Below are 475,265 nucleotides of genomic sequence, written 5' to 3' on the forward strand. Positions count from 1 at the left end.
TCCGTAATAACAGACTCTAAACTCTTACCAACGATCGAAGTCAGGCTATCCGGCCTTTAATTTCCCATCTTCTGCCTCTCTCCCTTCTTAAAAAAGCGGTGTTACATTAGCCACCTTCCAGTCCTCTGGGACCCTTCCTGCCTCCAGTGATTCCTGAAAGATCATCACTAATGCCTCCACAATTTCCTCAGCTATCTCTTTTAGGACCCTGGGGTGTAGTCCATCTGGTCCAGGTGACTTATCCACCTTCAGACCTTTCAGTTTCCCCAGAACCTTCTCCTTAGTAATGGTCTCTACACTCACCTCTGCCCCCTGGTTCTCCTGGACCTCTGACATCCCACTGGTGTCTTCAACCGTGAAGACTGTTGCAACGTACCTTATTCAGTTCGTCTGCCATTTCTTTTTTTCCTATTATTACTTCTCCAGCCACATTTTTTGTTGGTCCAATGTCTATTTTTTGTCTCTCTCTTACCTTTTATATATTGAAAAATCTCTTCCTATCTTCCATTATAGTACTAGCTACTTGCACTCATACTTCATCTTCTCCCCCCTTTTTGCTTTTTTAATTGTCCTCTGCTCGCTTATAAAGGCTTCCCAATCCTCTGGTTTCCAACTAATCCTCGCTACTTTGTACGCTTTTTCCTTAGCCTTTATGCTGTCCTTGACATCCCGCGTCAGTCATGGATGCCTTGTCCTCCCCTTAACATGTTTCCTCCTCCTTGGGATGAATTTCTGTTGTGCCTCCCTAATAACCCCCAAAACTCCTATTATTGATGTTCCACTGTCTTCCCTGCTAGGCTCCTTCTCCAATCAACTCTGGCCAGCTCCTCCCTCATGTCTTTGTAGTTACCCTTATTTAATTGTAATACTGTTACATCTGATTGCAGCTTCTGCCTCTCCAACGGCAGGGTAAATGCTATCATTTTGTATTCACGGCTACCTAAGGGTTCCTTCACCTTAAGTTCCCTAATCAAATCTACCTCATTACACATCACCAAATACAGAATTGCCTGTTGCCTAGTAGGCTCTGTCACAAGCTGCTCCAAAAAATGTATCTCTTAGACATTCCACAAATTCCATTTCTTGGGATCCACGACCAACCTGGTTTTCCCAGTCCACCTGCATATCCCATGATTATTGTAATATTGTCTTTTTTACCTGCCTTTTCTATCTCCTGATGTATTTTCTACCCCACAGCCCCACTACTGCTAGGGGGCCTGTACATAACTCCCATCAGGGTCTTTTTACCTTTGCAATTGCTCAGCTCTACCCACAGAGATTATGTGCCTTCTGATCCTGTATCGCTCCTTGCTATTGATTTAACTTCATTCCTTACTAACAATGCAACCCCGCCCCCTTTGCCCATCTGCCTGTCCTTTCGATAGGACATATATCTGTGGATATTTACATCCAGGCCGTGATCACCTTGCAGCCATGTCTCTGTGATGCCCACAACATCGTACCGGCCAATTTCAATGCGCGCAACAAGCTGATTTACTTTGTTCCGTATACTGCGCGCATTTCGATACAAAACCCTCAATCCTGCATTGACCACCTCCCTTTTCACACTCTCCTCAGTCACTGTACCCTGTACTGTGGCCCTTTTTGATCTTTGACTCTGGCTTCTCTGCCTTCCACTTTCCCCCTTGCTGCTTTTTGTTTCTGGCCCCGTTTTACTTCCCTCTGACTTCCTACATTGGATCCCACTCCCCCTGCCACATTAGTTTAAACCCTCCCCAACTGCTCGAACAAACCCCCCCCCTTCCCCCCCCCCTCCACCCCCCCCCCCCCCCCCCACCGCCGCCAGGACATTGGTTCCAGTCATGTTACTGTGAAATATATAATATCCGGTTCCTTGGCAAGGGGCATGAGTTAGTGTGGAATCCCGATATCCTTTTCCTTAGCGAAGGACACAAGTTAGTATGAAAACCATAATATCCTGTTTCTCAGTGAAAGACGTAAGTCCGTAGAGACAGGACGATGGAGACAGGCAGAGGGATCTGTGTGTACTGGTTCGCAGGTCACTAAACGTGGCAACGCAGGTGGGGATGGTAGTCAAGAAGGCATACGGCATGCTTGCCATCATCGGCCACGGCATTGTGTATAAAAATTGGCAAGTCATGCTGCAGCTGTTTAGAACCGTAGTTACAGAACAGGTTTACCAGTGTTGCTCTCTTTGGTTGTTTCTAAATATGGCGGTCAATATGGTCGCCTTCCTTAATTCTCATTATGTTTGCTTTAGAGTTGGCAGGTATCTTTCGATACCGCCACAAGGTTCAAACCCGAATACTGATCAAAGAGCCAGTACACCAGTTAGTTAGTTCAAAGTCAATACAATTTATTTACATACACAGCAATCTCTACTCATGCACGAAATACTACAGACTAAGCTATCACTACTGCTAAAGCCTATACTTAGCTTCGGGCACCCACTCAGTCAGAGGAACAATGGCCGTTGTTCGGTTCTGAGGCTGCTGGGGTGAAAGTGGTAGAGGGGAACAGCTAAGGTCGTCCGTCTGGTAGCGAGTGTTGACCTTGGACTTACTTGCTTCTGGTGTAGCTGGTGGAAGGGTCTATCTGCTGTGTGAGCCGATTCCAAGAGAGCGATTCTCTCTTGGAGCCTTCTTCTTATACCCAAAGTGGTTTCGCGCACATTTGGGCGGGCCTTGAACTTGGCCCCAATCAATTGGGCCATTTCTTGATCATTCGCATTGATCCAGACCAATAAAGGGGTGGGTGCTCTGATTGCTGCGCGTGTCCTAGGTAGCCGTTGGCCTGCTTTGTTTTCTGCTTTCGGTTTGGGGAACTGCGCCGCGAGATCTGGGGCCAGATCGGTTACTTAAGTATCTTCCTTTGTTCCCGGGGATGGGCTAATAGACCTACAGTTTCAGTCTCGTCTGGGAGCTGTTTCTGCAATATGCAGACAGGATCTGTGCCTGTTGCTTTCGTAACATTTTCAATTTTTCCCTGCAATCTTTGCAAATGTCCCTTTTGTATTCTGGAAGTGGCCACCCCAGTTGGTTACACCAGGATGTTGCCTGGTCTGGAGGGCAATAGCTATGAGGAAAGGTTGGACAAACTCGGATTGTTTTCACTGGAACGACGGAGGTTGAGGGGCGACCTGATAAAAGTCTACAAATTTATGAGGGGTATGGACAGAGTGGATAGTTATAAACTTTTTCCCAGGGTGGAAGAGTCAATTACTAGGGGACATAGATTGAACGTGCGAGGGGGTAGGTTGAGAGGAAATGTGCATGGGAATTTGTTTACACAGAGGGTAATGCGTGTCTGGAACTCACTGCCAGAGGAGGTGATGGAAGCAGGTACGATAGAGACGGTTAAGGGGCGTCGTGACAAATATATGAATAGGATGGGAATAGAAGATATGAACCCCGGACGTACAGTCGGTTTTAGGTTAGACGGGCATCATGAACGGGGCAGGATTGGAGGGCCGAAGGGCCTGTTCCTCTGCTGTACTGTTCTTTCTCCTTTCTATAAAATTATTGTTGTGTTAATAGATATATATGTGTTAACTACAGTCCTAGAATAAATCTTTTTTTGATTAAATTGTCTTGGAAGTCTGAAGAATCACACCTGCAGTGAAGGCTTTTGTGCTCATCCTAGCCAAATTCAACATAAAGGTTATAAGTCGGGTGAACTCCATAATACACTTTGGAATTTATAGGCCCTGGCCCAAATCAAAATATTTAGGGTTAAGCTACCGTGCAAGAGGGTTTGCACGGCTCCCAACTCCTCAGTGTCATTGGCTGTCACAATGGCCTTTCCCATAGTACCTTGGCGGTGTCTGCCACAGGTTTTGGTGTGTCCCTCAGCACACAGTCCTGGACCTTGGCATGTGCAAGTCTGAAATACCCGGTCGAGGACAATTGCTTGCACTGGAAAACCAATAAGCTTCAGGCGAATCAAAGCGTGTCTTTCACCGAGTTGATGATTCCTCAGCAACGGTTGATGTGTGTCTCGGTGTGCGTCCCGAGACATTGAACTTAGGAAACTGGCCATAAAAAGTGAATGTCAGACAAAATTGTCGGAGGTAAAGAGAAAAGTGCAGTGCAGTCTGAGGATAGTGATGAGGATAGTGAGAAAGGGCAAGAGCTTAGTAATCGAAGGCATGGTGCGGATCTATTTAAATATATCCACACAATGCCAACTGAAATGGCCACAGGACATGTCGGTATTACCAATTCATACAAAGTTGGTAGGTAGAGCTAGTGAAGTGTTTGCAGCACTATCAGAGGAGGTATCTGGGATGTATGAGGAGGTGAAAAAAATCCATCTTAGGTGTATATGATCTAGTGCCTGAAGCTACAGACAAAGGTTTAGAAATTAAGGAAAGAACCTGGGCAAACATACATAGAGTTGAAAGGATCAAACAGAGTAAGTTTGATAGGTGGATAAGGGCTTTGAAAATAGACCAAACATATGTAGCGCTGACAGAAATGATCAGTTTGGAGGGGTTTAAAAATTCAATTCCCGATGTAGTGAGAACTCATGTGGAAGAACAGAGGGTTAAAACTGCGAGATTAGCAGCAGAAATGGCTGATGATTATGAATTAGTTCATAAATCAAAGTTTAGTTTCCGATATCAGCTTCAGCCTGTGAGGAATAGAAACTTTGGAAAAGAGAAATACTCAGGTGGTAAAGGTAAAGGAGATCTAATGGGAGATAATAAGGATAGTGTACCTCAGATTAAAAAAGAAATCCAGGAGGGTGGAAGAGAAATGTAAAGTTTCGGATGCTTTCACTGTATTAAACTAGGCCATGTAAAGTCACAGTAATGGTGGTTTTAGAAAAGCCCTGGGAAGGTCGATGTGGTAAAACAGGATAAACCAGTGGGGTTTGTTAAAGTGGTAAAGGAAAGCCCAAATGAAGCAAAGGAGGTGCTAAAGAATATAAGCTTGATCAAGAGGCGATTGATAAGAAGGTGCCAGATCTCTTTAAAGAATTTGCTTGTGTGGGTAAACGTTACTCATGTGTACCAGGAGGAGTAGGTAAACAAGTCCAAATTTTAACAGATACGGAAGCTAGTCAATCTTTGATGGCAAGAGATGAGGAGTTATGTCGTTTTGGAGGAATATTGCCAGAGAAGGTAATATGTGAAATTCAGAGTGAGAAGAGTAGTGTCCCGTTGTATAAGGTGAGGTTGGAGAATCCAGTGAAGAGTGGTGAAGTGATAATAGGAGTAATAGAGGAACTCTCTTGTCCAGGAATACAGTTTATCTTGGGTAATGATACAGCTGGATTGCAGGTGGGAGTGATGCCTACTGTGGTTGATAAGGCAGTGCAAAATCAAACAACTGAATTGTTGAAAGACGAATATCCTGGGATTGTTCCTATTTGTTTAGTAACAAGGTCGCAAAGTCACAGGTAAAGACAAGAGGAGAAATCAAAGAATGAAGATAAAGTTAAAGTTCAATGATCAGAAACGATTTTGATCAGATGATTTGAAAAGAACAAGAACAGATGGAGTATGAGGTGGATATTCTGAGTTCAGGAAAGTTGGCAGAGATACAACAGAAAGATGTAGAAATAAAATCGATGTATCAGAAAGCATACACTCAAGTGGAATCTGAGTGTATACCAGAATGTTATTACCTTAAAAATGACGTCGTAATGAGAAAATGCAGGCGGATGGAAAGTGGACAGAAGTTCATCAAGTGATATTGCCGGTAGGTTATTGACAGGAGATGTTGTGAGTAGCACATGAGGTACCAGTGGGAGGTCATTTGGGAGTAAGGAAAACTCAAACTAAAATACAGAAACATTTTTATTGGCTTGGACTACATATAGGTACATTTTGTCGATCATGTCACACAAATCAAGTGATAGGGAAACGTCAAGCACCCTTCATACCCATTCCAGAATTTGAGGAAACTTTTACAAGGGTCTTAATTGATTGCGTAGGACCGCTTCCTAAACTAAAAGTGGGAATCAATATCTTTTGACTACAATGGATGTGTCTACTAGGTTTCCAGAGGCCATTCCATGACGCAATATTACAGCTAAAAGGATTGTGGAGGAGTTACTTAAATCTTTTTCTAGATATGGACTACCCACAGAAATACAATCGGATAAAGGATCAAATGTTACCTTGAAGTTATTCAAGGAGGTTATGTAGGAATAAAACAATTTAAATCAACCACATACAAAATGATCAGGGGGTTGGATAGGGTGGAGAGTGAGAGCCTTCTCCCGCGGATGAATATGGCTGGCACGAGGGGACATAACTTTAAACTGAGGGGTAATAGATATAGGACAGAGGTCAGAGGTAGGTTCTTTACGCAAAGAGTAGTGAGGCCGTGGAATGCCCTACCTGCTACAGTAGTGAACTCGCCAACATTGAGGGCATTTAAAAGTTTATTGGATAAACATATGGATGATAATGGCATAGTGTAGGTTAGATGGCTTTTGTTTCGGTGCAACATCGTGGGCCGAAGGGCCTGTACTGCGCTGTATTGTTCTATGTTCTATGTTCTATAACCGCGTACCATCCAGAATTGCAGGGAGCATTAGAACGGTGGCGTCAGATGTTAAAGAGAATGTTGATGGCTTATTGTCAAGATTATCCAGAGGATTGGGATAAAAGAATTCCATTCGTACTGTTTGCAATTAGGGATGCACTTAATGAGTCATCCAAATTCAGTCCTTTTGAACTAATTTTTCGTCATGAGGTAAGTGGACCACTTAAATTGATTAAGGAGTAATTGGTGAGTTAGCAGTCTGAAACTACACTATTCGTTTACATGACAAATTTTTGGGAACGGTTAAATAGTACAAGTAAATTGGCTGGACAACATTTAAAAGTTGCACAGCATGTGATGAAACAGGAAGCGGATAAGAAAGCCAAAGTTTGTAGTTTTGCTCATGGATATAAAGATTTAGTGTTGTTAGCAGTGATAGGTGAACCTTTAAAAGCAAGTTTTTGTGGACTTCGTCAGATTCAAAGGAAATTGAGTGAGGTGAATTGTTTGGTAAGAACGCCAGATAGAAGGAAAACTCGCCGAGTGTGTCATGTGACTATGCTTAAAAGGTATTTTGAAAGGGGAGGAGAGCAAAAGGAGGAGGTTTTAGAGATTGTAACTCAAAGTGAAGAACCAAATCCAGATGACTCTGAATTTAACATACCACAAATTAAATTGGATAACGAGGATGGTCTTAAAAAATGGGATAAATTATTGAGCTTCCTGCCAGATTAAAAACGAACTGACCTGAAAGAGTTATTAATATCACATGGGCAAGTTTGTGGAAATAAATTGGGAAGTACTAAAATGTCTATGCATGATGTAGATTGGGGGTGGGGGGTGGGGATGCTGTTCCAATCAAACAACATCCATATGGACTTAACCCTTTAAAACTGACAGGTTAAAAAATAAATTAAAAGTAGGCTTGAAAATGGCATAATTGAAGTGGGTTGCAGCGAGTGGCGCTGACCCATAGTGATGGTTCTGAAACCGGATGGTACCCAACGATTGTGTGTGGACTATAGAAAGGTGAATGCAGTTACAAAAACAGGTACACAAAGCAGGAATTTAGAACGTCCAAATTACCTAATAGCACGTCTTTTTGGGACTTGTGGGAAGAAACTGGAGCATCCAGAGGAAAGCCATGCAGACACAAGGAGAATGTGCAGACCCCGCCCAAACAGCGACCCAAGGTGGGAATCGAGCCTGGGATCCTGGCGCTGTGAAGTCATAGTGCTAACCAGTATGCTACCGTGCTGCCCATATAATTATGTGTGTTTAATTGAAAACGTATACATGTGGCAGGATGCAAAAACGTGATAGCCGATGCTTTTTCATAAATATTATGAAGAGAAGCAGGTTCGACGGTGGAAGACAAAGAATTAAAATGGACTGTATTATTGTAAATGCTTGCCTGTTTTGATATTTTAAAATGTATGTATGTATATTGTTAGGTGTTAGGAATGGGCAAGTGAAAAGGTGAGAAATGAAGCCACCGTTGAAGGGCAGCACGGTAGCACTGTGGTTAGCACAGTTGCATCACAGCTCCAGGGTCCCGGGTTCGATTCCGGGCTTGGGTCACTGTCTGTGCGGATTCTGCACGTTCTCTAGTGTCTGCGTGGGTTCCCTCTGGGTGCTCTGGTTTCCTCCTACAGTCCAAAGATGTGAGGTTAAGTGGATTGGCCATGCTAAATTGCCCTTAGTGTCCAAAACGATTAGGTTACGGGGTTAGGGTGGAGGTGTGGGTTTAGGTACGGTGCTCTTTCAAGGGCTGGTGCAGACTCTATGGACCGAATGACCTCCTTCTGCGCTGTAAATTCTTTGAAGCTGATGGTTTATTTGTTTGGGGCGGGTGAGGGGTGGGAGGAGAGAGATGTCATGTGAGTGTCCCTTTAAGAAAGGATTTTGTCTTATCACATGGCTTCAGTGATGTCATTTTGTGGGTGGAGCTGGGCTTTGGATGTGAGGTGTTTGAGTATCAATTTCAGTTGGACTGTTTTCGACAACAGAAGGAGGAAGAAGTGTTTTTCCCCCAAATTTCAATGTTTTCATTTTAAAAGCTCTTCCAGTTCGGGCAGTTTGGGGAACTCGGTAGTGCAAGTGGTTAGCACTGTGGCTTCACAGCGCCAGGGTCCCATGTTCGATCCCCTGCTGGGTCACTGTCCATGCGGAGTCTGCACGTTCTCCCCGTGTCTGCGTGGGTTTTCTCTGGGTGCACTGGTTTCCTCCCACAGTCCAAAGACGTGCAGGTTAGGTGGATTGGCCATGATAAATTTCCCTTCGTGCCAAAAAGGTTAGCGGGGATTATTGGCTTATGGGGATAGGGTGGAAGTGAGGGCTTAAAGTGGGTCAGTGCAGACTCTTTTTAAAAATATATATATTTTATTGAAATTTTTTTCCCAAACAACAATTTTTCCCCTCTTACAAAACAAACGTAACAATACAGAAATGTTTAACAATACACAAATAACAAAACCCCATTATCTTTTGACCTTAACTAAACTAAACCCCCCCCTCCCCCCTCCCTCCCCCTCCCCCCTGGGTTGCTGCTGCTGGTCATCTGTCTTCCCTCCCACGTTCCCCTAGGTAGTCGAGAAATGGCCACCACCGCTTGGTGAACCCTGGAGCCGATCCTCTCAGGGCAAACTTTATCTGCTCCAGTTTAATGAACCCCGCCATATCATTTACCCAGGCCTCCAGTCCGGGGTTTTTTGCCTCCTTCCGCATGAGTAGGATCCTGCGCCGGACTACTAGGGACGCAAAGGCAACAACGTCGGCCTCTTTCGCCTCCTGCACTCCGGCTCATCCTCAACTCCAAATAGAGCTAATCCCCAGCCTGGTTTGACCCGGGCCTTCACCACCTTCGAAATCACTCCCGTCACTCCCTTCCAATATCCTTCCAGTGCCGGGCACGCCCAAAACATTGTGCGTGGTTTGCTGGGCTCCCGCCACACCTCCCACATTTGTCCTCCACTCCAAAGAACCTGCTCAATCTTGCTCTATGTAGCACCTTAAATTGAACCAGGCTAAGCCTGGCGCATGAGGAAGAGGAATTTACCCTGCTTAGGGCATCAGCCCACATACCCTCCTCTATCTCCTCCCCTAGTTCTTCTTCCCACTTTCCTTTTAGTTCGCCCACCGACTCCTCCCCCTCTTCCCTCATCTCTCGGTAAATCTCTGACACCTTGCCCTCTCCGACCCACACCCCTGAAAGCACTCTGTCCTGTATCCCCTGTGTCGGGAGCAACGGAAATTCCCTCACCTGTTGTCTAGTAAACGCCCTCACCTGCATATATCTCAAAAATTTCCCCAGGGCAACTTATACTTTTCCTCCAATGCTCCCAAGCTCGCATAAGTCCCATCTATAAATAAGTCTCCCACCCTCCTAATGCCCAACTGGTACCAGCTCTGAAATCCTCCTGCCATTCTTCCTGGGGCGAACCTATGGTTGTTCCTGATTGGGGACCCCACCAGGGCTCCCCGCACCCCTCTCTGTCGCCTCCACTGTCCCCAGATATTCAATGTTCCCGCCACCACCGGGTTCGTGGTAAACGTTTTAGGTGAGAACGGTAGCGGCGCCGTCACCAGCGCCTCTAAACTCGTCCCTTTACAGGACTTTCTCTCCAGTCTTTTCCACGCCGCTCCCTCACCCTCCATCATCCATTTACGTATCATTGCCACATTGGCGGCCCAATAGTAATCGCCCAAGTTCGGTAGTGCCAATCCTCCTCTGTCCCTACTACGCTGAAGGAACCCCCTCCTTACTCTCGGAACTTTCCCTGCCCACACGAAGCTCGTGATGCTCCTGTCTATTTTATTAAAAAAGGTCTTGGTGATTAGTATAGGGAGACATTGAAATACAAATAAGAACCTCGGGAGGACCATCATCTTAATTGCTTGCACCCTGCCCGCCAACGACAGAGGCTGCATGTCCCACCTCTTGAAGTCCTCCTCCATTTGTTCTACCAGCCGTATCAGATTAAGTCTGTGCAAGGTTCCCCAGCTCCTAGTGATCTGAATTCCCAGGTATCGGAAGTTTCTTTCCACTTTCCTGAGAGGCAAGCCTTCTATCTCTCTACTCTGGTCCCCTGGATGTATCACAAATAATTCACTCTTCCCCATATTTACCCTATACCCCGAGAAATCCCCGAACCCCCTCAAAATTCGCATAACCGCTATCAACCCCCCCCCCCCCCCCCCCCCCCCCCCCCCCCCCCGCTGGGTCCGACACGTATAACAATAGGTCATCTGCGTATAACGAGACTTGGTGTTCTTCTCCCCCTCTAATCACCCCTCTCCATTTCCTGGAGTCTCTCAACGCCATGGCCAGAGGTTCAATTGCCAACGCGAACAACAATGGAGACAGCGGGCATCTCTGTCATGTTCCCCTATATAGTCGGAAATACTCCGATCTATGTCGACCTGTAACTACACTTGCCGTTGGAGCCCCATAAAGAAGTCTAACCCAGCTAATAAACCTGTTCCCGAACCCAAACCTCCTTAACACTTCCCATAAATACTCCCACTCCACCCTATCAAATGCCTTCTCTGCATCCATTGCCGCCACTATCTCTGCCTCCCCCTCCACTGGGGGCATCATTATCACCCCTAGTAGTCGTCGCACGTTAACATTCAGTTGTCTCCCTTTTACGAACCCTGTCTGGTCTTCGTGCACTACCCCCGGGACACAGTCCTCTATCCTCGATGCCAGTACCTTTGCCAACAATTTGGCGTCCACGTTCAATAATGAAATGGGTCTATAGGACCCGCACTGCAACGGATCTTTATCCCTCTTCAAAATTAACGATATCGTCGCCTCCGACATCGTCGGGGGTAGAGTCCCCCCTTCCCTGGCCTCATTGAACGTCCTCACCATCAACGGGGCCAACAAGTCCACATAATTTCTGTAATATTCCACCGGGAACCCGTCTGGTCCCGGGGCCTTCCCTGCTTGCATGCTTCCCAGTCCCTTAATAACCTCGTCCACCCCAATCGGTGCCCCCAGGCCTACCACATCCTGCTCCTCCACTTTCGGGAACCTCAATTGGTCCAGGAACTGCCGCATCCCCTCCTCTCCCTCTGGGGGTTGAGACGTATACAGTTCCTCATAGATGGTCTTGAACACCTCATTTATCTTTCCTGCCCTTCGTACTGTGTCTCCTCTTTCGTCTCTAATTCCTCCTATCTCCCTCGCTGCTGCCCTCTTTCGCAATTGATGAGCCAACAGGCGACTAGCGTTTTCCCCATATTCATACCTCCTCCCCTGTGCCTTCCTCCACAGTACCTCTGCCTTTCTGGTGGTCAGAAGGTCACACTCCGTCTGGAGTCGTCTCCTCTCCCTGTACAATTCCTCCTCCGGGGTCTCTGCAAATTCCCTATCCACCCTTAAAATCTCCCCCAGTAATATTTCCCTTTCCTTGGCCTCTGTTTTCCTTTTGTGGGCCCCAATGGAGATCAGCTCTCCTCTGACCACCGCTTTTAGTGCTTCCCATACCACTCCCACAGGGACCTCGCCGTCGTGATTGACCTCCAGGTACCTCTCAATACACCCCCGCACTCTTGCACACACTCCCTCATCCGCCATCAGTCCCACATCTAATCGCCAGAGTGTTCTCTGCTCCCTTTGCTCTCCTAATTCCAGGTCCACCCAATGTGGGGCATGATCCGAAACTGCTATGGCTGAGTACTCAGCTTCTTCCACCCAAGAGATCAACGACCTTCCTAAAACAAAAAAATCTATCCGGGAGTACACTTTATGGGCATGGGAGAAGAAGGAGAACTCCCTAGCCCTCGGTCTAAGAAATCGCCATGGATCCACTCCCCCCATCTGGTCCATAAACCCCTTAAGTACCTTGGCCGCTGCCGGCCTTCTTCCGGTCCTTGAGCTGGATCTATCTAGCCCCGGGTCCAGCACCGTATTAAAGTCCCCTCCTAAAATCAAGTTTCCTACCTCCAGGTCCGGTATACACCCCAGCATCCGTCTCATAAATCCTGCATCGTCCCAGTTTGGGGCATACACATTAACCGACACGACCTCCATTCCCTCCAGCCTGCCACTCACCATTACATATCTACCTCCGCTATCTGCTACGATGTTCTTTGCTTCAAATGCTACCCGTTTCCCCACCAAAATGGCCACCCCTCTATTCTTTGCGTCCAGTCCTGAGTGGAACACCTGTCCCACCCAGCCTTTCCTTAACCTAACTTGGTCCGCCACCTTTAGGTGCATCTCTTGGAGCATAACCACGTCTGCCCATAGTCCTTTCAAATGCGCGAGCACTCGGGCCCTTTTTATCGGTCCGTTCAGGCCTCTCACGTTCCACGTGATCAGCCTCACTAGGGGGCCACCTGCCCCCCTCCCGTGTCGACTAGCCATTACCTTCTCTAGGCCAGTCCCATATCCCGCCTCCGCGCTCCCGCTCGCTCCCCCAGCGTCGCACACCATCCCCGCCCACCCACTCTTTAGCCATTTCCTTTTGGATTTCCGCAGCAGCAACCCAGCTGTTCCCCCCCCCCCCCCCCCGCTAGATCCCTATCTAGCATGATTGCTCCCCCCAAATTACTTCCGTAAGTCAGCTGACTTCAACTGACCCCGGCTACTCCTGCTCACTCCTCGACCCCCCCCCCCCCCCGTGTGATGAACTCCCATCCGCCTTGTGACTGTCTTCCCGCCTTATTCTTTCTGGCGCGGGAACATCCCTTTACCTGACCCGCCTCTTATGGCGCAGCTCCCTTTCCCCTCCCCCTCCCCTTCCCCATTCTCCAACTATGTCCCGTCTTCCCACCCCCCCCCCCTCCCCCACACACCGGCGCCCATATTTCCCCAATGTCTCCCCCCTTCCCAATTTACTTCTCAATTAACTTCAACCATAACATTAACAATAACATTTCGTGCAGCATCAGTCCCTCAGTTCCGATCCAATTTCTCCTCTTTGATAAAGGTCCATGCTTCCTCAGCCGTCTCGAAATAATGGTGTCTCTCCTGATACATGACCCATAGTCTTGCCGGCTGCAGCATCCCGAACTTCACCTTCCTTTTATGCAACACCTCTTTTGCTCGGGTAAAGCTCGCCCTCCTTCTCGCCACCTCCGCACTCCAATCCTGGTACACCCGTACCACTGCATTCTCCCACCTGCTACTCCGCACCTTTTTAGCCCATCTCAGGACCTCTTCTCTATCCTTCAGGCGGTAAAATCGCACGATTATCGCCCTGGGTGGTTCTCCTGCTTTTGGTCTTCTCGCCGGAATCAGATTTGCCCACTACACCTCCAAGGGGCCCTTAGGGGCCTCAGCACCCATCAGTGAGCTCAGCATCGTACTTGCATACGCTCCACAGTCCACTCCTTCCACACCCTCAGGGAGACCCAGTATCCGAAGGTTCTTCCTTCGTGCTCCGTTTTCTAGGGCCTCGATCCTTTCAGTACACTTTTTATGAAGTGCCACGTGCGTCTGTGTCTTAACCGCCAGGCCCAGGATCTCATCCTCAATATCTGTCACCTTCTGCTCCACCACGCGGAGCTCTGTCTCCTGGGTCTTTAGTGTCTCCTTGAGCCCCTCAATTGCCTGTAGCATCGGGGTCAGCACCTCCCTCTTCAGCAGCTCCACGCACCGTCTCACAATTTCATCCTGCTCAGGCCCCCATGTCGCCTGCGCTTTCTCCGCCGCCATCTTGTACTTCTCTCTCTCTGACTCTTTGGTCGACGATTCCTCGCGTTGCAGCCGCCGCCGGTTTTTTCCTCCTTTGTTGGGGGGGGGGGGGGGGGGGGGGGGGGGGGGGAAGCGGGGGGACGGACACTCCCTTCTCACACACCCCACACCGGGTTGCGTTGTCAAAAAATTCCCCGTTGGGGCTCTTAAAAGGGCCCAATGGTCCGTCGGAGCTGGAGCCGCCGAAATGTGCGGCTAGCATCACCGCAACCAGAAGCCGGGTCAGTGCAGACTCAATGTGCTGAATGGCCTCCTTCTGCACTGTATGTTCGATGTTCTATATTCAGTAAAACACATTGGCTGTGGCTAACTGCCTTGATAACTTGAAAGATATAGTTTGCTTTCCGGAAGGAGTTTGAATCTGCTAGTTGAGACTGGATCAGAATCTCAGGGAAAGGACAAGTCCCATTCAAGAAAGAATGCAGTGTGCTGGTCCACATCCTTGAAAAGGGGTTGGTTTCTTGGATTTTGTTATTGAATTGGAACAGTTAAGGGGGAATTCATTAAGTGTTACGTACATAGATTACTGTAGCTGTGTGGTGTCTTTATGTTTGTAATTGTTTAAAATTCTTTCTGTGTTTATAGATATATATGTGTTAACTACAGTCCTAGAAAAAACCTTGTTTTGATTCAATTGTCTTGGAAGTCTGAAGAATCACACCTGCAGTGAAAGCGTTTGTGCTCATCCTAGCCAAATTCAACATAAAGATTATAGGTCAGGTGAACTCCATAATACACTTTGGAATTTCTCGGCCCTGGCCCAAATCAAGATATTTAGGGTTAAGCTACCGTGCAAGAGGGTTTGCACGGCTCCCAACTCCTCAGTGTCATTGGCTGTCACAGTGGCCTTTCCCATAGTACCTTGGCGGTGTCTGCCACAGGTTTCCGTGTGTCCCTCAGCACGTAGTCCTGGACCTTGCCATGTGCACGTCTGAAATATCCGGTCGAGGACAATTCCTTGCACTGGGAAACCAATAAGCTTCAGGCGAACCAAAACGTGTCTTTCACCGAGTTGATGATTCCCCAGCAACAGTTGATGTGTGTCTCGGTGTGCGTCCCTGGGAACATCTTCTGAAGCATAATAATAATAATCGGGTCCTGCATCGACAGGCTGTTCGGGTAGAACCTCGACAAATACCAACACATCCCTCTCCAGACCTTCCTTCCAACGACATATTCCACATGGTGTTGTGCAACCATCTCCCACCGCCCTGCAGCTCCTTCGGGGGAAGTGTGCGGTGACACTGAGACTTCATGCATGCGTGAAGGATCAGATGGGGAGTGTCCATCTTACCACCAGCGAACCTCGCTCTTTCATCCCAGAGATGCTGCAGAATCTGATCAGTGGTTCTCCCACTTTCTTTATAATTTCAGATTTCCAACCTTTGCAGCAGTTAGGATGGCTCACTACACGAGACTTTGGGCTACTTCCCTTCCCTCATTTTTCGTGGGAGCTTGTATTAAAATCATTTGGAAAATACAAATAGTTAGAGAGACGCAATGATCAATGATAACCTCCTGAGCAGCAGAGTGCCCAGAAGTCCGCAGCTCTCCTTCCCCGGAAGTGGTCCAATAGGCCCCGCCGACTCGTCTACATAATTGGAATTCTCTGCAAGCGGATACAAGAGTTATTCCTCTTTCTGTGAACATTAACGGTTTGTAGTTAATTCCTAAAATGTATATCAATTACATTGTTCACTCTCCGATACTGGCGTTGATTGTCCGTGTGTAAAGTCAGTGTGATGTTAAAGAGCTCCGTGCAAGGTGGGTAGAGAGTAAGGTTGGTACAAATATTACTACACTTTGGTTTCTTTTCAGATCGCTGAATGGTGATGGTGACCGAGAGTTGGGAAACCGAAATGCGGGGGCAGCACAACCAGGTGACTGCGAAGTTCAATTTGGAAGCGGAATTGATTCTAACAGTTTCAGGTCCAGACAGAAACATGGAGTGGCGTCGATGAAAGTTATAGAGGGGGCCAGAGAAGGACTGGAACAAGGAATGTTCCACAAACCTCATAAAGAGACAGGATTCAAAGCTATAAATTCTGTTTCACATTTGAAAGCAATCCCCGCCAAAGGCAGGGTGTCAAATATTGATTAGAACTCCAAGTGATCGGACTTCCAGTGGCGACCATGGTGTGAGTGGTCGCACATCGGGCTGCTCCTGCTTGAAGGTGTAGAAACGAGCTCGATGTACCTGAAATTGGGTGCACCTTCGACAGAAAAGTGTTACTGAAGGTGAGAGACCCCCCCCCCCCCCCCCCCGGGAGTGGTATGTCTGCTGGTTACCACACCCGGCAGAAGAAGCTTCAAGGGGTTGGAAAAGACCTGTGGTGCAGCAGCCAGTGGAAGATTGGCGGAAGGGAAAGGACTAGTGCAAGTGGCAAATCCATAGATGGAATTGTTGATGGCTTTCATCAAGCAAGAGTTCTGCCAGCAGAGGAAGGAGATGCAGGAGGGTCGCTCGACATCATAGAACGTACAGTGATGAAGGAGGCCATTTGGTCCATGGACCCAAGCCGGGAATCGAACCTGGCTAACCACTGTGCTACCGTGCCAACATCGAAGCAGCTGTGGCACCCCTGAAGGGCGTGATGGAGACGGTGGAGAAATATTTGGAGGTGCAGGGGTTGCACATCCGAGAGATTGAGAGGGTGATGTCAGATCACAGCGATCGAATACTGGCATTGGAGGCAGAGGTGGTGCTCTAAGGAGACCGTTGCAAGATGTTGAGAACAGAGGCCAGGGAGAAGTGCAACTGTGAATGGGAGGAGAACAAGGTCCGAATTTACCAGGACATTGGAGCTGAGCTGGCAAAACGGCGTGCAGGGTTCAACAGAGCCAAGGTAGTGCTGTATTGATGGTGGATCCGGTTTGGGGTGGACTACCCGGCGAAGCTTTGGATGACGTACGAAGACCGGAAATACTATTTTGTCCCAGAGGCAGCCAATGACTTTATCAGGGAGCCTAAACTAGGGGAGAACTGAACTGAATAATTCTGAGAGACTGCGTTTCTGGCACGTTGAAGCAATTGGGAATAGGGGTAGAGTTGGAAGGAGGGGGGAATTCTTTTCCTCCAATGTGGAGGGGTTGGGTTGACAAAGGGTAGCAGGGGTGAAAACTTTGTCATAGGATAGCTATCCCCATCTCCCCTCCTGCGGCATGGAGATGTGTTTTTCTTTTGGTTTGTTCTTGGGGAAGGTGACCTGTGGTTGAAGATGAGTCTTTGTTCAGATGGGGGGGGGGAGGGGGTGGCGGCGGTCAGCAGGGAGCCTTCTTCAAAGAACAGAGAGGTGAGGGCAGGGGGTCTGTAAGAGCAGCATTCGAGCAGGAGTTCGTACGCTGGCGAGTAATGCTGGTGAACGGAAGTGAGGTGGGGGAGAAGGACGACAGAGGTGGCCGCAAGGGGGGAGGGGAGAAGTGAGGGTGATGTGGCAAGGCAAGGATGGAGAAGAATCATGGCAAGGGGCCAGCTTGGATGGGCCAGATACAGGGTGAAATTAACGGGGATCAAGCTGAAAAGTGAGGATGGCGGACGGTAGAGAGGAATGGAGCCATAAGCGTCCGGTAAGGCTGTTAACATGGAACGTGCGAGGCCTCAATGGACCGGTCAAAAGATCTTGGGTCTTTACGCATCTTAGGAGCTTAAAAGTGTCTTTCTGCAGGAGATGCATCTCCGCATGAAGGACCAGGTTAGGCTAAGCAAGGGGTGGGTTGGTCAGGTTTTCCACTTGGCGTTTGATTCAAAGTCGCGGGGACTGGCAATTTTGATGAGTAAGAATTTGGGCGTTGTGAGCACGAAGGAAGTGAGGGACCCAGGTTGGAGATATTTGATTGTGCGACGGGTATTAAGAGGGACGCTGGTGCTGTTGATAAATGTGTATGTACCGAATTGGGATGATGTAGGTTTTATGAGGGGGTGGCTGGTAGCAATCCAGGACTTGGCCACGCAACAGCTGATTATGGGAGGAGATTTTAATTGTGTCCTCGAGCCGACGGTGGATAGATCGAGCCCCAGGTCAATGCATAGGATACCTATAGCAAAGAAGCTGAGTAGATTTATGGAAACGATGGGTATGGCGGACTCGTGGTGCACCAAGAACCACGGGGGAGGGGAGTATGCCTTTTTATCGCATGTGTACAGGGTGTATTCAAGAATCGACATTTTAATAAATAAATTTAGAGTGCCCAATTTTTTTTTCCCAATTAAGGGACAATTTAGCGTGATGAAAGCTAACATTGCATTTACCTTCTTAACTGTCGACTGAACCTGCACATTAACCTGAAGAGAATCGCGAACATGGTCTCCCAAGTCTCTTTGTGCTTCTGCTTTCCGAAGCATTTTCCCAGTTCGAAAATGGTATGTGCCTAGATTCCTCCTTCCAAAGTGCATAACCTCACACTTTTCCGCATTGTATTTCATTTGGCACTTCATTGTCCACTCTCCTAGCTTGTCTAAGTCCTCCTGCAGCCCCCTTGCTTCCTCAATACTACCTGTCCCTCTACAGATCTTGAGATCATCTGCAAACTTAGCAACAGTACCTTCTTCCAGATGATTAATGTATATTGTAAAAAGTTGTGGTCCCAGCACAGACCCCTGAGGCACAGCACTAGTCCCGGCTGCCACCCTGAAAAAGACCCCTTTATCCCCACCCGTTGCCTTCTGTCAGTCAGCCAATCTTCTATCCATGTCAGGATCTTATCCTTAACACCATGGGCATTTAACCTATTTTACAGTCTCCTATGCGGCACCTTGTCAAAGACCTTCTGGAAATCTAAATAAATGACGTCCACTGGTTCTGCTTTGTCTAACTTCCTTGTTACCTCCTCAAAAACTCTAATAGATACGTCAGACACGACCTCCCTTTGACAAAGACGTGCTGACTCCATCCTATTTTACCATGCACTTCCAAGTGCTTCGCGACCTCATCCGTAATAACAGACTCTAAACTCTTACCAACGATCGAAGTCAGGCTATCCGGCCTTTAATTTCCCATCTTCTGCCTCTCTCCCTTCTTAAAAAAGTGGTGTTACATTAGCCACCTTCCAGTCCTCTGGGACCCTTCCTGCCTCCAGTGATTCCTGAAAGATCATCACTAATGCCTCCACAATTTCCTCAGCTATCTCTTTTAGGACCCTGGGGTGTAGTCCATCTGGTCCAGGTGACTTATCCACCTTCAGACCTTTCAGTTTCCCCAGAACCTTCTCCTTAGTAATGGTCTCTACACTCACCTCTGCCCCCTGGTTCTCCTGGACCTCTGGCATCCCACTGGTGTCTTCCACCGTGAAGACTGTTGCAACGTACCTTATTCAGTTCGTCTGCCATTTCTTTGTTTCCTATTATTACTTCTCCAGCCACATTTTTTGTTGGTCCAATGTCTATTTTTTGTCTCTCTCTTACCTTTTATATATTGAAAAATCTCTTCCTATCTTCCATTATAGTACTAGCTAGCTTGCGCTCATACTTCATCTTCTCCCCCCTTTTTGCTTTTTTAATTGTCCTCTGCTCGCTTGTAAAGGCTTCCCAATCCTCTGGTTTCCAACTAATCCTCGCTACTTTGTACGCTTTTCCTTAGCCTTTATGCTGTCCTTGACATCCCGCGTCAGTCATGGATGCCTTGTCCTCCCCTTAACATGTTTCCTCCTCCTTGGGATGAATTTCTGTTGTGCGTCCCTAATAACCCCCAAATCTCCTATCATTGATGTTCCACTGTCTTCCCTGCTAGGCTCCTTCTCCAATCAACTCTGGCCAGCTCCTCCCTCATGTCTTTGTAGTTACCCTTATTTAATTGTAATACTGTTACATCTGATTGCAGCTTCTGCCTCTCCAACGGCAGGGCAAATGCTATCATTTTGTATTCACGGCTCCCTTAGGGTTCCTTCACCTTAAGTTCCCTAATCAAATCTACCTCATTACACATCACCAAATACAGAATTGCCTGTTGCCTAGTAGGCTCTGTCACAAGCTGCTCCAAAAAATCCATCTCTTAGACATTCCACAAATTCCATTTCTTGGGATCCACGACCAACCTGGTTTTCCCAGTCCACCTGCATATCCCATGATTATTGTAATATTGCCTTTTTTACCTGCCTTTTCTATCTCCTGATGTATTTTCTGCCCCACAGCCCCACTACTGCTAGGGGGCCTGTACATAACTCCCATCAGGGTCTTTTTACCTTTGCAATTGCTCAGCTCTACCCACAGAGATTATGTGCCTTCTGATCCTGTATCGCTCCTTGCTATTGATTTAACTTCATTCCTTACTAACAATGCAACCCGCCCCCTTTGCCCATCTGCCTGTCCTTTCGATAGGACATATATCCGTGGATATTTACATCCAGGCCGTGATCACCTTGCAGCCATGTCTCTGTGATGCCCACAACATCGTACCGGCCAATTTCAATGCGCGCAACAAGCTCATTTACTTTGTTCCGTATACTGCGCGCATTTCGATACAACACCCTCAATCCTGCATTGACCACCTCCCTTTTCACACTCTCCTCAGTCACTGTACCCTGTACTGTGGCCCTTTTTGATCTTTGACTCTGGCTTCTCTGCCTTACACTTTCCCCCTTGCTGCTTTTTGTTTCTGGCCCCGTTTTACTTCCCTCTGACTTCCTACATTGGATCCCACTCCCCCTGCCACATTAGTTTAAACCCTCCCCAACTGCTCGAACAAACCCCCCCTTCCCCCCCCCCCCCCCACCCCCCCCCCCCCACCCCCACCGCCACCAGGACATTGGTTCCAGTCATGTTACTGTGAAATATATAATATCCGGTTCCTTGGCAAGGGACATGAGTTAGTGTGGAATCCCGATATCCTGTTCCTTAGCGAAGGACACAAGTTAGTATGAAAACCATAATATCCTGTTTCTCAGTGAAAGACGTAAGTCCGTAGAGACAGGACGATGGAGACAGGCAGAGGGATCTGTGTGTACTGGTTCGCAGGTCACTAAACGTGGCAACGCAGGTGGGGATGGTAGTCAAGAAGGCAAACGGCATGCTTGCCATCATCGGCCACGGCATTGAGTATAAAAATTGGCAAGTCATGCTGCAGCTGTTTAGAACCGTAGTTACAGAACAGGTTTACCAGTGTTGCTCTCTTTGGTTGTTTCTAAATATGGCGGTCAATATGGTCCCCTTCCTTTATTCTCATTATGTTTGCTTTCGAGTTGGCAGGTATCTTTCGATACCGCCACAAGGTTCAAACCCGAATACTGATCAAAGAGCCAGTACACCAGTTAGTTAGTTCAAAGTCAATACAATTTATTTACATACACAGCAATCTCTACTCATGCACGAAATACTACAGACTAAGCTATCACTACTGCTAAAGCCTATACTTAGCTTCGGGCACCCACTCAGTCAGAGGAACAATGGCTGTTGTTCGGTTCTGAGGCTGCTGGGGTGAAAGTGGTAGAGGGGAACAGCTAAGGTCGTCCGTCTGGTAGCGAGCGTTGACCTTGGACTTACTTGCTTCTGGTGTAGCTGGTGGAAGGGTCTATCTGCTGTGTGAGCCGATTCCAAGAGAGCGATTCTCTCTTGGAGCCTTCTTCTTATACCCAAAGTGGTTTCGCGCACATTTGGGCGGGCCTTGAACTTGGCCCCAATCAATTGGGCAATTTCTTGATTCTTCACATTGATCCTGACCAATAAATGGGTGGGTGCCCTGATGGCTGCGCGAGTCCTAGGTGTCCGTTGGCCTGCTTTGTTTTCTGCTTTCGTTTTGGGGAACTGGCGCTGCAAGGTCTGGGGCCAGATCGGTTACTTAAGTATCTTCTTTTGTTCCCGGAGATGGGCCATCAATATGCTGATGCACCTACAGTTTCAGTCTCGTCTGGGAGCTGTTTCTCCTATATGCAGACAGGCTCTGTCCCTGCTTGCTTTCTTAACAGTGTCCATTTTCCCCTGCAATCTTTGCAAATGTCCATTTTGTATTCTGGAAGTGGCCATCCGAGATGGCCACACACCCTCCTTGTGATCCTCAATGCGAAGCGTGAAGGATCAAATTGCCGCGTCGTCTTCGTTCTCCTCCTAAGTCAGGTACCCATAAGCCAATGACAGGCTCTACAATGCTCTGTCCTATGAATTGCAACTTTTACCTAAATTATTTTATGTCCGTACATCATTATAAAATTCTACGGGGCGCGATGACATTCAAGCATGCATTACAAAATGAAAAAAACTGGAACCTCTAACTGTCCTTAACTAAACTAACCTCAATCAATCAAAATAATTTACAACATTTTAAACTGTACAATGGCAGCAACACAGGCAGTCAAGCACAGAATTTTACATTTCTTTCTTCAAACGAAACGAACACACACAAAGAAACGGATGTACTTTAATTCACTTCAAGGGGTTGGGGGCTTTGTTGAAGTCCGAAAATAGGGGATCTGATGGTGTATACCGGGGTGCGGGAGGCTTTCCTCCGCCATTTCCTAAGTCTAAGGATCTGAACGACACTGCGGAGTATCACCAGTACTAACAGTGCTTCCACAACGTAGGACAGGGCATACCAGGTGATGAACTTGTCACACCAGGTTGGTGTATCGGTAACTATCTCGGGGTTTAGTGTATGTCAGGGGTGGGAAACATTCACGGCCTATGTGGTAGGGGGGTCAGGGTGGTAGCGTCCGCACACAACTGGAGGGATCCCGCTAAGATCTGACTGTAGAGCATGATGGTTGTCTTCACCTTTCCTTCTTTCTTTCTTCTTCTTTTCGTCTTCTGAAGTTCCTGAGGTTCCCGATTCTATGGACACACACATAATTTCTGTTATTATCTTGTTTAAGATCTCGTCTGTCTGTCTGTCTGTCCTTTATTGCCAATCACCCATTATATTTGGTCACCATCTGTGACTCTCTCATTTAAAAATAATACCAAATATTTGGGTCAAGACATCCGAGAAAAATGCTGACACAGTGCGAGCCGTCTCGCAGCCTGTGTGATCTACCAGCCTAGTGTTTGAGGATGTAAATAGCACCTGGAAGCAACCTAAGGGTTGCCGTAAAGAAACAAAAGAGTTTTGAACTTAAAGAGCCACAATTGGGTGCGTATGGGCCGCGGCAGGTAAGAATGTGTGGAATCCCCGGGTAGGACGGTGATCAGTGCTGTATGTGCTCTACCCGAGCGTAGCTGACCAGAGGGGGGTCCTCAGGCAGGGCCGGGACCAGTGCCGTTTCTCCACTCCCTGAATATGTGGTCGTCGTGGGAGCTGCCTCTGGTGATTATCTTCAAATCAGGAGAGTAGCTATGATTGGTTGTCTGCCGACAAACTAGTTCCTCTCACAACCATTGGGGCTCAGAAGGGTAGTTCTGCATGCATCAAGATGTGGTGTCGGGCCATGAAAACCTTTAATTAACAAACAACATTTAACATTCACAATAACGAACAAACATACATTACAAACATGACGCAGGTTCCATCAGAAAGGACACCGTAAATCTCCATTGGTTCCTTTTTACCATCATCTGGACACCTCTTTGCTCTAAAGCAAATAGAGTCGCAAAGGCATTTGTTTGGTGGGAGTCAGACTCTATGTCATCACCTTCGCTCTACTCTTAACTGGAGTACATAGAACATAGAACATAGAACAATACAGCGCAGTACAGGCCCTTCGGCCCACGATGTTGCACCGAAACAAAAGCCATCTAACCTACACTATACCATTATCATCCATATGTTTATCCAATAAACTTTTAAATGCCCTCAATGTTGGCGAGTTCACTACTGTAGCAGGTAGGGCATTCCACGGCCTCACTACTCTTTGCGTAAAGAACCTACCCCTGATCTCTGTCCTATATCTATTACCCCTCAGTTTAAGGCTATGTCCCCTCGTGCTAGCCATTTCGAACCGCGGGAGAAGGCTCTCACTGTCCACCCTATCTAACCCTCTGATCATTTTGTATGCCTCTATTAAGTCTCCTCTTAACCTTCTTCTCTCTAACGAAAACAACCTCAAGTCCATCAGCCTTTCCTCATAAGATTTTCCCTCCATACCAGGCAACATCCTGGTAAATCTCCTCTGCACCCGTTCCAAAGCCTCCACGTCCTTCCTATAATGCGGTGACCAGAACTGTACGCAATACTCCAAATGCGGCCGTACCAGAGTTCTGTACAGCTGCAACATGACCTCCTGACTCCGGAACTCAATCCCTCTACCAATAAAGGCTAACACTCCATAGGCCTTCTTCACCCCCCTATCAACCTGGGTGGCAACTTTCAGGGATCTATGTACATGGACACCTAGATCCCTCTGCTCATCCACACTTACAAGAACTTTTCCATTAGCCAAATATTCAACATTCCTGTTTTTCCTTCCAAAGTGAATCACCTCACACTTCTCTACATTAAACTCCATTTGCCACCTCTCAGCCCAGCACTGCAGCTTATCTATATCCCTCTGCAACCTGCTACTTCCTTCCACACTATCGACAACACCACCGACTTTAGTATCGTCTGCAAATTTACTCACCCACCCTTCTGCGCCTTCCTCTAGGTCATTGATAAAAATGACAAACAGCAACGGCCCCAGAACAGATCCTTGTGGTACTCCACTTGTGACAGAACTCCATTCTGAACATTTCCCATCAACCACCACCCTCTGTCTTCTTTCAGCTAGCCAATTTCTGATCCACATCTCTAAATCACCCTCAATCCCCAGCCTCCGTATTTTCTGCAATAGCCTACCGTAGGGAACCTTATCAAACGCTTTGCTGAAATCCACATACACCACATCAACTGCTCTACCCTCGTCTACTTGTTCAGTCACCTTCTCAAAGAACTCGATAAGGTTTGTGAGGCATGACCTACCCTTCACAAAGCCATGCTGACTATCCCTGATCATATTATTCCTATCTAGATGATTATAAATCTTGTCTCTTATAATCCCCTCCAAGACTTTACCCACTACAGGCGTGAGGCTCACCGGTCTGTAGTTGCCGGGGTTGTCTCTGCTCCCCTTTTTGAACAAAGGGACCACATTTGCTATCCTCCAGTCCTCTGGCACTATTCCTGTATCCAATGATGACATAAAAATCAAAGCCAATGGTCCAGCAATCTCTTCCCTGGCCTCCCAGAGAATCCTAGGATAAATCCCATCAGGTCCCGGGGACTTATCTATTTTCAGCCTGTCCAGAATTGCCAACACCTCTTCCCTACGTACCTCAATGCCATCTAATCTATTTACCTGGAGCTCAGCATTCTCCTCCACAACATTGTCTTTTTCCTGAGTGAATACTGACGAAAAATATTCATTTAGTATCTCGCCTATCTCTTCAGACTCTACACACAACTTCCCATCCCTGTCCTTGACTGGTCCTACTCTATCCCTAGTCATTCGCTTATTCCTGACATACCTATAGAAAGCTTTTGGGTTTTCCTTGATCCTTCCTGCCAAATACTTCTCATGTCCCCTCCTTGCTCGTCTTAGCTCTCTCTTCAGATCCTTCCTCGCTACCTTGTAACTATCCATCGCCCCAACTGAAACTTCACACCTCATCTTCACATAGGCCTCCTTCTTCCTCTTAACAAGAGATTCCACTTCTTTGGTAAACCACGGTTCCCTCGCTTGGCCCCTTCCTCCCTGCCTGACCGGTACATACTTATCAAGAACACGCAGTAGCTGATCCTTGAACAAGCTCCACTTATCCACTGTGTCCAACACTTGCAGCCTACTTCTCCACCTTATCCCCCCCAAGTCACGTCTAATGGCATCATAATTTCCCTTCCCCCAGCTATAACTCTTGCCCTGCGGTGTATACTTATCCCTTTCCATCCTTAACGTAAACGTCACCGAATTGTGGTCACTGTCCCCAAAGTGCTCACCTACCTCCAAATCCAACACCTGGCCTGGTTCATTACCCAAAACCAAATCCAATGTGGCCTCGCCTCTTGTTGGCCTGTCAACAAACTGTCAGGAAACCCTCCTGCACACACTGTACAAAAAACGACCCATCTAATGTACTCGAACTATATCTTTTCCAGTCAATATTTGGAAAGTTAAAGTCTCCCATAATAACTACCCTGTTATTTTCGCTCTTATCCAGGATCATCCTCGCCATCCTTTCCTCTACATCCCTAGAACTATTAGGAGGCCTATAGAAGACTCCCAACAGTGTGACCTCTCCTTTCATGTTTCTAACCTCAGCCCATACTACCTCGGAAGATGAGTCCCCATCTAGCATCCTCTCCGCCACCGTAATACTGCTCTTGACTAGCAGCGCCACACCTCCCCCTCTTTTGCCTCCTTCTCTGAGCTTACTAAAACACCTAAACCCCGGAACCTGCAACATCCATTCCTGTCCCTGCTCTATCCATGTCTCCGAAATGGCCACAACATCGAAGTCCCAGGTACCAACCCATGCTGCCAGTTCCCCTACATTATTTCGTATACTCCTGGCATTGAGGTAGACACACTTCAAACCACCTACCTGAACACTGGCCCCCTCCTGCGATGACAAATCTGAGCTCCTGACCTCTGTACTCTCATTCTCCCTTACCATAAAACTACAATCCAGGTTCCCATGCCCCTGCTGCATTAGTTTAAACCCCCCCCCCCCCAAAGAGCACTAACAAATCTCCCCCCCCCCCCCCCAGGACATTTGTGCCCCGCAGGTTCAGATGTAGACCATCCTGTCTGTAGAGGTCCCACCTTCCCCAGAAAGAGCCCCAGTTATCCAGAAATGTGAATCCCTCCCGCCTGCACCATCCCTGTAGCCACGTGTTTAATTGCTCTCTCTCCCTATTCCTCATCTCACTATCACGTGGCACGGGCAACAACCCAGAGATAACAACTCTGTTTGTTCTAGTTCTGAGCTTCCATCCTAGCTCCCTGAAAGCCTGCCTGACATCCTTGTCCCCTTTCCTACCTATGTCGTTAGTGCCAATGTGGACCACGACTTGGGGCTGCTCCCCCTCCCCCTTAAGGACCCGGAAAACACGATCCGAGACATCACGTACCCTTGCACCTGGGAGGCAACATACCAAACGTGAGTCTCTCACGCTCCCACAAAATCTCCCATCTGTGCCCCTGACTATAGAGTCCCCAATTACTAATGCTCTGCTCCTCTCCCCCTTCCCTTCTGAGCAACAGGGACAGACTCTGTGCCAGAGGCCCGTACCCCATGGCTTACCCCTGGTAAGTCGTCCCCCCCACAAGTATCCAAAGCGGTGTACTTGTTTCTCAGGGGAACGACCGCAGGGGATCCCTGCACTGACTGTTGTTTTCCCAGTCCCTCTTACAGTTACCCATCTATCTCCAATCTTTGGTGTAACTAATTCCCTGAAGCTGCTATCTATGACCCCCTCTGCCTCCCGAATGATCCGAAGTTCTTCCAACTCCAGCTCCAGTTCCCTAACTCGGTCTTGGAGGAGCTGGAGATGGCAGCACTTCCTGCAGGCAAAATCAGCAGGGACACTAACGGCATCCCTCACCTCAAACATCCTGCAGGAGGAACATTGCACTCCCTTCCCTGCCATTCCTCTAACTTTCTACCAAGATCTGGCTAACAACTAAATTAAATTTTTTATATAAAAAAAACAAAAAAAATTATTAATAACAATAATAAAATATGGTACTTACCTCACACCAAAGGGTTTTATTATTAGGTTAGAGGAGTAGGTTTGCTAAAGCTGCTTGGGGCGAATTGGGGTCCATCTCATCATTCCGGATGAGCCTGAACGAATTGTTTCTGTGCCAGAATCTTGTGTCGAGGTTGGAGCTGCAAGGGTTTAATCCATAACCGTCGGGCGGTGGGTCTGGGTCAGGAGCTTTAATGTATGTTATCTCGGAGGGGTCGCTTGAATCATGTTCGGATCCGCTGGGAGTGGGGCCTGGTGCAGGGGTGTAATCGTAGAGTGGTGTGCTGGGGCTGTCGCTATCGCTGTCGCTGCTGTTTGAAGGAATGGAGAGTCGTGGCTCTGGGGGTGGAGTCAAAGTCGTGTCAGAAGATGGGCTGGACTGGTTAGGGGAGGGTAGGAATACGTCGTTCGTGGGCGGGGCGTGCTCATCTGCTGCTGCAAGCGAGATGTGGTGTGCATGGTTGTCCTGCGAGCCATAAGCCTTAAGCTGGTTTATGTGAAACCACGCAGGCTTGCCATTCGGATCGGTGATCTTATACACAGAGGGGCTGACTTCATCTCAGATGGAGTACGGTACGGAAAATTTGGCGGAAAGGAATGAACTGGTGTTGTATAGGTGTAGCATCACTTGCTGCCCTACTGAAAACTCGGTGACGTGTACCGTTTTGTCAAAGCAAGCCTTGCTTTGCTTCTTGCGGGTTCCAAGCCCGATGGCTGCTGCAAGCCGGGCGGCCTTCACATTCTCTATAACTTGTTCAGCTGCGTTCTCATGCGTGAGGGCGGTGACTGTGGGGCTGGCCAAATCCAACCTAATAAATATTCTGCACCTTTCATGGGGCGTCCGGTCACGAGGGTGTGGGGGGTACATCCTGTGGACGTGGATACTGTGTTACGAATGAACATTAATGCAAATGGGAGAACTGTGTCCCAGGTGGTGTTGTGCAGTTGTACCATTTTCTGAGGGTGGCTTTTAGAGTTCTGTTCATCCTTTCTACAATGCTGCTTGATCGGGGGTGGTATGCTATATGAAACCTTTGCTTTATTCCGAAAATTGTGAGGTCGTTTTTCATCACTCGTCCCGTAAAATGGGAGCCTTGATCGGACTCTATGCTGCGTGGGAGGCCCCATCTTATAAAGATGTGCTGGGTTAGGATTTTAGCTGTCGTTTTGGCAGTGTTTGTTCTGGATGGAAAAGCTTCCACCCATTTTGTGAAGATCTCAATGACCACCAACACAGACTGAAAACAATTTCTGCAGGGGGGGAGGGGGGGGCGGTTAGGTAGGGGTCCCATATAATCTATTTGCAAATTCGTCCCTGTGCCATAAACGGGGCGTGTGTGACTTAGCTGAGCCTTTCTTGCATATCTGTCCGGATTGTTCTGGGTACCGATTAAGCAATTCTCAATGTAATGGGTAACATTGGCTTTTAAATCAGGCCACCAGCAGAGAGGTCCGAGGTGGGCTAGGGTGGGTTCAATGCCCTGGTGTCCATGATTGTCATGGAACTGGCAAATCATTTGTTTCCTGTCCTGGCTGGAGACTACATAAATGCCGTCTTTTAGAATCACACCGTCATGTGTGGTTATTGCGTTTTTAAACTTATCATAAGGGCCTTTTAAAACTTCACTGAACTTCTCATCTTCCTTTTGAGCCTTTCTCAAATCTAGATAGTTGGCCTGTGAGACCTGAACCACGTGTACTGGGGCGCTTTTCGCGCGGTGTTGGGGGGGGGGGGGAGAACGATGATGACTTCGAACTTTGATGATTCCGTATTTACGGTTTTTGGCCGTTTTCAGAAAATGTTGCAGTAATGGGGCTGAGGGTAGGGGCTTTCCGTCTGCGGAAACAAATCCCCTAGTTTCCCACAGGGGTAGGAATTCTGTTAAACTGTTGCAGACATATAAACTGTCCGAATATATGTCGGCTGGGGTCGGAAACGAGTCGGGGTGACCTACAATACACGCTATGGCTGCCAGTGCTGCTGCCTGCGAGCCTAAATGTCCTGGCAATTTCAATGAAATCTCTTCTAGGGCGCATCCCTGCGCGTCCTCTACATAAATGCCCCAACCGGTGATTCTTTTCCCATTTAAAACTGCGGAGGAGCCGTCCACATAGATTCTCAGGGGTGCGCATGTGTCTGTGGGCTGGGGTCTCTGGAGTGAAGTACCTGCTTTCGGGGGAGCTGACTTTGTTGTAAAGTGTCCTGTATTATGTTTTGTCGTGATGATCTCACACTCATGTGCGGTACCTGCGTATTGTAAATTATCGGATAGGAAAGTGTGGATCTTCTTTCTCTTAACCGTTATGTCCCATCCCTGTAAAAGAAGGGTCCAATGGACTGCGCAGAGCTGGCTGACTGTGCCATCCTTAGGTCGACCATTTAGTAGTAGCTGTGTTGGGATGTGTTCAGTGAGAATGGTGATGGGGTTGAGTCCTGTAATGTAGGCAAAGTATTGTACTGCCCATAAAACTGCAAGCAGGTGCCTTTCGCAGGCAGAAAATCAATGCTCGACTGGATCTAATACGTGTGAGGCGTATGCCACGGGGCCTAATCGATCATGTCGTTCTTGGGGGAGCACTGCCGAAAAGATTCGGTCGGTAGTTGCAACTTCAATTGCATACGGGGAAAGTGGATCTGGGACATGTAATGCGGGGGCTGTGCTGAGGGCTCTTTTTAAAGCATCCACGGCATCCGTGTGCTGTGGAAGCCATTCCCAAGGTGCTTGTTTCCAGAGAAGTTCGGATAGGGGATCTGCTTTTCTGGCGTAACCTTGTGGAAGGCACGTCCACGTCTCCTGCTGTCCCTGGAATGTAAATGTGAATTTATATTGCCATGCTTTATCCAATGGAATGGACAAAAAGCCATTGCGAATGTCCAAAACCGAAATTTGTTTTGACTGTAGTCCCTGTTTGAGCATGGTCTCGGGACCCGTGGCTATGGTGGGGGCTGCTAATGGGGTTAGTTTGTTCAGTTCCCGGTAATCAATGGTCAGTCGCCATGATCCATCGGGTTTCCTGACGGGCCAAATTGGTGCGTTATTCGTGGAGGCTATTGATCGGAGTACGCTTTGATCAAGCAGACTCTGTATTACTTTTCAGATCTCTCCCTCAGCTTCTTGCGGAAAACCGTACTGCTTTTCGGGTCTGGGGTCGGGACTTGTAATATTCACTAAGCCAGCGATCTTGCCACGGTCATGCTTGTGCTGTGCAAATGCTGTTTTGTGTTGCTGCAGGACTTCCCTAACTTGTTTGTCCTGACTAATGGCTCGAGAGTCGAACCAGACGTCTCCTACTGCGCTGATCCAATTTTCATACTCTCCAACTGTGAGCGTGGTGGGGGTTCGTGCTGCCTTTGCCATTCTCCATACACATTTATTTACCCGATCAAATGAGAGGCTGTGGGAGCTCATGAAGTCAATTCCTAAGATGTGTTTGGCTGTCTGGGGTAGATCGACCAGAACTACGGGGTGTTTTGTTTTAATGTTCCCTATTTGGATTGCTACAGGAGCTGTGACGTTTCCTTGCTGTAAATGCCCTGTAAAACCGCTGGGTGTAATGGTGTCGGTGCTGGGCCAGGTGTCTCGCTGAAACATCGTGGAGGAATTGAACGTGGTACGGGACCCCCCCCCCCCCCCCCCCCCGCCGTGTCCCAGAGAAATTCTACTGGGTGTCCCCGGACTGAGCCTGCCACTACAGGTCGACAGGACATGTCCCAAAGGGTGTCGCAGACGCATGTTCTGGAGCCCGAACATCGTCAGTCAGTGCCGTTCATATCTATGTTCTCAGAATGGGCGCGAACACTGTGAATTGGCTTTGCTGTATTCCTATTTACGGTGCCTGTCTGTTGGTTTCTCTGCTGTTTCTGGGGCGCATTGCACTCTCGTGCATACTGTCCTAATTGTCCACAATTGTAACACTCCTGGGATTTGGGTTGCTATGTGCTGTTCCTGCACTCATTTACCCATGCGGGGTTCTGGTACGTCCAACCTGGATGCATGTCTGCCTGTTTTTCCTCAGTTTTAACAAATGCGGTTTTGCCTTCGATGGACTGTTCCCAAGCACGGGACAATCTTTGCAAAACCTATTTCTCATTGTGGGTCTCGTCTGAGGGGTCGTAATTTGCACGAGCTCTCTGTCCTGCCTCTGTCGCATGAGAGGCTAGGATGCGAGTCCATTTGGCCATATTATCTGGGGACAAATGGGAGCTAGCTAATTCTCCGAACACTGCAGTAAAATGTATCCACAAGCCTCCGGCAAACGCTGTGAGGTGCTCTGAATTATTTTGCCTAAACTTGTTTGGCCTTCTTTGATCGCATCAAGGATTGCTGTATGCATTTCTTGGAGTGTACCTCCTCCTACATTCTGTGGGTCGGGAAGGGCTGCCACGACTGAAGGGTCGAGGCTTAAAACTGTGAGCTTCACTTGATCCTCTTCATCCAGGGCGTACATGGCAGCCTGCTGTTTTACTCTTGCAAAGAACAGGTGGGGGTCCGATGTGGGCAGGAACAGTGTAATTTTATCACACGCATCCCGTAATTGGGTTACAGTTAATGGGGTAATATTTAGGAAATCTGAGTCTCCTTCTGCTGCGGCTCTGCGATGTGTGGTGACAGGATTCATAGGGGTGTGTTCTGCTTGTGCAATCGGGGGTTGGTGTGCTTTTCTGGGCTTTTTCCTGTGTATATGACCTCTGTACATAGCTGTGGGCAGTCTCATTTAACTCCTGCCAATCGGAGCCGTTTTCCTGGTCTAACTGGGGTCCAAACGCACTCTGAAACCCATTCTGAACAGAAAGCAGAGATTGCAATTCTGCAATTTGCTTCCGGCACTTTGCGTGATCTACCGAGTTCTGCCTTTGTTCTGTCGTGGAAGTGTGGAGTGCTCGTAGGGCTGCTTTTAAGTCATTGCACTGTTTCTGCAACTGCTCGACCTGTTGTTCAATTTCCTGTTGTACCAACACCATGCGTTGTGTGTCCTGGTAGGATTTGTCATATTCGGACCGAAAGCTGCTCAAATGGGCGAGACAAGACTGGTGTGCCCGCTTGGCATCAGCCATCTCCTTGTCCCTCGCCACTAACTGCTCTCTCACTTCCTTGTTCTCTCTCTCATATCCGTTCACATCTCCTCAACTACTCTTGTCTCTCTCCTCAATCTCTTTACGGAGCGTCCTCACGACCTCCTCTGTGCCTCGCAATTGTGCCAAGCAGGACATGATTGCCATCGGCTTGTGAGCTTTCCCTAAGGTCTTCTTATGGATATCAGTCAGGCTTTCCCACCAAGTATACTCTATACTCCCGGGACCTGTCTCATCATTGGCGCAGAATGCATTCCAAAGGGGCCACTTTTTCCTTTGAGATATTTTCTGATCTCTTCTTCCCATACAGGACACTGCCCTACTCTACTGGTCGCTGCGACGTCGAATACGTGGGGGTTCATAAGGCATTCCATTGCCTTCATTGCCATTTTCCTACAAAACTCCCGACAGTTTTACCAACAAACTCTCTCAGGTTTACCTTATATCCCTGTTAGTACGCATGCATTAACACACTTCCGAATCTTGGAGGTTCGCTCAATATCGTTCTTACACTTGTGGCTTTTCTGTTTCAAATTGGATTCCAATTCAAAGTTGGGTTCTCTCGGAGTGACTCTGCCACTTCTAGATCGAGTCCCACCAGAGTCGCCAGTAAATGTTGCTCTCTTTGGTTGTTTCTAATTATGGCGGTCAATATGGTCGCCATCCTTAATTCTAATTACGTTTGCTTTAGAGTCGCCAAGTATCTTTCGATACCGCCACAAGGTTCAAATCCGAATACTGATCATAGAGCCGGTACAGCAGTTATTTGAAGTTCAGAATATACTGGGTCATGTATACTGGGTCTAAGTCAATACTATTTATTTACACATACAGCAATCTCTACTCATGCATGAAACACTGCAGCTAAACTATCACTACTGCTAAAGCCTATACTTAGCTTTGGGCGCCGACTCAGTCAGAGGAACAATGGCCGTTGTTCGGTTCTGAGGCGGCTGGAGTCGAAGTGGTAGAGGGGAACAGCCAAGATCGCCCATCTGGTAGCGAGCGTTGACCTTGGACTTACTTGCTTCTGGTTTAGCTGGTGGAAGGGTCTCTCTGCTGTCAGAACCGATTCCAAGAGTGTGATTCTCTCTTGGGGCCTTCTTCTTATACCCCAAGCGGTTTCACGTGCTTTTGGGCGGGCCTTGAACTTGGCCCCAATCAATTGGGCCATTTCTTGATCATTCGCATTGATCCAGACCAATAAAGGGGTGGGTGCTCTGATTGCTGCGCGTGTCCTAGGTAGCCGTTGGCCTGCTTTGTTTTCTGCTTTCGGTTTGGGGAACTGCGCCGCGAGATCTGGGGCCAGATCGGTTACTTAAGTATCTTCCTTTGTTCCCGGGGATGGGCTAATAGACCTACAGTTTCAGTCTCGTCTGGGAGCTGTTTCTGCAATATGCAGACAGGATCTGTGCCTGTTGCTTTCGTAACATTTTCAATTTTTCCCTGCAATCTTTGCAAATGTCCCTTTTGTATTCTGGAAGTGGCCACCCCAGTTGGTTACACCAGGATGTTGCCTGGTCTGGAGGGCAATAGCTATGAGGAAAGGTTGGACAAACTCGGATTGTTTTCACTGGAACGACGGAGGTTGAGGGGCGACCTGATAAAAGTCTACAAATTTATGAGGGGTATGGACAGAGTGGATAGTTATAAACTTTTTCCCAGGGTGGAAGAGTCAATTACTAGGGGACATAGATTGAACGTGCGAGGGGGTAGGTTGAGAGGAAATGTGCATGGGAATTTGTTTACACAGTGGGTAATGCGTGTCTGGAACTCACTGCCAGAGGAGGTGATGGAAGCAGGTACGATAGAGACGGTTAAGGGGCGTCGTGACAAATATATGAATAGGATGGGAATAGAAGATATGAACCCCGGACGTACAGTCGGTTTTAGGTTAGACGGGCATCATGAACGGGGCAGGATTGGAGGGCCGAAGGGCCTGTTCCTCTGCTGTACTGTTCTTTCTGCTTTCTATAAATATTGTGAAAATATGAATACAAATTCCTGAGAAACATCTTGTCAAGGCATTTTCTCTTTTGGTTTCAGACTCCGCAGTAATTTGCTTTTATATTGCCAAGACATTTTGAGTGCATTTAGAAGTGATTTATTTTGGAAAGAAGAATGAGGAGGGCCAATATAAATTAATCGGTTGTGTATTGTGATGAATAATGTTAACTCTGGATGTTGCTGTGGCTCACTACATGAGAATTTCGGCTTCCTTTGCCCCCTTGTCATTGGAACAGGAGGAGGCCATTCAGCCCGTTGGACCTGTCCTATCATTTAACGAGATCATCGCTGATATGTGGCCGAACTCCATATACTTGCCTTGGGCCCATATCCCTTGAAACCTGTATTCAGCAAAAGTTTATGTACCTCAGGTTTAAAATGAACAACTGTTCTAGATTTGACCGCTGTTTGTGGGGGAGAGTTCCAAATCTCTAATGATAACTTTCTGAGCCATGATGTGGAGATGCCGGCGTTGGACTGGGTGAGCACAGTAAGAAGTCTTACAACATCAGGTGAAAGTCCAACAGGTTTGTTTCAAACTTCCTGAGCAGCAGAGTGCCCACAATCTGCAGCTCTCCTTTTCCGGGCAGTGGTCAGATAGGCCCCGCCCACTCATCTACATAAGTAGAGTTCTGTGCGAAAGCTCAACAGTTATTTCGCGTTCTGTAAACATTAACGGGTTGTAGTTAATTATTACACTCCATATCAAAAACATAGTTCAGTCGGATGCGGACGTTGAGTGGCAGTGTGTGAAGTCAGTGTGATGTTAAAGAGCGCCGTACGAGGTGGGTCGAGAGTGAGGTTGGTATTAACGACAATACACTCTGGTTATTTTCAGATCGTATAAATATCTGGGCTTTTTTGCCAACATTCTGTGTAATGTAGATTGAGCTTTTGGTTCAGATCTGGTATATTTATGTTGTGGGGACCATGAATTGGATTCAATTTGAATTAGTTTTTTGGAGCTGGATTGGTGGTTCGCCCCTGGTCCACACTCTGAGCCCTGGCTTTGTAACTCAGGTTCACCTGAGGAAGGAGCAGCGCTCAGAAAACTAGTGACATCGAAACAAACCTGTTGGACTTTAACCTGGTGTTGGAAGACTTCGTACTTTGTAACTCAGAAAATGTAATGAAATAAAAAAAAACTCTCGCCTTTTACTCCGGATTTCCGTGGAGAGGACCACTCAAAGTTTTAATTAATTTCTTGTGCTCCTGCTTCTGTGGGGCTGTCTTGTAGTCATAAAGCAGACTGATCTTGCTCTCTTTGACACGTTTATGCTCTCTTTGACACGTTTAAGCTAGTTTGTGAATGTGGTGAAGCATATGAAGTGATGCTGTTCTTTTAGTCTTCTTCCAGAGGTGTAACTCTCTCCAAATATTTTCTGAAAGAGCATCTGATTCCTTTTTTCTCAATTATGGGGCCATTTAGCGTGGCCAATTCACCACCCTGCACATCTTTAGATGTGCACGCAAACACGGGGAGAAGCTGACCCCAAATTTCACGTCATCATAGATTCCGGCGAGAAGTTGACCCAAAATTTCACATCATCATCGCATATTGCAGAAGGAGTCCCAACCAATCCTTCAAAAGACTACCCCACCTCGGCCCTGTCCTATTCTTCCAACACCATCCTAAGACATATAATATGTTCTAATTATATAGTAATCATTTGGATTGAATGGAACTTAATGTAGTATTTGCGGATGATGCAAAGTGAGTTGGAGGATGAGCTGTGAGGACGCTGCACAGATTCTTCAGTGGCATTTGGACAGGCTGAGTGAGTGGGCATATGCAAGGCAGATGCAGTTAAATGAGAGGTTATCCACTTTGGTAGCAAATATAAGAAGGCAGATTATTATTTGAATAAGTCTATTTTGAGAGAGGTTGAAATTCAGTGAGATCTTGGTGTTCTGGGGCATCGGTTGCTGAAATTAAGTGAATAGGTACAGCAGGCGGTAATGAAGACAAATGGCATGTTGGCCTTCGTAACGAGAGGGGTTGAGCATAAGAATAGGGTGTTGTACTACAATTGTATTGGGCATTGGTGAAGCCACAACTGAAGTATTGTGTGCAATTTGGTGTCCTTATCTCAGGAAGGATGCTCTTGCTGTGGAGGGAGCGTACCGAATGTTTACCAGGGTGATTCCTGGGATGGCGGGACAGTCATATGAAGAGAGGCTAAATCGATTAGGATCATATTCACTGGAGTTTGGAAGAGTGAGAGGAGATCTCATAGAAACTTATAAAATTCAAACAGGATTAGACACGGTAGATTCAGAAAGAATGTTCCTGAGGATGGGACAGTCAGAACTAGGGGTCACAGTTTGTGGATAAGGGGTAAACGTCTTAGGACGAAAGCGAGGAGAAATTCCTTCACCCAGGGAGTGGTGAATCTGTGAAATCACCACCACAAAAGATAGTTGAGGTGAAAACATTGTGTAATTTCAAGAAGGCATTAAATATAGTTCTTGGGTGTCACAGTTGTTAGCACTGCTGCATTATGGGTGCTGAGGACGTACGTTCGATCCAAGACCCGGGTAACTGTCAATGTGGAGTTTCGCATTCTCTCCATGTTTGCATGAGTCTCACCCCCACAACCCAAAATTACGTGAATTGTCCCTTAATTGTAAAAAGATAATTGGGTACTCTAAATAAAAAGATATGACTCTTGGAGCTAAAGGGGTCCATGGATATGCGGAGAAGGCGGGATCAGAGTATTGAACCTGATGATCAGCCACAACCATCATGAATGGCGGGGCAGGCTCAAAGGGCCGAATGCCCTCCTTCTGCTTCTATTTTCTATGTAAAAAAGGCAAATGGACAATCTCAGCAGGTCTGGCAGCATCTGTGGAGAGGGGAGGGAGGTAACGTTTTGAGTCTGGATGACTATTTGTTGAAGCAGAAGAGTAAACATGTTCTGGACAATTCTGTCCACTGGGAACCATGCAAATCGTAGTTTAAATTGCAATTTAGGATTGTTCCAACAGGATTAGCAGGAAAAAGTTAGGATTAAAACGTCTTCCAACTTCTGGGTAACTGCTGTATAGTCCTAGACAAAACCCCATGGACTCGCCCCCGCACCATCCCCTCCCCAGCCACTCTCTTCCCGCACCACCACCCATCCCATCACCCATCCCGCCTCCAAATCCTATCCAATTAACCTGGTCATTTAGCTTCTCACTGTCCTGACGAGAACCTTTAAATTTCAATGGGAATTGGATTGTGGCAGCTAGTGCCGCAAAAGAGGGGAGGTTTCCTCCTTCACTCATCGGATCTGAATTTCAATGCTAGACCTTAAGGATGCGTTGCACTGCCTGGACGTCATTCAGCTTGAATGTTTGAGATACATTAATAAAAAAACTGACATAAGTGATTCATTTGGTAAATTGTAAATCGTGGAAATATTGCAGGGCCACTATGTCTCAGGTGTAACGTGTGGGCTCGGACTCATCCGAGCTGCTTTACACCCCCATTGCACTTCCGCAAGTCAGCTGACTCCTGCTGACCCCGGCCACTCCCGCCTCTCCTTCGACTCCTCCCATTGTGTGACACACCCTCCTCTTCCATTCCCCATCCGCAGGCTCTTCACCTCCCCCTTCCATCCCAAGCGCGGGAAACAACCATCGCTTACCCGCCCCGGCCCCGCCCCCTCCAGTCTTCAGCGCAGAAAAAGCCCGCGCTTTCCACCTACATGGACCTGCCACCTCTGACGCAGCTCCTTTTACAGGCCCAGTGCCCTCACCCCGACTCGGGCCTCCCTATCCCCAGCGGGGCCCCATCTCACTGCCGGCCATCCACCCCTGTTCCATTTGCTTACCCCCCTCCAAGAGCCCCCCCCCTTCCCCCCCCCCCCCCCACCAACCCAACCAAAACTGTGCCCAACCCGCCCTAACCACCCTGACCGAACTAGAAAGAAAAACCAAGAGCAAAGGACCCCTCCTCAAAAAGTAACATATCAACCGCAGTCCCCAATCTCCCATCCCGACCCTCAATCTGTGTCCAACCTCTCGGCCTGAACAAAGGCCCACGCCTCATCCAGAGACTCAAAATAATGGTGCCGATTCTTGTAGGTGACCCACAGCCGCGCCGGCTGCAACATGCCAAACTTCACCCCTTCCTGTGCAGCACCGCCTTCGCTCGATTGTACCCGGCCCTCCTCTTCGCTACCTCCGCACTCCAGTCCTGGTATATTCGAACCTCCGCATTCTCCCACCTGCTGCTCCTCTCCTTCTTGGCCTACCTGAGCACACACTCCCGATCAGCGAACCAATGAAACCGCACCAGCACCGCCCGCGGAGACTCGTTAGCCTTGGGCCTCCTCACCAGCACTCTATGGGCCCCTTCCAGCCCCAGGGACCCCTGGAAGAATCCCGCTCCCATCAGCGAGTTCAACATGGTGACCACATAGGCCCCCACGTCCGGCCCCTCCAACCGCTCCGGGAGGCCCAGAATCCGCAAATTCTTCAGCCTCGACCGATTCTCCATCTCCTCGAACCTCTCCTGCCATTTCTTGTGGAGCGCCTCATGCGCCTCCACCTTTACCGCCAGGCCTAAGATCTCTTCCTCGTTGTCGGAGACCTTTTGTCGGGCCTCACGGATCGCCACCCCCTGGGCGGTCTGTGTCTCCAGCAGCTTATCGATAGAAGCCTTCATCGGCTCAAGCAGAACGACTTTAATCTCTCTGAAGCAGCGCTGGACAACCTCCTGTTGCTCCTGCGCCCACTACATCCACGCTGCCTGGTCCCCGCCCGCCGCCATTTTCTTCTTCTTCCCTTGCACGTTCTTCGGATCCACCACCACTTCTTTAGTCGCCCCGCTCTTGGTAAAAGCCATATACTGTCGGGGAACTATTGTACTCTCCTTCCCACATCGGGAAACGTCGAAAAAATGCCTTTGGGGGCCCTGAAATGAGCCCAAAAGTCCGTTTTATGCGGGAGCTGCTGAATGTGCGACTTAGCTCCGCATAGCCGCAACCGGACGTCTATGTCTGCCAATTTTAACTGAATGTTATGTTTCATAGCCATTATCCGAAGTTCAAACTCTCTCTTTTTCCATTTCCTCTCAATCTTTTTCTTTTTGTTCTGCTCGGGCTATTCTTTCTTTGTTTCTTTCTTCTCCCTCCTTTTCTTTTTCCCCGATCTGTATGACCCTCTCTCTTTCTTTTTCTCTCATTGCATATTCAAGCTGCTTTAATTCTTTTCCATGTTCAAGTTGCTTAATCTGCAACTGGATATTTGCCATTTCTAATGAGTCAGACTTTATCTCAGTCAACTTTAAATGCTTAGCCACCGCCATAATTACCTAATCTTTTCGCATTTTGTCAGGTAATGTTAACTGCAATGTTTATACCAAATCTAATAGTCTGCTTTTAGTCTCTGTCCGTAAGGTACAGTGTATGACTGTCTCCACCCTCAAAAACTTCAGAGCCTCTGAAAGAGCCATTCACCCGATTTAAACTAAAATACCACACCTGAAAAGCAACCAGAATATGCTCACCCCTCACTGTCTTTAAGTTCACTAAGCCAATCCAATAGAGAGACTTTTATCCCGGATGAGCCCCCAATTTGTTATGGGCCAGGGTTTAGAGAACCCCAAAGTGTATCATGGAGTTCACCTGACCCATAACTTTTAAAAGATTGTGGTATGGGGAGCACATGGCCCACTCTACAGGTGTGGTACAGCAGAAATGGAAATGTATTTTTAAAGCAAAACAATGTTTATTCTATGCACTCAAGTTAATCTCTTTAAAACATACAGTGAACATTTTAGCAACCATGAATTCAAATACAACCCCTAAAAAATTCAACACTAAGTAATCTGTATGCTATCCTTTTAACACCCAGATGACTTAACAAACCTTTAAACAGAAGAACTTGCTCATTCTCGCTGTCGTCATGTGTGCCCGATGTACCACATTAAACTGAATTAAGCTGAGCCTGGCATATGATGATGAGGAATTCACCCTGCCTAGGGCATCAGCCACAGGCCCTCATCCAGCTCCTCGCCCAGCTCCTCCTCCCACTTGCCCTTCAGTTCGTCCACTGGGGCTTCCTCCGCCTCCTGTTCTTGGTAGATGTCCGACACCTTCCCCTCCCCTACCCAGATGCCAGAGACCACCCTGTCCTGTATCCTGCCAGGGGGTATCAACGGAAATGCCACCACCTGTTTTTTGAGAAAGGCGTGGTCTTGGAGGTATCTGAAGGCGTTAGCAGGGGGCAGACTGAATTTCTCCTCCAGCGCCTTCAAGCTAGGGAAAGTTCCATCTATGAACAGGTCCCCCATCCTTTTAATGCATGCCCTCTGCCAACTTTGAAACCCTCCGTCTATCTTGCCTGGGACAAATCTATGGTTATTCTGTATCGGGGTCCAAACTGAGGCCCGTTCCTCCTTCCTGTGCCTTCTCCACTGACCCCAGATCCTCAGTGCCGCTGTCACCACCGGGCTTGTGGTGTATCGTGCCAGCGAGAACGGCAGCGGTGCCGTTACCAGTGCTCCTAGGCTGGTGCCTTTGCATGACGCCGCCTCTAGCCGCTCCCACGCCGACCCCTCCTCCATTACCCATTTCCTAATCATGGCTACATTAGCCGCCCAGTAGTAGCGACAGACCCCCCCACCGCCCCCGCCCCCACCCCCACCCCCAGACTGTGCTCTAAAAACAGCCTTTTAACTCGCGGGGCCTTGTGTTTACCCACACAAATCCCGTGATAATCCTGTTCACTCGCTTCAAGAAGGATTTTGGGATGACGATGGGAAGGCACTGGAAAACGAACAGGAATCTGGGGAGGACCGTCATTTTCACAGTCTGCACCCTTCCCACCAGGGAAAGCAGGAGCATGTCCCAGCTTTTAAAGTCTCCCTCCATCTGCTCTACAAGCCGAGGTAGATTGAGCCTGTGTAGGGCAAAAACAAACAGGATAACAAAGAGAGAAATAAGGAAAGAGAGGATCAAATGTGAAGGTAGGCTAGCCAGTAACATTAGGAATGATAGTAAAGGTTTCTTTAAATACATTAAAAACAAACGGGAGGCAAAAGTAGACATTGGACCGCTCCAAAATGACACTGGTAATTTAGTGATGGGAGACAAGGAAATAGCTGAGGAACTAAATAAGTACTTTGCGTCAGTCTTCACAGTCGAAGACATAAGTAATATCCCAACAATTCAGGAGAGTCAGGGGGCAGAGTTGAATATGGTAGCCATCACAAAGGAGAAAGTGCTAGAGAGGTCTAACAATTGATAAATCTCCGGGCCCAGATGGGCTACATCCTAGAGTTCTAAAGGAGATAGCTGAAGAAATAGTGGAGGCGTTAGTTATGATCTTTCAAAAGTCACTGGAGTCAGGGAAAGTCACAAAGGATTGGAAAATCGCTGTTGTAACCCCCCTGTTCAAGAAGGGAACAAGGAAAAAGATGAAAAATTATAGCCCAATTAGCCTAACCTCGGTTGTTGGCAAGAATCTAGAATCCATTGTTAAGGATGAGATTTCTAAATTCTTGGAAGTGCAGGGTCGGATTAGGACAAATCTGCATGGATTTAGTAAGGGGAGGTCGTGCCTGACAAACCTGTTCGAGTTCTTTGAAGAGATAACAAATAGGTTAGACCAAGGAAGGCCAATGGATGTTATCTATCTTGACTTCCAAAAGGCCTTTGATAAGGTGCCTCACGGGAGACTGCTGAGTAAAATAAGGGCCCATGGTATTCGAGGCAAGGTACTAACATGGATTGACGATTGGCTGTCAGGCAGAAGGCAGAGAGTTGGAATAAAAGGTTCTTTTTCGGAATGGCAACCGGTGACGAGTGGTGTCCCGCAGGGTTCAGTGTTGGGGCCACAGCAGAAATGGAAATGTATTTTTAAAGCAAAACAATGTTTATTCTATGCACTCAAGTTAACCTCTTTAAAACATACAGTGAACATCTTAGCAACCATGAATTCAAATACAACCCCTAAAGAATTCAACACTAATTAATCTGTATGCTGTCCTTTTAACACCCAGATGACTTAACAAACTTTTAAACAGAAGAACTTGCTCATTCTCGCTATCGTCATGTGTGCCCGATGTACCACATTAAACTGAATTAAGCTGAGCCTGGCATATGATGATGAGGAATTCAGCCTGCCTAGGGCATCAGCCACAGGCCCTCAGCCAGCTCCTCGCCCAGCTCCTCCTCCCACTTGCCCTTCAGTTCCTCCACTGGGGCTTCCTCCGCCTCCTGTTCTTGGTAGATGTCCGGCACCTTCCCCTGCCCTACCCAGATGCCAGAGACCACCCTTTCCAGTATCCTGCCAGGGGGTAGCAACGGAAATGCCACCACCTGTTTTTTGAGAAAGGCATGGTCTTGGAGGTATCTGAAGGCGTTAACAGGGGGCAGACTGAATTTCTCCTCCAGCGCCTTCAAGCTAGGGAAAGTTCCATCTATGAACAGGTCCCCCCATCATTTTAATGCCTGCCCTGTGCCAACTTTGAAACCCTCCGTGTATCTTGCCTGGGACAAATCTATGGTTATTCTGTATCGGGGTCCAAACTGAGGCCCGTTCCTCCTTCCTGTGCCTTCTCCACTGACCCCAGATCCTCAGTGCCGCTGTCACCACCGGGCTTGTCGTGTATCGTGCCAGCGAGAACGGCAGCGGTGCCGTTACCAGTGCTCCGAGGCTGGTGCCTTTGCATGACGCCGCCTCTAGCCACTCCCACGCCGACCCCTCCTCCATTACCCATTTCCTAATCATGGCTACATTAGCCGCCCAGTAGTAGCGACAGAACCCCCCCCCCCCCCCACCCCACACACAGCCCCAGACTGCGCTCTAAAAACAGTCTTTTAACTTATACATTAAGATGACGGGAGTGGGGGCATTCTGGTCAAGTTTGCCGATGATACAAAGATAGGTGGAGGGGCAGGTTGTATTGAGGAGGTGGGGAGGCTGCAGAAAGATTTAGACAGTTTAGGAGAGTGGTCCAAGAGATGGCTGATGAAATTCAACGTGGGCAAGTGTGAGGTCTTGCACTTTGGAAAAAAGAATAGAGGCATGGACTATTTTCTAAACGGTGACAAAATTCATAATGCTGAAGTGCAAAGGGACTTGGGAGTCCTAGTCCAGGATTCTCTGAAGGTAAACTTGCAGGTTGAGTCCGTAATTAAGAAAGCAAATGCAGTGTTGTCATTCATCTCAAGAGGCTTGGAATATAAAAGCAGGGATGCACTTCCGAAGCTTTATAAAGCATTAGTTAGGCCCCATTTAGAATACTGTGAGCAATTTTGGGCCCCACGCCTCAGGAAGGACATACTGGCACTGGTGCGGGTCCAGCGGAGATTCACACGGATGATCCCGGGAATGGTAGGCCTAACATACGATGAACGTCTGAGGATCCTGGGATTATATTCATTGGAGTTTAGGAGGTTGAGGGGAGATCTAATAGAAACTTACAAGATAATGAATGGCTTAGATAGGGTGGACGTAGGGAAGTTGTTACCATTAGCAGAGGAGACTAGGACCCGGGGGCACAGCCTTAGAATAAAAGGAAGTCACTTTAGAACAGAGATGAGGAGAAATGTCTCCAGCCAGAGGTTGGTGGGTCTGTGGAATTCATTGCCACAGAAGGCGGTGGAGGCCGGGACGTTAAGTGTCTTTAAGACAGAAGTTGATAAATTCTTGATTTCTCGAGGAATTAAGGGCTATGGAGAGAGAGCGGGTAAATGGATTTGAAATCAGCCATGATTGAATGGTGGAGTGGACTCGATGGGCCGAATGGCTTTACTTCCGCTCCTATGTCTTATGGTCTTATGGTCTTGGATTCGGCTCTCAAGTGGCGAGACCCTTCCACCAGCATCACCAGAAGCAAGTAAGTTCAAGGTCAACGCTCGCTACCAGACGGACGAACTTAGCTGTACTCCTGTTACGTCTTCGAACCCAACAGCCTCAGATCCGAACAACGGCCATTGTTCCTCTGAACTAAGGCTAATTATAACAATGTTAGGCGGGAACTGAAGATCCTAGATTGGGGGCGGCTGTTTGTGGGCACATCAACATCTGACATGTGGGAGGCTTTCAAATGTCAGTTGAAAGGAATTCAGGACCGGCATGTTCCTGCACGGAAGAAGGATAAATACGGCCAATTTCGGGAACCTTGGATAACGAGAGATATATTAGGTCTCATCAAAAAGAAAAAGGAGGCATTTATCAGGGCTAGAAGGCTGGGAACAGACGAAGCCTGTGTGGAATTTAGGTTAAGTAGGAAGGAACTTAAGCAAGGTGTCAGGAGGGCTAAAAGGGGTCACGAAAAGTCATTGGCAAATAGGGTTAAGAAGGGTAGCAAGGATAATCCATGGAACTACAGGCCGGTGAGCCTTGCATCAGTGGTAGGGAAATTACTGGAGAGATTTCTTCGAGACAGGATCTACTCCCATTTGGAAGCAAATGGACGTCTTAGCGAGAGGCAGCACGGTTTTATGAAGGGGAGGTCGTGTCTCACTAACTTGATAGAGTTTTTCGAAGAGGTCACAAAGGTGATTGATGCAGGTAGGCAGTGGATGTTGTCTATATGGACTTCCGTAAGGCCTTTGACAAGGTCCCTCATGGCAGACTGGTACAAAAGGTGAAGTCACACGGGATCAGGGGTGAGCTGGCAAGATGGATACAGAACTGGCTAGATGATAGAAGTCAGAGAGTAGCAATGGAAGGATGCTTTTCTGACTAGAGGGCTATGACTAGTGGTGTTCCGCAGGGGTCAGTGCTGGGACCCTTGCTGTTCGTTGTATATATAAATGATTTGGAGGAAAATGTAACTGGTCTAATTCGTAAGTTTGCAGACGACACAAAGGTTGGTGGAATTGCGGATAGCGATGGACTGTCAGAGGATACAGCAGGATTTAGATCATTTGGAGACTTGGGCGGAGGGATGACAGATGGAGTTTAATCCGGACAAATGTACGGTAATGCATTTTGGAAGGTCTAATGCAGAGAGGGAATAAACAGTGAATGATAGAACCCTCAAGAGAATTGACAGTCAGACAGATCTAGGTGTCCACAGGTCACTGAAAGGGGCAGCACAGGTGGAGAAGGTAGTCAAGAAGGCATACGGCATGCTTGCCTTCATTGGCCGGGGAATTGAGCATAAGAATTGGCAAGTCATGTTGCAGCTGTATAGAACCTTAGTTAGGCCACATTTGGAGTAAAGTGTTCAATTCTGGTCCCCACACTACCAGAAGGATGTGGAGGCTTTAGAGAGGCTTTAGAGTGGGTGCAGAAGAGATTTACCAGGATGTTGCCTGGTATGGAGGGCATTAGCTATGAGGAGCGGTTGAATAAACTCGGTTTGTTCTCACTGGGACGACTGGGGTTGAGGGGCGACCTGATAGAGGTCTTCAAAGTTATGAGGGGCATAGACAGAGTGGATAGTCAGAGGCCTTTTCCCAGGGTAGAGGGTCGAAGGCCTTCTCCTCATCCATAGCCGCCACTATCTCTGCTTCCCCCTCCACTGCAGGCATCATGATTACATTTAGGAGCCTCCGCACATTGGTGTTTAGCTGCCTTCCCTTCACAAAACGCGTCTGGTACTCGTGGATCACCGCCGGGACACAGTCCTCAATTCTGGTAGCCAACACCTTCGCTCACAGCTTCGCATCCACGTTGAGGAGCGAGATTGGCCTATACGACCCACACTGTAAAGGGTCCTTGTGCGGCTTCAGGATCAGCGAGATCCGCGCCCTGGACATCGTCGGGTGTAGGACCCCCCCCCCCCCCTCCCTCGCCTCATTGATAGTCCTCAGTAGTAGTGGGCCCAGCAGGTCCATATACTTCCTCTAAAATTCCACCGGGAACCCATCTGGCCCCGGTGCCTTCCCCACCTGCATACTCCCCAGCCCCTTAGTCAGCTCCTCCAGCCCTACCGGTGCCCCAAGCCCCGCCACCTGCCCATCCTCTAGCCTCGGGAACCTCAGCCGGTCCAGAAAACGATGCATTCCCTCCTCCTCCGTCGGGGGCTCAGACCTATACAGCCCCTTATAGAAGTCTTTAAATACCCCATTTATTGCCACCGCACTCCGCACCGTGTTCCCCCCTTTATCCCTAACTCCCCCAATCTCCCGCGCTGCATCCCGCTTCCAAAGCTGGTGTGTCAGCATCCGACTAGCCTTCTCCCCGTATTCATACTCCGCCCCTTGCGCGTTCCCCCACTGCACCTCTGCCTTCTTGGTAGTCAACAGGTCGAACTCGGCCTAGAGGCTTCGTCGCTCCGTGAGTAGTCCCTCCTCGGGGACCTCTGCATACCTCCTATCTACCCTTTAGATCTCCCCCACCAACCTCTCCCTCTCTCTCCTGTCCTTCCCCTCCTTGTGGGCCCTAGTGGAGAATACCTCTCCCCTAATCACCGCTTTCAGCGCCTCCCAGACCACCCCTACCCGCACCTCCCCATTATCGTTCACCTCTAGGTATCTTTCAATGCACCCCCAGATCTGCCCGCTCACCTCCTCATCCGCCAGCAAACCTCCAGGCGCCACAGCGCGTGCTGGTCCCTCTCTTCCCCTATCTAGAGCTCCACCCACTGCGGGGCATGGTCTGAGATGGCTATGGCCGAATACTCCATGTCCTCCACCCTTGGGATCAGCGCCCTGCTCAAAACGAAGAAGTCAATCCGGGAGTAGGCTTTTGGACGTGGGAAAAGAAAGAGAATTCCCTGGCCCCCGGCCTAACAAACCTCCATGGGTCCACTCCTCCCATCTGGTCCATAAACCCCCTCAACACCTTGGCCGTCCTGGACCTAGAGCGGTCCACTGCTGGATCCAATACCGTATTACAGCTGTCCCAATTCGGGGCATACACATTCACCAAGACCACCCGCACCTCCTGCAGCTTACAACTCATCATCACGTACCTACCTCCATTGTCTGCCACGATGCTCAACGCCTCAAACGACACCCGCTTCCCCACCAAAATCGCCACCCCTCGATTCTTTGCATCTAACCCCGAATGGAAAACCTGCCCTACCCACCCCTTTCTCAGCCTAACCTGGTCTTCCACCCTCATATGCATCTCCTGGAGCATGACCACATCTGCCTTCAGTCCCTTCAGGTGCGTGAACACACGGGCCCTCTTGACCGGCCCGTTCAGGCCTCTCACATTCCAAGTTATCAGCCGGATCTGTGGGCTGTCCGCACCCCCCCCCCCAACCCCCCTGCCGATTAGCCATCTCCCTTTCTAGGCCAGCAACGTGCCCGCGCCTCCCGCACTCTCCGTTCCCCCCAGCGGCAGATCCCCGTCCCGACTCTCTTAAGGCTCCAGCTCCCGTTTGGCCAATGGAGCAGCAACCCAGTTCCCCGCCACCCCCCCCCCCCCCCCCCCCCCGCGCCCCCAGCTAGGTCTTCCCCCTAGCTGCGTCCATCCTTTCCCTTTCATATATTTTCGAATTTCCTCTTCCCATATGGGACACTGCCATGCTCTACTGGTCGCTGCGACCTCGAATTCCTTGGGGTTCATAAGGCGTTCCATTACCTTCATTCTCTGGGTTCTATCTCTGGGTTTCTACTGAATTTGGAACAGGGGGGAATAATGTGGTAATGTAAACACGGGTACGGCTTAAGCTATTTTCCGATCTACAAAATTCCCGACAGTTTTACGCAACAAAATCTATCACGTTTACCTTATATCCCTTGTTAGTACGCATGCAAATAACACACTTCCGAATCTTGGAGGTTTGATCGATATTGGTCTTATGCGTGTGGTTTTTCTTTTTCCAATTGGATTCCTGATTCAAATTTGGGTTCTCTCGGAGTGACAAAGCCACTGCTAGGTCGAGTCCCGTCAGATGTCGCCAGTAATGTTGCTATGTTTATTTGGTTATAAATATGGCGGTCAATGTGGTCGCCTTTCTTAATCCTAATTATGAGTATACTTTCAGAGTCGCCAGGTATCTCTCGATACCGCCACAAGGTTTAACCCGAATACCGATCAAAGAGCCAATACACCAGTTATTACTTCAACGTCAATGCTATTTATTTACACAGAGTATGATTTACTCATGCACAATAATACTACAAGCTAAACTATCTCTATCGCTAACACGTATACTTAACTTCGGGTGCCCACTTCAAAGAACAAAGAAAAGTACAGCACAGGAACAGGCCCTTCGGCCCTCCAAACCTGTGCCGACCATGCTGCCTGCCTAAACTAAAATCTTCTACACTTCCTGTGTCCGTATCCCTCTTCCCATTCTATTCATGTATTTGTCCAGATGCCCCTTAAATGTCATTATCGTCCCTGTTTCCACCACCTCCTCTGGCAGCGAGTTCCAGGCACCCACTACCTGTGTAAAAAAACTTGCCTCGTACATCTCCTCTAAACCTTGCCCCTCGCACCTTAAACCTATGCCCCCTAGTCAGCCCTTCCGTATATCATATCACCTATCCCAATGGCAAGTCTGGATTGTTTCACATAAACCAGCTTAAGGCTTATGGCACACAGAACAACCACTCACACCACATCTCACTTGTAGCAGCAGATGACCACGCCCCGCCCACGGAGGACCTTTTCCTACCCATCCCCAACCAGTCCAGCACCATCGTCAGACACTACTGCGACTCCACCCCCGGAGGCATGACTCCGCCTCTCCCTTCATTCATCCGGCAGCGACAGCGATAGCGACAGTCCCAAGGCACCATGACACGATTACACTCCTGCACCAGGCCCCACTCCCAGCGACTCCAAACAGGATTTGTTTGACCCCTTTGAGACCACATATATAAAAGCCCCAGATCCGGACCCACTGCCCGACGACTATGGATTGCACCCTACCACCTCCAGCCTCGACACAAAACATTGGCACCGTGACAATTCTTACAGACTCATCCGGAACGGTGCGATGGACCCCACTTCGCCCCAAGCAGCTTTGGCACAGCTACTCCAGTGACGAGTATGGCAACTGGGAGAAGATGATAAACCAGAGTCTGACTCCTCCCAGACGAGCCCATTTGCGACTCTGTTCGCTATCGAGCAATGAGATTGTAAAAAGGAACCGATGGAGATTTATGGTGTCCTTCTGATGGAGCCTGCCCGATTTTGTTATGTTAGTTTGTTACTTTAAATGTTGAATTTTGTTTGTGCACTTAAAGTTTATTCATGGCACCACGCCACCACTCTTTTAACGTCCACTGGCAGTTGAAGGAACATGTTTGTCGGCAGGCACCCAATCATAACTACTCTTCTGATTCGAAGGTAATCATAAGAGGCAGTATCCACGATGAACACAAATTATTTCGGCTCTTCTCCGGTCGCTCAGGCAGTGGAGTAATGATACCGGTCCCCGCCCTGCCTGAGGACCCCATCTGGTCAGCTACGCTCGGGTAGTGCACTTTCGGCACTGATCACTGTCCTACCGGGGACTCCATTCTTGCCCCGCCGCGGCCCATACGCACCCCATTCGGAACTTTTGGTTCAAAAGAAGTTTTGTATGTTTTCCGGCGACCCTTAGGGTGCTCTCCCATATGCTATTTACATCCTCAAACACTTGGATGGTACACTCACCGCATCGATCACACAGGGTGCGAGACTGCTCGTGCTGTGACAGTATTTTCCTCTCGGATGTCTTGTCCCAAAATATTTTTTTTTTTTTTTTTTTAATTTTAATGAGTGAATCACATATGGTGACAATTCTAATGGGCAATTTGTAATAAAAGGACAGACATACGAGATCTTAAACAAGATAATAACAGATATTATGCTTGTGTCCACAGGAAATTCAGAACAGAAGGCACAGGAAGACCAAGAAGGAAAAGAGAACATGAAGACAGACATCATGGTCTACATTTGGATCTTCGCGGGATCCCTCCAGTTGCGGGCGGACGCGACCCCCCTGACCCCTACCCCACAGGCTGTGAGTGTTTCCCATCCCTGCCATACCCCACACCCAGAGACAGCCACTGATACACCAACCTGGTGTGACAAATTTATCACATGGTATTCCCTGTCCTACACTGTGGAAGCACTGTTATTCATATCGATACTCTACAGTATCATCCAGACACTGAGACTTAGGAAATGGCGAAGCAAAGCCTCCTGCACTCCGGTATATACCCTCAGGCCCCCTATTTTCGGACTTCAGCAAACCGCCCCCCCACCCTCGCTTTAAGTGAATGAAGTGCATCGACTAATTTTTTTGTTTGTTCTAATAAAGATGTGAAATCCTGTACTTGACCACCAAGATACAGAGACATGTAATGCTGCTGTTGTATAGTTTATACTGTTGTAAATTATTTTAATTGACTAAGGATGGTTTAGAGAAGAATAGTTAGAGGTTCCAGTGTTTTAATTGTAATGCATGCCTGAATGTCATAGTGCCCCTTAGAATTTTATAATAATGGACTTCCAGGTGCGGCGATGACCAGCTGAGTCGCACGTTTCGGCAGCTCCCGGTGAAACGGACTTTTGGGCTCTTGATAGGAGCCCCAACGGCAATTTTGACGGCTAAAAACACTGTGTGGTAAACCAGAAGGGAATCCCCCCTGGATACGGATGGAAAAAGGAGGAGAAAGTGGCCGGATTGCAGTGGATCCTTTAGAACAGCAGCAAGGAAGGCAAGCAAAAACCAAGATGGCGTCGGAAGGTGGCAGTTTAACATGGGGCCCTGAACAACAAGAGTTCTTGAAATGCTGTGTGGAAGAGATCAAAAAGGAAATGAAGAAAGAGCTGTTGGCCCCGATACTACAGGCGATCGAAGGGCTAAAGGAGGAACAAAAGACCCAGGAGCGGGAGCTTCGGGTCGTGAAGGCAAAGGCAGCCGAGAATGAGGACGACATACAGGGCCTGGTGGTGAAGACGGAGACGCAGGAGGCACATCAGAAACGATGTGTGGAAAGGTTGGAGGCACTGGAAAACAACGCAAGGAGGAACAACCTGAGGATTCTTGGTCTTCCTGAAGGTGTGGAGGGAGCGGACGTCGGGGCATATGTGAGCACGATGCTGCACTCGTTAATGGGAGCGGAGGCCCCGGCGGGTCCGTTAGAGGTGGAGGGAGCATACCGAGTGATGGCGCGAGAACCGAGAGCAGGAGAAATTCCCAGAGCCATAGTGGTGAGATTCCTCCGTTTTAAGGATAGAGAAATGGTCCTTAGATGGGAGAAGAAAACTCGGAGCAGTAAATGGGAGAACGCGGTGATCCGCGTTTATCAAGACTGGAGTGCGGAGGTGGCGAGAAGGAGGGCGAGCTTTAATCGGGCCAAGGCGGTGCTTCATAAAAAGAAGATAAAATTTGGAATGCTGCAACCGGCAAGACTGTGGGTCACATATCGAGGGAGGCACCACTACTTTGAGACGGCGGATGAAGCGTGGACTTTTATTGTGGAAGAAAAACTGGAATGAGTGGGTTATTAAAAAGAACGTTTGAACAAAGTGGTGGGGCGAATGTGGGGGGCAAAGAGGGGGGTTAAAAAGGGGGGAAAGAGGAGTTTTATGTACTAATCCTGCGATGTGGTAACTTTTCTCTCTCCCACAGGTGGTGATGGGGGGAGGAGGGGAGGTGGAGGAGATGGGGCGTTGGCCATTGGGGGCGGGGCCCAGGGAGAAGCGCGGGCTTGGTTCCCGCGCTATGATAATCATGGCGGGAATAGAGAAGCAGGAAGGAGGGGGCGTCGCACGGTGCGAGCCGAGGTCACTGGGGGAAGCCGAGGTCAGCCAGAGTTTGCTGACTTCTGGGAGCAACATAGGGGGAGTAATTACGCTAGCGGGGGATCTAGCGGGGGGGGGGGGAGGGGGGAATTACTGGGTTGCTGCTGCTGGGGAGAGGGGGGAGCTGGTATGGGGGAGGATGGGCGGGGGGGGGGGGGGCACCGCCTGGGGGAGATACAGCTGCGTGGGAACTGGGTGAGGAGCTGGAAAAAGGTGATGGCTAATCGACAAGGAAGCCCCCCAACTCGGCTGATCACGTGGAACGTGAGAGGGCTGAACGGGCCGATAAAGAGGGCACGGGTACTCGCACACCTTAAGAAACTTAAGGCAGATGTGGTTATGTTACAGGAAACGCACCTGAAACTGATAGACCAGGTTAGGCTACGCAAAGGATGGGTGGGGCAGGTGTTCCATTCGGGGCTAGATGCGAAAAACAGGGGGGTGGCTATATTAGTGGGGAAGCGGGTAATGTTCGAGGCAAAGACTATAGTGGCGGATAACGGCGGCAGATACGTGATGGTGAGTGGCAAACTACAGGGGGAGACGGTGGTTTTGGTAAACGTATATGCCCCGAACTGGGATGATGCCAATTTTATGAGGCGGATGCTAGGACGCATTCCGGACCTAGAGATGGGAAAGCTGATAATGGGGGGAGATTTTAATACGGTGTTGAAACCAGGGCTGGATAGGTCGAAGTCCAGGACTGGAAGGAGGCCGGCAGCAGCCAAGGTACTTAAAGATTTTATGGAGCAGATGGGAGGTGTAGACCCGTGGAGATTTAGCAGACCTAGGAGTAAGGAGTTCTCGTTTTTCTCCTATGTCCATAAAGTCTACTCGCGAATAGACTTTTTTGTGCTGGGTAGGGCATTGATCCCGAAGGTGAGGGGAACGGAGTATACGGCTATAGCCATTTCGGATCACGCTCCACACTGGGTGGACTTGGAGATAGGGGAGGAAACAGGAGGGCGCCCACCCTGGAGAATGGACATGGGACTAATGGCAGATGAGGGGGTGTGTCTAAGGGTGAGGGGGTGCATTGAAAAGTACTTGGAACTCAATGATAATGGGGCGGTCCAGGTGGGAGTGGTCTGGGAGGCGTTGAAGGCGGTGGTTAGAGGGGAGCTGCTATCAATAAGGGCACATAAAGGGAAGCAGGAGAGTAAGGAACGGGAGCGGTTGCTGCAAGAACTTTTGAGGGTGGACAGACAATATGCGGAAGCACCGGAGGAGGGACTGTACAGGGAAAGGCAAAGGCTACATGTAGAATTTGACTTGCCTACTACGGGCACTGCAGAGGCACAATGGAGGAAGGCACAGGGTGTACAGTACGAATATGGGGAGAAGGCGAGCAGGTTGCTGGCACACCAATTGAGGAAAAGGGGAGCAGCGAGGGAAATAGGGGGAGTGAGGGATGAGGAAGGAGAGATGGAGCGGGGAGCGGAGAGAGTGAATGGAGTGTTCAAGACATTTTATAAAAAATTATATGAAGCTCAACCCCCGGATGGGAGGGAGAGAATGATGGGCTTCTTGGATCAGCTGGAATTTCCCAAGGTGGAAGAGCAGGAAAGGGTGGGACTGGGAGCACAGATCGAGGTAGAAGAAGTGGTGAAAGGAATTAGGAGCATGCAGGCGGGAAAGACCCCGGGACCGGATGGATTCCCAGTCGAATTCTATAGAAAATATGTGGACTTGCTCGCCCCGGTACTGACGAGGACCTTTAATGAGGCAAAGGAAAGGGGACAACTGCCCCCGCCTATGTCTGAAGCAACGATATCGCTTCTCTTAAAGAAGGAAAAGGACCCGCTACAATGCGGGTCCTATAGACCTATTTCCCTCCTAAATGTAGATGCCAAGATCCTGGCCAAGGTAATGGCAATGAGAACAGAGGAATGTGTCCCGGGGGTGGTCCACGAGGACCAAACTGGGTTTGTGAAGGGGAGACAGCTGAACACGAATATACGGAGGTTGTTAGGGGTAATGATGATGGCCCCACCAGAGGGAGAAACGGAGATAGTAGTGGCGATGGATGCCGAGAAAGCATTTGATAGAGTGGAGTGGGATTATTTGTGGTAGGTGTTGAGGAGATTTGGTTTTGGAGAGGGGTATGTTAGATGGGTGCAGCTGTTGTATAGGGCCCCAGTGGCGAGCGTGGTCACGAATGGACGGGGATCTGCATATTTTCGGCTCCATAGAGGGACAAGGCAGGGATGCCCTCTGTCCCCATTATTGTTTGCACTGGCGATTGAGCCCCTGGCGATAGCGTTGAGGAGTTCCAAGAAGTGGAGGGGAGTACTTAGGGGAGGAGAAGAACACCGGGTATCTTTGTATGCGGACGATTTGCTACTATACGTGGCAGACCCGGCGGAGGGGATGCCAGAAATAATGCGGATACTTGGGGAGTTTGGGGATTTTTCAGGGTATAAATTGAACATGGGTAAAAGTGAGTTGTTTGTGGTGCATCCAGGGGAGCAGAGTAGAGAAATAGAGGACCTACCGTTGAGGAAGGTAACAAGGGACTTTCGTTACCTGGGGATCCAGATAGCTAGGAATTGGGGCACATTGCATAGGTTAAATTTAACGTGGTTGGTGGAACAGATGGAGGAGGATTTCAAGAGATGGGATATGGTATCCCTGTCAATGGCAGGGAGGGTGCAGGCGGTTAAGATGGTGGTCCTCCCGAGATTCCTCTTTGTGTTTCAGTGCCTCCCGGTGGTGATCACGAAGGCTTTTTTTAAAAGGATTGAAAAGAGCATCATGGGTTTTGTGTGGGCCGGGAAGACCCCGAGAGTGCGGAAGGGATTCTTACAGCGTAGCAAGGATAGGGGGGGGGCTGGCACTACCGAGCCTAAGTGAGTATTATTGGGCCGCTAATATTTCAATGGTGAGTAAGTGGATGGGAGAGGAGGAGGGAGCGGCGTGGAAGAGATTAGAGAGGGCGTCCTGTAGGGGGACTAGCCTACAGGCTATGGTGACAGCCCCATTGCCGTTCTCACCGAGGAACTACACCACAAGCCCGGTGGTGGTGGCTACACTGAAGTTTTGGGGACAGTGGAGACGGCATAGGGGAAAGACTGGAGCCTTAGGGGGGGGGGGGGTCCCCGATAAGAAACAATCATAGGTTTGCCCCGGGGGGAATGGATGGGGGATATGGAATGTGGCAAAGAGCAGGAATAACGCAACTGAAAGATCTGTTTGTGGATGGGAAGTTCGCGAGTCTGGGAGCTCTGACCGAGAAATATGGGTTGCCCCAAGGGAATGCATTGAGGTATATGCAACTGAGGGCTTTTGCGAGGCAACAGGTGAGGGAATTCCCGCAGCTCCCGACACAAGAGGTGCAGGACAGAGTGATCTCAAAGACATGGGTGGGGGGTGGTAAGGTGTCAGATATATATAGGGAAATGAGGGACGAAGGGGAGACTATGGTAGATGAACTAAAAGGGAAGTGGGAAGAAGAGCTGGGGGAGGAGATCGAGGAGGGGCTGTGGGCAGATGCCCTAAGCAGGGTAAACTCGTCGTCCTCGTGGGCCAGGCTAAGCCTGATTCAGTTTCAGGTATTACACAGGGCGCATATGACTGGAGCACGGCTCAGTAAATTTTTTGGGGTGGAGGATAGGTGTGCGAGGTGCTCGAGAAGCCCAGCGAATCATACCCATATGTTTTGGTCATGCCCGGCACTACAGGTGTTTTGGATGGGGGTGACAAAGGTGCTTTCAAAAGTAGTAGGAGTCCGGGTCGAACCAAGCTGGGGGTTGGCTATATTTGGGGTTGCACAAGAGCCGGGAGTACAGGAGGCGAGAGAGGCCGATGTTTTGGCCTTTGCGTCCCTAGTAGCCCGGCGCAGGATATTGCTAATGTGGAAAGAAGCCAAGCCCCCGGGGGTGGAGACCTGGATAAATGACATGGCGGGGTTTATAAAGCTAGAGCGGATTAAGTTCATCCTAATGGGGTCGGCTCAAGGGTTCACCAGGCGGTGGCAACCGTTCGTCGAATACCTCGCAGAAAGATAGACGGAATGGAAAAAAGAAGGCAGCAGCAGCAGCCCAGGATCGGGGGGGGGGGGAGGGGGGGAAGGAGGGACCAGAAGGACTCTCAGGGTTGTTAATATATACTGTATAGTATGTATAGATCGTTGCTACAGATAATTATATATTGGACTGTTAAATTATATTTTTGGAGAGTGTTACTTGCGACAAGGCAGTTGCCAATTAGGGCTAGTTTTCATTTTTGTTATTTATTATTTATTCATTTTTTGTTTATAAAATAGGTCATTGTTATTTGTGTTGTTATAATATTGTGTAAAGGATGCACAATGTACTGTGTTGGTTGACCAAAAATTTTCAATGAAATATTTAATAAAAAAAAAAAAGAATTTTATAATAATGTGATGTATATAAAGCAATTTAGGTAAAAGTTCCAATCCATAGGACAGAGTAGAGTAGAGCCTGTCCTTGATCGCGGGTGCTCGGCTTAGGCAGAGAACAAAGAAGATTCAGTAATATGATCCTTCACGCTTCGCATTGAGGATCACAAGGAGAGTGTGTAGCCATCTACTATGGCCACTTTCGGTATACAAAATGGACGCTCACAGAGACTCTAGGGAAATATGGACAATACTAAGCAACAAACAGGCGCAGAGCCTGAATGTATATTTGGGAAGCAGTCAGCAGACGGAATCGAAACTCTAGGGTCGATTAACATATTGATGACCCATCTCCGAGGAACAAAGGACTAATACTCAGGTAGCCGATACTGTTGCAGACATCCCGGCACCAGTACCCCAACCGAAAGACACAAACAAAACAAGGCCAATGGCCACCTAGGACACACCCAGCCATCAGGTCACCCACCCCTTTATTGGTTCAGATCGATGACAATGATCAAGAACCTGTCCAATTAATTGGGACTAAGTTTAAGGCCCACCTAAAAGCGCGCAAAGCCCCTCCATGTATAAGACGGAACCCCCACCAGAGATTCAGTCTCTTGGATTCGGCTCTCAAGCGGAGAGACCCTTCCACCAGCATCACTAGAAGCAAGTAAGTTCAAGGTCAACGCTCGCTACCAGATGGACGACCTTAGCTGTACTCCTGTTACCTCTTCGAACCCAATAGCCTCAGATCTGAACAACGGCCATTGTTCCTCTGACCTAAGTGGGCACCCGAAGTTAAGTACGGGTGCTAGCGATAGAGATAGTTTAGCTTGTCGTATTATTGTGCATGAGTAAATCATACTCTGTGCAAATAAAAAGTATTGACTTTGAAGTAATAACTGGTGTATTGGCTCTTTGATCGGTATTCGGGTTGAACCTTGCGCCGGTATCGAGAGATACCTGGCGAATCTGAAAGTATACTCATAACTAGGATTAAGAAAGGCGACCATATTGACCGCCATATTTACAACCAAATAAATATAGCAACAACCCGTATTACGATTTCTCTGATTTCTCAGGGCATACATTACTATGGGTAAGGCATCTGGCCATAGCAGCCCATTTTGTTGACACGCTTTTGGAACTGCAGTGTTAATTATTTCATCCGCCCTTTCCACCATTCCTGAGGATTGTGGCTGAGATGGTATATGCAATTTCCAATCAAATCTCATGGCTTCTGTTAGGGCTTTGGTCAATTTGCTAGTGAAATGAATTCCCCTGTTACTGTTAATACTCATTGGTATTCCAAACATAGGTATTATTTCCTGAAACAGAATATTTATCCCTGTTCTTGCATCATCTATTTTGGTTGGAACAGTTTCTACCCCCCCCCCCCCCCCCCCCACGTGAAAACATGTCCACTATCACCGATTATTCCTTTGACAAATCATACATGTGTGGGCTACTTTTTCAATTGTTACCGTAATACCTCGAGCATACCACTGTTGACATATGGCATGTGTCATTCTGCCTTTGCCCACATGAGCCTGCCATGGGCAAGGTGACATAGTGGCAAAAACAGACTTCTGGGGCATACTGCGCAGGTATCTGGGTGGGTCCAGATTTGGTGATTGTCTTGATCGCAACCTGCTTTTAGCCAAGAGCGGTGCTCCTGTAGGGAAGCTTGCTCCTGTGCCTGTTTTAGATTTGGTTGCGTTATGGTGGATGGAAGTTCAACTGCAGCAGCTTGCAGTTGTGGCTGCTGTTTGAGAACAAATTCCTTTGCTATTTTATCAGCAAATCTATTGCCGCATGAGACTTCATCGTCTGCGGTAGTATGCACTTCACACTTTAAAGCGGCTATCTTGCTGGGCAGCTGAACAGCATCTTGTAAATTAAAAACCAATTTCGCATTTTAATAGGTTGGCCGGAGGAAATTATGTGATGTGTTGGGTGCTCTGGATCCGTGGAACACATACAGGCCACCAACACTTAAAATAGTGCAACACTATTTTATTAAGTCAGAAATTGTTGAACATACTTTCACTGTGGGTTAACACGATATTAGATTGAACTAAAGACCTATGCCTTGTCCTAACCAGTCTATGCACTCAGCACATGGTGAAGATCTGTGCTGCAGGCTGTGAGCTCTGTCCTACTAGGAGGCTGCAGCTCAAATGAGCGGGAACTCTGATGCCCCCTGTCTTTATAGTGCGTGTGCTCTAACTGGTAATTGGCTGCGGCGTTGTGTGTGTTGATTGGTCCCGCTGTGTGTCCATCAGTGTCTGTATCTGCACCATGATATACTGGTGTATATTATGACATTATGAATCCCCTGTTTTTCCATAATTGGCCAAAATCATGTACTACCCTAAAAGCGAATCGGGAATCATATAAATATTAACTGTTTCATTTTTAACTAGAATACATGCTTTAGTAAGGGCAAACTATTTGGCCGCTTGAGCAGACGTTCCCGAAGGCAGAGCAAAAGCTTCCACTACCTTGAATGGAGGTACTATTGCATAGCCGGCCAGGAGCATCATATCATTTGGTCGGTTTGCTGACCCATCGGTGAAAAAGATTATGTCTGGATTTTCTAGTGGGTGACTCAATAAATTAGGTTGAGGGGTTGTGGTGGCTTCAACCAATTGTAAACAGTCATGATTATACATATGTTCTGCTTCCAAGGAAGTGGGCAAGAGTTTAGCAGTTTTGACAGCTGGCGCTCACTTGTAGGTCAAGTTGGTTTTGGAGAGGATTAATTTGTACCCAGTGTGTCGAGCCACATAAAATGTTGCGTTGCGGATGAATTAAGCAGCAGCAAAACTGATTTTTCTACTATGGCCGCCATGACTGCTACTGCTCTTAAGCAACTTGGCATACCCTTTGCCACAGCACCAAGTAATAGGCAAGAGATATTTTCCCTCCTCCATGCTCTTGCACCAGGACCCCTGTTGCAAATCCCCCTGCTTCCTGCTTCATTCACATAAAGAGTAAAGGGCTTGCTGAAATTAGGAAGTCCCAAGGCAGGGGCGCTAATCATGGCTTGTTTCAAGTTAAGAAATGCTTTCTCCCTCTCTGGGATCCAGGTAACAACTGAAGGGGCACCTTGTAGGGTAGCCTTGCGAAGTTCTGCGTCCATCTCTCTATAGTCCGGTATCCACTGCCTGCAATAGCCCAACTTGCCGAGGAAGGTAAGGGTCTCCTTTTCCGTGTGTGGAGTTGGAGCCCTTGTTACAGCCTGTACGCTTTCAGACCCAAGTCTCCACTGTCCTTGCTGCAGCTGAAATCCCAAATACTGGGCTGTCTCCTGACAGAATTGCAGTTTGTCCATTGAGACCCTAAGCCCTCTTTCTGCCAGATGTGATAATAACAAAAGGGTATTCTGTTGACAAACTAGCTCTCCCTCTGAGGCTATCAATAAATCATTCATGATATTGAGGGAATGTTCAGCCTGCAGACAACTGGCACTCGTCCAAGTCTCTTTTAACACTGTTGATTCCGAAATGTAAAGCAAATAGATATTTACTTTCCGGGTGCAATGGTATGGAGAAAAAGGCTGAGAAAGTATCCGTTGTTGGTGGTATAGAAGACAAAATTACATTTGCATCCAGCACCAATGGAGCAATAGTGATAACAATTTTATTGATGGCTCTGAGATCTTGCACAAACCACCACCTCGTTGGGTCTTCCTACCTTTGGAATGGGGAGTATATGGGTGTTACAGGGGCTTTGTGTTCTCTTCAGCACCCCTTGCTGTAATAGTGCATTGATCACTCCCTCTATCCCTTTGTCTGCTTCCGGTGCCAACCAGTATAGTTTTAAGCTGGGCAGGCCAACTGCACCCTATGCACTGGGGTAGAATGTACTTTTCCAACATGATTTTTATGTTGGGCCCATAGATGTGCCAGTACCTCGGTTGAAGGGAGTAAATGATGGCTCTCTCAGGGAGGTTACTGTCTTTCAAATATAACGGGCCATTGCTCCTCTTTCCAGGTCACTCTGTCCTCTTGTTTGCCATAAAGGTCTATCACGCAATTACGTCCGTCCATTTCAATATAAATCCCATGTATTACCTTTTTCCTTTGGCCTCTTTGATCACTTCTCCCATTTGCTTTGCCTTAGGGGATGTCTTACGGCCAATGTTAAATGTGGTTCTGAAGTTAAACACATCCTAAAAAGGTCCCTCTGACAATGGGTCAACTGTACTAACATTCCTTATCCCACAACACCGAAAAATAAAAAGGAGTGATATGCAATGAGGTCTGCTTTCCTAAGTTTCCTAAGCTTCTTCCCTACTGTCACCAGCCTCCTAAATGACCCTCTTATGGACTGACCTCATTAACACTACACCCTGTATGCTTCATCCGATGCCAGTGCTTATGTAGTTACATTGTATATGTTGTGTTGCCCTATTGTGTCTTTTCTTTTATTCCCTTTTCTTCCCATGTACTTAATGATCTGTTGAGCTGCTCGCAGAAAAATACTTTTCACTGTATCTCGGTACATGTGACAATAAACAAATCCAATCCAATCCAAGTGACTTTGTGTTTTTAAATTGTATGCGTGCTCATCCTCACAGCATACCAAGCCAAGCAATCGGTCACTATATTCTCTCGTCTGGACTCTATCAGGTGTTTTAATAGCTGTGCCCAAGGGTCATTAACCTTTTGTAAGACTTCCTGCAGTTTTTTTAAAACATTTTTTTTTGACAGTGGTACTGTAAGGCTACCAGCATAAAACACAGACACAAAGCGATCGGACGCAAGCTCAGAAGTTATTAAATTTTGCAGCTGGTGAGCTCGTAATTGAAACAGTTCGATAAACATTCCATTATCAATGCAATGTATTACCGCTCCTAATTTGCAGAGTGTCTGTCTGCCTAATAGTGTCAGGTGTCGCTTGGTGGGGTACATCCTTCATGGGGGTTAAATGCTTCTTGGTCCCTTGCATGATAGCCTCTTTCCCACTATTTGCTAACCAGTGTTCAAGGGACTCAATTCCTTCATTCAAATGATTATCATTATTGGGAATCCGGCCCCCACTTATGCCGGGTGGGATTGCAATCCCATCCTTCAAAGCTGGCCAAGATGCACCATAAGAGTATTTTAGAAGCCACAAAACATCCCCTGGGAGGGGGCTATAAATACCACACTTAAAGTTAATTTCTAATGATTGATTTTCTAGGCATTAGCTATTCTTAGAGACGTATATTTTTCTTTGTCAATTCAGAAAAGGTCAACTGTCTGCTGAAATGGTTAATGTTTCCTGCAGAACCTAAGGGGGCGGAGAACTTGGAATGATGCCTTTTTCGTCTTTTCACGTAATCTAAAAACTTATACATATTCAATTACTTTTATTCATAAAGGCATTTTCTTTCTTTTAAGCTGATTTTAATTTCCAATGTTTCAGTGCATTAGAGAAATCTCAACACGAATCACTTAAGTTATAACTTCGGATTCACAATGACAGACGATAAAAAATACTACCCACTTAGCTCTTCTTTGACTAAAATTAATTGATTAAACAAAACACACAGATTCTCACTGCTCACAAATATCACAGTTAACCATTAGCCTTATCACACAGCGACCGACAAATCTGAATTTCCTTTTTCTACAGGACCCCATCTGTTACGCTTTTACCTTAATCTTCTATTTACTTTCACTCCCCTGTTTTTTTTTTCTGAGAGGGGGTCAGCTTCATTAGATTCCTATGGGGGATATATAGGTTTTCCTACCTAATTCCGTTGCTTTACGATTGATTCTTTTCATTTTCTTACTCATTTTGACTCCCTTATCTGTCTTCTTCAAGGAGTTCACCTTCTTCCTCGCTCCGTATGTCTTTACCGAGGCTTCGGGACGACCTATGAAAGGGCATCGAGTTTATTGCTCATTGTTCCTTCTGCAAAATACTTTAGAAAATATATATAACAATAACAACGGCCGCGGAAATCATTTACAAATACTACAGAGAGCGCACACCGGTGTTTATCCTTTCATGAACCTCAAAGTCTTTTAAAAAATATATAGTCTGTAAGGCACCTTTTTTCTTCCCGTGCAGCTATTGTTAACTTATTAATTAAGATAACTCACCCTAGCATGAGTAACAAGCCAGTAATTAAGGCTGCCGAGCACCGCCCCCCCCCCCCCGCCCCTTTCAGCTGGGGTCGCGCTATGGCACTCTCCCTTCCAGCTGAGAGAGTCCAATTTATAAAGTCCTTTCGGAGTTCACGTCCCGTTAAATTAGGGAAACTGCAACCACTACGCCAATTTGTCGTGGAAATTATAATAAAGACAAATTCCTCGAGGTTTGATTTAAGGAAATTTATTTACACAAATATATTTGCAGGGAGAGAGTGTTCCAATTGCAAAGCCAGAGCACTGCACTCTGAGATTCGATTGAAGGAAGCATATTTTTAAAGTCTGAAATAACAGCTTGAAGTAAATAGCCATGTTTATATTAAATAGACCTTCGAAAGTACGTAAGCTGAAATACATAGTATGTTCTTGCCCTTGGCTAAAATCAACTCGAGTACACATTTTGTTATCTTTCGGAGGACAATGTGTTATCATAATAAGGCCGAGACCAAAATATTAAGCAGTAGTTTGTTTATGTTACCTGACCTACTTATTTTCGTTCAAAAACAGTGTTGAACTATAGTCAAGCATTTCCCAGCATGCTTCCAAGTTGGCAACTCATTAATTTCCCTTCCACAATGGGAACACCAATACCCGAGAGATCCAGCGCCACCTTACACCCTTCACGGGAGAGAGATAGAGGGATATGTTAAAACTGTGGGCAGTCAGGACACTTCGCCCGAGATTGCAGGAGACCCCCACCACCATATACACGTCCCCCGAGACAACCAGGGCCATCGGCCCCACCACCTAGACCAGCCTCCAGATATGTAAGAGAACACCACCCACAGCAGCTAGAAGGTCCCAGCCGCCCCATGGGAGCACTTACCCGGCACTCCTCATGGCATTGACATCTCAGCAATGCCACTTCATTTTTTTTCTCTCTTTCTTCCTGTCTTCTTCGGTCGTACTACACTGACTCCATATGGTGTTTACACCCCAGGCCAAATGTGATTGCTGTAAAAATAAAACACGCTACCCTGATTTTGCAGGCCAGTTTAAATAAGGTTGCTTTCCAACCACTCCAAGCCTTGAAATTTATTTTCAAAGAAGGGGGTCACATAGTTTAAAGACAGTCAACCCCAATAAAAGTATAACATTTGGGTACAATAGTCAGAGGCTTATTTACAAAAAGCAAAATGGTAGCTCAGCTGAATGCTATCTGAGTGCCAGCATAGCAGCGATTGGCAGGGATTTTCAAACAATGTGTGTTCCAAAATTGGATGTCTCACTAACAGCCCTGAAAAAGGATTGGAACTTGGGCAAAGGTGCCCCGGGACACTCACAGAAGGGAATTTTGCCCAATATGAGTTCAGGACAGGGCCAAAACCAACCCCAAAATCACCCCATTTTGTCCTGAAACCAGCCCCGGACCACTAAACAGGTTAGTACTAAAACAGACTGGGAAAATCCTGTATGACAACATTCACCACAAATTGGTACCTCTGGTGGTGGATATAGCAGGGACCCAACTGCCAGAGTAGTGCTCTCCCCAACTCAAGAGACTGTACCTCCATTTGACCCCCAGGCTGTTGGGATGAAAGGTAGGAATGGACGAGAGGCAGGAAAGAGTGAAGAGAGGATTAATAAATGACGCAGCCACAGCATATGGGGCAGGAATATCCACTATCAACTCCCTTGATTTGGCCAAGCTGGACAATAAACTTAGACTCCTGACCCGACAGGTTACACAGGCACTAAATTCCATTAATGAGTACAATCAGCAAGATGCTGAAGGGGAACTGACTGAGAATGCAGCCAGCAACCACACGATTGCTTTATTAGAGGGACATGCTGGGACCATAAATCAAATTATCTGGGAAAAATTGGAAGACAATGACCAGCAACAGAACCGGACTCTCTGTAGTGCATATGGACAGTGGATGATAGAGCAGCTAAGGGAAAAGCTAGCGCAGATACACAGGAGACAGTTTCCGTCTTAGATTCGTGACGAGCAGATGGAACATTTATTCACGGGTAACAAGCATCCAAAATGATCTTCTTGCTAGATGTGGCAGTTGACCAAAGTGAGGTTCAATGACGACTGTAGAGGGACACCAGGGAAAGCTCTGGGGATGATATTAGGGCTCCCCATAATCACTGACGACCAGGTTTCACTGAGGGCTTTTGAAGTAGACAATATTGGGACCATTCAGGAAGACATTTAGATAGGGCACGGTAGCACCCTTCTGCAGGCAGTGGAGAAGGAAGGGAGGCTCATAGACACTACTCTGGACAGATGTCAGCAAACTGACAAATTAATCACATGCCCGTACCCAGTTTACTTGAATGAGCATGCACTATGTGGCTTCAGAACTAACACTCGTTTAAATTTCACTGTAGAAGCTCGCAGCCTGGACACAGACATCACAGGGGAGAAGGGAAATACTTCCTGACCACTTTCCTGAAACAGTATCAGTATGGCACAACACATTGCAACATTACAAACAACACATTCTTCATCAAACTTTTTTTTTTGAATGTTTTTATTTAAAACAGATTTGTAACATTTACAGAGAGACAAAAGGCCCTATGCAAAGAGCCTTAACATAGTGAAAATGAACAATGGGAAAGATTAAACAACTTAATAAGGCACTTCCCCTGTCAACTCTGTTTGCCCATGCCACACGTGTTCAACTAAACTAACGTGGCTCTAACACCCCCCCCCCCCACACACCCACCCCGCCCTCGGGTGCTGCTGCTGTCGGTTTCCTGCACTGTTCCCTGAGAGTCTGCAAGTGACTTTCTCCCCCGGGGGATCCCTGGTCACCCCCCCCCCCTTGCCCACTTAAGTCTCCTCTGCTCTACTTCTCAGCTCCCCCCACCCGACCTCCCCTGCCCCCCGAGGCCTGACCTGCCTGGCCCTAGCCCGCCACTCCTCCTACTCTCCCTGGTGCCCCCTGACCTACGCTAGCTACGCTGACCACTGCCTTTGGCGCCTGTCTGTCTCCCGCCCAAGCACTCGGGCCCTCCCCCCAAACACCAAGGACCCATTAACCTGATTGTAACTCATCGTGCCCTTTCAAGTCCCTTAACCATCCCATTGCCCATCCCCCTATCAGAGGCCTCTTCCCCATCGTCTCCTCCATTGATTCAGGTCGGCAGGTCCCGAAAAAGTCCGTTGAAAAAGGTCAGTTTGCCCATCGCGGGCGGGAGCGATCCGACCTGCCATTCTGCATCAAACCTGACATACCACCCAAGGTCAGCCTCATCCAGCTGATAGACATTCATTTTTTTTGTAAAATATTTTTATTCTCCATTTTCATATTTTCTTCAGAATTTACACCCCACCAAACGGTAACAAATACAAAGTCAATTCCCTTATCACCAACAACGATCCCATCCTCTCACCACCCCAAACAACGACCCACCTGACAATATAAGCATCAAATAAAATAAACCCTCCCACGGTGGGACAAACAAAGGAGAAAAAAAGAAAAAGGAATCAGGAATCGCCTATGGTCACCGTTGACCTATAGAGTTGTCCCTCTCCCCCGAACATTCAATGCCATCCAATCCCCAAAAGAGTACCGTAAATGACACCCATGCATTACAAGCCCCCTCCCCCCCCCCGACTCCTCCCCTCCACTTCCTCTTACAAAACTCCTCCCCCCCAACCTCTGTTCCTTCCCCCCCAACTTTAGACCCCGGCAAAGCTCATCGGAACCTCATCGGGGTTCCGATGGCCGCAGCCTCTCCCCCACCTCACTCCCGTTCACTGGCCGGCTTAAACCGGCCAATGTGGAAACCCCGCCCGGGTCTCTTTCCCCCCTTGACCGGTCCCAGGAAAAACAAGAAATCCCCAATAGCACACAAATCCCGCATACACACGCAAGCCCCAAAGAACCGTAATTGCAAGTGAAAGTCCCATCTCTTCGCTTGTCCAACTATATACAACGTTGGCTCATTTAGCACATACTCCAGCCGCAGTGAAGAAATACAGTTCCATGAGGCTACATCGATACATGACCACTTCCCAATTCAGCCACAGTCCTTCTGCCTTCGCAAACTCCTCCGCTGCTTCCGCCGTCCTGAAATAAAAGTCCTTGGATTTGTAGGTCACCCTCAATTTAGCTGGGTATACTATGCCGCACTGCACGTTACTGATGTACAGTGCCTTCTCCACCCAGCTGAAGGCAGCCCTGCTCCTCGCCAGCTCCACCGTATAGACCTGATATGCGCGTACACCAGCTCCAGCCAACTGCACCGCCCGCCTCTACTTTGCTCAGCACAGGACCTTCTCCTTCACACTGTACCTATGAAAACACAAAGTTACTACTCTTGGCGGCTCACTCTCCTTTGGTACAGGCCTCCATGATTGATGAGCCCGATCCAGCTCCTATCGGGAGGGATCATCCCCCTCCCCCAATAGCTTCGCCAACATCATGGCAAAATACTCAGTCGGCCTCGGGCCTTCCACTCCTTCGGGCAGACCCACAATCCTCAGATTCTGTCGCCTGGATCTGTTTTCCATGTCGTCCATTTTGGCTCGCAAATCCTTGTTGATCTCTATCACTTTCCGTATCTCCTTCCCCATCGAGGTAAGTTGATCACTGGGCTGCGATAATGTCTCTTCCACTTCCTTCAGCGCCTCACCTTGCTCCCGCACCTCTGCCACTGCGCTCAATAGCGCCGCCCTCACTGGGGCAATCGCCTCCTCCACCAGCACTTTCAATACCACCCCCATCTCCTTCCACATCGCCCCCATGTGTTTTGTGAACTGCCTTTCGAGTTCCACGGCCATCACCTTAGTAATTTATCCAGCCGTGGGCAATGCGGCCTCCCCTGGTGCCCCAGACTCTACTTTCCTTGCCGTCCCCGCGGTGACTTTTCCACTCCCCGACGGACTTTCAGCTGCTTTTTTCACGGCCGTTTTTTAACTTATTTTCGACATTTCCCTTCACTGTGCCTTTTCCCTGCTTTTGCCGCCTCTGTTGCCCATAGGACCGGGCGATGAACCCCGAAAATGCCGTTCCCGGACGGGAGCCCTCCAATGGTCGACTTGGAAAACAGATCCAGGCTGCATCCCGCCCGCCATCACCCGCTGATAGACATTCATAAGAGGGAAAGGGTGGATGTAAATGCCACCGATGAGCTCCGGCAGAATCTGGGGGAGTACTATGAGGACTATGACACAAACCTAAAATCCCTACTGGAGGAATAACACCAGATTCAGATAAAATTGCCGACCGCCCACAGAACTTTCACTAAAATAACACAACCGACTCAAGAAGTCAAAAGACAAATTAGAGAAATTAAGGCCACCACCTGGAGGGATGATTTTTGGAACTGGGGCTCAAACATACAAATACACCCATTCATTCGCCTGATATCACACCTGGCTGTACTCCTGATTCTGTTCACCTTAATATAGCTCATCATCCTCACAGTCCAATTCTGCCAACGGAAAGCGAAGATCACGCAGCAACAAAATATGGGACCCATTCTCGAAGCACCGTCTGATTATGTGAAACCAAGGAACCCATCAGGGCTTCTATTTGGAAGGCATACCTGCCCCCAACATTTGCAGGCATGGCCACTGAGTGCCCATCCGGAAATAGATGTGGCAGCCCCTGATTGGACTTGGTCAATCAGGATGATCGAGCCCTGATCAATTGATTGACAATGACCCGGAGACCACCCCAAAAGGGTACAGAATCCAAGCTGGTTAAAAAGGTGCTGCACCATTTTAGAATCTCTCTCTGCAGCAGCAACGGAACAACAGTGATCTTCACCGGCCAACACGAGGAACACCACCACCCGACAAACAGAAGGAACACCAGAGCCAGGAACAAGGACCAAGGACCGGACACTGAGGACCGGATTCAGCACACAGATAAATGCCAATATCTATCTGATCCTTGCTAGTCACTCTGAAGTCAAGTCAAGGTCTTGTATGAACTTGTGTAACTTATGTTGATGGTGTGATTGTTTAACCGTAACATTGTATGAATGCAAATAAATACTGATTGATTTAAACAAGTAGATTTGCAGTCATTTGTCCACCGTATACGGGTTAAGACACACTGTGGTAGCAACTAAGCTAAAACCCTCCCTCCTGCACAAACTCTTCAGCCTTTTTATACCTATGTCTTTGGCACCTACACAGACCACGACTGGGATCCTACCCCTCCCATAGCAAGTTCCTCTCCAACTGAAGTAATGTCCCAAACCATGGCACCAGGTAGACAACACAGCCATCTGGACTCTCACTCTTTGCGCAGAGAACAGTGTCAATCCCCCTCACTATACTGTCCTCTACTATCACTATATTATTTTTTAATAAATATTTTTATTCTCCTCCTTTTTCACATTTTCATCCAAATTTAAACCCACCAACAACCAATCAATGGTAACAAGTACAATGTCAAACCCTGGTCAACAATCCGTCCCTCCCACCAAGTACAATGTCAATCCCCTGGCCAACAATCCGTCCCTCCCACCAACCCCCAAACAACCCTCAGCATTTTAAATACAAACATCAAATAAAAGGATTCAGGAATCCACCATCCACCCATACATAGTCATCAACAACATACACAGACCAACAACCCCCCCCCCCCCCACCTCAACACACCCACCACCCCAACACCCCCCTCAATGTTCGATGCCATCCAATTCTTGAAAGTGCATAATTCTTGAATGCCACAGACCCACCACTCTCTGGCTAAAGAAATTTCTCCTCATCTCTGTTCTAAAGTGACTCCCTTTTATTCTAAGGCTGTGTCCCCCGGGTCCTAGTCTCCCTGATAATGGAAACAACTTCCCTACGTTCACCCTATCTATGCCATTCATTATCTTGTACGTTTCTATTAAATCTCCCCTCAACCTCCTAAACTCGAATGAATATAATCCCAGGATCCTCAGACATTCATCGTATGTTAGGCCTACCATTCCTGGGATCATCCGTGTGAATCTCTGCTGGACCCGCTCCAGTGCCAGTATGTCCTTCCTGAGGTGTGGGCCCAAAATTGCTCACATTATTCTAACTGGGGCCTAACTAATGCTTTATAAAGCTTCAGAAGTACATCCCTGCTTTTATATTCCAAGCCTCTTGAGATAAATGACAACATTGCATTTGCTTTCTTAATTACGGACTCAACCTGTAAGTTTACCTTTAGAGAATTCTGGACTAGGACTCCCAAGTCCCTTTGCATTTCAGCATTATGAATTTTGTCACCGTTTAGAAAATAGTCCATGCCTCTATTCTTTTTTCCAAAGTGCAAGACCTCTCACTTGCCCACGTTGAATTTCATCAGCCATTTCTTGGACCACTCTCCTAAACTATCTAAATCTTTCTGCAGCCTCCCCACCTCATCCATACCACCTGCCCCTCCCCTTATCTTTGTATCATCGGCAAATTTAGCCAGAATGCCCCCAGTCCCGTCATCTAGATCGTTAATATATAAAGAGAACAGCTGTGGCCCCAACACTGAACCTTGCGGGACACCACTCATCACCGTTTGCCATTCCGAAAAAGAACCTTTTATCCCAACTCTCTGCCTTCTGCCTGACAGCCACTCGTCAATCCATGTTAGTACCTTGCCTCGAATACCAAGGGCCCTTATTTTACTCAGCAGTCTCCCGTGAGGCACCTTATCAAAGGCCTTTTGTAAGTCAAGATAGATAACATCCATTGGCTCTCCTTGGTCTAACCTGTTTGTTATCTCTTCAAAGAACTCGAACAGGTTTGTCAGGCACGACCTCCCCTTACTAAATCCATGCTCACTTGTCCTAATCCGACCCTGCATTTCCAAGAATTTAGAAATCTCATCCTTAACAATGGATTCTAGAATCTTGCCAACAACCGAGGTTAGGCTAATTGGCCTATAATTTTTCATCTATTTCCTTGTTCCCTTCTTGAACAGGGGGATAACAACAGCGAATTTCCAATCCTCTCGGACGTTCCCTGACTCCAGTGACTTTTGAAAGATCATAACTAACGCCTCCGCTATTTCGTCAGCTATCTCCTTTAGAACTCTAGGATGTAGCCCACCTGGGCCCGGAGATTTATCAATTTTTAGACCTCTTAGTTTCTCTAGCACTTTCTCCTTTGTGATGGCTACCATATTCAACTCTGACCCCTGACTCTCCCGAATGGATGGGATATTACTCATGTCTTCTACTGTGAAGACTGACGCAAAGTACTTATTTAGTTCCTCAGCTATTTCTTTGTCTCCCATCACGAGATTACCAGCGTCATTTTGAGCGGCCCAATGTCTACTTTTGCCTCCCGTTTGTTTTTAATGCATTTAAAGAAACTTTTACTATCATTCCTAATGTTACCGGCTAGCCTACCTTCATAATTGATCCCCTCTTTCCTGATTTCTCTCTTTGTTATCCTCTGTTAGTTTTTGTAGCCTTCCCAATCTTCTGACTTCCCACTACTCTTTGCCACATTATAGGCTTTCTCTTTTGCTTTGATGCATTCCCTAACTTCCTTTGTCAGCCATGTCTGCGTAATCGCCCCCCCCCCCCCCCTCTGATAACCTTTCTTTTCTTTGGGATGAACCTCTGTACGGTGTCCTCAATTACTCCCAGAAACTCCTGCCATTGCTGTTCTACTGTCTTTCCCACTATGATCTGCTCCCAGTTCCTCCCTCATGCCCCTGTAGTTACCTTTCTTTAACTGTAACACCTTTACAGCTGATTCTACCTTCTTTCATTCAAATTGGAGATTCAATTCTACCATATTATGATCACTGCCTCCTAAGTGTTCCCTTCCTTTAAGATCTTCAATCAAGTTTGGCTCATTACATAACACTAAGTCCAGAATGGCCTGTTCCCTCGTGGGCTCCATCACAAGCTGTACCAAAAAGCCCTCCTGTAAACATTCAATTAATTCCCTTTCCATGGGTCCAGCATTATTTACCCAGTCCACCTGCATATTGAAATCCCCCATGATCACTGTGACCTTACCTTTCTGACATGCACTTTCTATTTCGTGGTGCATTTTGTGCCCCTGGTCCTGACCACTGTTAGGAGGCATGTACATAACTCCCATTATATATTTTTTGCCTTTGTGGTTTCTCAACTCTACCCACACAGACTCCACATCATCTGACGCTATGTCGTTTAGTGCTATTGATTTAATTTCATTCCTTTTTTAAAAAATATATTTTATTCAAAATTTTTGGCCAACCATAACAGTACATTGTGTATCTTTTACACAGTAATATAACAATATAAATAACAATGGCCAGTTTTTTAAACAAGAAATAAATAATATATAAACAACATCAAAATTAAAAACAAAACTAAATGGCAACTGCCTTGTCCCAAATAAATACTCTCCAAAAATACAATTCAGCAGTCCAGTGTACAATTACCTATAACAACAACCTATACATATTATACTTATACACTAACATCCCTGAGAGTCCTTCTGGTTCCTCCCCCCCCCCCCCCCCCCAATCACCCCCCCCCCCCTGGGTTGCTGCTGCTATCTTCTTCTTTTCCATTCCCTCTATCTTTCTGTGAGGTAATCGACGAACGGTTGCCACCGCCTGGTGAACCCTTGAGCCGATCACCTTAGGACGAACTTAATCCGTTCCAGCTTTATAAACCCTGCCATGTCATTTATCCACGTCTCCACACCCAGGGGCTTGGCTTCCTTCCACATCAACAGTATCCTGCGCCGGGCTACTAGGGACGCAAAGGCCAAAACATCAGCCTCTTTCACCTCCTGCACTCCCGGCTCTTCTGCAACCCCGAATATAGCCAACCCCCAGCTTGATTCGACCTGGACCCCCACCACCTCCGAAAGCACCTTTGTCACCCCCACCCAAAACCCCTGTAGTGCCGGACATGACCAGAACATGTGGGTGTGATTCGCTGGGCTTCTCGAGCATCTCGCACACCTATCCTATACACCAAAAAATTTACTGAGCCGTGCTCCAGTCATATGCGCCCTGTGTAACACCTTAAATTGTATCAGGCTTAGCCTGGCACACGTGGACGATGAGTTTACCCTACTTAGGGCTTCAGCCCACAGCCCCTCCTCAATCTCCTCCCCCCAGCTCTTCTTCCCATTTCCCTTTCAGCTAATCTACCATAATCTCCCCCTCGTCCCTCATTTCCCTATATATGTCTGATACCTTACCGTCCCCCACCCATGTCTTTGAGAGCACTCTGTCCTGCACCTCCTGCGTCGGGAGCTGCGGGAATTCCCTCACCTGTTGCCTCGCAAAAGCCCTCAGTTGCATATACCGGAATGCATTCCCTTGGGGCAACCCATATTTTTTGGTCAGCGCTCCCAGACTTGCAAACGTCCCATCTACAAACAGATCTCTCAATTGTGTTACTCCTGCGCTTTGCCATGTTCCAAATCCCCCATCCATTCTCCCCGGAGCAAACCTATGGTTATTTCTTATCGGGGACCACACCGAGGCTCCCGTCTTTCCCCTATGCCGTCTCCACTGCCCCCAAATTTTCAGAGTAGCCACCACCACCTGGCTGGTGGTGTATTTCTTCGGTGAGAACGGCAACGGCACCGTCACCATAGCTTGTGGGCTAGTCCCCCTGCAGGACGCCCTCTCCAATCTCTTCCACGCCGCTCCCTCCTCTTCTCCCATCCACTTACATACCATTGAGTTATTGGCGGCCCAGAAGTACTCACTTAGGCTCGGTAGTGCCAGCCACCCCCCCCCCCCCCTATCCCTACTACGCAGCAAAAATCCCTTCCTCACTCTCGGGGTCTTCCCGGCCCACACAAAACTCATGATACTCTTCTCAAACCTTTTGAAAAAAACCTTCGTGATCACCACCGGGAGGCACTGAAACGCAAAGAGGAATCTCGGGAGGACCACCATTTTAACTGCCTGCACCCTCCCTGCCAGTGACAGGGATACCATGTCCCATCTCTTGAAGTCCTCCTCCATCTGTTCCACCAACCGCGTTAAATTTAACCTATACAATGTACCCCAATTCTTGGCTATCTGGATCCCCAAGTAGCGAAAGTCCCTTGTTACCTTCCTCAGCGGTATGTCCTCTATTTCTCTGCTCTGCTCCCCCGAATGCACCACAAACAACTCACTTTTCCCCATGTTCAGTTTATATCCTGAAAATTCTCCAAACTCCCCAAGAATCCGCATTATCTCTGGCATCCCCTCCGCCGGGTCCGCCACATACAACAACAAATCGTCCGCATACAGAGATACCCGGTGTTCTTCTCCTCCCCTGAGTACTCCCCTCCACTTCCTGGAACCCCTCAATGCTATTGCCAGGGGCTCAATCGCCAGTGCAAACAATAATGGGGACAGAGGACATCCCTGCCTCGTCCCTCTATGGAGCCGAAAATACGCAGACCCCCGTCCATTCGTGACCACGCTCGCCATCGGGGCCCTATACAGCAGCTGTACCCATCTAATATACTCATCTCCAACGCCAAATCTCCTCAACACCTCCCACAAATAATCCCACTCCACTCTATCAAATGCTTTCTCGGCATCCATCGCCACCACTATCTCCGCTTCCCCCTCTGGTGGGGGCATCATCATTACCCCTAGCAGCCCCCGTATATTCGTAGTCAGCTGTCTCCCCTTCACAAACCCAGTTTGGTCCTCATGGACCACCCCCGGGACACAATCCTCTATCCTCATTGCCATTACCTTGGCCAGAATCTTAGCGTCTATGTTCAGGAGGGAAATAGGCCTATAGGACCCGCATTGCAGCGGGCCTTTTTCCTTCTTTAGGAGAAGCGATATCGTTGCCTCTGACATAGTCGGGGGCAGCTGTCCCCTTTCCCTCGCCTCATTAAAGGTTCTCATCAGTAGCGGGGCGAGCAAGTCCACATATTTCCTGTAAAATTCAACTGGGAATCCATCCGGTCCCGGGGCCTTCCCCGCCTGCATGCTCCTAATTCCTTTCACTACTTCCTCCATTTCGATCTGTGCTCCCAGTCCCACCCTCTCCTGCTCCCCCACCTTAGGAAATTCCAGCTGGTCCAGAAAACACATCATTCGCTCCTTCCCATCCGGGGGCTGAGCTTCATGTAATCTTTCATAGAATGCCTTGAACACTCCATTCACTCTCTCCGCTCCCCGCTCCACCCCTCCCTCCTCATCCCTCACTCCCCCTATTTCCCTCGCTGCTCCCCTTTTCCTCAATTGGTGGGCCAGCAACCTGCTCGCCTTCTACCCATATTCGTACTGTACACCCTGTGCCTTCCTCCACTGTGCCTCTGCAGTACCCGTTGTCAGCAAATCAAATTCTACGTGTAGCCTTTGCCTTTCCCTGTACAGTCCCTCCTCCGGTGCCTCCGCATATTGCCTGTCCACCCTCAGAAGTTCTTGCAGCAACCGCTCCCGTTCCCTACTCTCCTGCTTTCCTTTATGTGCCCTGCTTGATATCAGCTCCCCTCTAACCACTGCCTTCAGCGCCTCCCAGACCACTCCCACCTGGACCTCACCATTATCATTGAGTTCCAAGTACTTTTCAATACACCCCCTCACCCTTAGACACACCCCCTCATCCGCCATTAGTCCCATGTCCATTCTCCAGGGTGGACGCCCTTCTGTTTCCTCCCCTACCTCCAAGTCCACCCAGTGTGGAGCGTGATCCGAAATAGCTACAGCCGTATACTCCATCCCCCTCACCTTCGGGATCAACACCCTTCCCAAAACAAAAAAGTCTATTCGCGAATAAACTTTGTGGACATAGGAGAAAAACGAAAACTCCTTACTCCTAGGTCTGCTAAATCTCCATGGGTCTACTCCTCCCATCTGCTCCATAAAGTCTTTAAGCACATTGGCTGCTGCCAGCCTCCTTCCAGTCCTGGACCTCGATCTGTCCAGCCCTGGTTCCAGCACCGTGTTAAAATCTCCACCCATGCCAGGCTTAGCCTGATTCAATTTAAGGTGCTACATAGAGCACACATAACGAGAGCAAGATTGAGCAGGTTCTTCGGAGTGGAGGACAAATGTGGGAGGTGTGGCGGGAGCCCGGCAAACCACGCACATATGTTTTGGGCGTGCCCGGCACTGGAAGGGTATTGGAAGGGAGTGACGGGAGTGATTTCGCGGGTGGTGAAGGCCCGGGTCAAACCAGGCTGGGGGTTAGCTCTATTTGGAGTTGCGGAAGAGCCGGGAGTGCAGGAGGCGAAAGAGGCCGACGTTGTGGCCTTTGCGTCCCTAGTAGCCCGGCGCAGGATCCTACTCATGTGGAAGGAGGCGAAACCCCCCGGACTGGAGGCCTGGGTAAATGATATGGCGGGGTTCATTAAACTGGAGCAGATAAAGTTTGCCCTGAGAGGATCAGCTCAAGGGTTCACCAGGCGGTGGCAGCCATTTCTCGACTACCTAGGGGAACGTTAGACGGAAGACAGATGACCAGCAGCAGCAACCCAGGGGGAAGGGGGGGAGGGGGAGGGGGGGGGGGGTTTAGTTTAGTTTAGGTCAAAGATAAAGGGGTTTTGTTACTTGTGTATTGTTAAAAATGTATGTATTGTTATTGTTGCGTTTGCTTTGTAAGAGGGGAAAAATTGTTGTTTGGGAAAAAAATTTCAATAAAACATATTTTAAAAAAAAAAATCTCCACCCATTACCAACTTCCCCACCTCTAGGTCCGGGATACGTCCTAACATGCGCCTCATAAAGTTGGCATCATCCCAGTTCGGGGCATATACGTTCACTAAGACCACCGCCTCCCCCTGTAATTTGCCACTCACCATCACGTATCTGCCCCCACTATCCGCCACTATGGTCTTTGCCTCAAACATTACCCGCTTCCCCACTAGTATAGCCCCCCCCCCCCCCCCCTGTTTTTCGCATCTAGCCCCGAATGAAACACCTGCCCCACCCATCCTTTGCGTAGTCTAACCTGGTCTATCAGTTTCAAATGCGTCTCCTGTAACATAACCACATCTGCCTTAAGTTTCTTAAGGTGTGCGAGTACCCATGCCCTCTTTATCGGCCCGTTCATCCCTCTCACATTCCACGTGATCAGCCGGGTTGGGGGGCTCTTTACGCCCCCCCCCCCTTGTCGATTAGCTATCCCCTTTTATCCAGCTCCTCACCCGGTTCCCACGCAGTTGTGTCCCCCCCCCCCCCCCCCCCCCCCCCCCCACAGGCGGTGCCCTCCCGCCCCGCCCACCCCACCCCATACCAGCTTCTCCTTCTCCCCAGCAGCAGCAACCCAGTAAATACCCCCTCCCACCCCCCCCCCCGCTAGATCCCCCACTAGCGTAGTTACACCCCCCATGTTGCTCCCAGAAGTCAGCAAACTCTGGCCGACCTCGGCTTCCCCCCGTGACCTCGGCTCGCACCGTGCGACGCCCCCTCCTTCCTACTTCCCTATTCCCGCCATAATTATCATAGCGCGGGAACAAAGCCCGCACTTCCCTTTTGGCCCCGCCCCCAATGGCCAACGCCCCCAGCTCCTCCACCTCCCTTCCTCCCTCCCCCACAACCTGTGGAAGAGAGAAAAGTTACCGGGTCGCAGGATTAACAACATAAAAATCATCTCTCCCCCGTTTTTCCCCCCTCTTCGCCCCCCATATTCGCCCCACCATTTTGTCTCAAACGTTCTTTTTTAATAACCCGCTTATTCCAATTTCTCTTCAACAATAAATGTCCACGCCTCATCCGCCGTTTCAAAGTAGTGGTGCTTCCCTTGATATGTGACCCACAGTCTTGCCGGCTGCAGCATTCCAAATTTAATCTTCTTTTTATGAAGCACCACCTTGGCCCGATTAAAACTCGCCCTCCTTCTCGCCACCTCCGCACTCCAGTCTTGATATACGCGGATCACCGCGTTCTCCCACCTACAGCTCCGAGTTTTCTTTGCCCATCTGAGGACCATCTCTCTGTCCTTAAAACGGAGGAATCTCACCACTATGGCTCTGGGAATTTCCTCGCGCCATCACTCGGTATGCTCCCTCCACCTCCAACGGACCCGTCGGGGCCTCCGCTCCCATTAACGAGTGCAGCATCGTGCTCACATATGCCCTAACGTCCGCCCCTCTGCACCTTCAGGAAGACCAAGAATCCTTAAATTCTTCCTCCTCGCATTATTCTCCAGCACCTCCAGCCTTTCCACACATCGTTTATGGTGTGCCTCGTGCATCTCCGTCTTCACCACCAGGCCCTGTATATCGTCCTCGTTTTCGGCAGCCTTTGCCTTCACGACCCGAAGCTCCCGCTCCTAGGTCTTTTGCTCATCTTTTAGCCCTTCAATCGCCTGTAATATCGGGGCCAACAGCTCCTTCTTCATCTCCTTTTTAAGCTCTTCCACGCAGCGTTTCAAAAACTCGTGTTGTTCAGGGCCCCATATTAAACTGCCATCTTCCGACGCCATCTTGGTTTTTGCTTGCCTTCCTTGCCGCTGCTCTAAAGGATCCACCGCAATCCGGCCACTTTCCTCTCCTTTTTCCATCCGTATCCAGGGGGGATTCCCTTCTGTTTACCGCACAGTGCTTTTAGCCGTTAAAATTGCCGTTGGGGCTTCTATTAAGAGCCCAAAAGTCCGTTCCACCGGGAGCTGCCGAAACGTGCGACCTAGCTGGTCATCGCCGCACCCGGAAGTCATTTAATTTCATTCCTAATTAACAAGGCAACCCCGCCCCCTCTGCCCACCTCTCTGTCTTTTCGATAGGTTGTGAATCCCTGGATGTTTAAATGCTAGTCCTAATCCCCCTGAAACCACGTCTCTGTGATGCCTACCACATCATACCTGCCAGTCACAACCTGGGCCACAAGCTCATCTACCTTGTTCCGTAACTACATTCAATACCCTCCTAATATTCGAAAAGAACTGTCTCCCCTTCACAAATCCCGTCTGATCTTCCCCTATCACCTTTGGGAGGCACTCCTCTAATCTACCCGCCAATACCTTCGGCAACACCTTTGCGTCCACATTCAAAAGTGATATGGGCCTTTACGACTCACATTCTGCTGGATCCTTATCCTTCTTGAGCAACAGGGAGATTGATGCCTGTCCCAAAGTCTGTAGCAATACCCCCTTTCCTATCGCCTCTTCAAACATCCCCACCACCAGAGGCGCCAACTTATCTTTAAATTTCTTGTAATTCTCCACTGGAAATCCATCCAGCACTACTACCTTCCCCGACTGAATTCTCCTAATCGCATCTTTTATCTCCTGCTCTGCAATCACCCCCTCCGACATGGCCCTGCCACCCTCCCCTCTCCTGATCCTGCCCAGGTGGCTCCGACCTATACAATCTCTCGTAAAACTCCTCAAAGGTCCTATTAATCTGATCTGAATCCACCACCAACTTCCTTGTCCTATCCTGCACCTAATCAATTTCCCTCGCCACCACCTCCCTCCGAACTTGACCTGTCAGCATGCGTCCCGCCTTCTCTTCATACTCGTGGACCGGCCCCCTCACCCGCCTCAATTGGCGCACCGCCTTCCTTGTAGACTGCCAGTCAAAACACACCTGCAACTACTTCCTCTTTTCCAACAGTGTTGGAGTCACATCCTCTGCATTCCTCCTATCCACTTCCAATATCTCATCTATTAACCTTTGTTGTTCCACTCTCTCCTCCTTATCCATCTTTGCTTTAAACAATATCACCTCCCCCCTCACCACTGCCTTCAAAGATTCCCAGACCACCGGCTGCGAGAACTCACCCGCACAATTAAACCGCACATATTCCTCAATCACTTTTTCAATCTTATCACAAAACCCTCGGTCCCGCAACAGCCCCAAATCCAATCGTCACCCCCGCCTCTGCACTATTCCCTTCTCCAACACCATATCAACACAGTGTGGTGCAGGGTCCGATATCACAATTGCCGAATATTCCAACCCCTTGACCGTGTCCAATACCGACTTACCCGCCACAAAAAATCTATCTGCGAATAGGCCTTATAACCTGTAGAGAAGAAAGAATACTTCCGCTCCCACTGGTGCAAGAACCTCCAAGAATCCACTCTTCCCATTTCCACCATTAGCCCAGACAATGCCTTCACTCCCCCTGACTGAGTAAGCAATCGCAGTCATGACCTATCCAATTTTGGCTCCTGCACCATATTCCAGTCTCCACCCACTATCAATTCATGTGAATCTAAGTCAGGGATGGCCCCACATACCTTCTTTACAAACGCTGCATCATCCTGGTTGGGACTACACACGCTTACCAATGCCACCAACCTCCCTTCCAATGCCCCTGTCACTATTATGTATCTACCTCCCTGATCTGCCACAGCGTTCTCCAGTTGGAACTTCACTCTTTTATTCACCAGAACCACAACTCCGCACGCCCTACTATCGAAGCCTGAGTGAAACAACTGGCTAACTCAGCCCTATCTAAGCATCCCCTGTTCCTTCATCCTCAAATGAGTCTCCTGCAACATTGCCACATTTGCTTTCAAACTTTTCAAATGTGCAAGCACCCTCGACCTCTTCACTGGGCCTGCCAACTCCTTCACGTTCCACGTAACTATCCTAACAGAGGGTCTCTCCCCACCCCCTCCTGCTTATCCACCATCATCATAATTTCAGGCCCTACCCACTGAGCCTGAACCGTCCAAATCCATTGTTCTACCACTATATTCTTTTATGCTCCTCCAACTTGAATGGACTCCTGTAGCACAATGCCATGGCCAATCAGCTCATCCATCCCTGCAGCCCACACTCCCATTCAAAGAAGCTCAGAGAACTTCATACCTGTAGGACAATTGCAGGGGGTACTGCCCTCTGCGTCCCCCCTCGATGCCTGTATTACAAATTCAGTACCATGACGTCACCATCTCCCATGAAAGACACTTTCAAGTGTCTCCTCCGTCACACCCAGATAGTTTCTTTGATAGCCTCTCTACAACAACAGCGATTAGTATAGCGCATATTTAACATAGTTAACCAATGAGCATTTTAAAACAAAATGTGGCACTAAACCACCGGAGATGTTTGTCTCTCTGTATGCGACTTAAGACAGGGATTCCTGCCGTTTCTCCGACCAAAGCGCGAGGCACAATCCAGAATTTTCGTTGCAACACCACAGGTCAACACAGAGTGACACTTGCTGTTAGCATTAAAGACTTTGTGTAACGCAAGAGAGCCCATTAAAATCTGTGAAAGATTTGACATGCAAAGTTCATCTGGCAATTTAAAAAAACATTTTTTTTAGTGTACCCAATTCATTTTTCCAATTGAGGGGCAATTTAGCGTAGCCAATCCACCTGCCCTGGCCCTCTTTGGGTTGTGGGGGCGAAATCCACACAAACACAGAGAGAATGTGCAAACTCCATGCGGACAGTGACTCAGAGGCGGGATCAAACCTGGAACCTTGGTGCCGTGAATCTGCAGTGCTAGCCACTGTGCTTATGTCAATTTAAATAATTGGTGTAAGTATTAGAATGAAGAATATTTAGAGCAGAAATGCCAGCAGAATTGTATTACTTCTGCGACATCAAAGGAAAGATTTCCAAAACTACACACCACTCACCGAGTCTGATAAAAATTCTGTTTTTAGAGTTATAACAAGCCCCACCAGAGGTAGGGCATCAAAAAATTAATTAAAACTCTGAGTGTCCTTCTCCACGGAAATCTTTAATAAAAGGCGAAAGATTTATTTATTTATTTTTAAAAATATATACTTCATTCATAAAATCTATCATAAAAATTACAGAACATTTCGAATTGCCTTGACTGTACATTTCCATCAGAGTTACACTTTCCCTTGCTTTCTTCCTGTCAATTTTGATAACATTACACACATATCGCTCTTTATGTTACAATTCCTTCTTAAATATTTACATTGTCATGTTTCTTTTATACATTGGAGTGTTAATGACCCAGACCGAGGGGGGGGGGGGGGGTTTACACTGTTACCCGCCCCTCGGTGTACATTTGCTGGTAAGACCTTACACAGTGGTCTTTCCCCATGGCGCCTTGGCGGCAGCTGCCCCAAGCTTGAGTGCGTCCCTCAGCACCTTGGAATGTAGTCCTGGACCTTGGAATGTGCCAGTCTGTAACACTCGATCGAGTGCAGCTCTTTGCACTGGAAGATCAACAAATTTCGGGCAGAGCAAAGAGCGTCTTTCACCGAGTTGATTACCTTCCAGCAGCAGTTGATGTTTGTCTCGGTGTGTGTCCCTGGAGCACAGAGTCATGTGTCACAGAGCTGCTTGGGATGAACCTTGACAAATACCACTGCATTTCTCTCCAGACCTTCTTTGCAAAGGCACATTCCACAAGGAGGTGGGTGATCATCTCATTTCCACCACAGCCACTCCGAGGGCAACGTGCAACAGCGCAGAGCCTTCGGCTGTACATTAAGAATGTGACGGGGAGGGCCCTTCTCACCACCAGCCAAGCTAGGTCTTGGTGCTTGTTTGTAAGTTCCAAGGTGTCGCTGAGCTTCCAATTCTCTCAATTTACACCCATTCAAATAATAATCTGCCTTCTTTTTTTTCCGACCAAAGCGGATTACTTCCCATTTAACTGCATCTGCCAAGCGAACGCCCACTCACCCAGCCCGTCGAAATCCCACTGAAAATCTCTGCATCGTCCTCACAGTTCACCCTCCCACCTGCTTTTTAACATCTGCAAATTTGGAAATACTACATTTAGCCCAAATGATTAGCGTATAATTATAATGTATTGTATATCTTAGGGTCAGTCTTTTGAAGGGTCGGTGGGGACTGAGATGGGCCAAATAGCCTCCTTCAGCACTGTCGGGAGTCTATGATGATGATGTGAAAGTTTGGGTCAGTTTCTCCTGGTGTTTGACCCCCAGAACACAAAGATGTGCAGGGTGGTGAATTTGCCACGCTAAATTGCCCCTTAATTGGGGAAAAAAGGAATCAGACACTTTTAAAAACAATATTTGTAAACCGGCATTACACCTCTGGTTGAAGACTCAAAGAGCAACCTCTAACGCACATGGTCCAGTATAATCACAAAGTAATGTAAACCGGGCCAACGAAAACAAGGTCAATCTGTTTTTTAACTATAAATCAGCCACACAGAAGTAGGACCATAAAAAAATTAATTGAAACTCTGAGTGTTCCTCGCCACGGAAAGCTTTAGTAAAAGGCGAAAAATTTATACGATCTGAAGAAAAACTAGAATACTGACGTTCACATCAAACGTACTCACTACCCACCTCGTATGGAGCTCTTTAACATCACACTGACTTCACACACTGCCACTCAACATCCGCACCGTAGAATGAACCAGTTAATTGATATAGATTTTCATATTTAACTACAACCCGTTAATGTTTACAGAAAGAGGAATAAGTCTTGAGCTTTCGTACAGAATTCAAGTTATGGAGATGACTGGGCGGGGCCTATCTGGCACTTGCTGGAGAAGAGGAGCTGCAGAGTTTGGGCGCTCTGCTGCTCAGGAGGTTTTCATTGCTTTTCTCAATCTCTTCGTACTTCCCAAATGGTTCTGTAATTCAATCTCCCAAGACAAGTCGAAAAATTAGGACTAAACCATTCAGGAGAGACTCTATGAAGCACTAGTTTACACAAAAGGTGGTCGAGGCTTAGACCTCTCCCCCACAAACAGCGGTCGAATCTAGAAAAGTTGATGATTTTAAATCTGAGGTAGATAGACATGTGCTGAGCAAAGATATTAAGGGATATGGACCAAAGGCAGGTATATGGGCAGGGATTCGCTGAACCTCCGCTCCGAAATCGCGTTCGGCGCACGGGTGGAGAATGAGCCGTCAGACCCGCGATCGGGTCCGACGCTGGGACGTGAACCTCCGGCAATTGGACAATTGGCGCCAGTCGCGAGCGCGCAGTCGATGCGGCGCCAGTCGGAGCATTGAAATAGGCCACTGCCCTATTCTCCGCGGTCAACCAGCCGAGTTCCCGCCGGCATTCTTCTCCGGGGAGGGGGGGGGGCCTTCACGACAGCCAGACCCGCGATCAGGGGTCATGGCCCATCTGGTGGTGGCCTACCTTCTTCCACGCCAGCCCACTGTGTGTGTCCACCATGTCGCGCGGGGCCGGCATGGAATCGGCCACCGCGTGCATGCGCGGACCCACGGCCAGAAATGCAGGGCAGCATCTCAGCAGCCGGAGGTGCGTGGAACACTCCGGCGCCGTGCTGGCCCCATGTGGGCCATGGAATTGCTGGGCCAAGAGGCGCGATGGCTCTGGCGTGAAACAGTCCAGTGTGTACGCTGGCGTCAAAACTTAGCCGCCGCTTTGAAGAATCCCGGTCATTGAGTTTGGCCACAGATCATCGATGATCTCATTAAATGGTGGGACAGGCCCAAAGGACTGAATGGCCTCCTCCTGTTCCTATGTTCCTATGACAAGATAGGCAATGGAAGCCCAAAGTCTCATATAGTGAACAACCTCAACCTTGAGAGGGATAGTAAAGCAAGGTTAGAAATCTTGTTGCTAACTTTGGTTGGCTCTTAATTCGTTGCTCGTTGTGTCTTTACTTAATTTGCTCTGTTTCTATAACCTTTGCTCGACAGTCGCCAGGTATCTTTATGATACCGCCACGAGGTGTCTTTACTTAATTTGCTGTTTCTATAACCTTTGCTCGAGAGTCGCCAGGTATCTTTGTGATACCGCCACGAGGTTCAGGTTCAAGTGCTGATCAATAACTCAATACACTACTCAGTAAGTTTCAAATCAAAACACATTTATAACACACAGTAAATCACTACTCATGCATAAAACTCTACTTACTAGACTATCTCTATCACTAAAAGGCCTACACTTAGCTTGGAACTGGCCTGCCAGGTCAGGGGAACAAATGGCCTTTTGTTCGATTCTGAGTCTGCAGGATTCAAAAGCTGGCATAGACTGGTAGCTAGGAGCGCCTATCGCGTAACGTGCGTTGACTGGAGACTTACTTGGAAGATGCAGCAGCTAGCAGGTCACTGTCAAGAGTTGTTTCGAGCTGCTGAGTGGCCCTGCCAAGAAGGACGAATTGAACTTGGGGACTCTACTTTATAGTCCTCAGGCGCCGTTCGGGGTGAACCCCATATCTGGTTCCAAGTGATTGGACTCGGTTCCGATCACTTGGATCGATTTCTCCAATACTGGAGCTGTTCCCTGATCGCTGGGCGATCCCTAAGTGTCCTAACCTCTGTGACCTTCCTTTGTGTTGGCTCCCGCTGGCGCCGAGGAGTCTGGCTTGCCCTTATTCACCTTACATGTTTCAATTGTTCCCGGGGATCGCTCATTAGTATGCAGATGGCTGTGAGTTTCAGTGCTGTCTGAGTTTCTGCAAGTTCTAATACACAGGAAACTTTGCACCTGCTAGTTTTTCCTGGCTTGGCTGAATTTCCCTGCATTCTTTGCGGACCTCCATTTTAAGTCGGGAAGTGGCCAATGCAGGGGGTTACACACCCTCTTTGTGATCCGTCACACGCAGCGTGAAGGATCACATAACTGTGTCGTCTTCACTTCCTGACCCAGCGAGCACTCTTCCATGGCCTCCACGCTGACCCTAACTATGTATGAAAATTTTCAACTAACAATTCTAAGTGTTGATATGTCACAACAGGGACATGCATTGCAACATTAAAAAAACGGTACCTCTAACTATCCTCAATAAACCATCCTCACTCAAACAATCAAAAGTAATCTACAACACTTTAAATATACAATTAGCAGCAACACACGTTCCTCTGGCTTGGCAGTCAAGCACAGAGGTTTACATTCTCTCAGTTGCCTTTATTCACAAAATGACACAAACGAATGTCCTTTATTGTAGATCATAGGGTTCGGGGGCCTGGTGAAAGCCGAAAATAGGGGATCTCATCCTGTATACCGGGGTGGAGAGCGGTGGGCTCTCCTTCACCATTTTCTCATGCGGAAAGTCTACACGATGCTGCAGAATATCACCAATACTAAAAGGGATTCAATTACGTATGAAAGGTCGTACCATGTTATAAACGTATCACACCATGATGGTGTGTTGTTCCTTGTCACTGGGCTCTGGGTGCCTTGGGGGGGGGGGGGCGGTGTTGGGGCCAGAGGGTTCGCATTCGCGTGGAACCGGATACAAATTACAATAACGACGAAAAACATGTAGAACGTCTACATTGTTCTCTTCTTTATTCTCTTCTCTTACTTTTCGTCTCTTCTTTCTTCCTGGACCTTCAGGAATCAAGCATAGTTTATGTTACTAACTTGTTTAATAGCTTTGTACGTTAGCATGTCTGTCTTTTAGGGCCAATTTCCCTTTATAATTGGTCACCATGTGTGACTCCTTCATTTTTTTAACGAATATTCGGACAAAACATCTAAGAAACTACGGCCGTGCTGCGGGCCGTCTCGCAGCCTGTGTGATTTACCATCCTAGTGTTTGAGGATGTAAATAGAATAGGGAAGCAATCCTAACGGTTGCTAAAACCGAACAAAAGAATTTTGAACGTAATCGAGCCAAAATGGGCCGCGGCGGGCAAGATTTGGATGGATACCCGGGTAGGACGTGAGCGTAGCTGACCAGAGGGGGTCCTAAGGCAGGGCGAGGACCAGTGTCGTTTCTCCACTGCCTGAGCAACCGGCAAAAATGTGTAACAATGTGGTCGTCGTGGGGGGCTGCCTCTCGAATTAGGAGAGCAACTATGAGTCGGGTTCTGTCGACAGACTAGTTCCTCTGAACTATTGTCTGGGAGAAACTTGTTCCATTAACAGCTATTGGGCGTCAAAAGAGGTGGTGACGTGGGGCCGTGAAAAACTTTCAGAGTTTACACACAGCACTGAACGATAACACTAACTAACAAACATTCAATAAACATGGTGCAGGTTCCATCAGAAAGGACATCGTAAATCACATTTCTTATCTTGCACCTAATCAATTTCTCTCGCCACCACCTCCCTCCAAAGTTGACCTGTCAGCATGCGTCCTGCCTCCTCTCCATACTCCTGGACTGTCCCCCTCGCCTGCCTCAAATGGTGCATCGTCTTCCTTGTAGACTGCCAGTCAAAACTCGCCTGCAACTCCTTCCTCTTTTCCAACAGTGTTGGAGCCACATCCTCTGCCTACCTCTTATCCACTTCCAATATCTCATCTATTAACCTTTGTTGTTCCACTCTCTCCTCCTTATCCATCTTTGCCTTAAACAATATCACCTCCCCGCTCACCACTGCCTTCAAAGCTTCCCATACCACTGGCTGCGAGACCTCACCCGTACATTTAAAGCGCACATATTCCTCAATCACTTTTTCAATCTCATCACAAAACCCTCGGTCCCCCAACAGCCCCACATCCAATCTTCACCCCCGCCTCTGCACTATTCCCTTCTCCAGCACCATACCAACACAGTGTGGTGCATGGTCCAATATCACAATTGCCGAATATTCCAGCCCCTTGACCGTGTCCAATACCGACTTACCCGCCACAAAAAATCTATCTGCGAATAGGCGTTATGAACTGAAGAGAAGAAAGAATACTTCCGATCCCACTGGTGCAAGAACCTCCAAGGATCCACTCTTCCCATTTCCACCATTAGCCCAGCCAACGCCTTCACACCCCCTAACTGAGTAAGCAATCGCAGTCAAGACCTATTAAAGTTTGGCTCCTGCACCATATTCCAGTCTCCACCCACTATCAATTCATGTGAATCCAAGTCAGGGATGGCCCTACATACCTTCTTTACAAATGCTGCATCATCCTGGTTGGGACCATACACGCTTACCAATGCCACCAACCTCCCTTCCAATGCCCCTTTCACTATCATGTATCTACATTCCTGATCTGCCACAGCGTTCTCCAGTTGGAACCTCACTCTTTTATTCACCAGAAGCAGCACGCCCTACTATCGAAGCCTGACTGGAACAACTGGCTAACTCAGCCCTATCTAAGCCTCCCCTGTTCCTTCATCCTCAAGTGAGTCTCCTGCAACATTGCCACATTTGCTTTCAAACTATTCAAACGCGCAAGCACCCTCGACCTCTTCACTGGGCCTGCCAACCCCCTCACGTTCCATGTAACTATCCTAACAGAGGGTCTCTCCCCACCCCCTCCTGCTTATCCACCATCATCATAATTTCAGGTCCTACCCACTGAGCCTGACCCGTCCAAATCCATTCTTCTACCACTATATTCTTTTATGCTCCTTCAACTTGAATGGCTTCCTGTATCACAATGCCATGGCCAGTCAGCTCATCCACCCTGCAGCCCACACTCCCATTCAAAGAAGCTGAGAGAACTTCATACCTGTAGGACAATTGCATGGGGCTGCTGCCCTCTGCGTCCCCCCTAGGTGCCTGTATTACAAATTCAGGACCAGGACGTCACCATCTCCCATGAAAGACACTTTAAAGTGTCTCCTCCGTCTCGCCCAGATAGAGAGTTCCTTTGATAGCATCTCTGCAACAACAGCGATTAGTATATCGCATATTCAACATAGAAACCAAGGAGCATTTTAAAACAAAATGTGGCAACAAACCACCGGAGATGTTTGTCTCTCTGTATTCGACTTAAGACGGGGATTCCTGCCGTTTCTCCGACCAAAACGCAAGGCACAATCCAGAATTTTCGTTGCAACACCACAGATCAACATAGCGTGACACTTGATGTTAGCATTAAAGACTTTGTGTAACGCAAGAGAGCCCATTAAAATCTGTGAAAGATTTGACATGCAAAGTTCATCTGTCAATTTTTTTAAAAAAAATTTAGAGTACCCAATTCATTTTTCCAATTAAGGGGCAATTTAGCGTAGCCAATCCACAGACCCTGCACATCTTTGGGTTGTGGGGGCGAAATCCAGACAAACACAGAGAGAATGTGCAAACTCCACGCGGACAGTGACCCAGAGGCAGGATCAAACCTGGGACCTTGGTGCCGTGAATCTGCAGTGCTAGCCACTGTGCTTATGTCAATTTAAATAATTGGCGGAAGTATTAGAATGAAGAATATGTACAGCAGAAATGCCACCAGAATTGTATTACTTCTGCCACATCAAACTAAAGATTTCCAAAACTACACACCACTCACCGAGTCTGACAACATTTCTGTTTTTAGAGTTAAAACAGGCCCCACCAGAAGTAGGGCATCAAAAAATTAATTAAAACTCTGAGTGTTCCTCTCCACGGAAATCTTTAGTAAAAGGCGAAAGATTTGTTTTTCAGATAATATACTTTATTCATAAAATCTATCATAAACATTACAGAGCATTTCGAATTGTCTTGACTGTACATTTCCATCAGAGTTACACAATCCCTTGATTCTTCCATTCAATTTTGATAACATTACACAGATATCACTCTTTACGTTACAATTCCTTCTTAAATATTTACATTGTCATGTTTCTTTTATACATTGGAGTGTTAATGACCCAGATCGAGGGGGGTTTACACTGTTACCCGCCCCTCGGTGTACATTTGCTGGTAAGACCTTACACAGTGGTCTTTCCCCATTGCGCCTTGGCGGCAGCTGCCCCAAGCGTGAATGCGTCCCTCAGCACGTAGTCCTGGACCTTGGAATGTGCCAGTCTGCAGCACTTGGTCGAAAACAGCTCTTTGCACTGGAAGATCAGCTAGTTTCGGGCAGGCCAAAGAGCGTCTTTCGCCGAGTTGATGACCTTCCAGCAGCAGTTGATGTTTGTCTCGGTGTCCCCCCCTGGAAACAGTCCGTAGTGCACTGAGTCCTGTGTCACAGAGCTGCTCGGGGTGAACCTTGACAAATACCACTGCATCTCTCTCCACACCTTATTTGCAAAGGCACATTCCAGAAGGAGGTAGGTGACCATCTCATTTCCCCCACAGCCACTCCGAGGGCAGCAGGCAACGGCGCAGAGCCTTCAAGTGTACATTAAGAATGTGAGGGGGATGTCATTTGAGGCCAAGACTATTGTAGCGGACAATGGAGGGCGATATTTAATGGTGAGCTGTAGGCTGCAAGGGACGTGGGTGGTGTTGGTAAACGAATACGCCCCGAAGTGGGATGATGCAGGATTCATGAAGCGCATGTTGGGGTGCATTCCGGACCTGGAGATAGGAGGCCTGATAATGGGAGGGGACTTCAATACAGGGTTGGATCCAGCACTGGACCACGCCAAATCAAGGACTGGAAAGAGGCCGGCGGCGGCCAAGGTACTTAGGAGGTTTATGGATCAGATGGGGGGAGTGGACCCATGGCGGTTTGCAAGGCCGCAGGCCAGGGAATTTTCTTTCTTCTCCCATGTACACAAAGCCTCCTCCCGGATAGATTTCTTTGTTCTGGGTAGGGCGCTCATCCCGAGGGTGGAGGGGACGGAGTATTCGGCTATCGCCGTTTCGGACCATGCCCCGCACTGGGTGGAACTGGAGCTGGGAGAGGAGAGGGACCAACGCCCGTTGTGGCGGCTGGATGTGGGACTGCTGGCGGACGAGGTGGTGTGTGGGAAGGTGAGGGTGTGTATCGAAAGGTACTTGGAGGACAACGACAATGGGGAGGTGCGGGTGGGGGTGGTATGGGAGGCGTTGAAGGCGGTGATCAGGGGAGAGCTAATTTCCATGAGGGCTCATAGGGAGAAGACAGAGGGTATGGAAAAGGAGAGGTTAGTGGGGGAGATTTTGAGAGTGGACAGGAGATGCGCAGAGGCCCCAGAGGAAAGATTACTTGGGGAAAGACGACGGCTCCAGACGGAGTTTGACCTGTTGACCACAGGGAAGGCGGAGGCACAGTGGAGGAAAGCGCAGGGGGCGACCTACGAGTGTTGGGAAAAGGCTAGTCGGATGCTGGCACACCAGAGGATGGCAGCGAGGGAAATAGGGGGAGTCAAAGATGGAAGGGGAGCCACGGTTCGGAGTGCGACGAAAGCAAACGAGGTATTCAAGGCCTTTTATGAAGAGCTGTACAGATCCCAGCCCCCGGCGGGGGAAGAGGGGATGAGACGATTCCTAGATCAGCTGAGATTCCCGAGGGTGGAGGAGCAAGAGGTGGCTGGTTTGGGGGCACCAATTGGGTTGGAGGAGCTGAGCAAGGGTTTGGGGAGCATGCAGGCGGGGAAGGCCCCGGGACCGGACGGATTCCCGGTGGAGTTCTACAGGAAGTACGCAGACCTGTTGGCCCCGCTACTGGTGAGGACCTTTAATGAGGCAAGAGAGGAGGGGACCCTGCCCCCGACAATGTCGGAAGCGACAATTTCTTTGATCCTAAAGCGGGACAAGGACCCACTGCAATGTGGATCGTACAGGCCGAACTCGCTCCTCAATGTGGATGCAAAGTTGCTGGCAAAAGTGCTGGCCACGAGGATCGAGGACTGTGTCCCGGGGGTAATCCACGAGGAGGACCAGATGGGATTTGTAAAGGGCAGGCAACTAAACACCAATGTGCGGCGGCTCTTAGACGTGATAATGATTCCATCGGAGGAGGGAGAGGCGGAGATAGTGGCAGCTATGGACGCGGAGAAGGCCTTTGACCGAGTAGAGTGGGAGTACCTCTGGGAGGTGCTGCGTAGGTTTGGGTTCGGGGTAGGGTTTATCAATTGGGTTAAGCTCCTTTACAGAGCCCCGATGGCGAGTGTAGTGACGAACCGGCGGAGGTCGGAGTACTTTCGACTGTACCGAGGGACGAGGCAGGGGTGCCCCCTGTCCCCCCTGTTGTTCGCATTGGCGATCGAACCATTGGCCATGTCATTGAGGGAGTCTAATAAATGGAGGGGGGTGGTCCGAGGGGGAGAAGAGCATCGGGTGTCGCTATATGCGGATGACCTGTTGCTGTACGTGGCGGATCCAATGGAGGGGATGGTGGAGGTCATGCAGACTCTAAGGGGGTTTGGGGAGTTTTCGGGATATAAGCTCAATGTAGGGAAGAGTGAGCTCTTTGCATTACAGGCGGGGGACCAAGAAAGAGGGATAGGGGACCTACCGCTGAGGAGGGCAGAGGGGAGCTTTCGGTATCTGGGGACCCAGATAGCCAGGAGTTGGGGGACCCTACATAAACTGAATCTGACGAGGTTGGTGGAGCAGATGGAGGAGGATTTCAAAAGATGGGACATGTTAGCGCTCTCGCTGGCGGGTAGAGTGCAGTCGGTCAAAATGGTGGTCCTTCCGAGGTTTCTGTTTGTGTTTCAGTGCCTTCCCATCGTGATCACCAAGGCCTTTTTTAAGAGAGTAGGCAGGAGTATTATGGGGTTTGTGTGGGCGAATAAGACCCCGAGAGTAAGGAGAGGGTTCCTGGAACGCAGTAGGGACCGAGGAGGGTTGGTGCTGCCAAACCTGGGGAGCTACTACTGGGCAGCAAATGTGGTGATGATCCGCAAGTGGGTTATGGAGGGAGAGGGGGCGGCATGGAAGAGGATGGAGATGGCGTCCTGTAAAGGAACGAGCCTGAGGGCATTGGTGATGGCACCGCTGCCGCTCTCGCCGACAAAGTATACCACGAGCCCGGTGGTGGCAGCAACGCTAAAGATCTGGGACCAGTGGAGACGGCACCGGGGTGCAATGGGAGCCTCGGTTTGGTCCCCGATTAGGGGTAACCACCGGTTTGTCCCAGGGAAGATGGACGGGGGGTTCCAGAGCTGGCATCGGGCTGGGATTGGAAGAATGGGGGACCTGTTCATCGACGGGACGTTTGCGAGACTAGGGGCACTGGAGGAGAAGTTCGAGTTACCCCCGGGAAATGCCTTTAGATATCTGCAGGTGAGGGCTTTTGTGAGGCGACAGGTGAGGGAATTCCCGTTGCTCCCGGCACAAGAAGTTCAAGATAGGATGATCTCGGGTGTATGGGTCGGGGAGGGCAAGGTGTCGGAAATACACCAGGAGTTGAAAGAAGAGGGGGAAGCACTGGTAGAAGAGTTGAAGGGTAAATGGGAGGAGGAGCTAGGGGAGGAGATCGAGGAAGGTCTGTGGGCTGATGCCCTTGGTAGGGTTAATTCCTCCTCCTCATGTGCCAGGCTCAGCCTGATACAATTTCAGGTGGTCCACAGAGCGCACTTGACGGTGGCGAGGTTCAGTAGGTTCTTTGGAGTAGAGGACAGATGTGGAAGGTGCTCAGGGAGCCCGGCGAACCATGTCCATATGTTTTGGTCATGCCCGGCACTGGAGGGGTTCTGGAGAAGAGTGGCAGGATCAATATCTCAGGTGGTGAAAGTCCGGGTCAAGCCAAGCTGGGGGCTAGCAATATTTGGAGTAGTGGACGAACCGGGAGTGCAGGAGGCGAAAGAGGCCGGCATTCTGGCCTTTGTGTCCCTAGTAGCCCGGCGAAGGATCTTGCTAATGTGGAAGGAGGCGAAGCCCCCCCCCCCCCCCCCCAAGTCTGGAGGCCTGGATAAACGATATGGATGGGTTCATAAAGTTGGAGAGGATTAAGTTTGACTTGAGAGGGTCTGCGCAGGGGTTCTACAGGCGTTGGCAACCGTTCCTAGACTATCTCGTGGAACATTAGAGGAAGGTCGGTCAGCAGCAGCAGCAACCTTGGGGGGGGGGGCGGTGGAGGGGACGTCCTGGGAGGGGAGGGGGGAAGGGGGGACTGCCTGGGAGGGTGGATGAGCAAGAGATAACATGAAGGATTGGGGAAACTGGCACGTACGGGTGAGGGCCAGTGTACAAAGCTGTGTAAATATATCATTTTGCCATGTATATATCTTGCTCTGCGCGATTGTTCGTGTTTGTTTTGTTACGAGGGTGAGAGGGGGGGTCCGTGTTTGCAAGGGAGAAAAATTGTGTTAAAAAACTTTAATAAATATATATTTTTTTAAAAGAACGTGAGGGGGAAGAGTCCTTGTCACCACCAGCCAAGCTAGGTCTTGGTGCTTGTTTGTAGTTTCCACGGTGTCGCTGAGCTTCTAATTCTCTCAATTTACACCCATTCAAATAACAATCTGTCTTTTATTTTTCCGACCAAAGCGGATTACCTCACATTTAACTGCATCTGCCAAACAAATGCCCACTCACCCAGACCATCCACATCCCACTGAAATTTTCTGCATCGTCCTCACATTTCACCCTCCCACCCACTTTTTAACATCTGCAAATTTGGAAATACTACATTTAGGCCAAATGATTAGCATATAATTATAATATATTGTATATCTTAGGGTCAGTCTTTTGAAGGGTAGGTGGGGACTGAGATGGGCCAAATAGCCTCCTTCAGCACTGTCGGGAGTCTATGATGATGATGTGACATTTTGGGTCAGTTTCTCCTGGTGTTTGACCCCCACAAGCCAAAGATGTGCAGGGTGGTGGATTGGCCACGCCGAATTGCCCCTTAATTGGGGAAAAAGGGAATCAGACATTTTTAAAACAAATATTTGTAAACAGACATTACACCTCTGGTAGAAGACTGAAAGAGCAGCCTCGAACGCACATATTCCAGTATAATCACAAAGTGATGTAAACGGGGCCAACAACAACAAGGTCAATCTGTTTTTTAACTTTCAATCAGCCGCACAGAAGGCGGGCCACAAAAAATTAATTAAAATCCTAAGTGTTCCTCTCCACGGAAACCATTAGTAAAAGGCGAAAGCTTTATACCATCTGAAGAAAAACTAGAGTACTGACATTCAGATCAACCTTACTCACGACCCACCCCGTATGGAGCTCTTTAACATCTCACTGACTTCATACACTGCCACTCAACATCCGCACCGTAGAATGAACCATTTAATTGATATAGATTTTTGATATTTAACTACAACCCGTTAATGTTTACAGAAAGAGGAATAAGTCTTGAGCTTTCGTACAGAATTCACGTTATGTAGATGAGTGGGCGGGGCCTATCTGGCACTTCCCGGAGAAGAGGAGCTGCAAGATTGTGGGCACTCTGCTGCTCAGGAGGTTTTCATTGCTTTTCTCAAACTCTTTGTACTTCCCAAATGATTTTGCAATTCAATCTCCCAAGACAAGTCGAAAAGTTAGGACTAAACCATTCAGGAGAGACTCTATGAAGCACTTCTTTACACAAAAGGTGATAGAGGTTTAGCCCTCTCCCCCACAAACAGCGGTCGAATCTAGAAAAGTTGTTGATTTTAAATCTGAGGTAGATAGACTTGTGCTGAGCAAAGATATAAAGGGATATGGACGCAAGGCAGGTATATGGGCCGGGATTCTCTGAACCTCCGCTCCGAAATCGCGTTCGGCGCGCGGGCGGAGAATGGGGCGTCAGACCCGCGATTGGGTCCGACGCCGGGATGTGAACGTCCGGCAATTGGAGAATTGACGCCAGTCGCGAGCGCGCAGTCAATGCGGCGCCAGTCGGGGGCATTGAAAGAGGCCCCTGCGGCGATTCTCCGCGGTCGACCAGCCGAGTTCCCGCAGGCATGCTTCTCCAGGGGGGGGGGCCTTCACGATTGCCAGACATGCGATCAGAGGTCAAGACCCATCTGGTGGTGGCCTACCGTCTTCCACGCCAGCCCACTGTGTGGGTCCACCATGTCGCGTGGGGCAGGCGCAGCAGCGGCCGCCGCGAGCATGCGTGGACCCACGGCCAGAAATGCAGGGCTGCATATCAGAAGCCGGAGCTGCGTGGAACACTCTGACGCCGTGTTGGCCCCATGTGGGCATTGGAATCACTGGAGCACGAGTCGCCATGGCACCAGCGTGAAACACTCCAGTACGCCGGCGTCAACACTTCGCCGCCGTTTTGAAAAATCCCGGCCATGGAGTTTTGCCACAGATCAGTGATGATCCCATTAAATGGTGGGACAGGCCCAAGGGACTGAATGGCGCCTCCTGTTCGTATGTTCCTATAACAAGATAGGCAATGGAAGCCCAAAGTCTCATATAGTGAACAACCTCAACCTTGAGAGGGATAGTAAAGCAAGGTTGGAAATCTTGTTGCTAACTTTGGTTCGCTCTTAATTCGTTGCTCGATGTGTCTTTACTTAATTTGCTCTGTTTCTATAACCTTTGCTCTAGAGTCGCCAGGTATCTTTATGATACCGCCATGAGGTTCAAGTTCAAGTGCTGATCAATAACTCAATACACCAGTTAGTAAGTTTCAAATCAAAACACATTTATTACACACAGTCAATCACTACTCATGCATAAAATTCTACTTACTAGACGATCTCCAACACTAAAAGGCCTACACTTAGCTTGGAACTGGCCCACCAGGTCGGGGGAACAAATAGCCTTTCGTTCGATTCTCAGCCTGCAGGATTCAAAAGCTGGCATAGACTGGTAGCGAGGAGCACCTATCTCGCAGCGTGCATTGACTGGAGACTTACTTGGTTGATGCGGCAGCTAGGCAGGTCACTGTCAAGAGTTGTTTCGAGCTGCTGAGTGACCCTGCCAAGAAGGACGAATTGAACTTGGGGACTCTACTTTATAGTCCTCAGAAGCTTCGCGCCGTTTGGGGTGGACCCCGTATCTGGCTCCAAGTGATTGGACTAGGTTCCGATCACTTGGATCGATTTCTCCAATACTGGAGCTGTTCCCTGATCGGTCCCTAAGTGTCCTAACCTCTGTGGCCTTTGTCTTGACCCCTCCTGGTGCCGAGGAGTCTGACTTGGCCTTATTCACCTTACATGCTCCAATTGTTCCCGGGGATCGCTCATTAGTCTGCAGATGGCTGTGAGTTTCAGTGCTGTCTGGGTTTCTGCAAGTTCTAATACACAGGAAACTTTGCACCTGCTAGTTTTTCCTGGCTTGGCTGAATTTCCCTGCATTCTTTGCGGACCTCCATTTTAAGTCGGGAAGTGGCCAATCCAGGTGGCTATACACCCACCTTGTGATCCCTAACGCGAAGTGTGAAAGATCACGTAACTGTGTCGTCTTCACTTCCTGACCCAGCGAGCACTCTTCCATGGCCTCTACACTGACCCTAACTATGTATGAAAATGTTTAACTAACAATTCTAAGTGACGCTATGTCACAACAGGGACTTGCATTACAACATTTAAAAAATGGTACCTCTAACTATCCTCAATAAACTATCCTCACTCAAACAATCAAAAGTAATCTACAACACTTTAAATATACAAACAGCAGCAACACAAGTTTCTCTGGCTTTGCAGTCAAGCACAGAGGTTTACATTCTCTCAGTTGTCTTTATTCACAAAATGACGCAAACGAATGTCCTTTATTGTAGATCAAGAGGTTCGGGGGCCTGGTGAAAACCGAAAATAGGGGATCTCATCCTGTATACCGGGGTGCGAGAGCAGTGGGCTCTCCTTCGCCATTTTCTCATGCGGATAGTCTGCACGATGCTGCAGCATATCGCCAATACTAAAAGGGATTCAATTATGTATGAAAGGGAGTACCATGTTATAAACGTATCACACCATGATGGTGTGTTGTTACTTGTCACTGGGCTCTGGGTGCCTTGGGGAAGTGAATCATTGACGGCCGGGGGCCGGGGGGGGGGGGGTTGGGGTCAGGGGGTTCGCATTCGCGCGGAACTGGATACAAATTACAATAACGACAAAAAACACGTATGACGACTTCATGTTCTATTCTTTCTTCTCTTCTCTTCCTTTTCGTCTCATCTTTCTTCCTGGTCCTTCAGGAATTCTGTGAATCAAGCATAGTTTCTGTTACTAACTTGTTTAATATCTTTGTATGTTAGCATGTCTGTCTTTTACTGCCAATTTCCCTTTATAGTTGGTCACCGTTAGTGACTCCCTCATTTTTTTTTTTTACCGAATATTCGGACAAGACATCTAAGAGAATACTGCCATGCTGCGAGCCGTCTCGCAGCCTGTGTCATTTACCATCCTAGTGTTTGAGGATGTAAATAGCATAGGGAAGCAATCCTAAGGGTTGCTGAAACCAAACAAAAGAATTTTGAATGTAATCGAGCCAAAATGGGGTGCGTGTGGGCGGGTAAGATTTGGATGGAATCCCTGGGTAGGACGGTGATCAATGCCATATGTGCTCTACCCGAGCGTAGCTGACCAGAAGAGGGTCCTCAGGCAGGGCGAGGACCAATGCCGTGGTAAGTCGTGTTTCTGTTTTTCTGTTTCTTTTCATTGGTATATTTCTTTATTTTGTTCTTCGTTGTTTATTTATTGATTTAATTTTGGGGGGGGGGGGTAAATTGTAATTGTTGAAGTTAACCGAAGGTTTAAGACATGGCAGGAGATCTCAGACCCGTGTCATGCTCCCTGTGTGCGATGTGGGAGTTCAGTGACACGTCCACTGTCCCTGGCTCCTTCACGTGCAAGAAGTGTGTCCAGTTGCAGCTCCTGTTAGACCGCTTGATGGCTCTGGAGCTGCGGATGGACTCACTTTGGAGCATCCGCGATGCTGAGGACGTCGTGGATAGCACATTTAGCGAGTTGGTCACACCGCAGGTGAAAGGTACTGAGGGAGATAGAAAATGGGTGACCAAAAGACAGAGCAAGAGTAGGAAGGCAGTGCAGGTGTCCTCTGCGGTCATCTCCCTGCAAAACAGATATACCACTTTGGATACTGTTGAGGGAGATGGCTCACCAGGGGAAGGCAGCAGCAGCCAGGTTCATGGCACCGTAGCTGGCTCTGCTGCGCAGCTGGGCAGGAAGAAGAATGGCAGGGCTCTAGTGATAGGGAACTCAATTGTAAGGAGAATAGACAGGCGGTTCTGCGGATGCAATTGAGACTCCAGGATGGTATGTTGCCTCCCTGGTGCAAGGGTCAAGGATGTCTCGGAGCGGCTGCAGGACATTCTGGGGGGAGGGTGAACAGCCAGCTGTCGTGGTGCACATAGGCACCAACGATATAGGTAAAAAACGGGACGAGGTCCTACAAGCTGAATTTGGGGAGCTAGGCGTTAAACTAAAAAGTAGGACCTCAAAGGTAGTAATCTCAGGATTGCTACCAGTGCCACGAGCAAGTCAGAGTAGGAATGTCAGGATAGAGAGGATGAATACGTGGCTCGAGAGATGGTGCAAGAGGGAGGGATTCAAATTCCAGGAATACTAAAAGAAATAAAACAGGAAGTGAAAACATTAATGGTAAGCGACGCGGCAGGTTGTTACATGAAGATATGGGTTCGATGACAAGGAAAATTAGGAGAAAGGTTAAGAGGAAATATAACTTAGGAGAGGTTACTGATCGAGGTGTTAAGATTCAGAACAGAGGTTAAAAAAGCCAACATAAGTGTACTTTCATAGAATTTACAGTGCAGAAGGAGGCCATTCGGCCCATCGAGTCTGCACCGGCTCTTGGAAAGAGCACCCTACCCAAGGTCAACACCTCCGCCCTATCCCCATAGCCCAGTAACCCCACCCAACACTAAGGGCAATCTTGGACACTAAGGGCAATTTATCATGGCCAATCCACCTAACCCGCACATCTTTGGACTGTGGGAGGAAACCGGAGCACCCGGAAGAAACCCACGCACACACGGGGAGGATGTGCAGACTCCGCACAGACAGTGACCCAAGCCGGAATCGAACCTGAGACCCTGGAGCTGTGAAGCAATTGTGCTATCCATAAGGCTACCGTGCTGCCCAATCTTTACCTGAATGCTCGTAGTATTCGGAATAAGGTAAATGAGTTGATGGCGCAAATCATCGTGAATGACTATGATTTAGTGGCCATTACTGAAACATGGTTAAAAGATGGTCACGACTGGGAGTTAAATATCCGAGGGTATCAAACTTTTCGGAAGGACAGAGTGGATGGTAAGGGAGGTGGTGTAGCTCTGTTAGTTAAGGATGACATCCGGGCAACAGGAAGGGATGACATCGGTGCTATGGAGGATAAGGTTGAATCCATATGGGTGGAAATCAGGAATAGTAAGGCGAAAAAGTCACTGATAGGAGTAATCTATAGGCCACCAAATAGTAACATTATGGTGGGGTAGGCAATAAACAAAGAAATAACAGATGCATGTAGAAATGGTACAGCAGTTATCATGGGGGATTTTAATCTACATATTGATTGGTTTAACCAGGTCGGTCAAGGCAGCCTCTCGGAAGGAGCGATCACAATATGGTGGAATTTAAAATACAGATGGAGGGTGAGAAGGTAAAATCAAGAACTAGTGTTTTGTGCTTAAACAAAGGAGATTACAATGGGCTGTGAGAAGAACTAGCTAAGGTAGACTGGGAGCAAAGACTTTATAGTGAAACAGTTGAGGAACAGTGGAGAACCTTCCAAGTGATTTTTCACAATGCTCAGCAAAGGTTTATACCAACAAAAAGGAAGGACGGTAAAAAGAGGGAAAATCGACCGTGGATATCTAAGGAAATAAGGGAGAGTATCAAATTGAAGGAAAAAACATAAAAATTAGCAAAGATCAGTGGGAGACTAGAGGACTGGGAAATCTTTAGGGGGCAACAGAAAGCTACTAAAAAAGCTATAAAGAAGAGTATGATAGATTATGAGAGTAAACTTGCTCGGAATATAAAAACAGATAGTAAAAGTTTCTACAAATACATAAAACAAAAAAGAGCGGCTAAGGTAAATATCGGTCCTTTAGAGGATGAGAAGGGAGCTTTAATAATGGGAGATGAGGAAATGGCTGAGGAACTGAACAGGTTTTTTGGGTCGGTCTTCACAGTGGAAGACACAAATAACATGCCAGTGACTGATGGAAATGAGGCTATGACAGGTGAGGACCTTGAGAGGATTGTTATCACCAAGGAGGTAGTGATGGGCAAGTGGAATTTTTTGAGGACATTAACAGTGCGGTAGATGATGACTTCCGGGTGCGGCGATGACCAGCTAAATTGCACGTTTCGGCAGCTCCCGGTGGAACGGACTTTTGGGCTCTTAATAAGAGCCCCAACGGCAATTTTAACGGCTAGAAGCACTGTGCGGTAAACCAGAAGGGAATTCCCCCTGGAAACGGATGGAAAAAGGAGAGGGAAGTGGCCAGATTGCAGTGGATCCTTTGGAGCAGCGGCAAGGAAGGCAAGCAAGAACCAAGATGGCGTCGGAAGGTGGCAGTTTAACATGGGGCCCTGAACAACAAGAGTTTTTGAAATGTTGCGTGGAAGAACTTAAAAAGGAAATGAAGAAGGAGCTGTTGGCCCCGATATTACAGGCGATCGAAGGGCGAAAGGATGAGCAAAAGACCCAGGAGCGGGAGCTTCGGGTCGTGAAGGCAAAGGCTACCGAGAACGAGGATGATATACAGGGCCTGGTGGTGAAGACGGAAATGCATGAGGCACACCATAAACGATGTGTGGAAAGTCTGGAGGTGCTGGAGAATAACGCGAGGAGGAATAATTTAAGGATTCTTGGTCTTCCTGAAGGTGCAGAAGGAGCGGATGTCGGGGCATATGTGAGCACGATGCTGCACTCGTTAATGGGAGCGGAGGCCCCGGCGGGTCCGCTGGAGGTGGAGGGAGCATACCGAGTGATGGCGCGAGGACCGAGAGCAGAAGAAATTCCTCGAGCCATAGTGGTGAGATTCCTCCATTTTAAGGACAGAGAGATGGTCCTTAGATGGGCAAAGAAAACTCGGAGCAGTAGGTGGGAGAACGCGGTGATCCGCGTATATCAAGACTGGAGTGCGGAGGTGGCGAGAAGGAGGGCGAGCTTTAATCGGGCCAAGGCGGTGCTTCACAAAAAGAAGATAAAATTTGGAATGCTGCAACCGGCAAGACTGTGGGTCACATATCAAGGGAGGCACCACTACTTTGAGACGGCGGATGAGGCGTGGACTTTTATTGTGGAAGAAAAACTGGAATAAGCGGGTTAATTTTAAAAAAAACGTTTGAAACAAAGTGGTGGGGCGAGTATGGGGGGGAGAAGAAGGGGGAAAAAGGGGGGGAAAGATGAGTTTTATGTTATTAATCCTGCGATGCGGTAACTTTTCTCTCTTCCACAGGTGGTGGTGGAGGGAGGAAGGGAGGTGGAGGAGATGGGGCGTTGGCCATGGCGGGCGGGGCCAAAAGGGAAGCGCGGGCTTTGTTCCCGTGCTATGATAATCATGGCGGGAATAGGGAAGCAGGAAGGAGGGGGTGTCGCGCGGTGCGAGCCGAGGTCACGGGGGGAAGCCGAGGTCGGCCAGAGTTTGCTGACTTCAGGGGGCAACATGGGGGGGGTGTAACTACGCTAGTGGGGGTCTAGCGGGGGTGGGGGGGTGGGAGGGGGGAGTTACTGGGTTGCTGCTGCTGGGGAGAGGGGGGAGCCGGAATGGGGTGGGGTGGGCGGGGGGGGGGGGGCACCGCCTGGGGGGGGGGGGGGGGGGGGACACAGCTGCGTGGGAACCGGGTGAGGAGCTGGAAAAAGGGGATGGCTAATCGACAAGGCGGGGGGGGGGGGGGGGGGGGGCCAACCCGGTTGATCACGTGGAATGTGAGAGGGCTGAACGGGCCGATGAAGAGGGCACGAGTACTCGCACACGTTAAGAAACTTAAGGCAGACGTGGTTATGTTACAGGAAACGCACTTGAAACTCATAGACCAGGTTAGACTACGCAGAGGATGGGTGGGGCAGGTGTTTCATTCGGGGCTAGATGCGAAAAACAGGGGGGTGGCTATACTAGTGGGGAAGCGGGTTATGTTTGTGGCAAAGACCATAGTGGCGGATAGCGGGGGCAGATACGTGATGGTGAGTGGCAAATTACAGGGGGAGGCGGTGGTTTTGGTAAACGTATATGCCCCGAACTGGGATGATGCCAATTTTATGAGGCACATGCTAGGACGCATCCCGGACCTAGAGGTGGGAAAGTTGGTAATGGGGGAGATTTTAATACGGTGCTGGAACCAGGGCTGGACAGGTCGAGGTCCAGGACTGGAAGGAGGCCGGCTGCAGCCAAGGTGCTTAAAGATTTTATGGAGCAGATAGGAGGAGTAGACCCGTGGAGATTTAGCAGACCTAGGAGTAAGGAGTTTTCGTTTTTCTCCTGTGTCCACAAAGTTTATTCGCGAATAGACTTTTTTGTTTTGGGAAGGGCGTTGATCCCGAAGGTGAAGGGGACGGAGTATACGGCTATAGTCATTTCGGATCACGCTCCACATTGGGTAGACTTGGAGATAGGGGAGGAAACAGAAGGGCGTCCACCCTGGAGAATGGACATGGGACTAATGGCAGACGAGGGGGTATGTCTAAGGGTGAGGGGGTGCATTGATAAATACTTGGAACTCAATGATAACGGGGAGGTCCAGGTGGGAGTGGTCTGGGAGGCGCTGAAGGCAGTGGTTAGAGGGGAGCTGATATCAATAAGGGCACATAAAGGAAAGCAGGAGAGTAGGGAACGGGAGCAGTTGCTGCAAGAACGTTTGAGGGTGGACAGGCAATATGAGGAGGCACCGGAGGAGGGACTGTACAGGGAAAGGCAAAGGTTACACGTAGAATTTGATTTGCTGACAACGGGTCCTGCAGAGGCACAGTGGAGGAAGACACAGGGTGTACCGTATGAGTATGGGGAGAAGGCGAGCAGGTTGCTGGCCCATCAATTGAGGAAAAGGGGAGCAGCGAGGGAAATAGGGGGAGTGAGGGATGAGGAAGGAGAGATAGAGTGGGGAGCGGAGAGAGTGAATGGATGTTCAAGGCATTCTATAAAAGATTATACGAAGCTCAGGCCCCCGGATGGGAAGGAGAGAATGATGTGCTTCCTGGACCGGCTGGAATGTCCTAAAGTGGAGGAGCAGGAGAGGGTGGGACTGGGAGCACAGATCGAGATAGAGGAAGTAGTGAAAGGAATTAGGAGTATGCAGGCGGGGAAGGCTCCGGGACCGGATGGATTTCCAGTCGAATTTTATAGGAAATATGTGGACTTGCTTGCCCCGCTACTGATGAGAACCTTTAATGAGGCGAAGGAAAGGGAACAGCTGCCCCCGACTATGTCAGAGGCATCGATATCGCTTCTCCTAAAGAAGGAAAAAGACCCGTTGCAATGCGGGTCCTATAGACCTATTTCCCTCCTAAATGTAGACGCTAAGATTCTGGCCAAGGTAATGGCAATGAGGATAGAGGATTGTGTCCCGGGGGTAGTCCATGAGGACCAAACTGGGTTTGTGAAGGGGAGACAGCTGAATACGAATATACGGAGGCTGCTAGGAGTAATGATGATGCCCCCACCAGAGGGGGAAGCGGAGATAGTGGTGGCGATGGATGCCGAGAAAGCATTTGATAGAGTGGAGTGGGATTATTTGTGGGAGGTGTTGAGGAGATTTGGCTTTGGAGATGAGTATATTAGATGGGTACAGCTGCTGTATAGGGCCCGATGGCGAGCGTGGTCACGAATGGACGGGGGTCTGCGTATTTTCGGCTCCATAGAGGGACGAGGCAGGGATGTCCTCTGTCCCCATTATTGTTTGCACTGGCGATTGAGCCCCTGGCAATAGCATTGAGGGGTTCCAGGAAGTGGAGGGGAGTACTCAGGGGAGGAGAGGAATACCGGGTATCTCTTTACGTGGACGATTTATTGGTGTATGTGGCGGACCCGGCGGAGGGGATGCCAGAGATAATGCGGATACTTGGGGAGTTTGTGGAATTTTCAGGATATAAGCTGAACATGGGGAAAAGTGAGCTGTTTGTGGTGCATCCAGGGGAGCAGAGCAGAGAAATAGAGGACTTACCGCTGAGGAAGGTAACAAGGGACTTTCGCTACTTGGGGATCCAGATAGCCAAGAATTGGGGTACATTGCATAGGTTAAACTTAACGCGGTTGGTGGAACAGATGGAGGAGGACTTTAAGAGATGGGACATGGTATCCCTGTCACTGGCAGGGAGGGTACAAGCGGTTAAAACGGTGGTCCTCCCGAGATTCCTCTTTGTGTTTCAGTGCCTCCCGGTGGTGATCACGAAGGCTTTTTTCAAATGGATTGAGAAGAGTATCATGAGTTTTGTGTGGGCCGGGAAGACCCCGAGAGTGAGGAAGGGATTTTTGCAGCATTGTAGGGATAAGGGGGGGTTGGCGCTACCGAGCCTGAGTGAGTACTACTGGGCCGCCAACATCTCAATGGTATGTAAGTGGATGGGAGAAGAGGAGGGAGCGGCGTGGAAGAGATTGGAGAAGGCGTCCTGTAGGGGGACTTGCCTACAAGCCATGGTGACGGCGCCGTTGCCGTTCTCACCGAAGAAATACACCACAAGCCCGGTGGTGGTGGCTACTCTGAAAATTTGGGGGCAATGGAGACGGCATAGGGGAAAGACGGGAGCCTCGGTGTGGTCCCCGATAAGAAATAACCATAGGTTTGCTCCGGGGAGAATGGATGGGGGATTTGGAACATGGCAAAGAGCAGGAGTAACACAATTGAGAGACCTGTTTGTAGATGGGACGTTTGCAAGTCTGGGAGCGCTGACCGAAAAATATGGGTTGCCCCAAGGGAATGCATTCAGGTATATGCAACTGAGGGCTTTTACGAGGCAACAGGTGAGGGAATTCCCGCAGCTCCCGACGCAGGAGGTGCAGGACAGAGTGATCTCAAAGACATGGGTGGGGGACGGTAGGGTGTCAGACATATATAGGGAGATGAGAGACGAGGGGGAGATTATGGTAGATGAGCTGAAAGGGAAATGGGAAGAAGAGCTGGGGGAGGAGATTGAGGAGGGGCTGTGGGCTGATGCCCTAAGTAGGGTAAACTCATCGTCCTCGTGTGCCAGGCTAAGCCTGATACAATTTAAGGTGTTACACAGGGCGCATATGACTGGAACACGGCTTAGCAATTTATTTGGAGTAGAGGATAGGTGTGCGAGTTGCTCGAAAAGCCCAGCGAATCACACCCACATGTTCTGGTCATGTCCGGCACTACAGGGGTTTTGGGCGGGGGTGACAAAGGTGCTTTCGAAGGTAGTGGGGGTCCAGGTCGAACCAAGCTGGGGGTTGGCTATATTTTGGGTTGCAGAAGAGCCGGTAGTGCAGGAGGCGAGAGAGGCTGATGTTTTGGCCTTGGCCTTGGCCACGTGCAAATTGGCATAGGGAGGCAAGAATAAGGGAAGTTAACACGTGGCTGAAAGAGTGGTGTGGGAAAGAGGGGTTCCTTTTCATGGGACACTGGCACCAGTTTTGGGACAGGGGGGACCTATACTGTTCGGATGGTCTCCACCTGAACTGAGCTGGGACCAGTGTTCTGGCGAAAAGAGTAAATAAGGTGGTCAATAGGACTTTAAACTAGAGATTGGGGGGGGTGGGGGGGGTGGGGGGGGGGAGGGAAAGTCAGGGAACCAAGAGGTGAAGTATTCAGTGGGAAGCATAGCTGCTTAGGAATACAAAAAAGCACGAAAAGACAGAACTCAGGAGAGGTTACGATAGTCCCCATCCCACAAAATATGACACAGTGTATGGAAAGGCTCAGTAAACCAAGGTCCATCACACTAAGAAAACAAAAAGGGACGGTCAATAGAGAATTAAAGGTGCTATATTTAAATGCGCGCTGTGTACGGAACAAGATAGATGAGCTTGTGGCCCAGATTGTGACTGGCAGGTATGCTGTGGTAGGCATCACAGAGACGTGGTTGCAGGGGGTTCAGGACTGGCATTTAAACATCCAGGGATTCACAACCTATCGAAAAGACAGAGAGGTGGGCAGAGGGGCGGGTTGCCTTGTTAATTAGGAATTAAATTAAATCAATAGCACTAAACGACATAGGGTGAGATGATGTGGAGACTGTGTGGATAGAGTTGAGGAACCACAAACGCAAAAAAAAACCATAATGGGAGTTATGTACAGGCCTCCTAACTGGTCAGGATCAGGGGCACAAAATGCACCACGAAATAGAAAGTGCATGTCAGAAAGGCAAGGTCACAGTGATCATGGGGGACATCAATATGCAGGTGGAATGGATAAATAATGCTGCCAGTGGACCCAAGAAAAAATAATTCATTGAATGTTTACAGGAGGGCTTTTTCGAACAGCTTGTGATGGAGCCCACGAGGGGACAGGCCATTCTGGACTTAGTGTTATGTAATGAGCCAGACTTGATGAAAGATCTTAAAGTAAGGGAACACTTTGGAGGCAGTGATCATAATATGGTAGAATTCAATCTCCAATTTGAAAGAAAGAAGGTAGAATCAGATGTAAAGGTGTTACAGTTAAATAAAGGTAACGACAGGGGCATGAGGGAGGAACTGACGAAAATCGACTGGGAATGAAATGACAAAATGAAAATCGCTTATTCTCACAAGTAGGCTTCAAATGAAGTTACTGTGAAAAGCCCCTCGTCGCCACATTCCGGCGCCTGTTCGGGGAGGCTGTTACGGGAGCAGAGCCTAGTGGGAAAGACGATAGAACAGCAATGGCAGGAGTTTCTGGGAGTAATTGAGGACACAGTACAGAGGTTCATCCCAAAGAAAACTAAGGTTATCAGAGGGGGGATTAGGCAGCTATGGCTGACAAAGGAAGTTAGGGAATGCATCAATGCAAAAGAGAAAGCCTATAATGTGGCAAACAGTAGTGGGATGTCAGAAGATTGGGAAGATTACAAAAACAAACAGAGGATAACAAAGAGAGAAATAAGGAAAGAGAGGATCAATTATGAAGGTAGGCTAGCCAGTAACATTAGGAATGATGGTAAAAGTTTCTTTAAATACATTAAAAACAAACGGGAGGCAAAAGTAGACATTGGGCCGCTCCAAAATTACGCTGGTAATCTAGTGATGGGAGACAAGGAAATAGCTGAGGAACTAAATAAGTGCTTTGCGTCAGTCTTCACAGTAGAAGACATGAGTAATATCCCAACAATTCAGGACGGTCAGGGGGCAGAGTTGAATATGGTAGCCATCACAAAGGAGAAAGTGCTAGAGAAACTAAGAGGTCTAAAAATTGATAAATCTCCGGGCCCAGATGGGCTACATCCTAGAGTTCTAAAGGGGATAGCTGAAGAAATAGTGGAGGCGTTAGTTGTGATCTTTCAAAAGTCACTGGAGTCAGGGAAAGTCCCAGAGGATTGGAAAATAGCTGTTGTAAGCCCCTGTTCAAGAAGGGAACAAGGAAAAAGGTGGAAAATTATAGGCCAATTAGCCTAACCTCGGTTGTTGGCAAGATTCTAGAATCCATTGTTAAGGATGAGATTTCTAAATTCTTGGAAGTGCAGGGTCGGATTAGGACAAGTCAGCATGGATTTAGTAAGGGGAGATCGTGCCTGACAACCCTGTTAGAGTTCTTTGAAGAGATAACAAATAGGTTAGACCAAGGAGAGCCAATGGATGTTATCTATCGTGACTTCCAAAAAGCCTTTGATAAGGTGCCTCACGGGAGACTGCTGGGTAAAATAAGGGTCCATGGTATTTGAGGCAAGGTGCTAACATGGAATCACGATTGGCTGTCAGGCAGAAGGCAGAGAGTTGGGATAAAAGATTCTCTTTCGGAATGGCAACCGGTGATGAGTGGTGTCCCGCAGGGTGCAGTATTGGGGCCACAGCTGTTCTCTTTATATATTAACGATCTAGATGACGGGACTTGGGGCATTCTGGCTAAGTTTGCCGATGATACAAAGATAGGTGGAGGGGCAGGTAGTATGGAGGAGGTGGGGACGCTGCAGAAAGATTTAGACAGCTTAGGAGAGTGGTCCAAGAAATGGCTGATGAAATTCAACGTGGGCAAGTGCGAGGTCTTGCACTTTGGAAAAAAGAATAGAGGCATGGACTATTTTCTAAACGGTGACAAAATTCATAATGCTGAAGTGCAAACGGACTTGGGAGTCCTAGTCCAGGATTCACTAAAGGTAAACTTGCAGGTTGAGTCCGTAATTAAGAAAGCAAATGCAATGTTGTCATTTATCTCAAGAGGCTTGGAAAATAAAAGCAGGGATGTACTTCTGAAGCTTTATAAAGCATTAGTTAGGCCCCATTTAGAATACTGTGAGCAATTTTGGGCCCCACACCTCAGGAAGGACATACTGGCACTGGAGCGGGTCCAGCGGAGATTCACACGGATGATCCCAGGAACGGTAGGCCTAACATACGATGAACGTCTGAGGATCCTGGGATTATATTCATTGGAGTTTAGGAGGTTGAGGGGAGATCTAATAGAGACTTACAAGATAATGAATGGCTTAGATAGGGTGGACGTAGGGAAGTTGTTTCCATTAGCAGGGGAGACTGGAACCCGGGGGCACAGCCTTAAAATAGAAGGGAGTCACTTTAGAACAGAGATGCGGATAAATTTCTTCAGCCAGAGAGTGGTGGGTCTGTGGAATTAATTACCACAGAGGGCGGTGGAGGCAGTGACATTGAGTGTCTTCAAGACAGAAGTTCATAAATTCTTGATTTCTCGAAGAATTAAGGACTATGGAGAAAGAGCAAATAAATGGAGTTGAAAGCAGCCATTGTAAACGGTGCCAACGAAAAAAGGGTCAATTTGTCTTTTAACTTCAAATCAGCCCCACAGAAGCAGAGCCACAAAAAATTAATTAAAACTCTGAGTGTTCCTCTCCACGGAAATCTTTAGTAAAAGGCGAAAGATTTATACGATCTGAAGAGAAACCAGAATACTAACATTCACATCAAACTTACTCACTACCCACCTCGTATGGAGCTCTTTAACATCACACTGACTTCACACACTGCCACTCAACATCCGCACCGTAGAATGAACCAGTTAATTGATACAGATTTTCATATTTAACTACAACCCGTTAATGTTTACAGAAAGAGGAATAAGTCTTGAGCTTTCGTACAGAATTTAAGTTATGTAGATGAGTGGGCGGGGCCTATCTGGCACTTCCCGGAGAAGGGGAGCTGCAGATTGTGGGCACTCAGCTGCTCAGGAGGTTTTCATTGCTTTTCTCAAACTCTTTGTACTTCCCAAATGATTTTGCAATTCAATCTCCGAAGACAAGTCGAAAAATTAGGACTAAACCATTCAGGAGAGACACTATGAAGCACTTCTTTACACAAAAGGTGATAGAGGTTTAGCCCTCTCCCCCACAAACAGCGGTCGAATCTAGAAAAGTTGTTGATTTTAAATCTGAGGTAGATAGACTTGTGCTGAGCAAAGATATAAAGGGATATGGACGCAAGGCAGGTATATGGGCCGGGATTCTCTGAACCTCCGCTCCGAAATCGCGTTCGGCGCGCGGGCGGAGAATGGGGCGTCAGACCCGCGATTGGGTCCGACGCCGGGACGTCAACGTCCGGCAATTGGAGAATTGACGCGAGTCGCGAGCGCGCAGTCGATGCGGCGCCAGTCGGGGGCATTGAAAGAGGCCCCTGCGGCGATTCTCCACGGTCGACCAGCCGAGTTCCCGCAGGCATGCTTCTCCGGGGGGGGGGGGGGGGGGGCGCTTCACGATGGCCAGACATGCGATCAGGGGTCATGACCCATCTGGTGGTGGCCTACCGTCTTCCACGCCAGCCCACTGTGTGGGTCCACCATGTCGCGTGGGGCAGGCGCAGAAGCGGCCACCGCGAGCATGCGCGGACCCACGGCCAGAAATGCAGGGCTGCATATCAGCAGCCGGAGCTGCGTGGAACACTCTGACGCCGTGTTGGCCCCATGTGGGCATTGGAATCACTGGAGCACGAGTCGCCATGGCACCAGCGTGAAACACTCCAGTACGCCGGCGTCAACACTTCGCCGCCGTTTTGGAAAATCCCGGCCATGGAGTTTTGCCACAGATCAGTGATGATCCCATTAAATGGTGGGACAGGCCCAAGGGACTGAATGGCGCCTCCTGTTCGTATGTTCCTATGACAAGATAGACAGTGGAAGCCCAAATTCTCATATAGTGAACAACCTCAACCTTGAGAGGGATAGTAAAGCAAGGTTGGAAATCTTGTTGCTAACTTTGGTTCGCTCTTAATTCGTTGCTCGATGTGTCTTTACTTAATTTACTCTGTTTCTATAACCTTTGCTCTAGAGTCGCCAGGTATCTTTATGATACCGCCACGAGGTTCAAGTTCAATTGCTGATCAATAACTCAATACACCAGTTAGTAAGTTTCAAATCAAAACACATTTATTACACACAGTCAATCACTACTCATGCATAAAACTCTACTTACCAGACTATCTCTAACACGAAAAGACCTATACTTAGCTTGGAACTGGCCCACCACCAGGTCAGGGGAACAAATGGCCTTTCGTTCGATTCTGAGCCTGCAGGATTCAAAAGCTGGCATAGACTGGTAGCGAGGAGCACCTATCTCGCAGCGTGCATTGGCTGGAGACTTACTTGGTTGATGCGGCAGCTAGGCAGGTCACTGTCAAGAGTTGTTTCGAGCTGCTGAGTGACCCTGCCAAGAAGGACCAATTGAACTTGGGGACTCTACTTTATAGCCCTCAGAGGCTTCGCGCCATTCAGATGGACCCCGTATCTGGTTCAAAGTGTTTGGACTAGGTTCCGATCACTTGGATCGATTTCTCCAATACTGGAGCTGTTCCCTGATCGGTCCCTAAGTGTCCTGACCGCTGTGGCCTTCCTTTGTCTTGACTCCTGCTGGTGCCGAGGAGTCTGGCTTGGCCTTATTCACCTTACATGTTTCAATTGATCCCGGGGATCGCTCATTAGTATGCAGATGGCTGTGAGTTTCAGTGCTGTCTGGGTTTCTGCAAGTTCTAATACACAGGAAACTTTGCAGGACCAGACATCCAAAGAAATACTGCCATGCTGCGGGCCGTCTTGCAGCCTGTGTCATTTACCATCCTAGTGTTTGAGGATGTAAATAGCATAGGGAAGCAATTCTAAGGGGTGCTAAAACCAAACAAAAGATTTTTGAACGTAATCGAGCCAAAATGGGGTGCGTATGGGCTGCGGCGGGTAAGATTTGGATGGAATCCCCGGGTAGGACGGTGATCAATGCCGTATGTGCTCTACCCGAGCGTAGCTGACCAGAGGGGGGTTGTAGTAGGGACTTTAGTTGGCGGATTTGTTGCCTTGATACCCTGTATTCATTCTTAACTGGCTGCTTGACTATATTTCATGGCAATAGACACTTGGCAAAGCATGATGTATATATTAGTTTTATTTCAGTCAAGAAGTTCTGCATGTAATAGGCAGAAGGTCAGACTATGTAAACAAGTGCACAGCTGCACATTTTGCTGAGAGTAGACAATTACTATTGTTCTTAGGCTGGGAATTCAAGGCCTGTTGTTTAACACTTCTCGCTTTTCTGTCTCTGGGCTTATCAAAGGAATGCCTCGTTTTTCTAAATATTGCTTATTGAACCATATAAAGTACTGCTATGCTCTTGTAAGGTGCGGACAATTAGAAGGACTGCATGGCCACTCTAACTCCGTCCACGAACTTCGTGTTGAATAAAAGACCTTTGCGAAATCTCGAAGTGCTGGCTATGTTTTTCCACAACAGGGGTCCTCAGGCAGGGCGACGACCAATGCCGTTTCTCCATTGCCTGAGCAACCGGCAAGAACGGGTAAGAATGTGGTCGTCGTGGGAGCTGCCTCTCGAATTAGGAGAGCAACTATGAGTCTGGTTCTGTCGACAGACTAGTTCCTCTGAACTATTGTCTGGGACAAACTTGTTCCATTAACAGCTATTGGGCGTCAAAGGGGGAGGTGATGTGGGGCCGTGAAAAACTTTCCGAGTTTACACACAACACTTAACGATAACATTAACGAACATACATTCAACAAACATGGTGGAGGTTCCATCAGAAAGGACATCGTAAATCACATTTCTTATCCTGCACCTAATCAATTTCCCTCGCCACCACCTCCCTCCGAAGTTGACCTGTCAGCATCCGTCCTGCCTTCTCTCCATACTCGTGGACCATCCCCCTCGCCCGCCTCAATTGGCGCATCGTCTTCCTTGTAGACTGCCAGTCAAAACTCGCCTGCAACTCCTTCCTCTTTTCCAACAGTGTTGGAGCCACATCCTCTGCATACCTCCTATCCACTTCCAATATCTCATCTATTAACCTTTGTTGTTCCACTCTCTCCTCCTTATCCATCTTTGCCTTAAACAATATCACCTCCCGCCTCACCACTGCCTTCAAAGCTTCCCATACCACCGGCTGCGAGACCTCACTCGTACAATTAAACCTCACATATTCCACAATCACTTTTTCAATCTTATCACAAAACGCTCGGTCCCCCAACAGCCCCACATCCAATCTTCACCCCCGCCTCTGCACTATTCCCTTCTCCAACACCATATCAACACAGTGTGGTGCATGGTCCGATATCACAATTGCCGAATATTCCAACCTCTTGACCGTGTCCAATACCGACTTACCCGCCACAAAAAATCTATCTGCGAATAGGCCTTATAAACTGAAGAGAAGAAAGAATACTTCCGCTCCCACTGCTGCAAGAACCTCCAAGGATCCACGCTTCCCATTTCCACCATTAGCCCAGCCAATGCCTTCACTCCCCCTGACTGAGTAAGCAATCGCAGTCATGACCTATCCAATTTTGGCTCCTGCACCATATTCCAGACTGCACCCACTATCAATTCATGTGAATCCAAGTCAGGGATGGCCCTACATACCTTCTTGACAAACGCTGCTCATTCCTGGTTGGGACCGTACACGCTTACCAATGCCACCAACCTCCCTTCCAATGCCCCTTTCACTATCATGTATCTACCTCCCTGATCTGCCACAGCGTTCTCCAGTTGGATCCTCACTCTTGTATTCACCAGAACCAGCACGCCCTACTTTCGAAGCCTGACTGGTACATCTGGCTAACTCAGCCCTATCTAAGCCTCCCCTGTTCCTTCATCCTCAAGTGAGTCTCCTGCAACATTGCCACATTTGCTTTCAAACTTTTCAAATGCGCAAGCACCCTCGACCTCTTCACTGGGCCTGCCAACCCCCTCACGTTCCACGTAACTATCCTAACAGAGGGTCTCTCCCCACCCCCCTCCTGCTTATCCACCATCATCATAATTTCAGGCCCTACCCACTGAGCCTGACCCGTCCAAATCCATTCTTCTACCACTATATTTGTTTATGCTCCTTCAACTTGAATAGCTTCCTGTATCACAATGCCATGGCCAGTCAGCTCATCCACCCTGCAGCCCACACTCCCATTCAAAGAAGCTGAGAGAACTTCATACCTGTAGGACAAATGCATGGGGCTGCTGCCCTCTGCGTCCCCCCTAGGTGCCTGTATGACAAATTAAGGACCAGGACGTCACCATCTCCCATGAAAGACACTTTAAGGTGTCTCCTCCGTCTCGCCCAGATAGAGAGTTTCTTTGATAGCATCTCTACAACAACAGCGATTAGTATATCGCATATTTAACATAGAAACCAAGGAGCATTTTAAAACAAAATGTGGCACCAAACCACCCGAGATGTTTGTCTGTCTGTATGCGACTTAAGACGGGGATTCATGCCGTTTCTCCGACCCAAGCGCGAGGCACAATCCAGAATTTTCGTTGCAACACCACAGATCAACATAGAGTGACACTTGGTGTTAGCATTAAAGACTTTGTGTAACGCAAGAGAGCCCATTAAAATATGTGAAAGATTTGACATGCAAAGTTCATCTGTCAATTTTTTTTTTTTAATTTAGAGTACCCAATTCATTTTTCCAATTAAGGGGCAATTTAGCGTAGCCAATCCACAGACCCTGCACAGCTTTGGGTTGTGGGGGCGAAATCCACACAAACACAGAGAGAATGTGCAAACTCCACGCGGACAATGACCCAGAGGCAGGATCAAACCTGGGACCTTGGTGCCGTGAATCTGCAGTGCTAGCCACTGTGCTTATGTCAATTCAAATAATTGGCGGAAGTATTAGAATGAAGAATATGTACAGCAGAAATGCCACCAGAATTGTATTACTTCTGCCACATCAAACTAAAGATTTCCAAAACTACACACCACTCACCGAGTCGGACAACATTTCTGTTTTTAGAGTTAAAACAAGCCCCACCAGAAGTAGGGCATCAAAAAATTAATTAAAACTCTGAGTGTTCCTCTCCACGGAAATCTTTAGTAAAAGGCAAAAGATTTTTTTTTCAAAAAATATACTTTCTTCATAAAATCTATCATAAACATTACAGAGCATTTTGAATTGTCTTGACTGTACATTTCCATCAGAGTTACACATTCCCTTGCTTTCTTCCATTCAATTTTGATAACATTACACAGATATCGCTCTTTACGTTACAATTCCTTCTTAAATATTTGCATTGTCATGTTTCTTTTAAACATTGGAGTGTTAATGACCCAGATCGGGGGGGGGGGTTTACACTGTTACTCGCCCCTCGGTGTACATTTGCTGGTAAGATCTTACACAGTGGCCTTTCCCCATTGCGCCTTGGCGGCAGCTGCCCCAAGCGTGAGCGCGCCCCTCAGCACGTAGTCCTGGACCTTGGAATGTGCCAGCCTGCAGCACTTGGTCGAAAACAGCTCTTTGTCCTGGAAGATCAGCAAGTTTTGGGCAGACCAAAGAGCGTCTTTCACCGAGTTGATGACCTTCCAGCAGCAGTTGATGTTTGTCTCGGTGTGTGTCCCTGGAAACAGTCCGTAGTGCATTGAGTCCTGTGTTACAGAGCTGCTCGGGCTGAACCTTGACAAATACCACTGCATCGCTCTCCAGACCTTATTTGCAAAGGCACATTCCAGAAGGAGGTAGGTGACCGTCTCATTTCCCCCACAGCCACTCCGAGGGCAGCATGCAACAGCGCAGAGCCTTCGAGTGTACATTAAGAATGTGAGGGGGGAAGAGTCCTTGTCACCACCAGCCAAGCTAGGTCTTGGTGCTTGTTTGCAGTTTCCAAGGTATCGCTGAGCTTCTAATTTTCTCAATTTACACCCATTCAAATAATAATCGGCCTTTTATTTTTCCGACCAAAGCGGATCACGTCACATTTAACTGCATCTACCAAACAAATGCCCACTCACCCAGCCCGTCCAAATCCCACTGAAATGTTCTGCATCGTCCTCACAGTTCACTCTCCCACCCACTTTTTAACATCTGCAAATTTGGAAATACATTTAGGCCAAATGATTAGCATCTAATTATAGTATATTGTATACCTTAGGGTCAGTCTTTTGAAGGGTAGGTGGGGACTGAGATGGGCCAAGTAGCCTCCTTCAGCACTGTCGGGAGTCTATGACGATGATGTGACATTTTGGGTCAGTTTCTCCTGGTGTTTGACCCCACAACCCAAAGATGTGCAGGGTGGTGAATTGGCCACGCTGAATTGCCCCTTAATTGGGGAAAAAAGGAATCAAATATTTTTTAAAAAAATATTTGTAAAGAGGCATTACACCTCTGGTAGGAGATTTAAAGTGCAGCCTCTAATGCACATGTTCCAGTATAATCACAAAGTAATGTAAACGGGGCCAACGAAAACAAGGTTAATCTGTTTTTTAACTTTAAATCAACCCCACAAAAAATTAATTAAAACCCTGAGTGCTCCTCTCCACGGAAATCTTTAGTAAAAGGCGAAAGATTTATACGATTTGATAAGAAACCAGAGTACTGACATTGACATCTAACTTACTCATTACCCACCTCGTATGGAGCTCTTTAACATCACACTGACCTCACACACTGCCACTCAACATCCGCACCGTAGAATGAACCATTGAATTGATATAGATTTTCATATTTAACTACAACCCGTTAATGTTTACAGAAAGAGGAATAAGTCTTGAGCTTTCGTACAGAATTTAAGTTATGTAGATGAGTGGGCGGGGCCTATCTGGCACTTCCCGGAGAAGAGGAGCTGCAAGATTGTGGGCACTCTGCTTCGCAGGAGGTTTTCATTGCTTTTCTCAAACTCTTTGTACTTCCCAAATGATTTTGCAATTCAATCTCCCAAGACAAGTCGAAAAGTTAGGACTAAACCATTCAGGAGAGACTCTATGAAGCACTTCTTTACACAAAAGGTGGTCGAGGTTTAGACCTCTCCCCCACAAACAGCGGTCGAATCTAGAAAAGTTGTTGATTTTAAATCTGAGGTAGATAGACTTGTGCTGAGCAAAGATATTAAGGGATATGGACCCAAGGCAGGTATATGGGCCGGGATTTTCTGAACCTCCGCTCCAAAATCGCGTTCAGCGCACGGGCGTTTAATGGGGCGTCAGACCCGCGATCGGGTCCGACGCCGGGATGTGAACCTCCGGTGATTGGAGAATTGACGCTAGTCGCGAGCGCATAGTCGATGCGGCGCCAGTCGGGGGCGTTGAAAGAGGCCCCTGCGGCGATTCTCCGCGGTCGACCAGCCGACTTCCCACCGGCATGCTTCTCCGGGGGGCCTCCACGACGGCCAGACCCGCGATCAGGGGTCATGACCCATCTGGTGGTGGCCTACCTTCTTCCACGCCAGCCCGCTGTGTGGGCCCACCATGTGGATATGATATGCAGGGCAGCATATCAGCAGCCGGAGCTGCGTGGAATACTCCGGCGCCGTGCTGGCCCCATGTGGGCCATGGAGTCGCTGGGCCAAGAGGCGCGATGGCACCGGCGTGAAACACATCAGCGGGTACACCGCCGTCAACACTTAGCTGCCCTTTTAACAATCCCGGCCATGGAGTTTGGCCACAGATCAGCGATGATCTCATTAAATGGTGGGACAGGCCCAAGGGACTGAATGGCCTCCTCCTGTTCCTATGTTCCTATGACAAGATAGGCAATGGAAGCCCAAAGTCTCATATAGTGAACAACCTCAACCTTGAGAGGGATAGTAAAGCAAGGTTGGAAATCTTGTTTCTAACTTTGGTTGGCTCTTAATTCGTTGCTCGTTGTGTCTTTACTTAATTTGCTCTGTTTCTATAACCTTTGCTCTAGAATCGCCAGGTATCTTTATGATACCGCCACGAGGTTCAAGTTCAAGTGCTGATCAATAACTCAATACACCAGTTAGTAAGTTTCAAATCAAAACACATTTATTACACACAGTCAATCACTACTCATGCATAAAACTCTACTTACTAGACGATCTCTAACACTAAAAGGCCTACACTTAGCTTAGAACTGGCCCACCAGGTCGGGGGAACAAATGGCCTTTCGTTCGATTTTGAGTCTGCAGGATTCAAAAGCTGGCATAGACTGGTAGCTAGTAGCACCTGTCTCATAGCGTGCATTGACTGGAGACTTACTTGGTTGATGCGGCTTCTAGGCAGGTCACTGTCAAGAGTTGTTTCGAGCTGTTGAGTGACCCTGCCAAGAAGGACGAATTGAACTGGGGGGCTCTACTTTATAGTCCTCAGGGGCTTCGCGCCGTTTGGGGTGGACCCCGTATCTGGCTCCAAGTGATTGGACTCGGTTCCGATCACTTGGATCGATTTCTCCAATACTGGAGCTGTTCCCTGATCTCTGGGCGGTCCCTAAGTGTCCTAACCTCTGTGGCCTTCCTTTGTCTTGACTCCTCCTGGTGCCGAGGAGTCTGACTTGGCCTTATTCACCTTACATGCTTCAATTGTTCCCGGGGATCGCTCATTAGTATGCAGATGGCTGTGAGTTTCAGTGCTGTCTGGGTTTCTGCAAGTTCTAATACACAGGAAACTTTGCACCTGCTAGTATTTCCTGGCTTGGCTGAATTTCCCTGCATTCTTTGCGGACCTCCATTTTAAGTCGGGAAGTGGCCAATCCAGGTGGCTATACACCCACCTTGTGATCCCTAACGCGAAGTGTGAAAGATCACATAACTGTGTCGTCTTCACTTCCTGACCCAGCGAACACTCTTCCATGGCCTCTACACTGACCCTAACTATGTATGAAAATGTTTAACTAACAATTCTAAGTGACGCTATGTCACAACAGGGACTTGCATTACAACATTTAAAAAATGGTACCTCTAACTATCCTCAGTAAACTATCCTCACTCAAACAATCAAAAGTAATCTACAACACTTTAAATATACAAACAGCAGCAACACAAGTTTCTCTGGCTTGGCAGTCAAGCACAGAGGTTTACATTCTCTCAGTTGTCTTTATTCACAAAATGACGCAAACGAATATCCTTTATTGTAGATCAAGGGGTTCGGGGGCCTGGTGAAAACCGAAAATAGGGGATCTCATCCTGTATACCGGGGTGCGAGAGCGGTGGGCTCTCCTTCGCCATTTTCTCATGCGGATAGTCTGCACGATGCTGCAGCATATCGCCAATACTAAAAGGGATTCAATTACGTATGAAAGGGAGTACCATGTTATAAACGTATCACACCATGATGGTGGGTTGTTACTTGTCACTGGGCTCTGGGTGCCTTGGGGAAGTGAATCATTGACGGCCGGGGGGGGGGGGGGGGGGGGGGGGGGGGGGGGGGGGGGGGGGGGGGGGGTTGGGTTCAGGGGGTTCGCATTCGCGCAGAACTGGATACAAATTACAATAACGACAAAAAACACGTATGACGACTTAATTGTTCTATTCTTTCTTCTCTTCTCTTCCTTTTCGTCTCATCTTTCTTCCTGGTCCTTCAGGAATTCTGTGAATCAAGCATAGTTTCTGTTACTAACTTGTTTAACATCTTTGTATGTTAGCATATCAGTCTTTTAGTGCCAATTTCCCTTTATAGTTGGTCACCAGTGTACCTCCCTCATTTTTTTTTTTACCGAATATTCGGACAAGACATCTCAGAAAATACTGCCATGCTGCGAGCCGTCTCGCAGCTTGTGTCATTTACCATCCTAGTGTTTGAGGATGTAAATAGCATAGGGAAGCAATCCTAAGGGTTGCTGAAACCAAACAAAAGAATTTTGAATGTAATCGAGCCAAAATGGGGTGCGTATGGGCCGCAGCGGGTAAGATTTGGATGGAATCCCCGGGTAGAACGGTGATCAATGCCGTATGTGCTCTACCCGAGCGTAGCTGACCAGAGGAGGGTCCTCAGGCAGGGCAAGGACCAATGCCGTTTCTCCACTGCCTGAGCAACCTGCAAGAATGGGTAAGAATGTGGTCGTCGTGGGGGGCTGCCTCTCGAATTAGGAGAGCAACTATGAGTCGGGTTCTGTCGACAGACTAGTTCCTCTGAACTATTGTCTGGGACAAACTTGTTCCATTAACAGCTATTGGGCGTCAAAAGGGGTGGTGACGTGGGGCCGTGAAAAACTTTCCGAGTTTACACACAGCACTGAACGATAGCACTAACGAACAAGCATTCAACAAACATGGTGCAGGTTCCATCAGAAAGGACATCGTAAATCACATTTCTTATCCTGCACCTAATCAATTTCCCTCGCCACCACCTCCCTCCGAAGTTGACCTGTCAGCATGCGTCCTGCCTTCTCTCCATACTCGTGGACCGTCCCCCTCGCCCACCTCAATTGGCGCATCGTCTTCCTCGTAGACTGCCAGTCAAAACTCGCCTGCAACTCCTTCCTCTTTTCCAACAGTGTTGGAGCCACATCCTCTGCATACCTCCTATCCACTTCCAATATCTCAACTAGTAACCTTTGTTGTTCCACTCTCTCCTCCTTATCCATCTTTGCCTTAAACAATATCACCTCCCCCCTCACCACTGCCTTCAAAGCTTCCCATACCACCGGCTGCGAGAACTCACTCGTACAATTAAACCTCACATATTCCACAATCACTTTTTCAATCTTATCACGAAACCCTCGGTCCCCCAACAGCCCCACATCCAATCTTCACCCCCGCCTCTGCACTATTCCCTTCTCCAACACCATATCAACACAGTGTGATGCATGGTCCGATATCACAATTGCCGAATATTCCAACCTCTTGACCGTGTCCAATACCGACTTACACGCCACAAACAAACTATCTGCGAATAGGCCTTATGAACTGAAGAGAAGAAAGAATACTTCCGCTCCCACTGGTGGAAGAACCTCCAAGGATCCACTCTTCCCATTTCCACCATTAGCCCAGCCAATGCCTTCACCCCACCCGACTGAGTAAGCAATCGCAGTCATGACCTATCCAATTTTGGCTCCTGCACCATATTCCAGGCTCCACCCACTATCAATTCATGTAAATCCAAGTCAGGGATGGCCCCACATACCTTCTTTACACACGCTGCATCATCCTGGTTGGGACCATACACGCTTACCAATGCCACCAACCTCCCTTCCAATGCCCCTTTCACTATCATGTATCTACCTCCCTGATCTGCCACAGCGTTCTCCAGTTGGCACCTCACTCTTTTATTCACCAGAACCAGCACGCCCGACTATCGAAGCCTGACTGGAACAACTGGCTATCTCAGCCCTATCTAAGCCTCCCCTGTTCCTTCATCCTCAAGTGAGTCTCCTGCAACATTGCCACATTTGCTTTCAAACTTTTCAAATGTGCAAGCACCCTCGACCTCTACACTGGGCCTGCCAACCCCCTCACGTTCCATGTAACTATCCTAACAGAGGGTCTCTCCCCACCCCCTCCCGCTTATCCACCATCATCATAATTTCAGGCCCTACCCACTGAGCCTGACCCGTCCAAATCCATTCTTCTACCACTATATTCTTTTATGCTCCTTCAACTTGAATGGCTTCCTGTATCACAATGCCATGGCCAGTCAGCTCATCCACCATGCAGCCCACAATCCCATTCAAAGAAGCTGAGAGAACTTCATACCTGTAGGACAATTGCATGGGGCTGCTGCCCTCTGCGTCCCCCCTAGGTGCCTGTATGACAAATTCAGGACCAGGAGGTCACCATCTCCCATGAAAGACACTTTAAAGTGTCTCCTCCGTCTCGCCCAGATAGAGAGTTTCTTTGATAGCATCTCTACAACAACAGCGATTAGTATATCGCATATTTAACATAGAAACCAAGGAGCATTTTAAAACAAAATGTGGCACCAAACCACCGGAGATGTTTGTCTCTCTGTATGCGACTTAAGACGGGGATTCCTGCCGTTTCTCCGACCAAAGCGCGAGGCACAATCCAGAATTTTCGTTGCAACACCACAGATCAACATAGAGTGACACTTGGTGTTAGCATTAAAGACTTTGTGTAACGCAAGAGAGCCCATTAAAATCTGTGAAAGATTTGACATGCAAAGTTCATCTGTCAATTTTTTTAAAAAAAATTTAGAGTACCCAATTCATTTTTCCAATTCAGGGGCAATTTAGCGTAGCCAATCCACAGACCCTGCACATCTTTGGGTTGTGGGGGCGAAATCCACACAAACACAGAGAGAATGTGCAAACTCCACGCGGACAGTGACCCAGAGGCAGGATCAAACCTGGGACCTTGGTGCCGTGAATCTGCAGTGCTAGCCACTGTGCTTATGTCAATTCAAATAATTGGCGGAAGTATTAGAATGAAGAATAAGTACAGCAGAAATGCCACCAGAATTGTATTACTTCTGCCACATCAAACTAAAGATTTCCAAAACTACACACCACTCACCGAGTCTGACAACATTTCTGTTTTTAGAGTTAAAACAGGCCCCACCAGAAGTAGGGCATCAAAAAATTAATTAAAACTCTGAGTGTTCCTCTCCACGGAAATCTTTAGTAAAAGGCAAAAGATTTTTTTTTCAAAAAATATACTTTCTTCATAAAATCTATCATAAACATTACAGAGCATTTTGAATTGTCTTGACTGTACATTTCCATCAGAGTTACACATTCCCTTGCTTTCTTCCATTCAATTTTGATAACATTACACAGATATCGCTCTTTACGTTACAATTCCTTCTTAAATATTTGCATTGTCATGTTTCTTTTATACATTGGAGTGTTAATGACCCAGATCGAGGGGGGTTTACACTGTTACCCGCCCCTCGGTGTACATTTGCTGGTAAGACCTTACACAGTGGTCTTTCCCCATTGCGCCTTTGGCGGCAGCTGCCCCAAGCGTGAGCGCGTCCCTCAGCACGTAGCCCTGGACCTTGGAATGTGCCAGTCTGCAGCACTTGGTCGAAAACAGCTCTTTGTACTGGAAGTTCAGCAAGTTTTGGGCAGACCAAAGAGCGTCTTTCACCGAGTTGATGACCTTCCAGCAGCAGTTGATGTTTGTCTCGGTGTGTGTCCCTGGAAACAGTCCGTAGTGCACTGAGTCCTGTGTCACAGAGCTGCTCGGGCTGAACCTTGACAAATACCACTGCATCTCTCTCCAGACCTTATTTGCAAAGGCACATTCCAGAAGGATGTAGATGACCGTCTCATTTCCCCCACAGCCACTCCGAGGGCAGCACGCAACAGCACAGAGCCTTCGAGTGCACATTAAGAATGTGAGGGGGGAAGAGTTCTTGTCACCACCAGCCAAGCTAGGTCTTGGTGCTTGTTTGTAGTGTCCAAGGTATCGCTGAGCTTCTTCTTCTCTCAATTTACACCCATTCAAATAATAATCTGCCTTTTATTTTTCCGACCAAAGCGGATCACCTCACATTTAACTGCATCTACCAAACAAATGCCCACACACCCAGGCCGTCCAAATCCCACTGAAATGTTCTGCATCGTCCTCACAGTTCACCCTCCCACCCACTTTTTAACATCTGCAAATTTGGAAATACATTTAGGCCAAATGATTAGCATATAATTATAATATATGGTATATCTTAGGGTCAGTCTTTTGAAGGGTAGGTGGGGACTGAGATGGGCCAAATAGCCTCCTTCAGCACTGTCGGGAGTCTATGATGATGATGTGACATTTTGGGTCAGTTTCTCCTGGTGTTTGACCCCCACAACCCAAAGATGTGCAGGGTGGTGAATTGGCCACGCTGAATTGCCCCTTCATTGGGGAAAAAAGGAATCAGACATTTTTTAAAAAAATATTTGTAAAGAGGCATTACACCTCTAGTAGGAGAGTTAAAGTGCAGCCTCTAATGCACATGTTCCAGTATAATCACAAAGTAATGTAAACGGGGCCAACGAAAACAAGGGCAATCTGTTTTTTAACTTTAAATCAGCCCCACAGAAGCAGGGCCACAAAAAAATAATTAAAACCCTGAGTGCTCCTTTCCACGGAAATCTTTAGTAAAAGGCGAAAGATTGATACGATTTGAAGAGAAACCAGAGCACTAACATATATATCAAACTTACTCATTACCCACCTCGTATGGAGCTCTTTAACATCACACTGACTTCACACACTGCCACTCAACATCCGCACCGTAGTATGAACCATTGAATTGATATAGATTTTCATATTTAACTGCAACCCGTTAATGTTTACAGAAAGAGGAATAAGTCTTGAGCTTTCGTACAGAATTTAAGTTATGTAGATGAGTGGGCGGGGCCTATCTGGCACTTCCCGGAGAAGAGGAGCTGCAAGATTGTGGGCACTCTGCTGCTCAGGCGGTTTTCATTGCTTTTCTCAAACTCTTTGTACTTCCCAAATGATTTTGCAATTCAATCTCCCAAGACAAGTCGAAAAGTTAGGACTAAACCATTCAGGAGAGACACTATGAAGCACTTCTTTACACAAAAGGTGGTCGAGGTTTAGACCTCTCCCCCACAAACAGCGGTCGAATCTAGAAAAGTTGTTGATTTTAAATCTGAGGTAGATAGACTTGTGCTGAGCAAAGATTTTAAGGGATATGGACCCAAGGCAGGTATATGGGCCGGGATTCTCTGAACCTCCGCTCCGAAATCGCGTTCGGCGCACGGGCGTTTAATGGAGTGTCGGACCCGCGATCGGGTCCGACGCCGGGACGTGAACCTCCAGTGATTGGAGAATTGACGCTAGTCGCGAGCGCACAGTCGATGCGGCGCCAGTCGGGGGCGTTGAAAGAGGCCCCTGCGGCGATTCTCTGCGGTCGACCAGCCGACTTCCCGCCAGCATGCTTCTCCGGGGGGCCTTCACGACGGCCAGACCCGCGATCAGGGGTCATGACCCATCTGGTGGTGGCCTACCTTCTTCCACGCCAGCCCGCTGTGTGGGCCCACCATGTGGATATGATATGCAGGGCAGCATATCAGCAGCCAGAGCTGCGTGGAATACTCCGGCGCCGTGCTGGCCCCATGTGGGCCATGGAGTCGCTGGGCCAAGAGGCGCGATGGCACCTGCGTGAAACACATCAGCGGGTACACCACCGTCAACACTTAGCCGCCCTTTTAACAATCCCGGCCATGGAGTTTGGCCACAGATCAGCGATGATCTCATTAAATGGTGGGACAGGCCCAAGGGACTGAATGGCCTCCTCCTGTTCCTATGTTCCTATGACAAGATAGGCAATGGAAGCCCAAAGTCTCATATAGTGAACAACCTCAACCTTGAGAGGGATAGTAAAGCAAGGTTGGAAATCTTGTTTCTAACTTTGGTTGGCTCTAAATTCGTTGCTCGTTCTGTCTTTACTTAATTTGCTCTGTTTCTATAACCTTTGCTCTAGAGTCGCCAGGTATCTTTATGATACCGCCACGAGGTTCAAGTTCAAGCGCTGATCAATAACTCAATACACCAGTTAGTAAGTTTCAAATCAAAACACATTTATTACACACAGTCAATCACTACTCATGCATAAAACTCTACTTACTAGACGATCTCTAACACTATAAGACCTACACTTAGCTTGGAACTGGCCCACCAGGTCGGTGGAACAAATGGCCTTTCATTCGATTCTGAGTCTGCAGGATTCAAAAGCTGGCATAGACTGGTAGCTAGTAGCACCTATCTCATAGCGTGCGTTGACTGGAGACTTACTTGGTTGATGCGGCTTCTAGGCAGGTCACTGTCAAGAGTTGTTTCGAGCTGTTGAGTGACCCTGCCAAGAAGGACAAATTGAACTTGGGGGCTCTACTTTATAGTCCTCAGGGGCTTCGCGCCGTTTGGGGTGGACCCCGTATCTGGCTCCAAGTGATTGGACTAGGTTCCGATCACTTGGATCGATTTCTCCAATACTGGAGCTGTTCCCTGATCGCTGGGCGGTCCCTAAGTGTCCTAACCTCTGTGGCCTTCCTTTGTCTTGGCTCCTCCTGGTGCCGAGGAGTCTGACTTGGCCTTATTCACCTTACATGCTTCAATTGTTCCCGGGGATCGCTCATTAGTATGCAGATGGCTGTGAGTTTCAGTGCTGTCTGGGTTTCTGCAAGTTCTAATACACAGGAAACTTTGCACCTGCTAGTGTTTCCTGGCTTGGCTGAATTTCCCTGCATTCTTTGCGGACCTTCATTTTAAGTCGGGAAGTGGCCAATCCAGGTGGCTATACACCCACCTTGTGATCCCTAACGCGAAGTGTGAAGGATCACATAACTGTGTCGTCTTCACTTCCTGACCCAGCGAGCACTCTTCCATGGCCTCTACACTGACCCTAACTATGTATGAAAATGTTTAACTAACAATTCTAAGTGACGCTATGTCACAACAGGCACTTGCATTACAACATTTAAAAAATGGTACCTCTAACTATCCTCAATAAACTATCCTCACTCAGACAATCAAAAGTAATCTACAACACTTTAAATATACAAACAGCAGCAACACAAGTTTCTCCGGCTTGGCAGTCAAGCACAGAGGTTTACATTCTCTCAGTTGTCTTTATTCACAAAATGACGCAAACAAATGTCCTTTATTGTAGATCAAGGGGTTCGGGGGCCTGGTGAAAACCGAAAATAGGGGATCTCATCCTGTATACCGGGGTGCGAGAGCGGTGGGCTCTCCTTCGCCATTTTCTCATGTGGATAGTCTGCACGATGCTGCAGCATATCGCCAATACTAAAAGGGATTCAATTACGTATGAAAGGGAGTACCATGTTATAAACGTATCACACCATGATGGTGTGTTGTTACTTGTCACTGGGCTCTGGGTGCCTTGGGGAAGTGAATCATTGACGGCCGGGGGGGGGGGGGGGGGGGTTGGGGTCAGGGGGTTCGCATTCGCGCAGAACTGGATACAAATTACAATAACGACAAAAAACACGTATGACGACTTCATTGTTCTATTCTTTCTTCTCTTCTCTTCCTTTTCGTCTCATCTTTCTTCCTGGTCCTTCAGGAATTATGTGAATCAAGCATAGTTTCTGTTACTAACTTGTTTAACATCTTTGTATGTTAGCATATCTGTCTTTTAGTGCCAATTTCCCTTTTTGTTGGTCACCGTGTTTGACTCCCTCATTTTTTTTTTTACCGAATATTCGGACAAGACATCTAAGAAAATACTGCCATGCTGCGAGCCGTCTCGCAGCCTGTGTCATTTACCATCCTAGTGTTTGAGGATGTAAATAGCATAGGGAAGCAATCCTAAGGGTTGCTGAAACCAAACAAAAGAATTTTGAATGTAATCGAGCCAAAATGGGGTGCATATGGGCCGCAGCGGGTAAGATTTGGATGGAATCCCCGGGTAGAACGGTGATCAATGCCGTATGTGCTCTACCCGAGCGTAGCTGACCAGAGGAGGGTCCTCAGGCAGGGCAAGGACCAATGCCGTTTCTCCACTGCCTGTGCAACCTGCAAGAATGGGTAAGAATGTGGTCGTCGTGGGGGGCTGCCTCTCGAATTAGGAGAGCAACTATGAGTCGGGTTCTGTCGACAGACTAGTTCCTCTGAACTATTGTCTGGGACAAACTTGTTCCATTAACAGCTATTGGGCGTCAAAAGGGGTGGTGACGTGGGGCCGTGAAAAACTTTCCGTGTTTACACACAGCACTGAACGATAGCACTAACGAACAAGCATTCAACAAACATGGTGCAGACTTCCGGGTGCGGCGATGACCAGCTGAGTCGCACGTTTCGGCAGCTCCCTGTGAAACGGACTTTTGGGCTCTTGATAGGAGCCCCAACGGCAATTTTAACGGCTAAAAACACCGTGCGGTAAACCAGAAGGGTGTTCCCCCTGGACACGGATGGAAAAAGGAGAGGAAAGTGGCCGGATTGCAGCGGATCCTTTGGAGCAGCGGCAAGGAAGGCAAGCAGAAACCAAGATGGCGTCGGAAGGTGGCAGTTTCATATGGGGCCCTGAACAACAAGAGTTTTTGAAACGCTGCGTGGAGGAGATAAAAAAGGAAATGAAGAAAGAGTTGTTGGCCCCGATACTACAGGCGATCGAAGGGCTAAAGGAGGAACAAAAGACCCAGGAGCAGGAGCTTCGGGTCGTGAAGGCGAAAGCAGCAGAGAATGAAAACGATATACAGGGCCTGGTGGTGAAGTCGGAGATACAGGAGGCACACCAGAAACGATCTGTGGAGAGGTTGGAGGCACTGGAAAATAACGCAAGGAGGAACAACTTGAGGATTCTTGGCCTTCCTGAAGGTGTGGAGGGGGCGGACGTCGGGGCATATGTGAGCACGATGCTGCACTCGTTAATGGGAGTGGAGGCCCCGACGGGTCCGTTGGAGGTGGAGGGAGCATAGCGAGTTATGGTGCGAGGATCGAGAGCAGGAGAAGCTCCCAGAGCCATAGTGGTGAGATTCCTCCGTTTTAAGGATAGAGAAATGGTCCTTAGATGGGCGAAGAAAACTCGGTGTAGTAAATGGGAGAACGCGGTGATCCGCGTCTATCAAGATTGGAGTGCGGAGGTGGCGAGAAGGAGGGCGAGCTTTAATCGGGCCAAAGCGGTACTTCACAAAAAAAAGATAAAGTTTGGAATGCTGCAACCGGCAAGACTGTGGGTCACATATCAAGGGAGGCACCACTACTTTGAGACGGCGGATGAAGCGTGGACTTTTATTGTAGAAGAAAAATTGGAATGATTGGACTACGAAAATGAACGTTTGGACAAAGTGGTGGGACGAGTGGGGGGGGGGGGGGCGGGCGAAGAGGGATTGTATGATTAATCCTGCGGTATGGTAACTTTTCTTTCTCCCACAGGTGGTGATGGGGGGAGGTGGGGAGGGAGAGGAGATGGGGCGTTGGCCATGGGAGGCGGGGCCGAGGGAGAGGCGCGGGCTTGGTTCCCGCGCTATGATAATTATGGCGGGAATAGAGAAGCAGGAAGGAGGGGGCGCCGCACGGTGCGAGCCGTGATCACAGGGGGAAGCCGAGGTCAGCCAGAGTTTGCTGACTTCTGGGAGCAACATGGGGGGAGTAATTACGCTAGCGGGGGGTCTAGCGGGGGGGGGGGTGGGGGGGGGGGGGGGGAAGGGGGCAATTACTGGGTTGCTGCTGCTGGGGAAAGGGGGAGTGGGTACGGGAAAGGATGGGCGGGGGGGGGGGGGGGGCACCGTCTGGGAGAAATACAGCTGCGTGGGAACTGGGCGAGAAGCTGGAAAAAGATGATGGCTAACCGGCAAGGGGAGTGGGAAGCCCCCCAACTCGGCTGATCACGTGGAACGTGAGGGGGCTTAACGGGCCGATAAAGAGGGCACGAGTACTCGCACACCTTAAGAAACTTAAAGCAGATGTGGTCATGTTACAGGAAACGCACCTGAAACTGATAGATCAGGTTAGGTTGCGCAAAGGATGGGTAGGGCAGGTGTTCCATTCGGGGCTGGATGCGAAAAACAGGGGGGTGGCTATATTAGTGGGGAAGCGGGTAATGTTCGAGGCAAAGACTATAGTGGCGGATAACGGGGGCAGATACGTGATGGTGAGTGGCAAATTACAGGGAGAGATGGTGGTGTTGGTAAACGTGTATGCCCCGAATTGGGACGATGCCAATTTTATGAGGAGAATGCTAGGACGCATCCCAGACCTAGAGACCGGAAAGCTGATAATGGGGGGAGACTTTAACACGGTGTTGGAACCAAGGCTGGATAGGTCGAAGTCCAGGACTGGTAGGAGGCCGGCAGCAGCCAAGGTGCTTAAGGATTTTATGGTGCAGATGGGAGGGGTGGACCCGTGGAGATTCAGTAGACCTAGGAATAAGGAGTTCTCGTTTTTCTCCTATGTCCATAAAGTCTATTCACGCATAGACTTTTTTGTGTTGGGTAGGGCATTGATCCCGAGGGTGAGGGGAACGGAATGTACGGCTATAGCCATTTCGGATCATGCCCCACACTGGGTAGACTTGGATATAGGGGAGGAAACAAGAGGGCGTCCACCCTGGAGAATGGACATGGGACTAATGGCGGGTGAGGGGGTGTGCTTAAGGGTGAGGGGATGCATTGAAAAGTACTTGGAACTCAATGACAATGGGGAGGTTCAGGTGGGAGTGGTCTGGGAGGCGTTGAAGGTGGTGGTTAGGGGGGAGCTGATATCAATAAGGACACATAAAGGGAAGCAGGAGAGTAAGGAACGGGAGCGGTTGTTGCAAGAACTTTTGAGGGTGGACAGACAGTATGCGGAAGCACCGGAGGAGGGACTGTATAGGGAAAGGCAAAGGCTGCATGTGGAATTTGACTTGCTGACCACAGGCACTGCAGAGGCACAATGGAGGAAGGCGCAGGGTGTACAGTATGAATATGGAGAGAAGGCGAGCAGATTGCTGGCACACCAATTGAGGAAAAGGGGAGCAGCGAGGGAAATAGGGGGGGTGAGAGACGAAGATGGAGAGACGGAGCGGGGAGCGGAGACAGTGAATGAAGTGTTTAAGACATTTTATAAAAAATTGTATGAAGCTCAATCCCCGGATGGGAGGGAGAGAATGATGGAGTTTTTGGATCGGCTGGAAATTCCCAAGGTGGAAGAGCAGGAAAGGATGGGATTGGGAGCACAGATCACGGTAGAAGAAGTGGTGAAAGGAATTAGGAACATGCAGACGGGAAAGGCCCCGGGACCGGACGGATTCCCAGTTGAATTTTACAGAAAATATTTGGACTTGCTCGCCCCGCTACTGACGAGGACCTTTAACGAGGCAAAGGAAAGGGGACAACTGCCCCCGACTATGTCAGAAGCAACGATATCGCTTCTTTTAAAGAAGGAAAAGGATCCGCTACTATGCGGGTCCTACAGACCAATCTCCCTCCTCAATGTAGATGCCAAGGTCTTGGCCAAGGTAATGGCAATGAGAATAGAGGAATGTGTCCCGGGGGTGGTTCATGAGGACCAAACTGGGTTTGTGAAGGGGAGACAGCTGAACACGAACATACGGAGGTTGTTAGGGGTAATGATGATGGCCCCACCAGAGGGTGAAACGGAGATAGTAGTGGCGATGGATGCCGAGAAAGCATTTGATAGAGTGGAGTGGGATTATCTGTGGGAGGTGTTGAGGAGATTTGGGTTCGGAGAGGGGTATGTTAGATGGGTGCAGCTGTTGTATAGGGCCCCAGTGGCGAGTGTGGTCACGAATGGACGGGGATCGGCATATTTTCGGCTCCATAGAGGGACAAGGCAGGGATGTCCTCTGTCCCCATTACTGTTTGCACTGGCGATTGAGCCCCTGGCGATAGCGCTGAGAGGTTCCAAGGGATGGAGGGGAATACTTAGGGGAGGAGAAGAACACCGGGTATCTTTATATGCGGATGATCTGCTACTATATGTGGCGGATCCAGCGGAGGGGATGCCAGAAATAATGCGGATACTTGGGGAGTTTGGGGATTTTTCAGGGTATAAATTGAACATGGGGAAGAGTGAGCTGTTTGTGGTGCATCCAGGGGAGCAGAGTAGAGAAATAGAAGACCTACCGTTGAGGAAGGTAACAAGAGACTTTCGTTACCTGGGGATCCAGATAGCTAAGAATTGGGGCACATTGCACAGGCTAAATTTGACGCGGTTGGTGGAACAGATGGAGGAAGATTTCAAGAGATGGGATATGGTAGCATTGTCAATGGCAGGGAGGGTGCAGGCGGTTAAGATGGTGGTCCTCCCGAGATTCCTCTTTGTGTTTCAGTGTCTCCCGGTGGTGATCACGAAGGCTTTTTTCAAAAGGATAGAAAAGAGTATCATGGGTTTTGTTTGGGCCGGGAAGACTCCGAGAGTGAGGAAGGGATTCTTACAGCGTAGTCGGGATAGGGGGGGGCTGGTACTACCGAGCCTAAGTGAGTATTATTGGGCCGCTAATATTTCAATGGTGAGTAAGTGGATGGGAGAGGAGGAAGGAGCGGCGTGGAAGAGATTAGAGAGGGCGTCCTGTAGGGGGACCAGCCTGCAGGCTATGGTGACAGCCCCATTGCCGTTCTCACCAAGGAACTATACCACGAGTCCGGTGGTGGTAGCTACACTGAAGATTTGGGGACAGTGGAGACGACATAGGGGAAAGACCGGAGCACTGGGGGGGTCCCCGATAAGAAACAACCATAGGTTTGCCCCGGGGGGAATGGATGGGGGATATGGAATGTGGCAAAGAGCAGGTATAACGCAATTGAAAGATCTATTTGTGGATGGGAAGTTTGCGAGTCTGGGAGCGCTGACCGAGAAATATGGGTTGCCCCAAGGGAATGCATTCAGGTACATGCAATTGAGGGCTTTTGCGAGGCAACAGGTGAGGGAATTCCCGCAGCTCCCGACACAAGAGGTGCAGGACAGAGTCATCTCAAAGAAATGGGTGGGGGACGGTAAGGTGTCGGATATATCTAGGGAAATGAGAGACGAAGGGGAGACTATGATGGACGAACTAAAAGGGAAATGGGAAGAAGAGCTAGGGGAGGAGATTGAGGAGGGGATGTGGGCAGATGCCCTAAACAGGGTAAACTCGTCGTCCTCGTGCGCCAGGCTAAGCCTGATTCAGTTTAAGGTATTACACAGGGCACATATGACTGGAACACGGCTCAGTAAATTTTTTGGGGTGGAGGATAGGTGTGCGAGGTGCTCGAGAAGCCCAGCGAATCATACCCATATGTTTTGGTCATGCCCGGGACTACAGGGGTTTTGGATGGGGGTGACAAAGGTGCTTTCGAAAGTAGTAGGAGTCCGGGTCGAACCAAGCTGGGGGTTGGCTATATTTGGGGTTGCACAAGAGCCGGGAGTGCAGGAGGCGAAAGAGGCCGATGTTTTGGCCTTTGCGTCCCTAGTAGCCCGGCGCAGAATATTGCTAATGTGGAAAGAAGCCAAGCCCCCGGGGGTGGAGACCTGGATAAATGATATGGCGGGGTTCATAAAGTTAGAGCGGATTAAGTTCGTCCTAAGGGGGTCGGCTCAAGGGTTTACTAGGCGGTGGCAACCGTTCGTCGAATATCTTGCGGAAAGATAGATAGGGGAGAACAAAGAAGGCAGCAGCAGCGGCCCAGGACTTGGTGGGGGGGAGGGATGGGGGGGGATGGGGGGGTGTGGCCTGAGACAAGTCAGTTGCCAATTAGGGCTAGTTTTTATTTTTTTGTTATTTAATATTTATTTATTTGTTGTTGTTTTTGTTTAAACTTAAAAAGGTCATTATTATCTGTATTGTTACAATGTTGTGTAAAGGATGCACAATGTACTGTGTTGGTTGACCAAAAATTTTCAATAAAATATTATTTTTTTTAAAAAAAAACATGGTGCAGGTTCCATCAGAAAGGACATCGTAAATCACATTTCTTATCCTGCACCTAATCAATTTCCCTCGCCTCCACCTCCCTCCGAAGTTGACCTGTCAGCATGCGTCCTGCCTTCTCTCCATACTCGTGGACCGTCCCCCTCGCCCACCTCAATTGACGCATCGTCTTCCTCGTAGACTGCCAGTCAAAACTCGCCTGCAACTCCTTCCTCTTTTCCAACAGTGTTGGAGCCACATCCTCTGCATACCTCCTATCCACTTCCAATATCTCATCTATTAACCTTTGTTGTTCCACTCTCTCCTCCTTATCCATCTTTGCCTTAAACAATATCACCTCCCCCCCTCACCACTGCCTTCAAAGCTTCCCATACCACCGGCTGCGAGACCTCACTCGTACAATTAAACCTCACATATTCCACAATCACTTTTTCAATCTTATCACGAAACCCTCGGTCCCGCAACAGCCCCACATCCAATCTTCACCCCCGCCTCTGCACTATTCCCTTCTCCAACACCATATCAACACAGTGTGATGCATGGTCCGATATCACAATTGCCGAATATTCCAACCTCTTGACCGTGTCCAATACCGACTTACACGCCACAAACAAACTATCTGCGAATAGGCCTTATGAACTGAAGAGAAGAAAGAATACTTCCACTCCCACTGGTGGAAGAACCTCCAAGGATCCACTCTTCCCATTTCCACCATTAGCCCAGCCAATTCCTTCACCCCACCCGACTGAGTAAGCAATCGCAGTCATGACCTATCCAATTTTGGCTCCTGCACCATATTCCAGGCTCCACCCACTATCAATTCATGTAAATCCAAGTCAGGGATGGCCCCACATACCTTCTTTACAAACGCTGCATCATCCTGGTTGGGACCATACACGCTTACCAATGCCACCAACCTCCCTTCCAATGCCCCTTTCACTATCATGTATCTACCTCCCTGATCTGCCACAGCGTTCTCCAGTTGGCACCTCACTCTTTTATTCACCAGAACCAGCACGCCCTACTATCGAAGCCTGACTGGAACAACTGGCTCACTCAGCCCTATCTAAGCCTCCCCTGTTCCTTCATCCTCAAGTGAGTCTCCTGCAACATTGCCACATTTGCTTTCAAACTTTTCAAATGTGCAAGCACCCTCGACCTCGACACTGGGCCTGCCAACCCCCTCACGTTCCATGTAACTATCCTAACAGAGGGTCTCTCCCCACCCCCTCCCGCTTATCCACCATCATCATAATTTCAGGCCCTACCCACTGAGCCTGACCCGTCCAAATCCATTCTTCTACCACTATATTCTTTTATGCTCCTTCAACTTGAATGGCTTCCTGTATCACAATGCCATGGCCAGTCAGCTCATCCACCATGCAGCCCACACTCCCATTCAAAGAAGCTGAGAGAACTTCATACCTGTAGGACAATTGCATGGGGCTGCTGCCCTCTGCGTCCCCCCTAGGTGCCTGTATGACAAATTCAGGACCAGGAGGTCACCATCTCCCATGAAAGACACTTTAAAGTGTCTCCTCCGTCTCGCCCAGATAGAGAGTTTCTTTGATAGCATCTCTACAACAACAGCGATTAGTATATCGCATATTTAACATAGAAACCAAGGAGCATTTTAAAACAAAATGTGGCACCAAACCACCGGAGATGTTTGTCTCTCTGTATGCGACTTAAGACGGGGATTCCTGCCGTTTCTCCGACCAAAGCGCGAGGCACAATCCAGAATTTTCGTTGCAACACCACAGATCAACATAGAGTGACACTTGGTGTTAGCATTAAAGACTTTGTGTAACGCAAGAGAGCCCATTAAAATCTGTGAAAGATTTGACATGCAAAGTTCATCTGTCAATTTTTTTAAAAAACATTTAGAGTACCCAATTCATTTTTCCAATTAAGGGGCAATTTAGCGTAGCCAATCCACAGACCCTGCACATCTTTGGGTTGTGGGGGCGAAATCCACACAAACACAGAGAGAATGTGCAAACTCCACGCGGACAGTGACCCAGAGGCAGGATCAAACCTGGGACCTTGGTGCCGTGAATCTGCAGTGCTAGCCACTGTGCTTATGTCAATTCAAATAATTGGCGGAAGTATTAGAATGAAAAATATGTACAGCAGAAATGCCACCAGAATTGTATTACTTCTGCCACATCAAACTAAAGATTTCCAAAACTACACACCACTCACCGAGTCTGACAACATTTCTGTTTTTAGAGTTAAAACAGGCCCCACCAGAAGTAGGGCAGCAAAAAATTAATTAAAACTCTGAGTGTTCCTCTCCACGGAAATCTTTAGTAAAAGGCAAAAGATTTTTTTTTCAAAAAATATACTTTCTTCATAAAATCTATCATAAACATTACAGAGCATTTTGAATTGTCTTGACTGTACATTTCCATCAGAGTTACACATTCCCTTGCTTTCTTCCATTCAATTTTGATAACAATACACAGATATCGCTCTTTACGTTACAATTCCTTCTTAAATATTTGCATTGTCATGTTTCTTTTATACATTGGAGTGTTAATGACCCAGATCGAGGGGGGTTTACACTGTTACCCGCCCCTCGGTGTACATTTGCTGGTAAGACCTTACACAGTGGTCTTTCCCCATTGCGCCTTAGGCGGCAGCTGCCCAAAGCGTGAGCGCGTCCCTCAGCACGTAGTCCTGGACCTTGGAATGTGCCAGTCTGCAGCACTTGGTCGAAAACAGCTCTTTGTACTGGAAGTTCAGCAAGTTTTGGGCAGACCAAAGAGCGTCTTTCACCGAGTTGATGACCTTCCAGCAGCAGTTGATGTTTGTCTCGGTGTGTGTCCCTGGAAACAGTCCGTAGTGCACTGAGTCCTGTGTCACAGAGCGGCTCGGGCTGAACCGTGACAAATACCACTGCATCTCTCTCCAGACCTTATTTGCAAAGGCACATTCCAGAAGGAGGTAGGTGACCGTCTCATTTCCCCCACAGCCACTCCGAGGGCAGCACGCAACAGCGCAGAGCCTTCTAGTGCACATTAAGAATGTGAGGGGGGAAGAGTTCTTGTCACCACCCGCCAAGCTAGGTCTTGGTGCTTGTTTGTAGTTTCCAAGGTATCGCTGAGCTTCTTATTCTCTCAATTTACACCCATTCAAATAATAATTTGCCTTTTATTTTTCAGACCAAAGCGGATCACCTCACATTTAACTGCATCTACCAAACAAATGCCCACACACCCAGCCCGTCCAAATCCCACTGAAATGTTCTGCATCGTCCTCACAGTTCACCCTCCCACCCACTTTTTAACATCTGCAAATTTGGAAATACATTTAGGCCAAATGATTAGCATATAATTATAATATATTGTATATCTTAGGGTCAGTCTTTTGAAGGGTAGGTGGGGACTGAGATGGGCCAAATAGCCTCCTTCAGCACTGTCGGGAGTCTATGATGATGATGTGACATTTTGGGTCAGTATCTCCTGGTGTTTGACCCCCACAACCCAAATATGTGCAGGGTGGTGAATTGGCCACGCTGAATTGCCCCTTCATTGGGGAAAAAAGGAATCAGACATTTTTTTTAAAAATATTTGTGAAGAGGCATTACACCTCTAGTAGGAGACTTAAAGTGCAGCCTCTAATGCACATGTTCCAGTATAATCACAAAGTAATGCAAACGGGGCCAACGAAAACAAGGTCAATCTGTTTTTTAAACTTTAAATCAGCCCCACAGAAGCAGGGCCACAAAAAATTAATTAAAACCCTGAGTGCTCCTCGCCACGGAAATCTTTAGTAAAAGGCGAAAGATTTATACGATTTGAAGAGAAACCAGAGTACTGACATTCATATCAAACTTACTCACAACCCACCTCGTATGGAGCTCTTTAACATCACACTGACTTCACACACTGCCACTCAACATCCGCACCGTAGAATGAACCATTGAATTGATATAGATTTTCATATTTAACTACAACCCGTTAATGTTTACAGAAAGAGGAATAAGTCTTGAGCTTTCGTACAGAATTTAAGTTATGTAGATGAGTGGGCGGGGCCTATCTGGCACTTCCCGGAGAAGAGGAGCTGCAAGATTGTGGGCACTCTGCTGCTCAGGAGGTTTTCATTGCTTTTCTCAAACTCTTTGTACTTCCCAAATGATTTTGCAATTCAATCTCCCAAGACAAGTCGAAAAGTTAGGACTAAACCATTCAGGAGAGACTCTATGAAGCACTTCTTTACACAAAAGGTGGTCGAGGTTTAGACCTCTCCCCCACAAACAGCGGTCGAATCTAGAAAAGTTGTTGATTTTAAATCTGAGGTAGTTAGACTTGTGCTGAGCAAATATATTAAGGGATATGGACCCAAGGCAGGTATATGGGCCGGGATTCTCTGAACCTCCGCTCCGAAATCGCGTTCGGCGCACGGGCGTTTAATGGGGCGTCAGACCCGCGATCGGGTCCGACGCCGGGACGTGAACCTCCGGTGATTGGAGAATTGACGCTAGTCGCGAGCGCACAGTCGATGCGGCGCCAGTCGGGGGCGTTGAAAGAGGCCCCTGCGGCGATTCTCCGCGGTCGACCAGCCGACTTCCCGCCGGCATGCTTCTCCGGGGGGCCTTCACGACAGCCAGACCCGCGATCAGGGGTCATGACCCATCTGGTGGTGGCCTACCTTCTTCCACGCCAGCCCGCTGTGTGGGCCCACCATGTGGATATGATATGCAGGGCAGCATATCAGCAGCCGGAGCTGCGTGGACTACTCCGGCGCCGTGCTGGCCCCATGTGGGCCATGGAGTCGCTGGGCCAAGAGGCGCGATGGCACCGGCGTGAAACACATCAGCGGGTACACCGCCGTCAACACTTAGCCGCCCTTTTAACAATCCCGGCCATGGAGTTTGGCCACAGATCAGCGATGATCTCATTAAATGGTGGGACAGGCCCAAGGGACTGAATGGCCTCCTCCTGTTCCTCCTGACCTACACTTAGCTTGGAACTGGCCCACCAGGTCGGGGGAACAAATGGCCTTTCGTTCGATTCTGAGTCTGCAGGATTCAAAAGCTGGCATAGACTGGTAGCTAGTAGCACCTGTCTCATAGCGTGCGTTGACTGGAGACTTACTTGGTTGATGCGGCTTCTAGGCAGGTCACTGTCAAGAGTTGTTTCGAGCTGTTGAGTGACCCTGCCAAGAAGGACAAATTGAACTTGGGGGCTCTACTTTATAGTCCTCAGGGGCTTCGCGCCGTTTGGGGTGGACCTTGTATCTGGCTCCAAGTGATTGGACTAGGTTCCGATCACTTGGATCGATTTCTCCAATACTGGAGCTGTTCCCTGATCGCTGGGCGGTCCCTAAGTGTCCTAACCTCTGTGGCCTTCCTTTGTCTTGGCTCCTCCTGGTGCCGAGGAGTCTGACTTGGCCTTATTCACCTTACATGCTTCAATTGTTCCCGGGGATCGCTCATTAGTATGCAGATGGCTGTGCGTTTCAGTGCTGTCTGGGTTTCTGCAAGTTCTAATACACAGGAAACTTTGCACCTGCTAGTGTTTCCCGGCTTGGCTGAATTTCCCTGCATTCTTTGCGGACCTCCATTTTAAGTCGGGAAGTGGCCAATCCAGGTGGCTATACACCCACCTTGTGATCCCTAACGCGAAGTGTGAAGGATCACATAACTGTGTCGTCTTCACTTCCTGACCCAGCAAGCACTCTTCCATGGCCTCTACACTGACCCTAACTATGTATGAAAATGTTTAACTAACAATTCTAAGTGACGCTATGTCACAACAGGGACTTGCATTACAACATTTAAAAAATGGTACCTCTAACTATCCTCAATAAACTATCCTCACTCAAACAATCAAAAGTAATCTACAACACTTTAAATATACAAACAGCAGCAACACAAGTTTCTCTGGCTTGGCAGTCAAGCACAGAGGTTTACATTCTCTCAGTTGTCTTTATTCACAAAATGACGCAAACGAATGTCCTTTATTGTAGATCAAGGGGTTCGGGGGCCTGGTGAAAACCGAAAATAGGGGATCTCATCCTGTATACCGGGGTGCGAGAGCGGTGGGCTCTCCTTCGCCATTTTCTCATGCAGATAGTCTGCACGATGCTGCAGCATATCGCCAATACTAAAAGGGATTCAATTACGTATGAAAGGGAGTACCATGTTATAAACGTATCACACCATGATGGTGTGTTGTTACTTGTCACTGGGCTCTGGGTGCCTTGGGGAAGTGAATCATTGACGGCCGGGGGGTGTTGGGGTCAGGGGGTTCGTATTCACGCAGAACTGGATACAAATTACAATCACGACAAAAAACACATATGACGACTTCATTGTTCTATTCTTTCTTCTCTTCTCTTCTCTTCCTTTTCGTCTCATCTTTCTTCCTGGTCCTTCAGGAATTCTGTGAATCAAGCATAGTTTCTGTTACTAACTTGTTTAATATCTTTGTATGTCAGCATATCTGTCTTTTAGTGCCAATTTCCCTTTATAGTTGGTCACCGTGTGTGACTCCCTCATTTTTTTTTTTACCGAATATTCGGACAAGACATCTAAGAAAATACTGCCATGCTGCGAGCCGTCTCGCAGCCTGTGTCATTTACCATCCTAGTGTTTGAGGATGTAAATAGCATAGGGAAGCAATCCTAAGGGTTGCTGAAGCCAAACAAAAGAATTTTGAATGTAATCGAGCCAAAATGGGGTGCGAATGGGCCGCAGCGGGTAAGATTTGGATGGAATCCCCGGGTAGAACAGTGATCAATGCCGTATGTGCTCTACCCGAGCGTAGCTGACCAGAGGAGGGTCCGCAGGCAGGGCAAGGACCAATGCCGTTTCTCCACTGCCTGAGCAACCTGCAAGAATGGGTAAGAATGTGGTCATCGTGGGGGGCTGCCTCTCGAATTAGGAGAGCAACTATGAGTCGGGTTCTGTCGACAGACTAGTTCCTCTGAACTATTGTCTGGGACAAACTTGTTCCATTAACAGCTATTGGGCGTCAAAAGGGGTGGTGACGTGGGGCCGTGAAAAACTTTCCGAGTTTACACACAGCACTGAACGATAGCACTAACGAACAAGCATTCAACAAACATGGTGCAGGTTCCATCAGAAAGGACATCGTAAATCACATTTCTTATCCTGCACCTAATCAATTTCCCTCGCCACCACCTCCCTCCGAAGTTGACCTGTCAGCATGCGTCCTGCCTTCTCTCCATACTCGTGGACCGTCCCCCTCGCCCACCTCAATTGGCGCATCGTCTTCCTCGTAGACTGCCAGTCAAAACTCGCCTGCAACTCCTTCCTCTTTTCCAACAGTATTGGAGCCACATCCTCTGCATACCTCCTATCCACTTCCAATATCTCATCTATTAACCTTTGTTGTTCCACTCTCTCCTCCTTATCCATCTTTGCCTTAAACAATATCACCTCCCCCCTCACCACTGCCTTCAAAGCTTCCCATACCACCGGCTGCGAGACCTCACTCGTACAATTAAACCTCACATATTCCACAATCACTTTTTCAATCTTATCACGAAACCCTCGGTCCCCCAACAGCCCCACATCCAATCTTCACCCCCGCCTCTGCACTATTCCCTTCTCCAACACCATATCAACACAGTGTGATGCATGGTCCGATATCACAATTGCCGAATATTCCAACCTCTTGACCGTGTCCAATACCGACTTACACGCCACAAACAAACTATCTGCGAATAGGCCTTATGAACTGAAGAGAAGAAAGAATACTTCCGCTCCCACTGGTGGAAGAACCTCCAAGGATCCACTCTTCCCATTTCCACCATTAGCCCAGCCAATGCCTTCACCCCACCCGACTGAGTAAGCAATCGCAGTCATGACCTATCCAATTTTGGCTCCTGCACCATATTCCAGGCTCCACCCACTATCAATTCATGTAAATCCAAGTCAGGGATGGCCCCACATACCTTCTTTACAAACGCTGCATCATCCTGGTTGGGACCATACACGCTTACCAATGCCACCAACCTCCCTTCCAATGCCCCTTTCACTATCATGTATCTACCTCCCTGATCTGCCACAGCATTCTCCAGTTGGCACCTCACTCTTTCATTCACCAGAACCAGCACGCCCTACTATCGAAGCCTGACTGGAACAACTGGCTAACTCAGCCCTATCTAAGCCTCCCCTGTTCCTTCATCCTCAAGTGAGTCTCCTGCAACATTGCCACATTTGCTTTCAAACTTTTCAAATGTGCAAGCACCCTCGACCTCTACACTGGGCCTGCCAACCCCCTCACGTTCCATGTAACTATCCTAACAGAGGGTCTCTCCCCACCCCCTCCCGCTTATCCACCATCATCATAATTTCAGGCCCTACCCACTGAGCCTGACCCGTCCAAATCCATTCTTCTACCACTATATTCTTTTATGCTCCTTCAACTTGAATGGCTTCCTGTATCACAATGCCATGGCCAGTCAGCTCATCCACCATGCAGCCCACACTCCCATTCAAAGAAGCTGAGAGAACTTCATACCTGTAGGACAATTGCATGGGGCTGCTGCCCTCTGCGTCCCCCCTAGGTGCCTGTATGACAAATTCAGGACCAGGAGGTCACCATCTCCCATGAAAGACACTTTAAAGTGTCTCCTCCGTCTCGCCCAGATAGAGAGTTTCTTTGATAGCATCTCTACAACAACAGCGATTAGTATATCGCATATTTAACATAGAAACCAAGGAGCATTTTAAAACAAAATGTGGCACCAAACCACCGGAGATGTTTGTCTCTCTGTATGCGACTTAAGACGGGGATTCCTGCCGTTTCTCCGACCAAAGCGCGAGGCACAATCCAGAATTTTCGTTGCAACACCACAGATCAACATAGAGTGACACTTGGTGTTAGCATTAAAGACTTTGTGTAACGCAAGAGAGCCCATTAAAATCTGTGAAAGATTTGACATGCAAAGTTCATCTGTCAATTTTTTTAAAAAAAATTTAGAGTACCCAATTCATTTTTCCAATTAAGGGGCAATTTAGCGTAGCCAATCCACAGACCCTGCACATCTTTGGGTTGTGGGGGCGAAATCCACACAAACACAGAGAGAATGTGCAAACTCCACGCGGACAGTGACCCAGAGGCAGGATCAAACCTGGGACCTTGGTGCCGTGAATCTGCAGTGCTAGCCACTGTGCTTATGTCAATTCAAATAATTGGCGGAAGTATTAGAATGAAAAATATGTACAGCAGAAATGCCACCAGAATTGTATTACTTCTGCCACATCAAACTAAAGATTTCCAAAACTACACACCACTCACCGAGTCTGACAACATTTCTGTTTTTAGAGTTAAAACAGGCCCCACCAGAAGTAGGGCATCAAAAAATTAATTAAAACTCTGAGTGTTCCTCTCCACGGAAATCTTTAGTAAAAGGCAAAAGATTTTTTTTTCAAAAAATATACTTTCTTCATAAAATCTATCATAAACATTACAGAGCATTTTGAATTGTCTTGACTGTACATTTCCATCAGAGTTACACATTCCCTTGCTTTCTTCCATTCAATTTTGATAACATTACACAGATATCGCTCTTTACGTTACAATTCCTTCTTAATTATTTGCATTGTCATGTTTCTTTTATACATTGGAGTGTTAATGACCCAGATCGAGGGGGGTTTACACTGTTACCCGCCCCTCGGTGTACATTTGCTGGTAAGACCTTACACAGTGGTCTTTCCCCATTGCGCCTTTGGCGGCAGCTGCCCAAAGCGTGAGCGCGTCCCTCAGCACGTAGTCCTGGACCTTGGAATGTGCCAGTCTGCAGCACTTGGTCGAAAACAGCTCTTTGTACTGGAAGTTCAGCAAGTTTTGGGCAGACCAAAGAGCGTCTTTCACCGAGTTGATGACCTTCCAGCAGCAGTTGATGTTTGTCTCGGTGTGTGTCCCTGGAAACAGTCCGTAGTGCACTGAGTCCTGTGTCACAGAGCTGCTCGGGCTGAACCTTGACAAATACCACTGCATCTCTCTCCAGACCTTATTTGCAAAGGCACATTCCAGAAGGAGGTAGGTGACCGTCTCATTTCCCCCACAGCCACTCCGAGGGCAGCACGCAACAGCGCAGAGCCTTCGAGTGCACATTAAGAATGTGAGGGGGGAAGAGTTCTTGTCACCACCCGCCAAGCTAGGTCTTGGTGCTTGTTTGTAGTTTCCAAGGTATCGCTGAGCTTGTTATTCTCTCAATTTACACCCATTCAAATAATAATTTGCCTTTTATTTTTCAGACCAAAGCGGATCACCTCACATTTAACTGCATCTACCAAACAAATGCCCACACACCCAGCCCGTCCAAATCCCACTGAAATGTTCTGCATCGTCCTCACAGTTCACCCTCCCACCCACTTTTTAACATCTGCAAATTTGGAAATACATTTAGGCCAAATGATTAGCATATAATTATAATATATTGTATATCTTAGGGTCAGTCTTTTGAAGGGTAGGTGGGGACTGAGATGGGCCAAATAGCCTCCTTCAGCACTGTCGGGAGTCTATGATGATGATGTGACATTTTGGGTCAGTTTCTCCTGGTGTTTGACCCCCACAACCCAAAGATGTGCAGGGTGGTGAATTGGCCACGCTGAATTGCCCCTTCATTGGGGAAGAAAGGAATCAGACATTTTTTAAAAAAATATTTGTGAAGAGGCATTACACCTCTAGTAGGAGACTTAAAGTGCAGCCTCTAATGCACATGTTCCAGTATAATCACAAAGTAATGCAAACGGGGCCAACGAAAACAAGGTCAATCTGTTTTTTAACTTTAAATCAGCCCCACAGAAGCAGGGCCACAAAAAATTAATGAAAACCCTGAGCGCTCCTCTCCACGGAAATCTTTAGTAAAAGGCGAAAGATTTATACGATTTGAAGAGAAACCAGAGTACTGGCATTCATACCAACCTTACTCACTACCCACCTCGTATGGAGCTCTTTAACATCACACTGGCTTCACACACTGCCACTCAACATCCGCACCGTAGAATGAACCATTGAATTGATATAGATTTTCATATTTAACTACAACCCGTTAATGTTTACAGAAAGAGGAATAAGTCTTGAGCTTTCGTACAGAATTTAAGTTATGTAGATGAGTGGGCGGGGCCTATCTGGCACTTCCCGGAGAAGAGGAGCTGCAAGATTGTGGGCACTCTGCTGCTCAGGAGGTTTTCATTGCTTTCCTCAAACTCTTTGTACTTCCCAAATGATTTTGCAATTCAATCTCCCAAGACAAGTCGAAAAGTTAGGACTAAACCATTCAGGAGAGACTCTATGAAGCACTTCTTTACACAAAAGGTGGTCGAGGTTTAGACCTCTCCCCCACAAACAGCGGTCGAATCTAGAAAAGTTGTTGATTTTAAATCTGAGGTAGATAGACTTGTGCTGAGCAAATATATTAAGGGATATGGACCCAAGGCAGGTATATGGGCCGGGATTCTCTGAACCTCCGCTCCGAAATCGCGTTCGGCGCACGGGCGATTAATGGTCCGACGCCGGGACGTGAACCTCCGGTGATTGGAGAATTGACGCTAGTCGCGAGCGCACAGTCGATGCGGCGCCAGTCGGGGGCGTTGAAAGAGGCCCCTGCGGCGATTCTCCGCGGTCGACCAGCCGACTTCCCGCCGGCATGCTTCTCCGGGGGGCCTTCACGACGGCCAGACCCGCGATCAGGGGTCATGACCCATCTGGTGGTGGCCTACCTTCTTCCACGCCAGCCCGCTGTGTGGGCCCACCATGTGGATATGATATGCAGGGCAGCATATCAGCAGCCGGAGCTGCGTGGACTACTCCGGCGCCGTGCTGGCCCCATGTGGGCCATGGAGTCGCTGGGCCAAGAGGCGCGATGGCACCGGCGTGAAACACATCAGCAGGTACACCGCCGTCAACACTTAGCCGCCCTTTTAACAATCCCGGCCATGGAGTTTGGCCACAGATCAGCGATGATCTCATTAAATGGTGGGACAGGCCCAAGGGACTGAATGGCCTCCTCCTGTTCCTATGTTCCTATGACAAGATAGGCAATGGAAGCCCAAAGTCTCATATAGTGAACAACCTCAACCTTGAGAGGGATAGTAAAGCAAGGTTGGAAATCTTGTTTCTAACTTTGGTTGGCTCTTAATTCGTTGCTCGTTGTGTCTTTACTTAATTTGCTCTGTTTCTATAACCTTTGCTCTAGAGTCGCCAGGTATCTTTATGATACCGCCACGAGGTTCAAGTTCAAGCGCTGATCAATAACTCAATACACCAGTTAGTAAGTTTCAAATCAAAACACATTTATTACACACAGTCAATCACTACTCATGCATACAACTCTACTTACTAGACGATCTCTAACACTAAAAGGCCTACACTTAGCTTGGAACTGGCCCACCAGGTCGGGGGAACAAATGGCCTTTCGTTCAATTCTGAGTCTGCAGGATTCAAAAGCTGGCATAGACTGGTAGCTAGTAGCACCTATCTCATAGCGTGCGTTGACTGGAGACTTACTTGGTTGATGCGGCTTCTAGGCAGGTCACTGTCAAGAGTTGTTTCGAGCTGTTGAGTGACCCTGCCAAGAAGGACAAATTGAACTTGGGGGCTCTACTTTATAGTCCTCAGGGGCTTCGCGCCGTTTGGGGTGGACCCCGTATCTGGCTCCAAGTGATTGGACTAGGTTCCGATCACTTGGATCGATTTCTCCAATACTGGAGCTGTTCCCTGATCGCTGGGCGGTCCGTAAGTGTCCTAACCTCTGTGGCCTTCCTTTGTCTTGGCTCCTCCTGGTGCCGAAGGGTCTGACTTGGCCTTATTCACCTTACATGCTTCAATTGTTCCCGGGGATCGCTCATTAGTATGCAGATGGCTGTGAGTTTCAGTGCTGTCTGGGTTTCTGCAAGTTCTAATACACAGGAAACTTTGCACCTGCTAGTTTTTACTGGCTTGGCTGAATTTCCCTGCATTCTTTGCGGACCTCCATTTTAAGTCGGGAAGTGGCCAATCCAGGTGGCTATACACCCACCTTGTGATCCCTAACGCGAAGTGTGAAGGATCACATAACTGTGTCGTCTTCACTTCCTGACCCAGCGAGCACTCTTCCATGGCCTCTACACTGACCCTAACTATGTATGAAAATGTTTAACTAACAATTCTAAGTGACGCTATGTCACAACAGGGACTTGCATTACAACATTTAAAAAATGGTACCTCTAACTATCCTCAATAAACTATCCTCACTCAAACAATCAAAAGTAATCTACAACACTTTAAATATACAAACAGCAGCAACACAAGTTTCTCTGGCTTGGCAGTCAAGCACAGAGGTTTACATTCTCTCAGTTGTCTTTATTCACAAAATGACGCAAACGAATGTCCTTTATTGTAGATCAAGGGGTTCGGGGGCCTGGTGAAAACCGAAAATAGGGGATCTCATCCTGTATACCGGGGTGCGAGAGCGGTGGGCTCTCCTTCGCCATTTTCTCATGCGGATAGTCTGCACGATGCTGCAGCATATCGCCAATACTAAAAGGGATTCAATTACGTATGAAAGGGAGTACCATGTTATAAACGTATCACACCATGATGGTGTGTTGTTACTTGTCACTGGGCTCTGGGTGCCTTGGGGAAGTGAATCATTGACGGCCGGGGGGGGTTGGGGTCAGGGGGTTCGCATTCGCGCAGAACTGGATACAAATTACAATAACGACAAAAAACACGTATGACGACTTCATTGTTCTATTCTTTCTTCTCTTCTCTTCCTTTTTGTCTCATCTTTCTTCCTGGTCCTTCAGGAATTCTGTGAATCAAGCATAGTTTCTGTTACTAACTTGTTTAATATCTTTGTATGTCAGCATATCTGTCTTTTAGTGCCAATTTCCCTTTATAGTTGGTCACCGTGTGTGACTCCCTCATTTTTTTTTTTCCGAATATTCGGACAAGACATGTGAGAAAATACTGCCATGCTGCGAGCCGTCTCGCAGCCTGTGTCATTTACCATCCTAGTGTTTGAGGATGTAAATAGCATAGGGAAGCAATCCTAAGGGTTGCTGAAACCAAACAAAAGAATTTTGAATGTAATCGAGCCAAAATGGGGTGCGTATGGGCCGCAGCGGGTAAGATTTGGATGGAATCCCCGGGTAGAACGGTGATCAATGCCGTATGTGCTCTACCCGAGCGTAGCTGACCAGAGGAGGGCCCTCAGGCAGGGCAAGGACCAATGCCGTTTCTCCACTGCCTGAGCAACCTGCAAGAATGGGTAAGAATGTGGTCGTCGTGGGGGGCTGCCTCTCGAATTAGGAGAGCAACTATGAGTCGGGTTCTGTCGACAGACTAGTTCCTCGGAACTATTGTCTGGGACAAACTTGTTCCATTAACAGCTATTGGGCGTCAAAAGGGGTGGTGACGTGGGGCCGTGAAAAACTTTCCGAGTTTACACACAGCACTGAACGATAACACTAACGAACAAGCATTCAACAAACATGGTGCAGGTTCCATCAGAAAGGACATCGTAAATCACATTTCTTATCCTGCACCTAATAAATTTCCCTCGCCACCACCTCCCTCCGAAGTTGACCTGTCAGCATGCGTCCTGCCTTCTCTCCATACTCGTGGACCGTCCCCCTCGCCCACCTCAATTGGCGCATTGTCTTCCTCGTAGACTGCCAGTCAAAACTCGCCTGCAACTCCTTCCTCTTTTCCAACAGTGTTGGAGCCACATCCTCTGCATACGTCCTATCCACTTCCAATATCTCATCTATTAACCTTTGTTGTTCCACTCTCTCCTCCTTATCCATCTTTGCCTTAAACAATATCACCTCCCCCCTCACCACTGCCTTCAAAGCTTCCCATACCACCGGCTGCGAGACCTCACTCGTACAATTAAACCTCACATATTCCACAATCACTTTTTCAATCTTATCACGAAACCCTCGGTCCCCCAACAGCCCCACATCCAATCTTCACCCCCGCCTCTGCACTATTCCCTTCTCCAACACCATATCAACACAGTGTGATGCATGGTCCGATATCACAATTGCCGAATATTCCAACCTCTTGACCGTGTCCAATACCGACTTACACGCCACAAACAAACTATCTGCGAATAGGCCTTATGAACTGAAGAGAAGAAAGAATACTTCCGCTCCCACTGGTGGAAGAACCTCCAAGGATCCACTCTTCCCATTTCCACCATTAGCCCAGCCAATGCCTTCACCCCCCCCCCCCGACTGAGTAAGCAATCGCAGTCATGACCTATCCAATTTTGGCTCCTGCACCATATTCCAGGCTCCACCCACTAACAATTCATGTAAATCCAAGTCAGAGATGGCCCCACATATCTTCTTTACAAACGCTGCATCATCCTGGTTGGGACCATACACGCTTACCAATGCCACCAACCTCCCTTCCAATGCCCCTTTCACTATCATGTATCTACCTCCCTGATCTGCCACAGCGTTCTCCAGTTGGAACCTCACTCTTTTATTCACCAGAACCAGCACGCCCTACTATCGAAGCCTGACTGGAACAACTGGCTAACTCAGCCCTATCTAAGCCTCCCCTGTTCCTTCATCCTCAAGTGAGTCTCCTGCAACATTGCCACATTTGCTTTCAAACTTTTCAAATGTGCAAGCACCCTCGACCTCTACACTGGGCCTGCCAACCCCTCACTATCCATGTAACTATCCTAACAGAGGGTCTCTCCCCACCCCCTCCCGCTTATCCACCATCATCATAATTTCAGGCCCTACCCACTGAGCCTGACCCGTCCAAATCCATTCTTCTACCATTGTATTCTTTTATGCTCCTTCAACTTGAATGGCTTCCTGTATCACAATGCCATGGCCAGTCAGCTCATCCACCATGCAGCCCACACTCCCATTCAAAGAAGCTGAGAGAACTTCATACCTGTAGGACAATTGCATGGGGCTGCTGCCCTCTGCGTCCCCCCTAGGTGCCTGTATGACAAATTCAGGACCAGGAGGTCACCATCTCCCATGAAAGACACTTTAAAGTGTCTCCTCCGTCTCGCCCAGATAGAGAGTTTCTTTGATAGCATCTCTACAACAACAGCGATTAGTATATTGCATATTTAACATAGAAACCAAGGAGCATTTTAAAACAAAATGTGGCACCAAACCACCGGAGATGTTTGTCTCTCTGTATGCGACTTAAGACGGGGATTCCTGCCGTTTCTCCGACCAAAGCGCGAGGCACAATCCAGAATTTTCGTTGCAACACCACAGATCAACATAGAGTGACACTTGGTGTTAGCATTAAAGACTTTGTGTAACGCAAGAGAGCCCATTAAAATCTGTGAAAGATTTGACATGCAAAGTTCATCTGTCAATTTTTTTAAAAAAAATTTAGAGTACCCAATTCATTTTTCCAATTAAGGGGCAATTTAGCGTAGCCAATCCACAGACCATGCACATCTTTGGGTTGTGGGGGCGAAATCCACACAAACACAGAGAGAATGTGCAAACTCCACGCGGACAGTGACCCAGAGGCAGGATCAAACCTGGGACCTTGGTGCCGTGAATCTGCAGTGCTAGCCACTGTGCTTATGTCAATTCAAATAATTGGCGGAAGTATTAGAATGAAGAATATGTACAGCAGAAATGCCACCAGAATTGTATTACTTCTGCCACATCAAACTAAAGATTTCCAAAACTACACACCACTCACCGAGTCTGAGAACATTTCTGTTTTTAGAGTTAAAACAGGCCCCACCAGAAGTAGGGCATCAAAAAATTAATTAAAACTCTGAGTGTTCCTCTCCACGGAAATCTTTAGTAAAAGGCAAAAGATTTTTTTTTCAAAAAATATACTTTCTTCATAAAATCTATCATAAACATTACAGAGCATTTTGAATTGTCTTGACTGTACATTTCCATCAGAGTTACACATTCCCTTGCTTTCTTCCATTCAATTTTGATAACATTACACAGATATCGCTCTTTACGTTACAATTCCTTCTTAAATATTTGCATTGTCATGTTTCTTTTATACATTGGAGTGTTAATGACCCAGATCGAGGGGGGTTTACACTGTTACCCGCCCCTCGGTGTACATTTGCTGGTAAGACCTTACACAGTGGTCTTTCCCCATTGCGCCTTTGGCGGCAGCTGCCCCAAGCGTGAGCGCGTCCCTCAGCACGTAGTCCTGGACCTTGGAATGTGCCAGTCTGCAGCACTTGGTCGAAAACAGCTCTTTGTACTGGAAGTTCAGCAAGTTTTGGGCAGACCAAAGAGCGTCTTTCACCGAGTTGATGACCTTCCAGCAGCAGTTGATGTTTGTCTCGGTGTGTGTCGCTGGAAACAGTCCGTAGTGCACTGAGTCCTGTGTCACAGAGCTGCTCGGGCTGAACCTTGACAAATACCACTGCATCTCTCTCCAGACCTTATTTGCAAAGGCACATTCCAGAAGGAGGTAGATGACCGTCTCATTTCCCGCACAGCCACTCCGAGGGCAGCACGCAACAGCGCAGAGCCTTCGAGTGCACATTAAGAATGTGAGGGGGGAAGAGTTCTTGTCACCACCAGCCAAGCTAGATCTTGGTGCTTGTTTGTAGTTTCCAAGGTATCATTGAGCTTCTTATTCTCTCAATTTACACCCATTCAAATAATAATTTGCCTTTTATTTTTCAGACCAAAGCGGATCACCTCACATTTAACTGCATCTACCAAACAAATGCCCACACACCCAGCCCGTCCAAATCCCACTGAAATGTTCTGCATCGTCCTCACAGTTCACCCTCCCACCCACTTTTTAACATCTGCAAATTTGGAAATACATTTAGGCCAAATGATTAGCATATAATTATAATATATTGTATATCTTAGGGTCAGTCTTTTGAAGGGTCGGTGGGGGCTGAGATGGGCCAAATAGCCTCCTTCAGCACTGTCGGGAGTCTATGATGATGATGTGACATTTTGGGTCAGTTTCTCCTGGTGTTTGACCCCCACAACCCAAAGATGTGCAGGGTGGTGAATTGGCCACGCTGAATTGCCCCTTCATTGGGGAAAAAAAGGAATCAGACATTTTTTTAAAAAATATTTGTGAAGAAGCATTCCACTTCTAGTAGGAGACTTAAAGTGCAGCCTCTAATGCACATGTTCCAGTATAATCACAAAGTAATGTAAACGGGGCCAACGAAAACAAGGTCAATCTGTTTTTTAACTTTAAATCAGCCCCACAGAAGCAGGGCCACAAAAAATTAATTAAAACCCTGAGTGTTCTTCTCCACGGAAATCTTTAGTAAAAGGCGAAAGATTTATACGATTTGAAGAGAAACCAGAGTACTGACATTTACATCAAACTTACTCACTACCCACCTCGTATGGAGCTCTTTAACATCACACTGACTTCACACACTGCCACTCAACATCCGCACCGTAGAATGAACCATCGAACTGATATAGATTTTCATATTTAACTACAACCCGTTAATGTTTACAGAAAGAGGAATAAGTCTTGAGCTTTCGTACAGAATTTAAGTTATGTAAATGAGTGGGCGGGGCCTATCTGGCACTTCCCGGAGAAGAGGAGCTGCAAGATTGTGGGCACTCTGCTGCTCAGGAGGTTTTCATTGCTTTTCTCAAACTCTTTGTACTTCCCAAATGATTTTGCAATTCAATCTCCCAAGACAAGTCGAAAAGTTAGGACTAAACCATTCAGGAGAGACTCTATGAAGCACTTCTTTACACAAAAGGTGGTCGAGGTTTAGACCTCTCCCCCACAAACAGCGGTCGAATCTAGAAAAGTTGTTGATTTTAAATCTGAGGTAGATAGACTTGTGCTGAGCAAAGATATTAAGGGATGTGGACCCAAGGCAGGTATATGGGCCGGGATTCTCTGAACCTCCGCTCCGAAATCGCGTTCGGCGCACGGGCGTTTAATGGGGCGTCAGACCCGCGATCAGGTCCGACGCCGGGACGTGAACCTCCGGTGATTGGAGAATTGACGCTAGTCGCGAGCGCACAGCCGATGCGGCGCCAGTCGGGGGCGTTGAAAGAGGCCCCTGCGGCGATTCTCCGCGGTCGACCAGCCGACTTCCCGCCGGCATGCTTCTCCGGGGGGCCTTCACGACAGCCAGACCCGCGATCAGGGGTCATGACCCATCTGGTGGTGGCCTACCTTCTTCCACGCCAGCCCGCTGTGTGGGCCCACCATGTGGATATGATATGCAGGGCAGCATATCAGCAGCCGGAGCTGCGTGGACTACTCCGGCGCCGTGCTGGCCCCATGTGGGCCATGGAGTCGCTGGGCCAAGAGGCGCGATGGCACCGGCGTGAAACACATCAGCAGGTACACCGCCGTCAACACTTAGCCGCCCTTTTAACAATCCCGGCCATGGAGTTTGGCCACAGATCAGCAATGATCTCATTAAATGGTGGGACAGGCCCAAGGGACTGAATGGCCTCCTCCTGTTCCTATGATCCTATGACAAGATAGGCAATGGCAGCCCAAAGTCTCATATAGTGAACAACCTCAACCTTGAGAGGGATAGTAAAGCAAGGTTGGAAATCTTGTTTCTAACTTTGGTTGGCTCTTAATTCGTTGCTCGTTGTGTCTTTACTTAATTTGCTCTGTTTCTATAACCTTTGCTCTAGAGTCGCCAGGTATCTTTATGATACCGCCACGAGGTTCAAGTTCAAGCGCTGATCAATAACTCAATACACCAGTTAGTAAGTTTCAAATCAAAACACATTTATTACACACAGTCAATCACTACTCATGCATACAACTCTACTTACTAGACGATCTCTAACACTAAAAGGCCTACACTTAGCTTGGAACTGGCCCACCAGGTCGGGGGAACAAATGGCCTTTCATTCAATTCTGAGTCTGCAGGATTCAAAAGCTGGCATAGACTGGTAGCTAGTAGCACCTATCTCATAGCGTGCGTTGACTGGAGACTTACTTGGTTGATGCGGCTTCTAGGCAGGTCACTGTCAAGAGTTGTTTCGAGCTGTTGAGTGACCCTGCCAAGAAGGACAAATTGAACTTGGGGGCTCTACTTTATAGTCCTCAGGGGCTTCGCGCCGTTTGGGGTGGACCCCGTATCTGGCTCCAAGTGATTGGACTAGGTTCCGATCACTTGGATCGATTTCTCCAATACTGGAGCTGTTCCCTGATCCCTGGGCGGTCCCTAAGTGTCCTAACATCTGTGGCCTTCCTTTGTCTTGGCTCCTCCTGGTGCCGAGGAGTCTGACCTGGCCTTATTCACCTTACATGCTTCAATTGTTCCCGGGGATCGCTCATTAGTATGCAGATGGCTGTGAGTTTCAGTGCTGTCTGGGTTTCTGCAAGTTCTAATACACAGGAAACTTTGCACCTGCTAGTTTTTACTGGCTTGGCTGAATTTCCCTGCATTCTTTGCGGACCTCCATTTTAAGTCGGGAAGTGGCCAATCCAGGTGGCTATACACCCACCTTGTGATCCCTAACGCGAAGTGTGAAGGATCACATAACTGTGTCGTCTTCACTTCCTGACCCAGCGAGCATTCTTCCATGGCCTCTACACTGACCCTAACTATGTATGAAAATGTTTAACTAACAATTCTAAGTGACGCTATGTCACAACAGGGACTTGCATTACAACATTTAAAAAATGGTACCTCTAACTATCCTCAATAAACTATCCTCACTCAAACAATCAAAAGTAATCTACAACACTTTAAATATACAAACAGCAGCAACACAAGTTTCTCTGGCTTGGCAGTCAAGCACAGAGGTTTACATTCTCTCAGTTGTCTTTATTCACAAAATGACGCAAACGAATGTCCTTTATTGTAGATCAAGGGGTTCGGGGGCCTGGTGAAAACCGAAAATAGGGGATCTCATCCTGTATACCGGGGTGCGCGAGCGGTGGGCTCTCCTTCGCCATTTTCTCATGCGGATAGTCTGCACGATGCTGCAGCATATCGCCAATACTAAAAGGGATTCAATTACGTATGAAAGGGAGTACCATGTTATAAACGTATCACACCATGATGGTGTGTTGTTACTTGTCACTGGGCTCTGGGTGCCTTGGGGAAGTGAATTATTGACGGCCGGGGGGTGTTGGGGTCAGGGGGTTCGTATTCGCGCAGAACTGGATACAAATTACAATAACGACAAAAAACACGTATGACGACTTCATTGTTCTATTCTTTCTTCTCTTCTCTTCCTTTTCGTCTCATCTTTCTTCCTGGTCCTTCAGGAATTCTGTGAATCAAGCATAGTTTCTGTTACTAACTTGTTTAATATCTTTGTATGTCAGCATATCTGTCTTTTAGTGCCAATTTCCCTTTATAGTTGGTCACCGTGTGTGACTCCCTCATTTTTTTTTTACCGAATATTCGGACAAGACATCTGAGAAAATACTGCCATGCTGCGAGCCGTCTCGCAGCCTGTGTCATTTACCATCCTAGTGTTTGAGGATGTAAATAGCATAGGGAAGCAATCCTAAGGGTTGCTGAAACCAAACAAAAGAATTTTGAATGTAATCGAACCAAAATGGGGTGCGTATGGCCTGCAGCGGGTAAGATTTGGATGGAATCCCCGGGTAGAACGGTGATCAATGCCGTATGTGCTCTACCCGAGCGTAGCTGACCAGAGGAGGGTCCTCAGGCAGGGCAAGGACCAATGCCGTTTCTCCACTGCCTGAGCAACCTGCAAGAATGGGTAAGAATGTGGTCGTCGTGGGGGGCTGCCTCTCGAATTAGGAGAGCAACTATGAGTCGGGTTCTGTCGACAGACTAGTTCCTCTGAACTATTGTCTGGGACAAACTTGTTCCATTAACAGCTATTGGGCGTCAAAAGGGGTGGTGACGTGGGGCCGTGAAAAACTTTCCGAGTTTACACACAGCACTGAACGATAGCACTAACGAACAAGCATTCAACAAACATGGTGCAGGTTCCATCAGAAAGGACATCGTAAATCACATTTCTTATCCTGCACCTAATCAATTTCCCTCGCCACCACCTCCCTCCGAAGTTGACCTGTCAGCATGCGTCCTGCCTTCTCTCCATACTCGTGGACCGTCCCCCTCGCCCACCTCAATTGGCGCATCGTCTTCCTCGTAGACTGCCAGTCAAAACTCGCCTGCAACTCCTTCCTCTTTTCCAACAGTGTTGGAGCCACATCCTCTGCATACCTCCTATCCACTTCCAATATCTCAACTATTAACCTTTGTTGTTCCACTCTCTCCTCCTTATCCATCTTTGCCTTAAACAATATCACCTCCCCCCTCACCACTGCCTTCAAAGCTTCCCATACCACCGGCTGCGAGACCTCACTCGTACAATTAAACCTCACATATTCCACAATCACTTTTTCAATCTTATCACGAAACCCTTGGTCCCCCAACAGCCCCACATCCAATCTTCACCCCCGCCTCTGCACTATTCCCTTCTCCAACACCATATCAACACAGTGTGATGCATGGTCCGATATCACAATTGCCGAATATTCCAACCTCTTGACCGTGTCCAATACCGACTTACACACCACAAACAAACTATCTGCGAATAGGCCTTATGAACTGAAGAGAAGAAAGAATACTTCCGCTCCCACTGGTGGAAGAACCTCCAAGGATCCACTCTTCCCATTTCCACCATTAGCCCAGCCAATGCCTTCACCCCACCCGACTGAGTAAGCAATCGCAGTCATGACCTATCCAATTTTGGCTCCTGCACCATATTCCAGGCTCCACCCACTATCAATTCATGTAAATCCAAGTCAGGGATGGCCCCACATACCTTCTTTACAAACGCTGCATCATCCTGGTTGGGACCATACACGCTTACCAATGCCACCAACCTCCCTTCCAATGCCCCTTTCACTATCATGTATCTACCTCCCTGATCTGCCACAGCGTTCTCCAGTTGGAACCTCACTCTTTTATTCACCAGAACCAGCACGCCCTACTATCGAAGCCTGACTGGAACAACTGGCTAACTCAGCCCTATCTAAGCCTCCCCTGTTCCTTCATCCTCAAGTGAGTCTCCTGCAACATTGCCACATTTGCTTTCAAACTTTTCAAATGTGCAAGCACCCTCGACCTCTACACTGGGCCTGCCAACCCCCTCACGTTCCATGTAACTATCCTAACAGAGGGTCTCTCCTCACCCCCTCCCGCTTATCCACCATCATCATAATTTCAGGCCCTACCCACTGAGCCTGACCCGTCCAAATCCATCCTTCTACCACTATATTCTTTTATGCTCCTTCAACTTGAATGGCTTCCTGTATCACAATGCCATGGCCTGTCAGCTCATCCACCATGCAGCCCACACTCCCATTCAAAGAAGCTGAGAGAACTTCATACCTGTAGGACAATTGCATGGGGCTGCTGCCCTCTGCGTCCCCCCTAGGTGCCTGTATGACAAATTCAGGACCAGGAGGTCACCATCTCCCATGAAAGACACTTTAAAGTGTCTCCTCCGTCTCGCCCAGATAAAGAGTTTCTTTGATAGCATCTCTACAACAACAGCGATTAGTATATCGCATATTTAACATAGAAACCAAGGAGCATTTTAAAACAAAATGTGGCACCAAACCACCGGAGATGTTTGTCTCTCTGTATGCGACTTAAGACGGGGATTCCTGCCGTTTCTCCGACCAAAGCGCGAGGCACAATCCAGAATTTTCGTTGCAACACCACAGATCAACATAGAGTGACACTTGGTGTTAGCATTAAAGACTTTGTGTAACGCAAGAGAGCCCATTAAAATCTGTGAAAGATTTGACATGCAAAGTTCATCTGTCAATTTTTTTTTTTTTAATTTAGAGTACCCAATTCATTTTTCCAATTAAGGGGCAATTTAGCGTAGCCAATCCACAGACCCTGCACATCTTTGGGTTGTGGGGGCGAAATCCACACAAACACAGAGAGAATGTGCAAACTCCACGCGGACAGTGACCCAGAGGCAGGATCAAACCTGGGACCTTGGTGCCGTGAATCTGCAGTGCTAGCCACTGTGCTTATGTCAATTCAAATAATTGGCGGAAGTATTAGAATGAAGAATATGTACAGCAGAAATGCCACCAGAATTGTATTACTTCTGCCACATCAAACTAAAGATTTCCAAAACTACACACCACTCACCGAGTCTGACAACATTTCTGTTTTTAGAGTTAAAACAGGCCCCACCAGAAGTAGGGCATCAAAAAATTAATTAAAACTCTGAGTGTTCCTCTCCACGGAAATCTTTAGTAAAAGGCAAAAGATTTTTTTTTCAAAAAATATACTTTCTTCATAAAATCTATCATAAACATTACAGAGCATTTTGAATTGTCTTGACTGTACATTTCCATCAGAGTTACACATTCCCTTGCTTTCTTCCATTCAATTTTGATAACATTACACAGATATCGCTCTTTACGTTACAATTCCTTCTTAAATATTTGCATTGTCATGTTTCTTTTATACATTGGAGTGTTAATGACCCAGATCGAGGGGGGTTTACACTGTTACCCGCCCCTCGGTGTACATTTGCTGGTAAGACCTTACACAGTGGTCTTTCCCCATTGCGCCTTTGGCGGCAGCTGCCCCAAGCGTGAGCGCGTCCCTCAGCACGTAGTCCTGGACCTTGGAATGTGCCAGTCTGCAGCACTTGGTCGAAAACAGCTCTTTGTACTGGAAGTTCAGCAAGTTTTGGGCAGACCAAAGAGCGTCTTTCACCGAGTTGATGACCTTCCAGCAGCAGTTGATGTTTGTCTCGGTGTGTGTCCCTGGAAACAGTCCGTAGTGCACTGAGTCCTGTGTCACAGAGCTGCTCGGGCTGAACCTTGACAAATACCACTGCATCTCTCTCCAGACCTTATTTGCAAAGGCACATTCCAGAAGGATGTAGATGACCGTCTCATTTCCCCCACAGCCACTCCGAGGGCAGCACGCAACAGCGCAGAGCCTTCGAGTGCACGTTAAGAATGTGAGGGGGGAAGAGTTCTTGTCACCACCAGCCAAGCTAGGTCTTGGTGCTTGTTTGTAGTTTCCAAGGTATCGCTGAGCTTCTTATTCTCTCAATTTACACCCATTCAAATAATAATCTGCCTTTTATTTTTCCGACCAAAGCGGATCACCTCACATTTAACTGCATCTACCAAACAAATGCCCACACACCCAGCCCGTCCAAATCCCACTGAAATGTTCTGCATCGTCCTCACAGTTCACCCTCCCACCCACTTTTTAACATCTGCAAATTTGGAAATACATTTAGGCCAAATGATTAGCATATAATTATAATATATTGTATATCTTAGGGTCAGTCTTTTGAAGGGTAGGTGGGGACTGAGATGGGCCAAATAGCCTCCTTCAGCACTGTCGGGAGTCTATGATGATGATGTGACATTTTGGGTCAGTTTCTCCTGGTGTTTGACCCCCACAACCCAAAGATGTGCAGGGTGGTGAATTGGCCACGCTGAATTGCCCCTTCATTGGGGAAAAAAGGAATCAGACATTTTAAAAAAAAATATTTGTGAAGAGGCATTACACCTCTAGTAGGAGACTTAAAGTGCAGCCTCTAATGCACATGTTCCAGTATAATCACAAAGTAATGTAAACGGGGCCAACGAAAACAAGGGCAATCTGTTTTTTAACTTTAAATCAGCCCCACAGAAGCAGGGCCACAAAAAATTAATTAAAACCCTGAGTGCTGCTCTCCACGGAAATCTTTAGTAAAAGGCGAAAGATTTATACGATTTGAAGAGAAACCAGAGTACTGACATTCATATCAAACTTACTCACTACCCACCTCGTATGGAGCTCTTTAACATCACACTGACTTCACACACTGCCACTCAACATCCGCACCGTAGAATGAACCATTGAATTGATATAGATTTTCATATTTAACTACAACCCGTTAATGTTTACAGAAAGAGGAATAAGTCTTGAGCTTTCGTACAGAATTTAAGTTATGTAGATGAGTGGGCGGGGCCTATCTGGCACTTCCCGGAGAAGAGGAGCTGCAAGATTGTGGGCACTCTGCTGCTCAGGAGGTTTTCATTGCTTTTCTCAAACTCTTTGTACTTCCCAAATGATTTTGCAATTCAATCTCCCAGGACAAGTCGAAAAGCTAGGACTAAACCATTCAGGAGAGACTCTATGAAGCACTTCTTTACACAAAAGGTGGTCGAGGTTTAGACCTCTCCCCCACAAACAGCGGTCGAATCTAGAAAAGTTGTTGATTTTAAATCTGAGGTAGATAGACTTGTGCTGAGCAAAGATATTAAGGGATATGGACCCAAGGCAGGTATATGGGCCGGGATTCTCTGAACCGCCGCTCCGAAACCGCGTTCGGCGCACGGGCGTTTAATGGGGCGTCAGACCCGCGATCGGGTCCGACGCCGGGACGTGAACCTCCGGTGATTGGAGAATTGACGCTAGTCGCGAGCGCACAGTCGATGCGGCGCCAGTCGGGGGCGTTGAAAGAGGCCCCTGCGGCGATTCTCCGCGGTCGACCAGCCGACTTCCCGCCGGCATGCTTCTCCGGGGGGCCTTCACGACGGCCAGACCCGCGATCAGGGGTCATGACCCATCTGGTGGTGGCCTACCTTCTTCCACGCCAGCCCGCTGTGTGGGCCCACCATGTGGATATGATATGCAGGGCAGCATATCAGCAGCCGGAGCTGCGTGGACTACTCCGGCGCCGTGCTGGCCCCATGTGGGCCATGGAGTCGCTGGGCCAAGAGGCGCGATGGCACCGGCGTGAAACACATCAGCAGGTACACCGCCGTCAACACTTAGCCGCCCTTTTAACAATCCCGGCCATGGAGTTGGCCACAGATCAGCGATGATCTCATTAAATGGTGGGACAGGCCCAAGGGACTGAATGGCCTCCTCCTGTTCCTATGTTCCTATGACAAGATAGGCAATGGAAGCCCAAAGTCTCATATAGTGAACAACCTCAACCTTGAGCGGGATAGTAAAGCAAGGTTGGAAATCTTGTTTCTAACTTTGGTTGGCTCTTAATTCGTTGCTCGTTGTGTCTTTACTTAATTTGCTCTGTTTCTATAACCTTTGCTCTAGAGTCGCCAGGTATCTTTATGATACCGCCACGAGGTTCAAGTTCAAGCGCTGATCAATAACTCAATACACCAGTTAGTAAGTTTCAAATCAAAACACATTTATTACACACAGTCAATCACTACTCATGCATAAAACTCTACTTACTAGACGATCTCTAACACTAAAAGGCCTACACTTAGCTTGGAACTGGCCCACCAGGTGGGGGGAACAAATGGCCTTCCGTTCGATTCTGAGTCTGCAGGATTCAAAAGCTGGCATAGACTGGTAGCTAGTAGCACCTATCTCATAGCGTGCGTTGACTGGAGACTTACTTGGTTGATGCGGCTTCTAGGCAGGTCACTGTCAAGAGTTGTTTCGAGCTTTTGAGTGACCCTGCCAAGAAGGACAAATTGAACTTGGGGGCTCTACTTTATAGTCCTCAGGGGCTTCGCGCCGTTTGGGGTGGACCCCGTATCTGGCTCCAAGTGATTGGACTAGGTTCCGATCACTTGGATAGATTTCTCCAATACTGGAGCTGTTTCCTGATCGCTGGGCGGTCCCTAAGTGTCCTAACCTCTGTGGCCTTCCTTTGTCTTGGCTCCTCCTGGTGCCGAGGAGTCTGACTTGGCCTTATTCACCTTCATGCTTCAATTGTTCCCGGGGATCGCTCATTAGTATGCAGATGGCTGTGAGTTTCAGTGCTGTCTGGGTTTCTGCAAGTTCTAATACACAGGAAACTTTGCACCTGCTAGTTTTTCCTGGCTTGGCTGAATTTCCCTGCATTCTTTGCGGACCTCCATTTTAAGTCGGGAAGTGGCCAATCCAGGTGGCTATACACCCACCTTGTGATCCCTAACGCGAAGTGTGAAGGATCACATAACTGTGTCGTCTTCACTTCCTGACCCAGCGAGCACTCTTCCATGGCCTCTACACTGACCCTAACTATGTATGAAAATGTTTAACTAACAATTCTAAGTGACGCTATGTCACAACAGGGACTTGCATTACAACATTTAAAAAATGGTACCTCTAACTATCCTCAATAAACTATCCTCACTCAAACAATCAAAAGTAATCTACAACACTTTAAATATACAAACAGCAGCAACACAAGTTTCTCTGGCTTGGCAGTCAAGCACAGAGGTTTACATTCTCTCAGTTGTCTTTATTCACAAAATGACGCAAACGAATGTCCTTTATTGTAGATCAAGGGGTTCGGGGGCCTGGTGAAAACCGAAAATAGGGGATCTCATCCTGTATACCGGGGTGCGAGAGCGGTGGGCTCTCCTTCGCCATTTTCTCATGCGGATAGTCTGCACGATGCTGCAGCATATCGCCAATACTAAAAGGGATTCAATTACGTATGAAAGGGAGAACCATGTTATAAACGTATCACACCATGATGGTGTGTTGTTACTTGTCACTGGGCTCTGGGTGCCTTGGGGAAGTGAATCATTGACGGCCGGGGGGGGGGGGGGGGGGGGGGGGCGGGTTGGGGTCAGGGGGTTCGCATTCGCGCAGAACTGGATACAAATTACAATAACGACAAAAAACACGTATGACGACTTCATTGTTCTATTCTTTCTTCTCTTCTCTTCCTTTTCGTCTCATCTTTCTTCCTGGTCCTTCAGGAATTCTGTGAATCAAGCATAGTTTCTGTTACTAACTTGTTTAACATCTTTGTATGTTAGCATATCTGTCTTTTAGTGCCAATTTCCCTTTATAGTTGGTCACCGTGTGTGACTCCCTCATTTTTTTTTTTACCGAATATTCGGACAAGACATCTAAGAAAATACTGCCATGCTGCGAGCCGTCTCGCAGCCTGTGTCATTTACCATCCTAGTGTTTGAGGATGTAAATAGCATAGGGAAGCAATCCTAAGGGTTGCTGAAACCAAACAAAAGAATTTTGAATGTAATCGAGCCAAAATGGGGTGCGTATGGGCCGCAGCGGGTAAGATTTGGATGGAATCCCCGGGTAGAACGGTGATCAATGCCGTATGTGCTCTACCCGAGCGTAGCTGACCAGAGGAGGGTCCTCAGGCAGGGCAAGGACCAATGCCGTTTCTCCACTGCCTGAGCAACCTGCAAGAATGGGTAAGAATGTGGTCGTCGTGGGGGGCTGCCTCTCGAATTAGGAGAGCAACTATGAGTCGGGTTCTGTCGACAGACTAGTTTTTTACATAGATTACATAGATTACATAGAACATACAGTGCAGAAGGAGGCCATTCGGCCCATCGAGTCTGCACCGACCCACATAAGCCCTCACTTCCACCCCATCCCCGTATAACCCAATAACCCCTCCTAACCTTTTTTTGGTCACTAAGGGCAATTTATCATGGCCAATCCACCTTACCTGCACGTCTTTGGACTGTGGGAGGAAACCGGAGCACCCGGAGGAAACCCACGCAGACATGGGGAGAACGTGCAGACTCCTCACAGACAGTGACCCAAGCCGGGAATCGAACCTGGGACCCTGGCGCTGTGAAGCCACAGTGCTTATCACTTGTGCTACCGTGCTGCCCTTGACAATAGTTCCTCTGAACTATTGTCTGGGACAAACTTGTTCCATTAACAGCTATTGGGCGTCAAAAGGGGTGGTGACGTGGGGCCGTGAAAAACTTTCCGAGTTTACACACAGCACTGAACGATAGCACTAACGAACAAGCATTCAACAAACATGGTGCAGGTTCCATCAGAAAGGACATCGTAAATCACATTTCTTATCCTGCACCTAATCAATTTCCCTCGCCACCACCTCCCTCCGAAGTTGACCTGTCAGCATGCGTCCTGCCTTCTCTCCATACTCGTGGACCGTCCCCCTCGCCCACCTCAATTGGCGCATCGTCTTCCTCGTAGACTGCCAGTCAAAACTCGCCTGCAACTCCTTCCTCTTTTCCAACAGTGTTGGAGCCACATCCTCTGCATACCTCCTATCCACTTCCAATATCTCAACTATTAACCTTTGTTGTTCCACTCTCTCCTCCTTATCCATCTTTGCCTTAAACAATATCACCTCCCCCCTCACCACTGCCTTCAAAGCTTCCCATACCACCGGCTGCGAGACCTCACTCGTACAATTAAACCTCACATATTCCACAATCACTTTTTCAATCTTATCACGAAACCCTCGGTCCCCCAACAGCCCCACATCCAATCTTCACCCCCGCCTCTGCACTATTCCCTTCTCCAACACCATATCAACACAGTGTGATGCATGGTCCGATATCACAATTGCCGAATATTCCAACCTCTTGACCGTGTCCAATACCGACTTACACACCACAAACAAACTATCTGCGAATAGGCCTTATGAACTGAAGAGAAGAAAGAATACTTCCGCTCCCACTGGTGGAAGAACCTCCAAGGATCCACTCTTCCCATTTCCACCATTAGCCCAGCCAATGCCTTCACCCCACCCGACTGAGTAAGCAATCGCAGTCATGACCTATCCAATTTTGGCTCCTGCACCATATTCCAGGCTCCACCCACTATCAATTCATGTAAATCCAAGTCAGGGATGGCCCCACATACCTTCTTTACAAACGCTGCATCATCCTGGTTGGGACCATACACGCTTACCAATGCCACCAACCTCCCTTCCAATGCCCCTTTCACTATCATGTATCTACCTCCCTGATCTGCCACAGCATTCTCCAGTTGGCACCTCACTCTTTTATTCACCAGAACCAGCACGCCCTAGTATCGAAGCCTGACTGGAACAACTGGCTAACTCAGCCCTATCTAAGCCTCCCCTGTTCCTTCATCCTCAAGTGAGTCTCCTGCAACATTGCCACATTTGCTTTCAAACTTTTCAAATGTGCAAGCACCCTCGACCTCTACACTGGGCCTGCCAACCCCCTCACGTTCCATGTAACTATCCTAACAGAGGGTCTCTCCCCACCCCCTCCCGCTTATCCACCATCATCATAATTTCAGGCCCTACCCACTGAGCCTGACCCGTCCAAATCCATTCTTCTACCACTATATTCTTTTATGCTCCTTCAACTTGAATGGCTTCCTGTATCACAATGCCATGGCCAGTCAGCTCATCCACCATGCAGCCCACACTCCCATTCAAAGAAGCTGAGAGAACTTCATACCTGTAGGACAATTGCATGGGGCTGCTGCCCTCTGCGTCCCCCCTAGGTGCCTGTATGACAAATTCAGGACCAGGAGGTCACCATCTCCCATGAAAGACACTTTAAAGTGTCTCCTCCGTCTCGCCCAGATAGAGAGTTTCTTTGATAGCATCTCTACAACAACAGCGATTAGTATATCGCATATTTAACATAGAAACCAAGGAGCATTTTAAAACAAAATGTGGCACCAAACCACCGGAGATGTTTGTCTCTCTGTATGCGACTTAAGACGGGGATTCCTGCCGTTTCTCCGACCAAAGCACGAGGCACAATCCAGAATTTTCGTTGCAACACCACAGATCAACATAGAGTGACACTTGGTGTTAGCATTAAAGACTTTGTGTAACGCAAGAGAGCCCATTAAAATCTGTGAAAGATTTGACATGCAAAGTTCATCTGTCAATTTTTTAAAAAAAAATTTAGAGTACCCAATTCATTTTTCCAATTAAGGGGCAATTTAGCGTAGCCAATCCACAGACCCTGCACATCTTTGGGTTGTGGGGGCGAAATCCACACAAACACAGAGAGAATGTGCAAACTCCACGCGGACAGTGACCCAGAGGCAGGATCAAACCTGGGACCTTGGTGCCGTGAATCTGCAGTGCTAGCCACTGTGCTTATGTCAATTCAAATAATTGGCGGAAGTAGTAGAATGAAGAATAAGTACAGCAGAAATGCCACCAGAATTGTATTACTTCTGCCACATCAAACTAAAGATTTCCAAAACTACACACCACTCACCGAGTCTGACAACATTTCTGTTTTTAGAGTTAAAACAGGCCCCACCAGAAGTAGGGCATCAAAAAATTAATTAAAACTCTGAGTGTTCCTCTCCACGGAAATCTTTAGTAAAAGGCAAAAGATTTTTTTTTCAAAAAATATACTTTCTTCATAAAATCTATCATAAACATTACAGAGCATTTTGAATTGTCTTGACTGTACATTTCCATCAGAGTTACACATTCCCTTGCTTTCTTCCATTCAATTTTGATAACATTACACAGATATCGCTCTTTACGTTACAATTCCTTCTTAAATATTTGCATTGTCATGTTTCTTTTATACATTGGAGTGTTAATGACCCAGATCGAGGGGGGTTTACACTGTTACCCGCCCCTCGGTGTACATTTGCTGGTAAGACCTTACACAGTGGTCTTTCCCCATTGCGCCTTTGGCGGCAGCTGCCCCAAGCGTGAGCGCGTCCCTCAGCACGTAGTCCTGGACCTTGGAATGTGCCAGTCTGCAGCACTTGGTCGAAAACAGCTCTTTGTACTGGAAGTTCAGCAAGTTTTGGGCAGACCAAAGAGCGTCTTTCACCGAGTTGATGACCTTCCAGCAGCAGTTGATGTTTGTCTCGGTGTGTGTCCCTGGAAACAGTCCGTAGTGCACTGAGTCCTGTGTAACAGAGCTGCTCGGGCTGAACCTTGACAAATACCACTGCATCTCTCTCCAGACCTTATTTGCAAAGGCACATTCCAGAAGGATGTAGATGACCGTCTCATTTCCCCCACAGCCACTCCGAGGGCAGCACGCAACAGCGCAGAGCCTTCGAGTGCACATTAAGAATGTGAGGGGGGGAAGAGTTCTTGTCACCACCAGCCAAGCTAGGTCTTGGTGCTTGTTTGTAGTTTCCAAGGTATCGCTGAGCCTCTTATTCTCTCAATTTACACCCATTCAAATAATAATCTGCCTTTTATTTTTCCGACCAAAGCGGATCACCTCACATTTAACTGCATCTACCAAACAAATGCCCACACACCCAGCCCGTCCAAATCCCACTGAAATGTTCTGCATCGTCCTCACAGTTCACCCTCCCACCCACTTTTTAACATCTGCAAATTTGGAAATACATTTAGGCCAAATGATTAGCATATAATTATAATATATTGTATATCTTAGGGTCAGTCTTTTGAAGGGTAGGTGGGGACTGAGATGGGCCAAATAGCCTCCTTCAGCACTGTCGGGAGTCTATGATGATGATGTGACATTTTGGGTCAGTTTCTCCTGGTGTTTGACCCCCACAACCCAAAGATGTGCAGGGTGGTGAATTGGCCACGCTGAATTGCCCCTTCATTGGGGAAAAAAGGAATCAGACATTTTTTAAAAAAATATTTGTAAAGAGGCATTACACCTCAAGTAGGAGAGTTAAAGTGCAGCCTCTAATGCACATGTTCCAGTATAATCACAAAGTAATGTAAACGGGGCCAACGAAAACAAGGGCAATCTGTTTTTTAACTTTAAATCAGCCCCACAAAAGCAGGGCCACAAAAAATTAATTAAAACCCTGAGTGCTCCTTTCCACGGAAATCTTTAGTAAAAGGCGAAAGATTTATACGATTTGAAGAGAAACCAGAGCTCTAACATATACATCAAACTTACTCATTACCCACCTCGTATGGAGCTCTTTAACATCACACTGACTTCACACACTGCCACTCAACATCCGCACCGTAGTATGAACCATTGAATTGATATAGATTTTCATATTTAACTGCAACCCGTTAATGTTTACAGAAAGAGGAATAAGTCTTGAGCTTTCGTACAGAATTTAAGTTATGTAGATGAGTGGGCGGGGCCTATCTGGCACTTCCCGGAGAAGAGGAGCTGCAAGATTGTGGGCACTCTGCTGCTCAGGCGGTTTTCATTGCTTTTCTCAAACTCTTTGTACTTCCCAAATGATTTTGCAATTCAATCTCCCAAGACAAGTCGAAAAGTTAGGACTAAACCATTCAGGAGAGACACTATGAAGCACTTCTTTACACAAAAGGTGGTCGAGGTTTAGACCTCTCCCCCACAAACAGCGGTCGAATCTAGAAAAGTTGTTGATTTTAAATCTGAGGTAGATAGACTTGTGCTGAGCAAAGATTTTAAGGGATATGGACCCAAGGCAGGTATATGGGCCGGGATTCTCTGAACCTCCGCTCCGAAATCGCGTTCGGCGCACGGGCGTTTAATGGAGTGTCGGACCCGCGATCGGGTCCGACGCCGGGACGTGAACCTCCGGTGATTGGAGAATTGACGCTAGTCGCGAGCGCACAGTCGATGCGGCGCCAGTCGGGGGCGTTGAAAGAGGCCCCTGCGGCGATTCTCTGCGGTCGACCAGCCGACTTCCCGCCGGCATGCTTCTCCGGGGGGCCTTCACGACGGCCAGACCCGCGATCAGGGGTCATGACCCATCTGGTGGTGGCCTACCTTCTTCCACGCCAGTCCGCTGTGTGGGCCCACCATGTGGATATGATATGCAGGGCAGCATATCAGCAGCCAGAGCTGCGTGGAATACTCCGGCGCCGTGCTGGCCCCATGTGGGCCATGGAGTCGCTGGGCCAAGAGGCGCGATGGCACCTGCGTGAAACACATCAGCGGGTACACCACCGTCAACACTTAGCCGCCCTTTTAACAATCCCGGCCATGGAGTTTGGCCACAGATCAGCGATGATCTCATTAAATGGTGGGACAGGCCCAAGGGACTGAATGGCCTCCTCCTGTTCCTATGTTCCTATGACAAGATAGGCAATGGAAGCCCAAAGTCTCATATAGTGAACAACCTCAACCTTGAGAGGGATAGTAAAGCAAGGTTGGAAATCTTGTTTCTAACTTTGGTTGGCTCTTAATTCGTTGCTCGTTCTGTCTTTACTTAATTTGCTCTGTTTCTATAACCTTTGCTCTAGAGTCGCCAGGTATCTTTATGATACCACCACGAGGTTCAAGTTCAAGCGCTGATCAATAACTCAATACACCAGTTAGTAAGTTTCAAATCAAAACACATTTATTACACACAGTCAATCACTACTCATGCATAAAACTCTACTTACTAGACGATCTCTAACACTAAAAGACCTACACTTAGCTTGGAACTGGCCCACCAGGTCGGGGGAACAAATGGCCTTTCGTTCGATTCTGAGTCTGCAGGATTCAAAAGCTGGCATAGACTGGTAGCTAGTAGCACCTATCTCATAGCGTGCGTTGACTGGAGACTTACTTGGTTGATGCGGCTTCTAGGCAGGTCACTGTCAAGAGTTGTTTCGAGCTGTTGAGTGACCCTGCCAAGAAGGACAAATTGAACTTGGGGGCTCTACTTTATAGTCCTCAGGGGCTTCGCGCCGTTTGGGGTGGACCCCGTATCTGGCTCCAAGTGATTGGACTAGGTTCCGATCACTTGGATCGATTTCTCCAATACTGGAGCTGTTCCCTGATCGCTGGGCGGTCCCTAAGTGTCCTAACCTCTGTGGCCTTCCTTTGTCTTGGCTCCTCCTGGTGCCGAGGAGTCTGACTTGGCCTTATTCACCTTACATGCTTCAATTGTTCCCGGGGATCGCTCATTAGTATGCAGCTGGCTGTGCGTTTCAGTGCTGTCTGGGTTTCTGCAAGTTCTAATACACAGGAAACTTTGCACCTGCTAGTGTTTCCTGGCTTGGCTGAATTTCCCTGCATTCTTTGCGGACCTTCATTTTAAGTCGGGAAGTGGCCAATCCAGGTGGCTATACACCCACCTTGTGATCCCTAACGCGAAGTGTGAAGGATCACATAACTGTGTCGTCTTCACTTCCTGACCCAGCGAGCACTCTTCCATGGCCTCTACACTGACCCTAACTATGTATGAAAATGTTTAACTAACAATTCTAAGTGACGCTATGTCACAACAGGGACTTGCATTACAACATTTAAAAAATGGTACCTCTAACTATCCTCAATAAACTATCCTCACTCAAACAATCAAAAGTAATCTACAACACTTTAAATATACAAACAGCAGCAACACAAGTTTCTCTGGCTTGGCAGTCAAGCACAGAGGTTTACATTCTCTCAGTTGTCTTTATTCACAAAATGACGCAAACGAATGTCCTTTATTGTAGATCAAGGGGTTCGGGGGCCTGGTGAAAACCGAAAATAGGGGATCTCATCCTGTATACCGGGGTGCGAGAGCGGTGGGCTCTCCTTCGCCATTTTCTCATGTGGATAGTCTGGACGATGCTGCAGCATATCGCCAATACTAAAAGGGATTCAATTACGTATGAAAGGGAGTACCATGTTATAAACGTATCACACCATGATGGTGTGTTGTTACTTGTCACTGGGCTCTGGGTGCCTTGGTGACAACGTGAATCATTGACGGCCGGGGGGTGTTGGGGTCAGGGTGTTCGTATTCACGCAGAACTGGATACAAATTACAATCACGACAAAAAACACATATGACGACTTCATTGTTCTATTCTTTCTTCTCTTCTCTTCCTTTTCGTCTCATCTTTCTTCCTGGTCCTTCAGGAATTCTGTGAATCAAGCATAGTTTCTGTTACTAACTTGTTTAATATCTTTGTATGTCAGCATATCTGTCTTTTAGTGCCAATTTCCCTTTATAGTTGGTCACCGTGTGTGATTCCCTCATTTTTTTTTTACCGAATATTCGGACAAGACATCTGAGAAAATACTGCCATGCTGCGAGCCGTCTCGCAGCCTGTGTCATTTACCATCCTAGTGTTTGAGGATGTAAATAGCATAGGGAAGCAATCCTAAGGGTTGCTGAAACCAAACAAAAGAATTTTGAATGTAATCGAACCAAAATGGGGTGCGTATGGCCTGCAGCGGGTAAGATTTGGATGGAATCCCCGGGTAGAACGGTGATCAATGCCGTATGTGCTCTACCCGAGCGTAGCTGACCAGAGGAGGGTCCTCAGGCAGGGCAAGGACCAATGCCGTTTCTCCACTGCCTGAGCAACCTGCAAGAATGGGTAAGAATGTGGTCGTCGTGGGGGGCTGCCTCTCGAATTAGGAGAGCAACTATGAGTCGGGTTCTGTCGACAGACTAGTTCCTCTGAACTATTGTCTGGGACAAACTTGTTCCATTAACAGCTATTGGGCGTCAAAAGGGGTGGTGACGTGGGGCCGTGAAAAACTTTCCGAGTTTACACACAGCACTGAACGATAGCACTAACGAACAAGCATTCAACAAACATGGTGCAGGTTCCATCAGAAAGGACATCGTAAATCACATTTCTTATCCTGCACCTAATCAATTTCCCTCGCCACCACCTCCCTCCGAAGTTGACCTGTCAGCATGCGTCCTGCCTTCTCTCCATACTCGTGGACCGTCCCCCTCGCCCACCTCAATTGGCGCATCGTCTTCCTCGTAGACTGCCAGTCAAAACTCGCCTGCAACTCCTTCCTCTTTTCCAACAGTGTTGGAGCCACATCCTCTGCATACCTCCTATCCACTTCCAATATCTCATCTATTAACCTTTGTTGTTCCACTCTCTCCTCCTTATCCATCTTTGCCTTAAACAATATCACCTCCCCCCTCACCACTGCCTTCAAAGCTTCCCATACCACTGGCTGCGAGACCTCACTCGTACAATTAAACCTCACATATTCCACAATCACTTTTTCAATCTTATCACGAAACCCTCGGTCCCCCAACAGCCCCACATCCAATCTTCACCCCCGCCTCTGCACTATTCCCTTCTCCAACACCATATCAACACAGTGTGATGCATGGTCCGATATCACAATTGCCGAATATTCCAACCTCTTGACCGTGTCCAATACCGACTTACACGCCACAAACAAACTATCTGCGAATAGGCCTTATGAACTGAAGAGAAGAAAGAATACTTCCGCTCCCACTGGTGGAAGAACCTCCAAGGATCCACTCTTCCCATTTCCACCATTAGCCCAGCCAATGCCTTCACCCCACCCGACTGAGTAAGCAATCGCAGTCATGACCTATCCAATTTTGGCTCCTGCACCATATTCCAGGCTCCACCCACTATCAATTCATGTAAATCCAAGTCAGGGATGGCCCCACATACCTTCTTTACAAACGCTGCATCATCCTGGTTGGGACCATACACGCTTACCAATGCCACCAACCTCCCTTCCAATGCCCCTTTCACTATCGTGTATCTACCTCCCTGATCTGCCACAGCGTTCTCCAGTTGGCACCTCACTATTTTATTCACCAGAACCAGCACGCCCTACTATCGAAGCCTGACTGGAACAACTGGCTAACTCAGCCCTATCTAAGCCTCCCCTGTTCCTTCATCCTCAAGTGAGTCTCCTGCAACATTGCCACATTTGCTTTCAAACTTTTCAAATGTGCAAGCACCCTCGACCTCTACACTGGGCCTGCCAACCCCCTCACGTTCCATGTAACTATCCTAACAGAGGGTCTCTCCCCACCCCCTCCCGCTTATCCACCATCATCATAATTTCAGGCCCTACCCACTGAGCCTGACCCGTCCAAATCCATTCTTCTACCACTATATTCTTTTATGCTCCTTCAACTTGAATGGCTTCCTGTATCACAATGCCATGGCCAGTCAGCTCATCCACCATGCAGCCCACACTCCCATTCAAAGAAGCTGAGAGAACTTCATACCTGTAGGACAATTGCATGGGGCTGCTGCCCTCTGCGTCCCCCCTAGGTGCCTGTATGACAAATTCAGGACCAGGAGATCACCATCTCCCATGAAAGACACTTTAAAGTGTCTCCTCCGTCTCGCCCAGATAGAGAGTTTCTTTGATAGCATCTCTACAACAACAGCGATTAGTATATCGCATATTTAACATAGAAACCAAGGAGCATTTTAAAACAAAATGTGGCACCAAACCACCGGAGATGTTTGTCTCTCTGTATGCGACTTAAGACGGGGATTCCTGCCGTTTCTCCGACCAAAGCGCGAGGCACAATCCAGAATTTTCGTTGCAACACCACAGAGCAACATAGAGTGACACTTGGTGTTAGCATTAAAGACTTTGTGTAACGCAAGAGAGCCCATTAAAATCTGTGAAAGATTTGACATGCAAAGTTCATCTGTCAATTTTTTAAAAAAAAATTTAGAGTACCCAATTCATTTTTCCAATTAAGGGGCAATTTAGCGTAGCCAATCCACAGACCCTGTACATCTTTGGGTTGTGGGGGCGAAATCCACACAAACACAGAGAGAATGTGCAAACTCCACGCGGACAGTGACCCAGAGGCAGGATCAAACCTGGGACCTTGGTGCCGTGAATCTGCAGTGCTAGCCACTGTGCTTATGTCAATTCAAATAATTGGCGGAAGTATTAGAATGAAGAATATGTACAGCAGAAATGCCACCAGAATTGTATTACTTCTGCCACATCAAACTAAAGATTTCCAAAACTACACACCACTCACCGAGTCTGACAACATTTCTGTTTTTAGAGTTAAAACAGGCCCCACCAGAAGTAGGGCATCAAAAAATTAATTAAAACTCTGAGTGTTCCTCTCCACGGGAATCTTTAGTAAAAGGCAAAAGATTTTTTTTTCAAAAAATATACTTTCTTCATAAAATCTATCATAAACATTACAGAGCATTTTGAATTGTCTTGACTGTACATTTCCATCAGAGTTACACATTCCCTTGCTTTCTTCCATTCAATTTTGATAACATTACACAGATATCGCTCTTTACGTTACAATTCCTTCTTAAATATTTGCATTGTCATGTTTCTTTTATACATTGGAGTGTTAATGACCCAGATCGAGGGGGGTTTACACTGTTACCCGCCCCTCGGTGTACATTTGCTGGTAAGACCTTACACAGTGGTCTTTCCCCATTGCGCCTTTGGCGGCAGCTGCCCCAAGCGTGAGCGCGTCCCTCAGCACGTAGTCCTGGACCTTGGAATGTGCCAGTCTGCAGCACTTGGTCGAAAACAGCTCTTTGTACTGGAAGTTCAGCAAGTTTTGGGCAGACCAAAGAGCGTCTTTCACCGAGTTGATGACCTTCCAGCAGCAGTTGATGTTTGTCTCGGTGTGTGTCCCTGGAAACAGTCCGTAGTGCACTGGGTCCTGTGTCACAGAGCTGCTCGGGCTGAACCTTGACAAATACCACTGCATCTCTCTCCAGACCTTATTTGCAAAGGCACATTCCAGAAGGAGGTAGGTGACCGTCTCATTTCCCCCACAGCCACTCCGAGGGCAGCACGCAACAGCGCAGAGCCTTCGAGTGCACATTAAGAATGTGAGGGGGGAAGAGTTCTTGTCACCACCAGCCAAGCTAGGTCTTGGTTTGTTTGTAGTTTCTAAGGTATCGCTGAGCTTCTTATTCTCTCAATTTACACCCATTCAAATAATAATCTGCATTTTATTTTTCCGACCAAAGCGGATCACCTCACATTTAACTGCATCTACCAAACAAATGCCCACACACCCAGCCCGTCCAAATCCCACTGAAATGTTCTGCATCGTCCTCACAGTTCACCCTCCCACCCACTTTTTAACATCTGCAAATTTGGAAATACATTTAGGCCAAATGATTAGGATATAATTATAATATATTGTATATCTTAGGGTCAGTCTTTTGAAGGGTAGGTGGGGACTGAGGAATGTGTCCCGGGGGTGGTTCGTGAGGACCAAACTGGGTTTGTGAAGGGGAGACAGCTGAACACGAACATACGGAGGTTGTTAGGGGTAATGATGATGGCCCCACCAGAGGGTGAAACGGAGATAGTAGTGGCGATGGATGCCGAGAAAGCATTTGATAGAGTGGAGTGGGATTATCTGTGGGAGGTGTTGAGGAGATTTGGGTTCGGAGAGGGGTATGTTAGATGGGTGCAGCTGTTGTATAGGGCCCCAGTGGCGAGTGTGGTCACGAATGGACGGGGATCGGCATATTTTCGGCTCCATAGAGGGACAAGGCAGGGATGCCCTCTGTCCCCATTACTGTTTGCACTGGCGATTGAGCCCCTGGCGATAGCGCTGAGAGGTTCCAAGGGATGGAGGGGAATACTTAGGGGAGGAGAAGAACACCGGGTATCTTTATATGCGGATGATCTGCTACGATATGTGGCGGATCCAGCGGAGGGGATGCCAGAAATAATGCGGATACTTGGGGAGTTTGGGGATTTTTCAGGGTATAAATTGAACATGGGGAAGAGTGAGCTGTTTGTGGTGCATCCAGGGGAGCAGAGTAGAGAAATAGAAGACCTACCGTTGAGGAAGGTAACAAGAGACTTTCGTTACCTGGGGATCCAGATAGCTAAGAATTGGGGCACATTGCACAGGCTAAATTTGACGCGGTTGGTGGAACAGATGGAGGAAGATTTCAAGAGATGGGATATGGTAGCATTGTCAATGGCAGGGAGGGTGCAGGCGGTTAAGATGGTGGTCCTCCCGAGATTCCTCTTTGTGTTTCAGTGTCTCCCGGTGGTGATCACGAAGGCTTTTTTCAAAAGGATAGAAAAGAGTATCATGGGTTTTGTTTGGGCCGGGAAGACTCCGAGAGTGAGGAAGGGATTCTTACAGCGTAGTAGGGATAGGGGGGGGCTGGCACTACCGAGCCTAAGTGAGTATTATTGGGCCGCTAATATTTCAATGGTGAGTAAGTGGATGGGAGAGGAGGAAGGAGCGGCGTGGAAGAGATTAGAGAGGGCGTCCTGTAGGGGGACCAGCCTGCAGGCTATGATGACAGCCCCATTGCCGTTCTCACCAAGGAACTATACCACGAGTCCGGTGGTGGTAGCTACACTGAAGATTTGGGGACAGTGGAGACGACATAGGGGAAAGACCGGAGCACTGGGGGGGTCCCCGATAAGAAACAACCATAGGTTTGCCCCGGGGGGAATGGATGGGGGATATGGAATGTGGCAAAGAGCAGGTATAACGCAATTGAAAGATCTATTTGTGGATGGGAAGTTTGCGAGTCTGGGAGCGCTGACCGAGAAATATGGGTTGCCCCAAGGGAATGCATTCAGGTACATGCAATTGAGGGATTTTGCGAGGCAACAGGTGAGGGAATTCCCGCAGCTCCCGACACAAGAGGTGCAGGACAGAGTCATCTCAAAGAAATGGGTGGGGGACGGTAAGGTGTCGGATATATCTAGGGAAATGAGAGACGAAGGGGAGACTATGATGGACGAACTAAAAGGGAAATGGGAAGAAGAGCTAGGGGAGGAGATTGAGGAGGGGATGTGGCCAGATGCCCTAAACAGGGTAAACTCGTCGTCCTCGTGCGCCAGGCTAAGCCTGATTCAGTTTAAGGTATTACACAGGGCACATATGACTGGAACACGGCTCAGTAAATGTTTTGGGGTGGAGGATAGGTGTGCGAGGTGCTCGAGAAGCCCAGCGAATCATACCCATATGTTTTGGTCATGCCCGGCACTCCAGGGGTTTTGGATGGGGGTGACAAAGGTGCTTTCGAAAGTAGTAGGAGTCCGGGTCGAACAAAGCTGGGGGTTGGCTATATTTGGGGTTGCACAAGAGCCGGGAGTGCAGGAGGCGAAAGAGGCCGATGTTTTGGCCTTTGCGTCCCTAGTAGCCCGGCGCAGAATATTGCTAATGTGGAAAGAAGCCAAGCCCCCGGGGGTGGAGACCTGGATAAATGATATGGCGGGGTTCATAAAGTTAGAGCGGATTAAGTTCGTCCTAAGGGGGTCGGCTCAAGGGTTTACTAGGCGGTGGCAACCGTTCGTCGAATATCTTGCGGAAAGATAGATAGGGGAGAACAAAGAAGGCAGCAGCAGCGGCCCAGGACTTGGGGGGGGGGGAGGGATGGGGGGGGATGGGGGGGGGTGGCCTGAGACAAGGCAGTTGCCAATTAGGGCTAGTTTTTATTTTTTTGTTATTTAATATTTATTTATTTGTTGTTGTTTTTGTTTAAACTTAAAAAGGGCATTATTATCTGTATTGTTACAATGTTGTGTAAAGGATGCACAATGTACTGTGTTGGTTGACCAAAAACTTTCAATAAAATATTATTTAAAAAAAAAACATGGTGCAGGTTCCATCAGAAAGGACATCGTAAATCACATTTCTTATCCTGCACCTAATCAATTTCCCTCGCTACCACCTCCCTCCGAAGTTGACCTGTCAGCATGCGTCCTGCCTTCTCTCCATACTCGTGGACCGTCCCCCTCGCCCACCTCAATTGGCGCATCGTCTTCCTCGTAGACTGCCAGTCAAAACTCGCCTGCAACTCCTTCCTCTTTTCCAACAGTGTTGGAGCCACATCCTCTGCATACCTCCTATCCACTTCCAATATCTCAACTATTAACCTTTGTTGTTCCACTCTCTCCTCCTTATCCATCTTTGCCTTAAACAATATCACCTCCCCCCTCACCACTGCCTTCAAAGCTTCCCATACCACCGGCTGCGAGACCTCACTCGTACAATTAAACCTCACATATTCCACAATCACTTTTTCAATCTTATCACGAAACCCTCGGTCCCCCAACAACCCCACATCCAATCTTCACCCCCGCCTCTGCACTATTCCCTTCTCCAACACCATATCAACACAGTGTGATGCATGGTCCGATATCACAATTGCCGAATATTCCAACCTCTTGACCGTGTCCAATACCGACTTACACGCCACAAACAAACTATCTGCGAATAGGCCTTATGAACTGAAGAGAAGAAAGAATACTTCCGCTCCCACTGGTGGAAGAACCTCCAAGGATCCACTCTTCCCATTTCCACCATTAGCCCAGCCAATGCCTTCACCCCACCCGACTGAGTAAGCAATCGCAGTCATGACCTATCCAATTTTGGCTCCTGCACCATATTCCAGGCTCCACCCACTATCAATTCATTTAAATCCAAGTCAGGGATGGCCCCACATACCTTCTTTACAAACGCTGCATCATCCTGGTTGGGACCATACACGCTTACCAATGCCACCAACCTCCCTTCCAATGCCCCTTTCACTATCATGTATCTACCTCCCTGATCTGCCACAGCATTCTCCAGTTGGCACCTCACTCTTTTATTCACCAGAACCAGCACGCCCTACTATCGAAGCCTGACTGGAACAACTGGCTAACTCAGCCCTATCTAAGCCTCCCCTGTTCCTTCATCCTCAAGTGAGTCTCCTGCAACATTGCCACATTTGCTTTCAAACTTTTCAAATGTGCAAGCACCCTCGACCTCTACACTGGGCCTGCCAACCCCCTCACGTTCCATGTAACTATCCTAACAGAGGGTCTCTCCCCACCCCCTCCCGCTTATCCACCTTCATCACAATTTCAGGCCCTACCCACTGAGCCTGACCCGTCCAAATCCATTCTTCTACCACTATATTCTTTTATGCTCCTTCAACTTGAATGGCTTCCTGTATCACAATGCCATGGCCAGTCAGCTCATCCACCATGCAGCCCACACTCCCATTCAAAGAAGCTGAGAGAACTTCATACCTGTAGGACAATTGCATGGGGCTGCTGCCCTCTGCGTCCCCCCTAGGTGCCTGTATGACAAATTCAGGACCAGGAGGTCACCATCTCCCATGAAAGACACTTTAAAGTGTCTCCTCCGTCTCGCCCAGATAGAGAGTTTCTTTGATAGCATCTCTACAACAACAGCGATTAGTATATCGCATATTTAACATAGAAACCAAGGAGCATTTTAAAACAAAATGTGGCACCAAACTACCGGAGATGTTTGTCTCTCTGTATGCGACTTAAGACGGGGATTCCTGCCGTTTCTCCGACCAAAGCGCGAGGCACAATCCAGAATTTTCGTTGCAACACCACAGATCAACATAGAGTGACACTTGGTGTTAGCATTAAAGACTTTGTGTAACGCAAGAGAGCCCATTAAAATCTGTGAAAGATTTGACATGCAAAGTTCATCTGTCAATTTTTTTTTTAAAAATTTAGAGTACCCAATTCATTTTTCCAATTAAGGGGCAATTTAGCGTAGCCAATCCACAGACCCTGCACATCTTTGGGTTGTGGGGGCGAAATCCACACAAACACAGAGAGAATGTGCAAACTCCACGCGGACAGTGACCCAGAGGCAGGATCAAACCTGGGACCTTGGTGCCGTGAATCTGCAGTGCTAGCCACTGTGCTTATGTCAATTCAAATAATTGGCGGAAGTATTAGAATGAAGAATATGTACAGCAGAAATGCCACCAGAATTGTATTACTTCTGCCACATCAAACTAAAGATTTCCAAAACTACACACCACTCACCGAGTCTGACAACATTTCTGTTTTTAGAGTTAAAACAGGCCCCACCAGAAGTAGGGCATCAAAAAATTAATTAAAACTCTGAGTGTTCCTCTCCACGGAAATCTTTAGTAAAAGGCAAAAGATTTTTTTTTCAAAAAATATACTTTCTTCATAAAATCTATCATAAACATTACAGAGCATTTTGAATTGTCTTGACTGTACATTTCCATCAGAGTTACACATTCCCTTGCTTTCTTCCATTCAATTTTGATAACATTACACAGATATCGCTCTTTACGTTACAATTCCTTCTTAAATATTTGCATTGTCATGTTTCTTTTATACATTGGAGTGTTAATGACCCAGATCGAGGGGGGTTTACACTGTTACCCGCCCCTCGGTGTACATTTGCTGGTAAGACCTTACACAGTGGTCTTTCCCCATTGCGCCTTTGGCGGCAGCTGCCCCAAGCGTGAGCGCGTCCCTCAGCACGTAGTCCTGGACCTTGGAATGTGCCAGTCTGCAGCACTTGGTCGAAAACAGCTCTTTGTACTGGAAGTTCAGCAAGTTTTGGGCAGACCAAAGAGCGTCTTTCACCGAGTTGATGACCTTCCAGCAGCAGTTGATGTTTGTCTCGGTGTGTGTCGCTGGAAACAGTCCGTAGTGCACTGAGTCCTGTGTCACAGAGCTGCTCGGGCTGAACCTTGACAAATACCACTGCATCTCTCTCCAGACCTTATTTGCAAAGGCACATTCCAGAAGGAGGTAGATGACCGTCTCATTTCCCCCACAGCCACTCCGAGGGCAGCACGCAACAGCGCAGAGCCTTCGAGTGCACATTAAGAATGTGAGGGGGGAAGAGTTCTTGTCACCACCAGCCAAGCTAGATCTTGGTGCTTGTTTGTAGTTTCCAAGGTATCGCTGAGCTTCTTATTCTCTCAATTTACACCCATTCAAATAATAATTTGCCTTTTATTTTTCAGACCAAAGCGGATCACCTCACATTTAACTGCATCTACCAAACAAATGCCCACACACCCAGCCCGTCCAAATCCCACTGAAATGTTCTGCATCGTCCTCACAGTTCACCCTCCCACCCACTTTTTAACATCTGCAAATTTGGAAATACATTTAGGCCAAATGATTAGCATATAATTATAATATATTGTATATCTTAGGGTCAGTCTTTTGAAGGGTAGGTGGGGACTGAGATGGGCCAAATAGCCTCCTTCAGCACTGTCGGGAGTCTATGATGATGATGTGACATTTTGGGTCAGTTTCTCCTGGTGTTTGACCCCCACAACCCAAAGATGTGCAGGGTGGTGAATTGGCCACGCTGAATTGCCCCTTCATTGGGGAAAAAAAGGAATCAGACATTTTTTTTAAAAATATTTGTGAAGAGGCATTACACCTCTAGTAGGAGACTTAAAGTGCAGCCTCTAATGCACATGTTCCAGTATAATCACAAAGTAATGTAAACGGGGCCAACGAAAACAAGGTCAATCTGTTTTTTAACTTTAAATCAGCCCCACAGAAGCAGGGCCACAAAAAATTAATTAAAACCCTGAGTGTTCCTCTCCACGGAAATCTTTAGTAAAAGGCGAAAGATTTATACGATTTGAAGAGAAACCAGAGTACTGACATTTACATCAAACTTACTCACTACCCACCTCGTATGGAGCTCTTTAACATCACACTGACTTCACACACTGCCACTCAACATCCGCACCGTAGAATGAACCATTGAATTGATATAGATTTTCATATTTAACTACAACCCGTTAATGTTTACAGAAAGAGGAATAAGTCTTGAGCTTTCGTACAGAATTTAAGTTATGTAAATGAGTGGGCGGGGCCTATCTGGCACTTCCCGGAGAAGAGGAGCTGCAAGATTGTGGGCACTCTGCTGCTCAGGAGGTTTTCATTGCTTTTCTCAAACTCTTTGTACTTCCCAAATGATTTTGCAATTCAATCTCCCAAGACAAGTCGAAAAGTTAGGACTAAACCATTCAGGAGAGACTCTATGAAGCACTTCTTTACACAAAAGGTGGTCGAGGTTTAGACCTCTCCCCCACAAACAGCGGTCGAATCTAGAAAAGTTGTTGATTTTAAATCTGAGGTAGATAGACTTGTGCTGAGCAAAGATATTAAGGGATATGGACCCAAGGCAGGTATATGGGCCGGGATTCTCTGAACCTCCGCTCCGAAATCGCGTTCGGCGCACGGGCGTTTAATGGGGCGTCAGACCCGCGATCAGGTCCGACGCCAGGGCGTGAACCTCCGGTGATTGGAGAATTGACGCTAGTCGCGAGCGCACAGTCGATGCGGCGCCAGTCGGGGGCGTTGAAAGAGGCCCCTGCGGCGATTCTCCGCGGTCGACCAGCCGACTTCCCGCCGGCATGCTTCTCCGGGGGGCCTTCACGACGGCCAGACCCGCGATCAGGGGTCATGACCCATCTGGTGGTGGCCTACCTTCTTCCACGCCAGCCCGCTGTGTGGGCCCACCATGTGGATATGATATGCAGGGCAGCATATCAGCAGCCGGAGCTGCGTGGACTACTCCGGCGCCGTGCTGGCCCCATGTGGGCCATGGAGTCGCTGGGCCAAGAGGCGCGATGGCACCGGCGTGAAACACATCAGCAGGTACACCGCCGTCAACACTTAGCCGCCCTTTTAACAATCCCGGCCATGGAGTTTGGCCACAGATCAGCGATGATCTCATTAAATGGTGGGACAGGCCCAAGGGACTGAATGGCCTCCTCCTGTTCCTATGTTCCTATGACAAGATAGGCAATGGAAGCCCAAAGTCTCATATAGTGAACAACCTCAACCTTGAGAGGGATAGTAAAGCAAGGTTGGAAATCTTGTTTCTAACTTTGGTTGGCTCTTAATTCGTTGCTCGTTGTGTCTTTACTTAATTTGCTCTGTTTCTATAACCTTTGCTCTAGAGTCGCCAGGTATCTTTATGATACCGCCACGAGGTTCAAGTTCAAGCGCTGATCAATAACTCAATACACCAGTTAGTAAGTTTCAAATCAAAACACATTTATTACACACAGTCAATCACTACTCATGCATACAACTCTACTTACTAGACGATCTCTAACACTAAAAGGCCTACACTTAGCTTGGAACTGGCCCACCAGGTCGGGGGAACAAATGGCCTTTCGTTCAATTCTGAGTCTGCAGGATTCAAAAGCTGGCATAGACTGGTAGCTAGTAGCACCTATCTCATAGCGTGCGTTGACTGGAGACTTACTTGGTTGATGCGGCTTCTAGGCAGGTCACTGTCAAGAGTTGTTTCGAGCTGTTGAGTGACCCTGCCAAGAAGGACAAATTGAACTTGGGGGCTCTACTTTATAGTCCTCAGGGGCTTCGCGCCGTTTGGGGTGGACCCCGTATCTGGCTCCAAGTGATTGGACAAGGTTCCGATCACTTGGATAGATTTCTCCAATACTGGAGCTGTTCCCTGATCGCTGGGCGGTCCCTAAGTGTCCTAACCTCTGTGGCCTTCCTTTGTCTTGGCTCCTCCTGGTGCCGAGGAGTCTGACCTGGCCTTATTCACCTTACATGCTTCAATTGTTCCCGGGGATCGCTCATTAGTATGCAGATGGCTGTGAGTTTCAGTGCTGTCTGGGTTTCTGCAAGTTCTAATACACAGGAAACTTTGCACCTGCTAGTTTTTCCTGGCTTGGCTGAATTTCCCTGCATTCTTTGCGGACCTCCATTTTAAGTCGGGAAGTGGCCAATCCAGGTGGCTATACACCCACCTTGTGATCCCTAACGCGAAGTGTGAAGGATCACATAACTGTGTCGTCTTCACTTCCTGACCCAGCGAGCATTCTTCCATGGCCTCTACACTGACCCTAACTATGTATGAAAATGTTTAACTAACAATTCTAAGTGACGCTATGTCACAACAGGGACTTGCATTACAACATTTAAAAAATGGTACCTCTAACTATCCTCAATAAACTATCCTCACTCAAACAATCAAAAGTAATCTACAACACTTTAAATATACAAACAGCAGCAACACAAGTTTCTCTGGCTTGGCAGTCAAGCACAGAGGTTTACATTCTCTCAGTTGTCTTTATTCACAAAATGACGCAAACGAATGTCCTTTATTGTAGATCAAGGGGTTCGGGGGCCTGGTGAAAACCGAAAATAGGGGATCTCATCCTGTATACCGGGGTGCGAGAGCGGTGGGCTCTCCTTCGCCATTTTCTCATGCGGATAGTCTGCACGATGCTGCAGCATATCGCCAATACTAAAAGGGATTCAATTACGTATGAAAGGGAGTACCATGTTATAAACGTATCACACCATGATGGTGTGTTGTTACTTGTCACTGGGCTCTGGGTGCCTTGGGGAAGTGAATCATTGACGGCCGGGGGGTGTTGGGGTCAGGGGGTTCGTATTCGCGCAGAACTGGATACAAATTACAATAACGACAAAAAACACGTATGACGACTTCATTGTTCTATTCTTTCTTCTCTTCTCTTCCTTTTCGTCTCATCTTTCTTCCTGGTCCTTCAGGAATTCTGTGAATCAAGCATAGTTTCTGTTACTAACTTGTTTAACATCTTTGTATGTTAGCATATCTGTCTTTTAGTGCCAATTTCCCTTTATAGTTGGTCACCGTGTGTGACTCCCTCATTTTTTTTTTTACCGAATATTCGGACAAGACATCTGAGAAAATACTGCCATGCTGCTAGCCGTCTCGCAGCCTGTGTCATTTACCATCCTAGTGTTTGAGGATGTAAATAGCATAGGGAAGCAATCCTAAGGGTTGCTGAAACCAAACAAAAGAATTTTGAATGTAATCGAGCCAAAATGGGGTGCGTATGGGCCGCAGCGGGTAAGATTTGGATGGAATCCCCGGGTAGAACGGTGATCAATGCCGTATGTGCTCTACCCGAGCGTAGCTGACCAGAGGAGGGTCCTCAGGCAGGGCAAGGACCAATGCCGTTTCTCCACTGCCTGAGCAACCTGCAAGAATGGGTAAGAATGTGGTCGTCGTGGGGGGCTGCCTCTCGAATTAGGAGAGCAACTATGAGTCGGGTTCTGTCGACAGACTAGTTCCTCTGAACTATTGTCTGGGACAAACTTGTTCCATTAACAGCTATTGGGCGTCAAAAGGGGTGGTGACGTGGGGCCGTGAAAAACTTTCCGAGTTTACACACAGCACTGAACGATAGCACTAACGAACAAGCATTCAACAAACATGGTGCAGGTTCCATCAGAAAGGACATCGTAAATCACATTTCTTATCCTGCACCTAATCAATTTCCCTCGCCACCACCTCCCTCCGAAGTTGACCTGTCAGCATGCGTCCTGCCTTCTCTCCATACTCGTGGACCGTCCCCCTCGCCCACCTCAATTGGCGCATCGTCTTCCTCGTAGACTGCCAGTCAAAACTCGCCTGCAACTCCTTCCTCTTTTCCAACAGTGTTGGAGCCACATCCTCTGCATACCTCCTATCCACTTCCAATATCTCAACTATTAACCTTTGTTGTTCCACTCTCTCCTCCTTATCCATCTTTGCCTTAAACAATATCACCTCCCCCCTCACCACTGCCTTCAAAGCTTCCCATACCACCGGCTGCGAGACCTCACTCGTACAATTAAACCTCACATATTCCACAATCACTTTTTCAATCTTATCACGAAACCCTCGGTCCCCCAACAGCCCCACATCCAATCTTCACCCCCGCCTCTGCACTATTCCCTTCTCCAACACCATATCAACACAGTGTGATGCATGGTCCGATATCACAATTGCCGAATATTCCAACCTCTTGACCGTGTCCAATACCGACTTACACACCACAAACAAACTATCTGCGAATAGGCCTTATGAACTGAAGAGAAGAAAGAATACTTCCGCTCCCACTGGTGGAAGAACCTCCAAGGATCCACTCTTCCCATTTCCACCATTAGCCCAGCCAATGCCTTCACCCCACCCGACTGAGTAAGCAATCGCAGTCATGACCTATCCAATTTTGGCTCCTGCACCATATTCCAGGCTCCACCCACTATCAATTCATGTAAATCCAAGTCAGGGATGGCCCCACATACCTTCTTTACAAACGCTGCATCACCCTGGTTGGGACCATACACGCTTACCAATGCCACCAACCTCCCTTCCAATGCCCCTTTCACTATCATGTATCTACCTCCCTGATCTGCCACAGCGTTCTCCAGTTGGAACCTCACTCTTTTATTCACCAGAACCAGCACGCCCTACTATCGAAGCCTGACTGGAACAACTGGCTAACTCAGCCCTATCTAAGCCTCCCCTGTTCCTTCATCCTCAAGTGAGTCTCCTGCAACATTGCCACATTTGCTTTCAAACTTTTCAAATGTGCAAGCACCCTCGACCTCTACACTGGGCCTGCCAACCCCCTCACGTTCCATGTAACTATCCTAACAGAGGGTCTCTCCCCACCACCTCCCGCTTATCCACCATCATCATAATTTCAGGCTCTACCCACTGAGCCTGACCCGTCCAAATCCATTCTTCTACCACTATATTCTTTTATGCTCCTTCAACTTGAATGGCTTCCTGTATCACAATGCCATGGCCAGTCAGCTCATCCACCATGCAGCCCACACTCCCATTCAAAGAAGCTGAGAGAACATCATACCTGTAGGACAATTGCATGGGGCTGCTGCCCTCTGCGTCCCCCCTAGGTGCCTGTATGACAAATTCAGGACCAGGAGGTCACCATCTCCCATGAAAGACACTTTAAAGTGTCTCCTCCGTCTCGCCCAGATAGAGAGTTTCTTTGATAGCATCTCTACAACAACAGCGATTAGTATATCGCATATTTAACATAGAAACCAAGGAGCATTTTGAAACAAAATGTGGCACCAAACCACCGGAGATGTTTGTCTCTCTGTATGCGACTTAAGACGGGGATTCCTGCCGTTTCTCCGACCAAAGCGCGAGGCACAATCCAGAATTTTCGTTGCAACACCACAGATCAACATAGAGTGACACTTGGTGTTAGCATTAAAGACTTTGTGTAACGCAAGAGAGCCCATTAAAATCTGTGAAAGATTTGACATGCAAAGTTCATCTGTCAATTTTAAAAAAAAAAATTTAGAGTACCCAATTTATTTTTCCAATTAAGGGGCAATTTAGCGTAGCCAATCCACAGACCATGCACATCTTTGGGTTGTGGGGGCGAAATCCACACAAACACAGAGAGAATGTGCAAACTCCACGCGGACAGTGACCCAGAGGCAGGATCAAACCTGGGACCTTGGTGCCGTGAATCTGCAGTGCTAGCCACTGTGCTTATGTCAATTCAAATAATTGGCGGAAGTATTAGAATGAAGAATATGTACAGCAGAAATGCCACCAGAATTGTATTACTTCTGCCACATCAAACTAAAGATTTCCAAAACTACACACCACTCACCGAGTCTGAGAACATTTCTGTTTTTAGAGTTAAAACAGGCCCCACCAGAAGTAGGGCATCAAAAAATTAATTAAAACTCTGAGTGTTCCTCTCCACGGAAATCTTTAGTAAAAGGCAAAAGATTTTTTTTTCAAAAAATATACTTTCTTCATAAAATCTATCATAAACATTACAGAGCATTTTGAATTGTCTTGACTGTACATTTCCATCAGAGTTACACATTCCCTTGCTTTCTTCCATTCAATTTTGATAACATTACACAGATATCGCTCTTTACGTTACAATTCCTTCTTAAATATTTGCATTGTCATGTTTCTTTTATACATTGGAGTGTTAATGACCCAGATCGAGGGGGGTTTACACTGTTACCCGCCCCTCGGTGTACATTTGCTGGTAAGACCTTACACAGTGGTCTTTCCCCATTGCGCCTTTGGCGGCAGCTGCCCAAAGCGTGAGAGCGTCCCTCAGCACGTAGTCCTGGACCTTGGAATGTGCCAGTCTGCAGCACTTGGTCGCAAACAGCTCTTTGTACTGGAAGTTCAGCAAGTTTTGGGCAGACCAAAGAGCGTCTTTCACCGAGTTGATGACCTTCCAGCAGCAGTTGATGTTTGTCTCGGTGTGTGTCGCTGGAAACAGTCCGTAGTGCACTGAGTCCTGTGTCACAGAGCTGCTCGGGCTGAACCTTGACAAATACCACTGCATCTCTCTCCAGACCTTATTTGCAAAGGCACATTCCAGAAGGAGGTAGGTGACCGTCTCATTTCCCCCACAGCCACTCCGAGGGCAGCACGCAACAGCGCAGAGCCTTCGAGTGCACATTAAGAATGTGAGGGGGGAAGAGTTCTTGTCACCACCCGCCAAGCTAGGTCTTGGTGCTTGTTTGTAGTTTCCAAGGTATCGCTGAGCTTCTTATTCTCTCAATTTACACCCATTCAAATAATAATTTGCCTTTTATTTTTCAGACCAAAGCGGATCACCTCACATTTAACTGCATCTACCAAACAAATGCCCACACACCCAGCCCGTCCAAATCCCACTGAAATGTTCTGCATCGTCCTCACAGTTCACCCTCCCACCCACTTTTTAACATCTGCAAATTTGGAAATACATTTAGGCCAAATGATTAGCATATAATTATAATATATTGTATATCTTAGGGTCAGTCTTTTGAAGGGTAGGTGGGGACTGAGATGGGCCAAATAGCCTCCTTCAGCACTGTCGGGAGTCTATGATGATGATGTGACATTTTGGGTCAGTTTCTCCTGGTGTTTGACCCCCACAACCCAAAGATGTGCAGGGTGGTGAATTGGCCACGCTGAATTGCCCCTTCATTGGGGAAGAAAGGAATCAGACATTTTTTTAAAAAATATTTGTGAAGAGGCATTACACCTCTAGTAGGAGACTTAAAGTGCAGCCTCTAATGCACATGTTCCAGTATAATCACAAAATAATGCAAACGGGGCCAACGAAAACAAGGTCAACCTGTTTTTTAACTTTAAATCAGCCCCACAGAAGCAGGGCCACAAAAAATTAATTAAAACCCTGAGTGTTCCTCTCCACGGAAATCTTTAGTAAAAGGCGAAAGATTTATACGATTTGAAGAGAAACCAGAGTACTGACATTCATATCAAACTTACTCACTACCCACCTCGTATGGAGCTCTTTAACATCACACTGACTTCACACACTGCCACTCAACATCCGCACCGTAGAATGAACCATTGAATTGATATAGATTTTCATATTTAACTACAACCCGTTAATGTTTACAGAAAGAGGAATAAGTCTTGAGCTTTCGTACAGAATTTAAGTTATGTAGATGAGTGGGCGGGGCCTATCTGGCACTTCCCGGAGAAGAGGAGCTGCAAGATTGTGGGCACTCTGCTGCTCAGGAGGTTTTCATTGCTTTCCTCAAACTCTTTGTACTTCCCAAATGATTTTGCAATTCAATCTCCCAAGACAAGTCGAAAAGTTAGGACTAAACCATTCAGGAGAGACTCTATGAAGCACTTCTTTACACAAAAGGTGGTCGAGGTTTAGACCTCTCCCCCACAAACAGCGGTCGAATCTAGAAAAGTTGTTGATTTTAAATCTGAGGTAGATAGACTTGTGCTGAGCAAAGATATTAAGGGATATGGACCCAAGGCAGGTATATGGGCCGGGATTCTCTGAACCTCCGCTCCGAAATCGCGTTCGACGCACGGGCGTTTAATGGGGCGTCAGACCCGCGATCGGGTCCGACGCCGGGACGTGAACCTCCGGTGATTGGAGAATTGACGCTAGTCGCGAGCGCACAGTCGATGCGGCGCCAGTCGGGGGCGTTGAAAGAGGCCCCTGCGGCGATTCTCCGCGGTCGACCAGCAGACTTCCCGCCGGCATGCTTCTCCGGGGGGCCTTCACGATGGCCAGACCCGCGATCAGGGGTCATGACCCATCTGGTGGTGGCCTACCTTCTTCCACGCCAGCCCGCTGTGTGGGCCCACCATGTGGATATGATATGCAGGGCAGCATATCAGCAGCCGGAGCTGCGTGGACTACTCCGGCGCCGTGCTGTCCCCATGTGGGCCATGGAGTCGCAGGGCCAAGAGGCGCGATGGCACCGGCGTGAAACACATCAGCAGGTACACCGCCGTCAACACTTAGCCGCCCTTTTAACAATCCCGGCCATGGAGTTTGGCCACAGATCAGCGATGATCTCATTAAATGGTGGGACAGGCCCAAGGTACTGAATGGCCTCCTCCTGTTCCTATGTTCCTGTGACAAGATAGGCAATGGCAGCCCAAAGTCTCATATAGTGAACAACCTCAACCTTGAGAGGGATAGTAAAGCAAGGTTGGAAATCTTGTTTCTAACTTTGGTTGGCTCTTAATTCGTTGCTCATTGTGTCTTTACTTAATTTGCTCTGTTTCTATAACCTTTGCTCTAGAGTCGCCAGGTATCTTTATGATACCGCCACGAGGTTCAAGTTCAAGCGCTGATCAATAACTCAATACACCAGTTAGTAAGTTTCAAATCAAAACACATTTATTACACACAGTCAATCACTACTCATGCATACAACTCTACTTACTAGACGATCTCTAACACTAAAAGGCCTACACTTAGCTTGGAACTGGCCCACCAGGTCGGGGGAACAAATGGCCTTTCGTTCGATTCTGAGTCTGCAGGATTCAAAAGCTGGCATAGACTGGTAGCTAGTAGCACCTATCTCATAGCGTGCGTTGACTGGAGACTTACTTGGTTGATGCGGCTTCTAGGCAGGTCACTGTCAAGAGTTGTTTCGAGCTGTTGAGTGACCCTGCCAAGAAGGACAAATTGAACTTGGGGGCTCTACTTTATAGTCCTCAGGGGCTTCGCGCCGTTTGGGGTGGACCCCGTATCTGGCTCCAAGTGATTGGACTAGGTTCCGATCACTTGGATCGATTTCTCCAATACTGGAGCTGTTCCCTGATCGCTGGGCGGTCCCTAAGTGTCCTAACCTCTGTGGCCTTCCTTTGTCTTGGCTCCTCCTGGTGCCGAGGAGTCTGACTTGGCCTTATTCACCTTACATGCTTCAATTGTTCCCGGGGATCGCTCATTAGTATGCAGATGGCTGTGAGTTTCAGTGCTGTCTGGGTTTCTGCAAGTTCTAATACACAGGAAACTTTGCACCTGCTAGTTTTTCCTGGCTTGGCTGAATTTCCCTGCATTCTTTGCAGACCTCCATTTTAAGTCGGGAAGTGGCCAATCCAGGTGGCTATACACCCACCTTGTGATCCCTAACGCGAAGTGTGAAGGATCACATAACTGTGTCGTCTTCACTTCCTGACCCAGCGAGCACTCTTCCATGGCCTCTACACTGACCCTAACTATGTATGAAAATGTTTAACTAACAATTCTAAGTGACGCTATGTCACAACAGGGACTTGCATTACAACATTTAAAAAATGGTACCTCTAACTATCCTCAATAAACTATCCTCACTCAAACAATCAAAAGTAATCTACAACACTTTAAATATACAAACAGCAGCAACACAAGTTTCTCTGGCTTGGCAGTCAAGCACAGAGGTTTACATTCTCTCAGTTGTCTTTATTCACAAAATGACGCAAACGAATGTCCTTTATTGTAGATCAAGGGGTTCGGGGGCCTGGTGAAAACCGAAAATAGGGGATCTCATCCTGTATACCGGGGTGCGAGAGCGGTGGGCTCTCCTTCGCCATTTTCTCATGCGGATAGTCTGCACGATGCTGCAGCATATCGCCAATACTAAAAGGGATTCAATTACGTATGAAAGGGAGTACCATGTTATAAACGTATCACACCATGATGGTGTGTTGTTACTTGTCACTGGGCTCTGGGTGCCTTGGGGAAGTGAATCATTGACGGCCGGGGGGTGTTGGGGTCAGGGGGTTCGTATTCGCGCAGAACTGGATACAAATTACAATAACGACAAAAAACACGTATGACGACTTCATTGTTCTATTCTTTCTTCTCTTCTCTTCCTTTTCGTCTCATCTTTCTTCCTGGTCCTTCAGGAATTCTGTGAATCAAGCATAGTTTCTGTTACTAACTTGTTTAACATCTTTGTATGTTAGCATATCTGTCTTTTAGTGCCAATTTCCCTTTATAGTTGGTCACCGTGTGTGACTCCCTCATTTTTTTTTTTACCGAATATTCGGACAAGACATCTGAGAAAATACTGCCATGCTGCTAGCCGTCTCGCAGCCTGTGTCATTTACCATCCTAGTGTTTGAGGATGTAAATAGCATAGGGAAGCAATCCTAAGGGTTGCTGAAACCAAACAAAAGAATTTTGAATGTAATCGAGCCAAAATGGGGTGCGTATGGGCCGCAGCGGGTAAGATTTGGATGGAATCCCCGGGTAGAACGGTGATCAATGCCGTATGTGCTCTACCCGAGCGTAGCTGACCAGAGGAGGGTCCTCAGGCAGGGCAAGGACCAATGCCGTTTCTCCACTGCCTGAGCAACCTGCAAGAATGGGTAAGAATGTGGTCGTCGTGGGGGGCTGCCTCTCGAATTAGGAGAGCAACTATGAGTCGGGTTCTGTCGACAGACTAGTTCCTCTGAACTATTGTCTGGGACAAACTTGTTCCATTAACAGCTATTGGGCGTCAAAAGGGGTGGTGACGTGGGGCCGTGAAAAACTTTCCGAGTTTACACACAGCACTGAACGATAGCACTAACGAACAAGCATTCAACAAACATGGTGCAGGTTCCATCAGAAAGGACATCGTAAATCACATTTCTTATCCTGCACCTAATCAATTTCCCTCGCCACCACCTCCCTCCGAAGTTGACCTGTCAGCATGCGTCCTGCCTTCTCTCCATACTCGTGGACCGTCCCCCTCGCCCACCTCAATTGGCGCATCGTCTTCCTCGTAGACTGCCAGTCAAAACTCGCCTGCAACTCCTTCCTCTTTTCCAACAGTGTTGGAGCCACATCCTCTGCATACCTCCTATCCACTTCCAATATCTCAACTATTAACCTTTGTTGTTCCACTCTCTCCTCCTTATCCATCTTTGCCTTAAACAATATCACCTCCCCCCTCACCACTGCCTTCAAAGCTTCCCATACCACCGGCTGCGAGACCTCACTCGTACAATTAAACCTCACATATTCCACAATCACTTTTTCAATCTTATCACGAAACCCTCGGTCCCCCAACAGCCCCACATCCAATCTTCACCCCCGCCTCTGCACTATTCCCTTCTCCAACACCATATCAACACAGTGTGATGCATGGTCCGATATCACAATTGCCGAATATTCCAACCTCTTGACCGTGTCCAATACCGACTTACACACCACAAACAAACTATCTGCGAATAGGCCTTTTGAAATGAAGAGAAGAAAGAATACTTCCGCTCCCACTGGTGGAAGAACCTCCAAGGATCCACTCTTCCCATTTCCACCATTAGCCCAGCCAATGCCTTCACCCCACCCGACTGAGTAAGCAATCGCAGTCATGACCTATCCAATTTTGGCTCCTGCACCATATTCCAGGCTCCACCCACTATCAATTCATGTAAATCCAAGTCAGGGATGGCCCCACATACCTTCTTTACAAACGCTGCATCATCCTGGTTGGGACCATACACGCTTACCAATGCCACCAACCTCCCTTCCAATGCCCCTTTCACTATCATGTATCTACCTCCCTGATCTGCCACAGCGTTCTCCAGTTGGAACCTCACTCTTTTATTCACCAGAACCAGCACGCCCTACTATCGAAGCCTGACTGGAACAACTGGCTAACTCAGCCCTATCTAAGCCTCCCCTGTTCCTTCATCCTCAAGTGAGTCTCCTGCAACATTGCCACATTTGCTTTCAAACTTTTCAAATGTGCAAGCACCCTCGACCTCTACACTGGGCCTGCCAACCCCCTCACGTTCCATGTAACTATCCTAACAGAGGGTCTCTCCCCACCACCTCCCGCTTATCCACCATCATCATAATTTCAGGCTCTACCCACTGAGCCTGACCCGTCCAAATCCATTCTTCTACCACTATATTCTTTAATGCTCCTTCAACTTGAATGGCTTCCTGTATCACAATGCCATGGCCAGTCAGCTCATCCACCATGCAGCCCACACTCCCATTCAAAGAAGCTGAGAGAACTTCATACCTGTAGGACAATTGCATGGGGCTGCTGACCTCTGCGTCCTCCCTAGGTGCCTGTATGACAAATTCAGGACCAGGAGGTCACCATCTCCCATGAAAGACACTTTAAAGTGTCTCCTCCGTCTCGCCCAGATAGAGAGTTTCTTTGATAGCATCTCTACAACAACAGCGATTAGTATATCGCATATTTAACATAGAAACCAAGGAGCATTTTAAAACAAAATGTGGCACCAAACCACCGGAGATGTTTGTCTCTCTGTATGCGACTTAAGACGGGGATTCCTGCCGTTTCTCCGACCAAAGCGCGAGGCACAATCCAGAATTTTCGTTGCAACACCACAGATCAACATAGAGTGACACTTGGTGTTAGCATTAAAGACTTTGTGTAACGCAAGAGAGCCCATTAAAATCTGTGAAAGATTTGACATGCAAAGTTCATCTGTCAATTTTTTTTTTTTAAATTTAGAGTACCCAATTCATTTTTCCAATTAAGGGGCAATTTAGCATAGCCAATCCACAGACCCTGCATATCTTTGGGTTGTGGGGGCGAAATCCACACAAACACAGAGAGAATGTGCAAACTCCACGTGGACAGTGACCCAGAGGCAGGATCAAACCGGGGACCTTGGTGCCGTGAATCTGCAGTGCTAGCCACTGTGCTTATGTCAATTCAAATAATTGGCGGAAGTATTAGAATGAAGAATATGTACAGCAGAAATGCCACCAGAATTGTATTACTTCTGCCACATCAAACTAAAGATTTCCAAAACTACACACCACTCACCGAGTCTGACAACATTTCTGTTTTTAGAGTTAAAACAGGCCCCACCAGAAGTAGGGCATCAAAAAATTAATTAAAACTCTGAGTGTTCCTCTCCACGGAAATCTTTAGTAAAAGGCAAAAGATTTTTTTTTCAAAAAATATACTTTCTTCATAAAATCTATCATAAACATTACAGAGCATTTTGAATTGTCTTGACTGTACATTTCCATCAGAGTTACACATTCCCTTGCTTTCTTCCATTCAATTTTGATAACATTACACAGAAATCGCTCTTTACGTTACAATTCCTTCTTAAATATTTGCATTGTCATGTTTCTTTTATACATTGGAGTGTTAATGACCCCGATCGAGGGGGGTTTACACTGTTACCCGCCCCTCGGTGTACATTTGCTGGTAAGACCTTACACAGTGGTCTTTCCCCATTGTGCCTTTGCGGCCGCTGCCCCAAGCGTGAGCGCGTCCCTCAGCACGTAGTCCTGGACTTTGGAATGTGCCAGTCTGCAGCACTTGGTCGAAAACAGCTCTTTGTACTGGAAGATCAGCAAGTTTTGGGCAGACCAAAGAGCGTCTTTCACCGAGTTGATGACCTTCCAGCAGCAGTTGATGTTTGTTTCGGTGTGTGTCCCTGGAAACAGTCCGTAGTGCACTGAGTCCTGTGTCACAGAGCTGCTCGGGCTGAACCTTGACAAATACCACTGCATCTCTCTCCAGACCTTATTTGCAATGGCACATTCCAGAAGGAGGTAGGTGACCGTCTCATTTCCCCCACAGCCACTCCGAGGGCAGCATGCAACGGAGCAAAGCCTTCGAGTGTACATTAAGAATGTGAGGGGGAGAGTCCTTGTCACCACCACCCAAGCTAGGTCTTGGTGCTTGTTTGCAGTTTCCAAGGCATCTTTTTTTTTTTTTTTTTTTCAAAAAAATATACTTTATTCATAAAAATTTATCATGAGCATTACAGAAACATTTCAAATTGTCTTGACAGTACATTTCCGGCAGGGTTACATGTTGCCTTGACTTTCTTTCATTCAATTTTGATATTGTCATACACATATCACTCTTTACATTACAATTCCTTCTTAAATATTTACATTGTCATGTTTGTTTTATACATTGGAGTGTTGGTTGCCCAGACCGAGGGGCTTTACACTGTTACGCGCCCCTCGGTGTACATTTGCTGGAAAGACTTTACACAGTGGTCTTTCCCCATTGCGCCTTGGCGGCAGCTGCCCCAAGCTTGAGTGCGTCCCTCAGCACGTAGTCCTGGACCTTGGAATGTGCTAGTCTGCAACACTCGGTCGAGGACAATTCTTTGCACTGGAAGATCAGCAAGTTTCGGGCAGACCAAAGAGCGTCTTTTACCGAGTTGATGACCTTCCAGCAGCAGTTGATATTTGTCTCGGTGTGTGTCCCTGGAAACAGTCCGTAGAGCACAGAGTCCTGTGTCACAGATCTGTTTGGGATAAACCTTGACAAATACCACTGCATCTCTCTCCAGACCTTCTTTGCAAAGGCACATTCCACAAGGAGGTGTGTGACCGTCTCATTTCCCCCACAGCCACTCCGAGGGCAGCGTGCATTGGTGCAGAGCCTTCGGGTGTGCATGAAGAATCTGACAGGGAGGGCCCTTCTCACCACCAGCCAAGCTAGGTCTTGGTGCTTGTTTGAAAGTTCTGGTGATGAGGCGTTCTGCCAGATGACTCTGGCAGTCTGCTCAGGGAACCATCCAACGTCCTCCACGGTCTCCTTTTCCCTGAGGGCCTCGAGGACATTACGTGCTGACCACTGCTTCATTGCCTTGTGGTCAAAGGTGTTTTCCTTCAAAAACTTTTCCACAAAGGACAGGTGGTACGGTACGGTCCAACTACTTGGAGCGTTCCGCGGCAATGAGGCCAGGCCCATCCTTCGCAACACCGGGGACAGGTAGAACCTCAGTATGTAGTGACACTTGGTGTTTGCATACTGGGGGTCCACGCACAGCTTGATGCAGCTGGACACAAAGGTGGCCAGCAGGATGAGGGAGGCGTTGGGTACGTTCCGCCCTCCCTTCTCCAGAGGTTTGTACATGGTGTCCCTTCGGACACGGTCCATCTTGGATCGCCAGATAAATTTGAAGATGGCCCGGGTGACTGCTGTGGCGTAGGGTCGGGTTATGGGCCAGACCTGCGCCACGTACAGTAGCACCGAGAGTACCTCACACCTGATGACCAGGGTTTTGCCCGCAATGGAGAGGGAGCGTTGCTCCCACCAGCCCAGTTTCTGTCTTACCTTTCCTATGCGCTCCTCCCAGTTTTTGGTGCACGCCCCAGCAGCTCCGAACCATATCCCCAGCACCTTCAGGTAATCTGACCTGACAGTGAAGGGGACAAAGGACCGGTCGGCCCAGTTCCCAAAGAACATGGCCTCGCTCTTGCCACGGTTTACCTTGGCTCCCGAGGCCAGTTCAAACTGGTCGCAGGTGGTCAAGAGCCTGCGCACAGACGCAGGATCCGAGCAGAAGACGGCAACGTCGTCCATGTACAGGGAGGCCTTGACTTGCATGCCTCCACTGCCTGGGATCGTCACTCCTCTTATGCCCGGATCCCTCCTGATGGACTCGGCAAAAGGTTCTATGCAGCACACAAAAAGGGCAGAGGAGAGAGGGCAGCCCTGCCTGACTCCAGATTTGATCTGGAACTTTTCTGATTCCCACCCATTGATTGAGACTGCGCTATAGATGTTTGTGTAGAGCAGTTTGATCCAATTGCGAATTCCCTCCCCAAACCCCATTTTGGAGAGCACATCCATCATGTAGGTGTGTGATATTCTGTCAAAAGCCTTTTCCTGGTCAAGGCTGATGAGGCAAGTGTCCACCCCCCTGTCCTGCACGTAGGCGATCGTATCCCGGAGTAGCGCGAGGCTATCAGAGATCTTTCTGCCGGGTACAGCACAGGTCTGGTCAGGGTGGATCACCGACTCCAGAGCAGACCTGACCCGATTGGCGATGACCTTTGCTAGAATTTTGTAGTCCACATTCAACAGTGAAATGGGTCGCCAATTTCGAATTTCTTCCCTTTCCCCCTTCTGCTTGTAGATGAGGGTGATGATGCCTTTCCTCATGGACTCTGACATGCTGCCTTCCAGAAGCATACTCTCGTACACTTCCAGCAGGTCTGGGCCCATCCAGTCCCACAGAGCCGAATACAACTCAACCGGTAAGCCGTCGCTTCCGGGAGTTTTACTCGTCTCGAAGGACTTGGCGGCCTTTGTCAGCTCGTCCAGAGTTAGTGGTTTGTCCAGGTTTTCCAGCTCGCTGTCGCCTATGACCTCCGTGATAGTCGACAGGAATGTCTGGGAAACAGTGCTATCTGTTGGCTTCAGGTCATACAGTCCGGCATAAAAGGATTGGCTGATCCTCAGGATGTCAGACTGCGATGACTTTTCAGAGCCATCTTCTTCCTTCAGGCTGCTGATCACAGAGGTCTCTCTGTGCACCTTTTGGAAGAAGAAGCGTGAGCACTTTTCGTCCTGCTCCACGGAGCGGACTCTGGAACGGAAGATAACCTTGGAGGCCTCCGAGGTGTAGAGCGAGGCTTGCTGGCTCTTCACCTCTTGGAGATCCTCCTTGACATCCACCCCCATCGACTGCAGCTGGAGCAAATTTTGCATACTTTTCTGGAGCCTGGACATGACCCCTCGTCTCTCTCTCACCTTTTGAACGCCCTTGAGGATGAAAAACCTCTTGATATTCCCCTTGATTGCTTCCCACCAGAGATGTGGGGCCTCAAAGAGGGGTTTCACGGTTCTCCAACCTTTGTAATCCCTCCTGAGTTCCTCGATGTTCTCAGGGGTCAGCAGTTTTACATTTAGCTTCCACGTCCCCCTGCCTACCCCCTGGTCTTCCTGCAGGTGGCAGTCGGCCAGTAGGAGGCAGTGGTCAGAGAAGAACACCGGCGTTACGTCGGTGGACCTGACCGTGAAAGCTCGGGACACAAAAAAGAAGTCTATCCTGGAGCGGACGGACCCGTCTGGCCGTGACCATGTGTATCTACGCTGTGCGCCGTCTGCAGGGTTGCTGCAGACGTCGAGCAGCTTGGCGTCTTTTACCGTTTCCATCAGGAGTCTGGACGTAGCGTCTAGTTTGCTGTCGGCTTTGCTGGATCGTCCAGCCGCATCGATGATGCAGTTGAAGTCACCACCCAGGATGACCGGCTTGGAGGTGGCCAACAGCAGTGGGAGTTGCTGAAGAACTGCCAGCCGCTCACTTTTTACGGCCGGGGCGTACACATTAATAAGTCTGAGAGGGGTGTTTTTGTATTTCACGTCTGCTACGAGGAGGCGCCCGCCCACCACCTCCTTAACGTCGGAGATGGTGAAGTTGCCTCCCCGCAGCAGAATACCCAGGCCGGAGGAGCGGCAGTCGTTTCCTCCTGACCAGATGGATGGCCCGTGGGACCACCAGCTCGACCAGCGCCTGTAGTTGCTGAGGTGCGGAATTCCGCACTCCTGCAGGAACAGTAGGTCAGCTTTTACATTTGCCAAATAGTTGAGTGTGGCTCCACACCGCGAAGTATCTTTGATGCTTCGCACATTTATGGATGCAATTTTTAAACCCATTATAAAAAGGTAGATTTACCAGTCTCAAGAGTCCAGAGTCTATACAGTTGGCTGTTCCAGCTGTTGCATGTTCCCCAGCATGCCGGTGGTGCTCGCAAACTTTAGCACAGTTGCAGGGCTGAGAAAACTGTTCTGGTCCGTACTGGCCCCGTGATTTTGATGCAGATGCATTGGGGGGGTGGTGTAGCCCTGGGGTTCGTCGTGGCAGTCAGTAGGTGTTGGGGTTGCAGGCCGGTCTTCACCTGGGTTGTTGCTGCTCGTTGCTATCGGGGGTTGGTCTGTGACCTTGTTTTCTTCCCGGTCGGTGGTCTGGGGGGTCTGTGCCTTCCGTTCCACGTTGGTGCTTTGCCTCTTTATCTGAGGCCGATTCTTGTCCTGTTTTCCCTCATCGGATGAGGTGTCGGCACTAAGTGCGCCGGCTGAGAGGTGTCGCTTTTTGCCACTACCCCTCAGGGGGTTCTTCAGTTTGCTTTTTTGTTTTCTCTTTCGTTTGTCCCTGTTCACGGTTTCCCAGGGCTCTTTATTCTTTGTCCCATCCTCTTCCTCTTCCATTGAGTGTTCCTCATCAGATGGGGCTGGGGTTGGGTTGTCAGGAGGTGCTGGGGCCTCCTCTTTTTGTTGGGGGCCCTTCTGTTGCTTTTCCTCATTCTGAACCGTGGTGTCTTTTTCGGTGGAGGGTGTGTGCACCTCCTCTCTGGTCGCCTTTTTAACTCCGCTGCTGATGATTTGAGCGTATGTCGCCCCACGTTTCGGGCAGGCCCTGTAAAGATGGCCGGCCTCCCCACACAGGTTGCAGCACTTGTCTTCCTTGCAGTCCTTAGTCATGTGTCCCTCCTGCCTGCAGTTTTTGCAGAAGGTCACACTGCAGTTTGCGGCAACATGCCCCGTTTTGCCACAGGTGTGGCATACTCGTGGCTGTCCCACGTAGTAGAGGTAGCCACGATTTACTCCAATAGCGAAATTGGAGGGGGGATGCAGGATGGCTCCGTTGCTGTCCGTTCTTAGGGTCACCTTGACCTGGTGCTCACTTGTCCAGATGCCGAAGGTGTCTTTCACTTGCACGCTGTCACTTTTCAGCTCAGCGTACCTGGCGAGGAACGTGAGCACATCAGACACAGGGACGTGGGGGTTGTACGTGTGCAGTGTAACAACCCGATTTCGCTGTGCCGGTAGCGTAAACAGAGGCTCCGCAGTCAGGATCGACAGGGGACTCTGGTTACCTTTTTCCTTGAAGACGTTCAAGAATTTGATGCACGCTGCGACGCTCTTGAAGGTGACATCAAAGAAACCATTCTTGGGGAAGTTTTGCAAGCAGAAGATCTCTGTTGCTTTAAACCCACAACACTCGAGCAGCACCCTCTTCACGAAGTGTTTCCGGTCCAAAGGTGACTCTCCCTCCGTTTTCTTCACTGTGACTCGGACAGTGTTTCGCACTCCCCAGCCTGGTGGTCGGGATGCAGCTGCATCCATAGCTCGTACGTTGGGTGTGAAACTGTATCGGCGTTAGGCCTAAACCCGAGGTTTAGGCCAGCATGTAGATCCACCAATAGCAGCCAAGCTCCAAACGTTTCCTCTTTGCCGACTTCAATCCCTCCAAGTTGTCCAATCCACGATCGACATGGAAATCCTCAGCTTCTCTCGATCAAATGAGACTACACTTGATCTGAGCCAAAAGGCCGAGAAGCAGTTTCCAAGGTATCGTTGAGCTTCCAATTCTCTCAATTTACACCCATTCAAATAATAATCTGCCTTTTATTTTTCCGACCAAAGCGGATTACCTCACATTTAACTGCATCTACCAAACAAATGCCCACTCACCCAGCCCGTCCAAATCCCACTGAAATGTTCTGCATCGTCCTCACAGTTCACCCTCCCACCCACTTTTTAACATCTGCAAATTTGGAAATACATTTAGGCCAAATGATTAGCATATAATTATAATATATTGTATATCTTAGGGTCAGTCTTTTGAAGGGTAGGTGGGGACTGAGATGGGCCAAATAGCCTCCTTCAGCACTGTCGGGAGTCTATGATGATGATGTGATATTTTGGGTCAGTTTCTCCTGGTGTTTGACCCCCACAACCCAAAGATGTGCAGGGTGGTGAATTGGCCACGCTGAATTGCCCCTTCATTGGGGAAAAAAGGAATCAGACATCTTTAAAAAAAATATTTGTAAAAAGGCATTACACCTCTGGTAGAAGACTTGAAGGGCAGCCTCGAATGCACATGTTCCAGTATAATCACAAAGTAACGTAAACGGGGCCAACGAAAACAAGGTCAATCTGTTTTTTAACTTTAAATCAGCCCCACAGAAGCAGGGCCACAAAAAATTAATTAAAACTCTGAGTGTTCCTCTCCACGGAAATCTTTAGTAAAAGGCGAAAGATTTATACGATCTGAAGAGAAACCAGAGTACTGACACTCACAGCAAACTTACTCACTACCCACCTCGTATGGAGCTCTTTAACATCACACTGACTTCACACACTGCCACTCAACATCCGCACCGTAGAATGAACCATTGAATTGATATAGATTTTCATATTTAACTACAACCCGTTAATGTTTACAGAAAGAGGAATAAGTCTTTAGCTTTCGTACAGAATTTAAGTTATGTAGATGAGTGGGCGGGGCCTATCTGGCACTTCCCGGAGAAGAGGAGCTGCAGATTGTGGGCACTCTGCTGCTCAGGAGGTTTTCATTGCTTTTCTCAAACTCTTTGTACTTCCCAAATGATTTTGCAATTCAATCTCCCAAGACAAGTCGAAAAGTTAGGACTAAACCATTCAGGAGAGACTCTATGAAGCACTTCTTTACACAAAAGGTGGTCGAGGTTTATACCTCTCCCCCACAAACAGCGGTCGAATCTAGAAAAGTTGTTGATTTTAAATCTGAGGTAGATAGACTTGTGCTGAGCAAATATATTAAGGGATATGGACCCAAGGCAGGTATATGGGCCGGGATTCTCTGAACCTCCGCTCCGAAATCGCGTTCGGCGCACGGACGTTTAATGGGGCGTCAGACCCGCGATCGGGTCCGACGCCGGGACGTGAACCTCCGGTGATTGGAGAATTGACGCCAGTCGCGAGCACACAGTCGATGCGGCGCCAGTCGGGGGCGTTGAAAGAGGCCCCTGCGGCGATTCTCCGCGGTCGACCAGCCGACTTCCCACCGGCATGCTTCTCCGGGGGGGCTTCACGACGGCCAGACCCGCGATCAGGGGTCATGACCCATCTGGTGGTGGCCTACCTTCTTCCACGCCAGCCCGCTGTGTGGGCCCACCATGTGGATATGATATGCAGGGCAGCATATCAGCAGCCAGAGCTGCGTGGAATACTCCGGCGCCGTGCTGGCCCCATGTGGGCCATGGAGTCGCTGGGCCAAGAGGCGCGATGGCACCGGCGTGAAACACATCAGCAGGTACACCGCCGTCAACACTTAGCCGCCCTTTTAACAATCCCGGCCATGGAGTTTGGCCACAGATCAGCGATGATCTCATTAAATGGTGGGACAGGCCCAAGGGACTGAATGGCCTCCTCCTGTTCCTATGTTCCTATGACAAGATAGGCAATGGAAGCCCAAAGTCTCATATAGTGAACAACCTCAACCTTGAGAGGGATAGTAAAGCAAGGTTGGAAATCTTGTTTCTAACTTTGGTTGGCTCTTAATTCGTTGCTCGTTGTGTCTTCACTTAATTTGCTCTGTTTCTATAACCTTTGCTCTAGAGTCACCAGGTATCTTTATGATACCGCCACGAGGTTCAAGTTCAAGTGCTGATCAATAACTCAATACACCAGTGAGTAAGTTTCAAATCAAAACACATTTATTACACACAGTCAATCACTACTCATGCATAAAACTCTACTTACTAGACGATCTCTAACACTAAAAGGCCTACACTTAGCTTGGAACTGGCCCACCAGGTCGGGGGAACAAATGGCCTTTCGTTCGATTCTGAGTCTGCAGGATTCAAAAGCTGGCATAGACTGGTAGCTAGTAGCACCTATCTCATAGCGTGCGTTGACTGGAGACTTACTTGGTTGATGCGGCTTCTAGGCAGGTCACTGTCAAGAGTTGTTTCGAGCTGTTGAGTGACCCTGCCAAGAAGGACGAATTGAACTTGGGGACTAGGTTCCGATCACTTGGATCGATTTCTCCACTACTGGAGCTGTTCCCTGATCGCTGGGCGGTCCCTAAGTGTCCTAACCTCTGTGGCCTTCCTTTGTCTTGACTCCTCCTGGTGCTGAGGAGTCTGACTTGGCCTTATTCACCTTACATGCTTCAATTGTTCCCGGGGATCGCTCATTAGTATGCAGATGGCTGTGAGTTTCAGTGCTGTCTGGGTTTCTGCAAGTTCTAATACACAGGAAACTTTGCACCTGCTAGTTTTTCCTGGCTTGGCTGAATTTCCCTGCATTCTTTGCGGACCTCCATTTTAAGTCGGGAAGTGGCCAATCCAGGTGGCTATACACCCACCTTGTGATCCCTAACGCGAAGTGTGAAGGATCACATAACTGTGTCATCTTCACTTCCTGACCCAGCGAGCACTCTTCCATGGCCTCTACACTGACCCTAACTATGTATGAAAATGTTTAACTAACAATTCTAAGTGACGCTATGTCACAACAGGGACTTGCATTACAACATTTAAAAAATGGTACCTCTAACTATCCTCAATAAACTATCCTCACTCAAACAATCAAAAGTAATCTACAACACTTTAAATATACAAACAGCAGCAACACAAGTTTCTCTGGCTTGGCAGTCAAGCACAGAGGTTTACATTCTCTCAGTTGTCTTTATTCACAAAATGACGCAAACGAATGTCCTTTATTGTAGATCAAGGGGTTCGGGGGCCTGGTGAAAACCGAAAATAGGGGATCTCATCCTGTATACCGGGGTGCGAGAGCGGTGGGCTCTCCTTCGCCATTTTCTCATGCGGATAGTCTGCACGATGCTGCAGCATATCGCCAATACTAAAAGGGATTCAATTACGTATGAAAGGGAGTACCATGTTATAAACGTATCACACCATGATGGTGTGTTGTTACTTGTCACTGGGCTCTGGGTGCCTTGGGGAAGTGAATCATTGACGGCCGGGGGGGGTTGGGGTCAGGGGGTTCGCATTTGCGCGGAACTGGATACAAATTACAATAACGACAAAAAACACGTATGACGACTTCATTGTTCTATTCTTTCTTCTCTTCTCTTCCTTTTCGTCTCATCTTTCTTCCTGGTCCTTCAGGAATTCTGTGAATCAAGCATAGTTTCTGTTACTAACTTGTTTAATATCTTTGTATGTCAGCATATCTGTCTTTTAGTGCCAATTTCCCTTTATAGTTGGTCACTGTTTGTGACTCACTCATTTTTTTTTTTACCGAATATTCGGACAAGACATCTAAGAAATACTGCCATGCTGCGAGCCGTCTCGCAGCCTGTGTCATTTACCATCCTAGTGTTTGAGGATGTAAATAGCATAGGGAAGCAATCCTAAGGGTTGCTGAAACCAAACAAAAGAATTTTGAATGTAATCGAGCCAAAATGGTGTGCGTATGGGCCGCGGCGGGTAAGATTTGGATGGAATCCCCGGGTAGGACGGTGATCAATGCTGTATGTGCTCTACCCGAGCGTAGCTGACCAGAGGAAGGTCCTCAGGCAGGGCGAGGACCAATGCCGTTTCTCCACTGCCTGAGCAACCCGCAAGAATGTGTAAGAATGTGATCGTCGTGGGGGGCTGCCTCTCGAATTAGGAGAGCAACTATGAGTCGGGTTCTGTCGACAGCCTAGTTCCTCTGAACTATTGTCTGGGACAAACTTGTTCCATTAACAGCTATTGGGCGTCAAAAGGGGTGGTGACGAGGGGCCGTGAAAAACTTTCCGAGTTTACACACAGCACTGAACGATAACACTAACGAACAAACATTCAACAAACATGGTGCAGGTTCCATCAGAAAGGACATCGTAAATCACATTTCTTATCCTGCACCTAATCAATTTCCCTCGCCACCACCTCCGTCCGAAGTTGACCTGTCAGCATGCGTCCTGCCTTCTCTCCATACTCGTGGACCGTCCCCCTCGCCCGCCTCAATTGGCGCATCGTCTTCCTTACAATTAAACCTCACAGATTCCACAATCACTTTTTCAATCTTATCACAAAATCCTCGGTCCCCCAACAGCCCCACATCCAATCTTCACCCCCGCCTCTGCACTATTCCCTTCTCCAACACCATAGAAACACAATATGGTGCATGGTCCGATATCACAATTGCCGAATATTCCAACCTCTTGACCGTGTCCAATACCGACTTACACGCCGCAAACAAACTATCTGCGAATAGGCCTTATGAACTGAAGAGAAGAAAGAATACTTCTGCTCCCACTGGTGCAAGAACTTCCAAGGATCCACTCTTCCCATTTCCACCATTAGCCCAGCCAATGCCTTCACTCCCCCTGACTGAGTAAGCAATCGCATTCATGACCTATCCAATTTTGGCTCCTGCACCATATTCCAGTCTCCACCCACTATCAATTCATGTGAATCCAAGTCAGGGATGGCCCCACATGTCTTCTTTACAAACGCTGCATCATCCTGGTTGGGACCATACACGGTTACCAATGCCACCAACCTCCCTTCCAATGCCCCTGTCACTATTATGTATCTACCTCCCTGATCTGCCACAGCGTTCTCCAGTTGGAACTTCACTCTTTTCTTCACCAGAACCACAACACCACACGCCCTACTATCGAAGCCTGAGGAAACAACTGGCTAACTGAGCCCTATCTTAGCCTCCCCTGTTCCTTCATCCTCAAGTGAGTCACCTGCAACATTGCCACATTTGCTTTCAAACTTTTCAAATGCGCAAGCACCCTCGACCTCTTCACTGGGCCTGCCAACCCCCTCACGTTCCACGTAACTATCCTAACAGAGGGTCTCTCCCCACCCCCGCTTGCTTATCCACCATCATAATTTCATGCCCTACCCACTGAGCCTGACCCATCCAAATCCATTGTTCTACCACTGTATTCTTTTATTCTCCTCCAACTTGATTGGCTTCCTGTATCACAATGCCATGGTCAGTCAGCTCATCCACCCTGCAGCCCACACTCCCATTCAAAGAAGCTGAGAGAACTTCATACCTGTAGGACAATTGCAGGGGCTGCTGTCCTCTGCGTTCCCCCTAGATGCCTGTATTACAAATTCAGTACCAGGACGTCACCATCTCCCATGAAAGACACTTTAAAGTGTCTCCTCCGTCTCGCCAGATAGAGAGTTTCTTTGATAGCCTCTCTACAACAACAGCGATTAGTATATCGCATATTTAACATAGTTAACCAAGGAGCATTTAAAACAAAATGTGGCACGAAACCACCTGAGATGTTTGTCTCTCTGTCTGCGACTTAAGACGGGGATTCCTGCTGTTTCTCCGACCAAAGCGCGAGGCACAATCCAGAATTTTCGTTGCAACACCACAGATCAACATAGACTGACACTTGGTGTTAGCATTAAAGACTTTGTGTAATGCAAGAGAGCTCACTAAAATCTGTGAAAGATTTGACAGGCAAAGTTCATCTCTCAACTTAAAAAAAAAATTTAGCGTACCCAATTCATTTTTCCAATTAAGGGGCAATTTAGCATAGCCAATCCACCTACCCTGCACATATTTGGGTTGTGGGGGCGAAATCCACACAAACACAGAGAGAATGTGCAAACTCCACGTGCACAGTGACCCAGAGGCGGGATCAAACCTGGAATCTTGGTGTAGTGAATCTGCAGTGCTAGCCACTGTGCTTATGTCAATTTAAATGATTGAAGGAAGTATTAGAATGAAGAATATGTACAGCAGAAATGCCACCAGAATTGTATTACTCCTGCCACATCAAACTAAAGATTTCCAAAACTACACACCACTCACCGAGTCTGACAACATTTCTGTTTTTAGAGTTAAAACAAGCCCCACCAGAAGTAGGGCATCGAAAAATTAATTAAAACTCTGAGTGTTCCTCTCCACGGAAATCTTTAGTAAAAGGCGAAAGATTTTTTTTTTCAAAAAATATACTTTCTTCATGAAATCTATCATAAACATTGCAGAGCATTTTGAATTGTCTTGACTGTACATTTCCATCAGAGTTACACATTCCGTTGATTCTTCCATTCAATTTTGATAACATTACACAGATATCGCTCTTTACGTTACAATTCCTTCTTAAATATTTGCATTGTCATGTTTCTTTTATACATTGGAGTGTTAATGACCCAGACCGGGCGGGTTTACACTGTTACCCGCCCCTCGGTGTACATTTGCTGATAAGACCTTACACAGTAGTCTTTCCCCATTGCGCCTTGGCGGCAGCTGCCCCAAGCGTGAGTGCGTCCCTCAGCACGTAGTCCTGGACCTTGGAATGTGCCAGTCTGCAACCCTCGGTCGAGGACAATTCTTTGCACTGGAAGATCAGCAAGTTTTGGGCAGACCAAAGAGCGTCTTTCACCGAGTTGATGACCTTCCAGCAGCAGTTAATATTCGTCTCGGTGTGTGTCCCTGGAAACAGTCCGTAGAGCACAGAGTCCTGTGTCACAGAGCTGTTCGGGATGAACCTTGACAAATACCACTGCAGCTCGCTCCAGACCTTCTTTGCAAAGGCACATTCCACAAGGAGGTGTGTGACCACAGCCACTCCGAGGGCAGTGTGCATTGGCGCAGAGCCTTTGGGTGTGCATGAAGAATCTGACAGGGAGGGCCCTTCTCACCACCAGCCAAGCTAGGTCTTGGTGCTTGTTTGAAAGTTCTGGTGATGAGGCGTTCTGCCAGATGACACTGGCAGTCTGCTCAGGGAACCAGCCAACGTCCTCCACGGTCTCCTTTTCCCTGAGGGCCTCGAGGACATTATGTGCTGACCAGTGCTTCATTGCCTTGTGGTCAAAGGTGTTTTCCTTCAAAAACTTTTCCACGAAGGACAGGTGGTACGGCACGGTCCAACTACTTGGAGCGTTCCGCGGCAATGAGGCCAGGCCCACCCTTCGTAACACCGGGGACAGGTAGAACCTCAGTATGTAGTGACACTTGGTGTTTGCATACTGGGGGTACACGCACAGCTTGATGCAGCTGGACACAAAGGTGGCCAACAGGATGAGGGAGGAGTTGGGTACGTTACGCCCTCCCTTCTCCAGAGGTTTGTACATGGTGTCCCTTCGGACACGGTCCATCTCGGATCTCCAGATGAATTTGAAGATGGCCCGGGTGACTGCTGTGGCGTAGGGTCGGGTTATGGGCCAGACCTGTGCCACGTACAGTAGCACCGAGAGTACCTCACACCTAATGACCAGGGTTTTGCCCGCAATGGAGAGGGAGCGTTGCTCCCACCAGCCCAGTTTCTGCCTTACCTTTGCTATGCGCTCCTCACAGTTTTTGGTGCACGCCCCAGCAGCTCCGAACCATATCCCCGGCACCTTCCGGTACCCTGACCTGACAGTGAAGGGGACAAAGGACCGGTCGGCCCAGTTCCCAAAGAACATGGCCTCGCTCTTGCCACGGTTTACCTTGGCTCCCGAGGCCAGTTCAAACTGGTCACAGGCGTTCAAGAGCCTGCGTACAGACGCAGGATCCGAGCAGAAGACGGCAACATCGTCCATGTACAGGGAGGCCTTGACTTGCGTGCCTCCACTGCCTGGGATTGTCACTCCTCTTGTACCCGGATCCCTCCTGATGGACTCGGCAAAAGGTTCTATGCAGCACACAAAAAGGGCAGAGGAGAGAGGGCAGCCCTGCCTGACTCCGGATTTGATCTGGAACTTTTCTGATTCCCACCCATTGATTGAGACTGCGCTATAGATGTTGGTGTAGAGCAGTTTGATCCAATTGCGAATTCCCTCCCCAAACCCCATTTTGGAGAGCACATCCATCATGTAGGTGTGCAATATTCTGTCAAAAGCCTTCTCCTGGTCAAGGCTGATGAGGCAGGTGTCCACCCCCTTGTCCTGCACGTAGGCAATTGTGTCCCTGAGTAGCGTGAGGCTATCAGAGATCTTCCTGCCGGTTACAGCACAGGTCTGGTCAGGGTGGATCACCAACTCCAGAGCAGACCTGACCCGATTGGCGATGACATTGGCTAGAATTTTGTAATCCGCATTCAACAGTGAAATGGGTCGCCAATTTCGAATTTCCTCCCTTTCCCCCTTCTGCTTGTAGATGAGGGTGATGATGCCTTTCCTCATGGACTCTGACATGCTGCCTTCCAGAAGCATACTCTTGTACACTTCCAGCAGGTCTGGGCCCATCCAGTCCCACAGAGCCGAATACAACTCACCGGTAAGCCATCGCTTCCGGGAGTTTTACTCATCTCGAAGGACTTGACGGCCTTTGTCAGCTCATCCAGAGTTAGTGGTTTGTCCAGGTTTTCCAGCTCGCTGTCGCCTATGACCTCCGTGATAGTCAACAGGAAGGTCTGGGAAGCAGTGCTATCTGTTGGCTTCAGGTCATACAGTCCGGCATAAAAGGATTGGCTGATCCTCAGGATGTCAGACTGCGATGACTTTACAGAGCCATCTTCTTCCTTCAGGCTGCTGATCACAGAGGTCTCTCTATGCACCTTTTGGAAGAAGAAGCGTGAGCACGTTTCACCCTGCTCCACGGAGCGGACTCTGGAACGGAAGATAACCTTGGAGGCCTTGGTGCTTGTTTGTAAGTTCTGGTGATGAGACGTTCTGCCAGATGACTCTGGCAGTCTGCTCAGTCTGATCAAAGACTCGAGACACCAGTTAGTAAGTTCTAAAGCAATGCTCATTTATTTACACACAGTCAAATCTACTCATGCATAAACTATAAAAACTAAACTATCGCTATTACTGAAGCCTATATTTAGCTTCGGGTGCCCACTCAGTCAGAGGAACAATGGCCGTTGCTCAGATCTGAGGCTGCTGGGTTGAGCTGTTTACAGGATAGCATCTAGGAGCATCTATCTCGTAGCGTGAGTTGACTTGGAACTTACTTGGTCTTATGCAGCAACTCGGCTGGTCTCTCTTCCCTGAGAGCCAAGGCCAAAGAAGAAAGATTCTCTCTTTGGTGAGTACTTACGTACTCAAAAGGGCTTCGCGCTTTTCGGCGGGCCTTGAACTTGGCCTCTATTAATTGGGCCTTTCCCAATCATTCGTATCGATGTTCCTCCAATAGAGGGGTGGTTCCCTGATCGCTGGGCATGTCCTAGGTGACCGTTGGTCTGCTTTGTTTGAGTCTCTTCTGGTGCCGGGGTGTCTGCCTTAACATTGTGCATCTAAATGTTTCCCTTTTGTCCCCGGAGATGGCTCATTAGTATGTAGATGTCTTAGTAGTTTCTGTCCTGTGTGAGAGATAAGGTTCTAATCAACAGACAGACCTTGCACCTGCTTGTTTCTCAGTATTGTCCAATTTTCCCTGCATTCTTTGCAAGTGTCCATTTTGTAATCGGGACGTGGCCATCCCAGATGACTACAATGGCCAGCCAGTTCATCCACCTGCAGCCCACACTCTTATCCAAAGAAGCTGAGAGAACTTAAAACCTGTTGGACAATTGCAGGGGCTGACACTGCTGTCCTCTGGGTCCCCCACTGGCATGGTAGCACAGTGGTTAGCACTGTCACTTCACAGCTCCAGGGTCACAGGTTCAATTCCTGGCTTGGATCACTGTCTGTGTGGAGTCTGCACATTCTCCTCGTGTCTGCATGGGTTTCTTCCGGGTGCTCCGCTTTTCTCCCACGTTCCAAAGATCTACAGGTTAGGTGGATTGGCCATGCTAAATTGCCCTTCGTGTCCACAAAAAGAAGTGTATGTGGGGATACTGGGTTAAGGGGATGGAGTGGAGGTGTGGGCTTAAGTGGGGTACTCTTTACAAGGGCCTGTGCAGACTCGATGGGCTGAATGGCCTCCTTCTGCACTGTAAATTCTGTGATTCAGTACCACAATGTCACCATCTTCCCCTATCTCCCATGATGTGGAAATGCCGGCGTTGGACTGGGGTGAGTACAGTAAGAAGTCTTACAACACCAGGTTAAAGTCCAACAGGTTTGTTTCAAACACTAGCTTTCGGAGCACTGTTCCTTCCTGCGCAGTGCTCCGAAAGCTAGTGTTTGAAACAAACCTGTTGGACTTTTATCTATCTCCCATGAAAGACACTTTAAAGTGTCTCCTCCATCTCCCCTGAGGAGTATATTAGTCTTTAACATTCAGTGGTAGAGGGGGGAAAGTTTTGAGAGGAGCAAAGGGTGTATTTGATAGCCTCTCTACAACAACAGCGAATATTATATCGCACCTTTAACATAGTTAACCGAAGGGCATTTTAAAACAAAATATGACACCAAACCACAGGAGATTATTTTTGTCTCTGTATGCAACTTAATAAGAATTCTTACACCACCTTTTACAGATGCAACACAGAAAGCATCCTATCTGGCTGCATCACAGCCTGGTGTGGCAACTGCTCGGCCCAGGACCGCAAGAAACTTCAGAGAGTCGTGAACACCACCCAGTCCATCACACAAACCTGTCTCCCATCCATTGACTCCATCTACACCTCCCACTGCCTGGGGAAAGTGGGCAACATAATCAAAGACCCGTCCCACCCAGCTTACTCACTCTTCCAACTTCTTCCATCGGGCAGGAGATACAGAAGTCTGAGAACACGCACGAACAGCTTCTTCTCTGCTGTTACCAGACTCATAAATGACCCTCTTATGGACTGACCTCATTAACACTACACCCCTGTAAGCTTCATCCGATGCCGGGCTTATGTAGTTACATTGTGTACCTTGTGTTTCCCTATTGTGTATTTTCTTTTATTCCCTTTTCTGCCCATGTACTTAATGATCTGTTGAACTGCTCGCAGAAAATTACTTTTCACTGTACCTTGGTACACGTGACAATAAACAAATCCAGGTTAAAATCCAACAGGTTTGTTTGGAATCACGAGCTGTGTCCACCCCGATCCAAAGCCGGCATCTCCACATCATATGCGACTTCAGATGGGGATACCGGCAGTTTCTCTGACCAAAGGACGAGACACAATCTAGACTTTTTGGTGCAACACCAATCAACATAGAGTGACACTTTACAGAAATTTACAGCAGAGAAACCATCACACCAGCAGAAAACGAGCTAAAGTTGTTGGGCTCACTGGACATTAACACGAAAACCTCCAAAACTGCACAACACTCACCAAGCCAAACAAAAATTCTGCTTTTGAAATTAAAACAAGCCCCACCAGAAGTAGGGCATCAAAAAATTAACTAAAACTCCGGGTGTTCCTCTCCACGGAAATCTTTAGTAAAAGGCGAAAGATTTATACGATCTGAAGAGAAACCAGAGTACTGACATTCACATCAAACTTACTCACTACCCACCGCGCACGGAGCTCTTTAACATCACACTGACTTCACACATGGGCAATCAAGGCTAGTATCGCAGAGTGAATAATTTAATTGGTGTGAATTTTAATAATTAACTACAAACCGTTAATGTTTACTGAAAGAGGAATAACTCTTGTAGCATCGCAAAGAATTCAAGTTATGTAGATCAGTGGGCGGGGCCTAGCTGACCACTTCCCGGAGAAGGAGGGCTGCAGATTGTGGGCACTCTGCCGCTCAGGAGATTATTATTGCTTGTCCTAAGTGATATTTAAATCTAAGTTCCCGTGAGGGAAAGGAAGCCCAAAGTCTCGTGTAGTAAGCAACAGCAACTTCTGGAAGAAGAGAGCAAGGTACTTGCAGAGGTTGGAAATCTAAAATAAAAAAGAAAGTGGGAGAAATACTGATCAGGTCTGGATGCATCTGTGGGATGAAAGCCGTAGCTTTGCTGGTGGTGAGAAGGGCACTTCCCGTTTGATCGTTCACGCACGCCTGAAGTCTCAGTACTTTCTCACGATGCCCTGGAAGCATATGCAGGGGCCTGAGAGTGTTGCACGTCTCCTTTGGGAAAGTCTGGAGAGAGATGAGGTCATATTTGTCAAGGTTCTACCCGAGAAACTCTGTGGATTCTGTGCTATACGAGCTATTCCCAGGGATGCACACGAGATACACATCAACTGCTGCAGGAGGATCATCAACTCGGTGAAAGACACTCTTTGGTCTCCTAAAGCTTGTTGTTTTTCCAGTCCAAAGCATTGTCCTCGACCGAATGTTGCAGACTGACACATTCCAAGGTCCAGGGCTACGTGCAGAGAGACACATTCAAACCTGGGGCAGATGCCACCAAGACGCAATGGGGAAAGGCCACGGCCAATGTACACCAGAAGCTGCAAACCATGTAAAACCCCACGGACTGTGTGCGTAACCCTAACTGTATGTAACTGTATTGCAGAACCACAGAGTGCAACATGACTGATGTATAGTTTGAACAGAATTGCACTCTCTGTAACTAAAGTATTGAAAAGTTTGTAATGTCCCCATTTCTGAATTGAAGCACCCAGAGCGCATCTTGATCTTTGTAAAATCCCTATAGTGCAAAAGGAGGCCATTCAGCTCACATAGTCTGCACCGACCCTTCAAATGACCACTCTGCCCGTTTACAAGTATCCACCCCTACCTATCCCCGTAATCCCATAACCTAACCTGCACATCCCTGGACACTATGGGCATGGCCAATCCACCTATCCCACACATCTTTGAATTGTGGGAGGAAACCAGAGCACCCGGAGGAAACCCACGCAGACACGGGGAGAACATACAAACAGACAGTCACCGGAGACCAGAATTGAACCTTGGTCCTTGGCACTGTGAGGCACTGTGTGCCACTGAAGCAAATGTGAATGTCGTTGCATTTCCCTGCTATTTTTAAAATAAATTTAGAGTACCCAATTCATTCTTCCAATTAAGGGGCAATTTGGCGTGGCCAATCCACCGACCCTGCACATCTTTGGATTGTGGGGGCGAAATCCACGCAAACACGGGGAGAATGTGCAAACTCCACACGGCCAGTGACCCAGAGCCAGGATTCGAACCTGTGACCTCAGTGCCGTGTGGCAACAGTGCTAACCCACCACATTTACCTATTATGACAATTTGAAATGTTTTTGTCATGTTTCTTTCCCTCACCCTCCATCATCCATTTACGTACCATTGCCACATTGGCGGCCCAATAGTAATCGCCCAAGTTCGGTAGTGCCAATCCTCCTCTGTCCCTGCTACGCTGAAGGAACCCCCTCCTTACTCTCGGAACTTTCCCTGCCCACACGAAGCTCGTGATGCTCCTGTCTATTTTATTGAAAAAGGTCTTCGTGATTAGTATAGGGAGACATTGAAATACAAATAAGAACCACGGGAGGACCATCATCTTAATTGCCTGCACCCTGCCCACCAGCGACAGAGGCTGCATGTCCCACCTCTTGAAGTCCTCCTCCATTTGTTCTACCACCCGTGTCAGATTAAGTCTGTGCAAGGTTCCCCAGCTCCTAGCGATCTGAATCCCCAGGTATCGGAAGTTTCTTTCCACTTTCCTTAGAGGCAGGCCTTCTATCTCTCTACTATGGTCCCCTGGATGTATCACAAATAATTCACTCTTCCCCATGTTTAGCCTATACCCCAAGAAATCCCCGAACTCCCTCAACATTCGCATAACCTCTATCATCCCCCCCGCTGGGTCCGACACGTATAACAATAGGTCATCTGCGTATAGCGAGACTCGGTGTTCTTCTCCCCCTCTAATCACCCCTCTCCATTTCCTGGAGTCTCTCAACGCCATGGCCAGAGGTTCAATTGCCAACGCGAACAACAATGGAGACAGCGGGCATCCCTGTCTTGTTCCCCTATATAGTCGGAAATACTCCGATCTTTGTCGACCCGTAACTACACTTGCCGTTGGGGCCCCATAAAGAAGTTTGACCCAGCTAATAAACCCGTTCCCGAACCCAAACCTCCTTAGCACTTCCCATAAATACTCCCACTCCACCCTATCAAATGCCTTCTCTGCATCCATTGCCGCCACTATCTCTGCCTCCCCCTCCACTGGGGGCATCATTATCACCCCTAATAGTCGTCGCACGTTAACATTCAGTTGTCTCCCTTTTACGAACCCTGTCTGGTCTTCGTGCACCACCCCCGGGACACAGTCCTCTATCCTCGATGCCAGTACCTTTGCCAGCAATTTGGCTTCCACGTTCAATAATGAAATAGGTCTATAGGTCCCGCACTGCAACGGATCTTTATCCCTCTTCAAAATTAGCGATATCGTCGCCTCCGACATTGTCGGGGGTAAAGTCCCTCCTTTCCTGGCCTCATTGAACGTCCTCACCATCAACGGGGCCAACAAGTCCACATATTTTCTGTAAAATCCCACCGGGAACCCGTCTGGTCCCGGAGCCTTCCCTGCTTGCATGCTCCCCAGTCCCTTAATAACCTCGTCCACCCCAATCGGTGCCCCCAGGCCTACCACCTCCTGCTCCTCCACCCTCGGGAACCTCAATTGACCCAGGAACTGCCGCATCCCCTCCTCTCCCTCTGGGGGTTGAGACCTATACAGTCCCTCATAAAAGGTCTTGAACACCTCATTTATCTTTCCTGCTCTTCGCACCATGTCTCCCTTTTCGTCTCTAATTCCTCCTATCTCCCTCGCTGCTGTCCTCTTTCGCAATTGATGAGCCAACAGGCGACTAGCCTTTTCCCTATATTCATACCTCCTCCCCTGTGCCTTCCTCCACAGCACCTCCGCCTTTCTGGTGGTCAGGAGGTCAAACTCTGTCTGGAGTCGTCTCCTCTCCCTGTACAGTCCCTCCTCCGGGGTCTCTGCAAATTCCCTATCCACCCTTAAAATCTCCCCCAGTAATCTTTCCCTTTCCTTGGCCTCTGTTTTCCCTTTGTGGGCCCCAATGGAGATCAGCTCTCCTCTGACCACCGGTTTTAGTGCTTCCCATACCACTCCCACAGGGACCTCGCCGTCGTCATTGACCTCCAGGTATCTCTCGATACACCCCCGCACTCTTGCACACACTCCCTCATCCACCATCAATCCCACATCTAATCGCCAGAGTGCTCTCTGCTCCCTTTCCTCTCCTAATTCCAGGTCCACCCAATGTGGGGCATGGTCCGAAACCGCTATGGCTGAATACTCAGCTTCTTCCACCCTAGAGATCAACGACCTTCCCAAAACAAAAAAATCTATCTGGGAGTACACTTTATGGACATGGGAGAAGAAGGAGAACTCCCTAGCCCTAGGTCTAAGAAATCGCCATGGATCCACTCCCCCCATTTGGTCCATAAACCCCTTAAGCACCTTGGCCGCTGCCGGCCTTCTTCCGGTCTTTGAGCTGGATCTATCTAGCCCTGGGTCCAGCACAGTATTAAAGTCCCCTCCTAAAATCAAGTTTCCTACCTCCAGGTCCGGTATACACCCCAGCATCCGTCTTATAAATCCCGCATCGTCCCAGTTCGGGGCATATACATTAACCAACACGACCTCCATTCCCTCCAGCCTGCCACTCACCATTACATATCTACCTCCGCTATCTGCTACGATGTTCTTTGCTTCAAATGCTACCCGCTTCCCCACCAATATGGCCACCCCTCTGTTCTTTGCGTCTAGTCCTGAGTGGAACACCTGTCCCACCCATCCTTTCCTTAACCTAACTTGGTCCGCCACCTTCAGGTGCGTCTCTTGGAGCATAACCATGTCTGCCCTTAGTCCTTTCAAATGCGCGAGCACTCGGGCCCTTTTAATCGGTCCGTTCAGGCCTCTCACGTTCCACGTGATCAGCCTCACTAGGGGGCTACCTGCCCCCCTCCCGTGTCGACTAGCCATTACCTTCTCTAGGCCAGTCCCATATCCCGCCTCCGCGCTCCCACTCGCACCCCCAGCGTCGCATACCATCCCCGTCCACCCACTCTTTAGCCATTTCCTTTTGGATTTCCGCAGCAGCAACCCAGTTGTCCCCCCCCCCCCCCCCCCGCGCTAGATCTCTTTCTAGCGTGATTGCTCCCCCCATATTACTTCCGTAAGTCAGCTGACTTCAACTGACCCCGGCTACTCCTGCTCACTCCTCGACCCCCCCGTGTGGGGAACTCCCATCCGGCTTGCGCCTGTCTTCCCGCCATATTCTTTCTGGCGCGGGAACATCCCTTTACCTGACCCGCCTCTTGTGGCGCAGCTCCCTTTCCCCTCCCCCTCCCCTTCCTCATTCTCCATCTATGTCCCGTCTTTCCCCCCTCACCGGCGCCCACATTTCCCAATGTCTCCCCCCTTCCCAATTTACTTCTCTATTAACATCAACCATAACATTAACAATAACATTTCCTGCAGTATCAGTCCCTCAGTTCCGATCCAATTTCTCCTCTTTAATAAAGGTCCATGCTTCCTCCGCCATCTCGAAATAATGGTGTCTCTCCTGATACGTGACCCATAGTCTTGCCGGCTGCAACATCCCGAACTTCACCTTCTTTTTATGCAACACCTCCTTGGCTCGGTTAAAACTCGCCCTCCTTCTCGCCACCTCCGCACTCCAATCCTGGTACACCCGTAGCACTGCATTCTCCCATCTGCTACTCCGCACCTTTTTAGCCCATCTCAGGACCTCTTCTCTATCCTTAAGACGGTGAAATCGCACGATTATCGCCCTGGGTGGTTGTCCCGCTTTTGGTCTTCTCGTCGGGATCCGATGTGCCCACTCCACCTTCAAGGGGCCCGTAGGGGCCTCAGCACCCATCAGTGAGCTCAGCATCGTACTTGCATAAGCTCCACAGTCCACTCCTTCCACACCCTCAGGGAGACCCAGTATCCGAAGGTTCTTCCTTCGCGCTCCGTTTTCTAGGGCCTCGATCCTTTCAGTCCACTTTTTATGAAGTGCCTCGTGCGTCTGTGTTTTGACCGCCAGGCCCAGGATCTCGTCCTCATTATCCGTCACCTTCTGCTCCACCACGCGGAGCTCTGTCTCCTGGGTCTTTTGTGTCTCCTTGAGCCCCTCAATTGCCTGTAGCATTGGGGTCAGCACCTCCCTCTTCAGTAGCTCCACACACCGTCTCAAAAATTTGTCCTGCTCGGGCCCCCATGTCGCCTGAGCTTTCTCAGCCGCCATCTTGTGCTTCTCCCTTTCTGTCTCTTTGGTCGACGATTCCTCGCGCTGCAGCCGCCGCCGCCGGTATTTTCCTCCTTCGTTGGGGGGGGGACTCCCTTCTCACTCACCCCACACCGGGTTGCGTCGCCTAAAAATTTCCCGTTGGGGCTCTTAAAAGAGCCCAAAGGTCCGTCGGAGCTGGAGCCGCCAAAACGTGCGGCTAGCAAGGCATCACCGCAACCGGAAGTCATGACATGCATTTAAGTACAGAGCCATTGATTTTGCTTTTCTAAATCATTTTTTCCCAATTTGACCCTATTTGTTGCTTTTCTGATGTTTGTCCACTGTGTCTTCCTGTCATGCTCTGGGTATAATTACCAAAATAGCTGCTTTGCAATGCTGCTGCATCCTTTGGCTTTGTAAGCCTATGTATTTCCTGTCCAAAACCAACTCCCTCTCCCTACTTATGCGGTATGCAAGAACACTGGTCCCAGTATGGTTCAGATGTAGACCATCCCAATGGTCAGCATGGTAGCATAGTGGTTAGAACAATTGCTTCACAGATCCAGGGTCCCAGGTTTGATTCCCGGCTTGGGTCACTGCCTGTGCGGAGTCTGCACGTTCTCCCCGTGTGTGCGTGGGTTTCCTCCGGGTGCTCCGGTTTCCTCCCACAGTCCAAAGATGTGCAGGTTAGGTAGATTGGCCATGCTAAATTGCCCTTAGTGTCCAAAATTGCCCTTAGTGTTGGGTGGGGTTACTGGGTTATGGGGAAAGGGTGGAGGTGTGGGCTTGTGTAGGGTGATCTTTCCAAGAGCCAGTGCAGATTCGATGGACCGAATGGCCTCCTTCTGCACTGTAAATAAATTCTAAATTCTATGGTACAGCCCTCATTTCCCCAATACCAATACCAGTGCTCCACGGACCAAAACCCACGTCTCCTAAGCCAGTCTGTGGGCCATGTATTCATTTCTCTAATTTTATGCATCTTATGCCAATTGCATGCGGCTCAAGTAGTAATCCAGAGATTATAACCCTGGGGGTTCTGTTTAATTTAGTGCATGGCTCCTCAAACTCTCTATTCAGAATCTTTCCTCTTTCTGCCTATGTCATTGATACTTACACAGACCACAAGAAGGGGATCCTCCCCCTTCCACTCCAAGTTCCTCTCCAGTCTGGAGCAGATGTCCCGACCCTGGCACAAGGCAGACAATGCAGCCACCTGGACACTCATTCTTTGCAGCAGATCCCCCTCTCTGTACTGTCCCCTACTGTCAATACATTCATATTTTTTTTTTAGAAAATATTTTATCGAGGCATTTATAATTTTAACATTTTAAATAACAGAGAAATCCAACACAAGCAAAAACCCCACAACAACATACCCAACTCCCCCCAGCCCTAAACCCTAACTAGCCATACATTAGATTCTCTGCTGTTATTCATCACTTCCATGCCTCCCCCTCCCCCTTCCCCCCATCTCCCCCCACCCCTGCTGAGGATCAATTCTCCTTGAAGAAGTCGATGAACGGCTGCCACCTCCGGGCGAACCCCTGTAATGAACACCTTAAGGCAAACTTAATTTTCTCTAGTCTAAGAAACCCTGCCATGTCACTGACCTAAACCCCCGACTTTGGAGGCTCCAAGTCCCTCCATTCCAGCCAAATCCATTTCCGGGCCACCAGGGAGGCAAAGGCCGAAATGGCGGCTACGTTTGTCAACTGCCTCGGACACACCCATACCTAGCGTCACAACCTCAGAAGTTAGATTGGCCTTCTTCAGAGTGAACCCATGGAAAGCAACGGGCCTCGACGGAGGTCCCGGGCGTGCACTCTGATCCTGCGCAGACCAACTGGCGGGTGTGTTCGCAAACATCTTCATCTTCTCCCTACTCCGTTCCGAGTTCCCACCTGCTTCAAGAAGACTACTATCATACTGGTGCTAAAGAAGAACCAGGCAATGTGCCTCAACAATTGCCAACTGGTGGCCTGACATCTAGCATTATGAAGTGCTTCGAGAGGTTAGTCATGAGACACATCAGCTCCAAACTTTCAGATTACCTTGATCCACTACAATTCACATACCGCCACAACTGGTCCACAGCAGACGCGATCTCCCTGGACCTACACTCATCCCTGGAGCATCTCGACAACAAAGACTCCTATGCATTAACTACAGCTCCGTCTTCAACACCATAATCCCTTCCAAGCTCATATCCAAACTCCAAAACCTAGGACTTAGTCCTCCCTCTACAACTGCAATCTCGACTCCCTGACCCACAGACCACAATCAGTAAGGATAAACAATGACACCTCCTCCACGATAGTCCTCAATACTGGGGTCCCGCAAGGCTGCGTGCTTAGCCCCCTACTGTACTCCTTATACACATATGATTGGCAAAATTTGGCTCCAACTCCATCTACAGGTTTGCTGATGCCATCACTGTAGTGGGTCGGATCTCAAACAATGATGAGTCAGAGTACAGGAGGGAGTTAGAGAACCTAGTGACGTGGTGTAACGACAACAATCTCTCCCTCAATGAAGCTGGTCATCGGCTTCAGGCAGCGAAGTGTTGTACATGCCCCTGTCTGCATCAATGGTGCCCTGGTGGAGATGGTTGACAGCTTCAAATTCCTAGTTACCCGAGGAGCATTTAAAAAATAATTGATTCAGATTATTTATTTGTTTTAATTGTTTTCCAATTAAGGGACAATTTAGGACTTCCGGTTGCGGCTGAGCTAAGTCGCACGTTCGGCAGCTCCCGCCAGAAGTGGACTTTTGGGCTCTTTTGACGGGCCCCAGCGGCATTTGTTCGACGGTTCCCAGTGTGGGAAGGGGACAGTACGATTTCCCCGGCACTGTATGGATTGGACCAGGAGTGGAGCGGTGAAAAAAGTAATTCTGGTGCAGCGAAAAGTGCGAGGGAGGAAAGCCAAGATGGCGGCGGGTGGAGACCAGGCAGTGTGGGCGCAGTGGGCGCAAGAGCAGCAGGAGTTTCTCAAGCGCTGCTTCACGGAATTGAAAGCAAAGCTGCTGGAGCCGATGAAGGCTTCAATCGACAAGCTGGTCGAGACCCAGAAGGCCCAAGGGGCGGCGATCCGGGAGGTGTGGCAGAAGGCCTCGGAGAATGAGGACGAGATATTGGGCTTGGCGGTGAAGGTGGAGGCGCATGAGGCGCTGCATAAGATATGGCAGGAGAAGTTCGAGGACATGGAGAATCGGTCGAGGAGGAAGAATCTGCGGATTCTGGGTCACCCGGAGGGAGTGGAGGGGTCGGATGCTGAAGCATATGTGGTCACAATGCTGAACTCGTTGATGGGCGCGGGTGCCTTCCCAAGGCCCCTGGAGCTGGATGGGGCCCACCGAGTCCTGGCGAGGAGGCCCAAGTCTAACGAGCCGCCACAGGCGGTATTGGTGCGGTTCCACCGCTTGGTGGACAGGGAGTGTGTCCTAAGATGGGCAAAAAAGGAGCGGAGCAGCAGGTGGGAGAATGCAGAGGTCCGTATATACCAGGACTAGAGCGCGGAGGTGGCCAAGAAGAGGGCCGGGTACAATCAGGCTAAGGTGGTTCTGCATCGGAAGGGGGTGATATTTGGGATGCTGCAGCCGGCGCGACTGTGGGTCACGTTTAAGGACCGGCACCAATACTTTGAGATGACGGAGGAGAGGACGAAGGCGTGGACCTTTATTCAGGCCGAAAAGTTGGACATGGACTGAGGGTCGGTTGTGAGGGGAGGTCGCGGGGGGCTACTGTGGTTACTGTGCTTTGGGAGATGTTGGGGGATGTTCTATTCTGTTCTGTATTGTTTCCTTGGGTGCTGGGTGGGGTAGGGTGAAATGGTTCGAAGTGGGGGTTTTGTGAGAGTGTGGGCGTCGGTGGTTGGAAGGATGGGGTCCAGTTGGGGGGAGGGGAGATGGGAGGCCCGAGCTTGGGGAGCTGGGATTAGGCCGCAAAAGAGAGATGCGCCAGAGAGGGCGGGGCCGGTTTGATGGAAAGCGCGGGCTTTTTCCCACGCTAGGGAAGGAAGGGGGCAGGGCCGGGGGGGGGAAGGGCGGTGTTGGAGAGGAGCGCCCACTAATGGACAGGAGGGGGGGGCTACCACACTGGGGGGTCGATGGAGTGGCCGGAGTTAGCAGGAGTCAGCTGACTTACGGGAGTGCTATGGGGGGAGCACGCAGCTAGGGGGGGACCAAGCTGGGGTGGGGGGGGGGGGGGGAACTGTGTTGCTGCTGCATTGGCCAAAGGTGAGCTGGAGCTTGGAGAGAGAGTCGGGGCGGGGGTCTGCCGCTGGGGGAATGGAGAGTGCGGGAGGCACGGGCACGTGGCTGGCCTAGAAAAGGGGATGGCTAATCGGCAGAGGGTGGGGGGGGCGGGGGGGGGGCGAGAAGCCCCCTGATCCGGCTGATAACTTGGAATGTGAGAGGCCTGAACAGGCCGGTCAAGAGGGCCCGTGTGTTCGCGTACCTGAAGGGACTGAAGGCAGATGTGGTTATGCTCCAGGAGACGCATTTGAGGGTGGCAGATCAGGTTAGGCTGAGAAAGGGGTGGTTTTCCACTCGGGTTTGGATGCAAATAATCGAGGGGTGGCGATTTTGGTGGGGAAGCGGGTGTCGTTTGAGACGCTGAACATCGTGGCAGACAATGGAGGTAGGTATGTGATGGTGAGCGGTAAGCTGCAGGGGGTGCGGGTGGTATTAGTAAATGTATATGCCCCAAATTGGGACGATGCCGGATTTATGCGGCGCATGTAGGGCCGGATTCCGGACCTGGAGGCAGGGAGCTTGATAACGGGGGGGACCTCTACACGGAACTGGATCCAGCATTGGACCGCTCCAGGTCCAGGACGGGTAAGAGGCCGGCAGCGGCCAAGGTGCTGAGGGGGTTTATGGACCAGATGGGAGGCGTGGACCCATGGAGGTTTGTCAGGCCGGCGGCCAGGGAATTTTATTTTTTTCCCACGTCCATAAATTCTACTCCCGGATAGACTTCTTTGTTATGAGCAGGGCACTAATTCCGAGGGTGGAGGGCACGGAGTATTCGGCCATAGCCACCTTAGACCATGCCCCGCATTGGGTGGAGCTGGAGCTAGGGGAGGAGAGAGACCAGCGCCCGCTGTGGCGCCTGGATGTGGGCTTTCTGGCGGATGAGGAGGTGAGCGGGCGGATCCGGGGGTGAATTGAAAGCTATCTAGAGGCTAATGATAATGGGGAGGTGCAGGTGGGGGTGGTCTGGGAGGCACTGAAGGCGGTGATTAGGGGAGAGCTAATCTCCACTAGGGCCCACAAAGAGGAGAGAGAGGGAGAGATTTTAAGGGTGGATAGGAGGTATGCAGAGGTCCCCGAGGAGGGACTACTCAAGGAGCTACGAAGCCTCCAGGCCGAGTTTGACCTGTTGACCACCAAGAAGGCAGAGGTGCAGTGGAGGAAAGCGCAAGGGGCGGTGTATGAGTACGGGGAGAAAGCTAGCCAGATGTTGGCACACCAGCTTCGGAAGTGGGAGGCAGCGAGGGAGATTGGGGGAGTTAGGGATAAAGGGGGGAACACGGTGCGGAGTGCGGTGGGAATAAATGGGGTATTTAGAGACTTTTATGAGCGGCTGTATAGGTCTGAGCCCCCGATGGAGGAGGGTGGATGCGTCGATTTTTGGATCGACTGAGGTTCCCGAGGGTGGAGGAGGAGCAGGTGGCTGGGCTTGGGGCTGGAGGAGCTGACTAAGAGGCTGGGGAGTATGCAGGCGGGGAAGGCACCGGGGCCAGATGGGTTCCCGGTGGAATTTTACCGGAAGTACATGGACCTGCTCGGCCCTCTATTAGTGAGGACTTACAATGAGGCGAGGAAGGGGGGTTCCTACCCCCGACGATGTCCAGGGCGCTGATCTCGCTGATCTTGAAGCGGGACAAGGACCCATTACAGTGTGGGTCGTATAGGCCAATCTCTCTCCTCAACGTGGACGCGAAGCTGTTAGCGAAGGTGTTGGCTACCAGAATTGAGGACTGTGTCCCGGGGGTGATTCACGAGGACCAGGCGGGTTTTGTTAAGGGAAGGCAGCTGAATACCAATGGGCGGAGACTCCTTAACGTAATCATGATGCCTACAGTGGAGTGGGGGGTGGAGATAGTGGCGGCGATGGACGTGGAGAAGGCCTTCGATAGGGTGGAGTGGGGGTAACTCTGGGAAGTGTTGAGGAGGTTTGGGTTTCGGGGAGGGGTTCATTAGTTGGGTTAGGCGACTTTACGAAGCCCCGGTGGCGAGTGTGGCCACGATTCGGAGGAGGTCTGAATACCTTTGGTTGTACCGGGGGACGAGGCAGGGGTGCCCCCTATCCCCCTTGCTATTTGCATTGGCAATTGAGCCTTTGGCTATGGCTCTAAGGGAGTCCAGGAACTGGAGGGGGCTGGTCCGGGGGGGAGGGGGAACACCGGGTATCGCTGTATGCAGACGACCTGTTACTGTATGTGGTGGACCCGGTGGGGGGGATGCCAGAGGTGATGCGGATCCTCAGGTGGAGACTTTTCCAGGTATAAGCTCAATGTGGGGAGGAGTGAGCTCTTTGTGGTACACCCAGGGGACCAGGGAAGGGGGATAGACGAGCTTCCACTGAAGAGGGTGGAAAGGAGTTTTTGGTACCTGGGGATCCAGGTGGCCAGGAGCTGGGGGGCCCTACACAAATTCAACTTGATGAGGCTGGTGGCGCAGATGGAGGAGGAGTCTAAAAGGTGGGATATGCTGCCACTCTCCTTGGCGGGTAGGGTACAGTCGGTGAAGATGACGGTGCTCCCGAGGTTCCTTTTTATATTCCAGTGCCTCCCCATCCTGATCCCTAAGGCCTTTTTGAAGCGGGTCAATCGGAGCATCATGGGATTCGTGTGGGCGAAAAAGACCCCGAGGGTGAGAAGGGTGTTTCTGGAGCGGAGTAGGGACAGAGGAGGGTTAGCGCTACCTAATCTGTGTGGGTATTACTGGGCTGCCAATGTGACGATGATACGCAAGTGGGTAATGGAGGGGGAGGGGGCGGTGTGGAAGAGGCTGGAGATGGCATCCTGTGTGGGCACGAGTCTGGGAGCGCTGGTGACAGCACCGCTGCCGCTCCCGCCGACAAGGTACACCACAAGTCTGGTGGTGGCGGGGACTTTGAAATTTGGGGGCAGTGGAGGCGCCACAGGGATGAGGTAGAGGCTTCGGTTTGGTCCCCGATCCGGGAGAACCATCGGTTCGTCCCGGGGAGAATGGATGGAGGGTTCCTGAGCTGGCACAGGGCAGGAATTAGAAGGATGGGGGACCTGTTTTTAGATGGGACGTTTGCGAGCCTTGGGGCGCTGGAGGAAAAATTTGGGCTTCCCGCCGGAAATGCCTTCAGGTACATGCAGGTAAGGGCGTTTGTAAGACGGCAGGTGAGGGAGTTCCCGCTGCTTCCAGCACTCAGGATCCAGGATAGGGTGCTCTCGGGGGTGTGGGTTGGAGAGGGCAGGGTCTCGGCGATCTACCAGGTGATGCAGGGGGAGGAGGAGACCTCGATGGAGGAGCTAAAGAGTAAATGGGAGGAGGAGCTTGGGGAGGAGATAGACGAGGGTATGTGGGCGGACGCCCTAGGTAGGGTTAATTCTTCCTCCTCTTGCGCCAGGCTTAACCTGATACAATTTAAGGTTCTTTACAGAGCGCATATGACAGGGGCGAGGCTGAGCAGGTTCTTTGGGGTGGAAGACAGGTGTGGGAGGTGCTCAGGGAACCCAGCAAATCATACCCATATGTTCTGGGCGTGCCTGGCGCTGGATGGGTTCTGGAGGGGTGTTGCGAGGACGGTGTCTAAGGTGGTGAACACCCGGGTTAAGCCGAGCTGGGGGTTAGCACTATTTGGGGTATCGGACGAGCCGGGAGTGCAGGAGGCGAAAGAGGCCGGTATTCTGGCCTTTGCCAGAATAGCCCGGCGGAGTGTTCTGCTACAGTGGAAGGATGCGAGGCCCCCGAGCGTGGAAACCTGGATCAGCAACATGGCAGGGTTCATTAAATTGGAGAGGGTAATATTTGCCTTGAGAGGGTCTGTGCAAGGGTTCTTCAGGCGGTGGCAACCGTTCCTAGACTTTCTAGCGGGGCGTTAGGAGGTGGTCAGCAGCAGCAGCAACCCAGAGGTGGGGGGGGAGGGGGGGTGTACTTTGTGTTTTCTACTGTGTTTATTATTGCTTAATGGGGGGTTTGTATCTTGGGGGAATTTGTGATGTAGTTGTAAGATGTTTATTTATGTGTTCTTTGTTTTTCTTTTTTCTGTAAGGGGGGAGTTTGTTGAAAATATGTAAAAATTTTAATAAAAATATTTCTAAAAAAAAAAGGGACAATTTAGCGTGGCCAATCCACCTAACCTGCACATCTTTGGGTTGTGGGGGTGAAACCCACTCAGACACGGGCTGAATGTGCAAACTCCACACGGACAGTGACCCAAGGCCGGGATTTGAACCCGGGTCCTCTGCGCTGCAGTCCCAGTGCTAACCACTGTGTCACATGCCTCCCCGTGGACGAGGATAAGAGTGGTCCTAGAGTGAATGTGCTAAATTGGGGGAAGGCCAATATTAACAATAATAACAATATTAGGTGGGAACTGAAGAACCTAGATTGGGGGCGATGTTTGAGGGTAAATCAACATCTGACATGTGGGAGGCTTTCAAATGCCAGTTGAAAGGAATTCAGTACCGGCATGTTCCTGTGAGGAAGTAGGATAAATACGGCAAATTTCGGGAACCTTGGATACCGAGAGACATTGTAAGCCTCGTCAAAAAGAAAAAGGAGGCATTTGTCAGGGCTGGAAGGCTGGGAACAGACAAAGTCTGTGTGGAATATAAGGAAAGTAGGAAGGAACTTAAGCAAGGAGTCAGGAGGGCTAAAAGGGGTCGCAAAAAGTCATTGGCAAATAGGGTTAAGGAAAATCCCAAGGCTTTTTACACGTAAATAAAAAGCAAGAGGGTAGCCAGGGAAAGAGTTGGCCCACTGAAGGACAGGGGAGGGAATCTACGTGTGGAGCCAGAGGAAATGGGTGAGGTACTAAATGAGTACTTTGCATCAGTATTCACCAAAGAGAAGGAATTGGTGGATGTTGAGTCTGGAGAAGTGTGTGTAGGTAGCCTGGGTCACATTGAGATCCAAAAAGACGAGGTGTTGGGTGTCTTGAAAAATATTAAGGTAGATAAATCCCCAGGGCCTGATGGGATCTACCCCAGAATACTGAAGTAGGCAAGAGAGGACATTGCTGAGGCCTTGACAGAAATCTTTGGATACTCACAGTATTCAGGTGATGTCCCGGAGGACTGGAGAATAGCCAATGTTGTTCCTTTGTTTAAGAAAGGTAGCAAGGATAATCCAGGGAACTACAGGCCGGTGAGCCTCACATCAGTGGTAGGGAAATTACTGGAGAGAATTCTTCGAGACAGGATCTACTCCCACTTGGAAGCAAGTGGACGTATTAGCAAGAGGCAGCACGATTTTGTGAAGGGGAGGTCGGGTCTCACGATGGAGTTTTTCGAGGAGGTCGCAAAAATGATTGATGCAGGTAGGGCAGTGGATGTTGTCTATATGGACTTCAGTAAGGCCTTTGACAAGGTCCCCCATGGCAGACTGGTACAAAAGGTGAAGTCACACAGGACCAGCGGTGAGCTGGCAAGATGGATACAGAATTGGCTAGGTCATAGAAGGCAGAGAGTAGCAATGGAAGGATGCTTTTATGATTGGAGGGCTGTGACTAGTGGTGTTCCGCAGGGAGCAATGCTGGGACCTTTGCTGTTCGTAGTATATATAAATGATTTGGAGGGAAATGTAACTGGTCTGATTAGTAAGTTTGCGGATGACACAAAGGTTGGTGGAATTGCGGATAGCGATGAGGACTGTCTAAGGATACAGCAGGATTTAGATTGTTTGGAGACTTGGGCGGAGAGATGGCAGATGGAGTTTAATCCGGACAAATGTGAGGTAATGCACTTTGGAAGGTCTAATACAGGTAAGGAATATACAGTGAATGGTAGAACCCTCAAGAGCATTGACAGTCAGAGAGATCTAGGTGTACAGGCCCACAGGTCACTGAAAGGGGCAACACAGGATTTCCAGTGGCGGCCAAGACCTGCTAGGTCACGCGTTCACGGCAGCTCCCGCCGAGGTCAGTATTTCGGGCCGCTGAATGGGACGGCAGCGGCATCTGGAGGCTGAGACCGGTGTGGGAACGGGTGCGGGAGAGGTTCCCCCCGGTGCTGCATGGAGAGAACGAGGAGTGGGACCGGCAGATGCGCAAACGCGGGGAAGAAGGTTGAGAAGTTCCGGGAAGACAAAATGGCAGCCGGAGAAGATCAGGAGGTGTGGGCCCAGTGGGCCAAAGGACAACAAGAATTCTTAAAAAGCTGCTTTATGGAGCTTAAAACAGAGATGTTGGCCTCCATGGAGAAGATTGTGGTGGCCCAGAAGGCGCAGGAGAAGGAGATCAAGGAGGTAAGGAGGAAGGTGGCGGAGAATGAGGACGAGATCCTGGGCCTGGCGGTGAAGGTGGAGGCGCACGAGGCGCTACATAAAAGATGGCCAGAGAGGCTAGATGACCTTGAGTACAGGTCTCGGAGCCATAATCTGCGGATCCTGGGCCTTCCCGAAGGAGGGATGGGGGCGGACGCGAACACGTACGTGACCACGATGTTAGGGACGCTGATGGGCGCGGGGTCCTTCCCGCAGCCCTTGGAGATGGATGGGGCGCACAGGGTCCTCGCCAGAAAGCCGAGGGTGAACGAGCCACAAAGGGCGATGGTGATACGGTTTCATCGTTTGACAGACCGGGAGCGAGTCCTGCGGTGGGCGAAGAAAGAGCAGAGCAGTAAGTGGGAGAACGGCGAGATCCGCATCGACCAGGACTTGGGAGCTGAGTTGGCGAGGAGGCGTGTGGGGTTCAACCGGGCTAAGGCGGTCCTCCACAGCAAAGGGGTGAAGTTTGGGCTCCTTCATCCGGCGAGACTCTGGGTAACATACCAGGACAGGCACCATTACTTTGATACACCGGATGAGGCGTGGTCGTTCATCAGGCACGAGAAGCTGGACCTGAACTAAGGGACAGTTGTATGGGGTTGAAATGTGCGGGATGGGGTGGACCGGGGGTAAGATGTCGGGTAAAGCATAAGATTATTTGCTTGTCTGCTCCAGTTTGGTTGGTGGTTTTGTTGTTTGTTTTGTTTTTCAGGGGTTTGGTTTTAGGGGGCGGGAAACGCCCGGGATGGGTTGTCCGGCTCACGGGAAGGTCCCAGTTGGCGCTTGCCCCTCTACCCTGTGGGGGAGCGGGGGGGTTGGGTGGCCCGAAGGAGGCAACATGTTGGGTAGGCATATAGGGGCGGGAGCGGCTGGGGTCAGCATGGGTGAGCTGACTCATGGAAGTATAGTGGGGGGGAAATCAGAGCTAAGCGGATGCTTGGCAGGGGTGCGGGGGGTTGCGGGGGGAAGGGGTGCTGCTGTGCTGACTGAAGGGGAGCCAGGTGAGGGGAATGGATGGAGAGTCGGGCTGGGGGGAGGGCTGGAATCGGGAGGCGGGGGCACGTGGCTGGCCAAAAAAGGGAGATGGTTAGTCGGCAGGATGGGGGGGTGGCCAACCCCCCGACCAGGCTGATCACGTGGAACGTGAGGGGCCTGAATGGGCCGGTCAAGAGGTCCCACATGTTCTCGCATTTAAAGGGGTTGAAGGCGGACGTGGCCATTTTGCAAGAGACGCACTTAAAGCTTGCGGACCAGACGAGGCTAAGAAAAGGATGGGTGGGACAGATGTTTCACTCGGGGTTAGACTCAAAGACCAAAGGGATGGCAATTTTGGTTAGTAAATGAGTGGCATTTGAGACGGGGAGTATCGTGGCGGACAAGGGGGGCAGGTACATAATGGTGAGTGGCAAGCTGCAGGGGACCCGGGTGGTGCTAGTGAATGTGTATGCCCCAAACTGGGACGATGCGGACTTCATCAGGCGCATGTTGGGTAGGATCCCGGACTTGTCGTAACCAGATTATGGGAGGGGACTTTGATACGGTCTTGGACCCGATTTTGGACCGTTCCAAGTCCAGGTCGGGAAAGAGGCCGGCGGCGGCCAGGGCCCTGTGGGAGTTCATGGGCCAAATGGGGGGATGTGGACCCGTGGAGGTTTGCGCGGCCAAGGGCGAACGAGTTCTCCTTTTTCTCCCACGTCCATAAAGTCTATTCGCGGATAGACTTCTTTGTGTTGAGTAGGGCACCGATCCCGAGGGTGAATGGGGTTGAATACTCGGCCATTGCGGTCTTGGACCATGCCCCGCACTGGGTGGACCTGTGGCTGGGGGCGGAGTGGGGTCAGCGCCCTCTCTGGAGACTGGATGTGGGGCTGCTGGCAGATGAGGAGGTGTGTGGGCGGATAGGGAGGAGCATTGAGAACTATGTGGGAGCGAATGACACAGGAGAGATAACAGTGGCCGTGGTGTGGGAGGCTTTGAAGGCGGTCGTTAGGGGAGATTTAATCTCCATCAGGTTCCACAGAGAGAAGAAGGAGAGGGCGGTGAGGGAGAAGCTGGTGGGAGAGATACTCTGGGTAGACAGGAGATACGCGGAGGCCCCAGAGGGGGGGCTGTTGAATGAATGCCGGAAACTTCAGGCGGAATTCGACTTGCTGACCACGGGGAAGGCGGAGGCGCAGTTAAGGAAAGTGAAAGGGGCAGTCTATGAGTATGGGGAGAAAATGTGTAGGATGCCGGGCAAGAGGGAGGTGGCTAGAGAGATTGGGGGAGTGCGAGATAAGGAGGGCAACATGCGCTGAGCCCAGAGAGGGTCAATTAAGTCTTCAGGGAGTTCTATGTGAAGTTATACGAGTCGGAACCCCCTGGGGAGGGGGAAGGGATGAGGCAGTTTAGGACTGGTTGAGGGTCCCGAGGGTGGAAGTGGAGCAGGTAGAGGGATTGGGGGCCCCAATTGAGTTGGAGGAGGTAGTCAGGGGGATGGCAAGCATGCAGTCGGGCAAGGCCCCAGGTCCGGACGGCGTCCCTGTAGAATCTTATAAGAAGTTCTCGGAGCTACTGAGCCCGCTCCTGCTAAGAACCTTCAATGAGGCAAAGGAGAGAGGGACCCTCCCTCCGACGATGTCGCAGGCATTGGTTTCGCTTATCTTGAAGAAAGAGAGGGATCCGCTTCAGTGTGGGTCCTACAGGCCGATATCGCTCCTGAATGTAGACGCCAAACTGTTGGCAAATATTCTGGCCACCAGAATAGAGGACTGTGTCCCGAGAGTGATTGGCGAGGACCAGACAGGTTTCGTTAAGGGCAGGCAGCTGAACACGAATGTGAGGAGGCTCCTGAATATTATCATGATGCCCTCGGAGGGGCAGATGCGGAAGTGGTGGCTGCAATGGACGCGGAGAAGGCCTTTGACAGGGTGGAGGGGGAGTATCTGTGGGAGGCGTTAGGCAGGTTTGGATTCGGTGTGGGATTCATAGGGTGGGTCAAGCTGCTGTATCAGGCCCCTGTAGCGAGTGTGTCCATGAACCGGCTAAGGTCGGAGTATTTCAGGCTGCACCGGGGGACGAGACAGGGGTGTCCCCTGTCCCCGTTGCTGTTTGCCCTGGCAACTGAGCCGTTGGCCATTGCACTCAGGACTTCAAGGGATTGGAGGGGCTGGTGCATGGCGGGGAGGAGCACCGGGTCTCCCTCGACGCGGATGACCTGTTGTTGCACATTTCGGACCCACTAGAGGGGATGGGGGTGGTCATGCAGATCCTAAGGGACTTTGGGAGCTTCTCGGGGTATAAATGGAATGTGGGGAAGAGTGAGCTGTTCGTGGTCCACGGTAGGGGCCAGGAGGAGAGACTGAGGGAGCTCCCGCTCAAGATAGTGGAAAGGAGCTTTCGCTACTTGGGGATACAAGTGGCCAGGAACTGGGATGCCCTGCACAGGCTCAACTTAACCCGGCTCGTGGAGCAGATGGAGGGAGAGTTTAAAAGGTGGGATATGCTCCCGCTTTCCCTGACGGGACGGGTGCAGACTGTGAAGATGACGGTTCTCCCCAGGTTCCTCTTCGTCTTTCAGTGCCTCCCCATTTTCATCCCCAAGTCCTTTTTTAAGCGGGTGAATCGGATTGTTACGGGATATGTGTGGACGAATAAAACCCGCGAGTTAAAAGGGAGCATTCTTGGAGCGTAGCCGGGGGCGGGGCAGGGGTGGGAGGACTGGCTCTGCCGAACTTCTGCAGCTATTATTGGGCAGCCAATGTGGCCATGATTAGGAAGTGGATGATGGAGGAGGGGGCGGCATGGGGGCGGCTGGAAGCGGCGTCATGCAAAGGCACCAGCCTAGGGGCACTAGTCACGGCTCCGCTGCCGTTCTCACCGGCGCGATACACCACAAGTCCGGTGGTGGCAGCGGCACTGAGGATTTGAGGGCAGTGGAGGAGACACAGGCAGGAGGAGGGGGCCTCGGTGTGGACCCTGACACTGAATAACCATAGATTTGTTCCAGGTAGGATGGATGGTGGGTTCCAAGGCTGGTATAGGGCAGGTATTAGGAGGATGGGGGACCTGTTTATAGACGGGACTTTCCCTAGCATGCAGGCGCTGGAGGTGAGGTTCGGCCTGCCCCTGGGGAATGCGTTCAGGTACCTCCAGGTTCGTACTTTCTTAGAAAACAGGTGGGGTCATTTCCGCTGCTGCCCCCGCGTAGGATCCAGGACAGGGTGGTGTCTGGCATCTGGGAAGGGGAGGGGAAGGTGTCGGACATATATCAGGAGCTGCAGGAGGTGGAGGAAGCCTCAGTGGAGGAGTTGAAGGGCAAGTGGGAGGAGGAGCTGGGTGAGGAGCTGGATGAGGGCCTGTGGGCCGATGCCCTGGGCAGGGTGAACTCCTCATCATCATGTGCCAGGCTCAGCTTAATTCAGTTTAAGGTGATGCATCGGACGCATATAACGGCAGCAAGAATGAGTACGGTTTTTGGGGTGGAGGACAGGTGCCCGAGGTGTGCGGGTAGTCCGGCGAACCATGCCCGTATGTTTTGGGCATGCCCAGCGCTTAAAGGATTCTGGCAGGGGTTTGTGAGGGTGATGTCTAGGATTTTGGACATTCAGGTGAAGGCGAGCCCAACATATTTGGGGTGGCGGAGGATCCGGGAGTGCAGGAAGCGAAAGAGGCCGAGGTACTGGCCTTTGCCTCCCTGGTAGCCCGGAGACGGATCTTGTTAATGTGGAGGGACTCGAAACCCCCGAGTGTGGAGACCTGGGTTAGCGATATGGCGGGGTTCCTCAGCCTGGAGCGAATAAAGTTCACCTTGAGAGGGTCCTTGATGGGGTTCTCCCGGCGGTGGCAACCTTTCCGTGGCTTTCTAGGGGAGCAGTAATTGTCAGCAGCAGCAGGGAAAGGTTGAGAGGAGATGTTTGACGCAAGTTTTTACACAGAGGGTAGTTGGTGCCTGGAACTCGCTGCCGGAGGAGATGGTGGAAGCAGGGATGACAGTGACGTTTAAGAGGCATCTTGACAAATACATGAGTAGGATGGAAATAGAGGGATACGGACCCCGGAAGTGTAGAAGATTTTAGTTTAGATGGGCAGCATGGTCGGTGCAGGCTTGGAGGGCCTCAGGGCCTGTTCCTGTGCTGTACTTTTCTTTGTTCTTTTGTACCCTGCACCTCTTTGGGTTGTGGGGGTTAGACCCACGCAGACATGGGGAGAATGTGCAAACTCCACAAGGACAGTGACCCGGGGCCATGATCAAACCCGGGTCCTCAGCGCTCTGAGGCAGCAGTGAACGGAGGAGCATTTTCAATCAAAATGTGACACCAAACCACCAGAGATGGTGTTTGTCTCTGTACGTGACTTAAAACAGGGATTTCTGCCGTTTCTCCAACCAAAAGACGCAACACAATCCAGACTTTTCGTTGCAACATCATAGACAGATCAACATAGAGTGACACTTGGTGTTCATATTTGAGACTTTGTGTAACATAAGAGAGCCCATTAAAATTTTTGGAAAATTTGATTTGGAAAGCCGGAGTTGGACTGGGGTGGGCACAGTAAGAAGTCTTACAACACCAGGTTAACGTCCAACAGGTTTGTTTGTAATCACTAGCTTTCGGTGCGCACCTCCTTCATCATAGAACATAACAGCGCAGTACAGGCCCTTCGGCCCTCGATGTTGTGGCGACCTGTGAAACTATTCTAAAGCCCATCTACACTATTCCCTTATCGTCCATATGTCTATCCAATGACCATTTGAATGCCCTTAGTGTTGTCGAGTCCACTACTGTTGCAGGCAGGGCATTCCAGGCCCTTACTACTCTTCCACAAACACATATATAGACAAAGTCAATGATGCAAGATACTTTGAATGCGAGTCTTTGCAGGTAATTAAATCTTTACAGGTCCAGATGGTGCGACTGGAGAGAGGGATAATCACAGGTTAAAGAGGTGCGAATTGTTTCAACCCAAGACAGTTGGTAGGATTTTGTAAGCCCAGGCCAGATGGTGGGGGTGGAATGCAGTGCGACATGAATCCAAGTTCCCAGCTGAGGCCGTGCTCATGCATGCGGAACTTGGTTATCAGTTTCTGCTCAGTGATTCTGCGTTGTTGTGCGTCCTGAAGGCAGCCTTGGAGAACGCTTAGCCGAAGATCAGAGGCTGAACGCCCTTGACTGCTGAAGTGTTCCCCGACTGGAAGGGAACATTCCTGCCTGGTGATTGTCGAGCGATGTCCGTTCATCCGTTGTCACAGCGTCTGCATGGTCTTGCCAATGTACCAGGCCTCAGGACATCCTTTCCTGCAGCCTATGAGGTAGACAACGTTGGCCGAGTCCATAAGACAGAGGAGCAGAATTAGGCCACTTGGCACAGCGAGTCTGTACCGCCATTCAATCATGGCTGATATTTTTCTCATCCAAATTCTCCTGCCTTCTCCCAATAACCCCTGATCCCCTTATTAATCAAGAACCTATCGATTTCTGCCTTAAAGACACTCAGTGAATGGCCTCCACAGCCTTCTGCGGCAAAGAGTTCCACAGATTCACCACCCTCTGGCTGAAAAAATTCCTCCTTATCTCTGTTTTAAAGGATCGTCCCTTTAATCTGAGATGGTGTCCTCTGGTTCTAGTTTCTCCTACAAGTGGAAACATCCTCTCCACGTCCACTCTATCCAGGCCTCACAGTATCTCGTATGTTTCAATAAGATCTCCTCTTATCCTTCTAAACTCCAACGAGTACAGACCCAGAGTCCTCAACCGTTCCTCATAAGACAAGTTCTTCATTCCAGGGATCATTCATGTGAACCTCCTCTGGACCCTTTCCAAGGCCAGCACATCCTTCCTTAGATATGGGGCCCAAAAGTGCTCACAATACTCCAAATGGGGTCTGACCAGAGCCTTATACAGCCTCAGAAGTATATCCCTGGTATTGTATTCTGGCCCTCTTGACATGAATGCTAACATTGCATTTGCCTTCTTAACTGCCGACTGAACATGCACATTAACCTTAAGAGAATCGTGAACAAGGACTCCCAATTCCCTTTGTGCTTCTGCTTTCCGAAGCATTTCCCCATTTAGAAAATAGTCTATGCCTACATTCCTCCTTCCAAAGTGCATAACCTCATGCTTTTCCACATTGTATTTCATTTGCCACTTCATTGCCCACTCTCCTTGCTTGTCCAAGCCTTCTGCAGCCCCCTTGCTTCCTCAATACTACCTGTCCCTCTACAGATCTTTGGATCATCTGCAAATTTAGCAACAGTGCCTTCATCCAGATCATTAATGTATATTGTAAAAAGTTGTAATCCCAGCACAGACCCCGAGGCACAGCACTAGTCACCAGCTGCCATCCTGAAAAAGACCCCTTTATCCCCACTCTTTGCCTTCTGCCAGTCAGCAAATCCTCTCTCCATGCCAGGATCTTACCCTTAACACCTTTTGCGCGAGTATGCACCGCATACCTGGTGGGTGATGCCCTCACGTGTAATCGTGGTATCCATGTCGATGATCTGGCTCAACTTGCCATGGCAGGGTTGTGTGGTGTTGTGGCTGGTGTTCTCCTGAAGGCTGGATAATCTGCTGTAAACTATGGTCTGTTTGAGGTTGCATGGTTGTTTGAAGGCACGTGATGGGGATGGTCTTGGCAAGATGTTTGTCTTCATCGATGATGTGCTGAAAGCTGCGAAGAAGATGTCATAGTTTCGCCAATCTGGGGAAGTACTAGATGACAAAGGATGAAAGATTTGACATGCAGAGTTCATATGCCAATTTAATAATTAGCGTAAGCATTAGAATGCAGAATATTTACAGCACAGAGAAGCCATCACAGTGGCAAAAATGTCACCGGAATTGTTTTACTCCCTTCACATTAAAATGAAAGTTTCCAGAAATGCACAGTGAGAATTGAACTGAAAAATCTGCTTTTAGTTACAACAAGCCCCACCAGAGGCAGGGCATCAAAAAATTAATTAAAACCCTGAGTGTTCCTCTCCACGGAAATCTTTAGTAAAAGGCGAAAGATTTATACGATCTGAAGAGAAACCAGAGTACTAACATTCACAGCAAATTACTCGCTACCCACCGCGCACGGAGCTCTTTAACATCACACTGACTTAATACACTGCCACTCAACGTCAGCACCAAAGAATAAACTATTTAATTGGTATAGATTTTAATATTTAACTACAACCCGTTAATGTTTACAGAAAGAGGAATATCTCTTAAGCTTTCATACAGAATTTAAGTTATGTAGATTAGTGGGCGGGGCCTATCTGACCACTTCCCGGAGAAGGGGAGCTGCAGATTGTGGGCGCTCTGCTGCTCACGAGGTTATCATTGCTTCTCTCAAACTTTTTATACTTCCCACGTGATTTTAATGCAAGCTCCCATGGTAAGTGAGAGAAAGGAAGTCCAAAGTCTTGTGTAGTGATCGACAGCAATTTCTCGAGGAAGAGGAGAGCAAGGTACTGCACAGGTTGAAATCTGGAATAAGGAAGAAAGTGGGAGAAATATATATTTTTTAAATTTAGAGTACCAAATTCATTTTTTCCAATTAAGGGGCAATTTAGCGTGGACAATCCACCTACCCTGCACATCTTTGTGTTCTGGGGGCGAAACCCACACAAACACGGAGAAAATGCGCTAACTCCACACAGTCAGTGACCCAGAGCCAGGATCGAGCCTGCGACCTCGGCGCCGTGAGGCAGTAGTGCTAACCACTGTGCCACCGTGCTGCCCGTGAAAAACAGAGTTAACAGGCTAGAATTTCACTGAATCGAGATGACTCTTTAAAAATGGCAGGCAGGTCATGATTCTGGGATTTTTTTTTAAATTAGAGACTACCCAATTAATTTTTTCTAATTAAGGGGCAATTTAGTGTGGCCAAACCACCTAACCTGCACATCTTTGGGTTGTGGGGGTGAAACCCACGCAGACAAAGGGAAAATGTGCAAACTCCACACAGACAGTGACTTGGGGCCGAGATCAAACCTGGGTCCTCAGCGCCGTAGGCAGCCACCGTGCTGCCCAAGTCTGCCATCTGTAAGAAGGGGTGAAGTTCAGGGTGCTGTACCTGGCCCGCCTCTGAGTGACCCACAATGGTCGTGAATATTATTTTGGGACACCGGAGGAAGCGATGGAGTTGCTAGAGACAATGGACTGGCAGCAGAAGTAGGATATTGAACTTTGGAGGAGGTGTTTGAGGAGGTTAGTTCTCCCTGTCCCCCTTGCAAGCGAGTTTAGGGTTTGGGGTTTTTTCCTTGGGTGATTGTTTTTTCTTATTTGGCAGTTATTGTTGTAACTTGTTTGTCTCTTTGGCGGGGGGGGGGGCTTTTGGGGAGAACCTTCTTTGTTTTTTTTAATTGCTTCACAAAGGGCTATTTGATGGAATGGTGGAGGGTCGTGTTTGGTGAGTGCATTGGGTTTTGTTTATTTCTGGGTGATATTTCCCTTTTTTTGCCTTTTTTTCTTTCTTCGTTAGTTGTTATTGCCATTTCCACCTAGGGAGTGTGTGAACAGGGTGGGGGGGGAGGGGAATCAGTGTGGGGGGGGGGGTAGGATGTTAGGTGCCATGGGCGGGGGCTGCCAGGCTAGCTGGGCGGGCTAGTTCACAGGAGCACAGTGGGGGGTGAGCAGGCGATCAGTGTGTTAATGGGAGTTGGGGTTGTTGTTTGGTTTGGGGGGAACACTGCTGACAGGGAGGGCGCTTTTGATGGAGGAGGGTTGATGACAATGGACATCCGAGGGCGTGCCTGTAGGGTTGCGTGATGCGGCCTGGAGGCTGGCCCAAAAGGGGATATGGTTGATCGGCCGGGGTGGGTGGTGTGGCGGCGGGGGGGGGGGGGTGGGTGACCAGGCTATTCATATGGAATGCGAGAGGGCTGAATGGGCCGGTCAAGAGGTCCCGCGTGTTTGCACATTTGAGGAGCTTAAAGGCAGATGTGGCATTCTTGCAGGAAACACACCTGAAGATTGGGGATCAGACCAGGCTTAGGAAAGGGTGGGTAGGTCAGGTCTTTCGCTCATGATTAGATTTGAAGACGCAAAGTGTGGCGGTCCTGATAAATAAGCAGGCAGAGTTTGAGGTGGGGAACATAGTAGCAGACTCGGGGGAGGTTCGTTCTGATGAATGGGAAATTGGAGGGAATGCCGGTGGTTTTGATGAATGTTTACGCCCCAAATTAGGACGATGTTGAATTTATGAGGCGCGTGCTGGGGAAGATCCCGGACCTGGACTTGCACTAGCTCATAATGTGGGGGGGGGGGGGGGTTTAACACGATTATGGAACTAAAATTGGATCAGTCGAGTCCAAGGTCGGTATGGGTATCAGCAGTGGCGAAGGAATTTGAGTTTATGAAGCGCATGTGAGAAGTGGACCCATGGAGATTTGGTAGGCCGGGGGCGAAGGAATTTTTGTTCTTCTTCCATGTACAAAGGGTGTACTCCCGGATCGACTATTTTGTGATGGACAGGATGTTGTTGATGGGGGTGGTCGGTTCGGAGTACTTGGCGATTGTGGGGCGAAATTCTCCGGAAACAGCGCGATGTCCGCCGACTGGTGCCCAAAACGGCGCAAATGAGTCGGGCATCGCGCCGCCCCAAATGTGCGTAATGCTCCGCATCTTTGGGGGCCGAGCCCCAACCTTAAGGGGCTAGGCCGGCGCCGGACGAATTTCCACCCCGCCAGCTGGCGGAAAAGGCCTTTGGTGCCCCGCCAGCTGGCGCGGAAATGACATCTCCGGGCGGCGCATGCGCGGGAGCGTCAGCGGCCGCTGACGGTATTCCCGCGCATGCGCAGTGGAGAGAGTCTCTTCCGCCTCCGCCATGGTGGAGACCGTGGCGAAGGCGGAAGGGAAAGAGTGCCCCCACAGCACAGGCCCGCCCGCGGATCGGTGGGCTCCGATCGCGGGCCAGGCCACCGTAGGGGCACCCCCCGGGGCCAGATCGCCCCGCGCCGCCACCAGGACCCCGGAGCCCGCCCGCGCCGCCTTGTCCCGCCGGGAAGGTAGGTGGTTTAATCTACGCCGGCAGGACAGACATTTTAGCGGTGGGACTTCGGCCCATCCGGGCCGGAGAATTGCGGGGGGGTGGCCCGCCAACCGGCGCGCCGCGATTCCCGCCCCCGCCGAATATCCGGTGGCGGAGAATTCGGCAACCGGGCGGGGGCGGGATTCACGCCAGCCCCCGGCGATTCTCCGACCCGGCGGGTGGTCGGAGAATCTTGCCCGTGGTCTCAGACCACGTGCCGCATTGGTGGACTTGCAGGTGGATCACGGAGGGGGTGGGGGGGGGGGGGGGGGGCTGCGCCCACAGTGGAGGTTGGATGTGGGGCTATTAGCAGGTGAACAATGATAATAATAATCACTTACTGTCACAAGCAGGCTTCAATGAAGTTACTGTGAAAAGCCACTAGTAGCCACATTCCGGCGCCTGTTCGGGGAGGCCGGTACGGAAATTGAACCCACGCTGCTGGCATTGTTCTGCATTACAAGCCAGCTGTTTAGCCCACTGTGCTAAACCAGCCCCAGATGAGGAGGTTTGTGAGCGGGTGAGGGCTACTATTCAGGGGTATGTGGAGCTGAATGACACGGGTGAGGTTTCAGCCGCCACGCTATGGGAAGCATTGAAAACAGTGGCATGGGGGGAGTTTATTTCAATACGGGCACATAGAGACAAGACGGAGAGGCGGAGAAGGCGAGGTTAGTGTATGAGATCCTGCAGGTGGATAGGATGTATTCGGAGATCCCGGAGGCTGGGTTGTTGAGGGAGCGGCAGAAGTTCCAGATGGAGTTTGGATTGATATCTACAGGTAAGGTGGTAGGGCAGTGGAGAACGGCCAGAGGGGCGGTCTATGAATATGGGGAAAAGGCGAGTAGGATGTTGGCACATCAGTTGAGGACGCAGGAGGCGGTGAGGGAGATCGGAAAGGTGAAGGACAGGAGGGGTGAATGGGGTGTTTGAGAACTTTTATAAGACGCTGTATGATTCGGAACCTCCATCCAGGGTGGAGGGAATGAGGCGTTTTGTAGATGGGCCTGGGAGTTCCCCAAGGGTGAGGAGGTCCTGGTGGAGGCCAGGACCTGGGAGCCCCCATTGGATTGGTGGGGATGCTGGGGGGGGTATGGGGGTGATGCAGGCCGGGAAGGTCTCAGGCCCATATGGGTTCCTGGTTGGAATTTTATAAAACGTTTTTGGGGACCTGGGGCCTCTGCTGGTAAGGGTATTGAATGAGGCAAAGGAGAAGGAGGAAGTGCTCCCACCCACATCGTCGCAGGCCTCGATTTTCTTAATTTTAAAGAAGGATAAGGACCCGGAGCACTGTGTGTCCTACCGGAAAATTTCATGGGCTAAAATGTGGACGCTAAGTTGCTGGTTAACATCTTGGCCTCACAGACTGTGTGCTGGGGGTGATAGGGGAGACAGATGGGGTTTGTCAAGGGAGGCATTTTCAGCCAAATATTAGGCGTTGTTAAATGTTATAATGATGCTCCCAGAGGGACGAAATGTGGAGTGGCGGTCGCTATAGACACAGAGAAGGTCTTTGACTGGGTCGGGAGTGGGACTATTTGTAGGAGGTGTTGGGGCGGTTTGGGTTTGGGCAGGTTTGGCCGGTTCTCAGGGTACAAATTGAATATGGGGAAGAGCGAGGTATTCCCAATCAAGCGAGATGTCAGGAGAGGAGGTTGGGGGAGTTGCCGTTTAAAGTAGTGGGGGCAAACTTCAGGTGTTTGGGCATTCAGGTGGTGCTGGGGGAGGGGAGCAGCTACACAAGCTGAATTTGGCTTGACTGGTGGATCAAATGAAGGGGGATTTTAGGAAATAGGATGTGCCTCCACTGTTGTTGGCAGGACGGCTCTTCCAAACTTGAATTATTATTGGTCGGCGAATATAGCCATGGTTAGGAAGTCGGTATGGGAGTGGATGGAGGGCAGTCTCTTGTAAGGGACTCAAGCTTGGGGGCACTATTGACGGTGCCTCTGCCATTCTCGCTGGCCAGGTACTCCACAAGCCCAGTAGTGGTGGCGGCCCCGAGGGTGTGGGGACAGTGGGTGGCAGCACCTGTGCTGGAGGGGGCTTCGGTTTGGGACCGATCTGCGGGAATCATGTTTGCTCCGGGGGGGGGGGGGGGGGGGGGGGGGGTTGGGGGGGCTGAACACGGGGTTTCGGGGTTGGCGACGGGTGGGGATTGAGTGGTGTGGGGACCAATTCATTGGAGGCAGCTTCACAAGCTTCGAGGGGTTGGTGGAAGAATTTGAGCTGCCCAGCGGGAATGGGTTTCAGTATAAACAGGTGAGGGATTTTGTTCCGAAGCAGGTGCCGACCTTTCCGACCTGCTGTCTCCGGGGCTGCAGGACAAGGTGATGTCAAAAACAGGAGTGGGTGAAGGCGGGAGTGTCGGAAATCTATAAAGAGCTAATGGATTGTGAGGGAGCCTCGATAGGGGTAGTGAAGCGTAAGTGGGAGGAAGAGCTGGGAAGGGAGTTCGAGGCTGGGTTGTGGGAGGAAGCTCTGAGGAGGGTGAACGCGTCCTCTTCATGTGCCTTATTCAGTTCAAGGTGGTCCACAGGACATATGACCGGGACCCTGGGCTGCTGAAACCCGGGGGGGGGGTGGGGGGGTTGGGTGAGCGACCTCACAGAATTGCTTAGGCTGGAAAAGATAAAGTTCACCTCGAGAGGGTCTGTAGCGGGGTTTGCCCGGAGATGGCAGCCGTTCATCGGCTACTTTGAAAACAGTTAAGATGTCAGCCGGGGGCAGGGGGGGGGGGGGGGTTAAAAAAGGGGGCGGGGAAGTGGGAGAGCCGGAGGTGGGATGGTGCAGTGTTAGATATTTATTTTCTTTGGTTACTTGTATTCCTGTTTTGCTTGCTTTTTGTTCTGGTTGTGTTTGAATGTATATATATAAATGCCTCAATAAAAATATATATTTTTTAAAAGACATGGGTAGTGGGGGAGGGGTCGGAATTGGGGCAGATGGAGGCGTTGTATGTCATATGAGGAACGGTTGAGGACTCTGGGGGCGGGATTCTCCCAAAGGGAGTCTAAGTGCCGACGCCGGAGTAAAAAACCGGAGTGTTTTTCCTCCGGCGTCGGTGCCAGTTCCCAGACCCCTATTCTCCGCCCTCCATGGGGCTAGCAGGGGCGTCGCATGATTTACAGGGGCGGGGCCTCGGTGCGGCATGAGAGACCCGGCGCTGCGTAAAAGACACGGCGTCTTGGGTCCTGCGCATGCGCAGTTGGGCCAGCGGCAAGTAGCGCATGCGCGGGTGGCCGTCCTCCCCCAGGCCGCACCGCACAAAAAACGGCGCATGGATCCAGAGTTGCCGGCGGAAAGAAAGGAGGCCCGTCGACAGAGAGGCCAGTCCGCGGAGGGCCTCCCTGGGGTTGGACACCACCCCAACCCCCCCGGCCGCTCCCGGCCCTCGAAGCCCAGGTCCCGCCGGCCCGAGAGCAGGTTAGAACAGCGCCGGCAGGACTGTCCATTTTTTTCGCCAGCCGCTCGGCCCATCCGGCCGGAGAATCGCCGCTCGCCGTTTGCGGCGATTCTCCGAGTGGCCCAGTGCGATTCGCACAGCGTTGGTTTCGGAGGGGTGGGGAGAATCATGTGCGGGGGTCGGGGTGGCGTGGCGCGATTCGCACGGCGCCCCGGCGATTCTCCCACCCGGCCGGGGGGGGGGGGGGGGGGTGGGGGGGATGAATTCCGCCCCGGGTCTCTACTCTTTGGAGTTTAGAAGGATGAGGTGGGATCTTATTGAAACTTACAAGATACTGCGAGGCCTGCATAGAGTGGACGTGGAGAGGATGTTTCCACTTGTAGGAAAAACTAGAACCAGAGGACACAATCTCAGTCGAAAGGGATGATCCTTTAAAACAGAGATGAGGAGGAATTTCTTCAGCCAGAGGCTGGTGAATCTGTGGAACTCTTTCCCGCAGAAGGCTGTGGACACCAAATCACTGAGTGGCTTTAAGACAAAGATAGATAGGTTCTTGATTAATAAAGGGATCAGGCGTTATGGGGAGAAGACAGGAGAAATGGGGATGTGAAAAATATCACCCATGATTGAATGGCGAAGCAGACTCGATGGGCCGAGAGGTCTAATTCTGCTTCTATGCCTTTATGGTCTTTTCGCATCTTTTAGGGGAATGAGCTTGAGGGCATTGCTAACGTTCTCACCAGCCAGGTACTCCTTGAGCCCAGTGGTGGTGTCAGCCATGAGGGTAAGGGGGCAGTGGAGGCAGCATTTGAGACTGGAGGGTGCCTCGCAGTGGGCACCGATCTGTAATAATCATAGGCTTGCACCGGGTGTGCTGGATGCGAGATTTCGGGATTGGCGGCAGGCAGGGATTGCGTGATTCAGTGACCTGCTCGTAGGGAGCAGCTTTGTGAAATTGGATGATCTGAGAGAAAGAATGAGCTGCCGGGAGAACGATTTCAGGCACTTGCAGGTCCGGGATTTCATAAGGAGAGAGGTGCCGTCCTTTCTCGGGTTGCCGCCCTTGGGGCTGCAAGATAAGGTGTTGTCGAGGGAGGGGATTGGCGGGGGGGGCGGGGGGGGGGGAGTCCGAGATCTGCAAGGAGCTGATGGATTTGGAGGGGTCTCCAGTGGGGACATTAAGCGGAAGTGAGAGGAGGAGCTGGGGGGAGGGGGGGGGTCGGGGAGTGAGTGGAGACCAGGAAGTGGGAGGACGCTCTGCAGAGGGTGAATGTGTCCTTGTCGTGTGCGAGGATCAGTCTTATTCAGTTTAAAGGAGTTCACAGGGCGCATATGACGGTGGTGAGGATGAGTTGATTCTTTGAGGGTGTAGAGAATAGGTGTGGGTGGTGCGTGGAGAGGCCCACAAAACATGTTCACATGTTTTGGGCATGTCCGAAGCTGAAGGGGTTCTGGCAGGGGTTTGTGGACATAATGTCCAGGGTCTTGGGGGTTAAAGTGGCCTCAGGTCCAGAGGTAGAAATATTTGGGGTGTCGGAAGACCCGGGAGTCCAGGGGTCAAGATAGGCAGTTGTTTTGGCTTTTGTCTCCCTGACAGCCCGGAGATGGATTTTGCTAGGACGGAGGGACTGGGAGCCACAGAAAGCAGGGGTGTGGGTGAGTGGCCTGGTGGAATTTCTGAGGTTGGAGCCGGTCAAGTTCGTCCTGAGGGGGGTTGGTTGATGGGTTCGCTCGGACGTGGAAACCGTTCATTGACTTCTTTAAGGGAGTTTTGAGGGGTCAGCAGAGGGGGAGGGGTGGTTAAGAGGGTTAAAAGGGGGAAGGCAGGGGTGGGAGGAGCGGTATGGTGGGGGGGGGGGGGAGTGGGTGTTGGTTATTTATTACGTTGTATAATTTCACTTCTGCTTTCATTTGTTTTGTTTGTTGTTTGTTTATGCAAATTCCTGAATAAAATATTTTTTTTAAAAAACAAACATTTCAAGGTGGCCATCACACAAAGTGCAATAATATCCAAGTTTTCCACATAAATGTATTTATTATTTTTGTTTTTTTAATAAGTTTAGAGTACCCAATTAATTTTTTTCCAATTAAAGGGCAATTTAGTGTGGCCAATCCACCTACCCTGCACATCTTTGGTTTGTGGGGGGTGAAACCCATGCAGACACGGGGGAGAATGTGCAAACTCCACACGGACAGTGACCCAGAGCCGGTATGGAACCTGGGATCTCGGTGCCGTGAGGCAGCAGTGCCTAACCACTGTGCCACCGTGCTGCCTGTTTTCCACATAAATCATGTTGTGCCCTGAGGTGCTTCAACACAGTCAAAGAAACATTACAGACATTTCAAAATGGTCATTACAAAGGGTTCAAAAATATTTAAGTTGTTTACATTGATCAAGTTGCATTCTGAAGTGCTCCATTACAACTGTGATACATGTAATAATATACCACATGATAGTTCAAGCAAGAGGCTGCAGAGATGTCTACACCACAAATGCCGTGGCAGATTCTGACAACTGGTAGACTGATCACCACCTTATTTGACCCATCCATCTCCATCAGCCTGGCCCCCCAACAACGAAGGCGACAGACACAATGCAGCAAGAACATTCATATCAGTGGCTCAAGGAAATCTCCAAGGCCGCCCTTCTCAGTCGGCATCTCACTGCTCACCACTCAACCTCCAACCACCAGGAGTTGATTTTTCCACAGATCCTCGGTGCCGTGAGGCAGCAGTGCTAACCACTGCACCACTGTGCTGCCATATACAGCCTCTGTTAAGAAGATTTATGGCATCAGCATTCAAGGGCCCAGCTCCAAGCATGGAGGGGAGATGATCAAACTCAGGGAGGCAGACAGAGCTGACTGGACAGAACATTTTGAAGAACTCCTCAAAAAAGACTGTGCCTTCGACATGAACATCCATAGCTCCATTCCTCATGTCCCATCTGCACCACCCTCATCCAAACCAAAAGTAAAAAAGCCATTCAACACTTGAAAAAATAACAAACGTCTCTGGAGCCGATGGAATCCCTGCCACAATTCTGAAACAGAGGTAGACTCCTGGGACAGCTGCACAACCTCATATCCCCTCATTTGGAAAGAGCAGTGCATGGTGGAGTATTTAAAGTATGCTGTGGACGTGACTATGTTCAAGAAGAGAGAGAAGTTGGATTGTGGGAATGACAGAATAGTCTCCCGGTCGTCTGCCACAGTGAAGATCATTGCAAGGATCCTCCTGCTAAATTCTTTTCTTATGAGATTTTGTGCTTGCGTCACAGTTCACGCGAACGACGGACACGGGCACACAATTGTCCCCTACACCTCCTGATCCAAGATCATTTCTTGCCATCGTACCTACTCCATCTCGTACGAACAAAGCTAGCCCACCACCCTTTCCTTCCTGCCTGTCTTTATGAAAAGTTGGCTATAAGTTCATACCCATTAACCTCAATCTTTGCCATTAATTCATTTATTTTCACGGCATTAATTTTGCTCTTTTATCATTTTCCCCCAATTTGACCGTATTTACTGCTTTTTTAATGTTTGTACACTTTGTGCCTTCCTGTCACACTCTGGGTATATTTACTGTAAGCCTATGTATTTACTCTCCAGAATCATCTCCCCTTCTGTATAGTTTAAATCCCTGTCTACTTCCCTAGTGATGTGGTATGCAAGAACACTCGCAGCACAGTTCAGATATAGACCATCCCAATGGTACAGCCCTTACTTTCCCCAAAACGATGCCAGTGCTCCACGGACCATAACCCACTTCTCTGACCTATCTTTGAGCCACGTATTCATCTCTCTAATTTTATGTACTTTATGCCAATTTGCACGCTGCTCAGGTAATAATCCAGCGATTATACCCTGAGGTTCTGTTGTTTAGTTTAATATAATAATTGCTTATTGTCACAAGTAGGCTACAATGAAGTTACTGTGAAAAGCCCCTAGTTGCCACATTCCGGCACCTGTTCGGGGAGGCCGGTACGGGAATTGAACCCATGCATTACAAGCCAGCTGTTTAGCCCTCTGTGCTAAACCAACCCCTAGTTTAGTGCATAGCTCCTCAAACTCTGTATTCAGAACCTCTTTCTACCCACGTCTTTGGTACTTGCACAGACCATGACAAGGGGATCTTCCCCCTCCCACTGCAGGTTCCTCTCCAGCCTGGAGCAATGTCCCAAACGCTGGCACCAGGCAAACAGCACAGCCATCTGGACTCTCACACTTTGCGCAGAGAACAGTGCCAATCCCCCTCACTGTACTGTTCCCCACTATCACTACATTCTTATGTGCTCCTCCATCTTGAATGGCTTCCTGTACTATGGTGTTGCTAATTTGTGTGTCTCTTAATTTGGCTCTGTTTAATTACGTTTGCTCAAGAGTCGCCAGGTATCTTTCACACCGCCACAAGGTTCAGAACCGAATACTGATCAAAGACTCGATACACCAGTTAGTAAGTTCAAAAGCAATGTTCATTTATTTACACACAGTCAAATCTACTCATGCATAAACTCTACAAACTAAACTATCACTATTATAAAGCCTATACTTAGCTTCGGGTGCCCACTCAGTCAGAAGAACAATGGCCGTTGCTCAGTTCTGAGGCTGCTGGGTTGAGCTGTTTACAGGATAGCAGCTAGGAGCGTCATGCGTTGACTTGGGACTTACTTGGTCTGATGCAGCAACTCGGCTGGTCTCTCTTCCCTGAGAGCCAAGGCCAAAGAAGAAAGATTCTCTCTTTGGTGAGTACTTATGTACTCAAAAGGGCTTCGCGCGCTTTTGGGCGGGTCTTGAACTTGGCCTCAATTAATTGGTGCTTTCCCAATCATTCGTATCGATCTTCCTCCAATAGAGGGGTGGTTCCCTGATCACTGGGCGTGTCCTCGGTGACCGTTGGTCTGCTTTGTTTGAGTCTCTTCTGGCGCCAGCGTGTCTGCCTTAACATTGTGCATCTAAATGTTTCCCTTTTGTCCCCGGAGATGGCTCATTAGTATGTAGATGGCTTAGTAGTTTCTGTCCTGTCTGAGAGCTAAGGCTCTAATCAACAGACAGACCTTGCACCTGCTTGTTTCTCAGTATTGTCCAATTTTCTCTGCATTCTTTGCAAGTGTCCATTTTGTAATCGGGACGTGGCCATCCCAGATGGCTACAATGGCCAGCCAGTTCATCCACCTGCAGCCCACACTCTTATCCAAAGAAGCTGAGAGAACTTCATACCAGTTGGACAATTGCAGGGGCTGACACTGCTGTCCTCTGGGTCCCCCACTGGCGGCATGGTAGCACAGTGGTTAGCACTGTCACTTCACAGCTCCAGGGTCACAGGTTCAATTCCTGGCTTGGATCACTGTCTGTGTGGAGTCTGCACATTCTCCTCGTGTCTGCGTGGGTTTCTTCCGGGTGCTCCGGTTTTTTCCCACGGTCCAAAGATCTGCAGGTTAGGTGGATTGGCCATGCTAAATTGCCCTTCGTGTCCACAAAAAGAAGTGTATGTGGGGATACTGGGTTAAGGGGATGGAGTGGAGGTGTGGGCTTAAGTGGGGTGCTCTTTACAAGGGCCTGTGCAGACTCGATGGGCTGAATGGCCTCCTTCTGCACTGTAAATTCTATGATTCAGTACCACAATGTCACCATCTTCCCCTATCTCCCATGATGTGGAAATGCCGGCGTTGGACTGGGGTGAGCACAGTAAGAAGTCTTACAACACCAGGTTAAAGTCCAACAGGTTTGTTTCAAACACTAGCTTTCGGAGCACTGCTCCTTCCTGAGCAGTGCTCCGAAAGTTAGTGTTTGAAACAAACCTGTTGGACTTTTACCTATCTCCCGTGAAAGACACTTTAAAGTGTCTCCTCCATCTCCCCTGAGGAGTATATTAGTCTTTAACATTCAGTGGTAGAGGGGAGAAAGTTTTGAGAAGAGCAAAGGGTGTATTTGATAGCCTCTCTACAACAACAGCGAATATTATATCGCACCTTTAACATAGTTAACCGAAGGGCATTTTAAAACAAAATGTGACACCAAACCACAGGAGATTATTTTTGTCTCTGTATGCAACTTAATAAGAATTCTTACACCAACTTTTACAGATGCAACATAGAAAGCATCCTATCTGGCTGCATCACAGCCTGGTGTGGCAACTGCTCGGCCCAGGACCGCAAGAAACTTCAGAGAGTCGTGAACACCGCCCAGTCCATCACACAAACCTGTCTCCCATCATTGACTCCATCTACACCTCCCGTTGCCTGGGGAAAGTGGGCAGCATAATCAAAGACCCGTCCCACCCAGCTTACTCACTCTTCCAACTTCTTCCATCGGGCAGGCGATACAGAAGTCTGAGAACACGCACGAACAGACTCAATAACAGCTTCTTCTCCGCTGTTACCAGACTCCTAAATGACCCTCTTATGGACTGACCTCATTAACACTACACCCCTGTAAGCTTCATCCGATGCCGGGCTTATGTAGTTACATTGTGTACCTTGTGTTGCCCTATTGTGTATTTTCTTTTCTTCCCTTTTCTTCCCATGTACTTAATGATCTGTTGAGCTGCTCGGTACACGTGACAATAAACAAATCCAGGTTAAAATCCAACAGGTTTGAATTTAAATAATTAACAGCAATATTGGAATACAAACATTTACAGCAGAGAAGCCATCACACCAGCAGAAAAGGAGCTACAATTGTTGGACTCACTGGACATTAACACAGAAACCTCCAAAACTGCACAACGCTCACCAAGCCAAACAAAAATTCTGTTTTTGAAATTAAAACAAACCCCACCAGAAGTAGGGCATCAAAAAATTAACTAAAACTCCGGGTGTTCCTCTCCACGGAAATCTTTAGTAAAAGGCGAAAGATTTATACGATCTGAAGAGAAACCAGAGTACTGACATTCACATCAACCTTACTCTCTACCCACCGCGCACTTAGCTCCTTAACATCACACTGAGCAAATATACTAACAATCACCATCAACACTGGGAATAAGCACGTTTATTCCGATTATAATGGAAGCAATTAACTAAAAACACTTTAATATTCCACAGGAACATGGATAATTATTAGTCCTTCTGATAAAGCTCTAGATATGTAAATTGGCAGGCGGAGCCAATCCTGCCACAGCCGCCGCGGGCAGGAAGGATGTGGCACTCTGGCCTGTGGCATAGTGACTGAGCAGGGAGATGAACATTGCTTCCCTTTCTGTCAGAAGACGTGACGCAAAGGAAGCACGGCCTTTGCAGCTGTCTATCTTGCATTCTGGTATTTGCAGTTTAACCCCAACGTTTTAAGAATCTGATTTCAAGGAGATCCGATTTTAAAGCTTCCAGTGGTGTCGTGTTGGGTGTTCCGATACACAAACGAACCAACACGGTTGTACATGGTACAACTCTGTTTTATTATTCTGTACAATAATATTCGTACTTCACCAGCTAACCTGTGGACCCAGCCCTAACACTATCTTAGTGAGGCACTCAGCACATGGTGTATGTCTGAGTGGCACGCTGTGAGCTCTGAGCTATCTCCTGGTGGAATCCGTGGGAACTGTGGTGTTCCCTGTTTTATAGTGCGTGTGCTCTAACTGGTGATTGGCTGTGATGTTGTGTGTGTGTTGGTTGGTCCATCTACCTGTCCATCAGTGTGTGTGTGTGATTGCACCATGATATGTTAATGTGGATATCATGACAAGTGGGGTGACGATAAAGCTGTCAGTGCTCGCTGTCATCACTAACTCCTCTGAAGTGCGGGATGGTCATGGAAAACAGCTGTTGTGCTGTCGCTTCGGGCTCCAGCGCAGCCTCCACTGAGCTGAAATTCATTGAAATCACACGAATTTCAAGGCCTTTCAGCCATAATACACGGCTGGAACCTGCAAAAAGCCCCACAGGCTGTATGTTTGACATGTAACGAACCTTGTAAACAAGCATTAGGAGTAGGAACAGGGCATCTGGCCCCCTCGAGCCTGCTCCACTATTAGACCAGAGCCAATGTGATCTTACTCCAAAGGTGACAGAGGAATGTTGTGCAGATGTTAAAGAATTGCAGCTATGAGGAAATATTTGATAGGCTGGCATTGATTTATCTGGGACAGAGGGGGCTGAGAGATAATTTAATTGAGATGTGCCAAAATTATGAGCGGTCAGTTAGGAAGGTCTTTTTAAAAATATAAATTGAGAGTATCCAGTTCATTTTTTTAATAATTAAGGGGCAATTTAGCATGGCCAAACTACCTATGCTGCACATCTGAGAGACTCACACAGAGAATGTGCAAACGCCACACGGACAGTGACCCAGAGCCGGGATTGAACCCAGGTCCTCGTCGCCGTGAGGCAGCAGTGCTAATCACTGTGCCACCCCTTGGAAGAACCTATTTCTCTTAGCAGAGAGGTCATTAACCAATTCATAAATTTCATTTAATTTCATTTTGCCCCCAAAATATACTTTATTCATAAAATTTGGAAACATATATTCCACAATATAGTTAAATTGGACATTAGACTACAGCTCCACCTTTAACACCATTATCCCAAAAAGATTAAGAACCAAACTCTGCAACCTTGGACTTGACCTCTCCCTGTGCAGCTGGATCCTTGACTTCTTTACCAATAGACCGCATTCTGTCAGGCTAGGTAACAACACCTCCTCCACAATAGTCCTCAACACCGGGGCCCCGCAAGGATGTGTGCTCATTCTTCTACTGTACTCCCTATACACAAATGACTGTGTGGCAAGATTCAACTCCAATCAATCTATAAGTTATGGCTGGTGGGTCATATCTCAAACAACGACGAATCAGACGACAGAAGGGAGATGGATGTACCGAAAACAATCTCTCTCTAAATGCTGGAAAGACCAAGGAACTGATCATCAACTTCAGGAAGCGTAGCACAACCAACCCCCCCCCCCCCCCCCCCCCCACACACACACACCCTGTCTACATCAATGGCAATGGCTCCAAAGTAAAGATGGTCAATAGCTTTACGTTCCTGGGGGTCACCATCACCAACAGTCTGTCCTGGGCCACTCACGTTGATGCAACAATCTACTTCCTACGGAAGCTAAAGAAATTCGGCATGTCTGCATCGACTCTCACAAACATCTACTGATGTGCGAAAGAGAGCATCCTATCTGGCTGCATTACAGCTTGGTATGGCAACTGCTCAGCCCAAGATCGCAAGAAACTGCAGAGTGGGGTGAACTCAGCCCAACGCATCACACAAGCTTGCCATCCTCCCATAGATTCTGTAGACATCTTCTGCCTCAGAAAGGCAGACAGCATTGTCAGAGACCCCCCACACCCAGGCATTGCCCTCTTCCAGACCCTTCCATCAGGCAGAAGATACAGAAGTCTGAAGACCCGTGCATCCAGACATAGGAACAACTTCTTCCCCACAGCTACTAGACTCCTCAATGACTTTCCCTTGGACTGATTTGTTCGCTGTAAGAACACTATTCACAACACCCTCTTGTTTGGCCTTGTTCCCCACTGTAACCAATCACTATTTGATTTTTTTGTTTTTAAAAATGTTTTTATTCAGATTTTTACATATTTTCAACCAAAAATACGGAAAAATCAAAGAACACATAAATAAACATCTTATAGCTATGTCACGTATTCCCCCAATATACAAGCCCCCATTACACGCTAATAAACACAGTAGTAAACACAAAGTACCCCCCCCCCCCCACCCCCCGGGTTGCGGCTGCTGCTGTCCACCTCCTAACGCTCCGCTAGAAAGTCTAGGAACGGTTGCCACCGCCTGAAGAACCCTTGCACAGATCCTCTTAAGGCAAATTTTACCCTCTCGAGTTTAATGAACCCTGCCATGTTGCTAATCCAGGCTTCCACGCTTGGGGGCCTCGCCTCCTTCCACTGTAGCAGAATCCTCCGCCGGGCTACCAGGGACACAAAGGCCAGAATACCGGCCTCTTTCGCCTCCTGCACTCTCGGCTCGTCCGATACCCCAAATAGTGCGAGTCCCCAACTCGGCTTAAGCCGGGTGTTTACCACCTTAGACACCGTCCTCGCAACACCCCTCCAGAACCCATCCAGCGCTGGGCATGCCCACAACATTTGGGCATGATTTGCTGGGCTCCCCGAACACCTCACACCCCTGTCCTCTCCTCCAAAAAACCGACTCAGCCTCCCCCCAGTCATGTGCGCCCTGTGCAGAGCCTTAAATTTATCAGGCTAAGCCTGGCACAAGAGGAGGAAGAATTTATCCTACCCAGGGCATCCGCCCACATACCCTCGTCTATCTCCTCCCCTAGCTCCTCCTCCCATTTACCTTTCACCTCCTCCAGCGAGGCCTCTTCTTCCTCCTGTATCTCCTGGTAGATCGCCGAGACCTTGCCTTCTCCAAACCACACCCCCGAGAGCACCCTATCCTGGATCCTACGTGCTGGCAGCAGCGGAAATTCCCTCACCTGCCGTCTTACAAACGCCTTTACCTGCATGTACCTGAAGGCATTTCCAGGGGGGAGCCCAAATTTTTCCTCCAACGCCCCAAGGCTCGCAAACGTCCCATCTATAAACAGGTCCCCCATCCTTCTAATACCTGCCCTGTGCCAGCTCAGGAACCCCCCATCCATTCTCCCCGGGACAAACCGATGGTTCTCTCGGATCAGGGACCACACCAAAGCCTCTGCCTCCCCCCTGTGGCATCTCCACAGCCCCCAAAGTTTGAGGGTCGCCACCACCACTGGACTTGTGGTGTACCTTGTCGGTGGGAGCGGCAGCGGTGCTGTCACCAGCGCTCTCAGGCTCGTGCCCACACAGGACGCCATCTCCAGCCTCTTCCACGCCACCCCCTCCCCCTCCACTACCCACTTGTGTATCATCGCCACATTGGCAGCCCAGTAGTACCCACACAGATTAGTCAACGCTAGCCCACCTCTGTCCCTGCTCCGTTCCAGAAACACCCTTCTCACCCTGGGGGTCTTTTTCGACCATACAAACCCCATGATGCTCCTGCTGACCCACTTAAAAATGGCCTTAGGGATCAGGATGGGGAGGCATTAGAATATAAAAAGGAACCTCGGGAGCACCGTCATCTTCACCGACTGTACCCTACCCGCCAGGTAGAGTGGCAGCATATCCCAGTTTTTAAACTCCTCCTCCATCTGCTCCACCAGCCTCGTCAAGTTGAGCTTGTGTAGGGCCCCCCAGCTGCTGGCCACCTGGATCCCTAGGTACCAAAAACTCCTTTCCGCCCTCTTCAGTGGAAGCTCGTCTATCCCCCTTCCCTGGTCCCCTGGGTGTATCACGAATAGCTCACTCTTCCCCATGTTGAGCTTATACCCGGAAAAGTCTCTAAACTCCCTGAGGATCCGCATCACCTCTGGCAGCCCCCTCACTGGGTCCTCCACAAACAGTAAAAGGCCCTCGACATACAGCGATACCCGGTGTCCCCCCCCCCCCCCCCCCCCCCACCCCACGCACCAGCCCCCTCCAGTTCCTGGACTCCCTCAGAGCCATCGCCTAAGGCTCAATTGCCAACACAAATAGTAGGGGGGATAGGGGGCACCCCTGCCTCGTCCCCCGGTACAGCCAAAAGTATTCCGACCTCCTCCGCTTTGTGGCCACAGTTGCCACCGGGGCTTCGTACAGTAACCTAACCCAACTAACGAACCGCTCCCCGAACCCAAACCTTCGACTCCACCCTATCGAAGGCCTTCTCCGCATCCATAGCCGCTACTATCTCCGCTTCCCCCTAAACTGCAGGCATCATGATTACATTTAGGAGCCTCCGCACATTGGTGTTTAGCTGCCTTCCCTTCACGAAACCCGTCTGGTCCTCGTGGATCACCCCCGGGACATAGTCCCCAATTCTGGTAGCCAACACCTTCGCTAACAGCTTCGCATCCAAGTTGAGGAGCGAGATTGGCCTATACGACCCACACTGCAAACGGTCCTTGTCCCGCTTCAAGATCAGCGAGATCAGCGCCCTGGACATTGTCGGGGGTAGGACACCCCCCCCCCCCACCCTCGCCTCATTGAAAGTCCTCACTAGTAGTGGGCCCATCAGGTCCAAATACTTCCTGTAAAATTCCAACGGGAACCCATCTGGCCCCGGTGCCTTCCCCGCCTGCATACTCCCCAGCTCCTCCAGCCTTACCGGTGCCCCCCAAGCCCCGCCACCTACCCCTCCTCTACCCTCGGGAACCTCAGCCGGTCCAGAAACCAACGCATTCCCCCTCCACCGTCGGGGGCTCAGACCTATACAGCCCCTCATAGAAGTCTCTAAATACCCCATTGATTCCCACCGCACTTCGCACCATGTTCCCCCATTTATCCCTAATTCCCCCAATCTCCCTCGCTGCCTCCTGCTTCCGAACCTGGTGTGCCAGCATCCAGCTAGCCTTCTCCCCATATTCATACACCGCCCCTTGCGCCTTCCTCCACTGCACCTCCGCCTTCTTGGTAGTCAACAGGTCGAACTCGGCCTGGAGGCTTCGTTGCTCCTTGAGTAGTCCCTCCTCGGGGACCTCTGCCTACCTCCTATCTACCCTTAAAATCTCCCCCACCAACCTCTCCCTCTCTCTCTCCTTCCCCTCCTTATGGGCCCTAGTGGAGATTAGCTCTCCCTTAATCACCGCCTTCAGCGCCCTCCAGACCACCATTACCTGCACCTCCCAATTATCGTTAACCTCTAGGTATCTTTCAATGCACCCCCCGGATCTGCCCGCTCACCTCCTCATCTGCCAGCAAAACCACCTCCAGGCGCCACAGTGGGCGCTGGTCCCTTTCCTCCCCTAGCTCGAGCTCCACCCAGTGCGGGGCATGGTCTGAGATGGCTATGGCCGAATACTCCATGTCCTCCACCCTCGGGATCAGCGCCCTGCTCAAAACAAAGAAGTTAATCCGGGAGTAGGCTTTATGGACGTGGAAAAAGAAAGAGAATTCCCTGGCCCCCGGCCTAACAAACCTCCATGGATCCACTCCTCCCATCTCGTCCATAAACCCCCTCAACACCTTGGCCGCCGCCGGCCTCTTACCCGTCCTGGACCTAGAGCGGTCCACTGCTGGATCAAATACCGTATTAAAGCCTCCCCCCCATTATCAAGCTCCCTGCCTCCAGGTCCGGAATCCGGCCCAATATGCGCCGCATAAATCCGGCATCGTCCCAATTCGGGGCATATACATTCACTAATACCACCCGCACCCCTGCAGCTTACCACTCACCATCATGTACCCACCTCCATTGTCTGCCACGATGCTCAGCGCCTCAAACGACACCCGCTTCCCCACCAAAATCGCCACCCCTCGATTCTTTGCGTCCAACCCCGAATGGAAAACCTGCCCACCCCACCCCTTTCTCAGCCTAACCTGGTCTGCCACTCTCAAATGTGTCTCCTGGAGCATGACCACATCTGCCTTCAGTCCCTTCAGGTGCACAAACACACGGGCCCTCTTGACGGGGCCGTTCATGCCTCTCACATTCCAAGTTATCAGCCGGATCTGTGGGCTGCCCCCCCCCCCCGCCCCCCCCCCGCCGATTAGCCATCTCCCTTTCTAGGCTAGCCACGTGCCCACGCCTCCCGCACTCTATGTTCCCCCCAGCGGCAGACCCCCGCCCCGACTCTCTCTTCAGGCTCCAGCTCCCCTTTGGCCAATGCAGCAGCAACCCAGTTTCCACCCCACCCCCCCCCGTAATGTTCACAAACATCCTCGAAGAGTCAGCTCATCCTCGCCTTTGTGAGGTGCGCCCTATACACCACCTTCAGCTGTATTAGCCCCAACCTCGAGCACAAAGTTGAGGCATTCACCCTCCGGCGCACCTCACACCACAACCCCTCCTCCATGCCCTCTCCCAACTCTTCCCCCACCTTGTCTTAATCCCCTCCAGCAGTGATGCTAGGTTTTATTGGTCAGAATATTGAATACAGGAGTTGGGTCGCCTTGTTGAAGTTGTACAAGACATTGGTAAGACCACACATGGAATACTGTGTTCAGTTCTGGTCACCCTATTATAGGAAGGATATTGTTAAACTAGAAAGAGTGCAGAAGAGATTTACGAGGATGTTACCAGGACTTGATGGTCTGAGTTATAAAGAGAGACTGGATAGGCTGGGACTTTTTTCCCTGGAGCGTAGGAGGCTTAGGGGTGATCTTATAGACGTCTATAAAATAATGAGGAGCATAGATAAGGTAGATAGTCAACATCTTTTCCCAAAGGTAAGGAGTCTAGAACTATAGGGTATAGGTTTATGGTGAGAGGAGAGAGTTTCTAAAGAGACCAGAGGGGAAATTTCTTCACACAGGTGGTAAGCATCTGGAACAACCTGCTTGAGGCAGGGTAGAGGCGGGTACAATTTTTTCCTTTAACAAAGACAGTTAGATGGGCAGGGTGGGTATAGAGGGATATAGGCCAAATGCGGGCAAGTGGGACTATCTAAGTGATAGAAACTGGGCAGGATGGACAGGTTGAGCTGAAGGGCCTGTTTCCATGCTGTAAACATCTATGACTATCAGTGATGATTGAATGGTGCAGCAGATTCAATGGGCAAATGGCCTAATTCTGCTCCTATACCTTATGAACTATTGCACTTTGTGTGATGGCCATTTTGAAATATTTGGAATGTTCTTTTACAAATAAAGTATATTCTTGCAAAACAAAAGACCAGAGAAACTGGGATTGTTCACCTTTGTAGCCATCTGGGATGGCCACGTCCCGATTACAAAATGGACACCCGCAAAGAATGCAGGGAAAATTGGACAATGCTAAGAAACAAGCAGGTGCAAGCACTGTCTGTTGATTAGAACCTTAAACGCTCAGACAGGACAGAAACTACCAAATGATCTACATATTAATGAGCCATCTCCGGGGACAAAAGGGAAACATTTAAATACACAATGTTAGGACAGACTCCCCGGCGCCAGAAGAAGCTAAGACAAAGCTGACTGACAGTCACCAGGACACGCCCAGCGATCAGGGAACCACCCCTCTCTTGGAGGAAAATCGATACAACTGATTGAGAAAGACCCAATTAGTTGAGGCCAAGTTCAAGGCCCGCTCAAAAGAGCGCAAAGCCCTTCTCAGTATAAGAGATATAACCCAAGGGAAAATCTTCCTCCTTTGGCTTTGGCTCTCTCCGAAGAGAGAGACCTGCCTAGCAGCTGCATCAGACCAAGTAAGTCCCAAGTCAATGCACACTACGAGATAGATGCTCCTAGTTGCTACCCTGTAAACAGCTCAACCCAGCAGCCTCAGAACCGAGCAACGGCCATTGTTCCTCTAACTGAGTGGGTGCCCGAAGCTAAGTATAGGCTTTAGTAATAGTGGTAGTTTAGTTTGTAGAGTTTATGCATGAGTAGATTTGACCGTGCGTAAATAAATGAGCATTGCTTTTGAACTTACTAACCGGTGTATCGAGTCATTTATCAATATTTGGTTCTGAACCTTGTGGCGGTGTTGAAAGATACCTGGCGACTCTTGAGCAAACGTGATTAAATAGAGCCAAATTAAGAACCAACCAAAAGTTAGCAACACCTTAGGTCAGAGAAGGGTAAGAGGAGATTTGATAGAGGTGTCTCTGAAATGTAAAGAGTTTCAGTTGAATAAAGAAAAACTGTGTCCAATGGCTAAAGGATGGACCAGAGGACACACATTTAATGTGACTGGCAGAAGAACCAGAAGTGACAGCAGCTATTTCTAAATTGCACAGGTGCATGACCACGGAATATATTGGGCAGTGTAATAAACAGGCTATAGTACATTACCAACATTCTTCTAAGATGTGTTTGTGCGTTGGCTTTGGTAAATGAACACGCCTTTGCAAAGCAGGTCCAGATACAGATTCAGTGATTTTTGTTGAGTTTCATCCTGAGCAGCTCCTTAATACAGGTCTCTTGGAGCTCTATGCAATGTTCTCAGGGGTGCAGGCAAAGAGGACCATTAACTCAATGAGGGATGCTCTTTGGTTGGTGTGAAACATTAAAAAAAAATTCTCGAGTCCCCAATTCTTTTTTCCCAAGCTGTAATTTAGCGTGGCCAATTTAGCGTTAACATCATTTTGGGTTATGGAGGTGAGACGCACAGACACGAGGAGAATATGTAAACTCCACACGGACACTGACCCATGGTCAGGATCGAGGTTGGTATTAAACTTGTCGGTCTTCTAGTACAAAGAGCTGTTGAAGATCTCGTGTTGCAGACTTGCAGATTCCAAGGTCCAGGACCACGTGCTGAGGGGCACACTAGAGCCTGGGCAGTTGCCACAAAGGCTCAAATGGGAAAGGCCACGGCCTAAAGGTCTTCCTGCCATAGTACACAGAAATTGGAAACCGTGTAAAATCCTTTGAGCTTTGCATTTGATATGAATATTGTAACTGTAAGGTGTAATTATAACAGTATCGGATATAAATTGGCCTGACTGATGTGTCACCTTACAATTTACTAATTCTAAACAGCTTTAAATCTTTCCTTTCGAATATGAGATTCAGCACAATTTAACAGACTGTCAGTTCAACAACTGCAGAGTGCAAACTCTCTCCTCCGCCTTTACCCCATTTGTATTTCTATCAATTTATTTTAATTTCTTCCATCGATCTGTTTTTCCCTCACATTGTGTCCCCTCCCAACTTGGGCCATTTGTTCCCTGTTCCTAGCTGCCCTTTGAGACTCTGCTCACCTTTGTTCTGACATTCACATTCTAATCTCTTTATGTGCCGCTATCAGCACCCTTTTTAACCTTAATCAGCTCTATTTGCATTCCCTTTAGCTTTCTGTTCATGACATCTTTGCCAATCCCCACCTATCGTTGGCCCACTGCACCCCCCATAATAGTATACATCTGATCTTATTTTCAGTTATCTCCTGCTTTGACAGTCATCCAGACTTGAAATGTTAGCTCAGTTCTCTCTCCACAGATGTCAGACCTGCCGAGATTGTCCAGTATTTTCAGTTTTTGTTTCAGATTCCAGCATTCGCAGGAATTTGCTTTTATTTTAACATTTATCATGACCTCACTCAATGTATGCAATCTTGCTCCATCTGTTGGAGAGAATTATAACTGCAGACCAAAGCCGACCAAGCATTCAAATAATCATCCTATAGATGGCAGCCAAAAAACATTAATAACTCTGAATGTTAAATTATTTTCCGTAGGCTTGTAGCATTGTTAAACTGAGTCATTATGCTTGATTTTCTGCTCCTCTTCCAGCAATCCTTGCTGGAAAGCATGCATGTATCAAAATGGGTACATACACAATGCAACAGCAAATCACCACCCGAATTTACACAAAGAATGGCCACTTGTCTGGGAGTTCAAAAGGATCACACAAGAATTAGGATCATCCGAAGAATGGAGAAGGGGACTTCATCTTTGCAGCCCTCTTTTTATTGCAAAAAGACCTTTTCGTCATAATATATCTGAAAGAACATTACAAAACGGCCATCTTTTCCACACAGGTCCTATTGCACTCTGAGGTGCTTCGATACAATCAAGGGAGCATCACATAAGTATCAGAATAGTCATTACAGAAGTGCAAAGATATTCAAATTGTCTACATAGATTCTGTTGCAATCCGAACGCTTCAATACAATTGTGATAGATGTATATTCAATTTGAGTCATACAGCCCAAGGGGGTTCTACACAATTCCCAGCCCCTCAGTTCACTATGGCTCTAAGGCCTGAGACAGCGACCTTTCCCCAATACGCTTCTGCAGCGGCTGCCCAAAGCTTTTGTGCACCCCTCAGCATGTAGTCCATGTGCCAGTCTGCAAAACGCCGTTGGAACAATTTTTTCCACTGGAAAAAGTTTCAGGCAGACCAAACACTGTCTTTCTCCAAGGTGATAATCCTCCAGCTGCAGTTGATGTTTGTCACAGTGTGCATCCCTAGAGCAGTGTCCTGTGTAACGGAGGATGAACCTCGACAAAAGCACCTCACCTCACTCCAAACCTTCTTTGCACATTCCAGAAGGAAGTGGACAATGGTCTCTTCCCCACCCTATCTGCACATTGAGGACAACGTGCAGATGGGGTGAGACTGAGCATGCAGTAAGGATCTGACAGGGAGGGCCTCCAGGACATGATGGACAGACCGCTGCCTGACAGACCTGTTGTCAAAGGTGTTTCTCTGCATGTCTTTTCATGGGCAACAGGTGGTATGGCACGATCCAACGACTTGGAGTGTTCCACAGCAGCATGGCCCGACCCATCCTTTGCAACACTGGGGACAGGTAGAATCTCAGCACATTGTGGCACTTGGTGTTTGCATACCAAGGGTCTAAGCACAGTTTGATGCAGCCACATACAAAGGTGGGCAACATTGGGCACATTTTTCCCTCCCTTTATCTAGAGGTTTATACATTGAATACCTGCAAACACAGTCCATTTTTTACCTCCAGATAAAGCTGAATATGGTTCGGATGATCACTACAGCACAGGGGCGGCAAATGGGCCAGACCTGTGCCTGGTGTTGGAAACAAGCACAGTTATCGAGAGTATCAATGGTCAGACCAATACAATACAGATCAAAAGAGGAACCAAGCAGGGTTATCCGCTCTCCCTAATTCCATTGAATATCGCATTGGACCCATTGATCTGCTCCTTACAAGAGGCAAACCTGGGTTTATAACTACTCCTTTATGGAAGGACGGTCAATTGCTCGCCCTTGGCTTTCACAGATGACATCACATTCCTCAGCAACTTCTACACAGGCATGACTAAGAGTCTGTCCATCGTCTAGGCTTTCTGGAAATATACAGGTTTGAAAAGGAACATTGGGAAGACCGGGCTTCCACTTCATAAATAAAGCCAAAACTTACCTGTACAACTTCCTGGAAAACTGGCAACTGTGAGGGGCCCCATTTCATACACGCCACCTGGCGAACTGAGAAATATTTGGAGATGAGAATCGACCCCCTGGGAGAAGGAACCTGAGGAGAAGTGGGGGCCCAAATTGGAAATCTGGATAGTCAGTCTGAAGACAACTGCACTATGTCCTATCCAAAAGATAGAAATCCAAAAGACCTAAATGGTACCGAGAACACACTTTCACTTGACACTTATGCCGATTTAAGCTTGACCACATTATCAAGGAGGCAGTTAAAGAAATCCTCCACTTTCTGTAACACATTACAGATGGAATCCTGTACAGCTGTAACAGGAACTTGGGCTTGCCGAAACTAGAAATCCAAATTCCAGCAGCTAACATCCATAAATTGGAATCTGCAAGTACTCAGTGAAATAGAGGACGTCCTAAGAGAGCGAGAGACCCAAGATAAGGAGGATACCAGTAATTTCATAGGTATGAATTGTGTGAACATTATCTCAATAGCAAAACCCAAACTGATCAATAGCTATGTAACTTGGAGGGAGGTGAAATATCTAAAGTGGGCTGACCTTCAAAGCCAGGGAACTGCGATCAAATATTATGGCAACAACTATACTTCAAACACTTGGTTCAAAACATGCCCATCCCTAATTGCTCTTGAACGGAGTGACGTGCTCAACGATTTTGGAGGGCAGCCAAAAGTCAACCACATTACTGTAGATTTGGAGTCGTGGTCAGACCAAGAAAGACAATAGTAATTTCCTTCCCTGGAGGACATTAGTGAATCAGATGGGCTGTTTCCTTCTCACCTGGACTGAGACTAGCCTTTATTAATTTAATTTTAAATTCCACCAGATGCCATGGTGGAATTTGAACCCATGAGCATTAGCTAGCGCAGCAATATAACCACTGCACCACCATCTCCTCAAATTTTAACTTCTATGTAATATCCCATCACAAATTCTATGAACAAATAAGTTTTTGAAAAAAATTGTGGTATTACAGTCAGCATGATGCCAGAAATAGTCAACATTTCAGACTGGTCATATTTGATTCATCAACCAACAGCAAAATGCACCTGCCGTTAACACAACTGTGGCAACACAAATTCAGTGAGACATCTGTTGGTAAAACAAGTAACTACAACAGCTCTCCAATGAAAATAACAGCAGCTCACATCAACCGTGAACATTAATAATAATCTGATAATAATCTTTATTGTCACAAGTAGGCTTACATTAACTCTGCAATGAAGTTACTGTGAAAAGCCCTAGTCGTCACATTCTGGCGCCTGTTCGGGATTACACAGAGGGAGAATTCAGAACGTTCAAATTACCGAACAGCACGTCTTTCGGGACTTGTGGGAGGAAACCGGAGCACCCGGAGGAAACCCATGCAGACATGGGGAGAAACGGCAGATTATACACTTCCACTTGGAAAAAGGATCTCCACGTTTTCCCATACTTTTGATTTGCAGATTCTTGCTCATCAATCTGCTTTCAATATTTTACTAAATGTTACCCAGCAATAACCAGGAATGACTTATCCTTTAATGACTCCCTCTATAAGCAGGCAAACAGCACTGGAGTTGCTGCCTCACCAACTATGTTGCAGGATCAATTCAAATCTTAGGAAACCTGCGATGCAAATCTGCATTCTACCTCAGTGTTGCTATAAAAGGAAATTGTATAATTTTTAATGTGCTAAATAGTATAATATAGTCAATGCACAGATTGGTAGAGTAAGGAGACAAGGCAATCACATGTAGTATCACAAATACTTAAGGCAATGAAAAGCAATAATGTAATAATTCAAAATATACCAGAGAGTGATTTACAGGAAGTAAATGTTACTTTTTGAAGCAGGATTAAACACTCAACATTTTCCTTGGTGCTGTTACTAATGGTGTTAGGAGACTGCACTGACATTGTCCATATTAACAGTGAAAGTACTTTGGAGTTGTGGATCAGAATTGTCACTCTTCAATCCCACTAATTTGGCACTTATTTCCCACAGGCGCCTGGCTGTCTCATCATCCAGGGCCTGTGGGGCAGGATCTTTTTGCTTATTAACATCAAAGTATTTTCCAGATATTCCTTCCAGCTCTTCTGCTACAGCCAGATAGATGGAGGGTTGTGCTCCTAAATGTGGTGATTTTACTAAAAACAAAAAAAAGGGCCCTGAAAGAGAACAAATAAAATTTAAGAAGAACAAATGACACACTGCATTTCAGATAACAATACTGAATGACACTCCAAATTTCCCCATGTGAGGTATTACAAAACAAAGTATTAAACATTTAAGACCAGAACAAAGTAGAGAGAAAAACAGATTTTAAATGGAAAATTACAGGTGGCCTCCTTTTCTTCACTGAGGATAGTTGTACAAATTGGACAATTTTACAGGGGAAGCAGGGACAGAGACTTGGGGGTGTATGTACATTGCTGATTTTTTGAAGGTGGCAGGATAACTTGAGAAGGTAATTAAAAAACATTAGGGATCCTTGGCTTTTGAACTTTATGCCTCTATTAAAGCCATGAAGTTACACTTTTTCTTTATAAAACATTGGTTAGGTTCCAGCTGGAGTAGTATGTCCAATTTGGGGCACCACGCTTCAGAAAGGATACTGAGGCCTTAAGTGAGGGTTTTTCAAAGTGAGGGTCGTGACCCATGGGTGGGTCGATTGCGGCGTTCCCGATCGTGGGTGAAGCGTCCAATGGCCGCCTCCAGCTTTAAAATGAGAACAAAATCAGGCTGTGTGCAGTTCTCCAATCAGAAGAGGCAGCAATGAGCATGTGGTGTGCCCTGCATATACACTTAAACATTTTTTTTAGAGTACCCAATTCATTTCTTTTCCAATTAAGGGGCAATTTAGCGTGGCCAATCCACCTAGCCTGCACATCTTTGGGTTGTGGGGGCGAAACCCACGCAAACACGGGGAGAATGTGTAATCTCCACATGGACAGTGACCCAGAGCAGGAATCGAACCTGGGACCTTGGCGCCGTGAGGCAGCAGGGCTAATCCACTGCACCACCGCGTTGCCCTCCCTGCTGATACACTTGACGTCAAGCGCTCTGTACCTATGAGGTTTTGGCACAAAATCACAACGGCGAGCTTCTTCCATTTTCTAGCTGCTAACAAGAAAGACAAGAGAACTATGAAGATGGATCATTTTGTAACAAGGATGATCAGAGACACAAATAGGCAGTGTACCTACTGCCCAGTATCTCACATTTGAATCTGCTTGAGTAAGCTGTTCAGGAGAGTCCCTGGCAGGGCAGTGCAAATGTTAGCGCTGTACAGAGCTCCAGGGCCTCTGGTTAACAGTCTACAAAGAAAAAATTTAATTCAGGAACAAAGCAGGATAAAAATGATTTCTTGATTTTTTTTTTTGGGTGGTTTTGTCAATTGTGCCGTTGCTAAGCATGTGTTATATGCAGGAAAGTACTGACAAATGAGAGTTTAGAACCCTCAAAACATCAAAGGCATTTGAAGTCTAAACATGGTGAATTTGAGGACAAATCTCTTGACTTTTTTCAAATGATGCTGCAAGAACTCAAATCATCAGCTTAAGTCCTGAGCAGAAATGTAACACAGAACATACAGTGCAGAAGGAGGCCATTCGGCCCATCGAGTCTGCACCGACCCACTTAAGTCCTCACTTCCACCCTATCCCCATAACCCAATAAACATTTTTTGGTCACTAAGGGCAATTTATCAGGGCCAATCCACCTAACCTGCACGTCTTTGGACTGTGGGAGGAAACCGGAGCACCCGGAGGAAACCCACGCAAGCACGGGGAGAACGTGCAGACTCCACACAGACAGTGACCCAGCGGGGAATCGAACCTGGAATCCTGGCGCTGTGAAGCCACAGTGCTATCCACTTGTGCTACCGTGCTGCCCACGGTAACATTGAATGACAAATCACAATTACATGTAGATTACCATGTAACTAAAGAGAAAATGCCCCATACTATAGCAGAAAGATTAATTCTCCCTGCAGCATTAGACATAGCTTATATGGTACTAGATAAGTCAGCCAAAAATCTGAAATACATCCAACTTAGTGATAACACAGTGGCTCGCCGAATTTGTGATATTGTGGAAAATTTAGATGTCCAGCTTATTTCTCACTTAAAGTCAGCACAGGAGTTCTCAATATAACTGGGTTAAAGTACAGATGTTTCAGATTGTGCAACCGTGCTAGTTTACATTAGGTATGTTTGTCACAATGAGTTTGTTGAGGATTTACTGTGCTGCCTGACATTACCAACCAGCATAACTGGTGCAGAGATTTTTGAAGTGTTGAATAGTTGTATGGTTGGAAAGTGCGGGCTTGACTGGGTTCATTCCAGAGGAAGCACACGCGATGGGGCAGCCAAAATGACTGGGAAAAACAGTGGAGTTATAATAAGGACTAAGGAGGCAGTCAGTCAGGATATTGTTTGGAAACATTGCTTTATTCATTGTGAGGCACTGGCATTGAAAGGAATTCCGTCTGATCCGTCTGTTGTTGAAAGGAATTGTGAATTTCATTAATCACACTGCACTCATACCAGACTTTTCGAGGCTCTGTGTTCAGATATGGGGGCCGAGCGCACACATGTATTGTTCCACACAGAGGTATGTTAGCTGTCAAGAGGTTGGGTGCTTGGCAGAGTTTATGAACTGGGTTATGAAATCAGCACTTTTCTCCTAGAGAAATCATCCCCTCTGGCTGATTAGTTTGGTGATGAAAATTGGATGCTAACTATGTCTTAACTTGCAGACATCTTTTCAATTCTAAACAAACTGAACCTCAAATTGAATGGAAGGATGATGATTGCTTTCGGCACTATAAAGAAATAGATGCTTTCCAAAAGTCATTGAAAGTTTGGCAAGTCGGAGTACAAAACCAAAACTATTACATGCTAATAGCATGTTATTATTTATTAAGAGGGAAATTGAATACAAAAGTAGAGAGTTATACAGGGCATTGGTGACATCTGGAGTACTGTGTACAGGAATGGTCTCCCGATTTAAGAAAGGATATAAATGCATTGGCAGCAGTTCAGAGAAGGTTTACTCGACTAATGCCTGGATTAGAGGGGCTGTCTTAGGAGGACAGGCTAGGCTTCTATCAACTGAAGTTTAGAAGACTAAGAGAGGGGGGTGCTTGATAGGGTGGTGTTTCCTCTTGTGAGAGAATTGAGAACTAGGGGTAGCTCAGAGATAAAGGAGAAACTGTTTCCCCCTTAGAGGGGCAGGTGTCTTTGGAACAGACTTCCTCAAAAAATGGTGGAAGCAGAGTTTTTGAATATTTTAAAGGCAGATGTAGATTCCTGATAAGCAAAGGGGATTGGGGTTGTCAGGAATGTGGAGATTGCACTCAGATCAGCGTGTATCTTATTGAATAGCATCGCAGGCTTGAGGGGCCTACGCCTGCTCTCAATTCATATGTTCATATATTCGCTTGGTTTTGTATTCAGGCACAAAACTATGACCCTAACGCTGATTGATTCATATCCGATTTGGGCCCCAACCAAAAGCATGTGTATCTGTAGTGCTATTCCATACAGGCTTCATGCATCTCTTCTGGAGTAAACTATGGTGTGTCCATCCAGTATTATGAAGTGACCGTGACCGTCTCCTTTAAAAAGATTTTTTTAGAGTACCCATTTTGTTTTCCCAATTAAGGGGCAATTTAACGTGGCCAATTCACCAAACCTGCACATCCTTGGGTTGTGGGGGTGAAAGACTGTGACCTTCTCAACACACCTCTGTCAGCCCACACACATCTGCACTAATTCTCGCCAATTCCCTTGTAAGCAATTGTACAAGCCAAGCTGAAACATGCAACACACATTCATGTTCCAACTCTGAACTGCAGCTCATCACTTTCTGGTCTTCGATACTGACAATAATGTTCCCTATCCTTTTCTCAAGTAGCACATTTTCCGACTCTGTCCCGGTTACTCAAAACTGATTTGGACCTTGGCTCGCTGGGCAACATCTGAGCCATGATGAGATCTGCTTTGCATCCTTTGCCCACAGTGCTGTTTGGGTAAATAAGATGGTCGAGCTCCAAGTCTTTCCATCTTGCAGTGAGAAAGTCATTCTCCAGTTGCATAGAATATTTGCCTTCCTGTTGTCACAGGTTGGCCGTTGACACTTTAACTGTGGTCGTCCACTCAGTCAGTGGCCAGAAGAACCCACTGCTGCCGAAGTCTTCACTTTCCACATTAGCCAGATATTTTTGAGAGTTCCTGTTGAACCTGTCCAACTTGCGTAATGCCCTCGGTCAAGACTTGCACCACTGATTGATAGCCTCAATAAGCAATCCCCTAGTTGTTCACCCCATCAGTACACTGAAGTGTGGGTTAGATTTCGAAGAAGCTGACATATTGAGGATAAGCAAACGCATTTATGCAGAATTGTACAATGTGAATCCCGCAGACAGCATTGCCTCCTAGCCCTTCCTATCCTCCATCACGAAGGTCTCCCTGAACAGGAAGGGTCTGAACAAACTCTTAACCGTATGAGCTTGTCCATGTGAAGTTTGCACATTCTCACCGTGTCTGTGTGGGTTTCACCCCTACAACCCAAAGACGTGTAGGTTAGGTGGATTGGCCACACTAAGTTGTCCCTTAATTGGAAAAAAAAATAATTGGGTACTCTAAATTTATTTTTAAAAAAGTTATTTGGGACAAGTAAAACTCCCGGAAGTAACAGTTTACTGGCCAAAGTTGTATTCGGCTCGATGGAACCAGATAGGTCCGGACATGCTGTCTGAGAATATGCTTTTGCTCTGCAGCATTTCACACTCCACGTGGAAGAACATTGGCACTCTCAAGTACAAGCATAAGGTGGAAAGGTAGGAAATTAGAAATTGTCAGAGTCTTCTGCTCAGGTGCCTGTCAGATGTTCATGTTCTTTGGCAACTGAGATGACCCATCCTTTGTCCTATTCACCATGAGGTCAGACAACTTGAAGGTGCTGGGGATGTGCACAGGAAGTGGAAAACATACTTAAGCCACCCTCATCCTGACAGCCACCTCTATGTGTAGCTGTTTCAAGTACAGGCCCTCAATACGCAAACACCAATTGCTGAGGTTCCCCCTTTTTCTAGTGTTGCAAAGGATGGGTCTGGCCACCTAACAGCTATGGAACATTCCAGTCAGTGCACTGTGCCATTCCATCTGTTCCTCATGGAGACGTTTATGCAGAAAAACACCTTTGACCGCAAGTCTATCAGGCAGTGGCCTGCACATATTGTCCTCAATACTCTGTGGGAAAAGGAGATGGTGGATCCTCTTTGATGATTCCCTGAGCAGATTTTCAAAGTCATTTGGTAGAATGCATCATCCCAAAGGGGAGCATGGTGGTTAGCCTCACGGCACCGAGGACCCGGGTTTAATCCCCACTGTACCTGTTGAGTTTGCATTCTCCCCATGTCTGCATGGATCTCACCCCCATAACCCAAAAAGATGTGCAGGGTAGGTGGATTGGCCACGCTAAATTACCCCTTAATTGGAAACATTTATTTTTTAAAAAAACACATGCCCATAACTTCAAACAGGCATAAAGTTGTGGCTTGGCTGGTGTGGAGAAAAAGATCTACTAGGGAGGGACTTTCTGCAAGTCCAGACTATTATGGTTCCGGACCAAACCCCAAAGGTTGCTCAGATACCTGACAGAAACCGCAATATTAAAACATTTTTTTTTTTAAGAGTACCCAATTCTTTCTTTGTCCAATTAAGGGGCAACTTAGCATGGCAGTTCACCTACTCTGCACATCTTTGGGTAGTGGGGGTGAGACCCACGCAGACACGGGGAGAATGCGCAAACTCCATACGGACAGCGACCCGGGGCCATGACTGAACCCGGGTCCTTGGTACCGTGAATATTAAGAGGTTCTTATAAAGTTCTTAAAGAGACCGAGCATAGAGAAAACAAATCTGGCCTTGCACACTGTGGTGATATGTCTGTGAATAAGATTGTATGCAGATAGCAATGAGACCTCCAATCAGCTATCCAAGGCGTCAGACCTTGGTTACGTTATGTTGCAGACTCAACAGTTGGTAGTAAGACATACACAAGGACAGCCACACATCGGGTAGTTCCAGAGCAACCTAGTCTGTATAGCATTCTGCATTTTATCCTTCCACGTGTTAAATAATAAATCATCATTCTCAGTAATTCATTAACAGTTCTGTGAATATCATTGCTGAGAGTGTTGGCACAGCGCCGCTCCTATGGCCCCTGATAAATAATCAGGGAGTCCGGTAGTAGTGGCGACGTTGAAAATCTGGAGGCAGGACAGGATTTGGCGCAGTGGTTAGCACTGGGACTGCGGTGCTGAGGACCCGGGTTCGAATCCTGGCCCTGGGTCACTGTCCGTGTGGAGTTTGCACATTCTCCCCATGTCTGCATGGGTTTCACCCCCACAACCCAAAGATGTGCAGATTAGGTGGATTGGCCATGCGAAATTGCCCCTTAATTGGAACAAAAAACTAATTGGGTACTCTAAATTAAAAAAAAAAAAAATCTGGAGGCAGTTGCGCCAGCACTTTAGGCTGGGGTCCAGGGAAATGTCGATTAGGGGGAAATCACAGATTTGAGCCAGGGAAGTGGGATGGGAGTTTTCGGAGATGGGAAGAGAAGGGAGTTAGGGCAATAAAAGATTTGTTTCTGGGGGGCCAGTTTGCAGGACTGAAGGGGCTGGAGGCGAAATATAGGTTGGGGCAGGGGGAAATGTTCAGGTATATGCAGGTCTGGGATTTTGCTAAGAAGGAGATACAGAGCTTTCCGGCTCCGCTGGAGGGGATTAAGACAAAGTGGGAGGAGGAATTGGGAGAGGGTATGGAGGAGGGGTTGTGGTGTGAGGTCCTCTGGAGTGTGAATGCCTCAACTTAATGACATTGGGGCTGATACAACTGAAGGTGGTGTAGAGGGCGCACCTCACAAAGGTGAGGATGAGCTGACTCTTTGAGGGGGAGGATGTTTGTGAGTGGTACCCGGCCGGCCGGCGGGCGGGCGGGCGGCGGGGGGGGGGGGGGGGGGGGGGGGGAGGAGAGAGAGAGAGAGAGAGAGAGAGCAAACCATGTTCATACGTTTTGGTCCTGTCCAAAGCTGAAGTAATTTCGAAGGTGGGATATGTGAGACTTTAGCCGGGTCCTGTGGAGGCCATATTCGGGGTATCAGAACGGCCAGGGTTGGAAGCCGGTGGGGAGGCAGATATTTCAGCCTCGCTGATCGCCCGAAGGTGGATCCTGTTGGGGTCCTGTGACCACAATATAATAGAATTTACCCTGCAGTTTGAGAGGGAGAAGCTGCAATCAGATGTAATGGTATTACAACTAAATAAGGGTAACTACGAAGACATGAGGGCCAGAGTTGATTCGAAAAGGAGCCTAGCAGGGAAGACAGTGGAACAGCAATGGCAGGGGTTTTGGGGGGTTATTAGGGAGGCACAACAGAAATTCATCCCAAGGAGGAAACATACTACAGGCTAAGGGGAGGACAAGGCATCCATGGCTGACGAGGGATGTCAAGGACAGCATAAAAGCTAAAGAAAAAGCATACAAAGTGTCAAGGATTAGTGGGAAACCAGAGGATTGGGAAGCCTTTAAAAGCTAGTAGAGGACAACTAAAAAAGCAATAAGGGGGGAGAAGATGAAGTACGAGTGCAAGCTAGCTAGTAATATAAAGACAGATAGGAAGAGTTTTTTCAATATATAAAAGATAAGAGAGAGGCAAAAATAGACATTGGATCACTGGAAAATGTGGCTGGAGAAGTAATAATAGGAAACAAAGAAATGGCAAACGAACTGAATAGTTACTTTGCATCAGTCTTCATGGTGGAAGACACCTGTGGGATGCCAGAGCTCCAAGAGAACCAGGGGGCAAAGGTGAGTGCAGTGACCATTACTAAGGTGAAGGTTCTCGGGAAACTGAAAGGTCTGAAGGTGGATAAGTCACCTGGACCAGATGGACTACACCCCAGGGTCCTAAAAGTGATAGCTGAGGAAATTGTGGAGGCATTGGTGATGATCTTTCAAGAATCACTGGAGGCAGGAAGGGTCCCAGAGGACTGGAAAGTGGCTAATGTAACACCACTGTTTAAGAAGGGAGGGAGGCAGAAGACGGAAAATTATAGGTCGGTTAGCCTGACTTCAGTCACTGGTAAGATTTTAGAGTTTGTTATTAAAGATGAGATCTCAAAGTACTTGGAAGTGCATGGTAAAATAGGACTGAGTCAGCATGGCTTAGTCAAAGGGAGGCCATGTCTGACAAGTCTGTTAGAGTTCTTTGAGGAGGTAACAAGGAAGTTAGACAAAGGAGAACCAGTGGATGTGATTTATTTAGATTTCCAGAAGGCCTTTGACATAGGAGACTGTTAAATAAGTTAAAAGCCCATGCTGTTAAGGGCAAAATCCTGGCATGGGTAGATGATTGGCTGACTGGCAGAAGACAGAGAGTGGGGATAAAGGGGTCTTTTTCAGGATGGCAGCTGGTGACTAGTGATGTGCCTCAGGGGTCTGTGCTGGGACCACAACTTTTCACAATATACATTCATGATCTGGAAGAAGGAACTGAAGGCACTGTTGCTAAGTTTGCAGATGATACAAAGATCTGTAGAGGGACAGGTAGTATTGAGGAAGCAAGGGGACTGCAGAAGGATTTGGACAAGCTAGGAGGGTGGGGAATGAAGTGGCAAATGAAATACAATGTGGAAAAGTGTAAGGTTATGTACTTTGGAAGGAGGAATTTAGGCATAGAGTATTTTCTAAATGGGGAAATGCTTAGGAAATCAGAAGCACAAAAGGAATTGGGAGTCCTTGTTCACGATTCTCTTAAGGTTAATGTGCTGGTTCAGTCAGCAGTTCAGAAGGCAAATGCAATGTTAGCATTCATGTCAAGAGGGCTAGATTACAAGGCCAGTGATGTAATTCTGAGGCTGTATAAGGCTCTGGTCAGACCCCATTTGAGTATTGTGAGCAGTTTTGGGCCCTGTATCTAAGGAAGGGTGTGCTGGCCTTGGAAAGGGTCCAAAGGAGGTTCACAAGAATGATCCCTGGAATGAAGAACTTGTCGTATGAGGAACGTTTGAGGACTCTGGGTGTGTACTCGTTGGAGTTTAGAAGGATGAGGGGGGGGATCTTATTGAAACTTACAGGATACTGCGAGGCTTGGATAGAGTGGACGTGGAGAGAATGTTTACACTTGTAGGAAAAACTAGAACCAGAGGACACCATCTCAGACTAAAAGGACGATCCTTTAAAACAAAGATGAGGAGGAATTTCTTCAGCCAGAGGATGGTGAATCTGTGGAACTCTTTGCCGCAGAAGGCTGAGGAGGCCAAATCACTGAGTGTCTTTAAGACAGAGATGGATAGGTTCTTCATTAATAAGGGGATCAGGGGTTATGGGGAGAAGGCAGGAGAATGGGGATGAGAAAATATCAGCCATGATTGAATGGCGGAGCAGACTCGATGGGCCGAGTGGCCTAATTCTGCTCCTATGTCTTATGGTCTTATAAGCTTTTAAAAAAAAATTTAGAGCACCCAATTCATTTTATCCAATTAAGGGGCAATTTAGCATGTTCAATCCACCTACCCTGCACATCTTTGGGTTGTGGAGGGCAGAACGGTGGCGCAGTGATTAGCATAGGGCCTGCGGCAACCCGGGTTCAAATCCCGACCCTGGGTCACTGTCCGTGTGGAGTTTGCACATTCTTCCCGTGTCTGCGTGGGTTTCACCCTCACAACCCAAAGATGTGCAGGCTAGGTGGATTGGCAACGCTAAATTGCCCCTTAATTGTAAAAAAAACAATTGGGTACTCTAAATTTAAAAAAAAATCAAAAAATCTTTGGGTTGTGGGGGCGAAACCCACGCAAACACGGGGAGAATGTGGAAACTCCACATGGACAGTGACCCAGAGCCGGGATCGAACCTGGGACCTCGGCGCCGTGAGACTGCAGTGCTACCACTGCACCACCATGCTGCCCTCTGGTCTTATAAGCTTAGCTGTAGTAAAGAAAGTATAAGAGGAGTGTGGCCATCTAAAATGGCTGCCCGTTAAGGATAATAGGAATTCTGGTCAGGTTGGGACACAGACGATACACAGCCCCTGTGTATTGTGCAGAGGAAACCAGACCTACACAGATACTTGCACCTGCTAAAGGTCAATCACCGATCTCCCAGGACAATGGGACTCAGATTGAAACATAGCAGTAGTAACAGACCCGCGGGCACCTATTCACCTTATTTGGGAGTGCATACGTGCCTTGGACAATAACAACTAGGACCCGTCCAGCTAACCCGCCCCTAATTAGCCAGAATCGATTAGGGTAATCAAAATCCTATCGATCCATTGGATCCTGTGTTGGGACCGCCCAAAAGAGCGCGAAAGATCGGAGGATAAGAGGAACTGCGCGACCAACATTCTGTCCCTTTTGGGACCGGCCTCTGCCCCACCAACTACAGCACATCGACCAGCCAAGTTCAAGGACCTGCGATCGCTACCTGAAGGACAAGCCGCAGCCGAGACGTATCTGACAACTTCCAGCCACCACGCATGGGGTTCAGATAAAGGCCTTATCCAACCTGCACAGAGCCGGTCACTTGAAAGTTAAATAAAGGTCATTTAAGCTGTTAGGTATAGTTTAATGTATAGCCGTGTGTAGATTATTATGCATTGAACCAAACCTATGTTTAATAATAAACAATAATTGAACTAATAAACTGGTTGTGTGGTCATTTGTCCAATACATGGAACGTACTCACGTCTTGTGGTTATTATTAATAAAGATAAAAGAGCAACAGGAGACTCCCTGAGCATATAAATTGTAGAGGGATCATGGGTCACATTGGCTGATGCAACAGTGGCTGAGGTATGACAGAGAGGTAGTTATGTGGGGACAATGCTTCCATCCAGGGGCTGATGATAATATTATTATGCTTTGACAATACAGCTCAGACATTAGCATGTGTGTAGTCGTACTTATACTGAAAATATAAATCGGCACTAATAAGGGTTATTACTCCAATAACTTCAGAACCTGGGAATAATTGGATCGGATTGGATTTTATTGTCACGTGTACCGAGGTACAGTGAAAAGTATTTTTCTGTGAACAGCTCAACAGGTCATTAAGTACATGAGAAGAAAAGGGAATAAAAGAAAATACATAATAGGGCAACACAACATATACAATGTAACTACATAAGCACAGGCATCGGGTGAAGCATACAGGGGTGTAGTGTTAATGAGGTCAGTCCAAAGAGGGTCGTTTAGGAGTCTGGTAACAGCGGGGATGAAGCTGTTTTTGAGTCAGTTCATGCATGTTCTCAGACTTCTGTATCTCTTGCCCGATGGAAGAAGTTGGAAGAGTGAGTAAGCTGGGTGGGAGGGGCCTTTGATTATGCTGCCCGCTTTCCCCAGGCAGCGGGAGGTGTAGATGGAGTCAATGGATGGGAGGCAGATTCATGTGATGGACTGAGCTGTATTCATGATTCTCTGAAGTTTCTTGCGGTCCTGGGCCAAGCAGTTGCCATACCAGGCTGCGATGCAGCCAGATAGGATGCTTTCTATGGTACATCTGTAAAAGTTGGCAAGAGTTAAGGTGGACAAGGCGAATTGCCTTAGTTTCCTGAGGAAGTATAGGCGCTGTGTGCTTTCTTGGTGGTAGCTTCAACGTGGGTGGACCAGGACAGATTTTTGGTGGTGTGTACCCTAGGAATTTGAAACTGCTAACCATCTCCACATCAGCCCCATTGATGCTGACAGGGGTGTGTACAGTACTTTGCTTCCTGAAGTCAATGACCAGCTCTTTAGTTTTGATGGCATTGAGGGAGAGATTGTTGTCGCTGCACCATTCCACTAGGTTCTCTATCTCCCTCCTGTATTCTGACTCGTCGTTATTCGAGATACGGCCCACTATGGTCGTATCGTCAGCAAACTTGTAGATGGAGTTGGAACCAAATTTTGCCACACAGTCGTGTGTGTACAGGGAGTAGAGTAGGGGGCTAAGTACGCAGCCTTGCGGGGCCCCAGTATGGAGGACTATTGTGGAGGAGGTGTTGTTGTTTATTCTTACTAATTGTGGTCTGTGGATCAGAAAGTCGAGGATCCAGTTGCAGAGTGAGGAGCCAAGTCCGAGGTTCTGAAGCTTTGATATGAGTTTGGCTGGGATTATGGTGTTGAAGGCGGAGCTGTAGTCAATAAATAGGAGTCTGATGTAGGAGTCCTTGTTATCGAGATGCTCTAGGGATCAGTGTAGGACCAGGGAAATGGCGGCTGCTGTGGACAGGTTGCAGCGGTATGCGAATTGTAGTGGATCAAGGTGTTCTGGGAGTATAGAGGTGATGCGCTTCATGACCAACCTCTTGAAGCACTTCATTGCAACCAAAGTCAGGGCCACCGGACGGTAGTCATTGAGGCACGTTGCTTGGTTCTTCTTTGGCACTGGTATGATGGTGGTCTTCTTGAAGCAGGTGGGGACCTCGGAGTGGAATAGGGACAGGTTAAAGATGTCCGCGAACACACCTGCCAGCTGGTCTGCGCAGGCTCTGAGTGGATGACCAGGGATCCCGTCTGGGCCCGTCGCCTTCCGAGGGTTCACTTTCAGGAAGGCCGATCTGACCCGGAAGCTGTGATGGTGGGTATGGGCTACTGGGGCACTCGACAGCGGATTGTTAGTTTCCTGCTTGAACCGAGCGTAGGATGCATTGAGTCCATCGGGGAAGGGTGCGCTGCTGCCGGAGATACTGCTCGGCTTCGCTTTGTAGCCCGTTATGTTGTTTAGGTCTTGCCATAACTGCCGAGAGTCTGTCTGTGATGCTAGCTTGGTTTGATATTCTCTCTTGGCATCTCGGATGGCTTTGCGGAGGTCGTACCTGGATTTCTTGTATAGGTCAGGGTCGTCTGACTTGAACGCCTCAGACCTGTCCTTCAGTAGGGAGTCAATCTCGTGATTGAGCCATGGTTTCCGGTTGGAGAACGTACGTACTGCTTTCTTTGGCACGCAGTCATCCACACATTTGCTGATGAAGTCTGTGACGGTGGTGGTATACTTATTTAAGTTGGTCGCTGAGTTCTTAAATATGGACCAGTCCACTGTCTCTAAGCAGTCACGTGGGAGCTCTTCTGTTTCCTCGGACCAGCACTGCATGACCTTAGCTGGATTCTTCTGCTTGAGTTTCTGCTTGTATGCCGGGACAAGGAGCACAGGCTTATGGTCTGATTTCCCAAAGTGTGGTCGGGGGATGGAACAGTAGGCGCCCTTGATTCTTGATTTTTGAGTAGCAGTGTGTGGTAGTCTGTGTTAGGAGGATTATGGTACCTAGTAATGCCGGAATACCATTGGTGGAGAATGTACTTGTTCCATTGGATAAGCTTGCATGTTAGCTCCGCCTTGCAAGGCGGGGTATAAGAGCCCGTGCTGCCCCAGCAGCTTCCTTCTGTACCTGCTGGGGGAAACATCTAGCGTATTAAAGCCTTCAATTGTCTCCAATCTCGTTTCTGAGGTTATTGATTGTGCATCAATTTAATACGCTAGATTTAAAAGAATGGAGCTCCGAATCAAGACGGAGTGTCTGCAACTCAGCCCCCACGCGGCAAACACAGCGGCAACCTTCAAGCACTGGCTGGCGTGTTTTAACGGATATCTCGGAACGGCCGAAAACACACCCACGGGAGAACAGAAACTGCAAGTCCTGCACTCGAGGGTGAGCCCAGAAATTTACACCCTCATAGAGGACGCGGACGACTTCGATGCAGCAATGGAGCTGCTGAAAGGACATTATATTTGCCCAGTAAACTAGGTCTACGCTCGACATCTGCGAGCGACGAGGTGACAAATCCCTGGGGAATCGCTGGAAGATTTCTACCGTGCGCTCCTGGTGTTGGGTAGAAACTGCAGCTGCCTGCAAGTTCGGCGAGCGACCACACAGAACTTTTGATCCGGGATGCTTTCGTTGCAGGTATGCTGTCTTCTCAAATCCGCCAGCGATTGCTGGAGAAAGACACCCTGGGCCTTAAGGAGGCACGGGACCTTGCCGGCTCCCTGGATGTGGCCTCCCGAAACGCCCGCGCTTACGTACCCGACCGCGCGGCAGCCCCCTGGGCAGCGTGGAACCCCCCCGCGGCCGACCCCGAGACATCTCCCATCCCCCCACAAGCTTGTGCTGCAAGATGGCATGGCAACCCCGGGGGGCCCCGCTGCTATTTTTGCGGGCAGGCCAAGCACCCCCGACAGCGCTGTCTGGCCCGCCTGACGGTGACCCTGGACCAGTCTCGGCCCCGAACACTATCGACTGCTACGACGATGGTGCTAATCAACGGGCATGAAACTTCCTGCCTAATCGACTATGGGAGCACGGAGAGCTTCATACACCCCAACACGGTAAGACGCTGTTCTCTCCCCATCCACCCCGTTAATCAAAAAATCTCCCTGGCCTCCGGATCTCACTCAGTAGAGATCAAGGGGTTTTGTAAAGCTAACCTCACAGTCCAAGGAAGCGAGTTCAAAAACTACCGACTCTACGTCCTTCCCCACCTCTGCACGGCCACACTCCTCGGATTGGATTTTCAGTGTAACCTCCAAAGTCAAACTTTCAAATTCGGCGGCCCTATACCCCCTCACTGTCTGCAGCCTCGCGACTTCAAGGTCGATCCGCTCTCCCGGTTTGCGAACCTCACCCTGGATTGCAAACCCATCGCCACCAGGAGCAGACGGTAGAGTGCCCAGGCCCGGATTTATATTAGGTCAGAGGTCCAACGGTTACTGAAGGAAGGTGTCATTGAGGCTAGCAACAGCCCCTGGAGACCTCAAGTAGTGGTGGTAAAGACCGAGGAGAAGCATAGGATGGTCATCGACTACAGTCAGACCATCAACAGGTTTACGCAGCTCGACGAGTACCCTCTCCCCCGCATATCCGACCTGGTCAACAGGATCGCGCATTACAAGGTCTTCTCCACGGTGGATCTTAAATCCGCCTACCACCAGCGCCCCATCCGCACTAGCGACTTCAAATACACTGCCTTCGAAGCAGATGGGTGGCTCTACCACTTCTTAAGGGTTCCCTTCGGTGTCACTAACGGGGTCTCGGTCTTCCAGCGAGAGATGGACCGAATGGTTGACCGGTACGGTTTGCGGGCCACATTCCTGTACCTCGATAACGTCACCATCTGCGGCCACGACCAGCAGGACCATGACACCAACCTCCGAAAATTCCTCCAAACCGCAACAATCCTTAACCTAACATATAACAAGGATAAATGCGTGTTTAGCACCGATCGCCGAGCCATCCTCGGGCTACGTAGTGCGTAATGGAGTGATAGGCCCCTACCCTGAACGCATGCGCCCCCTTATGGAGTTCCCCCTCCCGCACTGCTCCAAGGCCCTGAAGCGCTGCTTAGGGTTTTTTCGTACTATGCCCAGTGGATCCCCAACTATGCGGACAAGGCCCGTCCACTGATCCAATCCCCAGTTTTTCCCCTGTTGATAGAGGCCCGCCAGGCCTTCAGCTGCATCAAAGCAGACATTGCAAAGGCCACGATGCACGCCATCGACGAGTCCCTCCCCTTCCAGGTCGAGATCGATGCATCCGACGTAGCTCTGGCGGCCACCCTCAACTAAGGGGGCAGACCCGTGGCCTTCTTCACCGAAACCACGCCTCCGAAATCCACCAGTCGAAAAGGAGGCCCTTGCCACAATAGAAGCTGTGCGACATTGGAGGCATTACCTGGCCGGCAGGAGATTCCCTCTCCTCACTGACCAACGGTCGGTTGCTTTCATGTTCGATAATGCACAACGGGGCAAGATAAAAAACGACAAGATCTTACGGTGGAGAATCGAACTCTCCACCTACAACTATGAGATCTTGTATCGTCCCAGGAAGCTAAACGAGCCTCCTGATGCCCTATCCCGCGGCACATGTGCCAACGCACAAGTGTACCACCTCAGAGCCCTCCACGAGGACCTCTGCCACCCGGGGGTCACTCGATTTTTCCACTTCATCAAGACCCGCAACCTGTCCTACTCCATCGTGGAGGTCAGGACAGTCACCAGGAATTGCCAAATCTGCGCGGAGTGCAAGCCGCACTTCTACATGCCAGAGAAAGCGCACCTGATAAAGGCTTCCCGTCCCTTTGAACGCCTCAGTATGGATTTCGAAGGCCCCTCCCCTCCACCAACCGCAACACGTACTCCTGAACGTGATTGACGAATACTCCCGGTTCCCTTTCGCCATCCCCTGCCCCGACATGACCGCAACCACCATCATAAAAGCCCTCCATGGTATCTTTACGCTGTTCGGTTTCCCCGCCTACATACACAGTGATAGGGGTCCTCCTTTCTGAGCGACGAACTGCGTCAATTCCTGCTCAGCAAGGGCATTGCCTCGAGCAGGACGACCAGTTACAACCCCCGGGGAAATGGACAGGTAGAGAGGGAGAACGGAACGGTCTGGAAGAACGTCCTACTGGTCCAGGAATCTCCCAGTCTCCCGCTGGCAGGAAGTCCTCCCGGATGCCCTCCACTCCATCCGGTCACTGCTGTGTACCACGACCAACCAAACACCTCACGAACGTCTCCTTGTCTTCCCCAGGAAGTCCTCCTCTGGGACCTCGCTCCCAACCTGTCTGGCAGCTCCCGGACCCGTCCTGCTTCGAAAACACGTACGGGCACACAAATCGGACCCATTGGTCGAGAGGGTCCATCACCTCCACGCTAACCCTCAGTACGCCCACGTGGCGTACCCCGACGGCTGACAGGATACGATCTCCCTGATACAGTCTCCCTACGGGACCTAGCGCCCGCTGGATCTCCCTTCCCCCCCCCCCCCCCCCCCCCCCCCCCGCCACCAGCCCCACCCTCCCTCCCACCGGCGCACCCCACAGCTGCCCCCTTCCCAGGTGGATCGGTTCTTCCACCAGCCCCGTCTAGGCCCTGCCCACCGGCGCACCCCACAGCTGCCCCCTTCCCAGGCCAGTCGGCCATTCCACCAGCCACGTCTAGGGGTGATGAAACCGCCGCAGAAGCCAAAACCACTCTTCCGGAGTCACAGACGCCCGAACCTCCACCGACATCACCACCAAAGCTACGACGATCGCAGAGGACGACCAGGGCCCCCGATCGACTAATTGCTTCCTCTTGAAATGTACATTACTGTTGTAAATAGTTAAAAGTTGTAATGAGGCAAAACGCGGTACGGAGGCATTACGGTACCTTCATAACTATAAACTTCTACCACGTTGTAATACGAAGCCACCAGCCCCACCGGACTCTTTTTTAACAGGGGGTGAATGTGGTAGTCTGTGTTAGGAGAATTATGGTACATAGTAATGCCGGAATACCATTGGTGGAGAATGTACTTGTTCCATTGGATAAGCTTGCATGTTAGCTCCGCCTTGCAAGGCGGGGTATAAGAGCCCGTGCTGCTCCAGCCGCTTCCTTCTGTACCTGCGCTGCTGGGGGAAACATCTAGCGTATTAAAGCCTTCAATTGTCTCCAATCTTGTTTCTGAGGTTATTGATTGTGCATCACAGTGGTCAAGAGTGTTGTCGCCCCTGGTGGGACAGGACATGTGCTGATGGAATTTTAGAGGTACACTCTTGAGGTTGGTCTTGTTGAAGTCCCCGGCCACGATGAACAAGGCCTCCGGGTGTTCTGTTTCGTAGTTGTTTATAACTGTTTAAGGAGCTAAAGGGTTAATTTACTCTGATACCTTCAAGTTTCCAATACTACTATTTTTTTATTTTACTTTTTTTTCCCAATTAAGGGGCAATTTATCATGGCCAATCCACCTACCCTGCACATCTTTGGGTTGTGTGAGGTGAGATCCACAGACACAGGGAGAATGTGCAAACTCCGCATGGGCAGTGACCCGGGGCTGGTACTGAACTCAGGTCTTCAGTGTCGTGAGGCAGCAGTGCTAACCACTGCACCATCCCTCCAACACTACTATTTTTAACTTAGGGCAGGGGCTCTAAAGGTGCAACAGGGATTGGCCTGTCTAAGGCCTTTCAGTCTTGTAGACCAGGGCTAGAATTTGGATAGACCCCTCTGACTTTGTTTGACCTGGAATTAATCTTGCAAATATTAACTGTAATTATAAATGCAATGAGTAACATACTCATACACTGGAAGAAACTGATTTGGTTTGCACTTTATGTAATATCAACTTTGAGCAGTTATCCAATATACTTTTGCGTTGCTGGGATAAAAGACTTCTTGTCAAAGCTTTTCATCTTGCATTCATCAGGACAATCACAAGAATAGCAATTCAGGGGAAACAACAAGTTTATACTGTATGAGAAGAGGGAGTGCTGATTTGTTGGCAAGTAGACTCTGATTAGTAGAGGTGTTGCCATGGAGAATGTGACTGACATGCCAAGCACGGTTTGAAAATTTAAACCAGGCTACTTGACTCTGATTAAGCATTTCCCTGAGGAATGAACCAGCCAATGACGATCATTTGTTTAGTTTAGCTGAAAGAGGTGCATGTTCTTTCTGTCTGAAAAGAACAGGGCACTGTATATTAATAGATGTAGTTTCCAGTACATGCAAATGCACCACACTGCAAGCCCAAATTAATCTTATAATTGGTTATCAGAGTATTATTTTAAGCACAGAGGATTATTGAGCAAATGTTGTCCAAACATTGAATCACATCTCATGTTGAAAACCGTGTTTTGAATTTTGCAAGCAGGGGTTGGTTGGGTGTGGTCTGTCCCTTGCCCGTTGCAAACAGTGCAAGAGACAAGTTGTTTGCTATAATCCACCAGTCTTTGAGACATGCAGCCTACATTCCTAGCATCACACTGGCACCGAAATCCATATAACACTGGTGTATGATAGGCAGAACATCTTTTTGGCTTGATGGCAATATCATGTACATGGCGAATATCACTCGACTGCATAGTAGCAGGGTGAAATAGATAGCTTTACCTGTTGCTCAGATTTTTGAGATAGCTTGCTCTTCCGGGGTAATCGGAGGTAGACTGGGCACCTTTCAAGGCTGCAAGTCCGTTCATGAGTTTGCATAATATACAGTGCGAAATGATCCTGTGGGATGTCTTTGTTGACTCAGTTTCAGCATCAAGCCTGCATGGTGAGAAAATAGCTTGGGCCCTACTTACAAGGTTGGCAATAAGACCAATCTCATAGTGTGTGTACTGACCAGTGAAGGTAGGTTTGCAGTAGACAGTGGCACAGAATTCCCTGGCAGAGTTTTCAAATAGTGAATCAAGGAAAGAGAGTTAATTTGGCTGCTCTATTTCAAAGGTGAATTAGAGCACAGGATGGAGCCTATTAAGACATGCAAGGAAATTGTTACATGCTGCTATGGATCAAATTAATCATCAACATATAAGAAATATGCAAAGAATAAGAGTTTAGGTGTCATTCCATCACACATTTCTCATGGAACCAATAAGGATGTTGGCAAGAGCTGGGCCTAGTGGAGATCCCATGGCAACACCATCTATTTGGGAGGAGACTCAGTATGGTTCAGTTCCCGCTGCATTTGGACATGGACTGCTTCAGTAAATGAGTTGCGAATGGTGCTGAACATAGTGCACTCATCAGTAAACATTCCACTTCTGACCCAATGAATGTCACTGGTGAAGTAGTTGAAGATAGTTGAGCCTGGGACACCACCGAGGAACTCCTGCAGTGATGTACTGGAATGGAGATGACTGACGTCCAACAATCACCTTCCTTCATGCTGGGCATGAGTCGAACTAGTGCAGTGTTTCCCTGATTCCCATTGTTTCCAGTTTTTCCAGGGTACCTTGATGCCATACTTGGTCAAATGCTGCCACAATGTCAAGGGTAGTCATGCTCACCTCATAACCGGAGTTCAGCTCTTTTGTCCATGTTTGAACCAAGGCTTGTAATAAGGTCAGGAGCTGAGTGACCTTGGCAGAACCCAAACTGAGGCATCAGTAAGCACATTATCGCTAAGTATGCCACTTGATATCATTGGCAATGACTCCTTCCATCACTTTACTGATGATTGGGAGTAGACTGATGAGGTGGCAATTGGTCAGGTGGTAATTGGCCAGGTTGGATTTGTCCTGCTTTGTGTACAGGACATGGCTGGGCAATTTTCCACATTGCCAAATGGATGTCAGTGAATGAATGGCTAGGTGTGCAGCAAGTTTTGGAGCTCAATTCTTCAGTACTATTGCTGAAATGTTGTCAAGGCCTACAGCCTTTGCAGTATCCAATGCATTCATCACTTCCTTGATATCAGATTGGAGAGAATCAAATTGATTGAAGACTGGCACCTGTGGTGCTGAGGACCTCCGGAGGAGGCCAAGATGGATCATCCACTTGACACTTCTGGCTGAAGATTGTTACAAATGTTTCAGCCGGCAACACGGTGACACAGTGGGTTAGCCCTGCTGCTTCACGGCACCAAGGTCCCAGGTTCAATGCCAGCTCTGGGTCATGTTCGTGTGGAGTTTGCACTTTCTCCCCGTGTTTGCGTGGGTTTCGCCCCCACAACCCAAAGATGTGCAGGCTAGGTAGATTGGCCACGTTAAATTGCCCCTTAATTGGAAAAAATGAATTGGGTACTCCAAATTTTTTTAAAAATAAAATGTTTCAGCCTCATCTTTTGCACTAATGTGCTGGGCTCCCATCATTGAGGATAGGGATATTTGTGGAGCTAGATTTTGTCCATTAAACTTTTTGGGGTTTGTAGTTGATGTTGAAGACTCCCAGGACTGTATATGACTGTGCCACCACTTCTGCTGCACCTATACTGGTGAGACAGGACATACCCAAGGATGGTGATGGTAGTATTTTGGACAGGATCCGTCAAGTAGGATTCTGTGAGGATGGCAGATTTCCTTCCCTGAAGGACATTAGATGGCTTTTTACGACAATCAACAGTGGTTTCATGGTAAGCATTCGGCTTTAATTACAGATTTTTATCAATTCAAATTCCATCATCTGCCATGGTGGGATTTGAACCCAGGGCATTACACTAGGGCTCTGGATTACTCATCCAATGAGATACCGCTACACCACTGCCTCCCCCCAATTCATCTGCCAGGACTTGCTTTGTTTAATTCCCTGCCAAGCACATTAACAAAAAAGCCCTTTATGTAGGGAAATGTTAAAGCTGTTGTTGGAATATTATGCACTGTTGCCAGTGGTGCTCAAAATCAGGCCATGTAATGTAAATGGGCAACGTTCAAAGCACCAGCAGACAAAACACAACAAATGCTACTGCTGGAAGCCAACTTGTACAGCATTCCACTTGTATCTGGCAAATATAACAGTTAAAAAGCATTTCCAAACGGTTCTGAAAATTGCGGTTGTGCACTTATTTAGATGATGCTGGGGCTGTGCTATCCAATTTGGTGCTTCAAGCTCACAACAGACTTCAAACCATTTACCAGAAAGACGTTTGCTCTTGAGATGGTGAAATAAAATTAGTCTGCATCACTTACCTAATATTGTACTAGAAAAATTTGATTTATGCATTCCTGTGTGTCTGCCAAGTTCTGTGTTCACTACCCCTGGGTGCACAGCATTGACTGTAACCCCACTTCCTTTATTGAAAAACAAAACAAAGAAAGGTTTGTTATTTTAAAATCAGTGAAATTAAATTTAAAACATCAAAAACAAAAACAAGTGTGTTCTTGCCGATGCCTCAAAAAATTCATATATAGTGTTAGCTGAGGCATTCAATCTGGGTGATGCAGTCATTTAATTCAATGGCTCTCATGGTCACGGTTCACATATGAATAATACTCACTATTTGCCCTGTGAACAGCCAGGTAAATTATAGTGCCTCTGTTGCAACAGGCTCGCAAAATACAGTCTCGGGATTAAATTTGGGGTCTTTCCGGTTTATACAGTTTATAGACATCCCACTTACTTGGGATATTATGGGAATACACAAAGCATGTTTGTGCAGTTTAATTTTTCAAAAGTACCATAAGGAAGACTCTAAGGGCTGGATTCTCCGATTCTGGGGCTATGTCCCCACACCGGCATGGGAATGGTGGCGTTTTACGCCAGATAAAAAGGCGTAAACGGCCGATTCCCCGTTTTGCTGGCGGCTAGCATGCCGGCAACGTGGAGCACCCAGCTCCAGCCGCCGATACGGCCCAGAGAATTGCCGGGTCCGTGGCCACGCAAGCGCACGGCGGCGGCCTGCAGCGGCCGCGCAACATGGCGGTGGCAACCCGCGGATCCGGGTCACAAAATAGTGCCCGTTTTGGCCAGTTCGTGTGCCCCAGACCACCCCCTACAGTGCCCCCAGCCCCGAATAAAGTCCCCCCCCGCCCGCCGATCGGCCCTCCCCCGACTGTGGCGCTGGACTGAGTCTGCAGCCGCCACGTCGAGTTCCCGACGGATGAGACCATACATGACCGACGTCGTCGGGAACTTGGCCGGTCGGGGATGGGGCATCGGGGGCGGGCCTCAGGCATTGTCCTGAGGCTGTCGATACATGGCGCGGCGTACTCAAGAGAGTATGCCGCTTTGAAGGGGGCGGTGCATCGCAAAAGCGCCGCCACCCCCAATTTGGTCGGGAATTTGTATCTCCGGCTGATCACCGAATGCGATTTCGGCGTCAGCAACCGGAAAATCCAGCCCTAGGTCTTTGATTAGCATTGATTTTGAATGGTGTAATGAAATCTCTCCTTCCTGCTTCTATAATTTCCAATCTCTACTTTCTTTCCCTTCCTCCTCCACATGCCTTCCTGCTTCTATAATTTCCTATCCCTATTTTCTTTTCCTTCCTCCTCCACTCTTTCCCCCCGTCCATTTCTGGTTCCCTCTTTAATCTTCCTTTTTCTCATTCTATTTGTTATTGCTTTCCCATTTGTCTTTGCAAATTTGTGCTGATAAGCATCACCATCAGAACTTGGGTGAGCTCAAGGCAACAATACTGGGGAAGTGAGATTGTGCACATGTGGGGATAGAATGGCCAATCTGTTACTGTATGCTAAGAATTGCCTTCAAGCCTATCAAATACTCTGTTGAGTGTACAAATTTGGACTTGCTCAAAATCTGTATTCCTGTGTGACCCTATTTAAGGGCGAATTTAAATGACAGCCTTCCAGGTACAAAAATACCCGCTAACCATTACTTTTTGGTTCCTGCCACTGAGCCAATCTTGGATCTAACTTTCCACTTTGCCTTGGATACCACTGGCTCTTGCTTTGCTGCCCAACTTGCCCTGCGGACCTTGTTATACGCCTTGTTAAAATCTACGCAGCGTTCATCGAATGCACTATATTTATCCTGGTTACCGCCTCCAAAAATTCAATCAAATTATTAGGAACTTCCCTCAACAAACATTATGAAGTGCTTCAAGTGGTTGGTCATGAGACACATCAACTCCATACTTCCAGAATGACTTGATCCACTGCAATTTGCATATCGCCACAACTGGTCCACTGCAGACACCAGCTCCCTGGCCCTATAATTATCCTTGGAACATCTCGACAACAAGGACTCCTACCTCAGACTCCTATTCATTGATACAGCTCTGCCTTCAACACCATAATTCCAGCCAAGCTCATATCCAAACCCCAAAACCTAGGACTTGGCTCCTCCCTCTATAACTGGATCATCTACTTCCTGACCCATAGACCACAATCAGTAAACAACTGCACCTCCTCCATGATAATCCTCAATACCGGCACCCCGCAAGGCTGTGTACTTAGTCCCCTACTACACTCCTGTACACACACGACTGTGTAGCAAAATTCAGCTCCAACTTCATCCACAATTTTGCTGATGACACGACCGTGGTGGATCGGATCTCAAACAATGATGAGTCAGAGTACAGGAGGGAGATAGAGAACCTAGTGGGTGGAGCAACGACAACAATCTCTCCCTCAACATCAGCAAAACTAAGGAGCTGGTCATCGACTTCAGGAAGCGAAGTGTCGTACACAACCCTATCTGCATCAATGGTGCCAAGGTGGGGATGGTTGATAGCTTCAAATTCCTAGGTGTGCACATCACCAACAATCTGTCCTGGTCCACCCACGTTGACGCTACAACCAAGAAAGCACAACAGGGCCTAGACTTCCTCAGGAAACTAAGGAAATTCAGCATGACCACATCAATTTTTACAGGTGCACCATAGAAAGCATCCCATTTGGCTGAATCAGGGCTTGGTATGGCAGCTGCTCGGCCCATGACCGTAAGAAACTACAGAGTCTTGAACACATCCAGTCCATCACACAAATGCACCTCCCATTCATTGACTCTGTCTATACTTCCCACTTGGGGAAGTGGGCACCCTGGTTATTCTCTCTTCCAATCTCTTCCATCGGGCAGAAGATACAAAAGTCTGAGAACACGCACTAACAGATTCAAAAACGGTTTCTTCCCCGCTGTTATCAGACCCCTGAATGACTCTCTTATGGACTGACTCTACGTATCTTCTCTACTGTTGCACTGTTGTAGCACTATACTCCGTATGCTTCACCCACTGTGTGCTTCACCCAATGTCATTTACATTGTGTATTTATCGTATGTCATATGCTTGTCTCATGCATGGAATGATATGCCTGGACTGTACGCAGAACAATACTTTTCACTGTAGCTCTGTAAACGTGACAATGAATCTAAATCCATGCTATCTTTAATTAATCGGTACCTTTCCAAATGAAAATTTATCCTGCCCCTCAGAATTTATTCCAATAATTTGCCCACTAGCAAGGTTCGGCTGACTGGCCTGTAATTACTTGACCTATTATACCCTTTTTTTAAAGCAACGGTACCACGCTAGCAATCCACCAGCCCTTGGCATCAATCGTGTAGCCAGAGAGGATCTGAAAATGATGGTCAGAGCCTCCGTTATTTCTTCCCTTACTTCTATTTGGAGCTTGGACTGAATTTCATTCCGTTTATCCACCTTCAAAGATATTGAACACTGCAATATTTCCTCTCTCTCTTTACCGTTCAATGTTTCACACACCTCAACTATAATACGTACATCTTGATTGAACTTCATTTGTGATATAGGCACAAAAGATTCACGAAGAACCATGCCCACATCTTCCACCTCCATATACAGGTAACCAATTTGGTCTTTAATCTTTTCCTACTCTTTAATTGTTTGTTTTCTCCATGTAGTTGCAAAACAACTTTGGGTCTTTCTTGATTTTACTCACCAATATTCTTAAAATGCTCTCTGACTGTTCATCCTTCTCACCTCAGAATGTTTTTTAGCCTCTCAACCCCAGCACCAGGGAGGCAATATACCATCCTGGAGTTACATCCGCAAAAAAGCCAGTCTTTCCATGAACTATCAAATCCCCTACCATTATTGCTTTTTTTGACCCCCCCCCCCAAACCCCCTCCCCTTCCCCTCTCCTTTCTGTACAGCTGAACCACCAATGGCACTGTGGACTTGGCTCTGGTTGTACTCCCCAGAGGAATCATTTCCATTCTCAGTTTCCAAAACTGAACAATGGTTAGGGAGCAAGATGCTCTTGGGGAATCCTTCCACTCTGCCTGGGCCTCTTTATCTACCTGACGGTTGCCCATTCTATCTCTGGCTGCACGTTATGAAGCTGCATGGTGACACCTACAGAAACATGCTAACTAAGTAGCTTATAGCCTAGCAGAAGCACTGCAGTAATATCAGCTGCTGCTCAAGCTCCTCCAGCTGACCACACTTCCTGCACATGGTGTCCAAGACTTGTGATGCATATAATAATAATAATCGCTTATTGTCACAAGTAGGCTTCAATGAAGTTACTGTGAAAAGCCCCCAGTCGCCACATTCCGGCGCCTGTTCGGGGAGGCTGGAATGGGAATTGAACCCGCGCTGCTGGCCTTGTTCTGCATTACAAGCCAGCTAAACCAGCCCCAACAGGTATATAACAGGTTATCCAGACTAATAATTTTGACTCTTTCTCTCTAAAAACCACACTTCCTAGTCTCACTACTGTTGTGTTTGTCTCCTTGCTCTCAAGTGAGCAATGTGCTGGCTCAGAGGTGAAAATCAGTGACAGATCATATTGCGCAATTAAAATGTCAGAATTGGCTTCCCAATCGCTTAAAATATATCACCATGCTTAAACAAAAATGTATTGGCCCAGACTTTCCTTCCACAAAAGTGGTGATTACCGAGATGTTTGCCACTATTGAGAGACTAAATAGCACCGCAGCCTCTCGCAAGCTCACTTAGGCTAAAATCTGGAAGTTGTGGTCCCCCTGAAAGGGCTTCAGAGAAACTCAGGCTGATGGTCCTGCTCTTCCTGTTCTTATAGCAGCAGGGACCATTTGTTTGAAATCTTTGTCTGTTTGCCCTCAACTTGTACAGATTCTTCCATGCAAAAAGTTAAAGTTGATAATCACAAGCGTACGTCAAGAAATCAGCCCTACAAATGCTAATAAACCCACAAAACAAACAGATGGCTGATCAAAATGATTCTCATGATTCCCCTGACACCCCATCATATCCCACCACACCACTGGCTCCTCTTTCCCGCAGCTCCCTGCCACACACTGGTTTTCCTCAAACTCTGCTCAGGATTCTTCCCCATCCTGTCCCACTTGACATCGATGCCGGAAACAACTTGAGAGGGGGGGGAAAATAAATGCAATTGTTAAGTATGAGCACAATAGCAGTTCATGGTGTTGTGTTAAGCACACTGAGATAACACGGGCTGCAACTGGATGCAGCTATAACTGAAAGATACTCCAGACCTTGAAGTTAGTTCAATTTGATTTATTGAACCTGTCACACAGTTAGCTCAGTTCTCTGTGAGTTCGACTCTCTGTTAACCCAAGTGTGATTACTCCGTCTGGCTGAACCAGACTAGCTCTTAGCCACGTGCTGTAGGTGTTAAGTGATATATACACCTGACTCACTCTGTAGATGTCCCCAGTGGAAAGAGGAGGAGTGAGAGTGCATTGTGCCTTTTATAGTGGGAGATCACCCCCAAGTGTTCTGCCTGCTGATTGGTTATGTCCTGTTCGCTGTGTTCATTAGCTGCCTGTCTGTATCTCATTATGTGCATGTCTGCATATCATGACATCTCCCCTTTTGAAATATTTTTCTGTAGCATATGTGAAAGTATTTACACATGTAGGCCGAAAAACTAACTTATTTACATACAATGGCAGATGGGAACATATGTACATGTGAAAACAGCTGTCTAATGTGCGAAAACAGAACATAGCAAACAAAACAATTGTTCACAAGTCCAGTCTCTGAGGCTTTCCTCTGATCCTGGTCGACCGCTGGAGAGGTGGTGGTGGGGACGACGGCGCCTTGATGGGCGGGATTGAAGCCCGACTGGTGGCCTCGTGGTTCGAGGCATCAGGAGGTGGCACAATAACAGATGGAAACAACGAAGAATGTGGTTGCGAGCGGGCAACTGTGCACAGTGCCCGTCTGTTTCACCGCACAACAGAGCCATCAGCCATACGCACAACATACGATCGAGAAGCAGCCTGTCGAACAACAATAGCTGGAGCTGACCAGCCTCCATCAGGTAGCTTGATCCGAACAGCATCTGTCGGGGATAGCACAGGCAAATCGGTGGCATGAGCATCATAGCCCTGCTTTTGCCGGTCCCTGAGTTTCCGCACCTTCTGCAGCATTGGGAGGTGATCCAGGTCAGGCAAGTGAATGGCTGGAAGAGTCGTCCGCAGGTCCCTGTTCATCAGGAGTTGAGCCGGTGACATGCCGGTAGACAGAGGGGTTGCCCTGTACGCAAGCAGCGCAAGGTTGACGTCAGAAGCAGAATCCGCGGCCTTGCAAATGAGCTGCTTCACTATGTGCACCCCTTTCTCAACCTTCCCGTTGGACTGCGGGTAATGTGGGCTGGAAGTGACGTGATGAAACTGATATACTGGGCAAATCTTGACCAAATTGCCCTTAGTGTTGGGTGGGGTTACTGGGTTGTGGGGATAGGGTGGAGGGGTTGACCTTGGGTAGGGTGCTCTTTCCAAGAGCCGGTGCAGACTCGATGGACCGAATGGCCTCCTTCTGCCCTGTACATTCTATGATTCTATGACCGTTGTCACTCATGACAGTGAGGGGAATACCATGCCTGGAGAACGTCTCCTTACAGGCCTTGATGACAGTCTTGGATGTGAGGTCCAAGAGCTTCACGACTTCTGAGCAGTTGGAAAAATATTCAATGATCAACACATAATCACGACCATTGGCGTGAAAGAGGTCGACGCCCACCTTGGACCACGGGGAGGTCACGATTTTGTGCTGCTGAAGTGTCTCCTTGCTCTGTGCTGGCTGGAAGCGTTGACAGGTCGGACAGTTGAGGACCATATTTGAGATGTCCTGACTGATCCCAGGCCAGTAGACAGCTTGCTGGCTCTGCGCTTCCACTTCTCGACACCCAGATGCCCCTCGTGGATTTGCCGGAGCACCAAGGTCTGGTGACTGAGTGGAATGACAATGCGGACCAGCTTGAGGAGTACACCATCAACCACTGTCAGGTCGTCCTTCACATTGAAGAATTGAGGGCACTGCCCTTTTTGCCAGCCATTGGCGAGGTGGCGCATGACACGCTGCAGAAGAGGGTCTTTGGCTGTCTCGTCGCGAATGCAGATCACCTTTTCATCCGTCGCCGGGAGGTTGCTGGCCCACAGCTGCACCTGTGATTCAACCTGTTGGATGAATGCCGGTGGGTCAGCAGGCAAGGTTATGGAGCGGGACAAGGCATCCGCAATAATGAGCTCCTTGCCAGGCGTGTACACGAGTTCAAAGACGTACCTTCTGAGTCTGAGGAGGATGCGCTGCAACCGAGGCGTCATGTCGTTCAGGTCCTTGTGGATAATGTGGACCAGAGGCCTGTGGTCTGTCTCGATGGTGAACGTCGGCAGGCCGTAGACATAGTCGTGAAACTTGAGAATGCCAGTGAGAAGACCCAGGCATTCCTTCTCTATTTGGGCGTACCGCTGCTCGGTGGGTGTCATCGCCCACGATGTGTAGGCAACCGGTGCCCAGGATGAGGTGTCATCGCGCTGGAGCAGCACCGCGCCGATGCCGTCCTGGCTTGCATCTGTTGAGATTTTTGTTTCCCTGTCAGGGTCAAAAATGCCAACACAGGTGCAGTGGTGAGCTTGGCTTTCAGCTCCACCACTCTGCTTGATGAGCTGCCTGCCACTCAAAGGCAGTAGACTTTTTCACCAGGTGTCTGAGGGCCGTGGTGTGTGAGGCCAGGTTTGGGATAAACTTGCCCAAAAAGTTTACCATGCCTAGGAAGCACAGCACCGCCTTCTTGTCTTCAGGGGTCTTCATGGCTTCGATGGCCTTGACCTTGTCTGTGTCCGGGCGCACACCCTGCTGAGATATCTGGTCACCTAAGAACTTAACTGTCGACATGCCAAAGCAACACTTGGCCCTGTTCAGCTTGATGCCATTGGCATGCACACAGCGGAATACCTGCTGGAGACGAGAGATGTGCTCTTCGGGGGTTGTGGACCACATGATAACGTCGTCCACATACACACGAACCCCTTCAATGCCATCCATCATCTCTCCATGATTCTATGAAAGATCTCCGAGGCCGAGACAATGCCGAACGGCACATGATTCTAGCAGTACCTGCCAAACGGTGTGTTGAAGGTGCAGAGCCTTCTGCTGGACTCATCCAGCTGGATTTGCCAAAATCCATGTGACGCATCTAACTTTGTGAAAAACAGGGCGTGTGCCATCTCACTTGTGAGTTCCTCCCGCTTCGGGATGGGGTAGTGTTCATGCATTATATTCTGGTTGAGATCCTTGGGATCAATGCAGATGCGCAGCTCCCCCGAAGGCTTTTTTACATATACCATCGAGCTGACCCAGTCAGTTGGTTCTGTAACTTTGGAGATAATGCCCTGGTCCTGAAGATCCTTTAGCTGCGCCTTCAGGCGCTCCTTCAGTGAAGCCGGGACCTGGCGTGGTGTGTGGACCACAGGCGTGGCATCAGACCACAGCAGGATCTTGTACCGATATGGCAGAGTGCCCATCCCGTCAAACACATCCGGATACTGAGCGAGGATGTCGACAATACCGGCTTGAAGATCCACGTTGGGGGAGGTCATTGTGTAGACCCGCTGCACAAGGTTTAGCTGCTTGCATGCATGTGCGCCGAGCAGGGAGACCTTGTCTGGCTTGACGATTTCAAACCTTAGCCTTGCGTGAATGCTCCTGTTGGAAACAAGCAGATGGCAGGATCCCAGTGCTGTGTTGGCATTGCCGTTATAGTCCAGGAGCTGACAGGCTGCTGGAAGGAGCTTGGGTGGCTTCTTGATGCGGTTGAAATCTGCCTGTGAAAGGAGATTGGTAGAAGCACCTGTGTCCAGCTTGAACTGGATAGAGCATTGATTTACTTGCATCATCGCACGCCATTCGTCCGCAGAATCCACAGTGAGGATGGGCAGGCTCTGTGATGATGTCGGTGAGACATATTCACGTGTGATGATGATGCCCACATGGTAGGGGGACTCCAGGCAATCATCCTCTGGATCCGTTGTACTGCCAGGATCAGAATCCTGTAAACCTTGCTGGACACTCCGAACGCGCCAGTGTTGGAGTTGGGAACGCTGGCCCTTGACTGGTGGTGCAGACCTGCACAAGGCTGCATAGTGTCCAGGCTTCCCGCAATTTAAACATCGCCTGCCTCTTGCAGGGCAGTGTTTCTTTAAGTTGGTGGTGCCGCAGTTCAGGCACGTCATGACATCGTTACTCTCCGTGCGTCGTCGCACATGCGCAGTGCGGTCGCAGACTTTCGCACCTGCGCAGTGTGGTGATTGGCCGCTTTGTTATCCCATTCGCATCGCGCATGCGTGGGGCTCCGGGAAGAGCGTGCAAAATGGCCGCTTTCATCAATGCTGAGGCGCTGCATCCGGGCGATGGCCTGCACACTCTCTGCCACGTGGGAGTCAAGTTTCTCATTTTCAGCCGATTTGTATTGGGAATACCGATTTTTGGAGTGCTCATGCACTGTACATGTTTCAATCGCGACTGGCAGGGTCATATGCTTGATTTTCAGTAGCTGCTCTCTCAGAGGATCTGAGTGCACTCCAAAAACGATTTGGTCTCTGATCATGGAGTCAGCAATATCACCAAAGTTGCAGGACAGTGCTAGCAGGTGGAGGTTAGTTAAGAAGGAGTTGAAAGATTCATCTTTACCTTGTCGGCGTTGTTTGAATATATAGCGCTCGAAGATTTCATTGGTGTCCACTTCACAATGACTATCAAACTTGTCCAGGATGGTCTGAAACTTTGTCTTGTCCTGGCCTTTGGTGAAGTTAAACTAGTAGAAGAGTTGGATGGCTTGATCCCCTGCAGTTGAGAGGAGAAGCGCGAACTTTCTTGTATCAGACGCACCCTCGCGGTCTGAGGCTTAGATGTACAGCAGAAAGCTTTGCTTGAAGGTCCGCCAGTTGGCACTGAGATTGCCTGAGGTCCGCAGCTGTTGAGGAGCCTGGATCTTCTCCATGGTGCCAGGATACATTTGCTGGTCGTCACGGAACAGATTGCGGTAAACCACCTAGGGATAGCAGACTTCTGGTACCATGTCGTGTTAAGCACACTGAGATAACATGGACTGCAACTGGATGATGCTATAACTGAAAGATACTCCAGACCTTGAAGTTAGTTCAATTTGATTTGTTGAACCTGTCACACAGTTAGCTCAGTTCTCTGTGAGTTCGACTCTGCTAACCTAAGTGTGATTACTCGGTCTGACTGAACCAGATAGCTCTTAGCCACGTCCTGTCGGTGTTATGTGACACATACACCTGACTCACTCTGTAGATGTCCCCAGTGGAAAGAGGTACAGTGTGAGTGCCTCATGCCTCCTACAGTAGGAAACCACCCCCAAGTGTTCTGCCTGCTGATTGATTATGTCCTGTTCTCTGTGTTCATTAGCTGCCTGTCTGTATCTCATTATGTGCATGTCTGCATATCATGACACATGGTACCAATTGAAAGTTACTAACAAGAGACATAGCTGTCTGTTGCCTTTGTGGTAGGATATCTGCAGCTGTGTTCACAAGCCACCTAGTCACAGATGAAAGGTTAGGTACCAGTGCAGGCTGTGACTTATCTGTTTGGAAACTTTTGAGAAAAGGATACAGCCATTGATTGGCTGAAGCCTATGAAGGGCGGTGTGTTGGTCAGAGGCTGCATCTTACAGATAAATACTGGCAGGGTTCCAGTTAGTTTGTGTCTCACAGCTACGAGTTACAAGGACGAGTTACTGTGCCAGCCTAGCTTTCCAGTTAAACAATGTTTCAATGCATCCTCGTTTACAAATCTCACCATTACCTTATTAGAACATAGAACATAGAACGATACAGCGCAGTACAGGCCCTTCGGCCCACGATGTTGCACCGAAACAAAAGCCATCTAACCTACACTATGCCATTATCATCCATATGTTTATCCAATAAACTTTTAAATGCCCTCAATGTTGGCGAGTTCACTACTGTTGCAGGTAGGGCATTCCACGGCCTCACTACTCTTTGCGTAAAGAACCTACCTCTGACCTCTGTCCTATATCTATTACCCCTCAGTTTACAGCTATGTCCCCTCGTGCCAGCCATTTCCATCCGCGGGAGAAGGCTCTCACTGTCCACCTTATCTAACCCCCTGATCATTTTGTATGCCTCTATTAAGTCTCCTCTTAACCTTCTTCTCCATCAGCCTTTCCTCATAAGATTTTCCCTCCATACCAGGCAACATCCTGGTAAATCTCCTCTGCACCCGCTCCAAAGCCTCCACGTCCTTCCTATAATGCGGTGACCAGAACTGTACGCAATACTCCAAATGCGGCCGCACCAGAGTTTTGTACAGCTGCAACATGATCTCCTGACTCCGGAACTCAATCCCTCTACCAATAAAGGCCAACACTCCATAGGCCTTCTTCACAACCCTATCGACCTGGGTGGCAACTTTCAGGGATCTATGTACATGGACACCTAGATCCCTCTGCTCATCCACACTTCCAAGAACTTTACCATTAGCCAAATATTCCGCATTCCTGTTATTCCTTCCAAAGTGAATCACCTCACACTTCTCTACATTAAACTCCATTTGCCACCTCTCAGCCCAGCTCTGCAGCTTATCTATATCCCTCTGTAACCTGCTACATCCTTCCACACTGTCGACAACACCACCGACTTTAGTATCGTCTGCAAATTTACTCACCCACCCTTCTGCGCCCTCCTCTAGGTCATTGATAAAAATGACAAACAGCAACGGCCCCAGAACAGATCCTTGTGGTACGCCACTTGTAACTGAACTCCATTCTGAACATTTCCCATCAACCACCACCCTCTGTCTCCAACCCCACACTGAAGATACTGCACACCTCCAGTTTGGACCTCCTCAGCATCTGTGATTTTAATTACCCACTATTGGTGGCTGTCTTCAGCTGCCTAGGCCTAAACCTTGGAATTCCCTCCATAAACCTCTCCTGAGCTGTGCCTCTCTTTTCTGCTTTAAGGCATTCCTTAAAACTTAACTCATTTGCCCAAATATCTCTTTGTGGCTCAGTGTCACATTTTGTTTTATAATGCTTCTGTGAAGTGACTTGGGACATTTTGCATTAAAGATGCTATATAGAGGACTTCCGCTGGCGGCCATGGTGTGGGTGGTCGCACATTTGGTGGCTCCCGTTGTGGTGGACCTTATCTCCGGCTAACGGCTGGGCTGTGAGATTGTAAAAGCTGCAGGAGGGGTGGCAGGAGAGAGTGTCCCACCGGTGTATGGATTTGTGGACCAGATGTGGTCGAAAAAGGAGGGAAGACTTCCGGTGGCGGCTATGAGGGAGTAAGTCGCGCATTTGGTGGCTCCCGCTCTGGCCGGGCTTTTGGAACTTTCCCCCCGACCTTTTTGTGTTTTTGAGCGCTGGCTTTGAAGGCAAAGTGAATCTGGCACTGGTTCCACACATTGGTGTGTGGAACGAAGAACCCCAAGGGCTCGAAAAGGGAGAAGCTGATGAGGGAGGGACTTAGGTTTCGGGACAGAGAGGAGGTCGGGGGTGGGGGCTGCCAGGATGGGCTGGTGGCGGGCCCGGGAAAAAGGATGGCTGATCGGCGGGGGGGGGGGGGGGGGGGGGGGCACGGTGCCCCCAACTAGGCTGATCACCTGGAATGCTAAAGGGTTGAACGGGCCGGTCAAGAGGGTACGCATCTGAGGGCTCTGAAAGCGGACGTGGTAATGTTGCAGGAGACACACCTGAAAGTGGCGGATCAAGTCAGGCTAAGGAAGGGTTGGGTCAGTCAGGTCTTTCATTCGGGGCTGGACACCAAGACCAGAGGGGTTGCAATTTTGATCAACAGGCGGGTGCAATTTCAGGTGGGCAGTACAGTCTCGGCCGGGGGTCCGTTATGTCATGGTTAGCGGTAAGCTGGAGGGGAGGAAGGTAGTCTTGGTTAATGTGTACGCGCCAAATTGGGATGACGTGGAATTTATACAGAGGTTGCTGGGGAAGATACCTGACCTGGACTCGCACAAGTTGGTTATGGGAGGGGATTTTAATACAGTCATCGAACCCGGCCTGAACCGGTCGTGTTCAAAAACAGGTAGGGTGCCAGCAATGGCAAAGGAACTGATAGTGTTCATGGAGCAGATGGGGCCGGGGGGGGGGGGGGGGGGGGAGTTGACCCTTGGAGGTTTAGGCAGCCGATGGGGAAGGAGTTTTCTTTTTATTCGCAGGGTTTATTCCCGGATAGACTTTTTCATTTTGAGCAGGGATTTACTGGCGGGGGTGGTGGAAACGGGGTATTCGGCCATCACTATTCCGGATTATGCCCCACACTGGGTGGAACTGCAGGTTGGCGAGGAGAGCTTCCAGCACCCGCAATGGAGGTTAGAGGTGGGATTGTTGGTGGACGAGGCGGTGTGCAAGAGGTTGAGGAAGTCAATGCAGAATTACCTGCAGGTTAATGACACGGGGGAAGTCTCAGCAGCAGTGGTCTGGGAGGCGCTGAAGGCAGTGGAGAGAGGGGAGCTGATTTTGATCCGGGTTCATAGGGACAGGACGGATAGGGCAGAAACGGACCGACTGGTAAAGGAGATCTTGCAGATAGACAGGAGGTATGCGGTGACCCCAGGGGTGGAGCTCTTAAGGGAACGTCGGAGGCTGCAGTCGGAGTTCGGGGTGTTGTCCATCGGTAAGGCAGTGGAGCAGCTTAGAAAGGCGAGGGGTGCGTTTTACGAACATGGGGAGAAGGCCAGCAGAATGCTTGCTCAGCAGCTTAGAAAGAGGGAGGCGGCCAGGGAAATAGAGAGGGTGGTTGATGGGGATGGGAACTTGGTAGGAGAATCGGCAGGGCTAAACAGGGCATTCAGGGACATTTACAGCAGGCTCTATTGTTCGGAACCCCCCAAGGGGCTGGAGGGGATGAGACGCTTTTTGGACAGACTGACCTTCCCAAGAGTGGGTAGGGAGCTGGTAGATGGGCTGGGGCCCCCGATTAGGGCCGAATAAATAATTGAGGGCTTGAAGGCAATGCAGTCGAAAAAGCCCCGGGGCCGGATGGGTACCCGGTGGAGTTCTATAAAAAGTTCTCGGGGATTTTAGGGTCGGTGCTGGTCAAGGTTTTCAATGAGGCAAGGGACATTGGGGTGCTGCCCCTGACGCTGTCACAGGCCACTATTTCGTTGATATTGAAGCGGGACAAGAACCCGGAGCTATGCGGGTCATATAGGCCGATCTTTCTGCTTAATGTGGATGCCAAGTTACTGGCCAAAGTTTTGGCCTCCAGGATTGCAGATTGTGTGCCGGATGTGATTATGGAGGATCAAACGGGGTTTGTCAAGGGCAGGCAGTTGGTGGCCAATATAAGAAGGCTGCTCAACGTGATTATGATGCCCCCGGAGAGTAGGGAGGTGGAGGTAGTTGTGGCAATGGATGCGGAAAAGGCATCCATTCGACCGGGTGGAGTGGGGCTATTTATGGGAGGTGCTGGGGCGATTTGGGTTTGGAAAGGGCTTTATCGACTGGGTCAGGCTGTTGTACCAGGCCCCGGATGCGAGTGTAAGGACGAATAGGATGACCTCAGACTATTTTAGACTGTACTGGGGCACAAGACAGGGGTGCCCCCTCTCCCCACTGTTGTTCGCGTTAGCTATAGAGCCGCTGGCAATTCCTCTGAGAGCTTCAAGGGGCTGGTTCGGTGTGTGTGTGTGTGTGGGGGGGGGCGGTGGAACATAGATTCTCGCTGTACGCGGACGACCTGCTCTTATACGAATCGGATCCAGGGGAATTTGGCCGGTTTTCGGGGTGTAAACTGAATATGCCAAAGAGATGTTTGTAGTTCAGGCGAGGGGCCAGGAGGGTTGGCTGAGGGAGCCGCCGTTTAGGTTGGTAGGGGACAGTTTCAGGTACTTGGGGATACAAGTGGCGCGCGACTGGGGCCGGAGACACAAGTTGAACTTGTCCCGGTTCGTTGAACAGATGAAGGGCGAGTTTCGGAGATGGGATGCGCTCCCGCTGTCGTTAGCTGGGAGAGTGTAGGCGGTCAAAATGACGGTCCTACCGAGATTTCTGTTCGTACTTCAGTGTCTCCCAATTTTCATTCCGTGGTCCTTTTTTAAGAGGGTCAATAAAATCATCCTGGGCTTTGTGTGGGTGGGTAAGTCCCCACGAGTGAAGAAGATGATGCTTGAGCAGAACCGGGGGGGAGGGGGGCTTGCGCTGCCGAATTTTAGTAATTATTACTGGGCAGCCAACATAGCCATAAGGAAGTGGGTGGTGGGGGCAGGATCGGTTTGGGAGCGGATGGAGGCAGCTTCGTATAGGGGCACCAGTCTGGGGGCTTTGGTAACGGCACCTCTGCCATTCCCGCCGGCGCGGTACTCCACCAGCCCCGTAGTGGTGGCAGCCCTGAGAATCTGGAATCATTAGAGGAGGTACGTTGGATAAGTGGGAGCATCGGTCTGGTCCCCAATATGTGACAATCACCGGTTTGCCCCGGGGAGCTTGGATGGGGGAGTTTCGAGTATGGCGAAGGGTGGGAATTGAGAAGATGGGGGACTTGTTTTTAGAGGGGAGTTTCCCGAGCTTGAGGGCACTGGAGGAAAAGTTTGGGTTGGCAAGGGGGAACGAATTTAGATATTTACAGGTGCGGGACTTTCTGCGTAGGCAGGTATCATCCTTTCCACTCCTGCCACTAAGGGAGATCCAGGATAGGGTAGTGTCTAGAGGATCGGCGGGAGAGGTGAGCGTCTCGGACATCTACAAAGAACTCATGGGGACGGAGGAGAAGCAGACCGAGGAGCTGAAGCGTAAGTGGGAGGAGGAGCTTGGTGGTGAGATGGAGAATGGCCTATGGTCGGACACGTTGAGCAGAGTCAACGCGACCGCAACATGCGCCAGGCTCAGCTTGATCCAATTCAAGGTGGTTCACCGGGCCCACATGACAGTGGCCCGGATGAGTAGATTCTTTGGGGTAGAGGACAGGTGTGCAAAATGCGCGGGAGGACCAGCGAACCATGATCACATGTTCTAATCGTGTCCAAAACTTAGGGGATATTGGCAGGGGTTTGCAGACGTCATGTCCAGAGTATTGAAAACAAGGGTGGCAATGAGTCCAGAGGTGGCGATTTTTGGGGTTTCGAAGGACCCGGGAGTCCAGGAGGAGAAGGAGGCTGACGTTTTGGCCTTTGCTTCCCTGGTAGCCCGGAGACGGATACTGTTAGCTTGGAGGGACTCAAAGCCCCCGAAGTCGGAGACCTGGCTAACTGACACGGCGAGCTTTCTCGGCCTAGAGAAGATCAAGTTCGCCTTGAGAGCGTCACTGTTAGGGTTCGCCCGGAGGTGGTAACCATTCATCGACTTCTTCGCGGAAAATTAATCGTCAGCAGTGGGGGGTGGGTTAGGGTAGTGTAGAATAGGGGGTCAATTAGGCGGGTCTTGGCGGGATGGCAGTCGGTGATTGCACTATGTTTATTGTTCTTTGTACATTGTTTTATACTGTTGTTGTTTGTAATGCCAAAAATACCTCATTAAAATTGTTTATTAAAAAAAAAGACAAAGGAGGGAACAATCGGCGAAAGCTAGTGTGGTGCCTGCGACACAGGGGAAGATGGCGGAGGGTCAGGGACCGATCCTGCCTGCTCAGTGGTCGACGGAGCAGCTAGTGGGCTTCCTCCATGAAGAATTTGCCCAGCAGAGGAAGGAGAACTTGGAGGACCTGGCCAGGGTAGTGGACCCGATAAAGGCGGGGATCGACCGCATGGAGGCAGGGTTGAAGGCCCAGGGCCAGGCGATCCAGAAGGTGGAGGAGGCGGTGAGGGAACAGGAGGAGCAGCTTGCCTCAATGGCAGTGGAGATGGGATTGATGCGGGATTAACAAAGTCAGTTGCAGGAGACAGTGGAGGATCATTGCACTGTGTTTGGGGCCATTGTTTTGTTTTGGGTTTATTTTTTCTTGATGGGCATGGTGGGTTGCTCCTTTCTGGGTTTTTGGTGGGGGTTGTTAAGTTTGCACTGAGAGGATGGCTGAGTGGGGCGGGGAGGGGAATCAGTGGGGGGTAGGATGCTAGGCGCCATGGGAGGGGGATACTAGGCTAGCTGGGCGGGCTAGTTGACGGAAGCGCAATGGGGGGGTTGAGAAGGTGTCTCCCAGCAGGAGTTTCTCAGGCGCTGCGTGGAGGAGCTTAAGAAAGAGGTGCTGGCGCCACTGCTGACGGCGATCGAGGGGCTGAAGGAGACCCAGAAGGCCCAAGGGGTAGAGATCCGAGAGGTGCGGGAAAAAGCCACCGAGAACGAGGACGAGATCTTGGGCCTGGCGGTGAAGATGGAGGCGCACGAGACGCTGCACAAGAGGTGGGCCGAAAGATTCGAGGACCTGGAGAACAGGTCAAGGAGGAAGAATCTTCGGATTCTGGGTCTCCCTGAAGGGGTGGAGGGGGCCGATGCCGGGGCGTATGTGAGCACGATGCTCCATTCGCTGATGGGTGCGGAGGCCTCTCCGAGTCCCCTGGAGCTAGATGGGGCTCATCGGGTCCTGGCCAGGAGACCCAAGGCCAACGAGCCGCCAAGGGCGGTAGTGGTGAGGTTTCATCGTTTCGTGGACAGAGAGTGTGTCCTGAGATGGGCCAAGAAGGAGCGGAGCAGTAGATGGGAGAATGCGGTGATCCTAATCTACCAGGACTGGAGCGCGGAGGTGGCAAAGAAGTGAGCTGGTTTTAATCGGGCCAAGGCGGTGCTGCATAGGAAGGGGGTGAGATTCGGAATGCTGCAGCCAGCGTGACTGTGGGTCACATTTCAGGATCGACACCACTACTTTGAAACGCCTGAAGAGGCTTGGACCTTTATCCAAACTGAAAAATTGGACTCAAACTGAGGGTCTGTGGTTGTGGGGGGGATGTCGGTTGTATACAGGGTTTTAACTATGCGTAAGGAATGTTCCACGGGTGGGGCGATGGATGGGGATGGGGGAAGAGATTTGATGGGGAGACTGTGGGGAATGTGGGCGCTGGTGCTGGAGGGAGGGGAGGCACGGGGATGGGGGAATTGGGATAGGAGCTGCGCCACAGGGGGCGGGGCTGGCTCAGGAAAGCGCGGGCTTTTTCCCGTGTTAGGGAAGGGCGGAGGGGGGGGATGGAGGAGCGCACACCGATGGCTGGGGAGGAGGAGGAGGGGGGATTTCCACACCGGGGGGGGGGGGCGGGTCAACGGGAAGGGGGGGGGAAGCCGGGGTCAACAGGAGTCAGCTGACTTACGGGAGTGTTATGGGGGGGAGCAAAAGAGCTAGATATGGATCTAGCGGGGGGAGGGGGAAGGGGGGAGGAAGGGGGGGAGAGGGGGGAAAATAGGGTTGCTGCTGCATTGGCCGAGTGGGAACTGAAAACAGAAGAGGTGGTCGGGGCGGGGGTTCCCCGTCTGAGGGACTGGAGGGTGATAACGTGAAATGTGAGGGGCCTGAATGGGCCGGTTGAGAGGGCCCGAGTGTTCGCGCACTTAAAGGGACTGAAGGCAGACGTGGTCATGCTTCAGGAGACACATTTGAAGGAGGCAGACCAGGTCAGGTTAAGAAAGGGATGGGTAGGACAGGTATTCCATTCGGGGCTGGATGCGAAGAATAGAGGGGTGGCAATACTGGTGGGGAAGCGGGTGTCGTTTGAGGCCAAGAACATAGTAGTGGACAATGGAGGTCGATACGTGATGGTGAGCGGTAGGCTGCAGGGGGCGTGGGTGGTATTGGTAAATGTATACGCCCCGAACTGGGACGATGCTGGATTTATGAAGCGTATGTTGGGGCGCATTCCGGACCTGGAGGTAGGAAGCTTGATAATGGGGGGGGATTTTAACACGGTGTTGGACCCAGCATTAGATCGTTCCAGATCTAGGACCGGGAAGAGGCCAGCTGCGGCCAAGGTGCTTAGGGGGTTTATGGACCAGATGGGGGGAGTAGATCCGTGGAGATTTGCCAGGCCCCTGGCCAGGGAATTTTCTTTTTTCTCCCAAGTACACAAAGCCTACTCCCGGATAGATTTTTTTTGTTCTGGGCAGGGCGCTGATCCCGAAAGTGGAGGGAACGGAGTATTCGGCCATAGCCATCTCAGACCACGCCCCGCACTGGGTGGAACTGGAGTTGGGAGAGGAGAGGGACCAACGCCCACTGTGGCGTTTGGATGTGGGATTACTGGCAGATGAGGAGGTGTGCGGGAGGGTACGGGGGTGCATTGAAAGGTATTTGGAGGCCAACGACAACGGGGAGGTGCAGGTGGGGGTAGTATGGGAGGCGCTGAAGGCGGTGGTTAGGGGAGAGTTAATCTCCATCAGGGCTCATAGGGAGAAGAGAGAGGGCAGGGAAAGGGAGAGGTTAGTGCGGGAGATTTTAAGGGTGGACAGGAGATATGCAGAGACACCTGAAGAGGGACTACTTAGGGAGAGGCGAAGTCTCCAGACGGAATTCGACCTGTTGACCACAGGGAAGGCAGAGGCACAGTGGAGGAAAACACAGGGGAGCGACGTATGAGTATGGGGAGAAGGCGAGCCAGATGCTGGCACATCAGCTCCGTAAGAGGATGGCAGCGAGGGAGATAGGTGGAGTCAAGGATGGAAGAGGAACTTACGGTGCGGAGTGGAGTGAAAGTAAATGAGGCATTTAAGGCCTTCTATGAGGAGCTGTACAGACCCCAACCCCCAGCGGGGGAAGAGGGGATGCGACGATTTTTGGACTAACTGAGGTTCCCGAGGGTGGAGTAGCAGGAGGTGGCTGGCTTGGGGGCGCAATTGGGGTTGGAGGAGCTGATTAAAGGACTGGGAGCATGCAGGCGGGGAAGGCCCCGGGTCCAGATGGGTTCCCGGTTGAGTTCTACAGGAAGTACATAGATCTGTTAGCCCCGTTGCTGGTGAGGACTTTCAATGAGGCAAGGGAGGGGGGGATCCTGCCCCCGACAATGTCTGAGGCGATGATCTCTTTGATCCTGAAGCGGGATAAGGACCCACTGCAATGTGGGTCGTATAGGCCGATTTCGCTCCTTAACGTGGATGCTAAGTTGCTGGCAAAAGTGCTGGCTACGAGGATTGAGGACTGTGTCCCGGGGGTGATTCACGAGGACCAGATGGGATTTGTAAAGGGCAGGCAGCTAGGAGGCTCCTAAACGTGATAATGATGCCATCGGTCGAGGGAGAGGCAGAGATAGTGGCAGCTATGGACGCGGAGAAGGCCTTTGACCGAGTAGAGTGGGAGTATCTCTGGGAAGTGTTGCGGAGGTTTGGGTTTGGGGAGGGGTTTATCAGTTGGGTTAAGCTCCTATATAGAGCCCCGGTGGCGAGTGTGGTTACGAATCGGTGGAGGTTGGAGTATTTTCGGCTATATCGAGGGACGAGGCAGGGGCCCTGTCCCCCCTGTTGTTTGCTTTAGCAATTGAATCTTTGGCCATGGCATTAAGGGAGTCCAGGAAATGGAGGGGGGTGGTTTCGAGGGGGAGAGGAGCATCGAGTGTCGCTGTATGCAGACGACCTGTTGCTGTATGTGGCGGATCCAGTGGAGGGGATGGTGGAGGTCATGAGATCCTAAGGGAGTTTGGGGACTTCTCGGGCTATAAGCTCAATGTAGGGAAAAGTGAGCTCTTGGTGGTGCATCCAGGGGACCAGGGAAGAGGGATAGACGACCTACCGTTGAGGAGGGCGGAAAGGAGCTTTCGGTACTTGGGGATCCAAATAGCTAGGAGTTGGGGGCCCTGCATAAACTTAATTTGACGCAGCTGGTGGAGCAGATGGAGGAGGACTTCAAACGATGGGACATGTTGCCACTCTCGCTAGCGGGCAGAGTACAGTTGATTAAAATGATGGTCCTCCCGAGGTTTCTTTTTGTGTTCCAGTGCCTTCCAATTATGATCACCAAGGCCTTTTTTAAGAGGGTATGCAGGAGCATTATGGGTTTTGTGTGGGCAAACAAGACCCCGAGGGTAAGGAGGGGGTTTCTGGAGCGTAGTAGAGATAGGGGAGGGCTGGCGTTGCCGAATCTGGGTGGCTACTATTGGGCAGCCAACGTGGCGATGATCCGTAAGTGGGTGATGGAGGGAGAGGGAGCGGCATGGAAGAGGTTGGAGATGGCGTCCTGCAAAGGAACGAGCCTGGGGGCGCTGGTGACGGCACCGCTGCCGCTCTCGCCGACAAGGTATACCACGAGTCCGGTGGTGGCAGCAACGCTAAAGATCTGGGGGCAGTGGAGGCGACACAAGAGTGCGATGGGAGCCTGGGTGTGGTCTCCGATCAGAGATAACCATCGGTTTGTCCCAGGAAGGATGGACGGGGGGTTTCAGAGCTGGCATCGGGCAGGGATTAGAAGAATGGGGGACCTGTTCATCGATGGGACGTTTGCGAGCTTGGGGGATAAAGTTTGCCTTGAGAGGGTCTGCGCAGGAGTTCTTCAGGCGGTGGCAACCGTTCCTAGACTATCTCGCGGAGCGTTAGACGGAGGTCGGTCAGCAGCAGCAGCAACCCAGGGAGGGGGGGGGGGGGAGTCTCTTTCGGGGGGGGGGATAGAAGGGTGGGCGGGGAAAGGGGTTTTTCCAAGGGGCACTTGAGAAAGGAAAAACATAAACATATGGGAAAGTCGATATGTGCGGGAGGAACCCATTGTACAAAGTTCTGTATTATGTTGGATTGCTATGTTTATGTCTTGCTCTGTGACATTTCTTTTCTTTTTTGTTACGGCGGGGGGGGGGGGGGGGGAGTTTGAATGGTTGAAAATTATTGTTGAAAAATTCTGAATAAACATATTTTTTTAAAAAAGAGGTGTCCCCCGACCAGGCTGATCACATGGGAGGTTGATGGGCCAGTCAAGAGAGCCCATGTGTTCGCGCATTTGAAACGTTTGAAGGTGTACGTGGCGATGATGATGCAGGAGACACACCCAAGAGTGGCAGATCAAATTAGGCTGAGGAAAGGGTGGGTAGGGCAGGTATCCCATTCGGGGCTAGATTCCAAAACAAGGTGGGTGCCAATTTTGATTAACAAGCGGGTGACGACCTCCGGTGGCGGCCATGGAGTGACTGGTTGCACATTTAGTGGCTCCCGCTTGTGGTGGTTTTTTCAGACCTTTTCCCCGGTGATCAGGTGGATGTGAGGTGGAAAAAAGGTGCAGGAGAGTGAGTGGAAGAGATTGACCCTCTGGAGTATGGAGCGGAGGGCCAGAAGCGATCAAAAAAGAGGGAATCAGTTGGTTGGAGTTGGTGCGGTACCTGCAACACATGTGGAGATGGTGGAGGGGCAGGGAGCAGCCCTGCCGGCTCAGTGGTCGATGGACCATCTGGTGAGCTTCTTGAACAAGAAGTTTATCCAGCAACGGAAGGAGGATTTGGAGGACCAGGCCTGGCCGGTGGATTCGATTCGGGCAGTGGTCGACCGCGTGGAAACAAAGCTGACGGTCCAGGGTCAGGCAATCCAGTAGATGGAGGAGGTGGCGGGGGAGCACAAGGAGCAATTTGACTCGATGGCAGCTGAGATGGGGCTGATACGCGATCAGCAGAGGCGGCTCCAGAAGAAGGTTGAAGACCTGGAGAACCGGTCACACAGGCAGAACATAAGGATCGCGGGCCTGCCGGAGGGGTGTGAAGGAGCCGATGCTGGCGGGTATGTGAGAAGGATGCTGGAGAAGCTGCTCTTACCGAATGCGTTTCCATGGCCTTTGGAGGCGGATCGAGCGGACAGGGCACTAATGAGGAAGCCCCAGGGGAACAAGCCACCGAGGGTGATGGTGGTGTAGCTGCACCGGTTCCTGGACAAGGAGCAAATTATGAGGTGGGCCAGGCAGACGAGGCGCTGCACCTGGGAAGGCAGTGAAATCCGAATGTACCAGGACCTGGGTGCAGAGCTGGCCAAGAGGAGAGCGAGCTTTAACAAGGTCAAGGCAGCCCTCTACAAGATGGAGGTGAAGTTTGGGCTACTGTACCCGGCACGTAAGTAGGTGACCTACAAAGGCTGGGAATTGTACTTTGGTTCGGAAGAGGAGGCAGTAGAATTTGTTCAAGACAATGGACTGGCAGGAGAACATACAGTGCAGAAGGAGGCCATTTGGTCCATCGAGTCTGCACCGACCCATTTAAGCCCTCACTGCCACCCTATCCCCGTAACCCAATAACCCCTCCTCACCTTTTTGGTCACAAAGGGCAATTTATCATGGCCAACCCACATACCCTGCACATCTTTGGACTGTGGGAGGAAACCGGAGCACCCGGAGGAAACCCACGCAGGCACGGGGAGAACGTGCAGATTCCACACATACAGTGACCCAGTGGGGAATTGAAGCGAGGACCCTGGCGCTGTACAGCACAGTGCTATCCACTTGTGCTACCGTGCTGCCCGAACCCTAACCCTAAGAAGGTGATTATGCTGTGATGATGCTGCTGTTAACTTGTGTTTGGGGCCATTTCTTTCTTTTTCGGCTTCAGGTTTACTCTTTGTTCTTTGTTTTTAAAAAAATTTAGAGTACCCAATTCATTTTTTCCAATTAAGGGGCAATTTAGCATGGCCACCTAGCCTGCACATCTTAGTGTTGTGGGGGCGAAACCGATGCAAACATGGGGAGAATGTGTAAACGCCACACGGACAGTGACCCAGAGCTGGGATCGAACCTGGGACCTCGGCGCCGTGAGGCAGCAGGGCTAACCAACTGCGCCACCGTGCTGCCCGCTTTGTTCTTTGTTAAGGGATGGGGGATTGGTTTCTTTGTTTGGACTTGGGGAGAGGTTGTTTTTGTTTGTTTGCACTAATGTTCAAGCTGGGGGGGGGCGGGATGCTAGGTGCCATGGGCGGGGGCTGCCAGGCTAGTTGGGCGGGCTAGTTCACAGAAGCGCAATGGGAGGGTAAGTGGAAGGTCAGTGGGGGGATGGGGCCAGGGGGATCGGTGACGGTGGGCGCACGCGGTCGGGCCGGGTGCGGGGCACAGGCCGGAGGCTGGCCCAAGAGGGGCTATGGTTGATCGGCGGAGGGGGAGGGGGGAGCAGGGTGCCCCCATGCTACAAGAGGCGCACCTGAAGTTGGAGGACCTAATTAGGCTGAGGAAGGTATGGGATGGGTATTTCATGTGAGCGTCAAGGATCTGGCAGGGGTTAGTACGAGGGGGGGTGTAGCACAGGTTCGTGCTTTACACGGATGATCTACTTCTGTACATATCGGACCCGCTTGGGGGGGGGGGGGGGGGGGGGGGGGGGGTGTTATGAGGATATTTGAAGAATTTGGCCGGTTTTCGGGATACAAATTGAATATGGGTAAGAGTGAGGTCTTTACGATCCAGGCGAGGGGGCAGGAGAAGGGACTGGGTGAGATGCCGTTTAAGGTGGTGGGAGGGAGCGTTTGATATTTGGGTATCCAGGCGGCGCAGGAGTGGGAGCAGCTGCATAAAGTGAATTTGGGTCAGTTGGTAGAACAGATGAGGGGTGACTTTCGGTGGTGGGACCCGTTCCAGTGGTCATTGGCAGGGTGGGTACAGATAGTGAAAATGACGGTCCTCCCGAGGTTTTTGTTTATTTACAGAGTCTCCCAATTTTTATCCCCAAGGCGTTCTTTAAAAAAGTGAATGCAGTGATCTCGGGATTTATTTCGGTGGGTAGTGCTGCTGCGGGGGTGCTGGCTCTTCCAAATGTCATTAAGTACTACTGGGCGGCAAATATTGCAACGGTCAGGAAGTGGGTAGTGGGGAAGGAGTCGGTCTGGGAGCGGGTGTAGGTGGCATCATGCAGGGACACGAGTTTAGGGGCACTGTTATTGGCACCTCTTCGCCGGCTCGGTACTCCTCAAGCCCAGTAGTTGTGGCAGCCCTAGGGTGTGGGGTCAATGGAGGCAGCACATGGGGTTAGAAGGAGTTCGGTATGGGCACCGATATGTGATAACCACCGGTTCGCTCTGGGGGGACTGGATGGAGGGTTTCTGAGGGCAGGAATTGAAAGATTTGGGGATCTCTTTATTGATGAGGGGTTCCCGAGTTTGGAGGAGCTAGAGGAGGAATTTGAGTTGCCAGGTGGGAATGCGTTCCGGCATCTGCAAGCGAGGGATTTTGTGGGAGGCAGGTTTCGACCTTCCTGCACCTGCCGCACCGGGGACTGCAGGATAAGGTAGTGTAGAGAACAGGAGTAGGAGAGGGAAGATCTCGGAGATCTACAAGGAACTGATGGAGTGGGAGGGAGCCCCAATAGGGGAGGTGAAGAGAAAGTGGGAAAAAGAGCTGGTGGGGGGGGGGGGGGGGGGGGTGGGGTTTAACACATCCTCGTTGTGTGCCAGGCTCAATCTGATACAGTTCAAGATGGTCCACAGGGCACCCATGACTGTGGCCCGGTAGAGCAGGTTCTTTGAGGGAGTGGAGGATAGGTGTGGGCGCTGTGCGAGGATACCTGTGAACCATGTCCATATGGTCTGGGTGTGTCCGAAGCTGAGGGGTTTCTGGTAGGGATTTGCAGGCGTCATGTCAGAGGTCTTACAAGTGTGGGTGGTGCTGAGTCCAAAGGTGGCGATATTTGGAGTGTCGGAAGACCCGGGAGCCCGGGGGCGGGGGGGAAGAGAGGCCAACGTCCTGCCCTTTGCCTCCCTGGTGGCCCGGAAATGGATCTTACTAGGATGGAGGGACTCGGAACCCCCGAAGTTAGCAACATGGCAGAGTTTCTCAGACTTGAGAAAGTTAAATTTGTCTTCAGGGGTTCGTTGCAGGGGTTTGCTTGGAGACTTCTTTGAGAACAATTAAGCGGTCAGCAGAGGGGAGGGGGGGGAAAGGGAGAGGCCTGGGAGAAACGAGTCAGGGCAGGAGAACCAATGGAGTGGTGGCTGGGAAGGTCGGCGCTGTTTGTGTAAGCCATGTTGACTGGGGTTTGTTGGTTATATTGTTGTGTTTTTGTTGAAATTGATGTTGAAAATTGTTAAAATTATAAATGCCTCAATAAAATATTTTCTAAAAAAAACAAAGCGGGTGGCGTTTGAAGTGCGAAGTATAGTGGTGGACTCTGCGGGGAGGTATGTTATGGTGAGTGGGTAATTGGAGGGGATGCCGGTGGTGCTGGTGAACATTTATGCTCTGAACTGGGATGATGTAGAGTTCATGAGATGGGTGTTGGGGTAGATCCCTGATCTGGATTTGCATGGGCTGATTATTGCGGGGTGGGGGGGTCTGATCACACCCTGCACTGGGTGGACTTGTGGGTGAGTAAGGGGGCAGCGCCCACAATGGAGCTTAGATGTGGCTGTTTAGCACAGGGCTAAATCGCTGGCTTTGAAAGCAGACCAAGGCAGGCCAGCAGCACGGTTCAATTCCCGTAACAGCCTCCCCGAACAGGCGCCGGAATGTGGCGACTCGGGGCTTTTCACAGTAACTTCATTTGAAGCCTACTTGTGACAATAAGTGATTTTCATTTCATTTCATGTGGGGCTGTTGACGGAGGACAGGGTGTGTCAGCGGATGAGGGAGGCCACTCGGAGGTATGTGGAGTTAAACAATAAGGGGGAGGTTTCAGCAGCCACGGTATGGGAGGCACTGAAGGTAATGGTGAGAGGGGAGTTCATTCCGATACAGGTACACGGGGAGAAGGCTGAGCGGGTGGAGCTGGATAGGCTAGTGGAGGAGATCTTTCAGGTGGACAGGAGATACTCGGAAGGGCGGGCGGGGGGGGGGGGATACGGTCCTGGACCCGGTGGGGGTGAACGGGATGATCATGGGCTTTTACAGGAGGTTATCCGAGTCGGAACCCCCAACCGGGGTGGAGGGGATGAGATGGTTTTTAGAGGGATTGGAGTTCCCAAGGATGTAAGAGCAGCTGGTGGAGGACCTGGGGGCCCCAATTGGGCTGGTTGAAGTGGTGGAGGGGCTGGAGACGATGCAGTCGGGCAAGGCCCCGGGCCCGGTTGGGTACGAGTTCTTTAAAATGGTCTCGGGAGTGCTGAGGCCCTTGTTGGTAAGGGCGTTTAATGAGGCCGGAGAGCGAGGGGTTCTTCCCCCCGACGATGTCGCAGGCCTCGATTTCTCTCATCTTGAAGCGGGAAAAGGACCCGGAACAGTGTGGGTCGTACAGGCCAATCTCCCTGCTAAATGTAGATGCCAAGCTATTGACCAAGGTCCTGGCCTTGAGAATAGAGGATTGTGTACCAGGGTGATAGGGGAGGACCAGGGGTTTGTGAAGGGGAGACATTTGGCGGCGAATGTCAGAAGGCTGTTAAATGTGATAATGGTGCCCTCCGAGGAACGAGAGGTGGAGGTGGTGGTCGCCATGGATGCGGAAAAGGCCTTTGATCAGGTGGAGTGGGAATACTTATGGGAGGTCCTGGTGCGGTTGCTGTACCAGGCAGTGTGCGGACGAACCGGGTGAGCTCAGACTATTTTAGGCTGCATCGGGGGCAGGGATGTCCACTCTCCCGACTGCTTTTTGCCTTGGCTATAGAGCCACTGGCGATGGCGCTGTGGAGCACAGGGCCTCGCTATACGTGGATGATCTGCTTTTGTACATTTCTGACCCGCTGGGGGGGGGATTGGAGGGATTATGGGGATCCTAGAGGAATTTGGTCGGTTTTCGGGGTATAAACTGAATATGGGTAAAAGCGAGTTCTCTCCAATGCCGTTCAAGGTGGCGGGGGGGAGCTTTCGGTATTTGGGCATCCAGGTTGTGGAAGGGGGTGGGGGTGGGGGGGTGGGGGAGGTAAAAGAAAAGAGGGAGGCAGAGGGGTTTGGATAAGGTGGTGTGGTAGTCTGTGTAGAGGTATTACGGTACTATGTAATGCTGGAACACCATTGGTAGATATTGTATGTGAGGTTAAGGATCTTTGCGGTCTGGAGGAATTTTCAGAGGTTGGTGTCATGGTCCTGCTGGTCGTGGCCGCAGATGGTGACATTATCGAGATACGGGAATGTTGCCCGTAAACCGTACCGGTCAACCATTCGGTCCATCTCGCGCTGGAAGACCGAGACCCCGTTGGTAACACCGAAGGGAACCCTTAAGAAGTGGTACAGCCGCCCATCTGCCTCGAAGGTAGTGTATTTGCGGTCACTAGTGCGGATGGGGAGCTGGTGGTAGGCGGACTTAAGATCCACCGTGGAGAAGACCTTGTAATGCGCGATCCTGTTTACCAGGTCGGATATGCGGGGGAGAGGGTATGCGTCCAGCTGCGTAAACCTGTTGATGGTCTGACTGTAGTCGATGACCATCCTATGCTTCTCCCCGGTCTTTACCACCACTACCTGAGCTCTCCAGGGGCTGTTGCTAGCTTCAATGACTCCTGCCCTCAGTAGTCTTTGGACCTCTGACCTAATAAAGATCCGATCCTGGGCACTGTACCGCCTGCTCCTGGTGGCGACGGGTTTGCAATCCGGGGTGAGGTTCGCAAACAGGGAAGGCGGATCGACCTTGAGGGTCGCGAGGCCGCAGACAGTGAGGGGGGTATAGGGCAGCCAAATTTAAAAGTTAGACTTTGGAGATTACACTGGAAGTCTAAACCTAGGAGTGTGGCCGCACAGAGGTGGGGAAGGACGTAGAGCCGGTAATTTTTAAACTCTCTTCCTTGGACTGTGTGGTTTGCTACACAAAACCCCTTTATCTCTACTGAGTGGGAACCGGAGGCCAGGGAGATTTTTTGATTAACGGGGTGGATGAGGAGGGAACAGCGCCTTACCATGTCGGGGTGTATGAAGCTCTCCGTGCTCCCAGAGTCGATTAAGCAGGACGTCTCGTGCCCGTTGATTAGTTCAGTTGTTGTAGTAGTTGAGTGTTCGAGGCCGGGACTAATCCAGGGTCACCAAGGCTAATCTCAGCAGTTGAGTGTTCTCTTCGGGCGGTGTGCAGTCAGCCGAGCTGGGGTCCTGGGAGTGCATCCAACATGGCGGCTCCCATTGGTTGCACATGGCTGGGGGTGCACAAAATGGCGGCGCCCATCCATCAAACGTGGCGTCCGCGGGACAAGATGGAGGCGCCCAGGGGCCGCACGTGGCCCTGGAGTAGGAAGATGGCGGCGCCCGCTGGTCGCACGGGGGCCGTGGAGAGGTTTGTGGTTGCGGTCCGCATTCGCCACCGAAGACCGCGGCGACCACACGGGCCTGGCATACCCCCACAAAGTGGCCCTTTTTACCGCATCCCTTGCAGGTGGATGCGCGGGCCGGGCATCGCTGCCGGGGGTGCTTGGCCTGCCCGCAAAAGTAGCAGCGGGGCCCCCCGGGGTTGCCAGGCCACCTTGCAGCACAAGCTTGTGGGGGATGGGGGATGTTTCGGGGTCAGCTGCGGAGGGGTTCCACGCTGCCCAGGGGGCTGCCGCGCGATCGGGAACATAAGCGCGGGCGTTTCTGGAGGCCACATCCAGGGAGCCTGCAAGGGCCCGTGCCTCCTTGAGGCCTAGATTGTCTTTTTCTAGCAATCGCTGGCGGATTTGGGAGGACAGCATACCTGCCACGAAAGCGTCCCGGATCAAGAGTTCTGTGTGGTCGCTCGCCGAAACCTGCGGGCAGCTGCAGTTTCTCCCCAACACCAGGAGTGCACGGTAGAATTCTTCCAACGATTCCTCAGGGATTTGTCGCCTCGTTGCTAGCAGATGTCGCGCGTAGGCCTGGTTTACTGGGCGAATATAATGTCCTTTTAGCAGCTCTATTGCTGCATCAAAGTCTTCCCCTTCCTCGATGAGGATGTAAATTTCTGGGCTCACCCGTGAGTGCAGGACTTGCATTTTCTGTTCTCCCGTGGGTGTGTTTTCGGACGTTCCAAGATAAGAACAAAAGAACTAGGAACAGGAGTAGGCCATCTGGCCCCTCGAGCCTGCTCCGCCATTTAATGAGATCATGACTGATCTTTGTGGACTCAGTTCCACTCTCCGGCCCGTACACCATATCCCCGAATCCCTTTATTCTTTAGAAAGGCATCTATCTTTTTCTTAAAAACGTTTAAAGAAGGAGCCTCAACTGCTTTACTGGGCAAGGAATTCCAGAGATTCACAACCCTTTGGGTGAAGAAGTTCCTCCTACACTCCGACCTAAATCTACCTCCCCTTATTTTGAGGTATGCCCCCTAGTTCTGCTTTCCCCAACCAGTGGAAACAACCTGCCCGCATCTATCCTATCTATTCCCTTCATAATTTTATATGTCTCAATAAGATTCCCCCGCATCCTTCTAAACTCCAATGAGTACAGTCCCAGTCTACTCAACCTCTCATCATAATCTAATCCCCTCAACTCTGGGATCAATCTAGTGTATCTCCTCTGCACTCCCTCCAGTGCCAATATGTCCTTTCTCAGGTAAGGAGACCAAAACTGAACACAATACTCCAGATGCGGCCTCACCAACACCCTATACAATTGCAGCATAACCTCACTAGTCTTGAACTCCATCCCTCTAGCAATGAAAGACAAAACTCGATTAGCCATCTTAATCACCTGTTGCACCTGCACACCAACTTTTTGTGACTCGTGCACCAGCACACCCAGGTCCCTCTGCACAGCAGCATGTTTTAACATCTTACCGTTTAAATAATAATCCATTCTGCTGTTATTCCTCCCAAAATGGATAGCCTCACACTTGGCAACATTGAATTCCATCTGCCAGAGCCTAGCCCATTCACCTAACCTATCCAAATCCTTCTGCAGACTTCCGGTATCCTCTGCACTTTTTGCTTTAGCACTCATCTTAGTGTCGTCTGCAAACTTTGACACATTGCACTTGGTCCTCAACTCCAAATCGTCTATGTAAATTGTGAACAACTGCGGGCCCAACACTGATCCTTGAGGGACCCCACTAGTTACAGGTTGCCAACCAGAGAAACACCCATTTATCCCCACTCTCTGCTTTCTGTTAGTTAACCAATCCTCTACCCATGCTACCACTTTACCCTCAATGCCATGCATGTTTAGTTTATGCAGCAACTTTTTGTGTGGCACCTTGTCAAAAGCTTTCTGGAAATCCAGATATACCACATCCATTGGCTCCCCGTTATCTACTGCACTGGTAACGTCCTCAAAAAATTCGACCAAATTAGTCAGACACGACCTACCCTTTGTGAACCCATGCTGCATCTGCCCAATGGGACAATTTCCCTCCAGGTGCCCCGCTATTTCCTCCTTATCCTTTAAAACACGCCAGCCAGTGCTTGCAGATTGCCGCTGAGTTCGCCGCGTGGGGGCTGAGTTGCAGACACTCCGGCTTGATATGGAGCTCCATCCTTTTAAATCTAGCTTATTAAATTGATGCATGATCAATGACCACTAAAGCGAGGTTGTAGTCCAACTGAAGGCTTTAATGAGCTAGATGTTTCCCCCAGCAGCTCAGGTACAGAATGAAGGCTGCTGGGGCAGCACAGGCTCTTATACCCCGCCTAGCAGGGCGGAGCTACCATACAGCTTGACCATTAGGAAACATACAATATTTTCCAATGGTGTTCCAGCATTACCAGGTACCCTAATACCTCTACACAGACTACCACAGGTGGGAAATGGTTAGTGGGAAATTGTGTATGTAAGCCATGTTGGCTGGGTGTGTGTTATTCACTTTGGGTTTTTTTGAAAATTGTTAAAATTATAAATGTCTTAATAAAAACATTTTAAAAAAAAGATGCTATATAAATAAATTTCTCGGTACATCCCTTTTGCTTTTGAGGGAAATAAAATGATTTATTCTTATGTATTCAAAAAGTGCAGAGAAATGTCACTGTGTTAGAATGTTAATTAAATAAAACCAATTATTACTTGAAGGCCTATATCTCAATTGGGCAGTGCGTCCAATGAGCCATTCAAACTGAGGGGTATTACCCAGTGGCATGTCATACATTTTAGTACCCAAATAGCATGATTAGCTCAACTCAACTTACCATCAAGTCTTTCAGCCAACTCCTTTGTAAACAATATGTTTGCAAGTTTACTTTGACAGTATGCTGCCTTTGTGTCATATTTTTTCTTTTCCCAGTTGAGGTCATTGAAATCAATTTGCCCCACTTTGTGAGCTAGCGAAGATACATTTATGATGCGACCATTTCCAGAGTTCTTCAACTTCTCAAGCAACAGGTTTGTCAACAAAAAATGACCTACATTAAAAGAAGATAATTTTAATGTCACTATGCTTCAAGAATAATGCTTTCATGAATGAAAAACAGTCACCTACTTGTACCTGTGTCTTTTTAAAGAAAATCATGCAAGCAAGCAGTTTTCTATCAACTCCAGAAACTGGTGTTAGGGTAGGAAATAGTTAACAGTCAGGGAGTGTTCAAGTTAGTAATTAGAGGTAAATTGGTGAAACACATCACAGTGCATATAAAATAGGGGATACAGATGTCATGAGTTGGAGTTTCAGGTCATTGGGAGCAAAGCTCTTTCTGAAAGTCAAAACTTGGTTTCTTTGCTCCGAACTGCCATTGGAGTTTTAACACCTAGCCCATTGCACAGTTACAATCATTTTTTTTCCTCTGAACTTTTGGAAATGCTGTAAGTTGCAGGCATAGGCTTTCATTTTGAAAAGATCAAAACTTTAAAACAGTTGCTTCTTGTATTTTGGTACTAATAGTATTAGCTGCTGATTCATTCTGTGCCCTGATACTATTGCATAATTTTGGAAAGATTTAAGGAAGTGTATTTTGTGCCACTTGTCTCAGAAGAAAAACAGTTGAAGGAAACAACTTGAAGATAAAAGGTATGATTGCTGCACCAAATTAGAAAATGTCAAGAACTTGAAAGTGTAAATATATCACCCAATTGAAATGCAACTTAAGAGCCCGTCAGTGACTTGCCTACAGCTAACAAAATGTTTCTTGAAATTTCCCCAATTCAATGCCATGTCTATTCAGCTTGACACTAAGAGGCCAGAAGGCCCATACAACATGCTGGGCAGAAATCTCACAGCTAGGGCAGCACAGTGGTGCATTGCTTAGCTCTGCTGCCTCACGGTGCCGAGGTCCCAGGTTCGATCCCGGCTTTGGGTCACTGTCCGTGTGGAGTTTGCACATTCTCCCCATGTTTGCGTGGATTTCGCCCCCACAACCCAAAGATGTGCAGGCTAGGTGGATTGGCCACGCTAACTTGGAAAAAATTAATTGGGTACTCTAAATTTTTTTTAAAGAAATCTCACAGCTACTACTAAGAACACAGCACCAAACAATAAATGCATAAGACTTTCAGAGTGTTGGGGGGGGTGGGGGGGGGGGGGGGGGGGGGGAGAGAGGGATGTGGTGGGGAAGCTTCCTGAGGGTTTAGAGGTAAAAGGTCTGACTGTAAACCCCAAAAACTGAAAGCCCCAAGTTCAATCCATGATCTAATCTCATCCAGAGCGGTGTTAGACATGCAATGTTCACTTTGACAATTTTTCTGAGGTTTGGTGGCACCTTCCAATCTTACCTTAGAATTAGTCAATGCCTGAAAACAATAAAAAAGGGGTGGGGGGTGGAAAGAAGGAGTTGCCAAAGATGTATGCCAATTATTAGAGACAATGCTGAGGTTTCAGCAGGAGTTGCCAAAAATTCATTAACCTTTTACGCCTTCCTGACTGCTTACTTGACTCAGCTGAGAAGAGACCCAATTAATAATAATAATCTTTTTATTGTCACCTCAAAGACAACCCAAACACTGGTGATGGAACAAGTCAGTTTCACTTCCAGTCCCTTCAATGCATGCTCCAACTTTAGACTCACACTAAAATTCAACCACCATCACAAACATTTTAAGAAGTGTTCCTTAAACATACATGTGTTCTGCAACTCAATTGGAAGATAAATGTACTTCACATTGAAAATTTTCAGAACCTTTCAAGGTTACTACTGTGACTGATGATAATAGTGTTTCTTTGATCATTCCATCTGCACTTGACACTGCCTTAAACAGAATCCATCAACAAATTGTATTTGGTAGGTAATTTATTTTCATCGGGCAATGTTGTTTTGAAAACTAGTATTTTGTTAACAGACAAAGCGAGCTTGAACATGAAACAACATGCTATCCTAGAATTACCTTGGGTTCAGCATTGCATATTGCTTTTCCAGAAATACACATTATATTTACTTTATTATGAGTTGGTTTCAGTATTTTCATGCAACAGTGTTCTTTCATGATCAAGCCTCCCAAGTCCTTTTAAATATCTTTTAAGGATCAAGTTTATTTTAAGAGTTAAGAGTTCCTCATAAACACAAATAGAGAAGTGGATTTCTAACCAACGACAGGAAACTGCAAACAGTTCTCCACATAGTGACTTTCTGTTATTAGCTATATCATTGAATAGAGGAGCAGAGTGAATGAGAAGACAATATTGTGAGCTAACTCTTGCACATCTCCTGCTGGTTCATTACAGAATAGCAGCAGCAGAAGACAGAGCAAGTCTTTCTTCTCAGCTGGGGATTAGCACTGGCATGCCCTAAGAGAGGATATGGGGAAAAAAAGATAATTAGTAATAGAAAGGGAGAGTAATTTTAACCAAATGATAATGGAAATGACCAGATGCAAAAAGCAAAGCCAAATTAATTCCATCAAATTACTGCTTGGCAGGTTAGGTTAAAGTTATCCCCAATGAATTTCCGCCCCCCACTGTCAAACAATTTTATATGGAATAAAGTGAAAACAAGTTCAACACATGTGAAGCTGGAAGATGTCTGCAGAGCTTACCAAGGTGATTTACACCAAATTGCATTTCAAATCCATCTTCTGTTTTCCAGTAAGGACATCGCATAATGCCAGCATTGTTAATCAACACATTTACATTCACTTCCTCTAAAAGAAGAAAAATAACACAAGTTTTGAATTTCAAGCAAACTTACAGTAAGTGTACTCTGCAGTCGTTTTCATTACTAACGAGATGCAAACTGTGCCCTTAAATGTGGTAACAACAAATCCATATAAACTCTGATGCTGCAGGTTTCCCATCAATCTTTGCATTAGTTTGGTTCAACAGCTAAGGAGTTATTGTATTGAAATCCACAATGGGTAAAGGTTCAGTTGTAGATTTAAAAAAAAAGTTTGACATTGAAGTCAACATACGTTTTACAAACAGATCACAGGACTACTTCTGTATATTAACATACTTTAGACAATACTATCATTAGGGGTTAGAGTAGTTATTAAAAGAAAGTGACAATAAAGCATAAAAATACTCAACTGGAAGGGTGCTAATTTTAGTGATTTCAAAAGGGATCTAAGCCGAGATCGGAATGAATGATTGTACGGTAAAACAATAAATAAGCAATGAGAGGACTTGAGGCTGGTTTAGCACAGGGCTAAACAGCTCGCTTTTAAAGCAGGCCAAGCAGCACGGGTTTAATTCCGGTACCAACCTCCCGAACCGGCGCCGGAATGTGGCGACGAGGGGCTTTTCACAGTAACTTCATTTGAAGCCTACTTGTGACAATAAGCGATTTTCATTTTCATTTTCAAAGAGGCGAACTCTTGTGTATAGACCAAGAACATTGCCATGAGGAGGGAAAAGGGCATTCTAAGCTAGAATGACTCAACGTATAGAGATTAAATGAAACGGAAAAAGGAGGCTTACAATAAATGTCAGGTTCATCACTCAATAGAGAACCAAACCGAATAAAGAAAAGTTTAGAGGAGAACTGAAAGGAAATGAAGAGCAGAGTGTACGAGAATAGATTGGTGGGCAAAAGAAGAGTATGCCGCCAATGTCACACTAAAGGAGGAAAAGGCATATCAAGTAGATACGATAAAGCTTATAAGGAGGTACTCTAATGTTAGCGGGACTCAAGGTAGAAAAGTCACTCAGTCCAGATTGGATGTGTAATAGGTTGCTGAGGGAGGTAAGGGTAGCTTATAGAGGTGGCTCTGGCTACAATTTTCCAATCCCCCTTTGCTATAGAAATAGTGTCAGGGGACTGAAAGGTTAAAAATGTTACACCCTGTTCAAAATAAGGGAGGGAGATAAACCAGGGGCGAAATTCTCTGGTATCGGCGCGATGTCCGCCGACCGGCACCAAAAACGGTGCAAATCAGTCGGGCATCGCGCCGCCCCAAAGGTGCGGAATCCTCCGCATCTTTGGGGGCCGAGCTCCAACCTTGAGGGGCTAGGCCCGCGCCGGACTAATTTCCGCCCCGCCAGCTGGCGGAAAAGGCCTTTGATGCCCCGCCAGCTAGCGCGGAAATGACATCTCCGGGCGGCGCATGCGCGGGGAGCATTAGCGGCCGCTCACGGCATCCCCGCGCATGCGCTGCGGAGGGGGTCTCTTCCGCCTCCGCCATGGTGGAGACCGTGGCGAAGGCGGAAGGAAAAGAGTGCCCCACGGCACAGGCTCGCCCGCGGAGCGGTGGGCCCTGATCGCGGGCCAGGCCACCGTGGGGGCACCCCCCGGGGCCAGCTCGCCCCGCGCCCCCCCCAGGACCCCGGAGCCCGCCCGCGTCGCCTTGTCCCGCCGGTAAGGTAGGTGGTTCAATCCACGCTGGCGGGACAGGCATCCTAGCAGCGGGACTTCGGCCCATCCGGGCCGGAGAATCGCGGGGGGGGGGTGGCGACAACCAGCCGGTTGCCGGTGCCGGAGAATTCAGCAACCGGCGGGGGCGGGATTCACGCCAGCCCCCGGCGATTCTCCGACCCGGCGGGGGGTCGGAGAATCTCGCCCCAGGTATCTATAGGCCAGTCAGCCTAATGTAGGAAACATTTATAGACAATAATTCTGGATTAGGTTACCATTCACTTTGAAAAACATGGGTTAATCAATGACAACCAGCGCACATTGATTAAAGGCAAACTGTACTTGACTAACTTGATTGAATTATTTTATAAAGTAACAGATGTTTTAAAAAAATTAATTTATGGGATGTGGGCGCTGGTTAGATTAGCATTTATTGCCCATCCCGATTTGCCCTTCAGAAGGTGGTGGTGACGACGGGGATGTCCGAGTGGGAGTGGTATGGGAAGCACTAAAGGCGGTGGTCAGAGGAGAGCTGATCTCCATCAGGGCCCAAAAGGGAAAACATAGGCCAAGGAAAGGGAAAGACTACTGGGGGAGATCTTAAGGGTGGACAGAGAATTTGCGGAGACCCCGGAGGAGGGACTGTACAGGGAGAGACGACGACTCCAGACGGAGTTCGACCTTCTGACCACCAGGAGGGCGGAGGTGCTGTGGAGGAAGGCACAGAGGGTGAGGTATGAATATGGGGAAAAGGCTAGTCGCCTGTTGGCCCATCAGCTGCGAAAGAGGACAGTGGCGAGGGAGATAGGGGGAATTAGAGACGAAAAGGGAGCTACGTTGCGGAGAGCAGGGAAGATAACCGGGGTGTTTAAGACCTTTTACGAAAGACTTTATAGGTCCCAACCCCCGGAGGGAAAAGAGGAGATGCGGCAGTTCCTGGACCAAGGGGCAGCATGGTAGCCTTGTGGATAGCACAATTGCTTCACAGCTCCAGGGTCCCAGGTTCGATTCCAGCTTGGGTCACTGTCTGTGCGGAGTCTGCACATCCTCCCCGTGTGTGCGTGGGTTTCCTCCGGGTGCTCCGGTTTCCTCCCACAGTCCAAAGATGTGCAGGTTAGGTGGATTGGCCATGATAAATTGCCGTTAGTATCCAAAATTGCCCTTCGTGTTGGGTGGGGTTACTGGGTTATGGGGATAGGGTGGCGGTAGTGACCTTGGGTAGGGTGCTCTTTCCAAGAGCCGGTGCAGACTCGATGGGCCGAATGGCCTCCTTCTGCACTGTAAATTCTATGAATTAAGGTTCCCGAGGGTGGAGGAGCAGGAGGCGGAAGGCCTGGGGGCACCAATTGGGGTGGACGAGGTTACCAAGGGGCTGGGGAATATGCAGGCAGGGAAGGCTCCGGGACCAGATGGGTTCCCGGTGGAATTTTATAGAAAATATGTGGACCTGCTGGCCCCGCTGTTGGTGAGGACTTTTAACGAGGCCAGGGAAGGAGGGACTCTACCCCCGACAATGTCGGAGGCAATGATATCGCTAATTTTGAAGCAGGATAAAGATCCGCTGCAGTGCGGGTCGTATAGGCCTATTTCACTATTAAATGTGGACGCCAAATTGCTAGCAAAGGTGCTGGCATCGAGGATAGAGGACTGTGTCCCGGGGGTGGTGCACGAAGACCAGACAGGATTCGTAAAGGGGAGACAACTAAATGTCAACGTGCGACGGCTATTAGGGGTGATAATGATGCCCCCAGTAGAGGGGGAGGCAGAGATAGTGGCGGCAATGGATGCAGAGAAGGCATTTGACAGGGTGGAGTGGGAGTACCTATGGGAGGTGCTGAGGAGGTTCGGGTTCGGGAACGGGTTTATTAGCTGGGTCAAACTCCTTTATGGGGCCCCAATGGCAAGTGTGGTCACGGGTCGGCAAAGATCGGAGTATTTCCGACTATACAGGGGAACAAGACAGGGATGCCCGCTATCTCCATTACTGTTCGCGTTGGCAATTGAACCACTGGTCATGGCGCTGAGAGACTCCAGGAAATGGAGAGGGGTGATTAGAGGGGGAGAAGAACACCGAGTGTCACTCTACGCGGACGACCTACTGTTGTATGTGACGGACCCAGTGGGGGGGGATGACAGAGGTCATGCAGATATTGAGGGAGTTCGGAGATTTCTCGGGATATAGGCTTAACATGGGGAAGAGTGAACTTTTCGTGATACACCCTGGGGACCAGAGTAGAGGGATAGATGGCCTGCCTCGAAGGAAAGTGGAAAGAAACTTCCGATACCTGGGGATTCAGATAGCCAGGAGCTGGGGAACCTTGCACAGACTTAATCTGACACGACTGGTAGAACAAATGGAAGAGGACTTCAAGAGGTGGGACATGCAGCCACTGTCACTGGCGGGCAGAGTGCAGGCAATTAAGATGATGGTCCTCCCGAGGATCCTATTTGTATTCCAATGTCTCCCTATACTGATCACTACTTTAAAAAAATAGACAGGAGCATCACGAGCTTCGTGTGGGCAGGGAAAGTCCCGAGGGTAAGGAGGGGGTTCTTACAACGTAGCAGAGACAGAGGGGGACTGGCGCTGCCGAATTTGGGTGACTACTATTGGGCCGCCAATGTGGCGATGATCCGTAAATGGATGATAGAGGGAGAGGGAGCGGCGTGGAAAAGACTAGAGAGAAAGTCCTGTAAAGGGACGAGTCTAGAGGCGCTGGTGACGGCGCCACTACCGTTCTCACCCAAAAAATTTACCACAAACCCAGTGGTGGCGGCAACATTAAATATCTGGGGACAATGGAGGCGACAGAGAGGTGTGCTGGGAGCCCTGGTGGGGTCCCCAATCAGGAACAACCATAGGTTTGCCCCAGGGAGGATGGATGGAGGATTCCAGAGCTGGCACCAGTTGGGAATTAGGAGGGTGGGAGATTTATTTATAGACGGGACGTTTGCGAGCTTGGGAGCGTTGGAGGAAAAGTATAAGCTGCCCCGGGGAAATTTCTTTAGGTATATGCAGGTGAGGGCGTTCACAAGACAACAGGTGAGGGAATTTCCATTGCTCCCGACACAGGGGATCCAGGATAGAATGCTCTCGGGGGTGTGGGTCGGGGAGGGCAAGGTGTCAGAGATATACCGAGAGATGAGAGAAGAGGGGGAGGAGCTGGTGGGCGAACTAAAAGGAAAGTGGGAAGAAGAGCTCGGGGAGGAGATAGAGGAGGGTCTGTGGGCTGATGCCCTAAGCTGGGTAAATTCCTCTTCCTCGTGCGCCAGGCTTAGCCTGATTCAATTTAAGGTGCTACATAGAGCACACATAACGGGAGAAAGGTTGAGCAGGTTCTTCGGAGTGGAGGACAAGTGTGGGAGGTGTGGCGGAAGCCCGGCAAACCACACACATATGTTTTGGTTGTGCCCGGCACTGGAGGGGTATTGGAGGGGAGTGACGGGAGTGATTTCGAAGGTGGTGAAGGTCCGGGTCAAACCAGGCTGGGGGTTAGCTTTATTTGGAGTTGCGGATGAGCCGTGAGTGCAGGAGGCGAAAGAGGCCGATGTCGTGGCCTTTGCGTCCCTAGTAGCCCGGCGTCGGATTTTACTCATGTGGAAGGAAGCGAAACCCCCCGGACTGGAGGCCTGGATAAACGATATGGCGGGGTTCATAAAACTGGAGCAGATTAAGTTTGCACTGAGAGGATCGGCTCAAGGGTTCACCAGAAGGTGGCAACCATTCCTCGACTACCTAGCGGAACGTTAGAGAGAAGATAGATGACCAGCAGCAGCAACCCAGGGGGGAGGGGAAAGTTTCATTTTATGTTAATTGATTAGTTTATCATGTTGGTTAGTTACTTTTTATTAGACTGTGGTTATCATGTTACATGTACTGTTAAATTTTTTAAAAAATGTTTGATGTGTAAGGGGGAAAAAAATTGTGATCGAAAAATTTCAATAAAATATATTAAAAAAAAAAAAAGAAGGTGGTGGTGAGTTGCCTTCTTGAACCGCTGCAATCCCCGAGGTGTAGGCATACCCCTGTGCTGTTAGGGAGGGAGTTCCAGGATTTGCCCCAGCGGCAGTGAAGGAATGGCGACATATTTCCAAATCAGGGTGGTGAGTGACTTGGAGCGGAACCTCCAGGTGGTGGGGTTCTCAGGTATCTGCTGCACTTGTCCTTCTAGATGGGTAGTGGGTTTGGAAGGTGCTGTCTAAGGAACCTTGGTGCTTAACTAGTCTGTGAGACAGCTCCCCCAACTTTGACCAAACCCCTAGATGTTAGTTAGGAGGACTTTGCAGGGTCGACAGGGCTGGGTTTGCAGTTGTTGTTTCCGGTGAGTGGTGGTCCGTCTGATTTCATTCCTTTTTTATGTTTTCATAGCGGTTGAATACAATTGAGTGGATTGCTAGGCCATTTCAGAGTGTATTTAAGAGACAACCACATTGCTGTAGGACTGGAGTCACATGGAGGCCAGACCAAGTAAGGATGGCAGATTTCCTTCCCCAAAGGATGGGTTGGGGAGGGTGACGTGGTTCATGTTGTGTACTTTCAAAAGCCATTCGATAAAGCACCACAGAACAGATGTGTTAGCAAAACTGTCCAGATCAAATTCATAGAATCACAGAATTCTTACAGTGCAGAAAGAAGCCATTCAACCCATCTAGTTTGCACCAGCCCTTTGAAAGACCACCCTACCTCGGCCCAATCCCCCGCCCTATAACCTCACCCTAAGGGGCAATTTCGCTTGGCCAATCCATCTAACCTGCACACCTTTGGACTGTGGGAGGAAATCGGAGCACTCAAAAATGAAACCCACGCAGGAATGTGCAAACTCCACACAGAATCGGCCGAGGGCAGAATTGAATTTGGGTCCTGTGGTGATGTGCATCACTGTAAATATATGTAAGCTAGCCAGACACTAGAGGGAGCACCAGAAACATCACACACACACACACACTCAACCAATAGATAAGTTAGATAGGAGGCGACCAATGGACATTCACGATACACAAGGAGGTGACACGACCACAGGGGGGCATTACACCAACCCATATATAAAGGACACCACACACATGATCTCCCCATTGGCCAGTGGAGACAGTCAGTGAGGACAAGCACAGGGTTGATTCAATATTACACCCACCACGTGGAAGACAGCAGCTGGTTAGTCAGTTTGGGTAGCTATAATAGGATTAGCAGTAGTGTCGAACTCAAGTTATAAAAGTGTACATAGTGTAAATAAATGTGTTGAAGTTATCTACACGTCTGGACCTTCCTTTGACAAATGCAACACAAGGAAGCGCTTATGTTACAAAGGAAACATAACAAAACAGGTCCCTGGCGCTGTGAGGCAGCAATGCGAACCACTGTGCCACCCCTGCCCCTTGGGTCTGTTTCCTTTCGTTACTGATCCTTCTGTAAGTGGAAGCAATTTTATCCCTAAGGAATTAGAGCGGCAGCGACTGTGAGGATAAAATAAAATTGATTAAGGGTCTGAAAGCAGAGTATAGTAATGAATGGTTGTTTACAAGACTGGAAGGAAATATACAGCAGTGACCCTCAGGGACCATGACTCCATTCCTCCCTCCACACCCTTAGAATCATAAACTCATAGAAGTTACAGTGCAGAAGGAGGCCATTCGCCCATCGGGTCTGCACCGGCTCTTGGATAGAGCACCCGACTTAAGCCCACACCTCTACCCTATCCCCGTAACCCCACCTAACATTTTTGGACACTTAGGGCAATTTAGCATGGCCAATCCACCTAACAGCACATCTTTGGACTGTGGGAGGAAACCGGAGCACGCGGAGAAAACCCACGCAGACACAGGGAGAACGTGCAGACTCCACACAGACAGTGACCCAAGCCGGGAATCGAACCTGGGACCCCAGAGCTGTGAAGCAACAGTGCTAACCACTGTGCTACCGTGCCCATGTGGTTGCATGTCATTCAGTCTACAGCTGTCTTCCAGCCCAAAAGACAGCAAACCTGTAAAACATGGCAGGAACTGGGAATTCTTACTTCCGAATTTCCCTTCTGCAAATTGTCCCCCTCCTGCCCAGGCCCTTCTGGCTCCAAGTTATCAGGTCTATGGAATACAAAACCAAGAAAGTTATGTTAAACCTTTCTAAATCATTGGGTCAGTTCTGGGCACCACACATTAAGAAGGATGCCAAGGGCTTGCAGAGGATGGAAAGGAGATTTACTGGAATGGGATTGGTGATATCAGTTATATGGTGAAACCAGAGAAGCTAGGATTGTTCCCCTTAAAGCAAGGAAAAGCAAGGGGAGATTTTAAAAAGATATTCAAATTATAAAGCAGAAAATTGCTTCAACTTACAGAAGGATCACTAACCAAAGGAAACAGATCCAAGGAGCAGGAACTATGATCTGGACTGCACTGCCTGAAAGAGTGGCAGAAGCAGGTTCAACAGTAACTTTCAAAAAGAATGCTCTGTGGAGGAAAATTGCAAGGTTATGGGGAAAGAATAAGTAGCTTGGGCTAATTGGATAGCTCTTTCATGTACATTGATTCAAAAAGTCTCCTTTTGTGCTGTAAGATTGTGCGATTTTTCCAGAAATTATATAAATTGTTTTCTCAAATTTAGTTTTACATCAGTTATTTTGCAATTGTGTTGAATGGATAAAAGCAACCCTTTTCCACTAAAATTCAAAAATAGCAAATGAAATCAACCAGGTTAGAAAATAAGTGACCTGCTATAATTCAGTACAAACTAGTCTCAAATGGCTGATGGAAGTAATCAATGTTTTACCTTCAGTTACTTTTTTGGCAAACTCTCGAATCGATTTAAGTGATGCAAGGTTAAGGTGCCCATGATGACTCAGAGTTTCACTTCTAATTTCTCGAGCTGCTGTTTCACATTTCTCCATATCCCGACATGCCATTATAATCCTGCCACCTACACAGAGAGAAGGATTTTAATACAATTTTCCAGCCCTTCCTTGCTCATTACCACATTTTTGTTCTCTTAGAAGTGCCAACACCTACTAGGTTAAGATTTCACAGATCCCAACAGCCCACATTATTGACCATTCTTCATGCACAAATCTAAGCAGCGAGTGTTAGCAGGTTACTGGGTTGTTACTGTTGTTGAGAAGTTCAATTATCATCTCCCGATAGCCACATGTGTACTTTTCAACAGGATTTTAAAAGTTTATTCTGGGGGTGGTGCTTCTGGAAAAGCTGGCATTTATTGTGCATCGCTTGTTTCCCAAGGTGATAATGATGGACCTTCTTGAAGTATTGCAGTTTGTGTAAAGGTACCCCTATAATGCGGTTAGGTATGGATTCTGACAGCAACCATAAAGGAACAGTAATATATGTCAAATCAAGATGGCCTGTGACAAAGGACAACTTTGAGCTGATGACATTCTTATGTACCTGCTTCCTTCGTCATCCTAGATTGTAGGTACTGTGGGTTTAGGAGATATTGTCAAAGAAATAGTAGCAAGTTGCTGCAGTTCAACATGTGTACAGCACATACTATAGCCACAGTACGTTAGCAAGTCCAGGGAGTGGATGTTTAGGGACTACATTGAAAACACAAGCACAGATCTTGGGTCTTCTGACTTTTATAGTTTAGTGGTTTCCTGTGAAATACCAATACCCACAAAGCCATCATGGGAGCTTATATAATTGTTCAATAAAAAATATTTCAAAGTGGCCCAGACCCCTGATTCTATTGCCAAGAATGCAGGCTTTCTGTTCCCAGACTGATACCATTTCACCTGTCACTAGGTGGACTAAGGCAGCAATCAGCCAGGCCTTCTTTCTGATTTTCATTCCCCATTCAGTAGACCAGCTCAGCCTCGCTCTAGCACCATTTATAATTATATCATGTCTTTAATGTAATTAAAAAATCAAGACATTTCAGAAGAGCATTTTAAACAAAATATAAAACAAGCAACATTTTTTATTGTTGATTTAAAAAGAAATCCCCCCCCCCCCACCACACCAACACCACCAATTAGGGGGCAATTTAGCATGGCCAGTCCACCTACCCTGCACATCTTTGGGTTGTGGGGGTGAGACCCACATAGACAAGGGGAGAATGTGCAAACTCCACACAGACAGTAACCCGGGGACTGGGATTGAACCTGGGTCCTTGACGCCGTGAGGCAGCAGTGCTAACCAATGTGCCGCTCAAAACCAAGAAACATTAGGGAAGATTAGACTATATGATCAAAGCTGGCCAAAGAGCCAGGTTTTAAAGAACATCTTAAAGGAGGAAAGCAAGACAGGGAGGAGAGCTGTATGGATGGTATTCCAGAGGTTAGGGTCTAGACAGCTGGAGGCATTTCCACCAGTGTTGCAACAATTAAAATCAGGAAGCTCAAGAGGTCAGAATTAGATGAGCGCAGATATCTCGGAGGAATGTGGGGCTGGTGAGAATACAGAGGTGGGGAAGGGTGTGGTCATTGACCGATTTGAAAAGGAGGAGTATAATTTTAGAATCAAGGCATTGTTGATTGGGAGCCAATATAAGTCAGCGAGCACAGGGATGGTGAGTGAATGGGATATGATGCGAGTAAGGACATAAGCAAGGATAGACAAGTCGAGGTAACAAAGGCATGAATGAGGATTTGAGCAGCAACGAGCTAAGGCAGGAGAGAGGTTGGGTGAATTATAGAGTGGAAATGGCCTGACTTGGTGCTAGCATGGATAAGTGGTTGGGAGCCCAACCTGGAGTCAAATTTGATATCCAAGTGGCAAATAGTCCTGTCGCAGACAGTTTCCAGGGAGAGGGATGGAGTTGGTTGCTTGAGAGCAGAGTTTAAAGCGTGGAGCAAAGACAATGGCTCCATTTTTTCCAAAATTTAATTGAAGAATTTTCAGTATATCCAGTACTGGTTGTCAGGTATGATAATAATAATCTTTATTAGTGTCATAAGTAGGCTTACATTAACACTGCAATGAAGTTACTGCGAAAATCTCCTAGTTGCCACACTCCAGCGCCTCGGTACACTGAGGGAGAAATCAGAATGTCCAATTCACCCAAAAAGCTTGTCTTTCGGGACTTGTGGGAGGAAATTGGAGCACCCGGAGGAAACCCACGCAGACACGGGGAGAACGCGCAGACTCCGCACAGACAGTGACCCAAGCCGGAATCAAACCTGGGACTGTGAAGCAACAGTGTTAACCACTGAGCTACCGTGCCACCCATAATTTAACCGAGGCGTCAAGAGGGTTGCTGATGAGGTACAGCTGAGTGTCATCATCATATATGGCAAAGCCAATACCGTGCTAATGACATCAGGGGACAGCATGTAACTGAGAAATGGGACGGGGCTAAAAATAATTACTTGGGGAACACAGAAATAACTGTATGGGAGTGGGAAAGTAGTCATTGGAAGTGATACTCTGGTAACGATTTGATAAATAAGAATGGAACCAGGCAAGAGCAGTCCCACCCAGTTGAACAATCGTGGACAGGTGTTGGAAAAAGGCGGTGTAGTCAACCATACTGGTCAAGAAAGAGAAAAGATAGCTTACCTTTGTCACAGTCATACAGGATGCCATTTGTGACTTTGCCAAGAGTCATTTTGGTACTGTAGCAGGAGCATAAATCAGATTGGAGGAATTCAAACATAAAGTTCCAGGAAAGATGGGCACGAATTGAGAGGCCACAAAATGTTCAAGAGTTTGGAGAGGAAAGGGAGGTTGGAGATGGAGCAGTAGTTTGTAAGAACCGTGGGATCCAGGATTGTTTTTTTTAAAGAGGGCTGATAATGGAATACTTAAAAGGAGAAAGGGCCAACACTTGAAGAGAGATTGAACAATATCAACTAACATGGGGACCAGGACAGAAAGCTGGGTGGCTTTTAATAATTCATTTATGGGATGTGGGCGTCGCTGGTTAGGGGAGAATTTATTGTCCAACCCTAGTGGCCCTTCCGAAGGTGGCGGTGAGTTGACTTCTTGAACCACTGCAGTCCCGGAGGTGTAGATACACCCACATTGCTGTCAGGGAGGGAGTTCTAGAACTTTTACAGAGCAACAGTGAAGGAACGACAATATATTTCCACATCAGGATTGTGAGTGACTAGAACTTCCAGGTTGTTGGGTTCCCAGGTATCTGCTGCCCTTGTCCTTACAGACGGTAGTGGGTTTGGAAGGTGCTGCCTAAGGAGCTTTGCCGAGTTTCTGCGGTGCATCTTGTAGATGGTACACACGGCTACCACTGTTCATCGGCAGTGGAGGGATTGAATGTTTTGGAAGGGACAGCACTCAAGCGGGCTGTTTTGTCCTGGATGGAATAGAGCTTCTCGAGTGTTGGAGCTGCACTCATCCAGGCTAGTGGAGTCCTGTAGATGGTGGACAGGCTTTTGGAGGGTTAGGAGATGAGTTACTCGTCGTAGGATTCCTAGCCTTTCACCTGGTATGGTAGCCACAGTGTTAATAGAGCTAGTCCAGTTTAGTTTCTGATCAATGATAACCCCCAGGATGTTGATTGTGGGGGATTCAGATATGGCAACGTCTGCCATTGAATGTCAAGAGACGATGGTTAGATCCTCTCTTGTAGGCGATGGTCATTGCCCGGCACTTGTGTGGTTTGCCATGTGGCCAGCCCAAGACTGGATATTGTGCAGATCTTGATGCTTTGGGCATGAGCTGCTTCATTATTTAAAATTTTTTTTTAGAGTACCCAATTAATTTTTTCCAATTAAGGGGCAATTTAGCGTGGTCAATCCACCTACCCTGCACATCTTTGGGTTGTGGGGACGAAACCCACGCAAACATGGGGAGAATGTGCAAACTCCACACGGACAGTGAGCCAGAGCCGGGATTGAACCTGGAACCTCAGCGCCGTGTACTGCTTCATTATCTCAGGAGTCCCAAATGGTCCTGAACATTATGCAATCATCGGCAAACATCCCCACTTCTTTTAAAAAAAAAAAAATTTAGAGTCCCCAATTCATTTTTTCCAATTAAAGGGCAATTTAGCAAGACCAATCCACCTAGCCTGCCCATCTTTGGGTTGTGGGGGTGAAACGCACGCAAACTCGGGGAGAATGTGCAAACTCCACACTGACTGTGACCCAGAGCCGGGATCGAACCTGGGTCCTTGACGCCGGTGCCGTGAGGCAGCTGTGCTATCCACTGTGTCACCGTGCTGCCCAACATCCCCATTTCTGACCTTATGATGGAAGGGAGGTCATTGATGAAACAGCTGAAGATTGTTGGGCCTAGGGCACTACCCTGAGGAACCCTGAGGGACTATTCTGCAGTGATGTACTGCAGCTGAGATGATTGACCTCCAACCACCACAACCATCTTCCTTTGTGCCAGGTATGACTCCAACCAGCGGAGAGAACCCCCCCCCCCCCCCCCCCCCCCACCCTCACACACGATTCCCATTGACTCTAGCTTTGCAAGGGCTCCTTGATGCAACACTCTATCAAATGCTGCCTTCATGACAGTCACTCTCACCTCCCTCTGGCATTCAGCACTTTTGTCCACGTTTGATCCAAAGCTGTAATGAGGTCAGGAGCTGAGTGACCCTGGGGGCACCCAAACTGAGCATCCGTGAGCAGGCTGTTGCTGAATAAGTGCCGCTTGATAACACTGTTGATGACTCTTTCCATCGCTTTGCTGATGGAGAGTAGACTGATAGTAATTGGCTGGGTTGGGTTTGTCCTGTACCTTGTGTTCAGGACACACTTGGCTAATTTCCACACTGTCAAGTAGATGCCAGTGTTGTAGCTGTACTGGAATAGCTTGGTTATGGGTGCAGCAAGTTATGGAGCACAAATCTTCAGTACTATTGCCAGAAAGTGTCAGGGCCCATTGCCGTTGCAGTACCTGTGCCTTCAGCCATTTCTTGATATCACGTGGAGTAAATCGTATTAGCTGAAGACTGTGATGCTGGGGACCTCTGGAAGAGGCCAAGATGGATCATCCACTCGGCACTTCTGGCTGAAGATTATTGTGAATACTTCAGCAGTTTAATAGGGTTAAGGGAGAAGGAGGTGGACCTTGGGGACAAGCTGAGCTCAGAGAAGGAACAAGGGGAGATGCGAAAGAAAGGAAAGAAAGATTAGTTCAGAGTCGGGGTAACTTTAGAGGAAGTTTGGGCCAGTGAAAGCAAGGGACACAGCAGAGGCAGCTGATTGGATGGTCTCAATGTTATAGAATCCCTACAGTGCAGGGAACCATTCTGCCTACTGAGTCTGCACCGACCCTTGGAAAAATCACCCGACCTAGGCCCAGACCCCCGCCCGATCCACGTAACCGACCTAACTGTTTTTTCTTGGATATTAAGGGGAAATTTAGCATGGCCAATCCACCTAACTTGTACATCTTTGGACTGTGGGAGGAAACTGGAGCACCCGGAGGAAACCCACGCAGACACAGAGTGAAAGTGCAAACTCCGCACAGTCACTGAAGGCCGGAATTGAACCGGGTCCCTGTGGGGCAACAATGCTAACCGTGTTAATGACAAAGGAGTCCATGAGATCCACACACTTACTTGTGGACGTGAATGTGGACAAGACAGTGGTTTAAGAAGATCATTTGTAGTTAAACCAGATGTTATCTTTGCATCCCAGGGTGGCCTGCTACATCTTTTCAAGTCTGTGTCCTTTGGACTTGGGGAGCACAGGCTAGGGCTGTGTTGGAGAAATAGCCATGGTGAGAGTTTATTGGGGACTAGGGTATCAAAGGTAAAGGTAAGGGTGCAGCTGAGGGCAGCACGGTGGCGCAGTGGGTTAGCCCTGCAGCCTCATGGCGCCCAGGTCCCAGGTTCGATCCCGGCTCTGGGTCACTGTCCATGTGGAGTTTGCACATTCTCCCCGTGTTTGCGTGGGTTTCGCCCCCACAACCCAAAGATGTGCAGGATAGGTGGATTGGCCATGCTAAATTGCCCCTTAATTGGAAAAAATGAATTGGGTACTCTAAATTTAAAAAAAAAGAAAGGGTGCAGCTGAGAAAATCAGTAGCAACAGAAATGTTATCGTGAATGGAGGGCCAAAGACTAGACAATTGGGATTTTGTATTTGAATTGGAGGACCTTTGAGCAGGGTGCTTATAGACACTGATTTGAGCTACTCACTAAAGGTATGCAAGAACAAAGTGAGTTGACTTACTATCGACCATAAGCTTTTCCTCCCTTAGGCCTGTCGTTTGTTACCACCTTAGATGATAACAAGAATTTACTACTTTAGGAATAATATGGGCAATCTGCATTCGACCAATCAATGATACAAACAGCATTAAACAGTCATCTTTATTCACTTTTGGTTTTGACATCTCATTGTTAATATATATCAATTAAAATGTCATGTTGGCAAATTTTAACACCATATAATTTGTTAAATTAGAAAGGATTGCAGCACAATAAGATCCGATGGAAGTGTGCCTATTTTATTTAAACTGAATAAGATTTTTTGGGAAGAACTGCAATAATGACTTCTATCTGATTACATGATTAAACACTGAAAATTAGAGTCCAGTCAAAATACAATTTCGATGTTTTTGCAGCTGCAAATTTCCTTGCATCTACAAGTGCAATCAAATTATTATTTTTGCTGCTATTCCTTGTAAACCACTAATTTATCTAATTCTTTCCAAAAGGGATTATCTTGTCAGATATATTAACTCTCATAGATTTTTAAAAAAACTTTTACCATCCTGAGGGCTAGAAGTTAATCAATCCAGACACTCTATTTCCAGCTAATGTCTGAAATCTTATTCACATCAAGTGAACGGGATAGTTCTGCATGGCAAAATTCAAAGCTTTTGACTGTTGCAAACTATAGCCTTGAAATTATACCTCCGTGATGGGGCGGGAAAGGGGGAGAATCGGGAAATAAAAGTCATGGAGCCCAGCTCCATTCCATGCTTCCAAACCTCAATTTTACAGCGGTAGATGTTGAGCCACCTAAGTTTCCATCACGTAGAGGTAGGACCTAACTTTGTTAAATTGAATTTGCAATAACATTTGGGATGCTATTCCCAGCCAGGCTCTGGGTCGCATTCCAAAACAAGGAACTTTATTTTAACACCCCGGCAGAGGCAGATGTGTTTGTGTGGACAAATGGCCTGGACAAGGGGCAGACAAAGCAGCGTTGAGGAAGATGCAGTGAAAGAAAGAAGAAAGAAAAGTGATGGACATAAACAATGTTTGCGCGGGACAGTACTGCCTCACTTTGAGGAAAAGCACCAGCTCACAGGAAAGGGCGAGGGCAGCGGAGCGCAGGAGAGGGTGAAGAGGAGACAGAGGGAACAGCTATTGATCGAGCACAGGGAAGGGGTAAGATCAGCCCCGGGAGGGTGGGCCACCACACCAGCAGCAAAAGCTAGTGCTAGGAAGCATGAAAGAACGGAGGGGAGGTGGGGCGGCGCACCGCCCACTGGGGAGGGAGTGTCTGGCGGGAACAGAGGAGGAAACACGATGAGAAGGAAGGGAAGAGTTTTAGATTGGCTTCAGCAGATAAGTTTTGAGCTGAAGGAACAAGCAGCCACTTTGGAGGGTTGTGGTGGTATGTATTAGGGGTCATGTGGTACCTGTGAAGCCGAGAGGCTATTGGCTGACAGGCCCCGGGTCCTGGTTGAATCTAGATAGACTTCATCGCTTCTTGTCTCGTGTAAGTCATTGTGCGCTACAATTTATTAAGTGAGCTTAAAAGACTATGGAGCTCCGGATCGCCCCGGAGTGCCTGCGGATCAGCCCCCATGCAGCGAACTCGGCGGCCGTATTCAAACACTGGCAAGCATGCTTCGAAGGCAACCTCCGAACGGCCCCCGGCCGGATCACGGAAGAGCAGAAAATGCAGGTCCTGCATTCGAGGGTAAGCCCGGAAATTTACTCACTAATAGAAGACGCAGAGGATTTCCCGACGGCGCTCGCATTGCTGAAGGGCATCTATGTTCGGCCCGTAAACCAGGTCTACGCGCGCCACCAACTCGCGACGAGACGGCAAATTCCCGGAGAATCGCTCGAGGAATTCTACGGCGCGCTGCTGATTTTGGGACGAGGCTGCAACTGCACGCCGGTGAACGCGATCGAACACAGGGACCTGCTAATTCGTGCCGCATTCGTGGCAGGTATGAACTCTCCCCAAATTCGTCAAAGACTTTTAGAAAGAGAGTCGCTAGGACTCTCAGAGGCACGGGCCCTTGCGGCCTCCCTTGATGTGGCCTCCCAAAACGCCCGCGCCTACGGCCCCGACTGCGCGGCAGCCCCTCGGGCTCCGCGGACCCCCGTCGCGACCAACTCCCCGGCAGCCCCCCCCCCGCAAGCTTGCGTGGTTAAAGCGCCAGACCATCCCGGGGGGGCCCGCTGCTATTTTTGCGGACAGGCGAAACACCCCCGGCAGCGCTGCCCGACCCGCGCAGCTACTTCTAAAAGCTGCGGCAAAAAGGGCCATTACGCGGCAGTGTGCCGGTCCCGGGGGGTCGCCGCAATCCCCGGAGAAGAACGAGGACAGCGCATCCCAAACACCCCCCAACCGCCCCCCCATGTGCGACCCGCGGGCGCCGCCATTTTGGGTCCCAGGTACCACGAGGGGAGGATGGGCGCCACCATCTTGTGACCCCCCCAGCCACGTGCGATTCATGGGGCGGCCATTTTGTCCACCCCCGACCACGTGCGACCCATCAGGGCGGCCATTTTGTCCACCCCCGGCCGCGTGCGATTCATGGCACCACCATCTTGGTTGACAACAAAGGACCCCAGCATCGACGGCTCCACGGGGTCCGAAGAAGACGCCGCGACACTACTACCACGACTGGCTTCGGTGACACTGGATCAATCGCGGCCCCGGACGCTCCAGACGACGACAACAACGGTGCTGGTCAATGGATACGAGACGCCATGCCTGATCGACTCCGGGAGCACTGAAAGTTTTATTCACCCAGACACGGTAAGACGCTGTTTTCTGACCATCCATCCAAGCACGCAAAAGATTTCCCTAGCTGCAGGATCCCACTCAGTGGAGATCAAAGGGTTCTGCATCACAAACCTAACGGTGCAAGGGAGGGAGTTCAAGAACGACAGGCTCTACATCCTGCCCCAACTCTGCGTGCCCACATTACTGGGATTAGACTTCCAGTGTAACCTTCAGAGCCTAACATTCCAATTCGGCGGCCCAATACCCCCACTCACTATCTGCGGCCTCGCAACCCTCAAGGCTGAACCGCCGTCCTTGTTTGCAAACCTCACCCCGGATTGCAAACCCGTCGCCACTAGGAGCAGACGGTACAGCGCCCAGGACCGGACATTTATCCGGTCTGAAGTTCAGCGGTTGCTGAAGGAAGGCATAATCCAGGCCAGCAATAGTCCCTGGAGAGCCCAGGTGGTAGTCGTAAAGACCGGGGAGAAGCAAAGGATGGTCGTAGACTATAGTCAGACCATCAACAGGTACACGCAGCTAGATGCGTACCCTCTCCCCCGCATATCCGACATGGTCAATCGGATTGCTCAGTATAAGGTCTTTTCCACCGTGGACCTCAAGTCCGCCTACCACCAGCTCCCCATCCGCCCAGGTGACCGCAAGTACACCACCTTCGAGGCAGACGGGCGGCTATACCACTTCCTAAGGGTCCCATTTGGCGTCACGAACGGGGTCTCGGTCTTCCAGCGGGAGATGGACCGAATGGTTGACTAGCACGGGTTGCAGGCCACGTTCCCGTACCTCGACAACGTAACCATCTGCGGCCACGATCAGCAGGACCTCGACGCCAACCTCCAAAAGTTCCTTCAGACCGCAAACGCCCTGAACCTCACATATAACGAGGAAAAATGTGTTTTTAGCACAAACCGCTTGGCCATCCTGGGATACGTAGTGCGCAATGGAGTAATAGGCCCCGACCCCGAACGCATGCGCCCCCTTATGGAATTTCCCCTCCCCCACTGCTCCAAAGCCCTGAAACGTTGCCTGGGCTTCTTTTCATATTACGCCCAGTGGGTCCCCCAGTACGCAGACAAGGCCCGCCGCTAATACAGTCCACTACCTTCCCCCTGTCGACAGAGGCTCGCCAGGCCTTCAGCCGCATCAAAGCGGATATCGCAAAGGCCACGATGCGCGCCATCGACGAGTCCCTCCCTTCCAGGTCGAGAGCGACGCATCCGGTGTAGCTCTGGCGGCCACCCTTAACCAAGTGGGCAGACCCGTGGCCTTTTTCTCCCGGACCCTCCACGCCTCAAAAATCCGCCACTCCTCAGTGGAAAAGGAAGCCCAAGCCACAGTGGAAGCTGTGCGACATTGGAGGCATTAGCTGGCCGGCAGGAGATTCACTCTCCTCACCGACCAACGGTCGGTAGCCTTTATGTTCGATAATGCACAGCGGGGCAAAATTAAGAATGACAAGATCTTAAGGTGGAGGATCGAGCTCTCCACCTTTAACTATGAGATCTTGTATCGTCCCGGAAAGCTGAACGAGCCGTCCGATGCCAACGCACAAATAGACCGCCTCCAAGCCCTCCACGAAGACCTCTGCCACCCGGGGGTCACCCGATTCTACCATTTTATAAAGTCCCGCAACCTCCCCTACTCTGTGGAGGAGGTCCGTACAGTCACTAGGAACTGCCACATCTGCGCAGAGTGCAAACCGCACTTTTTCAGGCCGGATAGAGCGCACCTGATCAAGGCTTCCCGCCCCTTTGAACGCCTCAGTTTGGATTTCAAAGGGCCCCTCCCCTCCACCGACCGCAACGCATACTTCCTGAACGTGGTAGACGTGTACTCCCGTTTCCCCTTCGCCATCCCCTGCCCCGACATGACAGCGGCCACAGTCATTAAAGCCCTTGACACCATATTCACACTGTTCGGTTTCCCCGCGTATATCCATAGCGACAGGGGGTCCTCCTTCATGAGCGACGAGCTGCGCCAGTTCCTGCTCAGCAAGGGCATAGCCTCGAGCAGGACGACTACAACCCCCGGAGGAACGGGCAAGTAGAGAGGGAGAACGGCACGGTCTGGAAGACATTCCTACTGGCCCTACGGTCCAGGGATCTCCCAGTTTCCCGGTGGCAGGAGGTCCTCCCGGACGCTCTCCACTCCATCCGGTCGCTGCTGTGTACCACCACTAACCAAACGCCGCATGAGCGCCTCCTTGTCTTCCCCAGGAAGTCCTCCTCCGGAACGTCGCTGCCGACCTGGCTGGCGGCCCCAGGACCCATCTTGCTCCGGAAACATGTGCGGGCGCACAAATCGGACCCGTTGGTCGAGAGGGTCCACCTTCTCCACGCGAACCCGCAGTACGCCAATGTGGCATACCCCGACGGCCGACAGGACACGGTCTCCCTGCGGGACCTGGCGCCCGCCGGCAACACACACACACCCCCGACACCGATCACCCCCTCCCAGCCACCGGCGCACCCCGCGACCGCCCCCTTCCCGGGAGGATCGGTCCTCCTCCCGTGCCCGCCCAGGAGTAAAACAGGAACAAACAGCGAAACGCTCCCGGAGACGACAACGCCCGAGCAAGCACCTGCACCACCACCGGGGCTGAGGCGATCGACAAGGAAAACCAGACCGCCCGCTCGACTCGTGGAATCCGCGTGACACCAAGAAAAAGCAAGAATGTTGTTGTAACAAAAAAAAAATTTTTTTTGCCCGTATTGTAAATAGTTCTCACAAACTTGTACATAGCCCAGTGTAGGGCTAAAGCTGTATTAACACAGTCCGAAATTTGTTCCAGGACCAGCCTTGTAAACCCCTACCACCATGCGAACCACCACCCCGCCGGTTTCCTTTTTAACAAGGGGTGAATGTGGTGGTATGTATTAGGGGTAATGTGGTACCTCTGAAGCCGAGAGGCTATTGGCTGACAGGCCCCGGGTCCTGGTTGGATCTGCTGACTTCTGGCTCCGCCCTGAAGGCAGAGTATAAGAGCTCGAGCTTCTCCCCGCAGCCTCATTCTGTTGCTGAGCTGCTGGGGACAAGTCTCGCTTAATAAAGCCTAGATAGACTTCATCGCTTCTCGTCTCACGTAAGTCATTGTGCGCTACAAGGGTCCCGGGACATAGGGAAACCCTGGAGTGCAGGGGTGCACCCACGTGGTGTACACATAGTTTTCGGCCATGTTGAGTGCCCCCTGAAAAAAGGGAAACCACAAAGTGCAGGGGGCCGTCCTCATGGCAAGAAAGGCGATTGCGGCCAATTTGGATGGCCCCTTAACAAAGAGAAACCCCAGAGTGCAGGGTGCGTCCACCAGGTAAGTATGGTTGATCGCGCAGGAAAGGGGGTGGGGATACGACAAAATTCCTCCACCAGGATTATCACCTGAAACGTTAGGGGACTTAATGGCCCAGTGAAAAGGTCCAGCGTCTTTGCCCATTGGAGAAATTTGAAAGCCGACATAGCCTTCCTCCAAGAGACCCACCTGAGGAAGAAGGACTGACTGCGGGTAAGAAAGGGCTGGGTGGGACAGACCGACCATTCCTGCTACGGGATGAGGGCTGGGGGGGGAAGGGGAGGGTGGGGGTAGCTATTTTGATAAGCCAGAGGACAGTGTTACTTTTCCGAAAATATTTTAATGTGGCATTTATAATTTTACCAATTTTAAACATCAGGTTTCAATAAGATCAAAACAATATAACCAACACCGCCCCCCCCCCCCCCAGTGACAAACCCCAGCCAACATGGTTTTCACAAACAGTACCACCTTCCCCAGCCCCGCCCCTTCCACTGGTTCTCCTGCCCTTACTCACCATACCGCCCCCCCCACCCCCCGGCCTCCCTCTCCCCCTTGCTGACAGCCTGGTTTTTCTCGAAGAAGTCGATGAACGGCTGCCACCTCCGGGAAAACCCCTGCAGCGATCCCATTAAGGTCAATTTTAATTTTCCCGAGTCTGAGAAACCCTGCCATGTCACTGACCCATACCCCCAACTTTGGGGGTTCTGAGTCCCTCCAGCCGAGTAAGATCCATCTCCGGGCCACCGGGGAGGCAAAGGCCAGGACTTCGGCCTCTCTCACCCCCTGGGCTCCCGGATCGTTCGACACACCAAAGATCGCCACCTCTGGACTCAGCACCACCCTCAGCTTTCACACTTCTGACATGGCGTCAGCAAACCCCTGCCTCCTCAGCCTCGGGCATGCCCAAAACATATGGACATGGTTCACAGGACCCCCCACCCGCACAGCGCCCACGCCTATCCTCCACCCCCTCAAAGAACCTGCTCATCCAGGCCACAGTCATGTGCGCCATGGGGACCACCTTGACTTGTATAAGGTTGAGCCTGCCCCACGACGAGGATGCATTAACTCTCCTCAGGGCCTCCTCTCATAATCCAGCCTCCAACTCCCCACCCAGCTCCTCTTCCCACTTTCTCTTCACTTCCCCTATCGGGGCTCCCTCCCACTCCATCAGTTCCTTGTAGATCTCTGAAACCTTCCCCCCCCCCCCCCCCCCCACTCCTGCTCACGACACCAGCTTATCCTGTAACCCCTGGGGCGGCAGGTGTGGGAAGGCCGAAACCTGCCTCCGCACAAAATCCCTCACTTGTAGATACCGGAACCCATTCCCGCCTGGCAAATCAAATTCCTCCTCCAGCTCCTCCAGGCTAGGGAAATCCTCATCAATAAAGAGATCTCCAAATCTCTCGATCCCCGCCCGCTGCCACCACCAAAATCCCCCATCCAGCCCCCCCCGGAGCGAACTTGCAGTTATCACATATCGGTGCCCATACCGACCCCCCCTCTAACCCCCTGTGCTGCCTCCACTGGCCCCACACCCTCAGGACTGCCACTACTACCGGGCTTGTGGAGTACCTGGCCAGCGAGAATGGCAGAGGTGCCGTTAACGGTGCCCCCAAACACATGTTTTTACATGAGGCCGCCTCCACCCGCTCCCACACCGACCCCTCCCCCACCTCCAGACCACCGCAATATTCACCGCCCAATAATAATTTATAAAATCCAGAAGAGCCAGCCGCAGGACCACCCCTCCCCCCCCCCTACTCCCCCAGCAGCACCTTCTTCACCCAAACAAATCCTGAGAGCACGTGTTTACTTTTTTAAAGAACGCCTTAGGGATAAAAATTGGAAGGCTCTGGAAGACTAACAAAAACCTCGGGAGGACCGTCACTTTTACTGTCTGAACCCGCCCCGCCAATGACAACGGGAGCGCATCCCACCTCCGGAAGTCCTCCCTCATCTGTTCTACCAGCCGCCCCAAATTCAGTTTATGCAGCTGCTCTCATTCCCGCGCCACCTGGATACCCAGATATCGAAAGCTCCTTCCCACCACCTTGAACGGCATCTCACCCAAACTCCTCTCCTGTCCCCTCACCTGAATCGCAAAGATCTCACTCTTACCCATATTCAATTTGTATCCGGAAACTGACTGAATTCCTCTAATATTCCCATAATCCCTCAATCCCCCCCAGCGGGACTGAAATATATAGAAGTAATTCATCCGTATATAGTGAGACCCTGTGCTCCACCTCCCGCCCCCCATCCCTGCACTATTCCCTGCCAGACCCCTGATGTTCTCAGTGCCATTGCCAACGGCTCTATAGCCAGGGCAAACAGCAGCGGGGAAAGTGGGCACCCCTGCCTTGTCCCCCGGTGTAACCTAAAATAATCTGATCTCATCCGGTCCGTCCACACACTCGCTACCGGTGCCTGCTAACAACCGGACCCAGTCCCTAAATCCCTGCCCAAACCCAAACTGCCCCAGGACCTCCTATAGATATTCCCACTCCACTCGATCAAAGGCCTTCTCTGTGTCCATTGCCACCACCACCTCGCTTCCCTCTGGAGGCATCATGAACAGATTAAGTAACCTCCTGATGTTGGCCGCCAAATGCCTCCCCTTTACAAACCCCGTCTGCTGCTCCCCTATTACGCCTGGCACACAGTCCTTGATCCTCGAGACCAAGATCTTCGCGAATAGTTTGGCATCTACATTTAACAGGGAAATAGGTCTACATGACCCACATTGTTCTGGATCATTATCTCACTTTAGAATGAGGGAAATCGGGGAGGCACTTGGCTAAGTGGTTAGCACTGGGACTATGGCACTGAGGAGACGGGTTTGAATCCCGGCCCTGGGTCACTGTCCATGTGGAGTTTGCACATTCTCCCCGTGTCTGTGTGGGTTTCACCTCCACAACCCAAAGATGTGCAGGTTTGGCCACGCTAAATTGGCCCTGAATTGGGAAAAAAATAATTGGGTACTCTTTTTTAAAAAAACATCGAGGGGGAATATTCCCAGCTCCTTTGCCTCATTGAAAGCCCTTACCAACAGCGGTCCCAATATCCCCAAGAACTTCTTGTAGAATTCCACCGGGTACCCGCTCTTACCCGACTGCATCACTTCCAGCCCCTCCACTACTTCTACCAGCCCAATTGGGGCCCCCAGGCTCTCTATCAACTCCTCATCCACCTTCGGGAACTCCAATCTTTCCAGAAACCGCCTCATCCCCTCCTCCCCGGCTGGGAATTCCGACTCATATAGCTTACTATCGAAGTCCCTGTGGTAGTCTGTGTTAGGAGGATTACGGTACCTAGTAATGCCGGAATACCATTGGTGGAGAATGTACTTGTTCCATTGGATAAGCTTGCATGTTATCTCCGCCTTGCAAAGCGGGGTATAAGAGCCCGTGCTGCCCCAGCAACTTCCTTCTGTACCTGCGCTGCTGGGGGAAACATCTAGCGTATTAAAGCCTTCATTTGTCTCCAATCTCGTTTCTGAGGTTATTGATTGTGCATCAGTCCCTAAACACCCCGTTCACCCCCGCCGGGTCCAAGACCATATTCCCACCTGTGTCCTTCACGTTCCCAATCTCCCTCGCTGCCTCCTGCTCCCTCAACTGATGCGCTAGCATCCTGCTCGCCTTCTCCCCATACTCGTATACCACCCCTCTCACTCTTCGCAACTGCCCTACCGCCTTACCCGTGGATAATAAACCAAATTCCATTTGCAGCCTCTGACATTCCTTTAGCAGCCCCGCCTCCGGGCCTCCGCATATCTCCTGTCCACATGCAGGATTTCCTCCACTAACCTTTCTATCTCCACCCGCTCCGCCTTCTCCCTATGTGCCCGAATCAATATAAACTCCCCCCATACCACTGCCTTTAGTGCCTCCCATACCGTACCTGCCGAAACTTCCCCCATGTGATTAATCTCCACATATCCCGGATGGCCTTCCTCACCGCTCACTCACCTCTTTGTCCGCCAACAGTCCCACATCCAGCCTTGGAATCTTCCCCAGCACCCGCCTCATAAATTCAACATCATCCCAGTTTGCGGCATAGATGTTCACTGACACCACCGACATCTCCTCCAGTTTCCCGCTCACCAGAACATACTTTCCCTCAGAGTCTACTTCCCATTTCAAATGCCACCCGCTTATTGATCAAAATTACCACCCCCTTCGTTTTAGAGTCCAATCCCGAATGAAATACTTGCCCAACCCGTCCCTTCCTCAATCTAGTGTGGCCCCCCCACCTTCAGGCGCGTCTCCTGTAGCATGGCCAAATCCGCCTTTATTCTTTTTAAATGTGCAAACACACAGGCCCTCTTGACTGGCCCATTCAACCCTTGCACGTTCCACTGATCAGCCTGGTCAGGGGTAGCCTACTACTACTACCCCCCGCCCCACCCGATCAACCCTAGTCCCTCTTGAGCCAGCCTCAGGCCCGCCCTTGGGCACCCACCATCATCGATCCCCTTCCCATTACTTTTTAAAAGCCCTTCCCCTGTCAGCAGTATGACCCCCCTCCCCCACTCAGTCCCCCAAACAACAACCCCTATCCCCATCCCCCCACTAACCTTCTGCTCACCTCCCACTGCGCTTCTGTGAACTAGCCCGCCCAGCTAGCCTGGCAGCCCTCGCCCAATTGAAAAGATCAACCCCCCATCTTCCAACAAAGAACAAAAACAAGCCTGAAGCCGAACAATGGCCCCAAACACAAATTACAAACACAGTGCCAAAGCATCTCCACCAAAGTTCAAAGTGCACCTTCTCCTGCAGTCCATTGTCTCTGATAAATCCTATCGCCTCCTCCGACGTCCCAAAGTATAGCTCCCGGCCTTCGTAAGTCACCCACAGACGTGCCGGGTACAACATCCCAAATGTCACCCCCTTCTTGTAGAGGGCTGCCTTGGACTTGTTGAAACTTGCTCTCCTCTTTATCTGCTCTGCACCCAGGTCCTGGTACACTTGAAGTTCACTGCCCTCCCAGGTCCAGCACCTAGTCTGCCTGGCCCTCCTCATGACCCGCTCCTTGTCTAGGAAACAATGCAAATGCACCACCATCCTCATTAGCGCCCTATGCGCTCGATCCACCTCGAGCTTGTGCGAATGCTCCCTCTCCCAGCAGCTCCTCCAGTATCCTCCCCACAAACGCGTCAGTGTCGGCTCCTTCACTCCCCTCCGGCAGGCCCACAATCCTAATATTCTGCCTGCCTGACCGGTTCTCCAGGTCTTTGACTTGCCCCTGGAGCCGCCTCTGCTGATCCCGCATTAGCCCCATCTCCGCTGCCATCAAGGCGAGCTGCTCCTCGTGTTCTCCCGCCACCTCCTCCATGTTCTGGATCACCTGACCCTGAGCCTCCAGCCTCGTCTCCACGCGGTCAGTCACCACCTTAATGGAATCCACAGCCTGGGCCAGGTCCTCCAGATTCTCCTAGTATTGCTGGGTGAACTTCTCATTGAGGAAGCCCACCAGTTGCTCTGTCTTTTTTCTTTCTTATAAATTTAGAGTACCCAATTCATTTTTTCCAATTAAGGGGCAATTTAGCATGGCCAATCCACCTACCCTGCACATCTTTTGGGTTGTGGGGGCGAAACCCACGCAAACACGGGGAGAATGTGCAAACTCCACATGGACAGTGACCCAGAGCCGGGATCGAACCTGGGACCTCAGCGCCGTGAGGCAGCAGTGCTAACCACTACGCCACCATGCTGCCCGCTCCAGCAGCTGCTCTGTTAACCACTGAGCCGGCAGGGTCGCTCCCTGACACTCCGCCATCTCCATGTGCGTCACAGGCACCACACCAACCTTTGCAGTCTGTTCCCCTCTTTTGCGACCGCTTCTGGCCCTCAGCTCCATACACCAGTGGGTCAATCTCTGCTGCTAACTCTCCTGCACCTTTTTGCTTCCTCACATCCACCTGTTAACCGGGGAAAAGGTCCGAAAAAACGCCACGAGAGGGAGCCACCAAATGTACAACCACTCACACCATGGCCGCCATCAGAAGTCCCGGAGACGGTGTTTACGGCAACAAAGACGATGACAGACCAAGGGGGACGGTACGTCATGATCAGCGATGTCCTGGGCGGGGCACCGGTGGTCCTGGTAAACATCTATGCTCCCAACTGGGATGACAGGGATTTCATAAAGAAAACCATGGCGGAAACCCCCGACATCAAAACACACCGACTCTATCATGGTGGGTTGGGGGAACTTTAACTGCTTACAGGACCCATTGATGGACCAATCAAACCCCAGAATGGTGAGAAAGACAGGCATGGCTAGGGAACTGGGAATGTTCATGGAGCAGATGGGGCAATGGACCCATGGCGGTTCCTGCACCCAGCTGAGAAGGAATTTTTGTTCTCCTCACCAGGACACACAAGGTATAGACCCGTATCGACCTCTTTGCAGTGTGGAAATCGGTGCTTCCAGAAATAGTAAGAGAAGAATACTCCGCGATAGTCATCTCCGACCACGCTCCACATTACATGGATGTGAGGTTGGAGACGAGCCGTTACCAAAGCACCACATGGAGGTTGGAAACGGACCTCTTGATCGACAAGGTGTTCTGCCAGAAAACACAGGCCATAGGCGAGTACATTACTAACAAGCAGAATGGGAAAGTCTCACCTTCCACGTTCTGGGAGGCACGGAAGCTGGTGATTAGGGGAGAGATTATAGCCTGTAAGGCTCGTAGAGACAGGGAAGAAAGAGCGGCGAGGCAACAACTGATCAACTGCATACTTGAGGTCGACAGAAGGCACTCCGAGGCCAATACTGTAGAGCTTCTGGCATGAGGAAAAAGCTACAAATTAACTTTAAGCTGCTATCCACCAGGAAGGCAGTGCACCAACTCCGCCAAACATGGGGGATCTTTTATGAACACGGAGAGAAGGCTAGCTGCCTGTTGGCTCACCAGCTGAGAAAGCTGGTAGCCAGAAGGGAAATAGCTCAGGTAAAGGACAGCAGAGGCGCACTGGTAGCCGAACCTAAAAAGGTCAACAAAGCATTTGAGGCCTTCTACCGGGGACTGTACACTTCCGAGCCCCTCGCCGAGGATTCAGGGATGAAATGATTCCCTCGATGGACTAGACGTGCCAGTCATGGGGGATAATAGACGGAGGGAGCTGGAAGTGCCAATAGGACTGGGAGAGATCATGGAGAGCATCAACTCCATGCAGGCGAGGAAGATGCCGAGACCCGACAGGTTCCCGGCAGACTTCTACAAAATATTTGCACTTGTTTTTGCCCCACACCTATGGGAGATGTTCGCAGACTCACTAGTGAGGAGCACTCTGCCTCCAACGCTAATACAGGCCACCATATCGCTGATACACAAAAAAGACAAAGACCAGACCGAATGCCCATTTCGCTGCTCAACGTAAATGTGAAAATACTCGCGAAAATCCTGGCCAAAAGACTGGAGAACTGTGTACCAGAGGTGGTTGCAGAGGACCTGACAGGCTTTGTCAAGGGTAGACAGCTAACTGCGGAAAATCAGGTGGCTGCTAAATGTAATGATTACCCGATCCGGGGAGAGAACACCAGAGGAGATCGTCTCTCTGGATGCAGAAAGGGCCTTCGACAGAATCAAAGTCCCTCATTGAGGTACTGGAGCGGTTTGGGCTTGGGACGGGGTTCACTTTGTGTGTGAAACTCCTGTACAACGCCCCCAAGGCGAGCGTTTGGACCAACACCATCAGCTCTGCATACTTCCAGTTACACTGAGGCACCAGGCAGGGATGCCTGCTGTCCCCGCTCCTGTTTGCCCTGGCAATTGAGCCACTGGTGCTCGCCCTAGAAGACGCGAGAGGCTGGAAGGGCATCCGAAGAGGAGGCAGAGAGCACACAGGTTCACTCTATGCGGATGATCCTCTCCTCTACATCTTGGACAAGCAGAACGAAATCATGGAGCTCCTGGAAGCGTTCAGGGCCTTCTTGGGCTACAAACTCAAGTGAAGTTTTCTCGGTGAATCCGAACGGGGAGGGATAGAGCTGGAGGGTCTCCCATTAAAAATAGCTCAAAACAAATTTCGCCACCCGGGGATCCAGATAGCTCACGATTCGACTCAAATCCACAAGTGAAATCTGACCAGTCTGGCAGAGGAAGTTGAAAAGAGATGGCATGACAGGACAGGAGGGCACTAGCGATCAGAGACTTTTACACGGGGGACATCCATGCAACCTTAGAAGAGCTGTCGGAGAGACTAGAACTACCAAACGGACAGGAACTATGACATTTACATGTCAAAAACATTCTCTGCAGGGAGATGACAAGACACCCTAGAGCCCCGAGAGACACAATGTTGGACAAGCTACTGGACGTGGACAGTATGGAAAAATGGAACTGCGGTGACGTATACGGACGACTTTTAGAAAGGGTGAGAGCACCACTGGATGGAACTAGGGACGGAAATAGGGTGGGGGCTCTTGAGCGAAACACTAAGTAGGGCCAACTCCATCTCCTCCTGAGCACGACCAAGTCTCATGCAGTTTAAAGTGGTGTACAGAGCACACCTAACCAGAACCCAAATGAACAGGTTCTACCCGGAGGTGGGGGACAAATGTGAACAGTGCCAGGAAGGCCTGGCCAACCACGCCCACATGTTCTGGGCCTGCCCCAGACTTGTTGGGTTCTGAACAGCCTTCTTCAAGGTGAAGTCCAAGGCTGTGGGGTGAGTGTGTAGCCGTGCCCGAAGGTGGCAGTCATCGGGGTATCGGATCAGCCAGAATTTCATATGGGGAAGAGGTCCGCGCCCTTGCATTTGTTTCCCTAATCGCCTGCTGGAGAATCCTGCTCAGCTTGCGATCAGCCGCACCACCCTCAGCTGCAGACTGGCTGGCAGACCTGTCGGAATTTCTCCATCTGGAGAAGATCAAATACACCATCCGAGGGTCAGACAATGAGGGTCACAAAACATGGGGGCAATTCATCAGCCTGTTCCAGGACCTGTTTAAAGCCAATACGATTAGAAAGGGAGGAGGAGAGGGACGGGTGGGCGGGGGGGGGGGGGGGGGGGGGGATAGGAACCACCTGGGCCCACAAAGCAGACAGGAACAGAGGGGGAGGGTGTAACGGGGGCGGGGAGGGGAGTGGTGAAGAGAGAGACCCAAGGAAATGCCAGGGAGAGACCGACACGGGGGCCTGAGGGATCCCCCACAAAGCCACAAGAGCAAAACGGGCGACAAATAAACCACCTACGGCGGAGGAAAGGGCCTAAGACAGGGCCTGAAAATAGTAGAAAAGGGGAGACCAAAAAGGATGTAAATGGTAAATAATAATCGTTTCAATCATCTCCTGTACAGTGTAAAAATGTAGACTTCAAGAAAAAATATTTATTTAAAAAAAATTGGACTGACTATAGTCCAATTGAGAAACAGATTTGAAACCATCTCATGTCATGTGGCCAGCCAGGAGGTTGGGAAACTTGGCAGTTAAATGGTGGAGGGAGCTGATGATTCATAAGGAGAGTGGCATTTTCAGCACTCCTCATGAGCCGGGAGGTGCGGGAGAGCATACCCCAAAATTCCTTAAAGGAGTGTTCAGCCTCCCCAGCCCCCTTCCCTCGGAGCCCCAATAGCTCACTTGACCATGATCAATCCACATTGGCCAAATTGCCCCTCCCTCTCAATTGCTGACATTCCTTCTCCTGCAGATTGTCAACTTCTCCCCCTCCTGATTGCTGGGGATTATTCTCAAGTGCACCCGGATAAGGCTTCCTGGCGCTGGTCTTTTGCCTGCCGGCTATCAATTTGTCCAATTGTCAGACGGAAAGCAGATCAACAAGATACAATTAATCTGCCAGGAAGGTTGACAGGACTTCCATATAGCCAGCCTTGCCTTGTTGTTCAGCTGGTTTCAGCCTCACCTACAACTTCCCTGTTGGATTGGAAAGTAGCAAATGTGACACCACTGTTTAAAAAAGGAGGTCGGCAGAAAGCGGGTAACTATAGGCCGGTAAGCTTAACTTTGGTTGTAGGGAAAAGGCTGGAATCTATCATTAAGGAGGAAATAGCGGGGCACCTGGAGGGAAATTGTCCCATTGGGCAGACGCAGCATGGGTTCACAAAGGGTAGGTCGTGTCTGACTAATTTCGTAGAATTTTTTGAGGACGTTACCAGTGCAGTAGATAACGGGGAGTCAATGGATGTGGTATATCTGGATTTCCAGAAAGCTTTTGACAAGGTGCCACACAAAAGGTTGCTGCATAAACTAAAGACGCATGGTATTGAGGGTAAAGTGGTAGCATGGGTAGAGGATTGGTTAACTAACAGAAAGCAGAGAGTGGGGATAAATGGGTGTTTCTCTGGTTGACAACCTGTAACTAGTGGGGTCCCTCAAGGATCAGTGTTGGGCTCGCAGTTGTTCACAATTTACATAGACGATTTGGAGTTGGGGACCAAGTGCAATGTGGCAAAGTTTGCAGACGACACTAAGATCAGTGGTAAAGAAAAAAAGTGCAGAGGATACCGGAAGTCTGCAGAAGGATTTGGATAGGTTGGGTGAATGGGCTAGGGTCTGGCAGATGGAATTCAATGTTGCCAAGTGTGAGGCTATCCATTTTGGGAGGAATAACAGCAGAATGGATTATTATTTAAACGATAAGATGTTTCAACATGCTGCTGTGCAGAGGGACCTGGGTGTGCTGGTGCACGAGTCGCAAAAAGTTGGTGTGCAGGTGCAACAGGTGATTAAGAAGGCTAATCGAGTTTTGTATTTCATTGCTAGAGGGATGGAGTTCAAGACTAGGGAGGTTATGCTGCAATTGTATAGGGTGTTGGTGAGGCCGCATCTGGAGTATTGTGTTCAGTTTTGGTCTCCTTACCTGAGAAAGGACATATTGGCACTGGAGAGAGTGCAGAGGAGATTCACTAGGTTGATCCCAGAGTTGAGGGGATTAGATTATGACGAGAGGTTGAGTAGACTGGGACTGTACTCATTGGAGTTTAGAAGGGTGCGGGGGGATCTTATTGAAACATATAAAATTATAAAGGGAATAAATAGGATAGATGCGGGCAGGTTGTTTCCACTGGTCGGGGAAAGCAGAACTAGGGGGCATAGCCTCAAAATAAGGGGAACTAGATTTAGGACGGAGTGTAGGAGGAACTTCTTCACCCAAAGGGTTGTGAATCTCTGGAATTCCTTGCCCAGTGAAGCAGTTGAGGCTCATTCTTTAAACGTCTTTAAGAAAAAGATAGATACCTTTCTAAAGAATAAAGGGATTCGGGGATATGGTGTATGGGCCGGAGAGTGGAACTGAGTCCACAAAGATCAGCCATGATCTCATTAAATGGCGGAGCAGGCTCGAGGGGCCAGGTGGCCTACTCCTGTTCCTAGTTCTTATGTAAAACAGTACGAGTTTATTCAGCCTCTCCACATAGTTAACACCCTCCAGACCAGGCAACATCCTGGTAAACTCCTCTGCACCCTCTCCAAAGCCTCCACATCCTTCTGGTAGTGTGGCAACCAGAATTGTGCGCAATATTCCAATTGCGGCCTTATCAAGATTCTATACAACTGTAGCATGACTTGCCAGTTTTTATACTCGATGCCCCGTCCAATGAAGGCAAGCATTCCATATGCTTTCTTGACTACCTTGTCCACTTCTGTTGCCACTTTCAAAGATCTGTGGATCTGCACATCCAGATCTCTCTGACTTTCTATATTCCTAAGAGTTTTGCCATTTATGGTATATTTCCCCTCAATGTTAGATCTCCCAAAATGCATTACCTCACAGTTGTCCGGATTAAACGCCATTTGCCATTTCTCTGCCCATGTCTCCAACCTATCTATGTCTTGCTGTATCCTCTGACAATCCCCAACACTATCTGCCACTCCACCAACCTTGGTGTCATTCGCCAACTTACTAATCAGACCGGCTACATTTTCCTCCAAATCGTTTATGTATACTACAAACAACAGAGGCCCCAGCAGAGTTCCTGTGAAACACCACTAGTCACAACTTTCCATTCCGAAAACACTCTTCTACTGTTATCCTTTGCCTTCTGTGACTGAGCCAGTTCTGTATCTATCTTGCCACCTCACCTCTGATCCTGTGTGACTTTACCTTTTGCACCAGTCTGCCATGAGGCACCTTGTCAAAGGCTTTACTGAAGTCCATGTCAACAACATCCACCGCCCTTCCCTCATCAATCATCTTTGTCACCTCCTCAAAGAACTCGATCAAGTTCGTGAGGCATGACCTCCCCTTCACATTAATTCTGTTTTTTCTCCAAATATGCTGCCAGACCTGCTGAGTATTTCCAACATTTTCTGTTTCTATATCAGTTTTCCAGCACCACAGCATTTTGCTCATGAGTTGGAGAAGATTGTACTTGTGGGGTCTAGAATGAGGGCCATAAATTGCAAGATTAAATGTAAGATGTTTAGAACAGAGAGCGAGAGAACCTTCTTTACAAGTGTTGTGAGGCTGTGGAATTCACATCATGGATTAGTGGTTGAAGCAGAGACACAATATTGAATTGGATAGGTGAATGGAAAAAGATATTATGGGGGCAAAGTGGGTCTGAAGAGGGGTCATATTTGAGGTGAAATGTTAACTCTGTTTCTCTTCATTGGCGTTGCCAGACCTGAGTATTTGTTTTTATTTAAGATTTCCAAAATCTGTAGTATTTTGCCTTTATTTAAATGTTTACAGACTAGTTGAGCCAAATGTGCTGTTTCGGTGTTGCAACTTGTATGCATTTCTATTAATACTGAGCATTCAGTACTGGATACTTTTTTTAAAATTTAGAATGTCCAATTATTTTTTTCCAATTAAAGGGAAATTTAGCGTGGCCAGTCCACCTACCCTGCACATCTTTGATTGTGGGAGTAAGACCCACGCAGACATGGGGAGAATGTGCAAACTCCATAGGGACAGTGACCAGGGCCGGGATCGAACCCGGGTCTCCGACGCAGTGAGGCGGCTGTGCTAACTGCACCACCGTGACGCCCCCGAACTAGATAAATTTACATGTAAAGTTGTATAAGTTTGACCACAGGCCATTGATTAATATATCATCTTAACAATGCATCACAGATAGCCATTCAGGACAATGGCATTGACAGTGATTCAAGGATTTCTTCCCTCCCCTCTGACTTACCTCTTCTGGCCAGTTCTCGAGCAGTTTCTTTGCCAATACCAGTGTTTGCTCCAGTTATGATTATAGTCTTTCCAGAGACAGTTGCTTTACTTGGACAAGTTCCACCACTTGCATAGTCTCTAAAAAGTAAATTAAATTAGACAGAACTAGTGAATAATTAGAAGAAAAAAAGATTTGCATTGATAAGCACTTTTCACCACCACTGGTCATCTTAAAATGCTTTACAATTAATGGGTACATTTTGAAGTGTACTCACTGTTGTATTGGAGGACACATGGCAGCCATTTGTGCACAGCAAACCCCCACAACAGCAATGAGAAAACCACCAAATAATCTGTTATTTTATGGGTTAAAATTCTTTTTTAAGAGTAGCCAATTATTTTTCTTTTTCCAATTAAGGAGCAATTTAGCATGGCCAATTCACCTAACCAGCACATCTTTGGGTTGTGGGAGTGAAGCCCACGCATACATGGGGAGAATGTGCAAACTCCACACAGACAGTGACCCAGGGCCGGGATTCGAACCTGGGACCTCGGCGCCATGAGGCAGAAGGGCTAACCCACTGCGCCACCGTGCTGCCCATTGATCTTCTTTCTATAGTGCCGTGGGATCGGTTACGTCCACTCGAGAGGATAGTTGGCACATTGTCTACATCTCATCTGAAAACTGGCACCTCCGAAAATGCAGCATTCCCACAGTTCTGCACTGAAGTGTCAGCCTTGATTCTTTTGCGCGAGTCCTTGAGTAGGAGTCAAACTCAGAGATCCAGAAGTAAACACCCTTCAACTGAGCCACAGCGGACTTCCATAACATCCAGAAACAGGCAAGAGAAATGTAAACAGCTTCCTGTGTTTCTGAAATACCGCTATTAAATTTCTGAAAAACAATTTGAAGACTTGGGCCTTTTGCATAACATTAAACTCAGCATCAATGTGCATTTTCAATTGGAAGGCCAGAAATAGTTGGACTGAAACAAGCTGTTTAGACAGTGGAGAGTGAAATTTTCATTGAGCTGGGCACCTGAAATGGGGATATTCCATGACCCAGTGCAGACCCTAGTGCCTGAAATGCGTAGAGTTCAATTGTCCCATGCTGATACCAAGTTCCATTACCCAGGGCGGGCTCTGGTGCAGGAAATGGAAAGAGCTCCATTACCCAGACCTAACATTGATACATAAATGTAAACCTTTCAAACCTTGACGATACCTTGAATGAAAACGTGCCTCAAAATAATTTTCTCAATTTGTTGTATTTTACACTGATCCTTGGACTTTGGTTTGATAGAATTAGTGGATGACTGCGGATAGCCTCACAGCTACCCAATGCTTTTCTCAGTGCCCAACAGTAGATATTGCTGAAGAACCACACTTCCTGACAAATTTCCCCCTCTCAAGTCAACCAGGTATTTTCCTGTGGTGGCTCCAGGCATACACTGGAGGCTTCCAGTAATAATCAAAAGGTGTTTATTAATGAAAGACAAAAGCAGATAGATAAAAGGCACATAACACGATCCAGGAGGTCTTTACTCTTCGGCTCCCTGGTCCACACTGCCCAGGGTCCTGCTTCCAGGGCCCCAAACAAACTCCCCATTGGCTGGGGTTAGCAGGCACCCGCATGATTGGCCCCAAGCCAGTCATGTGGTCTGTTACACCTTCCCCCTGAAAGGAGGCCGCGCTACCACATCCCCCCCCCCCCCCCCCCGCCCGTAAGACCCTTATTAAAACTATCCCAAAAACTATATATAGAAGGTACTGGGCGGCACAATAGCACAGGTGGTTAGCACTGTTGCTTCACAGCGGCCGGGACCCAGGTACGATTCCCGGCTTGCGTCACTGTCTGTGTGTAGCCTGCACGTTCTCCCCATGTCTGCGTGGGTTTCCTCCGGGTGCTCCGGTTTCCTCCCACAAAGCCCGAAAGACGTGCTGTTAGGCGAATTGGACATTCTAAATTTTCCCTCAGTGTACCCGAACAGGCGCTCGAGTGTTGGGACTAGGATCTTTTCACAATAACTTCATTGCAGTGTTGATGTAAGTCTACTTGTGACACTAATAAAGATTATTACCATCAAATGTTAACAGGGATAACAGGGTTTGCAAGAGGGCCCACCAAGAAGTCAATCGGGGACAGCAAGGTGGCACAGTGGTTAGCACTGCTGCCTCATGGTGCCGAGGACCCGGGTTCGATCCTGGCTCCGGGTCACTGTCTGTGTGGAGTTTGCACATTCTCCCTGTGTTTGCATGGGTCTCACCCCCACAACCGGAAGATGTGCAGGTGGATTGGCCATGCTAAATTGCACTTAATTGGAAAAAAAAGAATTGGGTACTCCAAATTTAAAAAAAAGTAAATTGGTCCGGAGTCCTCCGGGATCTCCGTAGCCCTGCCGCAGGCTCAGCACTCTTCTGGGTAATCGAGTGATCAACAGTCGATGTCACCTCAGGACGCACCACTGCAATGACAGGCGAACTGGCCTCACCCGCCGCGACAGGCACAACTGGTTGCACAGAAACGGCAGACCCTGGCTCCTCTTGGCTGACAGAGTTACAGGAGTCCTCACAATGCTAGCTGGACTTGTCAACTCCCAAATTAAGGGTCGCCAACCTTCGACTCAGTGTTCGATGTGCTTTCTAAACGGTCTTCCTGTTTACGCTGACCACAAAGACACTAGCCCTGACTGGGCCACAACCCGTCCTACCCAAGGCAAAAGTATGGACCAAAACAGAGTCTCCCACCCAGAATGACCTGTCCTCTCTCTGCTCTGACCGCTGACTCTTCTGGGAGGCCTGACGTGCCTCCACCCTCCCCGCCAAATTTGGAAATACAAGGTCCAATCGGATTCTTAAAACTCAGCTGGTATGACCCCCGTGGTTGAATGAGGGGTGGAATCACACAACAGCAAAAAGATTAGCCAACCTCTGGTGAAGTGGTTTATCTGACTGTGTTTACATGGCATTCTTGAAAGTTTGGCCAGCCCTCCCAGCAGACCGTTAGACACTGGGTGGTAAGGGACTGTCCTAGTGTGTTGTATGACACTGTCTCGCACAAAAACCTTGACAAAATCACCGGTGAAGGCAGTGCCATTGTCCAAAACAATTGACTCGGGAAGCCAGTGAATGGCAAACAATCACTGCAAGGCATCTACTGTGGCTGCCGAGATAGTGGTTCCATCTCTTGAACCGACAGCCACATAGATTGGGCATCCACCAGCACCAAAAACATCTTGCCCATAAATGGGCCTGCAAAATCAACGTGGTCCCTGGTCCAAGGGCGACTGGGCCATTCCCAAGGGTGAAGGGTGGCAGAAAGTAGCAAATATTGCTGCTTTGGGCAAGGGTGGCTCTGTTGTATTAGTTCTTCAGTGGGTTTGATCCATGCCTGGACACCAGACATAATTCCACAGCAACATCTTCACCTGCCTTGGATGGGAACTATGTAGCTCTTGGAGGGGGGGCCCCTGGCTTGAGGCGGAACAAGCACCCATGATTCCCACAGAATGGGCAGCACGGTGGTGTAGTGGTTAGCATGGTTGCCTCACGGCACCGAGGTCCCAGGTTCGATCCTGGCTCTGGGTCACTGTCTGTGTGGAGTTTGCACATTCTCCCTGTGTTTGTGTGGGTTTTACCCCCACAACCCAAAGATGTGCAGGATAGGTGGATTGGCCACACTAAATTGCCCCTCAATTGGAAAAAATGAATTGGGTACTTTAAATTTATTAAACAAAAATGATTCCCACAGAATCAGGACGTCTTCACAGGTCAACTCATCCTGACGAGTGAAGTAGGGCCTCAGCTGTTCGGACTCCTCGTAATGCCAGCTGGACTGTATGATTTGTTTAACCTTTGAAAGAATAGGATTTCTTTGGGTGCAGTTATGAATATGTCCCTTGGACACTGGCAGAGTGTCTCGGAGGTTTAGGGCTGGAATGATATGCTGGGATACATAAGCACCCACATTCGCAATTTACGTCTCAGACTGGTGCGGAAAACCATAGTTGTAGGCCGCCAACAAGGCCCAACACTGTACCCTTGCCGAGGCTATGGGCGGTGTGAGCTTATCTTCCCATCAGTCCTTATGTTCAATCGTTGACTGTACACATACTGATGGAATTTCTTCACACCAGAATATTACCACTGAACTCTCCTCCACCTGCGCATAATTTTCTTCTGCTTCAGAAATGGCCCTGGAGGCAAAGGCGAGAGGATGTTCTGAACCATCTCCCATTCTGTGGGATAAAGCTTCCCCTATATTGTAAGGGGACACTCACATGTCAGCACAATTGGTTTCCCCAGGTCAAGGTCAAAATGCACCAAAAGGTTTGAAGACTACGGCTCGCTTCACGACTCGGGATGTTTCCTCTCTGGACTCTCAATTGCCACCGCTGATTCTTGCTTAACAGCTGGTGTAATGGTTCCAATGTTGTGGCTAAATTTGAAATAAACCTTCCATAATACTTGACCACACAGAGGGATTTAAGCTCGCTCACATTTTTGGGTGCACGATATCTCATATGGCCTTGACCTTTTTTTCCCCCAAGGAGTGCATCCCTGTCCCATCAACCCAAAATCCTAGGTACGTCACTCCTCAGGCCTGATAAGTACATTTTCCGTATTTTAGGCAAACCCCATCATTACAAAACCTCTTTAATACTTCCTCTAAGCTGGCCACATGTTCTTCTGATGTAGTGCTGGTGACTACTGTGTCGTCAAGGTTGACCATCACAATGGAAATCCCCTGGAGGAGATATTCCATCGTGTGCTGGGAGATTGTTTCAGCCTGCGCTATGCCAGTCTGGTATCCTGGAAGAGGCCTTTGTGGATATTAATTGTAGAAAACTTGGGATTCCTCATCCAGTTCTTGTTGCAGGTAGGCGTGATTGAGATCCAATTTTGATTAGGTGAGGCCCCCCCCCAGCAGCATAGTGTAGAGGGCCTCAATTCAAGGAATCGTGTACCGACCAACCTGGGCAGCCTGATTCATGGTCAGTTTATAGTTTCCACAAATCCTTATCAGACAATCACGTTTAAGGAAAAGGATTATTGGCGCCATCCATTCTGAAAACTGGACTGCTTGGTTATCCTTAGCTTTTCCAATCTCTTCAGCTCTGCTTCAACCATCTGATGCAATGTGTATGGCACTGGTTTGGCTCTGAAGAACTTGGGCATTGAATTCAGATTGACATATATCTAGGCTTTTATACCCTTAATCCAGCCCAACTCCTGTGTTGGATGTCTTCATACCACCTGCAACATCTTGGCGAACACCATCAGATATTTTGAAGATCTTCAGTTAGTTGATCGTAATCTTCTGTAACTAGTCTCTTCCTAACAGACTAGTTCTATGTCCTTCCAAGAAAACCAAAGGCAGATTGGCCTCCTGCCCCGTATGCCACTGGGGTATTGGCTGTTCAGCGGATCTTCAAAATTTCCCTGGTTAATGTTGAAAGCTTGGCTGTCGTATTCTTTAAGCTTAAAAACTGCATTCCTGCACACGATTAGAAAGTCTGCTCACCCACTACAGTACCGAAGCACTGGTGTTGACTTCCATTTTAAGAGGTCTACAATTTATCTTCAGGACAATTTAATTTGAGGGCAGCATGGTGGTGCAGTGGTTAACACAGCTGCCTCACGGCGCCTAGGTCCCAGGTTCGATCCCGACTCTGGGTCACTGTCCGCATGGAGTTTGCACATTCTCCCTGTGTTTGCATGTGTTTCGCCCCAACAACCCAAAGATGTGCAGAGTAGGTGGACTGGCCGCAACAAATTGCCCCTTAATTGGAAAAAATGAATTGGGTGCTCTAAATTTATAATAAAAAGACAATTTAATATAAAGCGGTCTTATTCAAATGGACTGCATTTAACTGATACATTGCATGCTCTTCTTCAGAATCCTGCTCCACTATGTTCAGTGACACTGTGGACTGCTGCTGTATTTGCTTTGCACTGATACTCTGCCTCACGCGGCAACGTACTTTAATGTGCCTCCTTCGGTTGCACTCTGTCGCCTGAGCTATCTCAATCACTTTTTCCAAATTAATTGTGGCCTCCACCAGAAGCTTCTTCTGGATATTAAGGTTATGGATTCCACAAACCAGCCGATCACGCAACTGGTCACTAAGCACAGTCCCAAACTCAGTGCTCAGCAAGCTGGTGAGGCCTGGCTATAAAGGCTGAGGCAGACTTTTCATGGTCCCTCACTGCAGAGTTAAATGTACAATGTTGGAGGATAAATAGAGGGTCTTGGGTTGTAATGTTGTTTAACCAATTTCACTGTCTGGTCAAAGGTTTTCGAGTCAGTTGTCTCTAGGAACGTGAGGCTCCAAATCAAATTATACATTTGGGGCTGAACCTGCAAAGTATCACCTTAATTTCCTCCCCGGCGATCTCACTTGCGGTAAAAGAAACAGAGCCGCAGTATGGTGGCACACTGGTTAGCATTGCTGCCTACGGCGCTGAGGATCTGGGTTCGAATCCCGGCCCTGGGTCACTGTCCGTGTGGTGTTTGCACATTCTCCATGTGTCTGCGTGGGTTTCACCCCCACAACCCAAAGATGTGCAGGTTAGGCGGATTGGCCACACTAAAAAATACCCCTTAATTGGAAAAAATAATTGGGTACTCTAAATTTATTAAAAAAAAGAAAACGGAGCCATTCGATGTACTGGCTCCAATCCTCAAATCATTGGTCAAATAGATCCAGTTTCCCAATGAACGGTAGCACAGGGGTGGGCACAGTAGTTAGCACTGCCGCTTCACAGCTCCAGGGTCCCAGGTTCGATTCCTGGCTTGGGTCACTGTCTGTGCGGAGTCTGCACTTTTTCCCCATGTCTGCGTGGGTTTCCTCCTGCTGCTCCTGTTTCCTCCCTTTTGCACAAAGATGTGCAGGTTAGGTGGAATGACCATGCTAAATTGCCCTTAGTGTCCAAAGGGGTTGGGTGGGGTTACTGGGTTACGGGGATGGGAGGGGGGTGGGGGAAGGTTTGCGCTTAAGTGGGGTGCTCTTTCAAAGGGCCAGTGCAGACTCGATGGGCCAAATGGTCTCCTTCTGCACTGTAAATTCTATGTCTATGTAAGGCATTTGCACTCACAATTTAAATAATTCTGACTCTTTCTGGAGCTTCTCTACTGTCTTAACTGTTCCTTCTTTTCTCTCCCCCCCCCCCCCCGCCCGATTCACACCAACTGCTGGCTGCAATCCAAAACTTTTACCTGGTCGCCAATGTGGCTCGAGTCATGCACTGGAGGCTTCCAGTAGTTAACAATGGGGTTTATTGATGAAAGGAGCAAACTTCCGGTGACGGTGGGCGGGAGGCAGCCGCGCGTTGGAGGGCTCCCGTTCGGGAACGGCATTGTCGGGGGTTAACGCCCGGTCCTGGGGCCAGCGAAGGCAGTAAAAGTCGGGAGACAGCACAGAGGAGGGGAATGTCGAAGACCAGCAAAAAAACGGCCGTGAAAAAAGCAGCTGAAAGTCCGTCGGGGAGTGGAAAGGTCACCGCGGGGTCAGTAAAGAAAATGGAGGCCGGAGCACCAGGGGAGGCCGCATTGCTTACGGCTAAAGAAATAACTAAGGTGATGGCTGCCGAATTCGAAAGGCAGTTTACAAAATACATGGAGACAATGAGGAAGGAGATGAGGGAGGTTTTGAGTGCGCTGGTGGAGGAGGCGATTTCTCCGGTGATGACGACGGTGGCGAGCGCAGTGGCGGAGGTGCGAGAGCAAGGGGAGGCGCTGAAGGAAGTGGAGGAGACGTTATTGCAGCACGGTGATCAACTTGCCTCGATGGGGAAGGAGATGCGGAAGGTGATGGACATTAACAAGGATCTGTGAGGAAAAATGGAAGACCTGGAAAACAGATCCAGGCGACAGAATTTGAGGATTGTGGGGCTGCCCGAAGGAGTTGATGGACCGAAGCCGACTGAGTATTTTGCCGCAATGCTGGCAAAACTATTGGGGGAAGGGGAGGATCCCTCCCGATATGAACTGGATCGGGCTCATCGGTCGTGGAGGCCTGTACCAAAGGCGAGTGAGCCGCCAAAGGCAGTGACTCTGTGCTTCCGTAGGTACAGTGTGAAGGAGAAGGTCCTGAGCTGGGCCAAGCAGAAGCGGGCGGTGCAGTGGGCTGGAGCTGGTATACGTGTATACCAGGACTTTACAGTGGAGCTGGCGAGGAGCCGGGCTGCCTTCAATCAGGTGAAGAGGGCACTGTACATTAGCAAGGTGCAGTGCGGCATTGTATATCCAGCGAAGCTGAGGGTGACTTATAAGCTCAGGGACTTTTATTTTGGAACGGCGGAAGCAGCGGAGGAGTTTGCGAAGGCAGAAGGACTGTGGCAGAACTGACAAATTGAGAAATGGCCATGTGCCGATGTAACCTCATGACTGTATTTTCTTCTTTTTTGTTTCACTGCGTGCGGGTGCAGGGGCTAAAGGAGCCAATGTTGTATATATTTGGACAAGGGAAGGGATGGGACTTTCACTCGAAATGAGGGCTCTTTGGGGTGTAGGTGGATATGCGGGGTGTGTGTGCTAAAAGTGGATCTCTGGGCTTTCCTAGGGCTGGGCAAGGGACCCGGGCGGGGGCATCCACGCTGGCCGGTTTAAGCCGGCCAGTGAACGGGAGTGAGGTGGGGGGAGGGGCTGCGGCCATCGGAGCCTGGCAGAACAGGGTCCGAGTGGTCTAGCCGGGGTGGAAAGTTGGGGGGAAGGAACCGAGGTTGGGAGGAGGAGTTTTACAAGAGGCAGTGGACGGGAGGAGCTGGAGACTTTGGGGGGGGGGGGTACACAACTCTTGGGTATCATGTACGGTACTCTTTCAGAGGCTGGATGGCGTTGTGTAGGGGGAGTGGACTCTATAGGTAAATGGTGACCATGGACTCCTTTTTCTTTTTCTCCTTTGTTTTTTGTTTCCACCGTGGGAGGGTTTGGTTTATTGGATGCATATATTGACAGGTGGGCCGTTGTTTGGGGTGGTGGGAGGATGGGATCATTGGTATTGTTAAGGGGATTGATTTTGTATTTGTTACCATTTACTGTTTGTGGGTGGGGTGTAAAGTTTTGAAGGAAAATGTGAAAATGTAGAATAAAAAAATATTTTTTAAAAAAAAATTGATGAAAGGAAAGGGCAGTTCAGTAACATGCACAGAACACTATGCAACAGGTCTCAACACTTCAGCTCACTGGTCCACATCTTGCGCAAACTCCCCATGGCCAGGGTCTGCACACTTCCATGCCATTGACCTCAAGTTGGTCATGTGTTCTGTGGAGCTATCCTTCCTTAAAAGGGACTGCGCTATCACACTTCCTATCTCTATTGTATCACATAGAGAAGCCATTTAAAAAGGCTGGAATACGGGGCGCGATTCTCCACCCCCACGCCGAAGTGGCCGCGCCGTTGTGAACGCCGTCGAGGTTCACAACGGCGCGGAACGGCCCCGGTCCCGACCGATTCAGGCCCTGACAATGGGCCAGTGTCGGGGCCGCGTCATCTACCCACGCCAGGCCTTGTCGCCCGCGTAAAAGCGGCGCCGAATAGATGACGCGGCCGGCGCCGCATAACGGACGTGGTTGCCGTCCTGTCCAAATCTGCCCCGCAAGAAGATGGGCGACGGATCTTGCGGGGCCGCGGAAGGAAGGAGGTCCTCCTTCAGAGAGGACGGCCCGACGATCGGTGGGCACCGATCGCGGGCCACCCCACATTCAAGGTACCCACCGGTGCAGGATCCCCCCTCGCCCCCCCACAGGCCGCCCCCCCAGCGTTCACGCACCGCCCACGACTGTAGAAACCAGGTGTGGACGGCGCCGGGGGGAACCCGCCGTTTTGGCCTGGCCGCTCGGCCCATCCGGGCCTCAGAATCGCGGGGGTGCCGGAGAATCGCCATTTTTGGGTATCTCCGGTGATTCTCCGGCCTGCGGCCCGCAAAACCCGACCGGCCCGTTCCCGCCGCTTGGGAGAATCGCGGGAGGGCGTCGGACCGGCGTCCCCGGAACTTCGGCGGCCCAGGCGAATCTCCCAACCCGCGTGGGAGTGGAGAATCGCGCCCATGATTCCCGAATGGCTTAGTTGGTGAAAGTACAGCCCAGCATAGCAACTAGCAAAAACAGACCAGAAGTTCCCAGGTTCAATTTTAAGTACAGGAACATGAGCTAATCTCAATCAGGGCAGCTGTTGGGAGTGCTATGATCGACACAAAACCCCTACATAAGGAAAATAATTTGGAGCAGTGTTTCCACTGATGGTCTAACATCCCCCCCCCCCCCCAAGGGCTCTTTGAGATTTTCTGAAGGACTATTTTCTGATTTTCAGGGGCTACATTTTCATTCTCACTAACTCCTTTATTCGTGATGCAGTTGTGTCGTAATGTTATCTTCAGTATTTGTCATTTTTTAGGCTACAATATATTTTTGTTAATTTAGATAAATATATCTCCCATATTACAATACTTGGTACAAGGTAGCATATTGGGAATTAATCTTAAATCTGCACCCCCTAAAAATTAAATTACAAGTATATGAACATATAAATTAGGAGTACGCCATTCAGTCCCTTGAGTCTGCTCTGCCATTCAATAAGCCCGTGGCCTCAACAACAGATCAGTCATGAATCAAGCAATTAGCACTCTCCAGCATTCTTTGGTTTTGTTCTACTGATTTTAAATTTCTTCCCCTCAATAGTTATGTTGAAAGTGAGTGCTGACAAAGACATCAGGATACTGGGACGTCATTCTCCGACCCCCCGCTGGGTCGGAGAATGGCCGTTGGCCGCCGTGAATCCCGGCGGGGGCGGGAATCAGGCCGCGCCGGTTGGCGGGACCCCCCGCTCAATTCTCCGGCCCGGATGGGCCGAAGTCTCGCCCAGAAATTGCCTGTCCCGCCGGCGTAAATCAAAGCTGGTATTTACCGGCGGGACCAGGCGGCATGGGCGGGCTCCGGGGTCCTGGGGAGGGGCACGGGGCGATCTGGCCCCGGGGGGTGCCCCCACGGTGGCCTGGCCCGCGATCGGGGCGCACCGATCCGCGGGCGGGCCTGTGCCGTGGGGGCACTCTTTCCCTTCCGCCTCCGCAACGGTCTCCACCATGGCGGAGGCGGAAGAGACTCTCCCCACTGCGCATGCGCGGGAAACTGTCCGCGGCCGCTGACGCTCCCGCGCATGCGCCGCATTTCCGCGCCAGCTGGCGGGGCACCAAACGCCATTTCCGCCAGCTGGCGGGGCAACAAACGCCATTTCCGCCAGCTGGCGGGGCGGAAATCCCTCCGGCGCCGGCCTAGCCCCTCAATGTTGGGGCTCGACCCCCAAAGATGCGGAGCATTCCGCACCTTTAGGCCGGCGCGATGCCCGTCTGATTGGCGCCGTTTTTGGCGCCAGTCGGCGGACATCGCGCAGTTGGGGGAGAATTTCGCCCCTGATTTCTAAAGGTTCAACAAGGGGAAACCACTTTAATTCTCCAACACCAATCTAACCATCAGATAATGAATGGTTCAATTCACATTTCAATGATTTATTTTCCCCCAAGCTAATGCAACTCATCTGTGCTTCAATGAAACAAATTGGAACCCCCTTAGCTCCGAAGCACCCGAGCTATAAAAAGACTTACCACTTTCTAGAGATGATTACTCAGTAAGAGTACCCTCCATGCCATTCCGCCCCCCCCCCCCCCACCAATGAGCATGGAAAGCTGTATAAATATAGAAAAAAATAGATACGCTGGCAGTCTGAAATCAGAATGTTATGGCACACACAGAGACCTTGGGTGGGATTCTCTAGCCGGCAATGCCGAAATCACGTTCTGTGATCGGCCGGAGAATCTCCGTTTGCGCTGAAATAGGGGGCAGCCCCACTTTTGCAACGCTCCGTCCCCTCGAAAACGTTCTGATGTCACCCGAGAGCCTCCCCCGATGCTCCGCCCAAGTTCCCAACGGCGTGAAACACTTTTTATTTTTGTGAACCCGGTGTGGCGGCTGAGGACTGAGTCCAGTGCCGCCACAGTCGGGGGGAGCCATTCCGCGGGCAGGGGGGGATGGTTTTCCGGGTGAGGGGAGGCTGATTACAGGGGGGCAGGTTTTGGCAGGGTGGGTTTGTGGGCGGCCAGCGCCATATTGCACTCGGCGGCGGCGGCCACCTTGCGCATGCGCAGCCACAGACCCGGCCATTCTCCGGCTGTATCCGCAGGTAAAGAGCGGGGGGGGGGGGGGCTTTGGCTGCATGTCTGCTAGCCCACCAGATGGAGAATCGGTGCAGCTTTTGCGCCATTTATTTGGGCGTCAAACGCCACTGTTCACACGCCGGCGTCAGCACATAAGTCTTCAAATCGGAGACTCCAACCCCATGGGCTGGATTCTCTGTCCCACCACACCACATTTCGGCCCCGACCCGCCGGCAGGGTTCTCCGTTACGCCGGCCGGTGAATGGGGTTTCCCATTGTGGGGCAGCCCCACGCCGTCGGGAATCCCCCGGGCGCCGGCAAAACAGAGAATCCCGCCCCATATGTCTCACCTGGCAGTGCTGGCTCAGGGAGAACTATCATATTATTTTCCCACTCTTGCTATAGCCCTCGCTGCAAACTATTCTTATTATCTTATTTTTAAATTTTAAAGTGCCCAATTCATTTTTTCCAATTGAGAGGCAATTTAGCGTGGCCAATCCACCTAGCCTGCACATCTTTGGGTTGTGGGGCCGAAACCCACGCAAACACGGGGAGAATGTGCAAACTCCACACGGACAGTGACCCAGAGCCGGGATTGAACCTGGGACCTCGGCGCCGTGAGGCAGCAGTGCTATCCACTGCGCCACCGTGCTGCTTATTAACTTTTAAATATATTTTATTCCAAACATTTTCAAAATTACAAAAACATAAATAATCTGGGGAACACTCCCCATACTCATACTTTTACAGTCTGTATAGGTTTTCCCCCTTTTTTACCCCCCTCCCCCCCACGACAAACAATTCCTCGAACATGCCTCAATGTGCCTCAAAGCCCTCCGCTGAACCCCTCAATTTTAACTTAATCTTCTCCAATTGGAGGACGTCATACAGGTCCCCTAGCCAGGGCGCCATCCTGGTGGCATTGCTAACCGCCATCCAGCAAAATTCTTCGCCGGGCAACCAGAGAGGTGAAGGTCCCGACATCGGCCTTCCTCCCCTCCATCAGCTCTGGCATTTCCGGAATCCCCAAAATCGCCACCATAGGGTCCAGTCTGACCTCTGAGCCCACAATTTTTGCTAGCATCCCGAACACTTCTGCCAATATCTCTCTAACCTTTCACAGCCCCAGTGGTCCTAGTGCACACTCGCCTACCACCCCCTGAAAGAACCCACTCATCCTCGCCCGAGTCATGTGTACCCCTTGTACCACCTTAAACTGCATCAAACTCATCCTCGCACACGAGGTCAAATTCACCGTGGGCATCTCCCCCCAACTCCTCCTCCCATTTCTCCTTGATCCCCAGCACTTGCGTTCCCCCCTCCTCCCCCAGCCACCTGTACACGTCTCCAATCCTCCCCTCCCCTTCCACGTCTGGAAGCAGCAACTATTCCAATAGGGCATATTCGGCGGTCTGGGAAACCCTTTCCACACCTTCTGTGCAAAGTCCCTTACTTCGCACGGAAGGTGTGGAATACCCAAATTCACTTGTGCTCTACCCTCTCTCCTGCCTCTTCCAGACTTGCGAACGTTTCCTCCAAATATAAATTCCTCGCCCTCACCAACTCTCTCCATCCCCTGTACATACCATCAGTCTCCCCCTGTTTGAACCTGTGGTTCTCACACAACAGTGTTAACACCGACATTCCTTCCATCCTAAAGTGTTTTCTCAGCTGGTTCCACACCCTAATCGTGGACTGTGCAACTGGGCTCTCCGTATAACTCCTCCATGGCCCTCAGGCTGGACTTCCTACAGGACTCTTTCACCAGCACAGAACAGGCCCTTCGGCCCACGATGTTGTGCCGAACCTTTGTCCTAGATTAATCATAGATTATCATTGAATTTACAGTGCAGAAGGAGGCCATTCGGCCCCCTGAGTCTGCACCGGCTCTTGGAAAGAGCACCCTACCCAAACTCAACACCTCCACCCAACACCAAGGGCAATTTTGGACATGAAGGGCAATTTATCATGGCCAATCCACCTACCCTGCACATCTTTGGACTGTGGGAGGAAACCGGAGCACCCGGAGGAAACCCACGCACACGGGGAGAATGTGCAGACTCCGCACAGACAGTGACCCAAGCCGGAATCGAACCTGGGACCCTGGAGCTGTGAAGCAATTGTTCTATCCACAATGCTACCGTGCTGCCCTTAAGAACAAATAAATCTACACTATATCATTTTACCGTAATCCATGTACCTATTCAATAGCTGCTTGAAGGTCCCTAATGTTTCCGACTCAACTACTTCCACAGGCAGTGCATTCCATGCCCCCACTACTCTCTGGGTAAAGAACCTACCTCTGATATCCCTCCTATATCTTCCACCTTTCATCTTAAATTTATGTCCCCTTGTAATGGTTTGTTCCACCCGGGGAAAAAGTCTCTGACTGTCTACCCTATCTATTCCCCTCATCATCTTATAAACCTCTATCAAGTCGCCCCTCATCCTTCTCCGTTCTAATGAGAAAAGGCCTAGCACCCTCAACCTTTCCTCGTAAGACCTACTCTCCATTCCAGGTAACATCCTGGTAAATCTTCTTTGCACCTTTTCCAAAGCTTCCACATCCTTCCTAAAATGAGGTGACCAGAACTGTACACAGTACTCCAAATGTGGCCTTACCAAAGTTTTGTACAGCTGCATCATCACCTCACGGCTCTTAAATTCAATCCCTCTGTTAATGAACGCGAGCACACCATAGGCCTTCTTCACAGCTCTATCCACTTGAGTGGCAACTTTCAAAGATGTATGAACATAGACCCCAAGATCTCTCTGCTCCTCCACATTGCCAAGAACTCTACCGTTAACCCTGTATTCCGCATTCATATTTGTCCTTCCAAAATGGACAACCTCACACTTTTCAGGGTTAAACTCCATCTACCACTTCTCAGTCCAGCTCTGCATCCTATCTATGTCTCTTTGCAGCCGACAACAGCCCTCCTTACTATCCACAACTCCACCAATCTTCGTATCGTCTGCAAATTTACTGACCCACCCTTCAACTCCCTCATCCAAGTCATTAATGAAAATCACAAACAGCAGAGGACCCAGAACTGATCCCTGCGGTACGCCACTGGTAACTGGGATCCAGGCTGAATATTTGCCATCCACCACCACTCTCTGACTTCTATCGGTTAGCCAGTTTGTTATCCAACTGGCCAAATTTCCCACTATCCCATGCCTCCTTACTTTCTGCAGAAGCCTACCATGGGGAACCTTATCAAATGCCTTACTAAAATCCATGTACACTACATCCACTGCTTTACCTTCATCCACATGCTTGGTCACCTCCTCAAAGAATTCAATAAGATTTGTAAGGCAAGACCTACCCCTCTCAAATCCGTGCTGACTATCCCTAATCAAGCAGTGTCTTTCGAGATGCTCAGAAATCCTATCATTCAGTACCCTTTCCATTACTTTGCCTACCACCGAAGTAAGACTAACTGGCCTGTAATTCCCAGGGTTATCCCTAGTCCCTTTTTTGAACAGGGGCACGACATTCGCCACTCTCCAATCCCCTGGTACCACCCCTGATGACAGTGAGGACGAAAAGATCATTGCCAACGGCTCTGCAATTTCATCTCTTGCTTCCCATAGAATCCTTGGATATATCCCGTCAGGCCCGGGGGACTTGTCTATCCTCAAGTTTTTCAAGATGCCCAACACATCTTCCTTCCTAACAAGTATTTCCTCGAGCTTACCAGTCTGTTTCACACTGTCCTCTCCAACAATATCGCCCCTCTCATTTGTAAATACAGAAGTACTCGTTCAAGACCTCTCCTATCTCTTCAGACTCAATACACAATCTCCCGCTACTGTCCTTGATTGGACCTACCCTCGCTCTAGTCATTCTCATATTTCTCACATATGTGTAAAAGGCCTTGGGGTTTTCCTTGATCCTGCCCGCCAAAGATTGTTCATGCCCTCTCTTAGCTCTCCTAATCCCTTTCTTCAGTTCCCTCCTGGCTATCTTGTATCCCTCCAATGCCCTGTCTGAACCTTGTTTCCTCAGCCTTACATAAGTCTCCTTTTTCCTCTTAACAAGACATTCAACCTCTCTTGTCAACCATGGTTCCCTCACTCGACCATCTCTTCCCTGCCTGACAGGGACATACATATCAAGGACACGTAGTACCTGTTCCTTGAACAAGTTCCACATTTCACTTGTGTCCTTCCCTGACAGCCTATGTTCCCAACTTATGCACTTCAATTCTTGTCTGACAACATCGTATTTACCCTTCCCCCAATTGTAAACCTTGCCCTGTTGCACGCACCTATCCCTCTCCATTACTAAAGTGAAAGTCACAGAATTGTGGTCACTATCTCCAAAATGCTCCCCCACTAACAAATCTATCACTTGCCCTGGTTCATTACCAAGTACTAAATCCAATATTGCCCCTCCTCTGGTCGGACAATCTATATACTGTGTTAGAAAAGCTTCCTGGACACACTGCACAAACACCACCCCATCCAAACTATTTGATCTAAAGAGTTTCCACTCAATATTTGGGAAGTTAAAGTCACCCATGACTACTACCCTGTGACTTCTGCACCTTTCCAAAATCTGTTTCCCAATCTGTTCCTCCACATCTCTGCTACTATTGGGGGCCTATAGAAAACTCCTAACAAGGTGACTGCTCCTTTCCTATTTCTGACTTCAACCCATACTACCTCATTAGGGTGATACTCCTCGAACTGCCTTTCTGCAGCTGTTATACTATCTCTAATTAACAATGCCACCCCCCCCCCCACCCCACCTCTTTTACCACCCTCCCTAATCTTATTGAAACATCTATAACCAGGGACCTCCAACAACCATTTCTGCCCCTCTTCTATCCAAGTTTCCGTGATGGCCACCACATCGTAGTCCCAAGTACCGATCCATGCCTTAAGTTCACCCACCTTATTCCTGATGCTTCTTGCGTTGAAGTATACACACTTCAACCCATCTCCGTGCCTGCAAGTACTCTCCTTTGTCAGTGCTCCCTTCCCCACTGCCTCATTACACGCTTTGGCGTCCTGAATATCGGCTACCTTAGTTGCTGGACGACAAATCCGGTTCCCATTCCCCTGCCAAATTAGTTTAAACCCTCCCGAAGAGTACTAGAAAACCTCCCTCCCAGGATATTGGTGCCCCTCTTGTTCAGATGCAACCCGTCCTGCTTGTACAGGTCCCACCTTCCCCAGAATGCACTCCAATTATCCAAATACCTCAAGCCCTCCCTCCTACACCATTCTTGCAACCACGTGTTCAACTGCACTCTCTCCCTATTCCTAGCCTCGCTATCATGTGGCACCGGCAACAAACCAGAGATGACAACTCTGTCTGTCCTGGCTTTTAACTTCCAGCCTAACTCTCTAAACTTGTTTATTACCTCCACACCCCTTTTCCTACCTATGTCGTTGGTACCAATGTGCACCACGACTTCTGGCTGCTCCCCCTCCCCCTTAAGGATCCTGAAGACACGATCCGAGACATCCCTGACCCTGGCACCCGGGAGGCAACATACCTTCCGGGAGTCTCGCTCGCGACCACAGAATCTCCTATCTATTCCCCTAACCGTTGAATCTCCTACAACTATTGCTTTTCTATTCTCCCCCCTTCCCTTCTGAGCCCCAGAGCCAGACTCAGTGCCAGAGACCTGGCCGCTAGGGCCTTCCCCCGGTAGGTCATCCCCCCAACATCATCCAAAATGGTATACTTGTTTTGAAGGGGAACGGCCACGAGGGATCCCTGCACTGTCTGCCTGTTTGTTTTTTCCCCCTGACTGTAACCCAGCTATTCTTGTCCTGTACCTTGGGTGTGGTTACCTCCCTGTAACTCTTCTCAATCACCCCCTCTGCCTCCCGGATGATCCGAAGTTCATCCATCTTCAGCTCCAGTTCCCTAACACGGTCTTTGAGGAGCTGAAGTTGGGTGCACTTCCCGCAGATATAGTCAGCGGGGACACCGGTGGTATCCCTCACCACCCACATCCTACAGGAGGAGCATGCAACTGGCCTAACCTCCATCCCCTCTTACCTGACAGAATATAGCTGCCCTGTGGACTAACTAGATCTCCGCCCTCCGACTCTGCTCCCAGTCAGCTACACTTTCTGTAAACTCCTGGCTCTCTTCTCACTCTTTGCGGAAATGTCAGAAACAAAATGATAGGAGCACCTTACTCCCTCCTCACCTAACTCCCTCGGTCACCGAACTCTTACTATAGCACTCAAAATGCACCAAATTCAGCACTCCCTCAGTCACCAAACTCTTACTATAGCACTCAAATGCACCAAATTCAGCACTCAGTGTTGAAACCTTTCCTTCTCACCATCGCCTCACTTTCTCCACATTCACTGCCCAATAGTAGTGCAGCAGGTTCAGTAACACTAACCCCCCTTTCTGCCTTTGCAGCAGGGCCCTCTTTACCCGTGGCACCTACCCCGACCATATAAACTCTGAAATAACTGCGTCAAGCTTCTGGAAAAAGGCCTTCGGAATAAAAATCGGGAGCATCTGGAATACAAATAGAAACCTTGGCAGGACATTCATTTTCACCACTTGGACCCTCCCCTCCAGCGTCAGGTGTAGTTTATCCCACCTCCTAAAGTCCTCCTTTATCTCCTCCACCAACTTTGTTAAGTTCTACTTGTGCAATGTCGCCCACTCCCCCGTCACCTGGATCCCCAGATACCTAAACCAATCCCTGGCAACCTTAAATGGCAACACCCCCAAATTGGCTCCCCGAACCACCTCGTTCACTGGGAACATCTCACTTTTCCCCACGTTCAACTTATAACCTGAGAAAGTCCCAAATCTCTCTAATAGGTTCATAATCCTCCCCATACTCTCTGGCGAGACTGACACATAACAGCAGATCATCCGCGTACAGCAACACCCGTGCTCCCTACTCCCCCTCCTAATCCCCTGCCGCTCTGCTGACCCCCAAGGGTCATCGTGAAGTGCTCTATTGCTAGCGCAAACAACAGCAGACACCCCTGCCTCGTTCCCCTATGCAACCCGAACTCTGTGAGCTCATCTCATTGGCCCGTGGTCCGTATACTCGCCACCTGAGCCATGTACAGCAGACGCACCCATGTCACAAGCTTTGGCCCAAACCTTCCCAGGACTTCAAACAGGTACTGCCACTCCATCCTCCGGTGCCAATCCTCTCGATGGGGTCATGATCACTTTCAATAGTCGCCTTATATTACTCGAGAGTTGCCTGCCCTTCACAAAACACGTTTGATCCTCTGCAACGAACCCTGGAATGCATCCTTCCATCCTCCCCAACACTAACTTAGCCAACACTTTCAAGTCTGTATTCAATATGGGCGGGTTCGATCCCAGCCCCAGGTCATTGTCCGTGTGGAGTTTGCACATTCTCCCCGTGTCTGCTTGGGTCTCACCCCCCCAACCCAAAGATGTGCAGGGTAGGTGGATTGCCCCCACTAAATTGCTGCTTAATTGACAAAAAAATTAATTGGGGACTCTAAATTTATTTTTAAAAGTCTGTATTCAACAGTGATAAGGGCTTGTATGACACACACTCTAAAGGGTCTTTCCCTTTCTTTGGTATTAGTGTAATCATCACCTGTGTCATTATCTCTGGCAGCTCCCCCTTCTCCAGCACCTTGCTAACCGCCCCAATAGGGTTGGTGCCAGCCCCGCCACAAACCCGTTACAAAATTCCGCTGGGTAAATGTCCGGCCCCAGGGCCTTCCCCAACTTCATCCCTCTTATGCTTTCCATTACCTCTCTCAGCCTTAAAGGCTCCTGCAGCACCTGCTTCCTCTCCTCATCCAACCATGGGAATTCCAGCCTGCCCGAATACCGCCCCATATTCCCTTCCTCACCCCTTGGATCGGCCCTGTACAATTCCTCATAATACTCCCTGAAGCCTCATTTATCCTCCCTGGCTCAGACACTACCTCCCCATTCCCTGGCTGTACCCTCATGATTTCTCTGGATGTGGCCTGCCTCCGCAGCTGGTGGGCTAGCATGCAGCTCGCCCTCTCTCCATATTCATACTGCACCCCCCACCCTCCGTAGCTGCCCAACAGCCCTTCCTGTCGCCAGCCTATCGAACTGTCCCTGTCATTTCTTTCTCTTCGCCAATCCCTCCACGGTGGGGGCCCTGAGTACTCCCTGGCCACCTCGACTATCTCGCTCAATAACCGCTCATAGGATCTCTGTGCGCCTTGAACGGGACAATCTACCCCCGAACCACCGCCTTCAATGCCTCCCAGAATGTGCCTGCTGATATCTCCCCATACAAGAAAGAAAAGCAAACAAGTCCAGACAAAAAAAAAATCAACAGCATCACCATCGATTGATCAGGCAGCTACAACTCCCTTGCGATTACCCATTACTTGAACCACCCCCATTGCCCTCCATTTGATGAAAAAAAAGCTCCCAAGCACCCCTATTCCGGACGCAAAGGCTTTATACTCCTGCTCCATACCGCACAGAGGGTCAAAATTAATCATCGTCTTGAGAGGGTCTGCAGGTGTTGGTGTCATTCAAAGAATGAGAACCAGATGGTACAATTCATTCAAAGTGCGAGCCCATTGTTTTTCCATGTCCTTGGTGTCGCTTCCTGCCGCTGCTTCTCTCCCCACCGGCAGCCCTGGCCAAGTCCCGTCTATCCCGTGCCAGATCCTGGCCCGAATTCGGGGCCCCACGACCGTTGACCTTGGATGAATGTCGCCGAGTAAGGCCTCCCACTTGTTGCTATCCTCAGTCCCTCGTTCAATTTGGACTCAGTGTGATAGTGGCAGCAGTTACCATCGAGAGCAACTGCTCCAGTCACAGGTTCCCTGCTCCCCCCTTTGCTGCTCCAATCATGGATTCGATCTGAAGGAGCTGGGGCAGTGAGTGTGGGCGAGACAGAATCTGATTGGAGGAGCAACTCCTCACAGACCTTTGTCTCTCTCAGATATGGGGTGACTTTTCACTTGACCTCCCCAGCATCGATCTTTAAATGGGATTTTTTGGGACCATTCCGAGGGCAAATTCACCTGCCACCTCCCTGTATTTTAATCCTGCTTAAATTTTTGCCGTTGCTAGAAAGTGCAAACATGTGGACTCAAGATAAGCTTGAGCTGTCTCCACGCTTCCAAATTAAGTATGACTAAGGCCATCTTTTGAGCATGTTACTGAAGACATTGATGTTCATTCAACCACATCCCAGCAATATTCAATGCCTTCATAAAAGGAAACAAGAAAGTTGGCAAAAACTCTGCCTTTCGGTCTTCTCTCTTGCCATAGCGATGGCAATTCCACTCAAAAATTAATTTTCGCAAGATGAGAAAGAAGAGATCGTTAAGCAACAGCTTAACAATAGAAACTTCCGGCTAAAATACGGAGTTTGATTCTAAATGTCAAATTCCCACTTCCTCTGGTAGACACTGCTTGACAGACTCAATGGAATTGCCAGGTGCCTCAAACACACTTCTTGTTCATGCAACTAATGGAATCCATAACCTGGACCAAATCCTTCTTTCTATCAAAAGAAAATGGTACATTTAAGGGAGGAAGAAAATGGAAAGAAAACATTAAAGCCTGTGTTTTGAAGCTCAAGAATTAAATATCTGAGCAGATGTGAAAAAAGTAATGAATTGAATATTCCTAATTAAATGAATCAAGCTGTTTAACTTCCAAACTGCAGGGTCATGGCGTGTCTAAAAAAAAGGAAATAGGAATTGGGGTCCTGTTTGTCTAACATCTGCAGTGAGAAAATGCTCAAGTACATGTTTGCCATCAATGTTGCTTGAAAGAGCATAGATGATGCAAGAGATAAGTTTAGAAGCAATAAAACACGCTGTACCTTGGCTCAGAAATTTAAGACATTGAATGATTGAGCTATGCCAGGAAGTTTCCAGATTTGATCATCTGCCTGTACTTGCTTTAATCAGCGCAGCATTATGCCGAAACAGTTGGCTTCTGTAAACTTGGGTTAGTAAATTAAAGTCTGGTAGATACCCAGCTCAACACATCAATGCACATCAACTCCAGTACCTCTGATCAACTCAACCCACTGGCTCCCAGTCCTAAAACAGCCTGCTCCTCACATAAAGGAGAGAGATTGCAACAAGAAAACTCCTGGGGAAGATTTCCATGAACCCAAGCCGCCGCTACACAAGAACCTTACTAATGCACCTGCTGCTCCAGCCCGCCTACCAGGCTTCAACCCGCCATGCCAATATTGGGCACTCCTCAACCATTTCCACATTGCGGTAAAGGTTTCCACTGCTGCTCATTATCCCTCAACTCTCATTAGAGTTCAAGTGTGAACACTGAATGAGGTCACAGGATCAGCCTGTAAACATCTGAAGTCAAACAGCTGACAACACAAAGTGAATAATGATGTTTTAGACAATGTAATTGTGGGTTGCTAATGCCCATGAGAACCATACTCCAGAAAGAAGTCAAATACTGTTAAGAACGATGGGAAACAAGAAAGAAACAAATGTGTGGTCACGAATGGACGGGGATCGGCATATTTTCGGCTCCATAGAGGGACAAGGCAGGGATGCCCTCCGTCCCCATTATTGTTTGCACTGGCGATTGAGCCCCTGGCGATAGCGTTGAGGGGTTCCAAGAAGTGGAGGGGAGTACTTAGAGGAGGAGAAGAGCACCGGGTATCTTTGTATGCGGACAATTTGCTACTATACGTGGCAGACCCGGCGGAGGGGATGCCAGAAATAATGCGGATACTTGGGGAGTTTGGGGATTTTTCAGGGTATAAATTGAACATGGGGAAAAGTGAGTTGTTTGTGGTGCATCCAGGGGAGCAGAGTAGAGAAATAGAGGACCTACCGTTGAGGAAGGTAACAAGGGACTTTCGTTACCTGGGGATCCAGATAGCCAAGAATTGGGGCACATTGCATAGGTTAAATTTAACGCAGTTGGTGGAACAAATGGAGGAGGATTTCAAGAGATGGGATATGGTATCCCTGTCACTGGCAGGGAGGGTGCAGGCGGTTAAGATGGTGGTCCTCCCGAGATTCCTCTTTGTGTTTCAGTGCCTTCCGGTGGTGATCACGAAGGCTTTTTTTTAAAAGGATTGAAAAGAGCATCATGGGTTTTGTGTGGGCCGGGAAGACCCCGAGAGTGAGGAAGGGATTCTTACAGCGTAGCAGGGATAGGGGGGGGCTGGCACTACCGAGCCTAAGTGAGTAGTATTGGGCCGCTAATATTTCAATGGTGAGTAAGTGGATGGGAGAGGAGGAGGGAGCGGCGTGGAAGAGATTAGAGAGGGCGTCCTGTAGGGGGACTAGTCTACAGGCTATGGTGACAGCCCCATTGCCGTTCTCACCGAGGAACTACACCACAAGCCCGGTGGTGGTGGCTACACTGAAGATTTGGGGACAGTGGAGACGGCATAGGGGAAAGACTGGAGCCTTGGGGGGGTCCCCGATAAGAAACAACCATAGGTTTGCCCCGGGGGGAATGGATGGAGGATATGGAATGTGGCAAAGAGCAGGAATAGCGCAACTGAAAGATCTGTTTGTGGATGGGAAGTTCGCGAGTCTGGGAGCGCTGACCGAGAAATATGGGTTGCCCCAAGGGAATGCATTCAGGTATATGCAACTGAGGGCTTTTGCGAGGCAACAGGTGAGGGAATTCCCGCAGCTCCCGACACAAGAGGTGCAGGACAGAGTGATCTCAAAGACATGGGTGGGGGATGGTAAGGTGACAGATATATATAGGGAAATGAGGGACGAAGGGGAGACTATGGTAGATGAACTAAAAGGGAAATGGGAAGAAGAGCTGGGGGAGGAGATCGAGGAGGGGCTGTGGGCAGATGCCCTAAGCAGGGTAAACTCGTCGTCCTCGTGTGCCAGGCTAAGCCTGATTCAGTTTAAGGTATTACACAGGGCGCATATGACTGGAGCACGGCTCAGTAAATTTTTTGGGGTGGAGGATAGGTGTGCGAGGTGCTCGAGAAGCCCAGCGAATCATACCCATATGTTTTGGTCATGCCCGGCACTACAGGGGTTTTGGATGGGGGTGACAAAGGTGCTTTCAAAAGTAGTGGGGGTCCGGGTCGAACCAAGCTGGGGGTTGGCTATATTTGGGGTTGCACAAGAGCCGGGAGTGCAGGAGGCGAGAGAGGCCGATGTTTTGGCCTTTGCGTCCCTAGTAGCCCGGCGCAGGATATTGTTAATGTGGAAAGAAGCCAAGCCCCCGGGGGTGGAGACCTGGATAAATGACATGGTAGGGTTTATAAAGCTAGAGCGGATTAAGTTTGTTCTAAGGGGGTCGGCTCAAGGGTTCACCAGGCGGTGGCAACCGTTCGTCGAATACCTCGCAGAAAGATAGATGGAATGGAAAAAAGAAGGCAGCAGCAGCAGCCCAGGATCGGGGGGCGGGGGGGGGGGGGGGGGAGGAACCAGAAGGACTCTCAGGGTTGTTAATATATACTGTATAATATGTATAGGTCGTTGCGACAGATAATTATATATTGGACTGTTAAATTATATTTTTGGAGAGTGTTACTTGTGATAAGGCAGTTGCCAATTAGGGTTAGTTTTCATTTTTGTTATTTATTATTTATTCATTTTTTGTTTATAAAATAGGTCATTGTTATTTGTGTTGTTATAATATTGTGTAAAGGATGCACAATGTACTGTGTTGGTTGACCAAAAATTTTCAATAAAATATTTATTTAAAAAAAAGAAAGAAACAAATGTCAATATGTATTGGAATTCTTTGGTCTCAATTAATTCTATCACATATACAGCACAAAAACAGGTTAGTCAATCCTACAGGTTTATGCCAGCATATATGTTCCACACTACCGTACAGCCTATATTATCTAACCCTAATTGGGAGGACTATCCACTGTATTTAATTTGTTTGGATTTTCAAAACTTATTATAGTAGGGAGTCATAGCCTTCCATTTCAAAATGCCTTAATAGTCCCTAGATCAGTGTGGTCTAATGAAAAATCCCATAAGTAGGTTTACATTAGCTGCAATTAAGTTATTGTGAAAATCCCCTAGTGGCCACACTTTGGCGCCTGTTTTGGTACACTGAGGGAGAATTCAGAAGGTCCAATTCACCTAACAGCACATCTTTCGGGACTTTATAGAATCCCTATTGTGCAGTAGGAGGCCATTCGGCCCATTGGGTGCACTAGCCCTTGGAAAGGGCACCCTATTTTCTTTTTTTAAATTTAGAGTACCCAATTCATTTTTTCCAATTCAGGGGTAATTTAGCGTGGCCAATCCACCTACCCTGCACAACTTCGGATTGTGGGGACGAAACCCATGCAAGCAAGGGGAAAGTGTGCAAACTCCACATGGAGAGTGATCCTGTACCCCCAAGTTAATCCCCTTCCCCAGCAGAGTGATCACAAAGCATTTGCTTTATTCCCCCCCAGTTCAATTTGTACCCAGAGAAAGCCCCAAACTGCCTTAACAGCCCCATTGTGCCCCCAATCGTGGAGAACCGGGTCCATTATGTACAACAAAGGATCTTTGGGGTAAAGTGACACCCTATACTCCCTCCCCCCACCTTAGTGTTCCCTCCACTTATCAGAACTTCTCAAAGAGATGGCCAATGGCTCAATCGCCAATTCAAATGGGGGGGGGGGGGCCCACCGTTGCCTCGTTCCCCTACACAACCGAAAATTACCCGATCTAAAATTATTTGTCCAAACACAGGCCCTTGGTTCCCTTTACAACAGTTTGACCCACGATACAAACTTAGGCCCTATCCCAAACCACACCCAACACCACAAACAAGTACCCCACTCTACCCTATCACAAGCCTTCTCAGCATCTAACGCCACTATCACCTCTTAATGCTCCCCACTGCCTGAGAGAGCGGCCGTGAATTGGCCATGCGAAATTGTCCCTTATTTTTAAAATAAATTTAGAGTACCCAATTATTTTTTTCCAATTAAGGGGCAATTTAGTGTGGCCAATCCACCTACCCTGCACATCTTTGGGTTGGTGAAACCCATGCAAACACGGGGAGAATGCGCAAACTCCACACAGTGACCCGGGGCTGTGATCGAACCTGGGACCTCTGCGCCATGCAGCAGCAATGCTAACCACTGCGCCATGCTGCCCTAAATTGACCCTTAATTGGAAAAAAAATTGGGTACTCTAAATTTAAAAAAAATGTATATAATTTTAAAAATCAATCCGACAGTAGACCTTATGCACCGAAGAACTCCCTCTCCTCTGCTGCAAAAAATCGCAATGGATCTCCTCCCCCCAACTCTTTCAGAAATGCAGCCAATACCCTCGCATCACAACCCCCCTCCCTCCATATAGGCCCAGAATGGCCCACTTTTGGTTTCAAGACCCTATTCAGGCCCGCCCCCCGCCAAAATCAACCGATGCATTTCAATGCTCGGGATTGCCATCACCATCTTCTTCATAAAATCTCTGTCATCCCAGTTTGGGGCATAAATGCTCGCCAAAACCGCCGATTTGTCCTCCTTAACCATAACATCTCTTTTTTCCCCCGGTCTATAACCATCTTCTCCATCTGGTAACAAATTATTTTATTAATCAAAACTGCCACCCCTCCAGACTCTATTATCAAATCCCGAGTGGAACACCTGACTCAACCAACTAATACAAAGCCTTACCTGGTCCTTCATTCACAAGTGTGTTTCCTGCACAGCACCACATTGGCCCTAAGATTCTTCAAATGTGCGGAAACTCTTGCCCATTTCACTAGGCCTCCCAACCCTTGGATATTCCATGTCACCAGCCAGACCAAGGGGGTTCTCACCCCGCCCCCCCCCCCCCCCTCCTCCCTCCCCTTGCTCTCAGCCATCATCCCTCCTGGGGATGCTCTTCCATTACACCTCCATGGCCAACTTCCACAGCCCGAAACTCACACCAAGATGGTGCCATGTCTCACCCACTGGGTGGACCCATTCTCCCCTTCCTAGAAACCTCCCATCCACTTCCTCTCGAAACCACCTCATTCACCAAAATCCCCCTTCCCCTACCACTCACACCTCATAAGCATGCTAAAACCTGCCCACACAGATTCAGAGAGCTGCAGCCCCTCTCCCCACCTCACTCCCATTCACAAGCAAACTGCAGCTTGCTAGCGAGGGAGCCCCTCCACCAGAGTTCCCCTCCCCTGACTCAAACTAAAAAAAAATCAAAATCTCTTTACCGCCCCCCCCACCACAGTACCCATATTCAATGCAAGTGCATCGAAACACCTACATTAACAAAAAAATACAACTTGATCAAATGTTTATCCCAAACCAATCCCTACTCCACTACAGCAACAAAGTCTCCCTTCCACCATACTCAATTCAGTCCTTCTGCCTCTCTGAACACCTCCATAAACTCGGTTTGCCTTGGGCCTCAACTCCCTTGGGCGGCCCCACAATCCTCAGATTCTGCCGCCACAATCCAGTCTCAAGGTCCTCCACCTTGGCTCTCAGGCCCTTATTTCTGTCCTCCTCCTTGGTCAGTTCAACTTTGGATGAGGCAAGCTGGTCGCTATGTCTCGTCTGTGCCTCCTCCTCACCCTTCAACACCTCACCCCGCTCCCGCATTGTCTTTGATGTGCTTCCAAGTGTCTCCCTGATCGGGGCAGCAGACCTTCCTGAGTGATTTCTGCATCTCCCTCCCATGCCTGTCGAAATGCTTGTTGAACTGTTGTTCAAATTCCACCGCCATGACCTCGGACAGCGTCTCTACCGTTGTAAAGGTGGCCCCACCAAGCGAACTTGCCTCCGCCATCTTCCCTACCAATGTAGCTTTCGCTGAGCTTGACCCTGCCAGCAAACTAGCATTCAAATTCTCCTTCCCAGTATTCCTTCACTGGCTCTTGGACATTCTTTGCCAACTAAGTCTCCCCTGGAACAAATCTTCTGAACATTTCTCATCCCAAAAACAGATGGAATGTACTAAAAACCCAGGACTTGAGCGGGAGCAACCCACTTGCGACCACCTCCTACAGGTCGCCACCGAAGGTCCCCTTTTGAAAGTCAATATTAATAATAACATCCTGAGTCACTTATCTACCATGTTTTTTTTTTAAATAATATTTTATTGAAAATTTTTGGTCAACCAACACAGTACATTGTGCATCCTTTACACAACATTATAACAATACAGATAATAATGACCTTTTTTATTTAAACAAGAACAAAAGAAAACAACAACAAATAAATAAATATTAAATAACAAAAATAAAAACTAGCCCTAATTGGCAACTGCCTTGTCTCAGGCCACACCCCCCCCCCCCCCCCCCACCCCCCACCCCCCAAGTCCTGGGCCGCTGCTGCTGCCTTCTTTGTTCTCCCCTATCTATCTTTCCGCAAGATATTCGACGAACGGTTGCCACCGCCTTGTAAACCCTTGAGCCGACCCCCTTAGGACGAACTTAATCCGCTCTAACTTTATGAACCCCGCCATATCATTTATCCAGGTCTCCACCCCCGGGGGCTTGGCTTCTTTCCACATTAGCAATATTCTGCGCCGGGCTACTAGGGACGCAAAGGCCAAAACATCGGCCTCTCTCGCCTCCTGCACTCCCGGCTCTTGTGCAACCCCAAATATAGCCAACCCCCAGCTTGGTTCGACCCGGACTCCTACTACTTTCGAAAGCACCTTTGTCACCCCCATCCAAAACCCCTGTAGTGCCGGGCATGACCAAAACATATGGGTATGATTCGCTGGGCTTCTCGAGCACCTCGCACACCTATCCTCCACCCCAAAAAATTTACTGAGCCGTGTTCCAGTCATATGTGCCCTGTGTAATACCTTAAACTGAATCAGGCTTAGCCTGGCGCACGAGGACGACGAGTTTACCCTGTTTAGGGCATCTGCCCACATCCCCTCCTCAATCTCCTCCCCTAGCTCTTCTTCCCATTTCCCTTTTAGTTCGTCCATCATAGTCTCCCCTTCGTCTCTCAATTCCCTATATATATCCGACACCTTACCGTCCCCCACCCATTTCTTTGAGATGACTGTGTCCTGCACCTCTTGTGTCGGGAGCTGCGGGAATTCCCTCACCTGCTGCCTCGCAAAAGCCCTCAATTGCATGTACCTGAATGCATTCCCTTGGGGCAACCCATATTTCTCGGTCAGCGCTCCCAGACTCGCAAACTTCCCATCCACAAATAGATCTTTCAATTGCGTTATACCTGCTCTTTGCCACATTCCATATCCCCCATCCATTCCCCCCGGGGCAAACCTATGGTTGTTTCTTATCGGGGACCCCCCCAGTGCTCCGGTCTTTCCCCTATGTCGTCTCCACTGTCCCCAAATCTTCAGTGTAGCTACCACCACCGGACTCGTGGTATAGTTCCTTGGTGAGAACGGCAATGGGGCTGTCACCATAGCCTGCAGGCTGGTCCCCCTACAGGACGCCCTCTCTAATCTCTTCCACGCCGCTCCTTCCTCCTCTCCCATCCACTTACTCACCATTGAAATATTAGCGGCCCAATAATACTCACTTAGGCTCGGTAGTGCCAGCCCCCCCCTATCCCTACTATGCTGTAAGAATCCCTTCCTCACTCTCGGAGTCTTCCCGGCCCAAACAAAACCCATAATACTCTTTTCTATCCTTTTGAAAAAAGCCTTCGTGATCACCACCGGGAGACACTGAAACACAAAAAGGAATCTCGGGAGGACCACCATCTTAACTGCCTGCACCCTCCCTGCCATTGACAATGCTACCATGTCCCATCTCTTGAAATCTTCCTCCATCTGTTCCACCAACCGCGTCAAATTTAGCCTGTGCAATGTGCCCCAATTCTTAGCTATCTGGATCCCCAGGTAACGAAAGTCTCTTGTTACCTTCCTCAACGGTAGGTCTTCTATTTCTCTACTCTGCTCCCCTGGATGCACCACAAACAGCTCACTCTTTCCCATGTTCAATTTATACCCTGAAAAATCCCCAAACTCCCCAAGTATCCGCATTATTTCTGGCATCCCCTCCGCTGGATCCGCCACATATAGTAGCAGATCATCCGCATATAAAGATACCCGGTGTTCTTCTCCTCCCCTAAGTATTCCCCTCCATCCCTTGGAACCTCTCAGCGCTATCGCCAGGGGCTCAATCGCCAGTGCAAACAGTAATGGGGACAGAGGACATCCCTGCCTTGTCCCTCTGTGGAGCCGAAAATATGCCGATCCCCGTCCATTCGTGACCACACTCGCCACTGGGGCCCTATACAACAGCTGCACCCATCTAACATACCCCTCTCCGAACCCAAATCTCCTCAACACCTCCCACAGATAATCCCACTCCACTCTATCAAATGCTTTCTCGGCATCCATCGCCACTACTATCTCCGTTTCACCCTCTGGTGGGGCCATCATCATTACGCCTAACAACCTCCGTATGTTCGTGTTCAGCTGTCTCCCCTTCACAAACCCAGTTTGGTCTTCATGAACCACCCCCGGGACACATTCCTCTATTCTCATTGCCATTACCTTGGCCAAGACCTTGGCATCTACATTGAGGAGGGAGATTGGTCTGTAGGACCCGCATTGTAGCGGATCCTTTTCCTTCTTTAAAAGAAGCGATATCGTTGCTTCTGACATAGTCGGGGGCAGTTGTCCCCTTTCCTTTGCCTCGTTGAAGGTCCTCGTCAGTAGCGGGGCGAGCAAGTCCAAATATTTTCTGTAAAATTCAACTGGGAATCCGTCCGGTCCCGGGGCCTTTCCCGTCTGCATGTTCCTAATTCCTTTCACCACTTCTTCTACCGTGATCTGTGCTCCCAATCCCATCCTTTCCTGCTCTTCCACCTTGGGAATTTCCAGCCGATCCAAAAACTCCATCATTCTCTCCCTCCCATCCGGGGGTTGAGCTTCATACAATTTTTTATAAAATGTCTTGAACACTTCATTCACTCTCTCCGCTCCCCGCTCCGTCTCTCCATCTTCGTCTCTCACCCCCCCTATTTCCCTCGCTGCTCCCCTTTTCCTCAATTGGTGTGCCAGCAATCTGCTCGCCTTCTCTCCATATTCATACTGTACACCCTGCGCCTTCCTCCATTGTGCCTCTGCAGTGCCTGTGGTCAGCAAGTCAAATTCCACATGCAGCCTTTGCCTTTCCCTATACAGTCCCTCCTCCGGTGCTTCCGCATACTGTCTGTCCACCCTCAAAAGTTCTTGCAACAACCGCTCCCGTTCCTTACTCTCCTGCTTCCCTTTATGTGTCCTTATTGATATCAGCTCCCCCCTAACCACCGCCTTCAACGCCTCCCAGACCACTCCCACCTGAACCTCCCCATTGTCATTGAGTTCCAAGTACTTTTCAATGCATCCCCTCACCCTTAAGCACACCCCCTCATCCGCCATTAGTCCCATATCCATTCTCCAGGGTGGACGCCCTCTTGTTTCCTCCCCTATCTCCAAGTCTACCCAGTGTGGGGCATGATCCGAAATGGCTATAGCCGTATATTCCGTTCCCCTCACCCTCGGGATCAATGCCCTACCCAACACAAAAAAGTCTATGCGTGAATAGACTTTATGGACATAGGAGAAAAACGAGAACTCCTTACTCCTAGGTCTACTGAATCTCCACGGGTCCACCCCTCCCATCTGCTCCATAAAATCCTTAAGCACCTTGGCTGCTGCCGGCCTCCTACCAGTCCTGGACTTCGACCTATCCAGCCTTGGTTCCAACACCGTGTTAAAGTCTCCCCCCATTATCAGCTTTCCGGTCTCTAGGTCTGGGATGCGTCCTAGCATTCGCCTCATAAAATTGGCATCGTCCCAATTCGGGGCATACACGTTTACCAACACCACCATCTCTCCCTGTAATTTGCCACTCACCATCACGTATCTGCCCCCGTTATCCGCCACTATAGTCTTTGCCTCGAACATTACCCGCTTCCCCACTAATATAGCCACCCCCCTGTTTTTCGCATCCAGCCCCGAATGGAACACCTGCCCTACCCATCCTTTGCGCAACCTAACCTGATCTATCAGTTTCAGGTGCGTTTCCTGTAACATGACCACATCTGCTTTAAGTTTCTTAAGGTGTGCGAGTACTCGTGCCCTCTTTATCGGCCCGTTAAGCCCCCTCACGTTCCACGTGATCAGCCGAGTTGGGGGGCTTCCCCCCCCCCCCCCCTTGCCGGTTAGCCATCATCTTTTTCCAGCTTCTCGCCCAGTTCCCACGCGGCTGTATTTCTCCCAGACGGTGCCCCCCCGCCCATCCTTTCCCGCACCCACTCCCCCCTTTCCCCAGCAGCAGCAACCCAGTAATTCCCCCCTCCCCCCCCCCCCCGCTAGCGTAATTACTCCCCCCATGTTGCTCCCAGAAGTCAGCAAACTCTGGCTGACCTCGGCTTCCCCCCGTGATCACGGCTCGCCCCGTGCGGTGCCCCCTCCTTCCTGCTTCTCTATTCCCGCCATAATTATCATAGCGCGGGAACCAAGCCCGCGCCTCTCCCTCGGCCCCGCCTCCCATGGCCAACGCCCCATCTCCTCTCCCTCCCCACCTCCCCCCATCACCACCTGTGGGAGAAAGAAAAGTTACCATACCGCAGGATTAATCATACAATACAATCCCTCTTCGCCCCCCCCCCCCCCCCACTCGTCCCACCACTTTGTCCAACCGTTCATTTTCGTAGTCCAATCATTCCAATTTTTCTTCTACAATAAAAGTCCACGCTTCATCCGCCGTCTCAAAGTAGTGGTGCCTCCCTTGATATGTGACCCACAGTCTTGCCGGTTGCAGCATTCCAAACTTTATCTTTTTTTTGTGAAGTACCGCTTTGGCCCGATTAAAGCTCGCCCTCCTTCTCGCCACCTCCGCACTCCAATCTTGATAGACGCGGATCACCGCGTTCTCCCATTTACTACACCGAGTTTTCTTCGCCCATCTAAGGACCATTTCTCTATCCTTAAAACGGAGAAATCTCACCACTATGGCTCTGGGAGCTTCTCCTGCTCTCGGTCCTCGCACCATAACTCGGTATGCTCCCTCCACCTCCAACGGACCCGTCGGGGCCTCCACTCCCATTAACGAGTGCAGCATCGTGCTCACATATGCCCCGACGTCCGCCCCCTCCACACCTTCAGGAAGGCCAAGAATCCTCAAGTTGTTCCTCCTTGCGTTATTTTCCAGTGCCTCCAACCTCTCCACAGATCGTTTCTGGTGTGCCTCCTGTATCTCCGACTTCACCACCAGGCCCTGTATATCGTTTTCATTCTCAGCTGCTTTCGCCTTCACGACCCGAAGCTCCTGCTCCTGGGTCTTTTGTTCCTCTTTCAGCCCTTCAATCGCCTGTAATATCGGGGCCAACAACTCTTTCTTCATTTCCTTTTTTATCTCCTCCACGCAGCGTTTCAAAAACTCTTGTTGTTCAGGGCCCCATATGAAACTGCCACCTTCCGACGCCATCTTGGTTTCTGCTTGCCTTCCTTGCCGTTGTTCCAAAGGATCCGCTGCAATCCGGCCACTTTCCTCTCCTTTTTCCATCCGTGTCCAGGGGGAACACCCTTCTGGTTTACCGCACGGTGTTTTCAGCCGTTAAAATTGCCGTTGGGGCTCCTATCAAGAGCCCAAAAGTCCGTTTCACAGGGAGCTGCCGAAACGTGCGACTCAGCTGGTCATCGCCGCACCCGGAAGCACTTATCTACCATGTTAATTACCCCCTTGTTTATCCATTAGAAATCCATGCCGACTCTCTTTAATCAGCTCATATCTGTCCAAACATTCAGTTATTCTGTCCCTAATACAGATGCTAGTAACTGCTACCACAACTGATGTCAAACCATTCGGCATATAACTTCCTAGTTTATTTTTCCTACCTTTCTTGGGTAATGGAGGTAAACTGGCAAGTTTCCAAACCGTGGGGAAAATCCTTTAATATGGAGAGCCTCAGGAGGTAGGAAACCTCTGGTACTGAATACTTATCTATTTTTAATCTCATGATTCGATCCCGTCCCTGGGTCATTGTCCGTGTGAAGTTTGCACATTCTCCCCGTGTCTGCATGGGTTTCACCCCCACAACCCAAAGATGTGCAGATGAGGTGGACAGGCCATACTAAATTGCCCCTCAATTAGAAAAAAAAAATTGGGTACTCTAAATTTATTAAAAAAACGAAAAGAATATTTTTAAACATAAATTTAGAGTACCCAATTATTTTTTGCAATTAAGGTTCACCAGACTAATTCCCGGAATGGCAGGACTGACATATGAGGAAAGATTGGCCGACTGGGCTTGTACTCATTGGACTTTAGAAGAATGAGAGGGGATCTCACAGAAACATATAAAATCCTGATGGGACTGGACAGGCTAGGTGCGGGAAGAATGTTCCCAATGTTGGGGACGTGCAGAACTAGAAAATCTTCTTCTCTCAGAGAATTTGCGGAATTCTGTACCACAAAAAGCTGTTGGGGCCAGTTCGTTGGATATATTCAAGAGAGAGCTGGAAGTGGCCCTTGCGGCTAAAGGGACCAAGGGGTATGGAGACAAAGTGGAAATGGGATATTGAATTTGCATGATCAGCCATGATCATATTGAATGGTAGTGGAGGCTCGAAGGGCCGAATGGCCTACTCCTGCATCTATTTTCTATATTTCTATTATTTTTAGCCACCCTCTTCCTATCAATATATTTGTAAAAACCTTTAGTGCTGTCCTTGATATTCTTAGGTATAATATCAACATAAGGCCTCAGCTCTGGAACAATCCAGGCTAAATGTGTGAAATAAACCTTGCCAGTTTGGTGTCTCATTTTAGAGAAAAAAAAATCAAGTCTTCTTCAAACTTGAAATAGAAATTCTGAATCATTTGAAAAATTAGTACCTATTTATAGATTTTAAAATCTCCCTATAAAAATTAATAAAATCAGGAATTATGCAGTTTTTAAAACATTTCAATATTTGGAGACTTTTCATTCATTGAAAAATCAGAGACTCTTATTTTTTGGAAAACTGAGGTGCCCTTCTCTCAATTGAGTATTTTTCCAACACACCCACCATTTCTTATTGAAAATGAAATGAAATGAAAATCGCTTATTGTCACAAGTAGGTTTCAAATGAAGTTACTGTGAAAAGCCCCTAGTCGCCACGTTCCGGAGCCTGTTCGGGGAGGCTGGTATGGGAATTGAACCGTGCTGCTGGCCTGCCTTGGTCTGCTTTAAAAGTCAGCAATTTAGCCCTGTGCTAAACCAGCCCTATTCATCACCTCACTGTACAGTTATTTTCCACTCTTTCCCCCCCCCCCCACCCCCTAACTGAAATAGTTTTATGACATTCCCACTGAAATATTTTTCTTACTTACCCCCCTGTAATGATATGTATATATGTAGACAAGTAAAGGGTTAATTATTACATCTTAGTATAACATAACCACCAGAGAGCACCACTAGTTCCCACTATAAATATAAGACCTTAGGGGATCTTGGATATTCTGAGAGAGATAGATCACAGCATAGTTAAGATTGGATAGAAGCAGCACGTGTAGTTTAAATTAGTTATTCCTTAAATATAGATTACTTGATTACTAGTTATAGTTCTGTGGAGTGTGCGAAACTCAATATTTAAAAAAATAAATAAATTCAGAGTACCCAATTCATTTTTTCCAATTAAGGGGAATTTAGCGTGGCCAATCCACATAGCCTGCACATCTTTGGGTTGTGGGGGCAAAACCCACGCAAACACGGAGAGAATGTGCAAACTCCACACGGGATCGAACCTGGGGCCTCGGCGCCGTGAAGCAGAAGGCTAACCCACTGCGCCACCGTGCTGCCACAATGTGAACTCAATATTAATCAATCGTTATTCAATAAATCAGTTTTGCTTTAAGTTAGACATTGATGGTTTATTTATAATCACACCATCAGACCATTCTCGATTGCAAAGCAAAGAGTAACGATATATTACCAAAGATGAATATAACACCCACCACCGACTGAACCCCACATTCCTGCTCCACCCTCTCCTTGCTGGTCTTAGTCTAACTACTTCCCTGCCTTCTAACTCTTGTCACATTTCGCTAATTATGTTGATACCAAGAGTTTGGCCTCAAGAATAGAAGATTGTCCCAGGGGTGATAGGGGAGGATCAGACTGGATTTGTCAAAGGAAGGCAGTTAACGGTCAACGTTAGAAGGCTATTGAATGTTATTATGATGCCCTCCGAGGGTAGTGAGGTGGAGGTAGTGGTCGCTATGCGCGCGGAAAAGGCCTTCGACTAGGTGGAGTGGAATTCTTTGTCCGAGGTCCTGGGGCAGTTTGGATTTGGGCAGGGCTTTGTAGACTGGGTCCGGTTGTTGTACCAGGCACCGGTGGCGAGTGTGCGGACGAACGAGTGAGCTTGGAGTATTTTAGACTGTACCGGGGGATGAGGCAGGGATGTCCAATCTCTCCATTGCTGTTTGCCTTGGCTATAGAGCCGTTGGCTTTAGCGCTGAGAGCGTCAAAAGATTGGCAGGGGATAGTCTGGGGGGTGGGGGGGTGGTTGGTCAGGGGTGGATCATAGGGTCTTGTTATATGCGGACGACCTACTCCTGTATATTTCTGACCTGTTTGGGGGGATGGGAGAGATTATGCGAATCCAAGAGGAATTTGGCCGGTTCTCGGGGTATAAATTGAATATGGGTAGGGCAGCAAGGTGGCGCAGAGGGTTAGCTCTGCTGCCTCACGGTGCCTAGGTCCCAGGTTCGATCCCGGCTCTGGGTCACTGTCTGTGTGGGGTTTGCACATTCTCCCCGTGTTTGTGTGGGTTTCGGCCCCACAACCCAAAGATGTGCAGGCTAGGTGGATTGGCCACACTAAATTGCCCCTTAATTGGAACAAAAATGAATTGGGTACTCTAAATTTTAAAAAAAAAATTGAACATGGGTAAGAGTGAGGTCTTTGTGATCCAGGCGAGGAGAGGATACTGGGGGAGATGCCATTTTAAAGTGGTGGGAGGGAGTTTTCAACACTTAGGAATTCAGGTGGCACGGGGATGGGAGCAGTTACATAAATTAAATCTGGCCCGGTTGATTGAGGAAATGAAGGAGGACTTTCGGAGGTGGGACATGCGGGTAAAACCCCATGAGTAAGGAAAATGTTGTTTGAGCGGAGCCTAGGGGGGTGGGGGGCTGGCCTTACCGAACTTCAGGAATTATTGATGGACGGCAAATATAGCTATGATTAGGAAGTGGGTAGTGGGGGAGGGGTTGGTTTGGGAGTGGATAGAGGCAGCATCATGTAGAGGCACAAGTTTAGAGGTATTGGTAACGGCACCTCTGTCGTTCTCGCCGGCCCGGTACTCCACAAGCCCGGTGGTAGTGGCTGCTCTTGAGGGTTTGGGGGCAGTGGTGGAAGCATATGGGAGTGGAGGGAGCATCGGTGTGGGCTCCAATTTGTGGTAACACCGGTTTGTGCTGGGGAGGCTGGATGTGGGGGTTTCGGAGGTGGCAGAGAGCAGGGATTGAGAGTCCAGGGGACCTGTTCATTGATGGGAGCTTTTCATGTTTAGAGGATTTGGAGGAGGAGTTTGAACTGCCAGGAGGGAATGGGTTTCATTATCTGCAAGTGAGGGACTTTGTACGAAGGCAGGTTTCGACCTTTCCTTTTCTACCAGAGCAGGGGATGCAGGCTAGGGTAGTTTCGAAAACGGGAGTGGGGGAGGGGAAGGTCTCGGAAATTTATAAAAAGCTCATGGAGTGGGAGGGAACCCAAATAGGGGCGGTTAAGCGTAAGTGGGAGGATGAGCTGGGTAAGGAGCTCGTGGCGGTTCTGTGGGAGGATGCTCGGAGTAGAGTCAACACGTCCTCATCATTTACTAGGCTCTGCCTTCACCGGGCACACATGATGGTGGCCCGGATGAGCAGGTTTTATGAAAGGGTGGTGGACTGGTGTGGGATGTGTGTGAGAAGGCCTGCAAACCATGTCCACATGTTTGGGCATGTCCGAAGCTTAGGGAATTCTGGCAGGGGTTTGCCGATGTCATGTCCACGGTTTTAAAGACAAGGGTGGCACCGAGTCCAGAGGTGGCAATTTCTGGAGTGTCGGAAGACCTGGGGGTCCAGGGGGCGAGATAGGCTTACATTTTGACCATTGCCTCCTTGGTAGCCTGGAGACAAATCTTATTGGAGATGAGCTAATCATTTGTAATGGTTGTTATAAAATTGTAAATGCCTTAATAAAATGTTTTTTTTAAAAAAAAGAGATCCTACACATATGGCACCGAAATAAGCCATTTGGCCGCACCTGTCCATGATAATGTTTATGTTCCACTCTAACCTCTTCCCATCTTTCCTCATTTATTTTTCATTGTAACCCTCTATTCCCTTCTCCGTCAGATGCTCATTTAGCTTCCCCTTAAATCCATCTGTACTATTTACTTCACATACTCACTGCAGTAACGAATTCAAAGTGCTCACCACTCTTTGGATGAACAACTTTCTTCTGAATTCGCTGTTGCATTTCTTGGTGACAAACTTATATTAATGGCCTTTATTCTGCCCTTCCCCAAAACTGGAAATGTCCTCTCTGTATCCATGCTTCTCAAAACTTTTCATAATTTAAAATTTCTGTTAGGTCACCAGTCAGCCTTCTTTTCTCTTGAGCCCCAGCTGGTTCATCCTTTCCGGATATGGTACCAAAGTATTTCTGGTGTCTTCCTTTTAAATCTTCTCTGTACCCTTTCCACTACCTATAGATGCTGGCGATGATGCAGGCAATATTCCAAATATCATCTGGTTCGATACAGGTGAAACATGACTTCCCAAGTATTCACTTTTATCCCTGTGGAAATAAAGTCAATTTCTTGGTTTGCTTTTTCTTTGTGGCCTGGCAAACCAATGGTACAACTTTTATTGACTGGCATTTGTATTCTGAGATCCCCTTGTTACTCCATCCACCTCATTTAGACTTGCACCTTCCAAGCAATAGTAACCTTCCTACCAAAATATACCTCCATTTATCTTTGTGGAATTTCATGTGCTCATTCTGCTAGTTCATAATGTCCTCCTGTAATTTATTGCAGTTCTCCTTAGTATTCATCACCTTCAATTTGGTGTCATCCACAAATTTAGAAATTGTATTTTTGATTTAAATGTCCATATCATGAATGCAAATTGTGATAAGCAGCAGGCCCAGTATTGATCCTTGTGGAACACCACTTCCCACCTTCTGCCACTGAATAATGCACTACCCTTTACTCCCACTCTGCTTTGTCCTGAAGCCAGCTCACAATCTATTCCGCCACTTTTTTGACTTCACATTATCTGACCCCATTCATTAGTCTGTTCTGAAAATCTAGATTAATTACATATCCTTTATTCCCATTGTATGTTCTATTATCTCCTCAAAAAAGTAAATAAAAGATTGGTGAAACAAGAATTTTTCCCCATTGAAATCGATGCTGAGTGTTCATTATAAATTTTTCTTTTCTAGATGTTCTCCTATTCTCTTCTTTAGTAGAGATTCCATTATATTTCCTGCCACAGATGCTAACCCAGGGACGGTTTAGATTCCCTGGGCATGTTCTGTCCCCTTTCTAAATAAAGGGATTATGTTAGCTATCCTACAATCCTTCAGTACTACACTTGACATATTATTAAATATGTGCAGTAATGTCATTGCATTCGCTTCCCAAGATTATTTTAAAATGTGTGGATGAAATGAATCTGGAACAGGGCTAGATTAGTTCAGTTCAGTCAATACGGACTTCTGGGTGCGGCGATGACCAGCTAAGTCGCACGTTTCGGCAGCTCCCGGTGGAACGGACTTTTGGGCTCTTGATAGGAGCCCCATCGGCAATTTTAACGGCAAATAACACTGTGCGGTAATTCAGAAGGGAATCCCCCCTGGACACGAATGGAAAAAAGAGAGGAAAGTAGCCGGATTGCGGTGGATCCTCTAGAGCAGCGGCCAGGAAGGCAGGCACAAAGCAAGATGGCGTCGGAAGGAGGCAGTTTAATATGGGGCCCTGACCAACAAGAGTTCCTGCGGCGTTGCGTAGATGAACTCAAAAAGGAGATGAAGAAGGAGCTGTTGGCCCCGATATTACAAGCGATTGAGGGGCTAAAGGAGGAGCAAAAGACCCAGGAACAGGAGCTTTGGGTCGTGAAGGCAGAGGCTGCTGAAAATGAGGACGACATACAGGGCCTGGTGGTGAAAACGGAGATCCACGAGGCACAATACAAAAGATGTGTGGAAAGGCTGGAGGTGCTGGAGAACAATGCGAGGAGGAAGGACTTAAGGATTCTTGGTCTTCCCGAAGGTGCAGAAGGGGCAGACGTCGGGGCATATGTGAGCACGATGCTGCATTCGTTAATGGGATCGGAGGCCCCGACGGGTCCGCTGGAGGTGGAGGGAGCCTATCGGGTTATGGCGCGAAGACCGAGGGCTGGAGAAATTCCTCGAGCAATAGTTGTGAGATTTCTCCGATACAAGGACAGAGAGATGGTCCTCAGATGGGCCAAGAAAACTCGGAACAGTAGGTGGGAGAATGCGGTGATCCGCGTGTATCAAGATTGGAGTGCGGAGGTGGCGAGAAGGAGGGCAAGCTTTAATCGGGCCAAGGCGGTGTTGCATAAAAGGAAGGTCAAATTCGGAATGTTGCAACCGGCAAGACTGTGGGTCACACATCTAGGGAAACACCACTATTTCGAAACGGCAGACGAGGCGTGGACATTTATTGTCGAGGAGAAGCTGGAGTGAGCGGGCCAGAAAAAGAACGTTTGGGACAAAATTGGGGGGGTGAATTTGTGGGATGAAGGGGGGAAAAGGGGGAAGAGAGGACTTCCCAGATTGTTAAACCTGCAACCCGTAACTTCTCTCTCTTCCCCATGTCGTGGGGGAGGGGGTGAGGGAGGATGAGGAGCTGTGGGCGCCAGCCATTGGGGGCAGGGCCAAAAGGGGAAGCGCGGGCTTTGTTCCCGCGCTATGGTAATCATGGCGGGAACAGGGAAGCAGGAAGGAGGGGGCCTCGCACAGTGTGAGACGAGGTCACGGGGGGAAGCCGAGGTCGGCCAGAGTTTGCTGACTTCTGGGAGCAACATGGGGGGTGCAATTACGCTAGCTTGGGATCTAGCGGGGGGGGGGTTAACTGGGCTCCTGCTGCTGGGGAGAAGGGGGAGCTGGTATGGGAGGGGGGGATCGGGGCAGGGGGGCGCCGCCTGGGGGGGGGGGGGATACAGCTACATGGGAACCGGGTGAGGAGCTGGATTGAAAAAGGAAATGGCTAGTCGTCGGGGGGGGGGGTAAAGAGCCCCCCAACCCGGTTGATCACGTGGAATGTGAGAGGGCTGAACGGGCCGATTAAGAGGGCACGGGTACTCGCACACCTAAAGAAACTTAAGGCAGATGCGGTTATGCTTCAGGAGACGCATCTGAAGCTGACAGACCAGGTTAGACTTCACAAAGGGTGGGTGGGGCAGGTGTTTCATTCAGGGCTAGATGCAAAAAACAGGGGGGTGGCCATACTAGTGGGGAAGAGGGTAATGTTTGAGGCAAAGACTGTAGTGGCGGATAGTGGGGGCAGATACGTGATGGTGAGTGGCAAACTGCAAGGGGAGGCGGTGGTATTAGTGAACGTGTATGCCCCGAACTGGGATGATGCCAATTTTATGAGGCGTATGTTAGGACGAATCCCGGACCTAGAAGGGGGGAAGTTGGTAATGGGTGGAGACTTTAATACGGTGCTGGACCCAGGGCTGGACAGATCGAGGTCCAGGACCGGAAGGAGGCCGGCTGCAGCTAGGGTGCTTAAGGATTTTATGGTGCAGATGGGAGGTGTAGATCCCTGGAGATTTAGTAGACCTAGGAGTAAGGAGTTTTCGTTTTTCTCCTATGTACATAAAGTATTTTCACAAATAAAATTTTTTGTTTTGGGAAGGGCACTGATCCCAAAGGTGACGGGGACGGAGTACACGGCTATAGCCATCTCGGATCATGCTCCACACTGGGTGGACCTGGAGATAGGGGAAGAAAGACAACAGCTTCCACCCTGGAGAATGGACATGGGATTATTGGCAGATGAGGGGGTGTGTTTAAGGGTGAGGGGGTGTATTGAAAGGTACTTGGAAATTAATGATAATGGGGAGGTACAGGTGGGAGTGGTCTGGGAGGCACTGAAGGCAGTGGTTAGAGGGGAGCTGATATCTATTAGGGCACATAAAGGAAAGCAGGAGGGTAGGGAAAGGGAGCGGTTGTTGAAAGAACTGCTGAGGGTGGACAGACAATACGCGGAGGCACCGGAGGAGGGACTATACAGGGAAAGGCAAAGGCTACATGTAGAATTTGACTTGTTGACTACGGGTAAGGCAGAGGCACAATGGAGGAAGGCACAGGGTGTACAGTACGAATATGGGGAGAAGGCGAGTAGGTTGTTGGCCCACCAACTGAGGAAAAGGGGAGCAGCGAGGGAGATAGGGGGGGTGAGAGATGTGGAGGGAGAGATGGGGCGGGGAGCGGAGAGAGTGAATGGAGTGTTCAAGGCATTTTATGAAAGATTATATGAAGCGCAGCTCCCGGATGGGAAGGAGAGAATGATGTGCTTTCTGGATCAGCTGGAATTTCCTAAGGTGGAGGAACAGGAGAGAGTGGGGCTGGGAGCACAGATTGAGACGGAGGAAGTAGTGAAAGGGATTGGAAGCATACAGGCGGGGAAGGCCCCGGGACCAGACGGATTCCCAGTTGAATTCTATAAGAAATATTTGGACTTGCTGGCCCCGCTACTGATGAGAACCTTTAATGAGGCGAGGGAAAGGGGGCAGCTGCCCCCGACTATGTCAGAGGCAACGATATCGCTCCTCCTAAAGAAGGAAAAAGACCCGCTGCAATGCGGGTCATACAGGCCCATTTCCCTCCTGAATGTGGATGCTAAGATTCTGGCCAAGGTAATGGCAATGAGGATAGAGGATTGTGTCCCGGGGGTGGTCCATGAGGACCAAACTGGGTTTGTGAAGGGGAGACAGCTAAATACAAATATACGGAGGCTGTTAGGGGTAATGATGATGTCCCCACCAGAGGAGGAAGCGGAGATAGTGGTGGCGATGGATGCCGAGAAAGCATTTGATAGAGTGGAGTGGGATTATTTGTGGGAGGTGTTGAGGAGATTTGGCTTTGGAGACGGGTATATCAGGTGGGTACAGTTGCTGTATAGGGCCCCGTGGTCGCGAATGGACGGGGGTCTGACTATTTTCGGCTCCATAGAGGGACTAGGCAGGGATGCCCTCTGTCCCCATTATTGTTTGCATTGGCGATTGAACCCCTGGCCATGGCACTGAGGGGTTCCAGGAAGTGGAGGGGAGTACTTAGGGGGGGAGAAGAACACCGGGTATCTCTGTATGCGGATGATTTGTTGCTATATGTGGCGGACCCGGCGGAGGGGATGCCAGAGATAATGCGGATACTTGGGGAGTTTGGGGATTTTTCAGGGTATAAACTGAACATGGGGAAAAGTGAGTTACTTGTGGTGCATCCGGGGGAGCAGAGTAGAGAGATAGAGGATTTACCGTTGAGGAAGGTAACAATGGACTTCCGTTACCTGGGGATCCAGATAGCCAAGAATTGGGGTACATTACATAGGCTTAATTTAACACGGTTGGTGGAACAGATGGAGGAGGATTTCAAGAGATGGGACATGGTGTCCCTGTCATTGGCAGGTAGGGTGCAGGCGGTTAAAATGGTGGTCCTCCCGAGATTCCTTTTTGTGTTCCAGTGCCTCCCGGTGGTGATCACGAAGGCTTTTTTCAAAAGAATTGAGAAGAGCATTATGAGTTTTGTGTGGGCTGGGAAGACCCCGAGAGTGAGGCGGGGATTCTTGCAGGGTAGTAGGGACAGGCGGGGGGGCTGGCACTACCGAGCCTAAGTGAGTACTACTGGGCCGCCAATGTTTCAATGGTGTGTAAGTGGATGGGAGAAGGGGAGGGAGCGGCGTGGAAGAGATTGGAGAGGGTGTCCTGCAGGGGGACTAGCCTGCAAGCAATGGTGACAGCGCCGTTGCCGTTCTCACCAAAGAAATACACCACAAGCCCGGTGGTGGTGGCTACATTGAGAATTTGGGGGCAGTGGAGACGGCATAGGGGAGGGACGGGAGCTTCGGTGCGGTCCCCGATAAGAAACAATCATAGGTTCGTTCCGGGGAGAATGGATGGGGGATTTGGAGCATGGCAAAGAGCTGGGGTAGTACAATTAAGAGATCTATTTGTAGATGGGACGTTTGCGAGTCTGGGAGCGCTGACGGAGAAATATGGGTTGCCCCAAGGGAATGCATTTCGGTATATGCAATTGAGGGCTTTTGCGAGGCAACAGGTGAGGGAATTCCCGCAGCTCCCGACGCAGAAAGTGCAGGATAGAGTGATCTCAGAGACATGGGTGGGGGACGGTAAGGTGGCGGACATATACAGGGAGATGAGGGACGAGGGGGAGATCATGGTAGATGAGCTGAAAGGGAAATGGGAAGAAGAACTGGGGGAGGAGATTGAGGAGGGGCTGTGGGCTGATACCCTACATAGGGTAAACTCATCGTCCTCGTGTGCCAGGCTAAGCCTGATACAATTTAAGGTGCTACACAGGGCGCATATGACTGGAGCACAGCTTAGTAAATTTTTTTGGATAGAGGATAGGTGTGCGAGATGCTCGAGAGGCCCAGCGAATCACACCCACATGTTCTGGTCATGCCCGGCACTACAGGGGTTCTGGGTGGGGGTGGCAAAGGTGCTTTCGAAGGTGGTGGGGGTCCGGGTCGAACCAAGCTGGGGGTTGGCTATATTTGTGGTTGCAGAAGAGCCGGGAGTGCAGGAGGCGAGAGAGGCTGACGTGTTGGCCTTTGTGTCCCTTGTAGCCCGGCGCAGGATATTGTTAATGTGGAAGGAAGCCAAACCCCTGGGGGTGGAGACCTGGATAAACGATATGGCAGGGTTCATAAAGTTAGAACGGATTAAGTTCGTGTTAAGGGGTTCGGCTCAGGGGTTCACCAGGCGGTGGCAACCGTTCGTCGACTACCTCACAGAAAGATAGAGGGAATGGAAAAGAAGTAGATAACAGCAGCAACCCAGGGGGGAGGGGGGAGGAATCGGACGGACTCTCAGGGATGTTATTGTATATGTATAGGTATTTGGTATATGTAATTGTATATTGGATTGCTGGGCTGTATTTTTGGAGAGTATTTATTTTGGACAAGGAAGTTGCCATTTAGTTTTGTTTTTGTTTATATATTACTTATTTATTTGTTTAAAACTGGCCACGTTATTTATATTGCTTTATTGCTGTGTAAAAGAAACACTACGTATTGTTATGTTTGGCCAAAAAACTTGAATAAAATATATATTTTTTAAAAAGTTCAGTCAATACATTCCTTTGATTTTTAATGCACTTATCTCATTACTCTTCCCATCATTCAATGTCACGTCCACTTGCTCTATCTCCCTGGCAAATACAAAAGTGAAATAGTTTTTAAACAAAATTATATTAATACCAGCCCCGGGTCACTGCCCATATGGAGTTTGCACATTCTCCCAGTGTCTGTGTGGGTCTCAACCCCACAACACAAAGATGTGCATGGTAGGTGGATTGGCCACGCTTAATTGCCCCTTAATTGGATACTCTAAATTTATTTTTTAAAAGCTGAAGGGATTGAAAGCATTGCAGACTGTAGCAGACAGGCCCAGTACTTCGAGAAACAGGGAAATTGAATTAGCTAAAATATAATTGGGTACTCTAAATTTAATTTTAAAACTTTGGCAACCAAGTCAGTGCCATAGATAGTGGCTTGTCCTTTTGTGCAAGGATGAGTCTGATACAGTTTAAGGTGGGTGCACAGGGTACATATGACTCGGGTGAGAAAGAATAGGTTCTTTCAGGGGGTAACAGATGAGTGTGAGAGGTGTGGGCGGGGGCCAGCGAACCACATGTACATTAGGGTTGCGAAAAATTGGGAAGATTCTGGGCGGGAGTGTTCACGGTCTTAGCCAGGATAGTGGAGGAGGAGATGGAACCTGACCATTTGGTGGCGATAGAAGAGGAAGGCTGATGTCTTGGCCTTCGCCTCTCTGATTGCACGGCGACGAATTTTGCTGGAGTGGCGGTCAGCATCACCACCGGGAGTAGCGGCTTGGTTGGGTGACCTGTATGACTTCCTGCGATTAGAGAAGATAACATATGAGTTAAGGGGCCTTCAAGTAGGTTTGATAAAAGGTGGGGATGTTTGTGACTGTGTTTTGAGGGCTATTTGTCTTAGGGGAGGGGGGTTAAAAAGGGGGAAAATCTGTACAGACTGTATAATTGGTTGTTGGGAAGTATGTTTCCCGGGGTGTTTATTCACTGTAACCTGTTTTGATACATGTTTGTAATAAAATACATTAAAAAAAATAGAGAGTGGCTTGTACTCCTTTGTATTCAACCGGGGAGTTTAAAGGGACTTGGGTAGTCCAATGTCTCCACAATGTTTCCCCAGACTTGCACCCTGGAGAGTTTCACTGCAGAACATTAACACAACACGGGAGACAGAAGTTACATGTGATAAGCCCAACTCAACTGGCATAGAGAACTGGTCTATAGGCCATCTCAGACATTGAGAGGGATCATCGTGGCCCAATGGTCAGCTCCTGCCCACCTCAATTCAGGAAGTCCCCAACTAAAGGTGCTGACCCACCACAGTCCACGTGCTGCAATGGGTGCTTGAAGCTTAAGAAACTCTGCTCAACCAATGGAATCCATTGCACCAGGAAAACAAATGAAACAAACAAAAAGAAAGAAGTTGCAAACTCTTTTAAAAATAAATTTAGAGTAGCCAATTATTTTTTTCTCCAATTAAGGGGCAATTTAGCCTGGCCAATCCACCTACCCTGCACATCTTTGGGTTGTGGGGGTGAGACCCAAGCAGACATGGGGAGAATGTGCAAACTCTTTGATTGACAAGTTGTAACATCAGGACCACGTGCATGGGATCAACAGACAACTTGTAGCAGGTTAACAAAGCGCACTGACAATTCTCCAACAAGAAACCAGGGCAGATCACAAAGAAAAAGGTAACATGCTCAACTGACAGGTGGACATGTGAGCAAGGTGTAGGCTTCACTGCAAGTAATTCTAGTCTCAACAATGGAACTCCCTACAAATGGTTCAGAATGTCTTCTAACCATCTGCAACTCAACTGAAGCAGGACCAGTTTACTTTGTGAGTATCCATGCTGCAAACTGCAGAGGCGAAAGACCAGTTCAATGAGGAGCTTGAATCCCTTCGGAACACCTTTTCATTCATAAGGATGAGCAGAGTATGACTTACACAAAGCTAGTGGTAGCAGCAAAGTTTAGCTAACACCCTTTTACAGAACAAACCATGCCACAAGGTATCCTGGAGACAGCAAATATCAGGGCATTGGCACTAGCTGGATTAGATCATCACCACACATGACATTCTAAACATCCTTCTCAACACCAACTGCTAGCGCAGTTTTGATTGTGATCCAGAGCACTTCCTGATATGCAGAAGAGTTACAATGCAATCTTCAAGTTAGTTCATTTGAAATGCAATCCTCATTATCAGCCATACTGCCTACCCAGATAAAAATCAACAGCTCCTCGACTCAATTGAATAGGGGATCTTCAGCATTCCCACAGAGTGCAGGAGTACAATGGAAGATACTTTGAAACCTTGTTAGGAACTAAAGATAGTTTTAATTGTGTGTGTGTTTGTATGAAGAACAACGTGTAGCAAGTTTAATTTATTTATGTGGGTTAAAAAGGTGAAACCAGAGTCCAGTTTCATTTTAGAGTGAAGATAGCAAGTCTGGAGATTTGTTTGTGTTCCTGAATTTTTAATAAGGTTTTCCGACTCTTGAAGTGGTTGAGGGAAGTTAAAACAAAGTGATGTTGGAATATGGCGACTAGGGGCTTTTCACAGTAACTTCATTGCAGTGTTAATGTAAGCCTACTTGTGACAGTAAAAATTATTTTCAAAAAATTAGAGGGGAGTCGAGTGGCCTCCATAAATGACTCTTGACTGCAGACACCACAGTTTTTAAATTGTCACTAGAAAACAACAGGCAGAAGCTAGCAAAGTTTCGTCACCCCCCCACCACCCCCCAAAAAAAAAAACTGGCTTTTTGTCTGTGAAAGTGTGTGTCAATCACCCTAAACACATCTTCTGCAGAGTGGTGAGGTCACAGCTAATGTGTTTTCATTACACATTCACAAAGCTGGAAGATTTCAACCAGGCAGTTGCTACCTTGGGAAAGAAGCAGCCTGTGATTGAAGGAGCAGTTTCTCAGATTCTGCCTTTCCCACATTTGAAGGTAACTTTTTTCTCATTGGTCACCTTTTATGACTGAATATTCCTGGTGATTTTTGGATATTCGAGGGCAAATTCACCCACCACCTCTGTGAATTTTGAACTCTCTTAGCGGGAATAGGTTTTGTTTTTAAATGCATCTTCATACACATGCTTTTTCCCCCCTTGGGGAATACTGGGGAAGTGGTGGAAGGATTCCCAAGCTGATTATCAGCCCATTGAACTGCATAATGAATGCTCCTTCTATGGCCAACAAGCTCTTGCATTAGACTTGAACCCGAGCTTCTGGTCCAGAGTTGGGACACTACCTCTGAGCCACAAGACCTCTGATAAGAACAGGTATTGTGTCTCCTAAATAAGATTTTGTTTTAATAAATTTAGAGTACCCAATTCATTTTTTCCAATTAAGTAGAGCTCCTGGTGGTGAGGAAAAAGCTACAAATGGGACTGTGACCTGCTCTCCACTAGGAAAGCAGTGCACCAACTCCGCCAGGCACGATAGACCGTGTACAAGCATGGAGGCAAGGCCAGCCGCCTGCTGGCTAACCAGCAGAGAAAGTTAGCAGCCACGAGGGAAATAGCCCAGATCAGGGACAGCAAAGGCAAAGGCAACCTAGTAGTGGAGCCTGAAAAGGCCAAAGAAACATTCAAGGCCTTCTACTGGGGGCTGTACACCTCCAGGCCACCATCAGGGAACTTGAGAATGAAGCAGTTCCTCGATGGACTAGACCATGTCAGTTGTGGGGGGAAGATAGGAAACGGAGGCTGGAAGCACCGCTAGAACTGGTGGAAATCATGGAGAGCATCAACTCCATGCAGGTAGGGAAGGCACCGGGATCAGACGGATTCCCAACGGACTTCAACAAACAATTTGTGACGGCACTGGCCCCGCACCTGCGGGAGATGTTCACAGATTCACTGGCGAGGGGCACCCTGCCGCCTATACTAGCACAAGCCTCAATCGCATTGATACCCAAGAAAGACCCAACCGAAAGTGGTTTCTACAGACTCATCTCGCTGCTAAATGCAGACGTGAAAATACTGGCCAAGATCCGAGCCAAACGGCTGGAGGACTGCGTGCCAGAGGTGGTAGCAGAAGTCCAAATGGGCTTTGTTAAGGGTACACAGCTAACATTGAACATCCGGCGCCTGCTAAGCGTGATCACGACACCATCCAGAGAGAGAACACCTGAAGTGATCGTCTCCCTGGACGCAGAAAAGGCCTTCAATAGGGTCAAATAGGTTTACAAAGAGAGTCGAATGGGATTACCTCAGAGGTACTGGATCGATTTGGGCTTGGAACAGGGTTCCAAGGGTTCCTGGGTGAAACTCCTGTACAACGGTCCCACAGCGAGCATACGGACCAACATCACCAGCTCTAAGTACTTCCAGCTGCACAGAGGCATAAGGCAAGGATGCCCACTGTCCCCGCTGCTGCTCACTCTGGCGATCGAACAACTAGCGATTGTGCTTAAGGGGGGGGGGGAAAGGAATTGGAAAGAGATCTGTAGAGGAGACAGCGAGCACAGAGTCTCGCTCTATGCGGATGACCTGCTCCTCTACATCCCGATCCCTCAAAGCAGCATGGAAGGAATCATGGCGTTCTTGAAAGAGTTTGGAGCCTTCTCGGGCTACAAACTCAACCTGGGCAAAAATGAGGTCTTCCCGTTGAACTCGCAAGGGGGAAGGACAGAGCTGACACAAATGCAATTTAAACAGGCCCAACACAAATTCCACGACCTGGGGATACAAATTGCTCATGATTGGGCAAGGATCCACAAATGGGACCTGACCAGCCTGACTGAGGAAGTAAAAAAAGACCTGCAGAGATGGAACACACTCCCACTCTCCTTGGCAGGGAGAATGCAGACGACCAAGGTGAACTGCCCAGTTTCCTCTTCCAGTTCAGATCCATTCCGATCCACAAGGCTTTCTTCAATGCATTAGAAAAACTGATCATGGCGTTTGTGTATATGTGTGTGTGTGTGTGTGTGTGTGGGGGGGGGGGGGGGCTGTGAGTGAGAAGAGAGAAGAACGCAAGGATCCCAAAAAGGGTACTGCAGAGAGCGCGAACCATGGAGGGGCCTAGCTCTCCCAAACCTGCAATATTACCACTGGGCGGCAACCGTGGAGAGGGTAAAATGGTGGATCAAAGAACCAATGGGTGCTTATGGAGGAGGGCTCCTGCAGGACCTCCCTCCAGACCCTGGCCAGGGCGGCACTTCCATTCCCCGAATAAATACTCAACAAGCCCAGTGGTGATAACAACACTCCAGTCGTGGAACCAGCTGCGACAGCACTTCGGGCGAACCAAAATGTCCGATAAGGCCCCCATCTGCAACAACCACAGGTTCACCTCCGCGACAATGGACGCCACCTTCAAAAGATGGAGACAGGATGGGGGGGGTGGTTTACGCTGACAGTTGGGCACTTTTACACTGACAACAGAGCGACAACGCTCGAGGAACTAACGAACTAAGATACATGCAGGTGAAAACGTCTTACATAGGGAAACAAGGACATACCCAGACCACTGCAACAACGTGTTAGAGAACCTACTGGTTGCAGGAGTCCGAGTGAACGGGAATTGCGGCGACATGTATGGGCGACTACTGGGGACGGCAAACACACAACTTGACGAAACAAGAGAAAAGTGGGAGGAGGACTTGGGGTTTGAAATAGGATGGAGACTCTGGAGCGAAACACTGCACAGGGTCAACTCCAACTCCACGTACACAAGGCTAAGCCTAATGCAGATAAAAGTGGTACAGATAGCCCATTTCACCAGAACTCGAATGTCAGGTTCTTCCCGGAAGTGGAGGACGAATGCGAACGGTGCCAAGGAGGCCAGGCCCACCACGCCCACATGTTCTGGTCTTGCCCCAGATTTGTTGGGTTTTGGACAGTCTTCTTTGAGGCAATGTCCAAGGTGCTAGGGATGAGGGTGGAGCCTTGCCCAACAAGTGGCAGTCGTCGGGTTGACAGAACAGCCAGATCTTTTCATGGGGAGGAGGGCCGACCCCTTGCCTTTGCCTCCGTAATTGCCCGCCAGAGAATCCTACTCGGCTGGCGATCAACAGCACCACCCAAAACTGCAGACTGGCTGTCAGACCTATCGGAATTTCTCCAGACGGAGAAAATTTAATTCACCATCCAGGGGTTGAAAGAGGGCTTCCACAAAACATGAGAGCCATTTACCCAGTTGTCCCAAGATCTATTTGCAGCCAACAGCCAATAAGCCAAAGGAAGGGAGAGGGTAGCCAAGGTATAACAATGAGAGTGGGTGGGGGGCAAAGAAGCATGGAACCCAACCATGCCTAGCAAATCACAAAATACACAGCATCACGCCAACCCAACAGGATCAGGATATAAGAGCTGATGAGGGAAGAGGGCTCGCCAGACAGCCAGAAGGGGAGGGGTCAGGAAGAAAGTGGCATGGGGAAGAGGGGAGCAAGGGACCCAACTAGAGCAAAACGCCGACTGGAAAACGAAAAACAAGCTGTAACCATTGTAAATAACGAAAGATAACCGATGTAAATAACAGAAGACGACCAATGTATATATAATTTCTCTTTATTTTTCTTGTTTTCAAGAATAATAATCTTTATTGTCACAATTAGGCTTATATTAACACTGTAATGAAGTTACTACGAAAACCTCCTAGTTGCACATTCAGGTGCCTGTTCGGGTACACAGAGGGAAAATGCAGAATGTCCAATTCATCTAACAGCATGTCTTTTGGGACTTGTGGGAGGAAACCAGAGCACCTGGAGGAAACCCACACAGACACAGGGAGAACGTGCAGATTCCACACAGATAGTGACCAATATGTCCATGCTTACCGTTGTTCTGTATATTACGAAAAATGCTCGATAAAAACCAAAAGACCAGAGGCATAGGAGCAGAATTAGGCCACTCGGCCTATCGAGTCTGCTCTGCCATTCGTTCACGGCTGATACGGCAGCACAGTAGCACAAGTGGATAGCACTGTGGCTTCACGGCGCCAGGGTCCCAGGTTCGATTCCCCGCTGGGTCACTGTCTGTGCGGAGTCTGCACGTTCTCCCCGTGTCTGTGTGGGTTTCCTCCGGGTGCTCCGGTTTCCTACCACAGTCCAAAGACGTGCAGGTTAGGTGGATTGGCCATGATAAATTGCCCTTAGTGACCAAAAAAGTTAGGAGGGGTTATTGGGTTACAGGGATAGGGTGGAAGTGCGGGCTTAAATGGGTCTGTGCAGACTCAATCGGCTGAATGGCTTCCTTCTGCACTGTATGTTCGATGTCTTTGTCTATGTCTATATTTTTTCATCCCCATTCTCCTGCCTTGTCCCCATAACCCCTGATCCCTTTATTAATCAAGAACCTATCTATCTCTGTCTTAAAGACACTCAGTGACTTGGCCTCCACAGCCTTCTGCGGCAAAGAGTTCCACAGATTCACCACCCTCTGGCTGAAGATATTCCTCCTCATCTCTGTTATAAAGGATCGTCCCTTTAGACTGAGATGGTGTCCTCTGGTTCTAGTTCTTCCTACAAGTGGAAACAACCTCTCCACGTCCACTCGATCCAGGCCTTGCAGTTTCCTATAAGTTTCAATAAGATCCCCCCTCATCCTTCTAAACTCCAAAGAGTACAGACCCAGAGTCCTCAACGGTTCCTCATACAACAAGTTCTTCATTCCAGGGATCATTCTTGTGAACCTCCTCTGGACCCTTTCCAAGGCCAGAACATCCTTCCTTAGATATGGGGCCCAAAACTGCTCACAAAACTCCAAATGGGGTCTGACCAGAACCTTATACAGCCTCAGAAGTACATCCCTGGTCTTGTATTCTAGCCCTCTTGACATGAATGCTAACATTGCATTTGCCTTCTTATTTTACAAAAATATTTTTATTCTCCTTTTTCATATTTTCTCCCACATTTACACCCACTAGCAATAAACAATAAGCAGTAACGAATATTGGGTTTCACCTCCACAACCCAAAGATGTGCAGGCTAGGTGGATTGGCCACGCTAGATTGCCCCTGATTTGGAAAAAATGAATTGGGTACTCTAAATTTATGTTAAAAAAAAGCAAAAAAAATGCAGTAACGAATATAATGTCAATCCCCATATCAACAACAACAATCGCATCCTCCCACCAACCCCCAAACAGCAGCCCGCATGTTAACATAAACAAATAACAAAAAGGAATCAGGAATCACCCATAGTCACCATTAATACATACAGTCCCCCTCATCCCAACTAATGTTCGATGTTATCCAATTCCTGAAAGTGCATAATGAATAACGTCCATGAATTGTAGAACCCCTCCATCCTTCCCCTCAGTTGAAACTTAACCTTCGCAAGAGTCAAGAATTCCAACAGGTCCCCCCGCCACACCAGGGCACAGGGTCGAGAGGTTGCTCTCCATCCCAACAGGATGCGCCTTCGGGCGATCAACGAGGCGAAGGCTACAACGTCCGCCTCCGCACCCGTTTCCAACCCCGGCTGGTCCGACACCCCGAATATGGCCTCCCGAGGGCCCAGGTCCAGTTTCACCGTGCACCACTTTAGAGATTACCCTAAAAACCTCCTTCCAGTAATTCTCCAGCTTTGGACAGGACCAAAATATATGAACGTGATTTGCGGGGGCCCCCCCGCAACGTTCACACACATCTTCTACCCCCTCAAAGAGCCAGCTCATCCTTGCCCTTGTGATGTGTGCTCTATATACCACCTTCAGCTGTATCAGCCCCAACCTCGCGCACGAGGTGGAGGCGTTCACTCTCCGGAGCACCTCACACCAGAACCCCTCCTCCATACCCTCTCCCAACTCTTCCTCCCACTTTGTTTTGATCCCTTCCAGTGGTGCCTTCTCCTCTTCCAAAATAGCCCCGCAAACCGCCAAAACCTTCTCCAGTCCCCCTCTCGTGAGCACCTCCTCCAGCAATGTGGAGGTCGGTTCCACCAGGAAGCTCTGTATCGCCTTCCTGGCAAAATCTCAAACCTGCATGTATGTAAACATTTCCCCTGCTCCAGCCTATACTTCGCTCCCAGTTCCTTCAATCCTGCAAACCGACCCCCAAGAAACAAATCTTTTAGTGTCTTAATCCTCTTCTCTTCCCATTTCTGAAAATTTCCGTCCCACTTCCCTGGCTCAAATCTGTGGTTCTCCCAAATCGGCATTTCCCATGACCCTGTCCCCAACCTGAAGTGTTGGTGAAACTGCCTCCAAATTTTCAATGAAGCTATTATTACCGGACTCGCTGAGTATTTTCCCGGGGTCATCGGGAGCGGCGCTGTTGCCAATGCCTTCAAACCCGACCCCCTACACAAATTCTCCTCCATTCTGACCCACTGGGAATCAACCCCCCTGACACAGCTCAGCATCTTCTCCACATTCGCCGCCCAGTAATAATACATCAGGTTCGGAAGACCCAAGCCCCTGCCTGCCTTCCCCTCAGTAGCAGCACCGTTCTAACTCTGGCCACCTTCCCTCCCCACATGAACGAGGTAATCATTCCTTCAATCTCTCTAAAAAAATGCCTTTGGCAGGAAAATCAGCAGGCATTGGAAAATAAACAAAAATCGCAGCAACATGTTCATTTTAACCGCCTGTACCCGACCCGCCAGTGACAGAGGGAGACCATCCCACCTTGACAGATCAGCTTTCACTCTCCCCACAAAACTAGAAATGTTGTACCTACGGAGCCCCCTCCCAATCCCGAGCAACCTGCACCCCCCAGGTATCTAAAGTGAGTCCCTGCCCGACAGAATGGCAGCTCCCCCACCCCTGGCCCTGACACCACAAAATACTCACTCTTGTCTAGATTTAACTTGTACCTGAGAAAGACCCAAACACCCAAAGCAGCTCCAATATTCCCCCGATTGACACACTCGGTTCCGACATGTATAATAACAAGTCATCGGCATGTATGCTCTATCCCCCCCCATCCCCCCCCCCGACACCCTGCACTATCCTTTTCCATACCCCCGAACGTCTTAACGTGATGGCCAACGGCTCAATCGCGAGTGCAAACAGCAGGGGGGACATAGGACATCCCTGCCTCGTCCCAAGGTGGTGAGAAAGGTATCACGAGCTGATGTTGTTTGTGCAGACACTCGCCCTCAGCTCCTTATATAATAGCTTTACCCAGTCCACAAATCTGGATCCAATCCCAAACCGCTCCGGAACGCCATCAAGTATCCCATTCAACCTGGTCAAACGTTTTCTCGGCATCCAATGCCACAACCACCTCTGATTCCTTCCCCTCCGCCGGTGCCATAACCACGTTCAATACCTTCCTAACGTTTGAAAAGAGCTGCCTCCCTCTCACAAACCCCATCTGATCTTCACCTATCACCTTCGGGAGGCACTCCTCCAGCCTACCTGCCAGTAGCTTCGCCAATACTTTTGCGTTCACGTTTAAAAGTGATATGGGCCTATACGGCCCACACTCTGTCGGATCCTTATCTTATCTTTTTTTTAAAAATAATATTTTATTGAAAATTTTTGGTCAACCAACACAGTACATTGTGCATCCTTTACACAACACTGTAACAATACAGATAATAATGACCTTTTTTAAATTTAAACAAAAACAACAACAAATAAATAAATATTAAATAACAAAAAAAAAAAACTAGCCCTAATTGGCAACTGCCTTGTCTCAGGCCACACCCCCCCCCCATCCCTCCCCCCCCCCCCCCCCCCCCAAGTCCTGGGCTGCTGCTGCCTTCTTTGTTCTCCCCTATCTATCTTTCCGCAAGATATTCGACGAACGGTTGCCACCGCCTAGTAAACCCTTGAGCCGACCCCCTTAGGACGAACTTAATCCGCTCTAACTTTATGAACCCCGCCATATCATTTATCCAGGTCTCCACCCCCGGGGGCTTGGCTTCTTTCCACATTAGCAATATTCTGCGCCGGGCTACTAGGGACGCAAAGGCCAAAACATCGGCCTCTTTCGCCTCCTGCACTCCCGGCTCTTGTGCAACCCTAAATATAGCCAACCCCCAGCTTGGTTCGACCCGGACTCCTACTACTTTCGAAAGCACCTTTGTCACCCCCATCCAAAACCCCTGTAGTGCCGGGCATGACCAAAACATATGGGTATGATTCGCTGGGCTTCTCGAGCACCTCGCACACCTATCCTCCACCCCAAAAAATTTACTGAGCCGTGTTCCAGTCATATGTGCCCTGTGTAATACCTTAAACTGAATCAGGCTTAGCCTGGCGCACGAGGACGACGAGTTTACCCTGTTTAGGGCATCTGCCCACCTCCCCTCCTCAATCTCCTCCCCTAGCTCTTCTTCCCATTTCCCTTTTAGTTCGTCCATCATAGTCTCCCCTTCGTCTCTCATTTCCCTATATATATCCGACACCTTACCGTCCCCCACCCATTTCTTTGAGATGACTCTGTCCTGCACCTCTTGTGTCGGGAGCTGCGGGAATTCCCTCACCTGCTGCCTCGCAAAAGCCCTCAATTGCATGTACCTGAATGCATTCCCTTGGGGCAACCCATATTTCTCGGTCAGCGCTCCCAGACTCGCAAACTTCCCATCCACAAATAGATCTTTCAATTGCGTTATACCTGCTCTTTGCCACATTCCATATCCCCCATCCATTCCCCCCAGGGCAAACCTATGGTTGTTTCTTATCGGGGACCCCCCCAGTGCTCCGGTCTTTCCCCTATGTCGTCTCCACTGTCCCCAAATCTTCAGTGTAGCTACCACCACCGGACTCGTGGTATAGTTCCTTGGTGAGAACGGCAATGGGGCTGTCACCATAGCCTGCAGGCTGGTCCCCCTACAGGACGCCCTCTCTAATCTCTTCCACGCCGCTCCTTCCTCCTCTCCCATCCACTTACTCACCATTGAAATATTAGCGGCCCAATAATACTCACTTAGGCTCGGTAGTGCCAGCCCCCCCCCTATCCCTACTACGCTGTAAGAATCCCTTCCTCACTCTCGGAGTCTTCCCGGCCCAAACAAAACCCATGATACTCTTTTCTATCCTTTTGAAAAAAGCCTTTGTGATCACCACCGGGAGACACTGAAACACAAAAAGGAATCTCGGGAGGACCACCATCTTAACTGCCTGCACCCTCCCTGCCATTGACAATGCTACCATATCCCATCTCTTGAAATCTTCCTCCATCTGTTCCACCAACCGCGTCAAATTTAGCCTGTGCAATGTGCCCCAATTCTTAGCTATCTGGATCCCCAGGTAACAAAAGTCTCTTGTTACCTTCCTCAACGGTAGGTCTTCTATTTCTCTACTCTGCTCCCCTGGATGCACCACAAACAGCTCACTCTTTCCCATGTTCAATTTATACCCTGAAAAATCCCCAAACTCCCCAAGTATCCGCATTATTTCTGGCATCCCCTCCGCTGGATCCGCCACATATAGTAGCAGATCATCCGCATATAAAGATACCCGGTGTTCTTCTCCTCCCCTAAGTATTCCCCTCCATCCCTTGGAACCTCTCAGCGCTATCGCCAGGGGCTCAATCGCCAGTGCAAACAGTAATGGGGACAGAGGACATCCCTGCCTTGTCCCTCTATGGAGCCGAAAATATGCCGATCCCCGTCCATTCGTGACCACACTCGCCACTGGGGCCCTATACAACAGCTGCACCCATCTAACATACCCCTCTCCGAACCCAAATCTCCTCAACACCTCCCACAGATAATCCCACTCCACTCTATCAAATGCTTTCTCGGCATCCATCGCCACTACTATCTCCGTTTCACCCTCTGGTGGGGCCATCATCATTACCCCTAACAACCTCCGTATGTTCGTGTTCAGCTGTCTCCCCTTCACAAACCCAGTTTGGTCCTCATGAACCACCCCCGGGACACATTCCTCTATTCTCATTGCCATTACCTTGGCCAAGACCTTGGCATCTACATTGAGGAGGGAGATTGGTCTGTAGGACCCGCATTGTAGCGGATCCTTTTCCTTCTTTAAAAGAAGCGATATCGTTGCTTCTGACATAGTCGGGGGCAGTTGTCCCCTTTCCTTTGCCTCGTTGAAGGTCCTCGTCAGTAGCGGGGCGAGCAAGTCCAAATATTTTCTGTAAAATTCAACTGGGAATCCGTCCGGTCCCGGGGCCTTTCCCGTCTGCATGTTCCTTATTCCTTTCACCACTTCTTCTACCGTGATCTGTGCTCCCAATCCCATCCTTTCCTGCTCTTCCACCTTGGGAATTTCCAGCCGATCCAAAAACTCCATCATTCTCTCCCTCCCATCCGGGGGTTGAGCTTCATACAATTTTTTATAAAATGTCTTAAACACTTCATTCACTCTCTCCGCTCCCCGCTCCGTCTCTCCATCTTCGTCTCTCACCCCCCCTATTTCCCTCGCTGCTCCCCTTTTCCTCAATTGGTGTGCCAGCAATCTGCTCGCCTTCTCTCCATATTCATACTGTACACCCTGCGCCTTCCTCCATTGTGCCTCTGCAGTGCCTGTGGTCAGCAAGTCAAATTCCACATGCAGCCTTTGCCTTTCCCTATACAGTCCCTCCTCCGGTGCTTCCGCATACTGTCTGTCCACCCTCAAAAGTTCTTGCAACAACCGCTCCCGTTCCTTACTCTCCTGCTTCCCTTTATGTGTCCTTATTGATATCAGCTCCCCCCTAACCACCGCCTTCAACGCCTCCCAGACCACTCCCACCTGAACCTCCCCATTGTCATTGAGTTCCAAGTACTTTTCAATGCATCCCCTCACCCTTAAGCACACCCCCTCATCCGCCATTAGTCCCATATCCATTCTCCAGGGTGGACGCCCTCTTGTTTCCTCCCCTATCTCCAAGTCTACCCAGTGTGGGGCATGATCCGAAATGGCTATAGCCGTATATTCCGTTCCCCTCACCCTCGGGATCAATGCCCTACCCAACACAAAAAAGTCTATGCGTGAATAGACTTTATGGACATAGGAGAAAAACGAGAACTCCTTACTCCTAGGTCTACTGAATCTCCACGGGTCCACCCCTCCCATCTGCTCCATAAAATCCTTAAGCACCTTGGCTGCTGCCGGCCTCCTACCAGTCCTGGACTTCGACCTATCCAGCCTTGGTTCCAACACCGTGTTAAAGTCTCCCCCCATTATCAGCTTTCCGGTCTCTAGGTCTGGGATGCGTCCTAGCATTCGCCTCATAAAATTGGCATCGTCCCAATTCGGGGCATACACGTTTACCAACACCACCATCTCTCCCTGTAATTTGCCACTCACCATCACGTATCTGCCCCCGTTATCCGCCACTATAGTCTTTGCCTCGAACATTACCCGCTTCCCCACTAATATAGCCACCCCCCTGTTTTTCGCATCCAGCCCCGAATGGAACACCTGCCCTACCCATCCTTTGCGCAACCTAACCTGATCTATCAGTTTCAGGTGCGTTTCCTGTAACATGACCACATCTGCTTTAAGTTTCTTAAGGTGTGCGAGTACTCGTGCCCTCTTTATCGGCCCGTTAAGCCCCCTCACGTTCCACGTGATCAGCCGAGTTGGGGGGCTTCCCACCCCCCCCCCTTGCCGGTTAGCCATCATCTTTTTCCAGCTTCTCGCCCAGTTCCCACGCGGCTGTATTTCTCCCAGACGGTGCCCCCCCGCCCATCCTTTCCCGCACCCACTCCCCCCTTTCCCCAGCAGCAGCAACCCAGTAATTCCCCCCTCCCCCCCCCCCCCCCCCGCTAGACCCCCCGCTAGCGTAATTACTCCCCCCATGTTGCTCCCAGAAGTCAGCAAACTCTGGCTGACCTCGGCTTCCCCCCGTGATCACGGCTCGCCCCGTGCGGCGCCCCCTCCTTCCTGCTTCTCTATTCCCGCCATAATTATCATAGCGCGGGAACCAAGCCCGCGCCTCTCCCTCGGCCCCGCCTCCCATGGCCAACGCCCCATCTCCTCTCCCTCCCCACCTCCCCCCATCACCACCTGTGGGAGAAAGAAAAGTTACCATACCGCAGGATTAATCATACAATCCCTCTTCGCCCCCCCCCCCCCCCCCTCGTCCCACCACTTTGTCCAAACGTTCATTTTCGTAGTCCAATCATTCCAATTTTTCTTCTACAATAAAAGTCCACGCTTCATCCGCCGTCTCAAAGTAGTGGTGCCTCCCTTGATATGTGACCCACAGTCTTGCCGGTTGCAGCATTCCAAACTTTATCTTTTTTTTGTGAAGTACCGCTTTGGCCCGATTAAAGCTCGCCCTCCTTCTCGCCACCTCCGCACTCCAATCTTGATAGACGCGGATCACCGCGTTCTCCCATTTACTACACCGAGTTTTCTTCGCCCATCTAAGGACCATTTCTCTATCTTTAAAACGGAGAAATCTCACCACTATGGCTCTGGGAGCTTCTCCTGCTCTCGGTCCTCGCACCATAACTCGGTATGCTCCCTCCACCTCCAACGGACCCGTCGGGGCCTCCACTCCCATTAACGAGTGCAGCATCGTGCTCACATATGCCCCGACGTCCGCCCCCTCCACACCTTCAGGAAGGCCAAGAATCCTCAAGTTGTTCCTCCTTGCGTTATTTTCCAGTGCCTCCAACCTCTCCACAGATCGTTTCTGGTGTGCCTCCTGTATCTCCGACTTCACCACCAGGCCCTGTATGTCGTTTTCATTCTCTGCTGCTTTCGCCTTCACGACCCGAAGCTCCTGCTCCTGGGTCTTTTGTTCCTCTTCCAGCCCTTCAATCGCCTGTAATATCGGGGCCAACAACTCTTTCTTCATTTCCTTTTTTATCTCCTCCACGCAGCGTTTCAAAAACTCTTGTTGTTCAGGGCCCCATATGAAACTGCCACCTTCCGACGCCATCTTGGTTTCTGCTTGCCTTCCTTGCCGTTGTTCCAAAGGATCCGCTGCAATCCGGCCACTTTCCTCTCCTTTTTCCATCCGTGTCCAGGGGGAACACCCTTCTGGTTTACCGCACGGTGTTTTCAGCCGTTAAAATTGCCGTTGGGGCTCCTATCAAGAGCCCAAAAGTCCGTTTCACAGGGAGCTGCCGAAACGTGCGACTCAGCTGGTCATCGCCGCACCCGGCATCTTATCTTTTTTTAAGCAACAGGGAAATCGATGCCTGCCCCAAAGTTTGTAGTAACTCCTCCTTCCCTATCGCCTCCTCAAACATCCCCACCATCAGGGGTATCAGCTTATCCTCAAATTTTTTACAATATTCCACCGGAAACCTATCCGGCCCTGCCACCTTCCCTGACGACATCCTCCCAATCGCACCTTTTATCTCCTGCTCCACTATCACTCCATCTAATGTAGCCCTGTCCCCCTCCCCTAACCTCGGGTACTCCAACCCATCTAGAAATTCCTGCATCTCCCGGCCTCCCCCAGGTGGTTCTGACCTGCACACCTCTCATAGAATTCTTCAAAGACCTTGTTAATCAGATCCGGAGCGACCACCAACTTCCCTGCCCTGTCCGCACCTGAATAATTTCCCTTGCTGCTACCTCTCTCCGAAGCTGACCCGCTAACATTCGCCCCGCCTTCTCTCCATGCTCGTAAACTGCACCCCTTGCTCGCCTCAATTGCCGCAGCGCCTTCCTGGTAGATAGTCGGTCAAAGCTCGCCTGTAGTTCATTCCTCTTTTCCAACTTTGCTGGGTCCCCATCTTCTGCATATCTCCTATCTACCTCCAGCATCTCATTTATTTCCCTCTGCCGCTCCAACCTCTCCTCTTTGTCAACCCTGGCCTTAAACAAGATCACTTCACCCCTCACCACCACCTTTAGAGCCTCCCAGACAACTGCCTTCGAGACCTCACCCATACAGTTGAAACCTACATATTCCTCAATTACTTTTTAAATTTTGTCACAGAACCCTCGGTCCCCCAATAGTCCCACATCTAATTTCCACCCCAGCCTCTGTATACCCCCTTCTCCAGTATCATATCCACCCAATGCGGAGCTGCGGATACTGTAATTGCCGAGTATTCCAACCCCTTGACCCCAGCAAGCAAATCCTTCCCCACCACGGAAAAGTCGACCCGCGAGTATACCTTATGGACCGCCGAGAAAAACGCGTACTCCCGCTCCCTCGGGTGCAGAAACTTCCAAGGATCCACCCTTCCCATTTCCACCATTAGCCCAGCCAACTCCTTCACCCCCTCTGATGGGACCAGCGAGCACGGCCATGACCTGACCAACCTTGGCTCCTGCACCAAGTTCCAGTCCTCCCCACTATCAGTTCGTGTGTGTGTCCATGTTGGGGATGGCCCCAAACACCTTCTTCGCGAATCCCACCTCGTCCCAATTGGGACCATATACACTTACCAGCGCCACTAGCTTCCCCTCCAGCCCCCTGTCACAATCACATATCTCCCCCTCTGATCTGCAACCACATTTTCCATCTGGAACCGTACTCCTTTGCTGACCATTACCACTACCCCTCGAGCCCTTCCTCAAATCCAGAGTGAAACAGCTGACTAAATCAGCCTTTTTTAAGTCTCACCTGATCCTTCACACTCAAGTGAGACTCTTGCAGCATTGCTGCATCGTTTTTCAAACTTTTAATATGCGCAAGCACCCTTGACCTCTTGACTGGACCTCCTAACCCCCTCACGTTACATTTGCCTTCTTAACTGTCGACTGAACCTGCACGTTAACCTTAAGAGAATCGTGACAAGGACTCCCAAGTCCCTTTGTGCTTCTGATTTCCCAAGCCCTTTCCCATTTAGAAAATAGTCTATGCCTAAATTCCTCCTCCCAAAGTGCATAACCTCACACTTTTCCACATTGTATTTCATGTGCCACTCCATTGCCCACTCGACTAGCTTGTTCAAATCCTTCTGCAGCCCTCTTGCTTTCTCAATACTACCTATCCCTCAACAGATCTTTGTAGCATCTGCAAACTTAGCAACAGTGCCTTCAGTTCCTTCTTCCAGATCATTAATGTAATTGTAAAAAGTTGTGGTCCCAGCACAGACCCCTGAGGCACACCACTAGTCACCGGTTGCCATCCTGACAAAGACCCCTTTATCCCCACTCTCTGCCTTCTGCCAGTCAGCCAATCCTGTATCCATGCCAGGATCTTACCCTTAACACCATAGGCTCTTGAACTTATTTAACAGTCTCCCATGCGGCATCCTGTCAAAGGCCTTCTGGAAATCTAAATAAATCACGTCCACTGGTTCTCCTTTGTCTAATTTCCTTGTTACCTCCTCAAGGAACTCTGACAGATTTGTCAGACATGGCCTCCCTTTAACAAAGTTGTGCTGACTCAGTCCTATTTTACCATGCACTTTCAAGTACTTCGCAATCTTATCTTTAATAACAGACCCTAAATTCTTACCAATGACCGAAGTCAGGTTAACCGGGCTATAATTTCCCATCTTCTGCCTCCCTCTCTGCCTCCAGTGACTCCTGAAAGATCACCACCAATGTCTCCACAATTTCTTCAGCTATCTCTTTCAGGACCCTGGGTGTAGACCATCCGGTAGGTGACTTATCCACCTTCAGACCTTTCAGTTTCCCCAGAATCTTCTCCTTAGTGATGGCCACTGCACTCGCCTCTGCCCCCCCGATTGTCCTGGGGGTATTGCAGGAATAAGGGGCGAAATTCTCCCCCAACGGCGCGATGTCCGCCGACTGGCGCCAAAGACGGCGCGAATCAGACGGGCATCGCGCCGGCCCAAAGGTGCGGAATGCTCCGCATCTTTGGCGGCCTAGCCCCAACATTGAGGGGCTAGGCCGACGCCGGAGGGATTTCCGCCCCGCCAGCTGGCGGAAATGGTGTTTGTTGCCCCGCCAGCTGGCGCGGAAATGCGGCGCATGCGCGGGAGTGTCAGCGGCCGCTGTCAGTTTCCCGCGCATGCGCGGGAGCGTCAGCGGCCGCTGTCAGTTTCCCGCGCATGCACAGTGGGGAGAGTCTCTTCCGCCTCCGCCATGGTGGAGGCCGTGGCGGAGGCGGAAGGGAAAGAGTGCCCCCACGGCACAGGCCCGCCCGCGGATCGGTGGGCCCCGATCGCGGGCCAGGCCACCGTGGGGGCACCTCCCGGGGTCAGATCGCCCCGCGCCCCCCCCCTCAGGACCCTGGAGCCCGCCCACGCCGCCTGGTCCCGCCGGTAAATACCAGGTTTGATTTACGCCGACGGGACAGGCAATTTCTGGGCGGGACTTCGGCCCATTCGGGCCGGAGAATCCAGCGGGGGGTCCCGCCAACCGGCGCAGCCCGATTCCCGCCCCCGCCCAATCTCCGGTACCGGAGACTTCGGCGGGGGTGGGATTCACGGCGGCCAATGGCCATTCTCCGACCCGGCGGGGGGACGGAGAATGACGCCCAAGATTTCCACAATAAATCTTTTAGTTCACCCGATATTTCAACATTGGAAAGCCAAACAGGGAATACTTGCATCGCAATTTTCAATGCAGCTCATGATCTATTTAATAATTTTAATGTAACAATTGGTGTTATTTTAAACTGAAGAGAAACTTAAGACAGAGTTATAAAAACAAAAATATAGGTTAAAATGCCTCAGGAAAACGTGCCCAGAATTTAACAACATTTATGGCAAGTCAAGTGCAATGCAAGTTATTCACACTTTACAAATATTTTTATATTCCAAATCAATTGATGTGGAATCTGGAAAGGAATAATTTAATTCGAGATAGTCAACACGGTTTTGTGAAGGGTAGGTCGTGCCTCACAAACCTTATTGAGTTCTTTGAGAAGGTGACCAAACAGATGGATGAGGGTAAAGCAGTTGATGTGGTGCATATGGATTTCAGTAAAGCATTTGATAAGGTTCCCCACGGTAGGCTACTGCAGAAAATATGGAGGCATGGGATTCAGGTTGATTTAGCAGTTTGGATCAGAAATTGGCTAGCTGGAAGAAGACAAAGGGTGGTGGTTGATGGGAAATGTTCAGACTGGAGTCCAGTTACTAGTGGTGTACCACAAGGATCTGTTTTGGGCCACTGCTGTTTGTCATTTTTATAAATGACCTGGAGGAGGGCGTAGAAGGATGGGGGAGTAAATTTGCAGATGACAGTAAAGTCGGTGGAGTTGTGGACAGTGCGGAAGGATGTTACAAGTTACAGAGGGACATAGATAAGCTGCAGCGATGGGCTGAGAGGTGGCAAATGGAGTTTAATGCAGAAAAGTGTGAGGTGATTCATTTTGGAAGGAATAACAGGAAGACAGAGTACTGGGCTAATGGTAAGATTCTTGGCAATGTGGATGAGCAGAGAGATCTCGGTGTCCATGTACATAGATCCCTGAAAGTTGCCACCCAGGTTGAGAGGGTTGTTAAGAAGGCGTACGGTGTGTTAGCTTTTATTGGTAGAGGGATTGAGTTTCGGAGCCATGAGGCCATGTTGCAGCTGTACAAAACTCTGGTACGGCCGCATTTGGAGTATTGCGTGTAATTCTGGTCGCCGCATTATAGGAAGGATGTGGAAGCATTGGAAAAGCTGCAGAGGAGATTTACCAGAATGTTGCCTGGTATGGAGGGAAGATCTTATGAGGAAAGGCTGAGGGACTTGAGGCTGTTTTTGTTAGAGAGAAGAAGGTTAAGAGGTGACTTAATTGAGGCATACAAGATGATCAGAGGATTAGATAGGGTGGACAGTGAGAGCCTTTTTCCTCGGATGGTAATGTCTAGCACGAGGGGACATAGCTTTAAATTGAGGGGAGATAGATATAAGACAGATGTCAGAGATAGGTTCTTTACTCAGAGAGTACTAAGGGCGTGGAATGCCCCTGCCTGCAACAGTAGCGGACTCGCCAACACTAAGGGCATTCAAATGGTCATTGGATAGACATATGGACGATAAGGGAATAGTGTAGATGGGCTTTAGAGTGGTTTCACAGATCGGCGCAACATTGAGGGCCGAAGGGCCTGTACTGCGCTGTAATGTTCAATGTTCTCTATGTTCTATACTTGACAAGAATAATCACTAATTCTCATGTAATGAAGGCATTCAGCAACACTGAATAAATCTATGTTTTCGTTGACTCCAGACCATTACCCGAAATGGGCTGCCAGTAAATTTCACAACCAATTCCTGTAGCATGTTTGCTCTTGGTACATCTTTGACCTATTCACAGGAGATCTCAGGCTTCACTTCTCTCAGCAGTGGTCATTAGTTACAGGGAACAAAACCCTAAATTAAGGGACAGCATTGTACTTCTTTCCATGGCACAGTGCCACCAGCTTTCCAGTTCAGTGGAGAAAGTGGAGGCATTAACAGAAGCAAGTTCACACAAATCAATTGGATGCCTTAAATCATGTTGGATGTAAAAATGCATTTTTTGTAACACAACAAAACTTAAACTAAAAAAGGTGGGCACCCTGACAAGATAGTCTTTCTACATAAACAACTGGCTACTAATTCCAGCAAATTTAGTTGTGTTTTAATTAATGTACAGCACATGCAGACATTTATACTTAAAACACAAAACCATGCATTTAACCAAAAGATTATATGGGCACCCGGCAAAGTGCAATTTTCCTTTTGCATTAAAAACTGGCCACCATTTCACAAGAAGTGTTTATTTGAATTTTCAATAGTAATGCAGCTGTTTGTTCACAAAAGATGAATATTCATACATTGAATTCATTTATTTCTTTGAAGCTATGTAATACTCAATTATAACATTAAATCAACACCATTCTATTGTGCAAGATGTTGATGTACATGTGGTTTTCGCACAAAACTATTCATATTTAACCAAGAACAGACTGTTCCTTTGCTACATGTAGAAATTAGGGAAGTGACAAAAATCTGTTTACCTAAACGTTGCATGAAATAGCTCTGCTTGGTAATTAACCAAATAGAATGTTGTATAGAATAAATGGACTGTATTATTTGTGGCTTTTCAGGACAACTTCATTTCTTACACCTAATCTGCTCTATTCATCCGAGGGGAACTACAGCTGCCTTGAATACTCAAAATAACCTTATGTTAAAAAGGGAAAAGGACAAGCTGTGCTTGTTTAAATATGATGAGTTTGTTAAAATATGATTGTGAGGAATTTGGGACATTATAACAAGGTTAACAGTGAACTTGAAGGGCAGCACGGTGGTGCAGTGGCTAGCACTGCTGCCTCACAGATCCGAGGTCCCAGGTTCGATCCCGGCTCTGGGTCACTGACCGTGTGGAGTTTGCACGTTCGCCCTGTGCTTGTGTGGATTTCGCCCCCACAAACCAAAGATGTGCAGGGTAGGTGGATTGGCCACGCTAAATTGCCCCTCAATTGGAAAAAACGAATTGGGTACTCTAAATCTATATTAAAACAACAGTGGGGCGGCACATTGCGCAGTGGTGTGCACTGGGACTACGGCGCTGAGGACCCGGGTTCGAATCCCGGCCCTGGGTCACTGTCCGTGTCAAGTTTGCACGCTCTCCCCTGCGTGGGTTTCACCCCCACAACCCAAAGATGTGCAGGCGAGGTGGATTGGCCACGCTAAATTGCCCCTTAATTGGAAAAAGAAATAATTGGGTAATCTAAATTTATTTTTAAAAAGTGAACTGGAGATGAAAGCAAAATAACAGCCAAGAAACAAAATTAACAGGCGTCTAGAGGCATAATGAGATACAATTTGTCCAATAACAAGATTATTAGGTGTCTAGAGACATCGAGGTGTGAATGGCCATATTAGAAACCTTGTTTACCAGAGATCAATGGGGCTACACAACTTCTGAAAGCAAGGAATTTGAAAGATGCCGACAGCCAAATCCACAAGGTGGGATATCTAAGAGACTGAACAGTATAACTGCTTGCACCCTCATTGGGTAAGGAGGCTAGTTCTCCATCCAGTCAGACAGGGAAGTTCCGTCTATGATCGGAGCCATGTAGGCCTGTTCTAGCTAACATTTAGAGCAAAGGAAGATTACAGTTTTGTGTCTTTGCTGAACCAGGAAGAAATGTTTTCCAGACTTCTTCACCCAAGTAGTATTGTGTGGTAACTGTTCGCTGAATTTGACCTATATAGAGTTACTAAAATTGGATATTGCTTTGGAAATGGGGTGTCTCAGTGGGTTCTGGGAACGTGGGCATATTTTGGGAACAAGAGGTAACTTCAGTTAACACTATGTTTAGTTATTAATAAACTTAAATATGGAGACTTCCGATGGCAACATGTAGAAGAGAAGTCGCACATGAGGTGGCTCCCGCCAATGAACTTTATTTAAGCCCTTTTCCTCTGATTTCTGTTGCAAATTTGGACTCACGTTTGTTTGTATTGATGGGCTAAGCATTCCACATCAAGGGGATGCCCAATAGATGCAGGACCAGGCAGCAGAAAAATAAATAATTATCATCAAGCTTCAAGAGTTCAGTCTGGAAAATAAATGGCAGAGGCTACTGCAGTATCAGTGTTCACTCCACTAACTGTTGCGATCTTAGTGGTGAAGTTTCAGAAATTACGCTGGGAGGTCTTCGGGGACCATGAGAAAGCAACTGAGGCTGCAATATCCTCAATTCAAGCAGCCTTGGCTAAGGTGGACGAGGTGGTGAAGGTGCAGGGTGTGGAGTGGAAAGAGGCGGGGTAGTAGCTCTGTCTTGGCAGAGTGATCAGATCACCTCCCTGGAAGTAGAAATGGCACGGGTGGCGGCCGATAAAATATTAAGGGCCAAGGAGTTGGAGCGGTTTGGGGATTTGTTTATAGGTGGAAAGTTGAGGATAGATGTGAGGTTCTGGGGATGGGAGAAGAAAGGGGTGCAAGAGATGAAGGATCTGTTTTTGGAGGGGTGGTTTGCAAGCTTGGAGGCGTGGGGGTGAAGTACGGACTTCAGTGTGAGGAGGGCTTCAGGTACATACAGGTGTGAAATTTCACAATAGAGGTCTTCCCAAACTGTCCAATGGCACCTTTTTCCTCATGTTGGAGGAGCTGCTGTCGGTGAAAGGGTTGGAGAGTGGGATTGTTTCGGTGATCTATTGTAGGATCATGGAGGACAAGGAGTCTATGGAAGGGAGATGGAAGGGATTAAGCCAAGTGGGAGAAAGAGTTGGGGATGGTGTTGGAGGAAGGATTATGGTGCGAAGTGTCAATACCTCGACCTTGTGCAGGAGGCTGGGATTGATTAAATTAAAGTGGTGTACAGAATGCACTTAATGAGGGTGAGGATGAGCCGGCGGTTTGAGGGGGTGAAGGATAGCTGCAAGCACTGTGGGAATAATAATAATAATCGCTTATTGTCACAAGTAGGCTTCAATGAAGTTACTGTGAAAAGCCCCTGGTCGCCACATTCCGGCGCCTGTTCGGAGAGGCCGGTACGGGAATTTTTTTATTAAAAAAAAAATAATTTAGAGTACCCAATTCATTTTTTCCAATTAAGAGGCAATTTAGTGTGTTCAATCCACCTGCCTTGCACATCTTTGGGTTATGGGGGCGAAACCCACGCAAACACGGGGAGAATGTGCAAACTTCACACGGACAGTGACCCAGAGCCGGGATCGAACCTGGGACCTCGGCGGCGCATGACTGCAGTGCTACCACTGCGCCACCGTGCTGCCCCGCCGGTACGGGAATTGAACCCGCGCTGCTGGTCTTGTTCTGCATTACAAGCCAGCTGTTTAGCCCACTGTGCTAAACCAGCCCCAGTGGGAATGGCCCAGCCAATCAGATTCATATGTTCTGGTCCTGCCGAAATTGGAGAAATTTTGGGGGTAGTTTTTCAGCACCATGTCTGAGGTTTCACATGTGGGCTGGGGGATCTAATGGAGTTCTTGTATTTGAAGAAGGCGAAATTTGCTCTCAGAGGGGCAGATGAGGGGTTCCACCAGATTTGGGGTTTGTTTGTCTTACATTTTGGAGATCTGTGTGCTATCAAGAGGTAGTGGGGTGATGAGGGGTGGGGGTAATGGCCTTGCAGTTGTTGTTTTTTGTTGTTAAAATTTTAATTTAAATATTTTTCAAAATATATGGAAAATTGGCTGATTTCGAGGAGTGGTTGGGCAAACACCATCTTCCGAGAGCTAACCTGTTTATGTATCAATTACGCGCCTTTCTATGCAAGGAGATTCTTTCCTTCTCCTTGGCACCCCCACCCTCATTGATGGATAGGATTCTTTCAGTGGTTGATGTAGGGGAAGGGAAGATGTCAGACATTTATAGTCGGCTTGTGTGGAGTTTGCACATTCTCCCAGTGTTTGCGTGGGTTTCACCCCCACAATCCAAAGATGTGCAGGGTAGGTGGATTGGCCACGCTAAATTGCCCCTTAATTGGATACTCTAAATTTATTTTTTAAAAGCTGAAGGGATTGAAAGCATTGCAGACTGTAGCAGACAGGCCCAGTGCTTCGAGAAACAGGGAAATTGAATTAGCTAAAATGTAATTACAAAGAGAAATAGAAATTAAGAAATTAGAAACACAAGGAACAGAGAGCCTTCCAAGGGGAAGTGGCAATGCAGAAGTTAGCAATGGTAAAAAGAGAAAAGGATAAAGAGAGAACATCATTTCAAATGCAGCAAACTGCAGCTGGAGCAACAAGAGCTGGATGAGGAAGAAAATGGTTCTAGCCATGAACCTCGTGGGGAGATGTTAAGATTTGTACAGGCACTTTCAAACTGATGAAAGGGATGCAGAGATATTTATTAACACTTTTGAGAAAATAGCTAAACAGATTAAATGGTCACAATATTTGGCTGCTGCTCTTATAAAGTAAACTTATAGGTAGGGCTAGTGAAGTCGATGCGGCTTTGTCAGAGGAAAATTCTGGGGAATATGAAACATTCCTTTAGGGTACCCAACTCATTTTTTCGAATTAAGGGACAATTTAGTGTGGCCAATCAACCTACTCTGCACATCTTTGGATTGTGGGGGTGAGACCCACGCAGACACGGAGAGAATGTACAAACTCCACACAGACAGTTACCCGTGGCCGAAGGAGGAGGGCATTCCTTAATGTTATGATGTCAAGGACTAATGAGAAAATGGCATCCAATGCATATTAGTGCAGAGGACAAATGGGCAGAAATACACCAAATTGTAATAATTGGGAAAACTCTCCACTGGCTGGCATCATACCGAACACAAAGAAATTTGTTTGTTGTTGTTGGGGGTCAACTTTCTCAGCTCCAAAATACAGCAGCAAGGGTTCCTCAGGGCAGAGTCCTAAATCAAACCATCTTCAGCTGCTTTGACAAAGACATTCCCTCCGTCACAATTTCAGAAGTGGAATGTTCACTTATGATTGCACTGTGTTCAGTTCCATTCACAGCTCCTCAGATAATGTAGCAGCTCATGCCTGCACACAGTCACATCTGGACTGAGAAATGGGAAGTAATGTTCATGTCAGGAGATGACCATGTCCAACAAGAGAAATTTAAACAACCTCCCTTTGTCATTCAATAACATTACTGTTGGCGAATACCCCACCAACAATCCTGCAGGCATCCAATGATCGGAAACTTTGGACCAGCCACATAAATGCTATGGTTGAGATGTTGGGTGTTCTGCAGCGATCAATTCAAACCTTACTTTCCATCATTTACAAGGAACATTAGGAGTGCAATGGAATATTCTTCACTTGTCGAGAGTGCAGCTTCACAAACACTAACATAGTTCAACAGCATCTAGTGCAAGGCAGCCACTTGATTAGCATGACAAACAAACATTCACACCCTCCACCACCTGCACACTGTGCGCAGCTGCAGTGTTTACCATATACAAGATGCCCTGAGCAACATGCAAAGGTTTCTCTCTGTGACCTCTTGTACCTAGAAGTGCAAGGGCAGCAGACACATGGGAACACAAGCACCCTAAACACACACCACCTGAACTGGATAAAGATCACCATTCCTTCATCATTGCAGAGTCAAAATCCTGGAACTCCATATCTAACAACCGCTAGAGTACCTTCACCACATGGATTGCAGTCATTCAAGGATGATACTCACTACCACCTTTTCAAGTGCAATTAGTCTTAAAAATTAAATGCCACCCTTCCCAGCAATGCCCACATCCCATGAATTAATTGAAAATAAGCTATGTTTTGGGATGGGTTTTTGAACAACTACCTTTGCAGAATCCTCCATAGGAGATAATATTTCTCAACATTTGATGCACAGCAAAAATGTTTAAAAGACACTTAGCACTAAATACTGACAGCCTATTCTCAGACAACTCATAGATAAGAGATTAAAACAATCCATGCATTTGCAGATCCTGAATATTGTTGCGCGTTGTTATCACACAGACGTTAAAAGGCTCTTGTTGACTTCTTTATGCGGCATATCTTATCCCTAAACACAGGGAGGTAACAGTTAGCAGATAGTCCAATTCAACTTTTCCAAAATATAACTTATACCATTTCAACTAAATCCAAGTTGCCACTTCTATTTTATTCATTTCTGGTGGAAATCATGAAGATTAGAAAAAACTGTAAAGTCTCTTTTTGTATCTAGCTGAAAAGACAACTTAAAAACAGAGCTGCCCATGTGATCTAATAAAGTATCCCAAAACAACAAATGGGAGGGGGTGGGGGAGAAAAAGAGTGCCCCTGCCAGTGGAAAGTTCTTGTATATTGTACCCGATCCACATATCCTTGTCTATTGTACAATGTATAATGTGAAAAACTCAACAAATTTTATTTATGTATTTTTTTTTAAAAGGGCGGCACGGTGGCACAGAGGTCAGCATTGCTGCCTCACGGCGCTGAGGACCCGGGTTCGACTCCAGTCCCGGGTCACCGTCCGTGTGGAGTTTGCACATTCTCCCCGTGTTTGCGTAAGTTTCACCCCCACAACCAAAAAGATGTGCAGGCTAGGTGGATTGGCCATGCTAAATTGCCCCTTAATTGGGAAAAAAAGAATTGGGTACTCTAAATTTCTTTTTAAATACATTTTCAAAAAAAAAATATTGGCCTGGACTCCAGGGATAACTCCTCTGCTCTGCTTTAAAATCGTGCCATGGAGGGCAGAACTGTGGTGCCTCACGGCCATGAGGTCTCAGGTTTGATCCCGGCTCTGGGTCACTGTGTGTGAAGTTTGCACATTCTCCCCGTGTTTGCGTGGGTTTCGCCCCCACAACCCAAAGATGTGCAGGGTAGATTAATTGGCCACACTAAATTGCCCCTAATTGGAAAACAATTGGGTACTCTGAATTTATAAAACAAAATAGCGCCATGGACTTCCGGTAGGGGCCATGAGCTAAGCGGTCAAACAAAAGGTGGCTCTCGTTTAGGAACACCAATTAAAAACTTTTAACTCCAACCATTTTGGAGTACCCACCAAGAGTACTCATAATCCCCCAGACTAAACCCCACCAACCCCACTGCCAAGTAGAATGACAAAGAATCAGCCACCCAGCTGAAAAGCCAATAAAGACAAGGGGAGGGAAACCTCAGACTCTGAGCAGGGAACCGCACATTCATAAGATATTGGAGCAGAATTAGGCCATTCAGCCCATCGAGACTGCTCCACCATTCCATCATGGCTGATATGTTCCTCATCTTGTACCTACAATGCTTAAGACCAAGAGCTGGATTGCAAAATCAGCCACAGCATCTCCTCCCAAAACCCATGACCCAGAAGCAGGAGTAGGCAATTTAGCCTCCCGAGACTAAACACCCTCAATGTGATCATGGCTGATACCATCCTGGTCTCAACTCCACCATCCTGCCCGTTCTCCATAACCCTTCAACCCATTACCAATTAAAAATCTGTCTAACTCCTTAAATTTACTCACTGTCCCTGCATTCACTGCACTTTGGGGTAGCGAATTCCACAGATTCACAACCCTTTTGGAGAAGTAGTTTCTCCTCAAATCTGTTTTAAATTTGCTACCTCTTATTCTAAGATTATGACCTCTTGTTTTAGAATGCCCAACAAGAGGAAGCATCTCCCCATTTAAATAATAAGTTGCCTTTCCATTTTTTCGAACAAAATGCATGACCTCACACTTATCCACGTTAAACTCCATCTGCCACATTTTGGTCCACTCTCCTAACCTATCTATATCCATTTGTAAGGTTCTTATTTCCTCATTGCAACTTATTGTCCCACCTATTTTTGTGTCATCTGCAAATTTGGCTATAGAACCTTCTACCCATATATCCAGGTCATTAATATAGATTTAAAATAGTTGGGGCCCCAAGGACCGAACCCTGTGCCACCCCACTAGTTAAATCTTGCCATCCAGGAAAAGACCCATTTATCCAGACTCTGTCTTCTATCCAAGATAATAAGTTACCCATAATTTCATGTGATCTCACCTTGTGAATTACTTTCTGTGCGGCACCTTATCAAACGCCTTCTGGAAGTCCAGATATACTACATCTACAGGAACCCCATTATTACATCTTCAAAGAATTCAAGCAAATTAGTCAAACATGATTTGCCCTTCATAAAACCATGCTGACTCTGATGGGTAGTGCTTTAGCTTTCCAAATGTCCGAATATTATGTCCTTAATAATTGATTCAAACAATTTTCCAACAACAGACGTCAAACTAACTGGTCTGTAATTTCCCACATTCTGCCTCTCTCCCTTTTTGAATAAGGGTGTTACGTCAGCATTTTCCAATCCACTGGGACCTTTCCTGTGTCCATGGAATTTTAGAATATCATAATCAATGGATTCACTATCTCTGCTGCCACTTCGTTGAACACCCTAGGATGTAGGCCATCAGGCCCTGGGGACTTGCACGCGGAGGCACAGATCCAGTGATGGTCGACCCCACAGAGCTCCCAGCGCAGACCCAGGCACTGATGGACAAATTGACATGCTTCATCATATCCAAGCTCCAGAGATAGAGAGGAGGTGAAAAAAAGATCTCCTGGCAGCCATCAAGGCGGCAGTGGAGGCCGCGATGGCCCACGAGGGAGGCAATGGACAATATGGAGCGAAGGCGAGAGGCCTTGGTAACAACGACACAGACTTCGAAAAAACCACCATGGACCAAGGGGACCAGATTGCGGCATTCGAGGCAACAAACCTGGTGTAGACCCAGAAGGGGTTGAAGGATAAAGTCGATGACTAAGAGAACCAATTGCGCGGCAAAACCTGAGAATCACAGGGCTGCCGGAGGGAACGGAGGGGAGAAACCCCACAGAATGCATAGCAGCGATAGTCAGGAAGCTAGCCAACGAGGTGGCCTTCACCAAGCTCCTGGAGGTAGACTATGCCCACAGGACGCTTCGGCAGCGACCCAGGGCTGGGGAATAACCGTGGGCGTTAATTGTGAGGTTGCACAAGTACCAGGACAAAGAGCGGATGCTGAGGTGGCCGAAGAGCGCGAGAGGGTGCAAGTGGGAAGGACATTCCATCCCCTTGTACCAAGACATTGGTGCTGACCTTACCAAGGATCGGGCAGAATTCAACGGGGCCAAATCCGTGCTATACAAAAGTGGGGTGCAGTTTGGCATGCTCTACCCTGCCAAGCTATTGGTTCTGTACCAGGGTAAAGAACACTACATTGATGCCCCGGAGGGTCAACAAGGTTGTCCAGAAAAATGGACTGGGCAACTAATAATAATAGCGTTCCACATTTCGGCGCCTGTTCGGGGAGGCCGGTACGGGAATTGAACCCACGCTGCTGGCCTGGTTCTGCATTACAAGCCAGCTGTTTAGCCCACTGTGCTAAACTAGCCCCACAGGTAAAAGAGGGCAATGATCAGAACACAGGCTGCAAGAATTCGAGAGGAACAGGGGCAACCACAGGCAGAGGCACGGAGGGAGGGCAAGGAGAAAAAAGATGCGGACTGGGGTCAAATAGGAGAACCAGATTGTTAGGGGAGCCGCTACACTAACGAGAAGGTTGGTATATGAGAGAACAGCGAAGGAGGAGGCTGTGGTGCACATCCCGGGAGGGAGGGAGCACCTAGCAGAGGGGAAGAGGAAAACAGAACTTCAGGGGAAACAAAGGGCAAAAGGGGAGGAGATTGGACTACGAGTCGGGAGCACAAGGGTAGGGGGTACAGGGGTGAGGGTAGAACGCTGGTTGCAGCAGACAACAAGTGTAGATGGCGAAAATGAGCAAGTAGTCAGTGGTCATGTGGAATGGCCTCTGTGCAAGGGCAGGCCTGGATGAACAGGGCCAGGCCCACAGGAGGGTGAGGGGGCTGCGGATAGTAACATAGAACGCGAGGAGCCTCAATGGGCCGGTGAAGAGATTCAGAATACTCACCCATCTCAAGGATCTGGGTGGGGGGGAGGGGGGGGGAGAAGAGAAAAGAGAGAGAGAATTGAATGCCTTTATGGAGCAGATGGGGCGGGGGGTGGGAAGAAAAATAGATCCGTGGAGGTCCAATCACCTGAGAGAAAAATAATTTTCTCTGTTCTCCCACACGCACAAGGCCATGTATAGACTTTTTAATGTCGTAAGGAAAAGGGTGCTACCAGGGGTAATAAAGGCGGAATACTCCTCGACGGTAATCTCCAACCATGCGCTACATTACATGGACGCGAGGTTGGAGAAGGACGGGGCCCAACATCCCCCATGGAGGCTGGATGCAGCTATCCTCGGAGATAAGGAATTCTATACAAAGATTTCAAGTAAATTTAGAGTACCCAATTATTTATATTTTTTCCAATTAAGGGGCAATTTAGTATGGCCAATCCTACTAACCTGCACATCTTTGGGCTGTGGGGGCAAAACCCACGCAGACATGGGGGGAATGTGCAAACTCCACAAGGACAGTGACCCAGGGCCGGGATTCGAACCCGGGTCCTCAGCGGCGCTGTCCCAGTGCTAACCACTGCGCCACATGCCGCCCCAATTCTATACAAAGATGTTACACGCCATCGAAGGTTATGTATCCTGCAACCAGAACGTGGAGGTCACACCTTTCACATTCTGGGAGGCACTGCAGGCGGCAATCAGGAGCGAAATCATAACTTAGAGGGCTATTAGGGACATGAAAAAAAGAGCAGCCAAGCAGCGGCTGATCGACTCCATACTGGAGCACTCCGCAGTCCCAGCTGTGGAACTGCTGGCGATGAGGGGAAAGTTGCAGATGGAATGTGATCTGCTCTCCACAAGAGGCGGGGAGCTCTTCTACCAACATGGAGATAAGGCCAGCCACATATTGACACACCAGCTAAGAAAGCAAGCAGCCGCAAAAGATATAGCGCAAGTTAGGGACAGAAATGTAGCATGGTGGCAGACCCAAACGAGGTTAACACGGCCGTTGCAAACTTTTACCGAGGGCTATATACCTCCGAACTCTGGGAGGGGGAGTTGGTGATGGAACAGTTCCTTGACAGATTGGATATACCGGTGGTGGGAGAGGACAGGAAACAAGAGCAGGAAGCACCGCTAGAGCTGGGCGAAATCATGACCGTAAGTCCACGCAATCATGGAAAGTGCCGGGACTGGATGGGTTTCCGGTAGACTTTTACAAAAAGTTTGCAGAAGTGCTGGCACCATACTTGCAGATGTTCAATGAATTACTGTCAAAGGGGGCCCTGCCGCCCAGGCTGGCCCAGGCCTCGAACTCATTGATCCCGAAAAAGGACAAAGGGCCAACAGAGTGTAGATCATACCTGTCCATCTCTTTCTCTTAAACACGGATACAAAAGTCCTAGTGAAAGCGTCGGCGAGGTGCCTGGAGAGCTGCCTACCAGAAGTGATTGTGGAAGATCAGACCGGTTTTGTCAAGGGCAGACAACTAACAGCGAACACCAGATGCCTGCTGATTATAGTAATGACCCCATCTGGGGGAAGACACCAAAATGATCGTCAACCTGGATGCTGAGAAAATCTTCGATCAAGTAGGATGGAGGTACCTCATGGAGGTACTTGAATGTTTTGGGTTTGGAGCAGGGTTCACTGTGTGGGTGAAGCTCCTGTACAGCGCTCCTATGGCGAGTGTAGGACGAACATCACCAGCTCTGAATACTTTTGTCAGCACAGGGGAAGGAGGCATGGTCCCAGCTCCTGTTTGCACTGGCAATCGAACCACTGGCCATCGCCCTTAGATCGGCGGAGCAGTGGAAGGACATTCGGAGAGGTGCAGAGAACAGAGATTTTTGCTCTGTGCGGATGACCTGCTGCTCTACGTTTCGAGCCCCCTAGCCAGCATGGGAAAGATAACACTCCTTGGGGAATTCAGTGCCTTCTCAGGATACAAACTCAACCTGGGAAAGAGCAAAATCATCCCAGTGAACCCCCAAGAGGGAAGAGCGGAGCTGGAAGAACTACCGTTTAAAGTGATCCAAACTACGTGACCCACACCTGGAAGAGGGTACACAAATGCAACCTCTCCAACCGGTGGAGTGGTGAAGTGGGTGCTGCAAAGATGGGACTCATTCCATCTTTTGGGTGAGGAAGAGTCCCTCGACCATATTACAGCGAGGGCGACACACAGGCCTGGCCCTACCGAACCTCCTATTCTACCACTGGGCAGCAAACGCGAAGAGGGTGAGGGGGTGGCTAAGGGAACCGGAGGTGGACTGGGTCCAAATGGAGGAAGCCTCCTGCACGGGTTTATCTCTCCGAGTGCACATACAAGCCACACACTCCCAAGAGCCCGGTGGCAGTGGCCACGCAAAGGACATGGAACCAGTTCAGGTGCCATTCCAAGGTTGGTGAGATTTCCATACAGGCCCCCATCCGCAACAACCAAAGGTTCACACTGGCGAGGATTGAGGCCACATTTGGAACATGGAGGGAGGACAGTGGGACACAGTGAAAGGCGTACGTGGACAATAGACTGGTACCCTGGGGGAACTCTCAAAGGCTCCAACTCCGATAGGGAACAAGCTCAGGTACCTGCAGCTGCATGACTTCTCCGCAAGGAGACAAAAACGTTCCCCCAGAGGCCCGGACACAATGGTAGGGCTGGATTGGTTAGGGGACGACAAGTGTAGCGACATATACGGACGACTCACAGAAAAAGGTCAGGAACTCACTGGACGAGATCAGGTGGAAATGGGACGAGGAGCTGGGCATGGATATAGGGGGAGGACTCTGGCTTGTGGTGCAGCACAGGATCAACTCCACCTCCTCTTGCGCGGGCTAAGCTTGATGTAGCACAAGGTGGTGCACAGAGAGCACCTTACTAAGGTGCTGTGAAGCAACAGTGCTAGCCACTGTGCTACCATGCTGCCCATATTAAAAAAATATGATACATATGAATGTAAATAACGTGAGGAAATTATAGTATTGGGTCTACTGTTACAGAAGCGGTGGCAACTTGTGATACTTGTGTTGGTGTTGTTATTCTTTTTGTTGCTATTATTGTTTTTATATTGTTTCCAAAGTTTTGATAAGAAGTGCAAAAATTCCAATAAAAAGCGTTTTTCAAAACAAATTAGTGCCATAGGATTTCTGTTCACCTGAGGGGACAGATGGCACATCAATTTAATATCTCATCTGAAAGTTGCCACCTCCAACAGTACAGCATTTCCTCCCCTCTGCAGTGGAGTGTCAGCCTTGATTTTTGTGCTCAATTCTTAAGACTTCAGCCTAGAACATTATGATTCAGAGACAAGTGTGTTACCAACTAAGAAATTAACATGTCGACATTGATGCTACGTCCTTCAGAACGATTGACTTCGATGTACATAAAAGTGAGGAAGCAGAAATAATATGGATATAACAAGAGATCAGGGATGCTTTGTCTGTGTCTGATTGTCTGGTCAGCAAATGGATATTCTCGTTAACGTATGTGCCCTCAAAGGGCACCAAGTATTTTTAGACATATTCCTGATATTAGTCTTTGTTATCAACATTGAGCAGAGTTTAAAAGTTCTTTCTCCTCAACAAGATAAATCAACTTCTGCCTCATCAGGACAGACATTGATTATGTTGCCTTGGATGCTTTAGAATCCCGACAGTGGAGAAGGAGGCCATTCGGCCAATCGGGTCCGCACCGACCCTTTGAATGAGCACGCTATTCATGTCCATTCCCCTTATTCCCGTAACCCAATAATCTAACCTGCACCTCCCTGGACATTAAGGGGCAATTTAGCATAAGAACATAAGAACTAGGAACAGGAGTAGGCCACCTGGCCCCTCGAGCCTGCTCCGCCATTTAATGAGATCATGGCTGATCTTTGTGGACTCAGCTCCACTCTCCGGCCCGTACACCATATCCCTGAATCCCTTTATTCTTTAGAAAGGTATCTATCTTTTTCTTAAAAATGTTTAAAGAAGGAGCCTCAACTGCTTCACTGGGCAAGGAATTCCAGAGATTCACAACCCTTTGGGTGAAGAAGTTCCTCCTACACTCCGTCCTAAATCTACTTCCCCTTATTTTGAAGCTATGCCCCCTAGTTCTGCTTTCCCCGACCAGTGGAAACAACCTGCCCGCATCTATCCTATCTATTCCCTTCATCATTTTATATGTTTCAATAAGATCCCCCCGCATCCTTCTAAACTCCAATGAGTACAGTCCCAGTCTACTCAACCTCTCGTCATAATCTAATCCCCTCAACTCTGGGATCAACCTAGTGAATCTCCTCTGCACTCCCTCCAGTGCCAATACGTCCTTTTTCAGGTAAGGAGACCAAAACTGAACACAATACTCCAGATGCGGCCTCACCAACACCCTATACAATTGCAGCATAACCTCCCTAGTCTTGAACTCCATCCCTCTAGCAATGAAAGACAAAACTCGATTAGCCTTCTTAATCACCTGTTGCACCTGCACACCAACTTTTTGCGACTCGTGCACCAGCACACCCAGGTCCCTCTGCACAGCAGTTTTAACATGTTACCGTTTAAATAATAATCCACTCTGCTGTTATTCCTCCCAAAATGGATAGCCTCACACTTGGCAACATTGAATTCCATCTGCCAGACCCTAGCCCATTCACCTTATGGTCAATTCACCTTACCTGCACATCTTTGGACTGTGGGAGGAAACTCACGCGGACACGGGGAGAACATACATCTCAAAGTCAGAATTGAACCCGGGTCCCTGGCACTGTGAGGCAGCATAGAATCACTAGTGCAGAAAAATGCCATTCAGCCCATCATGTCTACACCAATCCTCTGAAAGAACACTCTACCTAGTCCCACTCACCTACCTTATCCCTGTAACCCCGTAATCTCACCTAACCTGCACATCTTTGGACACAAAGGGCAGTTTTAGCATGGTCCATCCACCTAACCTCGATTGTTCAGCTGGAAGAAACCCATGCAGACACGAGAAGTAAACATTTATTTTAATCTTCAGGATTCCTATTTCAGAATTGTCTATTTTCTTATCACAGGGGATTTTGTTTGAAACATACTGTGTGAGAAGACAAATGCTTCTTCAGAGAGATAGAGGAAGAAAAGGAAAACTTTGGTAAACTTTTAAAACAGTGAAAATTGTAGCCCTTTAGGTCAAAACCAATTTTACTCCTGATACTTGATTGGTATTGATTCCCTTATGAGAATGCAAGTTGAACTATTTACACAATTTACTGATGTTTTTATTGACACAGGACAGGGTGGCACGGTGTCACAGTCGTTAGCACTGCTGCCTCACAGCACCAGGGACCTGGGTTCAATTCCAACCATGGGTGACTGTCTGTGTGGAGTTTGTACATTCTCCCAGTGTCTGTGTGAGCTTCCTCCGGATGCCTCCGTTTCCTCCCACAGTCTAGGTAAGGTGGATTGACCATGCTGAATTGCCCCTTAAGTGTCCAAAGATGTTTGGGTTAGGTGGGGTTGAGGTTACAGGGATAGGGTAGGTGAGTGAGCCAAAGTAGGGTGCTCTTTCAGAGGGTCGGGGTAGACTCGTTGGGCCGAATGCCCTCCTTCTGCAGTGTAGGGATTCTATAATTCTTTAACAGGGTGGACTGTCTCTTCATCTTTGCATTGCTGTCAGTCTGATACAATGGAGCATCTTGGGGCTAGTGTGTCAGCCAAAGGTTCAACTTCAGTTCATCAAGTATTCAGATGGTTCTATTTAGATCCTCAAAATCAGAGTGAACATTACCTGGGTTGGGGTGGGGTGGGGTAAGGTAGCACAGCAGTACAGTGGTTAGACCCAGGTTTGATTCTGTTCCACTGTCCGTGTGGAGTTTGCACATTCTCCCCGTGTCTGCATGGGTCTCACCCCCACAACCCAAAGATGTGCAGTGTGGGTACATTGGCTACGCTAAATGGCCCCTTAATTGGAATTTATTTTTGGAAAGAATTCCTTCGTTTTCTAGAGGGGGGGCAGGGGGGGGGGGGGAATCGTTCATGCAGTCAAATCCATGCACAAAATTAAGAAATCCGACCCAGTGGACCGATTGCTCTAAACTGTTTCCTGTGCTTCTTGAAGTCATCCACCAATGGGTGTACATCTGACATGCTGGAAATCTTCAAACTCTTTAATCCTCAAAAAAGGTTTAGGTCTTTCAAAGGGCAATTGGACATTGTACTTGAATGGAACGAATTTGTAGTGTTTTGGGAAAACAGCTGCAGTAGATTTACAGGGTCTTACAACACAGAAGAGAAGGGGCTCATCCGACTCATTGTGCCTGAGCTGACTTTTAGGAGTTGTCCAGTTTAGTTGCACATTCCAGCTTCCTCCCTATAATCTTGCAAATTAAATCTCTTCAAATATTTGTCCAATTACCTTCCATCACCTTTTCAGAAAATGTCTTTCAGATCACAACAACTTCTGTGCAAAATAATAGCTTCTCCAGTTTTTCTGCCAAGTATTTTAAACTTCAGTATCAACCAAATTGCCATAGGAAATGCGTTCTCTGGACATACTGGTAGTCCTTAATTAAATCATTCCTCTCCCAAGTAAAAATAAATGTTGTTCTTGTTATTGCCATCAGACTAAACTGAACAGCTCTTTCAAAGAGCTGGCAAAGGCTCGAAAGGCCAAATGGCCTCCGACTTGGCTGAGTGTGTCTCTTTGCATCTGGTCTCTCTTTGCAATTGTGATTCCAAAATGCTGGCAAAGATCTTGGCTAATAGTTTGACCATTCAGCTCAAAATATCTATTTGCACTTACCATATTAGCTTAATCAGTGGGAAGGACACCCTAGGAAGTATCTATTCCTTGCTATTAGGAAATAAGAGTAGGTGTTCGTCCCCTCAAGCTTCCCCTGCCATTCAACTCGGTCATGACTAATCTTCTATAATAATAATAAGAATAATCTTTATTAGTGTCACAAGTAGGCTTACAATAACATTGCAATTGCAATGAAGTTACTGTGAAAATCCCCTCGTCGCCACACTCCTGCGCCTGTTCGGGTACACAGAGGGAGAATTCAGAATGTCCAATTCACCTAACAAGCACGTCTTTCGGGTCTTGTGGGAGGAAACTGGAGCACCCGGAGGAAACCCACACAGTCACGGGGAAAACGTGCAGACTCCACACAGACAGCGATACAAGCTGTGAATCGAACCCGGGTCCCTGGCGCTGTGAAGCAACAGTACTGTGCTACCGTGCCGCCCCTATCTCAAATACAATGTTCCTGCACAATACCAATATTCCTTGTTATCTTTTATATCTAGAAATCTATAGATCTTGGTATTGAATATCCTTCCACAGCCTTCGGAGGTAGAGAATTCCAAAAATTCACCACACTCTTGAGAAAATCCTTCCTGATTGAGGATAAATAAGTTCTCAAGTCAGAACAATGTCAGAGCAGAATAAGACCAGGAAAACTAATCACTATAACCTTTACAAAAGAAAAATATTGTGGATGCTGGAACACAGAAAATGTTGGAAATACTTAGCAGGTCTTGCAGCATTTGTGTTGGAAGCAACAGAATTAATGGTTCTGGTCTGTGACCTTTCATCAGAATTTGATAACCATTAGATGTCTTTCCCGATTAGAATTTTGTACTTTTGTTCCATTTAACATATCAAAATAGAATCATTTGCAGAGCTTTATGGAGGGGAGTAGAACTAATAGATAACTTTTTCAAAGAGTTGACACAGGCAAGATGGGCTCTATATATGTTGTTTTGCATCCTTCTCAGAGAGTAATCACATCGCATTCGAGTTGAATTTGCCATCTATTTAAAAATACATTCATTCATGGGTTGTGGGAATCGCTAGCTGGGCCAGCATTTATTGCCCATCCCCGAGGGAGTTTGAGTCAACTACATTGCGGTGAGTCTGGAGTCGCATGTCGGCCAGACCAGGTAAGGACAACAGATTTTCTTCCCTGAAGGACATTAGTGAACGATGGGTTTTTGCAAAAATCGACAATGGTTTCATGCTCATCATTAGATTTTCAATTCCAGATTTTAATTAAATCCATCGGCAAGGTGGGAATTGAACCCAGGTCCCCAGAGTTGGATCTCTGGAGTACTAGTCCAGCGACAATACCACTATGCCACCGCCTCCCCTGTGATCCTAACCAAGCCACATTTCCAATTTTGCTAATACAGAGGACTGGCATTTATTTAGCACCTTTTATGACCTCAAGACATCCCAAAGCACACTGCAATTGCAGCCAACAAAATACTTTTTTTAACGTGCAGTCACTGTTGTTTGCAAGAATTACAGCAGTTTGTTTTCACACAGCACGACCATTGGAGGTACAAGTTTTGACCAAGTACCAGGGAGAGTTCCCTTGCTCTTCTTTGAAATAATGCAGTGGGATCTTTTACATCCACCTAAGAGGACAGATGGAGCCTTGCTTTAACAACTCATCTACAAAATTTATAACTTCGCTTACAATGCCCTTGCCCAAATTATTACATCTGAAGAAGAGTAAAAACGAACCAGACTGACACCCTGCTTGATTAACTGTTTCTTATGCTACATCAATTCACATCCAATGACATACTTACTTACGATAGCTGTTAAGGCATTTCTGCTCTATCTATTTACGCTCAGAATTTTCCAAATAACGAGATAAATATTTTTGTAATTAAACAGCACTGTGGATGTACCTACACCACATGGACTTCAGCAGTTCAAGAAGGCAGTTCACCACCACCTTCTCAAGGATAATTAGAGATTGCCAATACACACTGGCCCAAATAGCAACTCCCACCTCCTGTGAAAGAATAAAAATAGGTGCACTGTGTTTAGGGTGTAGCCGTAAATATTCTCTTAATTGGACAGTATTTTAACTTTTTTTTCTACATTTCAAAATGATCTTTGTGCCATCTGATGGTGCGCTTACAGGCTTTGCCTGCATCCTCCACAAACAACAGCTAGCAATACGACAACAAGTCTCAAACATTCTCAAGTGAGCCATCACATAGAACAGTACAGCACAGTGCAGGCCCTTCAGCCCACGATGTTGTGCTGACGATTTATCCTAATCCAAGATCAACCTAACCTACACCCCTTCAATTTACTGCTGTCCATGTGCCTGTCCAAGAGTCGCTTAAATGTCCCAAATGACTCTGACTCCACCACCTCTGCTGGCAGTGCATTCCACACACCCACCACTCTCTGTGTAAAGAACCTACCTCTGACATCTCCCCTATACCTTCCTCCAATCACCTTAAAATTATGTCCCCTCATGACAGCCATTCCCGCCCTGGGGAAAAGTCTCTGGTGATCCACTCTATCCATGCCTCTCATCACCTTGTACACCTCTATCAAGTCACCTCTCTTCCTTCTTCGCTCCAGTGAGAAAGGCCCTAGCGCCCTCAACCTTTCTTCATAAGATGTGTCCTCCAGTCCAGGCATCATCCTGGTAAATCTCCCATGCACCCTCTCCAAAGCATCCACATCCTTCCTATAATGAGGCGACCAGAACTGGACACAATATTCCAAGTGTGGTCTAACCAGGGTTTTATAAAGCTGCAGCAAACCCTCGTGGCTCTTAAACTCAATCCCCCTGTTAATGAAAACCAACACACCATATGCCTTCTTAACAACCCTAGCAACCTAGGTGGCAACTTTGAGGGCTCTATGTACATGGACCCGCGATCTCTCTGTACCTCCACCCTTCCAAGAATCACAGAGAGCACGAGAGAGTGCACGCGCGAGAGCGCGAGAGAGCGAGCGGGAGAGAGAAACACACACACACACGCACACACAGCGAGAGAGACACACATACACACACACACAGAGTGAGAGAGACATATACACACACAGAGCGAGAAAGAGACACACACACTCACACAGCGAGAGAGAGACACACACACAGAGCGAGAGAGATACACACACATAAAGCGAGACACACACAAGCACAGAGCGAGAGAGAGACACACACACAGAGCGAGACACAGAGCGAGAGACACAGACACACACAGCGAGAGTCACACACACACACAGCGAGAAACACACACACAGCGAGAGACACACACACAGAGCGAGACACACACACACAGAGCGAGACACACACACAGCAAGACACACACACACAGAGCGAGACACACACACAGAGCGAGACACACACACAGAACGAGAGACATACACAAAGAGCGAGAGAGAGACACACACACACACAGAGCGAGACACACTCACAGCAAGACACGCACACACAGAGCGAGACACACACACAGAGCGAGACACACACACAGAGCGAGAGACATACACACAGAGCGAGAGAGATACACACACACACAGAGCGAGACACACACACACTCACAGAGCGAGACACACACAGAGCAAGACACACACACAGAGCAAGACACACACACAGAGTAAGACACACACACACAGAGCAAGACACTCACACACACACCAGAGCGAGACACACACACACAGAGCGAGACACACACACACAGAGCGAGACACACACACACAGAGCGAGACACACAGAGCGAGACACACACACACAGAGCGAGACACACACACACACACACACACACACAGCGAGACACACACACACAGAGCGAGACACACACACGAGACACGCACACACAGCGAGACACGCACACACAGCGAGACACACACACAGAGCGAGACACACACAGCAAGACACACACACACAGCGAGACACACACACACACAGAGCGAGACATACACACAGAGCTACACACACACACACAGAGCGAGACACACACACACAAAGCGACACACAAACACACAGCGAGACACACACACAGCGAGAGACACACACACAGCGAGACACACACACACAGATCGAGACACACACACATGCAGAGCGAGACACACACACACACACAGCGAGACACACACACACACAGCGAGACACACACACTCAGCGACACACACACACACACACAGCGAGCCACACACACAGAGCGAGACACACACACACAGAGCGAGACACACACACACAGAGCGAGACACACACACACAGAGCGAGACACACACAAACACACACAGAGCCAGACACACACACACACAGAGCGAGACACACACACACACACACACACAGCGTGATACACACACACAGAGCGAGACACAGACACAGAGCGAGACACACACACGCACACAGAGCGAGAGACACACACACACAGCGCGAGACACACACACACAGAGCGAGACACACACACACAGAGCGAGACACACACACACAGAGCGAGACACACAGAGCGAGACACACACACACAGAGCGAGACACACACACACACACGAGACACATACACACACACACACACAGCGAGACACACACACACAGAGCGAGACACACACACGAGACACGCACACACAGCGAGACACACACACACAGCGAGACACACACAGCGAGACACACACACACACACACAGCGAGACACACACACACACAGAGCGAGACATACACACAGAGCTACACACACACACACACAGCGAGACACACACACACAGAGCGACACACACACACACACACACAGCGAGACACACACACAGCGAGAGACACACACACAGCGAGACACACACACAGAGCGAGACACACACACATGCAGAGCGAGACACACACACACACAGCGAGACACACACACTCAGCGACACACACACACACACAGAGCGAGCCACACACACAGAGCGAGACACACACACACAGAGCGAGACACACACACACACCGAGAGACACACACCCACAAAGCGAGACACACACACACAGAGCGAGACGCACACACACACAGCGAGACACACACACACAGCGAGACACACACAAACACACAGAGCCAGACACACACACACACAGAGCGAGACACACACACACACACACAGCGGGATACACACACACACAGAGCGAGACACACACACAGAGCGAGACACACACACACACACAGAGCGACACACACACACACACAGAGCGAGACATACACACAGAGCGACACACACACACACACAGAGCGAGACACACACACACACAGAGCGAGACATACACACAGAGCGACACACACACACACAGAGCGAGACACACACACACAGAGCGACACACACACAGCGAGACACACACACAGCGAGACACACACACAGCGAGACACACACACACTCACAGCGAGACACACACACACACACAGAGCGAGGCACACACAGAGCGAGACACACACATGCAGGGTGAGACACACACACAGCGAGACACACACACACAGCGAGCCACACACACAGAGCGAGACACACACACAGAGCGAGACACACGCACACACAGCGCGAGACACACACACACACAGAGCGAGACATACACACAGAGCGACACACACACACACAGAGCGAGACACACACAGAGCGACACACACACACACAGCGAGACACACACACAGCGAGAGACACACACACAGCGAGACACACACTCACTCACAGCGAGACACACACACACACAGAGCGAGACACACACAGAGCCAGACACACACACACAGAGCGAGACACACACACACACACAGAGCGAGACACACACACAGAGCGAGACACACACACACACACAGAGCGAGACACACACACACACACACACACACACACACAGCGTGATACACACACACAGAGCGAGACACAGACACAGAGCGAGACACACACACGCACACAGAGCGAGAGACACACACACACAGCGCGAGACACACACACACAGAGCGAGACACACACACACAGAGCGAGACACACACACACAGAGCGAGACACACAGAGCGAGACACACACACACAGAGCGAGACACACACACACACACACGAGACACATACACACACACACACACAGCGAGACACACACACGAGACACGCACACACAGCGAGACACACACACACAGCGAGACACACACAGCGAGACACACACACACACACAGCGAGACACACACACACACAGAGCGAGACATACACACAGAGCTACACACACACACACACAGAGCGAGACACACACACACAGAGCGACACACACACACACACACACACAGCGAGACACACACACAGCGAGAGACACACACACAGCGAGACACACACACAGAGCGAGACACACACACATGCAGAGCGAGACACACACACACACACACACAGCGAGACACACACACTCAGCGACACACACACACACACAGAGCGAGCCACACACACAGAGCGAGACACACACACAGAGCGAGACACACACACACACCGAGAGACACACACCCACAAAGCGAGACACACACACACAGAGCGAGACACACACACACAGAGCGAGACACACACACACAGCGAGACACACACAAACACACAGAGCCAGACACACACACACACAGAGCGAGACACACACACACACACACACACAGCGGGATACACACACACACAGAGCGAGACACACACACAGAGCGAGACACACACACAGAGCGAGACACACACACACACACAGAGCGACACACACACACACACAGAGCGAGACATACACACAGAGCGACACACACACACACACAGAGCGAGACACACACACACACAGAGCGAGACATACACACAGAGCGACACACACACACACAGAGCGAGACACACACACACAGAGCGACACACACACAGCGAGACACACACACAGCGAGACACACACACAGCGAGACACACACACACTCACAGCGAGACACACACACACACACAGAGCGAGGCACACACAGAGCGAGACACACACATGCAGGGTGAGACACACACACACACACACAGCGAGACACACACACACAGCGAGCCACACACACAGAGCGAGACACACACACAGAGCGAGACACACGCACACACAGCGCGAGACACACACACACACAGAGCGAGACATACACACAGAGCGACACACACACACACAGAGCGAGACACACACACAGAGCGACACACACACACACAGCGAGACACACACACAGCGAGAGACACACACACAGCGAGACACACACTCACTCACAGCGAGACACACACACACACAGAGCGAGACACACACAGAGCCAGACACACACACAGAGAGCGAGACACACACACACACACACAGAGCGAGACACACACACAGAGCGAGACACACACACACACACAGAGCGAGACACACACACACACACACACACACACACAGCGCGAGACACACACACACACAGAGCGAGACACACACACCCACAAACACAGAGCGAGACACACACAGAGCGAGACACACACACACACACACAGAGCGAGACACACACACACAGAGCGAAACACAGACACACACACAGAGAGCGAGACACACACACATACACCGAGCGAGGCACACACACACCGAGCGAGACACACACACACAGACCGAGCGAGACACGCACACCGAGCGAGACACACACACCGAGCGCGACACACACCGAGTGCGACACACACAGAGCGCAACACACACACACAGAGCGCAACACCCACACACAAACAGAGCGAGACACACATACACACACACAGAGCGAGACACACACACACAGAGCGAGACACACACACAGAGGGAGACACGCACACACACAGAGCGAGACACACACACACAGAGCGAGACACACACACAGAGCGAGACACACACAAACACACACACAGAGCCAGACACACACACACAGAGCGAGACACACACACACACACACACAGCGAGACACACACACAGAGCGAGACACACACACACACACAGAGCGAGGCACACACACACAAACAGAGTGAGACATACACACACACCGAGCGAGGCACACACACCGAGCAAGACATACACACACACCGAGCGAGACACACACACCGAGCGAGACACACACACACACATCGAGCGTGACACACACCGAGTGTGACACACACAGAGCGCAACACTCACACACAGAGCGCAACACCCACACACAAACACACAGAGCGCGACACACACACACGCAGAGCGCGACACACACACACAGAGCGTGACACACAGGCACAGAGCGCAACACACACCCACAGAGCGCGACACACACACAGAGCGCGACACACACACACACAGAGCGAGGCACACACACACAGAGCGAGACACACACACACAGAGCGAGGCACACACACACACACAGAGCGAGACACACACACAGACACCAAGCGAGGCACACACACACCGAGCGAGACACACACACCGAGCGAGACACACACACACACATCGAGCGTGACAGACACCGAGTGCGACGCACACAGAGCGCAACACACACACACAGAGCGCAACACCCATACACAAACACACAGAGCGCGACACACACACGCAGAGCGCGACACACACACACACAGAGCATGACACACACACACAGAGCGCAACACACACCCACAGAGCGACACACACAGAGCGCGACACACACACACACACAGCGAGGCACACACACACAGAGCGAGACACACACACACAGAGCGAGGCACACACACACACAGAGCGAGACACACACACACACCGAGCGAGGCACACACACACACCGAGCGAGACACACATACCGAGCGAGACACACACACACACCGAGCGAAACACACACACACCAAGCGCAACACACACCGAGTGCGACACACACAGAGCGCAACACACACACACAGAGCGCAACACCCACACACAAACACACAGAGCGCGACACACACACACGCATAGCGCGACACACACACACAGAGCGTGACACACAGGCACAGAGCGCAACACACACCCACAGAGCGCGACACACACACAGAGCGCGACACACACACACAGAGCGAGGCAAACACACACAGAGCGAGACACACACACACAGAGCGAGGCACACACACACACACAGAGCGAGACACACACACAGACACCAAGCGAGGCACACACACACACCGAGCGAGACACACACCGAGCGAGACACACACACACATCGAGCGTGACACACACCGAGTGCGACACACACAGAGCGCAACACACACACACAGAGCGCAACACCCATACACAAACACACAGAGCGCGACACACACACGCAGAGCGCGACACACACACACACAGAGCGTGACACACACACACAGAGCGCAACACACACCCACAGAGCGACACACACAGAGCGCGACACACACAGCGAGGCACACACACACACAGACAGAGCGAGGCACACACACACACACAGAGCGAGACACACACACAGACACCAAGCGAGGCACACACACACCGAGCGAGGCACACACACACACCGAGCGAGACACACACACCGAGCGAGACACACACACACCGAGCGCAACACACACCGAGTGCGACACACACAGAGCGCAACACACACACACACACACACACACACAGAGTGCAACACCCACACACAAATACAGAGCGCGACACACACACACACAGAGCGCGACACACACACACACTGCGTGACTCACAGACACAGAGCGAGACACACACACAGAGCGTGACACACACACAGAGTGCGACACACACACACAGAGCACGTCACACACACAGAGCGCGACACCCACACACAGAGCGCGACACACACACAGAGCGCGACACACACACACAGAGCGCGACACACACACACACAGAGCGCGACACACACAAACACACACAGAGCGAGCGCGACACACACACACACACAGCGAGCGCGACACACACACAGACAGAGCGAGCGCGACACACACACACAGACACAGAGCGACTGCGACACACACAGAGCAAGTGCGATACACACACAGAGCGAGCGTGACACACACACACACAGAGCGAGCGCGACACACACATACACACACAGAGGGAGAGAGAGACACACACAGAGGGAGAGAGAGACACAGATGGAGAGACACAGAGGGAGAGAGAGACACACAGAGGGAGTGAGAGAGACACACAGAGGGGGAGAGGGAGTCACACAGAGGGAGAGAGAGACACACACAGAGGGAGAGAGAGACACACACACAGAGGGAGAGAGAGAGACACACAGAGGGACAGAAAGAGATACACAGAGGGAGAGAGAGACACACACACAGTGGGGGAGAGAGAGACACACACACAGAGGGGGAGAGAGAGAGACACAGAGGGGGAGAGACACACAGAGGGGAGAGAGAGACACACAGAGGGAGAGAGAGACACACACAGAGGGAGAGAGAGACACACACAGAGGGGGAGAGAGACACAGAGGGGGAGAGAGACACAGTGGGGGAGAGAGACACAGAAGGGGAGAGAGACACAGTGGGGGAGAGAGACACAGAGGGAGAGAGAGAGACACAGAGGGAGAGAGAGAGACACAGAGGGAGAGAGAGACACACAGAGGAAGAGAGAGACACACAGAGGAAGAGAGAGACACACAGAGCGAGAAAGAGACACAGAGGGGGAGAGTGAGATACAGAGGGAGAGAGAGACACAGAGGGAGAGAGACACACAGAGGGAGAGAGACAGAGAGAGAGAGAGAGAGACAGAGAGAGAGAGAGAGAGAGACACACAGAGAGAGAGAGAGAGTCGCGCAGAAGGAGAGAGAGACACACAGAGGGAGAGAGACACAGAGGGAGAGAGAGAGACACGCAAAGGGAGAGAGAGACACACAGAGGGAGAGAGACACAGAGGGAGAGAGACACAGAGGGAGACACAGAGGGAGGGAGACACAGAGGGAGGGAGGGAGACATGCAGAGGGAGTGAGAGAGACACGTAGAAGGAGTGAGTGAGACACAGAGGGAGAGAGAGTGAGAGACACAGAGGGAGAGAGAGTGAGAGACACAGAGGGAGAGAGACACAGAGGGAGAGAGAGAGACATACAGAAGGAGAGAGAGAGACACACACACAGAGGGTGAGAGAGAGACACACAGAGGGAGAGAGAGAGACACACAGAGGGAGAGAGAGAGACACACAGAGGGAGAGAGAGACACACACAGAGGGAGAGAGACACAGAGGGAGAGAGAGAGACATACAGAGGGAGAGAGACACACACACAGAGGGAGAGAGAGAGACACACAGAGGGAGAGAGAGAGACACACAGAGGGAGAGAGAGAGACACAGAGGGAGAGAGATACACACATACAGAGGGGGAGAGAGAGAGACACTGAGGGGGAGAGAGGCACACAGAGGGAGAGAGAGACACACAGAGGGAGAGAGAGACGCAGAGGGAGAATTTAAACTAGTATGGCAGGAGGGTGGGAACCGGAGCATTAGCTTAGAAGGTGTAATAACTGAAGTGGAAATAGAGAACAAGAATAAGAGAACAACATCACCCTGTCTGCTCAAACGCAGTGGTCTGAAGTGTATTTGTTTCAACGGCAGAAGTATAGCAGGCAAGGCAGATGAACTTATGTGCACTGATTAGCACTTTAACCGATGGTGTTGTGTCTATCACAGAAACGTGTTTAAAGAAGAGCAGGATTGGCAGCTGAACGTTAGAGGATCTAGATGCTTGAGGAGAGATAGAGGGGGATGTAAAAGGGGTTGGGGGAGTAGCATGACTGTTTCACAAAATATTATAGACGTACGGCGGGAGGACACCTCGGAGGGCTCATACGATGAGGCAATCCGGGTTGGGCTGAGGAACTAGAAGGGGGCAATCACAATGTTGGATGTTTATTGCAGGACCCCAACTGCCAGCGAGAGATAGAGGAGCAGACAGGGAGAGAGGTTTGGATAGATTCAAAAGTAACAGGGTTGCTGTAGTAGGAGATTTTAATTTCCCCGATATGGCCTGGAACTCACATAGAGCTAGGGCCTTGGATGGGGCAGAGTGTGTAATGTTTATCCAGGAAGGATTCTTTAAAAAAAAATAAAAAAAAATTTTATTCTCCACCTTTTCCCCCAAATTTACACCCAACAACAATCAGTAACGAATGTAATGTCAATCCCCATATCAATAACAACGATCCCATCCTCCCACCAAACCCCAGACATTGGCCCGCATGTTAACATAAACAAATGACAAAAAGGAATCAGGAATCACCCATAGTCACCATGAACACATACAATCCCTCTCCCCTCAACCCTCCCAGCGCCCCCCTAATTATCGATGTGATCCAATTCTCAAAAGTGCATAATGAATAACGTTCATGAATTGTAGAACCCCTCCATCCTTCCCCTCAGTTCAAATTTGACCTTCTCAAGCATCAAGAATTCCAGCAGGTCCCCCCGCCACGCCAGGGCACAGGGTGAAAGTTGATCTCTACCCTAACAGGATCCGCCTTCGGGCGATCAACGAGGCGAAGGCTACAACATCTGCGTCCGCACTCATTTCCAACGCCAGCTGGTCCGACACCCCGAATATGGCCTCCCGAGGGTCCGGGTCCAGTTTCACGTGCGCTTTGGACAGGACCAAAACATATGAACTTGGTTTGTGGCTCCTCCCCGCAACATTGACACACATCTTCAACCCCATCAAAGAGCCGGCTCATCCTCGCCCTTGTAAGGTGCGCACTATACACCACCTTCAGCTGTATCAGCCCTAACCTCGCACATGAGGTGGAGGCGTTCACCCTCTGGAGCACCTCACACCAGAACCCCTCCTCCATACCCTCTCCCAACTCTTCCTCCCACTTTGCCTTGATCCCTTCTAGCGGCGACTTCTCCTCCTCCACAATAGCCCCGTACACCACCGATACTATCCCTTTCTCCAGTCCCCCTGTCGTCAGCATCTCCTCCAGCAATGTGGAAGCCGGCTCCACTGGGAAGCTCTGTATCTCCTTTCTGGCAAAGTCTCGAACCTGCATGTATCCAAATATTTCCCCCTGCTCCAGTCCATACTTCGCTCCCAGCTCCTTTAATCCCACAAAACAACCCAAGAAATAAATCTTTTAGTGCCCTAATTCTTTTCTGCTCCCATCTCCGAAAATTTCCATCCCACTTCCCTGGTTTAAATCTCAGGTTCCCCCGAATCGGCATTTCCCTTGACCCTGCCCCCAACCCGAAGTGCTGTCGAAACTGCCTCCAAATTTCCAACGAAGCTATTACTACCGGACTCCCCGAGTATCTCCCCGGGGCTGTCGGGATCGGCACTGTCTCTAGCGCCTTCAATCCCGACACCCTGCACAAACTCTCCTCCATTCTGACCCATTGGGAGTCAATCCCTCTGACCCAGCTCTGTACCTTCTCCACATTCGCCGCCCAGTAATAATATATCAGGTTCGGAAGACCCAAACCCCTGCCTTTCTGTTGTAACACCTTTTAATTCTGGCCACCTTCCCTCCCCATATGAACGAGGTAATCATCCCTTCAATATTTCCAAAAAATGCCTTTGGCAGGAAAATCGGCAGGCACTGAAAAATAAACAGGAATCGCGGCAGCACATTCATTTTAACTGTCTGTACCCGACCCACCAATGACAGAGGGAGACCATCCCATCTTGCCAGATCAGCTTTCACCCTCCCCACCAAACTAGAAATGTTGTACCTAGGGAGCAGCCCCCCCCCCCCCCACAACCACATTCTTGAGCAAATTGCACCCCCAGGTATATAAAGTGAGTCCCTGCCTTACGGAATGGCAGCCCCCCCACCCCTCGCCCCTGCCCGAGACACCACAAAATATTAACACTTGTCTAGATTGAATTTGTACCCTGAGAAAGACCCAAACACCCGAAGCAGCTCGTATCCCCCCTATTGACACACTTGGTTCCAACACGTACAATAACAAGTCATCGGAATATAAGGACACCCCATGCTCTATCGCCCCCCGCACTATCCCTTTCCATACCCCTAAACTTCGTAATGCGATGGCCAATGGCTCAATCACGAGTGTAGACAGCAGGGGGGACATAGGACATCCCTGCCTAGTCCCATGGTGGAGAGGAAAGTATTCTGAGCTGATGTTATTTGTGCGGACGCTGGCCCTCGGCTCCTTATATAATAGCTTTACCCAGTCCACAAATCTGGGTTCAATTCCAATCGGTCTAGAACTGCCATCAATCTACCCGGTCAAACGCTTTCTCGGCGTCCAATGCCACAACCACCTATGTTTCCTTCCCCTCCGCCGGTACCATAACCACGTTCAATACCCTCCTAACATTTGAAAAGAGCTGCCTCCCTCTCACAAACCCCATCTGATCTTCACATTTCACCTTCGGGAGGCACTACTCTAGCCTGCCTGCCAGTACCTTCGCCAATATCTGCGTCCACGTTTAAAAGTGATATAGGCCTGTATGACCCACACTCTGTCGGATCCTTATCTTTCTTAAGTAACAGGGAAATCGATGCCTGCCCAAAATTTGTGGTAACAGCCCCTCCCCTATCGCCTCCTCAAACATCCCCACCATCAGCGGTACCAGCTTATTTTTGAATTTTTTATAATATTCCACTGGAAACCCATCTGGCCCTGCCACCTTCTGCGACTGCATCCTCCCAATCGCATCTTTTATCTCCTGCTCCATTATCGCCCCTCTAATGTAGCCCTGTCCTCCTCTCCTAACCTCGGGTACTCCAGCCCATCTAGAAATTCCTGCATCCCCCGGCCTCCCCCAGGTGGCTCTGACCTGTACACCTCTCATAGAATTCCTTAAAGACCTTGTTAATCTGATCTGGAGCGACCACCAACCTCCCTGCCCTGTCCCGCACCTGGACAATTTCCCTTGCCGCAGCCTCCCTACGGAGCTGACCCACCAAAATACCTTCTCTCCATGCTTGTAAACTGCCCCCCTTGTTCGCCCCAATTGGCGTACCGCTTTCCTGGTAGATAGTCGGTCAAAGCTCGCCTGGAGTTCCTTCCTCTTTTCCAACTGCGCTGGGTCCCTATCTTCTGCATACCTCCTGTCTACCTCCAGCATCTCATCTATTACCCTCTGACGTTCCAACCTCTCCTCTTTGTCTAGCCTAGCCTTGAATGAGATCACCTCACCCCTCACCACCGCCTTCAAAGCCTCCGACAACTGCCTTTGACACCTCACCCGTGCAGTTAAAACCTACTTATTCCTCGATTACTTTTTCAGTTTTGTCACAGAACCCTCGGTCCCCCAACAGTCCCACATCTAACTTCCACCCTGGTCTCTGTACCATCCCATTCTCCAGTATCATATCCACCCAATGCGGAGCATGATCTGATATTGCAATTGCCGAGTACTCCGACCCTTTAACCCCAGGCAGCTGCGCCTTCCCGACCATGAAAATGCCAATCGCGAGTACACCTTATGGACCGCTGAGAAAAACGAGTACTCCCGTTCCTTTGGGTGCAGAAACCTCCAAGCGTCATCCAGGAAGGTTTCTGATTAAATATGTAGATAGTCGAACTAGGGAAGGGGCAGTACTGGACCTGGTATTGGGGAATGAGCCTGGACAGGTGGTTGAGATTTCAGTAAGGGAACATTTTGGGAGCAGTGACCACCATTCCGTCGGTTTTAGGGTGCTTTTGGATAGGGATGGGGGTAACCCTCGCTTTAAGGCGCTAAACTGGGGAAAGGCAAATTACGATAACATTACACAGGAATTGAAGAATTTGGATTGGGTGTCGCTGTTGGAGGGTACATCAACATTGGAGTCTTTCAAGCGACAGGTGATTAGGATTCAGGAGTGTCATGTTCCTGAGAGAATGAAGGATAAGTATGGGAAGTTTGAGGAGCCTTGGATAACAAGGGAAATTGTGAACCTCATCAAAAAGAAAAAGGAGGCTTTTGCAGTCAAGAAGGGGAGGGACAGTCAAAACCCTTGAGTATAAAGAAAGTAGGAACGTACTGAAGCGGGAAATTAGGAGGGCTAAGAGGGGTGATGAAAAGTCCTTGGCAAGTTGGATTAAGGTGAATCCCAAAGCTTTTTATTCATATGTAAAAAGCAAGAATGTGGTCAGGGAAAGGATTCGACCACATAAGGACAGTGGGGAGAATCTATGTGTTGAGCCAGAGGAAATGGGCGACGTACTAAATGAGTACTTTGCATCAGTGTTCACCAAAGAAAAGGACTTTGTGGAAGATGATTCTTGGGAAGGGTATGTGGACAGTCTGGGTCATGTTGACATTGAAAAGGTGGTATTGGGTCTTTTAAAAGATATTAAGATTCCTAAGTCTCCTGGGCTGGATGGGATTTACCCCACAATACTGAGGGAAGCAAGGGAGGAAAATGCTAGGGCCTTAACTGACATCTTTGGATCCTCATTGGTTACAGGGGAGATCCCAGATGACTGGAGAATAGCTGTTTAAGAAAGGTAGCAGGGATAATCCAGGAAACTATAGGCCAGTGAGTCTCAAGTCGGTAGTAGGTAAATTATTGGCGAGAATTCTTGGGGTCAGGATTTATACTCATTTGGAACCAAATGGACTCATTAGCGATGGACAGCATGGTTTTGTGAAGGGGAGGTCGTGCCTCACTAACTTGATCGGGTTTTTTGAGGAGGTGACAAAGATGATTGGATGTTGTTCACATGGACTTCAGTAAAGCCTTTGACAAGGTGCTTCATGGCAGACTGGCACAAAAGGTGAAGTCACACAGGATCAGAGGTGAGATGATACAGAACTGGCTCGGTCACAGAAGGCAAAGGGTAGCAGTAGAAGGGTGTTTTTCTGAATGAAAGGTTGTGACTAGTGGTGCTCCACAGGGATTGCTGCTGGGGCCTCTGTTGTTTGTGGTGTACATAAACGATTTGGAGGAAAATGTAGCTGGTCTGATTAGTAAGTTTGCGGATGACACCAATGTTGGTGGAGTGGCAGATAGTGTTGAGGATTGTCAGAGGATACAGCAGGACATAGGTAGGTTGGAGACTTGGGTAGAGAAATGGCAAATGGAATTTAATCCAGACAAATATGAGGTTATGCATTTTGGTAGGTCTAACATTGAGGGGAAATATATCGGAAATGGTAAAACTCTGAGGAATATAGAAAGAGAGATCTCGGCGTGCAGGTCCACAGATCTTTGAAAGTGGCAACACAAGTGGACATGGTAGTCAAGAAGCATACAGAATGCAAGGCGGATGTGGTTATGCTCCAGGAGACACACCTGAAGGTGGCAGACCAGGTAAGGCTGAGGAAAGGGTGGGTAGGTCAGGTGTTTCACTCGGGGCGAGATGTCAAAAATCGAGGGTTGGCGATCTTGGTGGGAAAGAAGGTGTCGTTCGAGGCGTCGAGCATTGTGGCAGATAATGGCGGTAGGTATATAATGGTAAGTGGTAAATTGCAGGGAGAGAGGGTGGTACTGGTCAATGTGTATGCTCCGAGCTGGGACAATGCGGGTTTTATGCGGTGTATGTTGGGTCGGATCCCAGACTTGGAAGTGGGGGGCCTGATAATGGGGGAGACTTTAACACAGTGTTGGATCCGGCACTGGATCACTCCAGGTCTAGGTCGCGTAGGAAGTCGGCGGCGGCTAGAGTGTTGAGGGGATTTATGGACCAAATGGGAGGGGTGGACCCTTGGAGATTTGCAAGGCCGGGGGCTAGGGAATTTTCATTCTTCTCACATGTCCATAAGGCTTATTCTCGAATCGACTTTTTCATTTTGAGTAGGGCGCTGATATCGAGTAGAGGATACCGAGTATTCGGCAATAGCCATTTCGGACCACGCCCCGCATTGGGTGGACTTGGAGATGGGGGAGGGGAGGGACCAGCGCCCGCTGTGGCGCTTGGAGGTGGGGCTGTTGGCGGACGGGGAGGTGAGCGAGCGGGTCCGAGGTAGTATAGAGAGGTACTTGGAGACCAACGACAACGGGGAGGTTCGAGTGGGGATGGTCTGGGAGGCACTGCAGGCGGTGGTGAGGGGAGAGCTGATCTCCATTAGGGCCCACAATGAGCAGAGGGAGCGGGGGGGAGAGGGAGAGGGAGAGGCTGGTGGGGGAGATGGTGAGGGTAGACAGGAGGTATGCGGAAGAGCCTGAGGAAGGACTGTTGAGGAAGAGGCGCAGCCTCCAGGCCGAATTCGACCTGGTGACCACCAGGAAGGCGGAGGTGCAGTGGAGGAAGGCCCAGGGGGCGGTCTACGATTATGGGGAAAAGGCAAGCCGGATGCTGGCGCATTAGCTTCGGAAGCGGGACGCAGCTAGGGAGATCGGGGGAGTTAAGGACAGGGGAGGGAGCGTGGTGCGGAGTGGGGTTGGCATCAATGGGGTCTTCGGGGACTTCTACGAGGAATTGTACTGATCCGAGCCCCCACGGGAGGAGGGAGGGATGGGCCGTTTCCTGGACCAATTGAGGTTTCCAAAGGTGGAAGAGGGACTGGTGGCGGGACTGGGGGCCCCGATTGGGCTGGAGGAGCTGATCAAAGGGATAGGAAGCATGCAGGCGGGGAAGGCACCGGGGCCGGACGGTTTCCCGGTTGAGTTCTATAAAAAATATATGGACCTGTTGGGCCCGCTGTTAGTTAGGACCTTTAATGAGGCAAGGGAGGGGGCGGGGGGGGGGGGGGGGGGGGGGGGGGGGGGGGGGGGCTTTACCCCCGACGATGTCCTGGGCACTGGTCTCCTTGATCCTGAAGCGGGACAAGGATCCCCTGCAATGTGGGTCTTACAGACTGATTTCCTTGCTAAATGTAGATGCCAAGGTGCTGGCGAAGGTCTTATCCACGAGGATTGTGTGCCGCAGATCATCCATGAAGACCAGACGGGGTTTGTGAAGGGGAGACAGTTGAACGCGAATGTGCGGAGGCTTTTGAACGTTATCGTGATGCTGGCGAGGGAGGGGGAGGCAGAGATAGTGGTGGCGATGGACGCTGAGAAAGCCTTCGATAGGGTAGAGTGGGGGTACCTGTGGGAGATGCTGACGAGTTCGGGTTTGGGGAGGGGTTTGCCAGGTGGGTTAGGCTGTTGTATGAGGTCCCGATGGCGAGTGTGGCCACAAATAGGAGGAGGTCCGAGTACTTTCGGTTGCACCGAGGGACGAGACAGGGGTGTCCCCTGTCCCCCCTGCTCTTCGCAGTGGCGATTGAACCCCTGGCTATGGCACTGAGAGAGTCGAGGAACTGGAGGGGGTTGGTGCGGGGTGGGGGAGCATAGGGTGTCGCTTTATGCGGATGACCTGCTGCTGTATGTGAGTCGAGGAACTGGAGGGGGTTGGTGCGGGGTGGGGAGGAGCATAGGGTGTCGCTTTATGCGGATGACCTGCTGCTGTATGTGGCGGACCTGGTGGGAGGAATGCCAGAGGTAATGATGATCCTTAGGGAATTCGGGGACTTTTCGGGGTACAAGCTCAATATGGGGAAGAGCGAGCTGTTTGTAGTTCAGCTCGGGGACCAGGAGAGGGGGATTGGCGAGCTCCCACTAAAAAGGGCGGAGAGGAGCTTCAGATATTTGGGGGTCCAGGTGGCCAGGAGCTGGGGGGCCCTGCATAGGCTTAACTTTACAAGGCTGGTGGAGCAAATGGAGGAGGAGTTCAAGAGGTGGGACGCGTTGCCGCTGTCCTTGGCGGGTAGGGTGCAGTCAATCAAAATGACAGTGCTCCCAAGGTTTTTGTTCCTGTTCCAGTGCCTCCCCGTGTTTATCCCGAAGGCTTTTTTCAGGCGGGTTAACAGGAGTATAATGGGGTTTGTGTGGGCGCGAGGGACTCCGAGGGTGAGAAGGGTGTTCCTGGAGCAGAGTAGAGATAGGGGGGTGCTGGCCCTGCCCAACCTCTGTGGGTACTACTGGGCCGCCAATGCGACAATGGTGCGCAAGTGGGTGATGGAGGGGGAGGGGGCTGCATGGAAGAGGCTGGAGACGGCGTCCTGTGTGGGCACGAGTCTGGGGGCGTTGGCAACGGCTCCGCTGCTGCTCCCTCCAAGGAGGTATACCACGAGCCCGGTGGTGGTGGCGGCCCTCAAAATTTGGGGGCAGTGGAGGCGGCATAGGGGGGAAGTTGGGGCCTCGGCGTGGACCCCATTACGGGGGAACCACCGGTTCGCCCCAGGAAGAACAGATGGAGGGTTTCCGGGGTGGCACAGGGCAGGGATACGAAAGTTCGGGGACCTGTTTGTGGACGGGAAGTTCGCGAGCTTGGGTGAGCTGGAGGAGAAGTACGGACTCCCCCCCCGGGGAACACCTTCAGGTGCTTACAGGTAAGGGCGTTTGCCAGACGGCAGGTGGTGGAATTCCCGCGGCTACTGCCACACACAGTACAGGACAGGATGCTCTCGGGGGGGTGGGTGGGAGTGGGGAAGATCTCGGAAACGTACCAGGTGATGCAGGAGGAGGAGGAGGCCTCGGTGGAGCAGTTGAAAGGTAAGTGCGAGGAGGAGTTGGGAGAGGAGATCGAAGAGGGAACGTGGGCAGATGCCCTAGGGAGGGTGAACTCTTCCTCTTCGTGCGCGAGGCTCAGCCTCATACCGTTTAAGGTGCTGCACAGGGCACACATGACCGGGACAAGTATGAGCCGGTTCTTTGGGGGTGAGGACAGGTGTGTTAGGTGCTCAGGGAGCCCAGCAAATCACACCCATATGTTCTGGGCATGCCCAGCGCTGGGGAATTTTGGAAGGGCGTAGCGAGGACGGTGTCGAGGGTGGTAGGATCCAGGGTCAGACCGGGCTGGGGGCTCGCAATATTTGGGGTGGCAGAGGAGCCGGGAGTGCAGGAGGCGAAAGAGGCCAGAATTCTGGCCTTTGCGTCCCTGGTAGCCCGGCGAAGGATTCTCCTTCAGTGGAAAGATGCGAGGCCCCCAAGCGTCGAATCCTGGATCAGCGATATGGCAGGGTTCATTAAATTGGAGAGGGTGAAATTCGCCTTGTGATGGTCGGTACAAGGGTTCTTTAGGCGGTGGCAACCGTTCTTAGACTTTCTGGCAGAACGATAGACATTGGTCAATGGCAGCAGCAGCTCGGGGGGGGGGTTTACTTTATTTTTGTTTATGTTATTTACACTGGAGGGTCTGAGGGGGTGTTTACACCTGTTGTGTTAAGTCGGGGTGTTAATGTTAATTTATTATTTATGTACGGGGGGGAGGGGTTTGGGGGGGTTGCTTTTTTAGATTGTGTTTTGTACTTAACCCTGTTGGGTTCTTTTTTCTTTCTCATTTTGTTCTTGATATCTTATGAAAACCATTAATAAAAAATTATTTTTAAAAAAAGCATACGGAATGCTTACCTTCATTGGAAGGGGCATCAAGTATAAAAACTAGCAAGTCATGCTGCAGTTGTATGGAACCTTGTTAAGGCCACACTTGGAATATTGCGCGCAATTCTGGTTGCCACACTACCAGAAGGACGTGGAGACTTTGGAGAGAGTGCAGAGGAGGTTTACCAGGATGTTGCCTGGTCTGGAGGGTGTTAGCTATGTGGAGTGGCTGAATAAACTTGGACTCTTTTCATGAGAAAGAGGAAGGTTGCGCGGTGACCTGATAGAGGTCTACAAGATTATGAAGGACAAGGGTAGAGTGGAAGGGCAGGCACTCTTTTCCAGGGTGGAGGAGTCAGTCACCAGGGGGTATAGGTTTAAGGTCCGTGGGGCAAAGTTTAGAGGAGATGTGGGAAACAGGTTTTTTTTTTTACACAGAGGGTGGTGAGTGCCTGGAACGCGTTGCCAGGGGAGGTTGTGGAAATAGATACATTAACGGCGTTCAAAAGGCATTTCGACAAATAGATGGATAGGGATAAGGCACAAGGAAGTGCTGAGAACAAAGAACAAAGAAAAATACAGCACAGGAACAGACCCTTCGGCTCTCCAAGCCTTCGCCGACCATGCTGCCCATCTAAACTAAAATCTTCTACATTTCCAGGGTCCGTATCCCTATATTCCTAACCTATTCATGTATTTGTCAAGATGCCCCTTAAACATCACTATTGTCCCTGCTTCCACCACCTCCTCCGGCAGCGTGTTCCAGGCACCCACTACCCTCTGTGTAAAAAACTTGCCTCGTACATCTCCTCTAAACCAATGCCCCCTAGTAATTCTTCTAACCTCGGGTACTCCAGCCCATCTAGAAATTCCTGCATTCCCCGGCCTTCTACCCTGGGAAAAAGTATTTGACGATCCACTTTGTCTATGTCCCTCATAATTTTGGAGACGTCTATCAGGTTGCCCCTCAACCTCCTTCATTCCAGTGAGAACAAACCAAGTTTATTCAACCTCTCCTCATAACTAATGCCCTCCATACCAGGCAACATCCTGGTAAATCTCTTCTGCACCCTCTCTAAAGCCTCCACATCCTTCTGGTAGTGTGGCGACCAGAATTGAACACTGTACTCCAAGTGTGGCCTAACTAAGTTTCTATACAGCTGCAACATGACTTGCCAATTTTTATACTCAATGCCCCGGCCAATAAAGGCAAGCATGCTGTATGCCTTCTTGACTACCTTCTCCACCTGTTGCCCATTTCAGTGACCTGTGGACCTGCACACCAAGATCTCTGTCAATACTCTTGAGGGTTCTACCATTCGCTGTATATTCCCTACCTGCATTAGACCTTCCAAAATGCATTACCTCACATTTGTCCAGATTAAACTCCATCTGCCATCTCGCCGCCCAAGTCTCCAAACAATCTAAATCCTGCTGTATCCTCTGACAGTTCTCATCGCTATCCGCAATTCCACCAATCTTTGTGTTTTCCGCAAACTTACCGATCAGACCAGTTACATTTTCCTCCAAGGGTTTTGGTCAAGGTGATATCATGACCGGTGTAGACTTGGAATGCCGAAGGGCCTTTTCTTGTGCTGTATTGTTCTTTGAAAGCAGTATCACAAATTGTACAAAGCAGTGGTCAGGTCTCATTTGGAATATTGGGAGATATTTTATGATCAGATGCAACAGATATACATGTATATATGGGTCGGGGTGCATTCAATGCTGGAAGAAGGCATCACCCCTACCCTGCACTACGATCACAAAGGCAGATCTTTTAGCAACAGGCTGCCCTGGCATCAATGAAGGCTCTCTTGGATTTGCAAAATTTTCCAAAACTATGTTCTGAAATGTGGTCATCACTGATGCCCGAATAAATAACCACATCTGCCACTTAATGAGTAAGTTTGAAATGGCCTTTTTTGGGGGGTACTGTTTTTATTTCAGTTTTTTTTTTTTTTTTTAAATCACCCACTAGCATTCCAGGGTTTATTGAAGCATTCTAAGCTGGTGTGATGGGCAGTTCTCCTTCTCAGGTGGGGCTAAAATACAAGAAGAGAATTTAACAAAAATGCAAAAAGGTTGGTCCCATCAAACTGATCTATAAAGACACCTTCATATTTATGTACCACATATGCAAACCTATTGTTCTCCTAGTATTGAAATTTGCCCGATAACAAAGTTCAAAACATTCACTAAGTGAATGCCTCTTATAAATTACAGAGTCTCCCTCTTACCTTCCATTTGGTTGATGGCTATGACTGGCTTGCATCTAGTTTTATCTAATGTTTGTTTTTGCTTTTAGTATTTGTGCTACTTACTACTCTGTCGGGAGGCAACCGACTGCTCGATCTCAAAGGGTGGCTTCTGGGATTGTGGTGGCGCTATATACTCCACACACAGGCTCAAGAGATTTTAGAGTAACCAATACATTTTTTTCCAATTAAGGGGCAATTTTAGTGCAGCCAATCCACCTACCCTGCAGAGCTTTGGGTTGGGGGGGGGCGAAACCCACGCAAACATGGGAGAATGTGCAAACTCCACACCGACAGTGCACAGGCTGAAGAGATGACAATGATGGTGTCATATTGGGGACAGTCATGGCTGCTCGGACATGTCCTTATGAAATGGCTATTGCATCAAACTCCATGTATTGGTGTTCAGAAAGCAGCAACAATTTGTATTCAGACCCTGGTTGGCTGTCCCTAGAACTCTGTATCTGAGATAACCTCAAGCTGACCCTTCATGCAGCATGTCTTTGCTCACCTCACATGCTTTCTCACTCAGCATATTTGATGTGCTCTTCCTTCCTCAAAGTCCAAATCTAAATCCTCTGATATGGATATGTAGGCAGTTGTTAGAGGTGGATTGAGTGATTTTATGACATGCAAGACACGACTATCTTGTGTGACTGAGGCTGTAAACTCCTTAGGGATACTGGTGCAATAACAATAGGATGATCAACTGGCTGTATAGGTGACTTGCCAAAAGATGGTGTCTGGTGAGTACTGTTGCTAACTTTAGCTGCGTTTCTTAATTTGGCTCGGTTTAATTACGTTTGCTCAAGACTCGGCAGGTATCTTTCGACACCGCCACAAGGTTCAAAACCGAATACTGATCAAAGACTCAATACACCAGTTAGTAAGTTCAAAAGCAATGCTCATTTATTTACACACAGTCAAATCTACTCATGCATAAACTCTACAAACTAAACTACCACTATTACTAAAGCCTATACTGAGCTTCGGGTGCCCACTCAGTCAGAGGAACAATGGCCGTTGCTCGGTTCTGAGGCTGCCGGGTTGAACTGTTTACAGGGTAGCAACTAGGAGCGTCTATCTCGTAGCGTGCGTTGACTTGGAACTTACTTGGTCTGATGTAGCTGCTAGGCTGGTCTCTCTTTTCGCTGAGAGCCAAAGCCAAAGGAGGAAGATTCTCCCTTGGGGAATACCTTTTATACTAAATAGGGCTTTGCGCGCTTTTGGGCGGCCTTGAACTTGGCCTCAATTAATTGGGTCTTTCCCCAATCATTCGTATCGATCTTCCACCAATAGAGGGATGGTTCCCTGATCGCTGGGCGTGTCCTAGGTGAGTGTTGGTCTGCTTTGTGATAACATTGTGCATCTAAATGTTTCCCTTTTGTCCCTGGAGATGGCTCATTAGTATGTAGATTGCTTAGCAGTTGCTGTCCTGTCTGAGAGCTTAAGGTTGTAATCAACAGACAAAGCTTGCACCTGCTTGTTTCTTAGTATTGTCCAATTTTCCCTGCATTCTTTGCGAGTGTCCATTTTTGTAATCGGGACGTGGCCATCCCAGTTGGCGCCACAATCCCTCCTTGTGATCCTCAACGCGAAGCGTGAAGGATCACACTACTACGTCGTCTTCATCCTCTGACCAAACGGGGCACCCATACTTAGGCTCTACACTGTCCTATCCTATGCAACACAATTTTACCTAAACCATTTTAAATACATTCATTATCATAAAAACTCTACATGGCGTTATGACATTAATACATGCATTACAGAAAAATAAAAAACTGGAACCTCTAACTATTCTCAGTAAACTATCCTCATTCAAACAATCCAAAAATACAAACAATCCAAAAATAATCTATACATCTTAAACTGTACAAAATAGCAGCACACACATTTCTTTGGCCTGGCAGTCAGACACAGATGTTTACATCTCTTTATTCCACAGAATACATAAAGAAAATGGATGCTCTTTAATTCGTCCCAATGGGTTCGGGGGTCTGGTGAAATCTGAAAATGGGGGACCTAAATCTGTATACCGGGGTGCGAGAGCGATATGCTCTTGTTTCGACATTTCCTAACTCTAAATGTTTGCACGATACTGCAAAGTATCGCCAGCACTAAGAGTGCTTCGACTACATACGAGAGTGAGTACCAGGTGGTAAACCTATCACACCAGATCAGGGTATTGCTAGCTGTCGCTGGGCTAGTTATCTCGGGGTTCCGTGTATTGCAGGGGTGAGAATCATTTACGGTTTGTGAGGTAGGGGTCAGGGGGGGTAGCGTCCGTGCGCAACAGAAGGGATCCCGCTAAGATCCATGTGAACACGAAGGCTGTCTTCATCTTTGTCGGTCTTCTTCTTTGTCTTCCTCTGGGGTTCCTGAGGTTCCGGAGTTCTGTGAACACAAGCATAATTTCTGTTATTATCTTGCTTAAGATCTCGTATGTTTGTCGGTCTGTCTTTTATTGCCAATTTCCCTTTATAATTGGTCACCATTTGTGACTCCCTCATTTTTAAAATTTTTTAAAAACTGAATATTGGGACAAGACATCTAAGAAAAATACTGCCATACTGCGAGCCGTCTCGCAGCCTGTGTGATTTACCATCCCAGTGTTTGAGGATATAAATAACATAGGGAAGCAACCTAAGGGTTGCCAAAACCAAACAAAAGAATTTTGAATGGAACGAGCCAAAAATGGGGTGCATATGGGCCGCGGCGGGTAAGAAGTGGGTGGAATCCCCGAGTAGGACGGTGATCAATGCCGTATGTGCTCTACCCGAGCGTAGCTGACCAGAAGGGGGGTCCTCAGGCAGGGCGGGGATCAATGCCGTTTCTCCACTGCCTGAGAAACCGGCAAGAACGGGTAAGAATGTCGTCGTCGTGGGGGTTGCCTCTCGAATTAGGAGAGGAGCTATGAGTCGTGTTCTGTCGACAAACTAGTTCCTCTGAACTATTGTCTGGGGACAAACTTGTTCCTCTAACAGGCATTGGGCATCAAAGGAGTGGTGATGTGGGGCCGTGAAAACTTTCGAGCTTACGAACAACACAACGTTAACACTAACGAACAAACCTTCAACAAACATGGTGCAGGTTCCATCAGAAAGGACACCGTATCTCTCCATCGGTTCCTTTTTTCTCTCCATCATCTGGACACCTCACTGCTCAATAGCGAACAGGGTCGCAATGGGATTAATTTGGTGGGAGTCAGACTCTAAGTTATCATCTTCTCCCGGCTGCCAAACTCTTGACTGTAGTAACCGTGATAAAGCTGCTTGGGGCGAATTGGGGTCCATCTCATCATTCCGGATGAGCCTGAACAAATTGTCTCGGTGCCAGAATCATGTGTCGAGGTTGGAGCTACTATGCTTCAATCCGTAATCATCGGGCGGTGGGTCTGGGTCAGGGGCTTTGATACAAGTGGTCTCAAATGGGTCAGTGAAATCATGCTCAGAGTCGCTGGGAGTGGGGCCTGGTGCAGGGGTATAGTCGTAACGTGGTGTGCTGTGGCTGTCGTCATCGTGATCGCTATCACTGTCGCTGCTGGTTGAAGGGAGAGGCGGAGTCGTGCCTCTGGGGGTGGAGTTGAAGTTTTGTCTGAGGGCGGGCTGGACTGGCTGGGAGAGGATAGGAATACGTCATCTGTGGGCGGGGCGTGCTCGTCTGCTGCTGCGAGCAGGATGTGGTGTGTGGTTATTCTGCGAGCCGTCAGCCTTGAGCTGGTTTATATGAAACCACGCAGACTTACCACTGGGATAGGTTATTTTGTATACTGAGGGGCTGACTTTGTCCGAAATGGAGTACGGTCCGGAAAATTTGGGGGAAAGGAATGGACTGGGGTTGTAAAGGGAAAGCCTAACTTATTGCCCTACTGTAAACTCAGTGGCGTGTACTGTTTTGTCCTGGTTCCTGGTTCCAAGTCTCACTGCTGCTGCGAGTTGGGCTGCCTTTATGTTCTGTATCAGTTGTTTAATCGCATTTTCATGCGTGAGGGCTGTAACTGCGGGGCTGGCCAAATCCAGTCCTAATAAATACTCAGTGCCTTTCATGGGGTGTCCGGTCATGAGAGTGTGGGGGGTGTAACCTGTGGACGTGGATACCGTGTTTCTTAAAAACATTAAAGCAAATGGGAGTACTGAATCCCAGGTGCTGCTATTCTGCTGTACCATTTTCCTGAGGGTGGCTTTCAATGTCCTATTCATTCCTTCTACAATACCACTTGACTGGGGGTGTTATGCGATATGAAACTTTTGTCGAATGCCGAAAATCGTGAGGACGTTTTTCATTACACGTCCGATGAAATGGGAGCCTTGATCGGATTCTATGCTGCGAGGGAGGCCCCATCTTGTAAAGATGTGGTGTGTTAATATTTTAGTCGTTGTCTTGGCCACATTAGTTCGCGATGGAAATGCTTCCACCCATTTTGTGAAGTGGTCTATGGCCACCAACACATACTTGTAACCATTTCTGCACGGGGGTAGGTGTCCTATATAATCTATCTGGAGATTTGTCCAGGGTCCATTAACGTGGCGGGTATGACTAAGTTGAGCCTTTTTCGCATATCTGTCCGGATTGTTCTGGGCACAGATTAAACAGTTCTCTACGTAGTGTGTTACATCGCTTTTTAAATCAGGCCACCAGCAGAGCGGTCTGAGGTGGGCTAGGGGGGTTCAATTCCTTGGTGCCCATGATTGTCATGGAACTGACAAATGATCTGGTTCCGGTCCTGGCTGGGAACTATATAAAGGCCATCCTTTAAAATCACACCGTCGTGTGTGGTGATTGCGTTTTTAAACTTGTCGTACGGGGCTGGGAAGGTTCCCTTTAAAACTTCCCTTAGTTTCTCGTCCTCTTTCTGTGCCTTCGTTAGATCCTGAATGTTGGTCTGTGAGACCTGAACTGCGTTTACTGGGGTGCCCTCGGGGGGGGGTTCCAAAAATAACCATGCCTGGAGCCTGCCTTCGCTAGGGCGTCTGCTTTAACATTACCGGTGAGGGGGGGGGGGAAGAACGGTGATGACTGCAAACCTTAATTATTCTGTATTTCCTATCCTTCGCTGTCTCTAAGATATGGCGGAGTAATGGGGCTGAGGGTAGGGGTTTACCGTCCGCAGAAACAAATCCTCTTGTTTCCCAGAGTGGTAGGAATTCTGTCAAACTATTACAGACATACAAGCTGTCCGAATAGATGTCTGCTGGGGTCGGGAACGAGTCGGGATGGTCCACAATATATGCAATCGCTGCCAGCTCTGCTGCCTGCGAGCCTAAGTGTCCTGGCAACTTCAATGAAATTTCATCCCTGCGCGTCCTCTACATATATACCGCAACCGGTAATTCTCTCTCCATTTAACACTGTGGATGAGCCATCCACATAAATCGTCAGGGGTGCACACGTGTCTGTGGGCTGGGGTCTCTGGGGTGTACTGTTTTCCTGGGGGGGGGGGGGGTTTGCGAATAAATGGTCCTGTGTTGTTTCGTGGTGATGATCTCACATTCATGAGGGGTGCCTGCATACTGCAAATTATCGACAAGGAAGGTGTGGGTTTTGGTTCTCTTTATCGTGATGTCCCATCCCTGCAAAAGAAGGGTCAAACGGGCTGCGCGGATTTGGCTGACTGTGCCATCTTTAAGTCGGCCGTCTAACAATAGCTGTGTCGGGGTATGTTCTGTGAGGATAGTGATGGGGTTAAGTCCTGTAATGTATGCGAAGTATTGCACTGCCCAAAAAACTGCGAGCAGGTGCCTTTCACAGGCAGAAAATCCTTGCTCTACGGGGTCTAACACGCGTGAGGCGTATGCTACGGGGCGTAATTGGTCATGGCGTTCCTGGAGGAGCACGGCCGAAAGGGTTCAGTCGGTGCTTGAACTTCGATTGCGTATGGGGAAAGTGGATCTGGGACCTGTAGTGCGGGGGCTGTGCTGAGTGCTCTTTTTAAAGCGTCCACGGCATCTGTATGCTGTGGAAGCCATTCCCAAAGTGCCTTTTTCTTGAGAAGTTCGGAAAGGGGCGCTGCTTTAGTGGCAAAACCGTCAATATGGTTTCGGCAGTAGCCAACCAGTCCTAGAAATGACAGGAGGGCTGAGACTTTGTGGGGAAGGGGCAATTTGACGATCGAGTCAATTATCTGGTGCTCGACCTCATGTTTACCATGAGTGATCACTGTTCCCAAGTAAATCACTTTTTCTTTCAGAATCTGGGCCTTCTTGGGGTTGACTTTACAACCAATTTCTTTTAGGAGTGCTTAGAGTTCAGCAATAAGCAAAATGTGCTCTCCCTTTGTGTCTGTCTGTAGTAATACGTCGTCGACGTACTGGACCAGACAATCGGGGCGGGAAAATTTTGCTAATCTATTTGCCAGTTGTCGGTGGAAAATGGAGGGGGAGTTGTGGAAGCCTTGTGGAAGGCACGTCCACGTGTATTGTTGCCCTTGGAATGTAAAGGCGAATTTGTACTGGCACGCTTTAGCCAATGGAATGGACCAAAAGCCATTACTAATGTCCAAAACCGAAGAAAATTTTGACTGGAGTCCCTGTTTGAGCATGGTCTCGGAACTCGTGGCTACGGTGGGGGCTGCTGCTGGGGTTACTTTGTTCAGTTCCCGGTAATCAATGGTCAGTCGCCATGATCCATCTGGTTTCCTGACAGGCCAAATCGGTACGTTGTTTGTGGAGGCTACTGATCGGAGTACGCCTTGATCCAACAAACCCCATTGCTTTGGAGATTTCTCCTTCTGCTTCCTGGGAAAATCCATACTGGTTCTGGGGTTTAGGGTCAGGACCTGTAATGTTCACAAAGCCAGCCAAATTGCCACAGTCGTGCTTGTGTTGTGCAAATGCTGCTTTATGTTCCTGCAGGACTGCCCTAACCTGTTTGTCTGCACTAATGGCTCGTGGGTCGAACCAGAAGTCGCCTAATGAGCTAATCCTGTTTACATACTGTCCTACTGTGAGCGTGGTGGGGGCTCGTGCTGCCTTTGCCATTTTCCAGACACACTTGTTCACTGGGTCAAAAGAAAGGTTATGGGAGCTCATGAAATCGATCCCAAGGATATGTTCTGCTGTCTGGGGCAGATCAATCAAAACTACAGGGTGCTTAGTTGTGATATTACCTATTTGTATTGCTACGGGGGCTGTGATGTGTCCTTGTTGTAAATGGCCTGTAAAGCCGTTGAATGTGATGGAGTCTGTTGTGGGCCACGTGTCTCGCTGAAACATCGTGGAGGAATGGAGTGTGGTGCGGGACCCTCCTGTGTCCCAAAGAAATTCTACGGGGTGTCCCCAGACTTTGCCTGCTCCTACCGGTCTACCGGACTTGTCCCAAAGGGTGTCGCACACCCAAGTCGGGGAGGCCGAACACAGTCAGTCGGTGCCGTTCATGTCTGCATTCTCTGAACGGGCGCTAACGCTATGGATCGGCTTTGCCCTATTCCTGTTTAGGGTGCCTGTCTGTTAGTTTCTCTGCTGCTTCTGGGGCGCATTGCACTCTCGTGCAAAGTGTCCCAGCTGTCCACAATTATAACATTCCTGAGCTTTGGGCTGGGGTGGGCTGTTCCTGCCCTCATTTACCCATGCGGGGTTCTGGTGTGCTTTGACTGGGTTCATTTCTAGCTGCTCTTCATCGGGTGTTATAAATACGGTTTTGCCTGCAATTCATTGCTCCCAGGCGCGGGACAATCTCTTCAAAACCCATTTTTCATTGTGGGCCTCATCTGAGGGGTCATAATTTGCGCAAGCTTTTCGTCCTGCTTCTGTGGCGTGGGAGACTAGAATTCGGGTCCATTTGGCCATATTATCTGGGGACAAATGGGCGCGGGCTAACTCTCCAAAAACTCCGGTGAAGTGATTCCACAAACGTCCAGCAAACGCTATGGGGTGCTCGGTCTTCTTTTGTCTACACTTATTTAGGCCTTCTACGGGGTCTCCGCTGTTAAAGCCGATCGCATCAAGGATTGCGGTGTGCATCTCTTGGAGTGTGCCTCCTCCTACATTCTGTGGGTCGGGAAGGGCTGTTACGACTGAAGGGTCGAGGCTTAAAACTGTGAGCTTCACTTGCTCCTTTTCGTCCAGGCCGTACATGGTAGCCTGTTGTTTGACTTTAGCGAAAAATTGGTGGGGGTCTGATGTGGGAAGGAACGGTGTAATTTTTCCACACGCGTCCCGTAATTGGGTCACGGTTGTGTAAAGGAAATCTGCTTCTCCTTCTCCTGCGGCCCTGCGGTGTGTGGTTACAGGGTTCATGGGGGTGTGTTCTGCCTGTTCGGTTGGGGGTTGGGGCGCTTTCCTTTTCTGGGGTTTTTCCTGCGTACATGTCCCATGTACATATCTATGGGCAGTCTCGTTCAATGCCTGCCAGTCGGGGCCGTTTTCTTGATCTAATTGGGGTCCGAATGTACTTTGAAATCCATTTTGAACGGAAAGCAGAGATTGCAATTCTGCAACTTGCTTCCGGCACTTTGCGTGGTCTAAGGAGCTCTGCCTTTGTTCCGTTGTGGAAGTGTGGAGTGCTTGTAGGGCTGCTTTTAAATCATTGCATTGTTTCTGCAATTTCTCCACTTGCTGTTCTATTTCTTGTCTTACGAAGACCGCACGTTGCGTAGGCCTGGTAGGCTGTATCATATTGCGTCTGAAAACTGTTCAAATGCAAGACAGAAGACTGATGTGCCCCCTTGGCGTCACCCACCTCTCTGTCCCTTGCTGCTAACTGCTCTTTTAAATCTCGATTCTTCTTCTCCACCTCGCACACATCTACATCACTGGTTCGGTCTCTCTCCTCTATCTCTCTACGGAGCGTCCTAATGACCTCCTCTGTGCCTCGCAATTATGCCAAGCAGGACACGATTGCCATCGGCTTGTGAGCTTTCCCGAAGCTCTTCTTTTTAAAAAAATATATTTTATTAAAGTTTTCAAACACAATTTTTCCCCCTTACAAATCAACAAAAACGGTAACATGATAACCGATATATAACATTGTTTAAATAATATAGTAAACTAACCAAATAACACGAAATAATGCTCCCCCCGCCCCCTCACCCCATCTAGAACACAAACAATTTACCCCCTCCCCCGGGCTGCTGCTGCTGGCTATCTATTTTCCCCCTAACGTTCCGCTAGTCGAGGAACGGTTGCCACCGCCTGGTGAACCCTTGAGCCAATTCTCTCAGTGCAAACTTCATCCGCTCCAGTTTTATGAACCCCGCCATATCGTTTATCCAGGCCTCCACGCCGGGGGGTTTCGCTTCCTTCCACAGGAGTAAAATCCTACGCCGGGCTACTAGGGACGCAAAGGCCACAATATCGGCCTCTTTCGCCTCCTGCACTCCCGGCTCATCCGCTACCCCAAATATAGCTAACCCCCAGCTTGGCTTGACCCGGACCTTCACCACCTTCGAGATCACTCCCGCCACTCCCCTCCAATTCCCCTCCAGTGCCGGACACGACCAAAACATGTGTGTGGTTCGCCGGGCTTCCCCCGCACCTCCCGCATTTGTCCTCCACTCCGTAGAACCTGCTCAACCTCGCTCCCGTTATATGTGCTCTATGTCGCACCTTAAATTGGACCAGGCTAAGCCTGGCACACGAGGAAGAGGAATTTACCCTACTTAGGGCATCAGCCCACAAACCCTCCTCAATCTCCTCCCCGAGCTCTTCTTCCCATTTTCCCTTCAGTTCGCCCACCAGCTCCTCCCCCTCTTCTCTCATCTCCCGGTATATCTCTGACACTTTGCCCTCCCCGACCCACACCCCCGAAAGCACCCTGTACTGGATCCCTTGTGTCGGGAGCAGCGGAAATTCCCTCACCTGTTGTCTCGTGAACGCTCTCACCTGCATATAACTAAAGATATTCCCCAGGGGCAGCTCATACTTTTCCTCTAGCGCTCCCAAGCTCGCAATCGTCCCATCTATAAATAAGTCTCCCACTCTCCTAATTCCTGCCCGGTGCCAGCTCTGGAACCTTCCGTCCAACCTCCCTGGGACAAACCTATGGTTGTTCCTGATCGGGGACCACACCGAGGCTCCCAACACACCCCTCTGTTGCCTCCATTGCCCCCAGATACTTAATGTTGCCGCCACCACTGGGTTTGTGGTAAGCTTTTTCGCGGAGAGCGGTAGTGGCGCCGTCACCAGCGCTTTTAAGCTCGTTCCTTTGCAGGACGCCATCTCCAGCCTTTTGCACGCCGCCCCCTCTCCCTCTATCATCCACTTACGAATCATCGCCACGTTGGCGGCCCAGTAGTAGTCGCCCAAATTCGGCAACGCCAGTCCCCCTCTGTCTCTGCTACGTTGCAGGAACCCCCTCCTTACCCTCGGGGCCTTCCCTGCCCACACAAATCTCATGATGCTCCTATCTATTTTTTTGAAAAAGGCCTTAGTGATCAATATAGGGAGACATTGGAACACAAATAGGAACCGCGGGAGGACCATCATCTTAATCGCCTGCACTCTGCCCGCCAGCGACAGCGGCTGCATATCCCACCTTTTGAAATCCTCTTCCATTTGTTCCACCAGCCGAGTCTGTGTAAGGTTCCCCAGCTCCTGGCTATCTAAATCCCCAGGTATCGGAAGTTTCTTTCCACTCTCCTTAGCGGCAGGCCATCTATCCCTCTACTCTGGTCCCCAGGGTGTATCACGAAAAGCTCACTCTTTCCCATGTTAAGCCTATATCCCGAGAAATCTCCAAACTCCCTCAATATCTGCATGACATCCGTCACCCCCCCCACTGGATCCGCCACATACAGCAGTAGGTCATCCGCGTAGAGTGACACTCGGTGTTCCTATCCCCCTCTAACCACCCCTCTCCATTTCCTGGAGTCTCTCAGCGCTTATGGTCAGTGGTTCAATTGCCATTGCGAACAGTAATGGGGACAGCGGGCATCTCTGTCTTGTTCCCCTATGTAGTCGAAAATACTCCGACCTTTGCCGATTTGTGACTACACTTGCCATTGGGGCCCCATAGAGGACTTTAACCCAGCTGACAAACCCCTCCCCGAACCCGAACCTCCTCAGCACCTCCCATAGATACTCCCACTCTACCCTATCAAATGCCTTCTCTGCATCCATTGCCACCACTATCTCTGCCTTCCCCTCTGCTGGGGGCATCATTATCACCCCTAATAGCCGTCGCACATTGACATTTAATTGTCTCCCCTTTACGAACCCTGTCTGATCTTCGTGCACCACCCCCGGGACACAATCCTCTATCCTCATTGCCAGCACTTTTGCCAGCAACTTGGCGTCCACATTTAGGAGTGAGATAGGCCTTGCAGCGGGTCTTTATCTCGCTTCAAGATTAGTGATATCGTCGCCTCCGACCTTGTCGGGGAAGGGTCCCCCCTTCTCTGGCCTCGTTCTTACCAGCAGCGGGGCCAACAAGTCCACATATTTTCTATAAAATTCCACTGGGAACCCGTCAGGTCCCGGGGCCTTCCCTGCCTGCATGTTCCCCAGCCCTTTGGTCACCTCGTCCACCCCAATTGGCGCCCCCAGGCCTGCCACCTCCTGCTCCTCCACCCTCGGGAACCTTAGTTGGTCCAGAAACTGCTGCATCCCCTCTTTTCCCTCCGGGGGTTGGGACCTATATAACCTCTCATAAAAGGTCTTAAACACCTCATTTATCTTCCCTGCTCTCCGCACCGTGGTTCCCGTTTCATCCCTAACTCCCCCTATTTCCCTCGCCGCTGTCCTCTTTCGAAGCTGGCGGGCCAACAGGCAACTCGCCTTTTCCCCATATTCATAACTCATCCCCTGTGCCTTCCTCCACTGTGCCTCTGCCCTCCCTGTGGTCAGCAGGTCGAACTCCGTCTGGAGTCGTCGCCTCTCCCTGTATAGTCCTTCGTCCGGGGCCTCCGCATCTTTTATTTCCACACTCAATCTCCCCCACTAAACTCTCCCTTTCTTTGCCCTCTGTTTTCCCCTTGTGAGCCCTGATGGAGATCAACTCTCCCCTGACCACCACCTTCAGCGCTTCCCATACTACCCCCACTCGGACCTCCCCATCATCGTTGGCCTCCAGGTACCTTTCGATACATCCCCGCACTCTTCCGCAGACTCCCTCATCCGCCAATAATCCCACATCCAGTCGCCAGAGTGGACGCTGCTCCCTCTCCTCTCCTAGTCCCAGATCCACCCAATGTGGGGCATGGTCTGAAACAGCTATTGCCAAGTACTCAGTTCCTTCCACCCTCGTAATCAGTGCCCTTCCCAAAATGAAGAAATCTATCCGGGAGTATACCTTATGGACATGGGAGAAAAAGGAGAACTCTTTGGCCAGCGGCCTAGCAAATCTCCACGGATCCACTCCCCCCATTTGGTCCATAAACCCCCTGAGCACCTTGGCCGCTGCCGGCCTTCTTCCAGTCCTGGATCTAGATCTATCTAACCCTGGGTCTAGCACGGTGTTAAAGTCCCCCCCCCATTACCAGGTTTCCTACCTCCAGGTCCGGGATGCGTCCCAGCATCCGCTTCATAAATCCCGCATCATCCCAGTTCGGGGAATATATTTTGACCAGCACGACCTCCATTCCCTGCAGTCTGCCACTCACCATCACATATCTGCCCCCGCTGTCCGCTGCAATGTTCCTAGCCTCGAACGACACCCGTTTCCCCACCAATATGACCACCCCTCTATTCTTTGCGTCCAGCCCTGAGTGGAGCATCTGTCCCACCCACCCTTTCCTTCACCTAACCTGGTCCGCCACCTTCAGATGCGTCTCTTGAAGCATGGCCACGTCTGCCTTCAGTCCCTTTAAGTGCGCGAGCACTCGGGCCCTCTTAACCGGCCCATTTAGGCCTCTCACATTCCACGTGATCAGCCGAACTGGGGGGGGGCTGCCCGCCCCCCCTCCCCTGTCGACTAGCCATCACCCTCTCTGGGCCAGTCCCACGTCCCGGTTCCGCGCACCCACCCGTCCCCCAGGCGGCGCATTCCCGCCCCGACCACCTTTTCTCTTACCAGCTCCCTTTCGATCTCCGCAGCAGCAACCCAGTTGTCCCCCCCTCCCCCGCTAGATTCCCATCTAGCATGGTTACTCCCCCCATATTGCTTCCGAAGGTCAGCTGACATCAACTGAACCCGGCTTCTCCTGCTCTCTCCTTGACCTCCCCCCCCACCCCACCCCCCCCGTGTGAGGAACTCCCATCCTCATTGCGCCTATCTTCCCGACATTATCTCTCTGACGCGGGAAAAAAGAAAAAGAAACCCTGTGCTCTCTAGAACCGTCCCGCCCCTCATGGCGCAGCTGCCCCTACTGCCCCATTCCCATTCCCCATCCCCCGCCTGTGTCTCTTCTTCCCCCCCCCGGCGCCCACATTTCTCAGTGTCCCCCCCCCCATCCCAATTTACATCTCTATATACATCAGCATTGTCGTTTCCCCTCCAACATCAGTCCCTCAGTTCTGGTCCAGTTTCTCGTTTTGAATGAAGGTCCATGCTTCTTCCGCCGTTTCGAAATATTAATGTCTATCCTGGTGCGTGACCCACAATCGCGCCGGCTGCAACATCCCGAACTTCACTTTCCTCTTGTGCAGCACCTCCTTGGCTCGATTGAAGCTCGCCCTCCTTCTCGCCACCTCCGCACTCCAATCCTGATACACTCGTATCACCGCATTCTCCCATCTACTACTTCGTACCTTCTTGGCCCATCTCAGAACCACCTCTCTGTCATTGAAGCGGTGAAATCGCACGATCATCGCCCTCGGTGGTTCTCCAGCCTTTGGTCTCCTCGCAGGGACCCGGTGGGCCCCTTCCACTTCCAAGGGGCCCTCAGCTCCCATTAGTGAGCGTAGCATCGTGCTCGCGTAAGCCCTGCCGTCAGCTCCTTCCACTCCCTCGGGGAGACCCAGGATCCGGAGGTTCTTTCTCCGTGATCTGTTTTCCAGGACTTCAATCCTTTCGATGCACTTCTTATGGAGCGCCTTTGCTTCTGCATTTTGACCGCTAGGCCCTGGATCTCGTCCTCGTTGTCCGTTACCTTCTGCTCCACCACACAGAGCTCTATCTCCTGGGCCTTTTGTGTCTCTTTAAGCCCCTCGATTGCCTGTAGCATCGGGGCCAGCACCTCCTTCTTAAGCAGCTCCACACACCGTCTTAGAAACTCATCCTGGTCCGGTCCCCATGTCGCCTGGGCTCCTTCTGCCGCCATCTTGCTCCTTTCTTCCTTCTGCCGCTGCCCTCGAGGATTCTCCGAGATCTGGCCGCCGTCGCCGATATTTTTCTTTTCCGCTGGCGGGGGGGGGGGGGGGGGGGGGCGGAAACGGGACTCCCTGTTGCCTCACCCCACACCGGGTTTCGTCCCGGAAAAATTTCCCGTTGGGGCTCTGAAAAGAGCCCAAAGGTCCGTTCGAGCTGGAGCCACCGAAACGTGCGGCTTAGCTGGTCATCGCCGCAACCGGAAGTCCCCTAAGCTCGTCTTGTGTATCTCTGACAGGTTCTCCCGCCAAGTATATCCTATACTCCCGGGTCCTGTTTCCTCATTATTCCAGAATTCACTCCAAATAGGCCATCCTTTCCCTTTGAGATATTTCCTGATCTCATCTTCCCAAACGGGACACTGTCCTACTCTACTGTCGCTGCGACCTCGAATTCCTGGGAGTTCATAAGGCGTTCCATTGCTTTCATTGCCATTTTCTCGATCTAGGTTCTCTACTGAATTTGGAACAGGGGGTGATAAAGTGGTGATGTAAACACAGGTACGGCTTACGCTAATTTCCGGCCTACAAAACACCCGACAGTTTTTCGCAACAAAATCTCTCAGGTTTACCTTATATCCCTGTTAGTACGCATGCATTAACACACTTCCGAATCTCAGAGGCTTGATCAGTACTGTTCTTATGCTTGTGGTTTTTTCTGTTTCCAATTGGATTCTCAATTCAAATTTTGGGTTCTCTCGGAGTGATTAGGCCACTTCTAAGTCGAGTCCTACCAGAGTCGCCAGTAAATGTTGCTAACTTTAGCTGTGTTTCTTAATTTGGCGCTGTTTAATGACGTTTGCTCAAGAGTCGCCAGGTATCTTTCGACACCGCCACAAGGTTCAGAACCGAATACTGATCAAAGACTCAAAACACCAGTTAGTAAGTTCAAAAGCAATGCTCATTTATTTACACAAAGTCAAATCTACTTATGCATAAACTCTACAAACTAAACTACCACTATTACTAAAGCCTATACTTAGCTTTGGGTGCCCACTCAGTCAGAGGAACAATGGCCGTTGCTCGGTTCTGAGGCTGCTGGGTTGAACTGTTTACAGGGTAGCAACTAGGAGCGTCTATCTCGTAGCGTGCGTTGACTTGGAACTTACTTGGTCTGATGTAGCTGCTAGGCTGGTCTCTCTCTTCGCTGAGAGACCAAGCCAAAGGAGGAGGATTCTCTCTTGGGGAATACCTTTTATACTAAAAAGGGCTTTGCGCGCTTTTGGGCAGGCTTTGAACTTGGCCTCAATTAATTGGGTCTTTCCCCAATCATTCGTATCGATCTTCCTCCAGTAGAGGGGTGGTTCCCTGATCGCTGGGTGTGTCCTAGATGACTGTTGGTCTGCTTTGTTTTAGTCTCTTCTGGCGCCGAGGTGTCTGCCTTAACATTGTGCATCTAAATGTTTCCCTTTTGTCCTCGGAGATGGCTCATTAGTATGTAGATTGCTTGGCAGTTTCTGTCCTGTCTGAGAGCTTAAGGTTCTAATCAACAGACAGAGCTTGCACCTGCTTGTTTCTTAGTATTGTCCAATTTTCCCTGCATTTTTTTGCGAGTGTCCATTTTGTAATCGGGACATGGCCATCCCAGATGGCTACAGTACATTCTAAGTATGAGAATAACGAGTACAGGAATGTGGCAACTGGGGGCTTTTCACAGTAACTTCATTGCAGTGTTGATGTAAGCCTACTTGTGACAATAAAGATTAAAACCCAACTCTAATCAAATTGTTGGTTAACTGTCTCCTTTAATCTCTGTCCAAAGAAAGGACCAATTGTTTCGTATTGTGCTCCTATGAAGGACGTTTTACTAATATAGGCGCTACATAAATTCAAGTTACTGCTGCTCTTTCAGGAGCTGACTTAATACCCGGGTCCATTTCTCTTTATTTTTAACTTCCAATTTGCAGTTAAGAAAGTATGGAATTTCATGTGGTCATCTTTTGCGTTACTAGTCAGTCAACTCGAAACGAGCCTTTAAAGAGTGCACAACATCCAGCTTGTGAGCACCTATCTACAATGGAAGAACATTACAGGCCAATTCCAACAAAACTACTTACTTGACTAGAACTGTCCCTCCAATTACTGTCCCCGCGATTGACAGCGGCAATATATACTTATTCATTGCTCTCCCTCCTGTCAACAAGCGATCGCCCCCAAAATCCGGATTTTAACCCCGGTCGCCGCGGGGTCCTTCAATTCAACTGGCTCAAGAATCGCCGCTGGAAATCGCCCAATCAGAGCCGTGTGACGCAAGGGCGCAAGCGCGCTTGGGGCGTGGATCTCTGCGCAAGAGCTCATGCGCAGGGAGAGGTGTCGTCCACAGGTCATTTCCCAGACTGCAATATGACCCCTACCTGCGTACGTCACCACATCGAGACTTAAACTAATAAACTGAAAAGTTAGGCGAGTCATTTACCTGGGAGCCTTTGTGAAAGTGTTGCACTTGCACACAGAGTAAAAAGGAGGCCATTCGGCCTCGCGTGTTCATACCAGCTCTCCGCAAGAACGACTCAGCCAGCCCCACATTTTCATTTCTTTCCCCATAGCAATTTTGTCCTTCTAATAATTATTGAATTCCCTTTTTATAGCTATGATTCACTCTACCTCCATCAGCCTCTCACAGAGTACATTTAAGATCATAACTACATGCAGCTTGAAAAAGCCTTTCCTTACATCACCTTTGGTTCTTTTGCCATTCACCTTATATGATCTCTTCTGACTTTTAACCCTCCTGC

The 475,265-nt window shown here is 49.1% G+C and overlaps 1 protein-coding gene, 1 long non-coding RNA gene, 17 other non-coding genes and 13 pseudogenes across 21 annotated transcripts; all 32 read right to left on the minus strand.

Moving 5' to 3' along the window:
• Window positions 1-81,453: 81,453 nt before the first annotated feature.
• LOC140430504 (U5 spliceosomal RNA) lies at window positions 81,454-81,567 on the minus strand. The gene has a single exon (XR_011949442.1). It is a non-coding gene; the product is annotated as a U5 spliceosomal RNA (small nuclear RNA).
• A 1,364-nt stretch (window positions 81,568-82,931) lies between these two features.
• Window positions 82,932-83,046, minus strand: LOC140430419 (U5 spliceosomal RNA). The gene has a single exon (XR_011949421.1). It is a non-coding gene; the product is annotated as a U5 spliceosomal RNA (small nuclear RNA).
• A 5,885-nt stretch (window positions 83,047-88,931) lies between these two features.
• LOC140430443 (U5 spliceosomal RNA) lies at window positions 88,932-89,074 on the minus strand (annotated as a pseudogene).
• Window positions 89,075-94,264: 5,190 nt separating this feature from the next.
• On the minus strand, window positions 94,265-94,379 carry LOC140430437 (U5 spliceosomal RNA). Its single transcript, XR_011949424.1, has one exon. It is a non-coding gene; the product is annotated as a U5 spliceosomal RNA (small nuclear RNA).
• Window positions 94,380-109,025: 14,646 nt separating this feature from the next.
• On the minus strand, window positions 109,026-109,138 carry LOC140430376 (U5 spliceosomal RNA). Its single transcript, XR_011949400.1, has one exon. It is a non-coding gene; the product is annotated as a U5 spliceosomal RNA (small nuclear RNA).
• A 5,341-nt stretch (window positions 109,139-114,479) lies between these two features.
• LOC140430453 (U5 spliceosomal RNA) lies at window positions 114,480-114,622 on the minus strand (annotated as a pseudogene).
• Window positions 114,623-115,929: 1,307 nt separating this feature from the next.
• Window positions 115,930-116,045, minus strand: LOC140430408 (U5 spliceosomal RNA). The gene has a single exon (XR_011949416.1). It is a non-coding gene; the product is annotated as a U5 spliceosomal RNA (small nuclear RNA).
• Window positions 116,046-121,914: 5,869 nt separating this feature from the next.
• LOC140430460 (U5 spliceosomal RNA) lies at window positions 121,915-122,057 on the minus strand (annotated as a pseudogene).
• A 1,323-nt stretch (window positions 122,058-123,380) lies between these two features.
• LOC140430413 (U5 spliceosomal RNA) lies at window positions 123,381-123,493 on the minus strand. The gene has a single exon (XR_011949418.1). It is a non-coding gene; the product is annotated as a U5 spliceosomal RNA (small nuclear RNA).
• Window positions 123,494-134,935: 11,442 nt separating this feature from the next.
• LOC140430502 (U5 spliceosomal RNA) lies at window positions 134,936-135,078 on the minus strand (annotated as a pseudogene).
• A 1,324-nt stretch (window positions 135,079-136,402) lies between these two features.
• Window positions 136,403-136,515, minus strand: LOC140430400 (U5 spliceosomal RNA). The gene has a single exon (XR_011949413.1). It is a non-coding gene; the product is annotated as a U5 spliceosomal RNA (small nuclear RNA).
• A 5,493-nt stretch (window positions 136,516-142,008) lies between these two features.
• LOC140430463 (U5 spliceosomal RNA) lies at window positions 142,009-142,151 on the minus strand (annotated as a pseudogene).
• A 1,323-nt stretch (window positions 142,152-143,474) lies between these two features.
• Window positions 143,475-143,587, minus strand: LOC140430381 (U5 spliceosomal RNA). Its single transcript, XR_011949406.1, has one exon. It is a non-coding gene; the product is annotated as a U5 spliceosomal RNA (small nuclear RNA).
• A 5,810-nt stretch (window positions 143,588-149,397) lies between these two features.
• LOC140430468 (U5 spliceosomal RNA) lies at window positions 149,398-149,540 on the minus strand (annotated as a pseudogene).
• Window positions 149,541-150,864: 1,324 nt separating this feature from the next.
• On the minus strand, window positions 150,865-150,977 carry LOC140430394 (U5 spliceosomal RNA). The gene has a single exon (XR_011949412.1). It is a non-coding gene; the product is annotated as a U5 spliceosomal RNA (small nuclear RNA).
• A 5,828-nt stretch (window positions 150,978-156,805) lies between these two features.
• Window positions 156,806-156,948, minus strand: LOC140430475 (U5 spliceosomal RNA; annotated as a pseudogene).
• Window positions 156,949-158,271: 1,323 nt separating this feature from the next.
• LOC140430388 (U5 spliceosomal RNA) lies at window positions 158,272-158,384 on the minus strand. Its single transcript, XR_011949408.1, has one exon. It is a non-coding gene; the product is annotated as a U5 spliceosomal RNA (small nuclear RNA).
• A 6,208-nt stretch (window positions 158,385-164,592) lies between these two features.
• LOC140430478 (U5 spliceosomal RNA) lies at window positions 164,593-164,735 on the minus strand (annotated as a pseudogene).
• Window positions 164,736-166,059: 1,324 nt separating this feature from the next.
• Window positions 166,060-166,172, minus strand: LOC140430402 (U5 spliceosomal RNA). Its single transcript, XR_011949415.1, has one exon. It is a non-coding gene; the product is annotated as a U5 spliceosomal RNA (small nuclear RNA).
• Window positions 166,173-172,003: 5,831 nt separating this feature from the next.
• LOC140430510 (U5 spliceosomal RNA) lies at window positions 172,004-172,146 on the minus strand (annotated as a pseudogene).
• A 5,637-nt stretch (window positions 172,147-177,783) lies between these two features.
• LOC140430488 (U5 spliceosomal RNA) lies at window positions 177,784-177,926 on the minus strand (annotated as a pseudogene).
• Window positions 177,927-179,250: 1,324 nt separating this feature from the next.
• On the minus strand, window positions 179,251-179,363 carry LOC140430333 (U5 spliceosomal RNA). The gene has a single exon (XR_011949381.1). It is a non-coding gene; the product is annotated as a U5 spliceosomal RNA (small nuclear RNA).
• Window positions 179,364-185,192: 5,829 nt separating this feature from the next.
• LOC140430492 (U5 spliceosomal RNA) lies at window positions 185,193-185,335 on the minus strand (annotated as a pseudogene).
• A 1,323-nt stretch (window positions 185,336-186,658) lies between these two features.
• Window positions 186,659-186,771, minus strand: LOC140430338 (U5 spliceosomal RNA). Its single transcript, XR_011949383.1, has one exon. It is a non-coding gene; the product is annotated as a U5 spliceosomal RNA (small nuclear RNA).
• A 5,829-nt stretch (window positions 186,772-192,600) lies between these two features.
• LOC140430496 (U5 spliceosomal RNA) lies at window positions 192,601-192,743 on the minus strand (annotated as a pseudogene).
• A 6,720-nt stretch (window positions 192,744-199,463) lies between these two features.
• LOC140430324 (U5 spliceosomal RNA) lies at window positions 199,464-199,576 on the minus strand. The gene has a single exon (XR_011949378.1). It is a non-coding gene; the product is annotated as a U5 spliceosomal RNA (small nuclear RNA).
• Window positions 199,577-200,961: 1,385 nt separating this feature from the next.
• On the minus strand, window positions 200,962-234,724 carry LOC140408804 (uncharacterized). Its single transcript, XR_011940251.1, has 3 exons — window positions 234,697-234,724; window positions 234,077-234,335; window positions 200,962-202,410 (listed from the first exon to the last, which is right to left on the minus strand). It is a non-coding gene; the product is annotated as an uncharacterized lncRNA (long non-coding RNA).
• LOC140430447 (U5 spliceosomal RNA) lies at window positions 205,111-205,254 on the minus strand (annotated as a pseudogene).
• On the minus strand, window positions 210,380-210,494 carry LOC140430349 (U5 spliceosomal RNA). The gene has a single exon (XR_011949387.1). It is a non-coding gene; the product is annotated as a U5 spliceosomal RNA (small nuclear RNA).
• Window positions 234,551-234,665, minus strand: LOC140430360 (U5 spliceosomal RNA). The gene has a single exon (XR_011949391.1). It is a non-coding gene; the product is annotated as a U5 spliceosomal RNA (small nuclear RNA).
• A 13,098-nt stretch (window positions 234,725-247,822) lies between the features above and the next one.
• Window positions 247,823-247,937, minus strand: LOC140430372 (U5 spliceosomal RNA). Its single transcript, XR_011949395.1, has one exon. It is a non-coding gene; the product is annotated as a U5 spliceosomal RNA (small nuclear RNA).
• Window positions 247,938-261,016: 13,079 nt separating this feature from the next.
• On the minus strand, window positions 261,017-474,760 carry LOC140420229 (retinol dehydrogenase 13-like). 3 transcript variants are annotated; one of them, XM_072504264.1, is made up of 7 exons: window positions 474,588-474,760; window positions 351,852-351,970; window positions 326,347-326,493; window positions 317,830-317,934; window positions 315,057-315,269; window positions 283,284-283,385; window positions 261,017-262,011 (listed from the first exon to the last, which is right to left on the minus strand). In XM_072504264.1, exons 1-7 carry the CDS (start codon window positions 474,650-474,652, stop codon window positions 261,740-261,742), a joined length of 1,023 nt encoding a protein of 340 aa, XP_072360365.1. In that variant the 5' UTR covers window positions 474,653-474,760; the 3' UTR covers window positions 261,017-261,739. The 3 variants fall into 3 exon arrangements, with proteins under 3 accessions (XP_072360365.1, XP_072360378.1, XP_072360370.1); XM_072504277.1 differs by lacking the exon at window positions 326,347-326,493; XM_072504269.1 differs by lacking the exon at window positions 283,284-283,385.
• Between the last annotated feature and the right edge of the window lie 505 nt (window positions 474,761-475,265).

Source organism: Scyliorhinus torazame, chromosome 1 (assembly GCF_047496885.1).
Source record: "Scyliorhinus torazame isolate Kashiwa2021f chromosome 1, sScyTor2.1, whole genome shotgun sequence".
Classification (NCBI taxonomy): domain Eukaryota; kingdom Metazoa; phylum Chordata; class Chondrichthyes; order Carcharhiniformes; family Scyliorhinidae; genus Scyliorhinus; species Scyliorhinus torazame.

What these genes read in the sequence shown, in the direction of transcription:
- LOC140420229 (XM_072504264.1), bottom strand. Translation starts at nt 474,652, where the DNA reads ATGAATAAGTATATATTGCCGCTGTCAATCGCGGGGACAGTAATTGGA. An exon ending in TCGAGAACTGGCCAGAAGAG is followed by an intron (nt 326,494 to 351,851) that starts GTAAGTCAGAGG and finishes CTCTCTGTGTAG; the next exon opens with GTGGCAGGATTATAATGGCA. An exon ending in ATTTGGTGTAAATCACCTTG is followed by an intron (nt 315,270 to 317,829) that starts GTAAGCTCTGCA and finishes CTTTTAATGTAG; the next exon opens with GTCATTTTTTGTTGACAAAC.